At 46.5% G+C, this 549,651-nt stretch overlaps 1 protein-coding gene across 2 annotated transcripts; it reads right to left on the bottom strand.

Annotated features, from left to right (window-relative positions):
* Positions 1–211,970: 211,970 nt before the first annotated feature.
* ZNF513 (zinc finger protein 513) lies at positions 211,971–465,192 on the bottom strand. 2 transcript variants are annotated; one of them, XM_069605477.1, is made up of 5 exons: positions 464,787–465,192; positions 408,697–408,825; positions 368,302–368,390; positions 302,778–303,509; positions 211,971–214,543 (listed from the first exon to the last, which is right to left on the bottom strand). In XM_069605477.1, the coding sequence occupies exons 3-5, from the start codon at positions 368,345–368,347 to the stop codon at positions 213,768–213,770; spliced, it is 1,554 nt and encodes a 517-aa protein (XP_069461578.1). In that variant the 5' UTR covers positions 368,348–368,390; positions 408,697–408,825; positions 464,787–465,192; the 3' UTR covers positions 211,971–213,767. The 2 variants fall into 2 exon arrangements, with proteins under 2 accessions (XP_069461578.1, XP_069461577.1); XM_069605476.1 differs by lacking the exon at positions 368,302–368,390.
* Between the last annotated feature and the right edge of the window lie 84,459 nt (positions 465,193–549,651).

The raw sequence follows: 549,651 nt of genomic DNA, 5'->3' as shown, positions 1-549,651 counted from the left end.
TCCTTGCATGCAAGATATCTAATGTTCGTTTTTTTGTCTTTCAGATGCGGCACAAAGCGGTGTTCGGATGATGGATGACTCTCCTGACAATGATGTGCCGGATTCTTGCCTGTAAGTAAAGCGCTGTGCGAGATGCGCTAATAGTTCGCTTCATTTTAGCCTTCTTGTTGTGTGAGACTAACCTGCTTTGTCTTTTCTGTTCGGCGGGTGCAGTGCTTTTCCAGGAAGAAGATGGAAGGTCTGACTGACGGTGTCGAGATGCGGCGCAATGCAGAATGATGGAGAACTGCTCGCTGGAATTCCTGGAGGAGGCCGAGTCAGGTGCGTCGCTACCCAAGAGGGTGCCTTCTGTTCTGATCTTCTACAGATGCGGCGGCCCTTGGATAAGTGTAAAGGCGAGGTCCGGATGTTCTGCAGGTAAGGCCTTCAATGCGTGAATAACTCTTGTTCTTCTATTTTCACAGGTGCCGATGGATAGAAGACTCTGGACGGGCGTGGCAGAAAGGAAGCAAGAACTGACACGGTCAGCGTTACGCTACAGGAGTGCAGATTAACGCGAAGCGTGTTCAGTTTGCAAGGTGCGGTTTAAATAGCCTTGCAAGTAGTTCCAGGAAAATAGTCCCTTTCATCGTATCCTGTCTCTCTGGTAAAGTAGTCCCAAGCCACACCCTGTACTGAATGGCTCAGCATCTCAGAGCCAAATAAATGGACAATGTATTTAACACTTGCCATGAGCCTGGCGCTAGCGGCGCCAGGACTGAGCCCAGGTCAGCCTAGCTGGGGCCTGGGAAGTCCCTAAGGAAACCAGAATCTGGGCTGGGCTCGCGGGTTTCAGGGTTTTGGGGGGCATGCACCATGACACCTGGGTATCTTTATACCCCTGAAAGAAGCACTAATACCACCTAGGAATAAAGGCAGCTCTAATGCTAGATCTGCTGTGCCTACACGACAGAGGTGGCCGAGCTCATTGAGGAACACAATCTAGATTTACTCCCGATTACTGAAATGTGGTTCTCAGATACCGCTCACGCCCCCTTTCATGATCTGGTACCAATCCATTGATAGCATTAGTAAAAGAGAGGGTGGTATTGCAGTCATCCATAGGACTTCATTACAAGTATCCCATGTAAATAGTCTTGAATGGAATGATGACTTGCAAGTGGGACAGATGACTATCGAATTGTCCCAGAAATCTGCTGTTCAAATTGTGTTGGGATACAGACCCCCTGGGCCCTATAGAACATATCTGGAAAACCTAGATTCCTTCTTGATAACTACATGGAGCAAATGCAGCGATATTATTTGCAGGATATTGGAATATCTGGTTAGATGATTTCAAAAGGCCAGATTTAAAAGAACTCTGGGAGATTTTAGAACATAATGGGCTGCGGCACTAAGAATTTTTTCACATCAAAGGCCACTGTTTCGATGTGCTTGTGGTGAGGGGCAACCATATTTACTTAATAGAGAGATTACGGATCCATTGGTCAGATCACTTTGTTCAATTTTTTTACCTGGACCTCCTCCCCTACAGGGAATAATCAAGAGACTAAAGATAATTCCTCCATATTAGTCCGGAAACTTAAAGATTTTGATAACCTTTCTGGATCAGAAGTTAAGGAATGACTAGCCTCTGTAGATACTGCCCTGCCAAGTGAGGAATTTCTCACTGTTGGGAGATAGATCATGGATGACATATTTTAAAACATGGCACCCCTGAAACCCAAGAGGAAGAGGGTTTCAATACCTTGGTTTACTCAAAACCTAGTAAAATGGTTAGTTTAACAGGGCGGAAATGGCGAGAGAACAAAACCCCAGAGAGGGCTAGCAGAGCAAGAATGGCTCTGACCAGTTATAAACAAGCCATCTTTAAGGCTAAGAGAGATTTGCTACACAAAGAAATGGCGGCAGCTAGCAACCAAGCAAGGGAATTATTTTCTATTGTATGTAAGTTCTGTCAACCTTACCTGCAAGGTCTCCACCATTGCACCATCACTGGCACAAGCCAACACTTTTACCAAATTCTTTGAGGAGAAAATCGAACAGATTAAAATGGATATCGTGGCTAAAGCCCAGACTGCTGCTCGGAATCCCTAGGGCAGATGGCTGGTCAGCCCCCACTAGGAATAGTGCAGCCGGGGATAGTTTAGTTTGTTTATTTGTAAAGCACGGCCAAACCCTCTAGTAACTGGGTGCTAAAAAGCTTACGGATCAACAGTAGTTGCATATTGTTGCACATACAGAATATAATACATTAAAGTAAATGGTAACCATGGACCTAGTTAGAGTGGTCCAGGTGAGGTACAGTAGGAAGTGACGTGACCAAGTTACAATTTGAGTTGCCACTGTCGTAACGTATATTTAAGGGGCTAAGACTAGAGTAGCTTACAAAGAGGTTAAATAAGGTGATGGCCACCTTGGGTAGTGCCGTAATCATTGCTGTTGTTGGGTGAAGAACAATTTCTAGACTTTAGCTCTAAATGAACAAAATGAGGTGTGTGCTCTAATCGTCATTGGTAGTGCGTTCCGGTTTTTAGCTGCCAATACTGGGAAGCTAGCTCCCCCAGCAGTTTTCGGGTTTAACTTCGGTATGCTGAGTTGGTGAAGGTAGGGTGATCTGGTAGGTCTGATAGAGTTCTGTCTCGTGAATTTGTCTGAAAGGTACCGAGGGGCTGTTAAGTGTAGCATTTGTGCGTGATGACTAGCGCCTGGAGTTTAATTCCATTGCGGATGGGGAGCCAGTGGGATGCCTTTCTGAACGTGGAGATGTGGGCCTTCCGAGGGAGGTTGAGAGTGCAGCGGAGTGCATTGTTTTGAAGAATCTGCAGTCTGTTCCGGTTGTTGTTAGTAGAGCCAAGGAAAAGAGTGTTGCAATAATCTAATTTAGATAGTATGAGGTCTCTAGCCAATGTGAGGCAGCTGTTGGTGGATAGAAATGGTCTGCAGGAATTTGAGTTTATTAGTATAGGCTGATAGTAGACCCAACGGTCTGTTTTGATTTTCATCCGGTATCGGAGAACTACATATATTCGCTAGTTAAAGCCCTGAAACCTACAAATGACTCTTTATTTCCCCTGCAAAGCATATGGCCCAGGAAATTACACCATTTCTGACCGAGTTCATCAATAAATCAGTGCTTCGTGCCTCAGGCTAAAATAATACAATTCTAACACCATTATCAAGAAACCTAATTTGGATCCTGTGTTTCTTCAGAACTACCGACTAATTGCAGTACTCAAATGGCTGGGGAAAATCTTGGAGAAAGCTACCTGCCAGTTGCAGGATTTTGTGGAAAGAGTCACTCCTTGACCCCTTTCAAACTGTTTTTCGACCCAAGTTTGGAACAGGCAAGGCCCTGCTGGTGGTTCAGGATGTGGGATATTTCAACCCATGCCAATGCACCACACTACATCCCTTTGAAATGGGGGAAAGAATCTGCCAAAAATGGAGGCGCTAATCCCTGTGCGCGCCAAATCTGCAAAACTGCGCATGGTTCATAAACCACAAAAGAGCTGCACACCCTGCCACACACAGGCAAAGTTGATGTCAAAGCAAGAACTCCCTGCGAGAGAATGCCAGTGGGTGTTGTTACCTGTCACATGAATCAAGGCCACAAAAGTCCGGTAAAATCCGAAACAGTTCTTTTAATCAATGGCAGCCTTCAAAGTGCTGTTTTGGTGCTAAATTCAGTCATTTCCCCAGTGAGCTATTGAAATGAAAAGTTGCTGAAATCACACATTCTACAGGTGGCTCAGAGAAGGCCAGGCCTCACTGACTGACAGCTGCATCAGAAAATTAGCTGTCAAACCCAGTTTAAAAGTGTTCTTTTTCCTGAAGAGATTGCAAAATGCGCCTATTTAAAGCATGTTTGTGAAGGGCTAATTCTTTTAAAATGTCCAAATCCCTTATAAACTGTGCTTATATTTTATATGTGGGAAATGAAAAGACTTTAATTTAAAGGAACCGAGTCTGGAGCGAATCAACTATTTAATTCTGATCTGACAGCCCAGCCTGGGAAAGATTGACACTTCAGTTTGACAACCCCTTGCTACAGGAAGGCTTAAGTGATCCTAATGGTTCCCGCATAATGACAACAAGGAGCAAAATGAGACCATCACAACAAGCACAATGAGACCATCACAACAAGGCAACTTGCCTGTCCCCAGCCTGTGCCTCTCCAGACCCCCACAGTACCGGAGGAGTAGGAGCCCCTCCAACACTGCAGGAGCAGTGCACCGTTGCAGGAGGGAAGCCAGAGCTTCCTCCCACATTAAGGTAGGTCCGTAGGCATTTCTAAACCTCCAAATCCTGAATCAGCGTCACGCTCGCTAAATCGCTGACATTGCGCCTCGTGTCTCCCTTGATAGGGAAAATATCCTTGCATATTCTGTAACACAAGCTACAGGGCATTTAATCTTTTTATCTACATGCTCCTGTTTTGGTGATCCAGGCAGCAGCCACTCCAAGATGGCCGTTGTATGCCTTTTCGGCTTCTGCCTCCCCCCCTGGCTCCACATAGGCAGCTGCCGCCTTCCCATTGGCCGCCCGAACCTTGATTTCGGCCAACCAGCAACCGGCAGGCGCAGCCGGCCCCAGCACTAAGGCCATCACAACAAGGCAACTTGCCTGTCCCCTGCCTGTCCATGCCTGTTCCTTGCCTTTTGCCCGAAAATCTGCATCGGAACCCGCCTATCTAAGGTACTGTGAACTTGGCTCGTGTACCTCTCCACATCTAGCACAACCCTTTCCACTGGTTTCAAACTGTCCTATGCCGCCATTTTTACTGCTGCTGCCTAAAGGCTGTGACAATGTCCCGGTAACCCTAACATTTCTATCACAATCTAAAGTTACTTGCACTCACTATGATCAACGCACACTGTAAATGAGGTGATGCCCTGAAATGTTATTAACACTGTAACCGTACTGTACCTTACATGTGCAACCTAACTTTCACTGCACCGGCTTCCGACTGTGACACGCAGTATGCACATTGCCTGCATCTATTTATATTGCACCTTTTGTAACTAATTTCTGTTGACTCACCTACGATTACTTGGCCATCCTTAAGAGCGGCACTCAAATGTACCTGTCTGTCCGCAAAATGCTGCCTCTGGTTTCATGTGCGCATTTGGAATCTCGCACGTAGTCTGCAACTAATTCAATTATAGTACTGTTTGTGCCCATCTACGCAATAATCTAAACTGCTGACAGCGCACCTTTGCCTTTACCATAGAACCTTTGCAATAACCCACCGTTGCCCACCCACTACCGAATATCATACTCTGCCTGCATGACCATTACGTGTTGCATTCTGCTTTTACCTACTCATGTATTAGCCTAATTATTACACAGCACCTGATATTTGATTAATGTAATAGCAAATGCTGCTAATGACTTGATTATCGCATTAAGCCTACGCTTGTATGTTCTGTATTTAGCCCATGCAGGTATGAATTGTATTTAGCTTATGTTGCATGACTACCGAGTATAGCTTTAAGTTAATGCCCACAACCCTAACTCACATATGCCTACAATTTGCTGTCCCTGCTACCAATTATGTTGAAAATTACCAAGACTCGGACATTACTTCCTGCCTTAGACCTCCTCACCATAATGGCTGCCGTATCCCTTGCCTCATGCCCACCCAAGGACAGAAACCTGAGGCTGAGAGCAAGACTGCCCCGCATTTATGATCCCTTATCTAATCACACCAGCGGAGGTGTTCCCTGTAAGGCCGCCCAACCTACTCGACCAGCCATTAACGACCATACCTCCAAGGACATAACCTTATGTCCACTGCCTTCTGTTACCAATCAGACTAACTCGAAAAAAGGCCTCCTTGCTACCAAAGTCTCCTCCGTCACCAAGGCAACTAGCACCTTATCACTAACTGGGTCCCTTATCAATGGCAGGTCGATGGTAGCTCATGCTGCCGACATCCCCGACATTATAGTAAATGAGAACCTGGACTTCTTGGTCATATCTGAGACATCGCTCCACGAGGCCGCAGGCCCCGCTATCATGCTAGCAGTACCAGATGGCAACCAATTACTAAGAGCCGACAGACCAAACTCTAGAGGTGGTGGTCTAGCTATCATCCACAAATCTAACCTACCCATTACGCTTACCACTAATCTCCCACTCCACTCTTGTGAAATACTTACAGCGAAACTCCACCTCTCTTGTACCCTCACCATCTATGTGTTATACAGACCACCAGGACCGTTAGGCTCCTTTGAGGAGGACTTAACCAGTATCCTGAACAACAATACTAAGGACCATGCACAAATCTTGCTATTGGGAGATTTCAATCTCAGATTCAATGATAGTAATGATAAACATGCCTTCTCAGTAGCATCACTAATTAACGACCATGGTTTGACACAAAAAGTCTCCACATCCACACATGCCAAAGGTAGGACTCTAGACTGGGTTGTCGATTTGAACTGTAACATTAGCATTACTAATATAACACCGCAACCTTGGACCGACCACCATTTAATCTTTCTCTACCCTACTGGACCTTGTCCGCCCTAAACCGATACTCAAGGCACCGCCTCTTCCTACTAGGTGTAAAAAAGAGATCACAGCAGAAAATCTCCTACCTCACCTTCTCACTACTCTTGATAATCTAACCAACACCTCAGACCCCACCCTGTTGGTGGAAGTCTTCAATAGTGCCATGAGCAAAGCCCTTGACACTATAGCCCCTCTTAAAATTCGTAAAAGTAGACAGATATCCCATCTGAATAACGGGTTTACACCACATTTGAAAGAACTAAGGATTCAAAAAAGAAAGTTGCAATCAATATGGTACCATTCACCCACTGAAGAGAACAAAATCAAGCTAACTAACCACTCTTAAACTGTACAAAAAGGAAATCATTAGCACAAAAAAAACACGTTCAATGATAGAATATCTAAGGCTAAATCAGATACCAAGGAATTATTTTCCATCCTCAAAGAAATGGTATCACCTATACCTCAAATCGACAATACCCCCAAAGACAAGCCTTGGTGTACTAAAATTCCAAATGCCCTAGCGGGCAAAATCGGTTCCCTCCAAACTAAAATTGCCAACAAAAAAGCATCCCTGCTCCTCCCAACAGAACTCGTACCACAGCAGAAGTGTACCTCCCAATTCTCTTAACAGCAACCCTCACCCATTCAGCTTCAAAAAAATATCCATAGCTGAGACAGAAAAAATGATACTCTCATTAAAACCATCTAACTGTAAAGGTGACAACTGCCCAGCCCAAATTATAAAGGCCACAGCTAGAGATCTAGCCCCCTTTATCTTGAAACTTATCAATGTATCCTTTAGGTCAAACCTTGTGCCTAACAATCTCAAACAATCCTGGGTGCTTCCCCTACTTAAAAAACAAACTTTAGACCCGTCTATTCCAACGAGCTATAGACCTATCACCACAGTCCCATTCCTACTTAAAATCATTGACAGAGTAGCTTATCTACAAATTCAGGACTACTTGGAAGTCAACAACTTATTAGGCTCAAGACATTCTGGCTTCCGTCCCCTTCATGGCACAGCCTTGATTGACATTAAGACCCAAATTGACGAGTTGAAGGACAATGGCAAATCAGCTATGCTGCCACTCCTTGACCTGTCGGCGGCTTTCAACCTGGTAGATCATGCAGTTTTATGCAATCATCTTAGATCTGCTGCCCACTTTTCAAGTGAGGCCATGACCTGGATTCAATCCTTCCTTGCCAACTGTACAATGAGTCTTCTCCCCCCTAGCAGCTGCCGACCCTATACAAGTCACCTGTGGTGTCCCACAAGGATCATGCGTATCTCCTACTATGTACAATATCTTTACTAAGCCCCTATTTGACAGGTTGGACAGATTGGGTGTCATCTACACTAACTACGCAGATGACACTCAGATCCTCATTCCCCCTTTTGGCAACTACCTGGAAGATTCGGCCTTGGTAAATAAGATATATCTCCTCATTCAGGCATGGATGGCCTCCCTTGGCCTCTGCCTGAATGACAACAAAACCGAGCTCCTGATCCTAGGCTCAGAGTTGGCCATCAAAAAACTTAACCCTAGCTATGACTGATTTAACATTGACAAGAATGTCATTAAAGTGATGCCTGCAGTCAAAACCCTTGGTGTCTATCTTGACTCAGCACTCAACTTTAAGAAACAAATCAACGTCCTAGCATCCTCCACAGCTTACACCTGTAAATTGATCGAGCTTGCCGACCGTTCCTATCTGAGACTAGTTGCATTACTCTTGCCAATGCACTTATTCTATCCAGACTGGATTATTGCAATGCTCTATATGCAGGATCCAATAAGTACATCCTTGATAAACTGCAAAAGCTCCAAAATACTGCTCTTAGAGTAGCTCTAAATATCCTGATCAGAGAGCACATCTCGGCATTTCGAAGAAAAACACATTGGCTCAAAATTAGAGACAGGATAACTCTGAAAACCCTCTCACTAACCTCTAAATGTCTTAACAATATAGCTCCTCCTTACCTTGTTGACAGTTACTAAAAGAACTTCCGTCAAACCCATGAGACTGACCAATGCCTACAAGCTTATGGTTCCCAGATATAAAGAGTTCTGCTGGCGGCTCTAGCTTCCCGGTTATAGCTGCTCAAACATGGAATGTACTCCCTGTAGACCTTAGAACTGACCAACCCTACCCTAGCTTTAGATGGAGTCACTACCTGGCTATGAGCTAATGACATCGAAACCTGACCTCCCTCCCTTATGACCTCACCCTTGCCATGACCCGCACTCCCCTGTCCCCCCTGTTGTTCACTATCTTCCTGAATGAAGCTTCTAAGTCTTCTCCTACTGCTCTGTAACTAAGTATGCCATGCATACATATCTCTGTAGCCTATTTCCTAAGTATTCTTGCATTGCTCTGTAACCAAGTTCTTGAGTATTCTTGTATTGCTTGCGCCCAGCTACCTAAGGGTTTTGGACTAGCACCATATCAAATAAACAAACTGCATCAGACATTCGTCTCTGGCTGAGCCAAGAACAAAGGACAGGCTGAGCATTGACCTCTGTTTGGAGGGGCAGGAGCTTCCCTCTCCAGGAAGGGAACACCCCACCCTGATCAAAGTGATCTGACAGCTGTTTGTTGAAAGGAGAAAAGAAAAACCGCTCAAAGCAATCTGTTTAAAATGCATAATTGTGATTGTTTGAAACTCTTTAACTGAGCAACCTAAAGAGGGATAAATCGGAAAATTGGTAGACATTAATCTAATTTTAGGCTTTTGATTTGAAGACCTTGATGAAACCTGTACCATTTAAGGACCAAAGTTATGAAAACATTCTCATTGTAGCAGAATGATTAATGTTGCAAACCTAAGATTTTGTGTACGTAATCCACTGAAAAGCGCCCAAAGATATACTGAATTAGAAATGATTAATCAAAACTGTTATGGTTAAAATTGATTAAAAATCCATAGAATGACACAGCTCTCACAAAGATGGGGGTTGAATGTGAATATAGGCAACCAAATATGAAATGTACGTGTCTGATTTTATTACGGTACATCATTTTAGAAATGTACATTTGTACAAAAGTTATGTTTTGGTAAAAAGCAATGTGGGAGTTCCTAAATCCCATTGTAAAGATGACGGCTCTGTTCTGACTGCCAACCAAAGCAAAGCATGTGCCTACAACCACTTAAAGCCATGGGGGTGTGTTTTGAAATTCTGCCCACACCATGAACTGGGCGATGTCATTTTACAGTATAAATATAGGAACTTCACAACACATAGGGGACACTGCTTCCAGAACACCTCCAGATTTCCGCACAGCACCTTGTTCCAGACCTCTTCATCTTGTAGCCGACTCCAGACTTCTTTGAAGATCTAGATTTCCTTGCAGAATCTAGACTTTAGCATTGCTGAACTATTGCTAGCTAAACACAACTTAAAAGAAGAATTCTGATTCAGCTTGGCTTGCTACCATTAAGGCGTGCCCGCTGAAACTTGCATCCTGTAATCTGCTGTGTCCAGTGACCAGAAGGGCCCATCCAAATCCAGTCTGTGGTGCAGTACAAAATTGACCAGACCCGCACCGCTGATCCAATCCCTCCCAAAGCGCCCTGCTGCCGGTAAACCTGATCCGATCCAATGACCAGAGCTGGCGGTCCAATTTAATTACAAAGGACTATGTGTTAATAGGAAGAACAATGACCCATAGTATATCTGCATTGTATTATCTCAACCCATCCCATCTTTAAATTCAGAACTCTAGTATTGTTAGAATCCTTCTTGCGCTGATTTTTCTCATCTGTGCTACAAAACCATAACTCCTCAGTGATTTTGAGTAACCAAAGTAAATCACAGAACGAAATCGAGTATCCACCACGTGAATGGTTGTGCTGGCTAAGTAGCTGTGAAGATTCATGTGTGGCCTCCTCTTTTTCATAGTCAATAATATAGTGTAATAAAATGTACCTGTCATTTTTTAAACCAAAATCCTGTTCCATTTTCGCGCCCATTTTGTAAAAATGCCTCACTAAAACCTCTAACTTCTTCAAATTTATAGATAGAAACGAAATCTAAAGTCTCACTGATACCTAAGACTCCTAGCTACCCGGAACAGTTTATTTGACCCGTTTTTCTCCATTATCGCATAGTAAAAGTTTGCCACGAATTTGCAGTTCTCAAAAGTTTACACATGTCTTTTCCCCATTTCAAAGTGCTTCATCTATCCCATCCTGATCTAAAGTGTGTACTGTTTATATTATAGCTCATGTGTATTAGGACCTGTTTAGTGTTGCTTTCCTTAGAATTTTTCGCCATTTAAGCATTTTTGCACCCTTTTGCAATTGTCACCTGTCACTTTCCAAAAACGGTTTTCTATCTTGTTTGGGAGGGAAGATTACATTTAAACTCTGAAATCCTTTACAAGGATGATGATGTGATTGTGTCTCGTGAACTTTCAGTCACGCGAACATCTTCCCGTTGTTTTCGTTCGGGGAGTGATGTTCGCGTGATGTGAACGGCAGTTGATGGAGAGTTTGAGTGGGAGGCTCTGCCGGCGGGCTCACATTAAATAAAACTGAAGTTTGTTTTATCCTTTCCGCCTGAAGCATTTCTTTACATTGGCGATGAGGTAGCTACATAACGAGCAAGCCCGCAGATGAGAAGAGCTGCACTGAAAAGGCACGTACCTGCGTTCAGCATCGCTGGGCCACCTTTAGGCTCCGGAGTCTCCTGTTTTTCCAGCCCGGGCACTGGCAGAGGCGCAGTGAGCAGCACCGCCTGGAGGATCGGCAGGCAGCCTGTCTGCGCCGCCTAGAGGAGTGGCAAACTGCCCGTCCCTATGGACTTCCCACAGGAAGCAGCCCCTCGCTTGCGCTTCGCAGAGGATAAGTTAAGGTGAGCAGGGGCTGAAGAGGAGCGGAAGGAGATAACGCTTAGTCCTAGGGGGGCAGTCCACTCAATTGCGTTGGGATAGAGAAAGGGAAGAAACATTGTGACGAGCTGATTCGTCTGAGTTTGCAGCCTCAGGGAAATATAAAAATATGAAGGCCCACCGCCAGTATGCCCAAGAAGTAAACAAACTGACACAACACCTAAGGGGGTGTCTCAAAAGTCCTGTGTTTTGTTACAAGCGAGTGAGGATTAGGGGAATAGTCATCCAGGATTAGTGCAGGAGGAAAAGGAAAAGGGAAACTGATATATTTTTTGTCACAAGTGAAAATAAGAGAGGCACTAGTAGAAACTGTGGAAAAAATATTTATGAAAATCCTAACATTATAACAATTGTGTACTTTGGAAAATGTCACTTGAAGAATTGCCAACAACAAATTAAAACTCAAGTATGGCTGCAGCTAGCATGGCACCGCCTCCACCTTTTCTCTTAGAGCAAAGTGCTCCACCAATAAGGTGGGACAGATGGAAAAAGATTTTTGACACATACCTGGTAGCAATAGGTGGGGACAAATTTGCTGCAACGAGGAAAGAGGCTATACTTTTGCACAATTTGGGCACGGAGTGTCGGAGTGTTTATGATGGATTGCCTCAACCTCCACAAGGAGGACAAGGAGAAATAGACCAGTATACTCTGGTGGAGAGAAAATTAGAAATTCACTTTGAAGCAAAGAAAAACATAACATTTGAAAGAGACACATTTTTCCAAAGAATGCAAGGTTCCCACGAGCCAGTGAAGAATGTTATTGCTGCTTTGAGATATTTAAGTCATACATGCGAATTTGGCCCATTGACTGATTCACTAATACACGACCAGTTGGTATGTTGTACAAATAATATGAAAATTCAGGAGAGGTTACTGACCAAAGATGCATCTCTAGAGATGGCAGTGGAGACTGCTAGAGGCATGGAGCAGAATCACAAGGACATGTGTACCATGAAAAGCGATAAGGAAGAGGGCGAAGTGGCAGCAGTGAAGGGATTCAAGAAAATGAACAAGGAAACAAGGAAATCAAATGTTATAAATGTGGAAGCAATCGCCACATTTCCACTAGTGTATTTTGTCCTGCCAAGAACATATTTTGTTTGAAATGCAAGAAAAAGGGGCATTTTGCAAGAGTTTGTAGAGATTCTGGCCAAGTGCAAAATATTGAATCAGGAACAAGAGTATCAGAACAAGAGGAGAACTCAACAACTATCCAAGGGTCTCGGACCAAACATGTGCTAGGAATTTCAGAAATTTCCATCAAGGGTAATGCTCCAACCGATGTATTTTTAATGAATGGCAGAGTTGTGACATTAAAGGTAGATAGTTTTTCTCCTTGGACCTTGATGTCTAGAAGAACATATGAGGATTGTTTGCAAGGAGAACTCTGTAAATTAAAAGAACACATGATAGATCCTTATGCATATGGCAATGTAAAAAGTAAGGTATTGGGGAAGTTTCAAGCAGTTATTAAATACAAGGGTAGGAGTTGTGATTCCAAAGTGTATGTGACTCAAGAAGGCTCGTCTCTGTTGGGATGGGGTGAACAGCGCAAACTGGGGATTAGGATTCAAGCAAGGGCAGAGGAACCAGTCTCAGTTGCAGAGATCAGGGACAAGTGGGAGAAGGAATTTCCGATGGTGTTACAAAGAGATTTGGGAAGGCTCAAGGGTTTTGAGCATGAAATTCAGTTGAAACCAGGGGCAGTTCCCAAGGTACACAAATTAAGGCCAATACCTCATGACCTGAGGGAAAAGTTAAGAGCAGAAATTGAAACCTTGTTGCAGAGAGGCATCATTGAAGAAAGTGAAAGCTCAGAATGGTTGTCGCCAGTGGTGGTCGCAGTGAAACCTAATGGAGATGTAAGGCTTTGCGTGGACATGAGAGACATTAATAGGAACATTCTTGTAGACAGACATCCTTTGCCAGTAATTGGAGACAAGTTGTCCACTATCAGTGATGCCATGGTGTTCTCTGTGATTGACCTTACTCAAACATACCACCAGATTCCCCTGAAGGAGGAGTGCCAGCCTCTCACGGCATTCATAACGTCCTTTGGTACTTTCAAGTATTGCAGGATGCCGTTCCGCCTTGCCTCGGCAGCGGCAGTCTTTCAAAGGGTGATGGACACGGTTATGGGGGGGCTGAAAAATGTTGTTGTATTCCAAGATGACATGCTCATTCACGCAAGTTCTATAACTGAACGTCATATAATTTTGAAGCAAGTACTGAGCAGATTGTCTGAGGTTGGTTTGACAGTGAGAAGAGATAAGTGTAAAATAGCAGTTGGGCGAGTAGAATATCTGGGTCATGAGATTGATGAGTCTGGTGTGAGACCAAAGAAATGTTTAGTGAAAGCAATTAGAGACGCCCCTATACGGACGGATAAAGACCAGGTGAGGTCTTTCCTAGGGCTTGCCGAATACTACCATAGATTTGTAAAGAACTTCGCTATGTTGTCCACTCCAATAAGGATGATTTTGAAAAAAGGCTCCAAGTTTGATTGGACTCCAGAGTGTGATGAGGCTTTAGAAAACATTAAAGAGGCAATGAGTAGAGCACCCTCTATTGGAAAATTTGATCCTATGGATAAAACAGTTTTGGTGGTAGATGCTAGCATGTTAGGTCTAGGAGCAGCATTGGTGCAATATGATAAAGAGAACAAAGGGAGAGTGATTGCATTCGCATCGAGAGCTTTGAGAGGGGCGGAGAATAAGTATTCAGTTATTGAGAGAGAGACTTTAGCAATGTACTGGGCCACAATACATTTTAAATACGTTTTGTGGGGAAGGTGTTTTGTTGTTCGCTCAGATCATAAACCACTAGTACAATTGTTTGAGAGTGGCAGGTGGGCTTGGGTTCACGTAGGATAAGTCGGTGGGGTTTAGGTTTGCAAGGATATAACTTTTGACTTGAGTTTTCTACCGGGAAAAAAGAATGTAGTGGCGGATTGCCTTTCTAGGTTACCCATAAGTGAAATTGAGCACACTAGAGAAAAGGAAGTAGATGAGTCGGTGGTGGCAGAAGTGGAAGAGGCCGTGAGTCAGGAGAAGTGGGTGCAAGAAGAAGGTTCTGATGGAGAACTAAAGTTGATTAAAGAGTGGACGGTGAAGGGGTGGCCCAATAGGAAGAGTTTGGATAAGACGTTTGATAATTGGTGGGAGGTCAAGGAGGAGTTAAACATGTACAAGGACAGATTCAGGAGAGGATGGTGTGCGTTTCCGCCTGAATCTCTTAGGCCTTGTTTGATGGAATTAGCCCATGAGGGACACCCAGGAGAAGGGGCTATGAAGAGAAAACTTCATCAGAGCTATTGGTGGCCATGCATTGATAAAATGGCCGAAAGATGGGTGAAGGACTGCATGATTTGTCAAAGCAGTGACAAACAAAAGTAGTGCGGGAGACCCCGTCAGTTCCCAATGTAGTTCCAGATCAGCCATGGTCCAAAGTTGCAGTAGATATCGTGGGTCCCATCATGAGTTTGGGAAGTGGTCTGAGATTTTTGTTTGTGTTGGTTGATTTTCACTCGAAATGGCTTGAGTGGGAAGCTGTCAAAGAAGTCACGGCTAGAGATTTGATTACATTTTTGGAGAAAATATTTCTTAGAGAGGGTGTGCCAACTGAGCTAGTATCGGACAATGGTGTACAATTTGTGTCAGAAGCAATGAAACATTTTCTGGGTGGGTATGGTATAAGGCATATCAGAACAGCGTTGTACCACCCTAGGGCCAACGGCCTAGTGGAGAGAGTGATTCGTTGGTTAAAGGAAGGTTTGCAGTTGGCTATGAGAACGAAGCAGCCGTGGAGAGAAATGTTAAACATGTTGACATGGAATTATGTAACACTGCATTCAATGACTAGAGTGTCACCATTTGCATCCCTGAAGGGTAGGGAGCCAGCGACCAAATTGTGTCCAGGATGGCTGGGTATGGCCAAGGTAGTGCAAGTGGATAGGGAGCAGATTATGAAACTTATCAGAGCGAGCCAGAAGAAAGGTAAGGTGTGTTTTGATAATGGTAAAAAGGTAAAGAAACGTGAATGGAAGGTGGGAGAGATGGTATACACAAAGAATCCCAGATTTGTGAATAAATGTTGGGAGAGCAAGTATAAGGGGCCGAAAAGGAAAAGTGCTGTGAGAAAGAGTGTAGTAATTTTAGAAGGAGGAGACGTGTGGTCAAAGGGGAGAATTGCCAAGGCGTATGTGTAACGCTCACCTGATTCCCACGGAGGTGCTGGTCTTGGCAGGAAGGTGTCTGTGACTCGAAAAGTGATGTGCAGGACTCGATTGGCTTCTGGGGTCGAACCTCTTCGCACTATGTGTCGAACTCGTAGGGTGAGGTTTCTGCAGGTGAAAGAATATGGGGGTTGATGGTCTGGGTTGTTGAATGTCCCTCTCTCTCTCTCTTCCTAGCTTCTCCGTAGAGCCCCCAGGTCAACGTGCTCACCTTAGATAGGTGAATGCTGGACTCTCCATCCGCGTCTGGTGCAGGGTGCCGTTGCCAGTTCCTTCACTGGTGAAACATACACCTCTTGAACTCAGAGGATCGTTACCGTCGTTAACTGCACGAGCGGTGAGTTTCCAGACACCTTTTTAGTCTTTATAGTCTTCAGGTGCGTGGCACGTTAATATTGAACAGGACTCTGTATAATGCTTTTCCCTTTTGTCTTGCAGGACTCTTGAGATGGAAGATGGGAGTGAGCACCTGGAAATGCGTAAGTAAATGCAAGAGCTCTAACTGTCTTTTTCCCTTGCAGCTTAATTCGTGCTGAAGAGACGCCGGAGTATTTGCAGGCGTTCTATTGCGACGAGCGCGATGGGCGTAAGTAAATACCTGTCTAATGTCTCTTCTTTTGTCTTTCAGAAGTTGGGTTGCAGCGCTGGAGTTTGCAGGGCCGGAGTCCGCGGAATGCCCGTAAGTAATAACAATGCTTTTGTCTTCACAGGCGGCGATGCAGCGTGAAGAAATCTGGAATTCGCGGAGTGCCGGTAAGTAATAACAATGCTTTTGTCTTCACAGGCGGAGGTGCAGCGTGAAGAAAAGGCCGCAGCCGATGGATCAGGTGAGTAAGCACTGCGAGTAAAGGTTGCCTTGCTAACCTGTTGTTTCTTGTCTTTGCAGGTGCTGCTGTTGACTGGATACAGGAATGGTAAGTATAATTCTTGCAGGTTCAGGATCGAAAGAAGAAAGGCTGGAACAGACTCGGTGAGCGTTCTGCTGCAGATGCAGAATAACGCGAAGCACGTTTCATCTATCGGGTGTGGTTTAAATAGCCTTGGAGTGATGAGGCGTCTTCCTCCACGGCCCCGCCTAGGTAAGAAAAGAGTTCCAGTTCCAGAAGAGTTCCAGTGCTGTATCCAGGGAGTGGAGCTTGCCCCACCCAGGTAAGAAAGTAGTTCCTGTTCACAGAGGACTTCTAAGTGGCTGGTAAGTAAGCAGCATGGTCTGCTGCAGGTAAGTCCACCCAAGCATCTTCACACATATTATGAGCCCGGCGCTTCCAGGGCCGGGACCGATGGTTTTGATGAGCCTGGTGCCACCGGCGCCAGGACAAGGTCCAAAAGGTCCCAGTGGGGACCGGCTGGTGCCTAGGATTAGGGTTAGGGGCCTGCTTCCAAGGACGTTGGGCTGGTCCTGGCTCCTTGGAAGCAGGGATCATGACAGCACCCCCCCCCCCCTCAAGGCCCCTCCTAAGCGTGTCTTCTCCGGGGGTTTTGGCTTGTCGGGGTGATTCAGATGGAATTTCTTGACCAGACGAGGTGCGTGGACATATTCTGAGGGTTCCCAAGACCTTTCCTAGGGGCCGTATCCTTTCCAATCAACCAGATAATATAACTTAGATTTGGAGATTTTGGAGTCTAGGATGTTCTTTACTTCGAATTCAAGTTCTCCATCTACCAAAACAGGTTCTGGGAGTTCAGTCAATCGGGTTTCTGGTTGTACTGGTTTTAATAAGGAGACATGGAATACTGGATGTATTTTCATATGCGCAGGTAATTCCAATTTGACAGCCACCGGATTAACTATGGTAGAGATGAGATAGGGTCCAAGGTATCTCGGGATGAAGGTGCGGGGTCCTTTTAGAGGCAGGTGCTTAGTGGATAACCAGACCTGATCTCCTACTGCGTAGTGAGGGGCCTCTTTACGGTGTCGATCTGCTCCTTTTTTTAATTGAGCTTTAGCTCCTTGCAGATGGGCAGTGGCTTCCTTAAAAGCACGGGTGATCTCCGAGTGCAAGTGATCCACAGCAGGTGTTTCGAATTCTTGGGGAGGATCCAGGTTAGAGGTTCTAGGATGGTGTCCGTATAATAGGAAGAAGGGAGTCTTCCCGGTTCCAGAATGAGTCGAATTGTTGTAAGCGTATTCAGCGATCCAAAGAATATCCTTCCAAGGGTTTTCAGTTTGTTGGAGCATGCAACGTAGATATTGCTCTAGAGTCTGATTTGTCCTCTCGGTTTGTCCGTCAGTTTGGGGATGGTGACTGGTTGAAAGTCTTACATCAATTTGGGCTAGACGACAGCAACTTCGCCAAAAGTGGGAGATGAATTGACTTCCCCTATCGGAGACTAAAACCGAGGGAAAACCGTGTAACCGAACGATGTTTTCTAAGAATTCTCGGGCCAATACTGAAGCTGAAGGTAGGCCCTTCAGGGGAATGAAGTGAGCCATCTTGGAGAATAGATCCACGACTACTAGAATGGTATTATACCCTGCGCATGGAGGTAAGTCCGTGATGAAATCCATGGACAGGGTATGCCATGGACCGGGAGGAATGTCTAGAGGGTGTAATAGGCCGGCTGGTTTCTCCTTCTGACTTTTATTCTGGGCACACACACCGCATGAGATTACAAAGTCTCTAATATCCTTCTTCCATGATGGCCACCAGAAATGTCTTTTGATCTTTTCCATGGTTTTGGTAATGCCAGGGTGACCCTCCATTAGAGAGTCGTGATAACAGGAGATTACTTGTTTTTGTATTTTCTCACAGGGCAAGTACAATCGTCCTCGGAAATATGGTAGGTCTTGATCCACTGAGAATTCTTTTCCTTTTAATTGCCAGTCCTGCAAATCGGCCGGAGTTAGGAGTGATTTGACTGTAGTCTTGATGTCTTCAAAGGATTGAGCGCTGACCAAACCCAAAATCCTTTGTTCTGGGATTATGGGTATTGGTTCTGGATTGGTCAAATGTTCATCTACTCCCATCCGGGAGAGGGCATCTGCTTTTCCGTTTTTACTGCCTGGTCGATAAGTAATTATAAAGTCAAACTCAGCCAGAAACAGAGCCCAGCGAAGCTGTCTGAAAGACTGAGCTTTGGCCGTCTTCAGCTATTGTAAATTGCGGTGATCAGTCATTACGGTGACTGTGTGTCTGGCTCCCAAAAGATAATGCCGCCAGGCTTTAGAGGCCGATCTGATATCTAAAAGTTCCTTGTCTGTAATTGAATAGTTGATCTCGGGAGCCGAGAATTTGCGGGACCAAAAGGCTACAGGATGTAATTGGTGTGTGACCGGATCTCTTTGTGATAAAACTGCCCCCATAGCAAGACTAGAAGCATCCGTTTCCACGATGTAGGGGAGTTCTGGGCGAGGATGTTTTAGAACAGGTGCAGAAATGAATTTAGCTTTTAAGTCCTGAAAAGCTTGTTCTGCTTCAGTAGACCACTCAAAACGTTTGTTCTTCTTTAACAGAGCGGTGATGGGCTGGACTATCCGAGAGAATTCAGGAATGAATCTGCGGTAAAAGTTAGCGAAGCCTAACATGCTTTGAACTCCTTTTACAGAGGTTGGTGATGGCCACTTGATGATTGCATCGACTTTCTTTGAATCCATATGGACTCCGTTAGGTGACAATATGAATCCCAGGAACTCAACTTCAGTTACATTGAAAACACATTTTTCAAGTTTAGCAAAAAGGTTATGTTGACGCAATCTCTCGAACCTTTTTAACGTGTCTCTGATGTTCCTCTTCAGATGATGAATAGACAAGGATGTCATCAATGTAGACAACAACACACACATCTATGAGTTCTCTAAGGACATCGTTCATAAAATACTGGAAAGCGGCAGGAGCGTTACAAAGTCCAAAGGGCATAACTTGATATTCGAATAGCCCATACTTGGTGCGGAAAGCCGTCTTCCATTCATCGCCCTCTTTTATTCGTACCAAGTGGTAGGCTCCTCTGAGATCCAACTTTGTATATATACATGCGTCTTTGACTTGGTCCAGGAGTTCAGGGATCAAAGGTAACGGGTATCTGTTTTTAACGGTGATTTGATTCAGGGCGCGGTAATCTATACAAGTCCTAAGGTCTCCTTCCTTTTTCGGAACTAAGAACAAAGCCGATGAAGCTGGAGATTTTGAAGGACGGATAAACCCGTTAGCTAGGTATTGGTCCAGATATTGTCTGAGGTGAAGATTCTCTGGCTCGGTGAGGGCATAAATCCTACTGCAAGGAGGAGTTGTTCCGGGTATCAGATCTATTTGACAGTCGTAAGACCTATGAGGAGGCAGGGTGTTAGCTTGATCCTTCCAAAAGACATCTTGGAATTCCTGGTATTCGGGAGGTAATTTGGGAACCTCAGAAGAGATTGCAGCCAGTGAAACATCAGGCCGAGGATAACAAGTGGTAAAACATTCTGGAAACTGAACCGTCTTTGCTCGCCAATCGATCTGAGGATTGTGCTTCTCTAACCAAGGGATTCCCAGAATGATCTGGAACTGAGGGGCCTTGATCACATCGAACACGATTTTCTCCCGGTGTCCATCTTGGCTCACTAGCGTCACTTCTTGGGTGGCATGCGTTACTGGTCCGGAGGCTATCTCCGTGCCATCCACTGTAGTAATGACGTCTTTTACTGCCTTAGGGACAAGGGGTAGATTCATCCTTGATACCATTTCACGGTCCACATAATTACCGATTGCTCCGCTGTCGATGTAAGCTTCAATTGCATGCAAACGATCCGGACGTTCAGGACTAATGAGGACCATGGGCACCACGAAATGCGAGGTCACGGGACATATCTTAACGCTCGGCAAGAGGACCTCTACACTTGCCGGGCTAGGTCGTTTCCCTGCTCAGAACTTGTGGTACAGGTATCTGCGGCTCCTACAGCCTTCTTAGCTGGTTTCACTGGACAGTCTCGAAGAAAGTGCTCCGAGTTCCCGCAATAGAGGCATAATTGCAGTTGTCTTCTTCTTTCCCGCTCCTTTTGGGTTAAAGGACCTTTCATGCCCCCTATTTGAATGGGTTCCACAGTGTCAGCTCCCTTAGTAGAGGTCTGTGGTTTAAAAAACACTCGGGTATCAAATTTAGAACGATCAGCCTTCCTGTTCTGTAATCTGTGGTCCAATTGGACAACTAAGTCAATATAGTCTGAGCATTCTTGTGGAGGGTTCACAACTTGAGCTAACACATCCTTGAGCTCTCCACGCAGGCCTCTGTAGAAAAGCGTTATTCTCTTATCCTCGGGCCATTGAGTTTCCACTAGAAGTCTGTTGAATGAGGCTATATAAGTCAAGAGGTCTTGATTACCCTGTCATAATGAAAGAAGTTCATTGTCCAAGGCCTGCCCTTGTGCATGTCTTGCGAACAGTTTCTCCATGCTGGACTGGAAGGCCTGGAAATCATGTAAAACCGGATCATCCTGGGTGACTAAAGGGATCGACCAATCTGCAGCGCTGCCACTGAGATAAGAAAGCACGAAAGCCACCTTGGTCTGGTCTGTTGGGAATGCAGCTGGTCAACATAAGAAGTGTAGGCGACACTGGTTGATGAACACTGCAAATTTCTTTGGGTCACCAGAGAAGCGTTCGGGCGGAGCCAAGGGCACATTACCGGGTAGATTGATTTGCACTGGATTTAAAGATGATGCAGAAGGATAACTTCCTCCTGGAGCGGGCAGAGGTGTCTGTCCTGCCTGCGTTTGTAGCAATTGCCTAGCGAGGTCCTCTGTTCGCTCCTTGGAAATTATCAGTTCTCTTCTTAGAGAGTTTGTTTCCTGACGAGCTGCATGTACTTCTGCTCTTAATTCCCCGAGCAACTGGGCTAATTGATCAGTGTCTGAGGTTTCCATTGCGCCTGGGTAGGAGTTTTGCGGTGGGCTTCGCGTTCTGTAACGCTCACCTGATTCCCACGGAGGCGCTGGTCTTGGCAGGAAGGTGTCTGTGACTCGAAAAGTGATGTGCAGGACTCGATTGGTTTCTGGGGTCGTACCTCTTCGCACTAAGTGTCGAACTCGTAGGGTGAGGTTTCTGCAGGTGAAAGAATATGGGGGTTAATGGTCTGGGTTGTTGAATGTCCCTCTCTCTCTCTCTCTCTTCCTAGCTTCTCCGTAGAGCCCCCAGGTCAACGTGCTCACCTTAGATAGGTGAATGCTGGACTCTCCATCTGCGTCTGGTGCAGGGTGCCGTTGCCAGTTCCTTCACTGGTGAAACATACGCCTCTTGGACTCAGAGGATCGTTACCGTCGTTAACTGCACGAGCGGTGAGTTTCCAGACACCTTTTTAGTCTTTATAGTCTTTAGGTGCGTGGCACGTTAATATTGAACAGGACTCTGTATAATGCTTTTCCCTTTTGTCTTGCAGGACTCTTGAGATGGAAGATGGAGTGAGCACCTGGAAATGCGTAAGTAAATGCAAGCGCTCTAACTGTCTTTTTCCCTTGCAGCTTAATTCGTGCTGAAGAGACGCCGGAGTATTTGCAGGCGTTCTATTGCGACGAGCGCGATGGGCGTAAGTAAATACCTGTCTAATGTCTCTTCTTTTGTCTTTCAGAAGTTGGGTTGCAGCGCCGGAGTTTGCAGCGCCGGAGTCCGCGGAATGCCCGTAAGTAATAACAATGCTTTTGTCTTCACAGGCGGCGATGCAGCGTGAAGAAATCCGGAATTCGCGGAGTGCCGGTAAGTAATAACAATGCTTTTGTCTTCACAGGCGGAGGTGCAGCGTGAAGAAAAGGCCGCAGCCGATGGATCAGGTGAGTAAGCACTGCGAGTAAAGGTTGCCTTGCTAACCTGTTGTTTCTTGTCTTTGCAGGTGCTGCTGTTGACTGGATACAGGAATGGTAAGTATAATTCTTGCAGGTTCAGGATCAAAAGAAGAAAGGCTGGAACAGACTCGGTGAGCGTTCTGCTGCAGATGCAGAATAACGCGAAGCACGTTTCATCTATCGGGTGTGGTTTAAATAGCCTTGGAGTGATGAGGTGTCTTCCTCCACGGCCCCGCCTAGGTAAGAAAAGAGTTCCAGAAGAGTTCCAGTGCTGCATCCAGGAAGTGGAGCTTGCCCCACCCAGGTAAGAAAGTAGTTCCTGTTCACAGAGGACTTCTAAGTGGCTGGTAAGTAAGCAGCATGGTCTGCTGCAGGTAAGTCCACCCAAGCATCTTCACACATATTATGAGCCCGGCGCTTCCAGTGCCGGGACCGATGGTTTTGATGAGCCTGGTACCACCGGCGCCAGGACAAGGTCCAAAAGGTCCCAGTGGGGACCGGCTGGTGCCTAGGATTAGGGTTAGGGGCCTGCTTCCAAGGACGTTGGGCTGGTCCTGGTTCCTTGGAAGCAGTGATCATGACAGTATGGTGTAAGTGAAGGAGAGGAGAAAGCAGATGAATTAACCAAAAGTGGAAGTTGTGATAGGAGTAGGTTTGGAAGTGATAGAAATGGTATAACCAAACGTCTTCAAAGGACCAGGTCCAAAGCTGGGTGGATGAAAGACTTTATGCCTTAAAATGTCTTGTTCGAATTTAACTAGCGAACATTTCTGATGCGAGGGTTCCGTGAAATTTTTGTTTTATTCATAGGTAGTTTTTACAATTTATTGTAGTTTCCATTTTCTCTAATGTTTGTTTCTACTCAAATGTTATTTGTTCAATCTTATGGTTTCTCCTAAGGGGAAAGATATGTTGTGATTGTGTCTCGTGAACTTGCAGTCACGCGAACATCTTCCCGTTGTTTTTGTTCGGGGAGCGATGTTCGCGTCACATGAACGGCAGTTGATGGAGAGGTTGAGTGGGAGGCTCTGCCGGCGAGCTGCATTAAATAAAATGGAAGTTTGTTTTATCCTTTCCGCCTGAAACATTTCTTTACAGATGACCTTTTAGAGGTCGCTGACCAGGGATAAACTCGCAATCAGTGCTGATAGACTTGTCTTCGGCCTTTCATACGGTCACCCGTAACAACTTGCTTGATCGGCTGATGGCGTTTGGCACTTTCAGAGCACGCCATTAAATATTAAATGGTTTAAATCATTCCTGACTAACCGTCAACATGTTAAACTTGGTGGTTTCACCTCGGATACCAACACTATGGGATGTGGTGCACCACACGGGTCCTCGCTATCCCCACTACTCTTAATGTATACCTACAACCGTTGATGGAGATCTTGAGGCGTCACAGAATGAACTTTCATTCCTATGCTGATGATATCCATATCTTCATCAAAATTGGAGATTTTGAAGAAACCTTCACTTGGGTTAAACATTGCCTGGAAGAAGTCAGTGATGTCTATTAACCAGCTTCAACTGAATGCATCCAAAACCGAGTTTGTCCTGTTTGGACCTAGGCATCTACTCAAAGCCTTCAAAGAATTGTCAGTTCCCAATCTTTTGGGCGTAGTTAGGTTTCGCCTCCAGGGTAAAAAACCTGGGATGTATTTGGCAAGACAATCTGGGTAGCAAGGGCCACGTAGGAGCTAAGGTACAGGCAATTTTCTACTCATTGAGATTGCTACGGCAGGTTTTGCCATATATCCCAGACGAAGATCACCCAACAGTGGTGGGGGCATTAACGAATGCTCATTGGGATTAGTGTAATAGCCTGCTGATGGGCATCCCAGCTAATCAACTTCTTAGACTCAAAGGCAAAGAATGCAGCTGTTCGATTGGTCTGCAGGCTGGGTAAATGAGCTCATGTATCTCCATCTCGTCGAGCATGTCACTAGCTGGTAGTGGAAGAGCGTATTCAATTTAAGGTGCCATTACTTTTCTTTAAAGGTTTAAACGGATCGGGTCAACCAGCCTACTTTAGGGATGAGCCGCTATCAACCTTCAAGGTGCTTACGATCAAAAGACCAGCTGCTCTTGAGTATTCCTTCATCCGTCTATGTGGCCAGAGGTGATAGAAGATTTGCTATTTTGGCCCAAAACTGTGGAATAGTATTCCAAGAGAGATTAGGGCCCTGGAGACACTGCCATCAATTCCATAGGGCACTAAAAACGTTCCTGTTTAGATAAGAGTATCGTCATGTGCGGTGACCACTCTTGCTTTTGAAACGGTTTTTTAGCTTGCAGTCTGCTTTGGTCAATTTCTAAGTTACAGCTGCGCCGCTATATGGTCAAACTGGACTACAGTGCCATAAATAAATCTTACAAAGTGACATTGAAGTTCAACTCTGTCTGAGTTTAAGGTATGTATAAAAGCACCACGTCTGTGGACATCTGCAACAGGCATGGCTCTCCATCCATGAAATCTAGAATGCACCTATGGCTATTTCAAATTTGGTCTAGCTGCCCACATAACTTTCGCATTGAAACCCCAGACTTGCCTCAACAGCTCTGCCATTAGTATACAGCGACAACCTATGACAAATTCCATCTAGCTGGGCACACATCAATTCTTGTGCCCTAGCGCTCTGTCTTGATCACCGACGGCACCCGCCCACGTACCTGACCTCTTAGGAGGGCTGGATAGACTCAATTAAGCAGCCCAATTCCTAATCTCGGCAGAATGCACACATGCATCTTAAAGTCTACTCTTAGAATATTTTCACATACCCATAAAGTGCATTGAGGCCATACAAATGGAAAAATAGCGCTATATAAATGATTACAATACAAGTTGAAAGTTGAGCACAGCGGGCCATTAGCTCCCTGTACGGCTTGCCAAACACACCATTATGGCTGTTTGTCCCAGACCTGATGTTTGGGGGGGCTAATGGCCACTTTTGTGAGGGAGAACAGGCGACAGGAAGTGTGCATCCTGTTTCTTCACAGGAACCTGCAGAACTACTAAAAGAAATGGCAGCAGGGTGCTCAGCTTAAAGCCCATTTTGTATTTCCAATGGGTAGGGGTTTGTCATGACCACTGTGAGGGGGAACAAGGTGTGCCACAAGCAGGCTTCCACCAGAACCCTGTGGGCCTTAAACCCACTGCAAAAGGGCTCCTGGAGCCAGTCTTGGCTCCTTTGGCACCAGGCTCATATGTAGGAAGGAAGGGCTGTTCATACTAGGTCCTGTTTATGTACATGGGCCTTTAAATCCAACATGGAAGCACCCACACAGTCTAGTTCTAAGAACCAAGCCATGCGGTCTAGTGTTTTGGGTGTGGCAGGCCTGGAACTACTTTCCCTGGTACTACCTTACCTGGACTATATAAACCACACCCTGACTGCAGAACACGCTTTGTGTTATTTTCTTCGTGTTATTCCGCAACCCGCAGCGTGACGCTCCCCCTGTCCAGCTCCTGGTCTTCAGCATCTTCCTGTAATCCTGCAAGAACAAGAACAAGATTATTCTGTGTTACCTGAGAAAACACCATCCAGCACTCAGCATCTCAGCTGCAATCTGTGGAAACCGAGAGAAGAAGAAACATCACTCACCTGTGAGTACTAGCTTAAGGACTTCCGAAGAACCTCTACCACAGCTGCTGCTCGAACATTGCACCTGCAATAACGAGAAAGGGGAAAAACAATATTAGAATGAGCTCTTCCAAAACATCGATTTCCATCAGTCCTACCTGAATTCCATCGTGCTACGCCACGCTTCCATCTGGAGCACCACAGCAACATCTGCAAAGGAAAAGAGACCTATTCAGGTTCACTTTCAATATTAAACAACCGCACAGCGCTGTACTTACCTTAACGGATTCCGGGGGCCTGTTTTTCATCGCGCTCTCATCCACTCGCAGCACCACAGCGGCCTGTGAGGAGAAGAAGAAGAAAACACAGGTTAGCTTTAAAAGACAATAAAGGCGTTGCGCTTCATGCTTTCTCTTACCTAGAAACGTGCCTCTCCATCCGGCACGCCAGCATCAAGACCTTCGCACCCGAAAAGAAGGAGATAAAGACATTAACGAATTCCCACCATAAACAGAACAAAGACTTACAATTAACAAACCTACCTGCCTACCAGCAGATTCGGGGTCACAGCAGACCTGGGCCCACGGAAGGCATACTGCACCAGTGAAGCAACTCGGGCAGCTCGCCAACAAACGTCAAGCGCCCCTGCACAAGAAACGCAGGACGGATAGCTCACCCTACAAATAACTAAGGTGAGAAAAGAACCCTGTGGGAAGGGAATCGGTCAGAGGGAGGTGGGAGATTCACCCATTAGAGACAGTTATCACAAATCCTCCCTTCTGTAATTGCAGATTCATTATTCAGCACTGGGCAACTACGCATCCAGGGTTCCAGATCTCAGAGCCTTCCAGACGCCCCCGGGGATATCAGGTGAGCGTAACAGGGTTTGGATAATGGAGATTATGGAGGCGAGCAAGTGGTGAGGCGGCAGTAGGATAAAAGGTCGGTGGACCCCATGAGGGATTGTGGCCAGGATTAGTGGGCAGTATGGTGAGAGGCTGAGCAACCAACCTGGATACTTGGAATGTGCATCTAGGTAATGTCTGATGTTAGAGCAATCTGATTTGCTGCCTGGTCACAACTAGGTTCTGGTACAGAAAATAACCTACTTCTCTGAGAGCAAAGGCATGAAAATGTGTTTAGGAAACATTTTCATAACCCAGCCTTGGATTAATGGTCACAAAAAGATTTAACTGGTTCTCAGCATAAGAAAAATCTGTCCCTCTCACCTTCCACTCAACAAAAACCCTCACCTCAACCTTTGACCACAGTACACTGGACTACTGTTTCAGCCTACTACTGGCCTTTTTGTCTATGCCTTTCCCCGCAGCAGGGTGCCCAACACTGCTGCATGCATCCTCTATATCTTAAGTCCTCTTTCACATCGTCACAAAGTGCCAATGCTGCTTGGTTCTCCATGTACAATATCTCTTCAAATGTCTTATCCTAGTCTAAAAATCCATCCATGGTCTTGCTCCTCCCTTCTTAGCAAGTGCGTTTTTCTCTGTTTCCCTCAACTTGTGATCCTCCTCCCCAACCCTACCATCCCTGCACTGCCTCCAGATTACGTGCCTTTTCGTTTCTTAACCTCTTCCACTAGAAAGCCCTCCCTCCACCCGACTCATGAAAGTCAGGCCATCACTAAAGCCGTTTAGGACGCAGATAGTCTCCCCTACTAATCACCTCGAATCCTCGTACAGACCTCACGTGGCTCCTAGCTCATCCAAATTTTGATTATCCCACATGCAAACATTGTTCATATAGTTTATTGTGTAACCTGTAATGTTTCTAGACCATATTTTTCAGTCGATCTATATTTTCAATGTTCATGTCACTGCCTCCCTCCCTCCATGCTGCTGTCCTATCAACCGCTTTGCTGTCAATCAGATGCTCCCCTTCCTATTGTAAAGTCATGGAGCCCACCTTGTTATCTGTATTGCTTCCTGTGTGCGTTATTTCTGGTCAAAATACCAGTTACTCAATAAATACGCTATTCGTCCATAACCTTGCAAATTCCTAATGGATTGAAGTGCAGGGTTGTAGGCAAGATGACCAAATTCCCAAACTCTGGTAGGTGTCATGCTCTAATCCTAGTCGACCTCAAGGATATGGGAAACATTGTGCTTTCTTAAGGACCCAAACTTCCTCAGGGTCTGAGTACACCATGAGTGGCTGCTCTCCTAGCTAGTGCCTACAGGCTATTTCGTTTTAAAATTGTGTGCGGTTATGTTCCTTTAGAAGAATGTATGCAGTATGCTTGTTGCCATACTTCCAGGGTGCCGTCCGTTAGTCAGAAAGCCCACTTTCTACCACATGTGGTAGACCCCTGAACTTTCTACTGCATTTGGGATTGGTGTTTCTCCCAGCCAGGCTTAAATCCAAGCCTGACCGTGTTGCTTTGTGTTTTATGTGCTCTTCTTTAAGAGTCCTTATGACTGCTAAGATATGGGTACCCCAAATGTATCCCAGAGAGTCCCAAAGGGAGAACACACTGTTAGTCATGTGGCTATACTGTTGATGTTCCTTTCACCTGTGTAAAATGGTTCCGCATGGTGGAATCCCTTTTATTTTACTTGGACCTTTTTGATCCTCCTTCCACCAAAAGGGAGATTTTTTTATTTTTTTATTTAGTATTCTGTGTGATAGTTTATATTTAAACGTTACACATAGTATACAATCATTAGAAGCAATAAATACACAAACATTACCTAAATACAATATTATCTCTAATTCATCCTAATCATACACTGTTTAAAATTCAAATTTCACTCTAGTGTTCCTTCAATTTGATACCATAAATTGATGCTAGCAAGGGATAAAGGACAGTTGCGTACCAGCTACACCTCGTATCCAGCATGCCCTAGTTTTAATGGTGTCCATATTGTAAACAAACATTCCCAGATGATCCTTTTGAAGACTGTGTGGTCACATTCATTTACCGAGTGGCAAATGGTTTCCAGCTCAGATGATCTACAAAGAGATCAAGTGCTCATCCTAGGGCCCAGAATAGAGAGTGCGCTGGCAGCTGGTTTCTTCTCATTAGCAAAGCTTGTCTATGCTTCACAGAAGGATCAATTAATATGTACTGTTGTGGTTGACGATGGGTGTACGTATAGATGAAGCGAAAACGGCTAATGCTTTTAATTTCCAGGTATGCTCATAATTTCTAGACCAATCCCCCAATTTGGTTTTAGTAACTAGTTCTTTCTTAAGCAGATAAAGATTCCAATCAATTTTCCAGTCTACGGTTCAATACACTTTTTATTATCTGTATTAAATTGTTTTAGAAGACTAGTCTTGCCCCTGTCAAAGCTTCACCTAACAAAGCCAGTAGTGGCAGGGCCATTTTAAGAACACTTGGGGCCCAGCACATTGAACCAGTGGAAGGAATGAATCCAGAATATCTGGTTGTGCCCTGCCCCCCCAGTCGAGATCACAACGCCTGGCTTGATATGCTGCCTTCAGCAATCTAAATAAGCATGGCAGTGCCTTCCAGTCCCCCCTAACTTTCTTCATTCTTGCTATAATCAGAACAATAAACACGCAGGTTTTCAAGGGCAACATTAGCAGATGTTGATGAGTGTACCTGTGTTCTAGCTTATTTACAGGGCACTATTCATCAATAGCAGCCACGAGGAAAGTAGACCGGCCATAGTATAAGTGCCGGACACAGAATGTATGAAAGTGGTGTACATAATCCAGAATAGACCGACGACTCACTTTAGGTGCCTCACAGAATGCAACATTGTTGAAGCATGGATACCAGAGAATAATTGGAAGCGAGGAGAAGGCTACACACGCCCATCCTAGATAGTGGATGAAAATTAGAAGCTACCAGGAAGGTGTTTGTATCCAGATGGACCGAGATTAGTAGAGGGACGTGGTTTTCAAGTAGTGTTTCTATTAGAGAGCAAATAAAGTGTATTGGTGTGGTGCAATAAATCCATGTTCACTATTCTTATAGAGGAAGCAATGGTCTGAAGGGTGACAATTTTGAAAGGTTTAGGGACTGGCAATTTTAACTTGTTAGGCACTATGAGATGCCCTGGATCACGCATTAAGAGGTGAAGCGCGGATTTGCGCCCCCTCTGCAATGTTTGCACTTTATCAAGTAGTTACCATGAACTAACATAACCCCATTTTATAGAGCAGACTTGGGGAGCACACAAATTGCATAAGCCAACATGACCACTTTTAAAAACGAAACATTATGTAAGCATATTTTGCAAAATGGGAATGAGTTTAGCTTCATTGTCCCCATCGGGGGAATTGGGAATATCTGCATATTTAATTTATTTTAAACTATTTTATCTGGGTAAATCTTTTGTATTTTAAACCTTGAAATACACCCAAAACACACGCGGTAAGCTGCGTCTTTCATAGGCTGCGGCGCACGGCAAGGTGCATCAGCACCCCAACTACACTAAAGAATTAATCATGTGACAGTACTTAAAAATACTTCAAAGGACCCGGAAACAAAATAGTGTTCCAGTGAATTTAGACTATTTGCTAGGATAAAGTATGTCAGGACTTCTCTATTTACTACGCACTAGGAGCCCTCACCACGGGAAGAGATAATGTAACCCACACGAAGTGCCCTTTTCATAAGGAATAACAACCCTATCTCTGGTTTGCCTGGACAAAGCCCTAGTGGCGAAACCCGGTGTCCAGTCAAAGGATCGAAAACAAAAGGATCGAATACAATGGTTTCGAGTCAAAAGGACTGAAAAAAAAAAAATAAAAAAAAAAGGTTGGAATGCCTTTTTAAAAATGTCTTTTTTTTTTTTGGGCTTCCGTATATTAAAACAAAGTGCTTTTTACACCACAAATAGGGGTTTGGGAGCAGACCTCCCAAAAAATAAATAATAATTCAACCTTTTTTTCGGTCCTTTTGACTTGAAAGTATTGTTACTCGATCCTTTGTATTCGATCCTTTCACCTACAACCGCGAAACCCATGGCCATGCCGTCGGGCTTTTACATTTTCAGCAAATTGATAACTATACTTGATTATGTAACCTGTGATTCAATGCAATTGTATGTTGTTGCACCATCGCAACGCTGACGCAAACGATATTCTGGCTTGAAATGTAGAAGAGTAATCGGTCTAGTAGTAATTAACGGGTACATTTGATACATCGTGAGAAGCAACAAGATATAGGAGCAGTAAAATCCTCTCAGACAACTGCTTACATTACTACTGACCTCTAGTGTCTACTTTAACTCTTCTGACAACATTTAAGGAGCATGCGCACTGGAACACCCAGCTTTTATTGACACCCAAAACACAGGCTTGTGACATGCTTATTCATTAATGTGCAGAAAAAATGCTTTTTGTGTCAAATGAGAAGACCTTAAAATTTGCTTGCCAGAGATATCTGGCGAGATATCTGGCCCACATCCTTTTGTCTAGAACTCCTTCCATTGGAATGGCCTACATAAAAGAAAGACCAGGTAATGAATGGGCTAAAGAAGGCCATCCCCCAGCATGTGAGAAGGCAAATACAGTAATGTCATTGATATAAGATGAACTGTACTCGGGGCTGTCACAAGGCGGGGCGGGGGCAAACTGCCCCGGGCCTCGCGCAGCTGCTTTGCAGACTGACACTGTTCTGTTGTGTGCCTGCGGCGCATTTTATGGAACATCACATCCCAGTGACTTTGACAACACCAGAACAGTGTTGTTTGTTTTTCTCTTTCAAGCTCATGCTCAGTTGAAGGTCAGGCGTGGCGCCTCCCCGCCCGCGCCATCAAGAACTTCTGGGCTTACTGGTGGCCGGCCGGCATCCCGTAAAACAGTCAGAGTGACTGAGTTGCACTGCCCTTCTCAGCCCCTTGCAAAGTTAACTTGCAAGTTGCTTTTGCCCGCCCACGCCACCAGCAGCCAGGATGGTTGGCTTTCTGAACTGTATCTGCTATCAATGCAGGGGGGTGGTGGAGGGTTTAGGCTGGCTGGGCCAGGGGGGGCAGCATAAATCAACAAAGCAAGGTAACACTCATTGTTACCTTGCTTTGATTTGCAGCATGCATGCATGATGTGTGCATCGTAAATTATGATGCATGCATCAGGCAGCATGTATGCAAACCAATTATGCAACAACAAGGTGCTCAGGCCCGGCTTCCGCTCCGCCTCCATCGGCTCACAAAGAGACAACAAGTGTTTCTTCTTTGCAATTGCAAAGACCTGTCGATGTGCGATAAGATTCACACCTGGCCTCCTGAGGAGGAGGCTGGAGCCAGGCTGCCTGCAGTGCTGGGCTGGGCAAGCGCCGTGCACATGAAAGTTGCTTTCAACTTTGCACTGCCAAGCAAACAACCATTTAGTTGCTTTCAACTTCGCAAAGTGGCCGCGTGCAACAACAAAGTAATGCAAATGCGGCGCCAAGAGTCTGTGCCGCCACCAGCACTCTAGACCTGCGTGCCCGCCCGCCCCTATATTATGCTCTGACCCTGCCTTCTGCCCTGACAGACTAGTAGCTGGCAACAGGTGCTGTGCATAGAGGACTGGGCTGCAGAGAACCTCTCAGCCGCCCACGCACAGTGACAGATCGGAGGAGGAGGATAAGTCACACTCGCCACCAGTGCCGTCTGCCAGGAGTCCAGGACAGACCACACCAGGGCCGTGGCCGCTGAGGACTCGAGTCAAGGACAACTTGGTGGTCCAGGAGGACAGGACCAGCCCAGGCCGAGGAGGGGGCAGGCCAGGCTGGGGGAGTCCGTCAGGAGTCCGGTCCCAGAGACCATCGAGGACCACAGCAGTGTAGCAGCCAGGTGGCCGTCCGCCACCTCCCCCGTACCCCCCCAGCCAGCCCAGGAGGGCTGAGGGCATAGAGAGTGGCACTCAGGCAGCGACCCACCATGACCCAGGCTGCCGGCACAGGCGAATCGAGGGTGAGGCGACAGTGACACTTGGAAAGGTAAGAAGATGTTGGGGAAAAATGTCTGCTTGCATCTTTTTAATATAAAATGTTTAACTTGTTTTCCAAACAAACTGTCATATACAGTGCGAGTCAAATAGCAGAGATGCACGCAGCAGTAACTACATCATTAATGTTATGGACGGCCCAAAACCCGCCGTATGAGGCCATTAGCAAGCCCATACACATTAGCCTCTCTCTGACTCTGCCAGTGCCAGGGAGACACACAAGGGGGGGGGGGCAGGTGGGGTATGTCACTCCACCACTCCGGCATCACGACTCCTTACAACACAGGCCCGCCCATCACCGCTGGGCCCAATTATACATATCTACTTGACTACTTCTAATTGTATGTATTGTTTGCTCTGCACAAAAAAAAGATTCCAGGCAGCCTTGAAGAGATGTGCCTGTGTGGGCCGCGGGGTTGAACTAATTTTTAAGGAATAGAAAGGACTGCATTCCGTGCAGCTGGCACGTGATGTCCTTGGGAGATGCTTGGCGTGTGGTGGTCTGGGGGGCACCCAGAACCACGTTGGGGTGCTGTGCCCTCTCCCCCACGCCAGAGAGCAGGGCAGGGGCAGAGAAATGGTTCTGCAAACTTGGCATCAACGTCCCAGGGATGCGCGGGTGTTGGAAGATGCAAGGTTTGATGCACTGGGTTTGAAGCTCCCGTAGACTTGGGTGCTTCTGCCTCACTCAGGGCATGAGCTGTGGAGTGCGACAGTGCAGCAGCTTGCGATGGCTTCTGGGGGCCGCATCCCTGGCTCCGGGGTGGCGGCTGGTGAAGTGGTGCAAAAAGAGATCCATCCAGCCACAGTTTCAAACATTTTCTTGGGAGTGAGAACCCCACCTCCAGCAATCCTTGTTCCGTTTGGGCTCCCTCACTATGCTCTGTTGATCCTGCCTAATTGGCACACATTTTTAAGCCTCTTAAGTTCAGAAATGTACCAGCCTCCACTGTACATCATTTGTCACTGAGTGAGTATGATCTGTGCTTTAATGCGCACACGGGGGCAGAGTGCTCCTTAATGATATGATATGGCATTTATAACGTGCCGGTACACAAGTGTTTCAAGGCACAACAAGGCAAGAAGGGGGAAACAAAAGAGTAGGACAAAACACAGATCTTACTAGGCCTGTGTCATTCAGATTGCGCAAGAGCAGGAAAGGGGGGAGGGGAGAAGTGCCGAGGGTGGGGTAGGATGCAGAAGTGCAGGAACAAAGGAGAAACAAGAGTGCAGCCAACAGGTGGCAAGTGCAGGTACTCTTAAGTGCAGCTAACGGGTGGAGAATAAGTGCAAGAGAGGAACTGTAGGGTTACAGAAACAGACCACAAGTGCAGGGGAGCCAAGAGGCAGTGTAGGATTGCAACAGGACAGGCAGGGACCTGGGCCTGAATTCAGAGCTGGACCAGTGCATGGATCAGGCAGGTGATCAGCAGGGGAGAGGAATAGAGAAGGCAGAAGCAAAGAGACAGGTCTTGAGTTGCTTCCGGAACCGGAGATGGTTCTGCTCAAGTTTCAGAGAGGCAGGGAGGCTGTTTTCAGAGGGAGGCCCCAGCCAAAGAAAGAGATCTGCCCTCAACTCTTTACTTGGAAAAGTGACTGACCCTCAGAGAGTTGGAGGTGGCGGAGTGGAGAGCTTATGCCATCCTATATATATTTATGCATATATTACAAAGGTTAGTCTGGCATAAACCTTTCTTCAGTAGAGAAATCTAACTTTGCTGTAGTTGATTTGGAGTTGTAGTAATAAACCATATTTGGGATCCTGCACACAAACTCAATGGGAGATTTCTCGAGTATCCTGTTTGCGGAGGTGCCGCCGCTGGCTGAGTGCAAAAAATTGTAAGGGGGCCTCACCAAATGTTTTGCCCCGGGCCTCACCACATCTTCTGACAGCCCTGACTGTACTGGATTGCTGTATCATCCACTGCCAAGGCAAGGATCCAAGCATGAACGCTTTGGTTCAACAGACTGGAATTTGGTCACCTAATCGTCTCCCAGACTAACACTTTATGCTTCTCATTGGAGGTGGCTGTCTAGGTTTTATAAATCCCTATCGGAAGAAACCACATTTTAGACCTTCACCATACTGATTCTATGTTACTTTTTTTTAGCAACCGGATCTGTTGCAGGTAAATAGTATAGCACAACAGGTGCTATTATAAGCAAAGTAAATATACATGCAGGTTTATGAGCTTCAGACATAGGAAAGGCTCAGTCAGCCTTGCTGGCATTTGCCTTTGCAATCTTGCTTGGGAGCACAGATCTCTGCAATGAGTGCTTAACACACTGAGCTATCTTCTGAACTATTGTAGCTCTCATATTTCTCAATATGCATTCCAACTATTGCTGTTGCATATGATCAATACAATTCCCGCAGAAAGGTGAGAAAGCTACAGAAGTTGTGCCGTAGTAAACGCAAAAAGCTATGTACACAGAAAGCAATACAGGATAATTTGATCAGAGCACAATGTATTTGTCAATAACATACATGCAATAAATCGATTTAGAAACTTTGCAGCCTGCAATAAAATATCCTGACGTGTGCTTTTTAAGTTTGGTGAACGGGCTGCCTTGTGGTTGCCCCCATCCTACTCCCCCCCCCCCGACCTCCCTTCTCCATCGATAAGCAGGCCAAAAAGGACACAAGTCCAAGTTTAAATCAAATAGCCTACACCGGTGCACATTGAGGCAGGCACAACACTGATCGCAATATTTTCCCCTCCAGCTTATTCGCCAAGTAGACATCCCCAGCACAATCTCCTTCCAGACCATACAATATAGCTGAGACTACACTTGTCCAGAAGACAGCAAGACACTGTATGCCTTTTTTTGTATTCGTCTAACACAAAGTATCAATGATATAACGTTGGAGGATCTACTCTAAATGCGATTGCGATTTTGCTTTGTTGCTGATTATGTAATCCGATTATGTTGTCCACAAAGAGAGGGCCCACAAACAATCCTCGTCTTGTCCTGCATCCACCCTCCGGAACTCCATCCCGGTGTCTGTTCGGAATTCCATAACAGTTCTCAAGTTTCGCAAATCTTTCAAAGCATGTTTTTTCCAACACCTGACCAATTCCAATGGGCGCACGTTCCGATGCACAGACCTCAACTCAAAGCACTGCGCTACTGTTAAAATATGCCAGCCAAATGCGAGCTACCCACAGTCAGCGCTCTGCTGCTCTCAAACTAGGTCTGAGCGTCAAACAAAACAAAAAAATGGAGCCCATGTAAATGTAATTGTCAACCTGCATTCCATCAGTTGGTCTTAAGTGCCAATATGTAGTGCCATCTCCCCCCTCCCAATGCATATTACTTTGGATTTGCTACATCGTAGCAATGAAGCACAACCAGAGTTCTGGCTCACCTTATCGGATGTGGTCTGCATATGCAAGTTCTTGGTAGATGGCAATATGTAGGTGGAAAAGCAGCACGGCCAAAACACACCCGTGCTTTAATCCCCCACTCCCCCCGTTACCGGCACCCTTGTATGCAACTGTAGCAATAAATGGAGTAAGTCTGGTCTCTGGTTCCACTTTGCAAGTTTGCACCACTGAGGTGCCCCCAACGCTCCATCAAAGGCTGCAGTAAAACCTCTGTAAATTAGATGGACTGGTAAGTCTTTGCTCTTGTTTTTTGTATAGATATTTCTGAGGCATGTGGATCTGTTTTGCATAGACTGACGCCTATTGGTAGGTGCAGAGTATTGCATGACATATTTTTGAAGATTGAAAAGAGACTTCGACAGGGCGTGTTTGTAATACTATCCCTAGTGCAAGGTGTACTGTACCCATGATCCTTCATACATCAAGGTCCTCAGATAGTTTTTCTGCCATCATAGTCTGTTCCTCTTATGCTGAGTTTGGAGCTCTAGCTAAGTTTTGATATTGTTAATTATATTTCGTTAATTCTTATCAACGCGTCTTTGCCCGACAAATCTTTTGACACCCGTCTCAACAAGCGGGTTTCATCAAAGAACTTTCAAGCAACAGAAGACTTTCTCCTCTGATGTTTTCCACAGCTCGCCTCTGGCTTCGGACTACACCAGGCTTTGGCCTTTTCACTAATGGGAGTGGGGGAGGGCGGGGGAGGGGCGGATTCACAATTTTTCACTTCTCTTCGAGAATGCCTCTTCTCACTTTTTCCTTTTCTTGCTACTGTCTGGCTGCCTCCGTAAGTAAATTTGGAAGGAACACCCTTTAAGTTCTGTCCTTCCTGCAATCGGAAATGTGTAACCACGGTCTTCCCCGAGATCATCTAGAGAAGCACTGCACAGTGCCTGAATTCTTTTGGCGTAAAACGCTCAGAGAGATGCACTAAGCGGTGGGTGGCTTATGCCATGCGGGCTGTCTAATTCACCCACCAGCGCTTATGAATCAGAGGGTGAAAATCAGGCCAGCGACGGCGTCTTTTTGGACACTGAGGAAATGGAAGAAGAGTCAACCGAATACTGTGAGTCTTGCCTGTAGGGTGGGTTCTGTGCTCTGCTGTGTGGGACAACAGCTGGCGACCAGCGCACACAAAAGCACATTCTCTAAGCTGGTCACAAACACCGCCATAAGCACACAACCCCATGCCATTTTTCGATGATTATGTCAAAAGAAGGCCGCAGGCCAACAGAGGGCACTTTGGGGTCCTCGAACTGGATGCGGCCAAGGTCTTCTGTGCTTATCGATCAGCATTTAGCGCGTGGCTTCAAAGATGACCCGATGCTGAGAATTTTGGTGCCCTCATCAAAACAGACGCTGAAACATTTGTCAAACACAAAATGCATACATTACATTAAAAACAAAAACATGCTTTTGAGCCTGAGGCAATAGTTTTCCCTCTCCAAGATACATCCAAGACCGGTCCATGGACCAGAGAACGTTTTGAGGAAACCATGAATAAATTGCCCTCCCTTGTGGATTTTCTTGAACGCACACCCATAACACAAACCTACATATAGTGGCAGGGTAACCGCCAGCTAAATTGCCTAGAATGCAGACATTGCACACTTCACCATCTCAGTGTCATTCAGGTCACTGAGGGTGCAGGGGGACATGCATTTCTAGATGTTCTCGGTACAGATGGTACGATAATCCCAGTGATCATGCTTACAATGACCCGGATGGTTATCGCTTAGTCTCCTGGTGTCACAGAAGATCTGGGAAACAGCTCCACTATTGATGATCAGCTGCTATTTAATGACCTGCTCAAAAAAGCTTCCGATCATTTTGAAATACAAACGCATGCATCTGTGGAAGACAGACTTGAAGATGAGATTCTAAATGAGTCTGTATGTCAGTTTATAGCCTTACTACAATCCAGCTAATTCAACCATTTTAAACGAAACAGTCCTTTACAAGGGCGTTAAATTCCAGGGTTGAAAAAGCATTTAAGCCTGCGCCTTCTTACGCACTATATATTAGAGGGCATTTTAAACCTGATTCATTGGCCGTTACCACTACCAGAAAAAGTGTGGGTATCCCAGTGTCTACAGCAGAAGCTCCTCCCGACAAAGAAAACAAAACACTTTATACGTTGGGTAAATGAGTAGCTACCTCAGCTGCTTACCAAACAAAAATGGCTAATAAAATTAAAAAGGAGTGCGGGAGCCCCTCTACTGAGAATGAACATGGGTCAAATACCATGTTCCATGGCATTTCTTCCACTCAAGAGCGTCTACAGCCACGTTTGAGCTCCCTGCACCCTTCACAGAGGAGAAATATCCATTTGCATGAGGGCAGTCCAGCACGGAAATGCCAGGCAATTCTCCTCTGAACAAGAGTACCATCAGCAACCCCAAGACATGTTTTTCGGCCTTGTTTGGCGGCCAGAGTCAGGTGAAGTTGAGCCTCTCTAAGGCACAATGAGCAAGGGGTCCATGTCTGGATTACCTTTTGGTTACTTAGCGTGAAACGCCAGGTTTTACAAGTGTTGGAGCCCCTCTACCGAGAACGAGCATAGGTGAAATATCCTGTTCTATGGAATCTCTTCCACTCAAGAGGGTCTACAACCACGTTTTAGCTCACTACACCCTTCACAGAGCCGAAATATCCTTTTCAACTGGTTTCTATGGTTTCTTCTCCCGCAGATTCCTCATGACCCTCCCATCCAACCCAGCTGTGGAAGTGTCTGTGGTACATGTTGACTGTCCACTTACTGTCAGAAATGCAGATTATTCTAATGGTTCGGCTTCTTGCTATTCAAAAGGGTGATTCTCGACACCTACAATCCTGTTCCTCATCCAGAAGGAAAAAGCATCAGTTTGGCTTTTGCCAGTCTTTTTGGTCCTCCTCCTCAGTGGCTGAGCTCCGGGGAGGGAGAGGGGGGTTCGGTAGAAGACGGGTGCATTGAGTCGAGGCGCACTAACACCCCCCGTCGAAATGTTTTCAGAGCAGGATGAGGATCTCCATCTGATGAGGAATCTGCGGGAGAGGAATCCATAAAAAGAACATTACGGTGAGTAATTTCTCTTTCTTGGAGCAATAATTTGAACAAAAGACGCTGTAGTCTTCCCCTCTAACGAGCATCCAAAACATGCTATTTCAAGGGAATTGTACCATTACTACGACAATATGTCGCCTGGTATGAAACTGCGCCGTTGCCCAGTAAAAAAAATACCAAACGCCATTACTGGAAAAAGGGAGCCTGCGGCACCAGCGCTGGCCCATGTAAGTGGGGTTGGAACTGATGCTGCAGGGATCAAGGGAAGTCAGAGGCACACTTCTGTGTGTGCTGCCGTTAAGGTAAGTGGGCAGAGGGAGAGTGGGGTAGGGGAATGCGGGCCACAGTGATCTATCTGATCACTGTGCTGCACTGTAATTGTCAACATTTTCATCGGCAGAATTACGGGCAGCGCAGTGATGACAGATTAATTAGCCAGTTGCTCGATAACCGTTTGAAAGGCCACGCATCTTCCAGCCACGATGGCTTCCTGCATATATTTTGTGCCACATGCAAAACTGTGCATGTGTCCAATACAAGAGTGGCTAGCGAAACAATGATCTCAATCAAGCGATCTATGGGACGTCTCCAGTAGGGGGTCGCATTTCACAATTCACCCACGCATGGGAGAGAATCGCAACAGACCATCGGGTGCTGTCAACCGTGTCTACAGGATACTCCATAGAATTTCTGGCAAGACCATGCCACCATCCGCCAAAATCCAGAAGAATGTCACAAGAGCATCCGTTGATATTCCAGGCAGAAATACAGCCTCTTCTAGAAAAAAAGGGCTATAGAGCTGGTTCCCATACAGGAGTTAAACGAGGGTATTTATTCAGTGCACTTCCTTAAAAGGACTTAACTATGCACTCTGTTAGACCTGTATCCCGCAAACACATATGCCAAACCACAAAAATTCTGAATGACAACCCTGTAGGAGGTAATCCCTCTTTTTAAAAAGAAAAAGAAGAAAAAAAAGAAAAAAAAGGGGGGGATGACATGGAAGATGCATACCTTCATATTTCAATGGTCAAAACTCTTGTTTGGGTTTTATTACTCAGTCTGATCCCCTGCGACTTGATCCTCTACTTTGTCCTGCCAGTCACCCCCTGGAGTAATTCGGATAAACCCTCTCCGTTGTATAGGTATTGACTCTGTAAACTCCCAATGATGCACCCGACAATGTTAGTTGATGTGTTTCTTAATTCATTTTGAACTTTTTTAGCCCTCCCCGGTTGACATGTTTCGGGTCTACGGCCTTTCTCAAAACCCGGCTATATCATGAAAGATTACATGCAAAACCAATATTTTCATTTGTGTGTACAACTAATATTTATTGCATTAAAAATGAGACGGTCATCAAGGGTTTGTGATGTGGGGGATTTTTCAGGGTGGTGAGAAGAGAAGTTAATTGCCTCATTAGTTTCATTTTTTCCTTTAATACACAACATATACATTATGTCCAAACCTAGATAGATTTTTAAGAGAACAAAGACAATAAAGAACAGTTTGAGTTTGCCGTTACTACCAAGTATGCCAACAGAACCAACACTAACGTGGTTACAAACCAGAGTTGAAACCTATTTGAATGGTATGGATAACTCTGTGGAAAGGATGGAAAGTCAGATTAAAGACCTGCAATCAGGAAATGATAAGTTGTTCTTAAAACTCTTAGAGCAGGAACATTTTTCAAGGCGGAACAATGTGAGGGTGGCTGGCCTTCCTGAGGACATGGAGAGAGGCAAACCCATGGACTTTATAAAGAAAGTGCTGGTCTCTATACTCAAACTGGACCCTAAGATGCATCTGGATTTGGAGAGGGCACATCGAAGTTTGGGACCAAAGCTAGCTTAGGGCCTGCGACCCAGACACTTTGTGGTTAAGTTCCTGCGCTTTCCAATTAAAGAAATGGTGCTGAGAAAAGCCAGAGAGCTACGTGATTTATCCTGGAATGGTCACAAGCAATGTTCCCTCTAATTTTTTTTCCCTAAGTGCGGAAATGATTAGCCTTTGTGCGCACATTATTTTCCATATGCGCAACTGAATAACTATGTAAGCCACTTTGTGAGCTTGCGTAGTTAGTGAGATACCATCTCCAAAGAGTTTGGAAGGAAATGTCCCCTTCCCAACCACGGCAATTCTTTACAAATCAGTGTAAAAGGAAAGTAGTATATTACAACTCGTTTTCCAAATATACAGGCTAAAAAATCAAATTTTATATGCGATTTTAATGAGCTCATCGACCAGTCCAAGACTTCAAGATATGCTGTAGAACCTACCAAAAGTACTTCTGCGCAGACAGAAAAACTTGTATGAACAAAAAAGCTTTGCATGCTCAGGATAAACAATAGATTTAGTTGTGGCTATCCATTTGTCAAAACTGATCAGACGATGCAGAAAGTGCTTATAGCCATTGGGGGAAAAAAATCTCAATGTTATTACAAAAAACAAATATCGCTAATCACTAATGTGGTTGTCAAAAAATGCAGACATTGTGCAATTTTTGCAAATGGAATAATTGCAACTGAAAGGAATGTGTCAGAAAACATGCCAATTGGAGTTCATGTGCCCCTTTAATGGAGTAATTCAATGGCCAGGAGAAAATGCCGCTCATAATTTATGTATGGATGATGATTGCATCAGAATAACTACCACAGAATATGATGATCGAAATTCTGGGCCTCTGCTTACTATCCACATTATGTTTTCTGTGAGCTGTAACATTTACTCAAAACCAGCCTTACAGCTAGTGGGCATATACTATTTGACTAAAAACAGGAAACCATGAACATATAGCAATCTACCCCCTGCTTCTACCCACAAAGTTCCACTGAGCTCTTTTCGAATCAGTGACCAGCAGAGCAGTGTAATTGGTATGTTCTTGAATAATATTCTGCCCGATCTCAAGAGGAATTTTAAGGTGAAAGAACATTTTAATAAGCATTAAATATCCCTACTTGCAAAGCCAATTACTTTCTTAATCCCTGAAAAATCTTTTGATTACATGTATGGAGTGAAATCATATCGGAGCCCTGATTGTAACCGTGACACAGGAAGTGAAATTACAGGGCACGTAAAAAAGCCTATAGTTTTTTTCCCCACCCTTGATCACCACAGCCTAGACAAAAATCAACAAGGTTTCTTCAGGTGCCTGTTGAAGAAAAGCAATAGCAGCAATGCTCACACTTACAACATATTGAGTACCTTCTTCTTCAACTAGGATAACCCTACTTCTGAAATTCACTGTTATCAGTTAAACAAGATGCATGAGGATGCTAGAAGCAATAAATGCAAACCCATTAAAAGTCCTCAGCAACTGAGCATACAAGGAAATATAAGGTGCAGTTTCCTAGGCTATTACTATAATTTCCTAGCCTTGAGCAAAGAAACACCTTTCCTTCACTGTACGGTACTGCCAAAACATCTGATTTGTTTTTTGAAAATTGCTGATTTGTTCTTCACCCCGAAGGAGTGTTCTCCTGTTCCTTCCAGCCGTACCCGTACGACTCCCATGCTAGCCACCAATATTAGTTGACAGGGCTCTGTAAAAAGTGAGGGCTTGTAGAAGTAAAACTGAACAGGAATATTTGCATACCCACAATACTTTGCAAGAGAATCCAATTTAAAGCCTCATGATGACATGTGCAGTTTAAGAAAATGTCATGAATCTGTGTGTGCACAATTACTCTGAAGTGCATACAAGATTGATTGCAATATACTCCACCTTTCAATTGTTGTGTATGTTTCGACAAGTGCTCATTGAATCCATTTTGGTATAGCAGAGAGTTAACACATAATTTGTTATGGTCTATGCCCCATGGAACTCTGAAAATGTTGAAAGGTTGCAGATTGTATAAAAAGCATTCTGGTTATCTGAATATTGTTGCCCTAATTTTATATATGAATAATACCAGTCAGAGTCCCTACCAACGATCCCTTACAGGCCAAGTAAATGATATTGCTATGTTGCTCTCCACTCATAGGGTAATGTTAGCAATGCTTAAGTAGGAGACACTGAGCATGACATTTGCCTACTCAAAATCCTTGGAAGACAAATTAATATTTGAGTTTTATAATGTGTTAACTTGTAAGGGGGCTCTTCAAAGGGATTGTGTGACATTGTACAAAGAGTAGGAAGCATGGGATGAGGTTAAATATCCTAGTAGCCTGCTTAGTTACAATCAGTACCCGATATTTGAGCTGGCACTTGGGTTACCTAATGTGGGTAATGCTGTTATTAAGGCACCATGAGTAACAGAAATTCTTGTGCTTGAACGTCATTCATATTGTAACATAAACCAAGACTTGTATCTAAGTCTGGTGACCTTTTGCTGAGCTAAGGTAGGCAGAGTCCAGGTTGTCTGGTAATATCTGAATGTGTCCTGGGGCGGAGTTCGAGTCATACGGTATATGTGTGGTAGAGTCAAGAATAGGATCCTGGGTGGGGAGGGAAGATAATTTAGTTAATGTGTGCAGGCCTATTTTAGTTGTATCTTCTTTTCATGTAGCCACATTTTCATATTCAATTTTAACCTTGTGTGGGTGTATTCTATTTTAGAGTTTTTAAGGTCAAGCTTGCATAGTAGGACTTGTCAATAGGTTACACCAGAATATCACAAATAGTATCATTTAGCTTCATTTTGAGAGAGTGAGAGAGCAAAAATTAGGTACCTGCTTATTTGAATAGGTGTGAATTGTCTGTGTGCGCTGCTAAAATTCTTCTGAGTGGCACCCAGAAGGAAGCTGGGCAAGCGCACATGCGCACAGCTTAGAGGGAACATTGGTCACAAGGTGATATTTGGGGACCTCAGTCAGGATGTCCTTGATAAGAGAAGAGTTCAAGGCTGCTAAAGACAAAGCGAAGTTAAAGAACCTCAAATACTATATGGTCTATCCATCCATCTTCCGTGTTATTAAGGATGGCAGACTATTTTTCTTCAGTGATAGTAAGGGGGCTGAAGCCTTCTTGAGTGATCTGGAAAGCGCTGATGATAGGGGTGACCTGGAGCAACCTATGGAGGCTACTACATCTACTTCCCAAAGGCTGTTGCCGTCAAAGAAGAAAAGATAAACCTGTTTGTCAGTAGGCATTTGGGGTACACTGGTGATTTTATGGTTATTCTACTTTACAAGCTTTCTACAAGCTAAAATACTAAGTGCTACTTTTTCGTTTCAATTATAATATATAGTATTTCTATCATCTATGTAGAGGTAACAGACTTTGGAATCCGTTACTGTAGCTGTTTACATTGTCTTGCGCCCACGAGCCATTAGAGGAAAGGCCATGGTGTTGTCACGTTAATTCACGTTGAGTCACGTCATGGAAAGACGTGAATAACGAGCTGTTGCGGAAGTGGAGCCTCCATCGGCGGGTCACATGGGCGTTGGTGAACCCTGTGTGTTGAAGGCCCGCCACGCGCTATTTGGATTGCTGCCAGGTGTGAGGTGCACTAGAGTGGAGGATTTAGTTATGGATCCGATCGCAGACGGTAGGTGCTCGTGACCTTCCCCGCCTGCGCTGCTGCTGATGGGGCCCCATCTTCCTGCTGCACAGCCACTACATTGTTCGCACTATCACCAGATGCGGTGCTGCATCTGGTGATAGTGCCGACCTGGAGGCTCGGCTTCCATGCATTCCGCTCGCCTGTTGGTCCCTGTATGCTTCCTGTGCCTCTGCTGGGCCCTTTTACATCTGCAACTCTATTCTTAGCGCTGGCCCTACACAGTCTGCAGGTTACACTAGATTTGCTGATCTCCTCGGGGGCCCCCCCTCTCCTACCCTCTCGGCAGTCCTCTTTTGGGGTGATCACGTTCTCCTCTCCTATGAAACCTAACTGCCAGCTGCATCTCCTCGGAGACATTCTTCTTTTCTGTTCGTGCTCACTGCTCACTGCACCATTTCGACTTGCAACCACTTGCCTCCCTGCTCTCTGATTTAACTGCATGTTCCCTTCCTCTCACCTGCCTTCTCTCCTCTTCCCACTGTCTTCTTCCTTCCGTCATGTTATCGCGTTTTGGCAAATAATCCTGGAAGGTTTCTAACAACTCTACAGCCACATTATGCATATTGGCTTTTTGGACATTTGAATCCTGATGTATTCCGAACAGTACCTGTAGTTATCAACACATGAGGCAGGATCAAAATGTATTGAAACAGAAGGGATAAAACAGGTTCCAAACACGTGGAAATTCCTTAAAAACATGAAGAACTCAAAATCCAGTCTGTAAACTGGAGGGATTGATTGCCATCACCTCATAGGTTAAGAGATGTTCAAAGGAGCTCCGGAAGACACCGGAGTGCTCATAACCTATAGCCTGTGAACTGCTGGGAAGAAACAAGACGTATTGAAACGTTCTAAAGACCAGCAAACACTGCTTCCAAATTCACTTTCCTCGCATTTTGGTAAATGCGAATTCTGGTGTATTCCCAGTTTATACTGTGTTTCCGTGCGTTTGTTCATTCGTTCTCAAAGTTCTTGGCTTACATCTACGGAGTAGAGCATTTCTATAACATTCCAGGTGCTTAAATCTGGCGGTATACTCAGAGGAGCCTCTCCTGAAGAATATTGATGATTGTAGAATGTTTTTGTAATGTTTATAGATGCCTGACTGTATACGGCAACAAAAGCAGCAGAGTGTTCTTATATATCTATAGAATTGGGGGTGAGGTAGCCCTCTCCCAGGTACTGGTCAACCTCCACTTCTGTTAGGGTTGCTACATTGCCTATCAGTGTCTGCTGTACATAATGTTAAAGGGACGGGTGCCTGTAAGAGCATGCTGTCTTTCCCAGATCGCCAGGCTATAGGTTGGTTGGTAGAGTCATTTGTTCATTACACTTGCTGCCAGAAGCTATGTACGACCGTTGATCTGTGGATCCTATGTTGGGTAGGAAAGAGGGGGGGAAAAAAGAAAGCTTAAAGGATTAGAGCACTCCCTATGAGGACCTCTATGATGGATGTAATTGGAGTTCCCTGGAGATTATTAACGGGGCCAACAATATCATTGCACCTTGGTTGTGTTGTCTATTCTTGGGATGGCTACAGAGCGCTACTCACCAAGTTTTGAGTGTGTATGTTATGGGATGGGTCGTGTTGTTACAGTTATTTTAAACTATTGGGAATTGAAGCACAGAATTCTGCTAATTTTGCTTCGAGCCAAATGGGAACTCTGAACTCAATGTTGATTAAGGGTTTGGGAAGGTGTGGGTTCTATTCTTCATATAGGGAGGCTCTAGGGTATGAGGGGGTGTGGGTGTGGGGGCCTGGTGGTGGTTAGTGCCTACTGAAGCCGCCTATGGATTTCAGTTCTTTATTGACCCACTTGGTGAACTGGTTTGTTGATAATGAACACTAATTGGTGGTTCTGAGCTGAAACTGAGTTAAAGGTAATTGCTTTAGAATTTTAGTGTTGAGCGGTCTACCTTGCAATCTCATCAGTTTCCACTAAAGGGTGCGGGTGGTTGAATTGCAGATGAGTTGGGGTCTTCATGCTGTGGAGGGCTGATATAAACATAAGTCATTGCAGGTATATGGGGAGACTGGGGATGTTTTTGTTGTTGCTATTATCAGCATTACATAGATGTGGGATATGGCGTATATTACTTCATACTGTATATTTTTAGGATTTGGATGGGATTTTTTGGATGGTTGCATTGATATACTGTTTTTTTTGTGGCATTAAATGTCGTTGGTATTGGGGTGAAGATGCTTGGTCGTGACCATTTTGTCCTTACTAATACTATTTTTAAAACAGTATTGGGCTCCAGGTAGGGAAAAAGGAGTGTTACTCATGGTTGTCATACTGATTTGGAGTTCTTTATAGATATTGTTAGGGGTGGAGTGGGGAAGATTGTTATTTGTTGTTACTGAAAAGGAATTGGGTGTGGGTTCTGGGGCAATTGCAGTTCAAGACTTTAGAATTTTTGTAAATAAGGGCACTCCATGTCATCTTAATATTGCAGGGTGTGCTGTTAAGTGTAATATATGTCTGTTCATGGGTTCGGTGTACTTGTATTTGTTGTATGTTGTCCTGTGGCATCTGCACAACTCAAACTATTCACTCCCCCATTTCATCCTTTGAAATGGATATGTTCTGGAACAGTATGGCTGGTTACATATTGAATTGTACTGTCAATGGGTGATCTGAAGGTATGTTCCTGGAATGTTAAAGGTCTTAACATTCCAAGGAAAAGGAACGAGGCACTGAACAGGCTTTAGAGGGAAAAGAGAGATGTTGCCCTTATCCAGGAAACTCATTTGTTGATTGATTCAAAACATCTACTTAAAAATACATGGAATACTAAGACCTTTCAGAATTGCCACAGTTTCAAATCAAGGGGATTAGGTATACTTTTACGCAAAGGTCTGCTGCTTCAGATAGAAAAGGTAGTGATGGACGAGGAAGGGAGGATACTTCTTATTGATATCAAATATGAAGAGAAACTAATTACGATAGGTTCTATTTATGGACTGTGTACTAGTGGTAGCCCTTTCTTTGGGAAACTATCCTTACTTTGAGAGAGATGGACTGTGTATATATACTTTTAGGGGGTGACTTCAATTGTGTAATTGACGGGAAAATGGACCGTTTGACACAATGTAGATATACTGCACGAGTAGGACCTTTGAAGAGTTTTTAGATTCCCTGGATTTAGTTGATGCTTGGAGGTTTGTTCATCCGGAGGAGAGGGAATTCTCCTTTTATTCGCCGGTTCATGACTCCCACTCGAGGATTGATTATTTTCTTATTTCTGATGGGTTGGCTGGCAAGGTACATGATGTGACTATTAAGGAAAGAAGTATTTCGGACCACTCTCTGATGACGATGCAGGTGAATATAGGGCAGGAAAGTTCAGGGTTTTCTAAGTGGCGGCTTAAAACCTATGTGTTACAAGAACAGGGGGTAGCTGACTCCCTGGAGGGATTCACGAAAAATCACTTTGAAATGAATGTTGGCTCAGCTTCTGATATAATGGTCTGGGAAAGTTATGAGGCAGCTGTGTGGGGGGGAACTAATGAATATTACATCCCGGGTTAGGAAAAAGAGCTTGGCTGAGATCCAGAAACTGGAAGGGGAGTTGGAAGCGGCTCAGAAAAAATATGCAGTATCTAAGATTAATGGGGATAGGATAGTAGTGGGAAGACTCAAAGATCTACTCAAACAAAAAATGGATGTTCAATACGAAAAAGGCATGTTCTTTATGAGGCAAAAGTTCTGGGAGCAAGGTGACAAAAATGGTAAACTACTAGCAAATAGATTACGGGGCCTAACGGATAGTTCCTTTGTTCAAAAATTGGTGGATGACACTGGTGAACATATCGCTAAAAAGGGTGCGATATGCGAGGGTTTTAAGGAATTTCATGATACTTTTATATCGAGAGGATCAATTCCCGACTTCTGATGATATGGACTCCTTTTTTGATAAGCTTGTTATGCCAAATTTGAGTGAGGATCAGTCTATGATGGTGGATAGCCCTATTACAGAGGAGGAATTATTGATAGCAATCGGACAACTCAATAAGGGTATTTCACTGGGGCTAGACGGTCTCCCGGTAGAATTTTACCAGACGTTGAGTGCTGTGCTGGTGCTGTTCCTGTGCACCCTGTATAATGGCTTTATGAGGAATGGGATTATTTGTCCCACAATGAGAGAAGCCTGTGTTATAGTTCTTGCGAAACGGGGAAAGATGGTAAGAAATGTGAGAATTACAGGCCGGTTTCACTTCTGAATGTGGACCTCAAAATGTTTACTAGGATATTGACTAATAGACTGGATACGTGTATTGGTAAACTAATCAGTAGTTCTCAAGTCGGATTTATGAGAGGTATATATGGTTAGGATCATATTAGGCCGTTGATTGACATCATGGGTCTACCGAAGGCGAAAACCCGGGATACCTGCTTACTTTTTATGGATGCGGAAAAGGCCTTTGACAGGGTCAACTGGTCCTTTCTTTATCACACTCTTAAGAGAATGGGATTTGGTGACACATTCATAAAGACCATTAGAGCATTGAACTCCGATATTAGTGCGAAGCTATGGGTCAACAGTGTTATATCTTCCTCATTCTTGCTGTCTAGGGGGACTAGACAGAGATGCCCATTGTCTGCATACCTGTCTAATCTGGCATTGAAACACCTCATTATATACCTGAAACAAGAACAGGGCCTTCATGGCCTCCGATTTGGGAATGGTGAGGTAAAGGTTTTGTGCTACGCTGATGACATGACTATTGTCTTGTCTAATCCGGCGGCGGGATGTGTGAAACTTAAACATATGTTTGAGGAGGGAGGTCAGTTGTCAGGCCACAAGATAAATTGGGGGAAAACAGTGGCCTTCCCTCTGGATGTTAGTATCCGACGTGATGTTTTGGGTTCTTGGAACTGTCACTGGGAAGTAGGGGCAACGAAGTATCTGGGTATTTACTTGGTCCGAGATGTGAAAAGAATGGCTGAATTCAATGTATCAAGAATATTGGAGGTAATTAAAAGGGACATATTAAAGTGGGACCAGTTGAAGATGGGGGTATGGGCCACGGTTAATGCCATAAAAATTGTACTTTTGCCAAAGATTCTCTACATCCTACAGTCCATTCCTCTAAAATTCACAAAAAATCATGTCTCTTGTTGATAGTCTTCCAAGAATTTCTTTGGGGAAGGCAAAAGGCCAAAAGTTCCTAAATTTATTTTGGCATGTCCTGTGAAGGATGGGGGATTTGGATACCCAAACTTGATGAATTATTGCACTGGCTTTGTCCTGAAGAAATCTATTTCTTACTTCTCTGAAGTTATCGAATATGTTCCCAATTGGCATATTATTGAGAGTGCCCAATTTTCTCCTTACGCTCTTGGAGATATGTACTCTATGTCGAAAGTGCCGTCTTCGGTAAAGAAGCTACCTACTATGTGCGCTACTAGGGAGGCGTTACAACGCTTTATGGACAATGATGGGGGGAATATCTGGATGCATTATGATGCATCTTTGTGGCATAATGCAAGTTTACAGTTGGTGAATAGACCCTTATGCTGGAAGAGTTGGATCAGTAAGGGCATACTTAGAATTTGTGATGTGTGGCTAAACGATCACATGATCCCCTTTGACCAATTGAGTGTCTTTTGGGATTGGGGCTAGAGAAAGGGGACTTTATGATACCTTGAAAGCCCTCTTGATTGAAAGGACCGAGATGTTGGACAGGGTCATGAAAGAGAGACCTTCAGTGTGTGTGAGATTCTTCGCTAAACCTCGTGTGCTGTTTCTACGTACATGAGGTTGATGCCAATGGAAAGGACGGATGTGGTGGCTTGGGATAAACTTCGCCAGGCTTGGATGAATGATCTTGGTGCGGATATTCCTATGAAGGAATGGGTCTATTTGCTTCATGTAGGGGTGCAAGCAAAAATGGATTTACAGTTGCGATATATTAGGCAAAGGATCCTCTAGAGATTATATTAGACACCGTCCAAGATGGCTAGGTTGGGGCTTTCGGATACTGATTCTTGTTGGGGTTGTGGATGTGGCGGAGGTTCCTTAATGCATATGTTATGGATGTACTCAAGAGTGTCTGATTTTTGGTCTGGTGTATTGGATAGATTAGACCTCGTGGTGGAGGAGAAACTTCCACGCACTTTCCATTCGACAATCTTATTATCCAACAGGGGAAGAGGGGACAGGGCTAGGGATAGAGCGGATTGGATTAATTGGGTTTTGGTTTTAGCGCCAAAGCAAATATCACGAGTTTGGAAGTCCAGAAAGAAACCAGAAGTGGAGGAATGGCTATTGGATGTGCAAATCTTGTCGAACTATGAAAAAGTTATGTTATTTGGACAAGGAAGAGAGGGACATTATCGGCTTTGGGGACCTTTTTATGATTTATACTGTTGAAAGTACAGGGTCCGGGGTTTAGTAGCCTGTTCCTTTAGGTGAGGGGGTGTTCTTATGGTTGTAGGGAGCTGTTAGATGTGCGTTTTACTGTTGTTTTGTCTTGTTTGTTGTGTGTCATAGATCTTTTATAAGATTGTAAAATAGTACCCTGCATTGGTTATAAGTGTCTATATTTTTATGAATTTAATTATTAGTTCTGTATTAGTCCTAGTAATGATATGAGTTTTGCAATGGAGATTGTTGTACTGTTTTTGTTTATTTAAAATATTAAATAAAATTATTAAAAAAACAAAAAAACAAACAAGGAAGAAAGGTTTTCAAAGATGTGGGGCATGCACTATGTGCAAATACGCACATATGGGCACCGAAGTGTTCCCCCGATGATAAAGGAACAAAGTTTTGGATTTATGATATTGTAACTTGCAAATCAACATTTATCTTATATGCAATACTATGTGTTTGTGGTAAAAATATATATAGGGAGTATGATACAGGAATTGAGAATAAGAGTAAGAGAACACATTGCAACTATTGGAAGTCAGGATCCTAAATTTCCTTTAGCATGCCACTGGCAATCTTTCCATCAATTGGATTGGAAAGCAAGAAAGACATTCGATTCATTGGTCTAAAGAAGATCAAAATGGGAAAGTGGGGAAGGGATCAAGAGAGAACATTAAAGCAAATGCAAGCTAGAATAATATTTAAACTACAGATTATGGAATTTGGTTTGAATAAAGACAATGCGATGGCCTAATTTTTTATGAAGAACTAGCCCCACTTTTAGGCCAAAATGCTCACAGGATATTAATATAAAATGCAAAAGTCATTAAGAACAAGAAAAATATATGTACACCAGGACCTGAGGGTTTAGCTATTATTATAAACCATGGATGACGCCATATGGGTGTGAACAGTAGTCATGCAATAATAATCATGATGATTACTATGATTTACTTAGAAATCAATACGATTGGCAGGGTTAATTCATAAAATATAAGACTGAGACTATTGGGGAGGAAAAAACGTTAAGAATTAAAATCGATGGAAATAGGGTTATATGGGTATTGTCAGTACGTGCATAACAAGCGAAATTGAATGCCCAAATAAAGGTTGGTGGCGCACATACACTCAGAAGTAGGTAATTGTAAGCATCCCAAAGTATGATGGCATACGCGATCATGCGTAACATGGCAGACGAAGCCCTAACGTAATTACCATGGTAATGGTTTATAATATCAAAGATGGCGTCTGCGATCGAAAACCAAACATGAACGCTGATGCGGAGAAACAAAATAGGAACGACCTGCTTTACAAGCAGGTAAGAAACTGCAAATAAATTGGCATGATAGTGTGGGGTGCACAAATAGCATATATATTAAATATGGGAGGGAGTTCACGTGAGGACTGATGCAACTGGGGGTATGGTTTTGGAGTGGCATTAATACACATATATTTTTTCAGAACTGAGGGTTTATCCTGGAAATAACAGGAAACCCCAAATTAGAAGCGATTGCAATTGTGAAATACGAGAAGTAAGGCTGAGTACTAATTAAAAAAAAACTTGAAATGGAATGTATTTTTTAAAAATGAGGTCATTTAACTAAAACAATACAAAGCAGTACAGTCAATGGAGAAAGGAAGAGAATGAAGGAAATGCACAAATCCTTTCATTGGTATGGATATAATGTTGAAAGGAACTTTGGAAAGTAGACAATTAAAAATGAAAAGACATAATTGGCGAAAGAGGGTGAGACATGCTAACAAAGAATACAAAGAAAAGAAACCTAATAGACATACACAGATATAATCAATTAAAAAGGACATAATGTATATGTTGTGTATTAAAGGAAAAAAATAACTAATGAGGCAATGCCCTTTTCTTCTCACCACCCTGAAAAATCCTCCCCATCACCATTGATGTCGGTCTAATTTTTAATGCAATGAATATTAATTATACACACAAATGAACGTATTGGTTTTGCATGTAATGTTTCATGATATAGCCCGGTTTTATCAACTAACATATTGTCTGGTGCATCATTGGGATTTTACTGAGTTAATTCATATTTCGATGTTGCCAGTACACCAAAGGTACTTGGGGTTCAACGTAGGCTCCACTCACTATCAGTTCAAAGTACTAAGGAAGGTAACAGTTTAAATGTAGTCCTTAGTGACATCCCTATGCCACAACAGGATATTCAGTATCTCCTGATCCAATTTCCTGATATATTCCAACACAAACCAGGGAGGATAAAAGGTGTGTATCATATTTGCACCCCTCTGGGAAAAGTCATACATCTAAGACCTTACTGGATCCCAGAAGCTTTAAGGGAAATAATCATTCAGGAGGTGGAGGAGATGGTGGCTGAGGATATCAAAGAACCATCTCGGAGTCCATGGTCCTCACCAATAGTTCTTGTTCAAAACCAGATCAAACGTGGTGTTTTTTATTGACTTTCACAAATTAAATGCGGTGTCCCAGTTCGATAATTATCTGATGCCAAGAATTGACGACCTCATTGATCGACTGGGCACCGCCAAGTATATCTCCATGATTGATCTGACCAAGAGCTATTTGCAGGTCCCTCTGAACCCTGATGAGGAAAAAACAGCCTTCTCCACCCATAGAGGACTGTTTCACTTTAATGTTCTTCCCTTTGTGCTTCACAGAGCACCAGCAACCTTCCAAAGGTTGATGGACCACATTTTACAACCATAGTCTAATTTCTGTGGGGCCCATTTAGATGACATCATACACAGTAAAAAGTGGAATTGACATATGTCGCATCTATATCAGATAGTTGGAGCCCTATGCAAGGGTGCAGTAGCAGCCAAACCAAAGAAGTGCCATCTTGGCCAGTCGGCAGTCAAAACCCTAGGCTTCTTTGTGGCTAACGGCATGGTCCAACCACAACTAGGAAAAGTAAAGGAGACCCCTACACCTAAAAGCAAGAGAGACGTAAGGGCATTATTAGGTATCGTAGGGTATTCTAGAAGGTTCATACCTAATTTCTCCTCCGTCACTTCTTGCTTAATTGATAAATTGAGAAATGCGGAGCAACAGCAAATCAAATGGGGAAAAGATCAGGCTTGCTTTGACTCTCTGAAAACAATCCTGTGTAGTGAATCCGTACTTAAGGTGGCTAATTTTAACAAAGTTTGTCCTACAAACCAATAACTCCGGGGTAGGTTAAGGAGCAGGGCTGCCCCAGGTCTATGACTGGATAGAGCATCCAGTGTTGTTAATCAGCAGAAAACTGTTACCTGGAGAGAAAACCTATGCTACTGTAGAGCTGAAGGCCCTAGCTATCAGATGGGCAGTAGGACATCTCCAATACTACTTGACAGGGAGAAAATGTACACTAGTCACTGACCATTCCCCATTAGTTTGGCTCAGCCTTAGGAAAGACACCAATCCCTGTATTATGCAGTGGTTCCTTGAATTGCAACTGTACTGTTTTAGCATGGCAAATTACCCCATCGAGAGCACTGACTTCATAGGGAAAACGCAGTCTCCCTTTTACCCTCCCACCTTCTCTCAAAAACCCTCCAATTCTACATTACCTAATGTCCCCATGTGTTTTTGTAGTATGTCTCAGGCAAGAACTACTGGGACGAGGAAGAGGCCATGGGTAATGAAGGTCACTGACCAGAAAGAATGCATGCCAGCTCTAGTCTTGTGAATGATCCTATTGACCAGCTGTTATTCAAAGGCAGAGAGGGAAGAGAACGATGGCGGCTTCGTTTTCGGTGCAGCATGGGCCGCAAAGTTGGCCAGGTAAGTGCAGTCAAGCAGAGCGGAGAAGCAGACTTTACCCAAGGTAGAGAAGCACTCGTAGAAGGCCTGCAACTCAGACCGGAGTAGAGGGAAGTTACCTACCGGTGATCGAAGTCGCTGGAGTATGAGGAAACCATCACTAAATTGCAGAGGATATGCGTGGAAGACCGGAGAAGGACCTGGTTAACAGGAGAAGTGCCGAAGCTACTGGGAGACCCACGTACAACCGGTAGGTGACGGGCAAGACCCTGCAGGTACTAGCTTTGAAAATACTTATATTACCCACAAACCTTGGCAGGGGAATAAACCAAGGCTGTGGGTGAATGGTAAGATAGTCGGAACAAGAACATGGAGTACCCCACTTGGCAGGAGAGTGGGCCGGAGAATGCGCACAGCTTGGGAGAGAAAACCAGGCTATTCTTTTGTCACAGTACTGGAACCCGGGTCTGCTCACAAAGGTTCTGGGACCCTCAAGACAGCTTGTAGAAGGTGCCCAGGCCATGTATCCTTGTCCCAGGACCTGAGAGTCGGCCTACCAAGTAAAGACAATGAACTACCTTTTTGATGAGGCAGGGAACCGCCTCTTAGAGTTAGGGCTAGTTAGGATTTCCTCCAACTCCCCCATTTTTGTTGTTAATAAGTCTATGCCAATCAACATACCACCCTTGTGTTTGTCTCTTAGATGACTGGCTCATAACAGAAGACACCACAAATGTGTCAACAGTACACTCGGGACACAATTAACCTGTTTCAATTGAGGTTTTAATCAACGAGAAAAAATTGAGTCTTGTTCCCAGCCAAGTAAAATAATTCTTGGTTGCAATAATTCGAACAGAAGACACCCTACTCTTCCCCTCCAACGAGAGGGTCCAAAACATGCTGCTTCAAGTTCCTCATTATACAGTTGGTCATCGCATAACTATTCGAAAGGCAATGTGCCCTCTCGAAATGATGGCTTCCTGCATCTTTCTAGTGCCACATGCACGGTTGCGCATGAGTCCAATACAAGACTTGATGGCGAAACAATTGTGTCAAGCAAACGTCACGGGGATGATCTAGTGGTTATTTTGCAGGTTGTAGTTTAGGCTCTGCAGTGGTGGTAAGAAAAAGAAAAAACGATTAAAGGGCATACCTTTGATCAACGATGCTGGCGGTGTTCAAAACCCTACAGGCCTTTCAACACCAACTGTCCGGGAAGCCAGTTTTAATGCTCATAGACAGCACAACAGCCATGTTTTACATGAACAGGGCGGGACAAACTCACCAAGGCTATCCAACAAGGACATCTTCGTCCTATCACAACAAATTCCAGGAGCACACAACTATCTAGCAGATGCATTAAACAGGAATATGCAGCCTCCCACAGAACACGAATGGGAGTTCCACTCAGACATTCGTCACAACATCTTCAAAGAATGGGAGAATCTAGACATATAGGTCTCTTAACGCAAGATCCTGCAATTGCGCATCTAGGTTTCCACAAACAAGGTCTCAGGGGAACACATTGTGGATCAGTTGGCCAGGAAGACTTGCGTACACCTCCCTCGCTTCCCCACACCACTGCTCAACAAAAGAATCCCCAAGATGCACCAGGAACATCTCACGATGATACCAATAAGCCCCTATGTGGGCACATCAGACATGGTTCTCACACATGCTGAAGTTGTCAGTTTGCCCACCAGTCAAACTGCGGAGCCCTTATGACATGTCCCAGCATCAGGGAACAACACTCCATCCATGTCCTCAAACAGTGAACTTGGCTGCTTGCCTCCTGAGGTCATAGAATTCGGACACCTAAACGTGCCTCAAAGATGCATGGACATCTTAAAGGAGGCACGTAAAACAAACACACAAGGCATTATTTCAACAAATGGAAACGCTTTGTGTTGTGGTGCAAAAGAATTAATGTCAACCCCATTGACTGTTCACATTCTAGTATAATACACTAACTACTATACCGATTAGACTGCAGGTTAGTGTTTAACTCTCTTAAAGTCCCATCTAGCGGCACTCTCATCATACATCACCTCACACAGCAAGATATCTTGGTGGAGGGTTTCCGTGGTTAAAGCTTTTATAGAGGGGGTAAAAAGACTGTATCCCCCAATTTCAAATCCACCCCTAGGTTGGGACTTAAATGTCCTTCTTGCAGAGCGCTGTTTTGAGAACCTATGCATAAAGCTAGTCTTAAGCATCTCACCTATAGACTGCTTTACTAGTAGCCATCACTTCAATAAGGTGACTCTGTGAACTGCAAGGTCGATCGGTTTAAGATCCATTTGTAACTATTCATAAAGACAAGGTAGTGTTAAGAATACTTTATTTATACTGCACCGCGAACCCCCAGGGATCAGGGTGCCAACATAAACACAAAGGGAGATGTGGGAGGACGGGACATACATGAAAGGTTCAGACCCTTTGATTGCTAACTTCATGGTTCAAAGTTGTGAGTTAACTTGAAGAGCAAGGTTTTCAATTGGGTACAGAAAACATTTTTTTCCAGACGGAGCAAACTTGGGAGTGAATTCCACACTTGTGCTGCCCTCGTGGGGAAAGTTCTACCAAGAGCATCAGCCTTTTTAAATCTGAGGGATTTAATTGTTCCTGTGTTAACTGACCTAAGAGTGCAGTTAGGGTTGAAGAGAAAAGTGTGGGACTTCAGGTACCCCACGGCCCTTCCGTACAAGCACTTATGCACCAGGGTGGCTGTTTTGAAGTGAATGAGGGCAGGTATGGGAAGCCAGTGAAGGGATTCTCTCCCAGTCGAAATATGTTCCTGTCTAGGGATGCTCTTGATCCGAACTGCAAAGTTTGTATTGTTGATGGTCCTTAGGTTTTTTTTTCGTTTTTGGGGTTTAGACCTGCTTGCTTCACCAGGGGGCTAATGGTAACAATATTTATTTTATCTGGGACTGAGGTGTGATCGAATGAGGCATTGACCAGTCTAGAAGAATGTTCTCAGAGCACGAATTAGGGTGCATTGAGGAAAGTATTGACTCCATCTCGAGGTTGGTTACATGTGTAAAGACAAGGGGCCTAATTCACAGAAGTGTTTTATAAAAGCAAAACCCCATTGGAAAACGTTCTGTGAATCAGGGCCAATGTTCGGTTGTTCGATCTGTTAACCGACATTGGTTGACCGCACCTGTTTATTTAGGCCATTGCCTAAGACTTTTTCAATATTTGTTCCTGGGATATTTTTATTTTGTGCACAAAGCCCAGTTGGACATCATCAGAGTCTTTATCTGTTGGGTGGATGGATTGTGTTAATGCCTTAGGCTTCTCTAGAAGCTTCAGGATCTAAAATAGCTTTTTGGTGTTGTTCTTGGCTCCTGTGATTTCTTTGTTAAAGAAATACTTTTTTGCTGTGGCGATTTTGGATTTATAATCTGCCCCCACAGACTTCCATTTTCCCTTGTTTAGGGCTGAAGGATGTTTTAACCATGACTGTTCTGACCCTTCTCTTCAGTTTTGTCAAGCTTAATAGTTTGTAAGTGAACCATTTGTTGCGTTATCTATTTTCTATCACCAATTTCCTTGCTATAGGGGCACTTTGTCCAGCATTAAAATCAGGACGTTCTTATAGATTTCCACCAGTTTCTCTGGGCTATCTGAGCTGTTTGTGGATAACATCAATACCTGCAGGCAATTCTTACAGTGGGGAGGTTTCACTTTCTTAAAGTTACAGTTATACACAACCGTAGCGGGGTTTAGGGAGGTTTTTGGTATTTCTTTTAAGCATATGGTAAACTCCACAATACAATGGTCTGACCATATGCATGAAGTAGTCCTCTTTATGACTACCTCAAGGTTTCTAGAAATCACCCAATGTACGATATTTCCAGAGATTGTAGTGGGTTCACTGTTCTCCACTTTACATCCCAGTTCCAGGAGTGATTCTTCTAATGAAACAGCTTCTTTGTCTTTGGGATTGTGAAGCCATTGATTTAAATCGCCTACTACCAGCGTGAAACAATTTGGGCTATTGATGGTTTTTATAATTTTCAGTAGATAATTGTTAAAGTGGGACATGTCCTGGGGTGGCCGATTTACTAGGATAAGGTTAAAGCTGCTAAACGGGTAGGGGGGTGAGCTTTAAGTGTAGTACATCGCAGTCGCCACAGATGCTCGTGCTTTCAAAAAGCAAAGCGCTTTTTTGCAATGACTGCCATTCCACCTCCATATCATGTGGCTCGATTTTTGCAAATAATTATGTATCCATCAGGGATTGCTGAGTTGATATTTAGACCGTTGGGATCTGTGAACCAAGTTTCGGTCAAACAGAAGATATTGAGGTTGTGGGAAACAAGAAAATCATGGATATCTAAAGCATGTTTGTTTAACGATCTTGTGTTTAACAGGGCAATTTTTATTTCCCCTCCATCAGGTTCAGATGACAACTCGATATGTGGGATTTTCTCTGCGTGGTTTCTAAGTTGCAGGTTTCATGCGTACTTGGGGAGCTTACTGCTCCGTAGGTCTGTGACTCAAGGGCCGCTCTGGTAAATTGTATTGGGAAGGACGTTTGGGCTAGTTAGATGTTATTCAATTGTCCCTGATGTGGTAATGGATGTGACTTGTGAGCAAGTTTTTTTTTATCCGTGTTTCTTACCTAAATTTATTTCCAAATTTCATGTCATTCAATAGAACTTCCAGCGTTCTTTCAAAACCCACAGAATTTGGCAAAGAGGTCCCTCCATACACCCGATGTCATGAGCGCGGTGATGTACTATCGAGATAAAACAAAATCAATAAGGAAGACGGATCCATTCTTTGTCTACTTAGCTGCTGGAAGAAGGGGGGAATCCGGTCTCTAAATCAGCTATTTCAAGATAGATTGTAAATTGCATCCAACTTTGCTACTCTGTCGAAGAAAACTCTGCCATTCACCCACATAGCACACTCAACTAGAGGTACTGGGGCTACTCTAGCATTCATTGCGAATGTGCCTTTGGAAGCTATTTGCAAAGCAGCACTTGGAGTTCAATCCACACTTTCACACAACATTACTGTGTAGATACACAAGAAGTGGTTCTCTGGTGAGACAGGTGGTTGTAAGACATTTCTTTGCCTCTGTACCTTCTAACTACCCACCCCCTTTTCCAGGTACTGCTCGCTAGTCTATGCAAAGCATGTAATTCTAAGCAGGTCAACAAGACTTGGAAGACACATATTAAATACCTGTAATCGGTTTTTTCTGATGCTTGTATCTGCTTAGATTGACATGCGCCCACCCTTCCTCCCCTCTTGGAGTCGAAGGTACATAGACGTCTTACACGTTTCATCAAATTCCTGTACTCGCACACACTTCATGCTCCCTCATGTCGGAAACAAAACAATCTGGGCACCTAGATGTGTGAAGGACCATAGGGACGGTACAGGTCACACTAGGGATAGTATTAGCCACGCTCTGTCGCCATCCCTTTTTGTACTTCAAAAACAAGTCATGTAATACTCTACACTTACCACTAGATGTCAGCCTATAGAAGACATGTGAATCTAAGCATATATAAACATCAAAGGCTATTACATATATTTAATATGTGTGATGTATATTAGTGCAGTGGCCACACTATAGTTAAGTTGAGTATCGACAAAACATAGGAAGTCCGAAAAATGAATTGGTAATAACTTTTGACTCGCATGACATATTTGGCTGAAATTTTGCAAATAAAAAGAATGTCATGTAAAGTAAAACATTTGGGGGTGGGGGGGCGGGTGAAATGGCATCAGGCTAGAGGGGGGTAGGGGAAAGAGGACACCATGTGAAATTGGGGAATGTGGGAGGTCTAGGGACCAAGTTCAGAGAGCGAACATTTGCTCATAACCATGGCTTGTCGTCGAGATAACTGCGGTTGTAGAAGAATACACGATCTGGAATGAAAGTGCATCACACGAAATTAGTGTTTGGGGTGGGGGAATGGGAGAGGACCTGAGGGCAGTGGCGGGAGCATGCCAAGAGGCGGTGAGCGCCTGGGAGAGTAGGGAAGACTGCATGCTTTTTACAGATAACTGCAGTTATTGGGTTCCTAGAGATAACTGGGGTTATTTGTAGTGCATTTCCAATTTAACTGCCGTTATGGGAAAAAACGTTTGGATTAATACAAAAATAAAAGTGAAGGAACCTGTACAGTGGCCATGGCCCAGTAGTGGTTTCAAAATATAAGGGGAGCACGTCCTTCGCCTGAAAGACATGTATAGTGGCCATGGCTACCTAGTGGGTTCAAAAGAAACCTATTGGGGGAAGAGGAACGGTGCACACGGCCAAGGCCATGGCTAGTGTTCTGGTAGCTTTTCAAATATACAAGGGGCATGCCCAAAGACCGTGTTCACTGCGGGGGCTAAAGTAGGACTGAAAGACGTGGGTCCAAAAGAAGCTTATTGGAGGAACATGTACATTGGACACTGCCGACCACTGGCCGTGGCCGAAGGTCATGGCTAGTGGCCTGTAAAAACTAAAAAAGGTTGGTCCAACAAAAGCCTTGAAATTCACTGAAACAGCACATTTAACGCAACAAAACCCCTGAAATTCAGCAAATTTTGGAAGTTAATACCAGCTTAACTCTGCGCGTTCCTCTTGCAAAGTCCATGAGCACATATATTTTATAAGGGATTCACAATGATATGCACAATGGCATTTTGGGGGAAATCAACAGGAGCCAGCTGGTCATGACTTACCAGAGCTGAGAATTTCAAGGGTTTTGTTGTGTTAAATCTGCTCAACTTAACTACACCTAAACTAAAGTTTTTTCAGTGAATATTATTTTCAAACTTTTTAATTAAATGTTAATACAGTTCATTGTGATAATATAAATAGTGGTTTGAGATACTGTTACCTGACAAATGGAAACATAATGTGTTTGCATGCACTCAATCAGTGCCCGCCTCCTCTCTGCCACTCCGAAAAGCCCTGTGATGTGAAACCCTTTACGCCACACTTGGACCCAGCATCCAAATTCCCCAGAGTCGCACACCACATCAGGACTTTGTGACTAATTATCCTCCACAACCCCTCTTCCCACCATACAGACCACTTTCCCATGCACCAATCGGCCACTAAACAACTTGCCAGTGTTATAAGGGAGGTCTCAAATCAGAGCGTACTTGCAGTCGGTACCATAGTACATGTCAAACACTGTACGGATGGGCACCGTTCTCTGTGGAGCCTGAGGCAGCAAACGCATCAGTTTCCTCCCTAATCCATCTCTTCACTGCACTCAACCACTCCATGAATGTCAGACTGTTTAGGGCCTTCCACAGCACATTGCTTTTGTATGCTGATCCAGAATCGGTCTCAGTGATACCCCTCTAATCAACACCCTATTGGGACTACCTTTTCTGCTAGGGATGAGCCACTGTTTCACCGTTTTATCCCTGTCAAATCAAACAGTCCCCCAATACTCTATCCCAGAACAACCGGACTGCACCTTTTGAGTATATTTATCTTGCCGGAAAAATCTTTGACAGGGGGGCATAGTGGACCTATACTCGGCCATTGATCCGTCTTGACTCAGTTCTCTATCTTTGGCTATGGATGCAACGTCTGGTGTCCTATATATACTGCGTCATTACGCCCCGTACCTCAATTCCTGTTAACTGTGTGCTCGGCATGCTGCTCTTGAGGAACGATAGCAAATTTGTTTGAGCCTTTGACTCCACTTGATGTTTCTTTCATCATGTCTTGTACGATTTTGATTACCATGTCCGCGCCTTGGATTTCGGGGTTCAAGCACTGCTATGATTGTGGCTCCAAGATGTCGGTTACCGACCCACAAGACATCGCCATGTGGTGCCTCGGCATGGGTCACGAGACTGAGGAGTGTGCATCGTGTGGCAAAGTCTTGTGTTGGCCCGACCGCCGTCCAAGTCATTGGTGCAGTCAACCTTTCGGTCTGCAGAGGCCGAAACGGAGGGTCCCACACCTGAGAAGTTATATAGGCATTGGCGCTAGATGAAGAAAAGATCCAACTCGCAGAGCCACTCATCTTCCTCTCACAAAAAGAAGAGGCGTCACTGACACCAACGTGTCCTCATCAGAACGGGGTAAGTCGTCGCCAACGTCTAGGCAAGAGTGGGAGTACTTTAAGTTGCAAATGCTATTGCTTTGGGTGCGGGTGAGCCTCCGAAACAGCAGGCCCCTGTGGCTTCAGCGGCGCATGTGGATCCCGACCCCAAGGTAGCACTGGTACCACCGCAATCCGTGTCAGGAGAGCCTTCAGGCTCAGTGCCAAAAAATGCAGGCAAGCCTTCGATGCCAGGATCTTCCAGTGAGCCTCAGGGTTTGAACCTTCTCAACGTGTCGACGGCGCCCAAGGTTTGGCTGATGCTGAGAGCCACTCCTTCAACGTCGAAGAACAAGCTCTGGATGGTGACCATTGGTGATCGATCCTTCGTCACCCTTTCTCAATCCGAATTTCTTTTTTCTTTTTTTTTTCTTTTCAGGTGCATTTCACAGATCGGGGTCGATGGTAAGGCTGATCAGGGTGTCGACCCTAGATATTCAGGGGCTGGTGGAGTGGACTACTTTGTTGATCAGGCAGACGACCTGGCCCTGGAAGAGGGACTGCATGACACCAGTGGGCTAGTTGCAGCAGACCCAGCCATATGCTGATGCCAAATTTAGATCGCTTGTGGACAGGGTGGTTGATACTCTGGGATGGAATGCTTCCACACTACCGGTCCAAGGCTATAAGCTTACAGATATCTTGGACAAGCAGCCCACCACCGAGAGAAACGTGCAACTGAACCCAGCTATATCCTACCCCGTCGCTTTCTTGTGGTAACAGCCCTGCTCTATCCCCCCCGGTCAATTTTAACCTGACCAGCAAGTGGTGATCTGTCTTTTCCCTAACCCTTCCCCGGAGGGGGTTTGTTGTTTAGGCAGCCACAGTATCCACCAGGGCAGCTTCATCCACCTCCAATCTGCCACCTGACATAGAGGGCAATAAGGTGGGTGCTATTGTGAAGATCTTCTCCGGGGGCATGGCCTTGAAGGCTAGTAATGTTTTGTGCGGCTATGTGAACTATTCTTTTGATTAAGATTAACTGATGCCTGACACCTGGGCCCTGGAGCTTGTGTGGTGGGGTTGTCTGCCCTTTTTAAGAAAGCCTCTGAGCAGGCCCTCACCCTTCCATGCCAGCTGGAACAGGAGCTCCAGGAAGAACTGCGAGCCCTGTTGAAGGCTGCCATGGAAGAGGTACCGCCCGAGCAGAGGATCGGGTTTGTATTCCTGGTATTTCCTGGTACCCAAGAAGGAGGGAGGTCTCCGTCTCATCCTGGACCTCAGGGCCTTGAACAAGTTCCTGAGGAAACAAAAATTCAAGATGGTTATGTTGAGAAACATTTTCCACGTTCGAGTTACAGGACAGGCTAGTGTCCACAGATCTTCAGGACGCTTATTTCTATGTGCCGTTACATCAAAAGCACAGGAAGTTCCTCATAGGAGACCAGCATGATCAGTTCAAGGTGCTCCCCTTTGGGTTGACCTCCGCCCCAAGGGTCATCACCAAGTACATGGCGGTAGTCGTGGCTCACCTCAGGAGATCTGGGGTTCATGTATTCCCATACTTGGATGAATGGTTGATCCAGGGGAGGTCGGCGGAGCAGTTTTTGTCCCACCTCAGGAATAACTGTTCACAACTCCACAGGCTGAGATTCTCCCTGAACTTGCAGAAGTCCTAAAGGACACCAGTTCAGAGGCCCCAATTCATCGGAGCAGTCCTAGACACTGGGGCAGGTAAGGCTTTTCCACCCGAGGAGAGTGTAGTCGGGATTGTGCAGATGGTGCATCTGTGTCATGACCATGGCCCAGTGCCTTGGGACTCGGGGTTCCTGGGCCTCACCACAGTGTTCCTACAGGGCTCCAAGGGCCAAATCAGGCCCCCCTCGGCTCTCCTGGACGCCTTTGGTGCCAGGCTCATATGGCAGATGGAGCTCCCATTGGGGAATGGGTCAACATGGCTGCCCCCACTGGGTCCAGTTCGGAACTGAACCATGCAGTCTAGTATTTAGGGCGTGGACTGCCCTGAAGGCACCTGAGATACCTGTAGGCTATTTAAGCAACGCCCGAGCTGCGGTACATGCTTTGCATTGCTCTGCACTCGCAGCGTGACATTCACTGTGACCTACCCGGAGGCATTCCAGGCCTGCACCTGCAAAGAACACCATTACCCGTCCTTACCTGTTCGGCAATCCAGCTCCTCGAGTGTTCCAGTGTCTTCTCTGGAGTTCTTCTTTGCCCAAAAGCAACATCTTGGAGAAAAGAGAGAAGAGGACAACATTAGTAAGCGTTCGCCTTCCATTTCCAGCATCTTACGGAATCGCGCTTACCTTGCAAAGCGCTGTTGGTACTCGACAGCGGTCTGGACACCTTCCACTCTGCATTCAACGGTACTCCGACCGCACTCCATCCAGGACATCACGGCGGCCTGCAAGGGAAGAACAGTACTACAAAAGCGCACATAGCGCCGCGCTCTGCGCATTCACTTACCATCTCGAGCACTGCTCTCTCCATCAGCTCTACGTCGTTGCCATCCTTTCTGCATCTACGAGAGAAAGAGATTAACCAGGGCAATTACAATTACGGACACACACTACTTAAGAACTATAGACTTACTTCAAAAGCGGAGTCGCAGCAGGTCTGGACTCAAGGGCCCACGCCAGGGAAGCAACTCTGCAGCAAGGAGCCCAGCCACAACGCACCCCTGCACAGAAAGGCAGGACGAAGGGCGCATCTTACCTAAACACAAGGTGAGGAAGACTCTGAGGGGTCGCTTGGAGCATCTGGAAGTGGGCCCCGAGGCAAGGAGATTGTAGGCTAAAACTGAACTCCTGTCTTCCAGAACAGATCCTCGGCAGAACGGGTACCCGAGAGAGGCGGTTCCAAGTCGGAAGCAATCTAGCCAGGTCGGGTGGCGTCCCTGTGGATACAAGGTGAGCGTTACAATCTGTTCCAGAACCAGGTCATCTTACCAGCGGCCTCTTGGGTCTCATGCCCTCTTGTATTTTTCTAGTGCCAGAGGCCATGCTGCGAATGAGATATGTACAATGGCTCTTTCAATGTCCGTGGTCCTATTACCTCAGAACCATGAAGGACATCCTCAGTGTCCATGTCGCTGGTCAACAACCTTTGTTGGTGGGCCAACAGTAGCAATTTACTGGTGGGGGAACCTTTCTGGCCTCCTTGGCCTCAGGCTCGAGTAGTCACGGATGCGTCTTTGAAAGGTTGGGGGTGCTCACTGCAAGGACTTGCAGGTGAGTGCCCTGTGGCCAGCAATGGAAGGCAGGTGGCACATCAACAGGCTGGAGTTGCGAGCCATCAGGTTAGCCCTGAAGTTGTTCGCTCCGTCTCTGAAGGGTAAACATGTCCTAACCTTGACGGACAATACGGTGAGCAAGCAGGGTGGCGTGCACTCCCTCCGCCTCTGCAGAGAGGCAATGCAGATTTGGTTCTGGCTGTTGGAGAACCAGATCTCGGCCTCAGCAGTTAATCTGGTGGGGGCAGAGAACAGCTTGGTGGATGCTCTGAGCAGGCAGAGTACAGTCTTAATTGGGATGTGTGCCAGGAAATCCCAGAGGTCTTCTCTCTCTGGGGTACCCCAACCGTGGATCTGTTTGCCATGGGGTCCAACAGGAAGGGCAGAGAGTTTGCTTGAGGAAATTCCCAATGAAAGGTGCGCTAGGGGACGCGTTTCTGGTCGATGGGAACCTTCCCTCTCCACTAAGCCTTTACTCCGATTCCCATAATTCCTTGGGTTGTCGGGAGATTTTGTCAGGAGGTTTTGAGCAACCGTGATCTAAATCGCCCCGGATTGGGTGAGGAGGACATGGTGCTCGAACCTTCTGGATTAACCATCTGCCTACCTCTCCGGTTGCGTCGCCGCACATATCGCCTAACCCAGTCGGACAGGTCAGTGCTCCACCCAAACCCAGAATCTCTCAACCTACATGCGTGGCTCTTGAGAGGATGAGATATGATTACTGGGACCTCCAAGGTGGTGTTGCTGGCTGCATGCAGACCATCTACAAGATCTCTGTAAGCGTGCAGGTGGAGATGATTCGAGGGTGGTGCAGGGAACACGAGATTGACCATATCTCTTATCCCAACATTACAGTGATGGAGTTCCTTCTGTCACTGGTCTCTTCAGGCCTTCAGGTCACAACAGTCAAAACTTGTCAGCTTTGTCTGTGTTCAAGAGGTCTCTGGATAAAGATTCCTTTTTCACGGTCACAGGTATGGTCCAGTTCCTGAAGGGCCTTGTGAATATGTTTACACCTGTTCCTTTTCAAACCCCAGATTGGGATTTGAACCTGGTTCTCACCTTTCTGATGGGGGCTCCCTTTGAGCCCTTGCACTCTTGTTCCTTGCAGCTGCTTATGTTGAAAACAGCCTTTTTGGTTGCCACCACTTTGGCCAGGCGGGCCGGCGAGTTGCAAGCCCTTTGCCGCATACCCTCATTTCTACGTTCTTGCTGCAAAAAGATTTTGCGTAAATTGAGACTGGGATTCCTACCAAAGGTGGTATTAGAATTCCATTTGTATCAGGTGATAGATCTGCTTGTGTTCTACCCACCTCTGCACCCCTCTGAGGAGGAGGAGTGCTTCCACTGGGCCTTTAGTGTCTATGTGGCAAGGACAGTGGAATATAGGAAAACCGACCCGTTGTTTGTAGCCTACGCCTTAGCCAGACATTTTCTGTACATGACCAAACAGACACTTTTGCAATTGATCATACTATGTATTGCAGAATACTACCAATCTGCAGGCAAGTAATTGCCTCTTGGCATCAGAGCCACCCAGCCTTCTGCCCGCCTCCATTGCTCCAATGCTTTGGGAGTCTATCTGATGAGGAATATGCAGGAGAAAGGCAATCCATTGAAGGAGAAATTACTCACTGTAATGTTCTTTCTATGGGTTTTTCTCCCACTGATTTCTCATCACCCCTCCCATCCGTAGCTGCTCAGAAAGCGTTAGTAGTTGGTGTATGCCTGTTCTCGGGAGAGGGAAGATTTAGTCATAGTCCTAGAGTCGGTTGCTTTTCTGGCAAGCAAGCTGCATGTCACTCTCACTGAAAAAAATAAAACAGCAGTAGGAATTTGATGCAAATTTTACGTATCCTTATGGGGAATCCTTGTTTTCTAACCCTCTATTGGCTATTTGGCATTCCTTTCTCATTATTCTTCCTCTGCAGCGGGCACGCTCGGGAGGGGGAGGTGGGAACCGAAGTACGGTGTGTAGTGACCCAGAATATATACGACGCCTGACGTCATGTCCTGATTGAGGTCCTCTATGCCCCTTGTTGAAGTTTTTTCCGAACAGCTGAGCTGGAAGGGGTTATCTATCTGATGAAGAATCTGTGGGAGAAGAATCCATAGAAAGAACACTACGGTGAGTAATTGCTCCTTCCTTAACTCATACTTCTTTTTTCTTTCAATATAGGAGTGGCAAAGATCTTACGAGGGACATCAAGCAAGGGAAGTAAATGATAGTTGCTTGGATTAAGGTGATTCCCTACCCCCTTCTTAAAAACGGGAACCAGTAACGATTCTTTCTGTGATTTAGGAATATATACCAGGTCTTTAATGCTATCGAATAGCCGTTTCATGATATGTGCCCATATCGCATTCAATACAATGTTTCAAATTGCATCCGGGCCAGTTTCTTTAGCCTTTCTTAGTAATTGAACCTTTATTCACTGATATCCTCTATATAGTTTATTTAATTATCAGTTGTCTATCAATCTTAACTTAACAATCATTGTTTAGGCTAGAAAGACAACCAACATTCCTCTCAATATGTTCCTTCCAATGTGCTTTACTTAAGGGGTTTACCAAAACCTGAAAGTCTGATTCATCTGTGGTTATTAAAAATCTCCCAAAATCTCTGCGTGTCATTTTTACCTAATATTCCTGGTATGCTCTGCCATTCAACATTTAAAGTTGCAATACTGCATTCGGGCTGTTTTCTTTAGTCTTTCAACTGCCCCTTGCTTTTGTTTCTCAATATGTTAAAGATACTGTCTTAATAAACGTTTCTCTTTAAAAATCCTAATCCTAGTTCTTCTACGGCTCCCTTCCTGACACAGATGGAGGTTCCTTTACAGCTTTAGCTCTAGTTTCCGCCCTTCTCCATGTCCCAATGGAATTAAGTGTGGCTCCTAGATTGGGGTATTGTGATGAATTGTGGAATCTGTCACTACTCCCCAGGGGGAGCCTTTCCCTGTGAGGCTAGGAAGGTGAGCTGGCTACGATTTACCCTCCCTAGTGGTAGAGGCAAGCAGGACCTTACCGGGAGAGACTCCGCCCTCTGGGGACAAAGACTCCCGTTCCTATTAGGCGCTCCATAAAGTAAGTATCACAACCCAGTCATCATTGACATCCCATGAAGAACAAATTAACATTTGTTATCGTCAACCAAATACATCCTTGTTGTCCATGAAAGAAAACTGGGAAGGAGATAATCATTGGAAACATACCGAGCATGAGTCCAAAAGAAAAGGACTTTGATAAGATGCCGGAGAAGTACCACGAGAATGTCAAAAAATTGAAAGGTAGGGCCCTAGGATGAGGGAGAGATTGGGAGTTTGAAATCCGCTGGCCAAGACCCACTGATTTATTGAATTATTCTCCAATGTGAGAAAGAGAGCCGAGTGAAACTGTTAATGCAATGCTTTGGGTAAGGAAAGAAGTGCAGAACGCTGAGGTGAAGGAAGGACGCACCGAGAGGCGTTCTGAGTCAGAGTGGAGGAAAAGTGGTGGTGTGACCACTAGATTGGTGCAGTGGATCGGTAGGTCCATGAACCATGCTGATGCCACATTTGAGAGGGGTTGCAGAGTTAAGGGAGTGCCCAAGTCGCCTGGAACAGCCGTTCTGACACAGGGAGAAGGTCCCAGTCTACTAAAGACCCAGGTGACATTAACCCCCCACAGAATACAGGTAACCGCGGAAAACTGCAGACTCATCCCTGTCAAGATAAAGTATTAAGAATACTTGAAGAGAGTGAGAATCGTTACTGGAACACTGATACTTGTACCAGTCAACATAAAGCATTGGAAGGAGAAGAGAATAAAGAGACAAAGTAAGTTAAGGAAACCATTGATACCACAAAAACTCCAGTTTCTGAACTATATGATTTGATGAGTGGTTGCTAAAATCTACTTACGAATCATATATTTCACTGAACTTGGGGGAAATGCACCACACAGGAGAAGGGAGTCCTTCTCCTGTGCCTTTGTTGTTCTGATGGTGGTAGGGTCAGCATAGGTTCATTTTGGACAGTAGATTGAATCTGGTTTTGGACTTTTCCCAACAACTGACGAGCACCTTAGTTTGTTATGTAGGGAACACATGTAGTATAAATTGCAGTCTCTGTTCTTCTGACCAGCACAGTATGCAGTGAATATGTCACCTGGAAAAAGGTTGCCATGGGGTGATATTTTCCCAAATGTGCGCACTCATGAAAATCAAGAACGTTCCTCAAATATATTTCCTCAATATTTCTACGACTGGAGTTGGAATAGGAAATTGTACCTGTTCTATAATATGTCTGGGAGAGGCTTTTAGGAAGGCAGGGGAAAAACGTTGCACCCAGGGGACATTATCACATGGAACTCTCATCTGAAGATCAGTTGTGCAATCTTAAATATTTTCATGTATTTTTTTGTCAAGTTACTCGCAGTGCAGGTGATTTTGTTGCATCCTGTATTAACTTACTGCCACAGTTAAAGCTTGTTTGATTTTTAATAATACCAATGTTTAGTGTAGGTTTTAGCACTGTATGGCATAGAGATTGTCTTTGTTTTTCTTTAAGGAACTGTCAGAGGTGTCATATGACTAGCCCTTGCCCCACTTTGTTTACATTAAAGAGGAGGTGGCCATTGGATGTGTGCAGCCCAAGAGAGGTGACTGTTGTCAGTTTAATACCAGTATTAACTGGTATATACTAATGCCTGCCTGGTACAGTGTGAATTCCTTTCTTTGTGCGAGACCCCTTCCGGTGTGCTTGGAGTGATATCTGCCCATTGGCAGAACATCCGTCTATCTGAATGATGATTGTGCTGGGTTCACTCACCATATTCCAATGGGAGATGGCGAGTGCCCGCACCCCATTTCAACAACTGTAATGCTGAACCTGCACGCTGCAATACCTGCTGCACATTTTGAGTTCTGCACCAACATCCTTTGACGCCCTGAAGAATCTGGTAAAGCTGTGCCACTCCAAGATGACTCTTCAGAACCCAGGATCCTTTTCCCTGATCCAGTGGGGACAACCGGATCACAGATCATGCTTTAAGGTCTAGTCTCCCTGAAGCTGCTGACCGAGAAGCATGTGACCCTTTGCTACGTGACCTCTGCTTTGTGCCAAATGACAAGAGACTGTTCATCCCAGCACAGCAAGAAGAAACACAAAGGAGAGTTCCTACCAGAGCAACAAATCCTAAATTATTTCAATTATCTTTTCAGATCTGTTTCTAATGTATAAATCCAGGTTAGACAGCACAAATTATTTAGTTACACTTTTAACTTTCTGATTTAATCAAATGTCTTATTCAATAGTTTTTTAATCATATTTGTTTGGTAAAAAACACAATTGCATACTGATGCATGGTGTCAAAAAAGTAGGTTATGACAAATTTCCAAACACCCATGTGTAATGCGACACAGGGCAAAAGTGACAGACAAATACAATCTAAATAAAGTGTTCTAAAAACAACGCAACTAAATTGTGAGAATTGCCCAAGGTTGATGCATATCACTGTGTTTCGGCAGAAGTTGATGTACTGCCTTCTTCAGGACCATTAACCCTGGTAGAAATTGCAGAAAGGGGGAGAGGAATAGGAAAAAAAAATTACCCACTGAGCTATCACCTGACTATGGTAGAATCCCAATAGAAAATCGACAAGGACTATGCATCTCACCAAATTCCTCAAGTCTGAAAGTGACCCAGTTCCAATGGTATCGGTCCTCTAAGGGCTCACCCAACTGGATAGTTTTCATCTTGCTCTATATATCAATTCTAGAGAGAGAAGATGCATTGACATGAGATCAGGGCTTAAGTGCCTGTTTCAGCAAGAGAGGGAGTGCGTGCAGAATGCTTTTACAGTAACATATTCATACACACAAGATGGTAAATTATGCTGCACACATACCAAGGTTTTGAAGTGCAGATCCCTTTTTGAGCCCACTGTTTACTTATTCTTCTATTGGATGGCATGCATGTATCACCCTAGAGCTAATTCTAGATCAGTAAAAACAGAAAAAAACAAAGATTTTCTTCTAGAATCGTTTAGAGGAAAAGATCATGCAGACATCTGTTTTATTTGATATACCATGTGAATAAAGCGTGGCATATATGTTGTAACCTTGGGCCCTGTGTGTCTGTGTACCTCACCAGTTCCTCCTTATTATGTTGTGTTCTCAGTCTGTTAGAGCAGATTCTGAGAACACCTGAGGTGTGGTGCATGGACTCTTCTCAACAAAGAAGATACTTGACTGCTTCTCCTATGTTACTGCACTCACCTTTCTGATACCATGACACTGACCCCTGACCTATGGATCAAGAATAATCACTCTCTAAAGGTTTTAAGTCCTCCTGCACCAGTGTCCTGTTGCAACCACATCTGGAAACCGCTGACCGCTTGCCGTAGAGCTACTTTTTTGGACCTAGAATATTGCTCTCCTGACTCTCTGCCTCTGATGGCGAGTCTTTTCCCTATACATTTCTTCATCCCTATACCTCTTCCTATTCAATTCTTGAGGGCTTCCCGCCACTGCAGTGCAACTGCAGGAACTGCTTTTTGGGACGCTTTCAAACAAAGGTACCTTTTTTTTTTTGCAGATGACAGTTCGTCCTCACGCTACTGGTCTCCCTTGGGCTCCTCTTGAGCTTGCCAGTCTAGATAGAAACGCCATTATATACCTGTTACTGCCTTTTCCTTTCTAGGATTGGCTCTATTGATTCAAAAGAACTCTTACTTAAAACTGTGTGCCTTACCTGGTATATTGTGCAATCTACTTTTTTTAGCACCTGTGAGTGTTTTGCTTTATTTTTGCATTTCCATACATGCAGATAATACCTTTATACAAATCTAGCATTTGGACATTCTCTTAGTTGGTATTAAAAGTGTGTACTGTACTTGTGAACCACCCGACTCCACCGTCATGACTACCACCTGGAGAGCCTGATGAGCTTGATGGAATGACTAGCAGTGCTAAAGTTGGGAGATACACCTAGAGATTTTGACCACAAGATTTAAGGAAAATCTCGCTAACATTAGAATGAGTCCATGGATATCTAGTTGCTCCCACATCTGCTGAGTTGGCACTGGTAGAAGTCTTTAAAACCTGAATTTGGTGACCCCTGCTGATTGAGGGGTGCTGAAAGGTTTCACTGAAAATATCCCTCGTGGTGATGGTAAAGGTCCAAGGCCACAATATCACTCCACATTTCAGTATGAGCAAGACAGTTCACTGTATGTTTAAGGGACATGCTTCTATAAATAAAATAGATATGCGATTGATTCAAGTATTATTTATAAAGCACTACTGCCCAAAGTCATCTGAGCGCTAAGCAACATAGACCAGTTTAGCCAGGAATGGGGACTGTTACTGATGGTACCCAAACCTATATAGTTAACATATAAAATGGTAGAAGATGTACATGTTAGCTCTGAACCCAATGATGTGTTAGTCTGACAACTCCTTGCTAAACCAACCCCCTCCCCCACACCCCACCTCGGTACCTGCTGAATCCCCAAACATTAATGAAATTCTTGACCATGACTCTACAAACCTATTGAGGTTCATTAGCTCGAACATTGCAGGCCTATCTGAAAATCTGGAAGACAGTGACTTGGTTAGTTTTATTTGTAACTTTGATACAATTGCCTTCCCAAATACCTAGGCACATAACCTCATCAGCCTAAATGGCTATATGAATTTTGATGCTGTGGCTAAAAAAAAGCAAGGGTCCAAAGGGCATCTGAGTGGGGGGTTAAGTATCTGAGTTAGAAGAGACCTCAATCAGCAACCCCCATATTAGAGTCTAATTTTCGATGTTTACTATTACCTTCAGATAAAAGCTTAATTCTGGTAAATTTGTATAATTTCCCTTATGGAAACAAGGCCCTTGATACACTGGCTAGGCTTGAAATACTGCTAGAAAATTGGATAAATGGCAATGTGAAAAAGCCCATTATCATAACTGCAGGTGATTTCAACTTACAATATCAACCCCTTAATAAAATGATAGAATTCTTGGACGGAGAAGACCAAATCTGGGATATCCCCAGGCTAGAGCTGACAAAATGTAGGCTACATTATAAACCTGCCTTTGAGACGGCACAGATCCTCTTTAGATTAGGAGTAAGAACATGTGTATGGGGATGTCCCTCCAGCCCACACTTACCAAAAGGGAACTATCAAGAGTCCTACTGACTACATTAGAGGATTTACCACATCGAAAAAAGGTTCAGAGGGTGGCAGTATATAATGGATACAAATGTGACTACTACCCAGTTTCAATTACCATAGCAATGGCATCTGAGCTGGGTAGTGGCACCTAACTATCTAGAAGCCAATCTTTGAATTGCTAAAAAAATGGGAAAAAGTCGACCTGAATTCGACAATTCTGAATCCCCTATCTACATTTTCTGTTTAATGCTGTTACAAAACTTGCAAAATTACCCCATCATGGAATAAGGCACAGATTGTCCATAAACATAAGAAGGGCGAGAGGGTGGATGAAACGCCCTGGAAAATTATTGACCCATTTTGCTGCTTGACACAATGGAGAAAAATGTAGGCCAAACACCTCCCAAACCGATAAGACGATTGTATCACAGACAATAATTGTGTAAGTCATTTGCAGCCAGATTTTAAAAAGGGCATTTCCATGATAGACCAAGTATTTAGCTTAACCATATTGATGAATAAATATGCTACCCTTACGGCAGGTATGCTTTTTTTTGTTGCCTTTTTTTACTTGAAAATGGTGTTCAATGGTACCCCCAGAATAGAGTTATGGAACACACCAAAAAGAAAGAATTTACCATCTTCCCTCAAACGCCATAATTCGATTCTTTACAAATAATACAGCTCCGGCAAGATGGCGAACTGCCGGGTAATCTACAAGCCATTTCCCCATCCAAAAGAAAGTATCAGCCCTCCCCCCCCCACACTTTTTTCTATTTACTTTGATAAAGTTGTAGATTATCTTGCAGTGGATTATACAGACTCACGAAAATTGGGTGGGGCTAGGATTAACATTTTGATGTGTGCAGATATCGTTCTCATGTCACAAATAACAGACTGGTAGATCATTTTTCTAATTTCTGTAATTTTAAAAAAGCTTGTCAATTACCTCTGCAAAACCTAAATTGCAGTGTGGACAAAAGATGAAAAAACAAAAATATGGTTGCATTGTTCAATTAACTTGGAATTGGACTGAGTATAGATGGGGCCTGCGTGTTGAAAAAGCTATTTTGATAAGTCATAGATGTGATGTGAGCTAGAAAATCCTAATATGGCATCACAACACAACAGTTGAGCCAGCATTATATAACTTCTTAAAAATTGTTTTACTCCTTCCAAAAAGTGCTCCAAATGTGTGTATGCACTTCAGTTGGGCTCCCCTTCTATCAAAGCCAATGTAGCTTTGAAGCGATTCTCTATTGTGCCAACGTTTGGACTTTAAGTTACTTAACAATTTTCAGGAAAGCTTCATTGGACTTGACCTGTGAGGGAGCTCATGAACTGCCATGGCTCGCCTGTATCAGATCATCTTTATTTTTTGTCTAAATCTTGTATGTTATTGGGTGAGCCCGAGTACTATACAAACTAATGCTAACCGCATTAATATGCATTTTATGAAGGGTCACAGGCTGAGATGATAGGCCAATGTCTCTGAGTTATGGGTGGTCCTATTTAACATCTAAATAGTATTTATACTGGAAAGCTACTTGACGTATATTAAATGACCATGCACACTCTCATCGTACATGAAAATGAGGCTAAATATACTTCCACTGCTGCTACTGATAAATTAATGGTAATACACTGGATCAGATCACTGCCCATTGTGCATAAATGTGATGGAAGCCTTGAAACACTTTATTTCTCTGCCCAGAGTATTTACAAATACATAGACATTACTTGAAAAATTGTCGACTGAACTTTTGAGTAAGGTCTTTGACTGCTGCCGAAGAACTATGTAAATATTCCACCATCTCTGATGTGACATATGTTGTCTCTGATTATAATGCCAAGGCATGCACGAAGAGAAACTTCAAAGTCAGGAAAGCTTCTATAATTAGATATACCTATACTTTCACTGTTATAACATGCTTAAATCTGCACTAAATCAAGGATATCTGTAAATCAAGAATGTTGCCCTGAGGATTGGTTCCTGTATGGAATATGTTTTAGGGACAAATACTTATTTTAATTTTACTAATACTTTAACTATTTTTATTGCCTATTTGTAAATTTATTTTCTTGCTTTATGGTCTATGACCGAAATAAAGGATTGATCGATTGATATAAAATGACCCACGCCCTGAATCACACCATTTTTGAAAATAATTGGACCCACAAATTGGTCTAGCATTGCCCAGTTTTTTTAGTATATAAACACTTACGTTTCTACGATATACTGTTCTAACAGATGTGTCTTGGTTGAGCCACTGAATGGAAAGCCATGGTTTAAAAGGTCATCAATACAAGCTCATCTTAAAGGAATAGTGCGCTCAAAAATATTATTGTCCAGATGGTTCGGGCATGTGTTTTTAAGCATACGTTTATCGATTGTACACACATTTCCTATGCAACTTACCGTAGTTTTCCTCTTTTTTCATATGCGAAATCAGGCAGCAGGGCGCGGGCATCTTGTGCTAATCTTATCCGTTCTTGCATCGCCCTAAGGTGAACTGCCCTGGTGGCACTAAATCATATCCCCCGCCCCTGAGGTTGACATCACTAGACACGTACCGCCCATTTCACAACACCAATGCACGTCTCGTGACAACATTCTCTGCGCTTCATCTAATGACATGTCTCCATGGAAATGGCAGGATGCCTCTTTCCTCAATAAGTATAAACAGACCGCTGCTCATCAGACATCAGATTTGCTTTTCCAATCCTTTCGCTGTCTTTTTTTTAATATTCTGTGCCTCGTTTCTGTGCTCTGGTCAGCTACCTTCGTTGCTCGTAGCCGTGTGAACAGAGACTAGTACATTACTATCAATTTTTATTTTGCCCCATTATGGCAACAATACAGCCCTACCAGTACGAGCCGGAGTATTCAGAGGCAGAAAATACTCAAAAGAGGAAGATGTGGAAATGATGGGGCTTCGGACGACAGTTGGGAGGACGATTAAACAGATCAAGAGTCTGAGCCTAGTCGCATGGACTACGTTTCCACCTGGTGTACCTGCAATTCGTGAACGCTAATGCCAACGAGGAGGAGAACTGATGCTGCCGAGAAAACTCTGGATACTTGTCCTACATATCGGAAAGCGAGACGCGACCGCAAAGCGTTACCGAGCTGCATGACTTCAGGGCAGCCTGCCTCACACGGTCTATGTTGAGGATTATGATGGTGCTTATGCACGAACTTTGCGCAACATTTCACAATCCAAGTAACGAGTAAGTGTACTCTACATGTGATGTCACTTGGGCCACTACCATTTCATGGTTGTCTCCTATATTGTCGTAACTTTGATTTATCACTACCAAACAAATGTAATCTTGCAATTCTATACATCACTCGCAATTTGGGGAAATCATAGTGGTCTCCTTATGTATATTTCATGTAGAGCCATGAAGCAATATTTTTTTGTGTCCCAATGTAATGGAATGCATAGTCGTTCAATATTGTAAAGTGTCTAAGTAACATTTGTACTGGCAACAATGCCATTGGATACAAGATTGCATTTTCAACCAAGGTTTAATACTTATTTTGTTCATTTAAAAACAGTTTGTATCTTTCTCTTCCACCGGTGGTACAGGCTGGTGGCCTATCGTTCGTTTACATGGTGGCTTCATAGGAGGCTTGGACACCGCGTTTGACGAGTAATACCCGTCTGTGTCGTTGGTGACATTAGAGACACATTCCCCACTGACAGCGGTCAGTACAGGATTTTCCCATACTGTGCTACAACCCGAAGTTTATAATGTGTAGTACATTTGTGCCATCAAAATCAGCAACAAAATAAAATACAACTGAACTTTTAAGAATGGTGGTTTCAATTTTTCAGTGAATCAAGTGTGTCTCCATTCAGCAGTGTTCCAGCACTTTCCTGCATGCCTCCGCGCCACTGCAATCCACATAAGTGTGTTTCTCCCTACAGCGCTGTTCCGGCCCTTGTCTGCACGCCTCATGCACATCCATCCATCCCCCCCTCCATTATGAAAGGCAGTTCTCACCAGTGGATGGGCGCTGCCAAAGGGGGCTGGCAGGGGTGGGAACGGCCAAGGTGCCATACACGATGTAAACTTCAAAGGTATCTTATGCGCAGGGGCCATTGTTCACATGCCCTCCTCAGACCCAGTGTCTCCAGGCAGGCTCCCCTGAAGCAGGCCGTGCCCCTACAATCCACATAAAACCACGCCATATACACATCACTCATTCACATACACCCACTTTTCTAATACTTTATAAACCCCTTGATATTTATCATGAGAACATCTGTGAGGACTGCAAGTCAACTTATGAACGTGCTACCTGAGAACTTCTGTGACCACTGCCAGTCAGCTAGTCAACTACCCTGCTTGCTGAATCTAACTGTTTGTTGGTCAAGGTAAGCAGCGGCGCCGCTAGGGGGGTAGGGGGGCCAGTGCACCCCCCTCTAAAGTCTTGTGCCCACCCTACCTAAGGCGAGCAGTGACCATGTTCTCTGTTCGTGCTATTATTTGTGACACTCGCTGAGGCAAATGTCTGCATATCACATGGCAACACTCCTTTTGTCTCAAAGCAAGCAGTGATCGAGCAGCTTGCGGCCCTGTCCCATCAGAATGTAGCCACAAAACTGATGGGCCATTAGGCACTGAATTGTTTCGTGCCTGCATTCTGATGGGGGGTGCAGTGGGGTGTGGGTAGTTGGTGTGCACAAAAGACTCTGCGGGAGTGCTTGTGACATCACACATTACCTTTCATAGGCGGCCCCCCTACTTTTGTCTGTGCCCCCCCTACTTTTGTCTTTGGCCCCCTCTGTGCCCCTCCTAAATTTGATTCCTGGGGACGCCACTGAAGGTAAGGGCAGGTCACCTAATCATATCTCCTTGATCTTTACATTTCTTTACATTTCTATCTATTTCGAACAAACTTACCCAGTAGTTTAATGTTCATTCATCTCATTGCCATTACCATTGACTTGAGTTTAATTTGTAATGATATCGATATATAGCAATTGTCATCAGTGTCAATTGGGATCGAATTGCATCCTTCGCGGACCGGGTTTATAAGCATGTTTCCTTTTGATGCATGATAGTGCATTCAAGGGACGAGTAACATGTTACGATTTGCATCACATCAATGAATTGTGTATGGAAGTTATCCTATAATACTGCTGGCTACGCTACACAGTTTTTGCTTCGGTGACCAAAACACAGATTGCATAGAAAAATGTATGATATAATTCCATCTTTCTCACGCTTTTATGCAAAGTAATTTTCTAATTATGTGGACCTTTTTTTAACAGAATTTCCAACAATGCCTGCATGTATGTTTATGGTTGCTGTTCTAAGACCAATAACAAACCTAAAGGCACTATAATGCATGTATTCCCAAGGAATATAGTTCTAATCAGAGAATGGGTCAGATATTGCAGATTTGCACCGGAAGTGCTTGAAAGTAGAGCGCATGATGTCTTGGGGGAGTTGAGGGTTGATCGATTCCGCATCTGCAGCCTGCACTTTATCACAAATATGTATGATCAATCGCAGTACACAAAGAAGCATCGACTCAGAACGTCTCGTAAATGGCTTCCAAATGCAATTCCGGCCCTATTCAGGCACACGCTGCCTCAGGTGAGTCATGGTTCCTGATTTAGCTGTCGGCCGTGCGTTACTGAACAGGTAACTCCATGGACGGATTGGTGTTTTAGGTTTAAATGTCCCTTATAATACTTTTCATATTTACAAGATTGTATTGTTTTATAACAAAACCCGATTTTGCGATACATCTGTCCTTGGTTTTAGGAGCATCATAGAAAATGATTTTTGGCCACATATAACTATGCTATAGTGCCCGTGCCCTTGGAAATAAGCATAATCTTTCCGTAATCGGTTGCTTTACATGTCAATTTTTTAGGTTAGGATTTCTAAATCAAATCTAATTTTCCCTTTACAACTCCATGACAATGCACTGAATATGAAGGAGCAAGATTCTCCAGACATGTCTTTCCCGGAGTCAACAACAACTTCGAGCGCATAATCATGTCGTTTTATTTAGCGATTCAGTTCCGGAAATGTTTTATGCATGGAATTTGAGATAATATGATAAAGTTTACGTATCCTGTTCTTTGTTTACATAATGCTTCATTTGTGGGGTTTTATTGATATGTACCATTGTCTGCATCCCATTGTGTGTGTTCAATTTCACTTTTTTCATCCATACTAAAACAAGTACTGTGTTACAGGGTGATGCTGGTACTTCAACTACAATCACATCATCTTTTCAAGCTGATCCAGAGCCTGAGGTATGCGTACTGACAGTTCCCTTGAATGAAAGAAAGTATATCGTACATCTGACACTATTAGACAGTGACATTATTATAAACGGGCATCTTTTGCAAAACGCTTGAGTGCAACATTATAATCAGTGGGTTTCGCACAGTGATCTGTGATTGAGTACACTAGCCATCAATCAGGTGCAATTCAAAATGTATATTTTGACTAAATGACGTACACAGTCTACGATGGTATCTATTTAAGCCGTGTGTGCAAGGAAATAATTTGATTTCAAATACGAATGACTTTTTTTTTAAATCAATGGTGTATTCTAGGCATATATACAAGATTGGGAAATAGAAGAGGGGGCACGTGGATCCGAGGTGGTGGAACAACTTGCTGGTGCAGTCGTTGCAGTGAAGAACACGGTTTCAAAGAAAATCAAGAAAGCAAGGGTAACTAGCAAATAAGTGCGATTACAAAACGTTTTTAGGCAGGTGTCTTCATTACATGCTTTATTTTAAATCTAAAGTGCTATATACTATATGTTGGTTTTACATTGAACATGTTTTTACAACCCATCTCCTAGAGGCCCAGAAGTAAAAAAACTTTGATGACACAGACAGCTACTGAAGCCAGAGATGCTGCTTGCCAAACTGATTTCACCATGGAGCAACTATTATTTGAGGCGCAGCGTGTTCAACTGAATAAGCAGACTTGAAATGCTTATGCCCAGTGACCAGAAAGTTAATTGAATGTGACCGGAGAAGTCAGCAAAGTGTTGTTGGACCATTGCTACAATGCGAGAACTCCACAAGATGAAGACGAAACTGAGTATAATGTTGATGCTTATGAATTACTCGCAGACCACTTGACACAATCAACACCAGCAAAAAAAGCGCCACTCAACAATCGACATTGATGTTTTCTCTGATTTGTGTTCAAATAACACAAGCTGAATTAATAGAGACTGAAGCCTCAACACAATTGATCAAGGAGCTTGCCAAGCATCTCGACTACAGTGCGTCCTGTTCAGCCGATATGTCCACCACAGTTGAGTCACAACCACATTCATGCAGGACGATAGTCTAATACAGGAGCCCAAATACATTGTATTCAACAGCTGCCTGATGGAGATAACACTGATGCTGAAATGTGTCCATCCAGTGAGGGTGGATGTATGCGGGAAGCCATTGTTGAATGTGACTCTTGTATCACAAGGCACTAACTTGAAAATACATGCCACCTGTGATCTGCTCCATGCAACATTTTCATGGTCTGCTCAACCGATGTTGGGGAAAGTGGCAGCTGGAAATCTACTGTGTGCAGCAGCTTTACTTTTTTGTGGCTCTACTTTTAATAAGTTGTCCAGTTTCTGTCAATGTGTGGGGACTCCAGTTCCTTTCTAAAACGCAGTACTACAAATATAAAGGTGAATATTTATCCCCTGCTATTAGTGAAGCATGGAAAATTGGACAAATGTCAATTGCAAGGACATTCTCTGACAAACGGTTCCGGCTAGCTGGAGATGGATAGTGTGACAGCCCCGGATTTTCAGCACTGGACATATCACTTTCAGGACATGGAAACTAAAAAAAATAGTGAGTTCGGTGTTCGTTCAGGTGTCCTAATGTAAATCATCAGTGGCCATGCAGAAACTTGGTTTTATAAAATCCCTGGAAGATCTCCAATTGAGTAGAATGCAAATTGCCCTCATAGCCACAGACAGACATGTTTCAATAGCCAAGACCATAAGAGAGCAGTTTCCAAATATTCACCATCAATTTGATGTATGGCACATTGCCAAATCAATCAATAAACAAATCTCAGCTGCAGGAAAAAAAAGGTTCTGAAAATATTTTACAGTGGTCTCAGTCCTTCAGCAACCATCTTTGGTGGAGCTCCAAAACTTGTGGTGTGTCTGTGGAAATTCTATTAGAAAAATGGCGGTCACTAATGCACCACTGTTCCAACGTTCACTCTTGGACAGAAAACCAAAATTTCCACCAATGTGCACATGGACCTCTGTCGCCAGAGCAGGAACCCAAGAAGAAGTGGTTGATTCCATCTTCACCTCCACACAAAGCTCTTGAGAAGATCGTGTTTGATAAAACTCTATCAAGAGATCTGAAGGGACTCACAGAATTCTGTCACACAGGAGATTTGGAGATGTCCCACAATATGTGCCTAAAGTACATGCCCAAGACATTGCATTTCAGCATAGACGGAATGAAATATAGGACATTACTTGTGGTATTAGCGCATAAAGAGAATGTAGGTGTGAACAATCGAGGACTGCAGGAAACTGGGATGCTTCGTTACACAATGGCCTTTACGTGAGGAAGCAAAAAATGGTTGGTCAAGCCAATATACCAGGAAATGGAATTCGATTTTGTGAAAGATCTTATTACGACTGTCTTGGACATACATACTCGCGGAATCGCACACTATTTAGTTCTAAGGACACATACATTGCCACAAAACATTGCAAACGTGCTGTGTCCAACTGTTACACACTCCTGGTATCCACAGGGACGCCACCCAGCCGGGTTACTCACTGGTATGCTTCTCAGCTTTGCTCTGATGTGGTCTGCGGGAAAGGTTCTACCTTGTGGTAGAATTAGGCGTGCTCTCAGTCCTGCCTTCTTTGCAGGGGCGCGTTGTCTCTCATGGGCGAGTGCGGTCCAGTTACTTCACTGATGCCGGCCTGTTTGATATTGTTCAGGTAGGTCTTATTGCTGTTCTTTAGTTTTGTTTTTTGTTATCCTGCATGCCTTCCTTTGTTTAAAATGTCTCTTTTTTTCTCCCTTAGGTATGCAGAGCTTCAGCGCGGCGAACTGGCTTGGTTGAGCCCTGCTGGTAAATGATGGCGCATTAAGAGCGCTATGATGCGGTAAGTAAGCGCTATGCGCAGCCCTACGAAGTCTTTACTTTACTAACCTGTGTTTTCCTTCCTTGTAGGTCGCGGTGTTCTTCAGCGCAAGTGGAATGTCCGGAGTGGTGCCAACCGAGAGGCAACCAGCGAGGTAAGCGTTTTGAGCAGTTCGTAATTTGTAAATGTCTCTGCTTTCTTTAATGTTGCCTCTATCTTCCTCTTTCAGGTCGTTCTGTCCAGGAGGCGTGCAGATTCGAGGAAGCTGTTCTCAGTAGCTGCAAGTGTTTAAAGATGTAGACTGCAGGTAAGATGCTGCTGCTAATGATGTTCCTTTTGTCTGCTTGCAGGTTCTGCTTCTCCAAGGTTCGAGGGAATAGCTGGACATGGTGAGCGTCACGTTGCAAGCTGCAAAGTAACGCGAAGCGTGTTGTCTTGCTCGGGTGAGGTTTAAATAGCCCCAACAAAATAGTCCAGGTAAAGTAGTCCCTAGACTACCACACCCAAAACACTAGACCGCATATCTTGGTTCTTAGAACCAAGCTATGTGGTTGCCTCCATGTTGGCTGACAATACAATAAAGTAGTTCCCAAGCACGTTGTTTTTCATGGTGTATGAGCCTGGCCCCATGAGGGCTTTTGAAGAGGATGCCAAGCTCTAGAGGCCCAAGTCCTTACTCCACCTGGCCAATGGGTTTGCCAGAGGGGGTTTTGGGGGAGGGTCGTGACACCAACTAAAGCAGAGCTTGTGAAACTGTTCACTTCCTGGTTCAAATGATTACCATCTATTTCTTTGTTCAACAATTTTTATATGAAGTGTCCAAATAAAGCATCCAATTTGGTTTTTTAAATCTACCCTCTATTTTATTTTTCTTTTCAACAAGTGCATTTTTGAGAATGCCATACAATGTAACACTGTGCTTTCACACTTCCCAGTTTCATTGAGCTATTGTGGGACCTTCACTGATCGTGGGAGGGTCAGATGATAACAGCATGAAAGCAACTTTGGGGTTCTGCAGTTGCCTTACCAAACACTTGCCCAAATAGCTGAATGTCTATGCGTCCCACAAAAAGAATGAGACCTCGGCAGATAAGATAATCAGCACGCAAGAACTACTGACTGTAAGCAAAACAGCACATTAAAAGGGGGGTTTTGGTGAGAAATAGCTGAACTCTGACCTATATTTTTATGGGGCCATGTGTTGGGGGTCGTTGCTAATGTAAGGAAGGAGTGGGTCGGTTAAGCCCCCAGACCTCTACATTGTATGCGAAAGTGACACCTTGATCTTGCACTTGTAGGGGGCGCCTCCTTTGCCGTTCTGTAGCCATGGCAAAGAAGGCCCTGACATAAGCAGAGGTGGTGCTATTGCTAGACACACTTGGACTCTATTTTGTGTACCCTCGACTCCAACTTTGGACTAGGTCGCATCCTGGCATTGCAAAGTTTCCCCTCCCCCTCAGCAGCGACGCGCACAGCCAGCACTGACAGCCCCCACCTTTTTCCTCCTGCGCCTGTGCCTCCCAAGTCCCTTTCTCACGGATTCGCTGAGACAAGATGTTGTAAACATAGAATGCATTCATTTCATTCTTCCTCTGCAATCACTGTCCTGTGTGTGATAGGACCATCCATCTCAACAAATGTGCTCCTGCACCTCTCACCCCCGCTTCTGGAAAATTACTGCTTGTTCAACCGTGTGCCCCTCCAAAGCTATTCTTCTGATTTACCAGAAGTGTGACCCTTCCTTGCTGACCACCCCAGAGTGCCTCCTAATAAAACAAGACCCCAGTCACAGTATATTCTGTCCTAAACTAACATGTCACTCCACCCCCTTTCTTGCTCTCATGTGCCAGACCTGTCAGCTATAAATCCTGACCCCCGCAGGTTATCTCAGGGGCAAGACTCCCACACCCTTCGCATTGCTAGTGACCCAAAGTGGGATAGTACAAACACACTTGTTCAATTTCTAGGCCTCTACAATATACTTAAAAGGTAAAGTGATGATCATTATTTAATGCATGTCTAGGATAAGTGTGTAGATCAGTGTGGGGGAGTGAGTGCCTTCACTATAGGATGTCTTATCACAGGGGCCGATCTTTGATTTGCAGCCTTCAGTCTTACGATTTCAAACGCGCTGGGGATAGGTGTCAGTGTTACCAGAATATATGACCAATACAGAATAGGTATACGTGGGGTGGGGTGAGGTTGAGGTGGTGCGGGGTTAGGGTCTGGAAACCAGATGCGTGCAAGGAGAACTGGGGTAATGGGTTTAGGGGACCGCGGCGTGGCAGGAGGGGGTTGAAGCAAGGCTTGCTCAGACAATCTCGTACAAGCACATTTTGTCAGGGGTCGAGACTCGCTCCTTGCAAAAAATGTTTGTGATTTGCCGTGTGAAAAGGAGACTGCTGAGATGACAGGTGGTGTGGGCTGGCTGTGGGAGTCGCTGAGAGAGTGCGTAGTTCTCCAGAGGAACATTACAAATAAGGTTTTTGGAAGTAAACTGTTTTCATTAAAAAAAAGTAAATTACTAGAAATTTTGTGTGCCATTGGTGGATGGCAGCAAACCATTCATTTGTTTTTCAAAAATATTTCTAATGCTACTATGGTCTGAAGGGCTATTTGCTCGCATTTGGAGTGAAGGTCAGCCGTCTTTGTTTTTTGCTTGCGAGCTGAGCAAACCCATGCATCATACACAGTATAAGGTTCAATTGTTTTTTGACCTTGAAAGAAAGGGAGGATTCCGAAAGGAATGAAGGGAGGGTTGTAATACCGTCAAATACGATAAGGTTCACCATTCCAAAACTGGACAAAGGAACATGTAATTTCATTTTATGAAAATTCGTTGATCTGAACAGAGTCTCTGCGTTATGCCGAGAGAATGGAAATGCTGAATATTATGTACGTTTTACTGTAGATGATTTTATAGACCAACGAGTCAACGTATCATTAGCCAACCATTATTGCTGACTTACATTGTACTGGGTTGTTCTTTGTGGCATATTGCAACGACATGCAAATACAACCTGTGTGTGTACTTGGCTTTGTCCCGGGCACATGGGCAGTCCAGCATTGAAATGCATGTAGTCCACAACTGGGTACCCTCAGGTTCCACAAAACGCCAAATTCTATGCTAATATTGAGTTAAAATGTAGTCTATGTGTTCTTCGAATTGTAGCGTCAGCTTCCGCATCGCAAATCGAGTTGAACATACTCCATAGCACTAACCTCTGAAGCAAATTGTAGACTACTTTCCACGTTGTTTTCTCTGTGTTCTCATTGTTTCACGTCTGTGTTCATCATTAGTTTTCACACGGTGCTGAATTAATGGGTAAAATGATAAATGGTAATAAATATTGGCTACTGAGACACATTTCTGTTATGTTTTTCAAACAGCTACACCCTGCCTCTCTGCGATTGTCATCGATTCCATGTACCAACTGAGGGTTTTTTTTAACAGGCAGCTGCAGATACACTTAAATGGCTGGATTACCATGACGCTTTTTTGAGACGATCGCCACGGGCCAATATGCCCTTATGCGCTACAAGCAGCAACCTGACCTCGTTTACGGTGGCCTAGCGCCAAGCTGATGCCCAAGCCTTGCGATTCACGGTGTGTCCAATGCGCTTCTCATACCCAAAAGGAACACCGCGTGACTCACGATAAACATTTGTGGATCCAGAACAAATAAAAAAATTACCCATTTGCTTGAATATGGCAAACGCCGGATGTTCTCAGAGTGTTTATTGTGAAATAAAAGTACTTTACAAATTGTAGAATTTTGCTATTACTTTTTAAAAGTATAGTTTTATATTCAAAATTGGGACATGCTGTGTTGTGAGAGGATGTGTGTTGATATTCCGGGTTCTGCGTCAACTGACTTCAACACGTTGGTGATGACTGGGCGCATTTGGCTACGTTGCCCAGTAACTTAATGGAGATAGGCAGAGAATATCACTAGGTTTGGTGATGGCAGCCTCAGGGGTGGGGAATATGATTTAGTGCCGCCAGGGCAGTTCACCTTAGGGCGATGTGGCAACGGATAAGATTAGCACAAGATGGCAGCGCCCTGCTGCCTGATTTCGCATGTGTAAAAATTAGGAAAACTACGGTAAGGTGCATAGGAAATGTTTGTATGATCGATCAACGTATGCTTAAAAACACATGCCCGAACCCTCGGGACAATAATATTTTTGAGTGCACTATTCCTTTAACATAGCTTATTTCTATGCTACTGGAATGTTGTTTTTTGACTAATAGCTTCCATATTCCTATAATCTGGGTCTAGATACTAACTAGACGTGTGTGGCTGATCCATCAGTACCTAGTATTTTGGCAACTGTACCTTCACTGTGGTTCATGGCCCCCATTAAATAAAAGTTGCACTAGTGCGGAATTGTGTCAGTGCACTGTGCTATGGCCCAGTTACCCATTTTCTCTATCACAGGAGGTGGGGATGAGGGGGGGGCGAATCCCCAAAATTCTGGCATGTTAGTAATGTCATTAACCTACTTGGCAGATGGAAAATTAATGTATTTTGATTTATTGAGCATTTGTAAGGCGCCTATACAACAGAATGGTGTTTCCAGGTACCACAAGGCAAGTGGGGAGGGAACACAGGGAGTAAATAACAGTGGCAAAAACAGTAAATATACCATTGTGGTCCTACTAGGCCTTGTGACATTTGGATGTGCAAGTGCAGTAAGGGAACAGAAGGAGATAGGGGATTGAGGGGCATAGGGGGTAGGGGCTAGGTGGTAGAGAGCAAGATAAGGACAAGTGTAGATGGGAGCCCAGGAAGGAAGTGCCAAGGAGAGCCAAGGGAGGCAGCCACTGGCTAAGTGCTAGGGTGGAAAAATCCCAGTATGGGATGCACAGCTGCCAGGTAGGGGGACCGCAAGCGCAGTGTTGAAGGGGGTAGGGTGCTGATGTTGACTGAGGGCCTGATAACCTGTGAGATTCACGAAGGTCCAGGCCACCAGTCTCAGCGGCAGTGGGGTGATTAGAAGGAAAGGGAAAGAGGTAGAGAAAAGCAGAGTTTTGAGAGGTTTCCCAAACTTAAGAAGGACCGAATCAAGTCTGAGCGAGTCAGGGAGACTGTTCCAAAGGTAGTTACCAGCAAAAGAGACAGACCTGCCCCTCACTCTTTGCTTGGAGAAGCGTTTGACAAGCAGAGTGTTGGAGTTAGAGGAGCGGAGAGCTCTAGCAGGGAAGTATTTAAGGAGGGAAAGTTGGAGATAGCATGGTCCCAGGCCCTAGAAAGCCTTGAGATGATGGTATACAGGTTCCATAGGTGTAATAATAATAATAATAATCCACAAGTATATCTCATTGTAAGCCCCCTACACAGAGTTTATAACAATAACATGTTTTTATATAGTGCTTTATTACCTATTTCTCCTGCTTCTAAATGATGTTCTTAATGTTACCTAACTTAAGGGAATGCAGTTTATGGATGTCATAAAGATGAAGGTTTCGACCTCGACTCCTGAATTTAGGAAGTGCACTTTTGCCCAGTGTCAGAGGCAAGCACTTAACCTACGAGACAACCACCTGCCTCAGCGTCCTCATGGGTTTGTAGAGAAGCTGCATCATGTGGCGAAAGTATCCTTATATTTACTACTTTACACTGGGTTCTGCAATTGGTGACTATTGGGCAATCTGATCGAAGTTCAAGCAATCTCTCTCTCTATATATATCTCTCAAAACTTGTGTGTGTGGGTTTGTGGCGTTAAGTGTTGTTCCTTATACTATTCCACACCATTTCGCCAATCGGCACCAAATGCTGCATAGTTACCTGTTAGTACCCTCTGGATGTTACTGGCTACATGACATTTGACCACCCCACCCCTTTCTCCGGATTTCAGCAAAAGTTAACATTTGTTTGTGGCCTGCCGACGAAGCCGTATACCATTGTTCACTCGGGAGTGAAACAAATAAAAGTGTATGAGAGGCAAATGGACCTGAGAGGCGAAGATGAAGACAGGTAGCATTCCAGAAGTTTCAAAATGTTTGCTGCGTCAGGTGAAATTACGTTCCAGAGGATTTTTACGAGATGGTGCCTGCCGACAAAGCCTTAAACCATGTTCACTGGGAAGGGAAAGAAAAAATGTTTGCTTCTCGACCGGTCCTGACACGAGGAACAAAACTAACATTTCTCAAGGCCCTAGGATGCACGGTTTGTGAAATAGGTGCACTGCAACTAACTGCACCACGCCAGGGTAAGTTTGAACAGCGACCTACAGGATCATTCATTTTCAACAATTAATGAGTGTTATCATGATAGCCTACAGAACCTGTTCGGAGAACGGGTACTTTTGCTAGTGCCATATAAAGCACTACATTGTTGGTTGGCTAATTGCAGTCCCAGCTCACTGTTCAGTGCAAAGGGGCAATCTTCTCTGGCATCATCCTGTCTTGCTAGATCTATGAAGTTCTTGTCGATGTGATGCTTGAAGGACAGATCTTCCCAAGTAGGAGCAGAATTAATGTAGACGGGGAAATATATGCTTTTTGGGCTGCATTGACCCTGCCCTCAATCCACAGCTTTTTTCATTGACTTGCAAATGCTACTGTACATGTTGCACTAGGTGCCAACGAGGGCAAGATATTCCATTTACCATGACCTATATTGTTTCTTAAGTATTGCAGCGATGCAATCTGGCAGTAACTGTGGAGTTTGAAGTTGTAATGTACAGGCCAAGCAGATTCATCTCCGTCCAAGCATAAAGATCTCAGACGAGAGAACGCAGAGTTTCTCTTAGATTTCCTAAAAGGAAGTAAATGTGTGAGACTTCAGAATGCTAAAGAAAGATTGTTCCACAGATAGGGTGCAATCACCAAAAACGTGTACAAATTCAGATTCAGGGACAACCAAAAGTAAGGACTGTTCTGACGGAAGAAAACTTGTTGGTTTATTCAAAGTAATCATATGTTCTGTGGTGGCCAAGAGAGACCCCCTTCCCAAGAGATCCCCCATGGCATCGGCCTCAGGTGGCAGCAAATAAGACGATCAGACACAGACTGGTGGTAATCTAAGCTTTGTGTATTAGATAGCAATTAGACAGCATACAGAGACATCAGTGTAGAAGCACGAAAATACAGGAGGACATGTGTCCCGCAGTCAGCACACAGAGCTCTCTAGGGGGCCCACCACTATATAGCATATCCTAGGCAAACACTAATTAAGCAATAGGCCTAGAGTAGGGCGGTTATTACCACTCAGGTGATGCCCTGGGGCCCATAGTTACAGGCCCAAGCATTACCTGAAGTGTTAATGTCCCCCCTGAGAGAGACCTATTGCTATTAGCACCCCAGCCCATAAAACTGGGGTACTAAGAGCATTTTATTTCTGTTCTGAAACGCTCAGGCGTTTTGGAACAGAAAAAAAAAATGGAAGTAAAAAGGCCACCGGGGAAGGGAAAACTAAGTCTGTTTCCCCTTTCCATGGCGGCCATTGAAAATGATTGTCAAAAAGTAAACAAACTAAATGGCTCTCAAGTATTCTCTTCTCCCTTTCCTTGGTGGCCATTCAAAAATTAGGGAAAAATGTAAACAAAAAATATGGTTGCCAGGGAAAGGAGAGAAAGGACTTTTCCATGATGGCCTATCGCGGATCTGGAGCGGACGCGATGCGAACAGAAGCTATTCCAGCACGTCGACTCACGAAATGGATAGAAAAGAAGGTAAGTGGGGTTAGGAGGATGGGAAGGGAATTCTTTGGATTGGGGGAAGGGGGTGAGGAGGAAGGCGAACGACGCTTACCTCGATCCCTGGCGGGGGAAGATGGCAGCCTCCAGCCGTGTGGTAGTTCAGAGCAGGGATTACCCTGTTCTGAGCCTCCTCATTGGCTTAGTTACTGCCACACCACCCGCTGGGGACAGAAAAGCAACATTGTGGGGGGGGGGGGGGAGAGATTCCCGGTCGGGTAACGCCCCAGCGAGGGCCAAAGAGATTGCATGTTACAATCTCATTGTCCCTCGCCAGATACTAATATGATATAGCACTTTCACAATGGGCGGGGTGCTACTTGGCACGATATTGCAGACATTTGGCAAGAACTGTCGACATCTCACTTGTGACCTTGGACGCAGCCCTGCTGGGACATCATGTTGTATAATGGATAAGCTGCATTTCAGAAACCCTACCGCTATACCCCCATATATGGGGCTAATGCTAAACGTGTAGAGAATACGCGGAAGAGAAGCTCTGACGCGTCCTCTGCCTTAGGAGGGGTTTGGGCCTGTCGGAGGTGCTGCGTGCAGACTGAGGCAGAGGGACGATCTCAGGCTTAAATTTATGAGAGACCCTAATGTAGTATACCATAGCATAGCAATCCTGCCACATCAGTTCCTAGTATATGTAGAATCCAAGCCATTTAGCCACTTGAACACCGATACAAGGACGGTCTGAAGGGGGTGACTGGTTCCTTTTTAGCCTGTCCTTCGAATAAGAATGAAAGGCCAATTCCTGTATGGAAAAAGTAAACAGCAGGGGGCAAAATCGATGTTTAATCATAATGCGGAACAGTGTGAAGCCCCCTTTGTTTGACAAAAAAAGGACCTAATCTACCCATGAGACTGATTTTGCAGCAACGGCTTGCACTCATTCTTTCATCGGACACATTGCAGTTAGTGAAATGATGCAACAAAATCTGTTGCTCCACTGAATCAAATGCTGCAGCAAGGTCAAGTATCAATGGTAATATGAGGCTTACCACTTCTGCCGATGACCGGATATCATCCCAAACTGATAACAAGGCTATTTCAGTCCCATTGCTTGGCAAACATCCTGAGGGGAAAAAGGCAGAGGTTATTCTTGTTCTTGACAGGACTCTGCAGCTATGAGATTTGAGATGGTAGCTCTGCAAAGGAGCAATGGTTCTTATGCGTGGTTGTATCAAGGGATGATTTCTTGAGATGTGGTGTTTTACTGACTCTAAGAGAATTGGGGCCAATCCCTTTGTGGAGAGATTGAGTTACGAAACGGACCAAAAACAAAACTATGGCCCCCAGTATGAGATTGTGTAGCCAGTGCAGGAAGGCCATCCACTAAGGGCATTGCCACAGACAACCCCTTTGGGGACCATACATCGAACACATGGCAATTCCAAAGAGGCCATTTGACCAAAGCATGCAATGCCAGACTTTAGGAATGTTCACATCTCGTCCCCTCTCCTCCATACTGGTGTGTTGATAACTGTTGGGGTTGCGAACTGGGCATGGTGACTAGCAGCAGTGATCAAAACAGAAAACTGGAACATGTGAGTGTGCAGCCATGCCACACCTCATCCCACCCTTGCTTTTTAAAGTACTTTTCCTTTCTAGCTTCATCACCTCTATGGGTTTAAGCAGTGCACACCTTGCCATCGTTGGTTGGAGAGGGGACCTGGGAGGGGGGGGTGTGGGGGGGTAAAGGGTAATTCACCTATGCGCCAGAAAGATCAATACTGGAAGTGATTTGTTCGAATGGATCCATTCCTCCTGCAGGTTCCCAATCTTCTGAAAGTATCTCAAATCTGGATCCAGGGAAATTCCGAGGTGGGAAAGCTGAAGATCCTGCCCATCTAACTATGACAGATCGGTCTGAAGGACCAATTTGCCTGACCATAACATGGTTTGTTTGGTTCTAATGTTCCTTTTTGGGACCTGCAGATCCCCAAAATAACTGGCCGTCATGCTAAAATGAATTGGTGCTAGAAAAATCCAGTTTTAAGGCTCTTGGGATCTAATGTATGGAACCTTTCCTTTAGTTTCGACAGATGTGGAGGAGAAAACAATACCAGATTAGTGTTTGGCTGGAGGTGAAATTTGGATACGACTTTGGGCAAAAAGGAAAGATTAAATCTGGGAGCAACTTTTTATTTTGGAAACTGCCAGCAGGAAGGAGAAGCAGAATGTGCTTGGCTTGGAGCTCTGACACATTTTGCAGAGGCGAGTGCCAGCAAAAAGCTCACATTAAATGAAAGGAGCTGCAAGCACAAAAATGTAAAGGTTGAAATGAAGCAGACATGAGAAATGTGAGGAACAAGTTACAGTCCCAGAAGAGCCTAACAAATTGCTTGGATGGGTAAGCATTTGTGAGCTATTTCAGCAATTATTTAACCATGGGGACAGAGAAGTATGTACCTTGGTCAGATGACCTCTGAAAAATGGAGAAGGTAGACCAATAGCCTTTAACTGTAAGAATATTAGGATGTGTCTTGGCCATAGACAGTATAAACTCAAAAACTGTGTCGGTAGAGTATGACTGGTAGAGCTTCCTGTCTAGACACCAATGCGTGAACTTATGCCAGTGACCAGCATAGATGTACTTTGTGGATGGGTGCCTTGCAGATAAGCATCACACCAAGGACTTCTGAGAGGTCCCAAGCCTTAACCTTTTAGATAGCCAGATTTGAAGGCAGAGCGTTCTCGTGTTAGGGTGAAGCTTTCTGTGGCAAGCCTGTTGGCAGATCCTCCCTCTATGCGATTCTCCATGGAGGGGGAAAGCGGCACATTCTACATACCAGGTCTTCCACACTCCGACTGGGGCTATCAGGACCAGAAACTCCCAGGAGCAGAAGTTCCTGCTGTCATGAACAAGGTGATATGTGGAAGATCTGTTCCACAATCTCCCTGTCCAGCGCCCACTTGTGTGGAACCCCCAGGAGTCTGCACAGCCTGTCTGCCTAAGTGGCCAGACGGCCAGCGAAGTGTGACCATCGCCATACCTCATTCTTGTTCTCTCAGAACCAAAGGAGTTTGACCACCCTGGACAGTTTAAGCAAGCCAGCACTGACCATCTTGTTTATGTAGTGCTTGCCAATGGTGCAGTGAGGACCAGAAGAACAGTTCAAACTCTGATTTTGGTGATTAAAAAAAAGATTGGAATGCTAGTCTAACTGCCATGATTTCTAGAAGTTGATCTAAACAAACTTGTTAGTGCCTTCTAACAGACATTGCGCCCCATTTGATGAGAGATTGGTATGTGAAAAGGGTGACCGTTTGCCACAGTTGGCGGAATGGCGTGCCTTGAAGGATGCCCACCAAAGCAGACCTTTGCAGATCTAACATCAACTCTCCACAGAAGATTGGTTTGAGAATCTAAATTCTATTAAAAGAAAGTCAGTCGCAATAGTTCAACATAGTTTTTTGAAAGGATTTCCAACAAAGGTAGTAAACATTAAAAGGTAGAGCAAAATGAAATGTTACTATTAATGACGCCAATTGGACCAATTTCCCAGCCAAAAAGTCTTCCCATCTATTTTCTTTCATCATTTTAGTAAGCAATTTTCCTTCTTGGGTTATGCTCCATTTTGGACCGAAGTGGGCAAATCCAGTGTGCAGATTAATTAGAGCAGCATAGGTGCAAAATAGAAGGGTGCATTTTCTTTTACCTTCCAACAGCATCCTTCCATATTCAGTGATCCTGCCCCACCTCCAAACTCTATACTGCAACATGTTGTGTTTTTGCCCTTTAAGAGACTTCTCATAGCTCGTGACCCTGTAGCGACACTCCCTGGATTGAGAAACTGTTCCCTCGTACATTGCTCTGCATATCTGGACACACTGTCTCCCAAACACCTTTACCACCAGTAATACTACCTCGGGCGACTTCGAACTGAACCCCTACCTCTGATCCTGTTGGTACTTTTAGTACAATGCTACTACTAATACTTTACTGACCCCTCTACAGGAGCTATGATTACTAGTAGTACTACTATTACTAGCTGTAGTAAAATAGCTTCTATGCAGAATACTTGCCAGGCCACACCCCAAAAGGGGGTTATCGCTACATATTATCCCCACCAAAAATACCGCCGTGTATATAGGGTCGTCTGGAATGGCCATAGGTGATATTTTGGGGGTAGGGGGAGTAATTTTTGGGAGAGGGGTTTGCGGGGGTGTCCCCCTGCTCCTTTAAAAATAATGCAGGGGTTGTGGGGGGGTCCCCCGCAAGTTCCATGCCTTTATATCGCCGCACAAATGGGGCGATATTTTTTTATGGCGATATTTTTGTGATATATTAACACATGGAACCAAAAGGGGAGGTCCTGCTAGGTGTGATGCAGTGACCAATAGAACGACCAAACAACCCGATATAGCTCAACCTCTTTATTAAAGGGTGGGTTGTCTGAATGCCTATAATGGTAGGGTCTAATAATTAAATAGGATGGTCTTCCTGACTGGGACTAGCAAACAGTAGCTAAGATGGACTTAACAAATGCTTTGTCAGTGTTTCTACTTGGCAGAGTTCTCTAGTGCAGCTGCCCTGTCACTATGAAGGTCCCATCATCACTAGCATTGCTGTCTCTCCTCTGGCCTTAAAGACCCAAACTTTTCCTCCCGTTGAGGTTAGAATGATGCCTGTAGGATTAGGGATCATTTATGATAACTCAAAAAGGAAGGAGAGCTATTTTAAAGATGTCAGGTTGGAAACTTAATAAGTGCTTTGGCCAACTGTAAACGACTACATTTCTTTCTCCATATTTTCCTACTAGCAAACATCTGAACTATGCTCCGGGAATATATTGGCATGCATGCTTCTCTGCTTCAATACAGTGGGCCTCATTACGAGGTTGGAGGTAAGGGGTTACCAGCACTGGTAAGGGTGCTGGTAACCCCTTACCTCCGTATTCCGAGGTCCCTTAGCGGGTCCCGATATGGGCGCCTGGTTTTACCAGGCGCCCTTAGCGGGAGCCGCTAAGGGACCAGGGAGCTAATAACGGGTGCGCTATTAGCGGGCCCGTTTTTATCTCCAGCCCCATTCCCATTGAGCCCTATGGGGGCTTGAATGGGAAATGGTTCTCAGAATGGGGATTTACCGGGTCCTCCAAGGTTGGAATGACCTGGTAAGTCCCTATTTTGAGAACCCGGACCCGGAATGCAGTAAGGGGGTAGCCATGGTGCTAATAGCACCATGGCTACCTCCTACCTCGTAATGAGGCCCAGTGTCTTGAGGGTATAGAGACTAACAGGCCTCTCAACTTGCAAATACTATAACAATTTACCAGCATGTGCTTCCCTCTTTTGCAGAATTGTGTGCCGTGTTGAATGATCTAAGCCCAGCCTAAACCGACCTCCCAGAACAAACACTCCAGCTATGACGAACTGTGACCTACCTCTGCAGCTTCTCCCCCAGTCTGGAACTGCCACCTCTGGCCACAGTCTCCATGTTAGATGGGCCAGCAAATCCCTGGTTTGTCCCTGAAGTCTGCATGGCTCTCTGGGTCTTACCTGGTGCCCGGCGCCAGCCTTCGATCATTGCATCAATGCCAGGCCAGAGGATTACATTAGTTCAGTTTTGCTGCATCTCCCCCCGGGATCTACAGCCATATCCAGAGGGTAATCTCTGCCAACATTTTGGAACACAAGGAAGGGAGATGTTTCACATATTTTTGGGAAGGCGAAAGTAAAGAAAAATTGCCTCCTGCCTAAATTGGAAGGGTTGGCATGTATGATCTGTAGCCACTAGTTTGGCCACTGCTGGATATAGCTACCCACAAGCTATTGAGCGCACACTGCTAAGGTTTGTCTCGATCATGGTCTGAGATAAAGCTCTGCTATAGTCAACCATACTTTCTTCTCCTCGGCAGCCTGGTCTATGCAAATGTTTAGATCATAGACTCTACGAAACTCTGTAACTTTCCTCCTCTTTTCTGGGACTCGTCTCTGCAAGAGTCTGGGAAGAAGTCCCCAGCAGGCCCTCCTCCCTTTGTCTCCTAGGGCTGGGCTCAATATTATTAGGTATTTATTGAGCGCAGACCTAGCTTCGGGAAGCAATGGAATGCTTTATAATCATAGGGGGATCAGAGAAAAAAAAAAGGCGCGGGCCGCTAAACAGGGGAGGGTGGGCAATTGGCAGCATGGAGGCATGACAGTGGGGGGCAGATCACACAGTCTCATGTAGGGAGGGGGAGTGCAGGGTGCGTGGTCCGAGCTGTTAAGGAGGAGCCATTCCTTGAAGAGGAATTTCTTGAGCTCTTTCCTGAACTGTAGAAGTGATAGGGCAAGTGTGACGTTGATGGGGGGAGGTTGCAGAGTCTTGGAGCATAGACACAAAAGGCCTGTCTTCTGGTTCATTCCTTCCTGCAATGTCTTAATTCAAGTCTGCACATTTCCTTACTTCTGGTGGACCACAGGCCTCCAAAAATGCAGAGGTAGCTTGGGGATTTCAGAATGACAGCCTTGTAGATGATGCAACAGGATATGATGATACAGGGTTGCAGCCGGAACCAGTGCAGTTCGATGAGTGTTGGGGTGATGTTGTCAAATTTGCCGAGTTTAATGAGTCTTGCTACAGCATGAAAGACACATTTCAGGGTTGCTTGGGTAGTCACTGAAAGGTCTTCCAAAAGGGAGATGACCAAGGCTTTGGCAGCAGATCTGAAGTTCTTTTCTGGGATGAAGGGCTTGGATTTCTGTAGGTGAGAAAGTTGGTACCAGGCTGTGTGTGTTTTCCTTGCTATCTGTGTTTGAAGGTGAACCCAAAGAACTTGACACAGGGGGCCAGCTGGGGTGTAAATCCCTCGAGGTTCATAGCAGAGAGCCAGGTCTGGGTGTTCGGTGGTACTGGTCAGCAGTAGGAATTCAGTCTTGGAGGGGTTGAGCTTCAGGTAAGCACTGAACATCCAATACTGGATCAATTTGAGCCTGTGAATGTCTTTGATGGAGGATATCAGTATCTGGGATAAAGCTGCCAGCAAACTGTGAGCTCCCTTCAGGTCCTATGGAGCTCCGTCTTTGACCACATCTGTCTCAGTCTGTACCCTTACAGGAGATTAATCCAGTAAATCAAAACCCTATAAATTACTCCCCCCACATTGGATTTCCAATTACTTCCATACCAGATGTGTACCCTTTTCTCTGCTTAGCTGTCACACATGCTTTTTCCCCCCCACTGTAATTTGCCTCAATCATGGAACTTATAGCGGCTGCCGAGAGCTTAACCATACATGTATGTCGTCTTGAAGTCAGGCAGAAGGTGTGACACAGATGTGCAGTTCTCCATGAGGCTTTGTCTGAGGAACCGAACTCTGCAAAAGTGCCTCCAGTTAGTTTAAACCAAATAGAGGCCTTAATCCTTTCCACCCCAATGCTCCTATCTCCACAGCGCAAAACCTCTTGGCACTGCTGAGTCAAGGTCTTCCATCTGTCCAGCCTCTGTGGCTCTGGATGATCTTCTTTCCATGGCCAAGCAGCACTTTCAGATTCCGCTCTGGGATTCTCTTGAAGACCGAAATGACTGCCAGGTACCCCTTCAAACAGGGTTTCTTCATTACCAATCCCACTGTTAGGCAGTTTTTGTAATGGATTGTTGAACCAGTTCCGGCCATGCTGGTTAATTGTTCCTGCGTGGGATATAAATCTTGTTAAATTTCTTCCTGGCGGCTTCAGTTCAGCCTTTACATAACTGCCTTTTAAGGTTTGTCACCTTTAAGACTATTCTTCTGGTTGCCATCATTTCAGCTCCAGACCTCATCTTTGCCAAGGAAAAGGTGATAGTGTGGCCATCTTAGCTGCCAAAGATTGTCTGAGATCCATCTACCGGTTCTTCATCTACAAAATGGCATCAGTAGCCAGGGAGGAAAAATGGTTTCTCTCTTCCCAACCCCGCATCCCTTAAGCTATCAAGTAAGTGCTATCACATGAATCTCCCAAGCAGATATTGCCTGGTCAGCAGCCAATTTGATTGCTGCATTCTTGTATTGACTGCCAGCACTCTTGATCTTATGTATGGATCTTTTATGATGACGTACAAGTTTAACAAAAAATTATCCTTACAATTAACTTCTACCAGTTTATCAGCCAAAAACTCGTTCCCTCTACCTCACTTACGAGATAGTTTTGTTACTTGCACTCTCCTCCAATTTTGTGAACACTGGAACTAAAAATCATAGGAGGCAAGATGGAAGGCAAGCAACCAGGGCCAGCTTGATGGCCTCTAGTTACAAGAGGTTAACGTATTACCTCACCTCAAAGGGAGACCACAGTCTGCTCACCATCAGGTAACCCAGGCGTGCAGCCCAGCCCTACAGGAGAGCATGCATGACTGTCACTGAGTCAAAGCTGGTTGACAAGGCCTCTGTCCTTACCACGTTGTCTCTGGGCCCACTAAAGGATGTTGTGTGGGACTGTAAAAGGCCCACCAATGCACCCTGAAGCTGAGACGATTGACAGCGAAGCAGCCACAAGTGCGAACTCAAGCCCAAACAAGCCCATGGCACTACAAAAATGAAGGAAGCCATGTGACACAGTAGACGTAGAAAAGCAGACTGAAAGACTTGTCATCTGTAAAATGTTCACACAGTCCTTGGGAAGAAAGGCCCTGACTGAGCATGTGTGCAGAACCAACCTTATGAATCACGAGCTACAGAAAGGATGTGACCTGGGCCTTATTGAATTTGAGGGTAAACACAAGCGGTGCAGCAGATAACAAGAGTGGTACAGGTGGCCGGACACTAGCTTGGAGGGTAGGGGTGGGGTAGGGTGCTGGTCTGCAAACCCAAATGAGCCAGCCTTTCATGCAAGGAAAGACATTAATCCAGTCCCCTCGAGCCAAGCGGCCAATATATCCAACAGCTTGAAGACCTTTGGGGCCAAGGGAAGAAAGAACACTGGTTTAATTATTGTGCTTTGGATTGATTGGCACATGGAAGATTGTGTCCTGAAGATCCACTGCCAGTCCCCAAGAGCCCCTGTGCCCAGAGCATCTAGACCAGGTAGACTATCTTGAAACGTTCCTTGCACTGGTTCATATTCGGAAGCCACAGTTCAATGCTGGGAAGGGGTTACCACTTCCTTTTACTTTCTGATGTTGAAAAAGAAGGGGGGGGGGCTTGCATCCCCTCTCCAAAGGTGTCACGAGCTTTCTTGCGGCCTTCATCTGGAATTTTTGACTCTCCTTCAACAAATGTGTGCCTTGGGCGGAGGGAAGGACAAAAAAAGGAGGTAGCAGTGGAGGAAAGGGAGGCAGTAACCCTGTGATATGACCTATGAGACTTGGGAATCTGGGGTGGGATGCTACCACCTTTTGATCTACAGAGGCAAATTCCACCCACCCCCAAAAATAAGTGCACAAAGTCTGAATTAAAGTCTTATTAAGGCAGGGGAGAGGATTTTGGAGCCAGAAACCAACAGCGGCTCGTGTGGTACCTCTCCCTCAGTAGGGGAAAACTATTGTGTTTGTTGGCCTGAGTGTGCCTGGCCCCTGCCCTTGGGGGAAAAGGGGAGGGATGAAGCAAAGTAGTCAGCCCTTTGTGCTGGGAACAGAAAGAAAGCTACTGAACGGCCAAACCAAGTGACTTTAACCTTTTCCAAGGACTCATGGGCTACAGAGCCAAACAGATTTTCAGTGTCAAAAGACATATCCATGAGTTTCGTTTGGATATCCAGGCCTAACTCAAACATTCTCAGCCAAGAGCTTTGGAGCACTGCCCCCATGTCCATCCATCAAGTCACACAATCAACCATATCAAGGTCTGATTTCAAGATCTGGCATGCCATATCCAGGTCTGATTTCAAGATCGGGCATGCCATATCCAGGTCTGATTTCAAGATCTGGCATGCCACCCTTTACTAACCCTTCTATCCATGCCCACCTCAGGCATGGATATATTCTCAGCTGTCTCAGAGATGACTTTGGAATTATACAGAAGGGACACATTGACAGTCCCACAGTGCCTGATGTGAAGACATTGCGACCCAAAACGTCAAGCTGAGTGCAGAGAGGAAAGGTAGTCACCTTAGACGTGTGCGTGGAAAGGATCCCTGGATTCGTGAGGGCAAGGCAAGGCTTTATCACAAGAACAGTGTCCACAGCTGGAACAGAAGCAGGTTTCAACCACACTGCCTTGACCAGGTCAGCAACAGTTTGATTACATGGAAGAACTGTGTCTCTAAGACCTTGTCCCAGGATGTGAGGTTTACTGGACCAGAAATGTTGATGGGGACGACCGCTCCAGTGTCTACCCAACCTTCGCTATTGTCTGCTGAAAGGACACTTTAGGATTTCCATGAACAGAGATTTTCATAAAATAAAGTTTAGGCGGACATCAAGGTGCCTGCACCAAGCAGCGCTGCTTCCAAAGCAACTGGTGCCGATCTCAGCATCTGAAGGTGGAACTATGCGGGCTCCGCAACCGGAACCGGAAGAGAGCAAGGAGGTGTGGTATTCAGGGCTGAAGCTGTGCCTCTGTCAGCCTCATAAGGAGCAGTAGGGCCTGGCAAAGATGACCATCACCTTAAGCCTGAACTCTTCCCACTGTTCTGGAGCAAAGGAGCTGGTGGGAACATTACCTTTTCCTTGGTAATTCAATGTATTGTCATAGTCTGAGTGGGACTATGCTTAAAAAAGTTGTTAGGGGAGTGGGACATTTTGCAATGTTCCTTTCTCTTTTCCTGATTTCATCATAACAGGTCAGTGACACAGGACATCTTTGTAGAAAGCTCTGAAGCCAGGCAATTTGAATGGATACACTTCCCAACTGTAAGAGTTGGCAGTATTTTATAATGTATTCGTATTTTTATTTTATTTAAAGCACACACTTAGTTCAAGAGCAGTGGAGTGCTATAGAGGGTGTGGGGTGCCAGTGTTTGGGCTGGCATCCTTTAACAATAGCGCAGTACTATGAGATTCGGTCTGTTGTTCTATTGGGTATTGTCCATGGTCAGGGGTTGTTGAAGAATTGTGGGGTTATTCCTAGCGGATACCAGGCTCAGGTTCCAAATGGAGGGTGCATGACAAGAGGAGGATTGTTTGCCGGTCCTCTTTGCAGACTAGGTGTGATTCATGCCGGCTGGTTGATGCGCAAGGAGCATGCGCAACTAGAAATATGGAGCTTAGCGGCCAGGTATGCTGGTATGCAACTCGTGACTGCTTTATAGATAATGCATGCTGTCTTGAGCAGTATCCTGGCCTGGCGAGGAAGCCAATGTAGTTTGCACAGGACGGGGCTGAATCGGTCAAATTTCCACGCACCCATAAAATATGTGCTGCAGTGTGGTCGACTGCTTTTAGGGGGAAGCAAGCAAGTGAGTGGGTGGGTGGGAGCCTCCTCGGGAGGGCATTTCCCTCATTTTAGGGCGAGATCACGAGGGCCTGCACTGCGGTCTGGAAGTCCTGAGGAGGGATGAAGGGTTTGATTTTTGGAATGGGTGGACATTTGGATCCAGGCCGTTTGGGCCTTATAGACTATGCACATATTCTAAAACACTATAGAAAACCCAATGTTTCTGTGTGCAGGGCCACATTTTTGGGATGCAGATACTATGCCGGTCTCCTGCCTCATTTCTGCACAGCGGTATGGAAATAAGCCTGTCTCTACCTTTGGTGCCTTGCATCTGTTGCGAGGGAATGAGGACAGAGCCGCTTTAAGGGAAAGAGCTCAAGACTATGGGAGGGAGCGGGAGGCAGGAGGAAAGGGAGGGAAGAGGGAAGTTAGTTACATGGAAGAAGAATAAAGTGAAGGTCATGGACAACCCTGGCTCCTGTGTGATATGTCTTGAGGTGTGTATGGGGCCCAATAAAGGGGCGCAACAGAATCCTATTTGTGTTACTGGGTGAAAGGCCGCAGATCCCATTGCTTGGTGCCGTGACTCTGACGTGCCATGCCCAGCTGTGACAGTAACTGGAATAGCAGACCTCTTCCCTTCGGAACCTATGTACACACAAAGAATAGGTAAGAGGCATCATTCAAACCTTTAAAAGGGCTTTTGGGGGAGAGCTGCCCGTGAAGGTTTGTGTTTCTTCTTGAGCTGCAAGAAAAGGCAGTATAATTTAAGTAAGGGCAACGCTGCTAGATTATGGGTGTAATATAATGAACTAAAAGATAACTGGGGATATTAAAAAAAAGCAAAAAAACAGACAAAGCTTAAACACACAAATGGGTTAACTCAATTCAGTGTTAACTGGGTACTGAGGACAGAGCCATTCAGGCAAAAGGTGCTGAGGGTGAAAGCCAGAAAAGCCTAGAAATAAGTGCAATCTTACCTAAGGCAGCAGATGTCTGATGTCAATAAAAAGAGTTAAAAAGATTAAATGTACCGTAAGTGGTCTTGTATATCGCCTGTCTGTCACTATTGGCGGCCTTGCTGCACTTGGCTCTGTAAGCTAAAAGGGGGTGGGCTTCATTAGTGGGACAGTGGGAAAGGCAGATGTGAAACATGTGGTGTCTATGGATGCAGGTCGGAAGTACCCGGTTCCTGAGTGCTAATCTGCTTTCTATGGGTTTGGCGTAAGAGACTTGGGAGTATGTCATCCACAGGGAAGAGCACATGCTCCGATGGACTACTGCGATTTAGGTCTGGTTAGCAGCTGATGTGGGAGAGTGGGACAGGGCTAAAGAGCAGAGCCTAGTGGTGGCTTGGTTAGCGTTGATGTGCTCATGGCTATGCGGGGGGGGGGGTAGTGTAGTGTAGTGTAGTGTAAGGTGGTGGTAGAGTTTAGAGGGGAGCCAGTCGGGGGAAGGAGGGAGTAGGCCTTACAAGATAAAACCACCTGCTATCCTACCCCATGCAATATACAGACCTATCTCATTTCTCTACCTCCCAATGCCACTGCTCTCCCTCTCTCTGTCTCAAATAGATAGATTGCACCCCATGAGAAACAAAACACGCATCTGCGAGTTAACAGACAAAGGAACTGGTCGGTGGGGGAAGCTACGTTTCCATAACCTGCTAAGGCTTATGGGAGGCAAGAACTGAAGGTTCAGTGGAAGGGCAGCTTAACATTTGAGGACCACATTCACCCATTTCACCTTCCTTAGTACGTTGCTTACAAGGCGGAGTGATGCCTCAAATCTTAACCTTACCTGCTCTGGTGCTATAATCAGTGACCGGTTGGGACTTTTGCCTGTCGAGGTTGGGCAGGGCCCAGAATACCTCCTCATTTTGGCCAGAGATCTACCCTGCTGTTTCCCAAAAGCCCCAAACTCTCAGTCCAAAATGAAACTGATTTCCCGCTACCAACAGCCACAACTCAGCAGGTTTTGGCGCAGTACCAGGTCTCCTGTATCAGTGATGCTGCAGCACTGCATGGGATTCTTCATGATGAAACAAGGAGCAGAAAAAGATGGAAGTTGGAGTGTAGATTCTTTACAAAAAAAGAAATGTGTAGCACCTTGGCAAAAAAAAAATTGGTTTAGGGAGGTGAGACAGCTGCAGTATAGTGAAGAGCAGTGTGTTTGCAGCGACAGAGAGGGTTTGTGGTGCTGGCGGATATGATGGCCTTTCCAATAAGGCTACAATTTCAAGGCTGCACTTACTGGGGCCACGGCTACTTGGTGGGCCCATGGAAAAACAGCCATGCTTTATTCATCCAGATTGTAAGGGCTGTGCTAACAAAAAGTAGGGAGGGACTTCCATGAATTAGCATATGCACAAGGTGTGAGCTGTCCCCACAGGGGGCCTCCTGTAGCCAGGAAACAAAGAAAGAAACACAAGTAGAAATCCATCAAAAGAAATTGAACCCCTAGTTGAACAGGAGCATACTAAGCGTTAATAAATTATCTATCGGAAACCCACCGATCGCTAGGAAAAACTGAATGCCATGACAAAAGGGGGCCATTAACAATTCCCAGTCAATTGGATGTTTGGCATAAAAACATTGTTTCACTTGAGATAAGTCTTAGAAGCTAAAGGGTCCAGTATTACACCATAAGAATGTGAAATGTTCTAATAAACATGAAATAAAGAAAAATAATTCATCATCTTTATCTGTCTCCCAGCGTAGCTGTTTTTTTGGAAAATGTTTCCGCAGCCAAGGGGCGGGGTACGGCACGCCGGTCTGGGCAGTATGTATATATATTTATATATTCGTTGCGCCCTCATTTCCTTTTTCAACTTACTACTCATTTTTGGGACACCTCTGTTTTGTCAGATTTGGCATATCAAAGAAAATGCAAAGCGAAAACTTCCAAGTCTTAGGGGTTCAAACCCTGCACCGACTGCGGGCATCAAATGTTTGGTTTGGACCCTCACCGTATTGGCCTTTATTGCCTCTTTGAGGGGCACAACACGCAGGATTGTGCATCGTGCCAGTAGATTGACCTGAGGTACTTCAGGAACGTGAAGCAGATTTGTTCCTCTTCCTCCACAAGGAGAAGGGTAATAGGTGGACTGGTTCGAGATCACCCAGCAGAGTTCGCCACACAGAAGAACTGCTGCCTTAGTGTACATTCGTGTCTCACCTAGAAGACACTTATGATGAGGAAGGAGACTCCATTCCATTTGGCCTGGATTTCTTCCAACCTAGGGACTTCCCAGAGGAATTCTATAGTGATTGTGGGGATTGGTGGATCTTGCTGCCGACTTGCAGGATGCAAGTGGCCTGGACACATTGCTAGAAGTAGACATGCTCCTGGCTCCTATCCTGGGCAAACCTCAGGTAGATTTCAGCACCTTGTTGCTAGGGTGATAGATATCTTTAAGCACCCTCCTGTCCAAATGTACAATATGAGCTGATGGACATTCTGGATGAAGTCCCAAAGAAGGAAAGCCTATTGCCTTTCAACCAGGCAGTAGAGGCACCTGTCCTAGAGGTATGGTCTCTGTTATGACTGTGACCTCTTAGAAAAGCACAGGCCAGCTCCCTCACTCGAGTTTCCTGTCTGCTTTGCAGACTGTCATGGCAAATCTGTAAACCACTGCCTTTCCTTCTTTGCCTCCCGATAGAACAAGTCTCTGGATGCCTGGGTTGGGAACATTTTTGGCTCTGCAAGACCTGGGTCTGTGATGCATCAATGCAACCTGTGAACTGGCCAAATTCTCTTTTGAGCTTTGGTCCATCATATCACAGGTGGCTGAACACATCCCTGAGGGTGACACGAGGGTTGGATTCAAGGCTTTAGTCAATGATGGCAAAAGACCTCTGGCAAGATGCTTCAATCAGGCCTGGATATTGCAGACTGTGTAACCAGAACAATGGCTTCCAGCACCATCTTGAGAAGGTCCTCATAGCTCAGAATGCCGGGTTTTGACCTAGAGATCAAAGAAAAGCATATTGATATGCCATTTGACGGCTGTAATCTGTTCAGTGCAAAGGCTGATAAGACGCTACAAAAATTCCAGGCCTCAAAGACGACTGCAAAGTCTATGGGGATGGCTGGCCAATAGCAACAGACTGTGGGCCTCATTAGGACCCAGGCGGTAAGGGGTTTACGCCGGCGTAAACCATGGCGCCCCTTACCGCCTGAGTACGAGTTCCCTTAGTGCCATGGTGATTTTAACGCCTGCTTTTAGCAGGCATTAAAATCCATGGCGCTAAGGGACCTTGTTGTTAATTACGCCACCGTAATTTACGGTGGCGTAATTAACGGCTTCCCCACTCCCATTATGCCCTATGGGGCCAGAAATGGGAATGGGGAAGGGTAAATGGGGATTGGGGACTTACCGCCCCGCCAACCTCGGAATGGGGCGGTAAGTCCGCCAACCCCCATGGCGGAGTTGGCAGCTTAGCGCCATGGACCATGGTGCTAATAGCGCCATGGTCCTCCGCCAAGGTCCTAATGAGGGCCTGTGAGCCCTGTGGGCAGTGGGTTTACCCCTTCCCCTCTTATGCCCACAGGAAGGGGGTGGGGGTCAAGCCCCCCCTGGAAAGCAGGTACAACTACGCCCCAACAGCGGTCAGGATAGATGTGCCCCAGGTGCAAAGCTTCTGTGAGTCAGACTTCCACCTCCTGTTCTCCTGTGGGAGATAGTTTATCTAACTCTGGCAAGGAATGGTGGATTACCCAAGGCAAAAATTAGTTTTCAGAAATTGATTAGCAGAGTTTGCTAATTAAAATATTCTTTATTAGCAAACAAACTTGGTTCCTAGTGATTCCATCGATAGCCAAACCATCGACAACCATACCATTTGACAAAAAAAGCATTGAAAAAACCCATCAAATGCATTTTAATTTTAATGGGGGGTTCCCTTCCCCAACCTTCCTTTTTTAAAAACATTAAAACACATTTTTCCCTCTTGACATCATCCCGAGGGGCTTAGAGCGGTGGCCCATGGCAGATCCTGGCTCCATACCGCAGAGGTGACCAGCGTGGGAGCTCCCAGCACTCTGGGGGCGTGAACGGCTGGTTTGTGGAATCGCCAGCGAGCCGCCGGTGACAGAAGCAAGCAAGACACCCCATCCGCAGGGGCACCCTGCAAGGCCGAGTCGTAGGGGGCAGTGGACCTTCCAGTGGGCGCTTGGCGTGCCATAGACAACCCGCTCTTTGGTTATTGCCCTGGCCCCGCCAACGATTGACAAAATAAGGAGCCGTGCACACCAGCGAACCCTGTGTCCCGCAGTAAGACCCGACAGGCCTGCACGGACTCCACCCGGGGGAACGGAGGAGGGAGTAACAGGAAAACGGACCAGACTCTGTTGAAGAAGGTACGCGCTCTGTCGGTTGGGCTGGGTGTATTTCCCTAGGCATTGAATGCAGCAACACACGCTGGTGAACCCCTGATCCCCAGTCGGACCACGCGGCCCCCCCTAGCCCCTGCCTCATTCTCTCGGCTGAGACTGGGGTGGCATTGGTGCGCCCCCCAGGGTCTCTTGGGCTTGCACACCCCCACACACCTTCATCTGGGCATGTCGGATCAGCCCGCAGTGGGAGCCTAGTGTCGGTGGAGGTCGGCCTGCCCCGGGTGCCCCCCTTTGGGAGCTCGAGGCTTTGGGCAGGAGGAGTGGACCCGTCGAGGGAACGGGAGTGTCGCGGCCATCACACACTGATGCAGCGCTACAGCAGACAATGCACTGAAATAGGTAACGGCCCAGAACAAGCACCTGTTAAAAACCCTGGTACCAATACACTACACAGTCTGCTCCGCCCAGCAAACGGGCGCCAAGCTTGCATGACAAAGAACTGATACTCCAGCACATCAGTGCTAAACTGCATCCTCCACACTGTGGCAAACAGGCTGACTCATAGCTGCCAGCTCCATGTCTTACGGGAATCAGAAGACCAACCATATACAGACCAGACTTTAACACAGTGGTGAGAATGGCTGAGATACACCTGGGGCCGCCCCGCGACCAGACCAACGGGGCCTCCCACCAAAGCTGACCCTGGCAAGTCCTGACTTCACACCGCGGGGCCCGGCCGCACAGGAGGTAGGTATCCCATCGGGGCTCTGTCAAACAGCTGGAAGAGACTGCTGGATTCGGAGTGGGGGGTCCTCTGAACTGGAGCCGCGTGAATTGCCGGCATAAGTTGAGAAACGAAGGTGGGGGGCCTGGCTGGGTGCAGAGCTGGCCCATAACGTGAGCCCACAACAACGGACAGGCCCGCACTCGTGGGGGTCAGGCGAAGGACTGGATTCTTCTTTTGCCCTCCTCCGCCCTTCTCCTTAACATCCAACACATCCATCCCTCGGACGGGAGTACACCCATCGGGGTAACTAGCCTGTGAACGCGGAGGAACAGTGCCGTGTGCATGATCGTGCTGGATCCGAACGGCCCAGCTGCATAACATGCGCTTTCGGAAGAAGGAAATATCCGAGTCGACCATACCCCTTGAGACCCATGAAGCTTGGCAGCTCTGATCCCAAACCCTGTGAACGCCGTATCCCATGCCGACCGACCATTACCCACGCCGCCAGACAAAGACTGCATTGGTGGTTAGGGTACCGGCTGAAACGTATTAACCGGCAGTTCTAATACACAGAAGAGGACACTAATGACATTAAGGGAAGCCCCATCCAGCATCCTAATCAGCTAGAGGGAAATAATAACCAGTCGATCGGTCCACTGCCTCGCCCTGTGACGGCGCGGAGGTCAAGATCAGCCATACGTAGTTTTGAGTTCAAACGAACCTGAGCATTGAAAATAGCGAGTCAGATGAACCTCATATTATAAACTGTAATTCAGGCTACACATGAGACAAACCCTTGGAAACTATGATAATATAACAACGTTGGACAAAACGCATAGCTGTGGGTACGTGAGAGGACACAGCCCACCCGAACAATAGTCCAGCAATATATATATATATATATATATACAGACCTACAAATAAGTCCTGAAACGTGCAAGTCCCTTATACGGAATATCCCAGCCCAGCGCAAAGGGCCCTAAGTCCCCCTTCCGACACCCTCTGCCAGGCAAGCCCCGTGGCCTCTTTAACACAGACCAGTACTGGCATCCATAACGCGGGACTCCTTCTGACACCCAGTGCCCAGCAAGCCCCTGAGCCTCTCCGCAGCACAGCCCGCCAACTCAACAAAGCCGCCAAGGAGTCCGACCCGGCAAGCTCCTGCTCCTGGCAGGCGGTAGCACCTCGAACCTATCAGCGCTGCACAGCTCGCAGGCCAACACAGACCTGCAGCAACCAGCGGCCAGCAACAGTCAGCCACAGCGCGGCCCAGTGGACCGGCATCTACGCCGCTGCAACCTCAGCACATAACACCTCAGAGACTCGGACCTACACCCATCATGTCGAAAAAAAACAGCAAAGCAAGCAGACATAGCTACTCTCCTATCCACCCCTGCAACAGACCGATCCAGGAGGGGGGACCGCCTAGAACCAGGGGAAACTAATGCTGGGAGCATACATGCAGAACCACCCGGGAAGGCCCGACTCAGGCGGTCAAGAAGTCTGACCTCCAGGACCTCCTAGCAGCATTGACCAAAGAATTTCAGAAGGGCACCCAGGAGGTAAAGAGCACCATCACAGTGCTCGAAACGAGAGTGGGGGAACTAGAGACAAGAACAATGGAGGCGGAAACCACCCTTTGCGAGCACAGCTACGAAATTGAGAAGGGGGCAGACAGGCTGAGGGCACTGGAAGCCCACTGAAAGCAGTCAAACTCAAGCAGGAGGACTCGGAGAACCGCTCCCGCCGCAACAACATTCGCCTGAGAGGGATTCCCACATCCTTTCCAGAGGCGGACCTCGAGCATTATGTGAGCGATCTTTTCCGCTTCATAATCACCCTGCTGGACGACTCCACCCTGGTGCTCGACAGGGTCCACAGAACTAGAGTTAAATCCAACACCTTGGCCCCGCCGGACGTCCTGGCAAGAGTACACTACTTCAAGGTCAAGGAGGAGATCATGCGGGAGGATAGGAGCTCCCCGCGAATACAGTTCAGGGATGCCTCAATCTCCCTTTACCAAGATCTCGCCGCCACCACACTCCTGAAAAGGAAAGCACTGAAACCAGGGACAGAATGGCTGAGGGAAAAGGGCATCCCCACGGCCCTGATTTTCCCCTGGAATGGTGGCATCCGCCACATACGCAAACTACATGAGGCCGAAAAACTACTGAACCCGGCAGCAGGGGGAGAAACCAACAATGAGGAAGTGCCCTGAGACCAAGACGACCGGCAGAACTCTAACCGGTCCTGGTCTCGGGTGGAGAGGCGCCGAAGAATCAGGGGACCCCCCACTCAAAGGCAAGCGCCCAAGCAATGACGGCTAAGGTGGGGCGACACCGACACCCAGGTTCCCCCGGAACCAACAAGCATCACCAAAAACCAGATACCAGCCACTAACACTGGACATGCACTGAATTCTTTAAGTAAAACAACACTTCAACCTCACATACAGCTTTCACCGCCACGTAATAGAGGCCTAAGGGTCTCATCCTCAAAGGACTGCGTTGGCCCAGCCGGAGCCCCCGTTAGTCGAAGGCTGGCCCAGTTGACCAGGTTTTGGTTTAATGGGGGGAATAGAGGAGTGGCCACCGAGGGGGGGGGACCAAACCCCCTTAACAGGTCCCAGCTCACCTGGCAGCCGCCCGCATAGGCCGGCAATAAGCAGAGCATGATGGTGCCCACTAGCTGCAAACTGCCCACACCGAAATGGGGTCATCCATTAAGAACCTGACCATGATCACTTGGAATGTCCAGGGCCTCAACTCCCCCAGGAAATGGAAGTCCGTGGAACACTGCCTGACCAAGCTAGAAGCGGATGTAGCCTTTCTACAAGAAACCCATCTCCTAGCCGCGGACGAACAGAGAGTCAAATACCAAAGGTTCCCTAAAAGATACTTCGCATCATCTGGCCAGAAGAGGGGAGGGGTGGCAGTCCTGCTGAGTCCATCGGCACTTACAAAGGTCAAGGTCAAACGGGACCCAGAGGGCAGGTTCCTAATTATGAAAGGCCTACTGGTCGAGCTCCCTATGTAGGATCCTCCCAGTCATATCGTCCTTTGCCGAAGGCAGACTACTGATCGGAGGGGACTTCAAACTCACCCCGGACCCAACCATCGACAAGACCTTGCCACCCACTGGAACAGACTTCACAAAGGCACTGGGGTTCGCGGAATTCCTAAGAGAGACGGAGACAACCGATGCCTGGAGGCTGGCGAATGACAAGATTCGCGACTACACTTTCTTTTCGCATGTCCACAGGGGTCTCTCTAGGATAGACCTTCTACTCATCTCAAGCTCGCTGTTCCCAAACATCGTGAACATCCACATCGGCCTGAGAGTGATCTCCGACCACGCCCTAGTCATGGCGCAGCTCCAGACGGAAGGCCTACCAACACCGCGACACAGAGCCTGGAAGCTGCAGAACTATCTCCTCACAGACATTGCAGATAGCCAGGAGTTGTCGGAGGCCCTCACTAACTACTTCACGGAGAACGTGGGAAAAGGGGCTACAGAGGCTATGGTGTGGGATGCCATGAAGCCAGTGATCCGTGGGGTCGCCATGAACTGTTTCGGCAGCACACAGGTGCCGGCACCAGCTAAAATCAGAAGAACTGGAAGCGGAGGTTGCACAGAAGGAGGCAAACCACAAACCACGCCAATCAACAAGGTCATGGAACAAGCTACGCAAAGTTAAAGTAGCCCTGGAAATGCACCTGGCAGACTGTACTGCCCGAGCGTTGACATGCACGAAGCAGTACTATTACCTGTAAAGCAACAAAGCCAATCGCCTACTCGCACATAAGCTCAAGAAAATAGACACCAGGAAATACATTGCAGTCCTACAGGACCAAGGCGGGACCCCACGCTGCTCTGAGGCCGAAAAGATGACCATCATGACCGAGCACCATAGGAAGGTAATGTCAGGGAACCCTACGGAAGCGGCAGCACATGCCGCCTACCTGAGCACGATCCCAAGGCCACCCCGCCACCCACAGATGGACACCCTGGAAGACCCTATGTCCTCGGAGGAGGTGTCTGAAGTGATCCGCTCCATGAAAAACACAGCTCCTGGCCCAGACGGGCTGCCCGTGCCATTTTACAAGAAATACAACCACATCCTGGCCCCCAACCTAGCTTCACTTTTCAACTCATTCCTCGAAACTGGCTCCACCACCCTCTCCATGGAGGAATCGGTCACAGTTTTGATTCCAAAACCAGGAGCAAACTTAGAACTCTGTGCGTCATTCCACCCAATTGCTCTACTGAATGTAGACTCCAAAATCTTCTCGAAGTTACTGGCACGCAGGCTCGCCGGGCTCCTCCCAGACCTCATTCACCCGAACCAAACGGGTTTCATTCCCGGGCGCAACACCTCGGACAACATCAGGCGCACCTTAAACAGCATTGAGACAGCCAATAGAACAGGAGAGGAGCTAGTGGTGGCCTCGCTCGACGCACACAAGGCGTTCGACATGCTGGACTGGGACTATATGAGAGAGACACTGTGTCACTACGGAATTGGCCTGAAATTCTTAAAATGGACGATTGGTAACTATCAGCACCCCACCACAACTCTGAGGATCAACGGCACCAGATCCCCAAGAATCGAAATCACTAGAGGCACTCGCCAAGGCTGCCCCTTGTCACCTTTTGTCTTCGCCCTGTCAATGGAGCCTTGCGCCTCCAGAATCCGGCAATCCTGGGCCTCAAATTCAAGGACGATAACTACAAAGTGGCCCTATATGCCGACGATGTACTGCTAGCACTTACGCAGCCAAGCTCATCCCTCACTGCGCTGCGAAGTCAGCATCGGGGTTCTCAATCAACCTCACGAAATCCATAGCACTGGGCATCAACATTCCAAGAGCAATGCTGGACTCGATAGCGGCCTGCCTCACAATCCCCTGGGCCAGATCCCACTTAAATTACCTAGGCGTCCGCCTCCCGAAGCTGGCAGAACGCACCTACAAACTAAACCTCCCGCCCCTGCTGAAGGACCTACAGTCGGATATGGCCCGCTGGCAAGATCAGGAAATATCCTGGCTAGGAAGAATCACAGCACTCAAGATGAACTTGGTCCCTAGACTGCTCTACCACTGCCAAGCCCTCCCGGTAGCAATACCCAAACAAGCCAAACAAGAAGGGGGGGGGCAAGAAGCCTCGAGTATCCAGGAAAGTCTTACTTAGGAGCCCCGGGTCCGGAGGTCTGGGAGTCCCTGAGGTCGAAAGGTACTGCCTAGCAGCCCAGCTCTTGGCGGTATTCATGTGGCAACCTGGCGTCAACAAGTCCCGCTGGCTAAAGCTGGAGGAGGACTGGAGCCAATACCCACTGGGATCCCTCCCACACATCACATGGCCCAGAAAAAAAAACTAACGCCCGGCCCCTCTCGGCCACCAGAAACACGGTAAGCAGCTGGAAACAGGCGGCAAGGAGGTGGAACTGCAGGAGCACGGTGGGTCCACTCTCTCTGATCTGGGAGAACCCGGACTTCACCCCAGGCCAAGGGCAGAACGTGTTTTCTAAGTGGAAGGTGGGTGGCCTGCAGCACGTAGCGAACTTCTACGAAGGAGACTCTCTACTCACTTTCGAGGATTGCAAGAGAAAATTCCAGGTACCGGAAACCGAGAGGTTTCACTACACTCAGCTCCGTCATTGGTTGTCACATGACTCAATGAGAATACATGGGCACAGAGAACTAACAGCACTGGAGCTCACGCTAACGACAACCCCACCCAGGGGGGAGATTTCCACCCTGTACAGGCTGCTGGACAGGGCAGACCCTGACTCTAAGGAGCCCTACATGACACGGTGGGGGAGAGACCTAGGCCGAGAACTAGACAGGACCAGCTGGGAGCGCATTTGGAGAGGAACCCACAAGACCTCTAAATGTGTAACTAACAAAGAGGGAGCCATTAAGGTCTGTCACAGGTGGTACATGACACCAGAAATCCTTCACAAATGCAACCCCGCTATCCCGCCACACTGTTGGAGGGACTGCATGGACACAGGAACGTTGTTCCACCTCCTCTGGGACTGGCCAAAGGCAGAGAAGTTCTGGAGGGAGGTCCTGGAGCAAATCCGACAGATCACAGGCCTATCAATACTGTGGGACCCCGGGATTGTCCTAATGGGAGACACGGGAGAAGGACAGTTCCCGATGACCGGCAACCTGGCGGACCTCTGCACACACCTACTGACCACAGCCAAGATTTCACTCGCCAAGCTGTGGAAACTTCAGGAAGGCCCAGCAATCCCTGTGTGATGGGTCAAATGCTGGGACATCGCCGCAGCGGAGAAAATTACCGCCATCCGCCTGGGCAACCAAAACAAGTTCCACAGCAGCTGGGGCCCATTCCTGGACTTTGTGGAAAGATTCCCGGGAGTGGCCAGACAACCTCCAGCGCTCCGCTGGCTAACTAAAATGGACTAACACCCTAGCGGCCACCTGGACCGGCGCACATGGCTGCCTACCCTATCGTAACCACAGCACCCATACCCTATAACTTCAATCTGAGACGGACGCGACCCCTCCCCCGGACCACCCCGTAACTCACCCCCCATTCCTTTCCCCCCTTTCGTTTTGTCTTTTTGTTCTTTTTACCTCAGTTGAGGCATGTTTTCCTTTTCTTGTTTACTACGTTTCACTCAAAAGCATGTCACAAAGGATAATGAAACCTCTGTTGTTTATAAATGCCAATAAAATGTTACATTGAAAAAAAAAACTTTTTTTACTAAACTAAAGCCTTTACAATTTAAAAAAATGCATTCAATGGTGTTTTTTTCCGATGCATTTTTTTCAATGGTATGGTCTGTTGATGCTTTGTATTCCATGCAATGACTGGATACCAACAAACTTATTCAATTAGCAATTTTGTACCGATATTTTTAATGTCACTAAACGCTATTTGTACTCTAGGAATAACATGAGCAACAATACAGCTTTTCTGTGTACTGCTGAAGTAACAGATTAGCGAGTTGAGTGTCTGGAAAATGTAAAGGTTAGCTGCACGAATGGACACAAATAAATACATATACAAGATAAAAAGGCTCTGAAAACAGTTTTCAGTGCAAGGCTCTGTGAGTCTAGCTGCAGCCGGTGTTGTACAGGGCAGTGTCCCGTATATGGCGTATGTTTGACCTATAATTTGCTGTGTAAGGCGAAGTTCAGATGCTTTGTAAATCAAAATGTTCACAATGTTGAAGGAAAGTCATAGCCTGAGACTAAGTACGATGAGGTGTTGCGGCAGGCAGGGTAATTGTCACCTTCAGGTGGATAAAATGGCCCTTGCCCGTCATTGATATTAACTGGTCTCCAACATTGGTCTTGCATGGATTCACATGCTCATGAATATTCCCCGTCACCAGGATGGGAATCCTCGGTAAAAAGAAAGCAGTTTCGCTTTAGACTTATCTCCTCTATAACCAATCATTGTCATTTTGGCCTTACTGTCACTAGCCAATGACCCTCGTGCTCCTAAGTTCCACCCCTGGTGGCCATCTTCAGATCTGGTAGAGCACGTAAAGTGGCACTATGAACTAAGACCAGCCATAGAGGAGAAGGAGGGAGGGTTTGCATGTAAATCCATGTCCCACTGGTCCAAAATCGATGAACAACTGCAATGTTTTCCGAAAATCCTTTGGGCAGGCCAAATAAAACTGCAAGGTACGAGCAAAGTCCAGCAAAAGCAATGCCCTTTCAGCAGGCATAGAAGGGCTCAGAAGGAACACTGGCAGAACCAAAGGCTCGTTGAGATGTAACTCCAAAGGAACCTTCAGCATAAAGGTGGGATTGGCTCGCAGCACCACCTTTGTAGCATGGAAGGGGAAGTACGGCTGCTTGCAGGAGAGGGCCTGGATCTCCCTGACTGGCCTTGCCGAGGTGATGGTCACCAGGAAAGCAATCCTCCATGAGAGAAACTTCAGAGGGGCCTGATGCATCGGTTGAAATGGAGGCCCCATGAGCTTAGGCAGAACCATGTTGAGCTCCCAAGCCTGGGCAGGAACCTTCACTGGCAGAAAGTCCTGAAGAGGCCCTTGAGGAACTCTTTGCCGAGCCTTTGCAACTACACAGAGGGCTTGACTGGCGCCCGGGTGTATCCGCATATGGCAGCCAGATGAACCTTGATGGAGGTGTGAGATCGCTCAGCTTTTGGCCAGCGAAAGCAGGTATGGGAGGAGCTCCGGAGTCATTATCCGCAGAGGTGTACTCTTCTGACTCCTGCACCACACTGTGAAGCACTTTCATTTGTGACTGTAACAAGACAACGTAGAGGAATCTCTGGTCTTGGCCAGGATCATCTTGCACTCCAGCAGAAGGGAATAGTGCCCAAACCCTAGGGATGCAGGAGCCAGGTCATGAGGCTCAGCGACATTGGGTTGGGGGGCAATATTGTTCTGCTTTCTCTGGAGAGAAGGTCCAGAGGTAGAGCTAGCCGAATGGATGGGGCCACCGACAGATGGAGCAGGTCCGGGTACCAGATCATCTGCAGCCAAGCCGGAGTGATGATGATCATCCCGCAATGGCAGCGTCTGAGTGTGTTGATCACACATAGCAGGAGCGGAATCGGAGGGAAGGCATATAGGGAGAGTCCATCCCACGGGAATGAGAAGGTACCCCCACACACTCCTCATCTGAGGGTATCTGCGACATCAGCCAAATCCAAGTGCTGGAAATTTGCCAGCAAACAGGTTGATCTGGTGGAAACCTCACCTGCTGAGACACCTGCGCTTGCTGAAGTTACCACTCCTGGCAGGACCGCAGCTCCATGCTGAGCGTGTCGGCAATGATGTTCTTGGTGTCTGCCAGGTGAACGAGGAACATGTCCTAAAGAATGGCCCAGGGCCACAGACTGGGTTTCCAGTCAGAGAGCTGGAGAGTGTGTCCCGCCCTGCTTCTGGATGTAAAACATCGTGGTGGTGTTGTCCGTGAAGATCTGCACCACCTTCCCTTTTAGCTGAGATTGGAAGGACTTCAGGACCCAGAACACCGCCCGGAGCACCAGCACAGTTATGTGCAGGTTTTTCTCCTCTGGGAGCTAAAGGCCTGTGGCGTGAGACTGCCCTGTGTGGGCTCCCGAACCCTCCAGGGATGTTACGCTCACCTGGTATCCACGAGGACGCCACCCAGCCCTGGTTGGATGATTTGCACTCTCAAACCCTCTCCCGGTCCCTTGATAATGCCTCTGGTTAAAGATGGGTCTGCAATATAGGAGATCTGGATTTAATACCAGATTGTCTTTGTTTTTCCACCTCCCTTGGCCTCAACTCCTCCCCCCCCCCCCTTGGGGCTTCTCCTCCCCCCTCTTGGGCCTTCTCCTCCTCTTAGTATTGTAAAATGTGGATTCTTCTTCCTGCTCCTTGTCGCAGGGGCGCATAGATGTGGGGGCGAGCAGCGACCAAGTTACTTCACTGGTGCAATCTCCCCTGTGGGAATCCAGGCCTGCTGCGACTCCGTAGGTTTGTTGCTTTACAGTCTTTATATGCAGTTATTATGTTCTGTTTAGTTCGAATAATAATGTCTTGCTTCTTTCCTTTTAGGCATGGAAAGGTATTTTGGTGTTGTCATGCAGTTTAAAGATGAGCATGGGCCGATAGTGAAAGCGCGGTGTGCGCAATGCTGTCCGGGGAGTAATGCGCGATGCGCGGCGCTGTTTCGCCTTTTATATTGCTAACCTGTGTCTTTTCTCCCCTTGCAGGTTGCGATGTTCCTCGCCGAGCGCCGTAATGTTCCAGCAATGATACTGACCAGGAGATGACTATCCAGGTAAGAATTGTGTGGCTTTCTTCATTCGGGAGGAAACGTGAGTAAACACTTACTAATGCTGTCTTTCTTTCTCCTCTTTCCAGGTTATGGTATTCCCGGATGCATGCGGTGCCGGATGATGGAGCTCGTACCTTCAGGTGAGTGGAACTGAAGTCAGCGATGGATTGAAGAAAGGATACTGTTCTAGGTAAGTTTCGTAGTGTTCTTTCTCTCTCTGCAGGTCCTTGGTTTCAGGTAAACTGGCATCAAAGAACTGGACACGGTGAGCATTACGCTGCCCACAGCGGAATAACGCAAAGCATGTTCTGCTGTTTGGGTGTGGTTTAAATAGTCTCAGGTAAAGTAGTCCAAGTAAAATAATCCCAGGCCTGCCACACCCAAAAGACTAGATCGCATAGCTCAGTTCCTTTTAACTGAGCTATGTGTGTGCCTCCATGTTGGCTGAACCCCCCACCCCCCAAGTTAAATAGTCCCAAGTAAATAGTCCCATTCTAATGTTGGTCTTCATGATGGTTATGAGCCTGACGCCAAATGTGCCAGCACTGACTCCAAGAGAGTCTTGGATGAGGTTTTAAGGCCTTTGACCTGGCCCTAACTGGAAGGCTGACTTGCCAGTGAGGGCCAGGGGCAAGGGCCTGACAGGGAGACGTCTGTGGTGACCATGGCCTGGCATGGAGGAATCTGAAAAGGCGGCTCCATGAGTGAGATGCGGGCGCACTACCCACCACTGAAGAGCCTGCATGAATGTCCGATTGAGGGCGACTTTGGCCATCCAATTGCGTGACACCTGCTGCCACCTGGCATCTTGAAATTCCGTGAGAGGTCGCACCTGGACCCTGCAAAAGGGGACCAGATGGATGCAGGAAGACATCATGTCCAACAGAGACTTGATGGACCCGACTGTCGCATTGGACACTGGTGACAGCCACTGAACTGTCCCTAGGATGGCCTTCACACTCTCTTCTGAGGAAGTTGCCAGACATGCAACTGTGTTGAGACGGGCACCCATGAACATAGCGCTCTGTGATGGAACCATGCAGGACTTTGGATGGTTGATGGAGAAGTTAGAAGGCGTATTGTCTCCATTGTGTGCTGGGGTGTGACTGGAGTCAGTCGTCCAAATAAGAGTAGACGTGTATGCCCCAGCAGTGTATGTGCACAGCTACCAGGGTGATTCCAGGCTGAAGGGCAGGACCCTGAACTGGTAGTGCCATCCCTGGACTACAAAACGCAGGAACATGCAGTGTTTTGGATGAATGGGGATGTGAAGGTATGCGTCCTCCAGGTCTAGTATCGCCATAAAATCCCCCTGCTCCCGCTGGTCGACCATGTGCTGCAGCGTGATCATCCTGAACTTTTGGGACTTTAAGTACCTGTTTAGGCATCTTAAATCTATGATTGGCCGCCACCCTCCTGACTTATTCCGTTTCAGAAAGTATCTGGAGCAAACTCTGGAGCCCCAGAGGCACTGGGGCACCAGCTCTACGGCCCCTTTTCTTAACATGGCTCAAACCTCCTGTAGCAGTTGGTCCATGTGAAGCTCTTGACGTGCTACTGGAGGAACGCACGGGCAACTGTGTTGAAATTCCAAGGCATGCCCTTCTTGAATTTCCAGCACCCATTTTTCTGTGGTGATGTGTACCCACTGTTCGACAAAGTTTGATAGCTGCCCTCCCACTGGGGTGCAAAAGTGAGGGCTCATTCCTGGCCTTTGGACGACGACGGTGCTGGCCTCTGCTACCGTTGACTTTAGAGCGATTCCTGAAGGCTTTCTGGGTGGTGGAGCAGGAGGGCTGATAAGAGGGACGTGTACCCCTTGTAGACTTAGGCAATTTCAGGCCAAGTTGGGGCTTTTGAATTTTGCAGATTTACACCTGGGGAAAGAAAGAAAGAAAGGCCCCTGGTGGTGAATAGAACTATACACATAAATACACTGTTAGTTCAACTTGAGGCTGCCACAAGAGCTAGCGTGCCCAGTGCAAAAGCATCACACACTAGATGGATTCAATGGTCAGCATCTCGACATGCTCCAGATGTAAAATATCATTATAAAGCAGAATTGCAAAGAATGAGTGGGTTGACTTGGACAATGGATAGAGAATCAGATACTTCACTACCTGACATGCCATTGTTTGATTTCTTCCCCCCTCCCCCCCCAAGTAATTTACTGGAATGGCTCTGCCATACCAGCTGTTGGAACACGTTCCAAATATACAGCTGCATGTGCAGCCGTGGTGGGACATTTTACACATGAAGAACAATTTATGCATACTGATATTGCAACAAAGCATCTGGGAGACATGTCCACCCAGACAGCTGAATTGCATGGATTGTTGCTTGCATTGCGCCAAGCAGACCCAGAGAAGCCCACACTGTTGGTCTCAGATTCAGATTACATTGTAAGAGTTTATAACACTGATTTGCATTGGTGGATTCAAAATGGCTTTATATACATCCGGCATAAAACTATTTCTTCCAGGCAACCATGGAAATAAGTAAGGGACCTTTGGGTTATGCACACAAGAGCACATACTAAAGGGCACACTCATAGCATTGGCAATGCATTAGCAGACAAATATGCCAAAGAGCACACAGGGAGAAAAACAGTAGCAGCCATAACTCGCTCAGCAACTGCAATGGATGAAGAAATAAAATAAGCTTGTTGGGTGTTTTACCCAGGCCAACAGGTTTCCCAAGTAATTACATTTATGGCACTGAGAATAATAAAGCAGTAGTCACAATTCCTATGAAAAAAGGGGATCCTGTTCAAAGATGAATCCCCAAAGGAGCAGACAGGGAAAAGCTAATAGCAGCCACACATGCTGGACTTGCATCTACCCATTTTGGGATTACTGCAACTGCACAGCTGCTTCTTGATGGGCATTGGTGGCCAGGATTAAGCCAACAGGTCAAAGTATACATAGCAAACTGTGACACATGTCTGAAGACCACTGTGGACCACAGCAGGAAACCTAAAGAGGCTCCTTTAAGAAAGGCAACCTCTCCTTTTGAGATTCAATACCTGGATCACATAAGCACACATATATTCTAGTAATGGTGTATTCCTGCACTAGATTCACCTGGATGATTTCTCAGAAGAGAGCGGACTGCAAATCAGTCTTACAGGCACTCCGTGGTGTAGTAGCCATGACAGCAACTTAACGTTCAACACTGATAATGGCCCAGCTTTCGCAGAGCGGGCCCTGAGAAAGGCATTAGAGGCGTGGGGATCAGAGCTGCACTATTCTCATCTCTTTCGTTCAGAGACAAATGGGATTATTGAACGAGCCAATCACTCTATAAAAGCATGCCTGACTAAATGCATCCTTTCAATGGGGGATAACTGGGTAGACCATGTGTCTCTAGTGCGCAGAAGTTTAAATAAGTTAACACGCCAGTTTCTATGCACCGGTAAGACTATGTTGAACTTCTGTTTGGAAGAAAAATGTTTATGGCTGACCTGCACACTCTCCACATCCCCCTCTCTAGGCAAGAGCAACTGCTGGCAACAACGCTGCTGAGGGAATCCCTCCAGGTGGAAGCTGGAGCCTGGATCTTGGAGAAGATCCATGATAAAACTCGGTTTGTTCCGTCCTATAGACCAGCAGTACAAGTAATAAGATTGAAAGGCGCCAGAACTGCTGTCCTGCCTGCAATACCACCCAAGAGAGGTAATAGACAAGTCTCTGAGGATCACCTGAAACCTGCTCCAGATGATTACTGTGATGTTTCCATGCAATCATCCTCGTACATTTGAGGAGCCTGAAGAAGGGATGGAGATCCAACAAATTATGATGATTGGCGTGCAAGATGATAAAGAATATGCATGCCATACTGGACTACAAATCCACAATTGAGGGAGGTACTGCAGGTCTGCCAATTTGGAAACAGAAAGCCTTTTTGGTGGCTAAATTAATGAAAGAATTCTTTTGGACAGACTTTCTGAAACAGTGTTACATAATACTGGCAGTATATTTCTTTCTACTGTGGCTGAGCCTCACTGTGTTTCTCATCTCACTAACTTTGTGGCATTTTCTGAGCAAGGTTTCTACTCTACCTATAAGTAAAGAAGTTGTTCTAAAGCCTTTAAGTTCTTCACACATGTTAGAGAAAAGAGAGCTTCAGGGGCCAGGAACTCCAACAAATGTGTCCTCTAACCATGGGTCACGTGTACATACCATCATTTAAAACCTTCAATGGCCCAGCCAAGCAACAGCAAGTTCACAATTGTTCTATGATTGTGGATTCCAGACAGTTTGCACCCAGTAATGTGTCCAGGACATATAGAGAACTATTAAGAACTAAGCTCCAGACATTTGCAAAATTGCTTTGTTTGATGATATTAAGGACCTCCATGAGCTAGGATCCCATGTGTGTTATGTGAGATATTACAATGCCTTTTTGTTTGTCAGATGTGAGCCCATCATGTGGCCCAAATACACTTTCTGGGAACACTGTGCCGTGCCTTTCCAAACTGATAGTACAGAATTCCAAGCACAGTTCCCATATATTTCACTGAAGCCATACCAAGCAGGGGATTACACATTTGAAAACCAGTTCCCTCTACAGCCAGATGATGCACAGCACATGTATGTTGCAGATTCTGTCGTTTTGACATAGAACACTTTTCAATCATGACTGAACAAACATGGCAAGAAACTGTCCCTCTTTGGTCCATTTGGAGAGTCAGCAAATATGGCAAATCAAAGGTGTTCACAGATTAGACATGGCATGCAGATTCCCACATTTGATGTATTTTTTTTTACATTATAAGCAGTTCCAGACAACTTGCAGTAAAAATAACCTGAGCCTCTACCCTGAGTGGTAGAGGGAAGAAGGTGAGTTCTGGAGTGCGCCATATAGAGAAGAAAAGGAACACAATGGCACCAAGCATATTACCTATGCATCAGGGTGTCCTGGATTGTGGGCTGCTCAAGCAAATGAATGCAATAAAAGAAAAGCAGGAACCAGTGTGGGCCTATATAGGGCTTGGAATACCCATAACACATCCCTGACACAACCTATATAAATAGGTAAGCTGTGCCAAAGAATGCTTTCACAATCTCACCTGAATGAGGTGATACAATCCATAGATAATTTTATAAAAGAAAATAATTGGACAGCTATCATGCAGACAGCTGCTGTTTTGAGGTGCACACATAGTGGGCTGTCAGGAGATCAGCTACCAGTACCACCTCTGACTCTAGAGTACCCTGTGAGGTGGGACAAGTGTCAGTAACAGGTTGAACTTACACTTGATCACAAGCAATAATACAAATCCTGCAGACTGAAAGTGTAGCAATGCGACAAGGATTTCATACATCAGATTCTAATGATCAATCGCTTGAACAGGGCTTTTACGTGCTACGGGATGTTATTACAGATGTAGTAGAACTGGTTCCGAGTGACCCGTCTGTCCTTAGAAGCGACTAAGAAGTAGCCACAAGTCTTTCTGTTGTAACAGACTTCCTGGACAAGTAAATGCACTTACCTTGTCCAGGGTTGAATTACGCCAGGCAATGGCACGCTCGACCTTCTTGTTGCTTAGTGCACTTACAAGAAGTTTTATGGCATCATCTGCTTGGGTATTGGGATTGACAAATTGGATTTTGCACATGTTTTGAATATTCCTCTTCAAACCACACAACGTGAGCTTCTCAGCCGCAGCTAATGCATGAAAAAAAAGGAGATACTACTGACAAAACGTACCTTTAACAACAGAATTACAAAAGCAAAAACAATTTCACGTGAGCCTTTTGCAATCCTGTGTGAACTGGAAACTCCCACTTCTCCCCCGACAACCAGCATCAAGGATAGGGCCTGGTGCACCAACATTCAAAATGCCTTAATAGGGAAAACGGATACACTCCAAAAGAAGATCTTGGATAAAGTAAACTTACTGAAAAATGACAGCCCAGCCCTTTCCAAAAGCAAAGCTACAATCGTGAGCCAAACTGCTCCCCTCTTTCACTTTGACCCAGTTTCAGAAACTGAGGTCTTTCAGATTATTAAAAGCCTCAAGCCCTCCCAATGCCAAGGTGACATCTGCCCAGCCTCAGCCATTAAAGAATGCGCTTATCCCCTCACACCCTTCATCACAACACTTATTAATGCCTCCTTCTCTGCCTGCCTAGAGCCCTCTAGCTTTAAGGAGGCGTGGGTCCTCCCGTTTAGAAAAAAGACCAACGCTAGACCAGACATCCCTACCAACTACAGACCCATTACTACGGTCCCCTTTCTCCTAAAAAACTTGGAACGTGGAGCATACCTACAGATCCCAGGCATTCTTGAAATCCAACAACCTGCTAGGGTTGCGCCAAACTGGCTCCAAGCCTGGCCACGGCACGGAAACCGCCCTACTCCACTTAAAAAACCAAATGGATGAAATTAAAGACTCTGGACATGTAGCCCTTCTACTCATCGACTTGTCTGCTGCATTTGACTTGGTTGGTCACCAAATCCCATGCCAACACCTCGCCTCGGCAGCCCATTTCTTCCCCAAAGCCATCTCTTGGATTTCCTCCTCTTTGTCAGGCAGATCCATGACGGTCTTCTCAGCTACAGCTTATGCCGTCTCCCCCCCTGTCCGATGCGGTGTACCTAAAGGATCATGCGTATCCCCTACTCCAAATTAAGCGGACGATACGCTGATACTTGTCCCTCTTACAGGAATCTACTCCTCTGACCTAATTTATCTACAAACATTTTTTCAGAAGATTCCAGCTTGGATGGCTTTCCATCTTCTCTGCCTAAACGATGACAAGACAGAGAGCCTCCTCATCGGTACACTACATGGTCTCAGCAAACTAGACCAAGCCTACGAATCCTTCCATATCGAAGGTAACACTATCCCAGTCTGTAAATTTGTCAAGACACTAGGGGTACATTTAGACGCTACCCTGTCACTTACTAGGCAGGTTAATGCCATTGCCTCAACAGCAGCACATGCCTCCACGCTGATCAATGCCTGCAGACCTTTCCTCTCCACTGACAGCTGCATGACATTAGTGCAGGCACTTATATCCTCCAGGCTAGACTACTGCAATGCACTATTTGTGGGCTCCCCTTCACAAATCATCAAGAAACTACAGGCTATCCAAAACAATGCCATAGGAGCAGCTTTAAACATCCCTAAGAGGCATCATATCTCCGCTGCAAGACAGAACCCACTTTGGCTACCAATCCCAGAAAGAATTATTTTCAAAACTATTGTCATTCCGCACAAATGCCTGTCGGACACTTCCCTAAGATACCTCTTTAAAAAACTAAAAAAAGCACAATCAGACAAACCTAACCGTTCCTACTACGCCCACCAGCTCACAATCCCCAGATTCAGGAGGAAGAGACCTTGAGGTCTGAGCTTCCCAGTTATGACTGCTGAAAATGGGAACTCTTTACCGCTTGTACTAAGATCAGATCAGTCCTACTGGTCTTTCATGAAACATTTGAAAACTCTCCTTTTCACACTGAGTGTGCGGAGTGATGAAAGCGTACCCTCAGATGGCAACTGACGGAACTAAACTTGGAACGTTGTAATGCTTGATGCCTAATTTCATGCTAAAGTGTTACTGTTTTGCTTGAATACTCTGTATCCAGCACCTTGATGCCCTTGGGTTTAGTGCGCTTAACGAATGTAAAAATAAAGATTCAGGCGGAAAACTATGCTTTTATCCACTCATGCACAACCTCCTTCGTCTATAGAGCATCATCTTTACTAGGGAAGTACTGCTCTGTGGCTCCCTCAGCAACATCCACCTCCTCATTGGCTGTTCTTTCAAAAGGATTGGATCATGGAGGCCTACAGCTACAAAGCTATCACCGTTGCAGTCCTTTGCTTCCAGCGGGATAATGCTGATGCGTTTCTGGCTGCAGCAAATCAAAAGCTTTGGAGAGAGAGTTTTTGTTATACCAGATCTCCTGAATTAATTGGCTGCATTTGAGGTGGTATTAGCAGAGGCAAAAGTGGCTACTCAGCCTCTGCACAATTCTCAGTAACCTTTATAGCCACAGCTAGCTGAGGCATATTCATAAGGGCAGACATGGGGCTATCAGCGTGGATGCATGCAACTAAATTCTCCTCTGATGTTCAGGAAAGCATTTTGGATCTGCCCTTTGAGGGCTTAGATCTGTTCCATTCATCCACAGACAAGGACCTGAAGAAGAAAGCTACCTCAAGATGGCATAGCCATCTTGTCCAAGTAACAATCAAGGTCATATTGCCAGTCTCAGTTAAGGAGCGGCAGCACACACAGGAGAGCAGTGCAGTGACTCACACATGATTCTATATGCCCTCCTCCTAAGCATTAGACTCTGAAGCTAATAAGCCACGATGGTGCCATTCAAGTACAGAAATTCCATGTTGGAGGCAGGCTTACTCTGCTTTTCAGTGGTGTTAGCCTTTGAAAGATCTGTGGCTCCTTTCTGCAGTTTCCACAGGAGGCCCCCCACCCCTTCCTTCCCATCTTCCTTCCTACCCTTCATCCCGCAAATTGGCTCTTCAGCACTGCTTGGGGCAGTTGCCCAACTGGTAGAGTCCGAGGCAGTGGAACAAGTTCCATCTTCAGACAGAGGCAATTCATTCTATTCTTGATTCTTTACAATTCCAAAAAACTGCAAGACTGCGAGTGGTGCTGGATCATGCCTTGCTCCATCTTTACCTACCCCTACATATACATTCAAGAAGGTAACATCTGCAATGTTTGAGGGTGGACGGGACCGTTACTCTCCTTTATTTTACTACACATGCATCAATTTGATATACTCCTCAGTTTCTACTCACCATTCGCATATTTTCTTCTTCTGACCCTCTGGATCGAACGCCTCTGTTTACCGCCTCTGCCTGTTTACTGCCTCTTCAAACTGTTGTCCGATCCGCTTCTTGTAGAAGTCGGAGGGGATTCTTACGGAAACTAAGGTGACCCGTCACACCCGCCTTGCAAGGATTTTTTTCAATTACACTACCCACTATCTACGGGGAGCTACACGTCCTGTCAGCCGAATGGCAAAGGTGTGCGATATTGGCGAGACTCTAAAGTTTACTTATGTCGACGGTCGATGGATTTTTTAATAAACCATCATCTCTCCGCTACCAAGTGAACTGGGTTGCCCAGCCCTTTAAGATGAGTAGCAATACCCTGGAGATGGATGTGGATGCAGATTTTATTCATACATCAATAATCAAGACGACTCAGGCAGTTTGGAAAAAGAGAGTCTGTTTTAATGTCAAATATCTAAAACAGGGAGTACAACAAACATCAGCACTCGCTCGATCCTCTTACTCACTTATCTTTAGTAAAAACTGAGGTTATATCATGCAAAATCGTCATTTGTGACGTGCTGACCTGCGTCACTTACCAACGTCATCCTGCGTGGCAAACTACAAAACCTATTCGCGGGAGTGACAGGGTCTAACTGAATATCCAAGTATAAGTTCCATATCAGTATAGAACAGTGAAGGAGAGTGATAGGGTACTTAACATCAGGTGGGGTAACTAAGATCTCCCCTCAAAATGGCCACTAAGAACGTCACTAAATAAATGACGTTCCATTGGCTACTAAAACTATAGGACCCTTAATTACGCGGTCCTCTATATTTGGTTGGCTTCTAACCTCCGTCAGTACTGTTCCACCTATGTCTAGCAGCATGCAGACTGAACATCCAGGTACTGGTGAGCTTGTCTTAACACTAGCTTCCCACCAATTAATGTATCAAGTCATGGTCACCTCAATGGTCCAGTGTCAATTAGTGCTGTGTAGATTGGCCTTGAGTGTGTACTGTGCTCTGTGAAATTTAAGGAGTGTGGGCACATCCTGCTCTCGTGCGTAGGTGTGACCACCTCGATCATCCAACTTCATTCTTCCACGTGACTGGAGACCATGGAATCGAGCTTTTTAGTGTATTTAATATTATTTATAATAGTCCTTCACGTCTTTTGTTTTGCTCAAGCCTTCTGAACAGGAGTCTCTGTTCTTTCACACGATTTGTATCCAATGTCATCCAATTCCAGTTTGATAAGACCTTGGCTTCTTGCCTCATCCAACTCCTTCTGCTGGGATTCATTTGTAATTCAATTTGCTTTTTAACTGTGACACACTGAAATGAGGCCTTCTTGCTTAATGTTCAGCACTGCTTATGATGTATAGTGGAAATATCCATCCTTTACTTGTTCATATGCAACTATATATATATTGCTGCTTACCGCAATCTATTTACTATAGAGCTAGCCTCACGATTACTTTGTCTGCTTGCGTTTCTGTTGCATCTGTACATGTATAAACTAGCTTAATATCTTCATCTGTTTCTGTGGCAGAAGCTTCTTCACCTTGATCCCAAGATGTCACTTATCCTTGGTACTTTCTTGATGCCTTAAAGAATATCTGCATTCTATGCTCCCTGCATCTCTTTTGTGTGCATCACCTCTCTCTGTGTGATTTCACCATTCATCTTTGCCATTCATCTGCTCTGCTTCTTCAGGAATCTCATTCAAATGGCCATCATATTGTCTTGTATGCAGGTATGGGTTTCTCAATGGGTACCTTGCCTCCCAGATTCTCTTAGGTATAGGTGTTCTTATCGGTACTGCACAGAGTCCACGCTCTGCCCTTTGTTGGTTCAACTGTTCCACATACGTCACATATTTTGGTTCCCACTCTATAGATAATGGGGGCGTTTGGAGTAGGGGTACTGCAATGTATGTTCTTCTACTGACAACTAAATGTATCCCGGGAAATACTTTGCACTACTGCCACAGCTTCACTTACCTTTTGACAGGCACTCTCCCTTCAAACTGTTTTCTTCAATGGAGCACACTCTTAGCCTTTCCTGTCTTATTAACAACAATGGTGACCCGTGTTAGCCTTCAAGACTTCTATCTGTCCTCCACAGTCTTCGGCATTACAGGTTGAGTCTACTACAAAATGTTCTTCACAAGCAGCCAATTCCCCTTCCCCAACTTTACCTGCACCTTTCTGCCAGACTTCAGCTCAACAATTACCCAGAAGCCTTGGTGCCACTCTCATAGCCTCAGGTAATGTTGTACACTTGTTGGTTTATGCCAATGAACTGTTAACTTCACAGTGTTGCTGGATAGTTTTAAATCCTGAGAAAGGTTCAGCTTCACAATTAATATGGGGTAACCTATTCACTTTAGGAAATGCGTGTTCTCCTCAGTCTTTTTATACTCTTGTGAATGAAAGGTGTGTCACTTGCATACAAAGAATAGTCTTGCAGCAGAAACTACAATTAGGCACCCATGACCACTCTTTGATGTAGTTTTTCCGTGACAAATGTTGAAATGTTGAAATTGTCACAGCTAAGTGGTCTGCAATAGACTTCGCAGTGTTCCCTTTTCTTAACTAGGGACACACGACCACTCCTTTAACATTCATAGGGCCTCATTACGAACCAGGCGGTAAGGGGTTAACTGTGCCGTAAAAGGTGACGGCGCTGTTAACCCCTTACTGCCTAATTACGAGGTCCCTTTGCGGGTCCCCACGTTAACGGCTGGTTTTACCAGCCGTTAAGGAAGGAACCCGCAAAGGGACTTTCGAGGTAATTACGGTACCGTAATTACCGCCTTCCCCATTCCCATTGAGCCCTATGGGGGCAAAAATGGTAATGGGGAAGGGCCAATGGTGAATGGGGAATTACCGCCCCGCCAACCTTGGAATGGGGTGGTAATTCCGCCATCCACCATGGCGCAATCGGTAAAATACTGGTGTCAACCATGGCGCTAATAGCGCCATGGTTAACGCCTGGGTCGTAATGACCCCCATAGTTTTTCTTTAAAGGAACAATGGGCTGTAACAGCGTTGGCTTTCTGCACAAGCAAGAAGCATTTTCCTCAATACGCGTGTTACATTTCCATTGTTTTAAGAATCTTTAATACAGCGGTCTGCTTCTACTCACTGAAAATCATATGCGAGTGGCAAAGGAGCTGGTTACTGTTACCGGCAAGGCTTGTGCAATGCTTTAAAACGCTGTGCTTCACTCACCGGCTTCTGAAGTGTTTTCTCTGTGGGTCGTCCTGCTTTCCAGACTTCTGCTACAACTTCTACTGCTTCTGGCTTGCTGGGGACCCACGCTCTTCTACTGAACAGGTGTCTCCGCTACGGCCATATGCCTTGGGAGTTTCCTCTACTCCTGAGACCCTCGACTTGGCAATTGCTTCTTGCCTTAGTGTTTGACACGCAAGCAGCTGGGCAATCAGGCTCACTCAATCTGGATCAGAAAAAGACGTCCTCAAATGTCATCTATTTCCAGGGTTGGGATGATGAGCTCTCTAAACATGTCCATTACTCTGTGTGGTGTGTGAGATGCCAGCTGTCCAGGTATGGGTAAACCTTTCTATTCCTCCTTTGTGGGCCCGCAGTTGAATTCATGATTTTTGTAAAAACTCTGACTTTGTATTGGACATGTCTCCTGTTGTAGTATAACCAATTATAGTTTAACTACATGGTGTGGCCCAAGGTGTGGGTGGCATCGCCATTTTGCGTAGATATTAGTAATCCTAGGTAGAAGGGAAGGCTTGCATGATAAATGCAGCATTACACGCACTAGGCCCAAATCCACAAGGTCACAGAAATCTCCAGTCATGACTGTTCGCACCCTCACCCGCCACACTGTTTATTCATTGTTCTTGAAAGTGTTGCAAAGATGTGTTTTTCACCCAAGAGAAATGTGCCCTACAAGGCTCGATCAGAGACCGGTGTCTGGTGGGCATGTTATCTCACATTGGCCAAAGCATGACCTGGCCCATTCTCGGGTGACCACGAGTTATAGCCCACCCGGTTAAAGAGAGGATTGTCTTCAAAACACTCACCCTCACCCACAAATGTCTCCATGAACTTGCTCCACCCGACCTGACCCAAAGAATCACCAAGCATACTGCCACTAGACCATTTAGAAAGTGCTACTCCAACACGATTGTCACGCCTAAAATTTGCAAGGTGCGCACCGCTGGCTCCAGTTTTCCCACCCGGGCCGCCACTCACTGGAACGCACTGCCACCTCACGTAAGAATGATTGAGGCCCACCAAGCTTTCCGCAAAGCCATTAAAATCAAGCTCTTTGTATGAAATGTACCCGACTTCATTCTGTAACTGTATAATGCATATCATACATCACATGTACCTATGCGTATATCTTTGTAACCAAGAGACCTCTGGTGACCTGTAGAACCTCTGAATCAAAAGCCCAACAACTACTTGTAACAGCGCCTCGATGCCCCTGGGCTGCAAGTGCGCTATACAAATGCAAATAAAATAAAAATAAAAAATGGACTAAACCCTAAGATCCCTGAATTCCATGACACCAGGTGCGTGTTGACCACCAGTTAATAAGTCCTGAAATGTTCAAAGAGGATGGACAAGGCACATCGTTGAGTGACAATTATGTGACTTGTATTGCAAGGTGCTGGGAGGGATACATTATAGTTCAAAACGAGGGTGAAGATCTTGGAGCTGGATGGTGCAGAGGGAGTGAATTAAATGTGTGTGTGAAGGTTAGAGTGCCCCAGAACCTCCTGTGTCTCCTTCTTGAGGCCTGCCTAGTGCACAGTATGAGTGATAAAACAAGCTGTATAGTAGAAGTATAATTAATTTGTTTTCTGACTTTCAATATGAGAAGATGATGAGCCCCGCAGCACCCAAATGATGGAAGATGGACAGACTGGGCTGGGACCATAAAACTGCCAACCCTTATGGATAAAGGTGGTACCTGTAAAGTGTCCATCCAACCAGCCGCATAGGTTATTACTGTATGTATTGTGTCGTTTATAACGAGATTTTGCATTATAAGATTCTGCTTGTAAACTTTTGGCAGAACGTTCTTAGCAGCAGAGTTCTTTGCTGTTGCTCTCATCTGCGTGTGAGATTAAACTTGTTATCCTAACAAGATCGACTTGGGCCTTTCTTCCCTAGCAGTTTGTATTCTCTCTGGTGTGAGCGTTCAGGGGCGTGCCTTCAATTGGTAACTGCAACGTGATCACACACGCTTCTCCAGAAGGAGCCGCGCCCATCTACAGCGACCAGCCTGGAAAAAACACGTGCTTGGAGTGGTTTAGCATGAGCCATTTTAAGAGAAGTCCTCTCTGCTCTTTGAAGCGGGGTGCGGCTCCGAGGAGAGTACAGGCCGGTGTTTGAACCCTGTGATGGAGGAGTTCAGGTTAGCACGCACATGTGAGTAGACTCTTGTAAGAGATAACAAGTAGAGGACAGATGCATGGGGTAGCGTGAAAGGTGTGAGTATGTGGAGAGCGAGGTTATCGACGTGATGTGGATGAGGTCAGGGTTATTTGTTAAGATTCATATTATGAATGAAGTGTTTCAGTAAGGCATTATAAGGTAAGGAAGGGAGCCCCTCCTCGGAAGGGGAGGGAAGGTGGTACCACAGGATATTATATTATTTAAAGGAGGAATATAAAAATAAGAGTAGTGGTCTTGTATAAGTAGGCCTGGAACAAGCAGTGGTTGCTAGTTTAGCGTATTGTTTTAATTTATTGTGTTCATGCTTTGTGGGTAAGGAACAGGCCCTAGAAGGGGCGGTAATTGTGTGCATTGTGGTGTGGTGTTGGATGATCTTGTGGAGTGGTGTGTGCACGTGGGGAAGGGTGATAGAGAAGGGTGGGGGTTGATTTTCTTGTTTTGTGGTTACAAACAAGTGGTCGCGTGCACAGCGTGTAGAAGGGGCTTTGCGGTGTAAGACAGACGTCACAAGCATGGGGGGAGGAACACCAATAGAGCACACGTACAAGGGCCTGCCACTGTATTGTGACAGGGTAGAGAAATATCATAAGTAGTGGAACGCGGAGACAGCAGGAGGGGGGTTGCCCTGCACATAGCTAGGGCGGGCTCACACAACAAGAGCATTTTGGAACACATGTCCACATTTCTAGTATCAAAATATAAGGGGAAGCAGCTACAGAAGAAAAAGATTCCCGATCTTTGGCATATGTTTGAAGATGCAGAAGATCAAGGGACTGGAGTGGAGGTGCAGAGACAGAAAGATGGTAGGTGCAGAAATGTAGAAAGAGAAGGTGGGGCATCAGTGGAGGGTAGGGGATTATATCCTTTGACACCATATCCCTTAGAAGGATACACTAATCCAAGCTATGTACTTGCTGCGATAGAGGCCCTTCTCCTGCCTACTGCTCCCCTCCTGCGTATAGCCATCTGCCAAAGTACCGGCATCAGTGGGTTCCAGGTCTTGGAAGTTTGAGGACAGGATTACTAACAGAACTGAAAAGGATACAGATATCCCCAGGAACAGTGAGGGATATGAGGGTATTGAGAGAAGGGTCAGGAGAGTGGAAGTCAGGGGAAGTGCTGCTTAAGATGGATACTGAAGGTATAAGACGTGTAGGTGTTGAATAAGACAGGAGCCTGGGTGGGTGGATTATCCTCGGAGAGGAGAATACAGTGTTGTGAGAGAATGTGGAGGAAGGAGATCCGGATACGTTTACGGAAGGATTAGAGTTAAGGAGAAGGGAGGGGTGAAGAGGCGGCTAAAAATACCCCCCCCCAAGTAGAAGGTGTATGGGCAGGGGGTAGGGTGAGGAACAGGGCCAGCCGGATGGCATTAGTAAAGAGAAGAGAAGTTGTGAAGAAGGGTGTGGGAATTAGAGCAAAGATGCAGATGCCCCTCATACATAAGGGGGTAGAGAGGACACAGCATGTGCCATGGCCCCAAATGGATAAGAATAATTTAATTAAGGCCCTCACACAGCTCACAGCAGGGGCAAGCAAGTGGATATATGAGTTTGAAAATCAAACGGCAGGGGTGCCCCTGCCAATAGGAGATCTTAAGAGCCTGTTAGTTGCTGTAATTGGGGATCAGGTTGAGGATGTGTGGGTTAAGGCCGGATACCCAAGAGTAACCCTGGGGGACAACGCACATGATGGAGCATCATTTAATGGAGTTAGAGCATTGGTATGGGACGCACTACCTACGGCCTTCCCAGATACCCCTGATTTACAGTCTTTGATGCAGTATACCATGGGTGATGAAAGTGGGGAGCTGAGACGGGAGGGCAGTGGGATCAGTCAATACCATTCTTCTATTTTATCGTAAAGAGGGGTTTGCCAAAGGATGTGCAGAAGGTGCTGGATAAGATTGTGGGTATTGAGGCGTAGGGATGGCCCGAAATAGAGAGTATAATAGTACATCATTTTAAAAGGATTAAGCAGCAGGAGAGTGAAACTGTGCAAAGGCGTCAGTGGGATGCAGCAAAATTGGTGGAGAAAAAATTGGCGAAGGTAGCAGTTCAGGTGCCTGTGCCAGTACAGATAGAAGGAACAGAGAGTACCCAGCAAGTTGCGAGTGCCACTATTGCAGCACTCTGGGCCAAAGGAGGACAAAGACAGTGGGGCAGGAAGCAATAGTACCCCGGCCCACAGTGGCGGCAAGTGGGGCTGCAGCGAGGAAGAGGGGGATTTTGAGGAGCAAGAGGAGAAGGGTTTGGACCCAGGGGAGCTAAGTTTGGAATTGTTTAAGGTGGGGGCATTTCGCAAGGGAATGCAGGATCAGGTCTGCAGTAGGGTATAATTATGGGCCACTGCAACAGGGCCAAAGGCCCCAAGGACTAGGGTACCAGAAACAGGGTCTAGGGCACCAGAGTCAGGAGTATCCACAAGGGCAATACCAAACTTATAATCAGCAGTCCCAAGCACCGGACACACAAGCACTGCACCTAGTGCAACAACAGTAAGGCGGTGCTGCCCTGGGAAATGGGGTGCCAGGTGGGGCTGCTGCTCCCTTTGGGGGAGCAGCAGTGGTAGGAGGTGGCCTGTTTTCGTTCCCTGGAACAAACACATGTTCTGATTAGGAAAGCCCAGAGAAAGCACTCGTGTGCACGGTCTTGTAGACGACTACCCATCTTGAAGAAGAACCGTTGGTGGGGGCGGAGATAGGAAATAAGCAATTAATATTCACGGTGGACTCTGGTGCAACTAAATCATGCATCATGGAAGGAAAGTTTCCACTATCAGGAAAATATCTTAATGGGCAGGGATTCTCTGGGGCCATTTCCAAGGTTCCTTATACTGAGGAGTTGGATGTAAAGATGGGAGGGAAGGTAGTATGGGCGCCCTTACTATATTCCAAGAGTACCCTAGTCAATTTACTGGGTAGGGGCCTGCTCAGTAAGTTAAACATGATTATATCCTTTACAGATCATGGAGTAATCTGTTCCCCGCCTGGGATGTGTGCTGTAAGGGCGATGTTGATAATACACACAATGACAAGGGAGGTGGTAGTATGTGGGAGTCTTGTGGACCCGGACATGTTTATCTGTATTAACCTCAGATTGCCAAGCAATGCTGGTGGGTGCCCACTGATTTTATTTTCTACCCAGATGTGTCGCCCGAGGTGGTGGCAGGAACAATATTATTGCCGGACCTACAGGGGTTGTTGGTTTCGGACAAAAGGGTTGCCCCATTGGGAATGGATAGAGATGGGTGTGAGTGGGGCAGAGTGCTCTGTGCAAATCCAATTATGCAGCTAAAAGAGATGACGGATGATGAATTGTTTGAAAATAACGATAAAGAGGGGGAAATCATCCTAGGGATCTGCCTACCATGTGATGTAATGATACAGTACCGAAGAGTGCAGTGTCCCTTAATGGCAGCATTAATTCCGTCTCAATTCTTTGATGAAGATTTACAGCACGTGCCTTCAGAGTTGTGTACTACAAATCCACATGATGTGGGATAATTGAAAGATGTAACACCTGTGCGTATAACACTGAAGCCAGGTGTAGTGCTGACCAGGGTGAAACAATATCCACTATCAAGAGAGGCGGAGAAGAGCATTAGAAAAACAATACAGGCCCTCCTGGACCAGGGTATTATCGTGCCATCTACGTCTCTGTGTAACACTGCAACATATCCTGTCAAAAAATCAATGGGAGGGAATCAGAGAATGATCCAGGATTTTAGTTCCGAATCCTGCGACAATTTTATGCAGCATCCCCAAAGAAGCCACATATTTTACTGTAGTGGATTTGAAAAATGCATTCTTCTCAATTACACTCCATCGGGAGTCGAGGTACCTCACAGCATTTACGCAGGGCTAGATGCAGTTTGAACACACTAGATTGCCCCAGGGGTAGCATGAGAGCCCGAGCATATTTAATAGAATACAACATGCCGATATTGGGAATATTCAGCTACATGGACGGTCTGCTAGTGTGTAGTGACAGTGAACATCACTGCCAAAGGGACTCCATTGCACTCCTACAATTGCTGGCCTGTAAGGGGTACATGGTTGATAAGGCCAAATTACAATATTTCCAGCAGTAAGTGATCTATTTGGGGCATTTCATATCGGTGAATGGGAAAAGGATACTACCCGACAGGGCAGCGTCAGTACGCACCACTCCCAGACCCATCTCAGTTAAGGAGATGCAGACATTTCTGGGTCTATGTAATTACTGTAGGGCCTGGATTCTAGACTATGCGGCACACACAAGACCATGTCTACTGACCCTTAGGGAAGCACAGAAGACAAAGGACCACAAGTTACAGTGGTCAGCTGAAATTATCAGACAACTTGACGACTGAAAAGAAGTGATTAGTTTGGCACCAGTACTAGCCACCCCGGATTATACACAGGAATTTTATTTGTTTTCACATTCTGATGGTCAACTTATGACAGCAGTGTTGACGCAAAAAAAGCACTATGGGCAAATTGGCCTATTATAGTGGCACTCTGGATGCTGTGATGCAAGGGCTGTTCGCGTGTGAACATGTTTTAGCAGCTGCTGCCTTTGCAATAGAGAAAGGTCCTATGATCGTAATGGGGTGTTCAATAACGTATGTGGAACATTCTTTGTTCCCTATTCCAGAAAGGTCAACATCTCCAACGTTCCCTCTAAGCTGTGTGCATGTGCGCTTGCCCACCTTCCTTCTGGGTGACGCTCCGAAGATGTTTAGCAGCGCACACAGACAATTCTCACCTATCCAAAAAGATTTAATAAAGGCACAAGCCACAGCAATTACCTGAAACTGTCTTTCTTTTAAATTAAGCAACCAGTCTTGATATTCTGCTCATTTGCATTACACTACTATGCAATGGTGACCGTTCACACCTAAAATCCCTAACAGCAAAACACACACACAAGAGGTTAAAAACGAACATGAAAAACTGACTCCATGAACAGAAGAATCTAAACAAGATATGCCTGCACACATTAAACCAAATAATGTTCCCTCCCCACCCCTCCTAAACCTGACTCTACCATACTTTTACCTTATGAATAACTTCGGCCCCAGAACATTAAGATACTACGGGACAACCTTGACTCTTTCTCTCTTGGATTTGCAAAAGGTTAGCAGACTTGTACCTACATCCATATGTTTTATGTTTGTAAAATGAATAACGTTCATGCTCCAACATTTCTGTTATTCACTGCCCTTTACCCAAAGCATCACACACACTATATAATTGAACTACCAGCTCAAATATCGGATACCGACTGTAAGTAAGCGGCTACTTGGATGCGTAACCTTAGCCCATATTTCCTCTTCTTTTTACATATGTCACACAAGTGCTTTGAAGCGGCCACCTTGCAAGTTAACGCATTATATAACTCAAATATGAATTTGCTCTCTAAAGATTTTGAGAAGACAAATGTGATGCTCAGTGTCTCCTATTTAAGCATTACCAACATTACCCTATAAGTCGAGAGCAACATTGCAATATCATTTACTTAGCCTACAAGGGATAAATGGTATGCACTATCACCTGATTACTCGTCGATAGTAATAGGGCCCCGGATATTCAGACAGGAGATTTCTTTTCAACAATCTGCATTGTATCCAAGTGTACAGAGTACCTTTGGGCATAGACCTTCACACATTATATGGTAACTCGCTTCTATACAAAAACGGTTTCACTAAGCACTTGTGTAATCCTACACAATGATATAAGGGTGGGGTAAGTTGCAAACAATTTAGTATGCACTGCAGAAGAATTGTGTATATGCAGAGGCATGACATTCTTAAAATGCACATAATATGTTGAGGCATTAAATATTCCTTACTTGCAAAGTATTGTGGGCCTGCAAATATCCCAGTGAATTTTTACTGCTACAATCCCTCACTTTTTACAGTGCTCTATCAACTAGTATTGGAGGCTAGCGCAGGGGCCGGGGAAGGCTATGGGTGGAAGAGCACAGGTAATCACTCCTTGCGGGCGATGAACAAAGCAGCACATTTAAAAAACCAAGAGAGACGTTTTGGCAGTACACTGAAGGAAATGTGTTGCTTGTTTGCTAAACGATGGGAAATTCTAATACCTGTCCAGACAACAGCACCTTCTTTTTCTTTGTATGTGCAGCTGCTGAGGGCTTTGCAATATAACCATCTATTCTGTGTGTATCGTCTCTAGCAGCTTCCTGCATCTTATTTAACTGAGCAAAAATAATTACAGAAGAGGGATCCATAGTTACAGAAGAAGGCACTCAATCAGTTGTATTTTTGATAAATGGATGCTATCAACTTAAAAGGCATATATGTGATTTCCTTCATTAAAGCTCTTGTTTAATTGTATCTAGGCTGTGGTGCGGAAGGGTGGGCACAACTATACCCTTTATTATGTGCCCTGTCATTTCACTTCCTATGTAGGGGTACAAGCAGGGCTCTAATCAGATTCTGCTCCCTACTTGCATTCAAATGATTTTTCAGGGAGTAGAAAAGTAATTAGCTTTGCCAATAGTGCTACTTTCTGCTTATTAAAATATGTTCTTTCGCCTTAAAATTCCTCTTTATTAATATTATTAGAGTTCCTTCCTATGCTGCTGCTCTACTGGGGTCACTAATTTTTTATCCTCCTATACGGCAGTTATTCTGATGCAATTATCATCCTTACACAAATTATTAAAAGCATGTTCTCCTGGCCCTTGAATGACTTAATTAAAGTGGCACATGAACTCCTATCAGCATATTTTTTGACAAATTGCTTTTAATTGCCATTAAGCCATCGGTAAATTAATGAATGTGAGGTCTGTAGTGTGGATAAAAGAAGCATTTTCTGTAGTGACATTTCTTTTCACTAAGTTTGTGTCCTTTACGGAGATCACTCAACCTAGTTGTGTACGGGAGTGCGTAATGTAGGGTTTGCGTCGCAGGGTTCTACATTTGTGTTGCTCGGTCATGCAGCATATTCTGAACAGTTTTGAGGCACAGCATGTAGCTGGCCCAAATTGGAAATTGGGTTAAGCCACATGGACAAAAGTGTAACATTTATGGCATGTCAGCAGAAACACAGACAATGTATCTGTTCTACCGGATGCATTCTTCAGGCAAAACTCAGATCGCATGACAACCCAAAGGTTAACAGCAGCTACAGATAGAAAACCATACTTTAAAAACCATGCCATAGTCCACAGGGGTGTCCGGTCAAATTCACATCCCTATTTGAGAGAAAAATAATAGACACAACATGCTACCTGCTATTTGACTGTTCAGTTACATGAGAAAATCAGTAAAGTCATTAACCACTTGGGACTTCCTATCAGAAACAGCTGGGTGATCTTGAAGCTACAGTACCATCTCATCTAAAAACTTTTTATGTTTTATGTAATGCGCTTTGATGCCTACGGGCTTTGGCGCTATATAAATGTATAAATAAATAAAAATTTGGGCAATGAGTCATAAGTGCCAAAAACGTATTCGCTACCAACACACCAAGTTTGAGCATATTCCCTATGCTCCCATTCTATATTGAGGAATTTAATTGTGGGTTCTTTAAATTATAAATCCTGCAGAAGCAAAGATGACTTATAATACATTGAAAATTGTACATGCATATCTGCTCGGAAAAAAACAATCTTAATCGACACTGCACATTTTAAAGCAGCAACAAGTGTGTTTACCAGTATAAGTAAAATATCACAGGATTGAGTTCAGTACCATGGAATAGACAGTTAAAGGGAAAATGGGGTGTGTGTTAGGAAACAAACGTGATGTCAGAGAAGAGCAAGGGAGGTTTTAGAGCACTAGAAATGTGCAAAAGTGGCTTTTACGGTCTGGTTGGCATCAACAAACTAGGAAACACATGCTGCTCTAACATCCTTTGACCAAGCATTACCCTATCGGAGGAGAGCGGGTACCCCTCTCAACCTAGGTAGGCAGCCTACCACAGCAAAAGCCTTACATGTACCAGAGGTGGATTGAGAGTTGATAGGACCCCAAGTCCTCAGATTTATGTGGCACGAGAGCATCGATACCATCGTTCCCTCCGCAGATACCGGTAGCCTCTTTCCTTGCCAGATGTCTTATCTTATTTCACAAGACTAGTCTCAGAACTCTCAACTTGCCAGAAGGCAGGCTTGAACCGGAGTCACAAGAGAGCTGTGACTGTTATGGATACTAGTTGGAAAAACCCAATAAGACGTCTCCTAATCCACAACTAGCAGCGCCCACCGGAATGCCCTGGAAGGAAAATAAATCTTCTAACCTGGAGAAGGAGACAACTGCTTCCCACTAAAACAAAGAAGCAGCGAAAAAAGGGGGCAGGGCTTAACAGCCTAAACTTCTGTACCAAATTCTTTCCCCATTGGAAAAAGTGCAGAACAGGATTATGTGAGGACTCCTGTGGAGAATCACTAAACCCCAGCCTAAAGTCTCCTCCCATGTGGCCAGGGAAAGGCAGCCGCTGCCTGATCCCAACCCTGGAAGGGTATGGGGGGGGGGGGGAGAGGAGTATCACATGGGAGGATCAAGGGGAAGGGATGACTCCACTAGGAGGGATGCAGTATTCATCTTCCTCTGAGGACAAAGATAAAAATCATTCCTAAATATTTAATGCCATACTACCAAAGTTCCAATCCCACTAAAACCAGTGTGAAAAGAACCGGTTATAAAAATTCAATTATACAATAAATTATTATACAATACGATGCCCAATTTATTAAACAGCATAAACTAAACTAACGACCACATAGAAAGTAACCTGTGAGGTTTGTGTTAGTGACAGATAAACCGTGCTATTTGGAATGTGATTTTTTCGAAAAGATTTTACCCAATGGAGATTTCACCGAAAAACGAAAATAACTTTACAATTTGTTTTATAATGCCTCTCCCTACCCTAACTTATACCCTTACCCCACACCCGACCTATTATGCATTACACACATACCATTTCACCTACCATTTTCAGTGAAATAAATTAGGTGAAATATCATTAGGAGAAATCATATTCGATGAAATCTAAGGTAACAGTGCTATTAAATCAAGGTGTGTGTTTGACTCAAGTTGAGGGCAATACAATATGAAGGCAAATTGCCAACTGTGTGGCCTACAGTTTCGCCCATCTAGGCTTTTTCAAGGCAGGGTCATGCAGGTGTCATACAGTGCAGTATTTTAAAGGCATACATTTGTGTGCATTTTAATTTTTATAACATGAGTATCTAAAGCACAGTATCACATAACATAATATTCGATTATTGGGTACATTCAAATTACATGTGGTTTATCCTAGCAGTAACCTGCAAGGTATGCAAGCGTTCTGGATACGGATGCCTGGAGTGAGCTCAGATATCCATGTACTGCATGGATATCCTTCGTGCCATATGTCTGGCGTAGTGGGAATAGCGCCAAACCTGCACGAAGGAAAGCAGATCGAAAGGTTGTATGGAACTACATGCGGTACACGCATGACTAGGTACTCCAACCCAACATTGCTATAAGAGGACTCCTGCAGCCATTCCAGTAGATCAGCATTGGAGCCAAGAATCCTGTGTAACCATGCAGCAGACTGAAGACCCGTGGACGACTCCTTCAAGAGGCAAGGCAATCTTTCCTGCCACTGTCCCGGTGATGCCCTGCTGGACTACCTGATCTGAGAAGGCTCTCTGCAGTGCTTCAGCCCTTGGACTGGTGGGACCAACCAGTCTACATTTTCTCGTGTTCCTGCAGCTCTGAGCTTTTCCGAATCGCCCCTGTACCCCCCAGCTCTGAATTAGACTATAGCGCCAGAAGCATCACCATTCTATGTTTTCTTCTGGAACAGCTTGCCCTATAAGTCGCGTTCCTGACAAGTTTCAGATTCCGAGCATCAAGGGATCCTGCAAGGGAAGGACTATTGCGACCGCAACTGGTGAGATACCTGCTGTCGCCGGTGTGTGGTGACTGTCACTGGAACTGGCTTCCTTCTGTCAGGTGGAGTGTCCTGAAGAGGCCTGCATCAGTGCCTGCTGCATTTCTTCTCCAGAAAGGGTTGCACTAATCTCCGGGACTCTATCTGAATCTTCCTTGCACACACAGCACCTAGGCTTCTTCTGTTACGCTCACCTGGTATCTACAGGGACGCCACCCAGCCCGGTTACTCACTGGTATGCTTCTCAGCTTTGCCCTGATATGGTCTGCGGGGAAGGTTCTGCCTGAAAATACAGGAGGACTGTGTTCAAGACTGACCGACTGGGGTAAGTATCCTCCCTCCACCCCCGTATGATTTCAGTCCCTCTGGCGCCCTCTCCTCACCTTGTGGTAGAATTAGGAGTGCTCTCCGTCCAGCCTTCTTTGCAGGGGCGCATTGTCTTTCATGGGCGAGTGCGGTCCAGTTACTTCACTGACGCCGGGCCGTTTGATATTGTTCCGGTAGGTCTTATTGCTGTTCTTTAGTTTTGTTGCTATCCTGCATGCCTTTCTTTGTTTAAAATGTCTCTTTTTTCTCCCTTAGGTATGCAGAGCTTCAGCGCGGCGAACTGGCTATGGTTGAGCCCCGCTGGTAAATGATGGCGCATTAAGAGCGCTATGATGCGTTAAGTAAGCACTATGCGCAGCGCTGCAAAGTCTTGCCTTTGCTAACCTGTGTTTTCCTTCCTTGTAGGTCACTGTGTTCTTCTGCGCAAGTGGAATGTCCGGAGTGTTGCCAGCCGAGAGGCGACCAGCCAGGTAAGCCTTTTGAGCAGTTGGTAATTTGTAAATGTCTCTACTGCTTTCTTTAATGTTGCCTCTATCTTCCCCTTTCAGGTTGTTCTGTCCGGGAGGCGTGCAGATTCGAGGAAGCTGTTCTCAGTTGCTGCAAGTGTTTAAAGATTAAGATTGCAGGTAAGATGCTGCTGCTAATGATGTTCCTTTTGTCTCCTTGCAGGCTCTGCTTCTCTGAGGTTTGATGGAATAGCTGGACACGGTGAGCATCACGTTGCAAGCTGCAAAGTAACGCGAAGCGTGTTGTCTTGCTCGGGTGTGGTTTAAATAGCCCCAACAAAATAGTCCAGGTAAAGTAGTCCCTAGGCTACCACATTTGGGTGTGACTAGACAGCATGGCTTGGTTCTTACGAACCAAGCTATATGGATGCCTCCATGTTGACTGACAATACAATAAAGTAGTTCCCAAGCAAATTGTTTTTCATGGTGTGTGAGCCTGGCGCCATAGGCGCCAGGACTCGCCCCATGAGAGCTTTTGAAGAGGATTACAGGCTCTAGAGGCCCGAGTCCTGACTCCACCTGGCCAATGGGGGTCTTCTAATGGATCCAACAGTGGTAAAACCTACCTCCAGTGACTCCCAGTCGACCTGCCAAGTTTGGCGAGCCAGAAGAAGGATGCAAACCCTCTGCGGACATGTTTCATGAAATGTTATTAAAGTAAAGCTATAAGGCCTAACTTTCCCCATCACTATGGGTGGTCTCTGCCTAGGTTACTAAAGTGCTGGTCAGTCATGCGTGAATGTCCAAAGGAATAAGTCTGCTTCCCAAAGCAGACCTACCTATCAGTATGAAAACTAACTTAGATTAGGAGAATGACTCCCTTCTCCCGAGGATACTTCTAGTACCAGTCTGTAGGATTCTAGATTCATACATAAAGCTCAAATAGTCTCTGGTGAATTTTTGGATCAGTCTCCAACTCTTCAAATGGAATATTGACTTTTCCTTCCTATGTGGGAATCCCTTTTGGGGGTCTTTTATGAGATCTATTTTCCTGGTTGCTAGTTTCAGCATATCCTTGGAAAATACTATTTCTCCAGTAGGCTTTCCCTCCTGGGTAATTAAAGTTCAGCTTGTTCTAGCCTACTTGCTCTTGTACTTGGTTCCATTGAATAGTTCCTCTAAACTCAGGCTCATGAAATTCTCTCTTTTGTTATAATGTTCCTCTTGCACAGAATGCCGAGTTCCTTTCCCCCTTTTCCCAAGGTATTTGGATCCACTGTTGTAGTGTCTCAATATTTAGATTGTTAGTAATCATCTCTCTTGTACCAAAATACTTAGGTTCAGTGTTAGGGAGTTTTCCCAAAGTCCTCTGGAAGGTAGGACTTTACAAACCTATCCCAATAGTTTGTAGGTCTCCACATCTTAGTATCAGTCTGTACTACTTATAGGACCTTGGTAGAGTGGCAAAGCAGTCAGGCTTATCTTAAGAGGAAGATTTGAGCTGTAGGTAAGTACACTGAGCCCAGTTTGTAAAGCAATTAAAAGAAACACTCAATAAATGTATAGTCAAATATAGATTTATTATATATACACAAGAATTACTTTTAAATACTCAGCACATTAAACCAAAACACTTTAGAACACTTTAGAATAATTTTAAAAGGCCACTGCTTAGTAGCTGCTTGTGGATACAATTGTTACAGCTTTTGACAGTAATGACAGTTCTATCGTGTTCTCGGTAATAACGCGCACTAGCGATACTTAGAAGAAATACAGTAAATACATTTACTCAGCAAACCCAAATAAGATTGTGACTTTTAGGAAGGAAAATAGTTGGTTAATGTAACATTAGCAAGGCTTAAGGTTCTAGAGGCAGTTTCTTCGCACATCAAGTCTTTTAAAGTACAAAAAGCAAGGCAGTTTGCAGTAGGCTCAAAGTCTAGACAAGCAATAGAAGAACGAAAACCTCTGTGGATATTTTCTAGTCTCCAAGATGCAAGAGGATACAACCAACATTGGGGACCCTGTTAAAATACTTGCTAAAGGGACACAAGCAGCAGCTTGGGTCGGAGATTAGAGGGGGTTCACCTGGACACCTCTACATGCACTCCAATGCTCTGGAGCACCTTTTCAGATTAAGGCAAGCAATACCTTTTTCCCCTACAGTACTTTTGGTTTGAAGAAATCTTTGTGGCTGGATTCTCTTCGATGTGGCAGCACTGGACCCGACCTCCGGATTCCTTGGTCTGATGAGGAAAGGCAGACCAATGGACGGGATCTCTCAGCAGCAGTCTCGAGGGAGAACGTCTGGCATGGATTTCAGAAACATCTCGGGTCACTCTGCGGTTTAAGCACCTTTTCTGCAGCACCAACAAAGGGCGCAATTCGACCGGACAATATTCTTTGGTTCCTGAAGTCCTGCACTCTGGTGAGTGGACTTGGATGGGTCGTATTGTGTGTCCACCTGGAGTTCAACAAAGACTTGGACAGATTCAGCCTTTTCACCATGATACACCTCAATTGGGTCAAAGGTCTCCTTGGATTGGGGTTCTGCAGCTCTGGAGAGGCACAGCACCTCAGGAGATGGCTCTGATTAAAGCTTGTCTTGGACTACACAAAGGTCTTCGGCATACGAGATCATCATCTCTAAACCCCATATCCATGTATGTGGTTAGGTGTAAGACAGTGAATACTGCCACCTTTTTAACAGACATGTCTACTACAGAGGACCTGACGGCGCACTACTGTGCCACATACGAGGGGAAGGAGGATGGCATTCCTAAAGCAAGGGACAGTGTATTGGCATAAGGTGAGTTACTTTTCGTTGATGGGTCATTCACAATTGATCAGTAGGATGGGCAGGGACGGACAGGAGCAGCAGTGGTACGACTTGTGGAAGGGGAGTACAAGACAGTGGTCATGAAAAGGTTGCCTACACATTCTGCACAAGCGGCAGAATTTGTGGCGCTCATAGAAGCACTGAGAGCATCACAAGTTTGTCGGTTTGGGTCTATTTGACCTAAAACATTTGATGTAATCACATTTGGTCAAATTTATTTGACCTTTTTCTTCGGTCTAAAATGCGGGGGGGTTGGAGGGGTAGTGCCCACGCAATCCTTCCCACTTCCCCTCAACCAAATCTATACCCTTACCCACCCACTATACATATTTAATAAAAGAAGAAATTCAACCAAATGTTTTAGGTCAAATTTTTTCAGGTCAATTATGCTGGGCCGCGCTTAATCGCCCTAAGTCTGCATCTCCCAAGGACTCTGTCCCACTATCCATACTTAAAAATATCTCCCAGGATATTCTCACCCAACTCACTGAGGCTGTTAATGATTCCTTTACGTCTGGGATAATTCCAGCCAATTTAAAACATGCTTTCGTCATTCCTCTGTTGAAAAAGCCTGGCCTTGATCTGGCAGTTATGTCTAATGTTCTCTCTGCTCCCCTGTCTGATGAAGCTCTTGGAATATCTGGTGTCTCCGCTTCTTAGCACTTTCCTGGAATCTTCCAATTTCTTTGATCCATTTCAATCTGGGTTTCGTCCTGGCAGGGGCACAGAGTCGGTCCTGGTTTCCGTGTTGGATGACCTGACTCGAATGGTTGATCAGGGTGGGGTGGGCCCCTTGATTCTGCTTGATTTATCAGAAGCTTTTGACACCATCAACAACCCTACCCTGATCTCCCGGCTTTCCTGGCTGGTCTCTCTGGCCAAGTACTGGCCTGGTTCTCCTCCTTTTAGTTGGACACACCCAGTCTGTTTCCCTTCCACCGATTTGCTCTCGGGCTATCTCTCTTCTTTGTGGTGTTCCTCAGGGCTCCTCTCTGTCCCCCACTTCATTCAATTTCTATATTCGTCCTCCTCTGGCTATAATTTATGCTTTTGGCCTGCATTAGTACTCCTATGCTGATGATACCCAAATCATTGTGCGGCTGGATCTCACTAAATCTGAATCGGCAGGCCAACTGAAAAACTGCTTGCTAGATATTGGTGAGTGGATGGCGAGAAACAGGCTTAAGCTCAACGGTGGAAAAACGGAGGTGTTGGTGGTGGATTCCACTACTCCCTCTTTGTCTTGGAACTCAGAGTTTTGGCCAGAGAGTCTAGTCTTTTTCCCTCAGCCTTTCTCATCGGTAAAAGACCTTGGCGTTAAAATATCGGCTTCTTTGTCCATGGCCGACCAGGTCTCGCTTGCATGTCAAAAAGCACAATTCAAATTACTGACTCACTGTAAAGTTCTACCCTGTATCCCGGCTAAGTTCCATGCCCCTGTTGTTTCCTCATTAGTCATTAGTAACATCGACTATTGCAATGCCCTCTCCCTGGCTCTCCCCAAACATATTTTGCATCGCCTTCAGCTGCTACAAAATGCAGCAGCCAGGGCTGTTCTTTGCCCGCTTTGGGGTGTCCATATGACCGAGCTGTTAGGGCAACTCCACTGGCTCCCTGTCGAGCAATGTATTAGGTTAAAGGCACTGTGTATTGTGCATAAGGCCGTCTATGGAATTGGTGCTGAATTTCTTCAGAACAAATTTGTTCTATATACTACTTCCAGGTCTCTCCGCTCTCATGATCTTAGGACTCTACAACCCCCGAGGTTCAAGCTTGCTCGTACTGACAGCGCGCTTTCTCTGGGGCTGCAGCAAGAACCTAGAACCAGCATAGCAAACCTTCCCTTTGCATAGCACTGAGTCCCACTTCCTGTTTGCCAGTGCACTAAAGACCCTCCTGTTTGTGAATTGGACCTACCTACTCTCGTTAGCGCCAAGATGCCTTCGGGCTTAAGTTGCGCTCTACAAATTTCGTTAAGATAAGAATACCGGTTTGTCATGTCACAATATATTCTGGCTCAGCGTATGTTACAACAACTGTACACACTGGCCTCTCCTGCTGGAAAAGGAGGGGGTTTCGGAGGGCGGAAGGATCACCAGTACAGCATGCAGCACTGTTAAAAATACTGATAGAAGCGTTATCACAGCCATCTGTTGTGGTGGTCGTTAAGTTTGCCGCCCATACTCATGGGACAGACGAAATATCGAGGGGGAACACAGCTGCCAAAATGGCAGCGTTATCTGCCAAATGAAATACCCGCTGAGTATGTTGTGACTGCCCCACCAACAAACTACCAGTGCCTTACACAGCATTGCCCATCTCCCAGATTATCGAACTACAAGGAAGGGCACCTGAGAGGGAAAAGGACTTGTGGTTACGCAGAGGTTGCAAGCAATGCCTGACAGATCTGTTGTGGAGGCAGGAGAGCTCTGGATAGACGGTTATTCCCCAGGAACTACTAGCAGTAGCATTTGAACAATTGCACTACTCGTCTCACAGTTCGAAACAACACATAGCCGCCTAGATACAGTAGGACTGGTTTAGACCAAACATCCAGGAAAACATTACAGAAATGGTCACACATTGCACCACATATCAAAGTTGTAGCATAGGGATGACACTACGGATGTTACAGGGCCCCTTGCTCTGCCCTACTGGGCCGTTCCGTGAATTATACAGACTACACTGACATGAGTAAGCTTTGTAATGGATCCAGGTACCTCATTGTGGTGCTCTGTCCTTTCTCAAGGTGGGCAGAAGTAGGGTCATGTACGCACCCGGCTGCCAAGTGTGCTCTGAGGTTTCTAGTGCAGGATGTTTTCCCAGGGTTGGGTGTGTGCGAGGTTTTGAGGTCAGACAATGGCACACATTTCTTCAATTCGTTATTCCAACACGTTACAGCACTACTTGGCATCAAGCATCGGGCGTGTTCCATTGATCACCCACAGACCAATGGCGTTGTGGAGAGAATACATTGCCTCCTTAAGAGCAAGTTATCTAAATTGTGTAACACACTGAAGAAAAACTGGGTGCACTATTTGCCCCTGGCCCTTTTCAGTTTACGCATGTAGCCAAGTAAAGATCACCACCTATCACCTCACGAGGTGGCCACTGGCTGACATATGCATACTCCCATATCTCCTGTGAGAAGAGCTTCGGACGCACATAGGGCTTCAGCGATGCTAGCGGAGCAGTTCGAAGAATATTTGACTACACTAACACGGGCCATTAAATGAGTCTCCCGACAGATTGCACCTCCCAGGATTGTGACACAAGATACGTCAGATGCAGAGACTACTACAGTGACCGATGCCGAGCATATGACCACATGACCGCTGCTGCCTGGGGATCGTGTTTATATCTGCAATTTTTTACGTATGTGGAACAATCCTCGGTTCCAAGGCCCTTACGAGGTGGTGTTTTGAACTCCCCTCATAGTTAAAGTGAAAGAATTACGCTACTGGGTCCACCTCTCTGACATTCGTATGGCACCTCCAGAGAGCACACTGGTGCATCAGTTATCTTAAAATGAGGGGTGACAGTACTAGTACCCCGACCATCTTACCAGCCTGTCCAGGGCGATACAGGTTTGGTGGCATGATCAAGTGCAGGCCAGAGCTCAGCAGCTAGCTCTGTATTTTTCTTTTTCTGGGAGTGCTTTCATTCTCTCTTTTCTCTTTCTCTCTATCTCCTTTCTCTCTCTCTCGCTCTCTCTTTTTTCTCTCTCTTTCCCCTTCTGTGTACAAAGCACGTCTTGTACGTTTTCCCCTTTCCGTTGTCTTGTGTGTCTGTGCTTCTATTTCAGGAAAGAAGAAGATGGACGCAACTACTGTAAATAATTTGTTAAGTAGGGACTCGATGTGTAGACACACGAATGATAGAATATGGACCTATATCTATTATTGTGGGCCAGTTATTGCTGGAGGAGTGTGTGCGATATTGCTGGTACTACTGGGAGTGTATTGGAGGGAGGGTATTATAGGTGAGGCCCAATAAAGGTGGGAAGTTGGGAAACAGGATTGTACATTATCCAAATGAAACGATACATATAAATGTTCATAATATGAGTGGATTGACATATATTGGCACTAATGTGAACACTAACAAAAATAATGGAAATTAATATAATGACTAATATGCAGGTTACGTCAGTGGAGAAAGCAGAGCATAGGTTGTTTACAACAAGTAGGGGATTGTCTACCACTATGAAGCGGTATAATGTTATTTCTGACAGTACTGCTAAAGCAGCCATCCTTGAGAATGTGTATAGAAGAATGAAAAGAGAAGTATGACAAAAGCATGATTTGTATCAAGGGCTGGGTTTTGATGTGATTGAAGATATTCATCACCCCAAGTTCACCAATTCATTTCACTCTGAAATGGGTGGTATGGGAAGAAACACTGTGATTGGGAGCTGTTATGTGTGTTCACTCATTCCACATTTGTTAGGGGCTCCCAAGGTCTTAGTACCACAAGCAGTCCCAATTAAAGTGGCACAATGCCTGGTTCATCTTGCGCTATGGAGCATAAAAGGAAAGTTCCAGGCGCACAGCGTGCAACTGCAAATGGTGGGCCCAGATTTTGTGAAATGCACCGAAGACCCAAGAAACATCAAGTGTGTGGAGTTACCTTACCTTATCTGATGGTGAAGGGGGGGAAGTACACCAATAATAACTGGCAGGATAGCACACTACTTTGCTTGGCAGAAGGACGGGTAACATTTAGCAAGGAAAAGAAAAGCATGAGTGGTCAACTTCAGTGCTCAAATCTGGACAGAGCATATCACAAAGCTGACATGGACTGCAACAAAGGAAAAGCCGCTGTGAGTGCACAAGGAAGAAGAATATAAACTCTGTTTCTGCAGCAAAGGTACAGTCTTTGTCGGCACAAACGAACATTGTTATAATCTCTTGATCGCAGACATGAAGAAAGGAACGACGTCGCTGATGGATTACTACTTGATCTGTGGTCTACAAGCTTACTTGCACCTCCCAGCATCATGGAGGGGCTGTTGTTCGCTGGCCACATATCATTTAGCGTTATTAGTAATCCCAGAAGAACACCTGAAGGAGGGCCGGTGGAGTACTGCCTGCAGAGGGGCCGAGTTTCCCCGCAGTGGAAAATTAAGATATGAGTTTGGTGCCCACGCTGGAGCCTCACATCCAACTAGGGAAAGGACAGTTCCAGCAACCGCAGAGGATGAAAAGATCAAATTACATTTTTTAAGACTATACCACATTGCTTGCTGAAATACCACAGGAATATAGGCTTTTCCGTTCAGCAGAATCTATTTTTGCCTCTTTACTCTTGCCGGGAGTGCAGGCTGCAGCCAATGCCAAATGTTAATGTTAAAGGACATTTGTACCGTGCACTATCACCACCAAAGTGGTCCCCTGGCGCTCTGGCGGCTCTGAAAAGGGGAGGAGAGGGGGTGGGTTAGTGGGAATAAGCTGGAAAAGTGCAAGAGAGCAGTGATGTGCTGTTGGCAGCCTCAACCCGGTGGGTCCGTTGGCTGGGCTTGGGGTGTTTTACGGTCAGTAGTCGTTGTGTGCTGTTGTGCAAGTCTATGTGTGGCTCGTTTTGTTGTTGCATTGTTGTGAAGTGTGTGCGGATTGCTACGTTTTAGGCTTGTGGTTGTGTTTGGTTAGAGTTTGAGAGGTGTATGCAGAGGGATAAAATTGTTAGTTGGTTGGTTAGTTGGCATTGCTGTCCTTGCAATTGTGGGATTCCATCTAGGTGCGGTACATGCGGACATTCACATTTCTAGATGCGACGCAAGCTAAATTCAAAATTCCATATGAGTGTGGCATATGCCAACAGTCAAATTTCTATCTAGATGCGGCGCAAGCTAAAGTTCAGAATTCCATACGAGTGTGACATATGCTAACAGTCACATTTCTATCTGGATGCGGCGCAAGCTAAAGTTAGGAATCCTGAGTGTGGCACATGCTAATCATCACATTTCTATCTAGCTCCAAATAGTGAGGTGGGAACTGGTCCAGCTCTCCAACGACACAGACAATGGGTTCAATGTGATCAAGGTCGAGTTGACAATGCAAAATCGCTATATGCTGGACATGTTAACAGCGATGGAGGGTGGGGTTTGCAAAAGAATTGGCGATTCCTGTTGTACATTCATGCCTCCAGAAGACATGGAGAACGCATCATTATCCCACATCATTGTAGCCATCCATGGCCTGGGTGTTCACATGAAGGAGGAGGGAGGAATTCAGGACAGTGTATGGCTGACTATGACATTTAACTTGGGCCTGTCGTGGCTAGGAGCGATCGTGAAGACGTTAATGCCCATCATTGTGTTCATCTTGGTCATTTTCTGCACTGGTCAGCTGATTCTTAGATGCTGTGCTACCGTGACACCTGATAGCGCAAGAATGATGGTATCAATTGGGGGTTCAAAAGCACCTCTCAAAACAAAAAACATTGAAGTACAAACCAATGTCCCACAGGGTGGCCCGAAGTATGAAACGTTCCCCATCCCGTATGGAGATGAAGTTGATCCTCTATACCATACTATAACTTCCCCACCCCCTGATCCAGAAAATTACACAGAGGTTTGGGTGGACTTGGCAGGGGAGGGTGAGATGCATTTACATGACTTGTTCACCTGAAGAGTACGCGCATAGGGCAGAGTTTGCGATCTGTGTGTAGGGCGTGGGTGCAATTAAAGAGGACTCAGCCATATGTAGATGTAGAAACTGGGGAGCGGAAGCACAGAAGCATTTCAGAATTCATTACTGTAGAAGTAATGAAAGGGGGGAATGTTGGGAAGGGGGCAGTCCCCCCCAGGTGCTATAATGTAAGGCAAGATGCATTTGAGGCACTGTAATGAGCCAGGGGGAGGTGGATCAGTGAGAGGGACACCTTCCCGTCCAGCAGGACCCCAGGGTAGTATAACCCATTCTAGTTTAACTACATGGTGTAGACCAATGCATGGGCGGCATCACCATTTTGCGTAGATATTAGTAATCCTAGGTAGAAGGGAGGGCTTGTGCAGTAAATGTGGCATTACATGCACTAGGCCCAAATCCACAAAGTCACAGAAATCTCAAGTCATGCCTAAGCTCCCATGAGGTCAGTTCACACTCCCACCTGCCACACTATTTATTCATTGTTCTTGAAAGTGTTGCAAAGATGTGTTTTTCACCCAAAAGGGAATGTGCCCTAAAAGGCTGCGATCAGAGGCCGGCGCCTGGTGGGCATGTTATCTCACATTGGCCAATGCATGACCTGGCCCATTCCCAGGTGACCACAAGTTTTAACCCATATAACTGACTAAACCCAAAGATCCCTGAATTCCATGACGTCCTGAAATGGTCAAAGAGGATATGATATGGCATTTAAAACGCACTTATACACAAGTGATTCAAGGCGAGACAAGGCAAGGGAGGGGGAACAGAGGGAAGACAGAACCAACGATCTTACTAGACCAGGTGACATTGAGATTGCACAAGTGCAGAGGAGGGGGGAAGGGAAAAGTATAGGGGGAAAGGGGAGGGGTCAGGACAGTACATATGATAACAGTAAAAAAATAAAGACAAATAAAAGTGCGGCCAGCTGGTGGCAAGGGTAAGTGCAGACATCCGGTGTCAAGTGCTGGTAGGGAACTGTGGGATACAGAAACAGTCCCCGAGTGCAAGGGTTGCCAGTGCAGGTGTGCAACTGGCGGGGAGGGGGATCTGGGCCCGAGATCAGAGGGTAGCCAGGTAACCAGTGCAGTTTCAGTTTCAGCCAGGAGATCAGCAGGGGAGAGGAGGAGAGAAAGCAGAAGCAAAGAGGAAGGTCTTGAGATGCTTTCGGAACCAGAGATGGTTGTCAAGTTTCAGATAGGCAGGCAGGCTGTTCCAGAGGGAGGCCCCAGCAGAGGAAAGAGATCTACCACCAACTCATTGCTTGGAGAAGCGATTGACACCGAGGGAGTTGGAGGCGGATGAACGGAGAGCTCAAGAAGGAAGATATTTAGGAAGATAGAGTTAAAGATATTGAGGCCTCAGGCCCCAGAAGGCCTTGTGGACAATGCAGAGGGTTTTGAACTTAATCCTCATTGCCACTTGGAGCCAGTGCAGAGATTTCAGTCCTGAGAGATAAGATCCCAAGTCTCGCAGTCCTGTTTTGGATGAGTTGCAGAGGGCGGAGAGTAGAGGCAGGCAGATTTAGAAAGAGGCTGTTGCAGCAGTCAAGCCTAGAGAGAACCAGAGCTCTGGAGGCAGTGAGCTTCTGGGGGAAGGCGAATACCTCGGAGGAGGTGCAGCTGGTAGTGTGACTTCTTAGAGACATCAGAGGGTTACCAGTCAAATGGTCGAAAACATTTGGTCGACAGACAATTTGGTCGACACCATTTGGTCGAATGCCAAATGGTCGAATTTTTTTTTTTTTTTTGTTTTACCCATTTTTTGGTTTTTTTTGGGGGGGTCCCCCCCCCAACCCCCTTTTTTTTCTTTTTTATTTTTTTTCCCCACACGAAAACCCACAAAACACATATATATATAAAAAAAAAAAAATTCGCCCATTTGGCATTCGACCAAATTGCGTCGACCAAATTGCAGTCGACCAAATTGCAGTCGACCAGTTGACTGGACACCACATCAGAGATGTGAGGAGAGAAGTAAAGTGTGGAGTCGAAGATGACATCGAGCAGACAGACAGTCGGAGATGAGAGCAGGAGATGAGGTGGCGGAAGGGAGCCTGAAAATGAGTTGCGTGTTATTCACATAGCACTGAAAGTTGGGGCAGAGAGCAGCAATGCGGTGGGCAAGAAGTGCCAGGTATTGGTTGAACAGCAGATAGAGATAGAGGAGAGGAAGGAACCAAGTTAGACCTGGGAGTGTTGATCGAAGAGGAAAGAAGTCAGCCAAGCCAGTGCCTGATCGGAGATATCCAGGTTATCACAGAGGCAGTGGAGCAGGATGGAATGGTTGACAGTGTCAAAGGCAGAAGAGCGATCATGTAAGATGAGGACACAGGAGGTGATGGAATCAAGGTTGGAGAGCAGGTCTTCACAGATTTTCAGGCAAGCAGTTTCCGTGCTTCTGGCAGCTCTGAAGCCAGACTGATGGTGATGGAGACAACCAACAGATTCAGTGTGAAGATTAAGCTGGAAGATGGCCAGCTTTTCCAGGCGTTTGCCCAGGAAAGGAGTGATGGAGATTGGGCGATAGTTAGCCGGGCTGGAAGGGTCGTCTGAGGGTTTCTTAAGAAGAGGGTGCATAAGGGAGTGCTTCAGAGGGGAAGGGAAGACTCCAGTGGCGAAGGAGTGGTTGCAGAAGTCAGAGTAGGAGCCAGGGTGTCAATGTGGTCCTTAATGTTTTTGGAGGAACAGGGTGAACCTGTTTTGACAAGACTTCCATAGATCAAACTTGTCTAGAAACCTTGTCTGGGGAGAAAAGGAGAAAAGGCAGAGAAGGAGGGAGAAGAGGTGGCCAAAGAAGGGCCATGGGAAGAGCAGAGAGTAGAGGGAGGAGGGGGAGAAGAGAGAGGACAGGATGCCCTGAGTTTTAGAGATGAAATGAGAAGCCAGGGCCGTGCAGGGGGCCGGGTAGGGGACAGGAGATGTAGAGGCTGCAGCAGAATTGGCCAGCTCCTTGCAGATTTTAAAGCGTTCGGCTGAGTTGTTGGATGCCACAGAGACATGGGCTTGGATGTGGACTCTCTTCCTGGTGCGCACAGAGAGCCGGTATTGCCTTAGGAGCAGGCGGCAGGCCAGTTTGTCAGGGGATGTACCTGAAGCACGCCATTTCCTCTCAGCCAGTCTGCACTTACGTTTACGGGTGATGAGTTCTGAGTCATACAAAGAGTTTCACTTGGCTTTGGGCTTCAAGCGGATCGTCATGACAGGGGCAAGAACACAGAGGGTATCAGATATAGCAGAGTGGGGTCTAAGGACAGCGTGGTGAAAACATTAAAAAAAGCAGCATTTCACTTGTCAAACTCAACAAACAATCTCTGGGGATGAGGATTGGATTGGATATGGCCATAAGAAGCCAAGAAATGGGTTGTTTCACCCCCCGAAAGTCAGTGAACACTCCAGATGTCCTGGGGCAGTTCTGTGGTGTCCGCGGACACTTGAGCTGTCATCGGACATCTGTACCTATTTCTGCATTACAGGGTTGGGGAAAAGCAGTTTTTGGATGGCTTATAACCTTTGCGCTACTCAATGAAACTGCATGTAATTTTGCAATTTCATTCTAGAACCAATCCTGAATGGTTTTGAAAAGTTTGTGGGATTCTGTCAAGAGGGGGCAAAATTAGAGGGGGGGGGTCCCAAAATATTGTAAAGGCATACAAATGTGGTGTCATTTGACGAATTTGCACAACATTTGGCAAAACGATTTTGGATCTAGATATGAACGGTTTTCTAAGGTTTGGTAGGACATTAAAGCATGGTTTTGCAAATGTGCCTGTGTTTTATTTTTTGACAAGTGTAATAATGTAGGTACAAAAAATTGTCATATACCTTTGGTGACTGAGGTATAGCCTGTGGCCGTGGGCAGTAGCCAGATTCTCTGGGTCATGGCATAAGGTCATGACGCGGACAATCTGGCCATGACCGCTAGAGTTGGTGTTAGATGGTGTTAAAGTGGCTATGCCTACCTGGGACCAGCTATGTGGTAAAGTTAATTGAACGTAGGATAGGTTTGAAAGGGAAAAAAGTGCTTGTGGTAATATGTTCATAGGGTCCTGCAGGCAGCCATGGCAAGGGCAGAGGGGCTGTGTCCGGAGACCCGCCTTCTCTTTCCGTGTTGGCTGTCTTGGAAAAGGATTTTCCTTCTTGCAGCGAGACGCGTCAGTCGTCCCGCTGTAGGAAGAATAATCCTTCCTTCCTTCCTATAGCGGGCCGCCGCAGGCGTCCCGCTATGGGAAGAAAAATCTATGTTTTAGCACCCTGGGTTCCCGCTTTGGGAACCAGGGGTGCTAATGGCCTTTATCCCCCATTTCAGGGGCTGCAATGGACGATAACGGTCCGTAGCCCTCCTTATTTATTTATTTATTTATAATGCACCAATGCCCGCAGACATCAGGTTGTGTGGTTACAGTATTTGTTGAGGAAGATGAGGTGGAGGAAGACAGCTTACTACTTTGCTGAGAAAGGAACAACCTTTCTAAGAGCATTGCGGTCATTGGATTTGGTTTGGCGGCGCATGGAGGTGGTCCCGTAGGAGTACTGTCCAGTTAGTCTGCGACTTAGTACAAAAGTGCATTTCAGTTGGGTAGCTTTAGCCTTTGGTACACTCCCAACAGTAGCAAAGAACTGGCACACCATGATTCAATCTACCTCATCTTCTTGGTCCTCTTCATTGTCTTTGAAAGTACTGCGCTTTTTTTGTTGTGAAGGTCCTCCAGCTGGTGGTGGTGGTGGCTCGTGGGGAGGAGGGATGGTAATAATTGATGCCATTTTTAAGATAAATAGCAGTTTTGATAAAATTCTTCCAAGTATGTACTGTGTACTAGATTGGTAATGGAAAATGAGTACGAAAAGGTGTAGGAGGTGTGCAGGGGAAATTTTGAAGTTCAAAGTTCCTAGATCAGTAGAAAATGCAGTTTTGAACTGTCTGCAAAGGACAGATCTTGTTGTGAAGTGCGGACGGGTTCTCGAACATGTCATCATGCCGCGCACCAGCGTATGGTCATGTGGCACTGTCCGGAAGGTCCGCAATGAAGTCCGATGTTCGTAGACGTCTACGGATGCAAACTAGCTGAAATAGGTGCAAAAAGTGTATAGAAGTGTTAAAAATGATTCTAGAAGGTGGAAAATGGCAAAGTTTTAAGGTGACACTTTGTAAACTGGACACGAATATTGTTATATTTGGTAAGTATGATATTAGTTAGTTGTAGGAAAATAGCATGCACTGGTAAAAACCCATGAAATGCACAGAAAATACGTTGTTAAATGGATGTTTTTGTTAAGTTGGACTAATAAAAACCTATGAAATTCAATGAAAAAACTTTGTTAATGGGACGCTATGGTAAAGTTGCACTATTAAAAACCTATGAAATTCAGTAAAAAAACGTTGTTAGAAGGATGCTATGGTTACAAAATCGAAAAATCCCTCAAATTCGCCAGTTATGGTAAGCTAAGCAACCATAACTCGTGCCAGCACCGTGCACTGCTAAGACTAACACCCGGGACATCAAAGATGTCATCAGTGATGTCATCAATGATATTTAAGCCGGTCAAGTGGCACAGCGAGTAGAGCGCCCGCTTTGACATCCGTGCAGAGCCTGCTAATGCAGGTTCGAATCCCGGCAGGGCCAAACTCAGCCTTTCATCCTTCCGAGGTCGATAAATGAGCACCACACACCGTGGGTAATAATAAGCAGCGCTCAGATACCTGAGGGTTCGTAGTGCTATATAAATGCTAAATTATTATTATTATTATTTGTGATGTCATCACATGTCTAGCCCCTTCTTTTTTGTTCACTGCCATATCTAGGCCAGGTGGTTTTATTTACTGACAGTCAGAAACTTAACTTTCAAAAGGTATTACATTTATAGATATTCCTACTCTCACATGTTCTTACAATACTTTCCTTACATTTCCATCGCATCTTATGATGTACATATATAGGGGAAAAAGCAGGCCTGAAACACAGCAATCATTTTTGTGCGTGAATACAATCATGTAGATTATACACAGTTACTAATGATGCTGCCTCTTGTTTGCTTACTTTACTCTCCATATATAAGCCCCATATTTGTATGCATTGTAGTCTATTTATGTTTTGTGTGTATTAGTAGAAACATGTAGTAAGTGATGCATTATTAGCTACTTTGAAACATATACTCAGTACAGAAAAGTCTGATACAGAAGCATTCACTGTTTAATTATATAACTTTGGAAAATTACAAATATAGCACCTCTGTGGTGTATGCTGCAGCCAATACCTACATTTCAGTATGAGTAGGTTCCTGTACTAAAAAGAACACTGCAATTGAATGTTCTTTGGAACACTACATTGCGTAATGAAGTATGTAGTTTATTACACATCTCCCGATAATCCCTTATACTTTTTTGCCAACATTACATTCACAACCCCTTGTATGAAAAGTAAATGCACATGTGATGTCATCAATGATATTTGTGATGTCATCTTTGATGTCCTGGGTGTTAGTCTTAGCAGTGTACAGTGGTGGCGCGAGTTATGGTTGCTTAGCTTACCATAACTGGCGAATTTCAGGGGTTTTCCGATTTTACTTGTAACCATAACGTCCTTTTAACAATGTTTTTTTACTCAATTTCATAGGTTTTTATTTGTGCAACTTAACCATAACATCCCTTTAACGATGTTTTTTCATTGAATATATATATATATATATATATATATATATATATATATGGGGAATGAGATATTGACTTGTGTGTGGCCGAGCAATATAAATAAGTAATATTGTGGGAGAGGCCACAATAAAGAGGATACGCCCATACCAACATTTTAAAGAACGTCAGAAGAAATTTTAACCCAGTCCCATAGTGGAACACGTAGAAAACGGATCTGATTAAAGGCGGATCTAAAGCGTATGAAGTATTTGAGGGTAAAACGAGTTTTAAAGAGAAGATCGCAGGAGATTTGTGTGACCGGTCAAGTTTGTCTGTTTTATGTGGTTTTGAAAAAATTATGACGTCATAGCTAAAGAAAAATGTATGATAGAGAAGCGCGAAGTTGAGAAAAGGAAACTGATTGTTTTTAATTGCATTTGATGATTGTTTTTTAGCAAGATTAAAGTAAAACTGTGATTAACGGGATTAGAGCTTGCGACGGTCGGTGCTCGCTCATAAAGTGTTATTTTCTTGAAACATATTTTTTATCTGTGATTAAAAACAAACGAGTGTCAAACAAGTTAAGAGTAGACAAATCGAGAATGGAGGATGTTACTCCATTAGTGCATCTCTGCAAGCAATTACCAAAACATGCACCTAAGCTTAGACAGTACAGTGCAGAATGGGTTAAAGGAACCGCAGATAAAATGTTTATACGTGGCGGCAAGGAGGGTCACTATCAAAGGCAGTCTTGCAGCATATGACGACATATTTGCATGCAGAATACACTGGGAAGAAGCTAGACAAGTGCCTAGCGAGCTTTGAGCTCTGGAAAATGTACCAAGAGGAGCGAGATGAGCCGCCTCCTTTAGATTGGATACTTAATGTATGCAAAGAGGGGGTGAAGAGCCCTCTGCTCCACCCGCCCCATCTGAAATAGAAGACGAGAGTAAGACAGACAATGGGTTATCCTCATTAAGGGAACTTAAAGCAGCGGCAAGATATAGTAACCCAGCATATGAGTCACCTATGCAAAGTAGTGACTAGGGTCCAGAGAAAAATACTGAGAAAGATGTAATCTCTAAAGTCCTGAGGGACAAGGAGAGACGTGAAAAGGAGAGAAGAGATCGAGGAAGCACATCTCGAGATATAGGAAGAGAAATAAAGAGATGGAAAGGAGAAAGAGATAAAACTGATGAGATAGCGCTCTTACAGAACGAATGGATGGGAGGTGAGATTTTGCTTAAACTCGATGGTAAAGGCATTGAGGACGTAAGACAAAGGGAAGATCAAGACGAGCAAGATAGAAAGGGAAGAACGATTGAAAGACAAAGGAGCAAAAAGAAAAGATAGACAGAGACGAGAGCAGTTCTATCAAGACAAGCAAGCGAAAAAACAAGAGCAGAAGAGCAAAGAAAACGTGACAATAGACAAAGAACAGCTGATGAGCAAGAGAGACTAGAAAGAAAAAGTAGACAAGGAAGAGCAGAAGATAAGAGAAATAAGACTACGGAGACGAAGGGATGAGGAGATACGAAGGGCAAATGAAAGAAGGGATATGAAAAGAGGAAGAAAGAGTGAGGGAGGAAGCGAGAAAGCAAAGAGAATTTGACGAAGATATGGAAGGCAAAAGAAGGCAGAGAGTACCTGATCTTGATTACCTAGGAAAGGAAGTAAGAAATCCTGATCCAAAAGTAGCATGGGAGGATCGAAAGGATTTTTTTCCAGAATACGAGTCATTACCAGGCCCATGTAGAACAAATTTAGAAGACGAGTTTGACTCGAGGAGCATTGGGGAAGCGATTGATAAGGTATACCATGAAATGAGAGCTCAGAAAGAATCAAAGGGGAAGGGACAAAATTACCATCTCGAGAGCACTCATTTGTATGACATAGAAGAAGCCTCATGTAGTGCAAGGCATAAGGAGCTGTCTTTAGACAGACTGACTCTAAATAGAGATGACGAAGAGAGAAGTTGCACAAGTTGGGCACAGGAAATGTCAGACGAGGAAAGGGAAACCTTCCATATAACGCATGTGGTCCCGAGGGATGCTTTTCTATGGATAAGGAAGTAAGATGGTCGGATTTAAACATACCTGTATTTAAGGCATCGGAGCCATTGACACAGTCAGACCGACCTAGGGAGAAACCCCATAGTGAGAGGGGAGAGTCGCCGCCTTATGTAAGCAGGTTAAGATCATTGCTAGGTAGACGGCTATGTGGTAATATTACCCCTGCAGTAGATAGACAAATGATGAGAAATGAGAACAAGTTTGGAGCTTCAGAGTTTCCCTTGCTAGAGAAAGGAGGAACAAGACCACAGTATATACAATGGCCTCAAATGGATAGAGATAATCTAAAGTGCAAACTCCAGAATCTAACTTCTGCGCTGGGAAATGGATACATGAATTGGAAACAAATGACAAGAGGAAAAACATTGGCTATAGGGGGACATTAAGGGTCTTTTAATCGCCATACTTGGTGAGAGAGCCGACGACGTGTAGACAAGGGCAGGGTACTCTGGTGTGACTACAGTCGACACTACTCACGACGGAGCACGATTCAATAACTGTAGGGCGGCAGTCTGGAAAGCGCTTCGAGTACTATATCCGGACACGTCCGATATGGGAGTGTTAGGGAGAATTCTCTCTTTAGGCTGAATTTCCTAACCTAGTGAGTCCCCCAGCAGCTTTGCTGGATTTCTGGAGGTTGTTTTTTTCCTCCTGCCAAGAGTGAGACTCTTTTTCTCCCACTCTTGGACATGATTTATGGTATTCCTTTAACTGGTAATGTGTTTTATGGGCTATGGGGTCCTTAACTCCATAGGGTCTCATGTGTGTTTACTATGTGTGTTACACAGCACCCTCCGTGCAGTAACACAGGGGTGTCATAGTGACACCACACCATAGACTCCAAACCCTGGGACTGACTACTGTCTCACAGGGCATGTAAAGTCACCATTGGCTTTACTAGTCCCAAATTATTAACAGAAACCAGTACAAACCATCATATTGTGGACGTACTGGTCGAGGCAATTCGATTGTCCCGGGTCTGTTAGTCGAGGGGGCATGTCTCCGTCCCCCCTGATCGAGTTTTGGCTGGTGGCAGTGGAAACTACTTTTTATATTCGACCGTGAATATTTCCCTATGGGATTTTCCCATTGTTCGAGGCCACCAACTTTAATTATTTAGTTCTCATAGCCTCGAACATACCGTCGGTTTATTTAATTAATATTAATTCTCCGGTTGGTATTTTTTGCCAAGACTCGATTCTAAAATGGCGTTTGTGTTCTCTTCTGTGACTCCAACCCAAGTCGAGCCCTTTGTTCCACTTTTTGGCGGGCTTCTCCACAGAAGCCTCCAAAAGTGGTGCCACTCTGTCTGGGTACCCTGGACTGAGTTACCTTGGTACCTTGGTAACTCAAGTCGCACTCTTGTGTGATTGGACCAAGTGGTGAGCCGGCCGGCTCACCACTTAGCATGTTTGATTGACAGCCAGGCTGAGTGAATGGGGGTATGCTGCATAAAAGCAGGGCTTTGGGGACTGGAACTTCAGAAGTCGCTGCAGGACCTGAGAATTCTACGAGGGAGAAGCTGAGCCGACCTACCACGATGACACCACCAGTGGAGCCCTGCAGAACCGACTCACCACTTCCCAACGACAGAGAAGATCTCCCGGCTGGCGAGGCTTCTTCCCCTGACTGGTGGGCACAACCAGTTTACATTTCTTTCTTCGCAGCCCAGACCAGTTTGTGGTCGAACTGCCCGTGCCAAGCACCCCGGCGGCCGGATAGCCACTCACCAGTGAACTGCGAATCAACGGACCGCCCCTTGTACCTGAGAAACTCCGCAGCTGGTTTCTTCCCTGGCAGTGCAACGGACTCCTGTCTTCCTCCACGACGAGATCCTCTCCTCCCCCGGACGAAGCACCGACTTGCATCCGCTGCCACGAACAACTGCCCCCGCTGGAGTGTTCTCACCACTTTAAGGTACCGTGTCCGCCAGGCCTCCCTTTCTAAAGATTGCTGCAAGGTAATAATAACTCCTTAACCTTCTGGACTGGGGTGGCCGCCTTGACCCTCTAACTGGTCCCTTTCTTTGGTCCAACTCCTTTTTGAACCATTACAAGACTTTTGTACACTGCAACCGTGTGACCTTGGACACATTTCGTTTCGATCCTCTTAAAGCGGATCCGGCCTACTGACTCTGAATTCACGGTTTTACCTTGCCTTCCTCTCTTGTTATGTTCTTGTAAAAGTGTTGGGATCTGTTTCAATTTGTTCTCTGCTTTTCTCTCCCTTTTTAAAACGAACTATTAGAGTGCCATCTACGTTAAGCGCTCACCACTGTCTGAAAATAAGTGGGGCTTTACTTAAGACTTGTCAAATATTCTTTTAAGGGACTGTATATCTTTTAGTGACTTTGTTTTTGAATTGCTTACTATTAGTGCCTGTGTGTTTTTCTAGATGTGGTTTTAAATAAATAATTATAGCTCTTTTACACCAAGCCCTGGTCAGTGTTTACTTGTTCTATTGTGTGCTCTTGACCTATTGTGAATACTCTGTATACTGCCTAACTCTTCTTGAGGGAAGTCTGACTGCTCAGCCAAAGCTACCAAGTGAATCTGTGTGGTACAGACTGCTACCAAGTGGTTTTACTGCCAAACACCTGTAGTCTTAAATCTTTTGCAGTAGTCCCAGAGGGAACTGCACAGGTTTCTGCCTAACACTGGTGTAGAGCGGTGGGATTTGTATTGAGTATACACTTTAGAGTGCCTGTTGAACACTTTAGGACAACTACCACAGAGCTTAGCACTACAAAGCTGATTTTCTAACTATGTCTACTATGGAGAGTTATACCCTAGAATCATTGTCTGCCAAAACTGCTGATTGCTTAAAAGTATTGTGTAGACATAAGAATCTCTCTGAGAAGGGCAAGAAAATGGAATTTATAGAACGATTGTTAGAAAACCAAAATCTGGGTGGTACAGAGGAATTCCCCCCCCCCCCCTCCAGCAAATTTAGAAAACAGTGATGGTATTGATCTGAATCAAAGTCTTGAGAATGAGCCAGAAGAGGAAAGTGAACCTAATGAAGTTAGCCACTCTGAGCCTCTGTCTGCCTTACCTAATGTACCTAGTGGGCCTATACCAGGTCCTACATGTAACCCTGCTTATTTTGAACTTGAAAAAATGAAGCTTGAATTAGAGTACAAACATTTTATTGCTCAATCTGAAAGAAACCAAGAGCTAGAGTTCAGAAGAATGAATGCCCAGGCTGAGCAGAAGCAAGCTGAGTTAAGACTCAGAGAAATAGAGCTTAATCATGAATTAGAAATGAAAATGTCTGTGGAAAATGCTTCTCTCTCCTCTGGTTCTTCTAGGAGTTCCAGTCCCAAAAGACCCCGGATGCCTAAAGAATTAGTGGGTATGTATGAACCTAGATTGGATGTGTTGGATTGGTTGAAAATGTTTGAGTATAATCATGGGCTCCAGGACATCACAGGGAATGAGTTACTTCCCTGGTTGTTCTTTAGGCTTCCCCCTGTTGCAACTGATGTGGTAATGGAGTTGGGGGAGGTGGATAAGAAGGATTATGAATGTGTGAAGCTAGCTTTGATAGCTAGATTTGGGAAGACCCCTTCCCAGTACCTTAAGGAGTTTAGGACACTCAAAAAGCATGATGGTACCCCTTGGGCTACCTGGGTGAGTGAAAGTTTGAAAAACTTTAAGGGATGGATTAAGGGTTACAAAGTTAACACTTATGAAGGAATGAAGAATCTTGTAATGTTGGAGTCAATTTATGATGCCTGCTCTCCTGAGCTCAGTCAGCACTTGACTGATTCAAAGGAATTAGATTCCAGGAAGTTAGCTAAGGCTGCTGGCTTGTGGGTTGCCAACAGGGCCACTCACAAGGATTCTGGGGCTACTCAGAAAAAGGATGAGGGGAAAACAGCCGAAAAAGGACTCCAAAGAGAATTCTAATAATTCCAATTCCAAAGAGGGCCCCAAACAGAACCAAAAGGGTAAGCCACCAGGGAAACCAAATCAGGGTAGTGTACCTCCTGGTGCCAAACCAGAAGGAGGTCAGAACAAGCCACCATTCCAGAAAGCATTTGGTAAATGCTTTGTTTGTGGCTCTACTGACCATGTGAAAGGAGATCCCAGATGTAAGGGTAAACCTTCAGGGGTCCAGCTTGTCTCTTTAGCCTTCGCTCCAGAGGAGGAAGTACAAATGGCAAGTGGAAACTTTCTATTACTGGCTGATGAACCCATTGGAGTCTCAGCCAGTGTTTCTTTAGTGTCTCTGGGTCTGTGGGAACAACAGAACTTAGATGTCTATAATTCTATCCCAGATAATACTAAAGAGTATTATAAGGACAGTGTCCAGGTGAATGGTCAGGAGACTCCTGCCATCAGGGATACTGGGGCCAGCATAACTGTGGTGGACAAATCGTTTTTTCAGGCTGAGGATGTTGCTAAGGCACCCAAACGCCTCACCAAGTTAGCTGGAAGGCCTGTGCAGATGCTTCCCCAATTACCAGTTCTCATCCAGTGTAATGACATGACTGTGAAGATACCTGTCAGCATACAAAGTGAGGTGCCAGGAAGGGTTCTGCTGGGTAATGACTTGAACTCTATGCAGAGATCTGAACGCTTACTGTCGCCATCCAAAAGAAGCTCCGTCGAAATCACCAGCTGCTGTGTCAACGGAATCAAGAGGACAGGCTTGGATGACACTGATGTCGGCCAGGAACATACACAACGCAGCATGGATCAAAGACTGGCTCCTGCAAATCCCAACTTGGGAAAGAGGCTCTTCAAAGGCTACGTTGGACTACATCTTTATTTCTGAACTAATGTGCCCAGAGATCGAAGGCTTCAAGGTCTCCAAAACGCTCTTGAGCGACCACAACATGCTCACCGTCGTCTGGTCCTCTGTTTCTCAAGAATCCAACAACTATATATCGTCGGTAGAGGTAAATCCCCAACAAACTCGACTACGCTTGACGGATGCCAGCGTCAGAGCCATGACCCAGCAATATGCTACAACCGGGGTCGATCCAACATCGGCCGAGTTACTTCTGAGACCCAACTATATTCCCCTTCTGATCAATCACAAGGCCATCCAGAAAAAGAGAAAGACGCTTTCCATTACTTTCAACCATACCTACGACAAACTCATAGCAGATAACAAAAAGGCTCTGAGGAAAACGAAACGCATTGCAAAAGCTGAAAACACCACATTGGGATGGGCACTTTGGGCAAAAGAAAACAAAACCTACAAAGCATGGATAAGACTACGCAGGTCCTCTCTGTACCAAAATGACGCAGAAACCATGATGAGAACACTGGCGTCAAACAAATCTGCCGATTTTTGGGCCCTGATGAACATTGCGCAAGGCAATACCAGAGCAAATATGATCAACTCTGTTCCGGCAGCCACCTGGGTACACTTTTTCACAAAGCTCTTCGCCACTCCTGCTATTAACGTGACCCAAGAGCCGGAATTCAACAGGACCCCCTGGGTTGACCTTTCCATGAAAGCTGACATCTACGAGTGCATTCAGAAGCTTAAAACATCTAGAGCTCCGGGACCTGATGGGCTCACGAACAATGACCTAAAAAAAACATCGCTGAGTGGACAGATTTTATCAGTCTTCTGTTTACACACTGTAGAATCAGCAGAATGATTCCATCATCTTGGACAGAAGCCACTGTGATTCCGATCTTCAAAAAGGGAAGCAGAGAAGATCCGGCAAACTACAGGCCTATAGCCCTACTCGACATCATGGGCAAATTGTTTGCCACTCTTCTTCTCGACCACTTTCGTCAATGGGCCAAATCTGCCCCATGCGAAGATCAATTGCAGATGGGCTTTAAGAAGAACGGTGGGACAGCAGTCAACATCCTTATCCTTAGCATTCTAAAGGCTAAGATAAAGCAGGGCGTCCCAACTGTTTATGCAGCTTTTATAGACCTGTCACAGGCTTTTGACAGAGTCGATAGAACGCGCCTATGGAAAAAGCTTCAAGGATGGAGCTGCCCAGAGGAAATCCTTCAACCGATTTTAGCTCTCCACTCGAAGACATCCTTGTGTCCGCTTGAATAATCAAGGCTCTCTTACCAAAGAAATTCCATCAGAAAGAGGAGTGAAACAAGGATGCCCACTGGCGCCGGCCCTCTTTGGAGACTTCCAAAAATCTGAAGTGACAGTCTGCAGCTTTCCTCCGAAGCTGGGTAACATCGACCTAGCCGTATTCTCTATGCGTACGAAATGATCCGGCTAGACCAGACACAAAAAGGTCTTCAACGTCAGCTAGACAACCTGGCAGAGTACATGGCCGTCAATAACCTTACAATAAATAACACCAAGACAAAAATTATGATACTGGCCAAGAAGCGTCAACCGAAGAAATCAGCTCACTCTTGGTCAGTGAATAATTGCAGCATCGAAGTCGTCCCACATTTTAAATACTTGGGAGTCTACATCGACGGGACTCCAAAGGAGACAAAAATGCAACTGCATCTTTGGGAGAAAGTAAAACACCTTACCTCACAAATGAAGATGATTGACTGTAAATTCGGCAAATTTTCTTGGATTCCCGCCATCAACTTTTACAAAGGCAAAGTAGTCCCTGCACTAACCTCTGGCATGGACACCCCTATTAACATGCCTAGTTCAATATGGCCTAAGCTGGAAGGCTACATCTGGAAGACAACTATGGTTCTTCCGAACTCCATCCCGATCGCAGCCATCAGAAGAGACCTGGGCCTACTCTCGCTGGGTGCAACGGTCAGCCTTGCCTCTATGGCTATCTTCCGAAAGACTCTTATTCAAGACGGTCTACCAATTTTTAACATTATTAACAAAGAGCTGGAATCAACAAAATTCTCGGAGATCAAGAAGTGGATCGCCTGCCAAGTAAACAATCTGGAACAAGTGGCATGTTCTATAGAGGACCTGAAAAGCAATCCACAAAGTGTCCCAAAAATTGAAAAATCAAGACTGGATTACCACAGCCGACCAAACCAGAGCGATTAAATTCCTAAAGCATCTGCCACCGACATTCAATAGGTTCAAAAGCCCACTGGCCTACTGCATAAAATTTCCAAATAGAAACCTTCGAACCTACTTCCTAAGAGCAAGGCTCAACTTGCTCCATACCAGAGAAATCATGGCGATAAGAAGTCAGGCCGCGGCAACCACATGCAGATTATGCCAATCCGACGACGCAATTGAGACAATTCGCCATCTTCTGCTAAACTGCCATACTCTCAACGCAGAACGTGTAGCCTACTTGGAACCCTTATGGGTTAATTCAGTGTTGGTGGAAGAAGACACATGGTGGTGCCGCCTTATCTCGGGTGAAAAAACTTGCTAGGCTGTAGCGGCATGTAAACTACTGGAAGCTGCCTTCACAAAAATAAAGGCCACAGAATCTTCTCACTAGGCAGGCGAAAGCACGGTCTCTCACTGAGACAGATAGCATCACCTTTGGTGTAGCAAGTTCTGGCCTTCGGATCCATAGTCACATTTAGACCTTCTGGGCCTGACCAGTCCGGTCAACACGCAACAGACTAACTTCTCGTAACGGAGTGTGTGAGCTGGCGTATTTATATGAAAGCAGAAACATACGCGGCTAGACCGGATTTTGATTATCCTTGTAAAAATCATTGTTTCTTTTGACAAGTAAATAAAAAAATAAGAATGTTAAAAAAAAACACTCTTGGAGTAGTGTCACACACCCCCAGACCTCCTAGTAAAAGGTTACAGGAGCTCACCAGACCTGCAAGGGAGAGAACCATGAGAGGTACTCCCAAGGAGATGATGAAGAAAGAGATCACTCCTGCTCCACTGGAGATGTCAGCTGCTGTCTCTAAGAAAATAGAAGAAAAAGGGAAACCTAAAACTTCTAAAAAGAACCTCACAGCCAGCACTCCAGTGCAGCCAACAAGGACTTCCCCCTAGGTTGTCCAAAGTTACACCAGTAACTCAACCTCCAGCTGAGGCTGAGAGGGAGGTACAACCCTGTGTGGTTGAACTAGACTCTGACGAAGAGCTAGTGGAAGGCCAGGAAGTCATTGGCGATCTGGATCCTGTTGACCATCCTGAGCTGCAGTCTTTACTGGCAGAAGGTGGACCCAACAGGGCAGACTTCAGTAAGGAACAGAGAGAATGTCCAACTCTGGAAGGTCTTCGCCACCAGGCAGATGCTCAGGCTGAAGGGCAAGAGCCTGGGAAATATAGGTTACACTGGGAAGATGGCCTCTTCTACAGTGAACCAACCGAGTCTGCACCTGGGGACAACAAACGACTTGTAGTACCCCAAGAGAACAGACCACAGTTCTTGCAGTTAGCCCATGAGATTCCTTTGGCTGGTCACTTGAGTTTCAAGAAGACTAAGGAAAGGCTCTCACTCTACTTTTATTGGCCAAAGATGGGGGCTGAAGTAGATAAATACTGCAGGAGCTGCCACACCTTCCAGACTTCTGGTAAGTTTGGCTCCAAGAACGTGGCACCTTTAGTGCCTCTCCCTGTAGTGGGAGTCCCATTTGAGAGAGTAGGGATTGACATTGTTGGTCCCCTTGATCCTCCAACTTCCTCAGGCAACAGGTGTATACTTGTTGTAGTAGACCATGCTACTAGATACTCTGAGGCAATTCCTATGAGGACTGTTACATTACAGCTCCGGCTGTGGCTAAGGCCCTCCGTGGTATTTTTACCAGGGTTGAGTTTCCTTAGGAAGTAATCTCTGACAGGGGGTCAAATTGTATGTCCCACTACATGAAGGCCATGTGGAAAACCTGCAGCGTTACTTACAAGTTCTCAACCGCATACCACCCTCAGACAAATGGGTTGGTTGAAAGGTTCAACAGAACCATGAAGAGCATGATAGGTGCTTTAGAGAACCCCCTTAAAAGAAAGTGGGACCTTCTATTGCCATGCCTTCTCTTTGCTTATAGAGAAGTCCCTCAGGAGGGAGTAGGTTATTCTCCCTTTGAACTTCTTTATGGTCATCCGGTCAGAGGTTCATTGGACCTGATCAAGGAGGGGTTGGAGAGTGCTCCTTCCCCCAAACCAGTCAGAGTGACTATGTGATAGGTCTCCGAAGGAGAATGTCACAAATGATGGCAGAAGCAAGTGATAACTTGAAAGCTGGACAAGCATTGGTCAAGCACTGGCACGACCAAAAGGCTAACATGGTTGAGTTTACCCAAGACCAGCTAGTTCTCGTTATGATTCCAACAAGGCAGAGGGTATTGCAAGACAAATGGATGGGACCCTTCAAAGTTGTGGGTAAACTTGGAGAGGTCAACTATCTGGTGGACTTGGGCAACCCCAAGAAGGCTCCAACAGTCTTCCACACCAACAGACTAAAAGCGTATGTCTCCAGACCTGATGTAGGAGCTTTGCTTCTAGCATCATCAGAGGAAGAAGAAGATAGTGAAGCTCTTCCTGATCTCCTCAGAGGCTTACCTTTAGACGAAAAGATTGAAGGAGTAAATCTCTCTTCAAATCTGACACCTGAGCAACAGGAAGAGTGCAAGTCTATGTTAAATCAGTTTTCCTCTCTGTTCCCACTTTCACCAGGCTTGACCCCTTGGGGACAGCATGACACACTCACTGGTGACTGTCTGCCAGTCAAAAGCAGAGGATATCGAATGTCAGAAAATGTAAGAACCCACATCAAAGGAGAGGTCAACAAGATGCTTGATATCGGGGTAATAGAGCCCTCTACTAGTCCATGGTCTAGCCCAGTTGTGTTAGTACCAAAGGCAGGATCTAAAGAACTTAGATTCTGTGTGGATTAAAGAGCTCTTAATGCAGTCACTAAGACTGATGCCCACCCTTTGCCAAGGACAGATGAGTTGGTGGATAGACTTGGTGCAGCCAAGTTCCTCAGCACATTTGACTTGACGTCAGGCTATTGGCAAATAGCCCTGACAGACCATGCCAAGGAGAAAACTGCATTTTCTACCCCACTTGGCTTATACCAGTTTAAGGTTATGCCTTTTGGATTGAAAAATGCACCTGCTACGTTTCAAAGGATGGTAAACCAGGTTCTGAATGGGATGGATGGAGGACTTCTGCATGGCATACTTGCATGACATAGCAGTGTACAGCAATTCCTGGGAAGAACATGTGGACCACCTGAGATATGTTTTGCAGGCTCTTGGAAAGGCCAATCTGACCATAAAGGCAAGTAAATGCCAGATTGGACAGAGTAAAGTGGTCTACCTTGGACATGAGGTAGGAGGTGGAGAAATAAGGCCTTTGCCCAGTAAGATTGAAGCTGTGCACATTTGGACAACACCTACTACTCAGACCCAGGTGAGAGCCTTCTTAGGTCTCACTGGGTATTACAGGAATTTCATTGAGAACTATGGGTCCATAGCTTCTCCACTGAATGTCATCTCCTCTCCTAAATTCCCTAAAAAGGTTAGGTGGAATGAGGAATGCAATCAGGCCTTTGAAACCCTGAAAAAGGCTCTTAGTCAGGAGCTCTGAGAACTCGGGCTTGGCAATCACCAAACTTTCATTGTGCAAACAGATGCTTCAAATGTAGGAATAGGTGCAGTCCTCAGTCAACTGGATGGGAAAGGTAGGTAGCACCCCATTTGCTTCATCAGTAGAAAACTGAAGGATCCTGAAACAAGGTGGGCAACCATTGAACGAGAGTGTTTTGCTATTGTGTGGGCTCTGAAGAAGTTTAGGCCATACTTGTATGGTTCTACTTTTGTCATTCAGACTGACCACCAACCCTTGAGATGGTTAATGCAAATGAAAGGGGAGAACCCAAAACTATTGAGATGGTCAATCTGCCTGGAAGGGTTTGATTTCACCATTGAGCACAGGTCAGGGTGTCACCACCAAAATGCTGGTGGTCTCTCTAGGATGTATGTCATCGACTAGAGGTATTAGATTCATCCAGGAGTGGATTAAATCCTCCTGTCCCTTAGTCTGGGGGGGGGGGCGAGTGTTAGGGAGAATTCGCTCTTTAGGCTGAATTTCCTAACCTAGTGAGTCCCCCAGCAGCTTTGCTGGATTTCTGGAGTTTGTTTTTTTCCTCCTGCCAAGAGTGAGACTCTTTTTCTCCCACTCTTGGACATGATTTATGGTATTCCTTTGACTGGTAATGTGTTTTATGGGCTATGGGGTCCTTTACTCCATAGGGTCTCATGTGTTTTTACTATGTGTGTTACACAGCACCCTCCGTGCAGTAACACAGGGGTGTCATAGTGACACCCCACCATAGACTCCATACCCTGGGACTGACTACTGTCTCCCAGGGCATGTAAAGTCACCATTGGCTTTACTAGTCCAAAATTATTAACAGAAACCAGTACAAACCATCATATTGTGGACGTACTGATCGGGGCAATTCGATTGCCCCGGGGTCTGTTAGTCGAGGGGGCACGTCTCCATCCCCCCTGATCGAGTTTTGGCTGGTGGCAGTGGAAACTACTTTTTATATTCGACCGTGAATATTTCCCTATGGGATTTTCCCATTGTTCGAGGCTACCAACTTTATTTATTTAATTTTCATAGCCTCGAACATACCGCTGGTTTATTTAATTAATATTAATTCTCCAGTTGGTATTTTTTGCCAAGACTCGATTCTAAAATGGCGTTTGTGTTCTCTTCTGTGACTCCAACCCAAGTCGAGCCCTTTGTTCCACTTTTTGGTGGGCTTCTCCACAGAAGCCTCCAAAAGTGGTGCCACTCTGTCTGGGTACCACAAGGGGTGAGCGAGGGGGTTTAGGCACCCTGGACTGAGTTACCTTGGTAACTCAAGTCGCACTCTTGTGTGATTGGCCCAAGTGGTGTGCCGGCCGGCTCACCACTTAGCATGTTTGATTGACAGCTAGGCTGAGTGAATGGGGGTATGCTGCATAAAAGCAGGGCTTTGGGGACTGGAACTTCAGAAGTCGCCACAGGACCTGAGAATCCGACGAGGGAGAAACTGAGCTGACCTACCACGACGACACCACTGGTGGAGCCCTGCAGAACCGACTCACCACTTCCCGACGACAGAGAAGATCTCCCGGCTGGAGAGGCTTCTTCCCCTGACTGGTGGGCACAACCAGTTTACCTTTCTTTCTTCGCATCCCAGACCGGTTTGTGGTCGAACTGTCCGTGCCAAGCACCCCGGCGGCTGGATAGCCACTCACCACTGAACCGCGAATCAACGGACCGCTCCTTGTACCTGAGAAACTCTGCGGCTGGTTTCTTCCCTGGCAGTGCAACGGACTCCTGTCTTCCTCCACGCCGAGATCCTCTCCTCCCCTGGACGAAGCACCGACTTGCATCCGCTGCCAGGAACAAATGCCCCCTCTGGAGTGTTCTCACCACTTTAAGGTACCGTGTCCGCCAGGCCTCCCTTTCTAAAGATTGCTACAAGGTAATAATCACTCCTTAACCTTCTGGACTGGGATGGCCGCCATGACACTCTAACTGGTCCCTTTCTTTGGTCCAACTCCTTTTTGAACCATTACAAGACTTTTGTGCACTGCAACCGTGTGACCTTGGACACATTTCGTTTCGATCCTCTTAAAGCGAATCCGGCCTACTGACTCTGAATTCACGGTTTTACTTTGCCTTCCTCTCTTGTTATGTTCTTGTAAAAGTGTTGGGATCTGTTTCAATTTGTTCTCTGCTTTTCTCTCCCTTTTTAAAACGAACTATTAGAGTGCCATCTACGTTAAGCGCTCACCGCTGTCTGAAAATAAGTGGGGCTTTACTTAAGACTTGTCTAATATTCTTTTAAGGGAGTGTATATCTTTTAGTGACCGTGTTTTTGAATTGCTTACTATTAGTGCCTGTGTGTTTTTCTAGATGTGGTTTTAAATAAATAATTATATCTCTTTTACACCAAGCCCTGGTCAGTGTTTGTTATATTGTGTGCTCTTGACCTATTGTGAATACTCTGTATACTGCCTAACTCTTCTTGAGGGAAGTCTGACTGCTCAGCCACAGCTACCAAGTGAATCTGTGTGGTACAGACTGCTACGAAGTGGGTTTACTGCCAAACACCTGTAGTCTTAAATCTTTTGCAGTGGTCCCAGAGGGAACTGCACAGGTTTCTGCCTAACAGGGAGCTATAATGACAGAAAAGATGCAGTAAGGAGATGGTACGTTGGTTTACATTCAAAATTTTCAGGAATCTTGGGCCTTGGAAACACGCGAATCTTGGGGAAAATCTATACCGGTATTCTATCATACATTATGCCAGAGCCAGTGCAGAAGCAGCTTAAGAAGTTAGTGGGTATAGAAGCTAAACCCTGGTCGGAGATTCAGCTGACCATTGTGCATTACTGCAGACTCTTGCAGGAAAAGAATCGCAAAAAAGACGATATTCGAAAAGGCGAGGAGGCAAAGTTAGTGCAGAAAAAATGGTCTGAATATGCCATTGAAGGGGCAATGTTGACCAGCGTAGACGGATCGAATTCACAGCAGATAGTGAACATGCCGCAGGTGAATAATCAAAGGCAGTTCGATCAAAACAATAGTGGATATGCTCCACGAGGAAGAGGATTTCGAGGAAGGGGTTGGCAAGGTAATCAAGGGAATTGGGAGAATAATCAGAGAAATTTTCAGAATAACTAAGGTGGGTTTCAAAATATGCAGAATGGTAATCAGAGTATGCAAATTGGGCAGGTTGGGAGACCACCACCTGTATGTTGGATTTACGGAATGACAGGGCACTTTGCTCCCATGTGTAGAAGTCAAGGGATGTTGCAAAATAGCCAGTTTTCAAGAGGAGGATGTCAAATCCACCTGCATATTCGCAGCAGAATGGAGATGGATTTGCGCAGAATCACACAATGCAGCAGCAAGCGCCGAGAGTGCAGCAAGGCTTGCAATCACAGCAGTTAGCAGTTAATCCACCACAAGGACAGTTGCAGCAATCACCTATGCAGCTTCAGCAAAACACAAACGTAGGTCAGTTAATGACTCCTGGGATAGGGGATGTCACTGCCAGTGGAGGGAATCCTTTCACAAGTAATGGGATGAGGCTGTACCCGCAATAGGACAGCTCACTGGGAGACCTGATGCGTTCAATACTATCCGTGATGCCAAACCCTCATGAGGAACCAAGGGTGAACGTCAGTATAGAGGGCAAAGGTTTTTTGTTTTTAGAAGACACGGGTGTAACACGCTCATGGATACGAGAGGGAACGTTTTCAATGTCTGGCAATGCCATGAATAGTCAGGGGTTCACAGGAGCTACAAGCAGAGTTCCTGTCACTGAAGAATGACCAGTTTCTATAGGAGAATGTGACATTAAGGTGCCACTGCTATATTCGAGGCAAACACCTGTCAATATATTGGGACGAGATCTAATGACTAAGTTGAATATGACAATCTTGTTCACTGATGAAGGTATAGTGTGTTCAACATCAGGAATGCATTATTTAAACGTGTGCGAAGTGATTATGGCATTCTCAGGACAACTAGCTATGAGAGCGAATCCAATAGAGCAAGAGGTTTTCCAGTATGGAGTACGCATTCTGTTGTCATGGCTACCAGGCTTAGCAGGCAGAACAATGAGAACTCCAGATACATTTTTGTTTAGACCAAGAATACCTATGCTCGAAGAAAAGGGACAAGTTTTTCCCTTAGAGATACAAGCAGCCATAATGCGAGGGGAACTGGTTTTGCTGGATGGATATGATGAAGGAAAACAATGGCACAAAGTAATCGCCATCAGGGAGGTCTACAGATTGACCAACGTCACTGATGAAGATCTGTTTGGAGATCATCCATCTGATGATGAAATATTTGAGATGTGCATTACTTATTGGGTAAGAGTAATTAAAAGAGAAGTTCCTCAGAAAATGATGATAGCACAAAAACGTCACGAGTATTTTGATGATGACATGGTGAAAGTGCCAGTTTCATTATGGACCACCGGCCCCTATGACGTAGGCCTACTAAAGGGGATTGGAGAAGTGAAGATTAAATTGAAACCAGGAGCAATTTTACCTCGAGCACGACAAGACAATATCCCATGTCCCGAGAGGCAGATTAAGTTATTTTTAAGATGATTTCCACCATGATGGATCAGGGCATCTTAGTGACGCCAGAGTTACCATGTAATACGTCAGTGTACCCTGTGAAAAAAAGCAAGGGGGGGGGTCTTGGCATTTAGTGCAAGATCTTCATACGATAAACTAGTTTGTAGAGGCTGAGTTCCCTCTAGTTCCTAACCCGTCTACGATCCTATGTAATATACCGGTTGAAGCACGATATTTCATGGTGATTGACTTGAAAAATGAATTTTTTGAAAATCCCATTACACAAAGACTCGCAGGATCTGACGTCATTTACTTTTAGGCAAACGTGCTTGAAAAGCACTCGTTTACCACAAGGGTATTGTGAGTCTCCATCGATTTTCAATAGAGTCCTTCAGATGGATTTAAGCAATATTGCTTTAGAAAGCGTTGTGTTGCAATATGTAGACGGCATTTTAGTTTGCAGCACCTCAGAGGAAGAGTCGGGACGCAATTCTGTCCAGCTGATAATTATACTCGCTGCCAAAGGATATAAAGTTGACAAAGAAAAGTTACACTATTGTCAACAAGTTTTGTACATAGGCCAATTGATTTCACATGAGGGAAAAAGGTTACCCCCGAAAAAGCTGAGGCTATTTTAAAAACAGCGAAACCACACAGGTTTTTGGGATTAAGTAATTATGTCAGAGCATGGGTCTTTGACTACAGTTCGTATATAAGGCCTTTATCGCAGGCTCTAAAAAAAAGCACAGGCAACACAAGAAAAAAATCGTATGGTCTGAGGAAATGGAAGAAGGGTTTGACGAATTGAAAAAAGCAATTTGCACAGCTCCAGTTTTAGGGATTCCTAATTATGCTGAGGAATCCTTTTTGTTTTCACATACAGATGGCACTGTTATGACAGCAGTGCTCACGCAGAGAACCACGTTGGGGTACAAGCACCTTGCAGATTACAGTGGCATCTTAGACCCATTAATGAGAGGTCATTTTACGTGCGAACAAAGTTTAGCCGACGCCGCGTTCACCATAGAGAAGGGTGTAAGCATAGTGATGGGATGCTCCATGATGTTATTTGTTGAGCACGCACTATTTGCCATTCTAGAGAAGCCAAAAGGCACGTTGACTTCTCGAAGGGCTTCTGCCTATGAGGTAGTCATATCAAACCCAGCGATCAAAATCGTTTGAAGTACAATAGTGAATCCTGCCATGTTTGTAGCTGGGCTAATGACAGAAGGAGAACCTGTACACGATTGCGCAAACTATGAACTCCCTAGCATAAAAGAGAATGCATTAGCAAGAATGCATTGTTTTTATTGACGGTTCTTCAAGGATTATCAAAATGATGGACAGAGGTATACAGGTGCCGCTGTGGTAAAGCACATCGCAAATGGGGAATTTCAGGTGCTTGTAAGTACTTGATTGCCGTCTCATTATTCAGCACAGGCTGCAGAATTATTGGCTTTGATACTCGCGATCGAGAATCACACAGAACGGGAAGTAACAGTGTACATCAACGGTGCACGCAGGGTTAGCACGTTGGAAAAGGAGGGGCTACCTCTGAGCGGACGGCACGTCAGTGCAGCACGCCACCTTATTGGATAGGCTTATTAAGGCACTACAACTCCCAGTAGGCATCACAGTCGTTAAATGCGAAGCCCACACTAACGGGGCAGATTTGATCTCACGTGGAAATCGGGCAGCAGACGCTGAGGCGAGGCACGTAGCAATTACAGATAAAGAGATGATGAATGTTGAGACTCTTGATGTGAATGAAAAAATGATTGTTATGATGACTGTATATGAAGGATGCAATCACTTGTCAAAAACGCAGTTAGTGGAGGTCTAGGGGGAAGCACCTCAAGAGGAAAAGAATTTGTGGACGCCAAGAGGGTGTTCTTTAAACACCTCTGAAGCATTATGGCGACAGGACAGCACTGGTAAACCGGTGATGCCTATAGCCTTATTAAGGGTGGCGCTGGAACAGCTACACTACCCCGCGCACACAACTAGGGAGAATCTCGCTCCAACTATTGCTGAGGATTGGTTTGTGCCAAATTTAATGGAGCATGTTGCATTTTTTTTATAGTGAACTGTATTGTGTGTTAACAATTCACGGCTGGGCATACACTGCGCACAGTTAGGGGATTCATTCCGAGACCTAATGGCCCTTTCCAGCACTTGCATATCAACTATGTCGACATGATACAAATATGTAATGGATATAGATACCTGATCGTAGTGGTGTGTCCCGTCTCAAGATGGATAGAAGCAGGTCCATGTACACACCCAGATTCCATCTGTGCAGCAAAATTCTTAGTGCGGGAAGTGTTTCCTAGATGTGGAGTACGTGAAGTTATGAGGTCAGATAATGGTCCTCATTTTGTGAATCAGATATTTGAACAGATCAACTTGTTGCTTAGTATAAAGTACAAGTTTTCTTCGGCTTATCTTCTACAAGGAAATGGGTTCTGTGAAAGGCTCAACGGCTTGCTTAAAGAAAGAATAGCCAAGTTGAAGCTTACCTTGAAGAAAGGTTGGTTGCATTGCCTTCCACTGGCATTATATGCTTTAAGGAACCAACCGGGTTCTGACCACCATCTTACAACCCACGAAATAGTGATGGGGAGACGAACGAGGACACCTCTAATGCCTTCATCCAGAGTTAGAAGTGATGCTCAGCCAACTGCAGAACTGTTACGAATGGGATTGCATGACGATTTGAACTGTATGACTTCCAGTATTTCTGTCATTTCAGGACAGCTGCAGCGACACGGGTGTAGGGCAGTAGAGAACACAGAAGGAGATGCTTCGACAGACCAATCTCAAAAACGTTGTGTTCTCCAACTTTTCCCCGGAGATACAGTCTTAATCCGCAGCCACGTAAGAAAAAGTGGGACGAACCCTATTTTAATGGTCCATTCATTGTCGAAGACGTCACGCCGTCTGCTGTCAAAGTGCAGGGCAGGCATACTTGGATTTTCCTTGGGGATGTTAAGATTTATTCTGGATAAACTCCTCTGCCGGCACCCCTACACGAAGCAAGTACAATCATCGGGGAAGAACTGCAGCACGTGCAGACGAGATCTATGACGAGGAAGAAGGACGCATAGGCTGACTAGTAGAAAGACAGAGTTCATTGGACTGAGGCTTGGTTCGGGACACTCCTTTTAAGCCATTTATAAAAGGGTTAAGGGAAGCAAAATCGAACACTCTGTGCATATCAGTTGCAGGGTCAAGGGAAGATCTGTATTTGTGAAGCCACAGTAGCTTGTTGACTTTGGACTGAGGCATGCTTAAGCCTTGATAAGAAGAGGATTATGGCAGATTCTGATCGTGGATACAGCAATTGGAAAAGGGTACAGTACCCAGACTCGTTTAACACTGAGTTCCAGTTTGGATTTACCTATGGTGTTACCCAGGGATTACCTTTCTAGGCACGTTGTTACTTATTTCGAGTTGGTGTTGCACTCTTTCCCTTCGTTGGTGGGGAGAACTACTCGCATTCCAGCTTTCTTACAAAATCCTAAGAATTACGAAATTATAAGAAGATTGCTTATAGTCATCACTGAACAATTCTTGCAACTACCTGAGTGCAGCGAGGAGAGTACAAATGCCTGTATCAACTGATGCAGCTCATAGACTAGTCAGTGTGGTGCTCTTTCATCTGATTGAGGAGTACCCCGCATCTTGTTGGAAGGCGCACTGATGTGCTCACCTTTTTAAGGGATCCGAGAAACACTGCAAATCTGAATATGATCTTGGTAGGCATTATCATCCAAGTGAGCATTTATTCTGAGCAAAATCACAGGTCGGTGTAGAAATGTTCCTTCGAGGGACAGATCGAAAGGTTCCTAATGAAAAAAGACGATTCATGCTGAAAGAAATTCGACATGTCGTCTGGGCTGAAGCAGATTTGAGGCATATATTGGGAGATAATCTATGTCATTGAGCTCGTTTAGACTTACTGAGGTCATTTTTCTTCATACTAAAAAGGCATCTACAGTTCGGCTGGTTCCAGAGATACAGTGAAAGTTGTTTTTATCATTCAGTAAGCAGACAACTGACCCAGGGCGAGCTGCTGAGTCAAGACAGTAGCTTCCAGAAGCAGTCTGCAATGCTGATGTATTAAAGTTTGAGTTTTTTCCTCCCTTAGGTAATCAAGATGGGGAACCTAAGTAGCAATATAATATTATTGCATGAAGAGAGATGCTCACATTGTCCAAGAGGTAAATGTTGTAGAGTGACATATCTTTGTGTCATTTACACTTGCATTGTGTTCATACTCATACTGCTTTCATTGACTGTACGAAATGGCGTTCTACATTGGTGCAAATGGAGCTAAGACTCCTGTGCACGCTCGTGAGCAGAAGGAAAATGTACGTGTGGCAACTACTAGGCAGCCTAGACCCTATGTAGTCAATCCTGTTCCAAAGAAAGATGGCAAATTGCCTGAGCTTGAGATGGATGTCACTAACAACTGTTCAAATGCAAAGAGTGTCTTACAACTTATTTTTGGACACCAGAGACAGGCCTGGCAAGACAGGCATGACAAGGGGTTGTTAAAGGGTGAGCCTACACAAGTAATACATGCAATTACACCTGCTCCAGTGACAATTGACCCAAAAGCAGTTTCGAAAAAAAGATCCCAGATGGAGATTATGCAAGACATTTTCATGCCTAAATGGGCTGCGGAGCAGATGAGACGTTCTGAACTTTCTCTGACTCAAGGAGCAAATGTAGGTGTACCCCGTCCATTGATAGATGCACCTATGTCTAATCCATAAAGAAGAAGTTATGTCGGTACACTTCATGATATGATTATGGAAGCTCACATGAAAAGAATGAGACCTAAAAGAAGCACACAGGAAGATACTTATGAATTAAATGATTACCTGGACAGCACGGCACACTTGGGAAATAACATATGGTACCAACACATGAAGGAAGTTGGGAGAAGGACTTGAAAGGAAGAATGCTTCGTATGTGCACTCCTGCCATACAGCATGGGGAAGTCGAAAATCTTCATAGCTGTTGAAATAGATGTCCTGACTGCACATTGCATAGTGCATTTAGCATTCTGTAGTACAAGAGACCAGTTAATGGGCTGAACAGCCTCTCAAATGGGCAACTGAATGGACAGATCCAGATGAAGATGACTATATTTAAGATATAAAGACAAGAAACGATGCCATGACGAGGAATCTCGTGATCAGATATGAGAAACTTGGAATAAAAGGAACTGGAATCAGACGGGAAGTGAATAAAAGACTAAAAGTTCCAGGAAAGTCTGCAGAAGACATTCGTAGATAGAACAACAGAAGCCAGATGCAGATTTGGGGAACTGTCCAATCATCAGATGGCTGAGAAGAAGGTGTGGTGATCTGCAGAGATTGGGTAATAATGGGTCACTACCAACCAACAATTGAGAATGCACAAATGTTGTATAAGCCTCTATGGCTGAAACTTGCTAGGCTACTGACATGGGACGAAGTGTAACGCTCACCTGGTTCCCACGGAGGCGCGGCGTCGAAGGCGCAGGACTCTGAAGATGGACAGGAAGGGCCCCTCTATTCTGGCTTCCCTGGCTCGTTGGATACCCTCCTTAGGGTTTGGAAGGATGAGCTCTCCATCCTGCTTCTGATGCAGGGGCGCGTTGAAACCCAGTTACTTCACTGGATTGAGGATTGATGGGAGTTCAGGTAAGCTTGACTGTTCAGGTAAGGCGCTGTAAAAGTTCTGTTAAAAAGTTCAAGCTTAATAATAATGTTCGTTGTCTAATTGCAGCAAGCGCTAATGCTTATGTCTTTTTCCCCTTAGGGGCCGGGGTTCGGAGTGCCGGAGATATGGCGCCGACCCGAAGTGAAACAGTTCTGGATGAGCGCTCAGGTAATGTCTTTGCATTCGCTCATTCAATGTCTTTGTCTTTTTTCCCCATAGGGGCCGGGGTCCGGAGATGCCAGGAAGCGGCAGGACCCGAAATGCAGTGGGAATAATCCAACAGGTAAGACTTAAAAGGAAACTGAGCTTTCCTTATTCCTTTTCTCCCTCTCACCTTTGTTCTTGTCTTTTTTCCTCTAGGCGCCGTGGCGTAGCTGAATCCGGAAGATCGCTGCTGAAGATGGAATCGCCTTGCAAAGGTGAGTAAAATGCAGCGCTGCAGCGATCGAAACGAAATGCCTTTAAAATGATGTCTTCCTTTTCAGGGCCGTTGGAGAAATGACTCCGGGATGCAGATTTAGCAGGTAAGGGCTTTTCTTCTCCTATTCTCTTCCTTTCTCCCCTTGCAGGTGTTCCAGGGTGCTGGCAGGCGTGGCTGAAGTCAGGATGCAGGAGCTGACATGGTGAGCGTCCAGCTGCTAGGTGCAGAACAACGCGAAGCATGTGTGGCTGTTTGGGTGGGGTTTAAATAGCCTTGGAAGAAGTTCCTGGTATGTATCCTTCCACCAATCAGGTATGTATCCTTCCCCGACCACACCCGGGTGGTGAAGTAGTCCTACAGGTTAAGTAGTCCCATTCAGGCCTCAAGAGGGCCTGGATGAAGCAGCAAGGTCTGCATCAGGTAAGTGTGCACCCAAGCACTTAAACACATATCCTCTTCTATGAGCCTGGCGCCTAAGGCGCCAGGACTGGGGTCCGCTATGAGCCTGGCGCCTAAGGCGCCAGGACTGAGTCCAAAGGGCCCCGACTTGGGCCCGCTGAGACTTCCCTGGGGAAAATGATGTCTGCCTCTGGGGTTGCTGGGCCCGGCCTGGCTCCTTAGAGGTAGGCATCATGACAGTACCCCCCCTCAAGGCCCCTCCCAAGGTCTTTTCCTCCGGGGGTTTTGGTTTGTGCGGGAATCTTCGATGGAATCTTTGAATTAATCGTGGTGCGTGAACATAGTTACTGGGTTCCCAAGATCTTTCCTGAGGTCCATATCCTTTCCAATCAACAAGATAGAAGAGTTTCGACTTAACTATCTTGGAATCTAAAATGTCTTTCACTTCGAATTCTAATTCTCCATCAATTTGGACAGGGCCTGGGGGCTCAGACAGTCTGGTTCCAGGTTGTACTGGTTTTAGAAGAGATGCGTGAAAAACGGGATGAATCCGCATGTTGGATGGTAAATCGAGTTTAAAGGCCACTGGGTTGATAATAGCTTTGATGGGGTAAGGCCCAATGAATCTGGGATTAAAAGTTCGCTGACCCTTGAGGGGTAGATGTTTAGTTGCTAGCCATACCTGATCTCCTACTTGGTAAGGAGGAGTTTTACTTTGGTGCAAATCAGCGTTTTTTTTATACTTTTTCTTGGCTTGCTGTAAGTGGGTTGTAGCTTCTTTGAAGGCTTGGGTTATTGTGGAATGTAGGTGATTTACTGCAGGCATCTCCAGGGTCAGAGGTGGATCTAGGTCAGAGGTCCGAGGATGGTGACCATACAGGGTATAAAAAGGAATCTGTCCGGTTCCAGAATGCACTGAATTGTTGTATGCATATTCTGCAATCCAAAGGATGTCCTTCCAATTCAACTCGGATTGGTGTAACATGCACCGCAGATATTGCTCGAGAGTCCGATTGGTTCTCTCGGTTTGTCCGTCGGTCTGGGGGTGGTGGCTGGTGGATAACCGCACGTCTATTTGTGCTAGTTGGCAACATTTCTTCCAAAAGTGGGAGATAAATTGACTTCCACGGTCTGAGACTAATATGGAAGGGAAACCATGTAACCGCACTATATTTTCCATAAATTCCTTGGCCAAGGTGGAAGCTGACGGCAATCCTTTTAAAGGGATAAAATGGGCCATTTTGGAGAATACATCCACTATTACGAGAATCGTGTTGTAACCACCACAAGGAGGCAGGTCAGTTATAAAGTCCATTGACAAGGTGTGCCAAGGTGCTGGTGGAATGTCCAAAGGTTGAAGTAGGCCGGCTGGCCTTTTCTTTTGACTCTTATTTTGGGCACAGATTCCGCAAGACAACACAAATGACTTTATGTCTTTTCTCCAAGAAGGCCACCAGAAGTGGCGTTTGATCTTTTCTTCTGTTTTCGCGATACCGGGGTGTCCTTCCATTAATGATTCATGATGACGGGTAATGACAAGTTCCTGCAATTCTTTACTTGGCAGAAATAACCGCTCTTGGAAGTAGGGTAAATCATCCTTAACGGTGTAGTGAGGACCCTTTTGACTCCATTCCAGTAAGGCAGAAGAGTCAAAAAGCTGTTTTACTTGAGCTTGGATGTCCTCAATGGTTTGCAATGAAGTCAAGCCCAGAATTCTTTGTTCCGGTATGATTGGCACAGGTTCTAAACTCGAATTGGGTTCTTCCATGCCTATCCGGGATAAGGCATCTGCCTTACCATTCTTGCAGCCAGGGCGATAGGTAATTACAAAATCAAATTCCGCAAAGAATAAAGCCCATCGGAGTTGTCGCGAAGATTGAGCTTTGGCCGTCTTTAAATACTGCAAATTTCTGTGGTCCGTAATTACGGTGATGGTGTGTCTTGCACCGAGAAGATAGTGACGCCAAGCCTTGAAAGCTGATTTAATAGCCAGTAGTTCTTTGTCGGTAATTGCGTAATTGAGTTCAGGTGGAGAGAATTTTCTGGACCAAAAGGCTACAGGGTGTAGTTGGTTAGTTTCTGGGTCTCTTTGCGACAGGACAGCTCCCATGGCCGAACTGGATGCATCGGTCCACGATGTAAGGGAGATCTGGGCGCGGGTGCTTCAATACAGGTGCAGAGGTGAATTTGGTTTTCAGGTCCTGAAAGGCTTGTTCAGCCTCAAGAGTCCATTCAAAGCGTTTGTTTTTCTTTAGGAGAGCTGTGATGGGTTGAACAGTTCGAGAAAATTCCGGGATGAACCTTCGATAGAAATTGGCAAAGCCAAGCATGCTTTGCACTCCCTTCACAGAGCTAGGAGATGGCCATTTGAGAATGGCGTCCACTTTCCGCGAGTCCATTCGAATTCCTTGAGGTGTCAGGATGAATCCGAGAAACTCCACTTCTGTGGTATGAAAAACGCATTTTTCGAGCTTGGCAAATAATTTGTGCTGGCGCAATTTCTCAAGAACTGCCCTAACATGGTTTCTGTGATCAGATTCTGAGGAGGAATACACCAGGATGTCGTCAATATAAACGATGACACAAACATCGATAAGTTCCCGAAGAACATCATTCATGAAGTACTGAAAGGCGGCAGGTGCGTTGCACAAACCGAAGGGCATTACTTGATATTCGAAGAGCCCAAATTTGGTGCGGAATGCAGTCTTCCACTCGTCGCCCTCTTTTATACGTACCAGGTGGTAAGCTCCTCGGAGATCTAGCTTGGTGTACACACGAGCATCTTTTACTTGGTCGATAAGCTCAGGTATCAGGGGCAAAGGGTAACGATTCTTAATCGTTATCTGATTTAGGGCGCGGTAGTCAATACAGGCCCTAAGGTCTCCTTCCTTTTTAGGTACGAAGAACAAAGCGGAAGAGACTGGTGACTTTGATGGGCGAATGAAACCATTGGCCAGGTATTGATCCAAATACTGGCGCAAATGCAGGTTCTCAGGTTCAGTAAGAGCATAAATCCTACTACAAGGTAGTTGTGCATTGGGTACCAAGTCGATTTGGCAATCGTAAGATCGATGGGGAGGTAAGGTGTTAGCCTGCTCTTTCTGAAAAACGTCTTGGAATTCTTGGTATTCAGATGGTAGCTGTACAGGGGTGGAAGTTACAGAAGCTAGACCCATAGCTGGATTCCTTGGGTAACAGGTTGGTTCACAATCAGGAAAAGTTATCTTCTTTGCTCGCCAGTCTATTCTCGGATTATGTGTTTCTAACCAAGGGATTCCAAGAAGTACTTGAAATTGTGGGGCCTTGATCACATCAAACACGATTGCTTCCCGATGTCCGTCCTGACCCACCAGAGTGATTTCAACTGTGGAATGCGTTACAGGCCCTGAGGCTATTTCGGTTCCATCAACTGTAGTAATTACATCTTGGGTTACTTTCGGGCGGAGAGGAAGCTTAATCCTGGAAGCCAATTCACGGTCTATGTAATTTCCAATAGCTCCACTGTCTATGTATGCTTTTATAGCATGCAACTGCTGAGGCTGTTTTGGGTTCACAAGCACCATTGGCATGACAAAATGCGAGGTCAAAGAGTTTGTTTTCAAGCTCGGCAAGCGGACCCCTACGCTTGTCGGGCTAGGTCGTTTCCCGAACCAGGTGTCAATAACTCGTTATCAGTGGCTCCAACCACCTTCTTGGGTGGTTTAACTGGACAACTTTGAAGAAAGTGACCGGAAGTTCCGCAATACAGACAAAGTTGCATTTGTCGCCTTCTCTCTCGTTCCTTCTGCGTTAATGGTCCTTTAACACTGCCAATTTGCATAGGTTCGGAAACGTCAGTACTCTTGGAGTTAACGTGGGTCTTGATAGGTACTCTGGTTTCATACTTGAGCCGATCTGCTTTTCTATTTTGAAGTCTGTGATCAAGTTGAACCACTAAGTCTATGTAGTCTGCGCAGGCCTGGGGTGGATCTACTATCTGAGCTATAACATCTTTAAGCTCTCCACGCAGGCCTCGATGAAACAATGTGATCCTTTTATTTTCAGGCCATCCGGTTTCCACAACTAGTCTATTAAAGGTGGCGATATAGGACAAAAGATCCTGATTACCTTGTCGTAAGGATAGCAGTTCGTTGTCAAGGGCCTGTCCCTGCGAGTGTCGAGCGAACAATCTTTCCATGCTGGCCTGGAAGCCCTGGAAATCCCAGAGAATGGGATCATCCTGATTTACCAATGGAATAGACCAATCGGCAGCACAGCCACTGAGGTAAGATAGTACAAAGGCTACTTTGGTCTGGTCGTTGGGGAAGGCCCCGGGCCTGCATAAAAAGTGTAAACGGCATTTGTTCATAAAAACGGCATATTTCTTGGGATCCCCCGCAAAACGTTCCGGCGGGGCCAAAGGCATGTGTCCAGGTAGATTGATTTGTACCGGGTTATTCGAACCCATTGTTGTAGAAATATCTCCGGAAACAGGTAAAGGAGTGTGCTCTGCCTGGCCCTGCAACAACCTTTTGGCCAGATCATCAGTTCTTTCCTTGGATAGGATTAGTTCCCTTCTGAGAGCATTAGTCTCCTGGCGGGCTGAGTGCACTTCTGCCCGTAATTCCCCTAAAAGATGGGCCAGCTGATCTGTCTCGGAAGTCTCCATAGCGCCCAGGTGGGAAATTGTGGTAAGGCTTTGCGTTCTGTAACGCTCACCTGGTTCCCACGGAGGCGCGGCGTCGAAGGCGCAGAACTCTGAAGATGGACAGGAAGGGCCCCTCTATTCTGGCTTCCCTGGCTCGTTGGATACCCTCCTTAGGGTTTGGAAGGATGAGCTCTCCATCCTGCTTCTGATGCAGGGGCGCGTTGAAACCCAGTTACTTCACTGGATTGAGGATTGATGGGAGTTCAGGTAAGCTTGACTGTTCAGGTAAGGCGCTGTAAAAGTTCTGTTCAAAAGTTCAAGCTTAATAATAATGTTCGTTGTCTAATTGCAGCAAGCGCTAATGCTTATGTCTTTTTCCCCTTAGGGGCCGGGGTTCGGAGTGCCGGAGATATGGCGCCGACCCGAAGTGAAACAGTTCTGGATGAGCGCTCAGGTAATGTCTTTGCATTCGCTCATTCAATGTCTTTGTCTTTTTTCCCCATAGGGGCCGGGGTCCGGAGATGCCAGGAAGCGGCAGGACCCAAAATGCAGTGGGAATAATCCAACAGGTAAGACTTAAAAGGAAACTGAGCTTTCCTTATTCCTTTTCTCCCTCTCACCTTTGTTCTTGTCTTTTTTCCTCTAGGCGCCGGGGCGTAGCTGAATCCGGAAGATCGCTGCTGAAGATGGAATCGCCTTGCAAAGGTGAGTAAAATGCAGCGCTGCAGCGATCGAAACGAAATGCCTTTAAAATGATGTCTTCCTTTTCAGGGCCGTTGGAGAAATGACTCCGGGATGCAGATTTAGCAGGTAAGGGCTTTTCTTCTCCTATTCTCTTCCTTTCTCCCCTTGCAGGTGTTCCAGGGTGCTGGCAGGCGTGGCTGAAGTCAGGATGCAGGAGCTGACATGGTGAGCGTCCAGCTGCTAGGTGCAGAACAACGCGAAGCATGTGTGGCTGTTCGGGTGGGGTTTAAATAGCCTTGGAAGAAGTTCCTGGTATGTATCCTTCCCCGACCACACCTGGGTGGTTAAGTAATCCTACAGGTTAAGTAGTCCCATTCAGGCCTCAAGAGGGCCTGGATGAAGCAGCAAGGTCTGCATCAGGTAAGTGTGCACCCAAGCACTTAAACACATATCCTCTTCTATGAGCCTGGCGCCTAAGGCGCCAGGACTGGGGTCCGCTATGAGCCTGGCGCCTAAGGCACCAGGACTGAGTCCAAAGGGCCCCGACTTGGGCCCGCTGAGACTTCCCTGGGGAAAATGATGTCTGCCTCTGGGGTTGCTGGGCCCGGCCTGGCTCCTTAGAGGTAGGCATCATGACACAAAGACAGAGGAGGACCCTGCAGATAGTGAAAAGCTGTGTTTCCGAAATAATGGAACAAGAAGAATGGGAGAGAACCAGAAATGTGGTTGAATATTTGAAGCACCAGGCATGAACATTGGAACAGTAGTAATAATCGATTATTATTAGGCTTGTGGATCCAAAGCATACATGAAGCTACCTAAAGACTGGGGAGGAATATACACACTGGTGAATGTCCATGTTCCAGGATTAGTGATTCCAAAGAGTGATCTGAATCTCGACAGTTTTCCAAAAGCAGATGCTCACCTGAGGAAGAAGAGATCTGTGGAGCTAGTAAAGAGGATGAAGAGAGAGAACGATTCTTCAGCCAAGTCAATAGAAGCCTTTGACTCCTTCCCATATGAACACAGACTGTTCAGCCAGACTTCTTCAATGTTCACGTTGATTTTCATGCCAAGAATCCAGGTTGGAGCAAATGCCAAATGGCTTCAGATAACCAGATGGTAATTGCTGCAGACAATTAACACTACCATAAAGGGATTCAATGCAATCAGAGAAGAGAGCCATAAGACTGATGACTCTCCAGACCAGATACGTCTTGGACATGATCACAGCTATGGATGGAGGGGTTTGTGCAGAAATTGGAGAATCATGTTGCACATTCATACCTTCTCATGATGACGAGAATGGAACCTTGACAGAGGCCATAGACATGCTGATGAAACTCCATGGCCAGATGATCGACAAAGTAGAAGACACTTCAGATGGCATCTGGTTTGGCACACTCTTCTCGTGGGTTCCGCAATGGATGGCAGACATGTTTAAGTTTCTTGGATCGTGTTGGTATTACTTGGATTTTGTATGATCAAGATAATAATCTTGCAGTGCACGAAGACAGCAAAGAAAGCCATAGGGATGAAGATTATGATTGATTTCTTCATCTGTCAAGTCTTTGGGCTCCTGGTTCAACATCCGAGACTTTGTGAAGGCCAGTATCCATGCATCTGAGGGAACGAAGTTCCTATACCCAAAGAACCATAAGATATATGTGGCAAGATGGATTTATGCAGTCCAAGTGGACCGTGCATGCTCATGACATGGAACAAGGATGATCATGTGAAATCAGCAGGATGCCTGAAGGTAGCCAAAGATACGGATCCCAAAGAAATATTTCTTCAGACAAGGATGTCTAGATAGAAAAAGATGATGGGAAAGTGGTCGATGGATTGCCCGGGGAGCGGAGGGGAGTGTAGAGGAGGAGCCAAGTACCCCTACTCCAACCGCCCGATCCCCATTACCTATAGAGTGGGAACCAAAATATGTGACATATGCAAAACAGTTGAACCAACAAAGGGCAGAGCGTGGACTCTGTGCAGTACCAATAAGAATACCTATACCTAAGAGAATCAGGGAGGCAAGGTACCCATTGAGAAAACCGTACCTGCATACAAGACAATATGATGGCCATTTGAATGAGCTTCCTGAAGAAGCAGAGCAGATGAATGGCAAAGATGAATGCCGACGTCACACAGAGAGAGATGCAGAGAACAGAGAATGTAGATATCCTATAAGGCATCAAGAAAGTACCAAGGATAAGTGATATCTTGGGATCAAGGTGAAGAAGCTTTTGCCACAGAAAAAGATGAAGATATTAAGCTAGTTTATACATGTACAGATGCAACAGAAACGCAAGCAGACAAAGTAATCATGAGGCTAGCTTTATAGTAAATAGATTGTGGTAAATGCCAATATATATAAAGATGAATATGAATGAGTAAAGGATGGATATTTCCACTATGCATTATAAGCAGTGCTGAACATTAAGCAAGAAGGCCTCATTTCAGTGTGTCACAGTTAAAAAGCAAATTGAATTACAAATGAATCTCAGCAGAAGGAGTTGGATGAGCCAAGAAGCCAAGGTCTTATCAAACTGGAATCAGCCAACATTGGATACAAATTGTGTGAAAGAACAGACTCCTATTCAGAAGGCTTGAGCAAAACAAAAGACATCAGAGGACTATTAGAAAATTATATTAAATACATTAAAAGGCTTGATTCCATGGTCTCCAGTCACATGGAAGAATTAGGTTGGCGATCGAGGTGGTCACACCTACACACAGGGCAGGATGTGCCCACACACCTTAAATTTCTCAGAGCACAGTACAAACTCAAGGCCAATCTTCAAAGCACTAATTGACATTGGACCATTGAGGTGATGATGGATTGATACATTAATTGGTGGGAAGGTAGTGTTAAGACGAGCTCACCAGCACCTGGATGTTCAGTCTGCATGCTGCTAGACATAGGTGGAAAAGTACTGACGGGGGTTAGAAGCCAACCAATTATAGAGGACTGCATAATTAAGGGTCCTATAGTTTTAGTAGCCAATGGACCGTTGTGTATTTAGTGACGACATAGTGGGCATTTTGAGGGGAGGGCTTAGTTGCCCCACCTGATGTTAAGTACCCTATCACTTTCCTTCACTGTTCTATACTGATATGGAACTTATTCTTGGATATTCACTTAGACCCTATCACTCCCTCCAATAGGTTTTGTAGTTTGCCACACAGGATGATGTTGGAAAGTGACGCAGGTCAGCACGTCACTAAAGATGATTTTGCATGATATAACCTCAGTTTACTAAAGATAAGTGAGTAAGAGGATCGAGCGAGTGCTGATGTTCGTTGTACCCCCTGCTTTAGATATTTGACATTAAAACAGACTCCCTTTTCCCAAACTACCCGAGTCGTCTTGATTATTGATGTATGAATAAAATCTGCATCCCCATCCATCTCCAGGGTATTGCTACTCATCTTAAAGGGCTGAGCAACCCAGTTCATAGTTGTCGAAAACAAGGTGAATTACTATGGGACAAAGGTGACTGTTTGCATGGTAAAAATAAGAAAGAATATAGCACTTGAAGTAGAAGCAGCAGTATTAAGAAGTCATCCTGACAAATATACTATTTTGACTGTTGAAAACATATTTAAAGGAATCCCAGCTGTTAATCAAGAACTGTGTACCATTAACAGCGTGGATATTGCATTTTCTTTTGAACTGTGGCAAATCGTCCTGTGGGATTGACAAAGCATTGCAGCCAGGAATACCATCGGGGAGGACATTTGTTGCAAGTGGAACTTTTGTTAAAAAGAGGAGATTATCATTTTTTTGTTAAGGAACTTTTGCTTTACCTTTACATCTTTAAGAACCAAGTTAAGACATTTCCTTTCCAAGGTTGAACCTGGTGGTGCAGTGACTTTAAATCCTGCAGAAGGAAGACCACCCAGGAATTCAGACGGTCATTAGGCAATGCACTTATTATTCATGTTATGTTGAATTGCCATACCTTTTATTTATGTGTTTGTTGTTTACTGTGAGGACCAGTTATCCTGTGTTAAAGTGTGTTCCCTTAGCTTTTAGAATAGGCAGGAAATTCCTCAACGGAGTAGGGAAAGTGAGACTGTTTGATATATTTTCTTTTAAAATAAAATGGTATATTTTGAAAAGATCTTCAAACAGTTGTCCGCTTCGCAATACTGACTCCTCATACTTCTCAACTAGTCTCCCAAAGTTCTACTCTCCATTACTAATACTCCTCCCTTCTCCACTCTACCCAACCTATATTGCTGTCTGCTCACCTCTGAATACTCAACTAAAATCTGCTCCCTCTACTCTCCTCCCACTCTGCACTACACACCTACTTCTCTCATGGTCACTCTTCTTACACTCTCTAATTCACCTTTTTTATTTTTTTATTATGTTTGGTTTATTACAAACCTTTTATAATATCTAAATTACAAAATACAATTACTCAATCCCATTAAAATAACATCTTACACAGGTTCGCTCACAATCGTTTATGGAAAATGAAAAGATTACATTAATATTCCTGTTATCAAATTAAAACTTCTTCCAAAAATGTCATGACTGCACTTCCAAAAATTCCATGATTGCAAACATCATACTCCGTTTCTCTCCAATTAAAAACATATTCCACCACTCTTCAGCAGACAAGGCTTTCGGGTTCTTAGCAATGGTACCAATTCTATCCCAATTCTATCCCTCTCAACACTCCTCTCGCTTGGAGTGATCACTTTCTCCTTTCCTCCCAGCTCACTCTCTCCACCCCTCAAGCCAAACCAACTCCAGCACTGCCACCTACCTTCTCGGTCATCCGACCCATGAAGCATGACTCACACCCCGACACAACCCTTTCTATGCTCCACTCTGCTATATCTGATATTCGTGATGTTCTTGCCCCCGTCATGAGGATCCGCTTGAAGCCCAAACTCAAGTGCAACTCCTGGTACAACTCAGACCTCGCCCCCCTTAAACGCAAGTGCAGGGTGGCTTAGAGGAATTGGTGTGCTTCCTGTACGTCCTCTGACCAACTGGACTGCTGCCTGCAATACCGGCTCTCTGTCCGCACCAAGAAGAGAGCCCTCATCCAAGCCTGCGTCTCTGCGGCATCCAACAACTCGGCTGATCTCTTTAAAATCTGCAAGGAGCTGTCCAATCCTGCTGCAGTCTCTACATCTCCTGTCCCCTCCCAGGCCCTCTGCACGGCCCTGGCTTATCATTTCATCTCTAAAACTCAGGACATCCTGTCCTCCTCCTCCCTCTACTCCCTGCTCTTCCTCTGGCCGTTCTGCCACCTCTTCGCTCTCTTTCTCTGCCTTTCCCTTGTTCTCCCAGACGATCTATGAAAGTCTTGTCAAAACAGGTTCTTGTCACGCTCACATGGTCTCCACGGGGGCGTAGCACGTAGTCGTATGACCGATATCTGTACTGGCGCAGTTTTGATGGTATGTTGGTGTCCTTTCCCTTTTAACCTCCCCAGAAGGTTGCAATGGCGAAACAAGATGTTAGCTATGAGTGGGTTGGATGGGTCCCACTACTTGCAACCACCTGAGGCCCGACTCCTCTCCTCCTCACCTTTGAGTTTGATGAGGCTGGCTCTACGTCCTGCTTAACCTTCAGCAGGGGCGCTGTAGGCACAGTCTTTTTCTGGGCGCAGTTACCTCACTGTTCCAGACTGCTGTTACTGTACGTTTCGGAATGCTGGGATTATCGGGTGAGTATCTACCTCAATAGCAGCTTGGTATAGATGCTCAAAGTCTTATTGTCCCAATGTTTAAACGTATTTGTTTTCTCTTGCAGATGCAGTTTTGGTGCAGATTCGACTCTCCCAGGATGCTAAATAGTTGCCTCCAGGCGAGTATAACGCGGATGAAAGGCGCTGAGTGACTGGAATAAATGTTCGTTCAGTACTGAGCGCGACTAACCTGCTGTTCTTTTCCTGTTCCCTTTTGCAGGCACGGCACGATCCCTAGATGAAGAATGGAAGAACCGCGCCAATGAAACCAGGAGGAATGCGGAATCCCGGGTGAGTATCGGCACCTGCGTGGACGTCCTTTCAACAGGGGCGGCGATCAGGAAACCAGCTGTAGATGCGACCGATGGACCGGATTACAGGTAAGTGTTTGGTCACTGAAGTAACATCTGTTCTTCTCTTTTTCTATTTCCGGGCTCCGATGGATAGAAGCACTGACGGGCGTGGCTGTAGAAGCTTGAGGACAGAGCACACACAGTGAGCGTTACGCTGCAGGAGTGCAGAATAACGCGAAGCGTGTTCTGCATGCAGGGTGTGGCTTATTTAGCCTTGTAAGTAGTTCCAGGTAAAGTAGTCCCTTTGCCACACCCTGCCTTCCCAAGAAAAATAGTCCCTCTGCCCCTCCCTGGATTATACCAAGGCCCAGCCTCACTAGGCAGGTTAAATAGTTCCATGGGTTCAGCCCATTTCAATAGCCTGGCGCCAACGGCGCCAGGACTGAGTCTATGAAGCTCTGGGGTGCTTCCTTGGGGCCTGACAAGCTCTTCTGGGTGGTGGGGACTGGGATGGGCCCCACAGCTCCAGGGATTTCGGAGCTCGCACCATGACAGTTCTCCCCTGTTCCTCTAAAACCATCAAGGACCACATTGACACCATGGCTCCTGCTTTGGCTGGCTTCTGCAATGACTCCATCGCCACTGGAGTCTTACCTTCCCCCCTGAAGCACTCCCTTGTGCACTCTCCTCTAAGAAACCCTCGGCCATCTCACAGCTTAATCTTCATACTGAATCGGTTGGTTGCCTCCAAGACCATCAGTCTGGCTTCAGAGCTGCCAGAAGTACGGAAACTGCTCTCCTGAACATCTGTGAAGACCTGCTCTCCAACTTTTACTCCAATACCCCCTGTGTCCTCACCTTACTTGATCTCTCTTCTGCCTTTGACACGGTCAACCATGCCATCCTGCTCAACCGTCCCTGTGATGACCTGGGTATCACTGATTAGGCCCTGGCTTGGCTGACCTCTTTCCTCTCCGATCGACCCTCCCAGGTCCAACTTGCGTCCTTACTCTCCTCTATCTCTCTCTGTCTGTGGTGTTCCCCAGGGGTCTAACCTCTCTCCCTGGCTGTTCAACCAATACCTGACACTTCTTGCCCACCGTATTGCTGTTCTCTGGCCCAACTTTCAGTGCTATGCGGATGACACTCATCTCATTTTCAGGCTCCTTTATGCCATCTCTTCTCCTTCTCTCATCTCTGACTGTCCGCTATCCAGGAGTGGTTTGCTGCCAATGATCTCTGCCTTAATGCCAGTAAGACTGAGATTCTCCTCATCGGCACACCTGCTCCCTCCTTTCCTGTCGCTCTCTGGCCGTCCTCTCTTGGCAGTCTTCCTTCTCCAACCTGTGAGGCTAAAAACCTTGGGGTCATCATAGACTCCACTCTCTCCTTCTCTCCTCACATCTCTGACATCTCTAAGAAGTCACACTACCAGCTGCACCTCCTCAGAGGTATTCTTCCTTTCCTCTCCTTCCCCCAGAAGCTCACTGTCTCCAGAGCTCTGGTTCTCTCTAGGCTGGACTACTGCAACAACCGCTTTCTAAATCTGCCTGCTTCTACTCTCTGCCCTTTGCAAATCATCCAGAACAGGACTGCGAGACTTGTCCTTGGCCTCAAACCCAGGGATCGTATCTCTCCAGGACTGAAATTTCAGCACTGGATCCCAGTGGCTGCGAGGATTAAGTTCAAAACCCTCTGCATTGTCCACAAGGCCTTCTGGGGCCTCAATACCTTCAACTCTCTCTTCTGAAATATCTTCCTTCTCTAGCTCTTTGCTCATCTGCCTCCAACTCCCTCAGGGTCAGTCGCTTCTCCAAGCAACAAATTGGTGGTAGATCTTTCTTCGGCTGGGGCCTCCTTTTGGAACAGCCTTCCTCTCTCTCTGAAACTTGAGGAGAACCATCTCCGGTTCCGGAAGCACCTCAAGACCTTCTTCTTTGCTTCTGTTTTCTCTCCCCTGACTGAAACTGCACTGGTCAAATGGCTACCCTCTGATCTCGGGCCTAGGTCCCCTCCCCTGCCAGCTGCACACCTGCACTGCCTCCCGGGCAACCCCTGCACTTGGGGGCTGGTTCTGTATCCCTACAGCCCCCACCAACTCTTGACACTTGATGTCTGCACTTACTCTTGCCACAAGCTGGCCACATTTTGTACCTATTTTTATTTATTTTATATATAAATATTTGTAACTGTTGATCCTGTGTATTATACTGCCCCCTCCCCCTTACCCCTGCACTTTCCCTTTTCCCCCCTCCCCTGCACTTGTGCAATCTCAATGTTACTTGGCCTAGTAAGATCATTGTCTTTTCTGTTTCCCTTCCCTTGCCGCGCCTCGAAACACTTGTGTATAGGCGCATTCTAAATGCATTATCATATCATATGCTGAATTTTTAGGGATGTTAAAGCTTTGCAGGACACCACTAGATGTTTAGTTGATTCAATCAATCTGACCTCTTTGTAGAATCTACAATTAGACTCCGTCTTCTCAATCTGCTTACAAATATTTAGCACTTGCCTGGTCAGCAGTAAATTCAAACGTAGTCTCATGAATTGGTCCCGATAATGGAGACAGGGGAACTTTGACAGATACGAGGGGCGTTGTTTAATAGCTCACCATTCATGTACTAGATTTAATGACAATCTGTATCTATTTCATTTCTTTTATCTTGCATATCTATCCAGTCCTGCAGGAGTAAAAACATTTTTTTTTTAACCATCTCCGGATTTGTTATTAGTACATCAACAGAATAATCTATACTTTTTAACAGTGCGTACATGTAGAATTCCAGATATCTAAGCCATTCAGTTTTGACATTATTCAGGGTTCTTATAATATCAAATGGTGGAAGGAAATCTGTCATGACGCCCTTCGATAATTTCTCGGATCGTCTCTATAACACTTCTTGAATACAGGAATAATCAATGGCGTTTTCCATGAAGTAGGAACCTCCCTAACTATCAGTACCTGGTTGAATAATAAAACACTAAACTAAGCCCTTAAATCCACATTTTGCTTAAGCATTGTGTTAGTTAGACCGTCTGGTCCCAGGCACAAGATGAGTTTAGCTTCTTTATTAACCCCTCAATATAGTGCTTCTCCACTCGGAAGGACCATTTTTCTGGGGGTGTTACGGTCTTCTCACTTCCCCTTAAATTCCGGTAGAGCAAAGAAAGCTGTAAAGTGACTAGTCCAGCTTTCTTCAGAGATCAGAGTGGATAATACGTCTCTGGTTGCACTGTACAATCATTATTTAACAAGCCCCATAGATTGCACGTATCGTTTTTGCAGATGATTTTTAGCATCTGCCCTGCTTCATGTTGCAATCTCTGGGCTATGGATACTATTAACCAGTTTCGGTATTGCCGTTTTCGTTTTTTCATTTTAATTTCTCTCTCACCCTCAGGAATTCAGCTTAATTTTCTTAAGTCTGCCTGAACTCCACTAGATCTTTATTATAAGTGTGGATTCACTTAAATTCAAACTTCATTTGATCCCAACCCCTTTCCTTGAAGTCGAGTAACATTATGAATAATCCACACCCAAATTCACTGAATCTAGATTTCTATATTTGGATATATAGGAACGTCACTTGGTCTTATTCTCAATATATTCCTTCCCTGTGAGATCTGTAGGGCTTTTACCGGTCACAAACTTAATGGTTCTTCATTTCCCTTCCACGTTGTTTCCAAGAGATAATGGTCACTATTTACCATAGGTATTACTGAAAGTGATCAACAAAATTAATTTTGTTACTAGACACAAAGTAATGGTCCAGGTGGGCTTTCTGGTCTCTCCTTGACCAGGTCGCTCTTCCCGGAATATCACCCCTAGTTTGGCTCTTTAACATAAGAAGCCCCTGTTCATCTACTTCTCGGATCCATAACGCTGCTTTCTTCTGTAGTGAGCTTCTAGGGATGAGTTTCCCATGAACATCTACGCAGGGGAAACTCATCAGGTTGGCGTAACTGATCAAGCAAAGAAATTATAAATCACTCACCGTAGTGACTAGCGCACTCCTAGCCCATAGTCCCTTTTCCTCCATACTGCATGGATAGGTGTCCCTCGCTAGGGACGGGAGGCGGAACCTTTTTCAACTGAAAAAATCTTCTTCCCCTTTATATTTAGAGGCGCACAGGGGCGTGGCCCTGGGAGCATGCACTCCCCTGACTCCGCCCACCGGCGCCACTCCTCAGTCCCCTTTGATGCGTCAACAAATTAACTTTGCCTAATGACACCAGTTTTATTAAGGGGGAGGATGGTGGGACTATGGACTAGGAGTACGTTAGTCACTATGGTGAGTAATGTATAATTACTCTCTACGCCCCGTCCCCTTTCCTCAATACTGCATGGGCGATTACAACTGAATATAGCCCCATGGTGGAGAGGTGACCCTCCTAAGAAAACAAGTGCCTCAATACTGCTGGACCGAATGCTGCGTCTGACCTGGAGCTGGCATCCAAGCAATAGTGCTTACCGAAGGCGTAGCCCATGTAGCCGCCCTGCTGATGCCCGCCATGGAACGTGCATCTGAAAAGCCACTGCCGTAGCCTTGGCTCTGACAGCATGGGCATGCAGATTTGCCGGGAGAGGTTTGTGCTGCCTCTCTTAAGCCTCCTTGCTACCATCCATCTTGCTATGGAAGCTTGATAGCCTGGCCTTGATGCACCGAAGGTGACAAAGAGATTTGCCTAAGCTCTTGGTCCTGTCCAGGTAGAATTTTAGTGCGTGCCTGATATCTAGACAGTGCAGAACCCTCTGAGCATAGTCCTGGGGGTCCACGAAGAAAGCGGAACACTATCTCCTCATTCAGGTGAAAAGAGGAGACCACCTTAGGTAAGAATGCGGGATACGTTCTAAGCACAACCTTGTCCTTATGAAAAGTACTATAAGGCTCCGAAGCCACAAGAGCCTGGATTTCACTAACCCTGCGTGCCGACATTAGGCCAACCAGGAGGGCCATCTTAATGGTGACTAGTCTGATGTCCGCGGACGCCATTGGTTCGAATGGCTTATTGTCATGGTCTCTGCTTCCAAAAGGTCAGGGTTTTCCCAACTCCCTTGGAAGCAGATCCATAACCCAGGTTCCGAGTGCCAACCAGTCCCAATTGGGACCTTTTGGACCCAGCCCTGGCGCCAGTGGCACCAGGCTCATAAATATGCCCAGTCCCAGCGCTGGAAGCGCCGGGCTCATAATGCTTGGGTGGACTTACCTGCAGCAGACCATGCTGCTTACTTGCCTGCCAGTTGAGTCTCTGATCCTCTTCTGTTTGGAACTACTTTTCCTGTTGGGTGGGGCTGGAGCCACTCCCTAGATTCAGAACACTGGAACTCTTCTGGAAGGCAGGAACTCTTTTCTTACCAGGAACTCTTTTCTTACTTAGGCGTGGCTGTGGAAGGAGACACCTAAGCACTACAGGAGGCTATTTAAACCACACCCGGTGGATGAATCTTGCTTTGCGTTATTCTGCACCCTCTGCAGCAGAACGCTCATCGTGTCTTCTGCATCCGGTCCTGGGCCTAAGGAAAAAGGCTTACCATCCTGAATCCAGTCTTCAGCAACTCCTATAAAGACAAGAAAGAACAGGTTAGCATTCCGGCATCTGAAAGGCAAAGGCTTACCTACTCTTCGTGCGCTCCGGAGGTCTTCACACTGCATTCCGGCATCTGAAAGACAAAAGCTTACCAACTCTTCGCACGCTCCGGAGGCCGTCGGCGCTGCATCCCGCATCTGAAAGACAAAACAAGGTGCGTTTAAAGACATTGGGGAACTTTAATACTCACGTGCCATTACTCCTTTCCACATCTAACCCAGTGGGTATCCTGGCACCCTGCAGCCGCTCGGAACTTGTACCTGCAAAATAAAAGACAGTTAGAGCGCATCGTGAAGCTGGCAACAAGCGCTTACTTACGTGCTTCCAGGCGCTTCTATTCCTCACACGGGCTCCATCTTCAACTCACTTCAGCCCGTCATCCGCCATCGCCGGAACCCTGCAAAACAAGAGACATCATTATTAAAGACTTTAAAGACATTTGAGTTACTCGAAACTTACCGTTCGTGCAGTAAACGACGGACAGCATTCCTCTGAAGTCAAGAGGCCTGCGCTACCTATCCAGTGAAGAAACTGGTTACAGCACCCTGCCCCGAGGCAGATGGAGAGCTCGGCATTCACTTACCTAAGGTGAGAGCGTTAACCTGTGGGGGTCTACAGGAGAGGAGAAGAGGAAAGAGATAGGGACACCCCAATAACCCCAGTTCATTAACCACGTATTTTCTATCTGCAGACATCTTCTCTGCACGTCAGGCATACAGGGCACAGAGGTCCAGCCCAAAGAGCCAACCGGGTGCTGCGCATCACCTTTGAAGATACGGTAGTCGCCCAGTCAAGACCGGCGCCTCTGCGAGAATCAGGTGAGCGTTACAGAACGCAAAGCCTACCGCAAAACTCTCGCCCAGGCGCTATGGAAACCTCGGATACTGACCACCTAGCCCGGTTACTTGGGGAACTAAGGGCAGAAGTGCATGCAGCTCGTCAGGAAACGAACGCTCTAAAAAGGGAACTAATTATTTCCAAGGAGAGAACAGATGATCTTGCTAGACAATTGCTACAGTCACAAGCCGGACAGACCCCGCTACCCGCATCAGGGGCAAATCTTCCTTCAACATCCTCTATGAATCCAGTGCAGATCAACCTACCTGGGAATGTACCTCTGGCTCCGCCCGAACGATTTTCTGGTGACCCAAAGAGGTTTGCGGTATTTATCAATCAGTGCCGGTTGCACTTCTTATGCCGGCCAGCAGCCTTTCCAACTGATCAAGCTAAAGTAGCTTTTGTACTTTCGTACCTTAGTGGCAATGCGGCAGACTGGTCGATCCCTCTAGTTAATCAAGATGATCCGGTTCTCCATGATTTTCAAGCCTTTCAGCTTAGTATGGAAAAACTGTTCGCAAGACATGCACAGGGGCAGGCCTTGGACAATGAGCTTCTTTCGTTGCGACAGGGTAATCAAGACCTTTTGGCTTATATTGCATCTTTCAATAGACTAATAGTGGAAACTCAATGGCCTGAGGACAAAAGGATTACGCTGTTTTATAGAGGTCTACGTGGAGAGCTCAAAGACGTTTTAGCCCAAGTAGTGAATCCCCCACAAGACTGTTCGGATTATATAGACTTGGTCGTTCAAATAGATCACAGACTGCAGAACAGGAAGGCCGATCGTTCCAAGTTTGATGCTCGAGTATTTTCCAAACCGCCAACTCCATCCAAAGGAGTAGACTCCGGGGAACCCATGCAAATAGGGGGTCTGAAAGGTCCTCTAACACAAAGGGAGCGGGAAAGGAGAAAACAGTTGCAATTATGCCTATATTGCGGAAACTCAGGGCACTTTCTTCGAGACTGTCTGGTGAAACCTGCCAAGAAGGCAGTAGGAGCTGCAGTTACCACAGTTACAAACTCTGAGCAGGGAAACGACCTCGCCCGACAAGAATAGAGGTCCTCTTGCCGAGCGTGAAAACCAGTTCCGTGACCTCGCATTTCGTGATACCTATGGTCCTCATTAGCCCTGATAATCCGGATCGATTACATGCAATTGAAGCTTACGTCGACAGCGGTGCCATCGGCAATTATGTGGATCATGAAATGGTTTTGAGGATGAATCTAACTCTTTGTCCCAAGGCTGTAAAGGACGTCATTACTACGGTGGATGGTACAGAGATAGCCTCCGGGCCAGTAACGCATACCACTCAAGAGGTGACGCTAGTAAGTCAAGATGGACACCATGAGAAGATCGTGTTCGATGTGATCAAGGACCCTCAGTTCCAGATTATTCTAGGAATACCTTGGTTAGAGAAACACAATCCTCTGATCGATTGGCGAGCAAGAACGGTCCAGTTTCCAGAATGTGTCTCTACTTGTCACCCTCCACCTGGTGTTGCACTGGCAGCAATTTCTTCAGAGACTCCCCAGTTACCTCCCGAATACCTAGAATACCAAGATGTTTTCCGGAAGGAGCAGGCTAACTCTCTACCTCCTCATAGGTCTTATGACTGCCAGATAGACCTGATACCTGGATCTACTCCTCCTTGTAGTAGAATTTATGCCCTCACCGAGCCTGAGAACCTTCACCTTCGACAATACCTGGATCAATACCTGGCAAATGGGTTTATTCGTCCTTCCAAGTTCCCTGCCTCTTCAGCTTTGTTCTTCGTTCCAAAAAAGGAAGGAGACCTTAGAACTTGTATCGATTATCGCTCCCTGAACGAGATCACCGTTAAGAATAGATATCCGTTACCTTTGATCCCTGAACTCCTGGACCAAGTCAGAAAAGCATGCATATATACAAAGCTGGATCTTAGAGGAGCTTACCACTTGGTACGAGTAAAAGAGGGCGATGAATGGAAGACGGCCTTCCGCACCAAGTATGGGCTATTTGAATATCAGGTCATGCCCTTCGGACTTTGCAATGCCCCAGCCGCCTTTCAATATTTTATGAACAATGTCCTCAGAGAGCTCATAGATGTGTGTGTTGTTGTTTACATCGACGACATTCTCGTTTATTCTTCATCGGAATCTGAACATCGGAAACCCGTGAAAATGGTCCTCGAAAGATTGCGTCAACACAAACTTTTCGCTAAGTTGGAAAAATGTGTTTTCAACGTGACTGAAGTTGAATTCTTGGGATTCATATTATCACCTGGCGGAGTGCGTATGGATTCAAAGAAGGTCGATGCAGTTCTCAAATGGCCATCACCATCCTCCGTAAAAGGTGTGCAAAGCATGTTAGGCTTCGCTAACTTTTACCGCAGGTTTATCCCCGAGTTCTCTCGAATAGTCCAGCCCATCACTGCCTTGTTAAAGAAAAACAAACGTTTTGAATGGTCTACCGAGGCGGAACAAGCTTTCCAGGATTTGAAGACTAAATTTATCTCTGCACCAATCTTAAAACACCCTCGCCCCGAACTCCCCTACATCGTGGAAACTGATGCTTCAAGCCTTGCCATGGGGGCAGTTCTATCACAAAAGGACCCGGTAACCAATCAGTTGCATCCCGTGGCATTTTGGTCCCGCAAATTCTCGCCTCCTGAAGTCAATTACACGATTACTGACAAGGAACTTCTGGCTATCAAGTCTGCCTTTAAGGCTTGGCGGCATTATCTGCTGGGGGCCCGACACACTGTTACTGTGATTACGGATCACCGAAACCTGCAATATTTGAAAACCGCAAAAGCCCAATCCTCTAGACAACTCCGTTGGGCATTATTCTTTGCCGAGTTTGACTTCATAATTACCTATCGACCTGGTACAAAGAACGGTAAAGCCGATGCCCTTTCTCGGATGGGAGTGGAAGAACACTTGATCAACCCTAAACCTGTACCAATCATTCCCGAACAAAGAATTCTGGGTGTAATCGCCACAGAATCCATAGAGGAAGTCAAGGATAAAGCCAGGCAACTTGTAACTCCAGCAGACATACAGAATTGGCATCTGCAGGGAAAGAACTTTGCAGTAAAGGACAACTTATTGTATTTCCAAGAACGATTATACCTACCCAGCACAGATTTACAGAAAAAGGTAATCTCTTGTTATCACGACTCTTTAATGGAAGGTCATCCCGGTATAGCCAAGACCTCAGAAAAGATCAAGCGCTACTTCTGGTGGCCGTCTTGGAAAAAAGATATCAGACACTTTATAATGTCCTGTGGAGTATGCGCCAAAAACAAGAGTCAAAAGGAAAGACCAGCAGGCCTCTTACGCCCTATTGACATCCCACCTCGCCCTTGGCATACGCTTTCTATGGACTTCATCACCGATCTACCTCCATGCTCCGGATACAATACGATTCTAGTAATCGTGGACTTATTCTCCAAGATGGCGCATTTCATTCCGCTCAAAGGCTTGCCAACAGCAGCAACTCTGGCCCGAGAATTTCTCGAAAGCATCGTCCGACTGCACGGTTTTCCTTCGGTTCTAATTTCGGATGGAGGTAGTCAATTTATTTCTCATTTTTGGCGAAGTTGCTGTCGGTCGGCTCAAATTGATGTGAGACTATCGACCAGTCACCACCCTCAGACCGACGGACAAACCGAGAGGACCAATCAAACTCTGGAACAGTATTTACGCTGCATGCTGCAACAAACTGAAAAAACTTGGAAAGATATCCTTTGGATAGCCGAGTATGCCTACAATAACTCTGTCCATTCGGGAACTGGGAAAACCCCGTTTTTTCTTTTGTACGGCAGTCACCCTCGAACCTCGGAGTTGGATCCCCTCCAAGATCTTGAAACACCAGCAGTAGACTACCTGCATTCTACAATCACCCAAGCCTTTAAGGAAGATGTTTCTCACCTTCAAAGGGCTAAAGAACAATACAAGAAAGGAGCAGATCAACATCGGAAGGAAGCCCCTCACTACCAAGTAGGGGATCAAGTCTGGTTATCCACCAAATATCTATCTCTAAAAGGGCCACGCACATTCAACCCAAGATACCTTGGTCCCTATTCCATCACTACCATAGTAAACCCAGTAGCGGTCAAGTTGGACTTGCCTCCGCACATGAAGATACATCCGGTCTTCCACGTCTCTCTATTAAAACCCGTGCAACCTCAAACCCGACTAACCAAATCTCCAAAACCTATCCTAGTTGATGGAGAACTCGAGTTTGAAGTCAAAAGCATTCTGGACTCCAAGATCTCCAAATCTAAACTATTCTACCTAATTGACTGGAAAGGCTACGGCCCCCAAGAGAGATCCTGGGAACCTGCTGAATATGTCCACGCTCCTCACCTAATCAAAAGATTTCACCGAACATTTCCTGACAAGCCAAAACCCCCGGAGAAGCCCGGTTTGGGAGGGGCCTTGAGGGGGGGTACTGTCATGGTCTCTGCTTCCAAAAGGTCAGGGTTTTCCCAACACCCTTGGAAGCAGATCTATAACCCAGGTTCCGAGTGCCAAACAGTCCCAATTGGGACCTTTTGGACCCAGTCCTGGCGCCAGTGGCATCAGGCTCATAAATATGCCCAGTCCCAGCGCTGGAAGCGCCGGGCTCATAATGCTTGGGTGGACTTACCTGCAGCAGACCATGCTGCTTACTTGCCTGCCAGTTGAGTCTCTGATCCTCTTCTGTTTGGAACTACTTTTCCTGTTGGGTGGGGCTGGAGCCACTCCCTAGATTCAGAACACTGGAACTCTTCTGGAAGGCAGGAACTCTTTTCTTACCAGGAACTCTTTTCTTACTTAGGCGTGGCTGTGGAAGGAGATACCTAAGCACTACAGGAGGCTATTTAAACCACACCCGGTGGATGAATCTTGCTTTGCGTTATTCTGCACCCTCTGCAGCAGAACGCTCATCGTGTCTTCTGCATCCGGTCCTGGGCCTAAGGAAAAAGGCTTACCATCCTGAATCCAGTCTTCAGCAACTCCTATAAAGACAAGAAAGAACAGGTTAGCATTCCGGCATCTGAAAGGCAAAGGCTTACCTACTCTTCGTGCGCTCCGGAGGTCTTCACACTGCATTCCGGCATCTGAAAGGCAAAGGCTTACCTACTCTTCGTGCGCTCCGGAGGTCTTCACACTGCATTCCGGCATCTGAAAGACAAAAGCTTACCAACTCTTCGCACGCTCCGGAGGCCGTCGGCGCTGCATCCCGCATCTGAAAGACAAAACAAGGTGCGTTTAAAGACATTGGGGAACTTTAATACTCACGTGCCATTACTCCTTTCCACATCTAACCCAGTGGGTATCCTGGCACCCTGCAGCCGCTCCGAACTTGTACCTGCAAAATAAAAGACAGTTAGAGCGCATCGTGAAGCTGGCAACAAGCGCTTACTTACGTGCTTCCAGGCGCTTCTATTCCTCACACGGGCTCCATCTTCAACTCACTTCAGCCCGTCATCCGCCATCGCCGGAACCCTGCAAAACAAGAGACATCATTATTAAAGACTTTAAAGACATTTGAGTTACTCGAAACTTACCGTTCGTGCAGTAAACGACGGACAGCAGTCCTCTGAAGTCAAGAGGCCTGCGCTACCTATCCAGTGAAGAAACTGGTTACAGCACCCTGCCCCGAGGCAGATGGAGAGCTCGGCATTCACTTACCTAAGGTGAGAGCGTTAACCTGTGGGGGTCTACAGGAGAGGAGAAGAGGAAAGAGATAGGGACACCCCAATAACCCCAGTTCATTAACCCCGTATTTTCTATCTGCAGACATCTTCTCTGCACGTCAGGCATACAGGGCACAGAGGTCCAGCCCAAAGAGCCAACCGGGTGCTGCGCATCACCTTTGAAGATACGGTAGTCGCCCAGTCAAGACCGGCGCCTCTGCGAGAATCAGGTGAGCGTTACACTTATGCGCCAGGGTGTCCAAGACCATGTTAAGGTCCTACACAGGGTGTGGCCTCTTGATAAGCGGGTAGAGCCTGGTGCGGCACACCAGATGTCTTTTAACCACCGGGTTAGAGGAAGAAAAAAACCTCATCCGAATTCCGGTAGGCTCTGATTGCCGCCAGATAGGTGCGACATGCCTCCACCTGTACCCCTGAGTGTGCGAGATGTGCAGAGAAGGATAGGACAATGTCCAGGGAGCAGGTCAATGGATCAACCTCCTTTGATGCAGCCCACTGGCAAAATCTAGTCCACTTGCTCTTGTACTGGCTCCTGGTAGCAGCGCTCCTGGCGCCTTGTATAATGTCCAGGTCAGCCTATGACAGATGAAGATGCCTTAGTGTGACCTGTTCAGAAACCATGCTGTGAGGGATAACCTCTGGGGGGCGGGGTGGATGACCGTGCCCCCCTGCTGTGAAAGTAGGTGAGCTGGACCCAGAAAGAGGTGCACCGGGGCCTGTTCCGACAGGCTGAGTAGTTCTGAGAACCATGGCCTCGCATGCCACCACAGAGCTATCAGGGTGACACTGAGGAGCTGGGCCTCCCTGACATTGCCGATTACCCTGTGAACAAGGAAGGCATACACATTTTTATTTCGGCAATGTCTTGAGAAAGCCGAGCTGCCAGGTGGACTAGGCTCACAATTATTTGTCCTCAACACCTCTGGAATCATTAAATCTACTAATTTTGGCAGTGTCGCCAGCCCACTGTCGGTAAGCACACAGTTTGGTAGATCCGACTCTCCTGCAGTCGCTAGCGATATGTTTGCCTCCTTGTCCCCTCCCTCTCCACAATAAAATAAGTCAACTTTGCCCATCACAATCGGATATGTGAGGGAGGTCAGGCTGTAAATACCCCTCTCAAGGCCAGCAGGGGAAGAAACGCTCACCTGAGATAGACTCATGGGGACTGGAGCAGTTGCATCCTGGAGCTTCAGCTGCCGACGAGTGCCACTCGACACCATATAGGCCAGGTTTGATGATCAGGAACCGTCTGCGTTCACCTCGTTGGACACTCATCTAAACTTGGTCTCAACTCCTGTTGCCAACTCATTCACCTTTCTCAGTCAGCATCACTCACCATCGTACACTCCCACTTAGTCCTACTCACTCACCTTATTCACACTCTCACACACAAGCACCCCTTTCTCTCATCAACCAATACCTCACACCGCATACACTATAATATTCCTCAATGCTCCACCACACAGCCTTTCCTCTGTCTGGTTTCTCGGCCCACCTTCTCCTCCCTTGACCTCACCTGAACAACCCACACTACCCTATTCTTACTGTGTCCCTTTATTCTGCATCTCCATTGGCTCAGCTGGTTCCCCAGGCCAATTGCTGCTTTGCTTTCCCGCTGTGGCAGGTTACACAGATAGAAAGGCATTTCAGAACTGCCCACTTTTTGAAAGCTGGTCTGCCGATGTCTCGTAATGGCGGACCGCTATATTGAAAGTCAATTTGGGGTTTGTTTTTGGTGCAAGGTGGATTTCCTGACTGCTGGTCCTCCACAAGGAGTTTTACGCTTGTTTCCTCTCTTGCTGGTGGGAAGTCTTCGACTCTCCCCGCTGCAAGGCATTCTGGAATGCGAGAGTCCTACAGAGGAAGAGAGAGAGAGAGAGAGAGAGCACTGGGCAGCATTGTGGCAGGTAGATATTTAATGATTGTAAAGGGTACTTGACCATTGCAGCCAGGCACACGTAGAGGGAACAGAGACCAGGGCCCTCCCACATCCCTCACCCCACCTCTGGGGCAGGACTGGCTCTGGCAAGCACCGTAGTAGGCTTCCTGCCCCAGGATGAGAGGGGTCCAAATGGTCAGGCCCCGGACCATGTCATGCTTCTCAGTAGTAGTGACAATGGATTCCTCCTTGACAACTAGTAGGCCATGTTAGGGGCTCATTCAACTCCCAGCCTTTGGTCAGGGATGGGACAGATCCGGGCACACATTTCTTGGAACTCAAAGAAACTTCAATGGTTCTAAGATCCCACCTGTCACTGATACGGAGCAGATGTGTGTTGATCCGGATGGACAGCACAACAATACTTCATATTAACAAACAAGAGGGGACCAGATCCCATCCCCCTGTGCATGTTGGCAGTGGAGGTATAAGAGTGGGCCCTATCTCAAGGCTTGTCAGTCTGAGCTATTCATGTTCCCAGAAATTCCAACAAGCATGCAGAAAGGCTCAGCAAGCTGGGAGCGTACAATTACAAATGGGAATTGCACATAGACATCCTACAGAAGACCTTTGACCCCTGGGGTCCACTTGATGCGTTGCTGTGTGGAATCAGGTCCTTGGTAGATGGATTCCAGATACCTTTTAATCAGCTGAAATGTTAGACATTCCTACCATGTTCCACTCAAAGAGGGTAACCATGAAATTCTGATCATTGCCAGTCTGAACTGGCAGTCATTGTGGCTTATCGACATTCGGACACCATGGGTTCCTTGTCAGCTAATGCTGCATAAAAAGGCACCTTGTGGGACTGGGCAGAATGTACACCCGGTCTGATGTCTGCATCCATTGTGGAATCTCAACATGGTGACTGGTGGCTTTGGCGCAAAAGCCCAGGGCATCGACAGATATCAAACTGCCCACCTGGAAAATAGTGTTCCTGGTGGTTCTGACCTCTGCCAGGAGGAAGAGTGACATCTAGGTTCTGGCAGAACCAGAACTATATACAATCTTTCACAAGGATAAGGTTGTTCTGTGTACCCACCCCAGTTTCTTCCCTAAAATTGTAACAGCTTTTTAGATCAACCAAAAGGTTGTATTACCAAATGTTTTCCAAATTTGTATTTGGAAGTCGACAAAGCCTTGCATTGCCTGCGTGTTAGATGGGCACTAAACTTCTATTTGGCTAGAAACAAAGATTTTAGCAACACAAATGTTCAGTTTGTCGCCTTTGGGCTTTTCTCTCTGTGAGGTCAAGCATCTAACACAGCCATTGCCCAATGGATGGTGGGCGGAATTCTCTAAGCTTATAGGTATTCATGCGCATGCTATAAATGTGAAAGCAACAACAGTGGGATTTCAGAGACAAGTCACCTCGGATACCGTTATTTAAGCGGCTTCATGGGCATCACCCTCTGCATTTTGAAAACATTGTCTGGATAGTAGCTCTAGGGTAGATGCAGCTTTCAGACAAGCAGTCCTGAGGAACCTTTTTGCTTAGCATAGTCAATAATGTATGCTCCTCCTGCAGACTGTAGTGCATTGTAATCGCACATAGAGTATGGAGGAAAGGGGACGGGACATAGGAGAAACGGAAAGGTGACTCACTGTAGTGACCACTGTACTTCTAGTCCAGAGTCCCCTTTCCTCCATATTAACTTTTGCCTAATATGATTAATGCAGTCAGCAACATCAGCGTGTGAAAAGTGGGGACTGCAGTGTGGCGCTAGAGGGTGGGGCTAGCAGAGTATGGTCAGGCCTGAAGCCACTTCTAAAATGTTTGTGGTGTAAAAGGACAAGATCAGGTCCCCTTTCAGGGACGCCCATACAGTACGGGTGAAGTCGCAATGGTAAATAACTTTTCCTTTTTAAGACTAATTACTCAAAGGGGTGGCAGTGCAAGATGGGCTTCAGTTCTATGCTCCGGTGCCCTGTAAAATTTAAAAGATTGCATGAAAGGAATGGCTACATCTGCCAGAGCCGAGGCATGATACCACAAAGCTACTTCAATAGATGGCTCTAGAGCGTAGAGGTACTGGTGTAGAGATTTACTGGTGAAGAAAATGGAGCGGGCGACAGGAAGAAATTGGGGTGTCAATCAAGGAAGGTGATAAAGAACCCTTTTCAGGCACAGCCATAGATTCAGGGGACGTGGACATTTGGTTGGATGACTGATTCGGCCTAGGCAACCATGACGTATAGTGGGCTGGATAGACTAAGTATAGCTATATAAAATCAGAAGGTTCAGCTCTGGTGCACAACTCAAGTTCCTTTATGGGTGGACAGTCTCAAGAAACTTTACTATGGGTTCACTGGTCGATTTCCAGTTTGTGACAGTATTAGAGGAAGAAACACATTGAGAGCGGCTGTGGTCCATTGACCCATGAAACTATGTGTGATTTGAAGGAACTGCATCTCACACCCCGGGCATGGAACATAAGTGGCCTTTGGGATAATGTACAAGGGAAGGGGTGCGACAGCAGTTTATCAACAAACTCAAGCACAAGATAGTTCTGCTCCAGGAGAAGGACCACCAGTGGTCATGGTTCACATTTTGGGGCTGACCACCTAGAAAGTGATGTACACATTAATTTTTGTTATGATCTGAGGAAACACAAACTACACCAAAACTAGTTTGGAAATGTCTTCCATCACTGCCAAAAGGTGCAGCAACCGGGGCGGTCATTCAATCGGGAATGGGAGGCTGCATGCAATGCCATTGCTGGTTTACAAAAGTAGAATACACCTGCAGAAATGAAGCAAAGTCTGAAGTAACCTGGATGATCAATGATATATGCATTCATAACGGGCCTATACACAATTGTTTCAAAGCGTGATGAGGCAAGGGAGGGGGAACAAAGGGAAGACAGAGACAATTATCTTACTAGGCCAGGTGACATTGAGATCGCACAAGTGCAGGGAGGGGGGGGAAAAGGCGAGGGGAAAAGAGGAAGGGGCAGTACAGTACATGGGAACAAACAGTAAAACAATAAAACTGTGCGGTCAACTGGTGGCAAGTGCAAAGGGTAAGTGCAGTCATCAAGTGTCCAAGGGCTGGTAGGGGGACTGTAGGGATACAGAAAACAGACCCCAAGTGCAAGTGTTTCCAGGGGGGCAGTGCAGGTGCAACTGGCCGGGAGGGGACCTGGGCCCGAGATCAGAGGGCAGCCAGATGACCAGTGCAGTTTCAGTTTCATCCAGGAGTTCAGCTAGGCAGAGGAAGAGAGAAAGCAGAAACAAAGGGGAAGGTCTTGAGGTGCTTCCGGAACCGGAGATGGTTCTCTTCAAGTTTCAGAGAGGCAGGGAGGCTGTTGCAGAGGGAGGCCCCAGCCGAAGAAAGAGATCTACCACCAACTTGTTGCTTGGAGAAGCGACTGACCCTGAGGGAAGTGGAAGAGCTTATTATCAAAGTTAGCAATGCAGGAAGGAAGGCTAAAACAAAATCACAAGGCTAACAAGGCTAACCAAAGTGATTCTACAATTGGGAAATCTATTGGTGTCACAGCAATAAGAGCCCTTTAACTAAATGACGCCAGAACTGAGCCACAGATCATTGCGTACACATGCCTGATGAATTGGGTTCTGCACAAGTTCTGAGTGGGAAGCAGGGGAGTATGGTTTTGAACACTGGTTTAAAAATAATTGAACACATGGAGTGAAGAAGTGTGTGTTAAATGGACATTACAGTTGAGTTTGTCTTTAAACCATTTAATTGTAAATACTTTAGGTGCCAAATCAAGATAATTTGTGGAGTTTTGTTTTGCATTACAACCATAATGTCCCTTGAACAAAGTGTTTCAACACAAGCACACATTTGTAGTTCTTATTTTACGGGCACCATAACTATAATATTTCTATAATATTCTAATGATATGCACTATCATATTGGCCATGCCCAGTAGACACTTTACCTAGCGATACCATCCCACTCCCAAAGCCACTTATATCGGGAACCTACCAAGGCCAGATTGCCAGAGGTCTGGCCTTCTGCCATGTCAACTAGCCACCCCAAAAAGCAGCAATCTCTCAGGACAAGCCACAGTAGTGGTCACTGGCCATGGACGCTGGGCAGATTGCCTGAACATGGATTTACACTGTAACTTGGGTCCTCCTAGCAACTGCCAATGGCCGCTTAAGCATGGCCAGACCTTCAACGCCACCCCAAAGCCACTCAGAATGGCCACTGACCATAGCTACAGGTTTGACCATGTGGTTCTGAGTCAAGACTCAGAGGAATATACTATATAATGACGATCTCTGAACAAACTTTGGGCTAAGTCTCGCAACAAATTATGCCAATACGAGTTTAGGGATTGGTTATTTCTGTTCTACAGGAAATTAAACTCTATTCCAAATTCCAATTAGCTTCTTAGTGCCAGGCTAGCCACTCCCAATTGTTTTTCAACCACCATTTTATCGGCATTCTACCAACAAACCCCCCCCCACTTCATCTGCAGTATGAAAATAATGCAGTTTCTATTAATGTTTTTGTCATGTCCCTCTTTATTTCATTTGGACTCTATAATGCTTGCTCCATTTTTGCAAGGAGGAATCAAACAAAAAGTGTTGAGGACACACCACAAACTGCCTGTATTGCACAAAAGGCATACATATGAAATTTGCTTCCGAAGAAACTTTATTTCAAGGGAAAGGTCCATAGTACCTTAGAACACCTAACTTGCGTAGAGAATGCATGACCAATTCGCCCATCTCCAGCCCCACTGAGACTCTTGCAAGATATTTACACTGTGTTGGAGCTTTGTATCTCTTCATGCTTGTACCCTTACTTTAATCATATGTTTCGTAAATTACCACATTTCTCTTCTTAGGCAGCTTTTCGATTTATTTCTGTTGTGTTAGCCAGTGGGTTAATTGTATGAATGAGTACATCAATGAAGATGCAGTTGCCACCAACTACATCAGTTGGCACACAAGTAAGGCTGGAGTAAAAAAAAAAATAAGTGGACTTCAGTTGTGGTTGAAGGAATATCAGTTCTCTTTGAAGTGAACTACAATACTGTTCCATCATTAGGATTGGTATTATTAGGGGAAATGTACTCCCCAACAGTCACAATAAAACAGATCTTGTGTTTTATTCCTCCCTATGCCAAAGCAGGGCACTGCTGAATAAGTTAAACAAAATAAACCAAGTAGGGTCTAATCTTCATGCATCGCTAAGTGGCAAGAAAACAATTATTGGCTTTAACAATTACCCCTGGCAGTAGTTGGGACGAATGAGGAGCAAAATGCCTGCATTTTCATTTAATAATTTGGCAAGAAGAGTCAGTGTAAACAGATTCTATGGAGAATTCCGATCCTATGGTACCATTACAATGATACTTAGCGCTGCTATGGACGAAGGAGGGTAAGAAGGGATGCAACCCGGACCAGCAGGGCTAACAAAGGGACAGGAAGAAAGCATTGGTTTGTCTGCCAAAGCGGAGAATACCGGCAAGCTGCCGGATGCTGTAAACAAAGTTACTCTGAGCTTAGGGAAAGGAGTCAGTTTTGCTGAGCGTGGCTGGCCCAGCTTTGACACTGTACGGGTTTATCCAACCCTCTGCACAGAGTCCATGGATCTTCTGGTGTCGCTTGTAGTTGTCCCAGTGGCCTGTGGTGTAGCGACAGTCTGAGCAGCAGAAGGGCTTCTCTCCAGTGTGTCTCAACATATGGCGCTTTAGGTTCATGCTCTGATTGCAGGTATAGTTGCACAAGTTGCACTGGAACGGCTTGTCACCTGAATGGATGCGACCATGCCTCTTTAGGTTTGCAAGGTTGCCACAGGCATAGTCACACAGGTCACACTTGTAGGGTTTCTCCCCTGTGTGAACACGCTGGTGCCGCTTGAGGTTATCAAAGTGGGCGGAAGCATAATCACAGAGCACACATTTGTAAGGTTTCTCACCACTGTGGGTCTTCATGTGCCGGGCCAAGTGATTAGGGTAGTGAGTAACAAAAGAACAAAGACTGCACATGAATCCACTGTGAGGGCTACTGGCCCCATCCGTGGACAGCACTGCCAGGCTGCAGTGATCACAGATTTGATCCGTCAAGCCTTCTTCATGAGCAAAGCCGTCATCCAGCACAAGCCCACACAGCCGGCAGGTGAATGGGAACAAGAGCTCTGGCAGTGTGTCCACCTCCTCAGCACAGCCCCGGGCTTCCAGTAGGCTAATCGTCTCCACCTCACTGTGCAGGCGGTTGCAACTGGGAATAAACTCATCACAGCCATTAACATGAAGGCTCAGATCTGTCATGAGAGAATCTGCAAAACAAAAAGGTTAATGTTAGAGAAGAGATAAGTCAACGGGTATACTCAGGCCTCCAAGCAGTAGCTTAGCAGTTTTGGCTACATCAGTATTTTCAAAGCAGACCAAAACCTTTAAGAATCAAAAGCCAAAAAGGAACAATGGGGAAACCAGCAAAATATTTGAAGGAAAAACATCTGCATCCACAACAAAGGGTTCAGTAAAAGGAAATGGAAGAGGTAAGAAATAACAGACCCCATGACTTATCTGTACAGTTATGAAGAACGACAATTTATGCAAAACCAGGAGAGCTTGAGGTTTCCACATTAACAAAACAGTAAGAGCAGCAGAAGCGTAGCAGTCTTTTCAGAGCAGTTTTAGGAAGTCCAAACTGCATGTAAAAAGGAGTATGAAGAGCAAGTCACTTACCTTCAGGGATATTTCTTATGTATATGCCCTTTCTCCCACAGATTCCTCGCCCTCTTAGTTTGGCCTTGGAAACACTTCAACAACCATCTGTGGCGCAATAAGGATCCACACCCACTTCAGCCGGTCAGGTTGGCATTGGACTCGATGCAGATATATAAAGGGAGCCACAGAAGCCCCATTACATTTCCAGAAACTTTCCTCACACTCGACACCAAGGAATGGGATTATTCCTGCCTTTTGGCAATGCCAAGTCAGAAGTGTGGAACTGAACAGTTGATGAGGAATCAGTGAGAGGAAGGATTTATCCATCAGTAAGACAACTGGTGATGGTAATTAACTATAACGGACCCCTAAAGGATTGCAAGTGGTAGGCGATCATGGAACAACCACCCAAAATGGGATCCACTGAAGCATAGAGCAAGCATACCTGTCATTCTCACCTGCAATGGAATTCAGGCAATGGTGCTTCACAAAAGCCTACATGCAAGGCCATGTCACAGAGTAACAAAAGTTCAGAAGGACACCACCCCCCTGGAGAGCTGTGCTAACAGCTAGAACCCTAGTGGAATAAGCACGCCGGATCTTTACCCATCAAAGTTTAACATGGAACAAGTTACTTAGCTGTAACTGTTCTTCTCCAGCATGGGTCTGGCTTGAATTCACATGCTTGTGAATATTCCCAGTGGTCAGGCTGGGAATCCTCAGTAAAAGGAAAAACTTTCACTTTCACTTACAAACTGTATTTCTCCTTCAAATCAATCACTGTCCTCTGGGTCATATTGCCCCCATCCAATGACAGTCCTCTCCCTAAGCCCCTCCTCTGGCAGCCATCTTCAGATTTGTTAAGCACGTGAAGTGGCAGTATGACCAAGAAGAGCCACAGAGGGGCCGGCGGGAAGGTTTGCATGTGAATCCATGCCAGGCCCATGCTGGAGAACAATAGTTACAGGTACATAACTTGTTCCTTCTCCAGCACGGGGTCTGGCATGGATTCAAATGCTCATGAATAACAAATACATAGGAGTGCAACATTACACAACCACGGGAGGGGGCAAGTCTCAACAGAAGCAATTAACTCTTACCTCTGGAACATAGCTCAAGCGAACAAGTTGTGTAGCACTGCTTGGCGGACTCTGAACTCCTCCCTGGAATCCCTGTCGACGCAGTAGAACTTCGTGTAGGTGTGCGTGGACCTCCATGTAGCAGCCCTGCAGATGTCCAGCAGCGTCACACCGGGCAGGAACGCCGTCGCCGCAGCGATCGCTCTGGTGGAGTTGGGCTCTCGGATGGCAAGGCAGCGGTCGGTTCACCAACCGATGACAGTGCATGATGCAGTCGGAGAGCCACCTTGAGATGGAAGCTTTGGACAAGGCCTTCCCATGGTTGACAGGACCAAAGTTCATGAACAGTTGCGAAGTCTTCCGAAATCTCTTTGTGCGTGTCACGTAGATCTTTAAAGGCACAAGCATCATCCAAGGAGTTCAAGGCCCTTTCAGCCGGTGACAAAGGCTTCTGGAAACAAACAGGTAACACCTAAGGCTTGTTGAAGTGGAATTCCGATGGAACCTTCGGCATGAAAGAGGGATGCGCCCACAGCACCACTGTCGATTCATGGAAAGTCAGCTATGGTTGCTTGCAGGATAAGGACTGGATCTCAACCACCCTCCTGGTAGAGGTGATGGCCACAAGGAAAGCCGTTTTCCACGAGAGGAACGTGAGAAGGCCTGATGCATAGGCTTGAAGGTGGCCCCCATGAGCCTAGTCAGAACCACGTTGAGTTCCCACGCTGGGGCAGGGGCCTTCACCGGCGGGAAAGATTTATACAGTCATTTGAGGAACTTGTTGACGAGTCAGTGAGACCAGATTGAAGATCTTTCTGGAGACTTGGTGTAGCGCCAGAATGCTGCCGGATGCACCTTGATAGAAGCGTGTGCCAGGTCGGCCTTGGCCAAGGAAGTATGGAACAATCTACAGGGGCATAACCCTCAGTGGGGTAATCTTCGGTGACCGGCACCACGTAGCGAAACGCTTCAACTTGTGACCATAGCACGATGACACCATGGCCTTGGCGAGGACCTCTCTGCAGTCCGCAGGCATCTCGTATCTAAATTCTAGGGCTGCAGGAGCCAAGCCCTCAGGTTCGGCGATCCTGGGTCGTGATGCAGGATTGCGCATCCTTCTCTGGTAAGAAGATCCAGAACTACTGGCAGCTTGATCAGGGGCGACACTGACAGAGCCGGTCTGGACACCAAATCTGTCTCAGCCATGCCGGGTCATGAATATCATCTTGCACGGACACTGTCTGAGTGTGTTGATGAGTCATAGCAGGAGAGGGAATGGAGGGAACATGTTCAGGAACAGTCCTTCTCATGGAAAGGGGAACGCATCTACAGGCTCCTCGGCTGGTGGAACTTGCTGACAAACTTCTTGCGTTTTGAGTTTGTCGCAAACAGATCTATCTGGGGCCTGCCCCACTGGGCGAAAAGGCGGTGCACCTGATCCTGACGAAGCTCCCACTCGTGGCAGGAGCACAGTTCCCTGCCGAGGGAGTCTGCAATGGTGTGCTTGACTCCTGCCAGGTGAAGAGGGATGAGGAACATCCCCTGGTCCGACGGCCCATTGTAACAAGTCCTGCGCCTCCTTGGAGAGCGCCGGGGATCGAGTGCCCCCTTGTTTCCTGATGTAAAACATGGTGGTGGTGTTGTCCATGAAGACCCTTACCACCTTGCCCTTCAGGGACGGGAGGAACAACTTGAGGGCCCAGAACCCTGCCTGTAGCTCCAGGATGTTGATATGAAGATCCTTCTCCTCTGGCAGGCACGTCCGGTGTGCGCTTCCGATCCCTCTAGGGAGGCATCAGTGGTAACCGCCAACTGGCATGGAGTTTTCTGGAATCCTGTGCCTTGGGCGATGTTGGAGCGAGCGCCCCACCATACTAACGTCCACCGGAACTCGCCGTTGAGCAAAATCTTGTCTGTGAAGCTTCAGACACCTGCATCCAGCAGGCGTCCAGGAATTCCTAGAAGGCCGCATCTGCAACCTGCAGATGCAGACGAGGCAGATACAGGACAACATCATGCCCAGCAAAGACTTGATAGCTTGCACCGTGGCTGTCCTCATCGACGACAGCCTTCCCCAGAATGGCTGCTATGTTCTCCTCCAAGGGAGACTCCAGGCAAGACACCGTATTGAACCTGGCACCTAGGAACAGCACAATCTGTGATGGCGTCAAACAGGACTTTGGATAGTTAACGGAAAATCCCAGATTTGTTAGTAGCCGGACAGCTGTTTCTGTGTGTCCTTGGGCCAGCTCCTGAGAGCGGGTGCAAATCAGCCAGTCGTCCAAGTATGGGTATACGTGTATGCCCTGTAGGCGTAGATGGACCGCCACTGGTGCCAGGTACTTTGTGTACACTCTGGGGGCTGACTTCAATCCGAAAGGTAGGGCCTTGAACTGGTAGTGCTGTCCCTGCACGACGAAGCGCAGAAACGTTCGCCATTTCCTGTGAATGGGGACGTGGAAGTAGTCATCCTCCAGGTCCAGCGACGTCAAGAAGTCTCCTTTTTTCAGTTGGTAGAGCACTTGTTGTAACGGGACCATCCTGAAGTTTTGGGACTTGAGGTATTTGTTCAGACGTTGTAGGTCTAGAATGGGCCTCCAGCCCCCTGTCTTCTTTCTGACTAGAAAGTATCTGGAATAGACTCGGAGCCCCAGAGTCGCTGGGGAACTAGCTCTATCGCCCCTTTTTGCAGCATGGCCCGTACCTCTTCCAGGAGCCGAGGGATGTGCAGCTCCTGAGGGGCCACCGGAGAGATCCGCGGACACCTTTGATGAAACTCCAGGTTATGTCCTTGGGCGAGAGCTGTCCGTGGTGATCTTTCTCCACTTGCTGATGAACATCATCAGCTGGCCCCCCACTGGGGTGCACGGGTGGGGGCCTGATGTCCTGGTGGGTTCAGGCTTGCTTCGGCACCAACGTCCTTCCCTGCGGGCAACGCTGTCCCCGCAGGCCTGGGAACGGTCTCTGTAGGCTTCCTGAGTCATGGATCTGGAAGGTTGATGGTACGATGAGGAGAAACCTTTGGAGGACCTACTCGACTTTTCTCTGGAGGAGCGAAAAGAAGAGCTGTGCTTCTGGAGGGTTCCCAGGGAAGAGGCCATCTCCATATCCGCATTGATGGCCTGAAGGGACTCGTCAACGACATTCCCCAAATAGGTTATCTCCCTTCGAAGGGCATGTCCAGTAACTTCGCTTCGACCTCTTGGTGGAAATTCGTGGCCTTTATCCAGCCTTGGCGACAAAGGCAGACACCGTACCCCATCTGCCGGAACCCCGTGTCAGCGACGTCCAATGCCACTGAGTTGACATGATCAGACGCTACTTCCTCTTCCTGGAAGATAGCGATTACCTCCATCTTCTTATCGTTGGGGAGGAACTCTATATTCGGACCCAGCTTGTACCACAGCTCCCTGTTGTGCCTGGCTAGGATCGCCAGTACGTTGGGCATCTTGATAGTGGACGCCGCAGTGTAAATCCCCTTCCTTTCCATGGCATCCATCTACTTCCACTCGCTGTCCGGAGGGACCGAAGACGTCGGGGACGAGTTAGCCAACAGTTTCCTCGCAGCTGCCGATCCCACTGAATCCGGCGATGGTTTCGACCTCAGGCACTTGGCAGAGTTCAGCACCCGGTACTACTGCTCCAGCGTATCCAGTTTGGTAGGAGCGGTGCAAGGGTTCTTCATGAGGGCTAGGCCCTGCTCCCACATGCCGTCCAGAAGGGGCATTTTGGCCTAGCGCCTCTGGTACAAGAAACCCTCCTTCCTGGTTTCTTTGGGCACAAGCTGGAATAAGTTGGAGGCTCTGGCGATCATGGAATGGAATGACCCCACCTTGTCCGGTGGGGATGCCCTAGGTGGTGCATCCAAATGTGGAGACTTGCTGTCCGCTGCGTCGATAACCTCATCGTTGGCCATAGTCGTATCTGTCCCGTACCCGTGTCTGGGTCTGCTGCGGGAGAAGGGGCCCGACGCGGATGGGGAGGATGAAATGGGGGCATCAGATGATGCTTACTCTTCGCTGAAGGCTGATTGGCATCCTCTTCTGGATCTCTGAATACAAGGTGTGAAGGGTTGACAGAATTTTCAGAGACAAATCCCTCGGCTGTGCTGGCGGGATCGGAACACTAGGCACGCGCCGTCGTCGCCCTCCTCTTCCACGTCCTCGTGGACAGTGTGTAAGGACTCCTGGTCCTCGTCGTCCGTGGACGAGACCTCCATGGCTTGGGCCACAGCCTTGGAGGGCTGTTTGGGGCCTACTTGTCCCCTCTCTTTCCCCCCCCCCCCCCCTGAGGGGCTGAAACCGGGGTCTGAGCCGGACTCCCCTTTCCCGGCATGCCAGCAGACTTTGCCAAGTCACTGCGGCGGTGTCATGCCTTGGGGGCAGGAATAACTTCTGTGCTGCGGGGGCTACCTTCACAGGGTCAGCCCCTTTAGCCATCATGAGAGCAGCCACCACCAACTCTATTGTCACAAAGTCTTATCTTGTGCTGATTGGGCCTTCTTGGGCAGTTTGGCCTTCTTCTCCTCCGTTCGCAGCTTCTCTGACTTCTCGTGCAGTTTAGCCGGGTTGAATGATTTCTTTTTCAAGGAGGAACGCTATTGCCGGCTGGCAATGGAGGCTGAGGGTGATGTCGATCGTGCCCTGTCCTACTTGGGACCCGCTTCCGCTGCGAACCTGGTGGACTCAGACTTGCGGTTTTTGGCCTTGTCTTGGGCCCCCACGGATAAAGTGCCCTCAAAGGACTTAGAAGACCGCTGCTCGGACCGCTCGGTCCTGGTTGAGGCATGACACTGCACAGAGCATTTGGCAGAGGCCTTGGCGTTCAGCCACGCTGCCAGTCTACTGTGCCTATTCCTCGTTGTCTTCTTGGAGAACCTGAGGCATATCTCATTGTGGTCGGATGCAGGCAGTAGAGGCATTGCAGGTGCTTGTTCTCAGCAAACACATTCTGTAGCACGCACTTGGTGCAGGGCTTGAAGATGGACCTTCCCTCCTTGTCCTCCGTCATGGTCGGAGTGTGTGAAGTAGGCCCAGAGGCCTTCTGTAATCTTCGTTCTTGAGGGGCGCTGAAATTCACTGACAACGGATCCCTGCTGTCTGCAGATAGAGAAGAGAGCACACTGGCTCTTTCGAAACCAAATAGAACCTTTTTCTGTTGAAAACATGAGAAGCTAGTAAACACTAGGGGGCTTTCAGAGCAAACTCAAGGACTTCCAACACTAAAGCGTGCAGTAAAATCTGAAGATGGCTATCAGAGGAGGGGCTTAGGGAGAGGGCCGTCATTGGATGGGGGCAGTATGACCCAGAGAACAGTGATTGGTTTAAAGGTGAAATACAGTTTGTAAGTGAAAGTGAAACTGTTTTTTCTTTTACTGAGGATTCCCAGCCTGATGACAGGGAATATTCATGAGCATGTGAATTCAGGTTGTACCCCTAACCATTTGACTGTCCTTCCACATACATCTGGAAAAAAGGTCCTGGTTTGCTCTGTTCATATATGTGTCCACATTATTTTGGAGGCAAGAGGAAGGGAAGCAAAATGCGGTGTCCCACTCACCATAAATGCCACTGTCCACACACACTTTTTGTTTTTCTTTTTTTTCCACAGAGGCTGAAGCTCATTCACACATCTAGTGGGATATAATCTCAACCAAAACGTTTTCATTGTACGAGAGCGACTGCAGGAGGACAACAATGCATTGGCATCAACGGAGACACCATCTAAAAGAGCGAACACCGAATTCAAATTACAAGACGGTAAATGTATGGTGTTGGGGGCAAAAGTGTCAAACCATGGCAAAACTCCAATGCTGTCTAGATAGAAAAATAAAAACTTTTTAGATGTTCTAAACACCAAAAGGACAGCTCATTATACCTTGATTGTATAAATATGAAGTACTCCCTTAGGCAAGGGATAGGACGGCATCTAAAAACAGAAGTCATATTGCAAGCCAACAGGTCAATATTCTTCACACTGCACAAACAGTAGACCTTTCTCCTTTGACGGGCATACATGGAATTTGTGGCAGGCTTCCTAGCATATAGCCTCAATCATATCACACCGGTTCTAATGTTTCTCAACAGTCAGGCCTGAAGATTCGGGCTGCTGACATCGAGGTAGAACATACTGTTGCAGGCCTACAACAGCAGGTCCACCCGCAAAAGTAGTCTACAGGGGTGCAGATCTACAAATCCAGAAGGTCAAAGTAGCTTGTCCTATTGGCCCATTTCAAAGCGATCAAAATCATAGTGGGCTCGAACCTCCAGAGCAGCATCACCGGAATGAAGACTGAGAGGGAATGCTTAGATTAGATTGAATGCCCAGATTGAATGCCCAGTAAACTTCCTGGAGCAAAAGAGATTGCAATTCTAATTCTGTTTAGGAGGGAAATTCTTCCACTCATGGGAGACTGCGCTGTGCCTGCTCTGGCCATCTACCTTGACATTCTCCATCCCTTCCAGGTAAGCAATTGAAAAGGACAACTTTTTCTAAAAAGTCCAGGACACAGTTAGCATGACTTCCTTGTGTAGTAGAAGTGAGACGGATACCTTCTTGCTCTGCTAGTGCAAGGCTGTGGTATTGTCCATCAAGATCTGGATGAACTTGCTCTTGATGGAAGAAAGGCAAGCAATGAACGCCAACAGAATCATCTGAAACTTCTGCAAGTCGATGTGGAACAACCAATTCTTCAGATCATAGATGCCACCAAATAGAAGATATCAATAGTGAACATCACATAATTTCAAAAGCTATCTGCCACAAATTAACTTGCAGGCACAGCAGACAAATAGGCTCTCTTCACGAGGCTAGTCGGCTGATTACACCACAAGAGATTCTGAGCCATAATGGAGGCAACTTGAAGAAGGCCCTGCATATCGCCCCATAACTGAGTCCATTGTGAATAGCTCATCTTAAGTCTCGCTTTGAAGGACCATAAAAATGCCGTAGGTCATAATACCAAAGAGTGTGAGGACCAAGGCTGTTTGGTCCTAGGCCTGGGCCTTGAGGTTGTCTTTTAGATCTACGTAACTTTCTAAAGAACCTGATCTGTTTGGAGGCAGCCACTGACTACTTGGAATTGGTGTCGCCATACCAGACCGTACCAGGCCAGGAGTTGGCGGTCTCAACAACGATTTGGCCAGGATGGGGACTATGTCAATAGGATTGCTCCGTAAAAGGGCTCCCACCAATACCAGCTCGGTAATGAGCCATGGCACAGAACATAGCTCAAAAAAGTAAGGGGATTAATTGCAGCAAGTTCTTCCTATGATAGACCTTAGATATGTTTGTGCCTGCGGTGGATCCGGACATTGAAGGAGGCATCCTGGAACACAGGGATGCCAATCAATCCTGAGGCTCTATGGTTTAGATATGACTTAGATAATATGTGGTAATATAACCACCTTGAATGTGTAAAGGTTCAAAAGAGGGAGATCCAACACTTTTCTCCTTCTTGGAGATTGGGAAGTACCATTTCCTGATTGCAGATGGTAAGACCAGTTCTATAGACTTCTTGAGTAGCAAAATAAACCGCTTCCTGCAGAAGATCAGGGCAACGACGATAAAATCAACTGTTTAACAGTCTTTGAAAGAACAGTAGGCAATAGCCCTGGGTAACAACCTTCTGGGCAGAGATGTCATAAGTGATACTTTATCATGGAAAAAAAGTGAAGCAGCCTGCCCCCACCCACTGACATAATATGGTGCAAGTGGCCGAAATTGTAGTATTTTCGGAGTTGAGGCTTTGCACAGGAAGGAAAGAGCAGATCCTCTGTAATGTCAATGCTTGTGCTCGGTAAGCTCCACTATAGTGGCGGAAGGTCAAAAGTGGGGCTGCTAGTTAAGCTATTTGTGCCATGTTGAAATTTGGCCCCCGACTGTGCAAGCAGCTAGAATGGAAGGTCAAAGCTTTTCTCGCTGTACGTTCCAACCTGCTACAAAAACATTGTCACCATTTAAGGATCATGCCAGCAGCTTTGCTTAGACAACCTCATCAAAGAGTGTGTGCGGATGACAGTGCCTATTCCCACTGATAAGGCCAGACAATTGGCCATGCCAAGACCAGCTTGTGGGATTTGCTTAGCAGTTTCCTTACCATCTGCGAAAGGGGTCAGCATTTCCTGCAGCAAATTGGACACGGCTTCACTGATCGCTTCCCACAACGTGTGGGAGTAGTTAGTCAAGCATTGTAAAAACGTGGCATTTACTGCACATAAATACAATCTGCTGGATCCAATTGTGCCCATGAAAGCATCTAGATTTTAGACTCCCTCTAAAGGGGCTAAAGAGAGAAAGCAAAACCTGAATATTATCTACCTGCAGTGGAGACCACTCTTCCAGAGCTTCTTGAGTTGGATGGGTAGGCAAGAAGTTTGGTCATTATCACCTCCATTTCATGGCCAATGATTTCGAGACAGGTGGAATGGAGTAGATAGAAGGTACTGTGCATACCCTGTCTTGAAGTATCCTAGACCTGGTCTAGCAGCTGACAACATTCTGGATAGGAAAGAGCAGCCGCAGTCAAGGAGAAGGCGAGGTTCAATAAACAGCTTAGGGAGGTCCATGCTGAAAGAGCAAGGTAATGCTCTGTAAGTCTCCCACCCCAAAGCACTGTTCTCTGCAATGTCACAATGCAAGGGGCCTCCCAGAGTCCCTACCAAGAAAGCTCCCAGTCCCCGGACAGGATCTCACCTCCAGGATCTGAGGCCCGACAACATAGTAAGTAGATGGCATAGGGCCAGGTTTACCTCTTTTTTTTTTTGGACGAGGCGCCCACCTTCAATTCCACATTATTTATTATTTATTTATTTATTCGCATTTGTTTAGCGCACAGGCAGCCCAGAGGGCATCGTGGCGCTTGTTACAGATATGAGCATGACTTGTAGTACATACAGTGAAGTCATTTCTTGGTTGCAAAAGAAGAAATAGTAGCTACAGGAGAGGAGGAGAAGGGAGGAGAGGAGGAGGAAAGAGTAAACGGCACGAAAGGAAGAATTAGTTAGTGGTTTTCAGTTTTTTTCAGAAGGCAGTGAGAGAGGTTTCTACTCTCAGCGTGCTAGGTAGTGCATTCCATAGCTTGGGGGCAATGTAGGGGAAACTTATTCCACCTGCTCTGGCTCGTTTGATGCGTGGGACCCTAAGTTGGTTGGTGTGGCATTGCCTAGTTGGTCTGCTGGAGTGAGATCTGGCTAGTGTGTCAGACAGGTATGAGGCGGCAGACAGGTTGATACATTTGTGTGCGGTGGTAAGTATTTTGAATGTAATGCGCTCTTTGACAGGTAGCCAGTGTGCTGCCTTTCTGGCGTGCGCAATGTGGTCCCTTTTAGGTATATTGAGAGCTGCTCTTAGTGCATTATTCTGTGTAGTTTGGAGTTTATTGAGATTGGAGTTGGAGGTGCCAGCCAGTAGCGCATTACAATAATCTAGTTTGGCTCCAATGGTGGCTCTGGCAATAGAGAGGCAGTTATCTTTTGTTAAGAAGGGTTTGATGGCATTAATGATCTTAGTGCTCAGGGCGGAGGCAGAAACAATGGAATTGACTTGCTTGTCCATGGAGAGTGAGGCGTCGATGTGGACTCCTAGTGTTTTAACAGAAGGAAGAACTGGGATGACAATTGTCTATGCAGAAATTGGTGTACAGTGGGTTGAGGTTCGTGAGAGTAGATTTTTGACCAAGGATGAGAATTTCGGTCTTATCTCCGTTAAGACATAGGCCGTTCGTGGCCATCCATGCTTGGATGGTGGCGTATATATTTTGGAGGATGGCTGCGTCCTGATGGTAGAGTCCTGTGAGCGGGAGGAGTACTTGGGTATCGTCAGTGTAGTTGGTGTATGTGATCCCAAGTGCGTCCAGTTTATCAAAGAGAGGTTTGGTAAAAAGATTATAGAGTAGGAGCCGTACACGAGCCCTGAGGGACTCCATGCCTGATGGTGGTAGGCTCTGCGTTAGCTATGTTGGAAAACACTTTCATCACTCTTCCTTTGAGGAAGGAGGTGATCCAGTTTGTGGCTTGTTTGGGGAAATGTGCGGCCTGAGTGAGATGGTTCATGAGGATGGCATGATCGACTAATTCAAATGCCGCCGAGAGGTCTAAGAGGAGCAGAAGGGCCGGCTTGCCTTCATCTAGAATTAGGGTCATTTGGTTCTTCAGATCTAGTAAAGCGGTTTCAGTGCATTGACCTTTGCGGAATCCGGACTGCCTTTTACCTAGGACAGAGTTGTTTTCCAGGTAGGACTGTATCTGCATGTGTGCAGCTTTATCTAGGATTTTTAGAAGAAATGGAACTGTTGTAATGGGCCGGTAGTTGTTAGGTTGGGCAGGGTCCAGGGTTGGTTTCTTTAAGAGCGGGCGTACCCACGCCTCTTTAAGGCTGTCTGGGACTTTGCCCGTCTTGAATGAGGCGTTAATGAATGCTGTGATGATCGGTGTGAGGTGTGCCGCATATTCTTTAATGATGTTGGGGGGGCATATATCGCCTTTGTATTGAGATGGTTTGAGCTGTTTGAGGATGTGGAGAGCATCAGATTCGGTGATTGGGGAAAAATTGAATTTGGAGGTGTGCTTATCTTTAGCAGTATTTACAGAGAAGTTCTGTTGGGGGTGCAGAGCCTTGACGTGTTCTGCTATTTTATTTTGAAAAAGGTCTATATTATTTAACATCGCTGTTTAGATGCTATTGCACCAAGCTTCATCCTTAACAATCTCATCTGTACAGATTGGGGGGACGGTGAGCTCTTTAAAGATAGTGAAAAGCTCTTTAGAGTGGGAGTTGGCTTCCATGATACGTTTATTGTAGGTTTCTGACTTTGCCTTAAATATGGCACTTTTGTATTTTTTAGAAATACAAAGAAAGTCTACTTTGGTGGCATCACAGGGATTGGCCTGCCATGTTTTGAGGGCTTGGCGCTTGCATTGGCATAGATTTAATAGGTCCTCCGTGAACCATGAGTTGGAGTGAAACGATTTTTTTTCTTTCTTGTTTTCAAGAGGAGCTGCGGCATTGATGGCATGGGTTAGGGTGTCTTTGAAGATCTCTGCTAGAACGTTGGGGTCAGAGGAGAAAGGAGGTGCTAGGCAGGGGTTGTTGAGAAAGGGACGTATATTGTCTGCTGTAAGTTTTTTGGAACTTCTGGCTAGCTTGGCCGGTGCAGGTATAAGTGGTTTGGAGTATAAGGTTATGGGAATGCAGAATTGAAGGCAGTTGTGATCAGACCATGGAAGGGCTGTGTTGGAGTTGAGGGTGGAGCCACAGTTGTGATCTGCCACCCAATCTAAGATTCGGCCTTTATTATGGGTCGGGACAGTAACTATCTGTGTGAATCCTAGATCTGTGAGGTTTCTAGCGAGAGAGGTAGCTGCTTTGTCAAGTTTATCATTGTATCCAAGGTTTAGGTCTCCTAGGAGCAGTGTTTTGGAAGTTTGTTTGATGTTTTTTTTCCAAGGAGGTGGTTGACTATGCCTGTGAAGTTATTGACAGGGCTTGGGGGTCTATATATGACATGAATGTTTACTGTGTCTTTAGGGGAAAGGGTGAGTTTGGTTGAGAGGATATCTGTGGTGTCATCCCCGGTGGAGGGGGTCTGTCTTAAGGCTAGGGTGTCTTTAAAAATTAGAGCGACGCCACCTCCCGTTTTTGCTAATCTGTCCAGATCGAGTAGCCTGATGGCACAGCTAGGTTGATAGTAGGGCCAGAGGCAGAATGCAACCATGTTTCTGTTATTGCTAACATATCTAAGTCTTGGCTGGTAATAATATCATTGACTTCTAAAGCATGGGCGTTGAGTGAGCAAACGTTTAATAGAGCACATTTAAGGTGTTGGATCTTTTTTGATTGTGGTGGCTTGAGGTCGGTAATAGGACTGAGCTTTTTGGTAGTGTGAGTAGGCTTATTGGTCATGTGATGTCTGGGAGGAGCGAGCGTCGGAGCCTTGTTTAGGCGCTTGTGGGTAATAGTGTATGGCGGGCGGCAGGTCTTAGCTTGAGTGCGTGAGCTTAGGCAAGAGTTCCTAAGTGTTACCTGCATGGGTGTGGAGAGGAATGCTAGAGGGAATGTGCGTGTTCTGAGTCTGTGCTGCCTGAGTAAGATCTCTGGCATTTTGAGGGGAGTGGCGTGTGTGGTGGTGTGCTTAAGTTCCATGATTTGGCTGTAGGGTTGCCCTGTGGGCACGAAGTAGGCAATACTACTATACTATACTTACTGAGTAAGATGTAAACTAAACCTATGAAGATGTACAGTGTGTGGGTGGTGTACATATTGAGATAGGGCGGCGGGAGCTGGGATGCTATAAGGGTAGACAACACAATATCACTGTGGTCTCTAAGCGACCATACGGCACAACACAATAGCACAGTGGTCTCTAAGCGACCCTAAGGCACAACACAATAGCACAGTGGTCTCTGGGCGACCCTAAGGCACAACACAATAACACAGGGGTCTATAAGCGACCATAAGGTACCACACAATAGCACAGTGGTCTCTGGGCGACCCTAAGGCACAACACAATAACACAGTGGTCTATAAGCGACCATAAGGTACCACACAATAGCACAGCGGTCTATAAGCGACCCTAAGGCACACCACAATAGCACAGTGGTCTATAAGCGACCCCAAGGCACAACACAATAGCAGAGTGGTCCATAAGCGACCATAAGGCACAACACAATAACACAGTGGTCTCTAAGCGACCATAAGGCACAACACAATAGCACAGTGGTCTATAAGCAACCATAAGGCACAACACAATAGCACAGAGGTCTCTAAGCAACCATAAGGCACAACACAATAGCACAGTGGTCTATAAGCGACATTGATTTGACAAACATGACCTGATTGGGAGAAGAGGCACAATGACACTACAAGTTGGTACAGGGCACTGTATTAAGATAGATGACCCCTGGACAAACTGGCACTGTTGTGGCAGAAGTGGAAGCGTGGCGAAGCCCTTCAGCGCAAGTCCTGGAGATGGACTTGGAGGGTCGGCTAGATGCCCACAGGTCCAACTAAGGATGAAGACCAGAGATCGAAGTGAGTGGGAACGGTGGGGAGTATTTTTTACTGTTAACAGTTGCACTACTTTTTACAACCATTTTCACCATTCCCAAACTGTACTTGTTAAACATACCTCTTCACCTTATCATCCTATAGCAGTTGCAGCTAAATTAAAATCTGACCATTCATTTGTGAAGCCTGAATAACAGACGGGACAGATTCTAGCTAGCTTATCCTTAGCCAGAGGAAGATGGAGGTCCTACTAACACTAAGAAGGAATCTCTCCACACACTCCCATCTCCCCCTGATATTTGGGAAACTTGTCCAGTTGTTCACAGATTAAATGCTAAGACACTATCGTTTGTAAAGGCCCATGCTATTCACAAGGGCTATTCTTTTAATACCAGGTGTCTATATAGGATTCGTCCATTCATGCCCCTGGACAAGTGTTAAGTTAGAGTAGGAGCATCAGTGACTAGTTACTTGGACTCCCTAAGGTACTTCAATGAAATTTATGAGCAGACTCCAGGTGGTACAGAACTCATTGGCTTCTGGACATAGGAAAAGTGATCATGTTGAAGCTGCATCCTTTTCAAGTGCATCCATGGGGCTGCTCCTGCCAACCTTAATGAGAGCATCACACAGTATGTCCCAGAATGATTCCTTTGGCGTACGGAGGATCACAGACTATTCATACTGTAAGAGTGCAAAAGTAAGGCTCGGACACAATGCTTTTATAATTTTGGGTAATGACCTTTATTATTAATAAGTGGGTTGGAAAACGACTCTCTATTCAACAGCTAAGAGGGATTTCCCTGCCTCAAAGGAAACTAAAATGTCTGTCACTGTCATGGCTCGAATACCTACTTCCGGCCAGAACACTAATAAGCTAAGATAACTGTGCAAGGACGATCTCTTCTCTACAAAAAAAGTGTTCTTTGTGTTATCAAACAGAAAGGTTCCCAGTTACACTGGTAGAAAAAGTGATGCACAATAATGTTCCAAAATGCAAGATTCCAAGGCTAGGGTTCCCCTAGCTTCTTTCTTAAGTGTCTCTTGTAGAACTTTCCAATATTGTGTCTTATTTTTATTTTTTATTTTATTTTTTACAGTTGTTACACGCCCAGACCTTGGGGTATCACGGCGTGGTTACAGACAGCTTTGGCATTAGTCATACTTTTTTATACAGCGTACAGAAGTTATTAAGCAAACAGGCGATCATACAATACAAACATAAACCTTATTTACAATTTCGGTGGGTGACTATTATACAGGTATTGGTAAGAAGCCGTTGTGCTAATAATATTGGTTGAATAACCATGTTTTTAGCAGTTTCTTAAAGCCGCGACAGAAGTCTCTTTTTTGATATTGATGGGGAGGGAGTTCCAATGCTTAGGTACTAATACATGGAAACTGCTGCCCCCCGCTCTGGTGATTTTGTAGCGGGAGTCACTAAAAGTAGATTGTCATTGGAGGATTCTTTTTTTTGTACGGCGTTGTTGAGGTAGCTTGGGGCTTTTTTGGCCAGACATTTATGCGTGACGTGTTTTAAAGATAATTCTAGCTTTGATGGGTAGTCAGTGGGCATCCTTCCTAATCTTAGTGATGTGTTCAAATTTTGTTATCCCCAATGTTGCCCTTAAATCTTTATTTTGAATCAATTGCAGTTGCAATATTCCAACTTGGATAGTACCAAGGCCCTGGCCAGAGTGAGGCAATTGGTAGGAATCAGAAATTGTAGACTTAGTGTGGTAAGTTTGGATGTATAAGCCGTGGATGAAGAGAGCGTGCTAATATGTTTGGTCATGGTGAGGTGGACGTCTAGGTATACGCCTAATGTTTTTACTTGCTTAAGTACTGGGATCAGAGTACCGTCTATGTTGATAGAGGAGTCGTCTGCTATTTTTGATGGGGATCACACAATGAGAACTTCTGTCTTCTCATCGTTGAGGCAGAGACTATTCAGCGCCATCCAATTTCGTATGATAGCGTTCATTTTGTTAATGATAAGGATGTCCTGATCATAGTTTCCTAAAATGGGTATACTTGGATTTGTGTGTATGCTATTTTAACTACGAGTTTGAGTAAAAATGGGACCGTTGTTATTGGACGATAGTTGGTGGGTACTGTGGGGTCCAGTGTTTTTTTTTTAGAAGTAGGGTGACCTAAGCTTCTTTGATGCTGGCTGGGACTGTGCTGGTGCTGAAGGAGGAATTGACAAAATTGGTGATGGTTGGGGTTGAGGGTGGATGCGCATGCTTTGACTAGTTTAGCTGGGACCTTATCCCCTTTACAATTAGAAGCTTTAACTTAGAGATGGTGTCAAACACTAGTTCTTGAGTGACCGGGGCGAAATGGAATAGAGAGTTGGTATTTTCATTGGTGGTGTGGAGGGGGTTAGTGGTAAGAGCATTTTTGTCCGCTAATAATAGTGTTTTGGTACTTTGTTTTGGAGCAGAGCAATTTTGGAGGTAAGAGCATCTTGTATAGTGGTGCCCCATTCTTTGCTGGAGTTGGCAGGGGTCGTGACTGGGGTAGGATTTTCCAATTCTCTAAGGATAGAAAAGAGTTCTTTAGAGTTTGATGATGCATTACTAATACACGTGTTGTAGGAGTTGGCTTTATGGGCGATAATGGCTGTTTTATAGCTTTTATTGGCATCCTTAAACACTTTGGCGGAGTCAGGCGTGGGATGTTTGTTATGGGCGTGTTCAAGGGCGCGTTTGGTCCTTCTTAGGGAAGCTAATTCTTTGTCAAACCAGAAATTGGTGTTTTTGTCGGCACGTCGCGTTCTGGTTGTGATTGGTGCTACTTCATCAATGGTAATGGTGAGGCATGTATGGTAGTAGTCGGCAATGGTACTCGGGTCGTTGCTGGCGACTAAGTTAGTTTCTAGTGTTTTGTTGAGGATTGGGGCAAAGTTTTCTACCGTGAGATTTAGGGGGTTTCTATCTTCAAAAGGTGTCCATTACTTTGGTCTTGGGAGGACCTGATTCGTCACTCATGACGGAGAATTATATGCAGAAATGGTCCGACCAGCCGAGGGGGGTAATGGTATCTATGTTTAGTCTGGTATTAAGAGAAAGCATCCAATCAAGGGTTCTCATTAGTCCTTAATCACTTCCAATGTTTCGTGTGCAGTTCTTCACTCCTTCTAATGTCTCTTGTGCAGTTTTTTATTCCTTCTAATGTTTTTGCTCTGCTGCCAGCGTTGCAGCGCATTCGCTTGTATTATCATTCTGTATTATGCCTTATTACTATGGTTGCTCGCGCTCACCTGTTGGCCTTCTTGTGTTTCTGCAGGTGCAATGGAGAGAGCGCTGCAGGAACCCAATGGGTGAAAAGTGCATGCAGTTACCCGTAAGTATGGTGGTTTTCTGTTGCTCCGGGCTGTGTTACAGAGAGGTTCCTCTCTGCGCTCTGAACAAAGGTTTCTTTCTTGCGGGGTGAACCGGCGTGAGAGATGAAACACTCCAGAACGGAATTCCAGGCTGGTCACGATAAGCGCTAGCTGCTGCTTCTATGGCAGAATTAACACTAAGCATTAACCGTAATCGTATTTCTGGTGCTTGTATCTGCTTAGATTCAGATGCTCTGCATAGCCCGACATCTAGTGGAAGTCACAGAGTATTACACGATTTGTTTTCGAAACTCAAAAACTGACGGCGACAGGGCGTGTTAAGTAATACTATCCCTAGTGTGACATGTACTGTACCCATGGACCTTCACGCGCCGAGGTCCGTCAGATTGTTTGTTTCTGACATGAGTTTGCATGAAGGCGAGAGTACAGATGTGATAAAGCAGAAACAGTGACAGAAAACAACTATGCACCTTCTACTCCAGTAGGGGAGAAAGGGTGGGCTCATGTGAATCTAAGCAGATTACAAGCACCAGAAATACGATTACGGTGAGTAATGTAATGTTGGAGCTTGTGGATGTGCTTGGATCACATGCTCTGCATATATTAGCGAGCAGTATCTGGAGAAGGAGGTGGGAAGTTAGAAGGTACAGTGGTAAAGACATGTTTTAGGACCGCTTGTCCCACCTGTGAATCTGCTTTAGAGTGTGTGTCAATGCAATAATGCTGTGTGAACGCATAGATGGAACTCCATGTAGCAGCCTTGAAGATGGCGCCCAGAGGGGCATTTGCAATGAAAGCTGAGGTAGCTCCTATACCTCTGGTAGAGTGTGCCCTTGGTGTGAAGGGAAGAACTTTCTTGGATAGGGAATAGCAGAGCTGTATGCTTGACTATCCATCTGGAGATGGCGTTCTTTGATGTATGATTGCCTTCTCTACCAGGCGCTATGGAAACAAAGACTTGGTGTGTTTTCCTAAGGGGTTTTGTTTTGTTCATATAGTACAAGACCGCCCTCCGTACATCAAGTTGTAAGGAGGCTTCTTTCTGCTGAGTTTGATGGATTTTGAAATTAGGTGGGAAGTTCTATGGATTGATTTACATGGAACTTTGAAACGAACTTAGGTGAGAACCTAAGATGTGTTCGGAGGACAACCTTGTCCTTGTGTATAATGAAAACGGGGTCTTGTACAGACAAAGCCTGTAGCTCATGGACTCGTCTTATGGAGGTGATAGATACCAGGAATGCAGTTTTATAGGCAAGATGCTTTAGGCTGGCCTTGTGCATAGGCTCAAAGAGTGGCCCGATGAGCTTGGAGAGCGCAACATTGAGATCCTAACCCGGGGGAGCGTTGGAAATTGGGGGGTATTGCCTCTTTAACCCTTCCATGAATGCCTTCATGAAAGGGACTTTCCACCAGGAACGTTGTTTTGTGAAGTGGTGTAAGCCGATGGGGCCGCCAGATGCACTTTTAAGGAATTAAATACTAGGCCGGAGTTTAGTAAGTAAAGCATGTAGTGTAGAATGTTAGCTGGAGAACATTCTAATAGACTAAGTGATTGTGATGTGCAACATATCACAAATCTTTTCCACTTATTATAATCGCAGTGCCTGGTGTTGGGTTTTTGTGCCTCTTTAAGGATATCCATACACCTTTGTGGAAGGTTCAAGTGGCCAAACTCTAGGACTTCAGGATCCAAGCTGCCAAGTTCATTGATTGTGGGCATGGGTGGAGGGATGGTGTTGTGTCAACATGGTGTACGAGCATGGGAGCTTGATTTGGTCGCACATCGCCAGTTTGAGCGTGGAAACCAAGGCTGTGTCGTCCACATAGGAGCAACCAGGATCAGGGTTACTTGTTCCTGGTGCATCTTGTGCACTATCCTGCTCAGGGGTGGTGTCGGGGAGGAAAAGCGTAAGCGCATTGCTTTGCGTACCGTTATCTGGCCACCGACCTTGTAGTGCGGTACCTGCAACAGCATATTTTGTATTCTCTCGTTGGAGGGAAAAGCCAGCTCCTCTTTTGTGTTTAGGATAGCCCCTAGAAATTGTTTTATTTGGCTGGGGTCTAGACTGGATTTCTTCTTGTTGATGGACAAGCCCAGATTGAAGAGAAGGTCTATTTTTCTTTGCATATTTAATCTGCAATTCTGAGGAGATTCCCCGGTGATTAGGCAGTCGTCCAGATAAGGGTATACTGGGATGGGCTTTCTGTATAGGTGTGCTGCTACTACTGCGAGCACCTTTGTGAATACGCTTGGTGCTGAGGTGATGCTGAATGGGATACTTTGAACTGGCAGTGGACTCCCGCCATCCTGAAACGCAGGTGCTTTCTGTGAGCAGGGTACATTGAAATATGAAAGTATGCATCTTTCATTTCCAGCGTTGCCATGTAGTCCACCCGTTTCAGGAGTGGAATCACCTCCTGGAGCGTGGTCATACAAAACTTCTGTGGCTTGACATATTTGTTTGCAGAGTGCAGATCTAGTACTGTGGGGATGGTAAGGTCTTTCTTTGGCACAAGGAGGTACGTTGAATACATACCTTTGTTTAACTCGTTTGCTGGGACGATTTCTATGGCGTCCTTGTCGAGTAGCGCTCTCATTTCCTCCAGCAGTATCTTTTGTTCTTCTGCTGTCATCTTCTTTTGTTTTGGCGGGCGGTAGGGTGGTCTTTGTTCCAGCTCGATACAATAGCTGCCTGCCATAATAGATGTTAGGCAATATTGTGTGCAGTACTCTTTGGGAGACTACAGCAACCTTGACCTCCTGGCAATAGGAATCTAATCTTTGGTATGAGTCTGTACTACACAGGTTGGTAGTGTGGCTGAGCAGCCAGGTTCATCTCAAGCGGGGTCAATGTGAGCAGTAGGGTTTTTACACAGAGATTCACAGTGACAAGTATTCCAATAAACTCTTACACTCAAGGTTTCTTGATTAAACAATTATTAATTTATTTAACAGAAGGGACCAATATAAAAGCAACACAGAAATATACTTCAAAATATGCACTCTTAGTTTTTCTTAATCAGCAAGTACCCATTTGGGATGGCACACAGATGGTTCCTACACCCTGAGGTGATTTAAGTAACTAGGACACTGTGGACATTAATATATCACTGGTACATTTAGAGCAATACTGAGTTGGTATCAAAGAAAAGGGTTAGGGAATCAAACAAAGGTTAAACAAATATTCTGAAGCAGGAAAGTACTTTTTAATCCTCCACTGCAAAGTAAATTAACCCTTTCCTGGAGGAAAGGTAAACACAAAGTCGGAGATAAGAGGAGTCATTCAGGGAGCCAGGCCAGCCAATGTCAATTGAGCAAAAAAGTCTAGGTGAACTGAAGCACTTCTTGCAGTTAAGTAAAAGTCTTGCACAATGTTTTAGAAGTCTTTGTAGAAAAATAGAATCACTGTAGAGCCACAAGCTGGGAGGCTTGTGAGGGGCAAAACTGCAAGCAACTCTGCAAAAGCAACCAAGATAGGTCTCAACTGAGAACAAGCAACGCTACACAAGAGGTAAGTCCTCTTAGTTTTACAGTACCTTTGGTTAGAAGAAATGGTTCCAGCTGACTTCTGTGCCTTTGTAGATCTGCAGATCCTGTTGTTCCTGGGCCTCAGTTGTGGGGACAAGAGGGAGGATGTCTGGGGACTCCTGCACTGCAACTTGAAGGTCAGCGGCAGCAATGGGCAAACTTCTATTTAGCGGCACTTTGTGGTTTCAGCTCCTCGCGTCTCTAGCAAATAGCAACACTGCGGTTCTCGGATACAACTTCAGACTTTCCTCACATCTGGGGTCCAGTACTCTGTTGAGGTGGCTCAGGCTTGGTCAGTCCTGCTGCCTAGGAGTCCAGAGGATCTTCTTGGAGCTCAGGTACGACTTAAAGACACTCGATTCTGGTGTTCCTCTCCCTAGTACTTCGGTTCCTGCAGCAGCAAGCCAGCTCTGCGAGGATTTCCAGATGAGCTCATCTTGGGGTCGATTGGTCCGACCAACCCAAGGGGAGAAGTCATCCTTTGCAGGTCTTCTCTAGTCGAGGTGAATTCGGATCTTCAGCACAGCAGCAGGGCTTCACCGGGCAAACCAACAGTCCAGGAGTTGCAACAGGCGGTTCTTCCAAGTTCTTCTTCGGATTCCTTCGTCCAGTGGTCGACTCTGCCTTCCAAGCCAAAAGCCTCACCTTTTATGCAGGTTTCACCCATTCATTCGCAGCCTAGCTGTCAATCACACAACATGGCGTCTGTCCTCCAAGGACAGTCCTCCAGCCAATCATCCTTGGGTGCATTCCTGTAACCAAGGAGATTAAGCATAGGGAGTTTTGGGCACTTCCCTCACTTCCTGCCCCTGCCAGACATGCTGGAGCCAGAGGCGGGCTTCACTCGTGAATCCCGCCAAAGACAAAACAAACAAAGGGACCAAACCTGGTTTGGCACGCAGAGTAAATCTCAAGAAGGACCTTTCCAACAAGAAATGGCGAAACAAGAAAGACCAGGCCTATTTTGACAAGATGGGCACCTGTAGTATTGTAGTTATCTATCTGCACTGTGTGCATACAGTGCTGCTAGTAGAATACAGCTATGTCACATAGAATGTTATGGGACCTAAGAGTTCCAAGAGCTTCAGTTGGGGACACAGGATGGGAGTACCTTACTGAAAGGATGTCATCTATGTATCTCCCTGCCTTTCTAACTAGCTAGCCCTGTAACTAAGTAATAAACTTACTTTTTATATATATACTGGTCTCCTGGCTTTACCTGTATTCAGATGTCTTCTTATCATCCCCGATATCACAAATGGCGACGAGGATGGGATTGACAGGTGTTTGCTGGTTCCAGTTGATGGATATATAATTTGCCTGTTGATCCCAAGATAAAAGGACCCACTGAAGAGATCATGTTGTATCCTGACATTATGGAAATGCTTATGGGAGAGGTCTTTGATGAGCCCAGCAGTGATACAGCTCAGCGCCAGCTTCCATGTGAGATGACTTCATAAATCATCTGCTTCAAGGTATAAATCCTGCAAATATGTTAGCTAAGCAGCCAGCACGCAGTGTCTACCGAGGAAATGCTGATATCCAGTCAATAAGGTACTGTGAATGGTGGCTGTTTAAAGTGCGCTGCGCTAGCCAGTAATAAGCCTTTCAAATTACTGTGACCGAACTGGATCAACATGTATATATATCAGGTCAAGGCAATGCAGCGTTTTTGTGCAGCTGGTTAATTTCCTTTATGCGCGCGCTGCCCATGGATTGTACGTTTTGGCCGCTCGTTGCCTGTTTGCTGTGTGCAGCGTTGTCCTATCTGTACTGATGTATTTGTGCCGGTATCCGCACAGCGTTGTGGATTCAAGTAAAATGATGACGTGGTCGAATCTCAGGGCTAGTTGGCAGAGCCAGGAACGTCACTGCGAAAGTGTTCCAAGCGCGGCGTTGTTCGCGGCATCACTATGAAAAAAAAAAAAAATGAAAACAATAGAGGAGAGGCTTTAGCTACGTGACCTGGCGTGATGACGTTTACAGGAAGCACCGTGTATGGCCACTGTTGTTTAAGCTTAAGAAACGTGAAGCTGGAGGTCTGTAGTATGAGGAAGCATTGTGGTCTTATATTAAATAACTGCATCAGCGGCGAATGGATGAAATCAACGTTAGAGAATGCAGTTCATGGATGGGAAGTTTGAAGTTGGTTCCTACCGGCAGCAATATGAATCTTATGGATTAAAGCGCCCATCTGAGGAAATGGAATACTGTTCAAAACGTTCATCTATCATCCTGGCTAAGGAATGTTCGCTTACGTACCTGACGATTGGATTTCGGGTACTGTTGTGTGTTTTCTGCAATGAGAACAGTGATTTGTCCGGATGTGGCGTGGAAAAAAAAAAAAAAAAGGAAAATAAAAGTTCATTCATCACTTAGTTGCGGTGGATGCTACCGACGAGTGAATATGAGGTACTGTATTTTTTGGGCTGCCGGCAGAGTCAACGAGCAATTTATGGACTTTCACTGCGCAATTGTGTTTAAATGAGCTTGCAAATTAGTGACTTAAGTGCTGGGTCTGGTTCTGTTTGAATGTTTGATATAAAGCAATTGAAATGTCGTTGGGCTAAGGAAATATTGTTTACTGGTGAAGCATTGTGCATTCATGTTTATAAGCAACTGTTTATTAAATTAATTACTACTGTTTAGTGTCAATGCAAGCTGAAGTTGAAGCACTGCCATTAGGAGATGTTTTCTGTGCTGATTTGTTGGGTGCTGTGCCTAGCTGGGAAGGTGCAGAAATATTGGAGTGAGATTGAGATTAGTGTGTGCAACAATTTTAGAATGCAATGTTATTAAAATGCAAAATGTAGTATGGGAGTTTAAAACTGTGCAAGGTTAACATTTTCTGAGGATTTCCAGGATGGTGATGTTTGGCATCACCATGGACTTATAGGTACATATGGATTTTTAGGAAACTGCCATTGATGATTTTATGGAATTATATGTACCACTGATGGGAAATGATATTTGAAATGAGTTGCTATGATAGTATGAAATGAGTTCTTTAGTGTAGGAAATGTAATTAAATGTATTTATGATATTTTGTTTTAGTTTAAATGAAATGAGAGGTGTCATGAAGTGAAATGTCATGATATTATATTGTGTAAAGGGCATATATTAGGAGTTATGTAGTGGAGCCCGGATGTGGATTTTAGCATGCAATGGATGCTGGTTGGTGTCAGTTTATGAAATGGTGGCTGGACAGGGTAGTAGCGCACCCGTGTTTAGCTCTCGGTACGTTTAAGAGTAAGTGTGGTTAAATGCATATATATATATATATGTATATATATATATATATATATATGAATATTAGCTGGTGCAGTGATTACTCATTGTATGATGGATGTATGAAGTACTTGGCCTATTAATCTGCGCATATTTTCTTTTGTGGATGCATTCTTATGGTGAAATAGACGCATGTGTGTGTGATGTATGAAGTGGAAGTTTTTTCCCAGGAATATTATATGTCAAGAAATATTTGGTTGCACATTAGGTTTGTGTTTGCAGATTTATAGATAGAAATATATATGTGCTGGTTTAATGAAATGTGCGTTGCACTAATGAGTTCTGTAGGATGTACTTTTATTAATGCAGACCTATTTATGCTGCTACATATTACTACGGACAATTTTATGTTGGCACGATTTGTCAGATGAAATGTGTTTGGCAATTTGCTAACTGATTGTGTATTTCTCAAATATGGGATTTTAATATAAACATACGAAGGTGTTGATAACAATTTTTGAGGATTTGCAGGGTAGCAGCTCTTAAGAAGCTTAAGCTGCTGGTAGGTTTGATCAAGTTGTGAAATGAAATGTTTGGAATAGTGAAACCCGTTTTGATTTATTAAGCCATGATGTGTAGAGTATGGGCTAATATATATATATATATATATATTTATTAATGACATAATGCAATATAATGCAATGTATTATGACACTGTATGTTCATAGGAGAGGTACTGAAATGCGAGGGGTCATAATGGAATGTTAAGATATGATAGTGTGCATGGGTTAATGCGTATATATACTTATTAATGATTTGAATGCAATGTAATATCACACTGTATGTTCATCAGGAGGTGTACTGATATACGACGTGTAATATTATTATGGTTTGGGCACAGTTTATTAGCTATGAATTAGAGCACAATGCTGTAGAGCACAATGTTGTGAAATGCCCTATGACATGAATTAATGAAATGAAACATATTCAGGTGAAAGTATCTGTGTGATGCCCAGATGAATTGATGACAGGGTGAAAGTACCTGTGTGATGTCCGGATGAATTTTATGATAGGAATTTCAGGTTTTCAAATTCTGGATTATATATATATTGTTATAACATATACCGATATTATTGTGAGTAATCCTAAAGGTAATCACATGTATAAATTTAAATGCACAGTGGCACAGCATCGTTCTGGTGCCATGAAAAAATGTAATGTATTAAATTAATGGCACAGTGGCACAGCATCGTTCTGATGCCATGTAAAAGTGCAACATTAGTGGCACAGCATCGTTCTGTACCATGGAATTCATGATATTGTAATGGCACAGTGGCACAGCATCGTTCTGGTGCCATGTAAAAGTGCAATAATAGTGGCACAGCATCGTTCTGTACCATGGAATACATGATATTATAAAGGCACAGTGGCACAGCATCGTTCTTATGCCATGTAATAGTGCAACATTAGTGGCACAGCATCGTTCTGTACCATGGAATACATGATATTGTAAAGGCACAGTGGCACCGCATCGTTCTGGTGCCATGTAAAAGTGCAATAATAGTGGCACAGCATCGTTCTGTTGCCATGGAATACATAATTTGTGTCCGGTTGGAATTTGGAAGGTGTTTAAATGGACATGAATGTTGCGTATACGCATGCAACTTTTTGAATATATACATTTGAAAGATCTATTTGCTCCTGGATTCAGATCTGACCAGGCTCTGTCAGTGTTCATTTTCTTCACGCGCTGTTCTTTCCCAGGTGCGTTGTGTTAATGTGATCTTTGTTTTGTGAGTTTTCTTTTCTGTCCTTTCCTACTTTTCAGTGTTTCTATGGCAGGGTGTGTATGTGAAATAACACTGGATGGCGCAAATGACAGGTGTTTCTGAGATGGATGGTGGTGATTGGTGTACTTGTTTGGTTTGATTGTTAGTTACGTGAATGTGGATACGCTTCCTTGGTTGAGAATGTTGTATAGGTTTTACAGATGTGCAGGAGTGCGTAATTTTGATTGTCTCTGAATGCCTGGGTTGTGATATCTTGTTTGTATGTTCAATTGAAGAGAGGGAGATGTGTAGTATTGTAGTTATCTATCTGCACTGTGTGCATACAGTGCTGCTAGTAGAATACAGCTATGTCACATAGAATGTTATGGGACCTAAGAGTTCCAAGAGCTTCAGTTGGGGACACAGGATGGGAGTACCTTACTGAAAGGATGTCATCTATGTATCTCCCTGCCTTTCTAACTAGCCCTGTAACTAAGTAATAAACTTACTTTTTATATATATACTGGTCTCCTGGCTTTACCTGTATTCAGATGTCTTCTTATCATCCCCGATATCACAGCACCCATGGGTGTCTTACTGCAGCTGCAATTGCAGCCCGCGGTAAAAACACACAATGGTAGTAAAAAGTAAACCACTGCCACCAGCCATTAATTGTAGAAAGGGCAACATAAAAATGTTACATGAGAAACTAGACAACGGAGATTTTAAGTAATCCCTCCGGCTCCCCGTTGTAAGATAGTGTGTGCTGGGTCTAGAAAGTTACAAAATGTAAGTAAATGCCATTTAATTTCACTGATCTTGGAAACAGTAGATTTACCAAGAGAAGGTATTTAAACCTTTGGGAAATCTAAGAGACTTCCCTGTTCCACTGCACTGAAGGTGCTGTGTGTCACAATGTAAAGATGATGCCCATAGAGTTTGTCAGACTCCAAAGTCAAAAGAAACACAGAATCCAAATCACAGAAAAATACGAGAGAGTGGGAAATAGGTCTCACTCTCTCCAGGTTAGAAATTAAAAGTCCTAATGTCCAGCAAAAAGAGCTGGGGGCCTCTCAGGTAGAAGGGAATTAGCACATTTCTGAGAATTCTCCCCAACAATGGACAACACCCACTTGTCCAATGTTATCCCCTCACATGCGTGGGTGAATTGGGAGATTCGGCCTCCTACTGGAGTGGCATGGGAGGGAATCTGAAACAGTGCATCATTGTTTGGGAGGGGTTGAGCCTCTACCAGGTGAGGTTCTGTGCCTACCTCTGCCCCTTTTATTCCCTAATGGAAAGTTGGACAATTAACCTGGTCATTGTGACTGGCCCCAGGATGGGAACTGTCCTCCCTGAGAATAGCTTGAGAAGCGTTGTGCACCCTGGCCCTGAAATCTCCTAAAGTTTGGGGAACCCCACTGGGAATAGTATTTGTTAGTTAACTGCCCAAGGGATTTAGGAACATCGTACTCCTCCTGGGCACTCTTTAGGGCGTCCTCCATGGCCTTCCCAAATAATACATTTGGCTCCACTGGCATGTTTAAGAGAGTTGCTCGAGTCTCTAGCTTAAATCCTGACAGCCTAAGACAGGCATGACGCATGATTAGTGTTCCCCTCTGCTATGATGCGTCCTGCGTGTTCCACCGCTTCAAGATTGTTCTACAGGATGCAGTTCGAGATTTGCTGGCCCTCTGAGATAGTTCGAAGCAGTTGAACCTTTAGTGGTTCTGGGACATTTCCATTTGCCATTTGCCGTTCCAGCTCATCCCATTTATGCAGCCGTAACTAGCTGACAGTGTAGTTTTGTTAGCGATACTTGTCTGGTATGCTGCAGAGGAGGCGACCTTTCTCCCAAACGTCTACATCTTCTTGCTCTCTTTATCTAGCAGGACTTCTGCCAACTCCAGGGGTGCCCGCCCTTGTTCTGGTAGTAGTGACCACTAGGGAATCTGGTTTGAGCTGAACCCTAATATATAGAGGGTCAGTGAGCGCAGGTCTCAATAGCTTTTCTATTCTTGGGTTGACCGCCCTCGGAGAGTAGCCGTTTAGTAGGGAAGGCTGGAAACGTCTCTGTACTGATTGCAGGAGAGGTGTAAACTGGGTGGCGGTCCTTTTGTCCTCCAGGATATCTTCCACAAAGTCCTTGTCGACTTGCGTTTCCTGAGTGTTGATATTGAAATGTTGTGCCACCTTTAGTAGCAGTTTGTTGTACTGGAGTTGATTGTCAACCAGCGAATCTGCTACAGGCTGGTCCTGATGGTCTGGGGACTGAATTATGTAAATGTCATCGTCGTAAAACTGGTCTTGGCCACAGAGGTCACCTTGAGACCTTGGGTCTGCTTGGTCATCATAACATGAGTCCAGAGAGGGGTCTTGGTATTGAGAGGTGTGTTGGAATGCTGAGGTCGGATTGCCTAGAGCAGAGGTGCTTGGCTGTGGCTCAAGGTAAATCTTTTTGGCAGGGGGTGGCTCTGCTTATCCCCCAGGCGGTGAGGCGCCTCTAAGACCTGTCAATTGGTCGGGGTGTTTGTCCATGAAGACCACGAAACAGGACATCACCATAAAATCTTATTAAATTGTTCTGGTGTAAGATGGCATGAGGGTGGGAAGCTTGAAATGACAGGGGCCTGGGACAGTGTGACATCCTCAACAGGGCTGGGGTGGGCTGGGAGGGAATGATAACCTTATGGCACATAGCCCGAGAGAGTGTCTATGGGGTTAGAAAACTCTGTTTGGGTGTTCTTTGGGATCAAGGGGCGTTTATTCGGCGACCTTGCTTTAAGTAGTTAAGCACTCGCGTATTATTTAACTATGGCTTGTAGTTCCGGCTTCTTCTTTGGAGACGTCAAAATACCTTTCGCCGCCTGTTCTTCGGTGCTTGAGAAGAGGGCCTTTTTATATGTGGTGTCTGAACCGACCTTTGCTTTCGGTTTTTGGGAACTGCGATGAGGCAAAAGCATGCGCGGTGGCCCAGAGGACAGTGAGGAACCTGAGACTTTATCCCTAGTCACCGCATGGGCCTCGTTGCTCGACGATGGCGTGGGGTCGGCCGTGGGGTGTGTGTCCTTAGTGTGCTTGCGTTTGTGTGGTTGCGTTTGTGTGTGCCTTGGCTGCCGGGTGTCTTCATCATAGGACCGCCAGCCTGCTTCTCGGAGTTGGGGGGCCTGCACTTGGAGTTACGATGGTCCCAGTTCGCCTTCATGACCCAGATAACTGCCCTCGCTGGAGTCTACCGTCATGTCGATGGAGGCCTCGGCCTGCATTGTGTGAGCGGCCCAGCGTTTCATCCGCCGATCCTTTAAGGTTTTAGGCTGGAAAAGCTGACAGAATTTACAGTGCTTTTTGGCGTGATCCCTCGGAGGACAGTGATTGCACACTGAGTGTGTGTCCTTCCACAGGAATTTACGGTGGCAGGAGGGGCAAAATTTAAATGTGGGTTTGTCCATTATCCTTTAAAAGGGCAGATGGGCGAAAATAGAAGATAGGGGATGATGGAATAAACATTCTCTAAAAGAGGTCAGTATAAAGAACATCCCCCGTCTCTCCCTACTGTAATGGGCCGAAGCGATCGATCAGTCGTCGACGATGCGGGTGTTCGTCAGGAGCCGTCGAGTGGTTGAGCAGTTGTGCAGTGAGGCAAAGAACAAAGGAAAGGAAGAAAGTCTACAATTACAACTTTAGTTAATCAAAGGCATCAGCCTGGAAGAATACTCTGCATTTGTGACAACTTCGATGGCGGAAAAAAATCAATCTTGGGAACCTCGATGCATGAAGGACCATAGGTACAGTACATGTCACACTAGCTATAGTATTACTAAACACGCCCTGTCGACGTCTGTTTTTGAGTTTCAAAAATAAATCTTGTAATACTCCGTGACTTCCACTAGATGTCGGACTATGCAGAGCTTGTGATCTAAGCACATCCACAAGCTCCAGACATTTTATTATATGTATTATTAGTGAGTGTGTCAGATGCTTTTTGGATACTAGGCCATTTACCTTTAATTTTAGGTTGCTAGGAAGAGACATCCTAGTTGGGCTAGGGAAAGATAGGCGTTTATCTCACCCCTTTTTATTTAATAAATGCCAAACATTGAGAAAACGATACCTTTGTGTCCGTCTCGTATTTCTGACCCCTCACAATTCCTTCTGCGTTTCATCTCTCGTCCGGTTCTGGCTCCCACTCTTCCACTTCGGGGGACGGCTCTACCTCTTTTGCGTCTCTCTGATGCTTTCATTTGGGAATGAGCTTGAACTGCGTTGGAACTCCCGCGTTGGACTGATGTATTCCTTAGAGCCAATCACTGGCCTTTGGAAAGTAGACCGCTGATTCGGTTGCTCAAGAGTGTTCTTTGTACTCTTGGCTAGCTTCTTCGTTGGAGTACCATCTTTCAAGCTACATGCACAATACTTTATATTATCTGGTTTTTCAGTATTACTGTGCAGGTCAGGTTTGGCTACATGCATAATATTCTGTGTTTATCTCATTTTTCAATGTTATTATGTAGATTGCTTTATATTGTCTGTGTTTCAGTATTGTCACGTAGGTTGATTTGGCTACATGCACAATATTTTGCATCATATGGGCCATCAGTATTGCCGTGTAAATTAGTTCCAGAGCTACATTCAAGATAGTTTGTATTGGTTGAGTTTTCAGTGTTATCATTAAGATTAGGTGGACAGACTTGATAACACAATATATCAGCTCTGTCTTAGCAGGGGGAAGGAGGATTTAAGGTTGGAGGAAGAAGAGCGGGTGGATACCGTGTTCTCAGGTGATGGTCGTCCCCAAACCTATAGGGTGATTCCTTCCCCATGTGATCCTCCCTCGGTGCACCACCGCCAGGGAAACTATTGTACTGTGGACTACTGCTCTGGCCCCAAGGGAAAGGTCTCCCCCTAGAGAAGAAGGCAGCACATCCTCAGATTCATCACATACCTTCCCCCCCTTCCTTCTGGCTACTCCCATTAGAGCTCCTTCTAGAATTTTGCAGGGCCCGTTTGGTATATGGAGATTCCCTTTTGTTTTCCCAATGTCAAGTAGGTATAGACTTGACTGTTTCTATCTCCTCCCAGTTGTCTAAAGGAGAATACTTTTTTTTTCTTTTAGGGGGATCAAGATCTGCTATGATTTTACCAAAATTGGGAAAGTCTGTCCATATAATGACTTCTTCTGGAAGACCAGGTTTGACAGGCGAGTTCATGAGGACCTCTTTGTTCTGTATGGTAACTGAAAAAGGAGTTCTCCAGTAATGTCTTGGTCGCCATGAACACCGGTCACGCTAATGGTCCTTCCCCCTTTTAATCCAGCGGCTTGTATAAGATCAGGCCGAATGATCGTTTGCTTCCAGAGCCGGCCAGTGCACAAGCAGGATGACCATTTATTTTAACAGGCTCATGGGATTTAAAAGGTTCGGAATAAAAAGCAATTGCTGATGGAATCAATTTCTTTTTCATTATCAGGAAGAAATGTGTATTCTTCACTCAACTTCCAACCAAACACCATGGGCTCGTCCCTCCGATTTTGGGGGCAAATCCTAGATAGATGACACTTTGCTCTGCAGTAGAAACAGGTCATTATGGGACTACTGCAAATTGGGGTCTCTTCAGATCTTATGCTTCCTTTTTGTTGTTAATGTTTTTTTCCCCTTCTCTCTCAACCCCCGTTTTGGTGGGTCTTGGAAAACTTTCACTCAGCTTCTCCTTAATTTGTATTTTTGTTTCAAGATGGTGCGATGGTCGTCCCCCAATCCCATAGGAGGATTCCTTCCCCATGTGAACCTTCCGCTGTACACCGCACTGTGGACGCACCGCCCTGGTCCCATGCGAAAGGTCTCACCCTAGGGAAGAAGGAACATCCTCCTCAGATTCGTCACAATACCTTAACCTTTTTAGTCGGACCAGAGGAGATAAGAATTTCAATCATGGGACCCAAGATTTGGAATAAATGACTACATTCTTGTCATCACAATGAAAGCTTTTTCTAGTTCCTGGCATCTGTTCAAGTAGAGGTTAGGTATAGATTCTAGCAGACGTACAATCAGCAGGTCCAGCCAATATATAAATGCTTGCACTGACTGAGAAAACAAAAACAATACAGGGGCACTGCCTCCTTTGGCCTGTTCCACCCACTTGGCTGTCAAACCGCCCCAGCTGCAGACTTGTCACGTGTTGCACTATGCTCCCACCTACCCCGACCCCTGCTGAAGTCACAGTTCCACTACTTTTTTTGGTACACTTCTGCAACTGATGAAGACTCAGTCAACCAATATCACATCTGACAGCCCGATACCAGAAATTAGGCAGCCAAAGCAGCAACTTCAGGCAAGCCCTACAACTGTTGATAGTGGAATTAAGCACAGGATTACATCAAAATCCACATCTGATGTTTGTGGACCATGAGTAGGGGCCCAAACAGTCCCTCTGGTGGGTTGAGGATATGGAGTAGGTGAGACATTTAACTTCTGCAGGGTACCTATGTAAAAAGAAGAGACAACCTTCAAAAAGTCCCACAGCTCTGCTGGGGATTTGTGTAGAAAAGGTCATCCCAGGGACGGGGGTCAGACTGGAGGCACCAAATTGAAAGGGAGTAAAGCCAGTAAGATAGCTCAGCAGGTTGAGCGCTCGTTGCTGAGAGCTGTGTAATGTCTGCAGGTCACAGGTTAGAATCCCGGCAAGGCCAAAACAACCTTTCATCCTTCTGAGGTCGATACATGGGTACCAACTCTGGTTGAGTGATATTGTATGTATATATGTTCCATGTAAAGTGCATAGGCATAAGCGCTATATAAATAACAGATCATTACCATTAAAGGGGCTAAGAGTGATCCGACTTTAAGCACTTCAAACACAAATAGTGGTAGTCTGTCCCCAAACCGATAGGGTCTGACAGCAATGAAAACCGAGGTGGCGTGGCCAGCTGCAATGTGAGTAAGACATGTTTCACCCATGTTCCCTAAAGAGATCTTTTAAAAATATGCTTTCCATGCATCATGGTGATTAAATGGTGTCCACACAACAAGCTTGCAGGGCAGTTAGTGTGAGGATATGCAGGCTCTGAAAAACCATAGGCGTTAAAGGAGAGCTGAGACGGAGTGAAGCGTTAAAGGAGAGCTGAGACGGAGTGAAGCGTATCGCCCCTTCACTCCCAAAATGGAAGGCGCAACCTGGTGAGCGAGAAGATAGCTGCTGTGTGTGTGTTGGTCTAGTGTTCCCAGCTGCGTGCGTGTCATGACTGCGTCATGACGCTGGAATAATAAAAGGGGCTCTGCTGGCTCTGCGAGGGCAGAGCAGCAAAGCCCCAGGAAGTGGCAACTTGTGTCTGTGCATTTGTGGGTTGTGGGCCTGCCACCTGGTCGTGGCCTAGTGTGCAGCGCGGCCCGAGTGCCCTCGGAACCGCGGCTGCTGGAGACTGGGGGTGACACCCCCACATCGTGAGACCTGCGCCCGGTGACACTGGACGCCATAGGGTGCTCCCCTACCACAGGTCCGCCAGCTAGCCCCGGCGCACCTATCTTGTCGGGTGATCCCGACAACATCTGTGGGCTGCCCCGTAGACCGGAGGCTGCCCACAACACTGGCGACGAGGAAGTCGCGCCTGCCTGCTGGGCGGGCGAAGGGACCCGCGGACATGGCCGCAGCCAGCGGACGTGTGACAGAAGCACGGTGCAGCCGCCCGGCTCGGGAACAAAGGAAGGGGGCGGGGCCTGGTGCCCGGGCCCGCGGCAGTGTAATCCACCGGAGTGGGGATCACTCCCGCTGAGCCCCGGGCTGCCGACGGGTGAAAAGGCCTGTAGTGCAGGAAGGAACAGTGGAAAAGGCCACATATGGGTTTTGGTTTTGTGTTCCTCGCAGTGCGAGAAGGAGAGGCACCGCGCTGCAGGTGATCCAGGGACCGCGCACTGACAACTGCGCACGGGTCACCTGGTGCCGACGGAGGAGGGCGCGTGGCACTGCGCCATGAGCACACCCAGGTGGCATCATTCAAGTCCTGGCTGGAGCCGCGTGGGGAGGGAGAGCCGCAGCCCTACAGACAGAAAGGGGCGGGGCCCTAGAATACCTAGTGTACAGCACACAGGACTGCAGCGAAGTCTCCTCTTGTTCAGAAGGGGAGGTAACATAACGGCAGAAGGTCATCCGCATCAACACATCCTTTTGCCTGCATCTGCATCAGGCCCTGTGGGTAGCGGCTCCATCTGGAGTGCTCGTGCGCCCCTGGGGAGGAGGGGCAGGGTGGCAACACTGGGGTCTGTAACCAGTGGGTATCAGAGGCGCCCCCAAAGGGGCACGAACATGTAAGCCCAAGGGGGTGGACATGTAAGACGGGACATTTTTCTGTCACCCCCGCTCATCAAGAACACCTCTGGTAGAACGGGTACCAGAACAAGGGCGGGACCACCGTGACAACTCTGCTCCCATCCACCGTCCCAGGGGAGCGGATGCCCGAAGGAGCAGGTGAACGCCTCCAAAGGATCGCCCCACAACGGGTCAAGCTGCCTGAAGCCCAGCAACGGCGGGCGCCCCTCTACAACGGCAACTGCCTCCGGCATCCCCAACAGCAATCAACATGTCGGATGACGAGGGGATATGTCGGAGTCAGCTGGCACCAATACCCCATTTCGATGTCCTGGCTGCGCCTGCAAGTCTGGGGCCCCGGTGGGTGGCTTGGGTGGAGAACCTGAAGTTGTATTTCGCTGCAATGGAGATCAAAGAAGCAGCCAAACGCCCAACACTCCTGTACTCTGCCGGATTGCCCGTTCAGAGGATGTTCAAGACCCTAAGGCCCCGAGATCAGTCATACAATGCAGCCGTCGCAGCCCTGAATGAGTATTTCAGACCCATGGTCAACAGGGACTATGAACGGTTCAGGATGAGGTGTACGAGGCAGGAGGAAGGGGAAAGCCTTGATGCATTCCATGGGAAGCTGCGTGGCATTGCACTGTCCCATGCCCTGGGGAATTTCGAGGACGACGAGATCCGGGCGCAGATCATCTATGGCTGCAGCTCTGCCAAACTGCGCAAGCAGGTTCTGAGGGACCCAGCGCTGACCCTCGATCGAATATTGGAGCTTGGCCGGGCCCAAGAACTGGCGGAGGTGCGGCCCTCGGTCATGGACTCCTCTAGACACCACCTAAAGATGGAGGTCCCCATGCAGCGAGTGAAGGTTGAGGAGGTGGCGGCTGTCGGCAGGTGGCCAGGAGGAAGAGTGATGAGGAGGGGAGACTGGCCGAGGAGAGACCCCAATGCCACAATATGTCATCAGTGTGGGTGGGATCTTCCACACCCGCAGGACTGCCCGGCGATAGGACAAATCTGTGGAAGGTGCGGGAAAGGAGATCACTTTGCACGAGTGTGTCTCGCCCCAGCCCCAGCCAGCATCGTGGAGGTATCAGGGGGGAATGAGGCGAAGGGGAGAAGGACCCCCAAGGTGGTGGCGGTCCAGGTTGCGCAGGGTCCCTGAGAAGCACTGCATGATATGGGGGAGGAGGAATACGAAGAGAACATATTCTTCTTGTCCTGCAGCGGCACTGGTGGCCAGTTTGATCTGGGAATCTTCTGAACTCCCACAGCCCGTGGTCAGGCCCCGTGGTGTGCGGACCAGAACACACCTGTTTGTTTGCAGTGGTAAACGGTTAAGCGTTAGTGACTGTTAAGAGGTGCTCGGACTAGAATGCACCCAATGTTTGCTGTGATGATGTAGGGGCACGGTGGGTGCCCGGACTAGAATGCACCGCGTGTGACCCAGTATAGAGAGTTCCAGTTTGCAGTGGGGTCTTGTTTGTTTTGTTTATAATAAAGGAGGGATGTTAAGTGTGTGTTGGTCTAGTGTTCCCAGCTGCGTGCGTGTCATGACTGCGTCATGACGCTGGTATAATAAAAGGGGCTCTGCTGGCTCCACGAGGGCAGAGCAGCAGAGCCCCAGGAAGTGGCAACTTGTGTCTGTGCATTTGTGGGTTGTGGGCCTGCCACGTGGTCATGGCCTAGTGTGCAGCGCGGCCCGAGTGCCCTCGGAACCGCGGCTGCTGGAGACTGGGGGTGACACCCCCACATCGTGAGACATGCGCCCGGTGACACCGGACGCCGTAGGGTGCTCCCCTACCACAGGTTCGCCGGCTGCCCCCTGGCGCACCTATCTTGTCGGGTGATCCCGACAACATCTGTTGACTGCCCCGTAGACCGCAGGCAGCCCACAACAATAGCTAAGTGATCCGCCTCGGAGACGGAGGAAACCAGCCGAAGGTTCAGCAGCAGTTCTGTGCTTTACATATCAGGCGAGGTAAGCAGAGGCAGGGAGCCCAACACAGCCCACGAAGCAGGCACCTGCACAGACAGCCCAGAGTGGAAGTCTGTTGTTGGCAGTGAGTCTGTCTGCCGGGAGATGTGTCGGGGTACACCGAACAGTACAGGGTGTGCAGCACAACAAGTGAGCAGTCGAGGAACAGGCCGGGCAGCGACAAGGCAGAGCACATAAGGGCGCACTGGTGTGCCCAGTGAGCTGCAACAAGAGCACAGTTGCCCGTAAGCAGGTAGAGACACTGAGGAGTGGTATGCCCAGAGGCTGAGGACGTCGGACACCGACAAGTGAGCCGGAGCGCATAGTGTTGCTGCGGAAGTACGGAATATCCAGTGTGCGGGCAGAGGGCTAGGGAACAGAGAGGATACTGGCTGGAAAGTGCATCGCAGGCAGACTGGGGCGTTTCGTGTGACACAAAAGATACCAGGTACTCTGCAGGTGGGGGCACCGGAAACCGGACAGCAGGAGGTTGGGGAGATTGGCTGTCAAAACGTTTAGGGCAGCTTGGATCGACTGCCTCCCCTTCCTCATTTACACATCGGACCTGCTGTTGGTCCCCCGATCCCCCTGTCCCCTTACAGCATGGACTCCACTGTGGGGGGAAAAAGTAGCAGGCACTGAGACCCCCCCCCTAGGAAGGCACGGACGGCTTGACAGCCCAGAGGCATAGAGGCTGTGGTCTGGAAAGTGGCTGCGAAGTCTGGGGGTGAAGTGAGAGATACAGACTGGGTCAGGCGCCCCTGTGGCGGGATAGGAGCAGGTGCACCGATGGAGGGGGAGACACGCCTGTTGGGCTGATATTACAAGGACTGTGATGAGAGGTTTCTACAGACGCTGAAGTGTGAGGCCTGGAATAGAGTGCAACGGGCAAGGGCCTGAAGAGTATACTGAGGACATATGCCAGGAGGGAAGAAGAAAACCCCAGCAAAACCAAGGCAGATGAAGATAGATGGGTTTGCGAAACAATGGGGCCAGAAAGAGGAGTCAAGGAGCGCTGAGACGCGACCGACGTGGGACAGCCAGGCGACCCCCTGTTCAGGGGGATGATGCTAGAATACTGGAGGCTATTGCAGCCCTGAGAATGTCAATGGAATCCCACATCGACGAGATAAAATGTGACTTGGGTCTCCTGCGGGAGGATGTGTGCTATTTGGCGTCCAGAGTGGGGGAGACTGAAGAAAGAATGGAAGAAGTGTCCACTACCAAAAAGGAATTACAGGAGAAGGTGCAGGTCCAGGAGCCACCAACACAGGTGCAAAGGTTGCAGGATTGAGCAGAGGATGCCGAGGGAGAGCAAGGAGAAGCAACATTCGAATTGTGGGGCTGCCGGAGGGAGAGGAAGAAGAGTTCCCACTACATTTGTTGAAAATATGCTGCTGCAGGAGATTGGTCCAGGTGCGCTGTTGCAGGGATTCACAATGGAAAAAGCCCACAGAGCATTGGTAAAAAAGCCCCCCCCCCCCCAACCCTCTCCCTGAGCCCCGGCCCATCATTGCGAAGATACTCAACTTTAAGGTAAAAAAAGAGAAGATCTTGGCCTTCTCCAGAGAAGGGTACATGATTCATTGTGGATCAGCAACGTTGGGGATCTGCCCAAACACTAATTCCAGAGACAGAGAGGCCAATTTGTCCCTACAAAGGAAAGACTGACAACAGGGTATACAATGCATGCTCCTATACCCAGCAAAGTGTTGCATAAAGGAAGGGCTCTGTTTTTCGACGGTCCCGAGGAAGCGAATGCTTGGAAGGATGCTAACCGGATGAAGCATATGGCGGAAGCAAACCGTGACACTTGAGATGCTGCCAGGTGGAGGGAGGTTGCGATGCATCTAAAGCGTGGGATGCACAAACATCTGAGGGCGCTATAGTTAAGGGGCTAGGTCAGGCTATGAATTTGGTGGGTTGTGTATCCTCTTTTTGGCCCCAGTAGTTGACAGCCGGAGGTTAAGAGGATCTGAACCATAGGTTCAGCCTGTCTCTTTTTTTAGAAGAGAATTTGGGGTACCTTGCGGTAACCAGCCACCAAGTTCCAAGAGGGTGGACAGAATAAATGGCTGTTATGCCTCTACAGACGGGTTCTGGTGGGCAGTTAGTTCTAGTTCAAGTTAGGTGTTTGTTTAGGTTGCAACACGGCTTGGTTCGACGGGATGGTAGACACTGTGTACTCACCCGGTGGATAGAGAAGCAGGGAGGAGGGTTTCTCAGGCGCCTACGAGAGGATGGAGGAGGGAGCGAATACAGAGAAGGATCGAATGGCAGAAGTACTAAAAATGTCCTCCAGGAATGTCAGGTGGCTGAACAATTATGTTAACAGCGTTAGGGTGGCGGTATACATACGATGGAAGGGGGTAAGGATAGCACTATTACAGGAGACACACCTCACGGTTGACAAGCAAACCCAGGTCCTGCGAAAAGGGGATGGGGGGAGGGATTTGGGTCGACCTTCTCTAATTATGTGCGAGGGGAGTTCTTATTTGGGTGGCCTGTGGTGCCCTTTCGGGAGGTGGGAGTGCACATGGACGATGAGGGCAAAATGGTACTAGGGCATTGGGTTTTTGGATAACAAAGAGGTTTGCTTGATAAATACCTACGCCCGCAATCAAGATGTGTCTACTTTCTTTCACTCCCTGTATGCGAGGCTGACCCCTTACTGAGGGATGACAAGGTTCTGTGGTGGGGATTTTAATTGTACGCTAGACGCAACATTGGACAGGTCAGACTGTAAATATATGTTGCCGTCCCCACCGGCTAAGGTCTTGCTGACATTGTTGAGGGAACTGAAATTGCAGAAGATTTGGAGAGGGCTGGCGGGACCAAAGAAGGAATTCTCCTTTTACTCGGGTGTGCATAGAGTTTACAGGCACATAGATTACTTCTTCGCAGGACAGACCACCTCAGGGAGTTTGTGGGAGCTTCCTAGGGAACGACGCTCTCAGATCATTCACCCTTAATCATAAAATGGGTGTTTAGTAATAGTAATAGACCAGTGCCGATACCACGTGGAGACTGAGAGAAGAGACCCTACGGGATGAGCCCTTCCGAGATGATATAGCACAGCAAATAGAGGAATATTCAGCATTAACGAGGGAAGTGTTGCAAGAGGTCAGACCTTATGAGATGACTTCAAAGTAGTGATACGGGGGGGCTGTCACAGCCAAGACTGGAAGCCTGGAGGTGTGACTGGAACTGGAAAGGAAGCTAGCAGCCACAGAGGGGTTGGACATTAAACAGGTGGAGAGTACTGGCTTGAGAGGAGGGAGAGCTGAAGAGGCGCTCATCAACCTTAGACAGAATGTTTGGATCACTGGGAAAGTTTGGGTAGGAACAGCTTTGCAAAATATTCAGAGAAAATGAATGGGCAGGGGGATAAGCCGGGGAGACTATTAGCATGGTTGTGCCGAGGAGCGGATACTCAGGACGGGATTACTGAAATAGCAGATGAGTGCAGGGAATTATGGTGGTCGCAAAGGGAAACTAATGAGGTTTTTCTGAGATTTTATCAGGACCTGTACAGGAGAGGGGGTAATACCAAGGAGAAGGAGATTGTGGAGACCCTGTCCGAGATAGGCCAACCCACCCTTAGCGCGGGACAGGCGGAGGAATTAGACGTGCCGCTCATGATAGAAGAACTGCGTGTGGTGATTAACATGCTGCCCACGGGCAAGACACCAAGAGGGGAAGGCCTGCCGGCTGGGTATAAGGAGTATATTGAAGAGGTAGCCCCGAGACAGTGTAGACCTTTGAGGAAGAGTACAATGTCGGGAGACTACCCCACAGCATGGAAGAATACATTATTGTCCCGATCCTGAAGCCAGGGAAAGTAGGGAAGTATTGTGAATCATATCGTCCGATATCCCTAATAAACCAAGAGAGCAAGATTCTCGCTGCAATCCTAGCAGAGAGGCTGAAAAGGGCGATTGCGACAAAGGTCCACCCAGATCGGACAGGATACGTTCCTTCGGAGGGCAACATCTGAAAACCTGAGATGGCTAATCGCAGTAATAGATGGGACACAAGGGTGGACAGAGGGATGCATGGTGGTGGCATTGGATGCCATTAAAGCGGTTGACTCTGTTCGGTGGGAGTGTTTGTTTGCCTCCCTAGACCGTTTTGGAATAGGAGAGAAGTTCATGATGTGAGTCTGGATACTCTATTCCGGGCTGGTGGCGAAAGTACAGACCGACAGACAAGAGTTGGGGCAGTTCTATATATGGAGGGGTACCAAACAGGGATGCCCACTGTCCCCCATGTTGTACATCTTGGCCTTGGAGCCCTTAGCTGTGTTTTTGAGGAGGGAATTCAGGGATACTGGACTGCTGGTAGGTGGAATATATCATGTGGTCTCGTTATATGCGGACAACATCCTATTGTACGTGCAGAGCCCGGAAGACAACCTGGCGTCCTACTTAAAGGTACTGGCCAACTTCGCAGCATTGTCGGCAATAACAGTTAGCAAGACAAAGTCCTGTATATTTCCGCTGGCGGGATCGGTTGGGGCGAATGAATCGCGACTCCCGAAACCTATGGCTGCAGTGGAGGGTCAAAACATTTAGGTACCTAGGAATTGATGTCTACTACGATACAACGAAGACTAATCGTCAGAATACGCTGTGGTCCTTCTTCAGGGAACTGAACTCAGTAATAGGAGGTTTTATATGAAAATCGGGAAGGAGCAGGGCGGCCCTGGACATTTTATGTAGGGACTCATGCTATATTATCTCGACAGCTGCAACATGTGGCGGGGTGGGTAGCAGATATAGAAATGGTAGAACACATGCTGCTGGGCACGAAAGTAGCTCATTACTTGCTGAAGGAAGTGGTGGGGTTGGGAAGGGAGAGGATTAGAGACCCCCGACACCGCCTCTTACAGCTAGGTAGGAATATCTGGGCCAGAACTAGGGCACTACTAAAAATGAAAGAGCCCTACTCTCCCCAAATACCTTAGTAGCAATATATGGGGGGAATACTGCAGATTTAGCACAGGTTTGGTCGCAACGGCAGAGTAAAGGGATAGTGACAGTTGGCGACTTGCTCTTGGAATTCCGGGAGTTAAGAGTGCGGGTTTGGTGTACAGAGAGGGCAGTTCCTGACATATTCAAGAATAATACACGAGGCAAGGTAGAGATGGCCTGAGCTTCCCGAATCTTCTTGAAGAGGATGGCATACTTGGGCGGCTATATGATGTGTCGAAGGGAACACACTAAAGTGTCTAGATTGTACCAGGGGTTGTTGGAGGCAACACTCAAAGATAACGCCAAGGGAAGAAGCAAATGGGAGTTGGATATGGGCATAGAGCTCACAGAATCAGAATGGACCAGAGCGCTGTTATACCCGAAAAGAGTCTCTAGGGACGCCAGGTTAAAGCAGACACAGTTTTACGTACTCCATAAGGCGTACATGACGCTGCATCTATTATCGCAGTTCCTGGGCTCGGAGGAGAGGGAGTGTCCACGGCGTGGGGGGAGTGGGGCGGGGATGACGCACATGTTTTCCATGTGTTCAGTGATTCAGGGGTTCTGCCATGAAATGGAACTAAGGCTTAGGAATACAGGGATAACAAAATATAAGTGGATGCCAGAGGCCTGCTTACTTGGAGTGTTTGCCCGCCCCAAGAAGACCAAGCCAGAAAATAGAATGGTAGACCTGGCATGGGTTTTGGCGAAAAGAAGGATAGTCATGGCATGGAAATCACAAGATGATCAGCGCATTGATGGGTAGTGTGAGGACTTGCGGCGCTGGTCTACGGCTGAAGCTGCAGTGTGGTACGAGGCTATGCAGGTGGGGAGGAAGGAAGGATTGTAGAATGCGACAACCTGGAATGCCTTAGTACATCCATTGTTTAGCTCGCCTGACGATAAACCCCCCTGAAACCCTGATAAGGCCCTGCAGGATGGAAGAGTGGATGGATTCTGGAATGGGAGTGGAGAAATGTGAGGTGTAGGACGTTTTGGGCTGATGGACGGTGAGGGAAGAACTCTGGTGGACTTTCCAAGGACTACAAGCCGTGGGTTTAACTGTTTGGGGGGGCTGTTATTGGGGAGTTGGGAAGATGGGAGGAAGTTGTACAAAGAAGAGGGATTATGTGAAATGGAATACATACTGTGATGAAACAAAGTGCAAGAATCGTTAAAAAAACATTTAAAATAAATAAAATAAAACAAATATATGAACGAGCGGATACTGTACACGAGTCATTTTGTACATTCCATATACCTGGTGTTGACTAATTGTTTATCGGGCAGACTGATGCCAGCGTTGAAGCAGGCAATAATTTTAGCACTGATCAAATTATTGATTGAGATTTTTGCCGTAATTGAAGGTAGTAATGGTGCAAGGAGGATTGGATTGGCAGGAGACCTGGGAGAATTAGTCAGGGGATAACGAAAGGGGGCTTAGTGAACTATTTTAGTTAATACAGGATGGTGGGACCTCTTGTCTTCTGGGATTTCCCATTTGTTCTTTTCTTTCTTTTTTTTCCTTCTGTTTAATGAGGAATGTGTATGGTCTTTTAATTAGTCTTGTTTTATGTATTATTAAGAATAGTGTAAAAAGTTTCAATGTTAACTGAAAACACTTTTTGGTTTTTAATAAAAAATAAGAAAATAAAATAATAAGCACTTATCAAGTCCATAGTTTAAACCTAACGTTGCACCTGTGGGGAAAACATTGTTACACAGTTAATGCACCATTCTTAAACTCGAAACAGAGGACACAACATCTTCATCATACTCCATTTCCACCATTCACAAACCAAAAATACAACTGTCACCATAACTACTACTTACAGGCCTCACTTCTGAAAAACATACTGTGCTATAATTATCATTAAAGACGAGATAGTACTGGCACAACAATTAACTACTGCAGCTATCCGGCCACCCCTGCCCAATACAGCGGAACATGTGTCGACTCTCCTAGCCCCTGGTGAGGTCTTTACTCCCCCATAGCAAATCCATCGGAACTCGCAGGGAAGCCCGAACATTTGAGTACTCGGAGTCAACACGGCCCAAAAATAACATACCTTTTTATACCGTGAGACGTACCACCCTCAATGTGCTCCAGTACAGTCCAGTACAAGAACTCCTCGCAACCGCCAGTCTTACGGTCCTTTAGTGCCCACAGAAATAGTACCAGTGCCTCTGTACTTCTTGATCCATCCTGGCACACCATGCTTCTGTTCTCCTGCTGTCCCGCTTGCCCCATCCTGGAACATACCCGCTTTCTGTTCCATCCAGGATCTCAGTATTGCTTCCCTGTCGGGAATATCATGATTATTAAAACTATTATTATGAAGACCTGAAATTAGATTTCAGCCTGGAATGTTCTTCTTTCTTATTCTGTAAACTCTTTGAAGCTTCATACATCTTTATGCGGAAACCTTATCTGTATATTTTCTGATCCTCAGAGGACTACGTTTTCAACTTTGTTATTCTGGAATGTTTGACCCTAGTATTCATCAATAGATGGCTTGTATTCCAAACATGATTATATAAAAAGGTATTGCTTGAATCATACGGATCATCTTTAAAAATTAATTAAATGCTAGGCTAGGCCTACCTTTAAACATTTTGTTTTTTTAAACAGTGAAAACCGAGATTGTGGAAAATGAGGAGAAGCCAGGCCAAAGATGATAAAGGAAAAATGCCTGTGCAAGCACCAATTGGCAGCTGCTGCCAGTGCTCCTCGCCAACAGCAACGAGGAAAGGATTTGTGGTTGGGGAGGAGCCAGGGTGAAGCTGAGGCACTCTTTCTAAATCACTGCTCTCAGAGGGCTCTGATGGTGTCCCTGTAGGAACAACATCCCGCAAGTATTGAGTAGAGGTAACGGGAAATTGTGAGTAAAAAGAATATCCGAGGGTAATGTTTCCATTACACTTTTCATCCTTTTGTTCCATCTTCCCCAACTGCTTGTGAATAGGTTGTACAGTGTGGCAGATTTCCACCTCAACACACTTATTTCCATCACTGTCTACCGCATCAACTCAATAACTTGCCACACACTGGGTCATATGCAAATATTTGAGGAGGATGGTCTACTGAAAAATATATACTATTTCAGCATCTTGACCCTACATGAGACTTGGCATCTAGAACCTCCTGTGAGAGATGGATGGATTACTGTGACTAAACTGGCAACACATGGACCAAGTGGTCGCCCAAAAGGTGGTTTGATCTTGGCAGTAAAAGAAAACCCTGTTGGTGGAGGTAATTGTATGCGCTTCACAGAATATCCTTATAGGAAGAATAACGCATTTTAGAGAGTCCTATAAGGCAGAGGTGAAAGAAACCATCATTATAAATGTATATGATCCCTCCTATCTGGGATCCCTTGCAAATTTTCTTAAGGAAGTGGAAGACATTATTAACACACTGGTGGGTTCAGCTCCTGTCCTTATATGTGGGTATTTCAACTCCAGGGTCCTGAGAGATGTTGCTTAGAGGGAGTGGGATCTGGACCCTCCATCCTTGACATCACCGGAGGGATTTTTGGATAAGGCCTGCTGCCAGGAAATTAGCTGGGCCAGCTTGCTTTACACTGCTGGCTTTAGCATGGTTAATGGAGCCCACCCATCTGACTCCCCCCACCCCCTCAGTACACTATAATTTGTCACAACAGCTCTAGCATCATAGATTATATATTCATTGGAAGGGCCCCTTCTTTGATCGTACATGTGTTTGTTCCAACGCCAGGAAAGCCTGAACCTAGAGTGCCACGTTAGTTAATATTAACTCTGAATTACATTGTATATTCTGGAGTGAGAGCAACATCGGGGTGGCATCTGTGGTGGCTCAGGAATCCCTCTGTGATTATACCTTGGACAGCATGCGTACAGAGAACAAGACCCTAATGGCTGCTCGTCATTCTATAACTAAGTATAAGACATGTGTGGAGAGCATTACGCCGAGTATCAACCCTAGAACGGCTACCTGCTCTAGAGTAGCAGTAGGCTTAAATAAGATACATCGCCATATTTATGACAAGCAAATCAAAGATAAATAAAAAGGGCTGTTCGTAGAGAACTGCGTAGCTTGGCCAATAGAGTATAACTCGGCTGAGCATGCCCTTTTGACTAAGGACATCAAGAGCAGATACTGTAAATGGTTAAAGTGGCACAAGTATCAGGTAGAATACACCCTGTGGCACGACCTAGTTCATATGGCCCTCACTAATAATATAACCATGTTCTGGAAAACTATCAATAGAAACAAACCTCTGGTGAGAGATGTCACAGAGCAGGACTGGGTCTAACAGATTGAGCTACCTCTGGGAGGAAGTGAGTCTCAGAACTCTGCGGTTGATCCTTCCATCGCACACTGGACCCTTGGGAAAGGACCTACTGACATTGTTAATTTGAGCCAGGCTAGCAAATCTTCCAGGGCTCGAGACCCTGATGGCCTCTGCAATCTACTAATTAAAACTGATACAAAGTCTGGGCAGATAACCTATACTGGATATTTTGTTGGATCAGTGCCACTCAGACCATTCCGTCGTGGCGAAACAGCACAATTGTTCCAGTCTATAAAAAGGCTGTTGCTGCTCATCCACAAATGTACTGGCGAGCGATGTTGGACGCACCAGCGAACATGTTCGCCAGAGTGTTACTTGAGGAGTTGGGAGCCTGGGCAGAGGCCAAGAACATCATCCCATGTGATCAAACAGTCTTTAAAAAAGGCTACAACACTACTATCAACGGCCTAGTTCTAGTAACCACTATGCAGCAGGCCTGGTTGATACACAAAACAGTGTGTGTGGCCTTTATAGATTTTAGCGCAGCCTTCAACACCGTAGATGGGGGAAGGTTGTGGTGGAAGCTGCAGAGCTGGAATATCCTATTAGGTTGGCTAAATAGGATCATTTACCTACATGATCGAACTAGGGTTAAGGTGCGTCTGGACCAACATGGTGGCATGACTATCTGCATAACAACTGAGAAGGGGCTTAAGCGAGGTTGCATCCTTGCACCAATGTTATTCAATCTGTATTTGACACACCTGGGAGGGGCAATTGCAAACTCTAACAACCCCTCCCCCCTCTACATTGGGCGACACCCCTATACAGTGGCTGGCTTATGCAGATGAATTTGCCCTCCTTAACCAAACGCCAGGAGCCTCCATCTATCACTGAGTTCATTGCCATCATACTCCGCATTAAACTCCCTAAAAGTAAACATCTCCAAAACTAAAATGGTTTTCAGTCAATCCCATAAGAAGGCCTCAGAGCGCTCGACAGACAATACAAAACAAAGAACAGACAGTGGTGAATTCCAGAGGGCAACAATACAGACATGATTAGTTAAGGGTCAATGTGGCAGGAGCCTACATACCACCACCATCAAACAAATGAGTTTTGAGTGCTTTCCTAAATTGCGCAGATGATGGCAATTGTCTAATGGATAGAGAGAGACTGTTCCAAACTCTTGGTCCCCAAGCATCAAAGCTTAGATCCCCAAATGTCTTCAGTTTAAAACAAGGTTGTAATAGGAGATCCCTATCATTAGAGCGCAAGGTGCATCTATGTGGCAGTCTATTGATCCGTGACTGAAGGTACCTTGGAGCGGTACCTGCAAGGCACTTGTAAACTAAGCAACTGGCTTTAAACTGGACCCTTTCACGGACGGGAAGCCAATGCCGCTTCCTCCAAACGTGATCTCTTTGTCCTAGGCCACACACTGCTCTGACTGCTCCGTTTTGAATTGTTTGTAGTTTTTTTTACATTACCCGCGGTAGTGCCGACCAGTAGGCCGTTACAATAGTCAATCTTTGAATTGTTGGTGGCTGTCGCTATCAGGTCTCTGTTGTCTTCTGAAAGGTACGGTCGGATGTGCCATAACAGATATATAGTATAAGTGCAGCTGGCACTTATATGGACAACCTGCTTTTTGAAGTTCAAGTTGCTGTCGAAGACCACACCCAGTGTCTTGACAGAGCTGGAGACTTGAATGGTGGCACCTCCTACTAAGAATGTTTCATATTGAGGGTCAAGAGTCATGGGTTTGGCCATGCTGCCAACAATCAAGATCTCAAGTCTTCTTGTCATTGAGTGCCAAGAAATTATCTTGCATCCAGCTCTTTATGGCATCCAAGACTCTGGTGATCTGGTGACTAACAGGGAGTCTGCCTCATAAGAGCCCGTGAGTTCCATGACGATCTGGGTCTCATCCACATAATTAGCAAATCTGACACCCAGACCGTCCAGAACATCAAAACAGAGCTTGGAATAAATATTGTAGAGCAGGGGGGGGGAACACTGGAGGCCTGAGGGACACCGCAACTAAGGACCAGCTCTCCAGAGTGAAAATCCCCCTGGACAACCTTCACTCTCCTAGGACCCAGGAAAGATCTAAACCAGTTTACTGCTGATTTTGAGCAGCTGCCCACCTCAGTTATCCTGTCCGCCAGCCTTTCATGATTAACAAGATCAAACACAGCAGACAGGTCTAACAGCAGCAGTATTGCCACCTTCCCTGGTCCACCATTCTGGTTAACATGGATTTGACATCTACCAGCACCGTTTCGGTACCATGATTGTTCCCAAATCCAGATTGTCTACCAGACAATAGGCCCTTCTCCTCAACAAAAGCGTCATATTGTGTGCAGGCGCCTTTATCAATGATCTTGAGGAGAAAGGGAACATTGGTAATAGGGCGATATTCCAGAGGTTCCTTTGGATTAATCCCTTCCTTTTTAAGTAAGGGGGAGATCCAGGCTCCCTTAATACACTCTGGAACTATCCTTTCTTGAAACGAGCGGTTTATGAATGTCGTGAAGGGGGCAGCTAGGCTGGAGAAATATTTTTTTAAACAAAGATGCATGAAATATGTCGTCACTACATGAGGTGGATTTCAGATGTTCGACAATTTCTGATATATCATCGACTGATACCTGCTGGAACGGAAAGGCCTCCACGTCGTTTTTGGCCTTGTTTCTGACCGTTCTAGCTTCTACCTCGGCCACAGAGCATCTAGAGGGGTTATCGGGATAGTCTCTTGATGCCGTTTGACCTTAAGCACAAAGCTGTTATGAATTTTCTGGCACCAGGCATCATTCACAACTAGCTGAGATTCCTGAGTTTTTCCCTTGAGTTCTGCAAGGATGTGGAACAGTTCTCTGGTGTTGAATTTAGCTCCCACAATATACGCTCCTCAAATTTGGCTTCTTTTGCTGCAAGGATGGTAGCTTTGTAATACGTGGCTCCTCTTTATGGGGAGCCAGAGTTTTTAATGTGGGAAGCTTCCGCCAGCCTCTTTCGGCTGCCCATTTTAGCGGTCTAGCTGCTAAAACGTCAGACGAATACCACTGATTCACAATGAAGTGTGTGTCTTTTTTGCCTTGGCAGCATTTAAGGGGAGCTAATTTGTCAAAGGCACAGTTTAAGATATTGCGCAGCTCAGTAGTAAAAGAGCCGATGCCCTCAATTGTCATGAGCTGAGAAGAGATGAGAGAAGAAAAGCCCTCTTGGGTGACATTACGAATAGATCCACACAGAGTAGGTTGTACATGGATGGGAGGACATTGAGGTAGTCTCAGACTATAAATACCTGGTTACTTTAGACTCTAAACTACTGGGTGCCCTACATCTAGGCTGACTAAAAATGAAGATCTCCAAACTGGTGGTGCAATCAGTTCCTTTGCCCATAAGGGAGTGGGGTATTACGGAGGAGTTTTGACTAAGCTCTATCAAGTGAAAATCCTACCTGCTATATTGTACATGGTAGAGACATGGGCCTTTGGGAATATGCCAGAGGTATTCAAATTAGAGTCTGTTACTATTAGGAGACTACTGGGACTACCTTCCCAATTAGGCATGGAAATGATTTGGTTAGAATTTAACATTCTACTGATATTTATGGAATTCACCCAGTTGCTTGGTCACATATTGGAAACTTGTTAATGCACTGGAAGAATCTTGATAAAGCTGATGCTTGGAACTCTACTGAGCAGAACACGTCTCATGCCAACCAGTTATAGTGTACACATCAAATTTATGGCTGACAGGTGGCTTGCCCTAGCCCTGGAGAACATTCTCACCATGTTACTTCCTCACCTACAGGAAAAGCAGGCTCTTTTATTCTCATAGGGCATGAAGCAGTTGATTGTTAACCTAGCTACCAAGACTAACGCTGCTCTGTACTTCGAATACATCCAGGATCGGGAAGTAAGCCCTACTAACATACATTTCTTGGGCAACCAATTGGTATGGACTATCTAAAACTAAAATACAATTATGCGAAGTCTGGGGAAATTAATGGAGCATGGTTGAAAACATTTCAAGGAACGTAAGACTGTCGTCTGTGTGGGGAGGCACAGCTGGAAACTTAAGAATCTCTCGACTAACTGCACCTCTTTATTGAAGCTACGGACATTAGCATTGAGATCTGCTGTAATGGAGGGAAATACACGGCTGATGCTCTCTGGCAATGTTTTAAGAGTGGAAAATCAGCAAGCCTGTATAACATACCTTAAAAAGTAGGCACTGTTAACTATGTAATACTATAAATATAAATAAATAAAATAAATAACTTGCCGCAACTAGCAATCACCAGACTGGCTCTACCAACCCAGCCTTCGCAACACAGTCATACAGGCCATATGCTCTGTTCACCTCCGTCACCACCCATTGCCCCTTCTTACCGAAGGCCAACCCCATACTATACTAGACAACCCCCCTCATCTACGCCCCACCAGTCCCTGTCACACCACATCTAGCCCCAAAAATGAAATAACAAGCATCTTTAAATGTATACTCATCAATGCTGGATCAGTCTAAAGAATCAACACAACATATACGAACTGATCATCACAGAGCATCGCTACATCCTATTCATCACTGAAACCTGGTTTACCCAAGATTTCCTACCAATTGCACATGAGGCTTTCCCGCTGGGATACAAACTGATCGTCCAGAACCGCACCAGCAGGGCTGGTGGCATAGCCATTCTCCACAAAGATTCCCTATCCACTTTTCCTATTGACACCCCTCCACAAATGTGAATTCCACCTAGTCAATTTCCTGGTCTCTCCCATCACACTCATCAGAATCTTTGCTGAAACCCTCAGTGATGCCATCACTTCCATCATGGCCTAGCACCCACATCTAACAGTTTTAAGGGACTTTATCATTTGGTTTGCTATGCCCCTTAATTGTATGGCAAGTTCACTAGGGACAACCTAGAAACAATGCAACTAATCCAGCTAATCTCAGGCTCCAATCATTCAGCTGGACATACCTTAGATTACATGTTTGTATCACCTGACTATCTCCTTGCCCTTCCACCACGACCACTCTTTATAGTCTTCTCACTCCGCCACCTTCTTCCATCTCCTCTCATGTAGCTTACGCGACTCCACTGTGATCAATGGACCTCAAACCCAATCCCGCGACTGGAAAGAAATCAAAGTGATTCCTACTTGCATATTTACTGATCGACTTCCAGCCCACTTTCTCCCTTTCCCATCCCAGTCCTCCATCTCAAACTTTGAAACTTGCGCACTGATGCTTTCAACATCTTGCCGCCCCACGAAAGCCTTCTCAAACACAAGACCACTCACCCAGATGGTTCGCGTAACTCTCAAAGGAATGAAAAGTGGAGTGGAGTTGACACTCAGATCATTCAACACCAAACAGACTTGCCGATGCTAGTGAGCTCAAGGGTTTCGGCCAAAAAGACAGAATCCAAATGACCTAACCAAACAAAAGTCCAAAGGAAGGTACCACCAAATGTTCGCCCTTCTACAATGGTCGACTTTTGGTTTGGTAGGTCATTTGGATTCTGTCTAGGGCAGTGGGGGTGTCCCCTGCAACCCCCTGCTCACTATACTGTGAGCGGGGGTAGTGGGGGTGTCCTCTGCAGATGTCCCGCAGTACCCCCCAAAGAAAGGCTGCAGGGGTTTCCCCCGCAACCCCGCTCACTATAGTGAGCGGGGTTGCGGGGGACACCCCCACAGATGACCCGAAAAAGAACAAAAATAAAGGAAAGGACCCTGAGGCGCCAGTTCCGTCTCGCCGGGAGCGAGACGGGATGGAAGGGGGGTGGGGGGGTGGGTAGGGGTTTGGACAAGTCGGTAATGTTCAGGGGAGAAAAGACCGAAGATTATTTTGAAAAAATAATCTTCGGTCTTTTCTCCCTCGAACATTTCTGCTTCGGTAAAACCCCCAAATCAGCTCAAGCACTATCGTTTTACAGGGACAGAATCTTCAAAACTCTTCAAATTCATCTTGGAATTCAATGCCCCTACATTCCTTACTAACTCACCTACTCGCACGCAATCCCTCTGTTACTCCCTCTCTGACCACTTCCACAACAAAGTCATCGACAGACACTCTTCCATCCTTCCACAAATCTAAACTCTTCCAACCCTCTTCTCAGCCAACTCTCAAACAGCTACACAACCTCTCACGGTCATTCCTCTCTTCTCCTTCACTCCACTCACCTTCACCCTCACTACCCTCTCTCACTCTGGTAAAAGAAATCCTTTCTTCAAACTGTGCGGCTAACTTTGCACTTTCCATCATAAATACCTCATTTACTTCTAGCATCTTTGCTGTAGAATTTAAAACCGCTCAATTGAAATGTCTCCTTAAAAAGGCTACCCTCAACCCTCTTGGGTTGACGAATTACAGACCCATCTCGAACAACTGCTTCATAGCCAAAATGGCAGACCGAGCAGCATATTCACAACTAAGCCATTTCTACGATTCCAACAACATCCTAAATTCTGCTCAATTAGGCTTTTGGGCCTTAAGAGGAACAGAATCCTACTTGGTCTCACTTTGGGACGATCTTAAAAAGGTACACAGACTGAGGTGAACGCGCGGCTCTAAACAACCTCTTGGCCGCCTTCAACCCCATAAACCATTCATTTCTCACCAATAGACTACTTAGCCTAGGCATTAGGGATCTAGCTCTAAACTGGATCGCAGCTTTCCTCTCCAAGAAAAATTGTACACTTAACGCCATTCTCCTCCTCTTCCCACCCCGCCCTTCACAGGGTGGCTCAGGGTGCCTCACTATCACCACTACTCTTAAACCGCTAACTGAGCACAAAGCCTGGCTTCGTACGATTCCACAGGCTATTGTGCTATAACTACACCACACCCAACTCATCTTCAAAATCTCTAATAACGCCTCCTCCATCCCTCCCGACCGTTCAGCCTGCCGCTCAGAGATCAAACACCGGAGGACTACCAATCACCTCCTGCTCATCCATGGCAAAACCGAGATCATGCTATATTGAGAAACCACCCTCTACACTCAACCCATCCCTTTGCCCTCTTCGTTAGGCCCTCAAGCTTCCAATACAGTTAAAAATCTCAGCTGTCTTATGGATTCCAACCCATCCATGACATATCACATCAACTCAGTAGTAAAAAGACGCTTCCTCCACATACTCCGATGCATCTTCCCTTTTCTGTCCTTTCCACACAGAGTTACTGCAATCATTGCTATCATACTATCACAGCTAGACTATGCGAACACCCTATACCTTGGAGCTCCCACCTCTCGCGTGTCAAAACGTATATGAGTCCAAAATACTGCGGCTAGATTACTCCTACACTTAGGACCAAGAGAGCACATCTCGCCTGCCCTCCTAGTTCTGCACTGGCTTCCGATAGGCCAGCGTTCTACTTTTAAAGCAATGTTGATCACCCACTGAGCCTTATATAATACAGGTCATGAATACTTGCAGCAAAAGTGCTCACACTATAGGTCCACCAGAAACCTCAGCTATGGCACTGTTCTCCTACTCATAATTCCAGTGACCAAATCAACTTTTCAGGAAAACCCACAAAACATGTTCCCCCCACATAATCAATCTGACTATGTTGGAACCACTCAGCCTACCAGCATACCATTTGACATATGCTTCAGCGGATCACCTCCCCAAGTCTACTCCACTCGCAACTAACCAAATCCATCCCACAAACTGCTTTTATAAATCAGCTGACCGGTTCTGCTTGATAAGAGCGGAAGGCAACCATGAATGATTCTGTGCTCTTTCAAATATCAATTTCTAGCATCGCAAGACCATTCCGATCTAAAAACTGTTCTCGATCTGTCACTCCCTAATCACTCTCTAGGGGCACTGCCTCTTCTAAGAGCCCAAAGTGCTGCATAGCCCACTTCTACCTGTGAGTCCCAGGGGCCCCCTCCACCAATGTCCAGGGCTGAACTCTACTTAATCCTCAACCACAAACCTATCACCCTTCCGAATCCTTAGTCCTATTCCGGCACCTCTATACTGGCATTGGGAAAATCATCAAGCACCACAGCGCTAGTACTCATGGTATACTCGCTCCATTTAAGAAGCCCAGCGACAACCTGTCAATCCAAGGGTTACCCCCAAGACAATAAATAGGCTCACCCTTCAATAAGGCAGCCCAAACCCGACAATCATCCACTCACCAACATGTTCAAACATCTTAACTCTAAAAGAAGAGAGGCAGCAACTAATTACTAGAGGTGATTAATAATCCATTGCCTCATTCAAGACAGTCACGTGTGGCTAAAGTAATGCCCGTGAATGAGAAATATACCGAGGAATGGGCAATTGTATCTTGTACCATTGGACTTCTGTGGTCCTAACAAGGTTCTACTCAGTGACAGGCTACTGGATTGAGTGAACTTCTCAAGAAATTCCCGAGCCAACAGCCAGTCTGACTCTTCCCTTCGCTGCCATTTCAATGAACCCTTTGAAGGACCATCTTTGACTGAGAGAATCTATCACACTGATAAAGTAGGCCTATGGGCCTCGCCACAAGTTCAGCGTTACATCTGCGCAATTACCGCAGGGCGCAAATAGCCTTACCGCCGCATCATGCAGCGCAATTAGCGCTGTATCACAACCTGCCGTACATAAGTCCTGACATTGTAGGTAACGCTATCAGCGCCCTGTGGAAATTGCACCCGAATAAGGGCTACCACCAAGGTAGCAGCGCTAGTAGCGCTACCGCCGGCAAACCCGGCGCCATTAGCGCTGGTGGAAATTGCGTCATCGCTGAACAGGAAGCATCATGGCAGCCATTTTGAAAAACACAATCCATTGAATATCTCCACAACCTGCAGCCATCTAGGCCTGTAAACCTGCAAATATGTCACAGGAGAGGCTACGAGGCAAGGGGGCTGAACATCGCTTGAGAAAGCCGAAATTTAGTGAGGGGGAGATTGTGGTCTTCACAGATGAGGTGGTGGCCCTTGTGAGAAGCTGTACAGACAGGCAGAGGAAGCCCAGTGGCAGACAGCAATCTGGAACACTATGGCCCAGAAGGTGTCAGCTGTTGCCAGTGTACCCCATGATGGTGAGGACTGCCGCAAGTGGAACGACCGGAGGGTAAGGGTGTGAAGACTGCTGTCCCAACACCGCAGTGAGTCCCTGGCAAAAGGAGGAGGCACTGTCGAGCCACTGGCCCTCACCACCTGGTAGGTGAAATGCAGCACAGTGGTGGACCTCGAGGGGATAGAGTGATTCGGCAGTGCAGAGGCAGGAGGGGAGTCCCCCCCCAACAAATGCATGCACAAATGACAATTCAGCATAAAATGCCCCAGTGGACAGGGACACAAGTCAGCAGACCCGGAAGCTGACCATGACCACAGGGCAGAGTGACGGGGTGGCACATCAGCCACCCTCCACAGCAGCCATGGGGCATCGCACCAAGGGCACCCCTGAGCGTCACAGCAGCAGGAAGGGCAGGCAAGTGTACCAAACAGATGCCATGCGCACCACACCCCTACAGATGCACCCTATGCCAGGGGGATTGAGGTGCATGAACGACCATGACACCGTGTAGCAGTCACCCCAGAAAGCTGTCCAAATAGGTCTGCCTTCTGTGGAAATGCAGACAAGCCACAGGGAAGTACACATCCCGCACACAGACATGTACCCAGCCTGCCAATCACTATGCACCACAGTACAGCCCTGCTGCAGCGCAGCATTGCCCCATGGAGCCATGACAGTGCCATGGAGCAAGCCACACCCTCCCCCAACCCCACCATGTCGGTGCCACCCGGGGAGGGGATGTGGGGCCATGAACGTCCACAAGCATGCCTATCAGACATATGTCGGCTGAGCATGGACACACTGCCCTACACAAACACAGGCCAATGACCAAGAGGCTATGGATCTCACGCTCATCGCCACAAGCATCCCCATGGCAGTGGTCCCACATGCATCCTCCCAAGGCCAACCATGCCCATTTGCTCATGCGTGTGGTCACACTCTGTACCATTGCAGTTGTGTCTTGCATGCCAAACACGTGGGTGAACCATACCTGACAACTTTTCCTATGTCCACTGCAGGCACTCGCGCATCACCAGAGGCCTTGGAGGAGGTCGTTGCAGGCCCATCAGGGAATGGCTCTACAAGGCCCTCAAGGTCTGCCACCACCACCCCACGAAGGCGCATATGGACAGTTACATAGGCACACGGACCGCTGTGCAACACCTGCAGCCACCAAGGCCAAGCCTTCCGGTGGCACCGCAGGCCCTACATCAACACCAGCAGCCACCAGGAGCAGGCCAGGCCAAGTTACACCCACACCTGCGGTCGTATGCACTGATACAGAGCCAACACCTGCTGCCAGTGCCACTGAGGAGCCACAGGGGGACACCAGCCCGGAGTCTACACCTGGCCAAGGCCTACACTCCCCAGGAAGCTCTCAACACCACCAGCGCAAAGCAACACCAGAGCCAGATGAGGACACTCCATCCTGCGGCTCACCCGCATTCAGCCCTGGCCCAGTGCAGAGCTCCCCTCTCCGACCGCGTAGTCCGTCTCGCAACGTGGTGCTGCAAAGATTGGACGGCATGGAGCGCAGACAGCGGGAGATAACGGCCATTGGGCACGCTCCCTCCATCCACCTGCAGGTCATATGGGAGAGTATACACATGGCCACCTACAGCGTAGTGCGGAAAATGGTGTGGAACAGGGCCGAGATGAGTGCCAACACCTCTGCCCTGACACTCCATTCACAATGTGTCAGAGATGATGGAGGGTGTCTCTGCCCTAGCAGAAGCCATCCGGCAGGCAATGAGATGCAGCGGCAGCAGAACCTGGTGACAGGCTCCGTCCCGTCCACCTCCACAACACTCACAGAGAGGTCACAGCAGGGCACGCTGCAATGACAGTCCCAGTGCCTTCTTCACGCAGTCACCTAGGCAGGCAGGGGGAGGCAACCGACTGTGAATGACTCCAGAACACTGGCCGTGATGAGTGGCTATGCTGGGGAGATGGTGGTGGGAGGGGTTTGGGGGGATTGTTCGGGCACTTAATTCCATAGAAAATATAAAATGTCTTCAATGCGAGGACATTCATGATTGTGTCTTAGGCGTGTTTATTGATTGGGTGGTATCACACAGTGGTGCATGGTTTGTAACATGTGAAAGTGTCAAAAGAAATTGTCCTGGCGTGCCATTCTCCCATTCCTCACGTCATCTCTGGCAAGGCGTGCATTTGCCTCAGCCACAACCACTGCATCCTCATCCTCTGTTGGTGGCATGTCCACATCAGGGGCTAGGGGCACATTTCTCTTCATGCAGATATTGTGCAACATTGCACACAAAAGCACAATTTTGCTGACTTTCTCTGGAGGGTACATCAGGGCTTCACTGGTACCATCGAGGCAGAGGAAACGTGCCTTCAGGAGGCCAAAGGTGCGCTTAATGCACACACTGGTCCAGCTGTGAGCGTGGTTGTAGGCATTCTCTTCGGGTGTTTGTGGATCACGCACAGGGGTCATTAGCCAGTGCAGCTGTGGGTATCCAGAGTCACCAGCATTAGGCACACCTTTGGCGGCATAGGCATTAGTCATGGTGTAAGGTGTGGGGGTGGACTTACACAACATCAGGTCAATGGACTACTTGTGCGTGCAGATGGGCCTTCATTTCACGGCATATGTCTATTCTATGTCTCTGCATGCATTGTTACTCGTGCCATTGTGCTTCACATGCACTCTGTTCCCTTGCAGCATATGTTACGTACATTGTCTGTCAGTGACATGTGCTGAGGACCTGTGGCTGTGTCGTTGCACCATGCGTGTGGCATGCTGGGTTCCCCATGGACCCTTCCTGGGCATCTACTGGCTATGGGTAGGCATTGTGGGCTGGCCGCACATGGGTGCATGGCCATGGCACTGGCAGGGATGTGGTTCCATGTGGCAATTTGGCCATTTCTCTGCATTGTGGTACCTGTAGTCATGTTGGTGTAATTAATTGATACTGGATGTGTACTACTGCTTCTCTGTACAGGTAAGTCCACCATGTGCATGCGTCCTGGTCTGTACTGTGAGGTTTCTGCAGGGGGTGGTAAAGTGCGTATTTCAAATTTGCTGGTCATGCCATCCTTTGTATGGTCATTTGCACCACCCCCTTTGCCGCCCCCCTCCCCCCCTTTTGGGCATGTGACACGCAGCACGCGTGCTAGCTTTCCTACTCACCCACTATCCAGGTCTGTTGTCCTCTGTGCCTCTCCATGTATCCCAACAGTGTGCTGTTCCGTAGGACCATGGCATCGTGGGTGGAACCAGGGTAGCGGGCACAGCAGTGGGTGATGATGAGTTTGGCGTTGCATGTCACCTAAACATTCAGGGAGTGGTAGTGCTTGCGGTTTCAGTACACTGCTTTGTGGGCCTGGGGGGCCACCAGCGCAACATGGGTATAGTCCAGGGCAGCTATCACATTTGTCATTTGGGCAACAGCTTAGAACTGTGCCTTAATGGCATTGATCTGTGCTGGAGTGGTGGGCAGTGACATGTGGTGTTGCACTTGCCGCAGGAGGGCTTCGAGCACCTGGCCCAGCACTGCACAGAACGTGGACTGTGCCATGCCGCGCATCATGGCCACAATGTGCTGGAAGGTGCCAGTTCCAAGTTCCAAGAAATTGTAGGACGGACACTCGTTTCAGCAGTGGGGGCACAGCTGTCCGGATGTTGATCCTTCTCTCTATGTCGTCCTGTATTGTGTTGAGCAGCTTTGTTATGGCCTCCCTGTTGGGGCGGTACAGGGTGACCAACTGGCTGTCAGTGAGGGTCCACAGTGAGGTCCTGACCCTGGGGATTGGGGCACGCCTTCCTTAGGCTCTTCTCCTCTTGTCCCCCCCTGTACTCCCTGTGCCCTGTCCTGGCTGTCCAGCCTCTCTTCTTCCAAGTGCAACATGTGCAGCTGCCTGTCCCAGTTCACAGTGGCTAGTCAAAACAGTTATTGGGGTAGAGCTGTGCCATTTGTAGCCCTCTGGGATATATCTGGATCACCTGTGGCTTCATTTCAGGCATTTGTGTCCATTTACCTCCAGCTCGTACTGGAGGTAATTGCGATGCGTTTTCAGCGGTATTAGCGCCGGTTTTGGATGCTAATAGCGTGGGACATGGACTTGTGATACGGTTGTGTTTGCGCCTCGTGTGGCCGGCTGTAATAGCTGCCGGCTGATTTTACAGTCCGCGGTATTTGTGTCGGCTCGTGATCCGGCAGAGCGGTATTATCGGCGCTAATCCTGTTACCGTCAACTTTTTTTTTTAAACCAAATCTTTATTGCTCAATTCAGTTTACACATGTAATTAGCCGTGACTCTCCATGCAATTTCCATCATAACACATTTTAACATCATCATATACTATAACAGTAACCTCTCCCCGTTTACCCCCCTACAGTTCCCGCAGACGGCCCTTTAAGTCCTTTTAACTGATTGCGGCTCAGTCCTCGTCTTCCTCCATGATTCCCAGTGCCTTCACTCTCTTCGTGGCGTATAGGTGTATAACATCCTTAATTGCATAGTGACCAAACTTTACTGACTTTCCTCAGTGTCCCCCGAATTGCCACTGTCATCTTTTCCACATCGATCGTGCCCCATATTGCATAGTACCATTGTATGATGGATGGCAGCTCCTTCTGTTTCCATTGTCTGACTATGCATGTCTTCGCAGCCATCATTACGTTTGACCATAACCTTCCCACGTCCCCACCAAGGCTTTCTTGTCCGTCAGGTCTAATGCCTAGGAGTACCTCTGCTACCTCAATTTTCACATCTATTCCCATTATCTCAATCACTTTGGATTTCACCTTCTGCCAGAAATGTATTAGCCGTTGGCATCCCCACCAGATATGTTCCATCGTTCCCGTTTCCCCACACCCCCTCCAACACTCTTCTGACACTGTGGAAAACATTTCATGGAGCCTCTCCGGGGTGTAGGGCCATTGATGCAGGAGCTTGCATTGCAATTCCGGATTCTGCATCGACATGTATGAGGTGTAGCAGCTCTTTAGTGCTCTATCCCATTCCTTGTCAGTGAACGACTTTCCCGCTTACCTTGCCACATTTATCCCTTAGTGTCCCTTCCCCTTCTTTCTCCTCACTTAGCAAGATCTTGTATATTGGTGATATAGGTCCCCTGTTGGTCTCTGCGGATGCCATTAGCTTTTCCCACTCTGTGTATTCTCTTGTGGCCCCTTTCATCAATGCAGGGGATCCCGCCCAATGTCTTATTTGTTGATACGCAAACCGGTCCCCTTCCTTTAGGCCCAGTTCCCTTCTACAATCTGCACACGACTAGAACTGTGTCCCTTCATAGAGATCGCCGATCTCCCTTATCCCTCCCTCCCTCCACCCAGTGCTTGAACCTGTTGCATTCTCTACTTGGTGGGAAGGCGGGATTATCAAAGATGGGAATCTGCGGCACTGGCCACATAGATAATTTAAACCTCTTGTTCAGCTGCTCCTAGATTCTCAAAGTATTTCTTGTAATTGGGTTCACCAATAGCCCCACTGGCCTGTCCTCCTTTCTCATCCCTGATAATTTCCAGAGGTGTTCCCCCGCCACTGCATGCTCCATTCCCACCCAGTGTTTCTGATTCCCCGCCCTTCCCCACTCTGCCAGTGCCCTCAGTTGCGCTGCCTGGTAATATTTCAATATGTTGGGGCAGGCCAATCCCCCCTGTGCCCTGTTCCTAAATAGAATGTTCCTCCCTATCTTCGGTTCTTTCCCGCCCCAAATAAAACCCATAATACTTTCCTGGATGTCCCTCATTAGCCTGCCCGATACTGCTAAGGGAAATGCCTGGAAGAAATATAGCAGCCGATGGAGTATAACAAAGTTAATCACCGTAGTGACTACCTTACTCCTAGTCCATAGTCCCCTTTCCTCCATACCTGTGGGACATTCCGTCCCTCAGGAAGGGGCCGGAGCACTTTTGTCAAAAAGCATTTTTAAAAAATGAATTTTTGTCCTTCTATTTTTACGCGGGGCCACCGCACGAGGCCATAATCCTGCTCTCCTGAGCTCTGCCCCATGCATCGCCTTTCAGTCCTTTTCTATTGCCAGATCTGAGACCATTTAAGCAATAATAGAGGTTACTTATTAGAGGGGATGGCGGGCGGGCGTATGGCAGAACGGGGACTATGGACTAGGTCTAAGGTAGTCACTACGGTGAGTAACTTTGTTTTAATCCTACGTCCCGTCCCCTTTCCTCCATACTTGTGGGAGATTCCCAATCACACACCATAGGTAGTACGGGTGGATGGAAAAACCCCTTTACTGGAATAGGTTCTGAAGAACAGCCTGGTCAGATTGGGCATCAGCCCTGGAGCTCAGGTAAAGACGATGGGGAGGCCCACAAAACCGTGTGGGCGATAGACTCCCAAGGGACAGACTTTTGGAAGGCAACAGCAGTCGTTTTGCCACAGACTAGATGTGCATGGATGCTCTTCGGTGGTTGAAAGGCCTTGAATGCTATATGCTTCTGAAAACATGAGGCAATCCAGCAGGGGATAGTTGCTTTGGAAGCTGGTTCCCACTTCAGGTCCCAGAATGTGAGAAAGAGTTGTGAGGTGCTTCAGAGTTCACTCATTCTATAGAGGTAAAACTACAGGGCTCGCCTGACGTTCAAGTTGTGCAAAACTCTCTCGGCATCAGATGCCGGGTTAGGAAAGAAGATAGGTAAGGAGACCGAGTGGTACAAATGAAAATCGGTAACCACCTTAGACAGGAAGGAAGGATGAGTGCGAAGCACAACCTTATTCCTGTGGAAAGTGAGGAACGGATGTTCCATGGAAAGAGATTGAAGCTCACTAACTCGCCCCGCCGATGTTATTGCGATCAGAAAGGCCACCTTCCAAGAAAGGTACCTAAGATCGGTAGTGGCCATGGGTTCGAATGGCTTATGGCATAATGCCCCAGCGGGAAGAGATGAAGAGACCTGCAAAATGCCTTTTGTGACTGGACTAGTCAATGAAAAGGAACATCTGTCCGTGGACAGGTAGGCCGCAATAGCGGATGAGTAAGTTCTGCATAATAGAACATGGATGCCAGAAACAGTTAGATGAAACACAAAAGATCGAACGGCGTCAACCGAAGGTTGCCTGTGATCGAGCTGTTTAGCTAAACACCAATGGCAAAACCGGAGCCATTTGCTCCTGTACTGAGCCCTCGTAGAAGGCTTCCTGGCCGCTTGGATAATGCGTACCGTGTCTTCGGACATATCGAACTGTGTTAGCGATCTGAAATCAGGCACCAGGCTGCCAAGCTGAACGGTTGTGGGAGGGGTGCCACATCTGGTGAATGCTCTGGTGAAGCAGGTTAGGAATCTGCAGCAATCTGATTGGGGGAAGTTCCGGCAGATGCTGTAGTTCCGAAAACCAGAATACGGCTGGCCACCAAGGAGCCTTGAACAGGAGAATGCAGTTCAATGTGCTCCTGAGTTTGCAGAGCGACCGATGGATCAGAGGCAATTAAGGAAAAGCATAAGCTTTCATGCTGTCCCACGAGATCTCGAGGGGTCACCCAAGGAGGACGCTCCGACCCCGTCCCTGGATGCATAAAGAGGCAGTTTCTTGTTTGAAGATGTTGCAAAGAGGTCCACCTCTGGAGCACCCCATGAATGGAAAATGTTGGAGGACATTGCTGTTCATCTCCCACTCGTAACTGTTGCCAGCTGGCGACTGAGTGAATCTGCGGCCACATTGATGTGACCCTGGATGTGTACAGCTGGTGCCACACATTGTGCTGGATGGCCCAGTCCCAACTTTGTATGGCAAGATCCACAAGTAGAGAGGATTTGGTGCTGCCCCTTCTTGTTGATGTAAAACATTGCCACTGAATTGTCCATGCGAACATGAACTACACTGTTGCTGTAAGGGAGGTATTCAACTGTGGTCTGCAGAGGTTGGGCCACCATTTTGGTAACGCCTGGGGCGAACTGCGTCACTGGATCAAGTGAGGCAATGGTCTCCTCAGGGGAGTCAGGGGCCTTGTGTGCCATCTTAGCCTTGAAACAAGGAACCTCGGCAGAGCTGGTACTGGCAGATCTAGGGTGTTTACTCGACACGTTAGGGACTGTCCCAGAATTAGCCTCTAGTTGAGGATCCTCGGCAGAGTCGGTACTGGAAGACCTGTGGTGCATGACCGCCTCCCTTTGCCTCCTCAACAGAACTGGTATCACCACGGCCGTCTGCGTGGAAAGACTGAGGGATATACCTTTCAGCCAAGACCCTCGATGAGGGACCCTCAATTATGTTGGTGTCCTATTTAGCCCCCAGGAAGGGGAACCACAGGTTTAACCCCGGTACATATAGCCACCTCGAGAGGGTCCTCGAGCCGAGACTTGGTACAGCCAGCTCCAGAGGCTAAAGCCTGAGGGCCAACCCTGGTATCCAGAGCCACAGAAGAACTGGGCTCAAACTCAGCCCCCAAAGGGGGAACCTCAGAAGAAGATCTGGTTTTGGCAGACCCGCTCCAGGGGCCCTCGGAGGAGTCTCCAGTGCGCCTCGCCGAGCTGAGACCAAAAGGGTACACACGGAACTAAAAATGTTCTCCTCTCAGAGAGAACCGCAGATATTTCCTATGCGGCCTCCATATGAGGATGTGCATGTAAGCGTCCTGAAGGTCCACTACACTGAGCCAGTCGCCATTCCGAAGAGAGGACTTTATTTAGCAAGGCGTGATTATCTTGAATTTCTCTTAGGGAAGAGAAAGATTGAACTGGGAAAGATTGAGGATATTGCGCAGGCCAGCCTGGTTGGGTTTGGGCACTGAACAGACGAGAGTAGAAGCCCTCCCCTTGCTCCCCGAGGGGAACAGGTTCCACCGCCCTGAGGTCAAGAAGTTTCTGTACCTCGGCTCTGAGGGTGGGCGTCCCGATCTGTTGGAAGGGAGGGTTGAAGGATGGGGTAAGGGGCAGGGGCAAGCGATAGCAAGCGAAAGCCCGCCCGAGCAATGGACAAAACCCACCGGTCTTCGGTGATGGTCTGCCACGCCTCCAGATGAGATGTGATTCGTCCTCCCACCAGAGTCTTGTGCGACTGACAAAAAATATAATTTTGCCGATTTGTTGGCGGGGAGACTACCTGCCTCTGGAGAAGAGGCTGATGTCCGAGAAAAAACCCGCCAACCGGAGCTTCATTTCGGTGCGCATGCCGATCCTGAAACCCCATGAACCCAGAGAAGGATCGAGTCTGGGACCCCGACCTCTGTGTATAAGGGGCCTTAGCTGGAACTTTCGCCAATACCGATAAAGATTTGGCTGTTTGGGTACTTGCTTTGGACTTTGTGAGCTCCTTGTCGGTAGAAGAATGAAACAATTCCTTGCCATCAAAAGGAAGGTCCAGTACTTTGTCTTGTACTTCCTTTGAAAACTTCGTCGCATGGAGCCGCGCCTGGCGGGTGGTGTCAACCCCTACCCTAAGGCCTCGAGCTGAGGTATCTACATGGTGTGCCGCAGCTTCCAGTAGATCCTGTGCCAACACTCTGGTGTCCGACAAACCAGCCTTAAAGTCATCTAGCCTATCTGCCGGAATGCACTTCTGGAAATCAGCTAACTCTTTCCACAGCCTCAGATTGGCTGCTGCCAGGACGAGCTTGGTGTTCGCTTGATGAAGATGGAGCACTGAATTGGCAAAAACCTTCATGCCGAAAGAGTCCAAAAGTTTATCCTCCTTGGATAGGATTTGGGCCGCTGCCATTGAAGATGCATATGCCGGCATGGACTGGAGGACGTTGAGGACGGGAGAGGACAACCTGATAAGGCCATCTCCTCAGATGTGTGAAGCTTGTATCGAGCGTCAATTCTCTTGTTGAGTGGGGTTTATCCCAGACTTTGCGGGCCTCAGCCAAGACGTCCTTCTGGAGGAACAGGCCGGTGTGCTCTTGAGGTGACAGGGTAAAGGCTCCCAAAAGAACCCCCTGCTGAGGAGTGGGAGCCTCAGGTACTGGAATGTCAAGGAGGCCCATCATATCCAGGACCCGGTCATGGAATGCTCTCGCCGAGCAGGGCTGCTCATCGCTGTCCTGATCCGCTTGAGGCTCATCCAACGAAGTGGGAGCAGAAGAATGGTCCACCACGCATACCGCCTCAGGTTTCAAAGTGTTGTCCCGGTCCGCTGGTGTCTTCTCAATAGGAGACAACATGGGCAGAGGAGGAAGAGATGGAGGAGGTCCAGAAGGAAGCGGTGGAGGGAGTGGCACCACCGGAACCTGCATCGGAACAGTTGGGGCAGAAGGTGGGACAGGGGGCTCAGGGTACATTTCCCTGAACAGACGCTTGAAATACTCCTTCATAGGGTCAGAGTGCATGAGCATCTGAAACTTCCCAAAGAACTCATCCTCAATCGAAGCATTTGGCGTAGGTACAGGCAGAGGCCTCTTGTGAGGGGTATACCCCCATGAACGCAAGGAGGATGGTGTCATGAAGGCCCACCAACTGCTGAGTCCACGTAAATCAGTGGAGCGGAAGCAGGAGGTAGCAAGACTGTATGCAGCAGCGGTACCCGAGCACGCCAGTCAAATGACAGACAGAACGGATTCCTGTTGTCCAAATGGCGTGGAAAAGGTTGCTCAGCCCCAAAAGGAGTGCTCCCAGCACCAGACGGCGTGAACGACGGTGTAAGAGAGGAATCCAAAATGGCCACCTTAGACCATGGAGGTTGGGCCGCCATTATGTCGACACCGGAGGAGAACTGCGTCACATGTGGAGATGAGACAATTGTCTCCAGCGGGTGAGTCCTGGGACTTAAGCAACACCTTAGTCTTGACATAAGGATCCTTGGCAGAGCCGGTACTGGGTGCTCTCGGATGTTTACTGGACATCTTAGAACCAGCCACAAACTTAGCCTCCAGCGGAGGAACCACGGCAGAGTCGGTAGTGGAGGGGTAATGGTCCGTGACTGCCCTCTTTTCCCCTCGACAGAACCGGTACCACCACGACCCTGACCGTGGGACGGTTGAGGGATAAACCTCACCGACAAGACCTTCAAAGAGGTTGTCTCGGATCTGTCAGTGTGAACCTTAGCCTCAACACGAGGAACCTTGGATATTAACCCGGTACGTAAAGCTCCCTCAAGAGGGGCCTCGAGTCGTGACTCGGTATGGAAAGCTCCAGAAACGGAGACCTCAGGGCGTATACCAGTGTCAGTGTGGAAAGCTCCAGAAATGGAGACCTCAGGGCGAACCCTGGTATCCAGAGCCACAGGCGAGCTGGGCTTAATGTTAGCACCCAAATGGTGAACCTCGGAATGATGTCTGGTACTGGCAGGTGTGCAGCAGAAACCCTCGAAGAACAATGCGGTATGCCTATTAGGCCCCCGGGCACCACAGGGGAACCCCTGGTGACAGAGCTACACAAGCCCCTCCCGGACTTGGAAGACCCCAGGAAGGAGTCCCCTGGCTGGGGTGCCCTAAAAAGTAAAGTAAAGAACTTACCGGGCGTTTCTTCTTTTCTTCGATGAAGGAAATGAGGTGGGAAACGCGCTGAAACACCTCCTCGCACCGCAGAAGACGACGCTGGAGTGCCCGGACGGAGAGAGAGTCACCATAGAAGCACAAATCCCAATGATGCTCCGGGCTTAGGCACTCCAAGCAAAGAGTGGGGATCCACCCTGGCGAAGCAACGTTTGCATTAAGAACAGGATACGAATCCCAGACGCTCCGGCATAGACGGAGGACAAGATGATCGAGGAACCGGAGTAGGAAGGAAGGACAAAGGGAATACAAAATAAAATTCCCAGTGATGCTAGTGCGTTCAGCCCCAACTGGGTAGAGAAAAGGACTGAAGGGCGGGGTTACGGCCATGTGCGATGGTCCCGTGTAAAAATAGGACAAACATTCCATTTTATGTAATGCTTTTTGACAAAAGTCCTACGGTCCTGTCCCAAAGGACGGAATGTCCCACAAGTATGGAGGAAAGGGGATGGTAAGTAGGAGTATGGTCATTTTGACAGCGGCTACCCTGATACCCACAGCCCATTCCATCTTGCTAGGTCTGCTTTGATTTGTTTCAGCAGCGGCAGGTAGTTTGCCCCCACTATTTGTTCTATGAAGGTTGTTAAATTCACCCTCAGATACTTGACTGGTCCTGATGCCAACGTGAATGGATTGTTATTTTCCAGCTGATTCCTTTCCCTCTTCCCTACAGATAGATTTAAAATGTGTTACTTTCCGGCCCTTATCTCTTCCATTATTGCTGGGAGTGATCTCTCCGGCTCGGTGATCATCAAGATCACATCATCAGCAAACAAGCCTATGTTGTGGTTTGTCTTTGCCCACCTAACCCCTCAGATCTCCCTATTCTCACTTATCCCTTATCCGATGCGCAAAGGGTTCCATCACCAGAGCGAAAAGGAGTGGGGAGAGTGGACATCCCTTTGTTCCTCTCCTTATTGAGAATGACCTGGTCAGTCCCCGGTTCACTTTTACCTTAGCTTGGGGATGCCGATAGTTAGTCTGTACCATTTTCCCAAAATGTGGTCCTATTCCCACCTTTCTAAGTGTTTGCTCCATAAAGGCCCAATTGACGCGGTCAAATGCCTTCTCGGCATCTAGCATCATCAGGCATGTGGGCATGGCACCCACTCCTCCCACCTGGTCAATGATGTGTAGTACCATTTTTATGCTGTCAAACGTTTTTCGACCTTGTATGAACCCGGTTTGGTCCTGCATCACCAGCCCCGGTCGGATCCCTTTCAGTCTTGCTTCTAGTACCCTTGTATATAGTTTGGCGTCCACGTTGATGAGCGCTAAAGGGGATATGAGGAGCAAATGTGTAGGTTCTTCCCCGGTTTCGGGATGAGAGCGATATGGGCCATGTTCATCAATTTAGTGATCTCCCCCTGTTCTCGAAACTGATTAAATACCCATGTCAGGGCTTTGGCGAGAGTCTCTAATTCTTATATAAAATGCTGCCATTAGCCCATCTTCCCCCGGACCTTTGTTTGCCTTTAATCTAGATATTGTCCCTTGAGCCTCCTCACATGTTATGGGTTCTTCTAATTGATCTTTTTGATCGGGGGTTAACCTTGATCCCTCCCATCCTGCAAAGTATGCCTCTTGCCTTTCCCCCATCAGCTGGGTCCTCCCTGTACAGGTCTGCATAGAAGTCTCTCACCATCTTTTGTTTGGCTCCCTCCGCTCCTACTTGATTGCCCTCCCTATCTTCCGGAGTATCTATGAATGCTTTCTGTTCTCTGGCCCTTATTCACCTCGCTAGGGCTGTCCCTACTTTATTGCCTTGCTCATAGAACCTCTGTTTGCTCATTAGGAAGGTGCTTTCCACCAACCCATTGATCATCTGTTTCAGTTGGCCTCTCGCATGTGCTAGTGTTCTGGCCACTGTTTGTTCCCTTCTCCTTATGCATCTGTTCAAGTTCCTGTATCTCTTTCTCTAGTCCCTTCTCTGCCTCCCTCCGTTCCTCACAGCTACTCTTTGCAGCCTTTAAGAAGTATTCTTTCATGTGCATCTTGAATGCATCCCATCTCTCTCCCAGGCCATTGTCCCCACCTCCCCCATCCTCTACAAATGTACGTATCTTGTTCTCAGTTTGTTGCCTCACATTGCGGTCTCTGAGAAGATACTCCTCCAGTATCCATCGCCCTCTGTGTGTTCCCTCCCTCCCACTCTAGTGTGACCGGCACATGATCCAATACGGTCATGCTCCCTATGTGCACTTTGCTAGTTGCTTGGACTATCCCTTGTGTTGCCATTATGTAGTCTATTCTGGTGTAGGTCTTGTGGACATGCGAGTAGAAGGAGTAATCTCTCTTGTGGGTGGCGTGTCCTCCACACATCATTGACCCCTCTTCTTTAAACCTTCGCCGCAGGTGTTCGGACCTTATCCCCGTTGCATTTCCCCCTCTTGCCCCATGACCTGTCCCAGACAGGGTCAACTGCCAAATTGAAGTCCCCAGATATAATAATGTCCCCCTCTCCGAACTTGCCCAGTTCCTCTAAGAACCTTTCAAAAAACCCTTCCTGCCCCTGGTTGGGGGCATAAACCGACGCCAATGTATACATTTCCCCTTTGGCCATCACAGATCTCCCCCTCAGTATCGTGTTTAATCTTGGCCCCTACAATTCGGACATTTTTATGGAATAAAATTGCCACCCTACCCGTTTAGTTCCTGCTGCAGCATGGTATTGCAATGAGTAGTTCCTACTGCGCAAGTGACTCATCCCCCCTCCTCAGATGCATCTCCTGCAGACAGACTATGTCTGACCCCTCCTTATCAATATCCCTCAGGACTGTGACCCTCTTGTTCGGGCTGTTCAGTCCCCCCTTTACTCGACACGTTAGGGACTGTCCCAGAATTAGCCTCTAGTTGAGGATCCTCGGCAGAGCCGGTACTGGAAGACTTGTGGTGCATGACCGCCTCCCTTTGCCCCCTCAACAGAACTGGTATCACCACGGCCGTCTGCGTGGAAAGACTGAGGGATATACCTTTCAGCCAAGACCCTCGATGAGGGACCCTCAATTATGTTGGTGTCCTATTTAGCCCCCAGGAAGGGGAACCACAGGTTTAACCCTGTTAAATCCCATGAGTTTAACCTATACATCTCTTCTTGCTAGTATTTTCCCCATTTGCCCTGACACCTTTTGTTCCCCCTGAATGACTGAGCCTTTGTCCCATTGAACCCTGCCATCCTTAGAACTGGTTATACATCCCCAACTTATAATTTTGCCTGGATCCATGTCCAGGTTCTTGACATGATCCCCTCTCAGCAGACCGCCCATGCTCTCGCCCCTCCCCCCGCCGACCCCCTTCCACCTCCTTACCCCACATCAGGCTATATTCTAGTCCTTAAGTTCTTTTTCTGTGAGCCTCGTCTCAGCTCTCATTGTTGTTCTTCAGGTCCGTGGTCCACCCATGGGGCCCAGAATGTGCCTCGCCCGACTTTCCTTCTGGGTGGTTCTCTTTGGTACCTTCTCATATCTCCCTTTGGGTCACCCCCAAGGCCCTCAGACCATCCTCCACCTGGTAGACAGTTTTTTCCTCGTTGCCCATGCGAAATTGAAGCTGTGTCTGGAAGAGCCATTCGGTACCTCAGCTTCCTCTTATTCAGTTCCTCTGTGAGTGGCCTGAATGAGCGTCTCCTCGCCAGTGTTGCTTGTGACAGATCATCGTATAGCTGAACTTCACACCCTGCACTTAGATCTTCCCCTTTGTCCTGGCCGCACTTATTAACTGCGCCTTGTCCTTATAGTTGTGCATTTTGACTAGTATGTCCCGAGGTCTCCCACCTGGGTCCATCCTCCGGCTGCACACGATGTGTGCTCTTTCTATCCTCAAATTTCTTGCTTGCTCCCCCTCCACTAGGTTCTCAAACAGCTCCCGAATGCAAGCTTCCAGATCGGAGCCCTCCACTCCTTCCCCCAGTTCCTTGATCCGGATGTTCTCTTCGTGACCCGTTTTCTAGGTCCTCACATTTCTCCTCTAGTGCCCTTATTCTCTCCTCTGTCTCCTTTGTTTGTTGTGCCCACTCAGGCCCCCTTGTGTCCATCTCCTTTAGGCGTTCCTCCATTTCCATAACTGGCTCTCCTAAATATTCAATGTCTTTCCGATTGCTCGCAATGGCCTGTGAGAGCTCTTCCCCAATGCTTGCCCCTTCCACCTTCGACTGTCTCAGTGAGCTCGCCTTTGAATTTGGTCAGTGCTGCGAGCAAAGCCTCCATAGTGAGTGCCATTCCCCAGTCACTATGACCTGTTGGGTTTCGGAAGGGAAGTTTTGTTTGTATCTGTCCCTTATTGTGTCTGTCCTGCTTCCGCTCTCCAGGGTTAGTATTCCTCTTTTTTGGTCCCATCGACTTCCACTATTCCATTACTGCATGCAACTGTGTCCGCTGATCCCCAGTACCTCAGTTTCTCCTGCTATGCCCTTCCTCCACTTGTCTGGCGCTCCCCGCCTGCTTCTTATTGTCCGGCCTGCTTCTCAGTTTCAAACTGTCCTTTCCTCGCTGGTTCCTGCCACCCTTCCTCTCCGGCGAGGGGCCCCCCTTTGTGCGCTTCCGGTTTGCTCCTCTAGTGTTCCCTGAGCCTTTATCTTGGTACAACCTGGCTCACTTCTTTGTTGTTGTGGGGCATGGGTCCCTTCCCCTCTTCTTTCCCCCTTACATCTTGATGAGTCGCTCCTCTTCTCTGACTCCTCTGACTTCTTTGCCCCCGGCCTTGCCTCTCTCCGGGCCTTACTGGGCTGTGCGTTTTTATTGGCAGGTCTCCTAGTCAGTCTTCTAGGCCCTGTCCCACCTGGGCTATATGTGGGTTGTTTTGCACTGCCCCTCTGGGGTGTACTGGACAGCTCAGTGTCTGTTGCTTAGATTGGGGTCATATTTTCCCCACTGCCCCTCCGGGGTCTTCTTGTGCCGATTCATGTGTCACGTGTCAGACCAGGACCCCCCCCTGTCCCCACCAGGTGTTTGGTTGTAGTGCTTTGCCCCCTCCTGCAGGTCTTACCAGTTTCCCCAGGGACCTCCCCGGGCTTTTTGTTGGAGCCGCTGACGCAGATCTCTGCCAGCAGCTTTACAACTGCTCAGTTTGCCGCTCCTCTTCAGCTATTGGATCTCCCGGGCCGCCGCAGTGAACCCTTATTTCTATTCTGGTCCTCCCTTCCATGACCTTCCGTCCCTCTTCTGTGCTTCTCCTCGCCCCGCCGCCAGGGCTTAAGCTGCGTGGATGGCGGTCCTCCGTGGGCCAGGGTAACTCCTTCGTTGTTCTGGCTCACCGTCCCTCCTCTCTGGAGGCTCCAGCTCCTCATGTGAGGGTACCTCGTGGGTCGTTGCTATCTTCTGCGCCTGGCTTACCGTCCCTACTCTCTAGTGACGCAGCAACCTTTCCCTTTGATCTTCAGTGGCTCTCCGGCTACACTGCACCTCTCCAGCAGGCCGGCGGCGGGTTGCACACTTCACACTTCGCTTTCTTTTTCACACGCTGGGTGTCACTGCTTGATCCTCCTCCGGCCTCAGCTCCACTGCAGTGCGGTTGCGTTGCTCAGCTTCCGCCGCTCCCCGTCTCTTTTGAGTCTTCCCGCCCGGTGCGGACCTCAACCGGTCACTTCTTCCCGATCCACACCGTGCACCTCAGTGCTCTTCTGATGGGGTCTTCCTCCTGCTCCGGCAACACTTCCCACCATCTCAGGGTATCCCAGTCTTCGGGTCTGTTCCGCTGCGCTGAGGTTAGCAGGGGGCGGCCGCCATTTTCCCTCTGGTGGTCCTCTCCCTCTCTGCCGGCTCGCTCGCCTCACCTTCCCCATCGCTGGCTGAAGACTTTTCCGCTTTAGCTCACACCATTCTGATTTATGTTCACAAACGTGCCCGATGTCGGTTTTCTTCCTTATTGCATCGGGCTGGCACGGAGCTTCACCATGACACGTCCACTCAGCCTGCCATCTTGGCGACCTGTTACGGCCACTTTTAAGGTTTACCGCCGAACTTGTGATGAGGCCCTATGTCATCTATTTCTTCTGCCTTGCAAGAATAGATGACATAGTCCTCTTATCACATTGATGTTTCAATGTGATGAGGTTTTCCTGGCCTCCTTGTGCTCAGGAATCCATGTGTCCTAGGTTTTAAACTTCAATATGGACTGAATTCATCACACACCAATATTATATTAAGATTGAATTTGGTATCTTATAAACGTCTAGATTCCTGTTGGAAGATACACTACGATCCACCTAGAGCACTACCCCGTTGCTGTGACTCACTGAGACAGCCTCGTAGTGGGATTACCTTTTTTTTTTTTTTTTTTTTAACACTCTCAATACCTTGAACTACCCCTTCAACCACTCTGCCACCCAATATCTATCGCAGTTGGAAAATTCTTCCACCTGAACAAGATAGAAATCAACTAGTATATTCTTCTGACGCACATTAAGGTTCTTTTCCTGACAATTTTCACCTTTCCTTTCTGGGAAATTCTGGACACTATCACACAATATTAGAAATTATTACTTGTCTGCACCCACCTAACACTCAATGCAATTACCCTCCGAAATCACTGCATAAAGAACTCTACATCTGTAACTAATTGCTCCTGGGGCTGAACTAGAAGCCTAGTCTAGCTCTTCCCACCAAGCGCAGAGCCACACAGAATACAGCTAAATCCAATAAAAATGTGGTCCAGCTGTCAGTCATCAACACTTCCTCCTAATCTCACCCCACCTCAGCCCATTACTTGCCATTACACTATTCACTGTAAACTTGATCAGCCACCTGCATGCAATGAGATTCTAAAATGTTTCACACCTGTTTAGTCTACGGTCTGCCCAAGGGCAATAGAAACCCAGCGCTTCAAAGCCATAACACATAGCAGCTAGTGCTATAGAAATACCACATAACATTAGATCTAGTTTAAAAATAATCCACCCACTGCAGTGTAAGGGTGTAAAAGTATGAGTGACACAATGGTGGCATGGTGATTGACAAAGACTTTTCTTTAACCAAAAATGAAGAGGAAACCTATCCCTCCCTAACTCAAAAAGGGGATGCCCTGCCTCTAATAAGGAACTAAGGAGTTGGTCAGAATGTCCAAGTAAATAAAAAGAGACCACCGTCGGGTCAAAATGCCTACCTCTATACCGATAAGCCTGTGCATAATTTACTACTCGTATTATGCTTTCGTTTTTTCATTTTGTTTAATAACTGAACTCCCTTCTCCAGGTCTTAGTTCTTTTCTGAGGAAATAAACAAAGTTCCAGTTCACAAAGGCAAGGCGGAATGACTGCCTTCCTCCCAAGCACTTTTCAGATTTTAACAATTCGCAGTTCAGTATTATTGGTGGGGCGGGGTGCCTCCCCTTCACCTGGCTTGCTTTGCACTTCAAAGTTCCCAGTTTACATGGGGTGTCACTATGAAGATGATTTGGCTTGATCTTCACAGAAGGGTATGGGTCCCAGACCCATGGGATTCCTCTCTCTTGGTATTGTAATCCTCGTTCACTATCCGTAAGGTACTGGGACTATGAAGATGACTTGACTTGATCTTCACAGAATGGTGCGGGTTCCAGACCCATGGTATTCTCTCCCCTTGGTGCTGCAGTTTTTTTTTGTTAGGGGTCTTAGCTCTTCCCCCACAGGCTTCCCTTGTGCTCCAGTATTGTAGCTCCAGTGTCTGCCTGGGCACTCTGTTACCCCTTCCAACCGCTCCAGTAGCCCTTGCACCTTTAGGGTCTCTGCCGTCTCGGCCCGGTCCGTCTCGGGTTCTCTGCCCTCTGTTTCTGGCGCCTCTAGGCTTCTGCGCTCTCCTGATTTGCGCTGGCGTATCCGCAGCACTTGCAGATCCTCAACCGGTGCACCTTCTTGCAACCGCACGGCCCCTCGGCTCAATTTGCCTGGATGTTCGCTTCTCTGCTTCGCTGGATGGTCCTTCAGCGTCAGACCAGGTAAGAGCCTCTTCATCTGCCTGGTAAGCTCCTCTGTAGCTGCTCCAGCTCTCTGCTGAACTGAGCGTTCCACAAGCTTGCGGTTCCTCCAGGGAGAGCCTCTCTCTCTCTCCGTCCCGATTTCCTGCTATAGTTTTAACTGACTGTTGCCCAAACAGTTCTCGAGAACAACTAGACTGCCAATTCACGAGTCCTTTATATGCTTCTGCATTGCTTCCTCGTCGCAGTACTGACCTTTAGATCTTCAATGAGTCAATTAATCTCTCCCTCGTCTCAGTACTTAAGGGATACATTCTCCTTAAGGAGTCCACACTCTTCCTCGTCCCAGTACTTCCTATATTTGTGGTATAAATAAAAACACATAGGAACACTAGGGAAGGTGTTGTAGGGGGTTAGTGAGGTGTGTTAAAGTAAGCTGGACCACAGTTTTCCCCAGGTTGTCACTAATCCCATAGGGGACTTCCCTCCCAATGAGATCCACCAGCTGAGTACCACCCCCAGGGAGACTTGGATAGCCACATGGGAAGTGGGCTCCCCCTAGGGGAGAAGTGGTGACATCCAGAGATTCATCACAGCAGGTTTTGTAATAGGTTAGGGTTTGTGGAATTATTTGCTGGGGGAATGTCAGGGTACACTCCAGTTTTGACAGCTATATTTACGAAATGTGCATATTCGGAGGATTTTTTTAATGTCTGACATGTTCTGGAATAGATTATATGGCAACTTAATGTTGTTAACCTTGGCTGCTGTTAATGTAATTAATGTGGTTTTATCGGAATGTGTATAAATGCATGAAAATATTTTTTACAATTTTTAACAGTTAGCTATAGTTCTTAACTTTGTAATTTCCATTTTGCTTGTTTTTTCTTTACCATTTTCTTGTTTTTTACATTTCATATTTTCAAAATTGTGTTAAAGGTTTGTAGTAAACCACAACACTATGAAAAAACGAACCCTAAGCCCTTACCTAAAGAGGTCTACACGACCAAACTGATTATGGCGATGCTCGGGTGAGTTTGCTTATTATTCGATCAGAGATTAAGATAGCTAATAAACAGATCCATAAGCACGGCTTTAATATTAATGTTTCCCTGGATCTAGCTCTACTTTAAGTTGCCAAGAGGCAGAAAAGGTGGCATCAAATTGCTCCTAGTTTGTTCAGATAAAAATAAGGCAGCTTCACAAGATGGTCCTAACGTTTCTAGTAGCCATGCATCAGAAGATGGAGACATTGAGCTCCACACCTCAGCTCGAAGAGTCAGACTAAAATCCCTGAGCATGAAGGATATGACTGGGAGTAATCTGAAAGATTGAGACCCTGATTCCACCAAATAGAGAATCTTTTGACAACGAGATATCAGAATCTGTTTGGCCAGAGAATCTAGATTTAGGCTCCAAAACAAATGGATGCCACAGTAAGACCACACCCACTTTTAGCCAGGTTGGGATGCCACAAGAACAAAAGCTATCTAAAACCACCAAGTTGATGCCTTGGTTCAAGATGCAAACCAAGCATCAGCAAAGCCAACTAATATTACCTGCCCGTAAGATGGAAACAGCGGGCAAATGGTGCTATTTGGATACAGGTACTGACTATACAAGAGCCAAAAAGAGCGATTTTGCAAATGCTTGTTTTGACAGGAATTCAATGTGGCTTAAGGCACATTTGGTTAAGACATTTTTTATTAACCCAATAGCTGCTTTACAGCTGAAATTAAGTCATTACCTTTCAGAAGACTACTTTGAAATACCCATATATTAACAAAGGGTCGCTCCAGTCTTGGCCAATTTCTGAAATCACTTTTTCGCCACTGAATCTTTGTGCTCTTGCCTCAAGCACTAACTAGTGCACCCTCTCCTGAAAACGCCTTCTGCCAATCCTAAGGGTCTGGCAAATTATCACCCAATCTCTAACACTCCTTTCCCGGGCAAACTCCTGCAAAGCTGGCAATCTCCCAGTTTACTCTCCACACTGAATCTGTTGGTTGTCTCCATGATCATTAGTCTGGCAACAGAGCAGCCAGAGGCACAAAAACTGCTCTCCTGAACGCCAGTGAAGATCTGCTCTCTAATCTTAACTCTATCCTTCCTTCTGTCCTCATCTTCCTTGATCTTTCCTCTGCTTTTGACATGGTCAACCACGCCACCCTGATCAATCGACTCTGTGAGAACCTGGGCATCACGCGTCAGGCCCTGGAGTGGTTGACCTTCTTCCTTCCTCCTGATTCGACCCTGTCTGGTCCAACTTAGGTCCTTTTTCTCCACCACATCTCTCTCCGCATGTGGTATTCCCCAGGGGTCCATCCTCTCACCCTGGCTCTTCAATGTCTATTCGACCCTTTTGGCCACCTGATCTCTACCTTCTCCACTAACTTTCAGTGTAATGCAGATGACACACCTTTCTTTCAGGCGCCCCTCTGCCTCCTGTCCTCTCTCGCTCATTCCTGACTGTATCCGCGATTCAGGATGGGTGCGTCTCCAACGATCTCTGCCTTAATGCCAGTAAGACGGAGATCCTTCTCATTGGGACCCCTGCTCCTGCACTCTGGCCGCCCTCTTTGGGACCTCTTCCTTTGCCTTTCGGTGAGACAAAAAACCTTGGTGTCATCTTCGACTCCACTCTCTCCTCACATCACGGACCTTGCCAAGAAGGCCCGCTTCCAGCTGCACCTTCTCAGAGGAATTCTTCCTTTTCTCACTTTCCCCCAGAAGCTCACTGTCTCCGGAGCCCTGATTCTCTCTAGGCTGGATTACTGCAACAGCCTCTCTGCCTTCCTCAATTCTCTGCCCTCTACAACTAATTCAGAACAGGACTGCGAGACTTATCCGTGGCCTCAAGCCCAGGGACCGTATCTCTCCAGCCCTGAAATCTCTCCACTGGCTCCCGGTGGATGCAAGGATCAAGTTCAAGACCCTCTGCATCGTCCACAATGCTCTCTTTTCGTAGTCCGCTCTACAATCAACTCTCTCTTCCAAAATACCTTTCTTCTCAAGCCCTTAGCACAGCTACCTCCAACTCTCTAAGGGTCAGATGCTTCTCCAGGCAGAGAGTGGGGGGGGAGGGGGGTAGATCTCTCTCCTCTGCAGGTGCCTTCCTCTGGAATGGCCTTGCTGCCCAACTCAAACTTGAGCTGGACCACCTGAAGTTCTAGAAGTAGCTCAGGACCTTCCTTTTCCTCTGTTCCTCTCTCCCTCCCTCCCCTACTGACCTACCCATCGGCTGTGCCAACTGGTTGCTTGGCTACCCTCAGAGTCTCACTGGGTACCAGGCTCCTCCATGATCAGTCTCCCCCACACTGCCTCCCAGCCACCCGCGCACTTAGGCACTGTGTTCGGAAGGGAACAGCCCTACCCCACGCCCTCTAGTCATAGCTCGAATGAATAAACTGCATCTGAAGGCAATGAGGGAGCAGCCCCCACCATCAGGGCACGTGTAAGAGCCCTATAGTGCATAGAATTAGATGAATAACATGGGCCATACCCCAGCTCCAACACTCCATCTTGTATTAGGCCTGGATGACATTTTTTATTAGGCCCAAAACCGCCACTCTGAGGGCTGCGGCTCTCACCACTCCAGCTCACACAGAGATGCTACGTTTTCAGCACACCAGGCCAGCTCTGCACGAGCCTTGTTCCCACGGACGTCAATCCTTCCCCTGTCCTCTGAACTGTTGCAAATACCTAGCATCAGTTTTAAGAATGTGCTCTGCGAGGAGCGTGAGACAGCACCAGGCCCCAGCACTGCATCCATTCATCTCCACTAAACTGGCAGCACACCCCTGACCCCACCCCGCCAGGCCAAAGCCCAGCCCACCCTGTTGACCTGGCCCCCTATCTCTTCACATACCAATAAATTTCCTGCTCTCTGATCCTGACTATTTCAGATTGCCCACCACAGATCTAAAGCCTGCATGCCTGTATATCTCTCTAAAAACAACACAAGTCTTCTCGTATCATGAGGCACCAGGGAAAGTAGACGGTAGATCAAACCCCGGGGGAGAAAATTGGGTGCAGGAACTGTAGTATTAATAAAGTCCTGAATGCAGCGGTCGACACACCTTTATATTATTCTCCAGTCTTATGAATACCCCTTTCATATGATGTTAGGTACCTGCCATATTTAGTAAATTATTGGGTCCTGTTGTTTAGCTTAGATTAGATGAACAAGTTACTTACCAACTGTAACGTTCTTTCGACTGGATGTTCCTCCCACATATTCCTCATCTTATGATAATTCGTTATCTCCAGCTTCGCTGCTTCGGAAAAAAAAAAGTCTCGGCAGAGGGCGCTGTGCTCGAGGTCGTGGCTTCGATTGTCCCTCGACGGTCTCCGTACCGTGTCGACGCCACTGATGGTATAAGTAGCTCGAGCCGCGCCCGTTGCTCCACTTCTGTTTTTTCGATGAAAACATATAGGAGGAACACCCAGGCGTGCCCCATGACTGATACACACTTCGTGAGGAAAGTGTAAGAAAACGTAAACTGTACTGCGGGGTAGGATGGGAGGGTCGATGAGGAATACGTGGGAGGAACATCCAGTCGGTAAGTAACTTGTTCTTCGAATGGATTGTGTCCTCCCACGTATTCCTCATCTTATGATAGACTCCCATAGCAGTAGTAATTTTGGAGGTGGGAGTATTAGTTTTCAGTTTTCATGGACAGAATGCAGAACTGCTTTGGCAAATAAACCCTCATTTGAGGAGGCAGTATCCAAACAGTAATGTTTTACAAAAGTGTGTATTGTTTTCCAAGAAGCAGCTGAACAAATATCTGCTGCCGGTACTCCCCTCTTTAGAGCCGTAGAAGTAGCCATACCCCTTGTAGAATGGGCACGAAGCCCATCTGGTGGGTCTTTTCCTGCTAACCTGTAGCATTCAGTTATGGCTAAAATGATCCAGCGGGATATGGTCTGTTTTGTTACAGATAATCCTAGTTTATGACCCACAAATAGTTGGTCATCTTGCCTCAATTTAGCCATTCTTGAGATATAGAAAGAGCCCTCTCTAGTCTGTGCAATCTCTCCTCTTCCTTTCCCAAATGAGGAGGAGGATAAAAAGTTGGTAATATTATCTTTTGCGACAAATGGAAGTCTGAAACTACCTTTGGTAAAAAGGAAGGTTTAACTTTAAGGACTCCTTATAAAAAGTAGTAAATGGCGGTTTGCATGAGAGCCTGAAGTTCGCTAACCCTGCGGGCTGATGACAAGGCCACAAGAAGTACAGTTTTTAATGTTAAGAGCCTCAATGGGCAGGATTGCATAGGCTCAAAAGGTATACAAGTCAAAAATTGTAGTACTAGATTTAAGTCCCAAGTTGGGACATGAAAAGGTACATTAGTAAGCCCCTTTAAGAATTGAATGATCAATGGAATTTTGAAATATGAAACCTCTTCTGAGGTGCGCTTGATAATAGACCGCGCAGAAAGGTATCCTTTAATTGTCCCTATCTGGAGCCCCAGATTGGCTAGATGCAGTAGGAAAGAAAGCACCATTGGGGTGCCACATTGAAAAGGGTCCACATTCTTATCTTTGCACCAGTTACTGAACTTGTTCCAGCGACATCGGTATAAAGATTTTGTTGCTGGCCTTCTGTCCAGATTTCTACGCCGAAACGTATTTCAACTACATCTGCCTGACCTTCTTTGGCTAACTATGTTGACCATTGGACTTACATTTGCTAGGCCAGTTTGCTTATACGTAGACCTGAGCAGTACTGTAAGAAACAGCAGACTAGTGTGAATATATAAGTCTAGTTTACACTAGTTATCTACTCCTAAAACCCCATAAAGGAACAATAATTGGTTTTTTGTTTCTTTTTGTCCGGGGTTCTTTGGCGAATACATATGTGGATTTTCAGAACCAAAATAGGTTGAAAACTAAGCAATGTAAATTCAAAAGATGATGAAAACTAAATAATGCTATAATATCCTTTTGCCATAGGAATAGAATATACTTTTTTTGTGTTCATCCACAACTTTTTTGTCCAAATGAAAACTTTGACTTATGGGGTCTCTTTGTCAAAAATGTTTGTATGGTTTGTTCGCTTTACGTGTACTTAACTTTTTATGGTCTTCTACGGTGCATGATTAATTCAAATGTTGATATTTTGATCAAAGGATTATATTCAAAATAATGCATCTTTTGAGAAATGATAATTTTTGTGTAAAATGTCAGTGAAGTTTTTGCACCAAAAGTTGTTTTATGTTTTCTATTAAAATAATGAAAAATTGTAGCTAAGATTCTGGTCAATATTCAAGTGTTAAATCTATAGCAATGATGATATGATCACTTGCTAACTAGAGGTAAAAAACACAGAGCCAGAGTGAATGAGGACACTCTTTGGAACCAGAAAACAGGAGGCCCTAATGAGAGCGATCCTCCAAGGGAAACCTTGTGTTAGACCTGTTGACTAGCCTGTGGCATTTTTCCTGTATGCTACAGTGTGGTATACCAGTTGTTTGCTTTTTGAGGTTGGAAAAAGTGAGGTGAGTATTGGTAATTGGTATACCATATCACCTGCATTTTACACCCTGTGGGGTCATCATTATTTTTTTCTTGTTGGCCTTCTGGCCGAAAGCAATATCTCCATTACGTCATCCGGAAGATCCCAATCCTTGTATCTCAACCTCTCAGAAACCATGCGTGAAGGTTGAGTGTCTTGACCTCTGGATGGAGAACCCGACCTTCCTCTTGCGAGAGAAGATCCTCTCTTTGCGGAAGACATATTGGAGGGCAGATGGACATGTCTAGAAGGTCCGGGTACCACGTCCTCCTGGCCCAATCCGGGGCAATTAGTATCATGGTTTTCCTGAACTTTCTCAACCTCCTGATTACTTGAGGAATCACGGGGACTGGGGGAAACGCGTACAGCAGTGGAAACTTCCACTCCACTACGAATGCGTCTCCCAGAGCTCCTCTTTGAGGAAATTCCCTTGAGCAGTACTGCTCGCACTTCCGATTGATCACAGTGGCGAACAGATCCACTTGAGGGGTTCCCCAAAGGGCGAAGATCTCTTGAAGGACTTCCTGAGCGAGCTCCCACTCGTGTGAGACTGTGCTCTGCCTGCTCAGAGCGTCTGCCGCCGTGTTTTGCTCTCCGGCTAGGTGAATTGCCGATAGAGAGATTCCCTCTCGTATTGCCCAGAACCAGAGCTGCATTGCCTCTCTGCACAGTGGTAGTGACCCTACTCCTCCTCTCTTGTTGAGGTAGTACATGGCCACTGTGTTGTCCGTCATTATCAGAACATTCTTTCCCTGTACAGATGGCAGAAAGGCCTTCAGCGCTAGTCTGATTGCCCTCAGCTCCAATAGGTTGATGTGTAGTTTGGACTCCGATGGAGACCAACGACCGCTGATTGTCAGATCGTTGGTGTGTGCTCCCCACCCCGTGAGTGAGGCGTCCGTCACTACTATTATCTCCGGCCATGGTTGTCAAAAGGATTCTCCCTTGAGAATGTTGTCGTTGCAAGCCCACCATAGTAGATCCTGAGCAACTGCGCTCAGGACTTGCAGAAGATCCGACATATTCCCTGGGAACTGGGACCACTGAGTTCTGAGTGCCCATTGAAGTGATCTCATTCTCAGTCTGGCCTCTGGTACTAGGAAAATGCAGGATGCCATGAGGCCTAGCAACCTGAGAAAATCGAAGGCCGGTAGACATTGGGCATTCTGGAACTTTGTTACCATCTGCAGAATGTGGAGAGCCCTCACCTCGGGAGGCTAGGCTTTTCCAGAGGAAGTGTCCAAGACTGCTCCGATAAACTGGAGTTTCTGGGTTGGTATCATGTGGGACTTCTTGAAATTGAGGGAGAAGCCCAGTTTGTGAAGGAAGTGGCAGGTGATCGAAAGATGTTCCTGAGTTTGTTCTGGAGAACGTGCTCTGATCAACTATTCGAAGAGGTAGGGGTAGATGTGAATCCCCCCTCTCCTGAGACTCGCTGCCACAATCGCCATTAGTTTGGTGAAAACCCTTGGGGCGGAGGTCAACCCGAATGGCAGAACTCGAAACTGATAATGAGAATTGCCAATCGCGAACCTCGGGTACTTTCTGTGCCCTGGATGGATTGGCACATGAAAGTAAGCACCCTGAAGGTCCAATGATACCAACCAGTCTTGGAGTTGCAGAGCCTGAAGGATCTGAGAAAGGGTCACCATCTTGAACTTGTCCTTCCTGAGGAACTTGTTCAAGTTCCTTAAGTCCAAGATGGGTCTCAATCCTCCGTCCTTTTTTGGGATGAGAAAGTATGGGGAGTACCAACCCCTGTTCCTCTCCGCTACAGGTACCTGTTCTATGGCACCTTTCTCTAGCAGGGTTAAAATTTCCTGCAACAGGAGCGGGTCTGGAATTTTTATGGAGTTGGCTCCCGGTGGATGATTCCGAGGCCTTTTTAGAAAGGGGAGACAGTAACCTTGAGCTACTGTTTCCAGTGCCCAAACATCTGAGGTACTGCCTCGCCATTCCTTCAGATGTTGAGAGATCCTGCCTCCCACTGGTGTCTTGTGGAGCAAGGTCTCAGAGAGATTTGGAGGCGGCTGCAGGAGTGGCTGAGGGCAAAGATGCCGCTCCTGAGGCTGATTTCGCACCTCTTCCTCGTCCACCACGAGGGACATTTTTTCTGCCTCTGAGAAGCCTGTCCTCTTCCTCTACCAAATGAGGAGTAGCAGCGAAAAGAACAACCTCTCCAGGAAGATGATCCTGAATAGGTTTTCTGAGGCTGGCGCATGGAGGCACTAAGAGATTTAGCTACCGCTTTCGAGGTCTGGAGTTTTTCTAGGCTTTCGTCAGCCTTACTGCCAAATAGCCTCGAGCCATCAAAGGGCATGTTAAGGAGTCTGATTGCACATCCTGTGCAAACCCCGACTTCCTCAACCATGCAAATCTGCGCAACACAGTGCTTGTAGCCATGGATCTGCTGATGCCATCAGCAGTATCCAGTCCAGACTGGAGACATTCCCCCATTGCCTCCTTTCCGTCTTTGACTATATTCAGGAAGCCTTCCCTTTCCTCGCCTTCTGGAATATGCTCAGCCGCCACTGAAATACAGTCCCACAGGGTATGGGTAAACCTGGCAAGGGTACAGGTGACATTTGTCGATTTCAGGGCCATGCTACCTGAAGTGAAAACTTTACGGGCCCAGGCATCAACTTTCTTGTCCTCTCAATCCGGAGAGATAGTGGGATATGCAGTTTGTTTTGCTGTGGATGCAGCCTGAATAACCAGACTTTCTGGAGTCGGATGCCTGTTTAAATATTCAGGATCCGTACCAGCTGGTCTGTATTTCTTTGGGAAATTACTATTTGTAGCAGCAATGCTATCAGGATTTCCCCAAATGTTTTGTACTGTTCTCTGAAGAACCCTATGAAAGGGGAGAACTGGGTCTTTTTGGGGACCTTTGACAATTATATCTGTCATGTCGTCCTGTTCAAACACGGGTGAAGTGTTACCCCAACCCATGTATTCTACTACCCTGAGTCTGTATGTTCTGCAGGGTCAGGTTTGGCAAATTCTAACTCTGGGGAGGTGTCAATTCCACTAGCAGAGTGTAGAGTATCACTCAGGTCTCTCATTCTAGATTCCTGATCAATGTGTTCCTCAGGAACTTGTCTTGTGCCATATGAAACTCCAAAGGGAGTGACTTTGTCTTCCTCCGAGCCAGATTCCTCATAAATTGAGGACATAGCTTTAAAAAAATCTGTTCTGGGCAACAGAGTAAATCTCCTTTCTTCCTCAACAATTTCCTTTGAAGGAATTGAAAAATCCTTCGAGGTTGTCGACGGGAACTTCGAAGACTTCGAAGAAGACTTCGATATAGGTGTCGAAGACGCTCTTGGCTTCGATGCCGAAGCAGTCGACGCCGATGGCGCCGATGAAGCCGTCGAAGCCTTTGATGACTTGAGCTTTTTATGAGGCACCGGAGATGTGCTCGACTCTCGAGGAGTCTTCGACGACTTGGCGTTGACTCGAGTATCTTCGATACTACTGGCTTTTACCAAGGTAGTTCTCGACTTCTCTTTGTCGTCCAATGGAGCGACCTTAGAGGAATGGCTCTTCCGAGGATCTTTCGAGGGGGTCGGGCCGCATTCTTGAAAAACCTCCATCATCTTTTTACGGAATTCCTCCCATTTTCTGGGGGAATCCGATTTTGTCAGACATCGAATTTCTTCGGTCGACTCAGAAGATGACGACGATGAGGGAGATCTATGTCTCCTCTTCAGTTTTTTTGACGAGGAAGAAGAGTGCCTCGATCTACTCCTAGAGCGAGACCTCTTGGAGTGCCTATGTCGATCCGATTCTTTCGAATCGGTTGCTTTCTTATGTTTTTTGGACACAGCCTTCTTAGAGGCTTCCCTCCCCACCGACAGTTTACCTCTCCTCTCACGAAGGGCCTTCTCAGTCATGGACTGGCAGGAACCACAGTCGTCGGTTCGGTGACTAGAACCGAGACACCAGAGACAAACTCGGTGAGGATCCGTGATCGACATTTTCGATCCACAATCAATACACTTCTTGAACCCAGTCTTGGGTGTCGAAGGAGTCGAAGAAGATGACATTTTCACAAAGAAAATCTCGGAGCGCGCCGTTCACGATAGCAAAGCTATCGGAAAAACGGAACTGGAGCAACGGGCGCGGCTCGAGCTACTTATACCATCAATGACGTCGACACGGTACGGAGACCGTCGAGGGACAATCGACGCCACGACCTCGAGCACAGCGCCCTCTGCCGAGAAACTTTTTTTCCGAAGCAGCGAAGCTGGAGATAACGAATTATCATAAGATGAGGACTACGTGGGAGGACACAATCCATTCGAAATAATGTTTCTAACGTGTCATTCGACCTTCACCGCAAGGATGAGCCCCAGCTGACCCACGTGCGCCAAGATCGTCTGGGAAGCCGCAGCCAATTAGCACCTGGCATTCCCTATGGAGCAGGTTGAGCTATATGGACCCACCCACCAACAATGTCATTTTTTGTCCTATGTAATTACGTCACTGGTGATGCGTGTGTCCTTTTTAATGTGCTGCCTGTGTAATTTTTGGCAGAGCGCTCTGGGGTAGCAGAGTTCTTTGCTGGCATTTATATTATATAAACTTAGTTATCCTTGCAAAATATCTCTTGCTCTTATTCCCTGATGGGGTGTATAATTATTGGGACACGTGTTCAGAGGTTGGAGCCTTCAACTGTAACTGTAACCGCTACAGTCCCCTGCCTCCTTGCACTTACTCAGAGCCGCGCTGCCCTGGCTGCACTTACTCAGAGTAATGCTGCCCTGATTGCACTTCACCCTTCCTCCTCCCTGGCACTCCGCTATCCCTTCCCACTGCACTTTGCGTTGTTGCACTTGTACAATCTGAATGACACAAGGCCTAGTAAGATTGTTTGTCTTGTCCTCCCTCGGTCTTCCCTTCCATGTCTTGGAGCATTTAGAAACACTTTGTTAGAGGCACGTTATGAAGGACATATACCATATCCCTTTTGCAGTTTTTTAAATAAATCACAAGTGCTATAATTCTGTAAATAAGGAAGCCATCACCCATATCAGAGTCATGTAATAAGATGATTCTGAACATGTACCACACTAGTATTATGTAATAATTCTAAAGCAATATATTTTTTAATAATGATATTTATCAATGCAACAAGAATATAGAAACATTTGAGCTTTTCCCACACAGTAACTATGCTATGTTTTCTCGTGTTTCTCTATGACCATTTCATTCTGTTCTCTCAACCCATCAGGACCATCAATAACACACATTTTCGCAGATCTGTCAGCATTTGTGCAATACGTGCACTCAGATCGGAGAAATCTCTTTAAAACAGTGATGGTACTTGTGATTATGATGGTTACTCCCCTAACACAGTGCATTATAAATAATGTTCTCATTATGGTAAAGCTCACCCCCTTATTTAGTGATTTCTCTGAAACAAAATAGAAAAAATGCACACTATAGGGTATTTAATTGGAAGAGCTATTATCTGTGCACCCTACCGTGCAAAGATTATATGAAAATTAACAGGCCCATTATTAAAAAGTGCCACAATGCTGCTGGAAAAACCACTTCTATCCTCTTAAAAGCACAGAGCTAGCTCAAAGATATGCCAGGGTGGTTCCCTAAGGGCGGGTAGTGGGTGGGAATGGCCAGAGAGACTAGCATGGTCAGTGGATGGGTAAAAAGCCAGATACGCCCACAGACTGTGTCCCCTCATCACATCCCATCTCTCTTCTATCTTCACTAAACTTACAAATAGTTTTGTCTCCTATGCATTGCTTATAGTGCCACGTAATAGCCTAAACTAGTGAAGGGCTGATTCCTTTAGAGGGGGAGGAAACGCGAGAACTAAGAAACTAACATTGCACCAATTAACTGCATCTCCAATGTGATTTGGAAACATATTGATGGATGGAAATCTCCACATCGCAAATGGCATCATATATTAGCTGAATATTTTAAAGAGTCTAAGAAGAGGAGTGGACCGAACTCATAATTCAATAGACAAGGTAATTGTAATGATGGACCCCGGGAAGTGAAGATGAGGTGTTGTAGCTAACATAGATTAGTATCTACCCTCGAGTCCAATGAAAAGCAGAAATGAACGCTCTACTCTGATGCTGCTCTTCGATAATACTCCAAGTTCGGGGAGGGGGTCTTGGGGGGAGGTCCTCGAGGTTGGCTAAAAGGTCATTACTTTAAGTGAAATGTCCGACCCAGATTACTCATGTGAAATGATTAGAGAACACAGCCCATCTCAGCCACATCCCGGTTTGCATAAACCATACACATTTGAAGATTATTTGTATCAACACTGGGAGAGGCTATGGTGAAAAGAAAGCAATGCTTTGGTAGAAGGCAATAGATGAACCATCTTAATGAACGTTTAACACCGAGGGATCCTGGATGATCTCAGCCCATTGATAGGGGAACCCTGCCACTCTGTTCATGCATGCGCCAAGATGAGCGGACATCCACGCCACGGAGTATGGCTGATTTCTTGGTGGAATCTTGGGTAGAAGGAGAGGATAACTTTGGCTATGCATTCAACTCAGGCATATTTGGCACGTAGACTACGTACATCAGAGTTAAAACCAATTTGTCCACATCAAAGAGTGAACTGTTCCCTGGAGGTACAGGTAAAGGGAGAAGAAATAGGTGTAGACCTAAGCAGATCTTCACATACACAAAGCCTCATTCACCGCCCGTTCAATTGCAGAAGGCAAGTCTTCATTGAACTTGGCAGACGGTAATACCAAATTTCGAGACTGTTCCCTAACAGAAACCATCTTTTGTGTAAGGATATTTTGACCCAAGCCTCTTAAGCTATATAGCGCTGTAAGAGGCAGTAACTTTTGCTTTATCCAAGAATGCTACAAGTAGCGCAAATTGTGCTGAATAGTTAACCTGTGCAAAATGGCATCATGGGAGTCTTGTATCCTGGGAACAGATGCCTAAAGATCTGGCTTAGATGATGTAACTAAGTTGAAGTATCCTTATGATGTCCGTATATGCACACCAAGAACGGCGGCTTGTATTAACACTTGTATTATATGTAAAGACACAGTGCCTCACTGTAGAATTTGTGGGGCAGTTAGTCCTGTTCTACAAAGTGCTAAAAAAGGTAACTTTGTTGTCTTAAATAAAACGAAATAAGGAATGAAATAAATCACATGTGTCATTTCTAAATCAGGAAGGAAAGCATATACAGTGGGTAGGTTACTTCTCTTGGTGTTACTTACTAATGGGAGGGGTAGACCCTAATTTTTTCCAAATAAAGCATGTGAAAGATATGGCTATTCTGCCCCTGCCCACCCCCCAAAACACATGGGAAATAAAATTCGTTCAGAAGTTAGCAACCATCCTTTAAGAAGCTAAACATGTTAAGCGCTATGCATATTATAGCAAACAACTGTTGGTGCAGTGGCCACTAACACAACTTCATGGGACATAGCATAGGGTAGTTACCTTCTCCGTCATCTCTGCAGGAATCTGCCTCTGCGGACCCCTCCTCAGCACCACCATCTTTCTTCTTCTCCCTTTTGTGCCGGGGCCGCTGCGCTTGCTTTTTCCGATGACCAAGCATGTGGCGCTTCAGATTACGGCTCTGGTTGCAGCAATACTCACACATGTCACATTTGTACGGCTTCTCCCGCGTGTGTATGCGCATGTGCCTCTTCAAGTTGCCCAGGCTACTGCATGAAAAGCTGCAGCGCTCGCAGCAGAAGGGCTTCTCCCCTGTGTGAGTACGGGCATGACGCTTCAAGTTGACCAGTTGGGCGGAGGCGTAGCTGCACTGCATGCACTTAAAGGGCTTCTCACCATTGTGGATCTTCATGTGCCGCTTCAAATGACTGGAGTAATGTGTGGCAAAGGAGCAGAGTCTGCATGAAAACACCATCCGGTCACTGTTCAGGCAGCCACTGCTGTCCGCCACCTCGCTGTCGCGTAGGAGCGGGATCCCCGTCAAGCATTTCAGACAGTGCTGGTTGAAGGCAAGGTCCAAGTAGCGGGAGGAGCTGTCCAAAACTAGGCCACATTCTCTGCAGAGAAAGGGGCTTGGCCGGGAGTCAGCACAAGGTGAGCCCTTGACATCTCTGGTATCTTCCACATCACTCTCCACGCTGAGCTGCTGGTAACTAGAGTAATCCTCATCGCTCAGGGAGTACGTGGGAATCTCAATCTTGGCAACCATGGAATCTGAGGCAAAAGAGACGAGGTGTGGTTAAGATCAAGAAAACCGGATCAAGCCTATGTTCAATAAATCCAAAGAACGTGTCAGGCACTAAATGATATGAATCTACACCACCTTCATAGCAAATGGGAGGAAGTACAAGAACAAGAGGACAACCTTTGACCATGATGCTGCTCTTTACTGCTTCTCACCATGGCATAGGGACAAAGGATGGAATCTACTACTGTTATTGCAATTTGTAATCACTGGAGTAGGGTGATTTCACCTAAAAAAAAGGGGGAGGGCATGAAGATACCAGACTTCCAAGACATGTCCATAACAAGAATGTGTCCAGCATCAAGACAACGCCACTAGACTATGAAATGATGCCATCTCTGCAAGGACTTAAATAATGGCTCAGAAAGGGGGCACCTTTTTATTCGCTTCCAGGCTTGCTATTAAAAAACAAATATCCTACTTCCGTCAAGCTTTAAGAATAATCAGCATCAGATATTCTGTATAGTGCAGTGAGATGCGTTTTCCTGTAAAAGTGAAACAGCCTGGGTTTCAGCTGATCCGCCATATCCTGGGACCTCAGCAGTTGTTAGAAGAGACAGCGTGAAGACAAACAAGCGAGTCAGGAGAGTTTTGTGAAAATAAATAACAGCTTGTGTTCCAATAGGATTGGTTAGAACGTCGACGTTTTGTCTACGTTGCTGCACAATCCCGGGTTTCCCTAATGGAGTAAACTTGACAGGACACTACTAAATAGGAATGACCTTTTGTGAATGAAGCTAAAGTTAATTTACTTCATTACCAAATACACCTTCTGAAAAAGACCGGCATTTCCAAAGCACAGAATCTGAAAGCCACCCAGGCATTGTTTGTTCAGACTGAACTATGGCAATGGCTCTTTGGAACCTTTCCCCCAGATGCTGTTTCTGGCACCCCCAAGATGGCATCTTGGGTCTGGCCGACAGGTCCTGGCATTTTGGGCCAGCGATACGGAATGCTGGTACCTATCATGGTTGAGACAGGGCACAGGGTAACAGCTGTGCTGAGAAGTGCTCTGGGGGCAAGGGCAGATACCGTGGACAAGCTGCTGCCCCGGGATGGCGCTGTTGCACCAGCGTGCATCTTGGGAAGCCGAGTAGCAGAAAGTCAGTCTGGTAAAGTGGCAGGCTGAGGTGGTTACTGCCCCCTGCACCAGGGTATGTTGTTTTGCAATAAGCAATAGTGTCATCAATCATAACGAGTAAGCGGGTAGCACTTGGGTGAACATAGGGTAATTGGGTAAATGACTTGCATATGTTTAGGCACTGAATGGCTGTTCTCTTAGGCTTATTAATGTTTTCCCTATAATGTCCCATACTGTCAAGCACATTCAAACTGAGATACATTGCTCTTTACAAAATCTCAAAGTAAAAATAAACAAACATAAAAAGCATGCACTGGAAAAAGCTCAACTAGAATCGAGAGCCTGGTACCGCCACTGTTTCCGAAACTAAAACCATACAAACGATCCTTCATATATGGTCCTCATTCTTACCCCCACTTCCAATCCACACCTGGCTAACTGCACGAACAGTAAACAAGTACACCCCAGTTTAGACACTGAAGCAAAGTCTCGAGGCTTCATGGTTCATCCACACAACACCTAAACCTCACCCCTCAAGAGACTGATAGCACCTAAACCCCACCACTCAAGAGACAACCTGGGCATCACGGATCAGGCCATAACATGACTGACTTCCATTCTCTCCGATCGACCCTCCCAAGTCCAACTTGGGTCCTTTCTCTCTCCCACCTTTCTCTCTACATGTGGTGTTCCCCATTGTTTTAACCTCACACCCTGGCTTCAACCATTACTTGGCTCCTCTGGCCTACCCCATCTCTACCTTCTGTTTTAACTTTCAGTGTTATGTGGATGACACTCGGCTCTCCCCCGATCTTTCGCTTATTCCGGACTGTATCTGCGATTCAGGAATGGTGTGCCTCCAACGATTTCTGCCTTAATGCCAGTAAGACGAGATCCTTCACATTGGGACCCCTGCTCCCGCTTTCCCCCTGCACTCTGGCCGCCCACCTTGGGCCCTCCACCCACACGTTCCTGTGAGGCAAAGAACCTTGGCGTGATCTTCAACTCCACCCTCTCCTCCTCTCTTCACATCTCAGACATCTCTTAGAAGTCACACTACCAGCTGAACCTCCTCAGGAGGTATTCTTCCTTTTCTCACTTTCCCCCAGAAGCTCATTGTCTCCAGAGCCCTGGCTCTCTATAGGCTGGACTACTGCAACAGCCTCTTTCTAAATCTGCCTGTTTCTACTCTTGACCCTTTGCAACTAATCCAAAACTGGACCTGTAGACTTGTCCTTGGCCTCAAGTCCAAGGTTTGTATCTCTCCATCCCTGAAATTTCTCCACTGGTTCCCGGTGGCTGCCAGGATCACGTTCAAGACCCTCTGTATTGCCCACAAGGGGACCGGGGACCACACTACATCCAACTCTCTTCCTAAGCATCTTCCTTCTCGAGCCCTCTGCTGATCCATCTCTAACTCTCTGAGGGGCATACGCTTCTCCAGGCAGAGAGGGGGAGGTAGATATCTATCCTTCGCTGGGGCCTCCCTCTGAACAGCCTCCCTGCCCCTCTCAAACAGGAGCAAACTTGCTCCCGTCTGCTACGCTAACTGGTTACCTTTCCACCCACTGAACCTTACGGCCACAAGGCTCCTGCATGACCAGTAGCCCCTTGCACTACCTCCGGGCCTCCCACCCACTTACGGACTGTATCTGCAACCCTACAGTCTCTGCACTTACTTGAGCCACCACCCTGGCAGCACTTCCCGCATCTGGCAGAACTTACTGCGTCTTGCCACTGCACCCCCCAGGCCCCATTTCACTTCTCCTCTTCCCTCCCCCTCCCCAATGACGATCTGAATGACAAGGCCTAGTAAGACAGTTTGTTTTGTCCTCCCTCTGTCGACCTTGTCTTGTCGTGCCTAGAAACACTTATGTACAGGCGGCTATAAATGACTTGTTTCATATCACAGACTGGAGCACTCAAACGATTTGGTGACTCCTGCATTATCAGAGCCCTGGTGTGCTGTATTATTTCAGCATTTCTCATCTCTTTTCTGGCAAAGTGAATGCAAAGTGAATGCAATGGCCAGGCAGAGTAAAAATATCAAAAGCCCTCAGTGAGCTTCCTTTTTCATGTTATTGTCAAAGAGAATCTGTTCTAGACAAACATAAAATGACCAGGTGCAAGCGGACGAAGACGGAAATAATAGAGTTTCTCCGAGGCCTTTACCAGAAAATGGGCGACACAGATATGGAGATAGGAGCTTTTCGCAAAGAATTATGGGACTGGGAAACTGCTGTGACGTTGGCAGAGGACTGTAACTGTGGAGCGAGCTGTGCTTTTTCTAGTAGCAAAGGTGGTCACAGTGACTGCCTTTCTTGCAATGCACTGCCTGCAACTAGAAAAAAATATTAAAATCTTGAAAAGGACAGATGCTGTCGTGAGACTGGGTTTCAAATTTGAATGCAAGATTTGAGTGCTGCTCTGTCACAAAGGCCCTTACCAGTGGATTTCCTTTCACAGGAATTATTGACTGGAGATTAAAGTTCCTCGATGAGAATAGTTAAACATTTTTGGTTCCCCATGCAGAATCTGGCTGGACATCCTGGACAAAAAAAAAAATGAGATTCTGTTGAATGGTGTTGAAAGTTGTTAACCCAAGAGTAGATGTAATCTTGAGGGGATGGGAATCTCTTTTTCCGCTGACTGATTGCAGAGTGCCTGTCTGGCTTATCTGCAGCTGTTTCATGACCACCTATATATGGCAGAGAGTGGTGGGTGATGGGGGCTGGCATTTTTGCAGTTCAGTTTTGAAGACTGTCCTTTTGACAGATCGGTCTCGCTCCTCCGCTGCCTCTCAGGTGGGAGTGGTAGAGGTGGAATGTATTGTTACTCCTAAATGGACATTAAAAGCGGTTTGCTAAGTTTATTTTCCCGCTGTTTAGGAGCATGTACAGAATCATGCTCTGCGACAGGGGTGGTGGGGAGGAAGGGCTTCTGTCCTGTGTTTGGTATTAACGGATGAATTGAAACTTCAAATAAAAGAGGAGGAAAACATCACATTAAAAAATACAGTGCTTGCTTTGTCTAAAACCTAACTTTAAAAGCAGTTTTGTGAATATTTTCAAACGCATGCAAGATTGGGAGATAGCCAGGGCCATCTAACTCCGCAAAAAGGCAAAGTGCGTGGATAACGGCACACCCACGCCAGACATTCTCATAAAGACTAGTGCTTTGGAGAGCATTACCTCTTGGTGTGACCCCCATTTTGGCATCAAGAGAACAGGGGTAACCACAACCCACCATGCAGTTCCAAGGTGGTCTACAACCACATACCCACCTGTCTAACCCCCATCATTTTGCCAAAAGTGATCCCTGTTGGGAGTGCAATGTGTTTTTTTCTTGTGGACTAAAGTACTGTCCCACTCAATATGAATATTAACAACCTCTAAAACCTGTGTTCCATTATTACCTCCTATCTTAAAATAGTCACTGTTGCTATATCATGAACTGAAATGTGATAGAAACATCACACACAAAAGAGTTAGTTTTAACCGAGTGCATATGTAGTTTCTGAATGTGCTGCAAACTCGTATTGCCATAAAATTATTTCTTATGTGAAGGGTGCACGTACTCCACAAATGTATTAAATTACAATCATTGTGCGCTCACTCTATCTAGTAGGTTTTGTCAAAAATTACAGAAAATGTATGTCCGAATGCGTGATTTGGACGTCGAATCACGCATTCGGTGATGGGGGCTGCGGGATGCCCCCGGCACCCTGGCTCCCCCGCAGCTGTCCCGAAAAAAAAAAAGAAAAAAGGGCTGCTGGGGTGTCCCCCGCACACTATACTATACAGTATAGTGAGTGGCGGTTGCGCTCACTATACTGTAAAAAACGCAAAAAAGGAAAGGACCCTGCGGTGCCGGTTCCCGATCACGGAAGTGAAAGGGAACAGGCGTTGCAGGGACCAGCGAGTCAGCAGCAAGGTAAGTAGAGGGGTGGGGGTGTGGCAGGGGCATGTGGGGGTGTGGGCAGGGGTTTGGCAAGTCAGAAATGTTCAGGGGAGAACATTTGCCACTCTGTCTTTCAACCCCAATCCATCTGGTACACTTATGAGGTATACATCAGACCATATGTATAGATCAGCAATTTTGAAATTATTGAATCTGTCTCCTTTATATATAAATAGTTCTGGTCGCCCACTGACCGTGTGAGAGGGAGTATTCGAAAGGGGTACTGTTTGCCTTTAGTAAGGTGGACACTTATGAGGTAGCCATTTACCACAGAAGATAGCTGATGTTAACCACGAGGGCAAGCCGGCCCTCCGCACACCAATCCCCTACATAGATGCACTGTGTCTTCATTAGTGTCTTTACACTTTAACAGGATTTGTAGGCATATTCTGGTTACTATGGATCGTGGGTTCATCGTAATCACATATACCGAGAACCTAAATCAATTATCTAAGGGAAAGCTTATGCTAGATGCACTACAGACCGCCTGACGATTACTAATCCAGCCATTCGATTTTCTCATTGAGATCTCTCACTACGCTTTTCACTAGAAAGATAAGTTGTTCTTTCTTCAGCAGTTTTCTCTTATCTAGCTGACTAAGTTGAAATAATACCGACCATTAAACTTCTAATGGGCTAAAAGTGGAGCATTTTGTGTCTGATTATTTAAACAGCTCTTATGTTCGATTATCCTTGTTTTAATTCTCCTTTCGGTTTTGCCAATGTAGAGTTTTTTTACAAGGGCACCATATCCCGTAGATGACCATTTTCGAATTGCAATTGGTCAGATGTAGCTGTCTCCATGGTTCCAGGAGACCTATATCTACCTCAATGCTTTTGGTAGTAGAGGAACAACAGGAACATGTACCACAAAGGTAGTGTCCATTCAATGGTGGAAAACCTCATCTTTCTGGTAGAGTTGATTGTGTTAGTTGCATCACACTTATATCGTTGCGTCTTATTTGGTCTTTGAGGTTCTTACTTCTTTTGAATGCCACAATCGGTTCATTGAGTGGACATGTTCCCCTTTCCAAGGTTTCCAGTTGCCAATGTTTTTTTTTTTAATTCTGTTTATTGATTTTTCAACAATCAACATACACACAGTGTCAATAACATGGGGAAAGAGCAGCATAACAAGGGGAAAATAAAATAAAAGAATGCCTAGTGACATAAGGGAGGTTATGAGGCACCCCTTATCTTTACATGGAGATGTATGCATTACATTCATGCTAGTACCCTTCCACTAGAAATATCGGATCTTCCCCACTATAACAAAATACTTTTAGGCAAAATATGGAACCCTGGCCCTAGGCCGACCAGGCCCGTCCCACTCTCTACCCTCAACCTACCGCTGTACGTTCAGTGTTGTAGCAGCATGAAAGTCTGGACAAGGGCTATATTTGAAGGTCGTTATGGTTTCTGAGCACACACCTCCAAGTGCGGGAATGGTGGGGCCACTCTATAGGCGTACCAGATTTTAGGTTTGGGGGCTAAATAGAGCGCAAGGGTGATATCAAATAGGTACAGTCTACCCCCTATCCCTATGCTAGTGGGTCTAATAATTCCCAGAGCCTATCTGCCTGTGGATTGCTGTCGGGATTTAGGCGTTTTATTACAGCCGGTTCCATTGTGTAGATCTTGGCTAATAGGCTTGTCCATTGTGATATAGAAGGGAGGGGGAGAGTAGCTGCCAGTGTATGACCAGCAATTTGCGGGCTGTGAAAAGCATGATGCCTATGACCCTGCAAACGAGGGCATCAGAGTGCCAGTCCCCGGGACCGGCTCCAAACATTGTGATGTAATGCGTTTATACATTCTGCGCCAGTATACCGCTAGTTCAGGACAGGACCCCACAGTATGTGTGCCAAGGTGTCCACATCATCACATCCACGCCTACAGTTGGGGTAGGATATCAAACCCATTCCATGCAGCCTGGCCGGGGTGTAGTAGGTGCGTTGGATTAGCTTCAATTGAATCTCACTATTTCTGGTATTCACGGATGTCACCGGGATGGAAGAAAAGAAGTCATAGATATCCCCGTGTCTAAGGGGAGGCCAAGGTCTGTAGACCAGGCGGTCGCCAGTGCGCTGTTCCTATCTACATTGTTTGGAATGCTCATATTGTAGAAGGTGTGGAGAGAGGGGTGCTTGTATTGTTGTCGCTCCAATTCACCTTGCACTGGGCTGGGGTAGCTTGGCGGGAAGCGTCAGTGGTAAGTTGTCGAATTACAGCACAGTCCGTCCTATACTGCAACCAATGTGTGGTGTTGAGTGCTAAAAGTAGGTGTCCGGTTTGAAAGGGTACGGTTTGTAGCCCTTCACACAGGTCTACGATCTTTATTTGTGACCGTACTGTGGTCTGACGTGGGCGTAGCTGGAATTTCCCTCTGATTGTCATAAGTGTACCTACGCTCATCCACTAGGGTGCCATTCTGATGTCGACTCCCTGTTGGGAGCGTAATTTATGCCATTGTGTGATTGTTGGGCCCACTATTGGGTGGGATTTTATGTAGCATGGGAGGCGAGTCGGGGGGGATAGCTAGGATCTCTTCAGCGGTCAGCGGCGCCATCAGAGTTACCTCTATCTGTTTCCAGCTCGTATTATCTCCCGCGTTCAGACACCTTTTTGCCCAACAGATCTGCGCGTCCTGATAGTAGCTTCGCCACCATGGGAGTGCTAGGCCCCCGTCCGCTTTGTTGGCCATCAAAGTAATAGACCGCATGCATGCTTTTTTTTTACCATATAAATCTGGAGATGGCCTTGTCCAATTCTTTCTAGAACTTGCTGGTGGGACTGGAGGAGAGCATCGTTGCCAGATATGTAAGCTTGGGCATGGAATTCATTTTAATCACATTTATCCTGCCCGTTAGGGATAGAGGTAGTGTTTCCCACCTTTGCAGATCATTCCGTATGCGTTCTACCATATGGGGGTAGTTGAGATCTCTAAGGACACCTATACGCGTGCTGATTTTGACCCCTAGATATGTAATGCAGTGCAATTGGAGAAGAAAGGGAGCCACCCCTCCCGGGTCCCAAGGGATATCCTGACGTAGAGTGAGAATTTTTGACTTTGCCCAGTTCACCCGGTATCCCGCCATCGGTCCATAATCCTGCAGTAATTGCTGGACGCGTGGGACAGAGTTTGGGTTCTTCCCGATGTACAGCAAGAGGTTGTCGGCATAGAGAGAGACTTGATGTTCCTCCGGTCCCACAGTAGGCCCCCCCAATGGGGATCTGTGCATAATTTAAAGGCTACTGGCTCTATGGAAAGAGCATAGAGTAGCGGGGAGAGCGGGCACCCCTGTCGCGTGCCAGAGAGGAGGCTGAAAGGTGCCGACGTCATACCATTAGTGATCACCGTCGCTGTCCGGTCAGTATATAGTAGGTGGATCAGGCTCATCAGGGACGGGGGAAACCGTATTCGTGGGGGCCATGAACATAAAGTCCCATTGGACCTTAACGAATGGCTTCTCGGCGTTGTCGGCTAAGATTGCATCTTTCGGGTCCGGATCATACGCAATAATGTGTATTAATCGACGGACGCTGTCGCCCGAGTGCCTCTTAGTGATAAAGCTGGTCTGGTCTTTGTGTATTATATGCGGGAGAACCCCCTCAATCCTTTGCGCTAGGCATTTCGCCAACTTTTTTCCATCAGAATTTATCTAAATGAGCTACATTCATTAAGGGGGTCGCCCCTTCTTGTGGAAGACCACAATATTTGCTGCCAGCATCGACTGTGGTAACCAGCCTTTTAGTGCTGCCCAGTACAGACCTCTTCTAATCTGGGGGTTAAGTCTTCTGTCATGGAACGGTAAAAATCTATCGGGATTCCGTCCAGACTCGCGGTTTTCCCTGGTGATAGAGTGGATAGCTCGATCCACATCTGCGGCTGATATTAGGTTGCATAACGCGCCTTTTTGGGCCTCGATTAGTCTAGGGAGTGAAATGGAGCTCAGAAATTGTTGCATTCTTTGACGCATGATGTGTTCTGGGGTTGGGTACAGATTGGCGTAGTATTCGGCGAATTGGGCATTGATAGCACCGTCGCCCACCAGGGGGTTTCTGTTCTTATCCTGAACCGAGGCGATTCTCTGGGTGGCTTGCCGTTGTTTCAAAGTGAGCGCCATTAGGCATAGTGGTCTATCGTTCTCGAGGTAGTATTTCAGGGACCACCCCCGAGTAAGATTGTTGAACTCTAGTGGTTATTTGCGTGATTTGGGATCGGAGGGTTCGTATGTGCATAGGAGTCTGCCTATCGGGCCTTTGTTTATGTGCCTTCTCCAGTGTAGTGAGTTCCCTGGTGGGTACACTAGAGGGGCAGCCCATAATGGCGGAACCAAAGGCTGAAGTAAACAGTGTGTCACATAAGGGGGTAGCCGCCTAGCAAAGTTACAACATACTCTAACTTGTGTATGTGGTGGGTATTATAAAATAGGTGGTCTATGCAGAAGTTAACCTATGATTCATCCTAGTGATGTAATCTAACATCCCCTGGGGGTTGAAAACGAGACAATATACTTTGTGTTGTATAGGCAAATTCTATTACAAGCAACCAGTTTTATACAGTGCAGTTTATTTTAATGCACTCAATATTCTTTAACAAAACAACAAAAGGGAAAATGCAGTGTTCTGGTACAAAAGCAAAATAATTTTTCAAGGCAGTAGTAGAGCATCAGTCTCAAACCAAAAAGAAAAATTACTTATAGCATCATCATTTGCATGGTAAGGTTCTTTTGCCAACAACAACAGGGTAACACTTGTTTTGGTTACAAATAAGGTTTAACAGATTGTTTAACAAATTGTGTTCCCAATTAGGGAGCTCTGTAACACCAAGTAAAGCAGGACAGAGTGGTGAATGTTAGTAAAGTTGTGTACATTTACATTTACATATAGGAGGGCCACAGTTTGCCTCACAGTATTAATGGTGAAACCTATATAGTTGTACACTAGTATGTAGATCTATAAGTGACCAATCCTCAGTCGGTCTGTCTACGTCAGGAAAAAGAAACATTCCCAAAGATGTAGGTTGAGTCTACAGTGGTGTTTCTGGACCCTTGGACGTTTCGGCTTCCAGTGTGGGTGCCTTCATCTGGGCCAAAAGAGGATTGTATCTCCCTATAGGTGATAAACAAGAACAAGAGGAGGGGAGGTGGTAGAGACTCACAAAGAAAATCTGTACCGTAAATTGGTAACAGTGTGCTCCATACAGAAGAATGACCTGTAGGGCTAAAAGAGAGGGGAGCTCTCATTAAAAACAAGGAAAAAAGTATGATGCCAACCTGAAGCATAGGTCCTGGTGGGGAGAGGTGAGAAGAGGACGGGAGGGAGGAGAGTGCAGCAGTCCCGTCTCGAAAAGCCGTGATGATTCAATGGCTACAAGGCGGCAGGGTCCGAAGTTCCTAAGTGGGGTCCCCACCTAGTAACAGAAGAATACCAGTGTGTAAATCAAGACTGGTGAGACCCAGGAGAAGGAACAAAACCCACCACAACTATTTATAAAAAAGGAAAAGAAAACGGTAGGAAGATAAATTTCCTACCTGAAACGGTGTGATCTGGACACCTTCCAGTGCGGGCCAGGACAATTAGAGGCCCAACTGAAACCCTGGGCAGGCAGGGGGCTGCAAAAATAAGGCCCAACACAGATAAGTTGAGGGGCCGTGGTTTCAGAGGAGTGCCCCTGTAGCAGTGGACAGTCGGAAGATCTAAAATGGAGGGCAGAACAGGGGAGACAAAACAAAAAAGAAGGCAGTAGAAATGGACGAGCCTATGTGCTAGGCTAATGTAAAGTAAGGGAAAACACCCTAGCAAATAGCATAAAAGTGGGAATAGCGGGTGCCCTTTGCTGCTTACCTGAAGGGTGCAGGACAGCAATCCGAAGTAAGGCTGTGGGGCTGCCGGGCGGCGGAAAAGCTGAAATTTATCTTCCTACCGTTTTCTTTTCCTTTTTTATAAATAGTTGTGGTGGGTTTTGTTCCTTCTCCTGGGACTCACCAGTCTTGATTTACACACTGGTATTCTTCTGTTACTAGGTGGGGACCCCACTTAGGAACTTCGGACCCTGCCGCCTTGTAGCCATTGAATCATCACGGCTTTTCGAGACGGGACTGCTGCACTCTCCTCCCTCCCGTCCTTCTCTTCTCACCTCTCCCCGCCCGGACCCATGCTTCAGGTTGGCATCATACTTTTTTCCTTGTTTTTAATGAGAGCTCTCCTCTCTTTTAGCCATACAGGTCATTCTTCTGTATGGAGCACACTGTTACCAATTTACGGTACAGATTTTCTTTGTGAGTCTCTACCACCTCCCCTCCTCTTGTTCTTGTTTATCACCTATAGGGAGATACAATCCTCTTTTGGCCCAGATGAAGGCACCCACACTGGAAGCCGAAACGTCCAAGGGTCCAGAAACACCACTGTAGACTCAACCTACATCTTTGGGAATGTTTCTTTTTCCTGACGTAGACCGACTGAGGATTGGTCACTTATAGATCTACATACTAGTGTACAACTATATAGGTTTCACCATTAATACTGTGAGGCAAACTGTGGCGCTCCTATATGTAAATGTAAATGTACACAACTTTACTAACATTCACCACTCTGTCCTGCTTTACTTGGTGTTACAGAGCTCCCTAATTGGGAACACAATTTGTTAAACAATCTGTTAAACCTCATTTGTAACCAAAACAAGTGTTACCCTGTTGTTGTTGGCAAAAGAACCTTACCATGCAAATGATGATGCTATAAGTAATTTTTCTTTTTGGTTTGAGACTGATGCTCTACTATTGCCTTGAAAAATTATTTTGCTTTTGTACCAGAACACTGCATTTTCCCTTTTGTTGTTTTGTTAAAGAATATTGAGTGCATTAAAATAAACTGCACCGTATAAAACTGGTTGCTTGTAATAGAATTTGCCTATACAACACAAAGTATATTGTCTTGTTTTCAACTCCCAGGGGATGTTAGATTACATCACTAGGATGAATCATAGGTTAACTTCTGCATAGACCACCTATTTTATAATACCCACCACATACACAAGTTAGAGTATGTTGTAACTTTGTTAGGCGGCTACCCCCTTATGTGACATAGTGAGTTCCCTTGTGAGCTGTTCTTCTCTTTCCTTCCATTGTTTTAATTTGTGTGACCATCTCGATATACCTTGGCCTCTCACAAAGGCTTTAAACGAATCCCAGCACGCGTGTGTGCCATACGATTGATTTATATTGGTGTCCCAGAACCCCTTCACGTCTACCCTAAGCTGATCTACAAAGTCTGTGTATGTCAGCGCCCTCATATTAAGGCGCCATGGTATGGTTTTACGGGGGTGTCTGGCAGTGTCATCCAGAGGCGCACCGGAGCGTGGTCCAAAATGGTGATAGGCAGTATGGCGCAGTCATCTGCCATGTGCATGGCATTGTGTGGGTTAAACTAGTAATCGATCCTGGAATAACTGAGGTGGCTGTGGGAGTAGTATGTGTAATCTCTACGGGAACCATGTATATGTCTCCAGGCATCCTTCAGGTCCAGGTCCGATAGAAGTGCATTCAGAGTGGTCTGTTTCTTTAGTTTTATCGGGCCAGCCGCGCCTGCTCTAAATCGATCTAATGTAGCTACATTGAGATCCCTCCTCCCCCCAACACAAATGTCAGATTCCCCAGCAGAGGTGCAAAGGAAGATGGGTTATACGTTGTGGGGGCATAGCTGTTCAGGAAGGTGACCAAGTGTTGATGAATCTGCCCCCTTGATAGCAACATATCTACCCTCTTTATCTATGATCGAGTCCTGGATTTGGAGGGAGACCTGCTTGTTAACCAAGATGGATACGTGTTTGCCATGGTACGGGGCATGGGCCGCAGCACCCACCCAGCCGCTTTCATTTCTTGATTTAAGACACGCCGTCTTTTTATAGGATGCCCCAGCCCTTGCACATTAAGGGTGACTATTGTGAGCGTAGCCATCTAGTAATACAATTGGAGCATGGGTTAGCAAGTTCGAGTCCCTTATCCTTCCACCTCTTGCATTAGGACATGTGGTTTCCACCTTGTAGATTCCCCACCCCCAGATCCCTTTAGTAACAAGCAAAACCAGTAACAGGTAGAACATCAACACAAAAACAATAGGGGGTAGCCATCCCCGTGAATATTGGGAACGAACATATCTTTCCCAATACATGGCATTATAGCCCCTGCATGGACCCGATGGTGTAGGCTACTGGAGCTGCACCCCTTTCCATGCAAACCATATCCCCTCTACAGAGAGGCGCGCTCCCATGGTAGTCCAGTAGCACATATTGCTTGTGTCGAGTGACCTGGATCCTTAACCCAGAATAGGGAGTATCCAAAGGGAACCACCTTGTTTGGTAATAGCGGGTGAACAAGCTCTAGTGTCAAACTAGAACCGATTGTCGGTGTCTAAGTCTAGGGAGAGCCATTGTGGCTGCAGAAGCTGGAGGTCCAGATGTACCGGTACGTCAGTGTCTCTCTATGTAGATCGTCGCCGGTTTGAATGGGCATCAGAGAATGTGTGTTGCTGGTGAGTCTCTTACCGCACAACTTGGCCCTAGTAATGGCGGCCCCGCCATCGGGGGCCGCCCACCAGATCCCCGTGATTTGTTCTTTCCAATCGCTGGTCAGCTGAAGGCAATGTGATCAATCTTGAGTTTCTTTCCTCGAGCGGTCTGGGCCTCGGAGGCCTCTCCCAGTCTGCTGGCATCTGCCCGGAGTCTGAGAGTACCTTTGATTCGGTCTAGGCAGCCATGATGAAGCTCGAGCTCCCTGCACCACCTCTTGAGGGACATCTGCTGTAACCAAGGTCTGTCATAAAAGAGCCAGGCATCTTCCGGTTCGTCAAACTAGTGCCATTGGTGGTCAAGCTGGATACACCAGACTGCCTGGAATTTAAGGCAGTGCCTAAGATCTTTGCCTTTAAGCGCTTCAAAAATATGATTGAAGTCTTTCTGGCGGCGGGAGACCTCCACCGTCGTTGAAGAGGCATATCGGAGCATCCCTGATCTTTATTTGGCTGACCGTTCTGTATGCCTTCAAGATGGCCATTTTGTGCTGGAAATTCAGCAGTCGAACCACTATCACTCGAAGTCGTTCTCCTGGAGCTGTTTTGGGGATTGGTGCCCGGGCGAATTATCTCAGTGATGTAGTCTTGAGGGATGTCGATGTGAAGCACATCTTGTAAAGAAATTGTACATGAAGGACTAAAGGTCCAGGCCCTCTGCGTTCTCTGGCAAGCCGACCATCCTAAGGTTATTGCGCCTTGATCTATATTCTTGGTCCTCCAGTTTCATCCAGGGAGCTAATGCGCTATTCATTGTCTGTGGTCCTCTCTGCCTGTGCATTGAGTCTAGTCTAGACATCCTGCAAGCCCTGTTTAATGTCTTGGACTGTTGTATTAGTCTCTTGGGTTCGTTGACCAATAATTTTCATCTTTGCCAGTATGGACTGGAGTTGTGCTGGGATAGCCATAGTTGTTTTGTGGTGTGCAGGACGGCGTCACTGATGGAGCTCGATAGTATAGGTGCTCCATTTAGGGGAGTGTCAGGATGCATCGGTAACATAGCACTGGGGTCACTTATGTATGCAGTCCTCGTGGGGCCCTCCACCTGTATCCCTGTCTCAAATAAGGGGTGGTCATAGTATATGGCAGGGGAAGGCTTCCTTGCCGTAAGACTGCCACTCTGTGGGAGGGCCGGGGCCAGGCACAGCAAAGTCAATAAGTGGGTGAGGGGGACCGATGTACGGCGCCGGCAATGCGCGCAAAGATATCACAGACGCGGCTATTGGTGTATCCGCCGCTGTGCAGCTGAGCCGGTACAATATCGTGGCGTGACACCCATCCTCAGGGATCGGCCTCATGACCACCGTGGGGCAGATGGAGTTACCCCTCCCTTGGGCACCACCATTTGTTCCTCCTACACCTCCACTCAGTGTGGCTGGGGTCCCCCACGTTCCTCAAAGATGCAGGGCAGCAGGGCTAGCTGGCCCAATCACTCGCCTCTCCTGCGCCTGTGCGGCCTGCTTCTCCTCCTCCTCCTGAAAGCCCAGAGAAGAGCTGTGTTGTCTCCATGCGTGTGGGACTAGTGGGGGAGACACTGCCATGGGCCGGCCTTCACTGACCAGGTGGTGGCATCATGATGGGGCGCCCTCATGGGTCGCAATACTCAAATTCTCTGGGCAGAGGTCCCAACGAGTCCCAGTGGTGGATCCTGGAGGTCACCCCCTTCCCGCTGCGTGTCAATGGAAGATAGATTCTGCCGGCGGCGCCGCTGCTGTCCCAGCTGCAGAGTAGCTAGGAAGGAGGGTCTGGGCAGTCCCGGGCCGAAGAGCCACCAACGACAGCAGCGAGCGCTCGGATCTGTGCACCGCTGTCCGTGACCACAGACAAGCTAGCCCTGTGCGCTTGCTCGGTGTGCGTCCCTCGCTGGTGGGCCATCCCGGGCACTTCCGTGATGTCAGTTTGTGGGCACTGTTCAATTCTGTGACAGCTCATGACCATGGGTGCCCTTATGCCGGCAACGAACACCGCTGCTCTGCATGCAAGCAGGTATCATTTTGTCTGTGATTTCGGATGCAGTTTTTGAGTGTAGCAGTCGCGACCGGGCCAGGCTCTCCAGTACTCACTGCACAGACCAGGATATCTCAGAGGTTAGGGGATTTCTGCCATCACTCGTAACGAAGGCTGCAGAAGTATTTCTGCTTCATATTGCACCAACTAGAATGCACATTACAGGTCATTAGTAGGAGAAAGTCAACAGCGTTTTCCCAGCATTGTCGGAGCCTCAACAGCCCGTGGACATCTTGCTCGGGCTCTCGAGCGCACCCCCATTTTCCAATTTTTATAGATAATCTTTTGTATTGAATTCGACTGGGTACTGCAGGTGTTCAGGAGCACCAATTTATCATCATTTGTGGTTTTCCTTGTTTCTTTGTACTCTAATAAGGAATCGTGGTTGTTATTACTCGCTCTTCTTAGGGCTTTGGCTCTTAATTTGCTTGGATAGCCTCTAAGATGTAGCCTATTTTTCAGGGTGCCGGCTTCTTCCTTGAAGTCCTGTCTCTTTGTGCTATTCCTTTTCAACCAAAGGAATTGCCCCAATGGTAGATTATGTCTAAAATGGCGTGCTTGGAAACTATCGTAATGCAGGAGTGAATTCCGATCTGCCGGTTTCTGAAATGTTTCACAAATAGTACTTTGCTCTCTTCTTTCAACGTGATTGTCATATCTAAGAAGTTCTATTCTTTTTTGCTCAAATTGTAAGGGAAGTTCAAATATCTATCTTGTGAGTTAATACATTCACAAAAGAGTTTGGCCTCTGTCTCACTACCCTTCCATACAAGCAGAATGTCGTCAATATAGCATCTCCACATCTGTATATGTTCTTTATACAGGTTGTTCTCACTATGGATTTTATTTGTTTCAAAGGCTTTCATATACAGGTTGGCTACGCTGTGAGCCAAGGTTGCTCACATAGCGGTCTCATGAATTTGTCGATAGAAAGCTTGATTGAAATAAAAGTAATTTTGAGTAAGTGTCATTTCGGCAAACCGTAAAATAAAAGAGACTGGTGTAGTTTCTTTTAGATTAAGGCACAATATTTCTTCTAGCATTTCGACTGAATCCCCTTGGGGAATGCTTGTATATAGTGCAACTACATCTAGTCCTAGTTGAAGGTCTTCTTCTGGATTAAAATGCATGCCCTCTATTTCTTTAATAATCTGAGTGGTGTCTCGGACATATGAAGACATCTTACTTACTAGTGGTTGGAGAAATGCACCCACAAATTTGGACAATGGTTCTAGGACGGAATCCGCTCCTGATACAATAGGTCGGCCAGGCAGATCTTTTAGAGATTTGCAAATTTTAAGCAATATGTAGAATTGTGGTATCTGCCTCTTTTAATGACACCCAGCCTCTTTGTTTGGTTTTTCGATCTTATTTATGATTGTTTTTTGTAATCTGTCAGTTGGATCGCGAGTTCATAACAGCATAAAGAGGTCTGGGAAACCCTCCACCGGTACGAACATGGCACATTGACCTGTTCTTGGGAAGATGGCGCCCAGGAGGGTCTCAACCACGCTTTAGCTCGCTATGCTTTCCACAGAAGAGAAATTTCCAAACACATCAGTCTTGTCCCACCCATAGGTAGTCCAGCACCGAAATGGTAGGCAATTCTCCTCTGAACAAGAGTACCAACAGCAATCCCAGACACCTGTTTTGGCCTAGTCGGGCCTCATCAGTGAGGTGGAGCTGTGCCTCTCAAAGCATAGTGAGCAAGGGGTCCACATCTGGATTGCCCTCCAGGAACAGGTAAGTAGATTTATACGAAACTGCATTGCTTGTAAAGAATTAAATCCTGGAAACACCATGAGGTCAGTAAGGAGAGTTTTGCTGAGGCCCTCTGGACCATTTGGGTGCTCCACATCGACTTTGTGGATATGTGCATGAAATTTAACCAGTACCGCTACCTCATTGTAGTGGTGTGTCCATTCTCCTGGTGGCTTGAGGTTGGTCCCTGTGTACATCTTGATGCCAAGTCTGCAGCAAAATCTATGGTGAGAAGTATTTCCACTGTGGGGAATTTGTGAGGTCTTGAAATCCGACAATGGAACACACTTTTTTAAATGTCTCGTTCGCAGAAATTACTTCACTCTTCGGAATCAAGCACAGGTCAACAGGTTCATGGAGAGGTTAAACAGGGTCCTTAAGACCTGACTGGCCAAGATGTGCAATGATTTGAGAAAATCATGGCTGCACTGCCTGCCTTTGGTGCTGTTTGATTTGAGAAATCAGCCAGGGAAAGAGCACCACCTCAGCCCTCATGAGATCATGACAGGGCGTAGACTACACACAGTGCACTTAAATGCACGCACTGCATCAGATGCACATATGACCGCAGAGGTCCTAGGTGAGCAGTTTAGGGAGTACCTTGTGGCTTTAACCAAAAGTGTCAAGATTATATCTTCACAGGTTCTGTCTTCTCATAAACAGTCTACAGGTGAAAGCAGCATGGAAACTGATTACCAGCACAAGCAACAGTTACTACCGGGAGACTGGCTCGATATACAGCGTTTGTTAGCCGCTGGAACGAGCAACGTTTCCATGGGCCGCCCCGGGTGATTTATGCGACTCCAACTGCTGTGAAGGTGGAGGGCAACAAGACCTGGGTGCATCTTAGAGAAAATGCACCCTCCACCAGCCCAAGAGCAGGCTCAAAGTTGTGTGCCCTAAGGATTTTCAGTTGATTCCAGTGGAGATGCAGATAGTGGTCCAGGAGCTGAATTTCTGTGTTTTAAAAGAAAGAAGAAAACTGAATTTGTTATGTTTATTAGCATGATTGTGTACATATCTTTTGTGGTTCTTTTGTCCTTGTGTTCAGAGATGGCACCCAAAGTGGATGTGAATAGCTAAAAATGTATCCCATCTTATGGCATTTGAAGACCCATTATTGAGACCAAAAAGAAATATCAATGTTGATTTCATCAATAATGTGGACGATGGAGATATAGACCCAAAAATGCACATAGTTCTGCAACAGAAAACGTATGGTATAACCACATGAGGAGAGTTGGGAGAGCGAGATCTGTAGGATTTTGCTACATCTGCTCAATCATCCCCCATGCTTCTAGTGTCCCTAGGTTGTTTATCCCAAATGAAGTAGAGGTTGCAGACGCACTGTGTCTAGTGCACCTAGTGTGGTGCAGGGTCTGAGGGCAGTACAAAGGGCAATCAGTCACAGCATCCATTTGACCTGTTGACGAAGAATGTTCAGCTACAGATCGTAAAGAGAAGAAGAATGTTTGGTGTACACAAAGAGTCCAGCTGAGTTGCAGAGCTGGAGGAATGAGGGGATTCTCAGAAGAAAGGGTGGCACGGGTAAACCAAGAATGTGGTGATGTGTGGCGAGGTTATCTGCAGCATCTGACATGGCTCAATGAGCCAGCAAAACATGTTAAGATACAGACACCCATTTTTCTCTGTGTTTTGAGGGCGATGGCACAGTGCCCGTTGGCACAAATGGGAGCTGCAGCCGCCGCATCACCAACCTGGCTGGTGGTACAGCCGTCCTTTTGGTTACTTTTTGGATAGGTGTGTGCCGTTTCACCACACTACACGTGCCTGTTCTTGTTATTCCGGAAGAACATTTGGCCCTGGCCTACTCGATGCCCAAAGCGACATATGTGCCCCCTTTGTCCCCTGTGCACCTTGCGTCTCCTGAATCACCACACATGGACATATCAATGAATTTGGTCAACCACGGAAAGGACAAACTATTGCGGCGGTCCAGTCGGTCCAATTATATCTCAGCAGCATCATCCAAAGCTTTAATTGACATTACTGAACAGTACCAGCTATTTAATCACACAGACTTTCTTCACGTCCCTCCTGGAGTCCAAACCGCATCAAACGCAAAGTGGCTCCAGGTGACCCGCTATGAACTCTTATGGTTTGTTAACTCATCCTGGCCGTCAAAGAAGAACTTCGGGCCCTGAGACGTACAACCTTACAAAATAGGTACATGTATTTATTTATTTTTATTTTATTGATCATTTGATAGGCGTCACTAGGCTAAATGGGATGGAACAGGGTTTATAATAACAATGGTAAAAACAGCAAATATACAGTTGTGGTCCCACTAGGCCTTGTGGCATTCAGATGTGTAAGTGCAATGAGGAGACATGCAGGAGATAGGGATGGAGGGAAGGGGGAGCAGAGGAGTGGACAAGTGCTGGTGGAAGGCCGGGAGGGGAGTGCTAAGGGGAGCAAAGGAGGAGAACCTCAGGCTAAGTGCTGGTGCAGGCGACGCCCAGTGGCGGGATGCAGAGCTGGCAAGCAGGAGCCCCGCAAGGGCAGTGCCGTCTGGGGGGAGGGTTCTGGTATCGACTGGGAAGAAGGGCCTGGAATCCTGTGAGGTTCATGAGGATCAGGCCACCAGTCACAGCGGCAGTGGAGTGATTAACAGGGAAGGGAAAGAGGTAGAGAAAAGCCATTTTGAGCAGTTTCCGGAACTTAAGGAGGTCCAGTTCAATTCTGAGAGGGGCAGGGAGGCTGTTCCAAAAGGAGGCAACAGTCGAGGAGAGAGACATACTCTACCTTCCAAAAGCTATGGAGGAAGAGGTCTGTCAGAAACTAGGGAGCACATGTTGCATGTTTGTGCCTACCAATGATTTAGAGAATGGGTCCCTAACTCAGACTGTTGCTGCCTTACACAAGCTTTGAGAAAGCATGGAAAATGAGGCAGGGATTGCAACTGATCCGTGGTCAGATTCGCTTTCCTCTTGAGTGCCTTCTTGGATGAGCCTTGCTATGAAGATTCAACTACCTATTTTTGTCTTTTTTCTTCTCATTTTTTGTTCCTGTCAAATGCTCTTACGATGTTGTTCTGACCAGGTACTGAAAGCAGTGCCATGATGACTGTGACCCTGTCCAAACCTAGAATCACTGCTATTTCATTTCGCATGGGTACTCAGACTGAAGCTGTTTTGTGTTCTCCACCAAGTTGGGATGATTGTGTGGAGCAGCGGGTAGATTGCGGAAATGGTGGGGGATAGTTGGGTTTGTTCAGCAGAGGAGAATGCCCATATTGGGACCGGTATGAGAGATGGGTGTAGGGCTTGTCCCAGAGAAGATGGTTTAGAAGAATTATTAGTTAAAGTATTAACTAAAATGGGGGATTTTGGGGTGGTCAGGAAATGTCCGAACGATAAAAAGAGGTTCATATTGTGTGCGCCATATTGGTAACGGAGGGTGTGGCAAAGTTAGCACAAGGTTGCAATTTTGTGTATGTATCCAGTGTAGTTAAATGTGAATGGGATATTCACGATCCAGATATAATGTGTGATGAAGTGCCTAGAGGCTGGGCAGCGAGGAGTTTTATAAGGCGCATACAAGGAAGGCGACTGGTCAGCCACTGTGAAGAAACAGGACAGTTATTAAACATGCATGCACACTGATATACATACACAGGGAAATATAATTCTATATGTAGTGGGCTTTTTTTTTATAAATGGATTAAACTCAGCAGACAGGGTTTTGAAAGATGAATTTTAAGTGACTTGGAGAAACTGGTTTTGCAGTGTTTCTAGGCCAGAGGAAGGGTAAATGAGTAACTATGACCTTCGCAGATGGTCAGCTCAGCTAACAAACCAGCCAGGGTCTTTATGGCTTTGCAGTATCGCAAAAGCAGATGCAATCTCTTAAGTGTATCAGAGCTTGCAGGAGGGATCTGGCCATTTGTTTTTACCAGCAATATGGGGTGGGGAAGTGACGCTCGAGGCCAAAGTGATCGATACTTGGGGGATTTGATTGTAATCTCAGGATCTGCTGTGCTTGCTGAAACAGTAGTTATTTAGATTAGAGTGGTCAGGCACACCAGTAAAGTCAGGGTGGATGAGATAGCTATCGCCAGTTCAAAGGGAACCTGTGTATTCTGCTTTCCTCATGTCATTTGAAGTATCCATGCAAACCATGTGCAATTATGTTTAGGGGTAAGAGGTTTCACGCCAGTTCTGAACTGTAATGAATGTTTGCATATGAATGTGTAACCACGTCATGCTGTCTCGACCTACCATGGACGAATTCCAAGGAGGGGTGTGTTATGAATACGATCTAAAGATGGTAGTTAAGATATCGATGACCAAAGAGAATGGAGGAATTGGAGAAAGATGGGATTTCTTTGTATAGGTTGTGTCCAATCACATGTGGGGGATGGATTGTAATAAAATATATGGGAGTGTTTTAACTGTTGCAAAAATGTATATAATCTGTCAACTTATGTGGTTCGGCGAGACTCGAGTTTGTTTGACTGCAGCGTCATTTAGCTCCTCTACGGATAATTTTACAATAAATGTGCTTTACGTACAAACATGCACTCATCCTTACGTGGTGGGCCTGCTTGGGTTAAGGTGATTAGGGGCCCATCCAGACATGTTCAAGTCCACATCAGGTATTCCTCTTAGTTTTCCCCACCAAGGAACTTCATAATACTCTCTCCAGTGAATTATTTACTGGGTTTCACCCCTCTCTGGGGCCTTGGGTCACACACCTAGCCATGGAATCCGGTGTCTCTTAGCCCATCTGGGGGCCTGGTTTCTCTCATCCCGCTTTGGGGTATCGCTTCTTTTACTCCAACTCTGGGTCTCAAGTCTCTCTTACCCTACTTTGGGATTCTGATTCTCTTACCCAGTCCTGGGGTCTGGGTTAGAAATGTGTTGTGGACAATTTTGTGAAGGGTTTTCCAATTAGGCCACTTTAATTTCCACTGGGTGAATTCCCCTTCCCCAGATTCAAGCAGGATTCTATTCAACAGTTCCAAAGGATAAGGAAATCCTGTTTTATAATAAAGTTCTAATTCAGTTATTTTGGTTCTAATTTGAAAACAAAAGTTCCAAGATAGTTCTGCTTGTTTCAATTTGAACTCAACAAACAGTTCAAAAGTATTCCACAAGGTTTTTCTCTTTTCACTTTTGACAAAAGAGCTCGAAGCAACTTGAAAGCAACAATGCTTTATTGTTTCATTAGAATCAACAAATAATTCATTTGTAAGGATTTTTCTGCAACAATTCTCAAAACACTTGTTGTTTCATCAATGTTGGATAACTCTGCAGCAGTTTATACAACACTTGCTTCAATGATGCATGTTTGTCAGGATGATTCTGTGGCAATTTCCACAACCATGTTGGTGGTTCTACCACTTCTTTATGATATTTCACTACCGCACTACTACATCAACTTCCACCTGGTCTACTCTCCTGCCAGCCCTACTACTACAATGTTCTCTGCTCTGGTTTACTCTCCTGCCAGAACACAAAAAAAGGGCAAGACAGTCCTCTGACCTGGTGTACTCTCCTGCCAGGCCAGAGTAAACTACCAACTGCAAGTGCTTCTGTGGTAAAGGTAAGCTTCCAACAAATTATAAATTACTCCGGCTTCACAACATAAAATTTAGGAATCTCTTCAGGGAAAACAAGGACCATACTGGTCCTGTTTGTTATAGACTTGTGATAGGCCCATGCAATGCAAGTTATACTCCACTCCTGAATACGTTCTACCAGAAGGGCAGCCTTCTTGACACTCTTGTTTTCCCTTTCTTTCACTAAACCACTCACTGTGAGCGATTTTAATTGATCACCTTTGCCCTTCTTTGTCTTAAGCAACATTGTTTATAACCATTCTGTTTTTGTATTTCTCCTTCTCTGAATTGCTTGTAGAAAGGAGCTTGCTTAAGAACCACTTTCTCTTGGCTTGGGTAATGGCGGTTATGGTTAGCTTTCTATACCATCAGTCCCTCTTGGCTTTGGGAATGATAGTGATGGTTGACTTGTTCCAAGTCTTGTTCTCTTTTTATATTTGTGCTTTACTTGATCCATATAACAGTTGCCATAACCTTTCCTTGTGTTCATAATATTACTGCTATACACATTTGGCTCCTTAATATCAGTTCGGAATTCAAAATTATGATTAAAGGCTTCCTTTCGCTTAAGGAGCGTTCAAGGGATTCCATGCTTACGCAAACTCGCCGATTTCTTTGCTCACCTCCGTGCCTAACGCTGCTGCTTCTGCTGCTTTGAGGGCTCCTGCCCACTTTGGATGCTCTCCAGCGGTCCGTGGCGCTTGGAAAAGGAGTTGCTCTGCCCATTTGACACTATGGTGCTTGCCAGCCACCCGGAACGACCAAGCATTTCAGATAGTCTCTCCCTCTGATTAAACAGTCCGTCATGGCACAGTGGTCTTCTGCAGCTCAGAGCTCCTGCTCTGATGATTTTCTCAGGCTTTGACTCTGCGTACACACCAGTCGTAGTCCCAGCGTCTCCAGCATTCCACAATGGCCGCTCACAGCTCCCACTACTACTACACTTCCAACTGCTTCTACTGGCCCAGTCTCGGGGAAAGTTACAAAAGGGGGTTTCCCATTCCTCCTGACCATCTTCCCTCCTCATGTGATCCTCCTGCAGAACACCACCCCCAGGGTCATGAAGCGTCTGCCTTTCGCTGGCCACATGAGAAGGGTCTAAAGTCAGGTGTTTTGGGGGAATATTGTCTGATTCATCACAGGTCGCAGGACTCTCTGCCCACCTTGTGATTTCCTTGCTCTCTCCACATCCTAGGCTTTGTGGATCTTTACCCACACTGGGTCTTTTTTATTTCTATCTCCCCAATCGGGACATCTTTCGGTCGCTCTACTCTCTAGGGTCTCTTTTCCTCTTTCTCCCCACTCTGGGTTTCTTTAAGTCTTTCCCCATTCCGGGGCTTTCCTCCTCCCCCACCCCCACCCAGGAGTTCTTTGAGTATCCTTCCATTATGGGCTCTTCATCTCAATGCTCACTGTAGGTCATCTCTTCCTTTTTTATCCCCACTCTAGGGTCTCACCGTGCTCCCTACTCTAGTATCTCTTCTCTAAACCCCATTTTGGGTTTCCCTCTTCCTCACTCCACCCTTCCCCTCTTGGGGTTTCTTTCTCTCTCCACTCCGGGGTATGTCTCTTTCTTGCTCCCCATCTGGGGTTTCTTCATTCTCCCTCCAATTCAGGGTTTGTCCCTTTCTTTCCCGCCCATTCCAGTGGAGCCACTGTGTACAGGCTTGCATTGGGTGGTGCTCCTAGGGAGGGGTGTAGGGTTCACTCGTGCCTCCTCTTGATGCAGAACCGCTTACACAACTCGTCAACTGGACTTGGACAGGCCTTTGGTCAATCTTCTACCTCACTCGCTCAGGTAGTGGACCTGTAGGCGACTTCTGGTCAGGGCTTTGCCGCAGCCCTCCGAGATACTCTGTTCTTGTGGTTGCTCAGGACTGTTCCGGCTGCTTGTCTGTGCCACTTCTACCGATCTCCCTCTCTGACTTGCCACACCTCCTTTGGGCGCTTCGGTGCAGTTGAACTATGTGGGCTTCACCAAGACTCTCTACTGATTGAAAGAACCAATGATGTTACTCTAAGGGACCAGTTTATTCACCTTTCCACTGTCTTCAAGGGAGACGGGGCACAGCAAGGTAAAAAGAGCTGCGCCATATATTATTAAAGGATTTATAGGATTATCATACACCATAGCCCCTACATACCCCATAAAGGGGTGTCTGGGAGGGAAGACGACTTATACTCTTCTCTGGGGTTTTCTCATTCCCTAAAGGGGAGTCACCTCCAGAGGGATCCAGCTTACTCTATTCCCTAGAGGCCTCTAAGCATAGTGGACTCACCTCCCTAGTCCCAAAGAGAGTGGCTCCCCCTTGGGGAGAGGGAATGATCTCCTTGGATTAGTCACAACATTTAAAAACCATTTGATTTATTAGACTGGAATTACCCTTTCTTGGAACTGCAGGAAGTGGCGGTTGGGCAGTTGTTAGGAACAAGTTACTTACCTGTAACTGTTGTTCTCCAGCATGGGTCTGGCATGGATTCACATGCTCATGAATATTCCCCGTCGTCAGGCTGGGAATCCTCGGTAAAGAAAAAACCAGTATCAGTTTCGTTTCTGATCTGTCTTTCGTAGTAATAACCAATCACTGGTCTCTGCGTCATACTGACCACAGCCAATGACTGCCCTCTACCTAAGCACCGCCTCTGGCAGCCATCTTCAGATTTGGAAGCACGTGAAGTGGCAGTATGACCAAGTGAAGAGCCGCAGAGGGGTAGGCGGGAGGGTTCGCATGTGAATCCATGCCAGACCCATGCTGGAGAACAACAGTTACAGGTAAGTAACTTGTTCCTTCTCCAGCATGGGGTCTGGCATGGATTCACATGCTCATGAATAAAGAATACATAGCAGTACACACATGCACAACCACGGGAGGTGGCAAAGGCTCAACATTAAGCATTACCTCAAACTCAACATTAAGCATCTTACCTCCTCACCAGGCTCACCTCAGGCGAACAGGTTGCGCAGCACTGCTTGGCCGACCCTGGACTCCTCCCTGAAATCCCGATCGACGCAGTAGAACTTTGTGAAGGTGTGCGTCGACCTCCACGTAGCAGCCCTGCATATGTCCAGCAGGGGCACACCAGAAAGGAACGCCGTGGTAGCTGCGATCGCTCTGGTGGAATGGGCTCTCGGACGGCCAGGCAGCGGTCGGTTTGCCAACCGATGACAGTACATGATACAGCCGGAGAGCCATCTGGAAATGGAAGCCTTCGAGAGAGCCTTCCCCCGATTGACAGGTCCAAAGTTCACAAAGAGTTGTGACGTCTTCCGAAAACCCTTCGTGCGGTCCACGTAGAACTTCAGCGCTCTAGCTACATCCAGCGAGTGCAAAGTCCTCTCAGCCGGCGACGAAGGCGACGGGAAGAACACAGGTAACACCAAGGGTTCGTTGAGATGGAAGTCCGACGGTACCTTGGGCATGAAGGAGGGGTGCGTCCTGAGCACTACCCTCGTGTCGTGGAAAGTCAAGTACGGGGCCTTGCAGGAAAGGGCCTGGATCTCTCCCACTCGTCGTGCGGAGGTGATGGCCACAAGAAAAGCTGTTTTCCACGATAGAAACTTCAACGGGGCCGAGTGCAGAGGCTCGAACGGAGGTCCCATGAGCTTGGTCAGCACCACGTTGAGCTCCCACGCCGGGGCCGGAGCCTTCACCGGCGGGAACGATCTGAACAGTCCCTTCATGAACTCTTTCACCAGACGATGAGACCACAAGGACGTCCGCCCCGTGGTTCTGGTGTATCGGGAGATCGCAGCAAGATGAATCTTGATGGACGCGTGTGCCAGACCAGCTTTGGCCAGCGTCAGCAGGTACGGCAGTACTTGGGGGGCCGTAATCCGTAGAGGGTTAATCTTCTGTGCGTGGCACCAGACAGAGAACCTCTTCCATTTGTGTCCGTAGCATTTAAGAGTCGAGGACGCCCTGGCCTTTGCAAGAACCTCTCTGCAATCGGCCGGTATGTCGTATCCTCCAAACTCTAGCGCTGCAGGAGCCAGGCCTGCAAGTTCAGCGACTTCGGGTCGTGGTGGAGGATGGCGCCTCCTTCCCTGGAGAGTAGATCCGCGTCCGCCGGCAGCTTGATCGGCGGGGACGCTGACAAGTCCAGAAGGTCCGGGAACCATATCTGCCTCGGCCACGCAGGTGCGACGAGGATCATCCTGCACCGTGACCTCTTGAGCTGGTTGACGAGCCGGATTAGCAGAGGCAAGGGAGGGAACGCGTAGAGGAACAGGCCCTCCCAGGGGAACGAGAAAGCATCGCCCATGCTCCTCGTCTGGGGAAACCTGCTGGCGAACCTCCGGCACTTGGTGTTCGTCGCCGTCGCAAACAGGTCGATCTGGGGTGTGCCCCACCGTCGGAAGAGGCGATCCACCAGATCCTGCCGTAGTTCCCACTCGTGGCACGAGCGCAGCTCCCTGCTGAGTGAGTCGGCGATGGTGTTTTTTATCCCTGCCAGATGAAACGGCACCAGAAAAATCCCTTGGGCAACGGCCCAATGCCACAGGTCCTGCGCCTCCTTGGACAGCGCTGGGGACCTGGTTCCGCCCTGTTTCCTGATGTAAAACATGGTGGTGGTGTTGTCGGTGAAGATCCTCACCACCTTGCCCTTGAGGGACGGAAGGAAGGACCTGAGGGCCCAAAACACTGCACGGAGCTCCAGGACGTTGATATGCAGGGACTTCTCCGTCGGGAGCCAGAGTCCCCTTGCGTGCAGATTTTCGGTGTGCGCTCCCCACCCTTCCAGGGAGGCATCCGTGGTCACGGTCTCCTGGTGGGCTGGGGTCTGGAAGTCCATGCCCGCCGTCAAATGCGCGCGGGTGCCCCACCACCGTATCGCTCGTCGGAAACTCTCGTCGAGCTTGATCCTTTCCTCGAAGCTGCCCGTCGTCTGGATCCAGCGCGCATCCAGGAATTCTTGCAACGGGCGCATCCGGAGCCTGCACATGGGAATGAGGTAGATGCAGGAAGACATCATCCCGAGGAGGGACTTGATGGACCTCACTTTGGCCGCGTCGGCCACCAACATCCGTTGCACCTTGCCCAAGATGGTCCTGGTCCTCTCCTCCGACGGGGAGGCCAGAAGGGACACTGTGTCGAGCCTGGCTCCCAGAAACAGTGCGACTTGCGCGGGCACCAGGTGGGATTTGGCGTAGTTCACGGAGAATCCCAGGTCCGAGAGGAGTTGGACGGTCCTTGCCGTGTGGACCACGGCGAGCTCCCTCGTCTTGGCGCGGATGAGCCAGTCGTCCAGGTAGGGGTAGACGTGAATCCCCTCGCGGCGCAGCTGCGCCGCCACCGGTGCGAGGCACTTGGTGAATACCCTGGGTGCCGACCGTAGTCCGAAGGGAAGGGCTTTGAACTGGTAATGACGCCCTTGGACCACGAATCTGAGGAATTTGCGGTGCCCCTTTAGGATGGGAATGTGGAAGTAGGCATCCTCCAAATCCAACGACGATAGGAAGTCTCCTTCCTCCAGCTGACCCAGGACGTGCTGGAGGGTGACCATCCGGAACTTCTGCGCCTTGATGAACTTGTTCAGACGTCGCAGGTCCAGGATGGGGCGCCATCCTCCCGTCTTCTTCTTCACGAGGAAGTATCTCGAGTAGACTCCGGAGCCCCGAAGCCTCTTTGGGACGAGTTCGATGGCGCCCTTTCTGAGCATCGCCTTTACCTCCAGGAGAAGTTGAGGGACGTGAAGTTCTTTCCTGGCCACGGGGGGGACGCGCGGGCACCTTCTTTGAAACTCGAGCGCGTGGCCCCGGGCCAGGGCGTCCAGCACCCAACGGTCGGTGGAGATGGACTCCCACACGCTGACGAAGCCCGCCAGCCGGCCTCCCACCGGGGTGCTTCGGTGGGGGCCCGACCCCACGGCCGGTTCAATCCTGCTTGGGCGCGGCCTTGCCGCCTTGACCTCCTTGGCGACGACGGCGGGGTCCGCTAGACTTGCCTCGTCCTCTGTAGGCCTCTTGCGACGACGAGCGGGCCGCTTGACGGTAGGAAGCGAAACCGCCGCCGGAACCTTTGGAGGCGCCCTTGCCTCCGCCGCTCCGAAAGGGCGTCCGTCGTTGCAGGACTCCAAGGGCCCGGGCCGTCTCAGTATCCGCCTTGATGGCCTGAAGGGAATCGTCCACTGTCTTCCCAAACAGGTTGTTCCCGTCGAAGGGCATGTCCAGGACTCTGGTCTGGACGTCCTGCCGGAAATCCGTAGCTTTGAGCCATCCACGACGTCGAAGGCAAACGCTGTTGCCCAGCTGGCGGAACCCGGTGTCGGCGATGTCCGTCGCCACGGTGATGGCGTGGTCCGAGGCCACCTCACCTTCCTGCAGGATCTCAAGGGCCTCCGCCCTCTTGTCGTCCGGCAGAAAATCCAGCAGGGGAGCTATCTTGTACCAGAGCTCCCTGTCATAGCGGGCCACGATAGCCAAGGCGTTGGCCGCTTTAATCGTCGTCGCTGCCGACGAGATGACTCTACGTCCCATAGCATCCAATTTCTTTCCCTCGCCGTCCGGCGGGGAAGTCGATGTGGAGGCCGCACCCCCCCCCGCTTTCTTCCTGGCTGCCGCGGAGACGACGGAGTCCGGGGTAGGCTGCGCCCGGAGGCACAGGGGGGCCGTGTCCGGGACCCGGTACTTTTTTCTCGTACCGGTCTCTTCTAGCTGGCGTCGTGGAAGGGTTCTTGAGGAGGGAAAGGCCCTCATCCCAAATGTCATCCAACAGAGGCACTGAGAGGACCGTCTTCCTCTTGGCCTCGCGCCGCTGATCAAGGAAGCCTTCCTTTTTCTTCTCCTCAGGGCAGAGTTGGAACAGCTCGGAAGCCCTGGAGATCATGGAGTGGAAAGATCCGATCTCGTCGGGCGGAGAAGCCCTGGTGGGAGGCGACGACGGAAAATCCTCGTCGTATGCCTCGTCGTCCGTACCCGTCGCTGCCGTGTCAGTCCCCGTATCATCCCCTCGGGTGGACGGGGAGGAGGGCTGGAAGGGGCGCGACGGTTGAAAAGGAGGTGGTGGATGGATCCTTCTTTTCTTGGTAGGGGGAACACCAGAAGGTCCCGGTTCTGGATCCCCCGACGGGAGAGGTTCCTCCGTCGGTAACGGTAGCCTCGTCCTTATCTCGGAGCATAAGGACTGTATGGCCAACAAAATGGCCGCCGAGTTGTCTTGCGGCGCTGGCAGAGGGGAATCCGACGGGCGAGCAGGGGCCCCGTCGGTATCCTCGACGATGTCGTCGTCGTCACCTGCGTCGGGGTCCATTCCGACGGGCTGGCCTTCTTCCACGCCTAGGCCGTGGCTTAAGACCTCGATCAGCTCCTCTTCTGAGGTTGAGGCCGAATCTCCGACGACGCCCTGCCCCCCCTTCTTCCCCACGGAGGGTTTCACGGGGGTCCTATCGATGGGCACAAAGGAAGACTCCCTCCGAGGAGGCAGGGAGATTCTGGGCCCTGAGGTCGCCACCACTGGTGCAGCCACCACAGGCTGAGCCAGGGCCGCCGCGACCGTTTCGATAGAGGGCTTGGTCGGATGGATCAAGGCCTTCACCACCTTAGGTGCGCTCACCGCCTTATCCTTGAGGGAGGGGGCACTGCCACGCTCCTCCTCTGCCTTAGAGCTCGACCGGGGCCTCTCCAGGAGCTTCGCCGGGTGCTCAGCCTTCCTCTTACCCGACCCAGAGCGTTGGCTCGTGGTTGATGGTGCCGGGGAGGGTGAGCCCTGCCTGGCGCCCGTAGAGCCCGACCGTACGGCGCTCCCGGTGCCAGCGGACTCGCGGTGCTTGGCCTTATGTTGGGCCCCCGTCGCCGGGGCGCCCTCAAAGGTCTTAGAAGACCGCTCGGATTTCTTCTTCTTCTCGCCAGACGGGCTCTTACCCTCCAGCCAGTTGGCGAGACGTTGATGGCGGTCCTTCATGGTCCGTTCCGACATGTTGCCGCAAAACGCACAGTCCTTCTCCACGTGCGTCTTGTCCTCATGAAGGCAGTAAAGGCAGAAAGAGTGTTCGTCCTCCTTGAAGACGTTCTGCAGCTGGCATCCAGGGCAGACCCTGAACAGCTTTCCGGGCGTCGAGCTTCCCTTCTCCTGGGCCATCTCCGAGACCGGGCCTGAGAAGCTTCTGGATTCCTCCGAAGTGTAGCTCGACGAAATCTTCACCCTTGAGGGGCACAGATGAATCCGACACGGGTCCCCGTTGATCGGATGTAGGATCGGTGGAGCTTGAGGCTCTTTGACCGAAAGAATCGAAGTTTTTTGTGAAAAAGCGCGAAAAAAAGCACTAACGCTCGAGAGCAATAGCACGAGGATCCCAACACATGAACGTGCGGTAAAAATCTGAAGATGGCTGCCAGAGGCGGTGCTTAGGTAGAGGGCAGTCATTGGCTGTGGTCAGTATGACGCAGAGACCAGTGATTGGTTATTACTACGAAAGACAGATCAGAAACGAAACTGATACTGGTTTTTTCTTTACTGAGGATTCCCAGCCTGACGACGGGGAATATTCATGAGCATGTGAATCCATGCCAGACCCCATGCTGGAGAACTAAACATGGTGGCATTTCTACATAGAGAACAAGGTCGCCAGGGTTCCCACCGACAGCATTCTTTCGCCCCCCCTCTGAGAATATTGAGTGGGACCAGACAGGGATGCCAGTTGTCGCTTATGCTTTTTGCGCTGGCGATAGAACTACTAGATTGAGTACTAAAGGAGGGGCCCTTAACAAGAGGGCTAAATATCTATGGTATAGCCACTTTAGTATCGCTATACACAGACAAGTCCTTACTATGTAAACAACCTGTAAGTGAATTTTTCCCATTCTCAAGGAAATTAAGTCCTTCAGCAAGGTCTCAGGACTAAAGATTAACCCATCCAATTCTGAAATACGAGTAGTAGACCTGATATAGGGGAACTAAAACGGTGTCCCAACACAGTGCAGTTTTTGGGCATTAATCTAGCCCGCACCTGCGTCAGCTTAATTGCAGTTAACCACAAAGATTTGTTGAACTGAATGGAGCAGAAGTTCAAAAATTGTCCACCCTCCCTTTGTCCAGGTTGGGGAAGATCTCAATTGTTCTCATGGTGGCACTGCCCAAATGGTTGTATTTATTTATAAATGTACCGATTAGACAGCCATCGTCTTTCTTTAGGAAGCTCTGACAACTATCCAGGATACTAATCTGGGGCACAAAACAACCTAGAGTGGGTTGGGATTTCTTGACGCAGCCACTGGTTGGGGAGACTGGGGATGCCCAACCTGGAATTGTGGTATTTGGTAGCTCAAATACTTACGTTCAAAAGCAGTACTGAAGCTAGAGACAAACTTATTGCTCTTCTATACAGACCTCCAGGCTCAAAACTGCACATAGCGCATAAACTAACTGTCGGAACTATTATTTCATCTACTAATCACCAGTAATAGAATCCTTCTTCTTGGAGTTTTTATCCAGATTGGAAGCCAAAGTAGCCCATTTACTGGAATCCTTAGAAGACGTCGATTTCAAACCTCAAGCAAATGATGACACCCAGTACTCCAGATAAGATTTGGAACTGTGTTTATTGAAGTTTGGAGTGAAATTATTTTTTAGGGAGTACAAATTTAAGTGTACTTCCCAGTGGGATTATTCCTATAAACGTGTAAATAAACGTTAACTGAAAAACCTTTTTTGGTAAGAATTTCTTTGCTACTAGTTATTAATTACATTCAAAGATACACGTTTACTTCTTCTAATCAGGCAGTAATAGTAGTTTCTTCCTGTGGTACTATTGTGTCAAACATATCCATGGAGCTGTGTGAGTGAAAGCAGGGGCACAAGGTCCCAAGTGTCTTTCTAATTTTTGTTGGGAGTATTTTTACTCCGTTTTTATTTTTCAGGAGTATTTGCCTATTTTTAGGGAGAATAAGTGACTGATACACCCCTTATCTCTAGGGCTGATCACACCCAAAAAGCAGGCCATACAATGGGCCAACTCTTTACACAGCAAGTAAGTGTAACCATAACTTCCCTCTGCCTCTTGCACGGTCGGTTCATGTCATTATTCACTTTCTTTCTACCATGGAATCATGTACACCTTTAAAATTCCAACCTATTACCTCTTCTCACACACGCCCTTGGAAAAAAGTCACGAAAGAACTGACTTTCTACTTGCAAATCCTTTGCCTATATCTCAGACCTCTGATAATGACCAAAATAATCTAGTAGATACCCTTCATTCCCGCTGGATAACATTGCTCCAACATCATCTACCTCAAGAAAAAACAAAAGATGCAGCAGGAAATGGTTTACACCTGAATTGAATATTATGCTGCAGAAGGGGGAAAATCTGGAGAGATGATGGCGCCATTCGTACAAACCAATAGCCCTCATGGAACTCAAAAAACATCAATGTAGCTATAAAAAAAAGATTTCTAAGGCAAAAAACAATAACCAGAAAATGTAATTTGCTTTGAATTCTATCCAAACACTATTCATGGTGGTAAATGTGCTATGTGCTGGTCCTGAAGCACCAGAATCAACTCAATCTCAAATTGATCTCCTTGCATCCAACTTCACGCAGAAAATGTAAATAATTTGAAATGAACTGGATAGGTCTTCCTCAAACAGAAGCCTATACAATTCAAACTATGCTTACACAGAAACATCACCTTTGCTCCTTAAATAATTCCCATCTCTTGATGAGAATGCACTTTGTGACCTCTATTAGCCAAATGATCAGATTCTCCATCTGATATGGTCCCACCAAACCTTGCACAAGACATTTACTCTTTCTTTCAGAATGACATTCTTAATTTAATTCCTCCCTATCATCAGGAATTTCCCCATCTATATGGAAAATGTCCTTTGTAAAACCACTGCTAATAAAGCCATCACTAGAGCCTAATGACATAGGAAATTCCCACCCAATATCAGAACTCCCTTTCTCAGCCAAACAACTGGCGAGAGCAGCTATGTCCCAAATACAATGTTTCACTGAACTCTCAGGACTACTAGACAGCAATCAATATGGCTTTTGTTCACTCCGTAGTAAAAAATATATCACTACTTCAATCTTAAAACAGCTAAAAGAAAATGAACAAGAATCAATTCAGGATCCTTATACTACTGGATCTGTTGGACGTTTTTCGACAAAGTTGATCACAACATACTACTTTCCCTACTCAGGATTCTGGCCTTAGAGATAAAGCCCTGGACTGTATCCATGTATTTCTTACAGATCGACACCATCAAGTGTGCATGGGCCCTTTCCTTTTCCAACCCATGTCTGTAACCTGCAGAGACTCACAGGTAGCCTCACTATCGCCAATCCTGTATAACATCTATGTACACCCACTAATGAAAATCATACACTAACTTGGCCTAGTGTTTTTCTAACTACGTCGATGATACTCAAAATTTAACAGATCTTGATCAGGCAACAAATCCTCAGCTCTCGGTAGCAAACAATTGCCTAATCTCAATCAAGGACTGGGTGGACACAAACCATGTAAAAATCAATCCAGATGAAACAGAGATTATACCCATCAATCAGACGCCCAACCCTCAAACCCTCTCCTTCTGGCCTGAAAACTTTGACACCTGCCCCAAACTGAAACAAGAAGTAAAAAAATCTTAGTGTTTTCTTAAATAATGCTCTTACTTAAAAATGGCACCGTTGGTACAGTGACCAAATATTGCTTCTTCCTGCTTAAGGATATAAAAGTCATACTTAATCTTCTTTCTTTTCCACGAGTAACTGTTATTAACTACATGGTACTCTCTTGATTAGACTTTGATGACGGCATATATCTAGGTGCACCAGAACTACAAAATCAAAGCCAAAATTCAGCCACTACAATGTTTCTAACATGGAAGAAACCAGATCATATTACTCCAGCCTTCAGACCGTTACACTGGCTCCTAGTAAGTAATCTTATAGCTTTGAAAAGAATGTGTATCTTATTCAAAAGCCGTTATTGGGCCGACTCGTCCCCTTATTCCCACAAACTTAAATTTCATATTTCCAAAACGCCCTCTCTGAACCAATCTATCAAGTATTCCACCTTACAAGAAAGAAAGTATAAGGTGCAAAGTTGTGGAACTCTTTACCAACCTCATTAAGCAACAAGACTACATTGCTAACATTTAGAAAACATACCTTTTCCACCAGAATGGAGGCCTACTAACACCTTGTCATTATGCAGTCAAACTAAGACATCAGCAAGATGCCTTCCGGTCATAGTTGCGCTTTACGAAAACTCCCTCAACATAACAATTGTTGTTTGCATCTTACTGTTACTCAACAAATCCAAGCCCCCCATATGTTAAGCTAGAGAAGGTATTAGGCCATCACAGAAGACTGACTAATGCATTAATCGTGGAGCCCAATGGAGCTGGGCAGTCTATAAAGAACGTAGATACTGCAGTTTGGGCATGCCGCAGGCTGCACAAATATATCTATATTGGGATATGCATCTCCTCCAAAAACAATCTCAATACAATAGAGGGTGTACCTATTTTGACGTGAACGTATGGAGGGAATCAGCAATTGTGGGGTTGCTAAGGTTAGAGGATGCCTTTCCTGGAGGCTCCTTTATACAATTTGAGCAGCTTGAGGGCCTGGGAGCCTCGGTAGCTCATATATCCTACGGTACATGAGTCTAAAGGCTTCCTTTAAGCAGATGATTAAAAGCTTTCCGGTATTGCCACCAGACAGCCCAATTATAAACCGTGTGATGAACTCAACAGATTGTGCGCATAGCATTTCGAGACTCTATAAACTAGCAATCTCAAGCCACCGTTAACCTGCAGCAACCAGAAGGTGGTGGGAAATAGTGTTGGACAAGCAGCGCGATGATGCCACATGGGATGGGCTATGAAACATGTGTGGGCTTTGTCGAGAAGGTACAGGCACAGGATGGTTCCATTTAAATATCTTCATCAATACCATCTAACTCCGGCACAGCTGGCTAAATATAGCCCACAGGTGACTGCCTACAATGGCATAATTCAAGGGTGGATTTTCGGCATGTGGCTTGGGAGTGTCCCCCTATACTGTTGTATTGGGGAAAGGTATGGCAAAAATTATGGTATGGCAATAAAAGGGTATATTATCAAGAAATCACCAGAAGTGTGCTCATTAGGTTCCCTTACTAAACTCAAAAAACGAGATGTAAAATCTATTGGGTTCTAATGTGTACTAGCCAAGCCATCCATTGCAAAATCATGGATGAAGAGGCTAGTCACATCAAATGAGTGACGGAAGTAGTATTATATTTGGTGTAACTCTCAATAATGAGCCTGATGGCCCGGCACAAAGATTACTGAAGCGCATCAGAGTGTACCACGATAAAATTGTACAACCCGCCCAAGTGTCATATACACATATCTATTAGGGTTTATAGTCAATCCATCGACAGATAAAGCATCTAATGCCATACCATCTAAAAAAAAGCATCTTTAAAAAAAGCATCTAATGCATTAAAGAAATATATATATATATATATATATATATATATATATATATATATATATATATATATATATATTGGGGGGTCCCACCAACCCCCCCTTTTTTAACCTTTAAAACCCATTTTTATTAAACTAAACCCTTTACCATCTAAAAAAATGTATTGAATGCTTTTTTTTAGATGCTTTTTTTAGATGGTTTGGCTGTCGATGCTTTGGTTGTCAATGCAATGACCAGATACCGTCTATTAGATTTGGTGTAGACAATGAACTATGCAATGCATTACGTCTACAATCCTGCTGTGAAGGTGCAATTATTTGCTTGCAACCACCTACTGTAACGTATATTGATGAATTGAAGATTTGTTTTGAATGAATTAATTTTAAAAAAGTTTAAACTAAAACTAAATTCTCAATGGAGCTATGGTGAAAACGTCCAAATAATACCCTCCTGCGTATGTTTTAACATCTTCTGTTTCTTGGTATCCCCATTGATAGTAATAGTTGAAACTCTTCCATCACTGGCAAGGTATGTCCCTTGAATCTCAGAGGAACTGCTAGACTGACATTCCAAACATGAGTTTAATACACTTTTCAGGTTGGAGCAGCCAGAGCAGCATAGCAGTATGAGATCTGCGATGCCTGCTGCATTAAATACCATGAACAGGGAACGCTGCAAAGGGTTGTGCCAGGGACTCTGGGCTAGGACATGCCGACTTTCTTTACTGACCTGGCTAGTGCATTTGGGTTGTGTCAAACGTGTACTTTGTGTATATTGAGCTAGAATTCTTATTTTGGGGATTCTAGGGCCACCTTTTGGGGCCCCTCTACTTTGAACTCTAGTCTTTTTTACTTCTTTGATATCTTATTGGTGGCCAGAAGGACTTCTCCTGAAGACCCCCTTCCATCATGTCCCTTTTACCCATTATAAGTTATATGCATTGGGTCGCCCCAAGATGCCCAGTCCCAGGGGTTTTGTCCTAGCATAATTGTTTTCACTATAAATTGGTTTTAGGAAATAGGTTGGTGGTGAGCAGTGCTTTAATATTGACTTCAAAAAGGGTGCAAGTAATTTTACCACATTCGTACTCCAATGTACCCTTTTGGTAGCCATTGGGTTTATTTAAATTCTGCGATTTTGTTTTCTAGGGCTTGCATTTGTCTAGGTGGCCACCCACAAGGCCATTCTGACCATGTGGGCAACCTCCATACTAGTGCCTGGACTAGCCCTCTGACTTCAGGTGGGGTTGGCTTTGGCTGCGTGGCAGTCCCAGTGTCCAACCGATATGGTTGATCCTCATAGCCGGTAAGATAGCTTAGCAGGTTGAGCGCTCACTGCTGTGATCTGAGCGTCATCTGCAGGTCGCACGTACGAATCCCGGCAAGGCCAACTCAGCCTTTCATCCTTCCGAGGTGGATAAATGAGTACCAATTTCAGATGGGTGATATTGTATGTAAATATGTGCTCTGTAAAGCACTTTGGATAAAGGCGCTATATAAATAACACATCATCGTCATTTATCATTATCTGACTCCCTGCCCCAGCCCTTTCTGTGATTGGCTGGCTTTTGGCTAAGCCCCTTTCACATGGGTATTTAGCTTCTGCCCTGCCACTAACTCACTAACTTGATGCTGTGTTCCTGGAGCTTGGAGGTGGCAGGTCTGCCTGGTAAATGTGCATGAAACACTAACTCCAATGGATTACAAAGTGTACACTTTTCCATGAAATTAATCAGGAAGATAACAGTACTGAAATGTAGATGGATTCCTGGAAGTTGTGTGACTGTAGTTCCATCCTCTCTGAGGCCTTAATGCATTTTCCCGGACAACTAGTCATTAATACTCTTATAAGGCCCTAGCAGGTCTAAATTAATGTTGTGTTTTAGGCTTAGAGATTGTCAAACGTTTCCCTCAGGGAAAAATTGGGGTTCCCTTCTTTTAATCCCATACCCGGTCATATGTGTTAGGTCCTAGCCACTAGGCCCTTTCGTATGTACTAGGGTTGGAATGTGTCTTTAGGACACTGAACATAGTTGCGCAGGTAAATCGGTACTTACCTAACTGGTGGGTTGTATAGTATCCTGTACCCCCACACCTCTGTTATTTTATGTTGGGTGTTGGCCCTGGGAAAAGTACCCACATATAGACATTGGGGTTGGGAACGTCATTGTATAGGCATTACTGTTTTATAAATGTTTTTGGTATTTGTTTAATATGGTCTGTTATCCTCTAAAGTACTTATGTGAACGGATAGTTTTATAGGAGTGACTTCATTAAAGTATATTTTATTTGCTGTGGTGCATTGTCTAGATTTATGTGTGTGGACCAATTGTACCTCTGTGTCGACCTACTACCCCTACCTCAGAGTTGAGCCTGGTCGCTCTGACCACACTACCCACATTTAAGAGAGGTTTTGCTTCCCTTTCTTGTCAGGTGTTTTTAGCTTCCTGCTACAGTTTCTTGCTGTAACATCCTCAACAGTGGGTGGTACAACAACTGCCTTAACAGTGTGACATCCATTCATACTAGAAATCACTATGTGGACTGACATTCATCCTTGCACACAACCTTTCCCATGGGTGCTACACCTAATCCAGGCACCTAGTTTTACTCTCTGCTCCATGAGTCATGTTTGCATAGCACAGGCAATTCTGCCAAATGTTTGGCGCCTTCTCCACTTCCAGTCCTAGTCTGTTCACGACTGCTATTAGAAAAGTCCTGTGATTCTGACGTCTGGTCCATCCTTCCCTTTCCCCATCCTCTTCGGCATCACTGGATTTGTACCGTTATTTCTTAAGACAGCTTGTGGATTATCCCCCTCAAACATTGGTGTACTTCGTTAGCTATCAGGTTCAACAGATTTGAGCAATTTCTATAGCTCTTGCTCGGCCCATGTGCTACTCACTTTTCTGGGGAATTTTCTTCCTGCTAGCATGTTAGGGACAGCTGTGATGTACCGTACCTTGGAACTTACTTGGACCATTTTGATCAGAATTATTGGCTGGGTTTTGTGAAGGATATCTTGGGTCATATTTTTGCACTGATACCAATATTTAATTTGTCCTTTTCAGATCAGGAAAACCGAGCGAGCCCTGAGGAAGGCAAAAATAGCCTTGGAAATGCACTATGCGCCGACCTAACAGCCAAATCCCTATCGTACACAAAGCAATTTTACTACGCCAAAGGAAACAAAGCAAATAGAATATTAGTACAGAAGCTAAGAGCGTTCCGTAGTCGAAACATACTCAAATTATGAGGGGGAAATGGAAAACTGCTCTTCTCCCAATCGGAGAAAATAAGCGAACTACTGAGATACCATACTTCCATAATGTCCAGCTCTCCGTTAAATCTAAAAGACCTACCAGAATACCTAAACACACTACCACCCCGCAATACCGACCACCTGGAGCACCTTGAGGCCCCCATCGTAGAAGAAGAAATTATCGAAGCCATCAAAACTCTCAAACCCTCCGCACCAGGCCCAGACGGCCTAACCGCAACCTTTTACAAAAGATTCGCCAGAGTCCTAGCCCCACAACTAACTACCCTATTCAAATCCTTCCTATCTACGAAAACCGTCACTAAATCCATGGCTGAATCAATCACGATCCTGCTGCACAAACCCGGAAAAGACCCTGAACTGCCAGATTCCTATCGGCCCATATCGCTCCTGAACAACGACGGGAAGATCTTTGCCAAAGTGCTGGCTAGAAGACTGGGCCCAACGCTCCCAAGCCTAATCGACCTTGACCAGGATTCATCCGGGCAGAGGGACCCACGACAACATACGGCGAGTACTAAATCTAATTGAAGGAGCTCATAAATCCAAAACAAAAATGGCAGTAATTTCATTAGATGCCCACAAAGCCTTTGATCAAGTGGACTGGGGATACATACACGAAGTCCTCCAACGCTTTGGCTTCGGCCCCAACTTTACAGCATGGGTCATGGCCAATTATCAAATCCCCACTACACAACTCCAAGTTAATGGCACAAGATCCAACCTCATCCGTATCACTAGAGGCACTAGACAGGGCTGCCCGCTCTCACCCCTGGTCTTCGCCCTATCCATGGAACCCTTCGCCGCCAGAATCAGACGAAGCAAATCCATAAAAGGCATCCAGGTGGCAAACCGCGAGTATAAAATTGCCCTCTATGCTGACGACGTGATGTTAACGATGACGGACCTCCCAGACTCCCTGGGGACCCTATGGAAAGAGATTGAGACATTCGGCACTATGTCAGGATTTAAAGTCAACCTAACAAAATCCTCAGCACTCCCCATCAATCTTTCTCACCTAGACGAGGCCGCGCTCGCCCCACTCTCACCGATTCCCTGGGCCAAAGATGCCATAGAATACCTCGGAGTACAGATCACCGGAAACCCAACGCGCCTATACTCAAAAAACATCCCACAACTACTCAAGGTGCTGCAAAACGATCTCAAAAGATGGAAACAACAAGAAATCTCATGGTTCGGTCGAATCTCAGCTGTGAAAATGAACCTAATACCCAGATGGTTATACCAATGCGCGTCCCTACCACCGCAAATCCCACCCCTGGCCATACAAGCACTACAGAAGAAATTAATGGAATTTGTCTGGGGAGGGAAGAGGCCCAGGATCAATAAACGAATCATGATGAAAAGCAAACCCCTAGGTGGAATGGGAGTCCCTGACCTGGCCAGATACTCACTAGCGGCTCAACTATCCCATGCTTTCGCCTGGGTGCAAGAAGCAGACCCACCTTTATGGCGTCAAATCGAAGAATCCTGGTGCCCGGTCCCACTACAAGATCTCCCACACCTGCCAACACCAAAACCGCAACCCAACTCAGTGCCACTATCGGCCACGACTACCACAACCCATTGCTGGAAAACCGCAGCGCGGAAGTGGGGACTTCGCAGCTACCTGGGACCCATGTCTCCCATCTGGAACAACCCAGACTTCTCCCCTGGTAACCCGCCTCGAGACTTCCACGCATGGATAGCAGGGGGCCTGGCAAAAACTAGCGACTTCATTGAAGAGGGCTCCCCCATCACCTTCGAGAGGTGTAAAACAAAATTCGGAGTGGGTGAACGGGAAGGATTCCGATACTCACAAATTAGGCATTGGTTATCCCACAGAAGGACTCGGGACAAATGCTCGAGAGAGCCAACAGCCCTGGAACTCACGCTAACATCCCCGACCAACAAAGGTAGAATATCCACCATATACCGACTCCTCGACAGATCGGACCCAGCAAAGAAAGAAAGATATATGACGGAATGGGAAAAGGATTTCGGCCGGGAAATAGCAGTAGAAAGCTGGGAGCAAATCTGGACTAGACTACATAAAAGCTTGCAATGCGTCACAAATAAAGAAGGAGGCTATAAGCTATGTTTCAGATACTATATCACCCCCACACAAATCAATAAAGCCAACCCGGATTTTCCCGCTTCATGCTGGCGAGGCTGCCAAGCCCCCGGTTCCCTCTACCACTTAGTATGGACATGCCCAAAACAGAAATATATTGGAACGAGGTGCTGAAGCACATTAAGGAAATAACTGGCCTCTCAATTCCATGGGACCCAGGCATCGTCCTTCTGGGTGAAACCGGCGATGCAGCATTCCCGATCTCAGGCCATATCTCCCGCCTCTGCAACCATCTACTGCTAGCCGCGAAGATCGCAATGGCTCGAGTATGGAAAGACAAAAGTGGCCCCTCAATTGCCCTATGGTGGGCCAAATGCTGGGAAATTGCAGTATCAGAAAAAATCACTGCAATCCGCTCTGACTCCTTAAATAGAACCCTAAATATATGGGACCCTTTCCTTGACTATGCGGCCAAATACCCAACCCTCACCAGGAGGCCGCCGCTCACCAGATGGCTCCAATGCAGCCCCCTCTACTAATCCCCGACCGGCCCCCGAACACTCCAGAACATAGAGGAACAGTCTCTCAGATCTCGCCTGCCCAACCGCCACATCCAGGAACCTCCCACTTTCGCCTCCAATCTACGACTCGAAATAGACTATAAAGGCTCTAATTAACGCTCATATTGACCTGTATTGCGTTGTTGCATGTATCATCCCATCTTGTAAAACTCAATAAAATGTTGTTGGAAAAAAAAACCCACCTAATTCCATTCTCATCACGGGTAGGCTTCCGAGGGGAAATTCTTAACGATCAAGGTACAACGTTCATGAGCAAAATCATGGCGGAGGTGAAGGAAATCCTTCAAATTAAACCCCTCAGAACGTCTGTATATCACCCACAGATAGACGGCCTGGTTGAACGATTCAACCAAACATTAAAAAGAATCCTTAAAAAACTAGTCGAAGCAGACTGAAGAAACTAGGACATGATGGTCCCATTGGCCCAGTTTGCCATCAGAAAAGCCCAGCAAAGTTATCTGTGATTTTCACCCTTTGAACTTTTGTATGGGCGAGATCCCAGAGATGTGTTGGATATGTTTAGAGAGACCTAGGAAGAGACAGGGGAAGCCATATTGCCCCTAACCCAAACTGTGCAGAGAATCAAAGAACATATGACACTTTTTAGCCATATAGTAAATTCCAACTTGACCAACAAAACTGAAAGAGCCACTATGATAAAAAGGCAACCACTTGCTCTTTTTCCATAGGACAGAAAGTCCTTGTTCTCCTTCCCAAATCAGAACATAAAATGATGTCCCGTTGGTGCAGTCCTTACGAGATCTTGGAACAGACCGGACCATGTAATTACAGAGTCTCTCAACTGGACATATGCCTTAAATCCCTCAATATATGATATGGCATTCATAAAACGCCTATACACAAGTGTTTCAAAGTGCGGCGAAGCAAGGGAGCAGAATCAGAGGGAGGACAAAACAACAATCTTGCTAGGCCTAGTGACAATGAGATCACACAAGTGCAAGGGAGAGGGGATGAGAGAAGTGCCAGAGGGTGGGGAGAGGAGGATGGGGAAGTGCCAGACACAGGATCACAAATAAGTAGTGCAGCCAACAGGTGGCAAGTGCAAGTGTTAAAAGTGCAGGCAATAGGTTTCAGGAAGTGCAGGTTAGGGGACTGTAGGGTTACAGATACAGACCACAAGTGCAGGGGATGCCAGGAGGCAGTGCAGGAGTGCAACTGGGCGGGCAGGGACATGGGCCCGAATTCAGAGGGTCGCCAGGTGACCAGTGCAGTATCAGATAAAAGATTAGCAGAGATGGGGAAGAGAGAAGGCAGAAGCAAAGAGGAAGGTCTTGAGGTACTTCCGGAACCAGAGATGGTTCTGCTCAAGTTTCAGAGAGGCAGGGAGGCTGTTCCAAAGGGAGGCACCAGCCGAAGAAAGAGATCCGCCCCCAACGGGTTGCTTGGAGAAGCGACTGACCCTCAAGGAGTTGGAGGTGGAGGAGCGAAGAGCTTGAGTTGGAAGATATTTCCGAAGAGAGAGTTGGAGGTATTGCGGTCCCAGGCCCAAGAAAGCCTTGTGGACAATGCAGAGGGTCTTGAACTTGATCCTTTCTGCCACTGCGAGCCAATGGAGAGATTTCAGAGCTGGAGAGATACGCTCCGTGGGCTTGAGGCCAAGGACAAGTCTTGCATTCCTGTTATGGATGAGTTGTAGAGGACGGAGAGTAGAGGAAGGCAGATTTAGAAAGAGGATGTTGCAGTAGTCCAGCCTAGAGAGAACCAGAGCTCTGGAGACAGTGAGCTTCTGGGGGAAGGCGAGGAAAAGGAAGAATACCTCCAAGGAGGTATAGCTGTTAGTTTGACGTCTTAGAGACATCAGAGATGTGAGGAGCAAAAATCTATTGCTAGATCTAATCTGATGTGAGACCATAAAGCTCCTAAAGGTATGGAGAGATGATCCTGTAGAGTCATCTTCAGTGGTAATGGCTAGTCTGTTAGCTGAAGAGAGCTACAACCTGAATCCAATACCTAATGACCTTCCTTTTACAAAACAGAAAAATGTACAAGATCTTTTGAATATGTTTTTCCAATGTGTTAACTGTATTGTCTACCAGGGAGAGTCAATGGGATTTATCATCGTATCCACACACCCTTTGGGGAAGGTTATACATTAAAGACCGTACCGGATACCAGAGGCTCGAATGGAAATAGTAATTCAGGAGGTGGAGAAGATGCTGGCAGATGATATCATAGACCCATCACAGAGCCCGTGGGCTTCGCCAATAGTCCTGGTAGCCAAACCAGATCAGTCATGGCGTTTTTTTTAACCAATTTTCACAAAGCAAATGCAGTGTTCCAGTGTTTGTATAAATGTTTCCAAATGAAACGCAGGGTCCCAGTTCAAGAACTACCCAATGCCAAGGATTGACGACCTCATTGATCAACTGGTCACTGCCATTTACATCTCCAGAATTGATCTGACCAAGGGTATTGGCAGATCCCTCTAAACCCTGATGATGAAGAAAAGACAGCCTTATCCACTCCACAGGACTATTCCAGTTCAAGGTCTTTCCCTGTGGGCTTCACAGTGCCCCAGCAACCTTTCCAAGGTTAATGGATCAGTTGCACCCAGCCTATACCAGTTTTAGTGGGGCCTGCCTCTGCGACAGTCATACACAGTCGAACTTGGGAGGAACATATGTCCCATCTGTACCAGATCACAAGGGCCTAACGTCAGGCCAGACTAACCGCCAACCCAAAGAAACGCCACCTTGCCCAGTCGGCTGTAAAATACTGAGCTCTTTGTGGTTAATGGAATGGTCAAGCATCAGTTAGAGAAAGTCAAAGCCGTGAAAGAAACTCCCATACCCAAGACCAAAAGGGACCCAAGGGCTTTCTTATGACTAGAAGGCTATTATAGAAGGTTAATTCCCAATACTGTTTCATCTATTGCTTTGTGGCTAACTGAAAAACGAAAGAACGCAGAACAACAAAAGATAAAATGGGCAAAGGAAGATCAGGCTTGCTTCGATTCCCTTAAATCTATTTTGTGTAGTGAACCCATCCTCAAAGTGCCCAATTTCGAAAGAGTTTTTTACTCCAAAAAGATGGTTCAAAGGTGTGACTAGGAGCAGTTCTGTCTCAAGTCTATGACTGAATAGAGCATCCTGTGCTGTATATCAAAGGTAAGGTATTCCCCAGAGAAAGAAACTATGCCATGATAGAACTTGAGGCCTTTGCAATCAAATGGACAATAGGAAATCTATGTTATTACCTCACGGGAAGGAAAGTCACTGTAGTTACTGACCATTTCCCTCTCCTATGACTTAGTTGTGGAAAGACACCAACCCCCGGATTATTACAGCCCTTTTGGTTCAGTGTGGAACATCGCCAGGGTTAAGACCAAGGGAATGTGAATTTCCTGTCCTGGTTTCCTTTAGGGGATGAGGTACCAGACAGAGTGAGGGGTAGGGTATGTGACGAATTCCAGGCTGTCATCACTGCTCTGCTTCTGAAGGGGGAGCAGCTTCCCATGAGGCCAGAGAGGTGAGGCCGCTACCCGAAAGTCTCCCTAAGGGTGCTACTCAATGGGAGGCTCTCAGGGGAGGGGGAACCCCTTGTGGGACCAGTGACTACCACATCAGGAGAACGCAGTATTTCCACCAATGCCATGACCCTAGACCCCCTTCCCAGTTCCCTCACTTATTAGTCATCTCATTCTTCTTCTCTCCTTCCTTCATACCCTATGTACTTTGCAAAAGCAGTTTATGTAGAAAGTACTGGGACGGGGGAGATTCCTAATGAGTTACCACACCCACACTCCTTTAGTAGCGAGACAGGGAGGAGCTGCAGAGCAATATGGAGTTAACATTGGAACCACTTCTACCGTCTAGTGGTTCAGAAACACTGATTGGAAGAAACAGAATAAAAACCAAGAAAGGACTTGCCAGAACATCAAGCCCTTCCGGAGGAGATGCGAGTGCCAGGAGGAAGCCGACATGCAGACAGGTATTCACCGGGACGCTGAAGAAGAAAGAGCCCGGACTGTATAACCTGTGAGTGAACTAGATTGCTGGACACCCCAGAGGCCCAGGAAGAGTGGGAGCTGGAAGTCATGCTAGCCCCGAGCGGAGAAGGATTGCGGAGCTGCCGCAGAGCCAGGGAAGCTCTGAGAAGGCACCAGAGTCCTGCAGAAGGAGCCCAGTGAAAGCCAAACTAAGGTTGGATTTGTAAGTCTGTGAGCACCCACAAAGAGAACTGGGACTTGTTGGGCAATTCTTACAGTGCTTGTCAAGTTAATGTACCAAGCCTGTATCAGCCACTACAGTCTGGGAAGCCCCCAGGGCCTTATTATTCGTCGCAGTATCTGGTGAGAGGGAACCAGGTATGCCCACCAGTGTTAAGGACCCACCACAGCTTGGGAAGCTTCATTTTTCTTTGGAGTAGAACCTGGTGAGCAGGAACCAGGGCTGCCAACCAGGGTCTGTGTAACGCTCACCTGACTCCCACGGAGGCGCTGGCCTGGTTCGCGCTGCTGTGACCTCTTCTAAGGTGATGCGCAGGGTTCGGAAGACGGACTGGACCGGGCCCCCAAATCTGGCTTGTCTGGCTCACAGAAGTATCCTTCTGTAGGCGAAAATAGGGGATTAACTGTCTGCGGGGTAATGCAATCGGCCTCCCACTTTCCCCTCTCACCCTCCTCGAAACCCTTCTGTGATTCCCCGTAGCGTCTCACCTTAGGGTCTGGAAGGACGAGCTCTCCATCCTGCTTCTGATGCAGGGGCGCGTTGATATCCAGTTACTTCACTGGATTTTCGGATTGGTGAGAACCAAACTTGCTTGGCTTCTAGGTAAGTTTTTTGATAAGAGGTTCCCCTTGTGTCCATGCATTAATGTACTAATGCTAGTGTCTTTTTCCCCATAGGGGCCGGGGTACGGAATGCCGGGGAACAGGCACCGACCCGAGATGAGAGGTGAAATCCTTGTAGAAATCAGGTAAGTCTTTAATGAGCGTTTTTTGGTAATGTCTTTTCATTCGCTCATTAACGCTGATGTCTTTTTTTCCCCTTAGGGGCTGGGATCCGGAAATGCCAGGATGCGGCGCGGACCCGAAATGAAGAGGGAATGAATCAACAGGTAAGTCTTAACATGGAGATTTAGCTTTCCTTATTCCCTTCTCGCTCTTACCTTTTGTTCTGGTCTTTTTCTCCCTAGGCGCTGGGGCGTGACTGCGAATCCGGATGATCGCTGCTGAACATGGAGGCGCCCTGTAAAGGTGAGTGGAATGCGGCGCTGCAGCGATCGACGCAATGAGCTTTTAAATAAAAGTCTTCCTTTTCAGGATTGTCGGCGAGATGTCTCCGGGATGCGGGTTTAGCAGGTAAGGACTTTTCCTTCTTCTGTTCTCTTCTTCTCTTCCTTTGCAGGTGATCCAGGATGCTGGCAGGCGTGGCAGAAGTCAGGATGCAGGAGCAGACACGGTGAGTGTCCAGCTGCTAGATGCAGAACAACGCGAAGCACGTGTGGCTGTTCGGGTGGGGTTTAAATAGCCTTGGAAGACGTTCCAGGTATGTATCCATCCTCCAATCAGGTATGTATCCTTCCCCGACCACGCCCGGATGGTAAATTAGTCCCACAGGTAAAGTAGTTCCTTTTAGGCCTCAAGGAGGCCGGGATCCTACAGCATGGTCTGCATCAGGTAAGTGCACCCAAGCACTCCCGTAATGAGCCTGGCGCCTATGGCGCCAGGACTGATGTCTTTTATGAGCCTGGCACCATAGCCGCCAGGACACTGTCCAAAGGGCCCCTATGTGGGGTTGCTGGGTCCTTCCTTGGGGGCTGGATGTCCGCTTTCGGGGACGCAGGGCTTGAACCGGCTCCCCGGGAGCGGGCATCATGACAGTCTGGGACCCCTGAGAACTGTATTACAAGCCTGAGAAGCCTGGGGGGAGGGAGACATTTCCCCACAAACTATGTAGTTGAAGCAGAAGCCTGAGAAGGGCTGGGGAAGGGAGACATATCCCCCCCAACAGCTGACGAGTAGTTGAGACCACACAGGAAAAACTACAAAGCTAAGAACTGCCTTTTAGCCAGCTGACATAAGTCATCCATCTGGAACAAGAATACATCACTTTGATTTAGTTAGCTTAGAGTGTAAGGGACAAATTTAGGATTTTGACACTGGGACTTTTACTTCCGACATTCGGACACCAGTTATTTCAGTTGAGGTAGGGAAACTCCTCTTAGAGTTTGGGCAAGATGGGGTTTTCATTTCCTTTTCATCTTCATGTAATAGGTGTTTATAGCCAAAACTATAACCCCTCTGTGTCAGAGTCTTACTTCTGCACCCTTACAGACCACTAAAAAGTATTTGTGGGCATTCCTAGTGCATTCATGGTAAGGAGATATACATGGGATACATTACTCACCGTAATCATATTTCTGATGCTTGTATCTGCTTAGATTCACATGCTGTGCATAGGCCGACATCTAGTGGAAGCTGCAGTTTGTTTTTCGAAACTCGAAAATGGGCGTCGACCTAGGGCGTGCCAGTAATACTATCCCTAATGTGACGTCCACTGTACCCAAGATCCCTCACGTGTGTAGGACCCTCAGATTGTATTTTTTCTGACATGTGGTAGCATGATGAGTAGTGCGAGTACAGAGTATCCAAGCAGATAAGACTACAAGCATCCATGCGCCTTTTCTCAGAGGGGAGGAATGGCGGGCGCATGTGAATCTAAGCAGATACAAGCATCAGAAATACGATTACGGTGAGTAATGTATCCCTTCTGAGGCTTGTGGAATCTGCTTAGATCACATGCTGTGCATAGATTAGTGACCAGTGTTAGAAGGAGGTGGGATGTGAGAATGGTCATGAGCAAATAAATGTCTTAGAACCGCTTGTCCCACTTGAGTATCTGTCTTGGAATGAGTGTCAATGCAGTAGTGCTGAGTAAAGGTGTGAATAGAGCTGCATGTAGCTGCTTTGCAAATGGTGTTGTCGTGAAATACAAAGTGCCAAATTTGCCAATTAGGGCTTCAGATGACAGGATTAGCAGCTGAAAGCCAATAGTTTATCCAAAGTATGTGCTAAATGCTGAAAGTAATGTGTGGTAGTGCCTCCATTACGCATTAGTGAGGTGCACGGAATATGCAGGCCTAGTAGGGGTGGTAGGTCACATTATGCATTGTGCATAGACAGGCAGGGCAGAGGCCCCAGTTCAGTAGCTAATAGAGACATTATTGGAGGGTTTGGAGCATTATAGCACCTATATAGCGCTTAGATAGTCAATCTCTGAAGCTCTATGGACACTAAGCTATGAGTGCAGGCCTGGTAGAGCTTGCTCACATGGGGTTAATTAATTTCAGCTTCTCATAGACTATTCTGCCTTTGCAACTGTAGCTCTGCATGGCTTCGTAAACAAATCCTCTTTCCCTGAGAAGGCCTGTTACGGCTTTGCACTCACACTGATAAGACATTCCTGTGCTTTCGCAGAGGGGCTCCCAGTAGGGAGGGGCAGAGAAGGGAACAGGTTGGAAATTTACCGAGCTGGGTTTTTCCATGGGCAAACCTACATTTTGCACAGGGAAAGTTCTGGAACTGTGCGTCATGTTGATTGACGGCACGAGAGCACAAAAGGTGCACACACCCAGAACTGGGCGGGAGATCGATCCGCGGACTTGGTTCAAGCAAGAGCGAATGCCCGGAACAGGCTTCTGCGGCCCCCTGCAGTGCTGTCATCTGAGCGGGGCTGGCAGCAGTTAGCTTAAGATGACCAGGGTCTCCAGCGCTGATTAATGATACCATCTGAAGGGGCGTAAGACTCTAGTTTTGCGTTTCTCTACGTTTTGTGTTTCCTCTAATGTGTTTTGTACTCTTCTACCACATTGATGCTAAATGTACTGTTCTATTATATTATGCTTTTTGTCTAATAAATGCTACATTTATACTGACGGTGTCCTTTCACTAGCATGAGTTCACTGCTTGGCACGATAGGACCTGTATTTTGGGCTGAATTGGGTGATTTATGCTAATAAGGGCTGGTCCAGAGGAAGAAACATCCCCTTTTCAAGACAGGTGGCAAGGGGTACATTTGCAATGAAAGCCAGAGTGGCCCCAGTGCCTCTTGTAGAGTGGGCCCTTGGTGTAAAAGGCAGAGTTTTATCTGAAAGGGAGTAACACAGCTAGATACATTTGACTATCCATTTCGAGATGGCACCCTTAGAGACACAATCTCCTTCTCTGCCTGTAGCTACGGAAATGAACAGTTGATCTGTCTTCTTTAGCGGTCTGATCTTGTCTACGTAGTAGAGGACCACTCTTCGCACATCTAGTGTGTGTAGTTTCATCCCAGCAGAGCTCTTGGTTCTTGGAAGAAGGCTGGTAGCTCAATGGACTGGTTAACATGGAATTTGGAAATGAACTTAGGTGAGAACCTAGGGTGAGTTTGTAGAACCAGTTTATCCTTGTGAACAGTAAAGAAAGGATCCTGCAATGACAGAGCCTGAATTTCACTGACTCTTCTTATGGATGTAATGGCTACTAAGAAGGCAGTTTTATAGGTCTGATGTTTGAGACTAACTTTATGCATGGGTTCACGACACCTTGTTATGGGAGGTGGTGTAGGCTGACAGCGCCGCCAGGTGTACCTTGAGTGAATTAAATACCAACCCTGCGTCCAGCAGGTGGAGCATGTAGGTGACAATATTGGAAGGAGTACAATCAACCAGGATGATTTGTTTATTCTGGCACCAAATAACGAATCTCTTCCATTTATCAAAGTAACAGTGTCTTGTGTTTGGTTTCCTTGATTCTTTTAGGATATCCATGCATCTCTGTGGCAGATTGAGATGGCCAAACTCTATGACTTGAGGGGCCATGCTGCCAAGTTCATCGAGCTGGGTTGAGGACGCACTGTTTGTCCTTCATGCTGGGATAGTAGGTTGTGCCAACACGGGAGCCTGATGGGTTCGCACACTGCCAGTTTGCACAGGTGCGGGAACCACGGTTGTCTCGCCTACATGGGAGCAACTAGGAAGAGCGTCATCGATTCCCTGTGCATCTTGTTGACCACCTTCCAGAGGCGTTGGTGGAAAAGCGTAGGCAAACATCCCTGACCAGTTCATCCATAGGGCGTTCCCCTTGGAGCCTGGTTGGGGGAACCTGGATGCGAATCCTGGGCATTGTCCGTTTTCGCTTGTGGCAAATAGATCTATTGTGGGGAAACCCCACTGAGAGGAGAGGTCTCCTACTACTTCCTCGTGTAGACACCATTCGTGTTCTTCTGGGAGGGGGTCTCTGCTCAAAGCGTCCGCTAGTGAATTGAGATCCCCTGGTGCATGTTGAGATGACAGGTAAATGTTCCGTCTGAGTGCCCATGTCCAAATTTTCTGGGCAAGCCTGGACAGATTTGGGGAACGAGTGCCCCCTTGTTTGTTTATGTAAAACATTGCCATTGTGCTGTCTGTTAAGATCTGCACCGACAGGTTCAACAGATGGGGTTCCAACGCTCGAAGCGCTATGAAGACTGCCAGAAGTTCTAGCAGATTGATGTGATTCTTGGCCACTGTGTGAGACCAGTGACCCTGAGCTGTGTGTTGAAGGAGGTGTGCTCCCTACCCCGACCCTGATGCGTCTGTAGAGACTACCGCCTGTATCTCTGGATCGTAATAGGGTTTCCCCTTTGACAGATTCTCTCTTGTCCACCAGCGAAGACTCTGTACTAGTGTTGGCGAAACGACCACTAGATCGTCCCACTGACCACTTGCCTGAGACCACTGTTTCACCAACCATTCCTGCATGGGTCGCATGCGCAGGCGCGCGTGAGGAACCAGGTAAATACATGACGCCATCATGCCTAGCAAACACATCGCTTTGTGCACCCTTATCTGGAAGCCAGAGTGATATTGAGGAATTTGCAGTAGTAGATTCCGAATTCTTTCCTCTGATGGAAAGGCCATCCCCTCTTGAGTGTTTAGGCCAGCTCCTAGTAACGGTTTGGAGGTGCTTGGGACCAGGCTTGATTTTTTTCTCGTTGATTGAGAAACCCAATTCGAAGAGGAGGTCGATCGCTCTTTGGATGTTGGATCTGCAAATTACTGGGGTCTCCCCCATGATGAGCCAGTCGTCCAGGTAAGGGTACACTGTGATTGCCTCCCTGCGTAGGTGCGCCGCCACCACCGCCAGTACCTTGGTGAATACCCTTGGAGCCGAGGCTATACCAAAGGGCAGCACCTTGAACTGGTAGTGCTGATTGTCCACCTTGAAGCACAAGAATCATCTGTGTGCTGGGAACATGGAAATATGAAAATGGGCATCTTTCATGTCCAATGTTGCCATGTAATCTCCTCTTTTTAGGAGGGTGATTACTTCTTGGAGTATAGTCATGCGAAATTTTTGGGGCTTGACATACTTTGCAGGGCGTAAGTCTAATACTGGGTGCATTGTTAGATCTTTTTTTGGCACAAGGTGTGAGTTGAATAAATACCCTTGTTTACCTGGTTGGCCGGGACGAGTTCTATCGCGTCCTTTGCAAGAAGATCGACGATCTCCTCGAGGAGGATCTTTTGGTGGTCCAGGGAGTGTATTTTTTGTCTTGGAGGGTGGTTGCGGGGGCGCTCCAACAGTTCGATGCAGTATCCCGCGGACACTGTGGACAGCACCCATCTTTCTGAGGTGATCCCTTCCCATGCTTGGGTGAAGGTGGAAATGCGCCCCCCTACTAGGGATGCAATGGAAGGGACCCTGAGCGGAGCGTCACTGTTTGCTGGGAGGCGTACCGCCTCTACCTGGGCTGCCTCTCCCTCTACCACGGCCCCTCTTGTTACCTCTGGCGTAACTTTGGGTAGTTTGTTGGTTGCCACCCCACGATGTACCTTGCCCCTGTGAGTAATTAGAACCCCTCTGGGAATTTTGGCAGCGTGAGCTACAAAAATTATTATTCCCTCTTTGGTTCGTGGGTTTGTTAGTTAATTGTCCCAGGGACCCTAGGGTATCTTATTCCTCTTTGGCAGTTTTGAGTACCTCCTCTACCGCTTTGCCAAACAAGACATTCGGTTCCACCGGCATGTCGATAAGAGTAGCCTTGGTCTCGGGTTTGAACCCCGACTGTCTGAGCCAAGCATGTCTCATGATGACAGTGCTCTCTGAGATGAGCCGGCCTGCATTATCTGCTGCGTTAAAATTCGCCTTTAGAATGCACCCGGACACTGATCTACCCTCCGACGCAATCTGGGCTAACTGACCCTTTAGTGATTCTGGTAGGCAGCCAATGAGGGCAGCTACTTGCTCTCATTGGTGACAATTATAACTTGCCAGCAGAGTGGTGGTATTCGCGATTCTTGCCTGGTAAGCAGAAGTGGAGGCCACTTTCCTTCCTAGACCATATAACCTTTTGCTCTCCTTGTCTGGGGGAGCTTCTGATGATGCTAGAGGTGTCCCCGCTCTTTTCCTGGTGGCGGCAACTACCAATGAGTCGGGCTTAAGCTGACCCCTTATGTATATTGGGTCGGAAGGGGCAGCCCTGAATAATTTTTCAATTCTGGGGATGACTGCCCGGGTGAGATTAGGGGTGAGGAGGGAGGGGTCAATTCTGCGTTGGATAGACTTCAGAATTGGTATGGCTTGGGCGATGGACTTTCTGTCCCCCATGATTTCCTCTGCAAAGTCCCTCTCTTCTTGAGCCCCTTGAGTGTCTATCTGAAAGTGCTCTGCAGCTCTAGCTAAGACCTCATTCAGTAGTGGCTGATTATCCACAGGTGAGTCATTTACTGGTGGATCTTTAGGGATAGGCGAGTCTAGACTATAGGCCTCTGCCTCGTCTTCCTCCTCCTCGTCGTCTCCATAATAATCGACCCCTGCTTGGTCGTCCAGTATCTGTATGTCTATCTTCAGCATACTGATGGTAAGGCAGAATAGAGAGTGGGTCTGAAATCAGGCCCTGAGCTGGAGTCTCATTACGAGGTCTCTTACTAGGAGGCCGAGGGTCTTTGGATCCTGAAGGAGTAGAAGTGTCAGGGGTATTCTGATAGCTCAGAAAATAATCAGGGTTTTTCTCATAGAAATTAGCCAAAGAAGACATTCTTGTTATCACCCTGTCGATGTCATCAGAGCTCCATTCCCTGGAACTGGGGATGAACACCTCTTGCTGAGGTTCCTCTTCTATTCCCATATCTTGTGGAGTGGGAGGGAGAACCTTAGGTTTATTGACAGCGTCAGGGGTCTTAGATTTATCTTTATCTGAAGATCTATGCTTGTCCTTCTGGACCTGGGGTGCAGATGTTGTCTCCGATGACTTTTTCTGCTGTTTGTCCCCTTTACCATGAGTAGAGGAATGTTTCCTTGATGGTTTGGCCTTCTCTGAATCTTTCGACGCCTGGCGCTGAGATCCGGGGGTGGGTTGGGAAGGTTCTGTAGCTTTATTGGGCGTGCGTCGAGACTCGGAGGCAGACATGGAAAGGGCTGCCGGAGCCGACTTTAAGCATGCCGCTTGGGGATAGAGGTCGGTTTCGTCTTCTGATGACCATACCTCCGTAACTTTGGGGAGCGAGGCACCCTTGGCTATCGTGGACGGTTGCCGTGTGTCATGAGGCGATCTCGACCTAGAATGCCCAGAGGACACAGTTTCTGTGGACCGCTCTCTTTGTGCCTCTTTCTCCCGATCACTCGACACACGTGTCGAGTCTCGGCTGGGGTTAGTGTGCTTAGGAGTTGTGTGGGTAGCGCTCATGGCACCAGGTGTGGTCCCCATAACTGCCCCGCCGGACAATCCTCCGAGGCCGGGGGCTCGTGCTTGGGTGTCTATCGACGCCCCTGTGCCCTCGCCGTCTTATACGGCGGCGTTGCTGCCATCACTGAAGGAACCCACCGCCTCCATGGCCTCGAGCTGCCTGGCATAGTGGGCCCAATGTTTAGTGGAGTGGTCTTTTAATGTTTTAGCTTTAAAGAGCTTACACGCTCTGCAATTAGCTTCAAGATGATCCCTAGACAGACAGAGATTACAAGTGTTATGCTCATCTACCCAAGGGAATTTACAGTTGCACTTGGGCAGAATTTAAATGGAGTACTCTCCACATGTGTATGTAGGAAATAAACGAGTGTGAGTATGTCTACCCCCCACTCTCCCTACTTGTAGGGCCGAGGCCAGAGGCCTTCCGAGGCCCAAAGTCCGTCGTGCAGTCTCGACGGCTATTCGTTCTTCGGACCGGCGTCAATCTTCGGAATCTTGACATGGGATTTAAAGAACAGGGAATTTTAGATTATGACAAAATGGCTGGAAGCCAGGGAACTCTGCAACTATGCTTCCGACAAGTATGGCAGTAAAAAACAATCTGAGTGTCGTACACGCGTGAGGGATCATGGGTACAGTGGACGTCACACTAGGGATACTATTACTGGCACGCCCTAGGTCGAAAAAAAAACTGTAATACTCCGCAGCTTCCACTAGATGTCGGCCTATGCACAACATTTGATCTAAGCAGATTCCACAAGCCTCAGAAATATGCCTGTGTGGACTGATAATAGCGAGATTCATGTAGACAGGTAAATTAGGTGTGCTGAGAATACATTTTGAAATACACACTGTCTGCTCATTGTCTGGAATTGTGGGGTGGGACAATGGAGGCACGAGATTGGGGCTATCCCACTAGGAGAATTCATCAATAAAATCAATATCTTTCGACAACAATAAACAGAGTGCAGTAATGTGCATAACTGCAGTTTCTCTTGAAATCCCTCATTACGAGCCAGGGATAGGAATGGTTTAATACAGGTGTTTCAGAAGCATACAGCGAACAAGAAAAAAGACGGCAGTTTACATCATGAGACAGGAAAAAGGATAGGCAAGTCAGAACAAAGACCTCAAAGTGTTAATTCCAGGTAGCCTCTTTCCGAACTTGCCCCAGTTGTTAGGTTAAACTGTGGGTTGGGTTTTAGCCCAAGACTGATCAGGTTGTTGTAAGGTTTCCACAGGGCTCATTTGTGATCTGAAACAGATCTGTTAATCGTGACCATTCATCGGTTTGTTTCATCCCACATCAGAGAGCCCATTGCCATAAGCTATGATGATGTCATTTTAGCAAGGCTTATCAATAAGTTCCAGACTCCCCCACTTGGACAGTGTTTTTGTTTATTGTGGGTTAACGAGTATGGTGGACATTACGAAAAAGCATGTTTAAGCCGGTTTATATTCATAGGTAGGACATGGATGGGGCAGGTAGCAGCTACAGCAAAATACATTATTCTTCCTGGGAAAATTCTAAACAAAGGGTAAAATATCAGGTCAAACTATAAAGTGCCAGAGTCGATAGTAAGGTAAGTCTCCACTTCCTGGAGCACAGATGTGATACATCTCTCCTGGAAAACCGACTGATTGCTCCCAGCGTTCTTTAGTTTTTTTTCTCTCTTGCAAAAAGGGAATGCTGATGGGAGGTATATGCGATTGACCCAACAAAACAGGATGCTGCTCTCTGGGATTGTTCTAAGCAAAAAAGATAAAGGTCGTGCCAGGGAGCTTTCTCTAGTGGTGTTAACATTCTCCACAAGGCTCTCCACTCTCAGTCTCCGAGATATAGCATCAGGCTACTTCTTGGTTGAACACGGACATTGGCATATAGTTCCTAGGCGAGTCCCGGCTTAATTTCACAGATTAACGGATAACGCACTCAGTTACGTCTTTGCTTGTTTCACAGTCACAGGGGATATAGCACCCAACTGCTTTCTGGCTCATTTCTAGTCTGCAGGATGGAGCATCCAGTCGGACCTTTGCTTGGGTCACAGAGATGTAGCCCACAGCAACTTATTTGCTTGTGTCACAGGGGCATTGTGCCCAACTGCTTTCTGGCTCAGATTGAGTCTCAGGGGTATAGCACCCAGTTGCATCTTGCTTAGGTCACAGTCGCAGGGTGATAGCTACCAACCACTTCTTTGCCATAAGTCAATTTGCATAGTCTTCATTTTTAGATCTCTTGTGACTGTCGCGCTTCTAGGCCTCATCATGATTCACTCAGCACCTGTATTCAGAGGAAGACAAATGGGGAAGGGGGTCAGCACTCGCTCTGGCAGTTGCAGAATGCCCACATTTCATTGTAATTTAAGTCTAGTTTTACTGCGCTGTTGAGTTTGCTGAAGCCAAGCATCCAGCCTATATATGCAAGCAATGGGTGAGGATGGTGGGAGGAGCTCAGCTTTCCACGAGAAAAACTTGGCTGCACACCGTTTGCTCCGTTTTCTCTGTGCTTGATATAACTGTAATAAAACAGTTACTGCCAATCTGATAAACCCAAGAATGAGGTTGTGATTCTTTTCCACAAATATCCTACACATGGATAGAGCGCCCAGCCCACTATTTATAATGAAGACAGGAGGATAGTGCCTGGTCCACTTCTTCAAGATCTAGGCTTATAGTGCCCCAGTTCACTCATAAGGGATGCAGTGTTAGGGGAAAAGGTCTTGGGTGGACAAGAAGGAACTGTAACATATCAGCAGTTTAGTTTGCCTTCCCCAGTTGCCGTAGGTCATTCAAGACCTCCCTTCACCCAAATCCTTCATCTCACGAAGGGTATCCTGAGGTACCCCTGGGATCTGGCTCCCTCTCCATTTCCGTGCCATCAGCATTTGGAGGACTTTTTCTCTTTTTTGCTTTTCCTTTCTGTGATGAATTCAAGGACATCATCACTTCTTTCCCTGGGAGAATCCCCCCCAACCCCAATGTGGCCTGGGGACGGCAGCTGCTACCTGATCCTAAGGTAGCTCTCAGGGAAACCCGATGACATCAACACAGGAAATCATATGGCCTCCTTTTCCCTTAAAGGGTGTTTTCCCAGTTCCCATGCCTTAATGGCATGTTGTTACCCTCATTTCTCACTTCAGTGTAAGGATGAAGTGTCTGGCCATCAGATTTCCAGCAGGGAGACTTTGTGGGTGACTGGAAAAAGGAAGGGGTGATGAGGACTCCTCCCCAGGTAACAAGATGTTCATCTCCATCGAGTTACCTAAAACCTGACTTGCCATTTGAAACTATTGGAAATGCTTACTCCCACTCAGTATCTAAGTTGCCAAACTTCTCTTTTAAAATTGCTAGAAACACTACTTCAACCCCTACACAAACATTTTCAAACTCGCCCTTAAGACTTACTAAAGGTATCTCCTCAAACTCTGCCTGCAAAAAACTACAAATTGAATTTTCTATTTCTAATGCTGGAACCACTGCCACGAGAAAGATGGGCCGAGTAATGAAGAGCACAAAAGGCAAGGAACATATGCTGCGCTATAGTTGTTGTGAACACCTTACTGCTGGTGGGGCATTTAAACAGGGAGATCAGCTGAGTAGAGGGTCTGGCATGGAAAACGTTTATCCACTCGGCACTGACCGAGAGACTGCCAGCCAGAAGTGAGGTCCGTGGAGCCAACAGGCTCAGAAGAGAAACTGGGGGAGAGAGAGACTGCCCAGTTGGGCAATCTGCGGGAACGCCAGAGTGAAGAGGACAGAACCCTGACAGAACCCTGAGGTGCAGCTATTCCAGAGAGCAGTCCCTGCGCTACTGGAGTCCAGGACGGAATGCAGCAGTGAGCGAGACAAGTGAGCAGAACAGGAACCATACGGCAGAGGAGGCGAGCCCGAGAGAACAGACCGGGATGCCCGCAGGCCTTTGGCGGTTCTCTGCGGGATATGATATTCCCAACACAGTAATCCAGTGAGTCCGCCGACAGAAGAGGGGACACCGTGGCATGCAAACAATGGTGCCGAAAGGAACCTGAAGTAAAAGTAATGAGTGAAACTGAACGAACAAGAGACTGTCAAAGATGCAAGTGTGCGCATGTATTCAAACAATGGTGCGGAAAGGGAATCGAAGCAAATGAGCTGAATGAAACAGAACGAAAGGTGTCAAATAACTTAAAGAAACTGAATAGTGCCATAACAAGAGACTGACAAGTTTGCAAGTGCGTGCAGTGCGTGTATAGGAAGGTCTGGCAAGAGAGTATATCAGGCAGCCCTAAGTTAGAGAAATATACGCGTGAAAGAAAGTTTGGGCAGGAGAGTATACCAGGCATTGCCAAGCAAGTGGGGTTTCTAGGTAAAGGTCAAATTGGGCAATGTTATATGTGAGAATATTTGCGAGAATACTGACAAAGATATAACAAGAGATAACCAAGGAGTGTGAATAAAACATATCCCGGAGTAAGAGAAAGCCTGGCAAGAATGTACACCAGGCAGTACTTTGTATGCTCATTCTATTGATGTAAAGGAACTAAAAGAACTGCTAGTAAGTGAAGAGAAATACAGGGAACAGGAATTACCCCCTGGAGCTTCAGCTAAATGTACCTAGAACTTTTGCGGGGGAGTTAAACTTGAACATTTGTACACGTTTCAATGCCAAACACATTTCCCTTTCACTTTAGAGTTGATTTTAGAATGCAAGGGTCAGGATACTGCTTTGGACACAGGACTTGTTGTTTGGACATTCTAACAAAGGACTCTTAGAGTATCCACTGTGGCAGAGTTTCATTTCTGACCCTAACATTTCTCTCTGGCCTTTAATATGCTTTGTGTTCATTCTCTAATCTCTTCTTTTCATTAGTTCTGCCGTGAACCCTGTTTAATGCTCTGAGATTAGTTCATTCACTCAACTAGTTTTTATCCCTAGCGGCAGGACTGCAGCTTCCAGAGCATAAACAAACCTGGATGGTCATCTTAGTATCAAACGGAAGTGCCACCTACATTATTGCTGTGAACTACTTCAACACGCTGCCTCTGCTCCCTATGGCCCACCTGCTCCTGTGGTGCCCAAGCTGTCTGCATGGCAATGCTCGTTGGAATTCTGACAACTGTTAGGGATTGTACAGGTGTGATAGGGGTTCTTACTCATCCTTTTTAAATTTTATTTTTCATCCATTTTTTTAAGCTTTCTTTAATGGTTTGTACAACATTTAAACATTAGTCACAGTACCCAAACCAACAATAACCCCCCCACCACTCCCTGTCAGGCTCCCAGTACAGTGCATAGGATATTACACATACCAGTCTATTTGCTCCATTTTGTCGAACATCGTTAAGGTCATTCATGTGTCATGAAAGTCAGTCATTCTGTGATAGTCCGGGTTCACATATATTCATATTTCAGTGAAGGGCGTTAATCCACGGGCATGCTCCACCCTGCTATGTACGCCCTTGCTCATATTTAACACTAGCTGTCCCCGGCCACGCATTGATGTGGTTCAGTCTGGTTAAATGGAAAAGAATTAAAAGAGAAAGCGCACGTTTCTAATATGTTTAATTTCACAATGCTTGTGGGTATACAATATTTTTTGTTGTTCCATTGTCTGTGCAGATATGCCGACTGTAGAACATGCAACATATAATTGTCCATGAGAGATAAAATCCATGTCTAGATCTAAACCGCACAATTCTAACGATTGGCCTTGAGCTTTGTTGATGGTGATTGCAAACACAAGTTAACATGAATTGAGCTGTTACGATTTCTGCACGGAACGACGTCATTTAGAAGCATGCGTTGTATTTCCTGATGTTAGATAGGATAGGAAATGCTTTGATTCGGCGGTATATCTAGCAAGCAAAGTTTTTAATGGCTCTGGTGGCTCTCCAAGTTGAGGTGGTTTAATTTTCCCAGCGGTGCAACACATTCCTTTCGTTTCTCCATTAAATTTCAGAGCCTTGTAACAAGTACACACTTCAGTCATGGTGCCGATGAGAACACGACGGTTCAAACTATAATCATCAGCTGGGTTGTATCGGAATGCAAGGCAATTGTAATTGCGTGATTGCTGAGCACGGAGTCGTGCTTGACACTGATCTGCTGTTTCTCGTTGACGTCAGCCACTCTTAGCCTGTTGCGTTCATTCTGTTGAGAACTAAGCAGATCTGAAGCTGCTTTTATGTCCAACAGATGGCGCTGTTTTTCAGTAAAATATTTAGTATAGCGTGTGTTGCTTTTACGTCCAACAGATGGCATTGTTTTTCAGAAAAAGCATGTTTTTACCTGTCACAGGTGTGACATCTATGTAAAATAGGTATACAAAAACATGCCTTTTTGAATGCAACGTTGTGTCAAAATTTCAAAGCAATCAGTGAAGAACTTTCTGAGATTTAAGATTTTGAACAAACAAACATTTAGATTTTTATTTATATAGATTCATGTTACAGGTGGAGTATCTTTTCATTAATGGATTAGATCACTTTATTGCATAGTTTCCCCAGCTGTCAGCCTGTTTTGCATTAGCTCAGAGTAATAATGTCAAAAAAGGTACCAATAATCGATCAGCCTACAGCTGATTGGGAGCATTGATGCGTATAGAGTTTCTCTTTGTTCACATACATTCATGAAATTCAGCCATCTCTGAAAATAAGGTGTGTTACATTTCCCCCCCATGTTTTAGCTATCATGTTATCTGGCCGTGACAGTAGCCATCCTCAACAGCCTCCTCTCTAGACAGGGGCCTTCCCCGATCAGGGCCAGTAGCCATAGCTCCATTGTGTAGCTCCATGTGGTCGGTATCATCTCAGACATTGCCTCCTCAATCTTTCCCCAGAAGGGTCTGATACGTGGGCAGGACCAAGCCACGTGATGGAAATCGGCAGAGTGCCCATTACATCTTCTACAAGAGGGAGATGTCTCAGGGAAGAATCTGCACAAACAAGCCGGGAAATAGTAGACCTTGTGCAGGAATTTAAAATGTATTACTCTAAACCGGCCGTTTAGGGACAGGTTGCGTGTCTGCGTACATATACGTTTCCAATGCTCTTCACTTATCACTGTCCCTAGTGACACTTCCCAATTGTTCCTACATGTCTGTCCACCCACTTACCTCGTCATCCTGATCATTTTGTAGATAGTGGACACCAGTTTCTTGCTGGACAGTGGATGGTCACGGCAGTCCATCCACCTCTGGCTTTCAGGACATCCCATGTTATGAACTGCTCATTATGAATCAGGTCCCCCAATGCCTGGACCCCCAATTTCTGGAAGTGTATCTGGAATAAGCTCTCGTGTGTGATGGGGAACCCGCATATTTTGTATACAGGGAAGTCAGGGGAGTGGCAGGCCACAGCACCCATCACCCGGCGAATCTGTCACCAGGCTTTACATGTTGCTTCTACAGGTTGACCCTCGGTCCGTGGCGCCTTTTCCCGGGTACCCCAGAACATCCCAAGTAGGTCGTTTGGATACATAATGGCCTATGCCAGTAATGAAGGAAGGAATTCAGCGGTGGGGGACCCCCACCCCACTATGTATTGGTCCAGCGCCACTAGGAAATATAAGTATAAATCGGGATATTCCAGCCCACCCCACTCGTATGATAGCGCGAGGGTGTCATAAGACACCCTGGCTTGCCTACTGACCCAGGCCAGTCATATCATTAAGCTTTTGAGCCGGGATCAGAAGTGCATCAGGGCCAGATGGACCACCATTTTAGCTAGCGCGATGCGGGCCGACTGGGAGATAGGCAAGAGGATCCACGAGTCCACTCTGTGCTCCAGCAGTTCTAGTGCCCTCACATAGTTTTCCCTATAGAGATCTCCCACTGATAGGGCCACCAGTATACCCAGATACTTTATGCCCTGGGGCTTGCTCATCTTTTTTTTGTTCTATGTTTAGATGGCTGACTCTGGTGGCAGTCTGCCGTGTTCTTGTAGGGTTCCCCTCTGGCATACAGAAATCTGCAGTGTTTGCCTCTGAGCTGCAGCATCTCCCATTAGTTCCACCAGATTAGGCATTCCTGAAATTAGTCTCTTGGAATTCATAGGACTGCCAAAATGAATCCTCCGATTTGGGGCCATCCTCGGAATTCCCCCGACACAAGCATTGCCCAAGTCCATGGTTTTACTACACTTGCAATCAAGTAAAAAGACACTAATGTAACCTTACTCTGTTCAGGACAAGGCCAGCGACTTCGAAGGAGACTCTGCAGCTCCTCCCCTGTTCTATCTTCAGGTAGCTCATGACTCTGGTGATATTTCTCTGATAGGTATCAGAATTTGTCACAGGAAGCAGGATGTTATATGATATGATTGGTTATTTATAATGTGCTTAATACCCAGAGGTTTCTAAGCGCGGACCCGGGGATCGAACCTCTGTTGCTCTGCGTCATCTTGCTTCCAAGGCGAGCGCGTTGCCCCTGAGCTATCCTACCGAGATGGATAGCAAATGCTAATGCTGTTCTAACGACTTTGCCAATGCTGGTATCAGTAATACCTTTATTCAAGGCCTCAAGGCCTTTCACAGCAGGTTAGTCCAACCCTCACAGACAATCTTGCTTATGTTTGATTTTTGTTTTTGTTCATTTCCTCTAGCCCTGCAGTCTATGTTGGTCTTGTTGTTTAATGTTATATGCAACTTAAACGAATGCACACCATTAACTCCTCTATGAAACGTACAATCAACATCCAATTCCACTAGGTTTCCTACTAAAACAATCTGCAATGTTTGGTATGCAAAATATCTATATTTTCCTCTCAAAATGTCATGGATGGGGTGGCATTCCTCGATGTTTTTCATAACAGGGCAGCTATTGCCATACCCACCCCCAGGTTCTCATTCTTCAGTGCATATATCTTCTTTTTAATACCCATATCCATCTCAATTCATTTAATAGTAAACAACTTTTCTGAATGAAAAAAATGTTTTGCATTTTTCTTGTTGCTTTAATGTTTTTTGCTTTTAGTGAGGATTTGTTTCTAATGTACTGTTTACTAATTGCCCTTCAAAAAAGCAAGATCATTTGGGACGCAAGATGATTTACTAGTAAGAATGGACACAGAGGAATGACACTTACCAGCATTTTGTAAGACATTGACAAATTATTATTATTATTACAGTTTTTAGGCATGTATGTAGATGCACCGCAACTACATATCAATAATTCTGCAATGGGATCAACGACTGATCCATCCAAGCAGAAGTAAAGCATCACTGGCTACCAGGTAATGAAGTAACGCTAGACGCTGAACCGGAGATGGTGACAGGTACAAGGAGATTTAAAGTTCAATCAAGTTACTTCTCTTTTCTTGGAGGCAGAAGAAACAGTGTGGGGCAAAGAAATTAGGAAGATCAATGAAAAAGAGAAGGGGGTCGCTATAAAACCGCCCTGCGAAGAAAGATACACAGACAAGAAATTTGAAATGCAGAAGAAAAGAAAGAAAATTCCAGGAGCAATTGAAAAACTAAACATCAGATATTGAACAGAAGAGCAAGAGAGCAAATAAAAAATAGTTAAAAAGGGTAAGAAGCAGCAATATTCGAAGATGGAAGGGCATCAAGAACAAATAGAGAAGAGAAAGGAGATGGAACAAGACGTCTGCCGATAACCATCTAGTTGGCAAGTTCCCATAACTAATGGCACAAGAGAACATGCTCTGCAGACTATGTGGAAAGAAACTCTGCCTGATTGAAATAACTTGATTCCAAACAACATGCCGCCTTAATGCTTACTGAGAGAAAAAGAACAAAAATGTGTACAAATAAAATTCCAATGTACCATAGGAGGATTCCTTTCGATGACGTTCTATCCTCTTGCACACCATAGCGAGAGATCCACAGCAGTAACGTGAAAGTAGAAACGTGGTCCTGCAAGAGAAGTTGGGGCATTAGAATCATGGAAGGGCAAACGCTGTATCAGTTAGTTCAGAACTGCAGGACTTGTGGGGTCAGGAGGCTAGTGAGCATTTCCTGGAAACACACGTAGACTGGTAAAGAAGGTAAGGAGTAAAGTACGAAGTCCACAAAAAGACAACCTAATTGTTTAGTGGAGCTGATTGAGGAGGATGAGAATAGTGGTATGGCCGTAGACAGCAAGAGTGAAAGCGAAGAGGGTTTATACAGGGATAAACAAATCAAACTAGTAGCCAAGCACAAAAGTCACTCGGCCCTTAGCAAGAATACCCATTATCCACAGAGACACATTAGTTTTGTTGTCAAGAATAAAGTAGCACTTGCCAATGCCATTGTGTGACTGTGTGTAAAAATAAACAAGAGTAGCCATCAACATGACCCCACAGGAGACAAGTGTCTATCCAGCTGTCAAAACTGCCTTCATTGAAAACACTTGGTAAGGAAAGCCTAGCTGTCCAAAACCCAACAAATGCAAAGGAGGGGTACCTAGAATGACCCAACAATCTTAGAAAAATAAGGCAATAGGTGGTAAGACTAGTGGACTAGTTTACAAAGCTCTGTTATTCTGTGATCAAAAACATCAGGGCATGCTCTAAATAGTTCGGAAATGGTCCCAGTTTTGTCAGTAAATGTTGCTGTATGAATTTATCCAATATCTGCCAATGTTGTTGGCCCGAGGTATGAGCTGGAGAGATACAGATATGAAGAAAACAGCACAAAAAGGCAAGAAGGAATCCACCAGACATGGTGGAGGCCGACTCTTGATATTGTATTTTCATCATGTGGACTGCTCCGTGCCAGTCTAGCAAGTCATTAGATACAACATTGATGGCACTGTGCGTACAGTGATAAACAGGTCTGGGGTGATCAGAGCAATGCTCATACTGAATATAAACAGAAAAGAAGAATGATGGTTTGGCTACAATTCAAACTAACTGAATCTCAGCAAAACGTGGTAGCAAAACATAGGAAGGTTTTTATTGTCTTACTTAAAATCTGTCAAGGAATTACAGAAGGAAATTCTAGGAAGGACAATGTTGTACAGGCTGTTTTACAATAATAAGAACGAATGAATTCTGAGGTCTTATAGGACCCAAATCTCAAGATTCCAAAGATAGAAGCCAACATAAGGGCAACAGCCACTGCTGCATCCATCACCTGGATTATCTACAGACCAGGCTGAAAATACTGCAGATAACGGGCACCTAGCCTATTTATTCCACTGGCAACCCCACTGACTGCTTCCTCAACAGGATGTGCCTGGGGCAAAAGGAAACAAGGATACCGTAACTGTACTTGAGGTTGTGCAGATGGGTGTTGGGGCAATACAGCATAGTTGATTATTAGCATAATAACCGGTACTGCCATCCACCCCTGCATGCAAGCCAGAAATCCAACGGCGGTCTGAGTGGACACATTTTGAAGGATGGTCCTAGTCCTTATCAGGCAGTGTAACCCATTAGAATCGGTCTATGGTTTAAAAGAGTACAAAGTAGCGACTCGCTGACTGCTGCCACGGATACCATGTGTCCGATGCAGAACAGCAACCGGTCCATGGACAGGGATAGGACCACCTTTGCTGTGCTAGTGGGTTTATCCCACACCGGTACACCTCCTCCAAGGGCACGGTTTCACCCTTGTTACTTGCTCAGTTGCTCTCCTTAAACACCATTGCTGCAGCAAGGGTGCACTGAAGGGGAGCAGGGAAACGGGTAAAAGGAGCACTGATAATTCAGGGCTACTTTTGTTTTACACGCTATGCGGACAAGGCTCGAAATGCAGCACTAACACAAGCAGATATCACTGTAAGAAAATTAGAGCTTGCTTTTGAAGTTTCCATTCCTTTTCCAGATCCAGAAGCAACGAAGGCTGGTTCTTTTAAGGTGACAATGTTGACTTCTGTGCTACTACCCTCATTTCCTCAGAGCAAATCCTCCTGATAGTTACAGCACCTAGCCAACTTGGTATCATTGGGAGTCAGCGTTATTTATAGGAGGAAACTTTTACTTGCAGTTTTGCCGTACAACATTAAAAAATAGTTTACATAAAATAAACGTTATTGTGGCAATAAGCCCTGAGCCGGCAGGCCATTACCACCTAAGGTAATGCCACTGGGGCCCAGAGTTATAGGGCCGAGCATAGCAAGGGCCTTAACGGAGGCCCCGGGGGCCATTACCATTAGGTGGTAATGGCCCACTGGCGAGGGGCTTATTGCCATTAGTATTCCGGGGTTTTTAGCACCGGGATACTAATGGCGTTGTTACTTTTTTTTCAATCGGCTTTTATTTTGCCGGTTGAAAAAAGCAGCGCTGCAGTACGTGTTCGTTCTAGAAAGACTAGAATGCGCATACTGCATTATTACTACGGATCGACAGGGCGCCATTTTGGGCCAAGTTGATCCATAGTAATAAACAGAGAGGTGAGTGAGGAAGCTGGCAGACCCGGCACGCGATGCACGCAAATGCGTACACGGGATTACACTGTGGTATGGATCGGAATTGAGCCAATCCATGTTCAATGGATCCCATGGTATCGGCCCGCCGGGTACTAATAAAACAAAACACTACATTTGCTTTGATAAAATAAAAAGAGCTAAATAAGGTCAAAACCATAATCTCCTATTAATGTATACCCAGAAAGCATGGTAGTTCAAGCTTCTTAAACAGCTGCGCTTAATAAAGTAAATTAATAATGCATACAACAGGCATTGCAGTGCCTTAACGAAGAATTGACCGTGGGCAACATTAGTCGCCTCTGATCAGCATCTGAAAATCGCAGTTCTAGAAGGCGGCCTTGGCAAGCAGGAACTGGCCTGTACAGCGGACCAGAGTGCAAACCACCACCTTAGTACACCGAGGTTTAACAGTAGCTCTCTTGCTTTACATGGGTGCCAGTGACAAATCTGATCCATTGAACAGGTGCCTTTAGGGGTAGCATGCTTAATCCAATCAAGCCTAGGCTTAAGATGTAGGGACAGCCACAGCTCTACAATCAATTAGGATTACCTAGTGAAGCTAAACAACTGCATTATACAAAGACGTGAAACAGAATGCAAGGTTAATGTTTATTTGAAATGAATTATGTTCAGGAAATTTGCATATTATTGTCATCCACTATTACACAAAATGGGAACAGCGAGAGATAAAGTATTTTGAGAGGACTGTGTGCACAGATGGTTTAGTAAACAAAGTCTTTAGTATAGTATTTGACTTCCACAACCGCAATACGGGAAGAGAGAGAATACAGAGACTGCTCCCAATATTTCACACACGTCCGACTGTTAGCTCACACGAGGCTTTCCAGTCGCTTGTTCCCAGACCCTCCCCTCACTACCCACGCAGCTGTCCTCCTTCCTCAGCTTTTCCCCTGCAAAGTAGATGCATTTTCTTTCACAGGAATCTGCTGGGCTCACACATACACGCACGCGCCCCCGTCTGTGGCTCTGCAGGCAGGCAGCACCTTAACCTCCCAAACAGAGTTCGTTTGTTCTCAACAGAGCCTTTCCTATGCGTGATAAGACATTTCCAAATGAAAGACTACAACAGCACGTGCTACCTAGAAAATCTGTGACCACTTAAAAATCAGTAATCAGTTCAAGTGAGCAATAGAAGCAATACCGCTTTTCAAAATATGTATACATCCATGAGGTCTACGTGCTTGACATGCAAACAAGGTTGGCTTTAGGTCTATAGTGAAATATTCTTACCATTCATAAAAACGTGCTGGAAGTGTGTGGCAATCCCCATATCTTTTTTTTTTTTTTTCTGCGTTTAATTGTTTTACAATTTTTGCAAAAACTTTCTGTTGGCTGTTGTTTTTCCGACATTTCTGTTGCGAATCCTTGATTGGTAAAATTAAAGTTCTCCCTGTTTCTATATTTCTTTCTTTAAAGTCCATGTTTTTTTTTTTTTGTTTTTCTTTGTTTACTCTCGACTTAGTTTTTCTTCCAGTTTTAGACCTTCGAAAAATTTAGCTGTTGCTACTGTCAATGTTGTGGATTCTCCACTCATTAGCATGTTCCACCAATCTTCGTCACTGGTAGTAAGATGTTTCATTTTGTGCGGTCGTAGGTAGGTCGTTCTGAGACTATTTGTACCTGAGCAGTAAAGAAGTAGGTGTTGCACTGTTTCGCTTTCTAGGGTGTCACAGTACCGACAGTTTTTATCTCGAACCTGTTTTCTGAGGTGTAAGATTTCTTTCGTCTTTAGAATATTCAGACGTGCTCTCAGAAAGATTATACGCAGAGGTTTGTCTGGAAATTGTTTTAGATAATTCCTTGTCTCGTCTATCCTTTGTATGTTGATTGTGCGGTGACTCTGTGATGTGTGTTTCTCTGCTTTTTCCAAGGTCTCGATCCAGTCATAGATTTTTGCTTTTTTTCTTGATTTTTTCTGGGGTGCGTTCTATCTCCCATTCCGAACATCCGATTTTCTCTGAGTGCTGTAATAAGTTTTTGTACCATTTTGTCAGCATGTTGTTTTTTTGGTTCGTCATTTCTTGGTAGATGATATCCAGAATAATAGGTCGTGGAGTTCTTAAAATTTTTCCCAGGAACAGGAGTCCGTTTCTGATTACTACTGATTCCAGTGATTGAAGACATAGTTCTCTTCGGATTACTGCTGTTGGGGTTGAATTGGGTAGTCGCAAGACTTTGCGCCAAAACGCGCCTTCCAATTTTTTCCACAGTGTAGGAGGAAGATGAGGCATTGCTTCAGCCCCATAAGTTAGTGCTGGAGTGACTTTTGCTTTGAAAAATTTTAGTACTGGGAGGATGGTGAATTTTCCAAATTTCCTTTCCAGGAGTGTTGCTTGTGCAGCCAATGTTTTCATCTTTAAGATAAGGTGTTCTTGCATCGATAGTTCTATTTGGCTGCGGGATATTTTCACTCCTAAGTATGTGAAGGTTTTCACTGTCTCCAGCTTCTCTGAGTTGGCAAACCATTGTGGTCTTTTAGTTGGCCTGGATGATTTTTCTAAGATCATGATTTTAGTTTTGGCAGTATTCAGATCCAAGTCATTCTTCTTTAGATAGCTTACAAGACTGTCTAGTTGGCGCTGCAGTCCGATCGGTGTTTGATCCAGCAGAAGGATATCGTCCACATAGAGCAGTCCGACTCTCCTATTTTTGGAGGGAAGGAGCGTTTGTCGATTTCTGCATCTATTATGTCAGCCATGTACGCCTTATAGAGGGCCGGAGCTAGAGGGCATCCTTGTTTGACTCCTCTTGCTGTTCGTATACTTTCTGATAGTAGGCCAGCTTCGTTCAGGCGAACTCTGAGGTGTTACTGTACAGCGCTTTGATAGGGTTGAGGAGTGAAGTAGGGCACCTTTGTTTTTCCAATTTGCACCAAAGTTTTCTCCTGTTTACACGGTCGAAGGCTTGTACCAGGTCGATCGATGCTATGAAGATTGTTGGATAGCCCTCGGAGACTCTGGCCTTCAAAATACTAATCATCATAATGTTGACCGCGGTACCTAGATTTTTTTCAAAGCCTGTTTGTAGGGATCTGCTGTGTGTGCCATTTTCTGCCAGTCTTGGAGTTTCTCTAGCATCAGGGATCCAAAGAGTTTACCCAGCACGTCCAATAGTGCGATAGGTCTATAATTTCCTGGATCATCCTTCAGCCCCTTTTTGTAAATTGGAACAATATTAGCTGTTTGCCATGTGGCCGGGATAGATTGTGTTGTCCTACATCTTCTAAAGATTTCTGCAATTAACGGCGCCCAAGTTTCCATCTCTTGTTTGAGATGTAAGTTTGTAATTCCATCCGGACCTGGTGCACGGGAGTTGTTTAATTTACTGATTTTTTTTCGAATCTCTTCCTCCGTAAATGCCACCCATTTAGTTTTTGCAGGTTTTGGTGGTCTTTTTTCCGATGGCTCAGTTTCTGCAAATAGTTTTGTGAAGTGTTTTAGCCATCTGTCTTCTGGGACGTTGTTAGTGCTTGTTTTTGTTGGACCTGATGGTAGAGTCCAGAAGTCGTTCGAATTTCTTTTACAGACTGCTCTAAGCATAGTCTCTGCGTCTTCTTGGTACAAGTTTCTTCTGAATGTTTGAAGCCACCGTTTATACTTTCTTTTTTGTTTGTTTGCAAGATCTAAGTTTAACTGTGTGGGGTATTTTTTGGCTTTCCTTAGTGATTTTCGTAGCTCAGATTTCTTTGAGCGGATTTCGTCATTGTATTTATGCAGATGGTTTTTTTCTATTTTCCTTGCGTATCTAGTTTGAAGGTAAGGTATGAGCAACGGGCAGTAGTCCAGATTTTTCAATGTGTTATTGTTTTCTCCTAGCTCTTTTTGTTTGTAGGACTCTGTAATCAAGGCTATTCCCTCTTTTGTGATTCGTAGTCGGTTTCCTTGGGTATTTGTGGCCATCTTGGTTGACATGCTAAGTTGCGGGGGTTTGTTCGCATACCATGTCGCTTTGAGTAAGTTATGGTCACTCCGGGTGGATTCTACTATCTCAAAGCTTTTGATTTGTTGGTATAAATCCCTGGATACAAATATGTAGTCGATGGTACTTGCGTTTCCTTCTCCCTTCCAGGTTGGAGTTCTCGGTCTAGTTATCTCAAGGGAATTTAGATTGTACAGATCTCTGGATTCCATCAGCTCCGCCCATGCAAGGCCTCTTGCTGTTGATTTTGAGCAGGTGTTTATTTTATTTCCTAAAGTTTTCACATCTTCTACCATTGGGCAAGTCGAGTTTAGGTCTCCACATATTAAAATGTGGTCCACATTGAATGTTGTTGTAGCCAAGGTTAATATTTTTTCTATCTCTTTTAAAAAAGTGATTATATTAGTTTTGGCCGGGTTCCAATAGATGTTCAGCAGCAGGATAAGGTCTTTGTTCTTTTTTCTCGTTGCAGTTTCTTCTTTTGCCCATTCTAGGACAATCGCTTGGATTAGTGTATCTGATACCAGGTTATGGACTATTCGAAGTGATCCGCCCGTACGGACGGCTGTTAAAAGGCCCGAAGTTGGGCGACCTTTTTCACCTTTCTGGGCAGGAGACAGTTGGATCTCGTAACCATCCATGCTGGGTGGCAACTGCAGCCAGGTTTCTTGTAGGCTTAGTAGGTCGAATCCGCCTAAGTTTATCTCACCGGGTTCTGTCAGATGGATGTGGCCTCTAGTGTTCCATGATCCGATAGTGATTGTTTGCTCTTTGTTGTACAGAGCATTTGCCATCTTTGTTTGATCCCTTTCTTTACCCGAAGGGAAGCTCTTTGACTGCTATTTTCCAGTATAGCGTGTTAATGCCTGAGGGAGCCATGTCCATATTTTTGAACTTTTTTTCGCTAGATCTAGTCGGTTCTGGGTTGAGGTTGTTTCTCTCATAATGGTTTTTTCTGTTCCTGTACCCTCCTGCGGCCTGATTGGGCCGTTTATTTTTCTGGGTTTGGTTTTTTCTGTATCCTCGTCATCGTCTTTGCGGTATCTTTTAATGTGATGATCTTCTCTTGAGATTTCTTTTCTTGTTTCTTTTGTAATTTCTGCCGAGCTTGAACCCTTAAGTTTGCTAGTTGTTTCTCTCTCTACTTTTTTCGAATGTTCATAATTCCTCGGGCTTGCGGGATATTTTCTTTTTTCTTTCAGATTATCTTTTCTGTTCGAAGTATTCTTTATCCAGTCATTGCTTTTACTTGTTTTTTGGATCTTTTGTCCTCTCTCTTCTGGTGTCGTTTCTCGCAAGAGGTAACCCCGATTCAAAAATTCTTTTGTCATCTGAAGCAAGAATTTTTTTACAGTTTGGGACGTGATGTGTAGGAAAATGCTGTCTGTCCGTCCCTTATGCGCAAATTCTACTATGTTTATGTCTATGCTTTTGATTTGATCTCCATTTGTGAATTTGTCCAGGAGCTTCAGCATGGTTCTTCTATTCAGGATGGTTTTCTCTTCTGAGGTGGATCTTTTTTCAAGTTTTAATGTTCGGGTCAAGTTACTTTTGCGAGTAAATATCGCCGAATTTCTAGTTCGGTTTTGCTAAAAAGACTGGTCTAAGGGTCTTTGATTAGACCTGTTTCTCTTATCTGAAGATTTATCTCTTCTTCTATTGTCGAACGTCTCGGTAGCTTTGCTTCTTTGTGTTCTTATCTCGCTTGCCTTGTCCTTCTGTCCTATGGGGGTCAAGTAAGTTTGTTGATATCGTCTATCACCTCTCTTTTCTTTTTCTTCTTGTCTCTCATTTTCGAACAATCTTTTGCTAGACTTTGGGTAAGCTTCCTCGTTAGATCTTTGTCTGTACTCATGTTTGTTAAGCTTTCTTTTTGATAGACGGAACAGCGTTTTTCTTTCTGGGGAGATCCGATCTTTTTTATGTTCTGAATCCTCTAGCTTTTCTCTTTTTTGTTCAGCATTTCTCATTTGTTTTTTATATTGGTTTTCCCTTCGGTTTTCTGCTGGTAGTTCATTTTCCGCAAATGATACCTTCCTTTTTTTTGTCATGGAGGGAGGTATTTCAGACTCAGAAGTTTCGTTTGAGTAAGTGCTGATGTTAGATATGTCGATCGTGCTCTCATCTGGCTCCTGATTAAGATCTCCTTTTTGATTTATCTGAGTGTTGCTGTTTTGTTTCATGGATAATTTTTTGTCTGTGACTGTTATCCATTTTGTCATTAGTTTGTTTGTTTTAGTTGTTTTTTCCACTTTCCTCTGGGCCTGTTGTATGTTGGCGTTTTCCAGTTCTTGTGGAGTTTTAGAATGATCGGCTTTCCTTTCACTTTTTGTTAGTTGCTCGGTTACATTCAGCTGATCTCTCGGGTTCGTATGTTTTTTAATACTAGTTTGTTCTCGTGTGTCTCTCTTGGGTTTATCTTTGTTGCACTTTTGTGCTGATCTCTCAGCATGCTTTTCTAGTGCTTCTGGTGGCTCTTTTCCGTTAGGGATCTCACTTGTTTTCATCAGTATAGTTTGAGTGCTGTTATTCACTGATTTTTTCTTGAATTGAAACACGTCGTTCTTTCCTTGATCTGTTTTATCCGTTTGTGTTCCTTGGTTTCTTGTGCTAGCCTTCCACGCTTCGAGAGCCAGAATGTATCCTTCTAAGTGGGTCAGCTTTGAGTTTACAGATGCTAATATAGAGGTGTGGTCCTTTAACGTATCGTTGATGGTCTCATATAATTTACCGAATGGTGTTAGACCAACTGTTACTGCAGACATCACTAGTTGTAGGTCCGGCTTTTTTCCAGGTGAGTTTTTTTCTTTTATTTTTGTGGTTTCTTGTCCTGGTTTAGTTTTGTTTGGGGTCGAATAGAGTGGGCGCAGAGCCTCCACCAAGGAATCTTCTTTTCTTTGCTGGCAAGTAGGTTTCAAATCTGGATTCGATTCTCTGCGCCTAACCATGTTTTTATAGTTTAGTATGGCCTCTGTCAGCTGTATTTCTTCTTGACTTCTTTCACGAATGGTGTTTGGTTTCTGTATATTCTCATGGTTTTTTTTTGCCTCCGTTGTTGTCGTTTCTTGATTTGGTTTTCTAATTTCTTCAGTTGCAGGTTTTTCACTTAGCGTAGTTTTTTCCTTTGAAGATTCTTCTGTCAATGTGACTATTTTTTTGTTATTCATACATTGATTGTTTTGGTTATATCTCGTTTTCTGATTGTTCTCATTTTCTTTAGATGACACTTTGGGTTCCAAAATACTTTCTTGTTCCTTATTTTGAGTCATTTTATTTGCACTTGTCCAAGTTTCAGTGTCTGATTTTGATTTTTCTGGTTTATCTTGAGGGGTCTCAATTTGGCCGAAGTGCCATCGTAATTGAGGTGTCGGGGTTTCTATTGCCAGAGAATGCGTTGCTGGTATTTGTTTGAGTGGAATTCTTTGAGGGGATGGAGGGATTCCCTCTAGTATTTCCATATCAGAAAGTTCAAACCGATTCGTAGTTTTCCCTAACTTCTCAAAGAATCTTCCAATCGGGTTGTTTGTCTGGGGCGTCATTTTACCTTGTTTTTTTTTATGTGGTTTCAGCACGGATTTGGAAATTGGAGTTGATGAAAAAGTAGCGTCAGAGATACTGACTTCTGTTTTTTCTGAATTTCTATTATTTTCAAGATCTCTGGTTTTTAGTTCCTGAGTATTTTCTTTGCCCGTGTTGTCGTTTTGGTCGACACGTGAGAGGTTCAAATCCTTTTGGGATGGGATTTTATTACTTGGGTCTATGGCTGGGTATGTTTGAAGTTTGACCCAGTTGTGTTCTCTCAAGATGTTAGTGTCGTCAGTTTCTTGACCATCTTGATCTGTCAAGTAGGATATAGTTCCGTTCATTGAACAGTTTTCTCTCCAGTTGGTTATATTCAGTTCAGGGCTTGATAGATCTGCCCTGGCTGTTACTGGATGTATCTCTGTTTGAGTCAACATTTCAAGAATAGGGGGATACGTATTGCTCTCTTTTTGATTCTTGAAAGAGGTATGATCTGGTGAGTTTTTTAAACTTTTTTCTGTGAGGAAAGTCTGTTGTAGTGGTTTAGCTGTATTGAAAGTATTAAGTTTCGGGTCGACCGAGATCCGGCTGTATTTTTCGCCAGTCTCTGTCTTATGGATCTTTACGGTAGTGGATACAGAGTTCGTTGCATGTGGAACTCTGACGGGCCCGACCGATGTTTCCTCTTTTTCCACCTCCGTCTTGCCTCGTCGTGCCTCTTCTTGCTCCACAGATGGTCGCGAGCCCGGGAACTGTGCGGGTTTTTTATCTTGTGTAGGACTTCTTTCACTACCCGACGTCTCCCCTGGTTTTATATTCGAGCAACCTTTTCCTTCCCCTCCACCGGCTACCGCCAGCAAGGCGGTGCTGCAACCAGATGTGCTCCCTTCTCGGACCCCAGAGGGATCGTCAGCACCCGGCGTGTCCGATGAGCATGCGTCGTCACAAATAGGTAGGTTGTATCTGTGTAGGGATCGAAGAGGGGGTATTGGGGGTGACAGTATTGCTATGGGGTGTGTGATGGTCATTTCAGGCAGGTTTTTTATTGTTAAGAGGCCACTTCGTAGTATACGACCTGGTTCGTCGATAATGTTAAATAGGGGTTCTCCTGGGAGCGGGCAGCTGTCTTTGACACTCTGGGTAGCCGTCACTACCTTCTTCATGTTAGTTTGTGGTATTTTGGGTTTTTCTTTTATTTGGTTGTGCTGATTTTAATTTATGGGTGGATGAGTACAGGGTCGATTTGCCAGACCACACTCCTTGTATGATTTTATACAGCTGAAACACTGGAAGATATTTGAGTCATAATTTCTCAGCACTTACCCACGAACCGCCGGGACCAGCCGGAAACAGCAGAAACAGTCGCGGCCTTTACTCCTGAGCGGGCTTCACGCCGCAAGGGTCGCGCTGTTCTGCTTTTATGCAGGAGGACTTCCTGGAGGTGTGGCCCAAGTAGTCACGTGACCGATGTCACGTGGGGATTCACAACGATGAGCCGCTCGCTTCAACTGCTGCCAGCCCCTGCTGACAGACTCACGCGAGTCGGAGCGGCTTCCTCCTGATGAGGTAGTAAGTTCAGGGTATCAAAATGCGGCAATGAGTGAATGACAGGGTCCCAGCCGAACAGCAGAAACAGTCGCGCCCTTTACTCCTGAGCGGGCTTCACGCCGCAAGGGTCGCGCTGTTCTGCTTTTATGCAGGAGGACTTCCTGGAGGTGTGGCCCAAGTAGTCACGTGACCGATGTCACGTGGGGATTCACAACGATGAGCCGCTCGCTTCAACTGCTGCCAGCCCCTGCTGACAGACTCACGCGAGTCGGAGCGGCTTCCTCCTGATGAGGTAGTAAGTTCAGGGTATCAAAATGCGGCAATGAGTGAATGACAGGGTCCCAGCCGAACAGCAGAAACAGTCGCGCCCTTTACTCCTGAGCGGGCTTCACGCCGCAAGGGTCGCGCTGTTCTGCTTTTATGCAGGAGGACTTCCTGGAGGTGTGGCCCAAGTAGTCACGTGACCGATGTCACGTGGGGATTCACAACGATGAGCCGCTCGCTTCAACTGCTGCCAGCCCCTGCTGACAGACTCACGCGAGTCGAAGCGGCTTCCTCCTGATGAGGTAGTAAGTTCAGGGTATCAAAATGCGGCAATGAGTGAATGACAGGGTCCCAGCCGAACAGCAGAAACAGTCGCGCCCTTTACTCCTGAGCGGGCTTCACCGTATCTAACGTATCTAATCCCCATATCTAACAGATATTACACACCGTCTTTGGTGTGTGTCTTAAAGTGGTGAATGGGAAGTGGTGTTAAATAGAAGTTTCAAGCTTGCTAGCGGATGTGCAAAATACAGCTACAATTCTATTTTTTTGCTTAAAATGTATTTATAAGGATTTACATGTTAGGTTGATGTAATTTGTGTATTCTGCAAGTAAAAGAGTATTATTGTCAGCTTTTAAATCCAAAACTTAAATATTTGCACCCAGTAAATTTGAGAAGGTGTATGGTGTAATGCTTGGATTGTACAGTTGATTTAGCCATAATGTGTCCCTGATCAAATCAGGTTATCTCAGCCTAATTTAACTGCAGACAGATCTGATGATTATAGGGGCAAATGGGGTACCCTCATGCGCATGTTAGTGGCCCCCCAAGGCTGTCACCTAGAATTGCATTATTGTTGCGCTGACTGTCCCTTAGTCCCAGATCACTTGATTTTACTGGGTGATATATATATATATATGGTCTCAGATTAAGAGTCTAGTAGGGGGAATGAGGCAGCATCAACATTAATGTCCTCCCCTGCTGGCAGTCACTGAAGGTGCTTGGGCCGTCTAGAGGTCTGCCTCAAAGTAGAGCGAGGAGTGAAACTCTTTTCTGTGCCCTTCTTTTTTAGGCATGGATTCTGGAAGCCCTCAGGCGATGGATAAGGGACTAATGAAGTAGAAGGACAAAGTTGCGTTGTTACACCCCACAGATTACATATCACTGGCGGATAGCATGAAGTGTCAGCCTTCACATGTTCCAATCGGATTCCACTATTCTGATAGTCTTCTTATGAGACATAATAATAAAAACGAATCAAATAAAGATGTTTTAAAACTCTTACCAGAACAGCGAATGCATAGGTTTACCCCTGCTGTATAAATAGGAACTAAACAACACAAAAACTATTGGTACAAATTCCCATGCTCCTGAACATTCCCCACCCCAGGTACCTCTTACCAAAAGCTCCCAACCATTAGCCCTCAACGACAGTATCTCTTGCTAATGTGAAAGTTGGAGACCCCTGCTCGAGTCCTTACTTTTCAAGCTACAGCATTTCCGAATTAGTTCAAGTAAAGAAACCTGGGTGATTATTGACCGCTCTCAGAGCCACGGTCGCCACCAAGCTGGATTCTCGCTGTTCCATTTATAGTTCAACCAGCATTCAGAGTGTGTTACACGCTGCCGCTCCACTCATACTACCTCCCCCACCCCAGAGCTGACTCGTCAGATGCCACCGCAGCCTGGAATAGAATATCCCTGATCCCTTCAATGGACTGTGTCCTTCTGCATGAAGGAGCTGCCACTCCCTTCTTGCCAGTTAGAATCCATGGGGTTTGGGGATCTAAATGTTGCAATTTGCTGTGAAGGCGACTGAGGTCTGTCGGCATCTGTGCCTAGATGATGTCTCATTTTGGCGTCTGTGGCAGACCAATAAAACAGATGTGTTGGGCATAAGTGCCTCTCAGGACTGGGGTTTAATAAAATAAAAAGCGTTCATATGTTGCAATGATCTTAGTGAATGGATCTGCAGATCTTCTGTAGAATCTGAAGTTCTCTGTCCCAGAGGAATTATTACCTACAGTAAGTTTCGGCAGGCGATAAATGCCTAAGGAGACCTAGCAATTTAGCTCCAGAAAAGGTGCTTCCGAGTTTGGGACAATTCCAACAGGGTCAGGGGCTTGACCCTGTCAAGAAGGGGACTGGGAGCCCTCTGTATTGTTTTAGGACTACAGGATATAGAAGGCCACGTGGTACCTGAACCACAACAGACCGCTGGGGGCGGGGAGGAATCCCCCATGCAGTATGCAGCTTTGGAGACGCTGATACCACAAAAACCATGAAAAACTCACTGAAGCTCAGCACAAACAGAAGGCCAAACGATCACTGCACTTACCGAAGTACAGAGTCTGGCTAAAATGTTGCCGATGAAAAGGGGCGGGACTACCAGAGGTTTCCAAACTGTGTAGAACAACGACCTAATCAAGGGGGAAAAGAAAAGTAGATTGGCCTCTAGAGTTAGGTGGGCCATGGAACCAATGGAGGGGGGAGGTGTTGAGATGGATTTCCCAAATCAACCCTATTATGGAGAACAGGGACACGAAGATTTTAGCGAAACCGCAATCAAGGTAAGGTAGCAGAGCAGCAAGGCTTGGTCTCAGGAGGGCTGTGAGAGTGGTCTAGGGCTGCAATGAGTCCACACAGAGAAACACCTATAATTCCAGTTAGACAGGTAAGTATACAACTAGGTACTAACCTTTTTGACAAACTAAAACACATGCATTTATTACTGCTTTTCTTTCCCACAAGGGGGAAGGGGAACAGAAACTAGTATGCTAACTTATCCCCCCCACCATTGAATCAGATTTCTTCAGAGACCACTTCTGAGGTTCTGAACTCTTTTGGGACACAGTATTCTGAACCTGGTCACGTCGAGGAAGGCTCAGGGGTCACGGGTGCAGAGGTCACATTTGGACGCTGGATTTAGTTTCGGTTGGTCACTGGGCTTAGGAATTGGTTGCAGACAGCTTCCAACAGAACATCCAAATGAAGAAAAGATGAAGACTTTTGCAGGGCAGACAACGGCAGGACATCTCAAAGGAGCGATGAAGATGAATTGCAACATGAGTCACCACGGTCAGGTGATGACAAGCAATTTTCATGGGATGAACAAAGGAGCAGGTCCCGCACAGTTTCCATTGATGCAAGAAGGCTGAAAATGCAAGAGCAGTCATCTTGTTGTACAAGTTTAAGATCCTCCAAGCTCCAAGGAAGCATTCAGAACAGCGACGGATATGGTGAGGTAGCCACAGAGAGAGCTGGTCTGCCCACCGGTTGGTCCAGGAACACTTCAGAAGGCGCAGATCCTCAAGCGTGGTTAGAGAATGGTTGTTCCCACCAGTCTTGGGATCGAAGCACTGACGAGTGCCTTCGTGAAATCAGGACAAAGGAGCAAGGCTTCATTGGAGTTTGTGCTGGGCACTGCACAGGTCCTCCCTTGGGTCGTAACTGACTGCTCTTCATCGTTGGAGCCAAGTTCTCTACGGCCTCACTCCACTCGCAGTGGTCTTCCACACAAGATTTTAAATGCCCCCGAGGGTCACATTTCCGTTCTTGCACCCCATAGCCCCATGTATGCTTCTTAAATTCCTGACACCGCAATGATAAGACCCTCCCATAGTTACTGATCTCTCTCACCATCACGCAGTGTTAATATTTGACACTCTGGGATCCTAAAAGCATTGTAGATATACTGGCATTTTGTCCTTTCTTTTAGCGCAATCCAATTCACTCCATAACAATAGAAACCGTACTATGGTAAGTCTCCATAACTACTATATCCATGCACCATGGCCTCCCCATTTCTCAATGGCCACAGCCTGCTCATAGACATTCCACCATGCTAGTCTCTCGTCTTTCTCCCACTGTTTCCTGCAACTACCAACCATTCCACTCGGCCTACATCCGTCCTGCAAGTGGGAGGTGTGGCTTGGAGTGACATGGAGGAGATGGTTTCCCCGAGTGCCTCCGGTGCTCTGAGGCCGAAGGAGAAGTAATTTAGCCCTCTTTCACCTGGTAGTCCATGCCTAGAATGCAGGTGCGGGGTCTGTGCAGTAGTCCCAACATCTAGCTGCATTCCTGGCCTCCGGTGGTGCCAGAATCAGGAGTTATGGCCCCGGGGGTTGGAGCCACATGGCGAGCTGCAGGATGGCAGCTTTGATCCTGCCCGGGGACGAGAAGTAAAGAATCTGCTTCGATACTCCGGCTGCTGCTCATGTCGGGCCGCTTACTGTGTGATCTGCAGGCCTGCTGGGACTGGTGGAGTGGTGCGGCAACCGTCGGCCGCGCTGGCCGTGATAAACGTAGAAGAGAGGAGGAGCCCAGGATCCAGCGGTTCGGTTTGGCGGACCCGGGTTTGTACTGCCTGGCCGATGGCGGGGCTAGCGGGGAGCAGCTGGTGCGGTCGGCACGGTGGTGGAGGCAGAGCCCCGCTCTCCGCGGCAGAGAGGGGGAGAGCGATCCTGCAGAGGCGGATCCTGCCCAATCGTGGGGTGCTGCAAACTGGGGAACAGAAGACCTAATCTGGTGAGCATCTAATGCACTAACTTTCTACCACCTCTACACTCAGTAACAGTGGTCGGCGCTTCTGCTACCCGGGATGTACCCTGTCGCTTTACCTGCGGTGGGCCCTGAGGGAACGCTATACGATCAGCTGCTCGAATCGGTATCACCTTGGGGCTTAGACTGACCGCTCCTATTTACACATACTGCAAGCCCTCGTTGGTGAAATATTCGTCATACTTACTTGCTGGCTGCCTGCGGGTCCGTGGGTCGAGTGGAACTGGACCAACAATGATTTTCAAACAGCTTATGGCCCAGAGCCATATGACCACCACGATGGCCAAAGCTCCAAAAAATGGCAAACGGGGACATCTCCACTATGCTGCAGGGGGGTCGACTGGAGCAAGCGTACGGAACTGGTGACGGTCCAGGTGCACAGCACTGATCCCCTTCCGGCTATGCTCACACAGATGTCCATGAAAGCTGACCTGCAAGAACTGCTGGCTGAAATCCGCAAAGAGTTTCAGAAAGGTACTGAGGAACTATCCCACAAAATCCTGGCACTTTACACAAGAGCTGCGGAGAGTACAAACCCTGCGAGCAATCTTATGTGGTGGAGGAATGTTGCAACCGCCTTGAGTCCCTGGAAGCGCGCTGCACAGCTTTGGAGGATGGGGATAGTCGCTCCCGCAGGAATAATATCTGCATCCAAGGAATCTCTGCCGCAGTAAGGGACGAAGATTTACCAGCCTTGGTCAGTGACCTATTTCGCTCCATCCTCCAATTGCCAGCGGAGCAGGACATTGAGCTTGACAGGACACACCGCACTAGATCATGTAATGCCTCCAACCAAGACAAGCCGGCGGATGTGCTCTCACAGGATAATTTTTTTCAACTAAAGCAGCGCATAATGGCAGCAGCTAGTACTAGGATCACGCCAGATATCACTTTTCGCAATATGTCTCTCTCTTTGTATCAGGACCTAGCAGGGTCGACCCTAATGAAGCGTAAAACGCTGCACCCGCTGTCAGAGAGGCTGCGCACAAAGGGCATGCCATATCAGTGGGGCTTTCCCACTGCCCTCCACTTCACTTACCAAGGGAGGCGATGGCTGGTGCGCTTTCTATCAGAGGCGGAGGGTTTGCTGAATCTGGATGGTGCTGGAGGGGATTCCAGTGGGTGGTGGGGAATTAGATGGTGGTGTAACGCTCACCTGATTCCCACGGAGGCGCAGGTCTGGCTTCGAGTGCTGATGCTTCTTCAATGGTGAAGCGCAGGACTCTGTAGATGGACAGGAAGGGCCCCTCTACTCTGGCTTCTCTGGCTCGCAGGAATATTCCCCTGTGCGTGAAAAGGGAGTATTACCTACTGACTGAGTTATGCTCAAGCCTCCCACTCTCTTCCAACCCTCCACGATACCCTTCCACGATTCCCTGTGAAGTCTCACCTTAGGGTCAGGAAGGATGAGCTCTCCATCCTGCTTCTGATGCAGGGGCGCGTTGAAACCCAGTTACTTCACTGGATTGAGGATTGATGGGAGTTCAGGTAAGCTTGACTATTCAGGTAAGGCTCTGTAAAGGTTCTGTTGCAAGTTCAAAAGTCCAAGCTTAATAATAATGTTCATTGTCTTTTTCCCCTTAGGGGCCGGGGTTCGGAATGCCGGAGATATGGCGCCGACCCGAAGTGAAACGTGCAGTTCCAGTAAATGACAGGTAAGTTCTGGATGAGCGCTCGGGCAATGTCTTTGCATTCACTCATTCAATGTCTGTCTTTTTTCCCCATAGGGGCCGGGGTCCGGAAAATGCCTGGAAGCGGCAAGACCCGAAATGAAATGGGAATGACCCAACAGGTAAGTCTTAGAAGGAAACTGAGCTTTTCCTATTCCCTTCCTTCTCTCACCTTGTTCTTGTCTTTTTCTCTCTAGGCTCTGGGAAGTGGCTGTGGATCCGGATGATCGCTGCTGAAGATGGTGGCGTCCAGGATAGGTGAGTGAAATGCAGCGCTGCAGCGATCGTAGCTAAATGCTTTTAAAAATGATGTCTTCCTTTTCAGGATCGTCGGTGTGATGTCTCTGTGGTGCTGAGTTAGCAGGTAAGGTCTTTTGTCTCCCTTTGCAGGTGACCCAGGATACTGACAGGCGTGGCTGAGGTCCAGATGCAGGAGCCGACACGGTGAGCATCCAGCTGCGAGGAGCAGAACAACGCGAAGCGTGAGTTGCTGATCGGGTGTGGTTTAAATAGCTTTGGAAGAAGTTCCAAGTGTGTATCCTTCCACCGATCAGGTATGTATCCTTCCCCGACCACACCCGGGTGGAAAGTAGTCCCACAGGTAAAGTAGTTCCATTCAGGCCTCAAGAGGGCCTGGATGTGGCAGCATGGTCTGCATCAGGTAAGTGCACATTAAAACACTTGAACACATGTCTAGCTTTATGAGCCTGGCGCCTAAGGCGCCAGGACAGAGGTCCAACATGAGCCTGGCGCCTAAGGCGCCAGGACTGCGTCCAAAGGGCCCCAGCTTGGGCCCGCTGGCACTCCCCTGGGGGAAATGATGCCTGCCTCTGGGGTTGCTGGGTCGGACCTGGCTCCTTGGAGGTAGGCATCATGACAGTACCCCCCTTCAAGGCCCCTCCCAAGGTTCTTTCCTCCGGGGGTTTTGGCTTGTTCGGAAATCTCCGGTGAAACCTTTGTACTAATCGAGGTGCGTGGACATGGTTACTAGGCTCCCACGATCTCTCCTGAGGTCCATATCCCTTCCAGTCAACAAGATAGAAGAGTTTCGACTTTACCACCTTGGAGTCTAAAATGTCTTTAACTTCGAATTCTAATTCCCCTTCAATTTGAACTGGATCTGGAGGCTTGGACAATCGGGTTCCTGGTTGTACTGGCTTCAAAAGTGATGCATGAAAAACTGGATGAATACGCATGTTGGACGGTAGATCCAGTTTAAAGACCACTGGGTTGATTATAGCCTTGATGGGATAAGGTCCTATGAATCTGGGATTGAAGGTTCGCGGGCCCTTGAGGGGTAAATGTTTAGTTGCTAGCCATACCTGGTCTCCTACTTGGTAAGGAGGAGTTTTACTTCGGTGCAAATCAGCGTTTTCTTTATACTGTTTCTTGGCTTGCTGTAAATGAGTTGCAGCTTCTTTGAAGGCTCGGGTTATTGTGGAATGCAGATGATTTACTGCGGGCATTTCCAGGGTCAGAGGTGGATCTAGGTCAGAGGTCCGAGGATGGTGACCATACAAAGTATAAAAAGGGGTTTGTCCGGTTCCAGAATGCAATGAATTGTTGTATGCATATTCTGCGATCCAAAGGATGTCTTTCCAATTTAACTCGGATTGGTGTAACATGCACCGAAGATATTGCTCGAGAGTCTGATTGGTTCTCTCGGCTTGTCCGTCGGTCTGGGGGTGGTGGCTGGTGGATAACCGCACATCTATCTGTGCTAGTTGGCAACACTTCTTCCAAAAATGGGAGATAAATTGACTTCCACGATCCGAGACTAATATGGAAGGGAAACCATGTATGCGAACTATATTCTCCAGGAATTCCTTGGCCAAGGTGGAAGCTGAAGGCAAACCCTTTAAAGGGATAAAGTGGGCCATTTTGGAGAATAGGTCCACAATTACAAGGATTGTGTTGTAACCAGCACAAGGAGGCAGGTCGGTTATAAAGTCCATTGACAGGGTGTGCCATGGTGCAGGTGGAATATCCAAGGGTTGAAGTAGGCCGGCTGGCCTTTTCTTTTGAGCCTTGTTTTGGGCGCAAATTCCGCAAGACAGAACAAAAGACTTTATGTCTTTTCTCCAAGAAGGCCACCAGAAGTGGCGTTTGATTTTTTCCTCCGTTTTAGCGATACCAGGGTGTCCTTCCATTAAAGATTCATGATGATGGGGAATAACAAGTTCTTGCAATTCTTTACTTGGCAGAAACAACCGCTCCTGGAAGTAGGGTAAGTCATCCTTAACGGTGTAATGAGGACCCTTTTGACTCCATTCCAGTAAGGTTGAAGAGTCTAGAAGTTGTTTTACTTGCGTTTGGATGTCCTCAATAGTTTGCAATGAAGTTAAGCCTAAGATTCTTTGCTCAGGTATGATGGGCACAGGTTCTAAGCTCGAATTAGGTTCTTCCATGCCAATCCGGGATAAGGCGTCCGCTTTTCCATTCTTGCAGCCAGGGCGATAGGTAATTACAAAATCAAATTCCGCAAAGAATAGAGCCCATCGGAGTTGTCGTGAAGATTGAGCTTTGGCCGTCTTTAAATACTGTAAGTTTCTGTGGTCCGTAATTACGGTGATGGTGTGTCTTGCGCCGAGAAGGTAGTGACGCCAAGCCTTGAAAGCAGATTTAATAGCCAGTAACTCTTTGTCGGTAATTGCGTAGTTGATTTCAGGAGGAGAAAATTTCCTGGACCAAAAGGCCACAGGGTGTAGTTGGTTAGTTTCTGGATCTCTTTGCGACAGGACAGCTCCCATGGCCGAACTGGATGCGTCGGTTTCCACAATGTAAGGGAGGTCTGGGTGTGGGTGCTTCAATACAGGTGCAGTGGTGAATTTGGTTTTCAGGTCCCGAAAGGCTTGTTCGGCCTCAAGAGTCCATTCAAAGCGTTTGTTTTTCTTTAGGAGAGCTGTGATGGGTTGGACTGTTCGGGAAAATTCCGGGATGAATCTTCGATAGAAATTGGCAAAGCCGAGCATGCTCTGAACTCCCTTCACCGAGCTAGGAGATGGCCATTTGAGGATGGCGTCCACCTTTCGCAAGTCCATTCGGACTCCTTGACGTGTTAGGATGAATCCGAGAAACTCAACTTCTGTGGTATGAAAAACGCATTTTTCTAGCTTTGCAAATAGTCTGTGCTGGCGCAATTTCTCAAGAACTGCCCTAACATGTTTTCTGTGATCGGATTCTGAAGAAGAGTACACCAGGATGTCATCAATATAAACAATGACACAGATATCGATAAGTTCCCGAAGAACATCATTCATAAAGTACTGAAAGGCGGCAGGTGCATTGCACAACCCGAAGGGCATCACCTGATATTCGAAAAGCCCAAATTTGGTGCGGAATGCAGTCTTCCATTCGTCGCCTTCTTTTATACGCACCAGGTGATAAGCTCCTCGGAGATCTAACTTGGTGTACACACAAGCGTCTTTTACCTGGTCGATAAGCTCAGGAATCAGGGGCAGAGGATAACGATTCTTAATCGTTATTTGATTTAGGGCGCGATAGTCTATACATGTTCTAAGGTCGCCCTCTTTTTTCGGCACGAAGAACAGAGCTGAGGAGACAGGAGACTTGGACGGGCGAATAAAACCATTGGCTAGTGTTAGGAAAGATTTCGTAATTGTAGGTAATTTTCCTTCCATGTGGCAACCCCTAAACTTTTTGCTGTTGTTTTTCACCTTGTTCTTGACTTTGCCAGAGAAGTGCAGCCTTCTGCCGCACTCCTCTGGGCTTTCGCTCCTTTTCTTATGGGGAAACTGACATGCCCTTAAGACAGTCAGTACCGGGGAACGCTGTTTCCCGTAGTTTCTTTTATCATGTTGCGGCTTTAGTGCAACATGACACAAGAGGGCACTGTAAGCTAAGTTACAGCTCTCTTGGGTCTCTAGCCTTCTACAGGCCCTAGATACTCTTTTAGGATGGTATTTTGATCGGTGCAAGTCATTCAGGGACTGGAATGGTGGCAGCGATCGTTTTGTTTATTTTGAGCTCCTTTTGGCGTTCTGAGCACGTTTTTCGCACTGAACCCAAAATGGTGGCCTGGCTCCCAAAATGGCCAGACCACGAGGCTCCTTTGTCCTGTCCACTGACCGTCTTGCTCCCTTCACCTTCCCCAGGTCGAGCGACCCGGGGCCTTCCTTATTTGGGCATCTACTTTCCCGCGAAACGTGGTTGCTTTCGCAGGCTTCTACATGTCGTTTGTGTGCCTCCAGGGTGTGGGCTGGGATGTCTGGTCCCAATACACATCCTGGGTGCCAGAGAGTCTAGGGTGGTGTGAATGCCTGGGACCACCGTGGTCCGTGATTGGTCCACGTATGGTATGTGTGTTGATGAGCGGATCTCCCATTGGCTCCCCTCCGTTTTGGCGCGAAGGGAACCGTGGATAAGAGGGGGCTGGAAACACCACTACCAGGTCGATCTCCTGAGTTCTCACGAACGAAGGAATACAGGAGCCAAGTATCCTGCAACCACGAGGCTGGACCGAGGAATCGCTGGTGACCCGCTGAAGGAATCCTCCTTTGCACTGCTGTCGTCCTGTGAAACCCTTTCCTCCTTTGATCGAACCAGAAGGCCTGTACTGGTGCTTCGACCTTTGGAATAGCAGGAACAGCTATTCCCGGCGACTTCATCAACTCCTGCCAAGTAAGCCTTCGGAAGTGTCTCTGGGCCATCCAGTTGACTGACCAGCTTACAAGGGAGTCCTGCTCTGTAACCGCCGCCAGGTTGTGTTGTATTTCGAGTCCTTGTCACTCTCCCACGCTTCGTACACTTGGCGTTCCCAAGTCTGAAGGGAGGAGTGTACATTTGGCTCGAATACACACGGCCGCTCCGTTGTCCTGCTGCGGCAACAAACTGTGCTGGTTTCGTCGATTGGGACGTCTTTTTGCTCTACACGACTACGAGGCGTTCCCTGCTCTTCTGAACCTGCCAGCTGCTGAAACTAACGTGGAGAAGCCTGGGTCTGCTTGCTTCGGGGACCGGTGAGTAGTTTAGCTAGGATCTGGTCGCCCTCCTGCAGTCGCCCATTGCTTTTCCCCGCTGTGTAAAAACAGCACCCTTTTGTCCGTACTCGCGCTCTGCTTCTGCTCGCTGTGGAGGCTGCGCTTGAGTTGCGGAACCTGTTCTCCTTCTGCTGTGCACTAACCCGAACTGCCTGACTTCCTCCAAAGAGCTTCCCCTTTTGCCCGTTGGCACCGGCGTGGCAGGTACTTTGAGCACAAGGCTCCACTCTTCGCAGGGCTCGGACTTCCATCTAGTTAGGTGCCTCTGAAGGCGAACTGAGTCTAAAGCGTTATCGCACTGCGTGTTTTCCTTCCCTTTCAGGTGGACTACACATTTCGTGCTTATAACGCTAGCGACTGTTGTATTTGTATATATATTGTGTTGATATGGTATGTGTTGGTTTAATATTGTGATATTGTGATTTTCTCGCTACGGTCATTGTTTTAAAGGCCTTAAAATAAATGTGTATATATTTTTGATATAACAACTGTTTGGAGTAGTTTGTAAGCGCTCTTGCTTTGTGTGCTCATTGCGGGCTTTCAGTCACCCTCACCCCTCTTGAGACCTAGTCTTGACCGCCGCGATCGCTACCTTGATTGGTCTGGCTCGTCCAGAGGTTACCCTGTTCCAAGTAATTAGGTTGGCCTTCTGAACTTCTGCGCCACCAGGACAGAGTTCAGAAATCCGTCTTAACAGCTAGCTACTGATCTAAATACTGACGCAAATGCAGGTTCTCAGGTTCCGTAAGAGCATAAATCCTACTACAAGGTAGTTGAGCATTGGGTACCAGATCGATTTGGCAATCATAAGACCGATGGGGAGGTAACGTGTTAGCCTGTTCTTTCTGAAAAACGTCTTGGAATTCTTGGTATTCTGACGGTAGCTGTACAGGGGTGGAAGTTGCTGAGGCTAGACCCATAGCTGGATTTATTGGATGACAAGTTGGTTCACAATCAGGAAAAGTTATCTTCTTTGCTCGCCAGTCAATTCTGGGATTATGTGTTTCTAACCAAGGAATTCCAAGAATTACTTGAAATTGTGGGGCCTTGATCACATCCAACACGATTGCTTCCCAATGTCCATGCTGACCCACCAGTGTCACTTCAACCGTGGAATGCGTTACAGGCCCTGAGGCTATTTCTGTTCCATCTACTGTAGTAATGACATCTTGGGTTACTTTCGGGCGGAGAGGAAGCTTAATCCTGGAAGCCAATTCACGGTCTATGTAATTTCCAATAGCTCCACTGTCGATGTATGCTTTTATAGCATGCAACTGCTGAGGCTGTTTTGGGTCCACGAGCACCATTGGCATGACAAAATGCGAGGTCAAAGAGTTAGTTTTCAAGCTCGGCAAGCGGACCCCTACGCTTGTCGGGCTAGGTCGTTTCACGAATCAGGTGTCAATAATTCGTTATCAGTAGCTCCAACCACCTTCTTAGGTGGTTTAACTGGACAATTTCGAAGAAAGTGACCGGAAGTTCCGCAATACAGACAAAGTTGCATTTGCCGCCTTCTCTCTCGTTCTTTCTGCGTTAATGGTCCTTTAACACCACCGATTTGCATAGGTTCGGATACGTCGGTACTCTTGGAGTTAGCGTGGGTTTTGATCGGTACTCGGGTTTCATACTTGAACCGATCTGCTTTTCTATTTTGAAGTCTGTGATCAAGTTCAACCACCAAGTCTATGTAGTCTGCGCAGACCTGGGGTGGGTTTACTATCTGAGCTAGAACATCCTTAAGCTCTCCGCGCAGGCCTCGATGAAACAATGTGATCCTTTTGTTTTCTGGCCATCCAGTTTCCACAACCAGTCTGTTAAAGGTGGCAATGTAGGGCATAAGATCCTGATTACCTTGTCGTAAGGATAGCAGTTCGTTATCAAGGGCCTGTCCTTGAGAGTGTCCAGCGAACAATCTTTCCATGCTGGCCTGGAAGCCCTGAAAATTCTGGAGAATGGGATCATCCTGATTTACCAATGGAATAGACCAATCGGCAGCACTGCCACTGAGGTAAGAAAGTATAAAGGCTTTCTTGGTCTGGTCGTTAGGGAAGGCTCCGGGTCTGCATAGAAAGTGTAAACGACATTGGTTCATAAAGACGTTATATTTCTTGGGATCCCCCGCAAAACGTTCAGGCGGGGCCAAAGGCATGTGTCCAGGTAGATAAATTTGTACCGGGTTATTCAAACCCATTGATGTGGAAATGTCTCTGGAATTAGGTAAAGGAGTGTGCCCTGCCTGGGCCTGTAATAACCTTTTGGCTAGGTCATCTGTTCTTTCCTTGGATAGGATCAGTTCTCTTTTGAGAGAGTTTGTCTCCTGGTGGGCTGAGTGGACCTCTGCCCGTAATTCCCCCAAAAGCTGGGCCAGCTGGTCAGTCTCGGAAGTCTCCATAGCGCCCGGGTGGGAAATTGTGAGTAGGCTTCGCGTACTGTAACGCTCACCTGATTCCCACGGAGGCGCAGGTCTGGCTTCGAGTGCTGATGCTTCTTCAATGGTGAAGCGCAGGACTCTGTAGATGGACAGGAAGGGCCCCTCTACTCTGGCTTCTCAGGCTCGCAGGAATATTCCCCTGTGCGTGAAAAGGGAGTATTACCTACTGACTGAGTTATGCTCAAGCCTCCCACTCTCTTCCAACCCTCCACGATTCCCCATGAAGTCTCACCTTAGGGTCAGGAAGGATGAGCTCTCCATCCTGCTTCTGATGCAGGGGCGCGTTGAAACCCAGTTACTTCACTGGATTGAGGATTGATGGGAGTTCAGGTAAGCTTGACTATTCAGGTAAGGCTCTGTAAAAGTTCTGTTGCAAGTTCAAAAGTCCAAGCTTAATAATAATGTTCATTGTCTTTTTCCCCTTAGGGGCCGGGGTTCGGAATGCCGGAGATATGGCGCCGACCCGAAGTGAAAAGTGCAGTTCCAGTAAATGACAGGTAAGTTCTGGATGAGCGCTCGGGTAATGTCTTTGCATTCGCTCATTCAATGTCTGTCTTTTTTCCCCATAGGGGCCGGGGTCCGGAAAATGCCTGGAAGCGGCAAGACCCGAAATGAAATGGGAATGACCCAACAGGTAAGTCTTAGAAGAAAACTGAGCTTTTCCTATTCCCTTCCTTCTCTCACCTTGTTCTTGTCTTTTTCTCTCTAGGCTCTGGGAAGTGGCTGTGGATCCGAATGATCGCTGCTGAAGATGGTGGCGTCCAGGATAGGTGAGTGAAATGCAGCGCTGCAGCGATAGTAGCGAAATGCTTTTAAAAATGATGTCTTCCTTTTCAGGATCGTCAGTGTGATGTCTCTGTGGTGCTGATTTAGCAGGTAAGGTCTTTTGTCTCCCTTTGCAGGTGACCCAGGATACTGACAGGCGTGGCTGAGGTCCAGATGCAGGAGCCGACACGGTGAGCGTCCAGGTGCGAGGAGCAGAACAACGCGAAGCGTGAGTTGCTGATCGGGTGTGGTTTAAATAGCTTTGGAAGAAGTTCCAAGTGTGTATCCTTCCACCGATCAGGTATGTATCCTTCCCCGACCACACCCGGGTGGAAAGTAGTCCCACAGGTAAAGTAGTTCCATTCAGGCCTCAAGAGGGCCTGGATGTGGCAGCATGGTCTGCATCAGGTAAGTGCACATTAAAACACTTGAACACATGTCTAGCTTTATGAGCCTGGCGCCTAAGGCGCCAGGACAGAGGTCCAACATGAGCCTGGCGCCTAAGGCGCCAGGACTGCGTCCAAAGGGCCCCAGCTTGGGCCCGCTGGCACTCCCCTGGGGGAAATGATGCCTGCCTCTGGGGTTGCTGGGTCGGACCTGGATCCTTGGAGGTAGGCATCATGACAGGTGGGGCGGAGGCAGTTACCTCTCAGAAATGGTGCAAGGTGGGGAAGGGAAGGCAGTTGAGGGAGCCGATAAGGAAAACCTGAAGGTGAAGGTGAGCCGGGAGAGATTTGATCATGTGTCCCTGAGGGGACCACAAGTTCCTGTATTATCGCACTGTTGGGGGATTGTGTGGGGCGGTCACTTGAAATGTTATAGGTAGCTGGGGCATGGGGGATGGGTGGGTTGGGGGAATATATTGGTAATATGGGCTCTTCTTCCCCCTGCAAGTCGGGCCTTTGAAGTATTTCTTTAATGCTTGAGCTGGTTTGGCGTAATGGGGTGGGGTGTGTGGGAGGAAAGCTGTATTTTGAAATGTCGTTTGTGAGTCAGACTTATACAATAGGTTGTCAATGTGAGTATGGTTCCCAGGGCGGGATAGTGGGATGGAAGTTTGATCTAGGGGGGCATTGGTGATGTAGCAAGCGCTGAAGGGGAGGAGGATACGATAGTCATGGGCACGTGGAATGTTCAAGGCCTGAACTCCAGTGAAAAGGAAGTCAGTCCTGGGCAAACTTAGGCACATGTCCCTCTCTATGTTCTTGCAGGCGACTCATTTGCTTGCCCAGGACAATGAGCGCATGAAAAACAGGGAGTTCCCGCACCAATACTTTGCCTTGGGTGGTGAGAAGAGATGAGAGGTTGCCATCCTAGTGGGCTGACAGATCTCGATCACGAAGGTTAAGATCCTCCGAGACCCACAGGGGAGATACCTATGTGTTAATGGCCTGCTGTGGGATCGTGTGTTCACCTTGGTGTCTCTGTATGCTCCCAATGTTGACCTGGATAGTTTCTTGGGGGGCCTCCTATCCAGGATACTGCCATTCGCGGAGGGGCACATCCTCCTGGGGGGGATTTTAATTTGGTTCCTAATCCCGCAGTAGACAAGACTCTCCCGCCTACTAGGTTAGATTTCAAGTACTCTACAGTATTTTGCCTCTTCTTCCGCGAATTGGGTCTAGTGGATGCATGGAGGTTGGTGCATGGGGAAAGCAGGGATTATTCCTTTTATTCGCACCTACACAGGGGTTTCTCAAGGTTGGCTCTGGTATTGATACCTAGCGCATTGTATCCGTGTGTTCGGGAGGCGGAAATAAGCATACGCTCACTATCTGATCATGCTCCCATGGTGGTAACTCTGGCGATAGGGGGATAGACCGGTGACGCCTAGGCGCCCATGGAAACTGCATGATCCCGGGCTTAGGGACCCTCGGGTGAAGTAATCTCTCCAACTATTTCAAACAAAATGAGGCCTTCGCTGGACATGGCATGGAATGCCATGGAATGCTATGAAGGCAGTGGGTGAGGGGCGAGCTCATCAGAAAGACTGCAGCATATACCAGGGCAAGGAAGCTTATTCGTGAGGGGCTGGAAAGGGAAGTGGCCCACGCTGAGCAGGAGCATAAGAAATCGGGATCTCGGAAAGCGTTACGGGCCCTGGGGGTGGCACGGAACGGTTGGAAGCACATCTGGCAGAGAGAACAGCCCCAGCAATATTGAAAACCAGGAAGTTCTGTTATTCTAAGGGGAATCGCGCCAACCGGCTACTGGTGGCTAAGGTGCGCAAATTCCAGTCCCGGAACTCGGTTCAGGCCTTACTTGATGAAGCCGGGGTGCTACAGCGGGATGAACCCACCAAAATGGGCATATTAACGAAGCACATTTCTCAGGAGTATTCAGGGTGGAGATACCACTGGAGGAGGCCCAGGCCCAATACCTAGGGGATGCCAACCTGCCTCACCTCTCTCAGGCGGACCAAGTGGCCCTTGAGGCACCTCTATCATCGGATAAGGTAGAATAGGCGATAAAGTAGTTGAAAAACAAGGCCCTCGGTCCCGATGGCTTCATGGCCCTTTTTTACAAGAAGTTCAGTAGTGTCTTGGTCCCTCCGCTTGTGAGGCTGTTCAACTCATTCAGGCCCCTCAAAAGGGTTTCCCCGTCCATGGTAACCTCGACGACCGTCTTGATCCCCAACCAGGGAAAGACGCATCCCTCTGACTCGTATCGTCCTATCACACTTACTAATATGGACTCAAAACATTTCCCTAAAATATTGTGCCGTCGAATGATGGGGGTTTTGCCCGGGCTCATAGATGGGGGCCAGACAGGTTTCATTGCAAGGCGGGGGCCGCAGGATAATGTCAAACGCTTGCTGGGACTATTGGAGGTGGGGAGGAGGTCGGGCTTGGATCTGGGGATCATCACGCTGGATGCTCAGAAGGCATTCGACAGGGTGGACTGGGGTTACGTGAGGGGGGTCCAAGAGAGCTTTGGGTTCGGCCGAGGATTTATTTGCTGGGTTATGGCAATCTACCAGCAACAATCCACACACCTTCGGTTGAAGGGTTCTTTCGTCCAAGCTGTTCATCTCTAGGGGCATGAGGCAAGGGTGCCCGCTATCCCTGTTATTTGCTTTATGCATAGAGCCACTAGCTAACCGCATTAGGTCTAAGGGGACTAGTGAGGGCGTGAGGGTGCAGACTATAAAGTATCCCTTTACGCAGATGATATCATCCTTACCCTGAGCCTCATCGTTGGCGGCAGTATTAGAGGATCTAGACAGGTTTGGTCGGGCCTGTGGCTTTAAGGTGAATTACGACAAGTCACACAGGTTAGACATGGCCCTCAGGCCCCAGGAGAGGGCAGCCATAGAAGTCCTGGCTCCTATACAGTGGATTCTATCCCATACCTGGGGTTTCGCATCCCTAGTAGGCTAACAGAGGTATATCGCACCAGCTTTCCCCCATTGTTTTCCAGAGCTGGGTGGGGATTTGATTTGGCCGCATTGCTGCAGGCAAGATGAATCTGATCCCACGTTTGCTCTACCTGTGCTTGGCGGTGGCGGTGCGGGTCCCAGACTCAGATCTTTGCTCACTCCAGGGGAAGATCTTCGGCTTTATATGGGGATATACGCGTGCTAGAATATCTAGGAGGGTCTTACTAAAGCCAGCAAGTGTGGGGGGACTGGGTGTTCATGGATGTGTTTCGCTATAATTGTGCAGCGCAGCTCTCGCACGCCTTCACCTGGGCTGAGTCTGCCTCCACGCCAAAATGGGGAGCAATTGAGTAGGCCAAATCAGCAGTCGATCTATCGCGGTTGCCCTAAATAGAGGGGGGACATCTGAAGCAGGAGGGTGGAGTGCTTGAACAGCTCTATAAGGACAACAGGCCACTGTCATTCGAGGAGTGCAAGCTTACCTTTAACCTACATGAATCAGAGCGCATCAGATATATGCAGCTGAGGCACTGGGCCTCCAACCCTAACACAATGTCCGGGGCTGGTAGGGCTCTCTCTGCTCTTGAACTGAGCTGCGGGAGGGTACTAGGAGGGGTCGAACCTCAAGGTTATACAAACCTCTAGACACGGAAGAGCCGGTGGTGAGTTTGCCATACATGGCTAATTGGGAGGAAGACTTGGGGAGCCCCATAGAGGATGAGGCATGGCTGAGAATATGGGGTCGGATGCTCAAGTCCTCCCGTTGTGTTACTGATAGGGAATGCACCTATAAGTTTTGTTACAGGTGGTACCTCACTCCGGAGAAGCTGCATCACATGGACAGGGGTTATCCTGCTAACTGCTGGCGGGGTTGTGTAGCAGTAGGTTCCCTACTACATATGGTCTGGTCCTGCCCCAAGGTGGGTGTTCACTGGAAGGAGGTTTTGGCCAGAATAAAGGAGATCACAGGGCTATCTCTCCCTATGGACCCACGTGTAGTGATTCTGGGAGAGACGGGGGGGTGGGATGTTAGCCCTTACTGGTTCAACGACATCCCTAATTGGACATCTCCTGCTGGCAGCAAAACTGGTTATTGCCCGCACCTGGAAAACACTGGAGGGGCCAGTGGCCCAGATGTGGTGGGTTAAGGCATGGGACATACTGGTGGTGGACAAGATCACAGCATTATACGAAGGGTGTTACCCAAGGTATGTCTCAGTGTGGGCCCCATTCATTGACCGAAAGATATCCTGCAATGGCCGCTAAGCCCCCACTGTTATAAAATGTTTCTCCTTTGTGATTCCGCCCTGCCCCCGGGAACCCTGGGGTGGGCATTTGGAACCACCGGACCATCGCAACCATTTTGGGGCTACCCACACGTACTGTTACCGTCTTGATACGGATGTTGGTGCTTCTAGATCAAAGTAGGGAGGCGGGGGCCGACTGATGCCGAACACAACCAATTTATATTTGCAATGTACTGCTATTCACCACACCTGCCATCCCAGGGGGGCACTCCCCAAGCGTATCCTCACTGTACTATGATTAGAGATGAGCCTGTTTCTGTACTCACATGTTAACTCAAATAAAAGTTGTTTGAACAAAAAGAATTGAGGTGGCGAGGGACATTTTCATGGCTTGGTAGTAGCTTGCAACCTTCAATTTTGCCCTCTACCTTGAACCATCTCTTTGAGATGGGAAATTAATGAAGCAATCTGTAACAATTTAAACAAAGAGGTTCCTGAAGCCAAACTATTAAAGTGTCAGGCTCATATGCTAATCTTTCCAATAGGAATACATGTAGGGGTCGGCAACACTTTGTACCTTTTTCCACAAGGAAAATGGCAAATCCAAGCGATCTTGTTAGAGGTCGCACTGTGCCGAGTGTTGATCATAGGACCTGGTTCGTAAAGAGAAGTTCCTCCAGGCATCACTTCAAGTAGAAGAGGCACTGATCCAAGGACTACCTGGGGACGTGGCAATAGTTGCCATTTCCAATTCAATCTTCCAAACTGGAGCAATGGAAGGCCTCTAGGCTGAAGATGCTCAACATCTTTGCCAAGACCTCTGTGCCAAGACCTCTGTGCCGCTACCAGTGCCTTTGGTGTCCACTACAGCTAAGATGACCAGTAGGGACCACTTTGGAGTCCATGACTGAGCATTTATGGGCCTGACTCCTGTGGGCGAAGACCCTGCCCAGCGCTTTCGGATGTTGACACAGTATAATCCTCTACATTGGCGCCACAGTGCCCCTCGATTATGCTTCTCTTCCTACGAGACATGTTATGTTGATGGGTCGGAATGGAATCCCTGTATCATACAGAGGAGATGGATTCTCCAGAGGAGTTCTATAGTGAAGGAGAGGATTTATTGGCAGTCGGCCCAGATCTCCAGGAAGTCCTGTGGCCTGGACACTTTCCCAGAAAAGAAACATTGCTGTCTTTCAATGTGGCAGTGGAGGCCCCAGGGCTAGAGGTCTGGGAGAAGCCTGTCTGAATTAAGATAGGGAGCTGGCACGAAAACATTGCCTGGCCCCCTCAAACCACCTTTTGTTTCCATTCATGCCTCCCCCTAGATGCCCTCTTTCCCTTGCATGCCTCCGGACAGAGAAAGCACGAAATTGGACACATGGGAAAAGGTCGTTTTCACCTCAGGCAGTTTTGCCCTCAGAGAGATTAATGCCGCCTGTGCCCTAACCAAATTTTCTTTTGGCCTTTTGACTGTGGTGAGTGGTGCAACCAAACACCTCTCAGAAGTGAAGTGGGCTTTGAAAACTTAGTCTATAAAGGCAGGGAGGCTTCTCGCCAAATCTTCCAATCGGTACTGGACACAGCTGACTGCGTGGAAACATACCAAAACTGCGACTTTAAAATGCTGACAGCGCTTTCACTGCGCTGTTGGCATTTTAGAGTATGCCGACACCCATTACTGTGCCCAAGTAAAGCGGGGGCTGCAAGGGACAGGAAAAAGAAGACTTTTTTTTAAAGGACCCTGCAGCATCAGCATCACCTCACGTAAGTGAGAGGAACTGACGCCGCACAGGTACAAAGGAGTCGGCGGCGCACACAGAAATGCGCCACGGTAACGTTAAGTGGGGTGGGGGTTGGAGTATTGCAGGGAGAAAAGTGATCTCTCTGATCACTGCGCTGCACCATAATTGGCGTCGACATTTTCATCAGCGCAGTTACGGGCTACACAGTGATGATATAGATTCAGCTGCGTGAGGCGTGCAATAGGCACTGGCTTGGCTGTCAGAAGATACTCCGGGATAAGAACAATCCGGTTTGCACAGGATGTGCAAATTACACCCCTGTATATATGTCTTTTGATGGGAATAACCTATTTGGAGCAAAAGCTGACAAATATTTGCAGATGTTGCAATCCTCTTAGATGATAGGCAAGTCTTTGGGCATGGCCGTTCAACAACTGTGAGTACCATCCAGCAGAGGCCTTGGGTTCCAACCCTCCACCACCTATGCCTCTCGTGGGAGAGGTCAGGCTGCCCCATGTAGACAACAAGATTGCAGTTTCCATAGGGGTAGAGGCAGAGGTACTCAGAAGCAGTATTGCCCCTCCAGCCAGTGAAAGGGAGAATTTCCCAGTGCCTCAGGAGGGAGAGCATTCATGCATTTTCCCACCTGGTCAATCGTCTCTGCCGATCGCGCTCCTTATACTAGACATCAGCACATTTGTTCCGTACATGCAGCTTGTCCCATAGCTTGGGCTTTTCACTGAACCTCAAAAGGTTTGAGGTTTCACTGTCCCAGTCCCTCTGATTTATCAAGGGGCAGAGCACGCACACACACACTCGAGGACTGAGTGATGAACATCTCTCGGGTGGTACACATTCTGCAAACACTGGGTTGAGTTCCTGCCTCGGCCTTCCTGCATTTGTGGGGTTTCAAGGTTTTCTTCAATCAGGTGGTCCTGGGGGCCTCATTGTGCATAAGATCACTTCAGCGGCTTCTCTGCAGCCAGTGAACTTAATTTCAGTGGTATGGTCAGATCTTCTGCCGGTGTGAGTTTCTACAACTTGCATGGTGGCCTGGCAAAACAACCTGTTGAAGGGCATGTTGTTTTGGTAACTCTGGCCTACGATAACAGTGGTCATTGATGCATCCTTGAAAGGTTCCCCTGACGATATGACAGTAAGAGGACTGGTCTACCTCAAAATTTCAGGAACACAACTTACAGAAGTTGAGGGTAATCAGGCAGGCACGGATTGCTTTCCTTCCCTCGCTACAGGGCAAGTATGTGTTGATCCTGATGGACAACACTGTAACCATGCGCTACCTCAATAAACGAGGTGGTGGGATTCCTTGTTGCTGTGCAGAGAAGCAATGCAGCTATGGTTTTGGGCTCTGGAGGACGTGTCCGACAGCGGCTCACCTTGCCAAAAAGGAGAAAGTCCCCGCAGATGCTTGAGGAGACAGATTTTACGGCCACCTACAACTTAAAATCTGAAGGAGATTCTCAAGTGAACCTCTTTGCTTCCAGCGTGAATAGGAAGTGAGAGTTGTTCTGCTACAGAGAATGTCCTTGGCAGGGAGCTCTGGGAAGACTTTGATGGTCAATTAGACGTTCAGCCTCCACTATGAGTTTTCGCCGATGACTGTCATTCCGCTAGTTCTCTGGAGATTGAGCTGTGGCGAACCAGAAGAAGGACTCGCACTACAGTGGGTCATGGCTCAAGGTTATTTATTTAAATAAAAAGGAAAATGCCTAACTGACCCTATCACTATGAGGGATGTTCCCACCTTCTAAAACAAAAACAAAGGGTGCTCGATGAAGTCTAAATTAAATGGTCGGAAGTCAAAATCCTAGGTAACCAACTGGCCCTACCACTTTAGAAAATCTAACTAAAAGGAAAAAGGGAGGCTTGTACAACAGCCTCAGAATGGGATTCCGCATGGCCTCATAAAAGCGTTGTTCTCAGTCTCAAAGTTCCTTTGAAATGTATTGTCACATTTCACAATCTTCTTATAGGATTCGTTGGTTAAAAAGAAAAAATATCCTCTGTGTTGCTTCTGTGTTGCTTTCTGTTCCCCCTTGGAAAAGGAGACTTATTACTTTACTTTTCTCAGAGTTTTTGCCAGTGTCAATCCCTCCAGGATCCTTAAACTCAATTCAAAGGGAGTCCCCAATATCCTGTGTCTCTTTGGAAGGTGTATTGGGTCTCAGTCCAATAAATAAACATCTGGTGTGTGCCTGTTCAGTTCTCTTGGTTTTGTACGATCGGACTGAAAAAAAGGCCTGACCGTGCAAAACGACCGAAAAATGCTACCACCAAAGGTTCGAACACCAAAAGTTTGAACCTTTGGTGGTAGCATTGCAGGTAAGTAAAACTAAAAAAAAACAACAAAAAAAACAAAAAAAGACTGCGGGGGTGGCATATTGAGCGGGGTGTTGCGGGGGACACCCCTGCAGCACACCCGCAAAAAAATTAAATAAAATAGAAAAAATCAAAACAACGGGGGCTGCAGGGGTGTCCCCCGCAACACCCCTCTCACTATACTTTACAGTATGCAGCCCCTGTAGTATGTAAGTGTGTTCGCATGAGAAAGGTGCAAACTTTTGGTAGTTCGCACCTTTCTCATGCGAACATTCCGGCCGCACAAAATAAGCCATGGTCGGATCACTTAGAATCATTCTCTTACATTCCAGCCTTGATATATAGTGTTTGTATGCCTTTCACTCAGTTTTACCTGGGTAGGGCGACCGTCCCGTTCTCTCAGACTCTCAAACTGTTATCTATGCCGGCACTCTTGAAAGCCCAAGTTCGTAGCGCTCACTGGCATCTTCCTTTTGGGAGCATCCGCTTCCATCTTGGTTCTCGTCTCGTTGGAAAAGGCACTTGCCGTGTGGAGTTCGAGGACCCGGGCTCTGTTCCTTCTCCTGGTCTAGGTATCGGTTGCTGGGCACCAAGCCCACCACTGCTCTCTAGTGGTCGCGCCACCAGGGAAGACGGTTCTCTTTCTGTTTCTGTTCCCTCCTGTCTGCAGCCACTTGCTTACTCAGATTGCCTGCCTTTCAGCCTTCAGCTAGCGGGTCTAGCTTCCTCCACGTCACTGATATGGCTCTGCGGCTCAGCGTGGCTCTGCCCTTCCAGGATGTCACCTCCAGGGAGGCTGGCATCTGCGCAGCGAGGACTTTCCTCCCTCAGTAGGAGTCTGTCCCCCATTCGCTGTCCTTATGCAAGTCATCAGAACAAAAATAATTGTGTCCGTCATCTTTGACTATGGCATTCAGAGGATGTTCAACATTACCTGAAGCTAATAGAGTGAAAGAAGGGCCTTTGTTGGTTATGGGTGTAACAGGAGTTACCAAAGTCTTTCCAGCCTCCATATAGGCAGAAAGTGTGTTTTCGACTGGGAGTTCCTTATCAGAATGTGAGTCCTTGTCCCCAAGAAGGCAGTCACTGCCAGTGAGGTCCCACTTGCTCAGACCCCTAGGGAGGGTCTTGCTGAGCAGGGCCACCTCCCGAGCCTCAAAGGGGGTAGCTCCCCTATGGGGAGAAGGTACAAATTGTCCAGATTCGTCACAGAGCCTGTTCCGGTCCCCGTTAATATTGATTGCTCTGGACTGGGCTTGGAGAACATGCCCTCCTTTGCACCTCCTGAAGAGAGTGGATCTGTTCTCCCAGTCGGCGAGGCAGGTCCCCCACCCAAACCTCAATCTGCAGATCAGCACTGTGAAGAGGTACCTGGCCGCTATCTCATTTCTTTTTTTTATTGCCATTTTGCATCATAACAAAATTTACCCCAGCCCCTACCTCCATCCGTTCCCCCCCCCCCACACCCCCGCACACAACTACCAATCCCCCCTGAGCTGCTACCCTTTCGACATATAAGTTGTACAATCAAGTCCTTAGCTTCAGTAGTTACTTGAAAGCATTAGGTAATGTCTAAAATCCAAATGTTCTGCGGACACAATTGAATTCGGTAATCATCCTTTAGGTATCCCAACAGTAAGCCCCAGTCTACCCTGAACGTTTGATGATCTCCCTGTATGTTATAAGTGACCCATTTCATAGCCAATATGCCAGATCTTGTTTAGCCATTCATGATGGGTAGGGGTAGCATTTTTCTTCCAATTCCTGTCAGTCACTAGTAATGCCTCTAATACCAAAACCATACATGCCTTAGAGTGTGCCCTTCCCTGTGGTGCAGTTTCCTTCGTCCAAAGTCCCAAAAGACATTCCCTTATCCTCATGGGTGGTCCCCCCCCCACCACCACTTCCTTCATTGTCCTGCACACTTGTTCCCAAAATGGTTTCAGAGCTGGGCAGGACTACTAAATGTGCACCCAGTTCCCCTGTCCCCTACATCCTCACCAGCAATCTGAGGATACCTCCGGGTAACATGGATCTAAGCCTCTCGGGAGTATAGTGCCATTGGGTGGAGTTTCATACCATATCTCCCTTAATAAAACCTCCCATTCCTCCTCTGATATTTGTCTGTCTAAAGTTCTCTCCCACTTGCCCATATAGGTCCACTTCTCCCGAATAGCGCCTTCAGATAAGTGCGTAGAATCCTAAAATGAGATGTGTATCCCCTGAATGAGACGTGATGTATTTTTCAAATGCGGCGAGTTGTCTGCAGGCTGCTGATCTATCGGGGGTTGGAGGATGTATAGCCCAGTGTCACAGCTGGTAACAGCGGAGCCTCTCTTCTTCTGTAAATCCAAAGGACTGTTTACACTGCTACAATTTTTTGACTTCCTGGCCATGCATCAAATCTTTGAGCCTTAAACATCCGCCTTTTTCCATTTCCTGAAGACTCCGGCCTCCATGCCTGGCGTGAACTGGGGTTCTCAAACAGTGGTGTGAATGGGCCCGGAATCACTGAGATAGGTCCCCGTTTTATCACATCATCCCAGACCTCTGCCACAAGTGCAGTGATCTGCGATGCCCGCATACTAGGAGGGCGATCCTCCTTGGCTAACCATAAAACTTAATCCAAGGGAGCCCCCACAACTGCTCTATTCATGGAAACCCAAAGTTTACTATCGTCCTACGAAAGACATTGTTTCAGCACACTCAATTGGGCCGCCCGATAGTACCGTCAGAAAACAGGAACAGCAGGCCCACCCCTTATTCCTATTCTTAGTATTTTAACAGGACCCCTGGACAAGGCTCCTTCACAATTGCCTCTGTTATGCAATGTTTGCGAGGATTGTCTGGTTGAGCCCCTGCATTCGTGTTCTCTTAGGTTGCTCACCCTTAATGTGATTTTCTTGGTTGCCATCACTTTCCCGAGGCAGGTGAGCATCAGGTGTTCTGTTAAACCTACTTTTTTGGTTTTCCTCCCATGGATTCCTTTGGTTCTGCAATCCTTCAGTGTCAGTGCTAGGAAAAAAGGTTGGAACTGAGGTCACGGGCCCAGCAACTCGATATATACTGGCCCAGGAGTCGTGTTGGGCACGGGCCACATCAAGGCATAAAACAGAGCAGAGGTACGCCCCTTGGTGATGGAAATGTTTCAGAAGATCAGCTGTGCTGGGATATGAATATCATAGATTAGAAATCCGTAGGTGGAACAGCCATCAGAAAAAAACAGTACTGAGATGTAAGTAATTTATTATTCTCTGAGCAGTCTATGGTTTAGTCAATTTTATAAGAGTCAGAGGGGAATGTTTGCAGCATATCAGAGCCCACAGTGTTGGATCACACTTCACATTACTCTTTATCATGGCTCCGAGTTTTGTGTCTGTTCGCCATATCTCAGCAGGGATCCCTGCTGGCATATGGGACCTGCAGTGCTTGTGCCTTTTCTACAGCATGTCTAGTCATGATATCTATCTCGAAGAAGTAACTTCTGCAGGGAATACCAGAGGTATATGGGATCCCATGAAGAGGATAACGAAAGGTCTGAATCTTCCTGCTTTAACCCTACAGTTGACGGATCGGACATAACCGTGACCTCATTGGGGTTGTGTCCACCTTCCCCTAAGGGCATATACAAACGGAGACTAGTTCTCTGAGGTCAGGCAAAGGTACTTTACCATACTTTCAGCGTCTTGTAGGCCATCATCCTCCGAAAGGGCATGGATTGGGAGGTGGCAGGCTCTGTGACTATCACTTTTACCACCTACAGGTAGCACACAGGTCTGAGACCTAGGCCCTTGGAGGCTGTATTTCCTGGATCATACAGTGCTCCCCATATGTTGGGATGGGATCCAGCAACTGTATGTCATTGTTACTTGGAACAAGTGGTCCCTGCAGTGATCTGCCCTTGTCAGTTTGGGGAACATTGTGTAAACCTGGGTTCTGCCATCTTCTGACCTCGGGCAGGCTATCGCCTCTGAATACTCGGGCGTGCAATCAATTTGCATGTAAATGCTGCTTATGCTAAATCATAGCAATCCCTTGTTTTTGGCAATTCGCTGCTGTTACATTTGATGAAAAACAAAACACAGATTAAGCTGTGAGAGGAATGCTGTAGAATTCACTACACAATAGCACCGATTGTGGCCACAGGGCCCATTGCAACACATTTTCATCAAAAGCATATTTAAATGTTAAGGAAAAAAATGTTTCCCTTCATCACAAAATATTAAAGCACAGGTAAATAATGAATTACGAGAAGGATATTAAATACAACTATTCACTTGAGTGGGTTTGTACATGTTGATAAATCCTAGAAATCGAGCAAATACTAAATACACAAAGCATATGGGACAGAGCCTTTTTTAGGGGGACATTAGGGTTCCATCAGGAATACTAGTAACATATAAACAAAATAATGCCCGGAGTCCCAGTTGTCCTACATCAAAATCTATGTTGTTCAATGAACCTATATCTTTGTGCAGTAAACTTTTTTCTTTTCTTTTAATTTCTCCAGTGATCAATTTTTAATAGTTCTGCCATTTCACCGTAACTAAAATCACCTGTCTGTGAAAATCAACATGCAATATTTACACATATCCTTTAATTGTGTTCTGCAAAATATCACACTTACAATTAAAATAAATATACATTTGCATATGGCATCTCAAAACATTTTCACAAAACCCAACTATTTGGGCTTCCTCGGGGACATATTGATTGGTGATACCGAGTTCCGCTTATGCAGCAAATTATGTTGCATCATTGTTGTATGTGGATTGCAATCATGCATTTGAAAGAAAATGTGGAAAGCTTTTTTTCGAATTTCCATACCAATAATATTCAGATATGGTTGGTATGGTATGGGAAGTACAGAAAGTAACAAAGGGGGTGGGGGAGGGTAACGAAGGGGAGGTCAGTTCGGTGCAAGAAGGGGCTAGGGGAATTTGTCATGTAGAAAAATCAAAACATTGGCTCATTGTTTAGGAACTCATGAAAATGGAAAATGTGCATTTCTGATATTCAACTGTTTATGTTGCCTACCCACCAAGCGTTGACTTGCCTGCCATGTCGTGGAGATCTGTGTGTTCACTAGGTATGTTCTTCAAGCATACTCTTTTGGTGGGAGGGGATTCCTACTCAATGCAAAGCCACCTATTGTTGGGAGGATGTGTCTCCAGTTTAGGACAATTCGATAAGAAACTTAATTCATTTAATTTTGACTAGATGAGTGATAAAGCTTAGATGATCAAATCTTTGAATAACTTAATACACAGAATCAATTAACACATACGGAGACCAACATCCTCCTTGCTAAAAGCTGTACAAAAAAAGAATTTGTTCAGAGAGTGCATAGGAGTGCAAATGTAATGGTAAAACTCACAAAGAGCGTCTTACAAACCTTCTGAGTCTTTCTCAAATGCCAGTATCCTGTCGCTGCTGTCTTCAAATTCCAAGTCTTGTCCCAGCAACAGGTCGCTCTCCAATATAAGGCCTCCTGTGCTCACTTCTAGGCCATCCTCCGATTCCACTGTAACAGACAAAAGGTCAATAAGTCAATGTGGGGGAGGTCAAACCTATTCCTAGAAGCATGCATTCTATGGGTGGGTTACGTTATCAGTATTCAACACTCTCACTGTGTGGAAGGCAATTTGATTTAAAGGGAACCATTTCCACACTGTCATTGGTCCCTGTGGCTTTAAATGGAACTCTGGTTACAACATGTTAACCTCGGGGATGAACTCTATGAAGTATTTCTGCCTCTCTAGTCGAAAATTCCTAACTTCTTGGAGAGCTCTATGTATACATCAATTTGATTATCACTTTTTATTGTAGCTAGTGTGCAAATACCTAAACCCGAAAGAACTTTAGAAACCTAGGCAAAGGGGAGATGGATGAAACATTGTGCTGGGGGTGGAGAGTTACAAAATGTAAATAGCTTATGGTGACAGGATTTATTGGCATTAATCAACAGACCATTTGTCCAAAAGGCCTTCAAATCTCCTCCAAGTCCAATCATACCTAATGGGTTGGTGATTTCTTCTTAATGTAATCTGTGGCCTATACTCCTCTTCTGCTAGCAACGTCCCAATATTCAATTTGATTTCAAACAAAACCTCCTAAATTTGCAACTACTTCTTAATAGCTTGGCACTAGGCATCAAACCAAGATTTTAAAAGGACTTTGCACAAAACGTTTCTTACAGATGTGGGCTGTTTTCAGCCACAGTCGCAGTGTCTCAGTGAAGCTGTTATAAGCATGGATAATCGTAATATGGATCTGGTGTGCGTGGCAATGTGTGTGGAGTTCAGATCAAAGTCGGAAGGGTCTCGCTACACAGACAAAGCCATGGTGGACACCGACATGCTAAACTTTTATGGACCACAAGAGACACTTTTAGATTGAATTTTTAAACACTTGTAAACACGCACACAACAAACCTAATCGTATCCTGGCGCAGATGGAACAAAACAAAGCTCAGAAGGCCAGGAGAACCTACTGGGTAAGACAATACCATATAGACAAAAAGTAATCCAAAATCACAAGTTTATTTAAAGAGATGATTTTTGAGACCTGCTCTGGAGGTCATCAGGGAGCTTGTCTCAGATATAGTGGCAGACTGTTCCACAATCTGGGTCCGGTCACTGAAAAACACTGATCTCCTCTAGACCTGTACTTCATCCCAGGAATTACAAGGAGGAGTTGGTCCTCCGACCTAAGAGTACGAGTGGGTTGGTATCGTTTCAGTTTGTTTATTAAATATGCTGGTGCCATGTCATGCAAGCATCGATAAACCAGGCAACCGGTCTTAAATTTGATATGATTATTTTTAGATAGACCAAACACCAGTCTGACTCCGGCATTTTGTGCTTTCTGGAGACGATGGATTTGATTACTCAGTGCTCCAGCCAGTCAGAAGTCAGAAGTCTTGAAACACTTGTGTATAGGCGCGTTATAAATACCATAGCATATCATATCATTACAGTAATCAAGGTTTGAATCGACCAGTGCCCCCACCACTACCACACTATCTATTTTAGGCACATAGGGTAGAGCTTGGCGCAGAAGGCAAATATTATAGAATACGGACTGCACCTTGGCTGATACCTGGGCATTACATCCCAGGTCACTCTGCCAAATGCAGCCCAGATTCTTTACCTTGGTAGAATATTTAAGGCTAGCTCCCAAAAACTGAGGAGGAGGGGGGCATTTTCCTCCTTCAAGGAGATGTTTAGGCCCAAACAAGATCACCTCTGTTTTTTTTGGGGTTCAATTGCAGCCAATTTTCCTCCATCCAGGTACCTATCTCGTCTAGGCATCTAGTAACCAAGGCAAGAGCATCCTCTACATCATCAAGCCTGATGTACAGCTGAGTATCATCAGCATAGGAATGAAACCTGAGATGATATTTTTCCAGAATATTCATCAAGGCACGAAGATAAATATTAAACAAAAGTTGAGAGAGACGATCCCTGTGGCACACCACAGCACTAAGAGCGTATTTCTGAAAGAAATCCCCGCACTTGAACACTTTGCTGACGGTCGGTAAGAAAAGATGTAAACCATTGAAGTGCCCAAGGACCCACATTGATCAGATTTTTTAGGCGATCTAGCAAAATACAAGGATCCACCTTATCAAATGCGGCCGAGAGATCAAGCATCACAAGCAGGGAGAGTCTCCCAGCATCTCCTGCCTGCAACATGTCATCCCAGACCGCCGTAAGTGCAGTCTCTGTCCCATGTAATGGACGGAAGCCAGACTGTAAAGGATGGAGTAGGCAGTGATCTTCAACAAAGTCCTGTAACTGTTTAGTCACTACTTTCTCCAAAATGTTGCCTGGCCAGGGAAGACCCGCAATAGGGCGATAATTGTCATAGTCTTCCGGATCCAGTTCTGGATTCAACAGCTACACAGCACGGAATGTAAAGCTATAACAGTTATCAAACTGCAAAACTACTAATACGAGCAAGTGCTCTTTCCCTTTTTTTCAATCAGGAAAATGGTCATAGTACAGTGGGTAGATTATGATGAACAAGACATTGGATGCTAACAGGATTCATATTCATGCTGCCCAGTGAACCGACAAAGCATTTTTTACAGAAAACATTACATTCATGTTTGAGGTCCTTCCGAACAGTGCATGTGAGCTGTTCCCACACTCTGCCCACTGGAAAATGATACCAAACACTGAAGAAAAGTGAACACCTGCACAGATGAAAAAAGTGACTTTTTTGTCACATCTTATTTAACTTTCACAAACAAGGGTCAGTGTTGCGTTGCAAGGAAATCTGCATACCACAAAGTATTGAAACAGCATACAATGCCATATAGGCATTCAGAATAATCACATGCACCTGGAACCTCTAGTCTCAAAGGCTTTCCCCTAAGCAATGTGCAACTGCAATCCCAGCGGACTCATCATACCTTGCACTCAAATATATGAATAATGCTCTCCACATGTGTGTGTTTAGGCGTACACTTCATAGCTTCTTTCGCTGAAATAATTCTGCCACAGTAAACGGATTCACGTGTTGATTCATATAAGAGACAATTGGAAAGACCAAATAAGCACGACACAAACTTAGTATTGTGATCAAATTTCAAATCCAAACTGTACAAGTGGCATTCTCACCTGGTCCAGACCCACAGCTGAAGAACTCAAGCAATGAAAACGTGACCTCCGACAAAACTGTTGTAGGAATCAGAAACTTAACAACTCTTTCCCCATCCTTGGCTTTAGTCTTGTTTTATGCCATAACAGACTAACAAAATCTAAACTTCCATCGCTTTGCAATAATCTCTTGCATACTTCAGAAAAAGTTGCGGCCCGTACTGTGGTTCGGTCATGCCCACCTGCTGCACTTCAAATCAGAGTGCAGCACCTTATTCAACTACTGCCATTCCATTGCAGTGCTGGACTAAAAGGTTTGGTATGAACTTGTCCTCATTCCTAAATGACTGCACTGAAGCCATTTGACTTCCTCCAGTCACCCCTGAGGCAGTCTCAACCACTTGTGAGATTGTTCATGGTACTGCTCTCCCCACAACTTAATTCACCCTTTAGCATATGCCATGATTTTATATGAACTGAACTGCCACATACATGCCAAAGAAACACAAATGATGCCAAGACTAACAAGAACTGACATTGTTCAACTACCACTCCCAGCCCTTGTTTTCTATCCATCAGTGAGCGGATGATGACAAATTTGCTAAAAATGAATCCAGCAAAAACAGATGATCATCCAGAACAGCTTACCCAAATGTGGAACACTCCACTATGGACTTCAGTATTGGGAACAGTCACTAAACCAGGAGACATTGCTTGCGATATTTGCTTCATGCTAGATCACAACCTATACTTACACACTAACTGAACTCTGCAGTTAGGAACTAGATTTCCACTAAAAGTCGTAGAACCAGCCCAATCCTTTCCTCACAAGGTTGCCATCACCAGTGCCATGATATGCCGCCGAGTAAGCACTTCATCAGCCTATACTAAACGTCACACAAATATTTTCACTGTCTAAAACACATGCAGAACACAGCGCATGACTCTTTAGCTGCATTGATTGCAGAGACTGCAAGATCTCGGTTTTCAGGGCTAATCTACTGTCTTTCAAACAGCCAAATTCAAGAACATTTTCATCTTCCACTGTACCTTCTGTGGCCAATCTCAACTTTCCAATGGACGAAAATCACACCACTATGGCCCACAAATCTGGTTCGGCCTCCGTGGACTACATAGTCCACAATGATGGCTGTACTCAATATGTGTTGGGGGACATCCTATAGAATGCGTCCCTGCTCAATACACTACATTGAACAAAGCAGCCACTTCCAACACCTGGATGTGCAACCAATAAATCCACTACACAGTAAAGGGAAGTTGGAAGGTAGTGTGGCGAGTCAGAAGGACACAGATCCTCTGAGGATATGATGTACTATATTTTATTAAAGTAAAACTGTAAGGCATAACTTTCCCTCACTATGGGTGGTTGTCAGTTGTGAATGTCCAAATAAAGAAGTTTGCTGTGCAAAACTACCCTAGCTGACCCTACGACTACGAAAGCTAATTTAAATACGGAGAATTACTCCCTTCTCCTGAGGGTAGTTCTGGTTCCAGTCTCTATGTTTCTCTTCAATATGCAATCCATAAATAGTCTTGTGACTTCCTGTATCAATCTCGTTAATTCTTCAAAAGGGCTATTGAGTTCTCGCTCTTTGAGGTTCCCCTTTGCGGATATCTTATAGACTATGTTCTTGGCTGTTACTCTCAGCATATCCTTCGAAAGTATTATTGCTCTTGTGGGCTTTCCCCCCCTAGATTATTACAGGTCACTTGCTTTTGGTTTACTTGACCTGTATTGTGGCTCTGTCCCCTAGTTCCTCTAAATCATGGCTCGTATCTTTCTTCCTTTTGGTACTGTATTCGTCTTGCACACCATATAGGGCTAAATTTTGTGGGAAATAATCCATTCATAATGCCTACTTGTGGACACACGCAAAGAGATGGGATAGCGGCACAGCGCTGTTTGGCAGTCAAAGGTTCATTCTTTCAGAATGCGTTTAAACGGAGAGCATAATGACAGCAAATGCTTTGTCCATTCCTCTACCTCAGAATAAACTCTATTCTGGAAACAAACCGCTTTTATACATTTGGTATTACATTTCTTCAAATCACTACCTAAATAGGAACACAGAGTCAGGGTCTCAGGGTACTATTAGTGCAGCTGCTACGTAGTGAAGGCGAGCGTCCCCCAGATAGCACGATCCTCCCCACAATGAGAGACAATAATGGACTCTCCCAAGATGGGAATAAGGCTAAGACAAAGTGCGGGTGAGCTTAAATGGGAGTTTATCATTCAGAATAGGGCATGCAAAGGACTCTGCAAACTCCGAGAGCGCTCTGTCTAACAATAGCAAAGACAGGCGTATATATTTACAAAAAACGTCATAAGAACCTACATACTATAGGGGGCACAAGTTCGTGGGGATTGGGTGGCGACGACTAACTATAGGTGCCGCTGTGATGTGGTTTGCCGTGGTTGGTGGACGTCACTGGTTACCCTCGTGGGCGGGCCGGGCCGGTCAGCTGGGTTAATCTGGACGGTGTGGTTGTGCCAGCCGTGACCAGTGTCAGTGATGAACGTCTTTCCTGGCTTTCTGCCCTAAGGCCACGCACACCACATTCATTCAATATTGCAATATTATCTTCCCCAGTAAATCTTCCAATAGGTTATTCTACAGGTTAATGCAACACAGGAGGAATGCACCTAGAGTGGGGTCTTTTGGTGATACATCAATACATGGTTACCATCGTCCTGTTGACCGGGTATCATAGGTCGCGAGGTTGGGTCTCAAGGCAAGGGACGAGCTGTCCGAGTTAACATGTCCCGTTAGAAGTCATTATGAATGTGTTCCTGTAGTGTTGCTATAATATTGGGTGTCCTAATTTTACAGGGGCCATTAACCCAGGGTGAGCCGGTGGGTCGTGGAGCCTAAAAAAGGGCGCCTTCGGGCCTGCGTTTATTGCCGGGGTTTACTGCTGGGTTGTAAATAATTCAGGTGGCAGGCCGCGGCCCTGGGTGCTGCGGGGGAATGTGAATGTTTGAAGCGGTTCCAGCCGAATTGGGGGAGGTGGAGCAGAGCAGCACAGGCCTCTGCTTTTTCGTCTGGCAGGCTTCAATGTGGAGGAAGGGGGAAATGGCCTTGCATATGCCCACAAAGCGATTTTCCTCGTGTGTTGCAGATTTAAGTGGAAGAGGCATAAACATTCATATAATATACAATACTCATTGAGTCTTTTCAAAGCTTATGTTTTCAACATTGTTAGTGCCTTTTACATGGCCATTTCAAATGCGTTACCTATATGTTAAGTATTTAACAACCACAACATTTTGTTACATTTCTATACATACGCGGTAAGCGAGGTAGTAGTAAGGTTGGTGGAGCACGCAGGAACAACCGGCTAATAAGACTGATGGCAGTGACACATGGTGAGCTTGAACATACATACTGTGCATTTTCGTGCACCATTTACATGAGCTCCCAATAGGGTTGTATTTGTCTTCCTTTGCACTCTAGCAGCATTAGTTCAGTTATGGCATGGGACCTTTGGGGTGCAGTCTTCTCGGCGAAACATATAACATGAAAACCCCGGGACACTTTTACCATTTGCGCATAGCTACGGGGATGTGGGTACTTGAACCCGAATGCCATATAAGCACACATTCTGCCATCTTCATGGAGGTTACATGTTTTAGTCAGAAAGGTCATGGAGAGAAGAGTTTCATCACAGGTAGTTTGCTTATTAGTATTTGGGGGCTCTGCTTTTGTCAGGGGACCATTTTACAGTTCTTTTCCACCCCGGCCCTGCTGGCCGGGTCATACTGGGAACAGTGATACACTGCTGAAGTTGAAATGTTACAGTGTCTGCATCTAGCACTAACTCATGTCCGTCTGTTCGTGGGAACGGGCTCTCAGCGGATCTGCCAGGGAGCTGCGGCCGCAGGGACAAGAGAGACTCTCCAGGGGTGGGGGCCGTGCTGTGGTGCACAGGGCTCAAACCATTTTGATTTCACAAAATGGTTTCCAGGGCCTAGCTAAATACAGCATGTTTGGTCAATGTCTTCAGCCAGTGGTCCACCCGCCACCTGGGCCCTGGTGGCAGGAGGAACCCCTGACGAGCCATGGACTTCACAGGGGGGAGAGGCTGCAGGGGAGGGGGGTCTCTTGGACCAATCCTCCCATACAGTAGGTTATTTCCACTCATGGCATATTCCAAGAATAAATGTGTATGTGCGAAGCATGGGGTGTTTTCTTACTGCTAGGCAAGCCTTCTATGGTCGTGTGCACAGACCAACTGATTAGAGAACTAGTGTTCACTCATTTTGCAAAGTGCCTACAATTATTTATTCATAATTTTCCACATTTTCCCCCTTCTCCCACGGTATTATTATTCACAGGTCCTGGGAAGGTATTGTTGCTCTTGTGGGCTTTCCATCCTGGACGATTACAGCTCCCTTGCTTTTGCTCTACTTGACCTTGTTTGTAGCTAAATTGCCTAGTTCTTCTAAACCCCGATTCGTATCTTTCTTTCTCTTTGGTATTATATCGGTCTTGTACAAATCTGGTTACTTTTCCCTTCTCCCGTTGCATTATTATCCACTGGTCTTCTCTCTCATTCAGCTTTTCAATGCTTCTTTCATTTAAATTAAAATATTTGTAGTACATTTGTTTCCAGGTCAACTCTGTTTTATACTGAGAAGAGTCGCGTGCATGGTTTAATGATTCCCCTTGGGCCTCCGCTTATGCTTCCTGTTCTCCCAGTTACCTTCATTCTTGAAGGAGAATGCCTTTGGTAGCCCTATTCTGTGAGTATCTTCACTCTGGTCCCAAACCGTTGATGCCTTCTCTTTGGCATCTATGTCTTCGTAATCTCTTGCTTCTTCACAGTGTTCCAGTGCTTTGCTAGGCAACCGGACAACCTGTGACCCTCTTTTGCCAGTGGTATCGGCGATGATGGTTTGTGGACTCACGGTCAACCACGGATTCTCCCTTGTGGTCTCACCACCACCTTCTCCTAGTTTCTGCCCTATCAGAATCTCGTTCTTCTGGTTTGCCGTATCGCTGGCATCCCTTGTGCTACAATATCAGGTAAATTTGAAACTCGCGAACTTCCTGGTTTTCATCTCCTCCAGGTGTTATGCCGCTTTGGACCTTCCCAGGCTTGCGTATGCGTGCCTCTCTCATCTCTCTGAGTGCACATTCTCCTACTAACTTGTCACGGAGGATTGTATATACTGATTTAAATGGACATGTACTTTTTCCATAAGATAATGATATCTATTGGGTGTTTCTTCCTCCCAGTCTTGGCACTTCATAGTTTCAGGTATTTTCAAACCTCCAATGTAGGCCACAGTCGGTGTAACTTTAGGGAGTTAATTACTGGAAAGAATCCCTTGTCACTGAAGAGGGAGTCTCTCCCGGTGAGGTCCCACTTGCCTCTACCCTAAGGGAGGGTATTGTGGAGCAGGCTTTGGGAGAAGGAATGAATTCCCTTGATTCGTCACAGTAGATAGATGTTGAAGCTTTGGACAACTGGCTTCAGGGCACATGTGGCTCTGGCCAGGTTTCAGATGCCCGAGATGGATGGAAAAGGCCCAGAGAATTGATCTTGGAGTAGTACTGTTTTTTCTCCAGACGCAGAGCCAGAGGATGTGGTCATAAGGAACTTGGGAAAGTTAATTCACCTCTTTCTGGTGCCGTTCACTTGCAGCAGTGAGAGTTGGAAAGGTTACAAAGTCACCAGTCAAAGAAGAGTGATGCCAAAGGGTCACAAAATGTTATCTGTGTCTTGAACTCACGCAGGAATGGGAATCCATCTTGCCATTCAACAACACTATTTGCAAGGGATACATACAGCGAGGCTAGCATTAGTGATGAACATACCACCCTGGTTGCAATGGGCACTGTGATCGTTTGCGCAAGATCAAGTATTAGAAGTAAATCAAATCAAACTGTTCTGATGAATGAGACATCTGTACCCTTGTCGACAAACAGTTCTCCCGATCTTCTGGGCATGAAGGTCAGTAAAGAGCAATAAGCACTTCTGGCTCCCCTCCCAATTCACTTCCTGAAAGTACCCCTCTCATCCTAGTTAAGCATTACCCAAGGAGCTCCGAGTGTGTCTCTCACACACAGCGTTTCTAGATAGGGCGCAGTTAAGATCATGCTCCTTGAAAGAGTGCAGCAAGTGTTCTCACTCCCTCACGATTTAGTTCCGGGAGCTGTGCTTAGGGGAAAAGCCTGAACAGCCGTTTCCACTCTCTAGAATGTGTTGGAGAGAAGCGGAGGATCGCCATGACGTCATTGGTCAGTGAACCCCACCGCTGCTAGCAGGGGAAGACTACACTGGAACGGAACCCCACCCTTCACAACAGTAGGCGACTACCCCGTTAGGATTGTTCAGAATATCACATCAGGTACTCCATGGACCTGCAGTGCACAGTCATTGCATTAGCTGGACATTAGGGAAAGTTGGGTAAGGGGACTAATGAGGAAGGGCTCGGATGTGGTTAGAGAAGCATACCATAGGGTGTACAAAGGGTAGAACCACTGTAGACATCTATGATTGTGCATTATTTTCCAAATAAACCTTGCTTGCTGTGGCACTCTGCGGCAACAGAGAATGTCTGTGTGGCCGGTTGATGTACTGCATAGGCCAGTTCTACCCAAGCTGTCTATGGTTGAAGTTATAGTGCCCCACGCTACTAAAACACTCTTGAAGCTCTTTCCAGCAGTTTGCGAGAAAGAGAGAGGGATCAAGAGCAGGTTAACAATGCAAAGAAAGGGGTCCGGGCAAATTCTTTCAGCATGTGCTGTCTGCATTTGAAAGACTTCTAATGTCCATGCTTCCCTTTCTGGCAGGATTTGTTAAACGAACACTACCACTTGACACCCTCCTATCTGAATGCACCCCTAAACGTATTGACGAATTGGACTATTCATCCCTTTTCCCCAGCGGGGAGCCACCCCCTTTGAGGATATGGAGGTGAGCCAGCTCAGCAAGACCCTCCCCAGGGGCCTAGGCAAGTGGGACCTCACTGGCAGTGATTCCCCTCTCGCGAACAAGGACTCCTATTATGGTAAGGAACTACTGGTCGGGAAAACACAATGGGCCTCATTACGAGTTTGCCGGTAAAACCGTGTTCATTACTGGCATGCCGGAATGAGCGGGTCCGTGCACGTATGAACCCGCCAATAGCGGGTGACTACGAGTGCGCGAGCATGCGCGTTCCCCCATGCCGGTAGTGGCAATACCGCCATGCCGGTAAAGGGCCTCCAAGCCCCCTATACCGGCATCGCGGGGCCCGCCCATTGCGCTACCGCCTCACACTAACCCGTAAATACCGGCACGGTAATACCGGCGTGGTATTACCGTGTTCGCAAAAAATGGACCCGGAAATTACGTCATCGCACAGGAACGGGAAATGGGCCGGCGGCCATCTTTAAAAACACAATCCATTGCAATCCTCCACAACCAACACTCCTCCCGTGTCGTCGTGTGTCAGGAGAGCATCACCATGTCCAAGGCCAGCAGGAAATCCACCCAGAGGAAGAGGAAGCAGCGGTTCTCGGACGCTGAGCTCACCATGCTCGCCAACACACTGGAAGAGCATGCGGACGTAATACGCTGCACAGACCTCAAGCATGCGGCCCAAACCCGCAAAAAAGAGGTCTGGCTCGAGTTAGCGCAGAGGGTGACAGCAGTGGGGTGCGCCCCAAGGAGTGTGCGCGACTGCCGGAAGCGGTGGGACGACCTCCGCCTCCGTGTCCAGAGGACCCTGTCCGAAAATCGGAGAGCCGCAAGGGCGACAGGCGGTAGGCCACACTCCCCAGTCCAATTGATGCCATGGGAGGAGACGGCAAGTCGCTTCATCAACACCGAAAGCATTGAGGGGATCGGAGATCAGGAGGTTGGGGCGGCAATCACCACAGAGGAAGGTGAGTGTACCATCGCAACCACGTATCACGACACATGATGTGGCCCAACTGATGGGGAAGTTAGAGTGGGCAAGGCGATGCATCAACATACCCATAGATCAATCATAGTCACTTCCCGCACCACATGGACGCAGAGTGACGACCCCAATCCCAACAGAGGTGCCACATGACCCAACCATGCCCATGCACCCACCACACAGAGACCAAACTAATGCTACACCACCAGCCATGCATTGATCCCCCACATACCCCCTCAGTACACCCAAAGCAACAAACCAGAAATGAAATGATGGCTGAATGCATGGACACATCCCACCACAATACATCACAGCCGCCAATTGACCACATCACTGATGACCCGCATCTCTTCTATCCCCCAGGCACTGACGACGAAGGTAGACCAGTGGACAGGGGTGCGAGCACATCCAGTGCACAAAAGGGGTCCAGGGACACCCCAACACAACCGTCCAAGGAGAAGTCATCTGCCAAAGCCAGCATGCCACGCAAGGCACCAACCCTGCAGGGAACACCTGCACCCACTGACCAACAACCAAAAACCACAACAGTGGTAGCCCTGCCGCAAGCCACCAAGGACGTTGTGTCCACAGAGGTGGAAGAGGAATCAGACATGATGCCTGGCACACCCACCCCAAGCCCAATTGCCAGCCCCCAACTGCTAGCACAGTCTGAGTGCCTCCACAATCCGTGCCTGCATGATTCAGACCTCGGTGAATCAGACACTGCGCTGTTCGAGGACAGTGCCCCGGAGGATGGCTCCACGCAGCCGCCTACCACCACCCTGCAAGGCACGACTCTGCCCTCCTCCACTCTGCCCTCCTCCACTCTGCCCTCCTCCACCCTGCCAGCAACCTGCAGTCCTGTGGACGTCACATCATTCGAGACCCGCCTGACAAGGGTCGAGGCCCGGCAGGAGTCCATGCTCCAGATCATGCAGCAGCAGGTAGAAGCAAGCAGAGAGGCCACGAGTGCCATCGTGAGGGCAATAGCAGCCAATACTGCAGCAGTGGAGGCATCCACGCGTGCCTTCCAGGAGTGCATGGGGACACTCACGGAGGCCATCCGTGCAGGTAACGCTCCAATGCAGCGGCCACACCTTGACACAGGCAGTCCATTGAGAATTGACACTTCCGCCACAACTACCCCTGCCACCTCGGCCCAATCCAGTCCGGTGCGTCACATGAGGAGGAGCGCACGACGGCCGGCCATGGCACCACCCAACACCAAGATGCAAAAGAAATGAATGCACGGACAATGACATTGTGGCAGGACACATTGTGGAAGGGAGCACTGTCCGATGCACACATGGGGACACTTAGCATCTGTGTGGAGGGAGAGGGATTTCACTGGGGTGTTTGGAGGGGAATGTTAATATTATCACGTGTATGTGAATAATACACCCGTTGTTTGCAAGCAATTCAATGGCTGGACATTCCTAATTTTGTGCATGTACATTCAATGTGTGATAGCGTACGGTTGTGAACTGCTAAGTATACAAGTGTGCATGCCCACATGCAGCCAGTGTGTCACTGGAACATTCCTTCCATGGTCCGTGCGTTTAAGATGTACACGTGGATTAGTGCTTGGCGTACAGCATGGCCATCCCGTGCATCATGTACTGGCAGGGGGGCTCCTTCGCCTCTGTCTCTATCCCCTTCATGGTCACCCGGCCCATGCATGTCTATGTCAGTTGGCAGTGGTACATTCCTCCGGACGCACATGTTGTGCAGCATGACACAGGCCATTGTGATATTTGCCACCCCCTCAGGCCTATATAGGAGTGCACCACCAGAACTGCATTGGCATTGTAACCGCGCTTTCACAGGCCAAAGGTATGCTCAGGCAGAACACGGGTACGAGTGTGCACGCGATTGTAGTCCTATCCATGCCAGTTCAGCGGTTACGCATTGGGGTAAGTAGCCACGGCCTGAAGGTATATCCTCCATCACCTGCAGGCAGATTGGAATAGGTGTGTCACTCTGACCTGCCAACTTTCAGGGCACTCAGTCATGGCGGCAGCTATTTGCTGTGGGCATGCACATGTCCCTGTACGTATACGTAATAGTCACATCGAGGCTATGGATACTGTAATGAGGTGTGGGACACTGGATGTGGTTTGATAGATGATGCAGGGTGTAAACATGCATGCTGAGGCAGATGTGCTGTGTTAGTGCGGCAATGTTTGGCCTCCAATTCATGATGTGTATTCTATGCATGCTCACAATTATGCATGCTCACACTGGCCACATTGCCAGGGTTACCATCCTGTTCAGTCCTGCATTGCTTGACATTGCCATGGTGGCCTGGTTGTGGCTCTTACTTGTCGTCATCCATATGCATAGTTTGGCATTTGTGGCCCAGTGATGTGTCGGGTTCGGTTTGGCTAGTTCAGGTCTGGAGTGTTTGGCTCGGCATGCACTCTCCACTCACTGGCTACTGCCACCCAGGTGCACTATTCCCCCCCCCTTGCCACCCAGGTGCAGTAGCCCCCCCCTTCTGCATCTGCACTGATCAGGTCCCCACAGCACAGCCATGGGACAGTTGTGCAACTCACCAGGCTGCCAGGCACGTGGTCCAGCATGCGTCAGAGTAGTGGTTGTGAAATGCCATGCAGCTGGTCCACTGTGTGTTGGTAGGTGCCTGGGGCCAGGAAGTGTTGCACAGTAACCACCTTTATTGGTGGGGGGATGGCAGTGCGTATCTCGATGTGGCTGGCAATGTCATTCTGTGTCATGTCCACTATGGTGGTGATGGTGTCACGGTCCAACCGGTCCAGGGTGTGCGTCTGCTCAGGGGTTGGTTTACATGGGCTGGGTCTGGTGCAAGGGATTGGTGGCTGCCTACGTGGCACTGGTGGCTGCGCTGGTGGCGATTGCTGGCCATGTCTCGCCCTCCTCCTGCGTCTCCTCTGTGCTGCCTGTTGTTGCTGCTGTGGTTGTATCACTATGGGCGGGTCCTCCTGCAACATGTTTGATGGTGCTAGTGGTGGCATTTTGGTGTGGGAAGGGGTGTGGTGTTTCATTGTGCGCCTTTTGTGATGGCCAACTCTGCATTGGCTATGCCGGGGGGGGGGGTTGCGGTGTGTGGGTGTGCTCAGTTCATACTGGCACAGCCTCCTTTGACTCCACCTGTGGGGATTGTGTGCACCTGTGGCAGCTGCCTTGTATCTTGGTTGCTGTTTGCGGGTGGTCCGCGATGCCTGTTTTTCCGGCATCATGCAGCCCGTTATTACCGTGTTCGCGATGCCGGTATTTGCAGGTATGCGTGGGTTGTGATTGCCCCCTATTACCGGCATGCCGGTATTTACTACCTGAGGAGGCGCGTGTACGCGCCTGTGCCGCTATTAGCGGCACTGTAAATAACGGTGCCGTTAATACCGGGTTTGTGGGTCAGAATGCTACGGAACGTTAAATGATGCCGGTATTTACATACCGGCATCATTTTTCCCTTACCGGCATAACTCGTAATGAGGCCCAATGTCTGCCTACATGGGAATCGGAAGAATCAGAAAGACTTACTTCTGTTTTTAACTCTGCCAATAATGACATTTCTTTAATCTCTTTGGCTTCAGGTAATGTTAGATCCCAGCTGAATGTCAATCAAAGAAGAACGACACACCTCTTCTGTTTGTGACGATGTACATAATAAAGACAAACCTTGAATGGGGAAGGCAGAATTCTATGCAGAGGCGAGCCTCCGACAGGAAAACGTTCTGGAGGGGCAGAGCCACTCTAGACCACAGAGCCAGTGGTAGCATAGAGAATAAACAAAACACTTGCTAGATGCCAGAAGGCTGGCATCCTGACCGGCAAAGAGGTCTGGGTCAAGAAGGATGCCGGGACGGTAAAGCAACCATTTCACCTGGTAGCGCGACCACATGGAAGCCATGGTGGACCTGGGGCCTGTTATCCGACGCCGAGACCAGACTGCAGCAGAGAGACCAAATCCCTAAACTCTGCACCAGAAGTCCTAAAGCTGCAGAGTTGAGCAGCGGAAGGGAAGCAAACGCTACCGAAAAGGCAACGCTGTGGAGAGGGGCGAACAGAGACTTTAATGTCTGAGGCTGGGAAGGCCACACGGGTTGCGCGAGCCAGATAAACCCGAATAGAGACAAAGCAGGCCTATTAGAGGGCTTTGGGGAGCCCTAGGAAACCGGAAAACATTGACACTCAAGGCTGGAAATGCCACAAGGGTTATGGAAGCCCAGAAAAGCCAAACGGGCAGATGCCATACCGAGGCCCAGCTTTAAAGCCCGACTAAGGGCCTAGGACTTTGGGTAGTCCTGAAAACGAGAAGCATAGTGAATAGAACTGGGAGGATAGAGGCCCTGGAGGGTTCAAGTGTTTGAAAACAAGACAAGGACACGGTCAAGCATCAAGCGGGAAATGGAGGAGTTTTTATTAAGAAAACCTTGTCTTGCCATGAAAAAAATTAAACCATATGAAGTATATGCAAAGACTTAAAAACGTTGCATACAAAACCTGCAGAGAAGAGAGCCGTAGGACTGTACTGCAAGAAATTGACAAACTTTTAAAACCTTCTTCTTTGATAAAGGTATCGAAGTGTTGGGCCAGCAGAAACCAACGACAGAGGTCATTGCCCTGGCCTCCTTTTTGTTATCTTTTCTTAAGTGATAGATCCAGTTAGCGGAATAGGATTTGGACTAGGACTGTTCCTTTTGGAACATTTGATGAGCACCATTGGTTTAAGTTTGTTAGGCAGGGACCTTCCCTCATAGCGGTAAAGCTAGATATGCGTTTTCTTTTTCTTTTAAATAAACAACCTTGAACAGGCCAGTACTTCGACCGACTCCTTCTTCTGGTTCGCCACAACGTGGTGAAGTTAATGGATGTGTGTATGGGAAAATGGACTGGTGCTACCATGATCAGGAATCTCTAATTTGCCTATTTTGAAGGAAGTTTGCATTAGTGCCAAGGAGATCACAAAAGTAAACCCTGGGATGTGCACCAAGGGCTGGATTTTACAAAGCAGACAAGTGTGCAGTTGTTTTGCTAATTCTAGCACAATCACGTTAGTGCTAAAACGGCCATAATGTATGGGTTAGAATTGGCCCTACCAGGCCCGAATTTACCTCTTTCCTGCACCATAATCTGCAGACTAACCTCACAGATGAGACCCTTCCTTGGTGACTACCGGTTCCTTTGGAGAGTCGGTTCTGCATGCTGATGCTAGACAGCTGATGGAGGACCAAAAAGCCTTTGATAACACCAGTCATTACATATGTGTTGCGCGGACTAGGGTCCTTTTTTCTAAACAGATGGTCATGTCCCAAGCCAATGCTACTTTGGACTTCCAGCTCCGGTTTACTCAACTATAAAAGGTTGGTGGACCCCAAGGGCACACCGTTTTTGCAACAGTCTTTCCTTGCCATGTACCCCATGTTTCGCTATGATTCAGGTCGGTATCGGGTAATAAAATCATGGCAAAAATGTCGCTGGTAAAAAAGAATTGCAGCAAAATGCTGTGGTTTGACCCGGTACAGGTGTACCCCATTATACCATTTAAGGGCAGCAGCGGTTGCGGGGTTGTCCCCAGCTCGCCTTAAATGGTATAATGGGTCCAGGGGTTGCGGGTTTGTTCCCCGCATCCTTTACATGATTATGGCGGCAAAAACACAGCATTTCTGCCGCAATATTTTGTATTCACAGCCATCAAAGGTCACCAAGAGGGAATCGCAAATAAATCCGGCCCACCTACCCCATATTGAGGGGTATGAGGGACGGTTTCAGGGGACGGGTACCCACTGACATCAGGGAAGGAAGGACAAGGTCCTCATTGTTGTAGAAGGAAGAAACTACATTGGGCCTAAAATCTGGAGATAGAGAACAAACCATCAGGTAAGGGGGACTACACAGAACGGCCCCCAAATCGCCCAGCCTACAGGCAGAGGTGATAGAAAGGTCTTCAATGAGAGGAATTTCACGCAAGACTCCTGCAGGGGCTCAAAGGGAGGCAGGGACAGACGGCAAAGCACCAAGGTTAGATCTCCGGAAAGTGCATGTTGCGCATTTACCTGGTTTCCCGTCCCGGCCGTCATTTTTCCGCAGTCCCTGGCCGCTTCCATTCACTGCGGCGGTTGGATTGGCGGCTGCCCGACGCTGCTCAGCGGCCGGCATGTACACAACATAGGTTGGGGTTATCACAGCCCCCTCACGTGACACGCTTACACTACAAGCCGGAAATAGAACAAGTCTTTTTATTGCGCTGGCAAACAGTTTCCGGTGCTCATCCGCTGTTTTGACTTGCTTCGTAATCCGTGATTTCTGTTTTGCATCTTGGACCTTGGCTTTTTTGACCTCTTGGATTTCCCCTTTGGATTGCCTTGTGGATTACCCTTGGATATTGGTTACATTGGTCTTTTTGGGGTTTTTGGTTACTGGACTTTGGATTTTTTTTTAATGTATTTATTTATTTGGCATTTGGTTTGTTACAGACCTTTGCCAATTCTCATAGAACAGACAACACAAATAATTATACAAGCGTTTTCGTGTAGATAAGTGTCCAACAAAAACAGTCTGCCGTCGTTTTTTTAAATAAAATCGCTTCAATAATTCATTCATGAAAGACCTTCGGGCAATACACATTCCATCATCATCGCCTTTACACAACAGCTCCCACCGCCTTTCAGCTTCTAAATTTCAGACATCAGGGCATATAAGAGCTAGGTGCATTAGCGTTTCACTCTGAACTTTGCACAATCTACAAGCGTCAGATTCTCCGAGGCCATTCTTCTTGCTGTCAGCACTCGATTTGTTAAAAGAAGATTCAATCTAATACGTAGCAGCAATTTTCGGTGATTGGGGCTGGGAAACTTGCTCAAATATTTCAGGACTACACTCCTTAATTTGGTAGCAGTTGTTATGAGTCCATGAGGATTATGTTTCAGTGTCTGTTCAACAGTTTTTATCCAATCCCAGTCCCACACTTTTCTTTTAGCTGCATCTGGGTTATTAATAAGGTCTAAATTTATATCCACTTCTGCCATTACAGCTAGGCACGGTTGGACCAGAGGGCGAGTACCCGGTCTTCGGTTGCCGCAGTATCCAAATGGATAATGTCATATTGCATCTTGTGACTTTGCATAGTCCTAAAACAGGGCAATGGATTTCCACACAACGGCTGCATAGATGGAAATCAAACCCAGTTCCTGGCGTATGAGTGATATAGGGACACAACTTGGCAATTTTAAGACTTTTCTCCAGAATAGTCCCTCCAGGGTACTCCCATGTCTCCCATGGAAGGCATAGGGAAGCTTCTGACCCGCGAGTGAGTATAGGTGTTACTTTTGGTCTACAAAACTTACATTTCTGGCAACAACGAAAACTTTACAAGTTTTTGGTCGATGATGGAGCCTTGAGTTGCCGGGTTTTTAGTTTTAGACTTTATCGCTTTAATCCGTGGTGCATCGTTTCTGCTCAGGTTTATGTCTACGCCAAGATATCTCATATTGGTCAGCTGCATGGTTGCCGATTCGCCATTGGAAGCTTTGGTGTTTTTTCTTCCCCGTTGACGATTGTAGAATCAGGACAACTGACTTTGGCGTATTGATTTTTAGTCCATTTGTATGGATGTATGTGTTCAGTTTGTCGAGTTTTCTCTGTAAGCAGATCCGCTCTGTAAGCAGATCTGGGTTTGATCTAGGATGAGCTCATCGGCGCACAGCATCCATCCGACTGAGGATCCTTGAAGTTTCGGAGGGAAGGATCCCTCAGATGACTTTAAATGTTGTATATCTGAAGTGAAAAGCTTAAGTAGTTCTGCTGCAAGAGGGCAGCCCTGTTTTAGACCTCGAAGGGGCTGTATTTGTTTGATTAGTAGGCCCGATTGTTTCAGCCTTATTTGAATGGAGGTTGCTGCATAAAGCACCTTAATAGGATCCAAGATTTCAAATGGCAACCCCAAGTCTTCATTTTGTCCCACAATAAGGCTCTGTCGACGCTGTAGAATGCTTGCGCTAGGTCCACTGCAGCTACGTAGACCTTTGTCCTTTAGCACTCATAGTTGAGGATGTTTAGAATAAACAAATTCAAAGAGCAGCCAACTCCCTTAACAAATCCTGTTTGCCTCTGATGAAAGTGACCGGAGCTCTTCACCCAGTCTTTTAGCCGGGCAAGGATCAAAGTGGCAAATAGTTTACCCAGGACGTCAAAGAGGGCGATCAGTTGGTAACTCTTTGGATCTAATCTGCTGCCTTTTTTATAGATGGGAATGACAGAGGTTTTCCATGAATCTGGAATTTGTTACAATTATGTTGAACAAAGTTGAGCAAGTTCTCATTCTTAAGGTGCTTTCTTAAGCATAGCATTCGAATGTCCATCTGGGCATGGTGCCCTTGAGTTGCTTGATTTTTGAATAAGGCCTTCAATCGCTTCCTTAATGAATGAGAGCGTCCATGGGAGATTGATATATTGTTTCTCTACAGTTAGGGCGCTAGCTGGAAGGCTGCATTGTTTGCTAAAAAAAAAAAAAAAAGCACACCCATGCGTCCTCCTGGATAGGATTGCTTTGTAGCGGTGTTTGCTTCCCTTCTAGTTCATTTAACCTTAGCCACAAAGTTTGCGAACCGTTGGCTACCAGAGTCCTCAGCATTAGTTGTGCATCTCCCTGGAGTATGTTGGCTGTGGTGGTGAACCCAGTGTTTATTATATTGGCGACACCTTTTTACCTTTTTATGGATTTGCTCATTTCATTGCCACGCGTCAGAAGTAAATATCTGATTTCTTGGTTCAGTTCTCGCTTCCTGCAAGCGACTACAGAGTTGTTCATGTGTTTTGGCTTGAATTGAGTTTTCCCACCAAACGGTTTAGAAATGACAATCACTGAACAGTGGAGGATAATTTACGTCTATGATCTGAGCTTCTATCACATGCTTGTAGTTCTCATTTAGTTGGAGGATATTGTGGGGTAGAAGATGAAGCCTATTTCTGCCAGATCCAAGCATGACTGTGTGATTCCGAACAGCAGTAGTGTTTGTCGGTAGACTAAAAAGGCCCTCCAGCAAATCCTGTTCACTATGAGGCATTTCGATGACAACTAGAGATTTCACCAGAGCAGACAAATTATGTGACACAAAGAAGTAGTCCAGAATTGAAGCATGATCACCACGCTTCCATGTCGGAGCAGCTGGGGTATCACCACAAACGTGACCATTTAATAGATGGAAGTTCCTTTCGTCCCTTGCCATTTTCCAGGCTTTGGTGCTTTCGATGTTAGGCTTAATGCCACTTTTAGTTTTTACGTTGTAGCGAAATTCTCCAATGCAATTCATGTTGAAATCCCCACATAAGATTATCATGGGATCTTCGTTCACTTTAATGGTCTCGATAGCGGCCATGGCGGTTTCAATGAAACATGGATTTAGCCACATCTGTCAGAGTCAAACTCCAAATTTCCCTCTTCCTCTTCTAACTCCAACCCTCCAACCTCCTCCTCACCTGTGGCGATGGTTTCCTGGGGCGGTTCCAATCTCTTCTTCCACCAAGCAGTTTTTTTTGACGGAGGATAGGGCCTACCCCGGGAGGAAGCCACCCTGACCTGGTACAATAAGGTCTAGAGGGGGCCTCTCTGCTGGAGCAAGCTAAATGGGGGAAAAAGCCTGATGGCATAAAAAAACCCCTAGCGACGCGGTGGTAAGTAGGTCCAATGATTTGGTAAGGAGGACTGATGAATCGAGAGCTGCCAAAGCGGAAAGTCCGAAGCACTGGAGTATGACGAAAAACTAAGGGAGGCCAGGAGGAGGGAGAGTAACGGACAGAGTGGGGAACCAAAGGGGGACCAGTAGAGTAGCAAGGAACAAAGGAGGGAGCGGGAGATGAACTGGATAAAAGGGCAGGCAGACAAATCGAAGGACAGAAAACGGGAACGGAGAATACTAGCGTCTCACCCGGAGCCTGGCTCGAGAGGGTTGCAACGCGCGGACTTCCGGGTGTGACGGGAAGAAATAGGCGTACCGCGGCAGACGCCGCGGAAACAACTAGACCGCTGAACACAGTGCGTGGTGGGACGTGAAGGGGTGGCTAATGGCCGCCTAGTCTCCACCGCGACCAAATTCCCCAATGTTGGCGGCGCATGACAGTATGCCCCCTTCTATACCTGGACCACCCAGGCTTGCCTGGGTGAAAACGATGGAACCTCTGGGTAAGGAGGGGGGCATGAACAAAAGACCCCGGTTCCCAGGAGTCCTCTGAACGGGGATAACCCTTCCAAGCCACCAGATATTCCAGTCTTCCTCTTCTAAATCTGGAATCTCTAATGTGGGAAACTTCATATTCTTTAGGAATAGGGTCGGGATCCGAAGGGAGATGTAAGTTTCTATTTCTGGGGGTATTGGGATCAGCCGAGCGTAGAAGAGAAGAATGGAAGACCGGATGTATGCGTCGCATATCTTTGGGAAGACTGAGCCTAAAGGCTACAGGATTTATCCTCTGTGTGACCTTAAACGGCCCCACGAAACGGGGAGACAATTTTGTAGGATGCAACCAACGAGGCAGGTATTTAGTGGATAGCCATACGCGATCCCCTTCCTTCCACAGGGGACACGGCTGGCGATGTCGGTCGGCTTGCGACTTATACCTTTCCCTAGCTGAGGTCAAACTGACCAGGGCGCTCTTATGGGCAGTGGAAATGTCGGCTAATGTAGACTCGATAGAGGGTATGTTGGTCGGGGAACCGAGTAAGGGAAGAATTCCTCGGGGATGGAGACCGTAGGTACAAAAAAAAGGGCTAAGGTTGGTAGCCGAGTGTACGGAATTGTTATAGGCAAATTCTGCAGTGGGCAGAAGGGATACCCAGTTGTCCTGGTGGCGATTTATGTAACACCTCAGATATTGTTCTAGAGTGGCATTGAGCCGTTCGGTTTGGCCATTGGTCTGGGGATGAAACCCCGAGGACAGTGCTCTGTTAATCTCTACGCGATGACACAAGGCTGTCCAAAATCGAGAAGTGAACTGACTCCCCCTATCAGAAATGATCCTATCAGGGAGTCCATGTAGTCGGAATATGTCCCTGAGAAACACCTCGGCCAATTCCGGGGCAGTGGGGACCCCAACTAAAGGGGAGAAATGGGCTAATTTTGAGAAGGAGTCAACGGTGACCATGAGACAAGTATAGCCCTGGGACACGGGTAATTCCACGATAAAATCCATCGAGACAAGAGACCAAGGACGTGATGGTATTTCAGGTTGTTCTAATAACCCCAATGGTTTACATACAGAAACCTTGCTTTGCGCACAGACTGGGCAGGCCTTACAGTACATCCTGACATCCTTAGACATAGAGGGCCAAAAGAACGTACGAGATACTAGCTCCAAAGTGCCCTTCTGTCCTCGGTGACCGACCGTCACATGGTCGTGACACCATCCCATAACCTTCATGCGCAAAGCTTGAGTGGGAACGAACAACTTCTGTTTGTACCAAAGGAGCCCCCCTGTCCTTGTTAACTCTTGTCTCTTTTTTGGAGGTAGTATGTCTTCCATACCCTCCGTGGTTGCGGACTTCACTTCTTGAAGGAATGTAGATATGATACCCACTATCCTGTTGCGGGGAATAAGAACTTCTGCCGGAGAGGTGGCACTCATCCCTGGGGAATTTCGCCGGGAAAGGGCGTCGGCGAGACCGTTCTGGGAGCCAGGGATGTAAGTTATGACAAAGTCATATTGACTAAAGAAGTGTGCCCATCGTGCTTGTCTGGAATTAATGCATTCCATCCCCCTGAGAACCTTCAAATTCTTATGATCAGTACGCAGAGTGAAGGGTGATGCGCTACCCTGTAGCAGGTGTCTCCACTCCTCACAAGCCGTTTTGAGCGCTAATAGTTCCTTCTCTATAACCAAATAATTCTTCTGACTCACCGACAAGGTCTTAGAGAGATAGGCCACTGGGTGCTCAATCCCCTGATGTTCTTGTAATAACACGGCTCCCAAAGCTTCGGCGGAGGCATCGGCCTCAACTACAAATGGTATAGTCTGATCGGGCTGGCGAAGCACTGGAGCAGAGAAAAAAAACTTCTTCAATTGCTCAAAAGCGTTGTCAGCCTGGTCAGTCCAAACAAAAGAGCCAGCTTCCTTCTTGAGTAAAGCCGTGATAGGTAATACTGTTTGAGAAAAGTGACTGATAAATTTCGTATAGAAATTCGTCAAACCTAGGAATCGTTGAACGTCCTTCAGTGAGGTGGGTGTGGGCCATTGCAGTATGGCAGATACCTTTCCGGGATCCATAGAAACACCTTCCTTGGATAGGATAAATCCCAGATAGGAAATTGTGTTGGTCTTGAAAACACACTTCTCTGGTTTCACCATGAGGCAGTTGGCCCGAAGGCGATCTAGTATGCTTCGTAGATGCTGGTCGTGTTCTTGTGGGGATCGAGAAAAAATCAGGATGTCATCTAAGTACACAACCGCAAAGATAAAAAGCACTTCAGAGAATAGTCGATCCATGAAGCGCTGAAAAACAGCTGGGGCATTCACTAAGCCAAAGGGCATAACCCGATACTCATAGAGCCCAAAAGGTGTACGGAATGCCGTCTTCCATTCATCACCCTCGCGTATTCGGAGAAGATGATAGGCACTTCGTAGGTCCAGTTTAGAAAAAATGGTAGCCCCCTGCACTGCCTCCAGTATGTCGGCGATAAGCGGCATAGGATATCTATCTCTTATTGTGACCTTATTGAGACCCCGGTAATCGATACAAGGCCTCAATTCTGCAGAATCGCGCTTGGGGATGAAAAACAATGGGGCCCCTCCGTGAGATCTTGAAGGTCGGATCAATCCGTTGGTCAGGTGGGCATCCAAGTATTTTCGTAGAGCTACCTTCTCTGTGAGAGACAGTGGAAACATCCGCCCGAAGGGGACTAATGCGTCTTGGGCGAGTTCTATGGCGCAGTCCTCTGGACGATGTGGGGGCAGCTCTAGTATCATTCTGTCAACAAAGACCTCGTAGAACTCCTCTAATTCAGATGGAATGCAACAGATGTCACACGTGGCGGTAGATTCGGGCGCGAGAACCTTCACTATTTCCTGTGACCGGTGTGGCATACAGACTTCCTTACAGAATCCAGACTCAAAGGTAATGGTATTCCTGAACCAATTTATGGAGGGGTTGTGCCTTCTCAGCCATGGGATACCCAGTATGACTGGAAAGTGGGCTGCTCGAATAAGATCGAATGTCATACGTTCAGTATGATGTTGGATAACCACAGTGAGTGGTTCTGTAGTGTGAGTGATGGGACCAGAGGAAAGCGGGGTCCCATCAACGCCTTCTACCTTCTGGGCATCCTCGCGTTGAACTAAAGGAAGACCTTGTTGATCGGCCCAAACGGTGTCCATAAAAACTCCAGCGGCACCACAATCAATGAGGGCTAGAGTAGTTAGCTTTTTGGTAGACGTTTGTATCTGTAAGGATACTACCATCAAACGAGAGTCCATAGTGTCTCCTTGGGGAGTGACTGCTAAGGTTACATAGGGACGAGAAGATATACCTCGGAAACCTGTCCCCTTCAGTTCCGAGGTCTGTCGTTTCCCGGTTTACGGGGGGGAACCGCTGGACAATTTCGTAGTAGATGCGCATCTGACCTGCAATACATACAGAGACCAGTGTCTCGCCGTCTTCTACGTTCTTCAGGTGTTAATGGGGCTCTTGCGGCTCCTATCTGCATGGGTTCTTCCTTGCTTGATGCTGAGGGTAACAGGTGAGAAGGAGTTCCTGAAGAGGGTGAGTTGACTGGTGTGCGCAGCTTCCGTCTTTCAGCCCGCCGCTCACTGAGGCGAAATTCTATCTGGAGTGCTATGGACATCAAATCTGAAAGAGAGGTGGGAAGTGCCAGACGAGCCAGTTCGTCCTTTAATTCTTCCTTTAGACCACGGCGAAATATTGTAAATTGCGCGTGTTCCGGCCACCCGGCCTCGGTCGCTAGGCGTTTGAAGGACGAGATATAGGTACTGAGATCGCTGCTGCCCTGCTGAACGTCTAGCAGTTCTTCTGCGGCAATATGAGTTATCTCAGCCTGTTCGAAGGTCTGTTTCAACAAGGTGACAAAAGTGCCATAGTCCTGGAGTACCGGATTGTTGCCGGTTACTAGTGGGGAGGCCCAGGCCAGGGCGTTTCCTATTAGATTTGAAATAACGAACCCCACCTTGGTGTGAGCGCTGGCAAAAGTATGTGGGCGAAAGGCAAAATAAATGGCACAAGATTCGAGAAATTCCTTGAGACGTTTCGGCGATCCGTCATATTTACCAGAAGACAAGGACATGGGGGGGAGATCAGTCTCCCTAGATTCTCGAGTCGTAATCATTTGTCTTAATGCTGCATTTTCAGCTTTGACATTCTGTAGTTCGACGTTCATTCCTTGTACGGCTTGAATCAGCTCTTGCAGCTGTTCTGGGGTAGCCATGGTTTCTTTATGGCGTTGCAAACTGTCAGAGTCAAACTCCAAATTTCCCTCTTCCTCTTCTAACTCCAACCCTCCAACCTCCTCCTCACCTGTGGCGATGGTTTCCTGGGGCGGTTCCAATCTCTTCTTCCACCAAGCAGTTTTTTTTGACGGAGGATAGGGCCTACCCCGGGAGGAAGCCACCCTGACCTGGTACAATAAGGTCTAGAGGGGGCCTCTCTGCCGGAGCAAGCTAAATGGGGGAAAAAGCCTGATGGCATAAAAAACCCCCTAGCGACGCGGTGGTAAGTAGGTCCAATGATTTGGTAAGGAGGACTGATGAATCGAGAGCTGCCAAAGCGGAAAGTCCGAAGCACTGGAGTATGACGAAAAACTAAGGGAGGCCAGGAGGAGGGAGAGTAACGGACAGAGTGGGGAACCAAAGGGGGACCAGTAGAGTAGCAAGGAACAAAGGAGGGAGCGGGAGATGAACTGGATAAAAGGGCAGGCAGACAAATCGAAGGACAGAAAACGGGAACGGAGAATACTAGCGTCTCACCCGGAGCCTGGCTCGAGAGGGTTGCAACGCGCGGACTTCCGGGTGTGACGGGAAGAAATAGGCGTACCGCGGCAGACGCCGCGGAAACAACTAGACCGCTGAACACAGTGCGTGGTGGGACGTGAAGGGGTGGCTAATGGCCGCCTAGTCTCCACCGCGACCAAATTCCCCAACGTTGGCGGCGCATGACAACATCACAGGGTTCCAATATAGGTTGATAACAACTAGATGGAGAGATTTGGTATTGGATGGTTGGGTTAGCTCCAATGTCATAATCCGCGAGTTAAGATTCTTTTGGCTTATAATGTTAAGGCCTTATCCAATGTTGATCAGTATCATAAGGCCAGAGGAGGGTGTGCCTTTTTGAACTTTAGTCGCGGGATTCAGAAACAATGAGTAATCATCTATCACTGCCAGATTTAAAGTCCAGGTCTCTTGTAAACACAAGATGTTGAATTGAGCTAAATGAGATTTGTTGTTGCTGCAGAGATGTTGGAAACCTATGGTGTCCGTTTCCTACAGTAATAAGGTCTTCAGGCCGGTCGATTGACTGTTATTGGGGGTTCTTTGTATTCAATGACCCCGCGAGCCATCCCCATTTTAACTCATTGTGGTTGATTTGTGGGCCAAGAATTTTAATTCACGTTTCGCGTCTTATTGGCTTTTAATCAGGACCTTGAATCTAACAGTTCCACCTGATAGATCTCTTTGAGGTTCCTCCAAAGGGTCAATGGACTTCGATAAGTTGATTGTTTCATTCACCCGCGATTTTTGGGTTTCTAGTTGGTCTGTACTGACAGCAAAAGGTCTAAGATTGACTGCTGGAATGGTCCCGACTGGATTTGCCCCTTTGGAACTAAAGTCTTTAACATCAAACCCCAGGGGCCAGAATAGCTAGACAGAGTCCAGGATTAGTGAGTGAATGATTTTCGAGCTGAAGTGAAGACAGACACTATGTCTTCACATCAGCGCCGGCTTTGGTGCAGGCAATTCCTGAGGATTATAGAATTATTAATTTGGACCGCCCCTCAACCCAAGTAGGTGGTGGGGTCACAGTGATTTTTAAATCGGATTTCTCAGTTACACAACTTGGTTGTCGTAATTGCTTGGCGATGGAGGTTTTGCTGTTTAGATGTGTTGTCTCCTTGTTTTTAACATGTCATTTTCTGCTTATTTACCGCCCCCCAGGTTCCTATGTTGACCTTTTGGAACCCTTAGTTGATCTGGTGGCTGATCTTCACTTGAAATACACTAATCTTGTGGAGCTGGGTGATTTTAACTTGAAATCTAACTGTCCTAGGACCCCTGCACTAGATCTGGTTTTTGGTAGTTTGATGGACCTTGATGTCCAACAACCGGTACTGAGGCCTTCTTACAGTATGGGTAATACTTTGGATCTGGTACTGGCTAATGAATCTCTGCTAGCCGCTCAACCGGTTGAGCCAGTACTTTGGTCCGACCATTATTTAGTGGCTTGTACATTCAAAATGGGTCAGGTTCAGGCTAGGGCTCCTCTGCCCCGGGTGTGGCAGCACGGCTGGCGCTCCGCAGGCCTGTTGGGCTTTGTCACGCTTGTTAAAGCAAAGTGCCGGGCGGCTCCTGCCACTTCTTTCTCTGCGCTATCTAGCTCTTTACTAGAAGTTGCCGATGTTATGGCTCCACACCGGCTTATTCAACCTCGTTGGCTTCCTTCGGAACAATGGTTTTCAGAACAGCTAAAAGTAGCTCGCCTCAAACTCAGACAGGCAGACCACAAATGGCATACTGCATATGATTCCAATCTTAGAGCGGAGTATAAAGCAACCTCAGCAACATACTTTTCAGCTATTACTGCAGCTAAGAAATCTTATCTAGCCCAGAAAATATAGGCTGCCTTATGCTAGCCTAAAGAACTTTTTGCAGCAGTTAAATCTCTGTCCTCTCCGGACAAATATACTTCTATGGCGAGTCCTTCTCAGGATTGCGGTGATTCTATGGCCCAGTTCTTTGCGTCAAAGATTTACACTATTCGCACCACCCTTCTTGCGTCTTGGTCTTCTTTTCCACTCTTCACTGAGGCGATGGTATCTACCGCCATACAACACATCAAGTCTGGCGCTCCACTAGATGTGGTTCCATTAGCTATCATGAAAGAGATATCCTGGGATCTATTAACGGAATTCACAACAGCCATAAATATCTCTTGCCAGAGGGTGATCCCGTCGGAATTAAAGACTGCCACAGTGATTCCCCTTCTGAAAAAAAACCTTCACTGGACCCATCTCTCCTTTCTAATTGTCATCCTATTTCTCTTCTACCTTTTTCTATCAAGCTTCTGGAATCTCTGGTAACACCTCTTCTATCCTCTATTCTGGAATCTTCCAAACTTCTCAACCCTGCTCAATCTGGTTTTAGGCCTGGTCGGGGCACCGAAAGTGTTGTTGTATCGGTCCTGGATGACATGGACCGACTGGTTGATGCAGGAGGGATGGGCGCCCAGATTCTCTTAGATCTGTCAGCGGCGTTTGACACCGTAGACCATGCCACCTTGCTGCGTGCCTGACTCAGATTGGTATCTCGAGTCAGGTACTGGCCTGGTTTTCGTCGTTCCTAGCTGACCGCACTCAGGTGCTTTATTTCTCTTCGGACTCCTGCAGCCTCACCTGTGGGGTTCCGCAGGGCTGTGCCTTGTCTCATATTCTCTTCAACATTTACATCTGGCCTTTAATCTATCTCATCCGCTCCTTCAGCGTCAGGTGCTATTCTTATGCCGACAACACTCAGATCCTGATCCGTTTAGATCTTGATCGGACTAAGATGTCGTTGTGCCTCCATCAGTGCCTGACTGCTGCAGGTGAGTGTATGAGTCATAATTGGCTGAGGTTGAATGGAGACACGATGGAGGTGATGGTGGTAGGCGCCTCCCCCGCCCCTCCGATCCTGCACTTTGGGGGTCTTCTTTCTGGCCCTTGTCTCTTGGCTCTCTCTCTGTTCTGGTAACCAAGGTGAATAATCTGGGAGTGATTCTTTCGGCTTCTCTCTCTTTGAATGAACAAGTATCTGCAGTGTGTAGCGAAGGTAATTTCCATCTTAAAACACTAAAAAAGGTTCTTCCAATGCTACCGGCCACCCTCCGTTCGCCGGTAGGTGCGGCCTTGGTGCTAAACAGATTGGATTATTGTAATTCCCTATAACTTGCTCAGCCCAAGGGTTTGATCCAACGGCTTCACTGCCCTGCATTGGCTTCCGGTGGTGCAGCGGATCAAGTTTAAGGTACTTTACATTGTCCATAGGGCACTTCATAGGAAGGCGCTAAAAACATCTCTGTTTTAGTCCGACCGCTGCTTTGGATGATGGCTCCTGTACTTCGCTCTCTAGCGCAAAGATACCTCTGAGTGACTGTGCGCTGTATGCATTTCATTAACATAACAATCGATTTGGAAATGTAAAGTTAATTGCAGGAATATCACTATCACTATCACTAGACTCTAGGTCGTGCAATTGTGGGATGTGTTGGAACAGTTTGAACATGTTAGAACTATTCATTCAAGTCCATCATTCATAGACAGTAATCTTTCCAACAATATGCGCAACTTGCCCGAAGAGCAGTTTTCTACGTATTTGGCTCTCAGGATGGTAGATGGGTTTTGGGTCGAGGACTTCGGCTCAACTTCTTGTTTCTTAGTTTATGTTGCTGATGTCTGCCTGAAAATAATGGCATCAATTGGCTTGGGACCGATGCACCCATTGGTCTGGGTATCGAGACCTTGGTGGTGAGTGGAAGTTCATACAGGGTACTAAGCCGAACCTTGCAGGGCCATTTATTGTTGGTTCATTAGCAGTCAAGGCTCTATTCTGTATATAAGTAAGAGTCTGTTGGCGCCTTTCTTCTAATGCAAGAAAGGCTATATCAGGTAGATTGTCAGTCGTTGGTGACTGTAAGACCAGAGCTCCGGTGCTAATCTGATCTTGTGAGGATACTAAGGGCCTCTTGGTTTTTGGAAATAGCAGAGGAACCAATATAGGGACCAGATTTCTGGCATCATCTTCTTCTTAGATCAAGATTACTTCAAGATCAGTGGAACCCTGGGTTTCTATGGTGGTGGTTGTGTGAGAGGTTGCTCTGCCGTCTCAACCACTGAGGGATCTATGTTTTCTTATTGCAGTGTCGACGAGTTGGTGACCAGGTTTGTGTACACAATAGGCTAGTCATTTCCTTTGGAGGGTAGGTGAGCCTTTACATTTCTTATGAAGGGGCCAGAACCATTTATTCTAGGTAAGGTTTTTGAGTTGATTTTCTTTTTAAAAATTTTTTTTTTTTATTGTTGTGGCTGTTATAGAAGACGTTTGCTATTTTTTGAACCCGCTTTTTTTTATTTCTCCAATAGAATATTTTATAGTTCTCATTGGATGAGCCCTCAAGTGTGTGGGTCTTGATAATTGACTGTGATGAGACTACCTCTACTTTGTCTATCACACACGGTAAGTCAAGAGCTGTAACATCAGGGTTGTTTGCGAGGGCACTGGGGCAACCTGCCCTAAGTGCATCAGAACATTCTGCTTTGCTTAGAGAACTCAAATTTGCAGTCAGGGTTGCTGGCATTTGTCGGTCTTCTCGGGTGGTATTCTTATTTGCCCAATTTCCAAGTGCAGTGAACCTGTTGGAATTTGTATGTCACTCGAGAGAGTGGGTTCAATTAATTGATTTTATGAGATTTGTTGTTATTCCTTCAACATTTCCTGGATAGATGTTAGGGTTTGATGGTATTGTTGGTGGGGTTGTTGAAAGGAAAGCATCTTTAATTACCACCATGGGGCTCAGAGGAGTTCTTTTTGCGGCATCTTTTCCCCATTTTAGTATTTATTTCGCCGCTTCCAATTGAACTTTTTTTGCTTGAGCCTAATATCAGACATGTTATCCACTAGCAACTTCTGAAGTAACCCTTCTGAATTTGATTCGTGGTCCAGTTTTTTTTGGAAGATTCACTATGAAGGCTTCAATAAGGATCAATTTAGTGTGGGTCATTGCTGACAAAGTCGCCTGGTCTCTATAGTATGCTTTAGAAACACTGAGCGCATTAAACCATTACCAAATGAAGAATCCAAGTGGTCCATACCCATATACCCTGAAGCTCTGCTTTTCGACTGCTCAGCATGCATCCTAACTGTTTGAACACCACCCCATCCGTGCCCCCTTGTGACTGTCTTTTTTTAATATAATGGTTTTATCGACTTGTATAGTTTAAAGGAATGGGGCTAAGGAGATTTTTACGGCCGACATAAGACTACAATTTAGATCATATGTAGTCGACTATGTTCGTTCTACATTAGCCCTTTTTGGCCCTTTGTTCTTATGAGCAGCCCACTCTGGAGTAACCTCAAATGAATCATCAGACGAGTCACTGTTATTGTCAGAATCCAAATTATGGCATTCAAGTTGTCGAGTCACTTGGTCTGGATGATTAGGTGGACTCGTGTCCGTTCTAGCTAAATCGGTGCGTTTGCAAGTTGACTTTTTAGGGTGTTTTATACTATTGTGACAAGGAGCAGCAGGTAAACAATTCTGGCACAGGTGAGACTAGCACGGCCTTCAGTCATTTGTGACGTAATTGCATGCAATTGGTCTTCGTTATGTTGGTGTATAGCGATGTTACTGAGGGTGTCGAGCGCCAGTCTCAGTTCTGTGTAGCTGCTCGAGGTGAACTTGGACACAGAGAATAGGGGCTACATCTTTTTTTTTTTATTGTAAACTTCTTTTTATTGGCATTTAGAGTATAACCGGCATCACGTGCGAAAAACCACACTGTCCCGCTTTCCCTCTCAACACATTCCCCTCAGATAGCAATTACAAGACACAGCCCTTGAACACATATAGGCTGCATTCTGTGTTTCAAATCATCATCAGAAAACATTTTCTTCACAAAATATCATTTTTAATATATTAATCTTTTGTTAAGTTAGAGGAAAGAGGCCAATTTCTTCGGGACGCTACTTTGACTGCGGATGGGAGGACTCTTGGAATAGCCCGAGGGAGAGATAGCAATTGGTGTATGAATAGGAAGATTTTACCTAAAGCACAGGACTACTTCTGCCCCTGATGAACTGAAACTTATATAAGTTGGGCTTTGTCACACAATGGAAAATGAGATTTATTGAGTTGCCAATAGTGTGGTATGCTGGTTGATTATTTCAGCATACTAGTTGCGATACTGTGAGGTGGTAGTGTTTTTACTTTGTATATGACTATGTATTGTGTATATGTGTTTTAATAATTTTTGTATTACCTGTGCTTAACAAAAGATTAATATATTAAAAATGATATTTTGTGAAGAAAATGTTTTCTGATGATGATTTGAAACACAGAATGCAGCCTATATTTGTTCAAGGGCTGTGTCTTGTAATTGCTATCTGAGGGGAATGTGTTGACTGTTCCTTCCTTTTGTAGAAATAAATATCTCATATCCTCACTTAGTAGGAGGGAATATCACCAAAGTGTGGGGTTTCCCCTGCAGAATAATTCCCGCTTTCCCTCTCCCCAGTACTACCCGACAGTTTACAAAGTACATTTTGTTTGTTGTGCCCTGGATCTTATTTACATCATAGAGCGATGCATGTAGATTAACATTCTTGATGGGTAACTGCTGATTGTGTCACTTATAAGTACGTATGTACAGTTCATCCGTGTCTTGTTCACCCCTTCTGTTCATGGCTCAAGCTGGGGTGCAGCAGGATCCTCCCCCTCAGCACCAGATTGTCAGATCACGTATTGCGTATAAGCATCCCACATACTTCTATCGCCACACCGGCTTTGAGTCAGTGAACCCCACCCACTGTCCATATCATTACAATATAGGACATCCGCCTTCCATTAAGAAATCTTTGGGCCCTTCACAGCATTGCCACCCGTCTCTTAGCCAATATGAGGAGCAGCCTGACCAGTTTCCGAGTATGCTTGGGCACCATTTTAGTATAGCCTAACGGGCGCATCACTGGGTCTGGGTCTATCTCCTGGCCCGCAAAGGTGCTGATCGTCTCAAATACCTGCACCCAAAATTGTTGTGCGGTCGAGCAGCCCCAGGCTACATGTAAAAAGTCTGCCAGCACCGCATTGCATCTGATACACCTCCCTGAGGTATCCAGGAAGTATTCCTTCAACTTAGCCGCAATGTAGTAAAATTGGTGTAAGTATTTTAAATGAATTAACTTGAACCTCGTGTTGATCGCTCCCTTTCTTGTCATCTCGCAACAATATTTCCACATTTCTTCCAGGATCTCCTGCCCCAAGCAGTGAACAGTTGGCTCAGGATTACCTTCAATCTATAATATAAGAATATGTTCAAAGCCGATAGTTCCCCCCCCCCCTTCTCCTTCAACCTGTCCAATGTTATAAACATCCCTTCGGAGAAGAGTTCCCCAAAGTGTGCCACACCCAGCCTTTTCATCAGGGTTACAAACCCCTCCTCGCTGGTAATAGGGATCCCCGGAATATGCATCACAGGGAGTCTAGGGTAGTAGAGAACCTCCCCCTTAGTCTTGTGTTCTATACAAGTCCAGGCTCTGCAGGTTACATGCACCGTATTTCGTACCTGTTGCACCCTACCTGGTGCTGTAACGATGACTGATTGCAGCAGAGTCGGCGCCGCAATCGCCCTCTCTACCTCCACGTGCCTTCTGTCCCCCTGCATTTCATACCAATATCGGAGAAACCCCACCTGTGCCACATTATAGTAGGTTTTGAATTCCGATAATGCTAGGCCTCCCTCCTGTATAGGTCCAACCAGCTTGTCCCAAGACACCCTGGCTTGTTTAGCCGCCCATATAAATTGTAGAATCAACGATTTCAGGTTTTTGGAAGTATTCCCCCAGTACCACTATGGGGGCATTAAGAAAGACGTACAGAAACCTAGGGAGTAACGTCATTTTAATGACGCATATCCGGCCATATTGATTGAGAGGAAGGTTCTTTCATCTAGACATGGCCTCCCGCGCCTGCTCCAGAACTGTCAAGTAATTGCTGTTATACACCACTTTGTTGTCCCGAGCTATATTGATCGCCAGATAGCGGGTTTGGAACATGTGCCATTGGAATCCCAACCAGTCTTGGTATCGCTCAACCCCCTCTGTTAGTGGGAAAAGAACCGATTTAGAAGCATTTACCTTTAGCCCCAAAAGTTCTCCAAAGTGCTGCATATCTCTCATAATTGGACCTAAGTTAACAGTGGGGTCCTTTATGTACATCACCTTGTCATCTGCGTACAATGATATCGCTACCCTGTGGGTATGTAGCCGGACCCCACGGTCTAAGTGCAGTTCCCTTATTTATTCCGCCAATGGCTCTATTGCCAGAGCGAACAGCAATGGTGAGAAGGGGCACCCCTGTCATGTCCCCCTCTCCAGTGCTATTGTCGATGTTAACTGACCATACACCCTTAACCTGGCTACCGGTTGTGTGTATGATAATGAGACCATGGCTATATACTGCTCCACCATTCACATACGTCGCAGGACAGAGAGTAGAAACATGCTTTCAACCAAAGCAAACGCTTTAGTAGCGTCAAGTAGGGCTGCCACTGTTGAATCCTCTTGTTGCACTGCTGCAATCAACCCGAACATTCTCCCGAGTCCATACGAGGTAGAACATCCCAGGATGAAGCCTGCCTGATCCGCCCTCACCATCGTTTGCATCATGGGGGAGAGTCGGGATGCTAGGATTTTTGCTAAGATTTTATTATCTATATTGATAAGCGATATTGGGCGATATGAAGAGCAATCATTACAGGGCTTATCCGGCTTTAGTAACAAGACCACCATTGCCTCCCTTCGTGATTCTGGCAGATTTCCCTCCTCCAAGCTATCTTGAAACATCTCCAACAGGTGGGGGGCTAGCCTGTCAGCATAATGCTTGTAAAATTCTGCTTTGAACCCATCAGGTCCCGGTGACTTCCCGTTCGATAGAGATTTAATAGCATTCAACACTTCCGCCAGTGACAATGGGGGGCCTAGTTGTTCCCTTTGATCGTCTGTGCACCAATATAGGGCTGCCCGATCCAGATACGCATCTATTTCCGCATGAGTGGCCCGGATTTGGGAGGAGTATAAATGATTGTAAAACCCAAAGAACTGCCGTACCATCTCTTTGTCCTCAAACTGATCCACCCCTTGCTCATCTACTATATCCGGGATCCTACCTCTAAGGTTATCCGTCTTGGTTGCACTTGCTAATGTCCATCCTGGTGCCTGCCCTCCCTGTATTGGCGTATCGCCACCTGGCCCCCAATATATTTAACCTCCCAGAGTGCCAGTGCCTGAAACTTTGCAATTGCAAAATCTCAGCTTGTTCTTGGTTTGTCGAGGTGGGAGCAGCCACTTGCATTGCTCGTATACTACTCTCCTTAGCAGCCAGTTCCCTCCTAATCTGCCTTAATATCCCGGTTTCCTTGGATATACATTCCCCTCTAATCACACACTTGAAGCTTTCCCACAGTGTCCCTGCAGACCTCACAGACCCCACATTAATTTTAAAAAAAGTTATCTATGGCCGTTGTTAAACTTTCCCAGAATACTGTGTCTGTGAGACGTTCACTTTTGAATCGCCAGGGGAGCTTTCCCTTCACCCGGCCCAACAGCTCAACAACCAATAATACGGGGGCATGGTCCGACAGTGTGCAAGGGAGGATCTCCACACTCCTCACCTGCTCCAGCAGTGACTGACACTAAAATGAAATCCAGCCATGACACTGAGTTTTGTGGCACCCCCAGTTCTTCCCAAATTCTGACTCTGCCCCTGGTGCTAAATGGGTCTCCTGTAAGAATGTAATTCCAACCTGACCTTCCGACATTTTGAGGGAAAATTTAGTCCCCTGATATTCCAGGTGATAAAACTAAGCATTGCCATTTCCCTCCATTAAGACATAGGTGCCTTTAGGGTCCAATCTCTCAAATCATGTGTCCCACCCGCTTCCTTTTGTTCCCACCACAGATACTCTGCACAGTATATGTGTGGTAAAATACTTGCACCCACAATCTTTAATCTCTGCTGCCCAGGCACAATGCACTTTGTGAATGATGTAGTACTTATACCAGTCCCCCCCCCCCCGCCCACTCCTGACAAGACCAATTTGTCAGTGCACCGAAGCCCCACCTCCCCTATTACCCCCCAAACATGATGACCTTCCCTCCCTCTGCTGAACCCCCCGCCCCAATTTCACACATAACTTGAGCTTTTGCTTGAGGGACAGCTAGAAATCCAGCCCTCCACACACACCTATATATTTACGTGGTTGCTACCCGACCCTCCCGGACTTAAATATTGTCCAATTTCCAGTGTTGTGCTTTATTACAGGATATCCATCTCCGGACATGCCTTCACCCATTGTTTCCCCGTTGCCGGGGGTTTCTGGGTTGCAGTTCCAAAAGGCGTTGGCTTCTTCCGGAGTCCGAAAGAAGATTGCTCACCCCTCGTGTTCTATTCGCAGCATAGCCAGAAACAGCATGGCATATTGAATACCTCTGTCACGTAGCTGTTTCTTAATTTCTGTATATGTCCTTCTGGAAGTTTATACCTTGTCCGAAAAGTCTGGAAAAAGTCTGACCATATCTCCTTTGTAGGTTACTGTCCCCTTGTCCCTGGCTTCGCGAAGAGCAGTGTCCATGTCGTGATATAACATGCGGACTATAAATCGGATGTGGTGGCGCTTCTGGGATTGGCCTTCTCACACTAGGTATCCGGTGTGCCCTCGCCACAATGTACATCGATGAGAATTCCTCTGCCCCCAATGCCTCCTGCAGCATCTCCTCCACAAGAGGTTCCCTGTTCCTCTGCTCCACAGACTCCGGAACTACGAATATTCCTTTGTGACCTAAATTCCAAGTCATCTTGCTTGTCGGTAAGCTCCTTCAACGCCTGCTGTACCAGTGCCATATCGCTGGTTAGTGATGTTGACCCGTCCTCCACGCCGGACACTCTCCCATCTAATTCGTCCAATCATTCCCCATGCTTGTCTAGACGGACCTGCATGTGGTCAACCTTGCAATTGAGAGTGTTCATTTTCCCGTCAAGGGACTGTTTGCTGGTTTGCAGCTGATTAAACATGACCGTGATGTCCTGGAATGCTCCCGCTGGATCTTGGGGCGTTGTCTGGATCCGTGTCTCCGAGAAGTCCTCCACTGCTTTGTTGGTTTTGGTCTGGGAGGGTATGTCGAATTGCAGTTTAGATTGCTGGTTGTTCCCTTTGCCAGATTGTGACATTGCCACCACTCTCGAATCTACGTGAGCGTGGGTAGACGTAGCGCTGTGTTTAAGCTCTCAGTCCTAGGGTGTACCCACTCTTACTGCCACCAAGCGTTCTCTCACTCAAGCTCCCGTAGTCCCTCCTCGTCAGGCACCATGGCTTGTTTGTCCAAAGTTATGCAACAGTGTAGAAGCTATCCCACAGACGTCAGAGGCAGTGGTATGCTCTAATGTTGTGCCTATTGTTCCTCCGGTCTGGCAACTTTTTCCACTCCAACATTCTCTGTGTGATCCCAATTTCGGGGACGGCCTGAATCCAGGCAGACTTTCTTTGTGTGCACTCGTCCCGCGTATCAGGGGTTCCTTGGTCCTGCTAGTGCAGCCTGTTGTGCTCTTTCATGTATCTCCGGGATCTACACTCCTTCTCCCCCCGCTCAGGCCACTGCCTCCCCTTTGGTATTTCTAACACAGGGGCTCTCCACGGGCAGTGCGGTTTCACCACTGACCGGTGACTTGCAATGGTAGGGGAAGTGTCCCGTTGACAGTAAGATGCCGTGGAAAGATTCAACGCTGTGCCTCCTACTGCACCAGTCTGGCTGTTCGTGTCATGCACACTGTCTCTGCAGAACCTAGTTTCCAGAGACCGTCCGGAACCAGGCCAGCCCCCTTGGCGCCCAGGTATTCCACGTTTCCTGGATGCACCGAGTCTGATTGGTGCAACCTATTGTGATTATCCCGTGTCTTTTGGGGGGTGTCCTACCTTACCCCCTCTCCAATCAGTGCTTCCCTTTCAATGTGGCAGGGGCTCACCGTGGGGGGTGATGTGTCCTGTGAGCAAGTGTTTGTTATGTCTCTTGTGCCCCCCTACCAGGCCATTTGTCTCGCATGTGGGCTATCCCCACGGGCACTGTCGAGCATTGGAACTAGATCTACTTAGCTCCTTTATGTATATCACTGCTCAGCACTTCAGGCTGACCCCAGATTCAGATGTTGGAAGCTGTGTCAGCCAAAGGGTTTGCCAGTCTGTGGATTCCCAGCTTTTCCTCCCTTCGAGTACCAGTGCTATGTCTCTGATCACTGTACCGTGCAGACGGTTCCCTCCCCGCCAGCACCGTGACTCGCGCTCCTCACCTTTCAATATAGAGGACCGCTGTGACTCTCTGCAGAGACTGGGGGACTTCCGGTTCTTCCCCCCAGCTGGTAGTTGTACTGGGTGGCGCAGTCAACGGGCTGTGATCACCCTTGCTTCAGGCTCCTTCTTTATTTGTCTTAGAGTATATCTTCCCCACCGACCTCCCGGCGAGTCTGGTCTTGGGGCAACCTTGTGTGCAGTGTTAGCACTTATCTATCCTGATGACTTGAGTTCTCAGATAGTGACAATCCCGTCCCGACACTCACCAGCACTATGGCAGCAGATTGTGGTCCTTCGGGAAAAGATTACCTTATGTTGCTCCCTCTCAGTAGGCTCCGTCCCCCCTGTATGTGCGCAGTATGTGCTATATCTGAGCCGCCCACCAGTGCAGCGAGCACCTGGACAGGTGCAGCACGGCTTTGTAGATCCTGCCTGTCCAGCCCTCTCTGACACCACTGCGTGTTCCGTCTGCTCAGGCCCCCGAGTGGGTTTGAGGTCCAGTCGGGCCTCCTATGTCATGTGCGTATCACCCCCTGCCCTTTGCCTTTTGGCTTTATAAATGTCGGTGTCCGGAGAGAGCACTTGCACTTCCTCCTCCTCCTCCTCCTCCTCCTCCTCCCCCAGGCTTACTTGTAGTGGCGTAGTCCGTTATGGGCCACTGGGCGCCTCTATATCAACACGGCCGTTCAGGCCTTCCTTCTAGTCCGATGTAGGCAGGTTTAACGCAGATGCCGGGAGGAGTCCCGGTCCCCCGCTGCACCAACTCGTTACCGCCGACCTAGTGACAGCCAGGCCCCCCACATCCGCTGCGGGTCCCTTCAGGCACCGGATAGTGGCAGAAGGCAAAGGGAACGCCTTCCCCCCTGCTCAACAGCGCAGCTGTAGTGTCAACGCCCCCACGGCCGCCCCACTCAGCTGCCGGTCATAGGCGCATGCCGCAGCAAGGAGCCATTCACTCAGCACTTAACCAGTCGCCGTGCTGAGGGGTGGGGTCTACCGCTCTCACAACTCGCAGCCGTGCTCACTCCCTGGGTGATGTCGACTTCTCAGGAGTCGAACGCAGGCAGATCACCAATGCCCAAGATGTCATCAGTGGCTCGACCGTGCTCCCAGTATGTAGGCACGCCGACAAGCCATGATCCACCGGGACGCCCTGTGTGCCTCGCTTCCATTGTCGGGGTCCCAATGCTTCGTCCACCGCTCGAGATTATCTGGTGGCGATTGGAGTCTTCGCTCTGCACCGGGCCGAACAGGTCCCGGTCTCCGCTGCAACGCCACCCGACGCCAGGACAGGGATTACTGGGGTTTCGCGATCAGGCCAACTTCTCCTCCGTTGTTCTGAGCCAGCGTGACGCCGGGCCTCTGCGTGTCTCCGGGGTGTGCCCTTTACCCGGACCGATTTACTTCAGGATTTCGTCCCACGACTGCTGGCAGCTTGCTCTGCCTCAGACAGTTAGGTTGCTTCAGGGAAAACCGTTGGATATTTTCTGGATCTATTAAGGTGTGTGAGAGCTCACGGGCCTCCGGCCATCTTGGCTGGACTTTCTAGCACCCCCTCAGAATAGGGGGTATATCTTAACAGAGTTGGAATCAGGAGTTTTTTAGAGGCATGAGTTTCATATAGTTTGCCCCTTTTATTTTAAAATGTAGCTTCTAAGGAAGGGGTTTCGTGCAGCGATAATCTTGGTTTACGCGCAAGTTCAGGACTGTTGGTGTGAACGGATGCAGGTGCATGGGATGGGTCTCTTCCCACTGTGGCTCCTGTATGGTGTTGGGATTCTGGCATAAGAAGAGGTTGTAAGTGGGGGCATCATTATAGCCCCGATCATCCCAGGATTCGTTTTGCGCTATCCATCTCACACTCTCACGGTGACTTCGGGACCGGTGCAGCGCGTTCGAACTGGCATGATCTTTAGCGAGTGACAAGTCTGTACTGTTTACAAGAACCGCTGGGGACGCAGCATGCTCCTGAAATACCTCCTGGGGCCTCTGCACAGAGTGTGGGGTAGGCAAGTGAATGGTGTAAGGTAGGTCGTGCATTTGAGTGGCATCAGAGAAGGGTTCTAGAAATCAGGCGTCTAGAGTGGATACTACATAGCTCTCCTGTGTCCTAACGACACAGGGGGTGAACACTTCAAAACGTACAGGTGACCGATGTGGTTCTAGTGCCGCATTAGCGAGGTCCTGCGGGGCTGGCAAGAAGGGATAAACATTAGTTGTCGGGTGAGTGGGCGCAGTCATCACAGTAGGGCCCTGGGTAGCTGAACTGTGTGGTTCAATATCAATATCTGTATGCAGGGCAGGTATAAGTGAGGGAGCATTCTCATGTATGAAAGATGTACAGGTCATGGTAGAAGACGCAGAGGGATCAATAAGCGGCATCTCCTATAAGGAATGAGGCACCATACAGTCAAACAGAGTTTCAGATACAGAGAAGAATCTTACTTGATTTCTGATGGAAGGCGGCATTTGTAAATCGCCGGTCTTGGAAAGTAGACGAGCTTGACTCATGTGTGCTGAGCGAGCAAGTTCAACTCCCTGCTTTACCAGGGGGGCTGGTCTACAGGAAAACAATCCAGCTCCGCAGAGGATTTTCAAAGACGTACGCGGGGCAGGGCCCGCGGGCTGCAGCACTGCTACTCTTTGCTACTGCATGCCGCTCCGCTGTGAGGCAGTGGTTTTATACAGATGCTCCGCCTTCTGTAACCAACATGAAAGGCAGAGTGGAAACGTGCTGAAAACAAAGAATCAAAGAGCAGTCTCCGCTGTAGGACTGCTACTCTTCGCAACTCCGATTTCCAATTAAGTAAGCAAAGATGGCATTAGACTGTGCAAAAAGTGCCTTTATTAACATAACAAGTGGGCCCTTTGGTAGACACGTGTTTCGACCTATTCCAGGTGTTTTCCAAAACTGGGCACTATAGTTGACATGTTTCTATTACTTTGGTGGAGTGTAAAATTAATAAGTAAATAAACAAGGCCGTTAAAAAGAGAGTATTGTGCTCCCCCTGTTAAGGCGGGATCACAAAGCCTGATGGCGGACTTTGGATTGTACTCCGTGGAACTCATTTGGATTACTCTAATGCTTTGGTGTTTTGGCACTTTGTTTTTTGACCTGGATTGGAACTTTCTTGGAACTATTTTTTTTTAACCTGTATTTTTCAAGAACTGAATACAGACTCATATGGCTCCTCATCCATTAGGCTTATTCCATCGACCTTGCATCACACCCTTGTGTCGGCAGGCTCCATGACTTCACTTCTTCATAAATCCGTGTATGCCCATTTCAGGTACGTCATTTGTCGTATGGTGGATGGACTGCGGTAAGACAGTATTAATGAATTGATTGTACTTTACTGTTCCCTCTACAGCTGCCGAGGACCTAGCTGAGCCAATCCTGTTACACCTTTGGCATCATTGGTTGGCTAGCGAGTGTTTTTAATTTCCCCGGCTGGCACATGTGGAGAAAGGTCTGAGTTCAACGGGGACATCTAGCCGTGATAGGCAAGAAGGCTTGATGAGGGGCTGAGCCCTGGAGAATTTCCAAAGGAGGTGAGAGGCATAGAAGTCAGTGTCACCAATAAACGCCCATGGGTCCCAAAAAGCCCTAATGTATTTATTTATTTGTGCAATTTATATAGCACACCTAGCCCAAGGCATCAAGGCAGACAGCTGCGCCCTGTGAGAGGACACTGCAAGCCCCAGATGAAAACCCTCGCACAGGAAATTGAGGGCAGGAAAAGGGGAGCAGGCACCAGTCAGGAAGGACTGTCAATGTTTATTGCAAGTCTTCATAGTGGAGGAACGTCTAGACCCCTGGACATCAACCACGAACCTCTGAAACATGCCCAACCTCATCAGACCCAACAATTCAATCTCCAGACCTTTAGTTGGAGGGCCAAAGGGTACACCAGAGGGACACATGAGGACTGGAAGGGGCAAGGAGCCTGGGAAAGAGACCAAGGGAGCGCCCCCGCTGCCCTCCCCCCAGGCCATCTCCAGTAGAAGAGGGTACCACAACCTCCTGAGCCAAGCTGGAGCCACTAGAAGCACAGAAGTGCCCTCTCTCTGCACCCTGAGCAGGAACATGGGAAGGAAAGAGACTGGGGGAAAACGCGTACAGGTGATCCCTGGGCCATAGAATCGAGAGAGCGCCCTGCCCCCAAGCTCCCAGGTCCTGCCCGCATGTACAAAAAAACGGAAAAAGGTGTGCGGAGCGGGATGATATGATAGTTTATTTATATAGCGCCTATACACAATGTGTTTCAAAGCGCTTCAAGGCAAGGGAGGGAACAAGGGAAAATACAATGACATTCTTACAGGCCATGAACAGTAAGGATGTGAAATTAACTATCGTACTCGGCCTGACAACATTTCAGATAGTGCAAGAGCTAAGACATAGATAAGGAGGGAGGGAGAGAGTGGGAAGGAAATGGAAACAGACAGGCGACTACCGTACTAGGCCTGACGACATTTCTGGTAGAGCCGGAGAAAGACAAAAGGTGAGGGAGAGGGGTGCAGAAAGGGATGTGAGGAACAAAACAAGCGACTTTGATACTAGGCCTGACTACATTTCAGATAGTGCTGGAGGGGGCGTGGGGAGGAAAAAACAGTAATGGGAGGGTGGAGGAAACAGATGAGGTTGCTATCATATTAGGTCCAGGGACAATTCTGATAGAGTAAGTGCATAGAAGAAAGTAAGGGGAGGAGATAGGAAAAGGGAGTAGGGAAAGGAGGAGAGAACAGAGAGTAAGCAGTCAAAAAGAGTGGAGAAGCAAGAGTGGAGAGCGAATACAATTGCAGAAGTCAGTAGTAACACATAATATTGCAAGCCAGGATACAGGATGAAGATGGGAACAGCATGATTCAGGGGCACCATGAGTACAAGATGCAAAGGAAGTCCAGCATGAGAGTTGAGAAAGGGTGACGCACCGTGAATGAATGAAGTCCATAAAAGTCAAATCCAGCATTGGCCACAAGACAGTGATGGTGAAACCAGAATCTATGAGGACAGACTCCTGCAAAAGTAGGCTGGATGAGGTTGAGGGAGAGCAGGGTAGAAGAATCAAGCAAAACAGGCAACATCTGTGTGTGAGAAGAGGGGGGCACATGCAAACAGGAACCACCTGCAAAGGGCCTGAACACACGCTGTGAGAGACAATGCAAGTTGAGAGATGGTAAGTTCCTGCTGAGGGCATCTACTGACACCTTCTCCACTACCGGCAGGTAGACAGACTCCAGGGACAGCAAGTGAATCTCTACCCAAGCCATGATCTGAACAAGCACCCGTGCCAGAAAGGGACACCTCAAGCCTCCCCAACAGGCGATGTAGAATTTTGTCACCATGGTGTCCGTGTTTATGTTTATTGTATTACTATAGCGCCTTAGGCAAACGGGCGCAGAGATAAGACAAATGATACTAAAAAGTTAATAAAGTTGCTACAATACCACGAAATATCTAGGATATACGAGTTACTGAGCACGAAGGCGGGGAAGGAGTTGCTTCAACTAAGGCATGACTGGGAGGAGGAGGTGAGAGAACCCATGACAGATGGACAATGGGACAGGGCACAAAGGTAACATAAGAAGATGTCCCGGAATGCGAGACTCCAACAGATCCAACTATATGTCACCCACAGGGCATATCTGACCCCCGGCAGAATCGCTAGGTCCGGTGGCTCCGCCGTACAGAAATGCCCTAGGTGCGGGGAAGAGGAGGCTGGGTTATTGCACATGTTCTGGGCCTGTCCAGAAGTGAACAGATTCTGGATAGAACTGAAAACAAGATTGGCTAGCAGTGGGGTGGAGCTTGACGTTGGATCTGCTTGGGCATGCATGCTTGGGAGCTTTCCCAGACCACGTAACCTAAAGCACATTAGCAAGATGAAGGACCTGGCTTATGTCCTAGCCAAGCGCAGAATTGCAATGTGCTGGAAAGCGGCCCGCCGGCCTAGACTGGGGATGTGGTGGGCAGACCTCCTGAAATGGGCAGAGGCAGAAACTGCAGCCTGGTATGAAGCAGTCACTAGAGGTGGGGAGGAGGAGGTGGGTCCCCTGATAGCTTGGAGGCAAATGGTGACTTTGATGATAAACCCCCACCAGGCCGATCACGAAGCAGAGCAGTTGGATGAGGTGATGATAACAGAGACACCTGTAGAGGCTCAGGTGGATGACACGGATGTAATGGCTCAAGTTAATGGGGACGGAGGGGGGAGGACGGAAGAGAGCATTTTATGATGCAACGTGTTGACACTGATCAGGAAGGTCCTAATTGGTTGTAAAGTTTGGAGTGTTTGTTGTTTAAAAAAAAAATAAAAGATTACAAAAAAAAAAGTTGCTACAATACGAATGATAAAGCATGCAGATAAAAACCATAATTGGGGTCAGACTAAAACAATAAAAACAAGGTAAAAAGTAAGCCAGATAAAACCATAAACAGAGTCCAGACTAAATAGATTACGATCAAGTAAAAACTTTTTTTAAACACTTCCTTAAAAGCTTGCAGGGATGTCTCAAGTCTCTGCGTAACTGGGAATTTGCTCCATAGAGAAGTCAAAGGCACGCCTACCAGCTGTCACCAATTTGGTTGATGGAATCTCTAAAAGATTACCATTGGATGATCGCAACCAACGGGGAGATTGTCTTGTGTGAATTCTCTTACCCAAGTAGGTGGGACTTTTGCCAACTAAACATTTATGTGCAATGTTAAGCATACGAAATGTGAGCAGTTCTTACACCAGCAGCCAATGAAGAGCCCTCCGAGCTGCTGTGACATGTGCCCTGCATTCAATACTGGAGACAATTCGAACAGCATTATTCTGTAGGACTTCCAACTTTGATATGTTTTTCTGAGCAGACCCCACAAGGAAGCTACCACCATCATCGATCTTCACGCCTATAATGGCTCGAGCTACAGTTGCACAGTTTTCATGGGATAAAAATGGCTTAATCCGATGAAACAATTGTAAGTAAAAAGATGAGGCAGAGATGATGGAATTATGCAAAACAAAAGAAGTGATGGCTCGAAGGTTTGGAATGAATCCTAACCTCCGGCATTGCTCTGGGCAACCGTCCAGACCACTGTTCTTCGCCTGCCCAGCCATTACAAAAGAGGAGAGACCATATTCAAATCAGTATTGGCCCCACCCCAAAAGGGGCGGTCCACCCCAAACTTACTGGATGGATTTGACATGGTCCTTTATCAAAAGCGAGGTATCAAAGATAACACTGAGGTTTTCACTTTAGGCAAGACTAGAATGATACAACCTGCGATTAGTGATTTCAATTAAAATCTGTGTATCGTCCGCATAATTGGTCAACGATACACCATGCGTGTCCAAAATATCAAAGAGGGGCCTCATAAAAAATGGACAGAGAGAGCTATGACCCTTGAGGTACTCCACAAAGTAATTCCACTGGGGTAGCACTCCAGCACTATATGAATTATGAACCTCTAGCTTGGCGACCTGCAAGAAATGATAAAAACCAATCTGCTGCTCTTGAACTAAAACATGCGGTTGTCTGGACTCTGTCATATCAAATGTTAAAATCCAATGAATCAAAAGCCGATAAGTCTAAAAGGAGGAGTAGTGTCATTTTACCCTTATCCGTAATATGGTATATTTCTGATTTTAAGTCTAAGATAGAGGTCTCAGTGCCATGGTATGCCCTGAACCCCGATTGTCTTTCTCCCAAAGGATTCTGATCTTCAATATGCTGTTGACGCTGGAGATGAGCTAGAAGGTCCAAAATCAACGCACATATGAACGATTTTTGCAGGACATGGGTCCCCTAGACCATTAGTTGGTTTTCCACATGAGAATTAGTTGGTTTTAGCATAAGAATCGTGTTTTGGACTTCTGAGGCTGTTATTACTCTAAAATCAAACAGAGGATTGGTTTGGAGGAGTATCTGGCTAGTTAAAGTTGGCAGTGGGAAAATCTGTTTTTTCTGTGCAATGTCCTCCTTTAGTTTAGCAATTTTACCAAACCAAGCAAGCTGCATATTAGAACACCAATGAAATCCTTCATAACAGTGTCCGTATTCTTGACATTGAATTTATTTTAAAATCAAGAATAGCTCTTTAGAATTCGATGAGGCCAATGAGATGCGATTATTCAAGTAGTTATTTTTTTACCGTAACTACATTTGCATACAATTTAGCCTGCGAGTTATAAAGAGCTTGATCACTAAGCGAGTGAGATTCCTACCATTGTCGATATGCTTTGTTTTTCTGAGTACCTAAGCAGTGTAGGTCTTGCTTATAGCAGGTCTTTAACGACCTGAGAATCACAGCTGATTTACATAACTTTAAAGAAGCAAGAGTATCCAGGGCTATCGAAAGGAAGAGATTATATTGAAAAGCCAAGTCATTGGGGGGAAGAATGGACTGAAGAAATATGAGACAGTAGCACAATTAATGAATCAGAATTCATTTTTTGAAGGTGGCGTTTAAGCACCATGTCAAAGTTTGGATAGGAACGGCGAACATAGCTAGGGGTCTCAATAGCGAACAAGATAAAATAATGATCCGATTATGGACATGGTGTAATTTCCATAAATTCAACAGAGATGCCTAATGTACACAGCCAATCTAGTGTATGTCCACTGCAATTAGTTGGCTCCCTAATGATAGATTTAAAACCTTGCTCTGAAAGAACATGATACAATGAAGCAGCTTTTCAAACGAGTACCACCTGGCCACAGTGCCTTAAGTGGGACTGAAAAATTAGCCGGAGAGGCGTGGCCTAACAGCAGGGGGATTCATATGCGGGCTCATTAGGCCACGCACCCTTGACGAGCCACGGCTCAATGGGTTACAGGCAGCCTTTTGTAGAGATCAGCACCCTCTTCCCCCCTGAGGGAGAGGGTGCTAATCTCTGCATTTCTTTTCGAAAGGCTTGCTTGCGAGGGGGGCAGCGCCTCGCCATTTTAGCCTTAATGGTGACGACAAACCTTGCCAGCTGGGGAGTGCAGCATCACCATTAAGACTAAGAAGGTGAGGCCGCTGGAAGCAGAGCCCTTTTTTTCAAAATCCTGAAGCTCCCACAAATGAATGAAAAAAAAAAAGCTGTCTGTTTCCAGCAGCCTCACATTTCTCTCCATAATGGTGGCACGCCCCACGGGCATCTCTTGCTTGAAGGGATGCCTCGCAGGTGCCAGCGCCACCATTATGGATGAAAGGAATTTTTGTCTAGTCTGAAGCTCTCGCACATGAGCAAGAGCCTCAGGCTTTAGAAAAAAAAGCCTGGTTCTCTAGTGGCCGGGGCTGCCAGGGGAGACTAGTGAACCCCGGCAGGGCCCCGCCTCAGAATTAGATTTCTGAGCCTGCCGGGGCTCAGCCCCAGCTAGCTCCTGCACACTTAAATCCCTGCCTGGCCATCTAAACAACAGTGCAAGTGGGGGACGGAATTGATAGACAGCCATCAATTCCTTCCAGTCAGACGATGTCCTGCCCTACATCAGAGACCACCCTTACATTGTGGCACCCCACCTGCCGCACTAGCATCTGATGTTACAACCAGCGAGGAGGCTGGTGCACATGAACCCCCCTCTGGAGGTGGGGTGGGAACCACCACTGAAGGGCAGTCAGGATCTTTTAGGTCACAGGAATCAGATGGGAGTAATCATTAGAAGTGGGATCTCAGTGCCTTAAGACGTGAGTCACTAAAGGCTGAAGATGGGCCCTTGCCAGTAGTGTACTGAGCGGAGGTCAGGGGTTGGGGGGGGGGGCAGGCTGCCCCTGCAAAGGCTCTTTTGAGAGCCTGACCGGGACTTGTCAGCTGGACATTCCTCCCGTTCAGCACCTCAATGAGGGTGCACAACGGGAAAGGTGTCCCGCTGGGAGGACAATGTGTGCTGAGCAATTCCTGCTCAGCACGCTCATTGACCTAGCAGCAGCACACCTTACCCTTTCTGAATGGGAGAGGTGTCTTGCTGCCAGGACAAAGTCCCATGGAGGTCCGGGCAGCAGAGGGGCTCTCACGTTGCTCTCTGTCAACAGAGCATTTCAATGTGAGCCATTAGGCACTAATGGGAGGGAGGGGTGACTGTTGGCAGGGACTTTTGTCCCTTTAGAAATGTGCATTTGGAGGGAGTGATCAGCAGTGAGAAGGAAAGGGTGCATAATGTTGCATGCTTTATTTATTTGTGTTTGTTTTTATAACGTGCTTAATACCTGAGTGAAATAATGACTATGGCTTTACCCAAGGGGGATTTGTTAGGCTCACATTAACCTGCACAATGCTATTGTGACTTGCATGCATGGTGGGGAGAATACAACTAAAGCCATACTCTTATTGCTCAACATATTTCTATGATGATGTATATAACGAAAAGCTAATTATGAAAGGATAGTTTATGTAATGTGCTTTACTTCCAAGGCATTGCTACAAATAAAGTATTATTTAAGCACATGAAATGCAAAGGGAAACCTTAATAAATATCTAGATCAACTAAACCTGTGAAGATGTGGTCAGTTGCTTAAATTGTTCACATCCCACTTCCACCATTTTACCTTAAAATGGTGGAAGTGGGATGATCCTTGGCAGATCTGAAGCGCTCTAAATGTTTTACTTTGTAAGTGTTTTACTTCAGAGCGTATGTTAATATATCATGCCGTTATCTATATATATTACAAAAAAGGGTGACTTTAGAGTTGCTTCATATATTACAATCAGGCAAATTAGGTATTTTGAACCACAATTTTATTTGCCACTTGGCTTACTTATGTCAACTTACTCTAAAGTCACTTCCATGGTGCCTCCAAGTATCAAAGACTGATGCCATGTGCTTTTCTGTGATGTCACTTCATTTGGTGGAATCCATATGAAAATTAGGAGGTTTGTATGCCCCAGAGCGCCTGGACAGAGCTCTAATAGATGAGTTCCCTGCATCTGTAATGATTTGCAGTTTTATTTTTTTTGTTATGTGTTATAATGCCACCTCCCAATAATGTTACTGGGGCAGGTGTCCTGAATTAAAAACCAAGGAGTGTTTGCACATTGGGACGCATACCTGCTTCTTGCTTTCCCACAGCACTGCGAGCGCTGCTCTTGCTGGGAAAGCTCTTTTGTTTCCAGCGCCCTGCTTCCTGGAGGAGGCGGGACCGATTGGCTGCACGTGACCAATCACGTGACCTTACTCGAGGACAAGAACTCGCTCGAGCCGACCTTGCGGTGTGTCCTGAATTAAAAACCAAGGAGTGTTTGCACATTGGGACGCATACCTGCTTCTTGCTTTCCCACAGCACTGCGAGCGCTGCTCTTGCTGGGAAAGCTCTTTTGTTTCCAGCGCCCTGCTTCCTGGAGGAGGCGGGACCGATTGGCTGCACGTGACCAATCACGTGACCTTACTCGAGGATAAGAACTCACTCGAGCCGACCTTGCGGCGTTGAGCCCGTGAGGGGTGAAGGGCGCCGACTGTTTAACGACTGTTTAGCGCTGGTGGCGCACATACCCTGGAAAGGTTGCTGTTACTGCTGTCAGAGCGGTGATAGCGGACTGGGGTCTGTGGAGTAAGACTTATTTATTTTTATCCATTTTGTTGCATATATAATCACTTGGTTGCTAAACGTGCAGAATGAAAGGTATAACATACACGCTGACATCTGGGATGCCAGCTAATATTGTGATTACAAGAGCCTCTGTGAATCTTAAGCCTGCGACCCCTAAAGCCTCCCCCGTTACTATTCTTAAAAAAAAAATTAGGAGGTGCAACTGCTGTGACTCCCGTGAGTAAGAACCCTACTAGTGATATACGAGGATTTTGTACGCTAAGGGGTGACTCAGATTTAACCTTTCCCACGTGTGTTGAAAAACAACCTTTGAGCCCGGTAAATATGGGTGGAGGGATAAATCGCACCGCATGTGGGTTCTGTGAATTCAAATGTGTCGATTTCGGACACTATTATTGTAAATGAGATATGCTCTACTCAACGCGACTTCGAGAGAACTGAGGAGTGCCCTTTAATCGATTTAACCACACAAAATTCTGTAGTTGCATGTAGAAACAAACTAAATGATATTAATAAGGAAGTCACTAATGAGGGTGAGAATAAAGATATGCAGGAGGAGATGGAAAATATAACTGCTATAAATAAATCTAATCTGGACGACTCTATTAATGAGATTGTGGTAGATGACCCTGCTTTGTTGGAATCCCCAATTCTCAACGATAGAACCAAGGGCAATGATGGTAGTTTATATGGATCCCCAAGCCTTTTTGATCACCACACACAATGCCCTAGAGATTTGACATCTTCTTTTGTCTATCCTACACCACGTGCACCACACAAAAAGATTGCTCCGAGTGTGGGAATCACAGATGGTAATGGTGGACAAACTGTACACGGCTCACTGGTGGAAATAACGCTGAATGCCATAAATATCTCGATTATGTCCCTTTTTAAATTGTTTGAGACCTTGGATGCAAAGATAAGTCGACAAGCTGTGCAGATTTGATCACCCAGAACCTAGACAAAATATCTCGGTACATTGACTTGGATGATAATAAGTCACCAAATTCAATGAAAGATATTAAAAATAAAGACTGTGCACAAATGTCATCCGATGTAAAGGGGAAGCACGAGGTGGAGAATGTGGTACCGACTTTACCTATTTTTGAGTCTATTATATGCCCTGTCACATCCAGTGACGATGAGGTGCATTGTAGCCCTTCTAGTAGCGGGATAGTGACTGTGGAAAGTTGTACCTCTGTTAAGGCGAATGCAGATAAAACTGCTGCAGATAACCGAGGGTATGACTTTGGTGTGTATAATATGTTTGACTCAAGAACCAATGTAAGATCCAAAGCTAACACTATAACTAAAAAGAAAACTAAAAACCAGAAGCAGGCCTTGCGACCTTTAAAGGCCGCTACTAATCAATTCCTGAAACGTTTACAAATTACTTCGAAAAGTAAAGAGGTGGGGGGAGGTGGTCTAAAAGTGAATTATACTCATTTAAGACAGGCTAGAGAACCGGTAGCTAGCCAATCTGTGAATGCTGTATCCCATAACGACTATGTTCCACTAGATGATCTAGTGGCTCTGCTTGCAAAAAAAGGTTCCGAGGATCAATTGCGGCTGCAACAAGCTGCTGGTAATATTACAAACCATGAAACATCTTGTATCCCACTGGCTAGTACTATAGTGATAAACCACCCAAAGAATGATGTTATAACAAATACTATAAGTGCGAACCCTCCTCCAGTGAGAGAACCTTCACCGGATATACTAAAAGATATTAGAGAGACCATACAGAACTCGGTTGATGAGTATCTAAGATGGAAACAAGATCAGACCCCTGTGATAAACCCTGTAGTGGAGGGCCGCAAAGTGTCATTCAATAGTAAAACTACAGTGTATTCACCTGATACAATACAAAATATTGAGAGAAACTCAGAACCAAACCAACGATTTGAAATGGAACGGCTAAGTGGGGGAACAGGAAAGAAATTAAAACATGCCCTAGACCCGAAATTATATCACAGATTTATTCTGAAATGCCGCCCTGCTCCCCATATATCCTATGACTTAAACAGAACAAGTGTGTTGATGATATTTGAAGACATTGAAGAGTTAAGAGATATCTCTTCAACTGATATTCAACAAGTTGAATTTTTAAATGAGGAGAAGCTTGACGTTGTCCGATTGTGGATTTCATCCAACCTTGTCAGAAATATTATATGGCAAGCTAGGATGGAACTGTTCACAATGGGTTTTTTGCAAGCAGTTGATCCTACAATCTTATCGACTAACATGAACTATGAACAACTACAGGACCCAAATGATAATATGGCTGGTAGATCCCTAAATATATATCGCAAACAAAACTTACTAGATCAAAATGAGATGGTAGGAGACCTGGGGAAAAATGATTATAGACCGAGTGATAAAAGATCATAATACAAGGAGTGGCGAGATGACACATTGACCCTGGTAAGTTGGAATACCTGTGGTCATGGCCATCTCTCTGCAAAAGATAGCAACGATCTTAATAACTATGATATAATAGCCCTACAAGAGACGTGGCTGGTGGATTGCCCGGTATGGAACAATCATGAAATAGCATTTTTGGCAGCCAGATCAAATAGGAAAGGACGTCCATCCTCTGGGTTACTAATTGCCATTAAAATGGGGAGGGGCCTGTCAATTAGGCCTTGGGCAACCCCGAATATATTCATGCAATTAGTTAAAATTCTCTACCCCGGAGGATGTTTGGCTCTAATTAATATCTATCGTAACCCAATGGGTATCTCGGATAAAATCTTCATCAAAGAACTGGAGAATTTCTTCAACTTGATTCTTATGACATCTGAAATAACAAATGTCATTCTTGTGGGAGATCTGAATATGCAATGTCTGACAGACAAAAAGTCACAAAAACGCTGCATAAATGAAATATGGGCGGATTTGATGTGTGAGCGTAATATGCTGATGCTTAACGGTGCGATACCTGGTGACACACCTGCTAGTGAGACGTGGCGTAGAGGACTTAGTAGCTCCACAATTGATTATATTTATACGGACAAAGCAATGTTTCAAAACATTGCTTCATTTAAAGTGTTAACACAGACTGTGAGCGATCATCATATGCTAACCTTGAAATGGAACTGCTACAAAGAGCCATACAATCTAGAAAAAGAGCGGTATGCCACCAATTTGATAATAAATAATTCAAGAATAAGGTTTAGGTGGAACAAATCTACCTTGAATGAGTTGAATGAGGAGTTGCTGGGTGAACAGATGGGGAACAGTGGGGTAGAAGAACCATACCACGTCACACTCCAAATGTTCAAACTGCACTCTTCAACACGAACTCATGTGTACTTTGCACCTAGACATAGTGCTGACGATCAGGTTCGGAAACGTAAAACCTTACTGAGACGAGAAAAGAGAATGGCATTATCACTGCCGGTGAACATCAGGTTCGAGGTCATTCGTTCACTTCAACGTGCATATACGGCTTGGATTCGTACTCGTCGATGTATTCTTTACCAGTCTGATGGTGAAGAAATGCTTAAGGTGATTATGTCAAAAAATACAGCCCAAATTTGGGCGTTGCTTAATGCTGCTAACCATTTGGAACAGGGCCCGGTTCAGATAAACGGTGTAACTGAAACACTATGGATCAACTACTACACGGAACTATATGCTGACCCTGAAGTCAGACAAAACAGCCCTGTGATACCATGTAATAGCGTGGAATTATTACAAATATCTAGAGAAGATATATTAGGATTTATCCTTAGAGCATCCAACTCAAGGGCCCCAGGACCTGATGGGCTAACCAACTACATGATGAAGCAGTATCCGGAACAATGGGCTCTGATCCTATATAATATCTTTACTTATGCCCTACAATCTAACAGTATCCCAAAGTCTTGGAAATCCTCTGTGGTAGTGCCCATCTTCAAAAAAGGTGACAGGTCTAAACCGGCGAATTATAGACCGATCGCACTCTTGGATATACCTGGGAAAATCTTTTGCAGGTTTATTTTACGGGACTTTAACAATTGGGTAAAAACTTGTGACAAGCAAGATCCGCATCAAACAGGGTTTATACGTGGCATGGGAACATCTATAAATCTGTTATCAATAACAGCTTTAATACAGCATCATAACCTCCTGAAACAACCATTATTTTTTGTGTTCGTCGACTTTAGAGCGGCGTTTGACTCAGTGGTTAGATCAATATTATTTGACAAACTAACCCGAGAAAAGTGCCCTACATACTTAATTAGTTTGATAAGTATGTTACATTCAGAGACCAGCATACGAGTGAGGCTAAATCTACAAGGCCTACTATCCACTAATATTCCAACTTATAGGGGTCTTAGACAAGGCTGTATACTTGCGGCCACTTTGTTTAATTTTTTTATTGCTGATATATGTAAAGCTTTCAAAGAGGTTATTTCTGATGCGCCGAAATTAGCAGGCAAAGCAGTTGCAGCTCTACTATATGCTGATGATTTGGTTTTGATTTCGAAAACCCCTCGTGGCCTACAAAACCTGCTCGATGCACTTGCTAGATATGTCACTGAGAATAAGTTAACCGTGAATATGAATAAAACAAAGATAATGGTCTGTAACCCGAACTCAAGTGGTACCCTAAACAAGAAACAAAAAGCGTTAAGGTGGCGTTTACAAGACCATATACTAGAGATAGTTCCACAATATATTTATTTAGGAGTTATTATTGATGGAGCAAGTAATAAAGCATATCTACTAAGTCTCAATCAGAAGTTGAACATGATGATCTCACAAGCTTTAATTATTCAAACCAAATATGGTAAATTCACTATTACACCTGCCATAACATACTTCAAACAGAAAGTGGTTCCGGTATTACTCTACGGAGCGGAAACAAAACCGTGTATAATGAGAAACACATGGTTACGCTTTGAGAGTAAATTCTGGAAACGCATCCTGGGTTTACCAAAATGTGTACCTATGTCTTGGGTCAGGTATGAATTGGGGTTAATATCATTACATGCACGCTATATCTGGCAAATGATTTCATTGTACAGAAAATGTATTTTGGGGCCTGTAGGCATAAATTGATTAATACCCTTGCTGATTACGTGTTTACGACTAATGATCAATATATGGTGAAATGGCGGCATACTATAATTGAAGCCTTGGCCGAAGCGGATCTTTCCCTTGATGACCTCCTTACAAATCCAGACAGGGCCAAAACTAAGATATTTCAGTATGATTGGTTACGCACGAGGGAGATTTGCCTGAAGTATCATGATTTCCCCAAAAATGCATACCTGCTTAAAAGGCATAGTATTGTGGAACCATATTTATTTAGATCACCTTCAACTGATCATAGAAGACAATTTTTAAGAATACGCTTTAACTTATGTGAAACAAGGGATCTGAAAGCCAAAAGGAAAATGATAATGAAGGAAGATAATCTATGCCGTTTCTGTAAGATAAATGATCAACCTGAAACCCTACGGCATCTCCTTACAGAATGTCAAATCCTTAAACAGCAACAGGAGCTCTATTTTAAACCACTGCTATATGAAAACACCCATATTACAACAGAATCTCTTTGGTGGTTGATCTATTGCGGGCACACCACCGCTCTAAGGCTCGCTACCATTGCTCTTGTGAAGGATTTGAGACTGGATATTGATCAAGAACTGACAGAACCCAAGATCTAACTATTATGATAACCATTAGTGAGGGATATATGTATAGATACGTTTGTATATGTGTACTTTTTATGTGTACTTTTTATGTGTATTTTATGTGTGTATTTTCATGTATTTCCTGTGTGCACTTTTTATGTGTACCTTTTATATACAATACTACAATTTTATAAATATGAATGAAGATGAATTATTAATGAGATATTGTAAAGTTGATTTAGTTCAGCTATAACAATAAAAAAAAAAAATACTGGGGCAGGGTAACTACCATTCACACCCGGCCCTCCCATCCACTCTGGTGCAGTCCCACCCCTGCTCCCTACTGGGGTGTAGTAGTTCCACCCAAGTTGTACCCCCTTTTTCCCCCGGGCTTCTCCCGCACAGGTGCAGCCTCACTCAAGCCCCGCCCCTTCTCACAAGGCTCTTCTCACTCAAGCCCCTCCCCTTCTTCCCCAGCCCCCACCCCTTCGAAAAAGGCTCCTCCCACTCAGGTGCCTTCTTCAGCCATACTTACGTTTCACGGGCTGCGGGTTAAGCTGCTTTCTGCGGGGCATCCTGTCAGGCTCCAGTCCGCGCTATGCCCGCCCTCGAGTCCGAGCGGAGCTCGGTGGCGTCTTGCTTGTCACTGTCCTGGCACAAGGACGCACCTGCTGGACAACATAGCTGCTGCCATCTCCACCGCAGGGAACCCTGGGAGAGGTGCTGGGCAACCGCAGCATGTACTGGCAGCCGCGAGCCCTGGGGCCAATCACGGGGGGCCTTGGTCGCCGCGAGCTGGTCCAACGCTTCCTGGAGCGATGCCCGGGGCCAATCACAATCCGCGCGAGCCACGGCGTTCAGCTGTCACTTTTTTCTTTCCCGTGCCATTCATGTGTTGCCTTTGCCTAGCAATAACATCTGGTGCTTCCGGTGAGAGTCGTTCTCTTTTCCGGTGGCGTGTATGCTGGGTCTTGTAGTTTTCATCTCTCGTGCGCTTGTCAAAAAATAGAGCGGTACTGGAATGTCGGCTACAGGGGAATAGCAGGCGCGTGACTGTTACTCCACACACCTTGCCACCAAAACTACCTTTTACCATCCCGAACTTCATTTACCAAAATTCATGGTCCAAACCTTTTGAATTCTTTCCGGTTTTTGGGAAGTCAAAATACATGCTTCACATTTTGAGTCCTCATGCCTTGCTAATATATGGATGGATTCTAGCAATTCAAACTTTTGGATTCAAATATAAGAATTGCCAAGTTAACCAGAACTGCAGGAGTCTGTCCGATTGTAATATTGGTTATTTTGCTGCTTGGTTCCAGGTACAAATTCGAAATCGACGTGAATGACGTTCCGTGGGTTTGAACATTGCTATCTGAGGCAGTTCTCACATCAAAATGATTTTTTATTCTGGAGAAGGGACAGTATAACAGATTGTGATTGGTGCAGATCATCACTTTTTTTTGGGTTAAACAACTCCATTCTCCACCGTGTTTTTTGGAAATGTAGTTCAGTTTAAGATTTATAGAAGCCTTTATGCAAATTGCTTAAAGATGCTGTTCTCTGTAGTTAAGGTAGCAGACACCTAATACTTCGCCTCCATGTCTTTAATATAATCATGACTTTCCTAAACGTTAGTATAGAAAGTCTGTATTACAATCTGAAACCCCCCTGGCACTAAGGGAAGAGTGATACCTGTGGTCCAGCTGCAAAGCGTCACCCTAAGCATCTTGGCATCCTGAGTCACTTGGGAGAAAGTCCCAGAAGGTTATTGAGAGACATCATTCGTCAATCGCCCCACTTTATACTCTCCAGTGCTTTCCAGATTATACGCCATACCCACTCTCCCAGACACAGGATCCTTTGAACCATCCGTGAACACCTTGCTTCCTTCCTTTCCTGCCACATACGTCTGACCCAAAGCTCTGATCTCACCCCGCGATCCTCTCTTCTTCGACACCACATTCGCCAACTCCAAACACATCTTTGGAGACCCCATCATCCACCTCGGCCATCTCTCCAAATCTGTACCCGTCACAGTCATCAAATTGCCCACACCCCACTGCACTCCTTTCTCCCACATGTGAAACCCAAAAGTGCCCCCCTTCCTCCTCCACCAGCCCCTATAATAGTCAAACCTCCAATTATACTTCAGACATTCACGCACCGGATGAGCCACACTCTTCGCACTGCTTTTCACCCACCATCTCATATTCAACTCATCCCTCCTCAACCCCAACAGCATCTCTCCACAAGCACCTGAACCGCATTCACTGGAGAGGACCTCATCACACCCGAAAACACCCTCAATGCCCTCGCCTGTACCCTATCCAACCGCAACTTCTGACTCGCCATGAAACACACTGACACCTGGCATCCAAAATCCATCACACTCAAAATCAACCCCTTATACAACATTCGTAGACACTTCTGCTGCGCACCCCACTCTTTCCCAGTCACCGCCCGCAACAAATTCAATATACGTTTACACTTATCCACCATGCCATTCACCTGCAAATTCCAATTTAACTTCCTATCCAAAATCACCCCCAAGTACCAAAACTCTTCCACGCTTTTCACCCTCTCACCTTTCAAAACCAAGTCCAACCCTTGCTGCACTCTTTTCCTTGAGAAAACCATACTCACACTTATCTACAGACACCGAAAAGCCCCATTTCCCACACCACTCCTCCAAACGCACTATCGCAGCTTGCAGCCGACTCTGCACCAACAACAAACTCCGCCCTCTTACCCATACCACACCATCATCTGCGAAGAAATCCACCTGACACCCAAAACCCGCCAAAGCTCAAATCAACCCATCCACCATCACATTAAACAACATCGCACTAATCACACTCCCCTGCGGCGTCCCATTCTCCATCTTCCAAACCTCAGACAACACCCCCCTCACTCTCACCTGAAAGGTCCTGTCAGCCAAAAACGCCTTAATCCACCGAATCATCCTCCCCTTCACACCCATCTCCAACAGTCTCACCAGCAACCCATTCTTCCACACCGTCGATTTGTACGGCTGAGTTGGTGGCGATTGCATTGGCGATTGATAGGGTGTGCGAGTTGGGGTTAGAGAAGGTGGTGATGTTTTCAGATTCATAGAGTGGGTTGCAGGCGATTGTGGCAGGGGATGGTGATAGGAAGGATGTGATTATGGACATCAGGGGGAAGATTGATCGGTGTGTGCATGGGGGAATGGATTTGGAGTTGGCGTGGGTTCCCAGTCACAGTGGCATTTTGGGTAATGAGTTGGTGGATCGGGTGAGGGTATGAGAAGGGGAGCGATTGATCTGAGGCTGCCTTTGAGTGTGGATGAGGTAAATGCTGTGGTGGTGAGACGGGTCATGGAAGAGTGGCAGGAGAGGTGGGAGAGTGGGGTGAAGGGCAGGTGGATGTTCGGTGTTCGTGGGAAAGTGTTGGTGAAGGTGGATGCGGGGAGCCTGGAATGGAGGAGGTGATGCTGAATCGGTTGAAGATAGGACATGTGGAGCTGAATGACTGTTACGAGTAGGGAAGCGTGAGTCGAGGGATTGTGCGGTGTGTGGGGTGCCTGAGACTGGGACATTTTCTGCTTAGGTGTGAGAGTGTCATATATTAATAAATGAGACAAGTTATATGCATATCCAATCAATCAATTGGCAGGTTATCCCAAGGACTCACCGTTACCTCTTCCTCCGACAGACCCCCTTTCGGTAGTGGAAGGCTCTTCTTGTTCCAAATGGAGAGAAGATAATGAAAGCCTCCCAAGTACCTCTTCCCCCTCCCGGATAAACCAGGTAGAAGAAGAAGTCCCAGGGAAACCCTCTGGGGAAGAAAACCCTGTTCCGAAGGTAGCGGTGTGTTGTCCTCCGTTGCAGTCGGGGATTTCGGCGAAGTCAGGAGGGCGTTCGTCTTTGAGAAGAAGAAAGAGACTGGTAAGTATCAGAGTGTAACAGAGGGATAGAATGTAAGGTAAGAGGAATGTGGATTACCCTTAAACCGGAACAATAGGGGGAAGATGATGGTAGTCAGAATCTTCCGAAAACCTCTGAGAAGCAATCGAGGCGGAGCTAAGATCTGTTTTGATGGTGCAGAGTCTTGCCAGTGTGTTTGAAATGCCGGTGCGTGATGTGCCTGTTACTAAGCGAAGAAGAGGATAATAGTGAGTTGTGAATGTTAGAATAAGCGGGATTGGAGGTAATTGGTTATATGGGATTGGGATGAGGCTTACCACGGTCCGGAATGGGACCGGATGGCAAACTTGGTTGATGAAGAGGAGGAGACCGCGAACTCGGAAAACAAAGAGGTAGTTGGAGAGACGCTAGAATTTGAAAACAGGAAGTTTAGAAGCTGAAGACAGTATTTCGCAAGTCAAATTCTAAGACCTAGGAACGAACTTACGTAGCGTTGTTAATGAGGAGTAGCAACGCAATGCCGTGTTGATCTCCGGGACTGATATACCCACCCTCGGGTAGGGAGGCAGTACTTCCGGGAAATCAAGGTGTGCTGAGGCTAGACTCGCAACTCCAGTTACGGCGGCCATCTTGGTAGTAGAAATGGCTGACACCCGCCGTCCTATGGTCCATCGATGCCACAAAGCCCAGCGTCTCCGAAGGGGCGTGACAGAGAGACATGTTGAGGAGAGAGAATTAATGAGGGTTCGGTTGTCTGCGCTGGGTGTGGCTGGGCTGAGTGGGAAGGCTTTGCTGGGAGGTGACGGGGTGAGAGGCAGGAGAAGGAACAGTGTGATGTTGGATTTTGTGAGGCAGACTGGGAGGTGGGAGGAGTTGTGAGTTTATGTCAGCCAAGTTCTGATTGGTGGGTCTGGTGCACATCATCCTTTAGGATGGGGAAGCGCCTGCGTGGGTCCGCCCACGCATCTGATAATTAAGACGAAGAAGATTATTGAGAGAAAAGGTAGAGCCTGTGAGGTCTAGAGGCTATGTATATTTTGCATACTTGCACTCCTCTTGAGCTGTTGAGAAAGGGGGCTATTTAGTGACCTTTTCTGACACCCGCTTCCGAGTCATGGGTTCCATGCCATATAGCAACCGGATGCTTGCATAGTTGCCGTCGCAATCCATTCTAATCTGTAGGCACTTATACGGTCCTGTTTTATTTTCTTTGTATTCTGGGACTTGTCGTTTTATAAATGGGAATAGCAGAACTACAAGTCAAAGAATGCAAATTAAAAAAAAAGACTAGATAAGCACCTACAGATTGGAATGGATCATGTTGGCAACTATGTGCTCCCTGGGCCAGAGGCCACCAGCTTGTGTCCACCGGAGATAAGAGCTGGTGCAGAAGATCTGCTCCCCATCAAATTTCTTTTGAAATCCCTGCTGTTTATTCCTGTACCTCAAGTTTCATTGAGTCTGCATGTTATGTCATTACACTAGCACTGAAATCCAATTCAATCTCAAGACTGTAGGATTGTATTATTCTTGTTCAAAACTTATCACCAACGACGCCACCTGGTTGATCGGTTTAAAACACAACTTTTTGAAAACTAACTCTCTTGTCCAGTCTGCTTCCTTCAGTATGTTTTGCAAACTTGTACCTAGTGTGAATGCTTTTGACGCCATGCCTCCTCTTACCGAATGGAATCTGAAGGCCTGTACCCGCTTCATGACCCATCTCGCAAGAGAAACTTTATTATATGGCTTTGTTAGTCCCATTGGGGAGTTGGTTCTCCCCTAGCAATCTAAGGTTCACTGTCTCTGCTTCGTACACTTTAAGGCATTTGGCTGCGCAGAGCTTCATTTGTTTGCAAAAACTCAGGTAGGTCGTTGTCACTATTCGTATTGTGCCTAGAGATGTGAAAGGTCACTCCCTAAGCAGAATACCTCCTACTGGGCTTTCACATTGTACACTCTTGCAGGATATCAGCCAACAAAAAGACGTCCGCTTGGCTGTCAATGCTTTACGAGACAGGAGCTCGTTACCTGGCAAGGTTAAGAAAAGGCGGAACAACTCATTCCCATCCCAGAGCTTCAAATATTTAGAAGCTAGAAGCTTTGTTAGCTGAACCCCTTCCATAGTTTGTTTAACAGGGCACGCCTGTAGGTGTGCCCTGCAGAATATGCAGACTATTAGACATTTACTTTCTTATATGACTTTCCTTCTGACGCCAACTCGGAGAGGAAGTTTGCTCCTTCTACCACATCTGCCTTATCGAGATCTTGGTCCCTCTCCATGCAACAGCCATGCCAGCTGGCCCAAACGTAGTGTAGCCTCCAGTCGCCGGTGTCCTTCAGATATCTTGAGTTCCAGTCGGCAACTGTGTTTGCCAACCCTGGTAAGTGTTCTGCCTGTACCGAAATGTTCCTGTCCAGGCAGTAATGCCGAAAGTTCATGGCTAGGTCATTAGAAGCTGGGAACTCATGCTGTATAGATGGTTGATATACCATACCACTGAAATGTTGTTCATCCTGAGGAGAATGCAGCATTTCACCGAGCGTTGAGTCAGTGCTTTGATCGTGGAGGATCCCGCTAATAGCTCCAGACAGTTGATGTGGTATCTTAGTTTCGTCTGGGACAACCTACCTCCTCTGGTAAATGTCCTGTATTGAGCTCCCCATCCGTGCCGGCTGGCATCCAATTGCATTATGTCTGGAGAGCAACCGAAGATCGCTCTCCCATTCCAGGCTGCCATGTGGTCTAACCACCATTGCATCTCTGTCCACGCCTCTCTGGAAAGCGGGAGGTCCTCATAAAACAGTCCCTTCTGCAGGTGTTGAATTTACATTCTCTGGAGTGCTCAGTAATGCAGCAGGCCCAGGAATATGGTTTAAATGGAGCATGCTAGGAGCCCTACTATCAGCGCTATGCTCCAGAGTGAGGTCTTCTCGTTCGATAGTATCCCTGAAATCTCTTTGCGGATCATCTGTAATTTTTGTGGTGGTAACCTTAGTGATGCTTCAGTCGTGTTCACTTTGAATACCAGGAACTCAAAGTTGTGCATCAGTACTAACTCTGACTGTTGCCAGTTGATTTGGAATCCTAGGTCTTTCTGGGCCGGTTCTACCAGCTCTGCCCTGCGACATATCATATAGTCGAGATATATTATTAGCCTCATACCTTGCTTTGATGTTGCCTACTAAGGATACCAGGAGCTTTGTGAATCCCCATAGAGCCGAAGATAGGCCAAAGGGAAGGCATGTAAATTCCACATTTGTCCTTCACAAATGAAGGTTAGAAACTTTGTGGGAGACAAACATATCGACAAGTAGGCATCCTTGGGATCGGTCAAATCAAATCGCTGGCTAGAAGCAGTTCTTTCAGTAGATGGATGCCCCTCATCTAAATTACTGTATACTAGAAATGCATTCAGTCTCCAGATATTTATAACCAGTCTGGCCTTGTCCTTCACACCAGGAAAACATTACTGTAGAAATCTGAACTATCTTCTCACACTTTCACGATTGCATTCTTCGCCGCTAGATGAAGAATCTCTTCGCTCAGCGCCAGTGCTCCTTCTCTCGAGATGGGTTTTGGGTGAGGAGGGTGTGTCTGACACTGTTCTGCAAAGAATTCTAGTTCAAAACCTTGAACTGTCTGCCGCACCCATGCATCGCTTCTGATGTTGCATCAGTAATGTACTTGCTGCACTATTTGCTCTCCTAAAGCTGACTGCGCAGTTGCGCCCCTCACCTGTGGGAGCTGTTAGCTGCTTTTGAGCTCCTCTGGATGACTGGCCCGCTGTGTCTTTTCCTCGCGACAGGAAGACAGTGGCTTCTGCATAAACAATTCTACTGTGCCCTGCTTGGGACCTTTGCTGGTGGATTCCTCAGCTGGATGAGCGACCCAACCTTGCCCAGCCTTACCGTAAACCATTATCATGCACGGACCCTACAACTCCAGTGGCTGCTTTCAATGTCACCATGCTTAAAGCTTTAAAGCCATTGCCCCAAGTAAATTACGGAAACCTAAACCACGTGCACACCTCAATTTGTGGTTCATACCACAGTTAAGAGCGCTACGAAAAGAAAAAAGAAACTCTGAAACCCGCTGGAAAAACTACCCTTCTGATGCTAATGAGGACAACCTCATCATAGCATCCCTTAACCATAAAGAGGCAATCTTTCAAGCTACAAACGATTCATATAACAAGCACATTCTGCAAGCGGAATCCAACACCAAAGAGCTCTTCAAGATTGTTAAAGAACTCGAATCTCCAACCACCTCCCAGGACACCTGTAGCAAAGACAGTACATAGTGCGCTAATGTACAAAAAACACTGCTAGATAAAATTGACACTACAATCCAAAATTAATGCCAAAAAAAGCAGCCTTCAGCCAGACTCTCAGATTAATTCTCAGATGAGTAAAACCACCCACAGTATGCACACCCATAAAACCTTTAGCTTCTTACCACTAACTATCCTTGAGGTAGAAAACATTATCAGCAAACTTAAACCATCTAACTGCCAGAGTGACACATGCCCAGCTCCCATAATCAAGGAGGCTACCCATGAACTAGCCCCAGTCATCATTGCCTTAATAAACGCCTCACTCGGCACCGGTATTTTGCCTGACAACCTTAAGGACGCCTGTGCTATTCCCCCGCCTTAAAAAAACCCATCACTAGACCCAAACATACCTACTAATTACAGGCCCATCACCACCGTTCATTTTTTGCTTAAAATCATTGACCGAGCTGCTTATCTACCGATCCAGGCCTACTTGGAATCCAATAAACTCCTCGGTCTCAGACATGTCTGGATTTCGCCCCAAGCACGGTACAGAAACTGCCCTCATCAATCTCGAAACCCAAACCGAAGATCTGAAAGAAAACAGAAAGCTGGCCCTACTATTACTTTTAGACTTGCTGGCAGCTTTTGATTTGGTGAACCACCATATTCTCTGTCAGAATCTTAAATCTGTAGCCCACTTCTATTATAATGCCACCACTTGGATTAGATCTTTCTTGTAAAACCAATCCATGAGGGTCTTCTCCCCGTCTGCAACCGCTGATCCATCCCCAGTGCTGTGCGGAGTTCCCCAATGATTGTGCTTCTCACCCACGCTCTATAACGTGTTTAAGAAACCACTCTTTGATATCCTTGACCCTTTGGGTGTCATCTACACAAACTATGCAGATAACACCCAGATACTCATCCCCATCAACGGAGACCACACAGTCGACACCAAAGCACTAAATTATGTTTATCAGGTCATTCAGGCATGGATGGCAAAATATGATCTCTGCTTGAACGATGATAAAACAGAGCTACTCATCCTGGGCTCCCATCACCGACTTAGTAGATTAGACCCCATCTTCAATTCTTTTATCATCTATGGCAACACTATTAAGATTTCTAATGATACTAAAACACTAGGCATTTATCTTGACTCAACCTTATCTCTATCTAGACAAACTAATGCCGTCATCTCAGCATCCGCTTAAACGTGCAAACTCATCACAGCATGCCGTCCATTCCATACTACTGCTAACTGCACCATCCTTGCTAGAACCCTCATGTCCAAATTGGACTATTGCAATGTGCTGTATTTAGGAACAAGTAAACGGAATCTAAACAAGCTTCAGGTTATTCAAAATAACGTCATTAGGGCAGTATATATCTGACACCAGACGCAGCCTACATTGGCTCTCAGTAGCCCAAAGAGTTTCACTTAAGACTCTCGACCTCATGCACAAATGCCTGACCAATCAAGCTCCCAACTACTTCATGAGCCTCTTCACCCCTCACACTTCCCGGTGTCTTCAGAGAGTAGCCCAAGGCACTGTCTGTCTCTACCTAGATTCAAGCTTCAGAGAGCCAGGTGGGGGGGGGGGCAGTTTCCCAGTCCTCGTCACCAAACTGTGGAACTCACTCCTGCATTCACTCAGAACAGAAACCTCCTCCCACTCCTTCAAGTGTAAAGCCAAACTGTGGCTCATTGGCCAAGACACACACAATCATCATCCAGTTCCATAGCCCACATTTCATCCTCTATGACCAAGTACCTCCCTTACAGTCTACTTGTACTCTGAATGTAAAGATAATGTATAGTCTTGTAAGTATATCGATATGTACATTTTTTATTTTAAATGTGGTAATTCTCGGTCTGTATATTATTCCATCTCATGTTTTACCTTGCTGTATTGTTGTTGTGTTAAACCCGATTTTATCATTGTAACCAAAGATATGCGCCCAGATGCCTTTGGGCCAGGCGCGCTCTACAAATAAAATAAATACAAATAGCATTGGTTGCACCAATGTGTGCGCTTTCTTCAGCACTGTGTATGTCTCCACAAATGTTGACATTTCTTTTACAAAGGATTCACCAAATGGGAGGTGGTCGGCTTTTTCACCGACTTCTGTTGTCGTGAGATCTGCAAGACTAGAGTCAATTTTAGTTACTATGCTACTGCGCCATTAAACCGCTAGAGTGCAGTTGGCGTTCCACAGCATGCAGATGGCTCTCTACACCAATCCTAAAAGGATGTCTAGGTCTAAGATTCCCTGTTTTCTTTCGCAGCATGGGCCCTCTCAATGTTTTTGTGATTGGACCGTTATATGCAGTACTTTGTCCTGGCAGTTCTGCCATGACCGGTCTATACCTTGTTTGGGGCCTTCCCAAATTTACCTAAGAAGGTAACTATCTTGGAGTTTAAGGATGGCATTGCCACAATTTTACTTCCTGGGAAAGGCCAAAGACATTCTGCTTGCAGCTTCATTCTGGGCTCTTATTTAAGGGCTTGCATATCCTTCTACCTAGATATTTTACCACTTTGGGTGTAGGTTCCCAACTAAACGATCTCAAATTGTTCTGATTGTCTGGGTCAAAGTCTCCTTCCTGCACCCTTTCTTCCCCGACTCGGTTTCCTCTGGAATACTGTCTCTTGTATCAAGGTCCGAGTCTGAAGAGAAGGCTTCTTCTTGCTGGTGTAGATTGACATAACCGTGCTCTGTTCTATGTTTGTTGCAAATGCCTTCTTGAATGCTCTCAACAGGCCTTCGTCGGCATTCAGTTTTCCTGTTGCTGACTCCGGCGAGGCACCCTTGTCAGACCTTCCTTTGCTAGCCCCCCCCCTTTGCTTCTTACTGCTTGTACGCTCCCGAGGGCTTGCCAATAGCACCAACGGAATGCACTGCCGAGCGCTGTTGGCTGCCGTTACCTGCTGTTGACAGTCGTGGATTGACTCACGCTCAGGCTGTAAAGAGACTATTATATATTGACTTTTGGACCTAGTTTTGGATCGCTGCTCTTGGCACCGCCCCCTTACCGCCAAACCCTACAAAATAGGCAGGCCGCCCGCACCAACGGAGTGCACCGCTGAGTGCTGTTGGGCGGTGTAGGTATGTGACCCAATTTATTTATTTTTTGGGAAGCGGAGGCTTTTGAAGTGGATTCTAAATAGGGGTTAGTCCTTCAATGTCATATGCCTACACTTTGAAAACAGCAATGCCCGGGAGACCTGACCTGCAACGGACGAAAGAACTAAAGGCTGCAATACTATGACCGATAGAGTTGGTCAAGGTCAAGTCACCTGCTGTGGCTGGAGTGAAGGAGCAGAGACGGAGCTAAATCACTGACTGGATATACAGGGCCTCTGCACTAAACCTAGAGGCTCAGTGATGGTGGGAAATGCTGTGGCTCATACTATAGGTGTGAAACCCCAAACTGATGGTTCGGCCATATGTATGGTAGCAGTACTCTCACAGATGGAGAAGGAAGCTCTCTTGGAGCGGGCGGGGGACACAGACATCGGGGCAGCTCCAACGGAGTTTGATGCTCTACCAAGGGAGTTGTTACAAACAACTGACAGCATGCAATCTATTAAAGCCCAGGTTCAATGCAGGGAGGACAAGAGGGGGGGATGGTCCACTCCTCTGCAGAACTGTGAGCTAATGCATGAAATTGTAGCAGTTCAACAAAATGAATTGTTAAAAAATACGGAACAGTGGGGGGGAGGGGCTAAATTAAACCATGGTAACAGAAGTGGGGTAACCGAATACACCTCTCTGTGTAATGTAAACTAACAAATTGATTAGCGAGACAGGTATAATGAAGGGGGGCGAGGAAGTGGAATCAAATCTCAATCTCTGATCCGGTATCCTGAATCAACAGCATCCTCCCCTTCAGAGCGGTCTGTATCGTTCATTAACCCTATGCATAGGAGATCCTTGGGACGAATGCAGGGTAATGCATTGGCAGCTGACCCGACGTTAGCAGCCATGAATACTGCTTTAACGGCTCTGACAAAGTTATATGAACGGTTGGACAAAAAGTTCGACCTGCAGTTGAGAATCACAATCTAGGCTCTGGAAAAAAGTAACAGCTTTCGAAAATAACATTCAAAAGCAGAACTACTTATCAAGAAAAGCAACACATTTGAAAAGGGGAAGTCTTGGCAAGATCAAGAACTTAAGAGGGGGAGAAAGGGAGCCCCCCCCCCCCAAGGGAGTAGTGATCAGCAGTGATACTGGTGGCTGGTCGGCTGCGACCTCCATCAGCTCCTCTTTCCATATTAACATATAGCGGGGCTCAAACACCATTTCTACCTCCTCGGCTCACACCTCCCCGCCCGCTATTATCCCCAGCTCTACTACCCCCACCATCCCCCCTCCTATACCACCACCACCGCACACTACCTCCAAATCCTCTGGAAGGGGAAAGGTTTGTAATTTGTCTTGTTTACTCTACCTCCTCCAACACACCCCCGACCCCATCTAATTTGCAGCCATTGGGATTTTGAACTGCCCTGGAGTCTATTTTTCTAATATTTAATACAAAGAAAGGTGGTGTAAAACTGCTACAGCTTCCTAGGAAGCCAGAAAATGAAGGGCTGCCTAGAACGTCTGTAGCGTTTAGTTCAAGGGCATTCTTATGCAATTTGTCGACACCACCAAAAGACAAAGGCCAAGCGAATGGGGGAGGGGGAGGATGCTTGGTGAGAAAGGCAGCAAACAATAAGCAATTAAGATTGGTGAGTCTTGATGAGGTGTGGGAATCTACAGGGGGTCTACACATGTTACGGACTCGGGCGAAGAGTTGGGTGTCGAAGACTTGCTAAGAGAGGGAGCTTTGCTTGATCTAATGGTTGACTCTGATCAAGAAATAGTGAACATCGACACAGCCTCGATGAGCAATTATAGGGAATTTGAAGATACTGATGGTTACAAGTAGTTGTTCCCCAAATGAAGAACCTGGGACAAGAGATCAGATGAGGAGTAGTCAGACTCCAGTAGGCAAACATTAAGACCAAAATAAATGTATAAGTTAAGGAGTGTTAGCCAAAAGAGGAGCCACCGGGGAAGAAACATATATAGTGAGGAGGGTAATTACCAAATTAAAGAAGGTTTAAAACAGAGAAACCAGAAAAGGAAAATTTGAAGGGAAAAGTGAAAGGGGTATAACAGAGAATGACCGGGTTAGATGCACACCTGGTTGTAAAAGGTGATAGCCAAGCCCCACTTGTCTCGGGATTTAGAAGAGGCCCGTTCCCCCAGTATATTATGAATAGGTTGAGTGTGCTAAACCTATTCTCCGACATTGAGGCATTAGAGGACATATAGTCTGTTGACATTGCCCAGGTAGAGTTCCTGAGCGAGAAACATTTGACAAGGGCGAGGTTGATCTTGCCTTCCAGATTGGTAGCGAATATCATATGGAAAGCCAAAGCAGACCTCTTTAAGAAAGGCTTTACGTTAGAACAAGAGTTGGATCAGGAGCTGCCAATGAATAAACGGGGGCAATGCCACAGGGAATTATGGAAGGGTGAACCGAGTATAGCAACAACAAAAAGTATATCAAGGTTTAGCGGTGGCTAAGGAATTGGATGAATATGGGACGAGGGCTCTGAGAATTACCCCCTATGAAAGAGACAGGAAACCGCATTTGAGAAATACAAGGGGATGGGAGAAAGCGTGAGCTAGTTTTGATTGAGACCAACAGAGGAGGCCTCAGGTACTAAGGACCTGGAAATCGGTATCATGGAATACTAGAGGGTTTAAGCACCACCTCACCAATAACCAAAATCCGTGGATAGGTCTTGCTATAGTGGTCTTATAAGAGACATGGATGGTGGACTGCCGGTTGGGACGGTTATGTACTGACGGTAGTTCCTGCCATTAAAGCAAACAAAGGTCGACCAGCTGCTGGACTACTAACAGCTTGTAAGAAGAACTCTGGGCGGACCTTGGTACCATGAGCTTTGCCAAATCCATTTACGCAGCTATCTAAACTGACAGTGGAAAATGAACAAATAGCGATCCTGAATCTTTACTGGAACCATAAGGCTATATCTGACAGCCAATTTATAGAGGGGGTGGAGTTAGCCTTATATTTAATTTGTGAGGACAGCACGAGCACCACAACATTAATTATGTGAGATTTGAATATACAAGCAGCAGAGCCCATAATTTGTGAAAAGCAGCATTTTAGGAGATTATGGGAGAATTTAATGGAAGAGCATAATTATGTTATGCTTAACAGTGCTGTAAAAGGAGATGTGCCCATGAAACCCACAAGGTCCTGTAAAAAAATCATCGACAATAGATTAAATTCATGTGGATATCGGGCGTTTCCTGAAGGCTAAGGAGTTGCAGATACTCATGCAACCCCATAGTGACCATAGCTTACTACTATTGTCCTGGGAGGTCTCCTCCAAAGTGGAAAAGGGAAAATCCCTCTACAGCTATGACCTACAGATTATGGGCGGTCAGAACAGGTTTAGATGGACCACAGGTGTAAGGGGACAACAGCGTAGGGAGGAAAATGAAGTCGCTTATGAGTCAACCTTGGCCCTATTCAAGATCACAAACGGAGGGTGCAGAAAACAGAGCTTTAAGCATAAACATCCCTTTGACCTACTACTAAAGAATAAGAAAACGCAACTGAGGAAGAACATAAGGGATTTGAGGCACCTCTGTACGCTGGAGAGAGTAGACTTAACAAATAGATACAAGCTATAATTCAAAAATTGGCTGAGGCTTCGAAGAGCACACATGTACCAGCTAGATGGAGAAAGAATAGGATTTACTAATTTGGTACAAATTTAAACTATGATAAATAAATTACCTGAGATTCAATTGTGTGACAAGAAAGAACAGGTGTGCAATTGAGGCAAAGAACAGCGCACAGATTTGGTCTGCCTGAATGTGGATATTAATGATGACCAAACAGCGTTACAAACTAATCCGATCCAAGAGAGTGTTTGGGTACAGCATTATAAGAAGTTATACGCCAAGTGCCCAAAACTGGAACTTATTAGCAAGACTATCTGGAAGGAAGGTCATAATTTATCGTTTGACCAGTTCAAAAGGTGAGCACATCAAGAGCGCTAGCCCAGACGGTCTCACTAACTTTATGCTGAAGGAACATCCAGAGGAGTGATCATCGGTTAATTTCTCCATAATTAAAAAGATAGTGAAATCAAGGCACGTCTGCTTTCTTGGAAGAAGTCAATTATTGTTCAGTGTTTAAGAAGGGTGATAGAACATCTCCTCAGAACTATAGGCCATATAGCCCTTCTTGACGCCCTTCAAGATCTTTGCTCGATTGCTACTAAGAGATTTCAATGCCTGGTTGGACCAGCGTTCACGGGGGGACTGGAGAGTATCTGCCTTTGTTCCAGGTCTGGGTACCTCAGTGAACTTGATGGCTCTGTCTCAAATCCAGGAGAGAGTCATTCAATCAGGTCAACCTGTGTATTTGACCTTTATCGATTTCAAAGTAGCGTTTGGCTCAGTATCTAGGGAATTATTGTTTTCGAACTTGGAAAAGGATGAGTGCCCACAACATGTTCTGGCATACATTAAACAGGTATATACAGATACCTCTTTGCAGATCGGATTGAATTGGGTGGGACTCCTGACACGACCAATACCAACAGCAAGAGAATTAAAACAAGGCTGCATATTGGGCCCGGTGTTATTTAACTATTTTATTTCAGATCTAGGGGTATTCCCGGAGAAGGTAGTTGCAAATCCTCCAAAATTGGGAAATAATAGTCTGCAGTGGCTTCTCTACGCGGACGATTAGGTCATATTGGATAAAACAGCAGTCGGACTGCAAAGCTCAAAGGTGGCCCTGGAGCAGTATGTGACGGCTAACCATCTATCTATAAATGTGGAGAAAAGTAATGTTTTGGTTTTCACGCCCAAAAATGCAAAGAGTTGTCGGTTAAAATGGTGTGAATTTAAAAAGCCCCTAATGGTAGCATACGAGTATAAGTATTTGGGTATGAGCACTAATAACAACAACAAAGAGATATCAGGTCTAGTGGATATTAGGAGGAAGACTATGGTGGCGACAGCGCAGGTATCCATTATACATATAAGGTATGGACAATTCTCTTGTAAACCCCTAGTAATCTTTTATAAGCAAAAGGTAGCACCAATGGCAATCTATGGGGCAGAAACAAAGATGACAAACTGTGTGCCAGGATTGGAAGAAATTAGAGGGGTTATTTTGAAGGAAGGTGTTGCCTCTCCCCAATTGAGTTCCAGCGCAAATAATACAATTTGAGCTAGAACTGTTGTCTCACGTTGTAATGTATAAATGGCGGCTCATTAGCCTATACAGGAAATATATAATGTGCGACCCAAATCATAAGTCTGTGCTTCCAAGGTTAGCTGCTTTATTGGGATCCGTAGATGATCGCTCTCTTAATGGGTGGCAGCAAACATGCCTGGAAGTAATGACTGCTGCGTTTATTGAGATTAAGGTCCTAATTGAGAACCCAGACAGGTTGAATTAATGGCAGTATGATTGGAGGATTACCTGGGATGAGTGCAATAAATATGATATTATTAAAAGGGGAGATTTCTATATAAAGCCAATGAATAAGATTCAGAGATATTTGATGAAATTTCCAGCGCCTAAAATGAGGATGCGGTTTTTCAAAATTACGATTTTAATTTATGGCCAACCAGAGAAATTCAAGGTATTAGATTGAACCCAACAAGGAAAGAGCTGCAGGTTCTTTAAGATACCGGAAACTCTGAAGCGTTTAATGGTATTGTACCCGCAGTTACTCCTCAGCGAAAAAATTTTTTTTAATTTATTTACTTGTTTTTAATCGGAAATGAATTAACGATTTTTACAAGAACCCTTCTTCTTCTACAGATGCGCCGAGGCGCTTTTGACAGTCATTTTTCTGATGTTGACGCTTCTGAGTTAATGTTTACTTTCCGCCTTCTCTATCCGGAATTTCGCTGTTTTTTGATTATTTCTTAGATTTGGCTTGCAGTGGGCAATTTCACTGTTTCGGCCATCTCTGCTATTTTCATATGGGCCTGTGTGTTGGAAATCTTTTCGAAGGCAAGGTCTATCAATTTTACTGCCGCTATGGTCCATCTCGTTGTTTCTCCTGATATTAGCCTATTCCAGACCGCCTCTTCATCTAGCGTCGTCGCCCCTTGCAGACATGGTTGTATATACCTGTCTCTAATTATGCTGGTTTTTGGGCATCTTAGGACTAGATGTCGCAATGTTTCCACTTCTTCTTTATTTTTGCATAGGCGGCAACTTTTATCTATTTTTGATGATCTAATGGCTAGGATTTGATGCGTCATCAGCAGGTTTAGTCTTGCCTTCAAGAATGTGCTCCTCATCTTTTTGTTCGGGAACTTTTTGCAGTAGTTCAGTGGCTCTTTCACCCTGTTGAACGTCGGTGGAAGGTGGGTGAGTAGCTTATTTGCTCTCGCTGTGTCTACAGTGTGGATCCAATCCATGAGTTCGATTTTTATCTTTACTCGGTCTGGGTTTTTTTTTAGATCTTCTTCTGTGCATGATATTTCGTTTAGTGTATCTTGTATTGTTGTTGCCCAATTGTTGAGCGCTTTACAAGTGCCCATTTTCAATTCTTCTGCTATCACCGCGCATATTGGCAATGAATCGGCCATTATGATTTTTCTATAAAGTCTCAGCTTGCTTTGCTTGACTGATGTAGCTAACGAGACCAGGCCCAACTCCCTTCTAATTGCGGGCATGGAGGTTGATTTCGGTAGGCCTAGTACTGCCTTCCACACCTGTCCTTCCAATTTTTGCCATAGTGGGTTCGGTAAGTTGAGCGCGGCTTCCATACCATAGATGATAGACGGCACAACCTTTGCCTTGTAAAATTTTATTGCCGGAATAATGGAAAATTTCCCACATTTTTTGTCCACCAGTCTCATTTGTGCCGTAAGTCTTTTGACTTTGTCCCATAACTGATCTTGTATTGCGTTGTCACCTGCTGATCCGTCTAAGGTTACCCCTAGGTATTTGATTTTGTCAACTACTTCCAGTTTGGCGTTTTCCAAGTGCCAGGTTGTCTGCTTTGTATTTTTGTTTGCGGTTTTTTCGAAGACCATCACTTTAGTTTTTGTTGTGTTAATTTCCAGATGGTTTGTTGACATATAATTTGCCAGGTTGTTTAGTTTTCGTTGTAGCCCAATTGGTGTTTGGTCAATAATGATGGCGTCGTCTGCGTACCATAGTCGTGGTATGATTTCCTTTCCTATTTTTGGTGGGAAAGCTCTTATTTTTTTTTCTTCGATCTGGTAGTCCCCCAAGAAAGCGATAAACAGGGCTGGAGCTAGTGGGCAGCCCTGCTTTACACCTCTCTGGATTTCAATCTCTTCCGACAAGGTGCCTTGCTTATTCAGTTTTACTCTGATTTTTGTGTTTTCATGAAGCGCTTTTATTGGTGCCAGGACCGATGTTGGGCATTCCCACTTGCTCAGTTTCAGCCATAATTTTTCACGATCAATTTTATCAAAAGCTTTTGATAAGTCTACGAATGCCAGGTAGATTTTTGGGGCACCTTCTTTTACTTTCGCTTTCAAGATCTGAAGGATCAGTATGTTTATTGCCGTGCCTCCCTTCTTCTGGAATCCTGTCTGAAAGATATCGAAGCAGGGTGCAGTCTTTGCCCATGTCCCAAAGTGGATTAACAACTGGGTTGCGTAAATTTTGCCCACAATGTCTAACAGTGCTATGGGCCTGTAGCTTTCTGGGTCTTCTCTGTCGCCTTTTTTATACACTGGCACAATTATGGCATTTAGCCAAGTTTCCGGCACCATTTTTGTCTGGGCGCAATGTGAGAAAATTTTGCTAATTAGCACTGCCTATGCCTTCGCAGATTGCTTTAGGTCGATATTGGACAACCCGTCCGGTCCGGGGGCCCTTGATGTTTTTAAGTTTTTGATGATTTTTTCAATGTCTGTGATGTTAGCCACGTTCACCCAAGTGGCTGTCGTGTCTAGTAATCCTTTGGTTGTTTGCGTTTTTGGTCGCTCAAATTGTGCCATTAGGTATGATTTCCAGTTTAACTCAGGGACTTGGTTTATCAGTTCTGGAGGCTTCGATCTATTTGTTTCTTTGATTATTCTCCAGAAATCGCTTGTTTTCTTTGAACCAAGACTTTTCAACATTTTTTCCGCATCTTGTTGGTACATCCATAGTCTATGTTGCTTTAGCCAATGGTTATATTTCTTAGCCTCCATCTGCCAGTTTTCCCAGTCTTCCTGCTGTTGTCTTTTTGTTGCAATTTTCCTTAACCTCCTCACCACTTTTCTTCTTTCCACCACCAGTTTGTCATATGTGTGTAATGTGTTTGATGTTTTCTTCTGTTGACTCCTCGCTGGTTTTTTATATGGTATTAGCAACGGTATGTAGTTCGGTCAAGTTTGTGGGGCTTTTTCTTGAGCCTCCTCAGAGAGTCTATAACTTGCTGTTATCGTTTTTACCTCTTCTTCTGTTAGACAGACTCTAGATTGCTGGTTGTTTATTTCGAGATTGTATTTATACACGTGATTTTCAGTTTGTGATCCTGTCCATTTGCATATTAGCAGATTGTGATCACTGTATGTGGTTCTTTGAACTTTGTATTCTTCAATTCTGGGTATAAATTCTGTTGACACAAAGATGTAATCTAGGGTAGCTTTTGCATTCAAACTCTCCCAAGTTGGAATGTTCTTTTGTTTCGGAAATAGAGCTGCGATGTTATGAAGATTTCTTGGTTTAATCAGGGTCTCCCATGCAACACCCCTCTCGCGGGTTGAGTCTTGACACTTTCCCAACTTTATTTCTTTGTTCCCCTCTCTGCAATCGGCGTTTAAGTCGCCACATATGATGATGTCCGCATTCGTGTGCTCTATTTTGATTTCGTCTATCACCTCTGCCATTTTTGCGCAGTACGTTTTGTTTGTCATCTTTTGGGGGTTCCAATACGTGTTTATTATGATGATTTGGTTGCCAATCCTCTTGCTAATTGATTTTCCTTCGTTGGTCCATGAAGTCAGTATTACTAACATCTCATATGATTCGTGTAATTTTTTCGGTGTTGCCAGGCCTACTCCCGTTTTCGTTGCTGTCAGCAGGCCTGAGGATGGTCGGCCTAACAATCCCTTGCTTGCAGGTGCTATTTCCACTACATAGCCGTCTAGGCCAGGTTTTTCTTGTAGCCAAGTTTCTTGTAGGCATATGATGTCTAGTGCACCTAAGTCCACGTCGCCCGGTCTGGTTAAATGCGTGTATCCTCTTGTGTTCCATGACCCCAGGATGAAACATTTCTTGGTTTCATTTTGGTCACCACTTCTTTGTTCATCCCACGTAGGTGCTGGTGACCGTGTTAATTGCTAATTTTCTGTTTTACCCATTAAGGCTGCTTTTAGCCATGCTAGCGGGCCCGTGTTCGTTGACGTATCTTTTGTTTGTCTCGGAGGTGATTTCTTTGCTCTCTCGTTTCTACTGTGGCGGCCAGTTCTCTCTGGGCTAAAATAGCTCTGAACGCGCCTTGGTTCCACTCTCCTGTGTAGGTTCTGATATTCTGCTCCCGTGTCTTGGTGCTCCTTCCTTGATTGCGTGTTTTGTTTTTCGTCCTTATGGGATCTTCGGTACTCTTTTCTCTCTTCCGTTCGTCCATACTTCACTTGCCAATCGATACCTCTTTCTTCTCTCTGTTTTCCTAGTCTATTAGATCGATACCGCTCTTCTGTCCGTGAAGTGCACTGGTATGATCTTCTTTCTTTTTCGTCGTACTTAGTGTCTTTCTTTTTTTTTTGTATTTCTCTTTTAATTTCTGTCAGCCCAAACCCATTTTGGAGCATTTCAGTAGCTGCGTTTGCTTCCGTTTCTTGCCGGATTGGTTCTTTCACGTGAATGTATGCCTTGGCGATCTTTCCTCTATGGTAAGGCTCTACTAACGTGATGTCTTCTGTTTTTATCATTTTCAACGCGTTCATTTTGCTCATTAATTTCAAGATCGTCTTCCTATTTAGGATCATGTATCCACTTTTTATATCTAATTGCTCAAGTTTGAATATACGTTCCTGTCTTTCCGCTTTCGACATACCAGTTCTTCTGTTTTTCTCTGGGCATTTTATCTCCTGTTTTCCGTGCTTTGATGACCACTCACTTATTCTTTGATCTTTCGAGGGCTTTCGTTCTTCTTCTCTGTTCTTTTTTTGTATTTCTGTTACTCTTCCCTTTTGGATCTCACTTGCCTCTCTGCTTCTTTTTGGTGTTTGGGGTTTCATATTTTGTCTCATTTCTATTTCTTTCTCCGGTTCTTTTCGCTTTTGTATTTGCTGATCTGTGTTCACCTCCATCACTGAGTTGTCGGAGGCGGTCTCCCAATGCTGGGACAAATTCATCAGGTTTGTGTCGCTCATAAAATCTTCGACCGACAGGGGTGGACTTCTCGTTTTGTCTCTTTTCCTTTCTTTCTGGCTTTTTTCGAAACTTTCCTCTCTTATTTCCTCTTCCTTTTTTTTTCCTTTTAGTTTTTCTGCTTCCTGCTGCTCCGCCTTCTCTGTCGTCGGGTCTTTGTCAGTCCTGTCAGTTTTCTTTAGTTTCAATATCACTGGGACTTTATTCTGGGGATGATTATGGAGTCCTGATTTAATTGGGTATGTTTGCGGGGGTTTAGGTCTTTTCTCCATCACTTCCTTTATCTCATTTTCTCCTTTATGTCTCTCTGTTAATGCTGCATTTTGACTTTCCCGCTCTGATTTTTTGGTTTTCTTGTTCTCCTCCTCTGTCCCTCTTTTTAGACACTCAATTTGTTTCTTTAAGTCCTCCAGCTCTTTTTCCCACCCCTTCTTGTAGGTGTCAGTTCTTTCTTCTACAGCTGTGATGTATCCTTCTATATGCGTGATTTTTGTGGACATTGAAGCCAGAATTGATGTGTTGTCTTGTATTCCTTCTTTTATTGTTTCGTATAGTTTGCAGTATGGCGCCAATGCTATCGTTATTGCAGACATGATTGTTAGTAGATCTGGTTTTTTGCTTGGGGACTCCTTTTGTGTCGGCGTGCCTAATTCACTTATTCTTCTATTTTTCGGCGATTTTGGAGTGCTGGCTATTTTCCCTGGCATAGCCATTATTTCTGTGAATAGGCTATCGCTTAACCTGGGTCTGTGTGCTTTTTCCTCCAACCTTATGCACTTAGGTTTTTCTTTCTGTGTTTCTCTTTGTTGGGTCTCTCCATGCAGTTCTCTTACTTTCTCCGGGGTACGAAGTAACTGGTCTGAATTCGGGTGTGCTTTTGCCCCATCTGGGCCATCCACGTTTTGTCGTCGGTCTTTAGGTTGGGACACCCTCTCCCGGGCCAGGGCCTGTCTTTGGTTGTCATCTTCAGGTCTTGAGGTATTTCCCCCTCCTTCAGGCTGCTCCTCCTGATGTTCTTTTAAAGCGCTTTGCTTCCGTCTTTCCTCTCTTTCTTCTATTTGTCGCCGGATTGCTTTCGCCGCGTTCCTTTTTTCTTGCAAGAGCTGCTGCAGACCTATAGCTGGCGATCCTTCTGGTCCCGGTGAGACCCCGGGGGTCTGTTGACTATCTCCTCCTGAATTTATCTCAACCGCTTCCAGCAGTTCTGCGTCCGATAGATCGTTTTCCGATTCTAATTTTCGTTTCTGCTGGTTAAAGAAAAATGCTTTCAATGTTCCTGACAAGGATACTGGCAGTGGTCCTTTTTGCGTTCCCTCATTTTTTTATTTTTTTGCGTTTTTTTTTTTAGATTTTCTAATGCCGTTTTCGTAATTCCTAGCTGTTCACAGCCTCTTTCTTTATTATTCTTTGTTGTTTTCATTTCGTTTGTCTTTTCTTGATTTTTTCTTTGCGTTGTTGGTTTATTGGTAGGTATCCTTTTTTTCTGTTTTACTTCTAACGCTTTTTTTTCTTGTTCTATTTCAGAATCTGAGTCTGACGTCCCCGTTTCACTTTCATTCCAACTTTCTTCCGTGCTACTTGCTTTCCCCTCGTTGCTGATGAATTTGCTACTTGCCACTTGCGTCCGATTTTCTTCCCTTTGTTTTATCTCTTCTTCTATTTCGTTCTCACTTATGCCTAGTTCCTCTTCAGTATCAGCAAACTCTGGTTCCCTGTGTACATTTGCTTGTACGACTGTTTTTGGAACCTTCTCTTTTGGCCAGTCTAGCCTTCTTCCTTCTTCGTATTCTTGTGGTAAACTGTCCACCTCCACTCTTTCCCTTTCTTGCGTGGCGGTCAGCTTGTTAGCCTGGCTCTTTGCCAGTTCCGCTAACTGTGTCCCTTTGGTGTTTTCATTTGGGCTGTCTATTTGGCCTCTAACTTTCTCACGGCGTTTCTCTAGACCACTCCTCGCCGTGTTCTCCATCCGCGTGGGGCTCCTCCTCCTAGCCCGCCCTGAGTCAGGTGAGGCAGGCAGGGCTGGGTGTCCTGCTCCGCGGTTTGTTGTCTTTTCCGATGATTTCCGATGATTTCTTCTCCCTTCGTTCCCTCCGGTCCTCGGCGTCACAGCGCTCCTGCTGAGGGTCCGTCAGCGGCTGCCCTCCGACTGCCGTTTCCGGAAACCCACTCGCCTTCGGTGCGGTGTGCAGGGCGCTGGCCACCTCAGATCCCGGTAGGTCTTGTTTCCTTTCGCCACTTAGATTTATTTCTGGGCCTTGTGGTTCTGTTGTTACTGGTTCTGTTGTTACTTGTGCGTCTTTCTCCTTTGGTTCATGAACGCACAAAGTAGACGTCGTGCCCACCTCTCTGAGCTCGTTATTCGGACTGTTGAGACGAGACCTCGGCGTATATAGCTCTTTTTTCCCTTCGTGGGTGGTTTCTTCGTTGAGAAGCGTCTTTAATTTCAGCCGAGTGGCTGGCGATTTCACACTCCTTAGACGCCGTTTATTGTTGTCAGTGTTGTCAGTGTCCGAAACCACTCCCACCTCGTCCGGTTTTTCGTTTTTACTATTTTTTCGTCCTTGCTGTAACGATGGTCTCTCATATTTCTGGGCCTCCATATTACGTTTACCTCTGCCTCTGCCCTCGCGGGCTCCCGCGGACTCCAGCAGACTCAACTCTCCTCACCAACTCCGCTCACCGCTCCGCTCTGGTGCAGGGTTTTTAAGCCCTCCCACACGCTGTAGTAGACAGTGGAGAGAGACTCCAGCAGACTCAACTCTCCTCACCAACTCCGCTCACCACTCCGCTCTGGTGCAGGGTTTTTAAGCCCTCCCATACGCTGTAGTAGACAGTGGAGAGAGACTCCAGCAGACTCAACTCTCCTCACCAACTCCGCTCACCGCTCTGCTCTGGTGCAGGGTTTTTAAGCCCTCCCACACGCTGTAGTAGACAGTGGAGAGAGACTCCAGCAGACTCAACTCTCCTCACCAACTCAGCGAAAATTGTTTTTACTAAAAGGTTTCTAAGGATTATAGAGATGTTACCACATAAATGATGGGGGAAATGATTTTCATTGGACATCGACAGACAGTGATTTAGCGGCAGTTAGATATTTGTTGTCCTTAGGTGTTTTAGAAGATGGAAAATAATTAAATTTGCAATAAGTATTTTAAATTGAGAAATTTGATATTTCAACCAGGAGCCTTTCATTGTTAATCATAATGTTATTGTGATGTTTGCTTTATTTTCTTTATGTGATTCTTCATATGTTGTAAAGTATTGAAAGGTTGAATTATTTAACAACCAAAACAATAAAAATATATATATATTGCATCTCCACATGCACTAAACGGACCTGTATAAGCTGACAGTGCAACGCCTTGTCGACCAATGACCCCAGGACTTTCCCAATGGTTGTTGTCCAGCGAGGTACTCTACAGATCTGAATGGTCAGACACTTGGCATCTTGTTCTGCGCTTAGTATGAGCACTGTCAATGTTGGCCTTCTTTGTGTTGTTTACTCTGGCCAATAAATGTATGCACAGTACCCTACTTGTTTATCGCTGAGTTGGTAGTGCTGCTTGCACTCACTGCTCAGTGGAGGGCAGAGATTGTACTCGGGCACTTGAACCTCTCTGTGTTAGCAACTAGAGAGGGTGTACTATATACTTGGCGCCCACGTGCCCGTCGCATGTAGCTTACCGCTTCACTTTTTTTATTCTTGTGGGAGGCTCTTTTTCAGTGTGCCCTGAACTTTGTGAGCAGCTTCAGAGCAGAGATGGAAGTATAGTATAAATCATTGGAACGCCGTAGCACTAGTTTGTTTTCTTTTTACAGAGCGTACCTTTAGTTCAAAGGCTCAAGAAACACGTCAACGCTTTGTCTCCTGAGCCAACTAGAATCGGCTCAGGCCGGACATTTAAGCACTGCCAGTTTCCCAAGTCACAGCCAGGCACAGACAGACACACAGCGTCCCTGGCTCTGCAGGTCGTTAAGCTGCTCAGGTTGCACAAACATTTCTTTTATCAGTGGCAGAGCCTTTCATATGCATGATGAAATATCTCCAGCTCAAAGAGTTCACAAAACACCAGCTACCTTGCAGATCTGTGATAGTTAACGTGAGCAATGCAAACCACCCATGTAAAGATTTGTTTATTCATGATGTCTACCAGCCTGACATGCAAAAGAAATAAAGTTGTTTTAAGTCACTAATCAAATGTTTTGAACATCAATAATAAGAACGAGCTGGAAGGTTTGTTGCAAAGAATCTGCATGTCTATCTTTGTTTATGACACAACTTCTTTTATTGCATGTCTCAAATCACTGAAAGTACCATGGGGTGAACTAGATTGGTCAGGTTGGCACTATCTTGCATTCTGGGACTTCTAGTTTACCATGCAGGATGTGAAAATGAAAGGCACAATTATATTCTTTTAGCTTAACATGTTGCTACAAGGATTTACATGCTGGCATGTGGCTTTATTATGCAATTTGTGTTTTTTGTAAGACATTATTACTGTAGACCTTAATATACAACTGTTTAAGCCAAAGTTTGTGATCCTGGTCACCCCCTGCCCAGGCCATAACCCCATCCCTCCACTCGACCATCCCTGCCACCCTCCCTGCCATCTGCCCGACTATCCCACGCCCTCCTTTTTGGATGCAGCCAGAGTACCACTAGTTCTGTTTTGTCCACTCCCCCGCCCCCTGAAGGGCCTGAGGGAGTGGAAGGAGGGCCATGGGAGGCACTTTGCCATATCTCCAGAAAATGAAGTCCAATAATAGTCCTCCACTTTGATTCCGCAGGTTGCAGCGCCCTACCGGATTACCAGGAGATAGCGGTACCGCTGCATGCATGCACGAGCCTCTGCTGAGCTACAGTGAGAGCCAGGGAAGAAAAGCCATTGGCGCCATGCCGCAGTCACTGCATGCCACGCAGCACCGGTCCTGTGAAGGCATTTGCATCATGTTTCTACTCTTGATTACTGCTCCTAAATACACTTTGCCCACATGTAACAGTAGCAGGTGAGAAAATAAAGAACAACTAACAATACTCCCCAATGCAATCAAATCGCAAGAGCGATACTTAACGTCCTCTTTCTTTGTTGCTCAGATGAGTTATTTCTGGAGAAGGGATAGCACATACTCTGAGCAGATTGTGATTGGTGCAGACCGTCACATGTTTTTTGGGTTGAACTACTACATTTCCCCCTGGTGTTTTCGGGAAATGTAATTCAGTTTATGATTTATACAAGTTTTTATACAAATTGTTTGAAGCAGTGGTCGAAGTGGGAGGGAGCTGGGTTGGGAGCGCTGCTTCTCTACTTTTTTTAATTTTATTAAATTTTGCTGTTCCTATACTTTTATTTTAAATAGAAACCATTCCGGAATGGGTTTCTTTTAAAATAAAAATGTAGGAAGAAGTTGAAACTTGCACTGCAATGAACATTCCCTTGAACAGCAGGCACATGTGTTTGAAGGTTAGTATTGCGCGTGGGACGATGCGCGTTGCACTACTCCTTTTCGTACACTTCAACCACTGGTTTGAAGATGCTGTTCTCTGGCGTCAAAGTAGAAGCATAATGCGAGCCTCCGGTCTTTACGTAGAATCTGGTTCTACAAGTTCACTGTCAATGGCCCTCTGTTCTTGACTCGCATTGAGATGTTTCTTATTGGCTTATTGCCAATTCATTTTCTTAAATCAGACCTACCCAGATGTTCTTTCATTCAGTGAGGACATGGTTTCTTCTTACTCCTAAAACAGGCAATGATTGGCTGGGCTCGCAGAGAGTTCTTATTCTGATGGTCCAATTACACTTTGACCCATTCACCAGGATGTCCCAAGATTTTACTGCTTCTCCGTACTCATATTAGGGCTTTTGCTTAATTAGATTTTTCTTGATACACCAGATTAGTCTTTTTTGTTTATATTTTCACATATAAGGCAAACACAAACCAGCAAAAAAGAATCAGAGGGAGATACTATAGCACAGTAATGAGACCACCATAATCCTGCATGAAATTCGCTGGTTTCAAGGGCGCCTTCCGGGCTCACGCATAAACAAGTTGAGGGCTGAACATAGTGCCCAGTATATCAGTGAAAACGTCCTGGGGTACACGTCTCCCACAACATCTATCAGGGTACGCTAGGATTATAAAGACTTGGAATAGGCAACAGGATAGGAACAGGTTTGGTCTGTGTGTATTCGACAATGTTGATGAGCAGAAGGCGGTGAATGGGGACCAGACATTTTGGAATTTTGGCAGAGAGCCCTGGATGATTGCATACATGCTCTCCATAGCCCATGTATTCCACAGCTTTGTCCACCACAGATTGCCTTCTATGGATGATTGCATACATTCTCTCCATAGCCCATGTATTCCACAGCTTTGTCCACCACAGATTGTCTTCTATTGGCATGCCATTGTTCACCCTCACATCTGGTAACTAAAGCAGGCCTTTCTCCCTCTCCTCAGTTGTAACTGTGACACTCACAACTTGAGTCCTTGTGGGGTGGCCGTCAAACAAAGGCTTCCTTTGATAAACATTCACCCCTTTCCAGTTGTCTAAGGCATTTGGATGATAGAGGGTGGCCTGAGTTGCTTAATCTAGTCTTCCCTCAAAAAGGACCAGCTTATTGGATACCAACTGTTGTTGGTTGTCAATTCTTTGGGAAATCCTTGAATGAAAATATCTCCCACCTCTCCAAGCACGATTGCAGTTGTCCTATCAAGGTCGAAAAGAAGCTAAATCCATTTGGAGAATCAACACCCATTACAATGTCATACTAACTGCCAGGTTCCATCTGATCCATGGACCAACAGAGGGTAGTGCTACATTAACCCAGGGCCTCGTGACTTTGTAGCAGAGCCTGTCTGCTGTGATGTCCGGTGACACTCAATGTACCAACCAACTACTCTTTCAACATAATCGCCATTTGAAGGCCGCCAGCACATCCATGTGCTTAGTGAACATTGCACCCAGGTGTGCTTTGTGCACCTTGGCAGCGATAATAGCCCTGACAGCAAAAGGAGGGATGGCATTATCTATTTGAAGTAGGTGTTCTGGGACAAGAGTTCAGAAGCAGTTGTCTGTATGGTTGTAGCAGTTGGGCAGGCATCTTTCATCAGGTCAACTGCGAGTTGTCAGACTCTGTAGTGAATTCTCTGGCACACATCACTTAATGCCACCTGCCCTGATTTCTGGCAGTTTCTTCACTGATGGCATCTTCTAGGAATGAACCTACATGTTTATCCAGTCCATTAAGAATGTAGAAGGCACCAGTTCCTTGAAGGGTGGGCACAACATGCAGTCAGCTTGATCCTTCAGGTGGGGACATGCTCATCTCTGATCGCGTGTTCATGCAATTTTGCAGCTGGTCTTGGTAACCTAGGTGTGGAACACTTGGTACCACCTGGACTACGCATGTGTGCTAGGAGCCCACAGTCAGTCAGGAGGCTGAATGTCCAGGCTCGTTCGTATGTTCTGAAAAATGTAACTGACAATGAGGAGGCCAGCAGATCTCCCTCCGTTATCGAAAAATCATTTTCAGGTGCTGTTCGTGTTTTGGATGCAAATCCCACAAAGCTTGCATTGCCGCTTGGCCTCTGAGTCAGGGTTGATCCTATTCCATAGGAAACTAGAAACAGCAGTGATGCAAATATCCAGCTCTGGATTGAAGGGCCTGCAATATCAGTTATGGAATATTCATTATGCCTAACTTTATTTGTATACTCCACTTCTTGCTCTTGTTCCCACTTGAAATCGGCTGTTTAGTCAGAGAAGCTCAGATTGAATTTCAGATTGTACTCAGAAAGGCACAAGTATGATTACAGCTCTTCTTTGGTTTTGGGGGCTAGGGTGCCACCAACTTGCTCAAGGGGGTGTAGCTAGAGGCGGATTCCACCATTTGAGATGGTGCAACCCATGTATCCTACAGGGTCTTTCTTTCCTGAGGCAGAAGCCATTGTACAATGATACAATTAGAGCCTATTTTGACTGTGCTCATATTCTCTGAAAAGGAGGATGCCATCCTAAAGAGACTCCTGTCTGACATCTCTGAGCAGCATGTCATAGTCCTCTGAAACACTGAGGCTGCTGAGGAAAGGAAACACAGCATGCATGTCTAAAAGGGGTGATGAAAGCCAGAAGGATTCATTATTCAGCTTAATCAGATGATCAGCCTTGCACATGTTGCGTTTTGTGAAGGCGGTGGAATAGTGGGCACCAGTTCCAAGATATTCAGTAGCTGATAGCTGTTCAAGATTATTACTCTGTTGAGACTGCAGAGATCCACACATAGGCGTACTATGGCATTGACTTTCTTCATACGAACCACTGAGGACAGCTATTCTGTCACTTGTACTGGTTGTTTTGTACCTTCTGTCTCCAGATCATGCAGGACATCTTTGAGAGCTTCTCTGGTAGGTTCAGGTCTAATTGTGATTGACAGGTCAGTGTCCTTTGCAGTTTTATGTAGTTTTTCTCTTTTTTACTCTCCCTACTTTGGCCAACACCTCTGTGTTTCAGAGCAGAAAGTCCTTGCATGCTTACTTGGCTAGACTTTACTTTACATTTGTTCTCTGTTGCAGTGGTCAAGCTTTATTTTGAGGGTTCACTGTTTGTGCCGAGTATAGCTGTCATTGTTTTCAAAGTATACCCCCCCCCCCCACCCCACCCCGAAGCTGTGTGTGGCTTGGGCTCAATGGTGCAGTGTCTGTAGCATATCAGTTGAGCCTTGGTACCACCAAACACTTCGAGCTTGAAGTTCCGATTTAACACACAATTTTCTTGTACATCAAGTGGGATCATGGCAAGATCCAAGCAGAAACTGACATGATCTGAACATTGTTTCCAATGACTTTCACTGTGCAATGTGCTTACGACCGTTCAGTTGTTTCACAGTCGATCCCCATGACTGTGGCGTAGTCCTCGTTGACACCTGTTGCTAATTTAATAGGTTAGAAGTGCTACACTGAGTGAAATCTTTGGACTCCATCGACTTGGTTCTAAAATGAACCTTTTACACATCTAAGATGGCTGCCATTCTGAGACAGAATTGGAATAAGAAATGGTTTGGTGTAAATGTTTCTCTATGGCTCTTTATCTATTTTCGGTCTTGTGCAGGCGTTTGTCTTTTTGGACTCATGGTGGACTTTCTGGAACCTTACAAAGGGATTATGCTTGTACACATGTTGGAGCACTGGAAACTGCATAGAAAGGTAGGGCCTATCCCTAAAATATAGTCCATCCTGCATTCTAGTGGAATGTTTAAAAATGCATCCATTCCCTGCTAGGATTTTACTTTAAATAGAGTAGTCACCCACCACCCTGTTGATTCATGTTGGGGGTGTTGACACTTGATACGATAGGTTATTTATAACACGCTTAATATTCAGAGGTTTTTAGTCGGTGACCCGAGGATCGAACTCGTGGTGCTACATGTCGTCTTGCTTCCACCAATTTTCAGAAATCAAACAAACAATCCAAACAGGTGATGAGCACAAAGTAAAACTTTCTGACGTTCTTTAAAAGTACTCCTACGTCCCGTTCCCTTTCGCCCATACTGTATGGCGTCCCTCCCTAAGGACCGAAACCTTTTTCCTAAAATAAAAAAAAGTGCATTTCCTCTTTAAATTAAAGGTGAGCGTAGGTGTGGCTATGGGTATGTCCACGCTCCGGTAGTCCCGCCCTCAGCACCTCACCCCAGTCTCCTTTTCCTCGCAGACGGGATCAGACCTTCCTCTAGTGCGCTTACATTGTAGTTTTCTATGTTTGCGGTGTAGTTGCTTTCCTCGCTTCTATTTTGTTAATCCTTCACCAGCCTCTGGTACCTCGCCAGCCTCGGCGCATGTCAGCCCCATCAGGTACCCCTCCCTCGACAGATCTTTCCCCCACGTCGGATCCACACGTACTCTGCCTCCAGTGTTTAGGTGTGGTCCATCGGTGGGAAGACTGCGTAGCGTGTGACCCACTTACTCCAGAAGAATCAGATTGCGTGGTGGATGGAGATCTTCACCACGTCACCTCCAGACCATCTCAAGGACTTTGTATGCCACAAGACCAAGTCACACAAGGTAAGTGCTATATTTACTAAAGCATTCCATATAGGGGATTCCTTTCCTAGGAACCCTCCTAGCACCAGCCATAATTCTGAGGCTCAGAGATACCAGTCCAGGGGCCGAGGGCCCTCCCAAGGCAGCAGCTGAGGGGTGGAAAAGCTCCCACCAGGACACATCACGAGGGACAAGCTTGCTCCTACACTGAGCTAAGGCCTGAGGGGGCGCCCAATGACTACCAGTGTCAAGTCTACAGTGGTCCCCCCAACTCAATCTTCCCCAGAGGTAGTTTCCATTACCGAGCCACCGCTCAGGCCTCAAGGATTGCACGGGGCATAAGGGTTCAGGCGATACACCAGATAAGCCTCCCATGCATTCCTGACAGAAGCGCAACACAGAATATGGCAGGGGACAAAATGGCACCTAGCCGTGATGCAAATCTCAGGTCACATGAAAGATATGTAGGAGTTGCAGTGGTGCAGGTCATATGCCCATGCCTGCCTCAGTTCAGTACACAGAAAGCGGATTTCCGCAGCACAGGCCAGGGCCCCACCGTCCCCCACACCCTCCCCAAGAACTAAGTCTGCCACTTTTCCCCCTATAACGGCAGCCCCGCGATCTCCGCTGGCTGCACAAGCTTGTGAAGATAGGTTCTTCAACAGGTTCATGGGACTAATGAGATCCCAGCAGCTGACAGGGGTCCTTAAGAAGCTGATAAAAGTGGGGGTGCCACAGATACCAACTCACAATGAGGGTCCACCTCAGCCACTACCAGTACTGCCTACAGCCACACTGGACACAGGGTAGTGTCACCCATCAGGACACAGCATCAGCAGGTCATAGCCCTCCCCTGCACTCCCTTCCACTGTCTCCCTGCATAAGGGTTGCCAATACTGCCCTGGGTACAATCCTGCTACAGGGGGCACAAGGTGATGTGCCACAACCCAAGGCAGACAAGCAGGAAACGGACGAGGACGAAGATGTGGATGTCTCTACCAATGCCGAGATTTTATCACTGTGGGCTCACAGTAAGTCGGGCATCCTGTCTGGTGTCCACCTTGGCAAAAAAGGTCTGGATCAAGCCTCATTCTACCCAGCCAGTTAATAAAAGGCTGTATGCCAAGTACAGGCAAACAGGGGGAAGCCATCCTCCAATCTTCACAGCCGCACTCCTCTGTAATACTGCGGCTTCAATGCATGCTAAACCACAAACCTCTTCTTCATTGGGACCTTCATCAGTGGCCCGGTTATCTACAGGAGCCAAAATGCTAGAAGTATTTGGGTAAAAGGTCTACTTCAATTCTGGGCTGCATCTCCAGCAATCAAATGCAGATACAATTTTGGCAACCATCAACCAAACGTTTTGGCGGGAGATAAGACTACATGCCAGATCTCCCTGTCCATAGGAAGACCAATTCCAAGGCAGGTCTAGCAGAGGCAAGGGTCGTTGCACAGGATCTACTGAAACCAACAGTGGCACACATTGATATGGCAGGAAGGGGCAGATGTATTGCCACAGACCTGCACAGGTCAGCAAAGTTGCACACCACAAAATGTCGCACAGATGTGTAGGAGCACATATTTGATCTCCCATTTCAGGGAGTTCTTTCAGAGTTCTTTCACTCTTCACTTTTCTTCAACAAGAAGAAAACAGGCTCTCAAACGGCTAAGTCACTAGCTATTGCTAAACCTGCAACCAAACCTTTCAGACAGTCAGAGGGTACAGCAGACCAGAGGCGCAGGACATTTGCCAGATACAGGGGCTTACAAGATAGAATGTTCAGACAGACAAGTCTCCTAATCCACAAAGGTTTAAGCACCAATGCACCACACCTAAAGGTTTCTTCCAGTCCCCCTCCTCAATCCCAGCCTCAGATGCCAAGTAACAAGGACGGCAGCATCCAGGTCCACTGCTCCCCAGTGTGAGGCAGACTAGCTCTCCACGGTCAGCAATGGGGTCATCTTGTCAGGGATCCCTGGAATCTATCAGTAGTTTCTGCAGGTTTTCAACTTCCAGTTCCCTTCCCGCACCCAGTTTCTCCCCCCACTTCTACAGATAGGTTCTCCAGCAATGCGGGCAGAGATTGTTTCTCTTGTACAGTGCAAAGCGGTGGAGCAAGTGCCCCCTGCTCAGAGGGGCTCTGGATATTACTCCAGGATTTTTGCCATCCTGAAAAAGAAACAGGCAGACCTGTTGGTGGTGCTCGACCTATTGTACTTCAATCTGTCCCTACCCCTAAAAATATTCAAGATGATAACACCAGCTCAGATCATGGAGGTACTATGCGTGGGAGCTTAGATGTGCTCCCTGGACCTAAAGGACGCATAATTGCACGTCCAAATTTGGCAGCCACACAGGCAATTCCTGTGCTTCACTGTGATGGGACTGCACTTCCAGCACTGAGGTTTGCCGTTCAGGGGTAAATTTCACCCCACACGTGTTCACAAGATTGATGAACGCAATAGCAGTGCTGCTCCGAGCCAAAGGTCATCACATCTACTCATATTTGGACGATTGGCTAATGAGGGACAGATCGCAGACAGTGGCTCAGGACATGATGGTGTGTCTCTTGCACTTACTCTTCAACCTGGGATTCTCGGTTCATGCAGCCAAGTCTTTGATTTTCCTAGGATTAACATGGCACAGAGGATTTTCCCAACAGAGGAAAGGATCAGTGTGATCCTCAGCAGGCAGATGGACTTTGGCATGGTGGTAGCAACATCTGCTAGGACTCATAGCAGCATGTATTCTGGCAGTACCTCATGCCAGATTGAAGATGAGTCAGCCGCAAATGCACCCGACAACAAGTTGTGACCAGGAGCTGGGCTCACAATCGAACAGTCTCAATTCCAGGGGAGTTGACTCCTGATCTGCTCTGGTGGAGGCAACAAGAAAGCCTCATGAAAGGGGCACTATTTTGCCAACCGGAGGCATCTGGGATCATAACCGATTCCTCGCTAGAAGGCTTGAAGCTACACTAGACAAATATTCAATTCACGGATTATGGTCAACTCAGGACCAAACCCAGCACAAACATCCTGTAGCTGCGGGCTATTCAATTGGTGCTTCTCCCACTAATTTCAAACATGTCAGTCCTCATCAGAACAGACAACACCACTCCCATGTTCTATTTGAACAAGCAAGCTGGAAAGAGATCCCCTCCTTTGCACCCAAACTATCCAGATTTGGGAGTGGGCTCTCAAACATGGCATTCACCTGACCACAGCCTTCCTTCGGAGCAATTGGAAGGCGGACAGGTTGAGCATGGGCCAGGTGGACAATTGCGACTGAGAAGTGGGCTCGCAAGTGCTGACCCCCCTGTTCAATGATTGGGGTCACCCAGAAGTGGATCTATTTGCCTCAGAGAGCAACACAAAGGGCAGTCATTTTGCCCCTTGGATGGGAAAGGGCAAACACTTGCTAGGCAATGCCTTTCACATCTCTTGGAACAACCTCTGGTGCTACTCCAACGCTACTGATTCGAGGGTGTGGTGGAGGTTTCAAGATTCAGTAGGGTGTCCCACGATTCTGGTGGTCCTAGATTGGCCAGCCAGGATTTGGTGAGGATAGCGAGACTGGCCAAGTTCTTCTGAAGTCGATGGGCCCTCTACGCCTCACACAGCGGGGGGAGGGGAGCGGTGGTACACCCACAGCCAGAGTCACTAGCTCTTGCAACTTGGTTCCTGAGCAGTTGACGGTGCAGTAACTGGGACTGTCTCAGACTAATTTGGAGATTATTATTCCAAAGGCAAGAAAGGAGTCCACAAGGATCCACTATAAGAAAGTGGTCCAGATCCTGTTACTGGACCAGAGACAATGAAGTGGACCCAGTATCTTGCACGCTCAATCAAGTATCATCCCCTATTCTTTCATGAGCAATAACACGTGTCCCCTTGGTCCCCAGGCTGATCTCTTTTACCGCAATATCCCACTGTTTCCATCTCTTAATAATCTCTCCTTCCTGCAATGCCATTCTCTCTCCCCCTCTGCCCACATAATCGCCCTTTCCTTGCTCCCACAGGTGGTCTCCCCCTGTCTCTGTTCCAAGATACATTTGGTCACCATTCTTGACTCATGGTCCCTATCTGAGTCTAAATTAATCTTTCATCCCAGCAACACCGGTTCCTTTTTGTTAAAAAAGTTCCCCCACCCCTTCTTAAACTCCAATAAACCTCCAGTTGCACATTCCAACTCTTTACCTTTCTTCATACTAAACATATCTCCAGAAGACTGACTCTCGCTCTGTCCTTGGCTTCACCTTTCCTTCCAGCTCCAATTTAGCAAGTTCCTTCCCAATCAAATCCGATCCTTTCTTCACAAAGGTTTCCCCTCCTCAACATTAAATCTGCTATTGGCTAAGATCATCTCTTCCCAAGGCATCTTCCACTGTACCACACACCCAAGTAGCTGCTATGGCAGTTCCTCCTCTGGCCTCTCTTGATCAGCCTTCCTGCTTGAACTCCCAGGATCCATTTGCAGCTCTCCCATGGAGTGATGCTCCATGTCCCCCTCCCCTTTGAGGTTACCTGAGCACATTGGTTGCGCACCTGTGTTGAAGGGGGCTGTCTGTCCCTCGCTTGGGCTATGTGCCAAGGTTCATATGGTGCGTCAGGTGGCTGGCCTGAAGTCATAGGACGAATGAACATATCCAGAAAATGTGTTCCCTACATATTAGAGGACCACTGGGGTATTCAAATTCAAATGCTATGCCTGTGTTTTCTATATGGCACCACTAACCTGGTTTGTCTGACACACAATAAATGGCAGTGTCTCGGTTTCAGATTCAGGTCTTTGAGCCTTGCGTGGCACTCTTGCAGTGATAGTGTGTGGGTGGCGGCTAATGCAATCCCACCTTTTTGGTGCACAGCCTTTTAAGAAAAGCATACATTTCTTTATGTGGACTGTTCATGGGTGATGGTTCACTCCCACTTTCTTTTCAACCTGCTATCCAAATTGTTTTTATTGAGTTTGAATTTTAATTCTTTGTTTTTTCTTCACCGCCACAGTGCTCCATGTCCTTGGGGTCCTGATGAAGGTGGTACATTTATCAATCCCACGAAACATCCAATATGCACACAATATATTTCTGTTAGAGTATGGACTATAACTTGCAAAGTGATGAACACAATATTTGATACTTTGTACAATGTTTGATATGATTTGAGGTGCATTTAGAGATCCAAGTGGTTAACAAACCACTGGCCTAACTGAAACACACCTTGTATAAGCCCATCAATATATTCAATAGTTGTTTCATCTAAAGGATAGCAAATATTGGGACTATTTTTTGCCAACAATTCATTTGAACATCTAGTGAGTACGATCGCCTGTTATTTGTTTGCCCGTTTTAAAATTACGTAGTTCGGGACCTTTTAATGTCTTTCTATTTTTCTAGTGTTGTATATTTTTCTAGTCTATTAACGAATTCAATAAAATGATTTTGGATATATTTACAATGTGATGTATGAAAATGTATTAAGGTTTTCAAGGTGATAGCAGAGCTATTTATATGTTTAGGTAAAGCATCTGCATTCACTGAATTTGAGAACCCCAGTGGTCCTCCTAATTAATCTGTAGGGAACACATTTTCTGTGTATGTTCAATTGTTCTCCAGTCCCTAACAGTGATGGAGTTTTCCCTCATGTGTACATGCATTTCTGATCCTCCTTTGGCTTCAGGGGTAACATGGATTGTAATCTGCCTGTTTAGGGTGCCTATACACTGCTTGGGATGGGGTTTCGGGTGGGCTTGGATTAGGTTTACGCTTTTCGTATTTTTAAATGTTCCTGTGGGTTCAGACTTTTTCTTTTGCAGGTCGATGGTCCAGAAAAAGTCCACGATTCTGAAACTGTGGATCCATGCACACAGCAAACTATGTGTACACCTAAAAATAATAATTCACGCTGTGGCTGCTCAGGAGCTGGGTGCACCAAACAAGTGTCCTCAGGAGCTACAACGGAACTGGGACCTCGCCACACCGCTTTAATACATGTTTTGGGTCATCACATGTTTTGATTTCTAAGACCTTCCTGACTTCCACCAGAAGGCGTATAATCCGCACCGTACCCCTCCCCCAAGTGCAAGTTCTTGCCTGATACAGGCATTTTGCCACCCCAAGTCACCCCACGTGCTTCTGTATCTGGCCCAGAAGCATCCAGAAAAGAACGCTGGATTATTAATGCCAAGAAATTTCAAGGCACAACCAGGCCCCTTGATTCGGATATATTGTGACCCCAAAAACTCTAGATTCATTATGGCTAAACTGCAGAGGTTGATCTCGTAATTTGCCCTATGAGATAGTGTAATTTAACGGACATATAAGGACTGCTTTTTATGGCACATGCGAGACTGTCCAGTCTGCGCCAGCCACGTGCGCCAAAACCCATTTAGACGCACAGCGTATTCATGGATTAATACATCCATAAGCAGCTGTGACGCAGCAACCCTACAGCAGCACAAGTTATGCCCCCAACCCCACCTCGTGCGCCAAAAAACATTGCACAAATCCAGTACATGGCGCAACGGGCAGTGGACCAGCATACAGCCCCCCAACCACAAAAACGCGTGTAAAACTCCCCACGCATGCCCCCAGAATACACGTACCCCGCTCGCGCCAGGCCTATCGCGTGTAAAACTCCCCACGCACCCCTCGGAATACACATACCCTGCTTGCGCCAGGTAAATTGCGTGGAAAAAATTCCCCCCTGTTGTGTGGGCTGCCTGTGGGGCATGGCCAGGGTGGATGGGCTGCCTGCAGGGCATGGGGAGGGTGAATGGGCTGTCTGCGTGGAATGGGGAGGGTGGATGCGCAGCCTATGCATGTTTTGGGGGTACGTGGGACGTTTCATACATGATGGGCCCTGTGCAAGCAGGGTACGTGTATTTCGTGGAGACCGACCTGTGTGTTGCTACTTCGTGTTTGCATGCACTTTTATACTGCGCACGGAGACGCTCCCGCCTGCCTTCGTGTAGCAGACGTATAGAAGCCTGTGCGCATCTTTTAGCGTGCATGCGTTTCCCGTATTCGATTCCATGAATATGTGTTGTTCGCATGCGTGTGGGTGTTCCGTGTATTTGCCTGCAGTACTTCCCCAGTTATGCCTTCTTTTTCATGCGTTGTTCCCCACTCTGCGTGTTACGCTCCGTGTCCCGCCCCCTTTTTGGTGTGTGCGCTTTCGCTGTGTGCGTCATGCACAGCGTTCGGGATGTTGCTGTGACGTGTGTGCCCGTACGCACCTCGATCAGATTTGGCGCACATCCCGCAATAAACACGCGCAGGCCCATCCATGAATCGCGCGCGTGCGCTTGCTTTTTCACGCTTGGGCCGGCTTGTGCCAAGATTTTCGGTGCACATTTGTTCCATGAATCGGTCTCTTGTTTCTCTCAGCTATGATTTTCAACTCTTTGCTCAACAGTTACCCTCACTTTCCCCTTCATAGTCTCTTACCCACTCTTTATAGCCCTGTGGGACTCCCCCTTAGCTCTCTCTCGCAGCCTTTTAACCACTGTTCTGTAGCACAATGAAGCGGCGTCCTCCACGCGTTAAATGGAATTATCAATAAACACCTCAGACCAAATAAATTGGACAGACACAAGAAAGATGGTAAAATACTGCTTTAATCTCAATGAAAGAAAGTAGGGAGTTATACAGCTAGCAAAACAGATGCTTGAATAATCACACCTTCTCTTGTGTATACAGAGTTTATATATCTTTTTGTACATCTCTGATGTCATCCTAAGTGGCATTTTACAAAACCTATAAACGGGAGGTATTCATTAAGGGGAACAGATCTACCTATAGAATGTATGCAGGTTAACATCTCATTGGCTACCCCTTGTCTGTAGGACATGCCCTGAGCTACTTCTACATATGTATTATAAGGATTATAGCAGCGGATTGGTAACTACAACGTTGTATGTGAAAGTGAATAGCAGGCCTTTGGATTGGTTGGCAACCCTCATCCAACCTTGGAGTTTTTTCGGCTTGTTTAGCAGCACGTGAACAGAAATTAGCCTTAGGAGCTCGAGATGCAACAATTAATTTCTTGTTTTCCCCAATTAGTCCATCAATGTCATAGGCCAGTGTTAGGGAGAATTAACTTATAAGGCTAATTTCCCAAATCTAGTGAGTCCCCCAGCAGCTTTGCTGGATTTTTGGGGTTTGTTTTTTCTCCTGCTACGAGAGACTCTTTTCCTCCCACTCTTAGGCATGATTTGAGGTATGTCTTTGACTTATTGTGTGCTTATGGGCTATGGGGTCTTTTTACTCCATAGAGTATCATCTGTTTTAGTGTATGTATTACACAGCACCCTCAGTGCAGTAACACAGGGGTGTCATAGTGACCCCCAAACAGACTCCATACCCTGGGACTGACTACTGTCTCCCAGGGCATGTAAAGTCATCATTGGCTTTACTAGTCCAAAATTGTGAACAGAACCAGTACAAACCATCATATTGTGGAAGTACTGGAAGGGGTTAATTCGACTGCCCCTGGGTCTGTTTCCAAGGGGGCACTGTCCAGTCCCCCCCTTGTCGAGTTTCTGGCTGGTCGCAGTGGTTACCACCGGAATATTTCCTATGAGAATTTCCCATTGATTTTAAACACACCACTTTTTGGTGCAATGTTAAAGATACCGCCGGTTTATTTATTTAATATAAAATCACCGGTTGGGTCTTTTCGCCAGACCTCTTTCCAAAATGGCGTTTGTGTCCTTCTCTGTAACTCCAACCATGGGCGGGCCCTTTGTTCCACTTTTTGGTGGGCCTCTCCACAGAAGCCCTCCAACTGGTGCCACTATGTCTGGGTTCCACAGGATGTGTGGGTGGGGGAATTGGCACCCTGGACTGCGTTGCCTTAGCAACCCAAGTCGCACTGTGTTCTGATTGGCCCAGTGGTGAGCCACCCGGCTCACCACTTAGCATGTATGAGTGACAGCTAGGCTGTTGAATTGGGGTTTTTCTGCATAAAAGCAGGGCTTTGGGGACTGGAACTTCAGAAGATGTCACAGGACCTAAGAAATCTGAAGAGGGGAGAAGCTGAGCCATCTGCAACGACGACACCACCGGTGGAGCCCTGCTGCAACGACCTCACCACTTTCCCAACAACAAGAGAAGATCTTCTGCTGTAAGAGTCTTCTCCCTTTGAGCTGGTGGGGACAACCAGTTCGCCATTCACCTTCCAGGACGTCCCTTGGTTGAATCGCCAGTGCCAAGCACCCCAGCGGCCTGATAGCCAAGCTTCACCACTGTGACCGCGAATAAAAGGAACGCACCTTTTTACCGAACGAACTCCGCGGCTGGTCTCTTCCCTGGGCAGTGCAACGACTCCAAGTTTCCTCCTCGACGAGGTCTTCTCTTCCCCTGGTCAAAACCATGAACTGCACCCGCTGCCAGGAACAACTGCCACCACTGGAGCGTCCTCACTCTTTAAGGTACTGTGTTCCGCCTGGCTTCCCTTTCTGCGGATTGCTAAAGGTGACCCTTAAGTCCTTGGCTTTCCAACTGGCTTGGCCTCAGACCTTCTAACTATCTTTCTCATCAAACCAACCTCCTTTGAACCTTTCTGCAAAGACCTGCGTGCTTTTTAAACTGCGTTATCTTGGGCACATTTCGCCTTGCTCCATTTAAAGTGGGCCTGGCCTATGAACTTTGGCTCTACAGTAGACTCTGCCTTCACCAACTTGCTGTGGTCTTAGAAAAGTGTTGGGAACTGTTTTATTTTCATGACCTGCCTTTTTCTCTCCCTTTTACTTAATTATTGGAGTGCCATCTAAGTTACACACTCACATCTGTTTTTACAAATAATGGTGTTTTGACCTAGACTTGTCTAATAATTATTAAGGGAGGTGTGTGTATACTTCATCTGACTGTGTTGAACTTTCTTTGATTTGGAGTGCTTAGTGTATTTCCTAAAGTGTGTTTTAAATAAATAATTATATACTTTTGATACCAAGCTCTGGTCAGTGTTTGCTTGCTCTACTGTCTTTTTAGCCCTATTGTGTATCTTCTGTATACTGCCCTACTCATCTTGAGAGAAGTCTGACTGCTCAGCCACAGCTACCAGGTAAATCTGGTTGGTGCAGACTGCTACCAATTGGGTTTACGGCTTACTCCTGTAGTCTTAATCTTTTTGCAGTGTTTCCCAAGGGAACTGCACAGGATTCTGCCTAACAATGTCATCGGCCTGATCCTTAGCCAAGGCCTTCTGTTTGTAGTTGACTCGTAGTCTGATCACTGTTCTGGAACATTGAGGGGGTATGAACAGACTGCCATCTCCATCTGGGTTTTAATGAATAGCCCTGGTTTTCGACTTCTCAGTCACGTGTTCGAAGACCACGATTTTGTCCATTTTCATCTTTCATTTAGGACTATTTGATTTTATTAAAAAAAGGTGCCATTACCCTCTGTGGCCTTTAGAGACATGCTCCTTGCTTACTCCACCTCACATAGGCCTTTTCCCTCATGATTATTCAGTACTTGGCACTTGCAAATGTCCTCGTTTCTCTTTATCCTAGCAGAAATATGTCTTACACACCTGGTCCGTTCCTTCGACTCCCTTTGTGCCTTGCACCCATCTCTCAAAAGAGCCTTCTTGATCCTTTACCAAGGTACTCCCTTATTCTGCAAGCGAAAGCATTCTTCATCAGTTCTTAAATTTGCAATCCTAGGCTCGTTTTTTTGAAGGTAACAGGGCTGATTCTTAACACAGGCCATCGTCCATTTTCTTCCAATAACTGTCCCAAACGTATGTATACCTCTTTTCAGCAAGATTCTATGCATCTTTTCCACCTTGCATTACAGTGCATTTACAAATATTACTGAGCACGTTATTTCATCTTCTTTCATTCACAATTACTTTGGATGAAGGTGGGCACTACTATAAACTTAAATTTGTTATATCAATAGGTAAATCTATCCTATACAAACAGTAAATCAGGGTGTTTGGAGAAGACGGGTAAAAAAAAAAAAAGCCTTACAATAAGGACAGAAACTATACCAAAAAAAGGATCAGGGATACCCCTGCTCCAACCTGGTGCTCACAGTTGATATGTACTTAAACGTTCATAATATTTGATCTCAATATGTTGCTTGACATCAACTATATTTTCTACAAAGTACAATGAATAAGCTCAGTCCATATTCTTTTATAAGAACCAACGAATCCCTAGGGGTTTAAGAATACAATTAAGGCCAACACTTTCTAATGACAGTAAAGAATTTGTAAAGAAGTGGGAACCAATACTTAACAAATGCCCATTGGATCTAAGTTTGTTGACTTTTCAGGAGTTATCTAAAAACCTAGGCACAATCTCGACAGACATTGAGGCAATAGAGAAAGAACTAAGTGAGCTACTAGGACAGGAAGAACCGGACACCATCCTAAGTGATATTAACCAGAAATTAGAAAGTTACAGGACTGAATTATAAACCAAGAAAGTTAGAAAGTTCATATGAGACAGCTATGACTAACGCAACGAGGAAGTATACATATGGATGAATAAGTGCAGACTATCCCAAAGAACACCACAACAAGGGGATTCAAGTAACGTGTATTAGCGATACTGAACCGACTGGGGATCAAATAGTCCCAATGAGAGAGACCAATAGTACTGTTGAACAAGAAAAAGATAACAGACCACAGGCATCAAGATCATCAACTAATATTTTTTTAGACAACAAAAAAGAAGATAGAGGGCCAGGAGAGGGAAGGGAGGGTCACAAGACAGCAAAAGAAAACTTAGTGGTTAATTTATCTAATAGAACACTTAACCTCACTCAGATTAATACAATACAGAAAGGTTTGAGTTTTGTACCTACATGTGGTACTACTTTATTCAACACTAAAGTGGAATTATTCAAATGTGTTAGGAAACTCAAGTTAAACATTTTCTTCGATGAGATGGAAGATGCACAAGAGGACAGGCTAGAACAAAGTGAAGCTGACTTGGTAGAATTTAGAGGAAAGAGCAATTTCATGGCTCCTTTTAGTTTACCCACAGTCACTATATTCACAAACGAGTACTACAAGATCTAGGTAAAATTTCATTTAAACACCCTAAGTTTTTAAATCTGAGACCACACAAACTGGGTTTGATCCAAGAATTTGTACAGTGACAAACATCTCACCATCCGCCCAGCTGATAAAGGAGGGACCTTAGTAAGGTATAAACGCATTTCGACCAATGATTTTACATCGTGGGACTTTTCATCGCCAACACTTTCATCAGCAAAAACTTTTTTTTTTTAACTTGTTTATGGGGGGGTTTGGTGCGGTTTGGGGTATGATTAAGTAAGGGGGGGTATGTGGGGACATAAACCCCGCATAAATAAAAAATAAAATTTAAAAAAAAGGAGTTTTGGGCGATGAAAGGGTGGCGATGAAAAGTACCACAATGTAAAATCATTCGGCGAAATAATGTAGAACCCTTAGTAATAATGAACACTACCGACTACAAGGAGGAATTTGAGAGACAACTTAATGACATGGACGTGTATGCCAGATTAGACCCCCCGGATTCCAGCCTCACTATCAAGGTCAATCTTATAGAGCTTCTTGACAAAGCAGAAGCTCTAGGTTGAATAAATCATAACATGAGACATTTCTACTCACAAGCCCCCCTAGAATTCCTAACTTCTATATGCTCACTAAGGTACATATACATCCCACTGTGCCACTAGGTCTCCCCATTGTGGATGGCATGGAGAGCATACTACAACCATTTGGCAAATACATTGATTTCTTCGTAGAGCCCATGATACAGAAAACGAACACATATATGCATGACACAACTCACTTTTTACAATTATTTAAACAAGTGAAATATATTCCATGGCTTATGTTCACAATAGACATGAAAGGTCTACACGCTTCAATTTCCCCTGACTTGGGCATGAAGCCATAGAGTGGTTCCTTTGCAATGAAGGTAAAATTAGAGCATATAAATAATGTATCTTGATTCTTCTTCAATTTATCTCAGAAAATTCTTACTTCCAATTTAAAGCCACTTTTTTCTACAGGTGTCAGGAACATCAATGGGGGCCACCATGGCTCCAACATATGTAAACTGTTTCATGCAAAAATGGGAGAGCGAATACATGCTAGACCACGTGGTATAGCGCAATGATTTGAGCCTTTGGCAACACCATGTAGCTGACATTTTTGGGGTTTCGAAAGGATTTTCTGATTTATTTGAACAAAATTGACCAATGCATCCAATTTACTAGCGAAATGTCAGAAGAACATATTCACTTTTTGGATGTAGAAATCAAATTGACACAATGGATGTACTCCACTAATGTCTTTAAGAAAGAAACGGACAGAAACAACCAGTTAAATCGACTGAGTTTCCATCAGCCCAGTCGCATTAGAGACGTACATTTCTGCCAAATGTTTAGAGTAAAAATAGTCAATGATCCCAATGAAAGTATGGACCAAATTACAAAAATGGGGGGGGGGGGGAACATTTTTAACCCAAGGCTACCAGCCCGAGAAGGTCAATGTCGCAAAGGAAAGACTGGTTAACACCACACAACAATCTTTACTTAAATGCAAGTCGTAAAGAAAATACTCCACACAAAGTGGACAGATTAAATCTGCCATTAAGAAAAATAAAAACACTCTAATTTGCGATACTAAAATACAGCATCTCTTTAGTGAGTTACCTGTTTTTGCCTATAAGAGGGGAACACATTTCAGTGACTGCCTGGTTAACATCAGATCAGAGAAGTCCACCCATTACTGAAAACACTGGTACCTCCCTGTGCTTGCATTTCACCAGCTAGGGTTTCGTAACAAAAGATAAAACAGTTAACCAACCACGATCAGGGGAACAAATCAAGTTGAAAAGTTATGCTATGTGTGATACAAACATTTTTATTTACACCATCAAGTGCCCATGTGGGATTTACTACGTGGGACAATCAAAACTACCATGCAAGTTCAGATGGAATGACCATCGCTCATGCATAAGGACCCAAAACATCAATTTCGCAGTATCCAGACCCTGGATGAAAAACAACATGGCTTGTCACAGATCAGATTTCAAGTGGTGGATGTGATTATCAGAAGGGAAGCCCATGAAGATCTGGCGACTTGACCAAATGGAAACATTCTGGATTGAGAAACAGGACTCACTAGCCCCTAATGGTATTAACGAGGAAGTGAATTATTTGTGTTTTGTTTAGCAACAAGGGTTGCATGCTTATACTTTCCAAGCATTTTCTGTACAAATTAAGCGCAATGGCTACAGCGCTTGCTATGTGAAGTTTGCCATTATGTATCACTGTTTTGGTAGTAGTGCAATTCCAAATTGATCGCCAGGATATGCACCAATTGTGTATACATCTACCTTTAGTGATCGTGATATCAGTTCTGCACATGCTCATGGGTATAGTACATTGCATGCTTTGTTTTTTTTTGTACGCGACCTAGTCACTTACCTTAATTATTTATGTGGATAATGTCGAAGTTCCTTTAAATACGCAAACTTTTTTTCACAGTAAGTATTCTCTTCGATGCTGCATCACACCTTGTGACGCAACATTCCACATTTGAGTGGCATTCACTCCATAGCGCTAAATTCCCATTTTTTTCCAGCCACGCACATTGGATGCGCTGCGGGAACAACGTTACAACCCGACGCCACGCCGTGAACGGATTGAGTAAATAATGGCCGGTGCTGCAGCACGGCCTCCTGAGAAAACCATGGACTCCGACGGAGTTCGGAAGGTTTGAAAGCTACAGGTGAAGATCCAAGCCCTATCACGGCTATTGCTTAAAAGACCACACATGGACATAGGTTTGACTTATTTCCTCTCCTTTGTTTTCATTCCTTGTGCTTACATATCTAGTGCTTAGAACCACTAATGGGTGGCAAGAGAATACACTGGTAACCTTTCCAGTTTCTACACTGAATTTAATAAATGCACATTGTGACTTGACAAAATGCAGCAATACATGTGCCAATTGACTTTTTGGTTTGCTTTATTATTTTGTGTTATATTCATTTAGTTCTACGAGAGGGTATGCTTTGATTGCAGGTAAAAGAGCATAACATACATCCACATTGTTTCACATGGTACATCAGATTGACACTGATGAGATTTTGTCCATCTCTTTTTCCTCTTGACTGGTATGGTTGTCTATTCTTGTTAATTTTGTGTATGCTATGCATCAAGACATTGTACTATGATAAACATTGGTTGGATATATGATTTTTACACTGGCTTCATTATCAGTTTCTAGCCCTGAAGACGGAGCTTGCCCCGAAATGCATTGGCTTCTGTACTGCATACTATTGATGGAATAAATGAGGGCTGAGTTTATTCATTGTACTTTGTAGAGAATATAATTGAGATATCAAGGACTGTATTAATAGAGATCAAATATGAACCTTTAAGTACATACTAACTGTGACCATCAGGTTGGATCAGGGATATCCCTGATTCTTTGTTGTGGTATACTTTGTTTTTAGGTACATGTTTCTCCTTGTGCTTCAGTTGCATTGTCCATTTTAAGTATTTTCTTATCATTTCAGCATAGGTCTGTACATCTCCTCCTTGACATCATCTGGTCACTTCGCTTAGAGTTCATCCATAATTCCCATAGCTGCATTCTGACACTTTGGCAGTGAGCATCCTTCTTCGTAACCCCCCTTCTCCCGTCTCAATATGAGGGTATCTTTTGAATGGCTGTCTGAGTGCATGTAGTCTTTCATACAATCGATGTGGTATGGACATGTTGCATAAACTCATACATGGGTTCCCAATTGTAGCTCTTCGTCTGCTACTCCAATAAGATGGTGGTGAGGAAGCAGGGACCAAAGGAGAGGCATCCACCTGCTCCTCTACACCATCTCCTCTCCCTTGTCTCATACATATAGCAGACACCCCACTCCAGATACCACTCACCCTACTGATTTACTACCTATTGGGGTCATCCCAAACCACTGGTTGTAGAAATGCAATGGATGCTGGATCAGGCAGCTGTGTTATGCCTTGCTTGAGGTTGAAGAGGGAAAATGGGACGGTCCCTTCCCCCGTCCCAAGTACAAACTATGGCCGATGACCTCCCAGCGGGAGGAGTTCACACCTCTGTCCGCAGCCTCAGATGTCAATATCCACCGCAGCCACGCCCCACCTCTACAAGCTGGCCGCATCCCATCCAGAGCACGAGGTGGGAAACAAGATGGAGCTGAGACTGACCACATGGACCAGCTCGACTAAATGTCACAAGCCTATGCTGCCAATATTAGAGATGACATGACGACATAGCCACAATGAACAGAAACACACGTGCTGCCATACACCTGGATCAGACATGCACCAATCCACACGAAGAAAACGCTCAGTGCTACGACTTAGAGGACCATGCACACTCACAGACATGCATGGTTTTTTATTTTTCACATAGGTCAGCAACCGCATCGCAGAAACGCAAGACGCCAGAAGAGTTTGTGTATATGCTTGCAGACGCTTCATGCTACTAAACCCCTGAAGATAAGACCCTACAGTTGGACCGATGTACAAAGAACCGCACCCTCACACCCCTTGCCTTATGGACCTTATACCGCTCCATATGATCAAGCCGAAGTAGGCCGCAAAACAGAGTCCACAGAACCGGAGCAGTTCATACAGAGCTACAAGGTGCTGATCATGCAGCCCAAACCAGACTATAGCCCCGCAGCCAAGGTCTCGACGTTGCAATCAACATGCCGCGCTCTAGACGCCAAGGTTACACTTCCCCTGCTACGACTCCTCAGAGCAGACTTACAAATCAAATCCCCCATAATTCTGCATCAGCCACGGTCCCTCAACACGTGACCAGGCTGAACTGATACGATACCAAGCTCCAAGGATTGAAGAGGCTCTGGGGTCCCACGTCTGAGACCCAGCTTGCAACAAAGAAGTAACAAATTAACCACCGGCAGCGATGGGAAAGGAGCGCTCTAACTGCAAGTAGCAGGACCTGTCCAATGTCGTTCACTGAGACATAGTCACACATTGTTGCCAGCACTAGGTACATCGCGAGCTGGGAACGATGGTCCCAGGCTTGGGGGCTCGTGGATGGACCAATCAAGGTACAGAGGGCTAACCACTGACGGCATCACAACCAAACCAATCACTAACTCTCTACATGTAACAATTTCTATGCAGCAACTTTTAGGGACAACCCAAGCGTACCACCTGACCTCTACTATACCAATTAAACTTTTCTCTATACCATACTATACGGACCCTACCACTCAGGGAGCCAATGCGGAGTGGTGGTAGGTTTGGGGGCGGGCTCTCGCAGGTTACACACGTTGTTACATCACTAAGAAACAAAAGGGGCCTGCAAGCCCGATTACAATGAAGTTTTTGGGAACCTACACTCCACGAACCTGTCCCTGTCTGTTTTCGTGTAATAAATAGCAGTAACCTATTGCTCTTGTGTGGGACTCCTTTGGGACACGGAAGGAGTTAGGGCCTTCCTACAGCTGGAGGTCCACGGACTGCAGACACGGCCCTGCCGACCTCCAGAAATGACCCTAACATTTTGGAGGCATTGCTGAGATCCTGAGATAGATAACAGCGAGACTGTTTGCGACAAGGTGGCCCAGCAATGAGGCCCCCTCTACCGTTGCAACCTTGGAGGACTGCAGGACCATCGCGAACTGCGAGACGGCCGGACTGCGCAATACAGACATTGGCCGTAGGGAGCCGACTTCAGAAATTTCTCGCCCGCAGTTGGCAAGTGTCCAGATGCAGGGAAGTGCCGAGCTGATTGGGAGGGGTGTCTGCAGCTGAGCAGCACCGGGAGACGTGAGCCTGATGCGAGTATGGTCCACACAAACAGCAATACGTTGTGCGGGTGGGGGCAGAGGCATTGTGAATTGGATGGTTTTACATTGCCGCAAAATTTGGTCTATCAGTGGTGATCGATAAGTTAATTGTAGTAGGGAGCGGAGGTTGTCCCTTCTTGTGGTATTGAGCATGTTGGGTGGGGAGACGAGTCCCCATGTGTTGAACAGTGTCGCGCTGATTGGGCTGGATAGCGAACACATGTCTGGGGTTGTGGTATTCCTATGAGTCGGCGTTGTAGTTCGGTGAATAGATGAGGACCCCTATAAATTGAGTGTTTTAGCTCAGTGAATAGAAGCCGTATTCACACAGGAGGTAGCTAGACTCTCAGGTTGCGGAAGATAGTTGGCTGGTTAAGCTCCCCTAGTGAGGGAGTGTATCACACGCGAGGCGACGCAGCGTGTACAGCCCAATTATAATAATAAAGGTGATTAATGAATACTCCACTCAAAGTGTAGTGGGAAGACAGCTGTGGGGATTGCTATTGTTGAATTTGGCGCGCATTACATATTCAAACTGTGTGCATACGTAATACGTTGTGGTAGTTGGTGACGTCACCCATAGGGCTTGCATAGGACATTGTGCTCCCTTTTTAGTGAAATTGGAGCAGCGACTAGGGTGGGGTAAAGGTGAGCAGGCGGCCGCGCACGGCGAACGCCGGCACGTCATTGATCGAAGGGGTTGTGCCGAGCAGCGGTGCAACCCGTGAGAGTGGGGAGGCACAGACATATGCAGCGCAGGCTGTGAGAGAGTAGAGGGGAGGAGGGGTTAGGACACTAACACAGATTGGCCGAGCAGTTGCCACCCGAGAAGGCGGGGCGGCCCCGGAACACGCTGCGCTGGGCCGCAGGGGACCTCACATGCCACAGGTCGAAGGGGACCCCAGCTTCACAGGGAGGTGTGTCGAAGGGTGGCAGCCTGGTGCAGGACTTCAGAGAAGTTGGTTGAATGGACCAAAGGGACAGACGAAAAGATAAGGATACCGTGACCACCCAACAGTAGCTTTAGAATGTAAGCCCAACATTCACTGCTAGAATATTTACACAACACATACAAGGGGAAGAAATTAGCAAGCCATTTAGAGGTTTTCGACCTCTGGAGGATGCTTCAGAGGTATAGCCCTGAGATGATGAGCATGCAGGAGGTAAAGAAAGAAGAGGTGAGGGAAGGGTGCAGTACGCCCCAGGCTCCTCCCAGTGATGTAGCAAAGAATGATGAGGAGAGTGAGGAAAAGGCAGAGGGGTCACACCTAATAAAAGAGGTCAAGAAAGAGAAGGGTTATACTCAATAAGCGAGTCGAGAGAAGCAGCATGGGCCAGAGAACTAACAGCCGCTGAGGGATACTCAACCCTACATACAACCCACCACCGTACGCACAAGACGATCACTACCAGAAAGAGTTGTGTGCAGGGGGGCACGATAGGTGCGAAAGAGACACAGGTGAACGTTGACGACAAAGAAAGCACAGCTAGAGTTAGCAGGTGTAGGGCTAGAAGAATGGATAGCAGCGCAGGTGCTATTAAAACTGTGCGGGACGGTGACAGGAAAGGGGGAGGGGGTGATGCAGGCAATAGACAGAGTGGAGATAGGACGAACGCCAAGGGAGAGTGAGGTAAGTAAAAGGGAAGAACGGAACAGAGCGGAAGAAGAAGAGGCAGTGCTGGAGACAAAACTAGCTGAATTAAGGAAGACGCAAAGCAGACTCACTAAATAACTTGAGCTAAAGGAACTGGAGAGGCAGGTAGAGTTGGAGAGAGAAAAAGGTGTGAGAACTAGAGCAGCATGAGGAAGAAAGGAAGAGGGAGGAGGCTTGCATACGGAGTATTGCAGAAAGAGCAGCATGTATGGAAAAACAGGAGATCAGAAGAAAAGAGGGAAGAGAGTGACCGGGAAATGACGCTCTGGAAGAAAAAGATTCTGTCAGAAGGCACACGTAAGTACGAGGAAGGGAGGATAATAGAGAGCATACTAGCAAGGGAGGGCAACGAAACGAGTACCAAAGATAGAGATGCAAGGGTGTTAGGCCAGGTAAGTGATGCCATAATGAAAGAGCTAGGACTTAGCAAACTGTATTTCACACGCACAGGCACAGGGTCGTCATGGGATGAAGAACACATGAGGAAGACACAGCTGGACGAGAGGGCACAAGCACACAAAGGGAAGGGATATTACAAACAGTAACATCATCCACCAAGCACACACCATATGTCAATAGGCTAAGAGACCTCCCTGGATGCAGAAAGGAAGGATCAGCAATAGCACATAACAATGGCCAGACAGGCCAACGTGGGGACCATAGGAGCACAGGGAACAACACGCACGCCACATTACTGACTTTGACGATTTATCCGATATGGAGGAGACTCAACACATACACATCACACAACATAGATGCACACCAGAGGAAATAACAGAATACACACAGATGCCGCTCTTGGAGAGGGGCAGGACGAGGCCACAATACATACCTTGGAAATATGCAGACAAATAAAACATTAAGTGTAGACTACCCTCCCCTAAGCGGAGGGGCATGGAAGTGGATATACAAAATGGAAAGATTTACTGCGGGACATAGGCTAGCAGTTGGGGACGTCAAGGGGCTCTTAATATCAATTTTGGGTGATGCTGCAGATGACGTTTGGAAGAGGGTGGGATTCCCGGGAGTGACCATCAGCAACACGTCATACGACGGGTCACCATTTGCGAACTGCAGACACGCGCTATGGCAAGCCTTGAGGGTGCAGTCCCCCGACACCTCAGATATAGGGGTGATCACATCCCACAAAATGCCCGAGGACGAGGACCCTGTCAATTACATCCAAGAAATTCAGGAAAAATGGCGCCTGGAAATGCGGGAGCCGTGGGACAAAACACTAGCTATATTTTACAACACTGATACAGGGACTCCCAGAACCAGTGCAGAGGCAATTAAAGAAATTGGTGGGGATGGAAGCAAAAGTGTGGCCAGGGATACAATTAACAATAATACACCATTGTAGGCTACGGCAAGAGAAGATGACAGAAAGAGGAAGATAGAAAGGCAGATGAGGCAAAAGTGGTCCAAAAGAAGCTGTCAAAATATGAGTGCTCATAACAGGCCCCACCCCACCGGTACCAGCTCTCACACAACAACCACCAATGATACAGCAACAAGTACCCATTATAACACAACTACACGGCACAACAACAATATGCACAACCCCTGGGGGAGGGTACACAAGATGGGTAACGGCTACATGAACTACAGAGGTAGGGGAGGGTTCAACAGAGGAAGGGAGTTTGGCCCATCAGCACACCAGCAAGGAGGAAGGATTCAGGGGTATTCCCAATATAGACAGCAGGGCTATTTGCAAAGCACAGGGGGATACCCATGGCAAGCCCGGGAGCCACCCTCATGCTGGGCCTGCGGGCTAGTAGGACACGTATTGCGCACATGCAGGGTAAGACCGACAAGCAAAATGGGGGTAGCAAGGACAACAGGGCTACCAAGGGGGACCTAATAACTACCACCCACAAGAAACATTAGAAGCAGGTCGGGTACAGATGGGACAGCTGTTCCACTCACCTGATATCCCCGGGGGCGTCTGGAAGGCTCTGAGATCTGGAACCCTAGATACGTAGTTGCCCAGTGCTGAATGATTAATCTTAGTTATTTGTAGGGTGACCTATCCGTCCTGCGTTTCTTGTGCAGGTGCGCTTGACGTTTGTTGGCGAGCTGCCCGAGTTGCTTCACTGGTGCAGTACGCCTTCCTTGGGCCCCGGCCTGCTGTGACCCCGAATCTGCTGGTAGGCAGGTAGGTTGGTTAATTGTAAGTCTTTGTTCTGTTTATGGTGGGAATTCATTAATGTCTTTACCTCCTTTTCGGGTGCGAAGGTCTTGATGCTGGCGTGCCAGATGGAGAGGCACGTTTCTAGGTAAGAGAAAGCACGCAGCGCCTTTGTCTTTTGAAGCTAACCTGTGTTTTCTTCTTCTCCTCACAGGCCACTGTGGTGCTGCGAGTGGATGAGAGCGCGATGAAAAACATGCCCCCAGAACCCGTTAAGGTAGTACACCGCTGTGCGGTTGTTTAATATTGAGAGCGAACCTGAATAGGTCTCTTTTCCTTTGCAGATGTTGCTGTGGTGCTCCGGATGGAAGTGTGGCGTAGCGCGATGGAAATCAGGTAAAACTGATGGAATTCGATGTTTTGGAAGCACACGTTCTAATATTGTTTTTCCCTTTCTCGTTATTGCAGGTCGCAATGTTTGAACAGCAGCTGTGGCAGCAGTTCGCCGGAAGTCCTTAAGCTAGTACTCACAGGGGAATGATGTTTCTTCTCTCGGTTTCCACAGATTGCAGCCCAGTTGAGATGCTGAGTGCTGGCTGGGGTTTTCTCAGGTAAAACAGAATAATCTTGTTCTTGCAGGATTACAGGAAGATGCTGAAGACCAGGAGCTGGACAGGGTGAGCGTCACGCTGCGGGTTGCAGAATAACTAAGCGTGTTCTGCAGTCAGGGTGTGGTTTATATAGCCCAGGTAAAGTAGTACCAGGGAAAGTAGTTCCAGGCCTGCCACACCCAAAACACTAGACCGCATGGCTTGGTTCTTAGAACTAGACTGTGTGGGTGCTTCCATGTTGGATTTAAAGGCCCATGTACATAAATGGGCCTAGTTTGAACAGCCCTTCCTTCCTACATATGAGCCTGGTGCCAAGGGCACCAGGACTGGCTCCAGGAGCCCTTTTGCAGTGGTTTTAAGGCCCTCAGGGGTTCTGGTGGGAGCTTGCATGTGGCACAACTTGTGCCCCGTCACAGTGGCCATGACAACAGCAATCTGGCATGACAACCACAGCTACAACAGCAACCAGACATGCTAACAACTATACAGCAGATGCAACACCAACCAGCCCAGCAACAAGCGCAACAAAAAATGACATTGACACAACACCTCCACACAGTGCAGCAACTAACACAAGCACAGGACAACATACAACAACCCATGGACACGACAGTACAAAAGACACGAATGGGGGAGTAACAATACTGGGACATAACCCTTACACAGGTAGTGGACAATCATTGTACCCCCAATAGGACAGCCAACAGACTTCCTTGTTGTGTCCCATCCTGTAGCTAACGCCTAACCCTGCGGAGGAACCACGCATAAAGGTGGCGATAGGTGACAAAACATTTTCCTTCCAAGTTGACACAGGGGCCACTAGATCCTGTATTAGGGAAGTTCAAATTGTCAGGCGATGCCATGCACACTCGGATTTTCTGGGGCTCGAGGGGCACATACTTCAGGCTTACTGTGGCCAGACAGTGGCAAGAGCAGAACCTGTGGACGCGGAGATCTTCCAATACGGGAAAGACATGGCAATATCCTGGTTACCGGGGATTGAAGTAAGGTATAGAGGAGGCCCGCCGCATATCTTTTCAGGCCAGAAACACCCACGAGTGAGGAAGAAGGGGAAATAATATCAGTAGACATCGAACGTATTGTAGCAAACAAAGACTGGATCGCAGTTCATGTCCAGGATGGGGACGGAAAGGCATGGAGGGCGGTAATATCACTGGCAAAAGGATGCAGGTTAAACAGGTGTCAGACGAGGAACTGTTCTCAGATGAACAAGGAGATGGAGAGATGGTGTTCCAGATGAGCATTTATGTGTGGTTGAAACTGACATAGAAGGAGGTTGCTCAGAAAATGGCAGTAGGACTGGAAGCGCCCCTCCCCACACTCAGATTTCTGCAAGGAAGACTTGGCCGCTGTACCCCCCCACACTATGGACTACTAGTCCCTATGATGTGGGGTGCATAAAGAGCATCGGAGGAGCAAAAATAAAACTAAAAAGGGGGAGCAATACTGTCCAGAGTGAAACAGTATTATGAAACAATAAGCGCCCTAGTGGAAAGGGGCATATTGGTACCATCAGAATCACCATGCAACACTGCGGTATACCCTGTACACAAGGCTAAGGGAGAGTATTGGCGTTTCACACAAGATTTGAGACCACTTAACTACATTGTAGAGGCGGAATATCCAAAAGCAGCTAACCCCGCCACAATATTATGTGGAAAACCATCAGAGACACACCGGATCACCGTGATCGACCTCAAGAATGTGTTCTTTTCAATACCACTGCACCCTGACTCACAGGATCTGACAAGCTTCACATACTGCAGTACAAAATGGAAACACACTAGGTTACCTCATGGATACAGCAAGTCACCATCCATCCTTAACAGGGTTATACAGATGGACCTGGGGAATGTTGGACTTGACAGAATGGTATTGCAGTATGTAGATATTCTCATCTGCAGCACCACCGAGGAAGAATGCAGGAAGGACTCTGAAAATGCTCACAGTGCTGGCCGGGAAGGGGTACAAGGTTGACAAGGAAAAACTGCAATATTGCCAGGAGTAGGTCCTATACATAGGACAGATTATATCACAGAAAGGGAGGAACATCGCACCACAAAGGGCACAAGCAATAAAGAATACACCTCAGCCACAAACGATCAGAGAATTACTTGGCTTGTGCAATTACTGCAGAGCATGGGTTTTTGACTACAGCACATAGATAGGGCGCCTAGTGGTGGCTCTCCGGGAAGCACAAAGGGGGTGAAAAAGTTGGGGTGGACAAGAGAGATGACTGGTGCATTCAATTGACTTAAAGAGGCCATTTCAACGGCACCAGTTCGGGGCACCCCAACTACGAAAATTAATTTTACATCTCACATTGCGATGGTGCAGTAATGAAAGCAGTACTAACACAAAAAACAAGTATGGGACACAAACCCCTAGCATTTTACAGCGGGCACTTGGCTGCTGCACCATTCGCAGTAGAAAAATCATCCTCCATCACTATGGGTTGCTCCACCACACTCTACGTTGAACACGCCCTCTTTGCAATTCTGCACAAACCAAAAACCAGACTCACTACCCAGAGAGCAACGGGGTATGAAATTATTTTGTCAAGATCCGAGTTGAAAAAAGTCAGATGCAATAATGTTAACCCAGCACAGATCAGAAGAAGCAGCAGACGGCAAATATGCACACGGTTGTACATATGCCATTGAATACTACTCATCCACCCGAAAGGTAGAAGAAAATGCCCTAGATGAGGGTGACATTTTCTACATTGATGGGTCATCAACAATTGATCAAAGTGATGGTATAAGAAGGAGAGGAGCAGCTGTAGTGCGATTAAGGGAGGATTGGACATATGCAACAGTAAAATGCGTCAAACTACCCCAACAATATTCAGCGCAAGCAGCAGAATTGGTGGCTCTCATATTGGCTTTAGAAGAAAGCAAAAGAGTAACAATATATTCTGACAGTGCCTATGTCACTTGTACAGTACACTCTGGATTAATAAAATGGCTCAGAAGGGGATTTAGGAGAGCAGACGGTACCCCAGTGCAACATGCTCTCCTCCTGGGGGAACTAATAGAAGCAATAACATACCCACATGAGTTAGCGCTGGTGAAGTGTCGGGCACACACAAATGGTGAAGACCCAATATCTAGAGGTAAACAGCAGACACACATGCAAAATATGCTGCATATTTTGGCGAGATGTGGGACCTCCAAGAAAAACAAAAATAAGGGTGGAGTTCAAGACAGATAATGAAAGACGGGTACATGCATATCCCAGAGACACCGATTATGGAACTACAGGCGGCAGCCCCAATGGCAGAGAAGGAACTGTGGGTAAAAAGAGGATGCACTATGTCCCCACAGATGCACTATGGAGACCGAGTAACACAGGAAAAGTTGTGATGCCCCTGGCCCTACTAAAAACAGAGCTGGCCCAACTACACCATTCCACCCATACAGGAAAGGAAGTAATGGCAGCACGGATAAAAGAATCCTGGTTCTGTCCCGAACTAAACTTACACGTTTCAAGCTTTACCAGCAATTGCCTTACCTGCCAGCAATTCAAGACCGGTCACACGCTGCAAGTGATCAAGGGTACAATACCACGGCCTGAAGGACCCTTCCTGCACCTACAGATTGACTACGTTGACATGATCAACATATGTCAAGGCTACCGATACATGATTGTGGTAGTGTGTCCCTTTTCAAGGTGGATTGAGGCTGGCCTGTGCTCCCATGCTGATGCACTTAGGGCAGCAAAGTTTCTGGTACGAGAGGTTTTCCCGAGATGGGGGGGGTCTGCGAGGTACTAAGGTCAGACAACTGCCCCACTTTGCGAATGAATTATTTCAGCACATAACTGCCCTGCTCGAGATTAAACATAGGTTCGCCTGTGCATACTACCCACAAGCCGATGGCGTCTGAACACCTCAACGGCCTCGTGAAAGAATTCATAGCTAAAACTCAGCAGGCAACCAAAAAGAGTTGGCTGTATTGCCTCCCTCTGGCTCTGTTTGAGTTAAGAAACAAACCTGGTTTGGACCACCACCTCACACCCTACAAGGTGGTGACTGGACACCAAATTTACCTCCCACTCACCCCACCCACAAGAGGAATGTATGACTGAAGGAACGGATAATGTCTTTGGTCAAGAAATGTAGGACTATGTCACTTCTCTGGTTACCAGCGCCTCCTTTATCTCTCAACAGATTCAACGGACAAAGGGCAGGTCAGAGACGAACCAACGACGAGGAACAAACTGGACAGTGTGCGGTGAAAGAAGGAGACAGTTCCCCTCAGAAACTACCGAAGAAAGCGGAACGCCCCTAGATTTATGGGGCCACATACAATTGAGAAAGTGGCACCCAGGGCGGTAAAATTGACAGATCGTGACGTTTGGACACATCCACTACATCAAGCCCTACAAAGCACAGACCGTGCCCCACCACTACAGCGACAGGGCCAACACTTCGGCAACAACTACAACAGATGATGGAAAGGACACATCACAGGCATCAGATAAACCCACGGACATAAATGAGCCACAGCACACCACATGCTAACGAGATCTCAGACACAAAATATCCCCACTGCACTGTTAAAAAAATGTGACTATGATGGTGATATCTGACAATGGAGTGTAAACTAAAAGGACCTAACAACAATTCAGAGAAACACCAACAAAGATATTAGCAATACGCACAACACTGTAAACATGTGCATGTTCTCTTCTCTTTTTGTCTCGCACATACAGGTATCACGCATTGTAATTATTGTATTAAAATATACGATAAAAATACATCCGTCTATCCATCACTGCCCAGGCTTAAATGTTAACTCCCAACGACCACTCAGAAGCACTATCACACCCATTTATTCATGGAATTAGAAGGCCAAATTAATTCAGGCCCAGGCGGCCGCGCGTGTATTATAACACATTCGTACAGTTTATAGTGCCCTCAGATCCACACCTCCACGTGGCCCTACCTGCTCTGAGAGACAGAGCGGTTAGGCGAATGTGGGATGAGATTTTCGCATGGGCATTTAACGACTACCTGATACGCAGGGCTTAAGTAACAAATACTAACTGTACTAACGCAGAATTGTAGACATTTTCAGGTGGGCACCTAGATCATCTCAAGTAAAGTAGCTGCAGGACGGCAGCAAAGGTAAGGGCAACATGACATTGGTGACAGCAATTGTAATTAAAATGTTGGCGATATTTTTGACTACTGGTCTGATAACTGCCGCTGTCTGGAAGGCCTACTATCCTATGCATGTAACTGCAGAAACCAATACTAACATTTCCCTGACCTCAGCTGCAAGGAGCACTGTGTCAGGTGTTACGAGTAGCACGGGACAAAACATATGAAGGGGTAAACTTGGTGTTGCTATTGATATACATGGGGTAGACATATCTTACAGAGTCTGCACACGTCTAACATGTGGTATAAACATGTTAAAAATTGGTAAGGACACGACAAATGACAACCGTTATGTATGTTCGTTGATCCCGTATGCCATGAGCGCCTCCCGAAAATGTGGCAACTGAAGTGTCAGCATCCACAGGGAAGTGCCTCCTATATCTAGTGCTGTTTCAACCACGAGGACGATTCCAAGGTAAAACGGCGACACCAAGGTGCAAATCAAGGTCAATTTACCCATACGAAGATAACTTCATCAAAACACTACCGATGTTTGACAACTATTGGCAGCCAACTGCAGGGTTACAGTACATAACAGATGAACCAGACAAAGGAGAAACAAAGAAGTGACAATGAACTATTTGCCATGCAAATGGAGCACAAGAGAGATAGGAGGTGAACCGGGATGTTGGGAAAGGCGGCTGATACTGATCTATGGCAAGGTGTACATGAAGAATGGATGGGTGGATGGAGTAGTAGGAAGCAAGATATTGACGATGGCAAAGTCCCCAGTAATGACGGTACAAGAAGAAAACGACAAATGCTACAAGGAGTGGGCAAAGAGTGCAGCACTACTCACATGTTTGGACAAAGAGGAGGAGCCAATCACAATAATTCCTGTTGCATCCCCCACGCTATGTTGCCAGCACGATGGAGAAGTTGATGTAGAAGTAAAAGAAAGATGTAAACGAACTGTAAAGATTCCTGAGGAGGGTGCGGGGACAGCAGTACTGATGGACCACTAGTGGGCCTGTGGAGCGAAAGCATATCACAATCTACTGCAATCATGGAGTGGAGTATGTACTCTGGTACACATCAATGTACCCTCCCTGGTAGTACCGCAGAAACACCAAGATGGCTAACTTCCCCAAGATAGACGAAGGAAACGGAAGGTGGTCTCTGGACCCAATTGGCAGCACACCCCAGGGTGCCGCTCCCACACGGATGAGAAAAAAAAGACAAGGAGAACCCTCACAGGAAAATACCTCTGGGGTAAATCAAACAGCACTAAGAGACATCCCACCAGCTCACAGATTGTTCAGTAGAGCAGCCATGTTCTTTTCATCCATAATACATCCTGGTGTACAAGCATATTCGAATGCAAAATGGCTGCAGATAACCAGTTTGGAGCTCATGATGACGATCAACTCTACGGTGAACGGATTCAACGCAATAAAAGACGAACTAAGGGCAATAAGAACGGCAGCCTTGCAGAACAGATACGTACTGGACCTCCTAACTGCAGTGAAAGGAGGAGTTTGCACAAAAATTGGAAGTTACTGCTGCACATTCATTCCTGTGAATGACTAGAATAACAGCACTCTGATGCAGTACCGCAATTGGCCAAAATGCACACGAAAACGGAAGAAGCGAAGGGGGTGAAAAAGGATGGTAGCTGGTTGTCATACATCTGGTCTTGGATGCCATCTTGGCTAGCGGATGGTCTCAAGGTTCTGGCAGGCTGCATGATACTGGGAATGGCATCACCGATGGGAATAAAATTATGGATGGCAAGGTCAAAGCATAGAGCAGAGGAAATGATCGGCATGCACATTCTAATGCCCTCAGAAGATGAACTACACACAGACGTCATCCTTAAGGAACGCGAACAGCTACGCCAACAGATAACCGAAGAAGACTTGTACCCACCGTCAATTAAGGTTGAAAACCCACACAATCCGAAGAACTATGTTGGGAAATGTGTTTATTTTAAGCCTGATGGTGGATGTATATACATGTACTGGTCATTTGAAGATCACGTAAACCACTACGGACATTTGGAAGGGATAACGAAAGTGTGGCGAGTACGAGGAGATAAAAGAGTGGATAATTTTGTGGTTGACAAGTCGACCAGAGGAGGGACTGAAGAGGGAAAATGGGATGGTCCCTTCCCCCGACCCACGTATAAACTATGGCCGATGACGTCACGACCCAAGTACCCCCAGTGGAATGAGTTCACACCTTTGTCCGCCGCCTCAGATGTAAATATCCACCGTGGCCACGCATCACCTCCACAAGCTGGCCGCATCCCATCCAGAGCACGATGTGTGAAACAAGATGGAGCCGAGACTGACCACATGGACCAGCTCAACTAAACGTCACAAACCTATGCTGCCATCATTAGAAATGACATGACGACATAGCCACAACAGAAACACACGTGCAGCCATACACCTGGACCAGACACGCACCAATCCACATGAAGAACACTCCCAGTGCTACGACTTAGAGGATCGTGCACACTCACAGACATGCATGGTTTTTATTTTTCGCATAGGTCAGCAACCGCACCGCAGAAGAGTTTGGGTATATGCTTGCAGACGCTTTGTGCTACTAAACCACTGAAGATAAAACCCTACAGATGGACCGATGCACAATGAACCGCACCCTCACACCCCTTGCCCTATGGACCTTATACCGCCACATATAATCAAGCCGAAGTAGGCTGCAAACCAGAGTCCACAGACCCAGAGCAGTTCATACAGAGCTACAAGGTGCTGATCATGCAGCCCAACCCGGACTAGAGCCCCACAGCCAAGGTTGCAACGTTGCAATCAACATGCTGTGCTCTCTGCGCCAAGGTTACACCTGCCCCTGCTACGACTCCGTGGAGCAGACATACAAATCAAATCCCCGTAATTCTGCCTCAGCCACGGTCCCTCAACACGTGACCAGCCCAAACTGATATGATGCCAAGCTCCAAGGACTGAAGAGCCTCTGCGGTCCCCCGTCTGAGACCCAGCTTGCAACAAAGTAGTAACAAATTAACCACCGGCAGCAATGGGACAGGAGCGCTCCAACGGCAAGTAGCAGGACCTGTCCATTGTCATTCACTGACAGTCACACATTGTTGCCAGCACCAGGTACATTGCGAGCTGGGAACAAGGATGGCCCCAAGCTTGGGGGCTCGTGGATGGACCAATCAGGGTATGGGGGCTACCCACTGACGGCATCACAAACAAACCAATCACTAACTCTCTCCATGTGACAATTTCTATGTAGCAACTTTTAGGACAACCCAAGCGTACCACCTGACCTCTATTCTACCAATTAAACTTTCCTCTATACCGTCCTATACAGACCCTACCACTCAGGGAGCCAATCCGGAGTGGCGGTAGGTTTGGGGACGAGCTCTCGCAGGTTACGCACGTAGTTACGTCACTAAGAAACAAAAGGGGCCTGTGAGCCCGATTACGAGAAGTTTTTGGGAACCTACACTCCATGAACCTGTCCCTATCTATTTTTGTGTAATAAACAGCAGTAACTTATTGCTCTTGTGTCGGACTCCTACTTCTTTGGGATACGGAAGGAGTTAGGGCCTTCTCACAGCTGGAGGTCCGCAGATTCCGGACACGGCCCTGCCAACCTCCAGAAATGACCCTAAAAGTGTGATCAAGGCACGCTTGCCTTGAAGTGACACCACTATCTCCTGTTGGAATAAATTGTAAAATTGAAACTTATGTGCACCATCCACCAAGTATTCTGCTTTAAAGGCCGTGCCTATCTTCAAAGCCAGGCTCCACGTTGCTTCTCCACATAAACCTCAATCAAATATTTGTAGTGCGCACTATCACCAAAAGGCATCATGGGCAAATTTTCTAGTACGGCTCAGGGCTATTTGCAAGGAATCCAAAGTTTCGGCCCTTCAATGGAGAAGGCTCTACCACCCATTTGTTCCTTACGATATGTACACACAGTAGTGCTGCCTTCATAGATCTAAGTGGCCGACCTGGACTACAACGCTGCAATACATTCCGAATGGCCAGGCAACCTTTCCCATTCAAGGCTCAGTGAATAATACAAGAGGCTTTGTACTTAATTCAAGCAGAGACAGGGAGCCAATCCTTGGTCATGTTGACCAAACAGAATGTATTTAGCCAGGTGAAACGCAGCATTCTGTAAAACCTGGAGGCGATGGATCGGATATGCCAGTTGAGAGAGAAAGGTGGCATTTCAATAGTCAATGCTGCCATTAAAACATGCAGCAACGACTAGAGAATAAAGCTACCTTGGGATAAAAGGAAAACCCTTTTTCAATAGTTTCAGTTTAAGGAACCCAAGACCACAGACAGTTAATCTGGCTGTCCATCGCTAGCGAGGAAGAAGCCTTAACGTCTAGATCTTGGACCATCAGTGCTGGATTTGGAAGCAGTCACAGCAACAGTGACCAGAAATCCGATGTCCAATCTGCTGAAGCACCAGAGGGGCCCACAATCAAAACTTTGCTCTTATCACCATTTAATTTTAGCCAATTGCTGAATCAGATCACAATAAGAGGGTTCAACAATAGAAGCAGTTCCATCAGGGTACATACCACTCAATTCTGGATTGCACTAGATCCCTAAGAGACCAACAAGATGACTACCTACAGGAAGGTCATGGAGAACATTCGACTGGCATAGTTTGGACTCCTGGATCCTAGACGCAGTCAATGGAGCTTCCCCATCCCCTCAGACATATTCCTCAGCTCGGACATCCAAATGTCCACATTGATGCTAACATATACTTGCATGAAGGATGTTTCATCCATTACTCCATCACCTGAGTTTACACACTACATGGATTGCTGGAAAACCACACCTACACTACGATGCTCTACATGCGCAGCTAGAAAGGCTTTCTAAAAGAGCTACACATCACAGGCTGTTGCCCACAGGGTGACAAGGAATCCATTAGATGATATTGTCCATGCTCTACCCCCTAACCACGCTCCCCCAGATTCTCTTTTCTCGGTCTTTGCGCTAGTTCACCCTGGCACTACCATTTAATGCATATCTGTTCTCTGCCAGCTCTGCCCTTTCAAGTCATTCTTCTAGTTCGCATTACTGCACACCTCCACATTCCAGCCACCCTTTCCTCCCCCTCCCACCCCCTCACTAGTGCTCATCCTCAATCTCTCCAGACCTAGGGGACTTTCTTCACTGTCTCCTATGGTCCATTCTGTAGCCCAGTTTCTCCACATATTTGCTGCCTTCAATCCATTCTGACCATCATTCTCCCCCTCGATTTGCACTTGTCCATCCCCTAGGCCTCACAGACTACCCCACATCAGTGCCCCTTGTCCACTGCTCTCCCCCCTCGGACTTTACCTTGCTCTCTGCTTCTAGTGCATTTTTAAGTTTTGCTCTCTGAGGTTTAAGCACCCTTCTCTTCCACTGAGAGTGCTGCCAGTGGTCTTGTCAGAGTCGCAGCTCCATGGCACTCTGGTCCATGTGGTGTACGCAGACATGGACAAGGCTGGCAGCAAAGGTGGAAAGGTGGGGTCAGACTGGAACCAGGCGGGGATATCTTAAGAGTGTTTTCTGAGCATGCATGCGCCACTCCTACCACCATCCATTGTGGTGTCCCTCAAGGCTCGTGCACTACACCTACACTCTAATTTGTTCACTGTACCTCTTATTAACAACCTAGATGATCACGGCATAGCTTACACAAATTATGCCAATGACACTAAAGTCCTACTCCCTCTCACAGGCTCTTTAGCACATGACGCAGCTGCACTATAACATCCATGCAGCAATCCAGGCCTGGATGGCAGCTAATGGACTATGCCTCAACGGAGACAAAACAGAGATCCTCCTGGTAGGCACCAAGGATACCCTCAACAAATTGGACCCTCAATACAGTGTGTTTAACATTGATAACACCACCATCACTGTGTCACCTGCAGCCAAAACTCTTGGGGTCTTTCTTGACCCCACTCTTTCCATGACTCGTTAAGTTAGCGCCATTGCATCTTCGGCAGCACTCGCCTCCAAAATCATCAATACGGGTAAACCTTACCCGTCGACCAAAAACTGCCTCACAATAGCCAGGGCTACCATTGGAGCCAAACTGGACTATTGCCACACCCTATTCATGGGTACATCAGCTAAAAACCTCAACAGGTTACAAGTCACTCAAAACAATGCACTCGGAGCAGCACTGAGCATTCCCAGAAAGGAACATCTCTAACAAGCAAGAAGGGATGCCCATTGGCTCCCAGTTAAAGAGCTAATTCTATTTAAAACCATGGCTATCACACATAAATGCCTCGCTCATACAGCCCCCCATACCCATCTGATAAAATAATTCCTGTCACCTCCTCCAGACCCATACATGCTCACCACTCTAACCGGATCTACGTCCCTACCTTCAAAAGAGCCAAAGCGGGAGGCTCCAGCTTCCAATATCTAGCACCCAAAAACTGGACTGCGATGCCCACGTCACTCAGAAATGAAGCCTCATACACTGTCTTCCGTAAAGCTCTTATAACAAAACTCTTTAACTAAGACAAGTGCAATAGGCCAACAGCACCAGCCCACCTGGCCCTCACCCTACACCATAGTATCGATCCGTGTTAGGTATTTGTTCCTTTCTATCTACTTTGGTTCCGTTGTAACCATGGGACCATTATGCCATACATTTTGTTAGGGCCTCTGTAACTCAATGTCCTTGCTGGTCCTTATTGTTTAGAATCTGCTCTCCTCCTGCAATTAAGTACCACCAGCCCCTCGTGCTCTCCACCTCAACCATAGTATCATTTTGTCCAGTAATTGCCTCTGCTCATCTGTTGAGGTTCTGCTGTAACCATGGAACCTTTATGCCCAACACCTTGCCGTGTCCCCCGTAACTCAAATGTCTTTGCTTGTCCTCACTGTCCTGATTGTTTTCTCCCCCTTGCAATTAAGTTATCCGTACTTTATTAGCGCCATTATCTGATTCCCTTGTAACCAACTGGCCAATGCCACCATGTCAATTCTCTTTGTAGTGTTAGGTGCGATTGTCAGCAAATAATCCAACAGAAAGAGATTTAGGGGTCTCAACCACAAGCATCCCCTTGAACTAAAGGGATCAACCCTTAATACAACAAAACACAAGGCTTGCGGTCTAAAATTGCAACCTGATACCGGTGGATTCTCTTACTCAACCACTTTCATTTGTGGTACTCCCAAAAACATTGTGTGACAACAAATATATGAAAAAATACATAATTTTATTTAGCATTTACAAAAAATATTTCTAAAAAAGCACTCAATGCTGAAGTGCCTGTACCTTCTACTAGCAACATGTAGAAGGCACCCATCTAGTTGTCCGCATGCATTAGCACCCTTCAACAGGTAAGTATATTAGGGTAGATACTTGTCCGTCAAAGTGTCTTGTGTTGTGCTATTAATTGCACTGGGCCATACCTCATAAAAACACAACTCAATCACATTCCATTCATTCTGTCTTCATTCACTATCAAATTTCATTTCACAACCACAAACTGTGCCCGACATGTTTCTTTCCACACTTGGTGTCTCGTGTTGAATACCGGGAAATTCTTCAGGGGGCTTGTGTGAAGGGTTAGTAAGACATGCAACATCTAGCACCATAGCTTTATATTAAAAACGAAATATATTTGACAATCAAAAACATTTCCTTTGCAGGGTTCTCGTGTAGTTCTGTCTCCATGGGGTTTTAGTCCCCTTTATATCGAGTGACCCAGAAGAGAATTTCCACCATAAGAAAAGGTGGAAGCTTCGTATATGCAGAGTCTCAGCACCGCACATGTGTTTTCTTAACTAAGTAAGCCATACTGTAACAGTGCCACGATGCCTAACGGCTGTTTTGGGCACTATATAAATAAATATTCTTGCTCACTTCTCAGCAGCAAACAGCTCTCGGCCGTTAGCAGCTGTTCCCACTGGGCTTCCACTGATACGGGGATGGAGAGCAGCCGGTGCTTGCAGGAGACTTACCCACTGCGTACAGGGGTTGACTGCTTACACCTTGGTCATTGCGACTGCTGGTTGCTTAAGTTATCTGCTTGGCCCTGGATTGGTACCCCTTCTGGTGGTGGAGCTTGGACTGGTGGCCAGGGCCCTGACTTTTTACTTGACCAGGTTGGGTTTATGCATGCAAGACTGAAGATTATTTTTCAAGCCCTTATCCTCAGTTCATTACTTGGATTTTTAATTTTAATATTTAATTACCCCAAACATTTTTGTTTGGGGGTGGCTAATGTCTCGTAACAATCCATTCATGTTGCTTGACTTTCATGCTGCCAATTCTTCTTGATGGTTTTTTTGGTTCCATTTCTTCTCTTTACCATCTTGGCTAATGTACCAATTCATGCATTAATGTAAAGCACCTTCGCACTAAAAAGTAAATCAAAAAACAATTTCTGACTTTTCAAACTGTGCTTCTTGTCGTCTTTAGACTAAAGAACTCTCCAACTGTTCCCTCTCCTCTCGCTACTTGGCCACTCCTCATTCTTCATGGACCGCCCACTCTACATATTTAGACCCATAGGTGTCCCCTTCTCAGGTTGTCAAAATTCACTCCGAAACCTAGAAAGGGCAATTAAGCGCCCAACAGCTGAAATAAAATTGAAATATTTGCGATTCACTATTATCGTTTCATTTTATGTCCTTGTTTGATTAAATTACCCAGTCAATCAATTGTTTTCTCTGTATAGTTTAAGAAAGGGTTCCACAATGAATGGAACACTAAGAATCTTGAGAAATCAATTTCTGGATCAATATTTTATGAAAATGTGTATGTTTAGACTATCTTCTTTGTTTCTTCCGCATGTCCAACCCACAGCTTTAGATCTGTGTGCATACCATCCTCGCCGGGCCTTCTAACATCACTGTGTAATGTATGGGTTTTTTTCTTCTTATTCAATGTATTTGTAAAGGTTTCTTTTGTAAACCATATACAATAAATAAAATAATATCACTACTTACCTTTGCACTGCAATGTCCACTGCCCACAAGTACTTTTTAAGTTATCATTCCTGTTGAGGTTTCTCACTGAGCCAATATCAAAATGTTCTGGCTCAAAAGGTTAATAAATTAAAATGTATGACTCATTTAATACACTCTAGTGGTTTGTACGATAATTTGTGGACACAAATACTATTGTAAGGAATTTGAGACTATAGGTTGATACAACAAGGTTAAAAATCAATAACCATACTAGTACCAACACTGGCAGCAGTCCCCTTTGGGTGTTCCTAACTCACGTTTTCAGCCACACGCTCTGACCCTCTGGGCTTGATTTATACCAATCTTCCTCACCAGTAGAACACCCAAGGCAGTGGCCCTGTGTGCAAGGTTAGCACAGGGCCCCTTGGTGGGCGTGTCACAGAGTCTGAGCTTGGGTGGAGCAACATTAAGGGCTATTTAGAGCCTGACAAAGTTACATTTTGGGCCAAACGTTTTGTGTTCTTTTTTTTATTTTTAAACTGATGGGCTTTAATGGGTTAGGAGCCTATGACTGTAGTCTGATCTCATTCTTATCAGCAGGTTTTGCTGATGGATATTTGCCCAGGATCACTTAATGTGTTAAAGTGGGAAATCTGCCACCCCCCCCCCCGCCCCAATCCATCTGGTCCCCCTTCCTTGGCCCTAACCTTACTCTTCCATCCATTCCCGTGTCACCTTCCATAAGCTCCCTCGCCCCTCTCCCCTACCATCCACTTTGAACTTCCCCATAGAGGAAACCTGAGCGACTGTGTACACTGCACAGAAGAAGCTCAGTCGTGCCCCGAAATGAAAAGAATGTTCCTTTTAATACAGATGCGCCCATTGAGCAAGAAAATAAACGGCACCCACCCAGGACAAAGGCGGGGAACAAGAGAAGCAAGAAATGTATGCTGCAGTCAAGTAATTGTGCTTTCTAAATCATGTTCTCCTATGACAAATCTACTTTCAAGCTTTTGATAACCCTTTCCATAAGGTGTATCGACACTTTGTCACGTTTGCTCAGAAGCGCAACTGCCAGTAAAAAGAACGTTCAAACACAGGCATGGTTCTCACAGGCCATAACCAGTCCCATTAATGACCGGTGTAGATGCATTATGGGACAGAGAGGCAGAACCTATTGGGCTGAACGTTTTAAAACCGTGACAGTGCAGCCTACTCACCTTGCGGTGTTCTTGAGAAGTTTTAATTTAAGCTGTTGGTACTATTCCAGTTGAAAACCAGGTCTTCCTCAATTTTCAGAGATAGTACCGTGGTTGCAGAGTATCATTTTGGAGATGCCTGGCGAGCCTGGTCCTGCATAAGCCAGCCATCTTGCTCTTTCCTATGTTGCGAGGTGGCGATCGGATTAAACTCCTTTGGCATTTGGTGTGTAGATTGCATGCAGGTAGCTGTGTCCATCTGGATGTGGATTGCACAACTTTGGGAAGGAACGTCGGGTGTTGCATGTAGCAGGGTTTCTCACAATTTTTTTTGAGGGTTTTGTCACTGATCCGATTCTTTGTGCGGTTGGATGGCTGCTTTATAAAGGCAAATTTACTGTCAGCATTTCACCGACTGCCTGGTTGTAATGTTTTCTACAAGATTGTTCGAATTTCTGCTGCGTTTTCTTGGGTGCTCATAGACGCAGGTGAACTATTTTGCAACGGGTTGTTTGATCAGGGGGCATGCCATTCACTGGGTCCACTAGCACGATGTTGGGTTTGGTCTTTTCCACCAAGTTTGCAGCATTCTCTAGATTAAGGTTTATACAGTTTGTTTGGATGCGACCATTCGTTTTCTGTGGATGTAGGCGTTTCATGTGAATTGAAAAAGGGGACCATGAAAAGGGGACACACAAGGACTATGAGGGCGCAGTGGTGGAAAGTACTTCCAAGCCAAGCAGAAAATAGTGTCCAAGGTATGTCCAGCCATGTGCATGACTCCAATGACCATTTGGTTGAGATGAAAGTTCGCCAGATAGTTAGGAATTCGCTGATGCGTCACTCTTCTTCGAATCAGATGCTGAAATCACAGCGTACGAGTGTGTTCGACTACATCTGTAAGTTTCTCTTGGAAGATGGCATTGCAAGTGGTTGGTCTGTGTAGGAGAGGAAAGAACAGGTTTGTATGATGAGGAGTGATGTTCAAGAGAAGGGAGTTGGAGTCTGGGATGTCGGGCGATGGTAAGGGGATCAGGGCCAGGCCTCACCATTCCGTCCCTCTCAATTTGCATGTAGCAAATAACCAGTGAAGGTTGTGTGCCACTACTACCATCATCTGACAGCCGGGTTCCTGTAAGGAAAACATGGAGTGGCTGCATCATTCAGGACAAAAACAGAGACAAGGGGAAATGTACTTGCAACGGGATTCGTCCCCAGAACAAAGTTGTGTATAGACTTCTTGACTTAAGAACGCCACTGCCTTTGTGTTGTCTCTTCTTCACATGTGCGAAAACACCCTCACACACAGTCCATACAACAAAGAACTGTGTTTTTTAGCTTCACATTAATACAATCAATTTTATTCAAAAACATACATCAATACCATAAAATCACAAAATCTAGTAAACAGTTCACATAATTCATGTAAAGTGACAAGTGCAAGTGTAGATCGCAAAGTGTAAAGCTACATAAAAAATGCGTTTAGAAAAACAGGCAAAAGCTTACTAACAAGCCAGTTAAAGTGCATTGTTCTCAAACTGCATTGGATGGTAGGTAAAGAACTCTTATTATTGGTTGCTCTCCCTTCTCTGACACATAGATAAGTGGGCGAATCGTTTTCTTTACTCAAAAAGCTTCTAAACAAACTTAATTTCTTAATAACAGACACTGATCAACAATCCAGCATTATACAACACCCAACATGTTTAGTTCTGCAGTAGTTATCCTAAACTGTACAAGAACTTCTTCAGGGGAACCTAACGTATATACATAATCGTACACACGGTCTTAATCTTCAGAAGTTAAAATCTATATTCAAGTGTACTTCCCAGGTGCGTGAGAATACTTAAATGTTAAACATTCAACAGGCCGGTGGGAGTGTCTTCAATGTAGACTCAAATCTTTTAGCACATCGTCTCAAACAGAAGGCAACAGGCTTACAACTCCTTGCTCACGACTCTCCTTCAACAAGGCCAACATCCCATACTTGTCAAGTAGTACGTAGTAGCTCTCTTCGTTTAGAAAACGGTATGTGATAGGTTAGGAACTGCAAGCCTCTCCCACAACCGTTCTCCAAAACAACATTGAGTGGCTCCATCGCTGAGGACTTCATGGATCGAAGTTGTCTTCTTTTCCATGGACCACATTAATTAGGTTGCAGTGAATTGTTCACTGTTGTTGGAGGTCTGATATTTAACGCACTACATGTTGTCAAGCTGTTAAACTAACTGGTTCCTGGCTGTAACCTATTCACGACCACAGTAAGCGGCTACTGTTCTTATGCTTCCATTAGACCAGTTCAAACTTTTTTTATGCGGAGCCCCCCCTTCTGAAAAAATATAGCTGCCATTATACGCAGTCATCATAATCCTTTTTGAGGAGCCTCACACCCCTTGTCCACCCTTCACACACACCGGGCCCCACAGTTTGAAGACCACGGCATTAGATGTATATCCTAAAGTATTTTGAGTTGAGCATGGCTCCCTATTGTACAACTCTGCTGCGTTTCTCCCAGTTTAGTCATCTGTTGACGTCCCTGGATTTGAGGGTTCACTTTGGATGTTGGTAACCACTCAAAGCATGGCGATTACATGATTCGGTCCAAACTATTGTTACATTCCGATACAAGTTGCAGGGAGGTGGTGGAGGGGGGAGGGAGGGACAGTTCCTTCCATGAGGTTAGAAGGCAGCCATTGCTATTCTCAATGGTAAGAGAATGGCAGGGTTTCCTTTGTACGCTGCAAAGGTTCGCAAAACCAGTGCAGTGGCCATGTGGTTGTCGTAGAAACAAGATCACTCCCACAACCAGTTCTGCCATACTTTGGGCTTCTGGGCCTGCAGTCTGAATCCCTTTGCCTTGCTGCTGCAACACTTGGATAGAAGACCAGTCCTTTCTAACTTGCGAGCTCCCAGTATTACAATTTGTCTGTTCATATCAACTTGTGTCCAGGAAGCCGCATAGCTGGATTATAGCCATCATTCCTCTCCCACCAATTAGTGGTTTGCATAGTGAAATCAGGAGGACAATCTAGACACTCTGATTTGACCACGTACCTCATGTTTTATATTAAGACCTTACTCAAGGTCCTTTAAAAATGAATACTTTTGTAAACGTCTGGGACAGAGCCACCTCAGGTCCACGGACTGCCTCATGAAATCTCTCTGCTTGAAGGTAGCAATTAGCGACACAAAAAAACCTAATTTCAGGGGGGTCGGGGATCTAACCCTTCAAATGTTGGTAGAGGCACTAACTTTAGAGACAGTGGGGGTCCTTGTGTGGGTTATCTAACTTGTTTCCGCATTCTAATGAGACTAGTCTAGTGCAGCTTCAATGTTACAAGCAGTTACCTCTCCTTCATATCTGAAACTACATACTGTGAGAATGAGCGGTCTCCTGTCCCTGCTCTACCCTTCCACTCCCTCCCCTGGATGCAAGTACTAATCCCACATCACGATTTCCATTGGCTAAAAATGTATACATATGAATGCAGCAGTTAAAAGTGAAATGCTTTACTTTAGTAATTGCCGGGCCTTTGTTAACAGCGAAGCCCAGGCGCTCTGTGCCCTGTTCTGTCCAGCCACAGCTCTGTAGGTCAGCTAGTTTGAGTCAACATAGTGTAAAATTCCAGTGGGACGGGGAGGTGTGTGAAGCCTGGTCAGCGCAGTGGTGTTGCGCCACTGGTAAAAGGGTCTGCTGTGGATCACATGAGTAACTTGGATACCATCATACCCCCACAGCCAAGCTGCAAGCCCAAACATAGGGAGGAGTGTCATTTCATAACTAAAACTATGTTAGAAATAGTACCCAACACCTTGAGGCCCTTTGAGCAGCAACACACATTACAAAACTGGGTACTTCATAAAGAAAAATCGAAAAAATAAAAATATACATTTTTTTTAAAAAAAAAAAGGTCTGGGTGCCCCTCTACCGAGAACAAACAACGCCAAATAACCAGTTCTCTGGTAGGTTCCCCCTCGGAGGGTCTACAACCACGTTGGAGCTCACTGTGCCTTTCACAGAAGAGAAAAAAAATCCATCTGCATATCAGTCTGGTCCAACCCACCTGGGCAGTCCAGCACCCAAATGCCAGGCAATATGCCAATATGCAAATGGGTATTTCATCTCTGTGAAGGCTGCCGTGAGATAAAACGTGGTTGTAGACCCTCTTGAGTGGGAGAAATTCCGCTCAAGAGGGTATCTGACCCATGTTCGCTCTCAGTAGGGGGTCTCCCACACACTTGTTTACTACATAACATTCAAAGCAGATACTCCAACTGGTCATCAGCCTGCGAGTGCAGAGAATATATGCACAACACGGTTAGAAAGTAAAAACATTTGTATAGATTTAGTAATGTGATCAGAACGCCTGGTCAGGTGGTGACCTTAATATAGACTACAGGCGTGGCGCAAGTGTGTCTCTGCACTTCAACGTGTGTCGATTGCACTGATTTGATCAATCAGAGGATGTGGGCAATGCCAGTTCTGCTGGGATCCGGGACACAGATCTTTCTCGCCATCATGCAATGTATCCACACTAAACCAGTGTTTCCACTATAGGTTTTCGCTGAACATAATGTAATTGCGGGAGTGGAAATGAGAATAAATGGTATGCAGTGATGTTATCGAATAAACAATGCAATTTTAAATTAACCCAAAACATTTAGAAAAAAAATTATTGGAAGAATAAATGTATTTGGAATGGGAAGAGTGGTTTAAGGAGTGGGGAAAAAGTATTTTAAAAAAGGGCACTGGGGTGGCGACAACCCCCCAAAAACTACAGGAGGAACCCCCGAAAAACTCTGAAAAACAAAATTTGGATTTAAAAAAAAATATATGTTTTTTGTTCGTTCAAAATGAATTCTTTGTTTTCTCATCCGTTAAAAATCACATGTAACAGAATAAATAGCTCATTGTAATCCTTGGAAGAGGTCACCCATGGATGGTAAATGTCTTGAATATTAGCAAGGGAAAAACAGTTTGAAATGGTCTTGGCAGATGTACGATTCGCACCCGGGAAGGCACTTTTTTTATTATACTTGGTTCAATTGAAATGAAAACAATTTTTGCAAGTCTTATCCCATGAGATGGAGAGCTCCCCCTTTTTTTTTCTTTTTAGTTCTTTAATTCTTTAGCTTTGCCTGTCTCTAGGTTGATGGAGTCAGACTTTTGCTGATTAGTCAGAGGTTTTCGAATAAGCCTACTACGGCTATTATCCAGGTCATCGTCTCCCCACTCATTAACCGACTCCACCATTCTTCTTCGTCGTAGTACGAGAGATTACTGAGAAAATGGCCTAGATGTCGAGTGCGAGTGGGGATTAGCCCTGGACACTTAAGCAGGAGATGTTTTAGTATTTCAATCACTTCAGGTTCAGATTAGTACCGGCACGGGTTTGTGTTGGACTGTTTCCTTCTTGCCCGGATTTCGTTCGTGTGTAAGATGTTTAGGCGAATGCGCAGAAAATGTTTGCAAAGTTTCTTGTCCGGGCATTTTACCAGGTAAGATCTTGTCGCATTGATTTTTATCGTATTCACTGGGAAGTCGGAAGTCAGCTTAGAAGAGCTGGCCGCCTCCAGTGTTTGAATCCAGTCCCTCTCCTGTAAACGTTTTTTTTATTTTTTTTGGATTAGCGATGAGCTCTTCCCTTGAGCTGCCAACCCACTCCAACAGCAGATCGTTCTTTATTGCCCATTCGTGAAGCATGGAGCAAGTTCCGGCACAAATTTCCAGGTTTATTGCCTTCCGAATGAACAGAGGGGAAGGTAACAGTGTTTTTCTGAATAGCACGAGACTGTTGCGTGCCAAAATTGAGCCAGTGATTGCAAAGTTAATTCCTGTCTTATCAGCGAGATCGGGACAGATTTTGGGAGATTTAGGACCCTCTTCCAATATATCCCTTCTATCCTTGGCCAAAACCTGGCTGGGATATTAGGCATGGCTTCGGCCCCGTAGGTTAAGCAGGGGGTCACTTTGCTTTTGTAGGAGATCAGAGTGGGAGACAAGGTAAATCGCCCAAATTTCTTTGCAAGAACTCGGGTCTGGGTAGTCAACAGGTCCACTTTCTTCACTAGACTCTCTTGCATCGGGGCTTCTTTGTGGTTTTTATTGAGAGTTATTTCCAAGTATCGGAAGTCATTCACCAGTTCCAGTGGTTGTTCGTCAATCGACTAGACAAAGTTCTCACCTTTCCTCAAGTTCTTTCCAAATGCCATGATTTTCGTTTTTTCTCGATTCATCTGAAGGTTGTTCTCTTTCAGGTAGGAGTCTAGGTTGGCGTTTGGTCCATGAGGATTATATCGTCTGCATAAAGCAGTCTTGAGATTTTAGACTCACCCAAGGTAGGAGGAAAGGCTCAGACTCTGCGATATAGGCATTGTACAATGCTGGAGCCAGCGCGCATCCTTGTTTTACTCCCTGTCCCATTTTTATCCATGAGGACAGTAGGCCTTTATGATTGAGTCTGACGCACATTGAAGTGCCCTAGTACACCTCCTTTATTGGATTCAGGATCTCCGGCGGAGGCCGTTCTAGTTTTTACCGCAGGAGGGCTCGGTACACCCCGTTGAAGGCCTGGACCAAGTCGATAAATGCCATGTAGATTTTCGGCCGTCCCTCAGAAACTTTGGCTTTTAAGGCACTCAAGGCCAAGATGTTTGCTGTCGTGCCCAGATTTTTTGCAAACCCCGCTTAAAGTGGGTCTGCCGTGTTGGAGGTCAGTATCCATTTCTGGAGATTTTCAAGGAGCATGGAGCAGAAAAGCTTCTCTATGCAGTCGAGGAGTGCCATCGGCCAGTAGTGGTCGTGTTGTCTTTAGCGCCCTTCTTAAAAATTGGCACTACTATAGCCTTTTTCCATGAGGGCGGGATAGCAGCGGATTAAATGCAATTTTTGAAAACCCCCGTTATGAAAACTGACCATAGTTCAGCGTTTTTTTTAAAGTCGAAGTTGGCAATGCCATCCGGGCCTGCTGCCCGAGATCTGTTTAGTTTCTTTTTTTCCCAGGAGAATCTTATTTTGATCCACAGAGATCTGTCATTTAGCGCCCCTTCTGCTTGCACTCACAGTCTTGGATTTCTCAGGTGTACAGTAAAGCTCCTTGAAATGTTTTTCCCATGTTTGATCACCCACTGAGTTCTGGAGTGCTAGATCCACTCCATGAGCTTTACACTTGATAAGAGACCAAAAGTCCCACGACTTCTTCCCACAGAGGGTGCAGAGCATCGCTATGCAGTCTTCCTGATATCTTTGGAATTTGGTGTTTCTCAGCCAAGCTCAGTAGCTTTTTAGTGCGTTTATGGCCTCAGCCTTATTGGTTTTTCAGTGAGACTCATTTGCTTCCCCTTTTTTAGTTTTCTAAGGCACTTTCTTCTCTCCACCACTTGTTCGTTAAAAACATGTTGGGTCGAAAGTGGGTGGGCTGTAGGCTTTGCCTTTCTTGGTTTAAAAACTGAAAGGGCTGTGAAATAGTTGACAAGATTAGTTTGACTTGTAGCCATCTGCGAGTGAGATAATGGCTCTTTCAGTTAGTCCTAGTCTGGTCCCGCTGGAGTGGACTTCGTAATTAACGTTCATATGGCTTTCCTCGGGTTTGTTTGAGAGCCAAGCACAGGTCAGCATGTTGTGATCACTAGGTTTTATCCGGCTTACCTCAAAGGACTCCATTTTTAGTAGGCTTCTCGAAACGTGGATGAAATCAATTATAGTTGTATGACCGTGGTTCTTCCACATAGGGATTTTCTGGGAGGTAAGTTCTGATGGCTGATGGAGGTTATGCAGGTCTCTACTCTCCATTAATTTGGTCCATAGAAAAGCTCTCCCTCTGGAATTATCCAGGCGGGCGAACAGATCGATGTTGAATTCGCCAGTAATGATGATATGTTCAATCTCTTGCTCAATCATAGTAGAGTCAATTAAGGATTCCAGTTGATTTAGGAAAGTCTCGTTAGACACACGTTTGGGATTCCAGTAGAGGTTGATCAGTAGAATCTCCCCATGCTGCTTATGGGCGTTACGTTCTGGCTGCCCTGACCAGCCAATGATGGTGACTGGAATACATTTGGTGGCCTTTATCATTTTTCAGGTGGAGACCGCTGCCCGATTTTACTGCAGTGATTAGGCCAGATCTGGGTCTTCCCTTAGGGCCCTTTTGCGCTGGTGAAAGGGCTAGTTCGAAGCAGTCTAATGAAGGTTTCATAGAGAGCCAAGTTTCTTGTAGGCACATCACGTTGAATTCTGTCAGATTTACGTCCGACTTCGTGGTCAAGTGGGAGAAACCCCTGGTGTTCCAGGAGCCCGTCTCTTTCCCCCCCCCCCCCCCCCCAGATCAAATTGTCCGTAGGCACGCCCGGAAAGGGCTCCTGCTTCTTGGGGAACTTTGGTATTTCTGCATCTGATGGCTATTTGCGTCCCGAGGTGGCAGTTTTGTTCTTATGCCGCTCTCTTCTAGTTTTGTCCATTGAGACTCTAATCACCACTGGGCTTAACCTTGGCCCCCTTTTGTCATCCCAGTTTGCTTCCATTTCCTGTGGAGGCGTGTGGACGCTTGGGCCCTTTGGGTTGCATTCTCTGTCTAGTTGAGTTTGGGATGGTCGGCGCGAAGATCTGTCGCTTCAGTCTCTGCTGTTGATCTTCGTAGATGCCTCCCAGATGCCATGGTCTGCAATTCTCTCCCCCCCCTCTCCCCAATCAACCGTGAGGGTGCATACGGCCGGGGGGAGTGTGATGAAGACCGACAGTAGTTAGATGCTCTTGCGTCTCCGACTGGGGGCTCCAGCTTTCTACTCATTCCGTCTCTTTGCAGCAGCAAACTCTGATGAGGAGTTGAAGTAGACTGCACGGACGAGCAGAAGTCTACACGTGGCGTCGGTCTTGTCAGTTGCGTCGCTTAAAGAGAGTCCCAGACTGCACAGCTTTTCCTTTGCGCTCCATATCTGGTTTTGGATGTGGATTGAGTCTATACGTAGGTAGGAGCTGTCCTTCCTTCCGTTAGGATTTGGTTCCAAGATGGTAATGTCCTTTGTAGGGCAGGTTCAAAGAGTTGATTTGGTGAAAGATGGTGCATAGTGCCCTGCGATTCAGTGTCCAGTTATCTTTCATCTCGCAGGTTCTCTGGAGTCTAAACGGTCTAGTCGATCTCTCCTTTATCTTGGAGGTATGAGGTATATGATGGATTCCATCAAATTTGAGGCTCTTCCTTCTCTGCTCCTTAGTTCATGCACACGAGACTTGTAGTGTGTTTTGATAGCTGTGGTCGGAGTTTCACTATCCTTGCTCCTCTTTTTCGGAGAGTAATCTTCGTTTGCTCTAAAATGTCTTTCTTTCCCAGAGCCAGTGGACATATCCCTTGCTTTTTTTTGATCACTATATTGGAATGAATCGGGTGATTTCACGCCCTTCTTTTGCTCAGGGCCTTCATTTCTGTGTGGGAGGCCCACGCAAGGGCTGGCTTTGCTCTTAAGTTCGAGCCTCTTAGTTGAGGACCGATATTTAGGGGGAGAAGAGTATCTACTGGACACTTTTTTTTTACATTCTCCCCCGTTGCCGTGATCCTGAGATACAGATCTTTTCCTCTTGTGCTGAGGAATGTCCAGGAGATCCGACACTGAATCCTCTGCAGAGTATACACTCATATTCATTGGATCAACAGGGCTCGTGTGGTCTTCTGAATAGCTGGAGCTACTGATGGACGTGTTGGGCTGCTCTGGGGGCTTCAACTTGAAACACCCTCTGGTTTGAATCGCTGGCCCTTTGTTGTCCTTGTTTGCCATTTCAGTTTTTTTTCTCCAGAGCTGCCGTGGAACACTGCACTGCCCTGTGGCTTTGGATTTCTTGGTTTTGCCACCTTCTTTTTGCTGGGGGCCTGTAAGGCAGCCCCTTTGTGGTTAAAAATCTCGAAGGTGGATGGTACCTGGAGAGTCGTGAAGGTAAAGGCCTTTGGCTCTGGTTGCAAGTTGAAGCTGTCTGGAAGGGACAGGCCACTGAGCCATTTCCCTTGGTGGCGTTGGTCTTTGTTGGCAATGGTCTACTGAGAGCCAATTCCTGCCGCTGAGGTTGTGATAGTAGGGTCATGTTGGAGCCTATGCCTGCGGCAGTGTGATTGCGCAGGCCCTCCCGTTGATCTACCTTGCTTGAGTTAGCTGGAGCAGTTACTGGGTCCGGAGGGATGAAGGCTTCTGTTTGGGTGCCCTGAGACAACACTATTTTAAGTTCCTCGTCATGTGGGCTTGGAGACCGATGCCGGGGCCAGGTCTTTCTCCATTTCGAGATTCACGGCCACGATGGGGTTCCTGGGAATTGGCTGTCACGAAACCTTCCAGGTTGTTGAGTTTTGTGAGCATAAAGGCTATCAGTGTGGCGTGATCCTTTAGAGCGTCGTACAATGATTCATAGTTTCCCAAATAGGGCCAAAACGATGGTAACTGTAGAAAGAATTGTCATTGCATCCAGTTTCAGTATATGCGTTTGGAGGAGATTTCACTAAGGCGTCTGTTCACAGGTGGCGAGATGTTTCTTGTGCTCTTAGTTGGAGGTAAATCAGAAGTGATGGAGTGCTGTCTCTTATCGATGAGACGGGGCTATTGAGGTGTTTGTTCGAGTGGCCGGGGGACCCGTTGGGGACAGTCGAGTGAGGAACACTCCCCTGCGGGGTCTCCTGAGCGCCAGATTCATCTAGAGTGTCAGCCAGTTTCTTTCCAGGTGGGTTGGAGAGCACTTTATCACTTGCCCTCTCCTCCGCTTGTTTTATTGAGGGTTCTTGGGGTGTGGGGGGGGGGGATGTATGAGTACACATCGGCCTTACAGGGGAAATGCCTCTCTCAGCAGGGGCTCACAATGCCGGGATCACCGACCCCCCCCCTGCCCACCTGGTAGCACGGGGGCTTGCCAAAATGCCATTTTTGAAGAGAGGGGCTGATGTGAGTTTGGCTTGGCTAGGACCGTCAAAGGATGGCGCGTCCGTTGGGGGTAGATTTAGATTTGTGATGTGGGTAGCCGTATCTTCAACAATAGCCAACAGTTCGGCGTCAGAGAGATCTTGATGAGATGCTCCGTCCCGCAGCAGTTTTTTCCCAAAATATTCTTTTAAGGTGGACATTGAAGCTGAGTGGTTTGCAGGCAGCAGTCTTTTCAAGCCTCTGGCCCCTCTTATATGGAGCTTTTGTCTGCGTTCTGCGGCTAACCATTTTTTGATTATTGGACAGCAATCTAGGGGCCAGTGGCTGCACAGCACCACCTTTGTCAGCTGTCTTCTGGGGGGGGCAAGGGCCCACACATTGAATTGGTTCGTTTCTATTCTTTACCGGCTCTTCAACGGCCAGTTGCAAATGCAGGAGAGGTAGATTCCGGCTCTGCGGCAGATCCGTCGGGCGATTGGTCTCTAAGATCGGTCTTGAATCGCAGCTAGCGCTTGGTAGCTCACAAGGAAGATGATGTTCCCCTCTCAGATCATCATTAGAGGGGGTGGGAAGTTGCCCTACATCCCCCAGGTGGCGGCCGCAAGTCCACACCTTCAACGTTGGTATGAATAGTTATTAGCGCTTCCACTCTGATGCTCGCCGGCTCCACCTCTTGTGTGACCTGGAACCTTACAAAGTTGTCTGTGTTATTTATTCTTATGTCTATTACACTGGCCAAAGGACGTGGGGGTGTCCAATGGGGATCTCCCCGCTAAGTTCTGATGGCTTATTTCTTTGCAAAGAGTCCTTGTGCTCATGTCCCGGCTTGCTTGAGGGATTACTCGCCTGATGCTTTTTCGGGCCGCTCCTGCTCCTTCTCCAGGGTAGCACTTGTCGAAGGCGTGGACCAAGGCCACAACTCCTCCGTTTAGGGCCTCCGCCAGGCGCGACGGGCTGCCCGCAGCTGGCTCGAACAAAGGGAGGAAAAATGACACTGCGGCCTGCACAGCTGGTGCGCACTTGGCTCCTACTGGGGGGCTTGCAGTGACAATGTTTTTGCCGAGTGTCAGGCAAGTCATGTTGCTAATCTAGCGTCTCAGATGACTGAGTTTTGTCCGGCCAGCTCCTAGACAAGCCCGGTAGGCGTGGTCTAGTGCTCCTCAGGTTTCTGGGTTCCCCATCTCCCGAGGGCACTGTCCTTCTTGCCACCGCTGCCATGGACTCGACGGGGTTTAAAAGTCCTCCTCCTGCAGTAGCAGCTGTAGAAAGACCCGAATTCTGCACGTAAGCGCTGGTGCACAGGATCAAGTTAAATCAACTCAAGGTTTACACTCGTTCGCAGCTGGGTTGAGAAGATTTTGAGTGGAAGGGCAGGTAGGCAGACAGGACAGCAGGCACCTGAACCAACAGGCCCGCTGAGAGTTCCGTACCACACTGCGTCTGCTGCCAGATAACTGCCAACTGCCACTTGACTCACTTACCTTGAAGGCACATTAGCCAATCAGGTAGCTGGAACAGGGGGGCAAGAATATACATTTGCCGCCCTATGCTCCAACCACACAAAGTCCATCCATGTTTCTATTTGTGGGGAGGCAACAGGGAGCCACTCCATGTTGCCTCCCCACTCCTGCCTTTTTCTTTTTAAACTTCAGTCTGCTCAGGCTGCCTCACAGGTACACTGAATAAAAGGCAAGAATTCAGAATACGCTTGCGCCAAAAAAATAAAAAAAATAAACGCCATCAATTAAACAGCGTGAAACAAAGGAAAACCTTCATAGCAGTCTTCATGAAATCTCTCACATAGTAACGCAGGTCTTCCAAAATGACCACCGATTAAGACTGCATCCAGCTGCATGCACATTTAACCCAGGTGCCATTTTATTGGACTAAACTAGACAGTAGATACGGCAATACTGCCATGGCTATAAGGTAGGGTAAACCGATTTAAAAATTAAAAAAAACGGGACAGGGCAACTAACATAAAAGTAGGACTAACTCTTGAAAATGGCTGTCAAGGCACTACACTTAAGCAGAGTTTGGAGGAGAAGGCGGTTTAAGTGTTACTGTTCAAATAAACACATTATAATTAATCAAAAACTATCTTAAGTTGTAAAACGCAGCGTTTCTTCTGTGTGTGATTGTGCATTCCTGCCTGCCAGCTATCAAGTCCTACTACAAAAAACCAGGACCACTGCAGTTTCCAATGGAAACAATCTTGAGAGTCCCAGCAAAACCGGGGCGTCTGATCACTCTACTATAAGGGGTTAAGCTTCAGATCAGTAGTTCCAGGTACAATGGGTGATAGCTCAGGTGCTACGCTGTCTTGAAAGCAAGCCAACTCAGCGCAACTCCGGGTCGAATCTCAATCACGCGCTTAGAAACCAATCTCCGATATCGAGCATGTGATAAAAGAGCAATTATAATAGTTATGATGCCACGCTGATGGTCAGGTGGCCCTCCACTGTGGGGGCAGCAGTCTGCCTGCATGTTATTGGCAGGTGAGCACGAAGGGAGTGGCTGTCTCATGATGACTGACAGTGGACTGGACCAATCACTGAGGAGACGGGAGAGGCGAGCAGGTGCTGAGTGAGAAGGGGGCGGAAGAGTAAGGGAGCAGATGAGTGATGCTGTGGACAGGGTGCCCGACAGTGGTCCCTCTTAGGATTTACACATTCTTCCCTCCACCAGTGTAGCAGCAACCACCATAACAAAACAGGAAAACTGTCGTTATGTGGTCCAAGTCATAATGGCAAAGGTCTTGCAAGTGTCCAGCCAAGTTACCTTCAAACTTTAACTGGTCCCCCTTCGGCAAAATGTGGGTAGGCCGGGACCCCCCCAAAAATGCCAACTGGACAGTAATTTCAGATGGCTATGGGCTATTGCACACAGTCGCTGCAACCCTGCTCGCAGTATAGTCCCTGGGATCCCCCACCTGCTCCCATCACAGTCTCTGGACTCCCCCATCCAAATCCTAGCCCAGTCCCTGGACTCTCCCCACCCCACCACAGACACTGGGCTCCCCCCATCCTACTCCCAGCACAGTCCCTGGGCTCACCCCACTCTGCTCCCAGCACAGTCCTAGGGCCAGTGGCGGCTGGTGAATTTGTTAAGTGGAGGGGCATAAATATTTCCCCAGGAAACGCCACTGCGACGGAGCGAGCCTGAACCAATCAAGGGGGGTTAGGAATGGTCTCCTCCCAGGACATTTTTTTTTTTAAATAACAGGTTAAAATGCTGCATTTTAGAGCAGACATTTTTAATTAACGCTGTTCACCGCTCTTACCTCCCATCCCTAAAGCTCGTTAACACCTTTCTAGAATACGGGTTATCATGTGAGGCAGTAGAAGGAAAGAAGCAGCAACATGTGCACCAATCTCTTCCTCGGTGTCAGGATGGAGTTTTCTTTATTTAGGCTCACTTGTTTTGGACCTGCAATGACGGAACTCTCAATATCCGCACACTCACCGTTGCACTATCAAGCACCTAGCATTAGACAAGTCACAACCATTTCAATACGGAAAGGGTACCTTCACTGTAGGGCTAATACCAGGCACACTTGTCCCACTCTTGCAATGCCAAACATAGTTCATTATTTTAGTAGGGGCGCCCTGTCCAGAGTGAGGTGCTTTTTTTGTTTTGTTAACACTATCCCCAGAGCCATCATCACCATCTATTGCAGCGGGGGCATTCTGAGCCCACTTCCTTTAGTAATATTGCACTGGTCATCTTGCAGTAGTTATAAGTTGCACTTGTGTCAGTCCTACTGAGGATTACCTTTGTGTTGCTGTGCCTGAGCCATTCTTGCACTGAAGGATGCAATATATTATAATACATGTGGTTTGTCCTGGTTGAGGCGTTTGTTTTAATCCTGCAGCGCGAGTCGCCTTTTGTAGTGCAGTGCTGGTGTCTATTCCTGTGTGATGCAGGCTGGTTTTTATCCTGCAGCGCAAGTCGCCTTTTGCAGTGCTGGTGTCTATTCCTGTGTGATGCAGGCTTGTTTTAATCCTGCAGCGCGAGTTGCCTTTTGTAGTGCAGTGCTGGCGTCTATTCCTGTGTGATGCAGGCTGGTTTTTATCCTGCAGCGCGAGTCGCCTTTTGTAGTGCAGTGCTGGCGTCTATTCCTGGGTGATGCAGGCTGGTTTTAAACCTGCAGCGCGAGTCGCCTTTTGTAGTGCAGTGCTGGTGTCTATTCCTGTGTGATGCAGGCTGGTTTTAATCCTGCAGCGCGAGTTGCCTTTAGTACTGCAGTGCTGGTGTCCCAAATGGTACAAGGCAAACTTGTTTCAGCCCCCCCCCCCCACACCCCCAGTGGAGATTCACTGGTGTGAGGTGAAATCGTGTGTCTTCAGCAAAAGCCGCCTGATGAATAGTGGTGGTGTGCCCGAGCAGATGTTCCCTATGAAATCGGTTGGAGAAATTGAAGTTGCACCTAATTGTGATGAACAGTGCCCCCTGATTTCCAATGGAAAAAGCCCCACTAAACCTACTGTGCACATACGACACCTAGAGAGCAAACACCCTATGCTATGAAATGAACGGTTGGCACCATAAGTCTTCTTATAGATCATCTATATATAAAAGCATTCTGAAGTGGCTGCTGGCGACATCTGGGTGGATTATAAAACTCAAATATTTGAACTGCATGAATAATTGAATAAATGTCTCCCTCTTTCCTTTACAATGCACGAACAGGCAGTCTTTACTAACCTAAGCTGGCATGATTAAACACACAGCGATAAAGCCCAGAGTTTTGGTTTTTGTGTGAAAAGGAGGTAGGCTCACTACCTTAACAGTGGTATCAGGCCATAAGATGGCAACAGCTGGTACCTGAGCATATGCATGGCAGTGGTTGGCAAACTATCTAATAGCTATAAAAGAGCCAACAGTGGCTTTGCCGAAGCTTCTTTTGTGTGCCATTATTTCTGACAAAAAGAATGATCAAAGCAGATTTCACATTTTGTTAAAGCTTTGAAAAAATGTCAGCCCAAGAATAAAACAATAAAAAAAACAGAAAACAGGAAGCACTAAATATGCTTGCCACAGCAAGGATTTTGGAGTACATTGTGAACAATCTGCTTTAATAGAAAATATCCACTTGCTAAAAGTGACACTGCAATAATCAAGTAAGAATAGGGTGTGACCGCAGACACAATTATGAGGCAGCCGATTCCAGACTCTAAAAATTGTATAAATCTCATGTTAAGCAATAAAAAAAAAGAATTAAAAAAAGTGGGTATCCTGTAGAAAGAATCACCGATGCAAATCCCTTAGCTTGCTTAGCATTCACCCTCTTTTTACGGTACTCCACAAATAGTCTCCATTTTAAATATCACACTTAACTAATGTCATGGTTTAACAGAAC

Source organism: Ambystoma mexicanum, chromosome 4p, assembly GCF_040938575.1.
Source record: "Ambystoma mexicanum isolate Mex_15411 chromosome 4p, UKY_AmexF1_1, whole genome shotgun sequence".
In the NCBI taxonomy this organism is placed as follows: Eukaryota; Metazoa; Chordata; class Amphibia; order Caudata; family Ambystomatidae; genus Ambystoma; species Ambystoma mexicanum.
The sequence above is the reverse complement of the archived record's forward strand: the minus strand, read 5'-3'. Positions and strand labels throughout refer to the sequence as shown.

Bases quoted from the DNA above. Each gene is read 5' to 3' on its own strand.
- ZNF513 (XM_069605476.1), bottom strand. From the start codon at position 464,826: ATGCCCCGCAGAAAGCAGCTTAACCCGCAGCCCGTGAAAC. The intron at 408,826-464,786 runs GTAAGTATGGCT...TGTCTGTTACAG, and splicing joins TAACCCGCAGCCCGTGAAAC to TGGAATCGGAGGATGGCCTA. The intron at 303,510-408,696 runs GTTTGTAAGACG...CTTTTGCCTCAG, and splicing joins ATTTGAGAAAGACTCAGAAG to ATTCCATGGTTGCCAAGATT.